Source organism: Pipistrellus kuhlii, unplaced genomic scaffold, assembly GCF_014108245.1.
Source record: "Pipistrellus kuhlii isolate mPipKuh1 unplaced genomic scaffold, mPipKuh1.p scaffold_m20_p_15, whole genome shotgun sequence".
Lineage (NCBI taxonomy): Eukaryota > Metazoa > Chordata > Mammalia > Chiroptera > Vespertilionidae > Pipistrellus > Pipistrellus kuhlii.
In genome coordinates this window covers 31030813-31587668 of record NW_023425460.1, presented here as the reverse complement: position 1 = coordinate 31587668, position 556856 = coordinate 31030813, and the positions used below count along the sequence as shown (strand labels likewise).

General features: G+C 41.9%; 14 protein-coding genes, 5 long non-coding RNA genes, 4 other non-coding genes and 1 pseudogene across 66 annotated transcripts in view; 14 read left to right on the top strand and 10 right to left on the bottom strand.

The window, feature by feature from the left end:
• Positions 1 to 11107: 11107 nt before the first annotated feature.
• On the bottom strand, positions 11108 to 11267 carry LOC118719625. Its single transcript, XR_004988197.1, has one exon. It is a non-coding gene; the product is annotated as a U1 spliceosomal RNA (small nuclear RNA).
• Positions 11268 to 42869: 31602 nt separating this feature from the next.
• Positions 42870 to 59235, bottom strand: SCD (stearoyl-CoA desaturase). The gene is made up of 6 exons (XM_036438855.2): positions 58784 to 59235; positions 57926 to 58223; positions 53930 to 54060; positions 52293 to 52498; positions 50585 to 50817; positions 42870 to 47255 (listed from the first exon to the last, which is right to left on the bottom strand). The coding sequence occupies exons 1-6, from the start codon at positions 58808 to 58810 to the stop codon at positions 47056 to 47058; spliced, it is 1095 nt and encodes a 364-aa protein (XP_036294748.1). The 5' UTR covers positions 58811 to 59235; the 3' UTR covers positions 42870 to 47055.
• A 27251-nt stretch (positions 59236 to 86486) lies between these two features.
• On the top strand, positions 86487 to 108343 carry PKD2L1 (polycystin 2 like 1, transient receptor potential cation channel). Of its 3 annotated transcripts, none has more exons than XM_036438838.2 (15): positions 86487 to 86916; positions 92405 to 92518; positions 99443 to 99570; positions 100018 to 100271; positions 101575 to 101799; positions 101963 to 102191; positions 102822 to 102992; positions 103176 to 103357; positions 103673 to 103793; positions 104491 to 104589; positions 104753 to 104874; positions 105823 to 105949; positions 107119 to 107237; positions 107485 to 107608; positions 107916 to 108343. In XM_036438838.2, the coding sequence occupies exons 1-15, from the start codon at positions 86886 to 86888 to the stop codon at positions 107958 to 107960; spliced, it is 2091 nt and encodes a 696-aa protein (XP_036294731.1). In that variant the 5' UTR covers positions 86487 to 86885; the 3' UTR covers positions 107961 to 108343. The 3 variants fall into 3 exon arrangements, 2 of the variants coding, with proteins under 2 accessions (XP_036294731.1, XP_036294726.1); XM_036438833.2 differs by lacking the exon at positions 86487 to 86916 and adding an exon at positions 90496 to 91465; XR_004988119.2 differs by lacking the exons at positions 86487 to 86916; positions 104753 to 104874; positions 107485 to 107608; positions 107916 to 108343 and adding an exon at positions 90494 to 91465 and having other exon boundaries at positions 107119 to 107236.
• Positions 108344 to 110872: 2529 nt separating this feature from the next.
• Positions 110873 to 117654, top strand: BLOC1S2 (biogenesis of lysosomal organelles complex 1 subunit 2). Of its 2 annotated transcripts, XR_004988128.2 has the most exons (6): positions 110873 to 111030; positions 111385 to 111501; positions 114178 to 114297; positions 114970 to 115074; positions 115597 to 115677; positions 117205 to 117654. XR_004988128.2 is itself a non-coding variant. In XM_036438854.2 (5 exons), the coding sequence occupies exons 1-5, from the start codon at positions 110916 to 110918 to the stop codon at positions 117234 to 117236; spliced, it is 489 nt and encodes a 162-aa protein (XP_036294747.1). In that variant the 5' UTR covers positions 110873 to 110915; the 3' UTR covers positions 117237 to 117654. The 2 variants fall into 2 exon arrangements, 1 of the variants encoding a protein (XP_036294747.1); XM_036438854.2 differs by lacking the exon at positions 115597 to 115677.
• Positions 117655 to 120077: 2423 nt separating this feature from the next.
• CWF19L1 (CWF19 like cell cycle control factor 1) lies at positions 120078 to 146115 on the top strand. Of its 4 annotated transcripts, XM_036438852.2 has the most exons (15): positions 120194 to 120231; positions 122761 to 122845; positions 123679 to 123741; positions 124536 to 124637; positions 126293 to 126456; positions 126845 to 127059; positions 129358 to 129476; positions 133043 to 133127; positions 134223 to 134363; positions 135105 to 135216; positions 136171 to 136250; positions 141469 to 141678; positions 142489 to 142608; positions 143048 to 143145; positions 145816 to 146115. In XM_036438852.2, exons 5-15 carry the CDS (start codon positions 126450 to 126452, stop codon positions 145958 to 145960), a joined length of 1332 nt encoding a protein of 443 aa, XP_036294745.1. In that variant the 5' UTR covers positions 120194 to 120231; positions 122761 to 122845; positions 123679 to 123741; positions 124536 to 124637; positions 126293 to 126449; the 3' UTR covers positions 145961 to 146115. The 4 variants fall into 4 exon arrangements, with proteins under 4 accessions (XP_036294744.1, XP_036294743.1, XP_045437942.1 ...); XM_036438850.2 differs by lacking the exon at positions 126293 to 126456 and having other exon boundaries at positions 120079 to 120231; positions 123663 to 123741; XM_036438851.2 differs by lacking the exons at positions 126293 to 126456; positions 141469 to 141678 and having other exon boundaries at positions 120078 to 120231; positions 123663 to 123741.
• Positions 142146 to 142290, top strand: LOC118719621. The gene has a single exon (XR_004988193.1). It is a non-coding gene; the product is annotated as a small nucleolar RNA SNORA12 (small nucleolar RNA).
• A 2743-nt stretch (positions 146116 to 148858) lies between the features above and the next one.
• Positions 148859 to 183873, top strand: CHUK (component of inhibitor of nuclear factor kappa B kinase complex). 17 transcript variants are annotated; one of them, XR_004988121.2, is made up of 22 exons: positions 148863 to 149299; positions 156798 to 156892; positions 158662 to 158776; positions 159921 to 159990; positions 160775 to 160863; positions 162043 to 162132; positions 162273 to 162397; positions 162585 to 162692; positions 163919 to 164054; positions 168553 to 168747; positions 169725 to 169827; positions 171684 to 171807; positions 172208 to 172359; positions 174773 to 174834; positions 175784 to 175893; positions 176536 to 176585; positions 178379 to 178475; positions 178774 to 178921; positions 179723 to 179842; positions 180394 to 180628; positions 181863 to 181962; positions 182694 to 183873. XR_004988121.2 is itself a non-coding variant. In XM_036438846.2 (22 exons), the coding sequence occupies exons 2-22, from the start codon at positions 150223 to 150225 to the stop codon at positions 182721 to 182723; spliced, it is 2193 nt and encodes a 730-aa protein (XP_036294739.1). In that variant the 5' UTR covers positions 149070 to 149207; positions 150101 to 150222; the 3' UTR covers positions 182724 to 183873. The 17 variants fall into 17 exon arrangements, 9 of the variants coding, with proteins under 9 accessions (XP_036294740.1, XP_036294736.1, XP_036294737.1 ...); XR_004988120.2 differs by having other exon boundaries at positions 179723 to 179859; XM_036438846.2 differs by lacking the exon at positions 180394 to 180628 and adding an exon at positions 150101 to 150279 and having other exon boundaries at positions 149070 to 149207; positions 179723 to 179859.
• On the bottom strand, positions 180614 to 185797 carry LOC118719408. The gene is made up of 2 exons (XR_004988129.2): positions 185698 to 185797; positions 180614 to 181451 (listed from the first exon to the last, which is right to left on the bottom strand). It is a non-coding gene; the product is annotated as an uncharacterized LOC118719408 (long non-coding RNA).
• A 93-nt stretch (positions 185798 to 185890) lies between these two features.
• Positions 185891 to 223881, top strand: ERLIN1 (ER lipid raft associated 1). Of its 11 annotated transcripts, none has more exons than XM_036438813.2 (12): positions 185897 to 186016; positions 186317 to 186439; positions 188362 to 188443; positions 192279 to 192325; positions 195396 to 195457; positions 197836 to 197961; positions 200816 to 200889; positions 207233 to 207291; positions 210038 to 210129; positions 217747 to 217836; positions 218859 to 218938; positions 221653 to 223881. In XM_036438813.2, the coding sequence occupies exons 2-12, from the start codon at positions 186327 to 186329 to the stop codon at positions 221875 to 221877; spliced, it is 1050 nt and encodes a 349-aa protein (XP_036294706.1). In that variant the 5' UTR covers positions 185897 to 186016; positions 186317 to 186326; the 3' UTR covers positions 221878 to 223881. The 11 variants fall into 11 exon arrangements, with proteins under 11 accessions (XP_036294712.1, XP_036294706.1, XP_036294708.1 ...); XM_036438815.2 differs by having other exon boundaries at positions 185969 to 186037; XM_036438814.2 differs by lacking the exon at positions 185897 to 186016 and adding an exon at positions 186023 to 186129 and having other exon boundaries at positions 186315 to 186439.
• On the top strand, positions 186951 to 188310 carry LOC118719399. The gene is made up of 2 exons (XR_004988116.1): positions 186951 to 187467; positions 187895 to 188310. It is a non-coding gene; the product is annotated as an uncharacterized LOC118719399 (long non-coding RNA).
• Positions 218381 to 218499, top strand: LOC118719660. Its single transcript, XR_004988221.1, has one exon. It is a non-coding gene; the product is annotated as a small nucleolar RNA SNORA68 (small nucleolar RNA).
• A 5523-nt stretch (positions 223882 to 229404) lies between the features above and the next one.
• LOC118719385 (cytochrome P450 2C23) lies at positions 229405 to 243568 on the top strand. Its single transcript, XM_036438805.2, has 9 exons — positions 229405 to 229610; positions 231646 to 231808; positions 234317 to 234466; positions 235383 to 235543; positions 236244 to 236420; positions 238156 to 238297; positions 239246 to 239433; positions 241289 to 241430; positions 242938 to 243568. The coding sequence occupies exons 1-9, from the start codon at positions 229434 to 229436 to the stop codon at positions 243117 to 243119; spliced, it is 1482 nt and encodes a 493-aa protein (XP_036294698.1). The 5' UTR covers positions 229405 to 229433; the 3' UTR covers positions 243120 to 243568.
• Positions 243569 to 248331: 4763 nt separating this feature from the next.
• Positions 248332 to 274696, top strand: CPN1 (carboxypeptidase N subunit 1). The gene is made up of 9 exons (XM_036438806.2): positions 248332 to 248649; positions 253694 to 253890; positions 258480 to 258635; positions 261048 to 261230; positions 262746 to 262857; positions 266010 to 266149; positions 268261 to 268360; positions 271450 to 271568; positions 274422 to 274696. The coding sequence occupies exons 1-9, from the start codon at positions 248427 to 248429 to the stop codon at positions 274518 to 274520; spliced, it is 1329 nt and encodes a 442-aa protein (XP_036294699.1). The 5' UTR covers positions 248332 to 248426; the 3' UTR covers positions 274521 to 274696.
• Positions 274697 to 282293: 7597 nt separating this feature from the next.
• LOC118719380 (dynamin binding protein) lies at positions 282294 to 375766 on the top strand. Of its 6 annotated transcripts, XM_036438795.2 has the most exons (18): positions 282296 to 282412; positions 302646 to 302712; positions 311058 to 311212; positions 312366 to 312488; positions 317371 to 319338; positions 354801 to 354994; positions 356092 to 356191; positions 358099 to 358246; positions 359117 to 359134; positions 359509 to 359708; positions 361458 to 361588; positions 362971 to 363075; positions 364505 to 364633; positions 366166 to 366498; positions 367440 to 367619; positions 369748 to 369946; positions 372305 to 372852; positions 373946 to 375766. In XM_036438795.2, exons 3-18 carry the CDS (start codon positions 311068 to 311070, stop codon positions 374129 to 374131), a joined length of 4707 nt encoding a protein of 1568 aa, XP_036294688.1. In that variant the 5' UTR covers positions 282296 to 282412; positions 302646 to 302712; positions 311058 to 311067; the 3' UTR covers positions 374132 to 375766. The 6 variants fall into 6 exon arrangements, with proteins under 6 accessions (XP_045437939.1, XP_045437938.1, XP_045437937.1 ...); XM_045581983.1 differs by lacking the exon at positions 359509 to 359708 and having other exon boundaries at positions 282294 to 282412; positions 356092 to 356187; XM_045581982.1 differs by lacking the exon at positions 359509 to 359708 and having other exon boundaries at positions 282294 to 282412; positions 356092 to 356187; positions 358048 to 358246.
• A 6820-nt stretch (positions 375767 to 382586) lies between these two features.
• Positions 382587 to 435990, bottom strand: ABCC2 (ATP binding cassette subfamily C member 2). 2 transcript variants are annotated; one of them, XM_036438798.2, is made up of 32 exons: positions 435804 to 435990; positions 433559 to 433732; positions 425199 to 425324; positions 423615 to 423749; positions 423296 to 423400; positions 422799 to 422854; positions 421365 to 421596; positions 420012 to 420175; positions 418794 to 418971; positions 415501 to 415755; positions 414358 to 414423; positions 412180 to 412317; positions 411272 to 411418; positions 409021 to 409105; positions 408259 to 408325; positions 406418 to 406544; positions 405139 to 405315; positions 404306 to 404473; positions 403153 to 403333; positions 401140 to 401263; positions 400734 to 400869; positions 399847 to 400066; positions 399540 to 399694; positions 398011 to 398166; positions 395463 to 395662; positions 393579 to 393705; positions 391511 to 391612; positions 390938 to 391081; positions 390082 to 390240; positions 388537 to 388703; positions 384531 to 384725; positions 382587 to 383053 (listed from the first exon to the last, which is right to left on the bottom strand). In XM_036438798.2, the coding sequence occupies exons 1-32, from the start codon at positions 435834 to 435836 to the stop codon at positions 382924 to 382926; spliced, it is 4629 nt and encodes a 1542-aa protein (XP_036294691.1). In that variant the 5' UTR covers positions 435837 to 435990; the 3' UTR covers positions 382587 to 382923. The 2 variants fall into 2 exon arrangements, with proteins under 2 accessions (XP_036294691.1, XP_036294692.1); XM_036438799.2 differs by lacking the exons at positions 422799 to 422854; positions 423615 to 423749; positions 425199 to 425324; positions 433559 to 433732; positions 435804 to 435990 and having other exon boundaries at positions 423296 to 423372.
• Positions 411566 to 411672, bottom strand: LOC118719639. The gene has a single exon (XR_004988204.1). It is a non-coding gene; the product is annotated as a U6 spliceosomal RNA (small nuclear RNA).
• A 12064-nt stretch (positions 435991 to 448054) lies between the features above and the next one.
• CUTC (cutC copper transporter) lies at positions 448055 to 470862 on the bottom strand. 4 transcript variants are annotated; one of them, XM_036438826.2, is made up of 9 exons: positions 470703 to 470857; positions 466911 to 466982; positions 464433 to 464492; positions 461449 to 461658; positions 460789 to 460824; positions 458975 to 459108; positions 453062 to 453089; positions 449645 to 449750; positions 448055 to 448559 (listed from the first exon to the last, which is right to left on the bottom strand). In XM_036438826.2, the coding sequence occupies exons 1-9, from the start codon at positions 470755 to 470757 to the stop codon at positions 448445 to 448447; spliced, it is 816 nt and encodes a 271-aa protein (XP_036294719.1). In that variant the 5' UTR covers positions 470758 to 470857; the 3' UTR covers positions 448055 to 448444. The 4 variants fall into 4 exon arrangements, with proteins under 4 accessions (XP_036294719.1, XP_045437936.1, XP_036294721.1 ...); XM_045581980.1 differs by lacking the exon at positions 470703 to 470857 and adding an exon at positions 467266 to 467439; XM_036438828.2 differs by lacking the exon at positions 466911 to 466982 and having other exon boundaries at positions 470703 to 470859.
• Positions 469218 to 470490, bottom strand: LOC123652387. The gene is made up of 2 exons (XR_006741708.1): positions 469925 to 470490; positions 469218 to 469837 (listed from the first exon to the last, which is right to left on the bottom strand). It is a non-coding gene; the product is annotated as an uncharacterized LOC123652387 (long non-coding RNA).
• A 72-nt stretch (positions 470863 to 470934) lies between the features above and the next one.
• On the top strand, positions 470935 to 483623 carry LOC118719390 (cytochrome c oxidase assembly protein COX15 homolog). Of its 2 annotated transcripts, XM_036438810.2 has the most exons (9): positions 470935 to 471127; positions 473585 to 473775; positions 475560 to 475682; positions 475972 to 476158; positions 477410 to 477577; positions 480215 to 480296; positions 480648 to 480802; positions 482293 to 482406; positions 483348 to 483623. In XM_036438810.2, the coding sequence occupies exons 1-9, from the start codon at positions 471038 to 471040 to the stop codon at positions 483477 to 483479; spliced, it is 1242 nt and encodes a 413-aa protein (XP_036294703.1). In that variant the 5' UTR covers positions 470935 to 471037; the 3' UTR covers positions 483480 to 483623. The 2 variants fall into 2 exon arrangements, with proteins under 2 accessions (XP_036294703.1, XP_036294704.1); XM_036438811.2 differs by lacking the exon at positions 473585 to 473775 and having other exon boundaries at positions 470977 to 471127.
• LOC123652386 lies at positions 480929 to 483349 on the bottom strand. Its single transcript, XR_006741707.1, has 2 exons — positions 483165 to 483349; positions 480929 to 482490 (listed from the first exon to the last, which is right to left on the bottom strand). It is a non-coding gene; the product is annotated as an uncharacterized LOC123652386 (long non-coding RNA).
• A 5625-nt stretch (positions 483624 to 489248) lies between the features above and the next one.
• Positions 489249 to 518228, bottom strand: ENTPD7 (ectonucleoside triphosphate diphosphohydrolase 7). Of its 2 annotated transcripts, none has more exons than XM_036438803.1 (13): positions 518068 to 518228; positions 517699 to 517801; positions 516110 to 516292; positions 509078 to 509283; positions 508686 to 508836; positions 504436 to 504539; positions 501661 to 501717; positions 500955 to 501088; positions 500502 to 500668; positions 496498 to 496822; positions 494140 to 494225; positions 492952 to 493113; positions 489249 to 491086 (listed from the first exon to the last, which is right to left on the bottom strand). In XM_036438803.1, exons 2-13 carry the CDS (start codon positions 517704 to 517706, stop codon positions 490855 to 490857), a joined length of 1815 nt encoding a protein of 604 aa, XP_036294696.1. In that variant the 5' UTR covers positions 517707 to 517801; positions 518068 to 518228; the 3' UTR covers positions 489249 to 490854. The 2 variants fall into 2 exon arrangements, with proteins under 2 accessions (XP_036294696.1, XP_036294697.1); XM_036438804.1 differs by having other exon boundaries at positions 518074 to 518209.
• A 6436-nt stretch (positions 518229 to 524664) lies between these two features.
• On the top strand, positions 524665 to 525170 carry LOC118719395 (annotated as a pseudogene).
• A 3637-nt stretch (positions 525171 to 528807) lies between these two features.
• SLC25A28 (solute carrier family 25 member 28) lies at positions 528808 to 539632 on the top strand. The gene is made up of 4 exons (XM_036438807.2): positions 528808 to 529215; positions 536123 to 536351; positions 537625 to 537681; positions 538784 to 539632. Exons 1-4 carry the CDS (start codon positions 528925 to 528927, stop codon positions 539299 to 539301), a joined length of 1095 nt encoding a protein of 364 aa, XP_036294700.1. The 5' UTR covers positions 528808 to 528924; the 3' UTR covers positions 539302 to 539632.
• A 10330-nt stretch (positions 539633 to 549962) lies between these two features.
• LOC118719397 overlaps positions 549963 to 556856 on the bottom strand; it is a 15615-nt gene continuing 8721 nt past the window's right edge. Inside the window, exon 2 of the long non-coding RNA XR_004988114.2 lies at positions 549963 to 551110. This is a non-coding gene — a long non-coding RNA (uncharacterized LOC118719397). The remainder of the gene's footprint in view (positions 551111 to 556856) is intronic.

The following is a 556856-nucleotide window of genomic DNA, read 5'->3' as shown; positions in this document are numbered from 1 at the left end:
CTGTTCCATCCTCAGCCCTACCCTGGGCATTGTGGACATTTTTAAAAAGCCTAAAACATGATTTCTGCCCTGAAGACATATATAAGCTAGTGAGGTGATAATGTACGGATGCAATTTAATAAGGTATTACATTACTGCAAACTGACTGTAAAGCATATAGGCTGAAGGTTTTCTGAAGAAGACAGAATTTGAAATTCAAAGAAGGGATGAGATTTCGATAGACAGCCATATTCCTGTCCTCTTAAACGCAGGTGGTGAAGCCAGTGGGGGTCCAAGCTCACACATCTCTGAGTTGCTGTCCCTTCTGAACCAGTAGAGAGGATGGGCCACCTCAGTCCCAGGGCAGGGTCCACAGAGGGCCCCCGGCTTACTTCCACTCAGCGACATTTCCTACTTTAGCATCCACATTGCCTTTCCTCTGGGCTCCCCAGAGACAATGGTCTGTCTCTGTATTTCCCACTTTATCCTTATTTTTCTTGCTTCACAAACTGAACTGGAAAATAAAGAATGATTATATTAATTAATTATCTAGATTATTTAGGACAGATGATTTAGGGGTATTTACCTAAATATTTGACCAGGTAACTTTGTTACTGACTTGGAATCTTCTAGACCAAACTTTATTTTGGATTCTTTTTGTTGTTGTTTTGTTTTAAATATATTTTTATTGATTTCAGAGAGGAAGGGAGAGAAAGACAGAAATATCAATGATGAGAGAGAATCACTGGTTGGCTGCCTCCTGCATGCCCCCCACTGGGGATTGAGCCTGCAGCCCAGGCTCTGACCGGGAATTGCACTGTGATCTTCTGGTTCATAGGTCGAAGCTCAATCACTGAGCCACTCTGACAGGACTATTCTGGATTCTTTATTGCAAGGTAAGCTTGGGCAGTTTTGACTCCCACACAAACAACTTTAGGTCCTTCTCCCTCCCCCCACCCCAACTTTACTGAGGTATAATTGACAACTAAAAATTGTATATACTTAAGGTGTATAACTTGGAAGTTTATCTAATGTTCTTAAGCTTCCATCTTTTCTAAAATCTACCTCTGCAGTTGCCTCTCGGTTTCCTCAAATCAAGGGTTCCACGTAAAAGGAACGACTTTGCATTATTCCTCTAAAAGTGAATTATATTATCGATACATTATTTATTAACTTTTAATATTTCTGTATTTAAAAAGAAGATGTTCTTAGATCTCATGGAGTTTTGTACACAACAACTGATATATTGAAACATTTATAAGCAAGTTTCTTTCTACTCTAGTTTATCTTCTGAAGATGTTCACTTGGTATTATTATGTGAGACCTAAAAATGTGGAAATTAAGGCTCAGGGCAAAATAGCAAGTACTGAATATTCTAAGTAATACTACTCTTATCTCCTCTGCTATTTTGTTTATTCCTTATTTAAAAATTTGATGGTGGTATATTAACTTTTTCCTGAGAAAACAAGGAAATGTTCATTTGTCCGTGTATTTAACTGGCAAAAACGTAATGGCCTCTGATGTGTCAGACCCTGTGTAGGATCCTGAATTACGGGGATAGAGGAGGCTGTCACCACATTTATCGTCTTTTGGAAGACACAAACTAGTAAATGCTCAAAAATGCTAAGAGAGAGAAATGCCAGAAGCACTATGAAAGCAGAAAGGCCATATACCTAAAGGAACAAAAGTCCCTTCTGCTCTCCACACCTCCTACAAGTATCAGTGTGCTTTCTTCTTTACTTCTCTAGTTATAGGACTTCCATTCAGCCAGCTTTCCAGCGGTTCTGGATGTTGGTGGTTCTGTGTTTTAGTTGTAATTTTGATGTAGTTGTGGGAGGCAGTGAGTACAGGCATTTACCTATGCCGCCATCTTGGATCCCCTAAGATGATGTTTCGTGATGTTTCTATCTCTTTCTTCCTCTCCCTTCATCTCTCTAAAAAAAAATTTTTTATATATATAATCAGCTTTACTGATTATAAGAAAAAGGGCAGGCCCTAACTGGTTTGGCTCAGTGGATAGAGTGTCAGCTTGCGGACTCAAGGGTTCCAGGTTTGATTCCGGTCAAGGGCATGTACCTTGGTTGCAGGCACATCCCCAGTAGGGAGTATGCAGGAGGCAGCTGATCGATGTTTCTCTCTCATCTATGTTTCTAACTCTTCCTCTTCCTTCCTCTCTATAAAAAATCAATAAAATATATTTTTTTTAAAAGAAAAGAAAAAGGGCAGGTTTAAATAATGAGATACCACGTTTATTCATTAAATGGGCAAAGGTGTAAAATAATGAGATCCAATATTAATAAATGTGTTGTTTTGTCAAATGGTCATTTTATATATGCTGGTAGGAATGCAAAATAACTCAACCTTTGGGGAGCAATTTGATAACATGAATTTAAAACTTTAATCATATTAATAATATATTTTGACCCAATAACTCCACCTTTAGGAATTTATCCTAAGGAATTAATCAGATAATGTTTATTAGAATGTATATACAAGGATATTCATTAAATTGGTATAAATAATAGCATTAGTAGAACACTTGGACTTTTATGGACTATCTTACCTCCAATGGGAACCTTCCAGCAGATTTTGACCCAAAGAGCAGCATTCCATCCTACTGAGCCCTAGGAATTTGGATGAGAGGCATGAGAGAGAAAATAGTATCTCTGACAAGTTAAGCTTCTTAGTGTATACTGAATATTCCTCCCCCCCAAACAAACAAACAAACAAACAAAAAACAACAGAGATAGCATGGGATAGCACAATGCTTTCTAAAATAAATGATTTAGAGAACCTAGAAGTTCTATAAAGTGGGTGGAAGGGGCAAAAGTCTTTGTACAACCACAAAGGACTACATCACTTTAAAAAAATGATACGTGGCTGTTTAATGTTGATGAATGTCTTGTGGCTATGATCCTCTTTCATGGTAATTCTCTACTCAGAATTCTCTCTTTGTAGAGAAAGTCTAGACAAGAAGTAAATCGTATCCCAGGGGTTTGGTTTAACCCTCTCCATTTTACTTTACTCTTTCATTTCCATTGGTTTTCCAAGGATGCTTAAGAGTGGAAGAAATGTGCCAAGGCTGAGAAAGAGAAATTGATATAGAAAACTAATGTGTACTCGTTTCCCTAGGCTGCTATAACAAAGTACCATAAACTGGGAGGCTTACAACAGAAATGTATTCTCTCACAGTTCAGGAAACAGAAGTCCAAAATGAAGGTGTCAGCTGGATTGGTTTCTTGTTGGGGGTTCATAGGGAGAATCTGTTCCAAGCCTTTTGGTTTGTTTCTGGGGATATCAGAAATCCCTGGCCTTCCTTAACTTGTAGACACATCACTCCTGTCTCTGCTCTGTGCTCCATGGTGCACTCCCTCTGTGTGTGTGTGTCTTCTCTTCTTTTAACGACGCCAATCACATTGGGTTAAGAGCCCACCCTACTCCAGTATGTCTTCATCTTAACTAGTTACATTTGCAGTAACCCTATTTCCAAATAAGGTCGCATTTTAAGGTACAGGGGGTTAGGATTTTAACATACGTATCTTTTTGGAGTCACAATAGAACCGATAACGCATGGTATATATAGCTTTAAACACGTAACTCCAACAAATCTTGTACTCTTATTCAGATGTTGTATAATCTCAGATTTTAACACTTTTTAAAATATTTTAAAACATCAATGATGAGGGAAAGTCATTGATCTGCTACCTCTTTTATGCCCCACACTGGGGATTGAGCCCACAACCCAGGCATATAGCCTGACCAAGGAATTGAACCATAGGTCAACACTCAACCACTAAGCAACACTGGCCGGGCAGATTTTAACACTTTAAAAAATATATATATATCTTATTAATTTTTCACAGAGAGTAAGAGAGAGGGATAGAGAGTCAGAAACATTGATGAGAGAGAATCATCGATCAGATGCCTCTTATACACCCCCCTACTAGGGATGTGCCCGCCACCAAGGTCCCGCCACCAAGGTACATGCCCTCAACCGGAATCGAACCCGGGACCTTTCAGTCCGCAGGACAACGCTCTATCCACTGAGCCAAACCAGTCCCGGCAGATTTTAACACTTTTGATCCTTTCATTTCAGTGATCAAATCCCACACATCAGCTGTTGAAAAAAGTTATATGATTCTAGAGCCTACATTTTTATACTGGATGCTTTCACATTGAGCCATTTGATTTATTTTGTAGGTGGAATCATTGAAGGTCTTTTTTGAACAAAGGAATAACATGATCAAACACTTTTACCAAAAAATATTAATTTGGTAAGGAATGAATCAAAGGGGAGAGATTCTGGAGATAAGAAAACTACTTATAAAATTCAACATTACCAGGCGAGAAATAATATGGATTTAGAGTAGGGTAGAGTAAAGGAAGTGGAATAGAAGGGGCTGATGAGATGAGAAACAATTTGGGAGCAGACTCAATTAACAGAACTTACAAGTGGAACTGATTGCAGTCAGTCAGTGGAGTTGAAGAAGTGGTCAAAGGTTATTTCTGAGATTTTGAATCTGGAAGCAAGGATGCTGTAAAAGGGATGTGGAGTACAGAAAATGAGATCATTTGGGGCAAGAGGAAGTAGGATAGATTAATAGATTTATTTTACAACAAGGTGAATTATATTTAACACATCTGAATCATACACTTAAATGATTGAGATGGTAAATTTTATGTTATGTGTGTTTTTTTAACCATAGTTTTAAAAAAGAGGAAATAGAATAAAGGAAAGTAATAAAGGCAAGGTATTCTGTGTCAGCAACAGCAATCTGCTAAAGGACAGGATGGAAAGAAAGAAGAATGCCTTAGTCTGGTGAATTGTAGGACAAGTCAGGGAGACAAATGGCAGCCATTCAGCCCAAATCCTACAAGAGTGAAACATGATGTCTAGAAACCACACGAGCCTGTCCACAGGCGGGCCCTCCAGCAAACTCGGGAATCTCATTTTCCTCCGGACCCTTAAAGATATATGGTTTATGTTTTTTTTTTAAAAAAAATGAGCACCAAGTACTACACAAAGTGTCTCTACCCAACTGCTCATACCTTCGCTACTGTGCGAGGGGAGGAATGATTAAGTCATGCCTCACCCCGATTTAAAAATGGCTACTTGTCAGACCATTGTCTTTACTGTGTTGTCACCTGGGTTTTCTGAGCACCATCCTGGATGGATCCCTTGAAAGTGTTTTATTGGTGTGCTTCCCACCATTGTGGCCATCTCGTCCTCATCACTCATTCCCTAGTCTTTTTTTTTTTTTCTTCCTCGCCTTATTTGAATTACTGTTGACAGATATAATTGTAAGGTATTTTACATATAAATTCTGTTGATTTGATAATATGTATGCTTGTGAAAGTCTTTCTCCCATCTAGTTAATTAACACATCTATCACCCCACATATTTACCTTTTGGGGTAATGAGAACATTTAAGTTCTACTCTCTTAGCAAATTTGAATTATACGACACAGTGTTATCAACTTCTGCTCCTCTTCAGTTTCCCATCCTATTTTTCCAAACAGCTACTGATTTGCTTTCTATCACTACAGTTTGCATTTTCTAGAATGTTGTGTAAATGGATTGTACAGTGTGTACTCTTTTTGTCTGGGTTATTTCACTCAGCTTACTACGTTAAGCACCCAGTAATAACCAGTGACTAACACTATATTTCCCATCCTGAAGACAAAACAGGTTGGGCACTTAATGTGTTAATGTTTTTGAGATTCTTCCATGTTGCTCATTTATCAACAGCCCAACTCTTTAAAAATAAAAAATAAAAGCATATTTATTTATTTCAGAGAGGAAGAAAGAGGGAGAGAGAGAGATGACAGAGAATCATTGATCAGCTGCCTCCTATACAGGGAATCGAGCCTGCAATCCGGGTATGTGCCCTGAACAGGAATTGAAGCATGACCTCCTGGTTCATAGATTGAAGCTCAACCACTGATCCGCGCCAACTGCAGCCCAACTCTTTTTATTGCTGAGCAGTATTCCATTGTATGAATATACCACATTTTGTTTACACATTCACCTGTTGATGGTCAGATGTATTATTCCCAGGTTTTAGCTATTACAAAGAAAGCTGCTATGAACATTAGGTCTAAGACATGCATTTTCATTTATTTTAGGTAAATACTTAGGAATGGGATGGCAGTTCATGTGGAAGATGTATTCTTTTTTTTTTAAAATATATTTTATTGATTTTGTACAGAGAGGAAGGGAGAGAGATAGAGAGTTAGAAACATCGATGAGAGAGAGTCATCGATCAGTTGCCTCCTGCACACCCCCTACTGGGGATATGCCCGCAACCAAGGTACATGCCCTTGACCGGAATCGAACCCTGGTCCCTTCAGTCCCCAAGCCGATGCTCTATCCATTGAGCCAAACCGGTCCCAGCTATTCTTAATATTTTAAGAAACTGCCAAACTTTTCCAAAGTAGTTATAGCATTTTTACATTTCTACCAGCTATCTGGGACACTGACAACACCAAATGCTGGTGCTGGTGGAGTTGCAAAATGGTACAGCCTCTTTGGATGACAATGTGGCAATTCCTCACAAAACTAAACATACCCTTACCACACAGCCCAGCAATCCTGCTTCTTAACATTTAACCAAAGGCATTAAAAACTTGTATTCATACAAAACCTGCACCTGGATGTTGATAGCAGCTTTCTGCATCATTGCCAACATTTGGAAGCGACCAAGATGTCCTTCAGGAGGTGAATAGATAAACCTCAGAGCCTGCAGACAGTGGAATATTGTCCAGCTATAAAAAGAAATGAGTTATCAAGTCATTAAAGAACACGAAGGAAACTTAAATGCATATTCCATACTGAAAAGGGGATGTGATCTGAAAATGGTGCAGACTGTATGATTCAAACTATAGGACACTCTTCAAAAGGCAAAAAAACTATGGAGACTAAGATCAGTGGTATCCATGGACTGGGTGAATAGGTAGAACTCACAGGATTTTTAGGACAGGGACACTACTCTAGATGGTGCTGTAATGATGAATAATGTCATTATACATGTGTCTAAACACATAGAATGTTCAACCCCAAGAGTGAACCCTAATGGGAACTATGGATTTGGGGTGATTACCATGTGCCAATGTAGGTTCATCAGTTGTAACAAATGCACCCCTGCAGTGGGGAATGTTGATCATGGAAGAGGCTAGGCATGTGTTGAGACATAGTGTGTGTGGGAAATCTCTGTACCTTTCTTGTAATTTTGTTGTAAATCTAAGTGCTTTAAAACAATAGTCTTTTTTTAAAATATATTTTATTGATTTTTTACAGACAGGAAGGGAGAGGGATAGTTAGAAACATCGATGAGAGAGAAACATTGGTCAGCTGCCTCCTGCACACCCCCTACTGGGGATGTGCCCGCCACCAAGGTACATGCCCTTGACGGGAATCAAACTTGGGACCCTTGAGTCTGCAGGCCAACGCTCTATTTACTGAGCCAAACCGGTTTTGGCTAAAACAATAGTCTTTTAAAACAAATCATCTACATTAAAAATACTAGAAGCTAGCCTATGTTGGTATTAGAAGACATGAGTAGAAATGAATTTTTTTTTAAATGAGGGCTTCCCAAATTCTGTAAGCTTTAGGATCCATAAAAATCTGGATCAGACCAAGATAATGGGGATCTCAACGACCCAAAATATGCTGGTCCACATGACTTTTTAGCAGAGTATTCCTGTACCGAGCCAGGATGCCTTCCCTAGGAAAGGGAGATTAGTGAAACAACTACAATAGAATTGAATGACCTTTTAATCTTTTTCGATTTTAATTAAACTAAAAAGTTAAAAACTATTTTAAAATGTATGTTCCCAATATAGTTGGGATCTCTCCCAACAATGAGAGTATAGACATCTCATTATCCATAATCTGGGTGTTCTTCTTTTAAGTTCAATATTTGACAGTTTCTGTTTAATCTGTTTGATTTCTTTGGGGTTTTTACATTTTCTTTTTTACCCACCTTCTATTTCTCATAAGGTGTTATCAGTTGTATTTATTGGACTTAACCTGGATTCTTTCCTATTGTTTATTGTGATGTGCTATTGAATTTCCTAAAGTTTTAGGATACATGATTGTGGTGTTTTAAAAGATGGTGGCTTGCTTTCTGCAACTTCCTACCATTGTTTTTTCCCCCCACTTAATCCAGACTTTCTTTTTCCTTGTCTCTGTTGTCCTAATCCTGCATAGTTATGATTCTACACCCAGAAGTTTCTCATCAGTGTGTGGTCATGCCCTGGGGTGGACCCCTGGTTGGTCAGTTTCAAGAGTTTTTAGAAGAAAAAAAAACCATAAAAACAAAACAAAAAAAAGTTTATAGGAGCTACTTTGCCCTAGCCACTTCAGATTTTAGCATGGGCCTGTGCATTCATCCACTAATAGGATTAAGCCAAACTCCTCCAGTTTAATCTCTTGTACTTAAATTGACTCACCTCACTTTCCTATTGGCTATTTGGGGGTTTTCCAGTTTGGAGGTCTGTCTGATATCCTGTAGCTTCCTCTGCTTTCTCCCACACAGATGCTGACATTATACAGATGTGGCTATTGGTGATTTGGTCTCACCTTGTGTATGGGGTTCACCGAGATACCTCGCATCACCTGGTTTTTGCAAAATGTGGTCCACAAATGTTGGTTTTGCTATTTGCTGCTCTCTTGGTTTTTATGTGGGGATTCAAAGAGGTTAAATAACTATACTATCATCACTGCCAGCTATCTGATATCTGTATGTTATTTTTTGGGAGGAAAGTACAAAAATTATCCACTCTAATTGTTCAAAAAAATTTAGAGATATATAAAATGAGAATGTTTTCTTCTTCCCAGTTCCATTCTTCAGCAGTATTTACTGTTAAGAGGCTGGTGTGGCTCTGTGACTGAGCATTGACCCATGAACCAGGATGTCATGGTTCAATTTCTGATTGTGGGTTCAATCCCCAGTAAAGAGTGTGAAGGAGGTAGCCAATAAATATTCTCTCTAATCATTGATGTTCTTATCTCTATTTCTCTGTACTTTCCTCTCTCTGAAATCTATAAAAACATATTTTTAAAAAGAGGTATATATCCACACACACACACACACACACACATACACACACATACTGAGAGGCCAGATTATTATGATCTCTGAACGCATAATAATCTGGCCGCTTGGTGTATATCCTATATAATAAAAGGCTAATATGCAAATTGTCCCTTCGACTAGGAGTTTGACCAACAGGCAGGCCAGCCAACTACCCATGTCCCCTCCCCTTGGCCAGGCTGGCCAGACCCCACCCATGCATGAATTCATGAAATGGGCTTATATATATATATATATATATATATATATATATTTTTTTTTTTTTTTCTTTCCCTAACTGGGTTGTTGATAAGTACATAGAAGGGAGACAGTGAGGTCTGGACTAGGGAATTATGAATTTATGGAGTCATAAGTTCTTTGCCCAAATGAATAGGAGAAAACACTGAACATAGGTGTGATTAGTAAGCTCCTTAGATGGAACTTACTCAATAAATTGTGCTTTCATTTCCTAGAGAACTCACTGACAAAGAATAGATTCTCACTACATTTGTTGTTGTTGAATTGAGAAATGGAGGCTGAGTTTGCTGAATCCTGCTGGGACTCAGTCCCTTTAAAACATTTTTCCCCTTCCAATAATCTATAAAAGATTCACCAGTGGTTTTCGGGAGAGCTTTAAAAACAAAAGAGTTTTGCCGAAACTGGTTTGGCTCAGTGGATAGAGCGTCAGTCTGCGGGCTAAAGGGTCCCAGGTTCCATTCCAGTCAGGGGCATGCACCTTGGTTGCAGGCACGTCCCCAGTGGGGGGTGTGCAAGAGGCAGCTGATCGATGATTCTCTCTCGTCAATGTTTCTAACTCTCTATTCCTCTCTCTTCCTTTCTGTAAAAAATCAATAAAATATATAAAAACAAACAAACAAAAAAGAGTTTTGGTTTTTTTTAATTGATTTCAGCGAGAGGAAGGCAGAGATAGAAACACCAATGATGAGAGAGAATCGTTGATTGGCTGTTCGCTGCACTCCTCCTAACTGGGGATTGAGTCTGCAACCCAGGCATATGCTCATGTGTCCCAGCCCAGAATCCAGGGGTGACCTCCTGGTTTATGAGTTGACACGCAACCACTGAGCACCGGCCAGGCACAGGAGAGCTTTTGAAAAAAGACAAATGACTAGGCCCCTTTCAAATTTTTGAATTAGTTTCTTGGGATAGACTCTATATACATCTGTATCTTTAAAACAGTTTCCTTGGTGATTTTGTAGGTAACCAGGTTTGGGAACTATTGAATTAAATGATCCCAAATGAAACTCTTGGGGTGGGGTAACGTTCCTAATTGCAATGGGTCTGGTTTGGGTTGGTAAGGAAGCCCAATCTGGCCAGAAGAGCCTGCTTTCTTCTTTAACCTCTCCTTGCTCCTAATTCTTTTGTGCCCCTACCCTGCATATCTCTCCTTGCTGTCACGTTGTCTTTTTCATGCTCAACTGGCTGTTCTAGTAAACGACACTTAGAACAGCTGCGCCACATTGTGGAGAGAAACAATATAGTGCTAGAAAAAGTACAGGACACTGTCCCAATACATCACGGGCGCTGCAGTTTCCACTTTTTCCTGAAGAGGGAACCATTTCCCTGCATTTTTAAAACAAGGACCTTTTTTTTTTTTTTCCCTTTCCTGCCTGTATGATCTTAGCAAACATCTCCTGGGAGAAGGCATGGGGTGGAACATCCTTGCCAGATCAGAAATCAAAAACCAACATGTTGTAAAACTAGAATAAATGGAGAAAGAGGCCAAGCAGGCACAAGCCTTCTGTGGAAGTTAAGTCAATCTCTGAGACAGTCTGGATCAGGGTAAAGAATATATAGGTGGTCCCCCAAGTCAAAGTGTGATTTTATAAAGACATGTTTATGTGGGGTAGTATCTGCTTCACTTATGTCTTTAAAAGTTTTATTTTATTCAGAGGGTACACATGAGTCAGGCATTAATTAATAGATCCGGCCTCTTGTCTGGTGATATTTCTACCCAATGACACAGAGGCTTATGTTGGTGGAGCAGGTTGGGTCACTATAGTGTTGTTCTGATTATGCATACTTTTTTTTTTAATTGGGGGAGAACATGAATACAGTCACCACCACCAAAATTATGCAGTTGATTTTCCCACATTTGAGGAAATTGCAGGAGTCAGCATACCTGGAGGGTAATGTGTACGCTTCACCCTGGGAAAATCACCTTCCTGATCATGGTATATCTCCCCTGCCAAGTATAACCATGTATCTTTTGATTAAGTCCCACCTGGCTAAGCGTCACTGTTTCTCTCTCTCTCTCTCTCTCTCTCTCTCTCTCTCTCTCTCTCTCTCTCTCACACACACACACACACACACACACACACACACATACACACACACTTTTTGTTATTTGTACCTGGACATTTTTTCAATGGTCTAATCATATTTAGGGATTGAGCTAAATTAGCACAGTTATAAAGAGAATATCTTAAAATTCACATAAATCCACTAGTCTGCTTGGTTGTATTCTCTTCTTGTTTTCCAATAGTTGCATGCATACTTCAAAATAGGCCTTCTAGCGATCACCTAGAAGGATGTACAACTCTGCAGATTTGCATTCAGTTTCCTGGCAGAAGATGGTATGGTTTTGTTTCTCTGCAAGCTACTTGGTTTTCCCCTGAAATGGGGTTATACTTGTTGCCAAGATCACATGGTTTAATGTCATGGTTTTGTTTGTTCAATTGTGTTTGCTCTCTCTCCCACTGGGCAGTAAGCCCTTTGACTGCAGGCTCCATGCCTGGATCTCTTACTTCCCTTGTAGACTCACCTCCCATGTGGTTGGGCATGCACTAGTTGCTCAGTACAAATGGTTACGTGGACAGGTTGAATAATGAGGAAAGGTGTATTAAAAGGAGAACTAGGAGAGAGAAAAACAGAAAGGGATTTTAAAAAAATGTTTCTGAAAGACTGACTTAACTGACCAATGAAAGGAAGAGATTGCAAAAGTGGAAATGGAAAAGAAAGTCTAATTGAAGGCAATGGGAATAGAGGAAATAAAATTCTAGTTTTTTTTCAAAACATGGAAATATTATTGAGGATAATAACTTCTGAGGAGATATCGTGGTAAGTGTAGGAAGAACTAAAAATGTTCTTGCTGATTGAAGACAAAAATAAATGCTATAAGGCTATCCTGTGAAAGAAATTTGTAATTTTGCAATGAGTTCAGGTTGGTGAATGAGTCTACAGATTTAATACAATAGGCCAAGCTTAAAATCCTTCCTGGATGCTAGAATAAAAAATTGAATACCTAAAATTTAAAGTTTTAAATATTTTTTTATTATTCTGTAGTGTTGAGCCAGTTTAAGTGTCCACAAAGATTTCAAAGAATTCTACTTTGGCTTCTTAGGGACCGTGGATAAAAGAGCATCGCCTAACATTCCCGACACTCAGTCTCCTCAGTGGGGCACATTTTCCAGAGCCCCTTATTTAGTATATTTTAATGCTTATGGATATAATCTAGAAAGGATTAAGACTTGCCCAAATGAGAGCTTATTTGGAAATAGATGTTTTAATTTCTTTTTTCCAGTTGCTTTTAATTGCCCATATACTCAATAAAATACCATCTGTAATATTTTATTTTATTTTTTTCCATCTGTAATATTTTAAAGCAAAACTCAGAATTGTATTATTTCACTTACATCTATTTTTAAAAATTTTTTATAATGGGGTAGGCAGGAGTGCATGTTCTTCCTTTGAGGATGATCCTTTCAGGGTTTTCCTAACCAGATCATTGACTACTGACTCCTTTATCCCTGCCTCTTTAATAAAACTGTTCTCAAACTTCAGTTTATAACTCTTTAAATGTCTTCTAAGCTTAGCTGTCGTCTCCTTAAAATGTCCTTTTCTCCTGAACACCTACCCCTTTAAAAGTCTTCAGTCTGGCCCTAGCTGGTTAGAATGTGGGCCCCATACACAAAAGGGTGGTGGATTTGATTCCTGGTTAAGGGCACATACTAGCTTGTAGGTTCAATCTCTCTCTCCCTCTCTTTCCCTCTCTCCCACTCTCGCTTTCTTCATCCCTCCTTCCCTCCCTTCCATTTTCTCTTTCTCCCTTTGTCCTCCTTCCCTCCCTTCCATTCTCTCTCTTAAAAATAAAAGAATGAAAAAAATATCCTCAGGTGAAGATTAAAAAACAAACAAAAGAAGTTTTCAATATGCAAAGGTCCTTTCCTCAAGTATCTGCTCTGTCTTGGATATCTGCACTTTTAAATCTCTTTTCTTTGGGATACCTTTCCCTTAAATTTATCTACCTTATCCTGGGCTTTAGACCCTTTATTTTTTCAAATAAAACTCAAAATTTTATCACTTTACTTGTATCTATTTCTTACTTAAATAATTGCTTTTCTGTCTCTGAAGTGAGGGTTTTGATGGAAGCATTTTATATTGTTTGAGGGATAGATAATGCATGGACTTTAGTAATATAAACGTGAAATGGCTGGGATGTGGATCTGTGACTTGGTTGTAAAAAAGAATACATAAGCCTAAAAACAGTAAAATCTTAGAGTAGAGCTCACTGGTTAATTGGGTTTCTGATTAACTGTGGGTTAATGAGAAGACACTTAGTGTTTGAAATCTCTCTAAATCACCTCAGTGCATTTTCTTGCTTTAATAAGTACTCTAATGAACATAATTAGATCTTCTCTCACCTAGTCAGCATTCTGCAATGCCTTGGGATCATTAATCTGAACATAATATATAATTCTATACTATATTGTAGCTACAAAAGGTATAGGAGTTTAAGATGACTCCTGAACATTTCTATAGTTTTAAAAGTTAAATCTCTATTTAAAATAGAGTGACCTGTGCATTCCACTCTATGTAAATTTGTCTTAATTAATTAATAAGTCAATGCATATTACGTATCATAACTCATAGACTATTCAATTCATAAGAGACTTTTGAGGTTACGAAATTCAATGCCATTATTTAACAGGTAAGAAACCAAGGCCCAGAAAGTAATAAGCTCCACTACAGTGCCCCTTGATTGGAAAACCAATGGCCCTGGGGCTCCTCTGTGCTCCAACTTTCAAAAGATTTGGGATTCTTGCCGAGACTGGTTTGGCTCAATGGATAGAGCGTCGGCTTGGGGACTGAAGGGTCCCAGGTTCGATTCCGGTCAAGGGCATGTACCTTGGTTGCGGGCATATCCCCAGTAGGGGGTGTGCAAGAGGCAGCTGATCGATGACTCTCTCATCAATGTTTCTAACTCTCTATCTCTCTCCCTTCCTCTCTGTACAAAATCAATAAAAAATAAATAAATAAATAAAAGATTTGGGATTCTTGTCTCTTGTCTCCCTTCTTCCATAAAAGTGGAGTCCATTCTCAAAACTGGTTATTTGGAATGTTTGATTAAATGAATGTAAGCTCCCTAGGGCAATACATTTTATTTGTGTGATTCACATCTAGAACTACGCCAGTCTCTTAAAAGGCTCTCAGTAAATGTTTGTTGAATGAAAGAATAAATGAAATTGAAATATTTATTATACATAAGATAACTTGATTTCAAGCTCATGGGCTACATATTGCTCTATGTTAATCTACTCAGTTTTCATCAAGTATCCAGATTACAGGTTAGAATTATTATGGTCAAAACTTTGAGTTCATAACTAGAAAATAAAAGTAAAAGGATAAATATTAAATAACTGTTATGGTAAACCATTGTGAACTTTTGTCTTACTTTAGGCATCTCAGTTTCAAATACCAATTGTTTGAAGTGAGGAACCCAGACATTAAATTGTAAAATGCTCTTTAGTCAAATGAACCAACAAAATAGAAAATGTCACAACTCAGCTTTGCAATGCTGTTTGTTATACACAAATTCTATATAATATTTAATACACCTCTTCAAACAAGGCCAAAAAAAGCCATCAAAACTAGAGAGAATAAAAATGTCTGGGACCCTGGACCCTGTATTTATTAATCCTCACCCGAGTATATTTTTCCATTGATTTCCTTGTTGTTGTTGAGAGAGTGGAAGAGAGAGGGAGAGAAGAGAGAGAGAAACAAAGATGTGAGAGAGACACCTTGATTGGTTGCCTCCTGCATGACGAGCCTGCAAAAAAAGTGCCCTTGACCAGAATTGAACCCATAATCCTTCAATCTGTGGGGCTGATGCTCTATCCACTGAGCCAAACCAGCATGGCCTATACCCTGTACTTATTATCAGATATGCCCTTTGACTCTCAAAATTGGGGGTGGGGGGGTTGCTTAAATCATCTGATGAGTGCATTAGTATTAAGAAATACCTCGGAAACAAACCCAAGAAAGATGAATTGCAAAAGCCCTCCACTTAAGGACCAGTTTAAAATTTAGCAGCGTAAACATCTAAGGTTATGCATACACAGGTGTATTTGGACTTGGAGTCGTGGTTTCAATAAGGCAAAATGAGAAGATGGTACTTATCTACCAAAGTAGACCCAGTGTCTTATTATTACTTTTTTATTCCAGGAAATGCTTTAAGTCACCATAATTCTTTAAATTTCTCTTTTCTTGAAACACCACTAAACCATTAAGTTGAGGATCAGGTCTAATTCACATTTGTGTCTGCAGTACTTGGCATAATGGTGGAAAATGAAAGGAACTTTAGCAGTATTAGTTGAATGAATGAAAGTTAGGGATAGACTAACGATATAACGATAGATGGAATACTTAACTAGAGTTGAAGAGATGGGCAAAAATGAAATGAAATAAAGACATCTTTTTGGAGCTTCAATCCTGAGTATTTCTGAGCTTGCCTTAGTCGCCATTATCTGGAATGTCCACTGGGAACAGAGTTTTGTAACACACACACACACACACACACACACACACACACACACACACACATTTGATTTTGCCTAAATACATTGAAAGGACAGCATTCCTACTTCTTTATTTCCACTTCTACCTACTTCCTGAACTAGCCCTCCTATTAATAGGAGTTTTATGTGCCATGAAATATTGCTTTCTGGGTAGAAATTTGACTTTCTACACTCAGATTTCTATTCAAATTAACTTTAACCTATTTTGAACAAGAAATTACGTGGTAGGAGCGACCACACGGTTGTGAGAATGATTGGACATAGAGAATGCAGAGAAGCGGAGAGGCTTCCCTCCCCCTTAAGTTAGGAAGATAGCAGCCTGCGGGACTCAACGGGCTGAGCACTGAGCTCATCCGCCAACGTGGATGGAGCGTGCAGCGTCCTCGCTGACGTGCTAGTAGAATCCAAGGTCCTCGAAGTCAGGGCTGCTGTGAGGATCTGCTTTTCTGTGCTACGGCGTGAAACAGCATTTCTCAGGCCAGTTTGTCCTGATCTCATAATTCTGGAAATTTCAAGATCAGGGATGGAACCTGTACTTGATCTTTCCATTTTTCTAGGTAGCAAAGGGACTGAATGTATAAACCTCCAATAGTAAATGTCAGTTTCTGTTAACTTTTAATGTCTTAACCCTTAGGAAAGGAAGTGTCTTCTTGTATTTTTGTCGTTGATTTTAAGCATTTCACATAAATGGTTTTATTAGTTCTCTGGGCATCCCTATAATGCAGGGGTGATAGGGGAAGAGCGATGATACGCAACAAATCAAATTCCTGAACAGCAACAACAAAAAGGTTAGTTCTCAGCTAAGAGAGGTTTGGTTGTTCTTATTTATTTTTTATTTTATTTTATTTTTTGGTGTGTGTGTGTGTGTGTGTGTGTGTGTGTGTGTGTGCGCGCGCGCGCGCGCGTGCTCTTTACTGGATAACGTCTTTGTAGAGCAGAGGTTGAAAGCTTAAAGAAATGCTCTAAAATTTCCCAAAAACGCTTTATCTTGATGCTGTTTGAATGAGGAACGTAAGGAAATCTGTGAAAGGTGTTCTATTGTTAACTAACTTGTGACTTTCTTTGACGCTGAAGCCAGGCAAAATGATGAAATAATCAGAGTTATCTACCTGAATCTCCTCTCATTTCTATTCACCCTGGAGACCGCCTCCTTAACCCTGGACCTCCGGGTTATTGCCTCAAGGGCTAGTCTGCACTCCCACTGTGCTCCCTCTTTTAAAAAATATCCAAGCCCTTTGTTTTATCCTCTTTGGATCATCAGTTGTTTTCAAGAATGGCAGTTCCCTAATTTGATAAATTAATTAATGCTCTGACATTTGCTAAATCCATTTTCTTTTTCCACTTTCTCCTTAATTCACCCTGGCTTTTGTCCATCACTGTGTTGAAACTAAATTGTGTTACCTCCATTGTTTGAGTTAGAAGCATGGGACACCATTGATTCCTTCCTTCTTAAACATTCTTCCCTTAAACCTCATTTCCTTTTCTTTTGGATTTCCTCCTACCCATGGCCTCTAGACATTCCTCAGTCTCCTTTGTTGGCTGCTGCTCCTCTGCGCAACCCTTAAATGTTACCTCCCCCAAGTGCTCTCTGAGGTCTTTTTTTTATTCTAAACCTTCTAATTAGACCATCTCATATAGTCTATGACTCTGACTGCTTTTCTTATGCCCACCTCTCTCTCCCGAGGTTGAGACTTGCCCATAACCTGAATTTAGTCATGAGGAAATTGTAGAGGAACCCAAATTGAGTGACAGGGCACATGCCTGGGTTTCAGGCTCGATTCCCAGTAGGGAGCAGGTAGGAGATAGCCAATCAATGATTCTCTCTCATAATTGATGTTCTATCTCTCTCTCCCTCTCCCTTCCTCTCTGAAATCAATAAAAATATAAAGAAAGACTTCCTGAAAGCTGTGTCCCAGTCTTTTTTTAAAAAAATATCTTTATTGTTGAAAGTATTACAGATGCTCCCTATTTCCCCCATTGACCCCCTCCACCCCATCCCCACCCAAGACATTTCACACACTGTTGTCTGTGTGCATGAGTTTTCTCGACTTCCCAAAATGTGACAAAGCATGTGAATTTTAGGGTACATAGAAGGGGAGAGTGGAGTTATGACAGCTCAATGGGAAATGTGTTTTATAGCAGATATCTGGGACCTTGAGATAGCCCTCAAGTCACACTGTAGCGGCACTACCTACCTATACTCTTTGGTGAAAGTAATAGAGGCAAAATGGTGATAGATTTGACCCTGAAATTTTTGAATTCTAGCTCAGCAAATCATTTGCCATATTGCCTAGAGACATCTTACTTTGTTTTTCCACAGTAAATGAATATCACAATACAAGTTTATCTGGTCAATGAGGAAAAATAACATTAAAAAATCGTATAAGAAATAAACCTTTATTGTTTTCAGATGCAAAAGAAACATTTTTCCATGTCGAAATAACATTAATTCAGATTATTTCCATCATCTCCATAATGAAAGCATATCAGAATTGCTGTTTCTCTTTTCCTTCCTGTACCTTTTCCCCTCCCCTCCCATCTCCTCCTCTTGATGAATAATTTCAGTCCAAAGCCAGTAGGTAAGCAAAGACCTAGAACCCCAGCATTTCTTGCCCAAATGACCCCCGAGCCCACTTCCAGAGGCAGTGTGGGCCTCTTCCCTGGGCCTGTCCTCCAAGGGTGGACAGTGCCCCCTCTGCACACATCGTGTGGCTGCTTGAAGGGTGTGTGACTGAGCTGGAACATATGAGTTAGAAGGTTCACCTGACTGAGCATGAGGGGAGAGGAGGGCGCTAGAGCCTGGTGGGAGCCAGCTTTTCCCACGCTCTCTAGTGTGGAACTCCGAGCCCTCTGAGGATTCTAAATTTCAATTCTAGCCTTTGAGGTTATAAAGGCATATGTGTCAATGCAAAAGGAAAGGCCACGTCTTTACCCTATGTTACTTGACAGTTTGTTCATTTTAAATAGTTAACGAGTACGTGGGCCTTCGTTTGTGCTCTTGTCATAGCTTTGCAAAGGATAAGGGCAAACCTGTTGACATCCTCCTGGTAACCTTTCTTTCTACCTTATTGCCTTTTGAAAAAACATCACCACAGGAAGGTTTAGTTTTAAAGCCCTCTGAACCTGTCTGTACTTTCTCCCGGAGTCTTAGGCTGCTGCCAACATCCCATAAGCCACGGCAGCTCAGGGGTAATTCAGCTGTGGAAAAACCCTGCCAGGCAGCCGCTTCAGAGAAGCCAAAGATCAGGGAGGAGATGGCCTGACCCCGTTAGATGAGCCGCAGCTCCCTCTAACATTTCAGGCTGAGCATGTCGCTGCCCTCACTCTCCTCAGAACAAACCCAACTGCTCTTGTATGTAACTTCCAGACGATTTACCTTGTTCTCCAAAAGCAGAGCTATGCTCACTCTACCTAAGGCTTGTGTTTTCAAACCGGCCTAAGGCGGTATTTTTGTAAAAGAGTTTGCATTTGAAACGACTCTGATTCTCTCTCTTTTCTTTCCTTCTCTCCTATTTCCCCGAAGACAGAGTACATAGACAGTTGTTCCCAGAAAATAAGTTATTGTCAGTTTATTTTGTCCTGGAAAGAAAGCAAACTTTCTATAGGGAAGAACGCAGGCTCAAAACATGGACTTTTCATCTCGATCCTCAGAGGGTCTCATCATGCACCCTTAAGAAAATTCTGTAGATTTTTTTTTTAAGCAATAATTGTGCTTCCAATAAACTTCATTAGCTATGACACTGCCACTGCGCAAGCTTGTAGCTCTCCTTCTTGTCCTCTAGCTACACAGAGCTGGCCCTTCTCTCCCGCTGCCTGGAGGAAGTGGCTCTCTGCACCCACTGATTAAGGAGAGGAAAGTACAGAACGTCATGTGAACATGTTTTATTCATGAAGAACAGTATGAAAGCAGAGTACAGTGAAGAAGGAACCGTTGGTCACAGAGAGTGCTTTTCTCCGGCCACACCCACGTCCTGACAACAATCTCGGCCAGTTGTGTTTTCTCTGATTACAAAGAGGGAAAAGACAAAAAGCTCTGGCTGCACCCGAGTCCCACTTCACATAAAAGGGACGTTTTCGGAGGCAAGACGCACGGGGGAGCGAGACCAGGGGCATCACAGAGACAGAGGTCCCTGCCTGTCCTAAGATGCAGGGATTTTAATTCTTTGGGAGTAGGGATGCTCAGCCTAACAGGAGAACTTTTCTGTGTTAGTGGCAAAATTCTGGCCTCGCCCAGTCCGTCGGAGGTTGAATTTGATACTTTATCTTAATCTGGGCTTACGTCAGTTGTGGCTTTACAGAATTACAAGTGCAGAATTTTAAGAAAATGTATTAGCTTTGTTGCATAAATACAAGAGATAGGGAGCTAAGGAAAAAAAAAAATGTGTGCTTGTGTAGTGCTGTGTTTTTAAGTGTTCTGAGTCTTAATCCTCCCCCCACCCCAAGCAAATATCAATATCGCTTTCCCCACCTCAGCTCCTCCCCCCCCCCCCAAAAAAAGAGATAGGAACATATCTTTTACTGGAATTGAAAAAATGTGAAAAACCATTTTTCCTTTTATCGGATCACTCACTTAATTACCAGGATTAGAGAAAGAAATACAGATTTCCAAAACTAAAGGTAATTGAAGGTAAGCCTTTCGGTGTTCTACCAAGAACAGGGCTATGAGGGGCCCGGCTGGTGTCTATCTCTTCCCAGACAGAAGGTGGAGTGGGATAAATAGGCTAAGCACTGACAGAAGTTTATGTTCACAGAAGGGAAAGGAAGAACAACACAGAAGCAGAGGCAGCTCCATTCATTCCTGCCCTAGTGGTCATCTGCCCTCTAGTGGGCACCAGCTTATCACCACTCAATCTTAGAGCCTATACCTGTCTGGAGAGCCTCACCTTTATCCTCTTTATTCCACACTACATCCTTATAAAGTCCCTTATTGACTAAAACGTTGTGAAGAGGTTCACGTGCTTCACACAAGCCCGGAAAGGGACAGAAGTCTTAAACTCACCTTGAAGTTTGGGAAAATAATTTGTAGACTAGGGGCCCAGTGCACCTTGAAACAAACTGTGGGCCTTGAGGCTGCAGGAGTGAGTCTTGGCTCATCCTTCGTGCCCCTGCCAGGCCCGTCCTGGTCCCCTCTCTGCTGGCAGCCCTGCTCCTGCTGCTGCCACTCCCATGCTCTGTGCCAGCCTTGCTCACACCTACTGACAACATGGAGCAATTAGGGCCGGCGCCAGCAGTGGGTGCAAGTGGGGCCAGCTCCGTCAGCGGGTGCAAGTGGTGGCCACGATTGCCTCTCAGGAGCAGAGGGAAGTAGAGAAGCCCATAGGTACATTTGGGGCCAGCACCGACTGCTTGCACCCACTGATGGCACTGAGTGATCAGGGCTGGCACTGATCAGCAGCGGGTGTGAGTGCCAGGTGGGACAGTGGTGCATAGGAGCAAAAAATTTTCAGTAATCACCAGAGGCTCTCCCCAGTGACAGCAGCCAGTACCCGCCTTGGTCTAGCACCCCTGCTCACCTGCTCCACCATCCCGCTGGAGCTGATGCCCGCCATGTTTGGCACTCTGCCACCTGCTGCCAATGCCCACCATGTTCCACAGCTGCCCCCTGGTAGTCAGCACACATCATAGTGACCGGTTGTTCAGTTGTTACAATGTTCTGTGTATTTCCATATTAGGGATATATATATATATACCAGAGGCCTGGTGCATAAAATTTGTGCACTGGACGGGGGTGTCCCACAGCCTGGCCTGTGTCCCTCACAGTTGGGACCCCTCACTCCTTACCACCCACCTGCTCACTGCTCCTTAGCGCTGCTGTGGAGGTAGGAGAGGCTCCCACCACCGCCACTGCACTCACCAGCCGTGAGCCCGACTTCTGCCTGAGCCGCACTCTCCCTGTGGGAGCACACTGACCACCAGGGGCAACTCCTGCATTGAGCATATGTCCCCTGATGGCCAATGCTCATCATAGCGACCGGTCGTTCTGGTCGTTCTGCCATAACGGTTGCTTAGGCTTTTAATATATAGGTAGATAATGTATACTGGTCCTCCCTCACCAGAATGAAATGAGGAAATTCCTGTGTGTTTCCTGATGATCCCTGTAACTAAATCATTGGGGGGGGAAATAGCTCTTTCTGTGAAATGTTTAAAAAAATATATACTGCAGTTGTTATTGCAAATGTCTTAATGAAAAGAATCTTTTCTTTCCTCCAATCTCCCATCTTGGTCCTAAGAATAGGTACAAATGGATTTCCCTCATGAAGGAAAACTACGACTTTTTGCTATGATATGCAAGTACTCACCGATTATCTTCCTTAATGAAAGATCACCGTTTTCCATTGTGATTCTTCATAAAGTCTCCTAGGGTACTTGTGTTAGTAGATTTTCTTTCTTTTTAAAAAAATATATTTTATTTATTTCTTACAGAGAGGAATGGAGAGGGATGGAGAGTTAAAAACATTGATGAGAGAGAAACACTGATCAGTTGCCTCCTGCACACCCCCCACTGGGGATGTGCCCACAACCAAGGTACATGCCCTTGACTGGAATCGAACCTGGGACCCTTCAGTCCCCTGGCCGACACTCTATCTGCTGAGCCAAACCAGTTAGGATGTGTTAGTAAATTTTCATTCCAAACCCAACTTCCACAGATATAACCACATGGCTAGTGTGGCTTGGCTGGAAAGAACTTAAGGGATATCTTTGGTATCTGCTCTATCTCTCTGCCAACCTAAAATCTGGGAAGTTTGTAGGTTAGTTTTTAACAAAGAGGGTTTATAAGACAACAGGAAAATATTTTACCTAAGTTTATATAGCTTTCTGATTTCAGAATGCTATATAAATTAGATAGTATCATTAAGTGGATATAGGTAAAAAGCTATGAATAAAAATTATTTCATACAGGTCTGTTTGAACCACGTCCTGCATGGCCAGGGGGTGAACCTGAGGAGAGGTGGTGAAGAATTAAAGAAGACAGACAAGAGAATACAGCGGGGACCAGGTGGATCACTGCCTGGATGAGGAAACAGTGACCCAACCTGTAAGTCAAACCTTTATTTTATAGTCAGATCACACAAAGCAAAACAAGGGGAGTGGCCAACATGCTTACAATGTTCTTGTGAATTTCAAGTCTATTTCCTTACTCAAGCCTTGTTTTGGCAGCACTTGCTGCACCTCCCACAGCCCATTAGCTCCCTAGGAACAAGGGAGGACTATAAAGTCAAGCTTAATTGTGCTAGGAAGGCTCTGTCCTCCAAGCTGGGACTTGTATGTGGCTCTGCTACAGGTCAGTCTGAGGCTTGATCCTATGGCCGCTCCCTACGTCAGTTATTTAATGGTTAGTATGCATTTCTCACAAAATCCTGGAGCAGAATCAAATGCCCTACTTCCGTGTGGAGTGGGAGCTCAGTTTGGAAAATAAAGAGGAAGACTCATTATATAGAGAGTATAAAAGCCACCAGCTTCCAAGCTCTGAATTGCTCCTGACCTCGTTTTTTCATTGCTATACCAAAGAGATATGCCAATATTTTTCATTGTGCTGAGGGGTACAGTGGTAATGAATTAATGTTGGCAAGATCTTTTGAAATGACAGTGTAGAGTTTATTAAAGAAGCAAGAAACAGAAAACCAGAGACAGTCCTCTCAATTGGCCAGGTTTTGTAATGTTACATAACATGTTTTTACACCCCAAAAATAGGACAGACGACTTTAAAGTTTTTTTTTTTTAAGTCTTCTTGTTACTTTGACAATAGAAAAAGCAGTCTGATTTAGCAATTACTACTAATGTTGGAAGGGTCAAGCATTTAGGAGAATGGGAGTCAAATGATATATTTAGCCCCTAAGCCTTTGTTTTAATCTTTCATTCAGCAAGCATTTACTGGATACACAGTGCATGACAGCACCATTCTATCTAGGCAAGGTGGGAGATTTAAAGATGTCTAAGAGGGCAACACCTTCCAATAATGAGGTTATAATTTATTAGAGGATATATATATATCCTCTAATATATATATACAGTATGCACACACACACACACACACAAATATCTATAATATAGGACAATGTAATATAGTCGATAAGAAAAGTGCAAAGTACAGTGTTTTCCTGGGCTGAATGGGATATTTTGTGGGGAGTTGGTCTCTGAGCTGTCTGTGAATAGAATGAGATCTTCATGGGACAGGTGACTGCCTAAGTGAAAAATGATCAAACCACCTCCTCTATGAGGCTTTCTCTGGTCCTCTCCCCACTCCCTTTCTCTCCCTGCCCAGAGGAACATTTGTGTGCTCCTTGTGCCTCACTGAATACTGTAATTTGTAGATTTTCATTTTGACAATTACATTCTAGTTGTTGTTTGCAAGTCTGTCTCTCCAGGAAACTATAAAGTCCTAAAGACAGAGCAATGTCTTTTCATGTTTGTTTTCCTAACAGTTAATAGGGTTTCTGACATAGGATACCTACTCAATAAATACACGAGGGAGAAGGGAAATTAACTCAGGGATCAGTGAGTACAACCATTTGACTGGAATCAAAGATTCATGAAGGATAGCAGTGGGAGTTAAAGCTACTAAAGTAAGCTGGAGAATAGGTCTGACATTATCAAGTGTCGGAACCCACCTACGTAAGCACCTACGTCACTCAAATGGAGCACATACACAGCAGTAATGAAGAGAAACAGTAAAAAAAAAAAAAATTTTTTAAAGAAAAATAACAATTCCTGACCTTTACTTGTGGTAAATAAATAATGAAAAACATAAAGCACATATGTACATATGTAGAAATGATGGAGCTTTTAAAAATAAATACTGTAAATGGGAGATGGTGACATAACCACAAAAACGACGTAAGTCAAGTCCAATGGAACCCGAGAACTGCCTGTATCTAAATAATAAAAAGAGTAATATGCAAATCAACTGAATGGTAGAACAACCAGTCACTATGATGACGACTGACCACCAGGGAGAGCGCAGCTCAGCCAGAACCTGGGCTGATGGCTGGCAAGTGCAGAAGCCATGGCGGGAGCTTCTCTTGCCTCCGGGACAGTGCTAAGGATGTCCGACTGCCAGCTTAGGCCTGCTCCCCCCAGACATCCCCTGAGGGCTCCCGGACTGCAAAAGGGTGCAGGCTGGGCTGAGGCCGCCCCCCCCACCCCCCAGTGCACAAATGTTGTGCACCAGGCCTCCAATATATATATAATGCTTGGATAGAATGAATACCAAATTCAGAAGAGTAGGGAAAGAGATATGATCAGGAAAGTTTATATAAGGGCCTTGACTCAGTTGACCATGTTCAAGTTCCTAAATTTGATGCAGGGTAAATGGGTATTTTATTGTATTATTATTATTTTTTTTAATCTTTATTTTTCAGATTATTACAAATGTGATCCTCTTCCCCCCCTCAATTGCTCCCCTTCACCAGGTTCCCACCCCACCCTCTGTCCTTTCCCCATCCCCCATTGTCCTCATCCATAGGTGCACAGTTTTTGTTCAGTCTCTTCCTGCACCCCCACTCCCCTTTTCCAAGAATCGTCAGTCCACTCCCCTTCCATACCTCTGATTCTATTATATTCACCAGTTAATATTGTTCATCAGATTTTTTATTTTTTATTATTATTATTTTTTTAAATATATATTTTATTGATTTTGTACAGAGAGGAAGGGAGAGAGACAGAGAGTTAGAAACATCGATGAGAGAGAGTCATCGATCAGCTGCCTCTTGCACACCCCCTACTGGGGATATGCCTGCAACCAACGTACATGCCCTTGACCGGAATTGAACCCAGGACCCTTCAGTCCCCAAGCCGATGCTCCATCCATTGAGCCAAACCAGTCTCGGCATGTTCATCAGATTTTTTAATTCCCTTGGTTTTTAGATTCACTTGTTGATAGCTACGTATTTGTTGATCATAATTTTTATCTTTATCTTCTTCCTCTTCCTAAATAACCCCCTTCAGCAATTCATATAATTCTGGTTTGGTGGTGATGAACTCTTTTAGCTTTTTTTTTATTTGTGAAGCTCTTTATCTGTCCTTTGATTCTGAGTGATAGCTTTGCTGGGTAGATTATTTTTGGCTGTAGGTTCTTACTATTCATCACCTTGAATATTTCTTGCCATTCCCGTCTGGCCTGCATGGTTTCTGTTGAGAAATCAGCTGACAATCTTATGGGTGCTCCTTTATAGGTCACTACCTGCTTTTCTCTTGCTGCTTTTAATATTCTCTCTTTGTCTTTTGCTCTTGGAATTTTAGTTATGATATGTCTTGGTGTGGTCCTCCTTGGATTCCTTTTGTTTGGGGTTCTGCGGGCTTCCTGGACTTGTAAGTTTATTTCTTTCCCCAGGTGGGGGAAGTTTTCTGTCACTATTTCTTCTAGTATTCTTTTGGTATCTTGCTCTCTCTCTTCTGGAATCCCCATAATTCTGATGTTGGTTCGCTTGAAATTGTCCCAGAGGTTTCTTACACTATCTTCAACTTTCTGGATTCTCTTATCTTCTCCCTTCTGCAGAGGAGTGTCCTCTGGCTCTTTTTGTTCTAAATCTTTGTCTTGATTCTTGCGATCTTCCAGTCTGTTTTTAGGACTTTGTATAATATTTTTTATTTCAGACAATGTTTTCTTAATTTCTTGTTGATCCCTTATTATTTCTAGTTGCTCCCTTTTCATATCCTCATAGGTCTCATTTATTTTATCGGCCTTTTTTAGGATATTATTGAATAACCTTATAACTGTAGTTTTGAACTCAATGTCCAATCTTTTCTTTTCCTCCATCTCCTTCCTTTGTGTCCTTCTTCTTGTCTGCATTTTAGTTGTTTCCCTGATTTGATGGAATAGCTTTGTGTGCTAGGTGTTCTGGTAGAGCCCAGTAGCACAGCCTTCCCAGTTACCTGCGGTGGACAGTCTTGGTGTAGCCCTTTGTGGGCTGTGTGTGCAGTCTTGTTGTTAAGCCTTGCTTATTGTTGGTATCACTGGGAAGTGTTGATCTCCAAGCCAGTTGGCTGTGAGGATCAGCAGTGTCTCAGCAAGGAGGATTTCCGTACTCTGCTTGAATAGGGCGGGGTCTCTGGGTGGCGCAGACAATCTTTGGTTCCCTGTCAGTCTCGCCTTAGAAAAGTCCTGTTCTGGAGAGTTTTGGAAGATTGGTTGCAGGCGCACGCACCTCTTTGGTAAAGGCGCAGACAAGCTTTGGATTCCGGCCAGTCTCTCCTTAGAGAAAGCCAGCCTCTGGGAGAGCTTCTGTGCTCAGCCACAGATAGGGCGGAGTCTCGGGTTGGTGCAGACAAACTTTGTTTTCCCTTTGGCTCCTCCCCAAGTCCCGCAGTAATGGCCTCTGGCTTCACACACCTCCAAGAGATCTCTGCCCACTGCCTGACAGTCTCTCCTCTCCCTGTCTGGGGCCGTTTATCAGAGCAATAGGGTGATTCTGTTTTCCTCTCGAACAAGAAAGCCAGCCGCGTTAGCTGATCGCCCTCTCTGCACCAGGAGTAAGCCAGTAGCGAACTCAGCCCGGCCCGCCCTCTCTGCGTGCAGGGGGTAAGCCAGCAGCAATCTCGGTCTGGCCCTTCCTCTCCGCACCGGGATTAAGCCAGCGCCTTTTCGCGCACACAGTTCTCCGTAGCTTCACAGTTCTTGAGGTTCAGCGTGCCTTCTCTCTCCTTCCCAGATGGCAGAGCCTCCTCTCAGCTAGCTGTCTGGCGCTTCAGGGCAATGCCTCCCCTGTTTTTCAGTTCTAAATTCAAATTTGTTGTGGTAGGCTGCATTCGGGTGTCTACCCTATGCCGCCATCTTGGTTTCTTCCTATTGTATTCTTTTTAATATAGTCTGTATATCTTAAATATTGCGTGAAACATTTTTTAAGTTATTTAGACCCATGTTGCAGTAGGGCTGGAATATTATGCTAGAGAGTTTAGATATTGTTTTATGGTTAACAGAGAACTCTTGCAGGCTCTTGAGCAGATAAGAGACATCATCAAAGATATGGTTCAAGTCAGCTTAGACTAGTGCTATACAAGATATTGGGCAAAATCACAAAGGTGTTAATTCTGTGTTACTAGACATTAGGTGGATTCCTTTTTTCTCACTTCTCTGACCATACACTATTCCCTTAACTCTTTAATAACCCACTTTCTTTTCTTTTTTTTAATCCTCACTGAGGATATTTTTCTATTGATTTTTAGAGAGAGTAGAAGAGAGAGGGAAAGACAGAGAAAATATTGATGTGAGAGAGACACATCAATTGGTTGACTCCTACAAGTGTCCAGACCAGGGCCTGGGCCAGGTAGAAGCCTGAAACCAAGGTATGTGCCCTTGACTGGAATCAAACCCGGCACCCTTCAGTCCACTGCCAATGCTCTATCCACTGAGCCAAACCAGCTAGGGCTCTTTTTTTAAAAGCCCAAGTATTTTTAATTAGCTGGTTCCGAGTTCTTCTGTCAACTATTGATATTTTTTTCTGTTTCATCTGTCCTTATAAAATCCCCTGAACATTCACACTGTCCAGTTTTTCTCTTCTTACCTCCTGAGCATTTATTATGTTACTACTATGTTGGGATATCTCATTTCCATCCTTTAAAGTTCTCCTAAATTCACCTTTGCTACAAAGCTTTGTTTTTTTATTAAATCAAAACCTTCAGTTAAAAATTTCCAAGATAAATGTGTTGCAACACAGTCGAACACAAAGAACAATATTTATCCCACAAGAGTAGCTAATACTTATTAAGCACTTAGTATGTGCCAGACATTGTTCTAAACACTTTAAATATATTTTATTGATTTTTTACAGAGAGGAATGGAGAGAGATAGAGAGCTAGAAACGTCGATGAGAGAGAAACACTGACCAGCTGCCTCCTGCACATCCCCTACCGGGGATGTGCCCGCAACCAATGTACCTACCGGGGATGTGCCCGCAACCAATGTACCTGCCCCTGACCGGAATCGAACCTGGGACCTTTCAGTCCGCAGACCGATGCTCTACCACTGAGCCAAACCGGTTTCGGTTGTTTTAAACACTTTAGATGTAAAGTATTTACATGTAAATACTCATTTAATCCTCATAACAAACCCAGGAGCTGTGTGCTATTATCATCCTCATTTAACAAATAAACTGAAGCAAAGAGAAGTTAAATAACTTGCTCAAAAATACTCTGCCAGAGAAATGCTAGAGCTGTGGTGAGCAAACTCATTAGTCAACAGAGCCAAATATCAACAGTACAACGATTGACATTTCTTTTGAGAGCCGAATTTTTTAAACTTAAACTTCTTCTAATGCCACTTCTTCAAAATAGACTCGCCCAGGCCGTGGCATTTTGTGGAAGAGCCACACTCAAGGGGCCAAGGAGCCGCAAGTGGCTCGCTAGCCGCACCTTGCGGACCACGGGTGCTAGAGCTTGGAGTCAAACCCAGGCAGTCTGGCTCTAGAGCTCATACCCTTGATCCCATCTCATGAAGCTGCTTCTCCAGAGTGGGCGGTACTAGTAAGTATAGGCCGTCCTGTGGGCGAGAAGCTCTGGTCTCATTAAAAAGGGCAATACTACGGTAGTAACTGTCGGAAAGTAGTGATTATCCCTTTCACTCCCTCAGATTTCTCTGACTTGCCAGTGAGACTTTTGGTTTTTGAGGACAAGATGTATGTATAACTTATCTTTGTATTTCCAATGCCTGGCACAATGTCAAGCCTATTGCAGGTGTTTTATCAGTGTGGAGCAAATAAGTAATTAAGTAAACAGAAGTAATAGTTATAATTCTGTTCTTCAGGAAGTGCTATTTAGCTGAAGACACTTCAACTCTATCATGACCAAATAACAGATTTGTAAAGTTAAGCTGATGAAACCACTTAGAAAACCAAGCAAAAGAAAAAAGCATGGAAAAATAAAATTAAAAGGTTAAAAAGCATAAATGATCAATTCTGGAGATTAGAGTGAGAAAGAACAAAGAAAATGAAGGTGAAGAAAGTAATTAATTAGTTCCCACCATCACCACACCACCCAGAATTCTCAGGACAAGCATTTCTAGATTGAAAGAATCCAAATGACCTTAACCTGGATGAAAATGGATCCATACAAGGCACATCACCAGGAAATTTTGGAAAACCAAGGACAAAGAGAATATCTTAAAAATAGCATTTTAAGAAATGAGACTAGTTGAGAATGGACTTTTTTTTTTTTTTTTAATTAATCCTCACCCAGGGATAATTTTCCATTTTTTTTAGAGATAGTGGAAAAGAGAGGGAGTGACAGAGAGAGAAACATCGATGTGAGACACATCGATTGGTTGCCTCCCACACGCACTCCAACACAGGAATCGGGCCTATAACTAATGTATGTGCCCTTGATCGGATTCAAAACCAGAACCCTTCAGTCCTCAGGCTGACACTCTATCCACTGAGCCAAACTGGCTAGGGGGGTAGAGAGGGGACAGAATTTTTTAAAATAAGGAGAAACCAAGAAAGATGAACAGAAAGGATCCAGGAGCAGGGAATCCAACCTAGGAGGGTAGAAAAGAGCTAGTTTGTTTATTTGTTTGTTTGTTTGTCTATTTGTTTTTGGAAAGAGCATCTTTAGAATGATGTTGAAGAGAATTCCCAGGACAATAGCTGGGCAGCAGGCTTAGCAACCATTGCAGGTTGGAGCAGGTGAGAAGGCTCCAGGAGAGATTTCTTTAAGAACATGAAATTGATAGAATACCCGAGGTAACCAAATGTATTGGAAAGAGATGTAGACAACTGGTTGATAAGTACATAGAAAACTTAAAAAAAAAAAAAAAAAAAAAGACGTATGAGATCCAAAGAAAACAAAAAGTTGTGTAAGAGAGAAATCACTTATCTATTACATGTCTATGTGTGAATGATATTTGCATAGTGATAGTAATATAAACACTGAATAGTGATATGGCTAAAAATTAAACACAACTCTATTGAGCGGTCAGGGAGAGCATGCTCATGCCCATGTGAATGAGAAAAAGGTGAAATGCTCATCTTCCATGGTGGGCAGTCAGTAACGCATAAACATTTTTAGAATCAGAAAAAATTTACTAGCCCTACTGAATTGTGAATGTCACGTGGTATCTCATTATGGTTTTTATTGCCACTTGACAATTTTGATTGGTGAAGGAATTCAGAACGGGCCTCTCCAAGTTGTGCTACTTGGCACATGGATTATTTTGAGGGAAGAAGGTCATTTGCAGGACAATAAGAACAGATGTTCAGTAATTAGATGTTTTCCATGCCTTATAGATTGATCATAAAAATTTAGAGCCATATAAGCATGTCATTTAGAGATACAGAGGTAAATGCCAAAAGAGTCAGCTAAAAAAAGTTGAAAATGGTTACCTCTGTCCAACTGGCATGGCTCAGTGATTGAGCATCGACCTATAAAGCAGGAAGTCATGGTTTGATTCCCAGTCAAGGCATATACCCAGGTTGCAGGCTCAGTCCCCAGTGGGAGGTGTGCAGGAGGCAGCCGATCAATGATTCTCTCATCATTTATATATATATATATATTCCTTCCTCTCTGTAATCAATAAAATTTTTATAAAAAGAAATAAAATGGTTACCTCTGAGGGGCAGAAAATAGTGACAAGAGGTGGATTGGATACTGTTTTCAAAATAAGCCTTATAAAAATATTTGACTCTTTAAACTATGTACAAGTGTAACTTAGGTATAAAATTAACACAAAATGCAAATGAACTATCAGAGACTTTTCAAGTAAACAGACCCCATTAGGACACCACTCCCACCCATCCAAATATCAAAACCGGATTGTCTCTCCTAATGTAATTCCCCTTTCTTACATTCCATTTAATAACTTGATTCCTAATGCAACTTCTACTACTTATTTCTCTAGGTCTCCTCCTTTAGAAGCAGGACTGGTCTCAGGGTTCATCTGCTTTTGGCAGGTACACACATTTGCCAAATCTTTAACACTTGAGTAACAAACTATTTTGTTACTCTTTCACCTCATGAGGTAAAACATCTGCCTGCAGGTTAGAATGTCCACCTGCAGACTGAAGGGTTGCAGGTTCAATTCCTGGTCAAGGGCATGTATCTCTGTTGCAGGTTCCCCAGGTAGGGATGAGTCAGAGAGGCAGCCAATCAATGTTTCTATCTCTCTTTCCCTTTCTCCATCCATCCTTTCATTCTCTAGAAATCAATGGAGAAAATATCCTTGGGTGAGGATTTTTTTTTTTTTAAGTCAAAAGACAACCCACAAAATGAGAAAAATATTTGCTAATTATATGTCTGATAAGGAAGTATTATCCAGAATATACAAAGAACTCTCATAATTCAACAATTTAAAAGAATAATTTAATTTTTAAGTGGACAAAGAATTTGAATATACATTTCTCTAAAGAAGATATGCAAATGGCCAGTAAACACATGAAAAGATGCTCAACATCATTTGTCATTAGGAAAATGCCAATGTGTGGGAGAAAGACATTTTCTTCTACCCTTCTAGGTTATTCAGGCTGGTCTAAATTAAACTGACAGAGAGTATCAAGAGAAAAGCAACCAAGTTGGCCGAAGCTGGTTTGGCTCAGTGGTAGAGCATCGGTCTGCGGACTGAAAGGTCCCAGGTTCGATTCCGGTCAAGGGCATGTACCTTGGTTGCGGGCACATCCCCAGTGGGAGGTGTGCAAGAGGCAGCTGGTCGATGTTTCTCTCTCATTGATGTTTCTAGCTCTCTATCTCTCTCCCTTTCTCTCTGTTAAATAAAAAAAATTAAAAAAAAAAGAAAGCAACCAAGTTGGATTATATACTCACATGTGAGAACCCCCACATACATGAGAGAGTCAGAGACCCCATGTACACAAGAGGTTCAAAACAAAAAGGTAAGTGAAGTATATGTGACTTCCTGAGCTAAGCAATGAGGTCAGGAGCCTGGGGCTACAAAGGGAAGGAAGGTCATTTGCAGGACAATAAGAAGAGTAGATGTTCAGTAACTAGATGTTTTCCATGCCTTATATAGATCACAAAAAATTATTTCTGGCCCTAGCCACTTTGGGTTGGTGGATAGAGCTTTGGCCTGCAGACTGAAGGGTCCCAGGTTTTATTTCAGTCAGGGCATATGCCTGGTTTGTGGGCTTGATTCCCCAGTAGGAGTGCAGGAGTCAACTGATCAATGATTCTCTCTCATCATTGATGTTTCTGTCCCTCTCCCTTCCTCTCTGAAATCAATAAAATATATATATATTTAAAGTATTTCTGGTGATAACTCTTAATATGGGCAAAGCCCTCAATTTAAATTACTTAAGGGAGAGGTGAAAGTTTCTCTTGAGCCTTCAGGGCCTTGCTTGCCTTCAACTCAAAATAATCAATGAGCCAAAAAGCACAACTTGGAGAGGCTTGTTCTGAACTCCTTCACCAATCAAAACTGTCAAGTGGCAATCAAAACTGTAATGAGATACCACTTGACGCTCACAATTCAGTATTGCTATAATGAAAAATACACTAACTAATGTTGGTAAGGATGAAAAGAAATTGAAATCCTCATACACTGCCAGTAAAAATGTAAAATGTTGCTTTCGCATTGGAAAACTGCTTGGCTAGTTAAACAGGTTAAACATAGAGTTACCATATGACCAAGCAATTCTTCTAGCTATATATTCAAGAGAATTGAAAATATATATAAACACAAAAACTAATACATAAATGTTGATAGCAGTATGATTCACAATAGCCAAAAAAGTAGAATTGACCCAAATATTTATTACCTGGTGAATGGATAAACAAAATGTGGTATATGAATACAATAGAATATTATTCAGCAACTAAAAAAGTGAAAAATTAATATTTGCTACAACATGGATGAACCTTGAAAATACGCTAAGTGAGAAAAGCTAGTCACAGAGGACTGCATATTGGATGATTCCATTTATATGAATAGGGAAATTTACAGAGAAAAAAGTGAAATAGTGATTAGGACTAGAAGGGCTGTCATTGGAACAATATAAGGAGTAATACTAATGGATAGAGGGTTCTTTAGGGGAAATAAAATATCCTAAAATTGATTGTCCTAGAAGTTGCACAAACTCTGTGAATATCCTTCAAACCTTTGAACTATACATTTTAAATGGTTGGTTAAGTTTTATGATGTGTGAATTATATATCAGTAAAGCTGTTATGAAAAAATTTGAGGGCCCTAAAGAGGGTTCTTCTGGGAAGTAAACAGGAAACGTGCTGAATGTACAGTGCCTGGTATACAAGAAGAATTCAATCAGTGGGGAAGGGTGATCCAGAAACACTGCTTGGAGCAGGTCAGACTGGAAGCAAGATGTGGAAAGATCAGATCTGGCCCACCAAAATAAAAACAAACAAAAATCAGTGGAGGGGGTCCATACAGAAAAGAAGATTGAGTACTTTTAGACTGGAAAAAAATAAAGTTTAGGAAGGCTGGATAGCTGATTTAAAAAAATGCCCTAGGAGAGGAAATAGATCTATTCCTTTTGTCTGCGTAGTTTCACTTTTAGCTCTTTGGATCTCATCTCTACCTTTCTGAACACCACCATCCTTATTCCCAGCGGTCTACTGGGAAATATTTCCACGTGGATATTCTTCTTGCAACTCAAACTCCACATGTAAAAAAATGGAACTATCCCACCCTACCAGAAATTAAACTATTCCCTTTCCAAAATCTACATCTCATTATTTTTACACTTTTACTACCTATTTCAGAGTGCTACCCTTCCAGTCACTCAGGCCAGAAACCCCAGTCACCTTTGACTCCTCTCCCCCCGTCTCACATATCCAATCAACTATGGGCTATTGCTTTTCTTCCCAAGTGCCTCTCAGCTTGTGCTCTGCCTTTGCACTTCCACCAGTGCCACCCTGGATTCTAGGTGCCAGGGCCTCCTTCCCCATCTTCCAGCTCTCCGCTGGTCCTCCTTTGATCATCTGCTCTTTATGTTGCGACCCGAGTTAACTTCCCAAAACATGGAAGAGCAAAAAACGTTTTCCTCTCTTGCTTGAAAAATACGTGATGGCTCCCTATCTCTTACAGACGCCCAGTCCAAGCTTCCCACGCAGGCTTTCCCGGCTCCCTCCCCCTCCGCCTTTCCTGCTCGGGTTACATCAGCACGAACGTTCCTGAGCACACGTCCCAGCTTCTACTCTACCTGCGCCTCCCCGGGCTGGCTGGCTCTCTGCTCGCTCGCCTCTTCCCTGGTAGATGTGTGCACTGTTGCAGACAAAACGAAAAGTCAGCCCTGCCTACAGGCCTGGCCTGGTGAGCAACTGCCTTTGTGGATTAAGGGCCCACACGGGTAATCCCTAGTTAGGGAGGGCCTCTGCAGGGAGGGAGGCTAGGATCTCTCTTTGCACTTATTTCTTCCCCGCGGAGAAGCGTTGGCTACGTGCTTGGACGGGACCGTGTGCTCTCAGTTCCGAGGGAAGCCCTCCCGGAGTTCTATGGTGCAGATGTGTCTCCTCCTCCGCCGGACGGTCTAGCTATGTCAGCCTGCACCCGCTGCTAGGGAAGAGCATCAGGAGATGGATGGCGGAGGGCGGGGCTCCGAGTCAGGCTCCCGCCCCATGGGAGGCGCCGCAGCCCTCGGATTGGGCGAGGAGCGAGGCCGCCAGGGCAGCGCCTCCTGATTGGCGCGCGCGGAGTCAGACAAGCCCGGCGGCCGCCGATTGGCCGCGCCGGAGTCAGGCGCTGTGGGGCCGCTGCAGATGTAAATAGCTCTGTGACCGGCAGTAACCCCGGGTGCGAGGGGCGGAGAGGGAGGGCTCGGCCTCCCCATTCACGTTTGCTGTGCGAGCCAGGCCCAGACAGGCAAACCCTGTAGCGGAGGGGGCTGGGCTGGGCTGGGCTGCACGAGGCCAGAGGTGGTGTCTCTGCTGATCTGAAGCTGGAGCGGAGGGAAACACCCACTCGCAGGTCTGAGCCAGGGCTGGCAGCTCGCACACGCAGCTGCTTCCTTCCTGCACTTAGCTTTGACTGTTTAAGAGGGTTTAATGGCATGTTCTGTGCGAGGACGGAGGTGCTGGAGGGCGTGAGGAGGGTAGTTTTATGGGCTGACATTAATGGCTGTGGTGGGTGTGCCACAGGGAGAGGGAGCCTGTCCTGCCTGTTCCCGGCCAGGAAATCCTATTTGGGGAAAAGGCAGGAGGGAGGCAGAGTGTGAGGCCAGAGGGGGTTCCTGCTGCTGAGCTTTGCCTGATGATCATCTTTCTACTGGAGGCGCAACTTCCATCCTCTACACCAGTGTTTTCCAAATTTTTGACATATGTGTACCCCTTCTATAATTTTCGTAACGCTGAGTACCCCTCATACTCATGAGAACGTAGAATTAGGCGCAGCTAAGCACGGTGCAGTGCATATCTCCACCAAACTCGGGTGCAAGGCGTACCCCCACCAAACTCTTCCCGTACCCCTGGGGGTACGCGCACCACACTTTGGGAAACACTGCCTATACCAAGGGCTCTGGAAGTAGGGAGGAGGAGAGGAACACGTGGGTTCAAGGTGAAAATAAAGGATGACCTTCACGCATTGTTGGTGGGAATTTAAATGCAGCAGCCACTGTAGGAAAGTTGGGTGGCTCCACAAAAAGTTAAACATAGGATTGCCACATGACCCAGCAACCCCACTCCTAGCTATACATTCAAAAGAACTGAAAACGTACTCAAATCCACACCAGTGTTCACAGCAGCACTACTCACAATAGCCAAAAGGCAGGAACAACTCAACAGATGAAGAGAGAAACCAAGTGTGTTATCTACATACAAAAGATGCTATTCGGCAATAAGAAGGAGAGAAGTACTGATACATGCTAAAATGTGGATGAACCTCCAAAAGCATTATGTTAAGAGGAGGAAGTCAGACCCAGAAGGCCACATGTTGTAGGATTCATTTATATAAACTACCCCTGATCAGGTAACTCCGGGGAGACAGAAAGCAGGCGGGTGGCTGCCAGGGTCTAGGAGAAAAGCAGAACATGGAGAGTGACCATTTAACAAGTGCAAAGTCTTCTTTCGGGGCGGGGAAAAGGTTTGGATGTACAATAGATAGAGGTAGTGTTTGCAGAACATGGTGAAGGAACTCAAATATCACTTTACAGTGGTTAATTGTGTGTTAGGTAAATTTTACTTCAGTTTGTATATATAACATGAAAGGGCTGAATAGGGGAAGCCTGACTCCTGTCCAGAATTCTCTCAGGAAGGGATAGAAGGACAGTCAGGAGAAATGCTGAGCCCTCCCCTGCCTTTCACTTTCACTTTCTTCTCTGGCTCATTTGCTCTGGTTGAGCACAAACTCTGAAGCCTGGCCTGGCTCTGGCTGCTCGCAGCTCCTATGGGAAATGGCCAGGGGGAGAGGACCTCTCTGGTCCTTCCGAACCATCCTCGCTGGGCCCAGAACCCTGGTGAGTCAGCACAGAGGCACTTGGCCTTTGTGAACTCACTGGCTGGGCCGGATTGGATGGGGGAGGGACAGGCCTGGGTCCTGAAAAGGGGGAGGCTCTGCCTCACATCCCACTGCAGAACCTCCGCTCCCTGGAGCCTGCAATTAAGGCCTGTGGCATTTGCCCCAGAGTCAGTACACAAGAATCAGCCCTTTGCCTGCAGCACAGAAAGTTAACTACAGGTCACCGCTGCCGCCGCCGCCACCACCGCGCCCTGTGACATTTCCCACAGTTTGGCAGCGAGGGTTTAAAACAAGAGACCTTTCAATAATTTTATCAAGCATTGGTTGTTTAGATGCAGGAGACGTTTCTAAAGGAAATGCCCTGAAGGATCTCAAAATCTGACAGCAGGGTGGAGTATCGTTTGGAAAAGTATAGAGGAAAGCCTGAAACTCAGGTGTGGTTGAGTGTTAAAATGGGTGATCAGGTGGAGTGAGTCAGGTTTTGCCAGGAGAGAGGCCACTTCTGAAGTTTTAACTTTGTATAAATTAAGCTCCCTGCCACTACCACCAGGCCTTGCCTGGGTATAATTAAATATCACCAGACATGCACTTGAATATATGAGGGAGCATGCATATTGGGCTTATCTGGTTTGTCATCTATTCCACACCCAATATAGAATCCTTAAAGACAGTTCTCTCTCACAGCGTACTTTCTCTCCAAGTAAACTCTGTTATCTCATCAATAAAATCGGGGTAATACTATCAACCTGCTTCTGACGCAGGGCGATAAGGAACTCCCGAGCAAGTCGTACTGTGCCTGGCAGTGATGAGTGTTGTTATTATCGCTGTGTCCGCAGGTCTGCTGTGCTCAGAACTGGATTTTTTTCCTGCACCGAAAGGTTGTTAGATCTGTGTTTTTTGCGGTGGCCTCAATCCCTTTAACTAATGTAGAATTCGGTAAAGCAAGAATATCATCCTAGACTCTCTAGTTTATAGCAGCTTGCCTTTTCTCATGGTGTTGGTATGTCTCCCTGTAGTTGGAGAATAGAAGCCACATCACTATATAAGAAAATATGGAGTGCTTCTTGATTACTTTGGGTTTGAATCTTAGCTATTTACAATTAGTGGTAAAAACATTACACACATAGGATTTTTTCCCCTCATACTTTTTATTGAGATATATTTCAAATCCCATAAAATTACCCTTTCAAGCAGGGGTGGGGGACCTCTGGCCCGCGATTTGGTCTGGCCCTGCCAAGACATTAGGAGTAAGTTAATGAAATGTTTGACCAAATACAGCAGGCTAATGTTTAAGTTGACAATTTAGTATGGCCCAAGAATGATGTTATAAATATCCAAATGGCCCTTGGCAGGAAAAAGGTTCTCCCCACCCCTGCTCTAAAGTAAATGATTCACAGAGCAGCTCCCTCGCTGCAATCTATTGAAAGTCAGCCTTCCACACAAGGTTTGTAAATAAATAAATAAGTAAATAAATAAATAAATAAATAAAAATTTTTAAAAAAGTAAATGATTCAGTTTTCACATGTTCAGAGTTGTGCAACCGTCACAATATGTAACTTCAAACATTCTCATTGTCCTTCCAAAAATGGCCACTCGTTTGTTCCCTTCCCCAGTCTGCTTTCTATTCTGGACAGTCCATGTAAATGGGATTATACCATATGTGTTCTTTGGGTATGGCTTCGTTCCCTTAGAATAATATTTTCAAAGTTCATCTATTTTGTAGTGGCATCAGTATTTCATTCCTTTTTTTCTGGCTTAGTACTATTCCATTATATGGCGATAACTACTGTGTTTATTCATCTATTATAGACATTTAGGTTGTTTGTTCATTTTGGCTATTAGATAGTATATAATCCTGCTACAAACTGTCATGTACAAGTGTGGACATATGCTTTCAATTCTCTTTGGTATATGCCTGGGTCAAACTCTATGTTTTAACCTTTTGAGGAACTGCCAAACTGTTTCCCAAAGCAGCTGCACAATTTTAGATTCCCCCGCAATGGATGAAGGTACCCATTTCTCTACCTCCTCACCAACACTTAACTGTCTTCTTTATTGTAACCAGTCTAGTGAGTATGATGTAGTATCTCATTGTGGTTCTAATTGGCATTTACTTGAGAACTGATAATGTTGAGCATTTTTGGATGTGCTTATTGGTCATTTGTATATCTTCTTTGGAGATATGTCTATTCAAATACTTTGCCTACTTTTTTATTTTTAAATATATTTTTATTGATTTCATAGAGGAAGGAAGAGGGAGAGATAGAAACATCAATGATGAGAGAGAATCATTGATCGGCTGCCTCTTGCATGACCCTACTGGGCATCGAGACTGCAACCTGGGCGTGTGCCCTGACTGGGAATTGAATGGTGACCTCCTGATTCATAGGTCAAGGCTCAACCACTAAGCCACACGGGCTGGGCAACTTTGCCTATTTTTAAATTGAGTTGTCTTTATTATAAAAGTTCCTTTTATATTCTGGGTACTAGTCTCTTATCAGATATATGGTTGTCTTTTTACTTTTTTGATAGTATCCTTTGAAGCACACATCTTTAAATTTTGATGAAGTCCAATTTATTTTTTTCTTTGGTTGCTAAATTTTTGGTGTCATATCTAAGAAACCACTGCCTAATCCAAGGTTATAGACTTATATCTTTATTTTCTCTTCATAGTTTATAATTTTAGCTGATCCATTTTGAGTTACTTTTTATATATGATGTCAGGTAGTGGGCCAACTTTATTCTTTTTTTGAGTTTTTACAGAGAGGAAGAGAGTGGGATAGAAAGCTAGAAACATCGATGAGAAAGTAACATCAATCAGCTACCTCTTGCACACCCCCTACTGGGGATGTGCCCACAACCAAGGTGTGTGCCCTTGACCGGAATCGAACCTGGGACCCTTCAGTCTGCAGGCTGACGCTCTCCACTGAGCCAAACTGGTTTCGACCCAACTTCATTCTTTTGCTCATGGATTTCCAATTGTCCTAACACCAGCTATGGATAAAACAAACAAACCCACTATCTTTTCCTCATTGAACTGTCTAGGAACCTTCATCAATATCAGTTGATTGTAAATGAATGGGTTTATTTTTACACTCTCGATTCTATTCCATTGAGGCATATGCCCACCCTTATACCTGTAGTACATTGTCTCCATTACTGACCCTTTGAAGTAATTTTATTTCAGGAAATGTGAACCCTGGCGAGTGTGGCTCTGTTGGTTGGATATCGTCCTGTCCACCAAAAGTTGCCGTTTGATTCCCAGTCAGGGCACATGTCCAGGTTGCAGGCTCGATCCACAGTAGGGGTGTGCGCAGGAGGCAGTCAGTTGACATTTTGCTATCATATTGCTGTTTCTCCCTCTCCCTTCTTCTCTCTAAAAAAACTAATAAAAACTTTTTTTAAATCAAGAAATGTGAATCCTCTAACTTTTTGCTTCTTTTTCAAGTTTGTTTTGACTATTCAAGTCTGTTTTGACTATTCTTTAATTTCTGTATACATTCTAGGATCAGCTATCAGTTTCTGTAAAATAAAATAAAAAAGGCAGTTGGCATTTTGATAAAAATTGCATCGAATCAGTAGATAGTTTGAGTTGTATTAGCAACTTTGAAGTATTCTAATCCATGAACATGAAATTTCTTTCCATTATTTAGGTCTTCTTTCATTTCTTTTAATAATATTTTATAATTTACAATATACCATTCTTATGTACTTTTGATTTATTTCTATTCACCTAGTCTTTTTAATGCTATAAATGGAATTCTTTTAACTTTATTTGCATAGTATTTGTTTCTAGTTTATATAAATACAATTGATTTTTGTATGTGGATCTTATACCCTGCAACCTTACTGAACTTGACCTAATGGTTTTAATAGTTTAATAGTTCTGTTTTTTTGTGAGGATTCTCTAGGCTTTTTTAATACACAAAATCATGTCCTCTGCAATACAGCAATCATTTTACTTCTTCTTTTTCAGTCTGGGTGTCTTTTATTTCTTTTCATGCCCTGGCAGTTTTGTGTTTGGTGTTTTGTTTTGTTTTTACTTTGTTTTTGTTTTTTTGTTTGTTTGTTTTTTTAGGAACTATCTAACTATGGCCATTGGGTATCAGAAATTTGATTCCTGTGCTCTTCCCCATTATTTCCTTACATTATTTCTGTTCTTTGTTGCATGATTTAATCTTGATTATTAAATAGAACCTTAACCTCTTCATAAATCCATACAGAACATGTCAAAAATAAGAATTCATTAGTTTGTCCCCAAGTGCTATTTTACAATTCATCCTTAAAGGTAAACTCATACTCATTTCTCTTTTCCTCTCAGTCTTGAACTCAACTGTACATATTAATCAAGTTTTAAGAGTTCTGCCAGAACTGGCTTGGCTCAGTGGATGGAGCGTCGACCTGCGGACAGGGGGGTCCCAGGTTCGATTCTGGTCAAGGGCATGTGCCTTGATTGCGGGCACATCCCCGGTGGTGGGTGTGCAGGAGGCAGCTGATCGATGACTTTCTCTCATTGGTGTTTCTGACTCTCTGTCCCTCTCTCTTCCTCTCTGTAAAAGATCAATAAAATATATATTAAAAAAAAAGTTTTAAGAATTCTTCCCCTTCCTTCTTTCTTGGAACTTTTGCATATAGGAATAAAAAGACAGCTCCAGGGTAAAATAACAAACATGAGATACAGAATGTCTGAAGAAAGCATAGCCATCTGTTTAACCAGAGGGAGGACAGCCAGGTATAAAACAGGAGGAAATGAAAAGTGGCAGAGCTTAGCGAGGATAAATTATTGTAAGTTGGATGCAGGTTAATGGGAAATAAAACACTTGGAAGGAACAGCGCAATTATAGAACTGAAAGAAAAAAAAAGAAGTCCAGCCTGAATATTTTAAGCAAAATGGGGTAAAGGGTGGAAAGCCAGATATTGATGAAGAAAATGCCACCGTTAACTTAATTAAGGACTGGCAAGACCTCAATGAATATAGATTTGACTTTGGATGCATTGACTTAACCTGAGAGAATCTTGCTTCTTGTTCACGGTGAGGACAACCTTACATTAGAAAGGAGGAGTTGGTTCTAGGAAACTCTTGGAAGCCTAAGTGTTGGCTTCTGTTGGAGGATAGGGCTTCTTCCAATGGTAAAAAGCCAGCCTTCTCTTTTCCACCTGAGGATTCACAGAGAAAGTAGTAAAAGTTAAAGCCTTTCTCCCTGCTGTTGTCAATCAGCACTTCCAGGAAGCCACTTTATTCCAGGGTTGACCATTTTGGAGGAATGACCTGGCCAGCCTAGCCTAGGCTGCATTATAAAAACCTGCTTTTCCGGAGTGGTTTTCCTGCTGCCAACTTCCTCTTGAGTCCATGTGACCATGTGACACACAAGAGACCTGGCCAGGGCCAAGTGCCAGGGCCAGAGTGTCAGCTGGTATCACTGTGGCTGCTTTAATGGCAGCAGACTGCTGGTTTCCTGTGCCAAGACTGAATTTAACCTATAGTTACCCTTAGCAAAGACAGGGCGGGTTACTAGGCTATATGAGTCAATCATTGTAGCTTTTTCTCCTGTGTTACTCTTAAAGGTACAGGAACAGGACCCAGATATCATGGTGGACCAGAGATAAGTCCCAGGAGACTTTGAATCACACCCAGAAAAGCTCACAGACACAGCGCAGTCAGATTCACTTCACTTTTATTATGAACAAACACAATGTTAGATAAGTACAACTAACCTCAGAGTTATTAATAGAAATTATTCCAAAATTATTCTTAGGTCACAAATAACTACTATCCCACATTAAAAAAAAAAAAAAAAAAAGGAAAAATCCCACCCAATCAAGGAACAGGTGTCCTGTGTCTATTTCCATGACAATGAGTTTATGCATTCTCAAATTTTGTCTGGCTAGTTATCTACCACTTATCCAATGGACTTATTCAATTTCTCAGAGAAAACCATATAGATTAATGATAGCATCTGGGACACATGGTTCACGGCGGACACAAATTCATGGTGGATACTACTAACTATAAAAATACTCAGGACTTAAGAGATTTCTCTGCTGAAGGGTCCCAAAATGCTTTATATAAAGCATTAGTCACACCTCAAAACTGCCCTTTGAGGTAGGTCAGTATTATTACCCCCATTTTAACAGAAGGAAAACTGAGGCACATTATTGTTAAGAGACTTGCCCAGGGTCACATAGCAAGTCAGTGGCACAGTGGTAAGAGAGGCGTTGGCCTTAACCGCCTGGCTAAAGTTGATATCTTGCTTTCTTTAACCTTTCACGCTGACCCATTTAAGCTATCCTTACAGAGAATACACTCAGGATACTAGAAAACCAAGGAGAAAAAGTTTCCATTTTAAATTCTACAAGCATCTTTTTAATCTAAATAAAAACCAAATACATTCAATTACTTCCACCCGCCATCAAATGTGGGCACTTAATAAACACAGACCTAAGAAAAGTTTCCAAAATGAAGCCCAGGAGGGAATCCTGGGAACAGCTGTACTGCTAATTCCCCAGCCAAGCCCCCCTTTCCACCAGCCACTTCTGCAAGCTCTCAGGTGCAAAGGAACTCCACAGAGGAGCAAGGAGGGAGTGAGAGCAGGCTCATATGCAACACTGATTAGAAAACACGTAAGGCACCCAAATAAGTTGTCAGCACACCCACAAAGCAAGGACTGTTAGAAATTCACACTTGATCAGATCTGGGTTTCTGGATCATTAATGCATTATTTGAATTCAGCTTGAGAATCTTGAGAACTGTTCCTTATTCAGCAGAGACCTCCCCCGCCCCCTCCTAACCCTACCCCACATCCACATATACACTAGGGCCTTCAACCTGAGGACTCCAATCAGCCTTGGGTAGGCAGGGTCATGGTGTGGATCAGATCCATGGAACATGATTAGAATAGAAAGATAAAGTTGTTTCTGATCATAAATTATAAAGTAGGCATCTGGTGACCTGTGGCGTTAAAACTATCCAATAGACATTTCCCAGGGGTAGGTGCACAGGTCAACAGATCGAAACTACAGTGATCTTCCGTTTGATTCTTTTCTACTGAGAGGAACAGCTCAAAAGACAAAGATGCCTTTAGACCAGGCTCATCCCTGTAGCCTCTATCTACTCAGCAAACACAAAACGAAAGGCCCTCTTCCCTTCCACCGTTCGGTTTCAACAGTGGACAGAGCATTTGGTATCATACATTTTCAATCTTGACAAAGAAAAGCCCAGGCTTCTGCATTGATGACTGGGGTACAGGGACAGGAGTGGCCCAAGGTTCTCAAAACACTGATTTTTATTTTTTATTTTTTTCTTAGACCTCTTCTACACTATTGGCTACTCTAGGCTGTGCTGTAGGGAATGCTGGTTAGTTTGCTGAACAGAGACGCCGCTCAGCAAAGTTCATGGCATCTCAGATCCCAAGTCCCAGCCAAAGCTTTGCAGTGTACCCTGGCTCCAGGGAATGAACAGGGCCTTCTTTCAAGCGAGGCACTTTGGAACTTGCCTTTGTTTCTTGTGCTTCCCAGTGAAGGCTAGGCTCCCTCCTACTTCTACCGGCGTTGCCGTCAGCCGGGAGCACAGACTAAAGCTGGGCAGGGTAAATAAGCAAGCAGGGGGCGTCCAGTATGTTCTCTCGTTCTGACCCAGACAGAGGAGACGGAAAACAAACTCTCTTTTGCTCCAGGGCTGGCTCACTAGCATGATGCAAGCATTCGGCTTGGCTGTGCCTCATGAGAGAGAGAGTGGAGAGAGAGAGAGAGCCTGAGCCAGGGATGTTCCTACTAGGGTTTGCCAGCCTTGTCTTGAGTCATCACTGTGGCAGGGGATAATAGGACTGTAGGTGGAGAGACTCTGGAGGCCAGGTGAAAGTGGCAGCCAGGGCAACTTGATAAAGAGAAACAGTGGTGCAGTGACCCTGAGCATTCTGTCTGCCTGGACAGCACTCGCCAGCACTGCCTCCGAATACACAGAGGAGGCTGCCTGTCCAGAGAAAACAAGAAAACGTCAGGGGACAGGTAGAACCGGGAGGAGAAATGGACAGATTGGGTAGAGCCAGGAATCAAGAACCAGGGTAAAAAGACTTCTACTCGCCCCCAGGCAGTTCTATATTTTGGCTAGATCAGTGATTTTCAATTGTTGTGCCACAAGCATTTTTTTAAAAACATGCAGCACCTGACTGTTTAGTCAGGGGCACTGACCTCTTTTTCCTTAGATTGTCAAATATAAAAATGACAACAGCCAACACGACAAGAGCTGTCTGGTGTGGATCACTCAAAAGTATACCTTTTGTTGTTGTTAGATTGGCAAAAATATTTTTTTTGGTGTGCTGCAGAATTTTAGTAATTAGTGTATGTGTGCCATGAGATGAAAGAGATTGAAAATCACTGGGCTACCTGTTAACAGAAGAAATGAGTGAAACAGTCTGACACTACGGCAAAAAGCCTCCTAGTTTCTACTTATTCTGAGGAGAAATGGGAGTCAATGAGTGAACCTAACAACTAACTTGTTTGGATAACCAGCTTTCCTATTACGACACCCAATAATTTACTTAGTAAGCTTCTGAATCCAAATCCCCAGACAATGCATTCTCAAAGTCCTTCTACTGTAAAATAATCTCTCAGGAACTGCCCACAGACCCTGCTCTTCAACCTCTCCATCCCCTATTCTCTTCTTCAAGCATCCCTCTCTCAGAGGGAAATACTCTGAGTGAATTAATATTCTAAGCAAAGTATATCTGTATATATATAAATATATGTATTTGTTTAACCTACTTCCTAAAATCCTTCCTTTTTTGGAATGCTCACCATTATACCACCAATACATTCCTTTTTTGGATGTCTGGATATGCTGCAGCTACCGCATTACTGAGTAGAGCTGACCAGTATCTCAAGGGTCAGATGGCAAAGTTAGAAAGATGAAAGAATTTTGATGATTCCAGGAGCTGCTGGATTCATCAATTCTGGAAACAACCAACCTCAAGACTTTCTGATATATGAAGTAAGAAATTTTCCTGTTATTAAAGGGAAAAAAACTCCTCCATTGAAGATCTTTTGTATTACAAGCTAAATGCTTTTTCTTTATCTCCATCCTAGAGTCTATTGGGACCTAAGATTTGCTCCTGTGGTCTAGCACTGCCAAGCTCCATGGCCATTCCCCACTCACAATCAGGAGAGAAAGGAAGCGTGCTGGGCAGTGGGGCTCAATGGCCGAGTGGGCAGGCAGCGGTGTGTTTGATCACCTCAGGAGCTTCTTCTTGCTTTGTTTCCCACCTTACTTATCAATCGTACCATGCATGCTAACTCTCTCCCCTGACAATTTACCTGCTTTAGAAGCTTTGTGACAAATAAAGTTGTTCTTCCATTCCATCTAGCAAAAGTCTGAAATGAAAATAACTAAGAGGGGTCTTCCCAGAAGATTTTGTCAAATCTCTAGCTTGAGCCACCTACCTTGAAGCTTAGAACATCTCAAGGAAAAAGAGTTATCTGGGGCAAAACCATTAGTTTGGGATGATAGAAAGGTTGTCTAGACTTCAGAAGCTAGATACCCACCACTGCCTCACCAGCTGCTTGTCTGGGAGGCAATGAGGAAGAAGAGAGAGGAAGGTGATAGGAAAAAAGCAAAGAAAAGGACCATGGGTCTAGAAGACAGGGAAGAAAAGAGAAGAAAGAAGAGTATCAGCTTAGCATCATGAAGGCAGAGTTGTTGGCTTTCAATACTTTTGAATTTTAAAAGAATACTGGAATGGGTTAACCTCATCATCTTTAGCATCCTGGTAGCATTATTCAGTAGTTAATAAAAAGAACATTAAAACTCTGCCTGGCTGGCTTTTGAAAAGGAAAATGGAGGACCCCAAACTCAGCCACTCTTGTAGCTTCCATCTCCAGTTCTCTTAATCTTGGCCAAGACAGCTGCCTTGGATACTTTCTTCCGGTCGTAAGCCAGGCCGAGGGCAGCCATGCAATCGATGAAGAATGTGGTTAGGTTGATGTGCCAGCGGTATTCACTGGTGGAGTAGTCATAGGGGAAGGAGTGATGGTAGTTGTGGAAGCCCTCACCTGAAACCAAAAAACAAAGAAAAAAGTTAAGGTGCTCTACAGTGAACTGCTGTCTTCCTGATCTTGGAACATCAGTTACCTAGCAGAGTACCTCAAACCTAGTAGATACTTGCTGTTGTTGAATGAATGAATGAAACTAGTCTCTTCTACTCTGAACCAAATAGATCCACTCAGAGGCTTCTTAAGAAAAAAAACGGGGAGCCCTGGACAGTGTTTCTCAGTGGTTAGAGCACCCATCCTCGCATCAAAGGGCCTCAGGTCCATTCCCCATCAAGGGCATGTACCTGGATTTCAGGTTCCATCTCCTTGCTGCAGCTGGAGACAACCAATTAATGTGTCTCTCTCATATCTATTTTTCTCTCTGTCTCTACCTCTCTTCCTTCTTACCTCCCTTCCACTTTCTCTAAAATCAATGGAAAAATATCTTTGGTGAAGATTTAAAAAAAAAAGGAAGAAATGAATAGGGAGACCATGGTCAACCATGGATTTCTGGGAGCCATTGTGTGAGGACTGGCAGTTTCTCTCAGAGTATAAGATGACTAAAAACAAACTATCACTGGAAATGGATTTTAGGTCGGAAAATCCCAGAGCTTTACTAAATATTGGTCTGAGATCCTCACGGCTCTGTGTGTGTGTGTGTTTGTGTTTGTGTGTGTGTGTGTGTGTGTGTGTGTGTGTGTGTGTGTGAGAGAGAGAGAGAGAGAGAGAGAGAGAGAGAGAGAGAGAGAGAGAGAGAGAGAGAGATAGGGTGGGAAGATGAGAGAGTCTAGAATAAAGAACATTTGCTGTGTTTCTTACAAAGGTGAGCAAGGGAGTACACCTGCACTGGAACAACCTACAAGCGTGTGAGAGAACCACAGAATTGGGCAGCAATAGCCGAAAGTCAGAAGAAAGGAGGCCCAGCCTAGGGCTCGAGTGTCCTCGGCCACTACTGGTTCAGTAGACTCTCTGACTTCAAATTCTTTGAGCTTTGACCCTGGTGTGATGGTGATGCAGATACAACAGAAGCTCTCGGAGGGAGTCAGAGGCAAAATGCTTAGAAACTCCCTCTAACTTCTGAGATGAGCAGTTCTTTTTGCTGGATGGAGAAAAAAACCCACAAAATTCTGGATTCGGGATAATTTCTGTAATGGATCAAACTTTGGAAACTCCACAGAGTGTTTCTCCAATCGTTGGCAGAACTCTTTTTTCTGAACCACATTCAATAATAACAATACTGAGCCTTATGAGGCTGTGGTAAAGCCGGGTAAAAAATAGCTAGTAAAAGAGCATATCAAGTCCTTTGAAGATAAAAGAGCCTTCAAAGGAGCCATAATGATATTAATAACGCGCAAGTAAAGGAAGTCCCGCAAAGTAAATGACACCATCCAAGGCATCTCAAGGTGTGTCCTCTCTCTGTAACGTGGACTCTGAGACAGTGTGAACTGAGTAGGAGGGTGGAAAGATCCCAAGACTAAACGTACTGAGAGAGGATTTCTCATTTCCCTCAATGGCTCTGCACCAGGCTCTATATAAAGCACTAACCAGGCCTATACTTATCAGATTGAAAACTGAATCAGACACACACATAGCCAAAGGGACGGGGGGGAGGGGAAGGAGAGTCAATAGGGAGAAGGACAAGACTTTGCAACTGGGGCAGCAAGATACAGCCCAAGAAAGGCTCAAGGGAGGTCAGCTTTGTCAGAGAGAAGATGAGCATGTGACTGTGGGGGAGGTAATTCAAGAAGAAAAGATTAGAAAGGCAGGAAGCGAGCTAGAGGAGAACAAAAGGGGAGGTGATAAGGGAGGAGAGCAGCAGGTACAAATAAATAACTGAGACAAAATAAGATATTGGGAGCCACTTTGTTTTTTGTGGGGGTTGTTTGTTGGGCTGTTTTTTTCCACAAGGGAGCTACTCGGAACTAGTGGTCAGAAAGAGGCTGCAGTTGGGGAAGCTCACTGTAGACCCATTTGCAGTACAGGACAACTCTCATTCCAGAAACTTCCATGTCTATGAAAACCTCAGACTTATATGGCTTAGGTGATTTACTTCAAACATGGTTCAGAGTAAAAACATGCACAATGTAGATGGTGCCTGAAAGGAGAGGGGAGAGGCATGACAGTTAAAAAGAAAGAGGGGAAAAATACTATTGGAGTACAGTCAGTACCCAGTGAAGATGGTCAGGGTTGAGACTATAAAGAGAAAAGGGTGAATTTAGGCCATGATATGCATAAACACATGGAACAGTGAGTTTGCTCACTGATCAACGGTGAGGAACAGGAGGCCACTGGGTTTCCTCAAGGAGGGCTAATTCCAGGCCTTAGTGATGGCTCTATTTAGTTGAAAACAGTGACAGAAAAAATCAATTGGAGACAGATTGTAGAACTCTGGCTATTAGAACTCAAAGTATAAAGAAATAACTTCAGCCAAGATCGGTTTGGCTCAATGGATAGAGCGTCGGCTTGGGGACTGAAAGGTCCCGGGTTCAATTCCGGTCAAGGGCATGTGCCTTGGTTGTGGGCATATCCCCAGTAGGGGGTGTGCAAGAGGCAGCTGATCGATGACTCTCTCTCATCGATGTTTCTAACTCTCTACCCCCCCCCCCTCCTCTCTGTACAAAAATCAATAAAATATATTTAAAAAAAAAAAAGAAGTTTTTTTAAAAAAAAAGAAATAACTTCATAAATAGCAAGCATTCGATCAATTAGCAGGCACTTGTGATTAAACTAACTGCTTTATCAGGGGTTCCCTAAGCCATTCTTAGTAAAGAATAAAGCAGAAGAGACAAAAATCAAGGACAGGAGACAAGCATGGTATGGCCACCAATAGTAGCTTTGTTGTCCTTCAGATTGGCATCCCCAGGCAATAAGGCATGGCATACACTTAACGTATGGCCTACCTGAATATAAAATAGCAAAAAAAGATATATAAAAGAAAAGTTAACTGAATTAAATTACAAGTATTCTACATCTGACATGACATATACACCACTAGGGCATATTGGCCATCCTGAGGGCCCAATTCTATTTATATCGATTTATACTTCCCTACAATCCAAACCAGACACAACTGGAAAAAGGAAAACCCAGAGGGGGCTCATTATATGTAACATTTGGGAATTGTTTAAGAACCTAGCATCAAAGGCATTGCTATATTTAACCTTTCCTTTTTATTTAAGACTTGTGGCCTGGCTCTCAAGAGTTTTCTCATATATTGCCTCTTAGTTCTAGAGTGAAAAAAACAGATAGAAAGAGGTCATAAAGCAAGTTAACCTGGTTTTTCTGGTTCCCAGCCCAATACCCAGACAGCAGACCACTAGATGTGGTCTAGCTGTGGACTGCTGACTTACCCACAGCTCCCAGTGAAACCAGGATATTCTCCCGTGGGTTAATGTTCTTGTCGTAAGGGCGATATCCGTAGAGGTGGGCAGCGCTGTTCACCAGCCAGGTGGCATTGAGCACAATGGCATACCGCAGGAAAGTGGCAACATACAAGCTGTGTTTGAAAGTTTCACCCCAGAAATACCAGGGCACAAGTGTGGGCAGGATGAAGCACATCAGCAGGACAGCAGGCTTGTAATGCCTACATTGAGAGTTCATACACCAAGTCAGCAGACAGGACATAGACCTACTGATTTCCATCATCACTGGGTTGGGCTGTCTCTTTCCTTCCACATTGTGAGGACAGTGTGGCAGGAAACAGAGCAAGAGGGATGGGGTGGGAAATCTTGTGAGAATGTGGTGTCATTATCTCACTTTTTAGATGAGGTAATGAGGGGTTAAATGACTTTTCTAGGATTGCACCACAAGGAACCAGTGGAACAAGGATTGGAATGCTGATCTCCTGATTCGAAAGTCATTGCCTTTTTTTTTCTTCTTCCTTTTTTTTCCTTTTACTATAGCACAATTTCATGTGAGTAAAATAGGCAAGGTCCATATTATAAACGAATACACTGAATTCTCCTGCCCAGGCTGTTTTTCCATTCTGTCCTTGGGCTTCTTTCTCTTTCTAATCAATGTTCTTTGCAGAGTCCATGTGTAGTGTCTTGCCTCCACTTCCTGCCAGCCAGCCTCTAACCACTCCTCTTCTTTTCCCTCAGGATCTCTGATGCCTCCAGATCCCCTGAAGGTCCTGTCCCATTATTCAGTCTCTCCTTGAAGGTAAGACCAGACCAGTGACTTGATTTCCTGCATCTCTTCAGCAGTCAAGCCTTATGCTCTTATACCATTGGCATTCCTGCACCCAACTCCTTTCCATTCTTGCCACTGCTTCCCTAGCATGGGTCCTCACTGCCTCCTAATTTGCGGCCCTGCTTCTCACCTCTTTGGCTCATTGGTTTCTTCACCTGTCATGAGAGTGATCTTTCTGAAGCACGCCTCCAACCATCACAGATTCCCAATCAAAAAACTTATAATGGTCTTCCATTGCCTATGAAATTAAATCCTAAGTCTGCTTTTAATGGCCCCAGTCTCCCTCTATAGTCTTAATCCTACCACACCCTATACTTCAAGCAAAAGGACTCTGTTGCTAGAACATATTTCAGGCTTAGATCATTCTGTTCTGTTTGTACTGTTTGTCTCTCTCCCCTGACACCTGTGAAAATCTCTATCCATTAGTGGATTCCAAAGCTACTTGCTTCACAAATGGTTCCCTGACACTCCCCACTATGCAGTCTCCCTCCCCTTTGTGTCTCTGACTGGTACAGAAAATATTTTGCCATGTATCATACTTATTCAGACACTTGGCTTATACTTTTACTCACCAGTAGGCTACAAACTCCTTGAAGGTAAAGACTATGGCACAATCATCTTTGTACCCATGACTTCCTAGGCCAGTAAGCATTAGTTGAATTTTACTGGCCTAATTAAGAAGTTCAGAAAGAATAATATTCTATAGCTGTAGACTTGGGGACTCTTTAAAAATTAGAGTTTTAAGTTATGATTTTTGAATATGCAAACCCAGTACATTTCTCAGTTTATGTTTATAAGTCCTGGGAGAAAAGGGGTGAGGGGGCTCCCCAAACACCAAGTTCCCAGCTCCATCCCCCTTCCACTCACCTCCTCTGGAACATCAGCAGCTTCTCAGCCTTCAAGTCCGACAAGTCTAGCAAACCACCCTTCTCTTTGACAGCTGGGTGTTTGCGCACCAGCAGCCAACCCACGTGGGAGAAGAAAAAGCCACGCCGGGCATTGTGGGGATCAGCATCTGTTTCTGAAAACTTGTGGTGAACACGGTGATCTCGGGCCCATTCATAAGCATCATTCTGGAGGGACAGAGAAGAAGACTACTGTAGGCCTCAGGAGAGACACCCTCTTAGGGGAATCCCAGTGGATAGACATCTTCAAGGGCCCATGACTCTCAGCACAACCTCACAAAATACGCAGGAGCCGGGGCTCCAAAGGAGGGTCACGGAGTAGCCGCCTCTTTCCCCCCAACTTGCCACTGAAGCTTAATTGGAAAAGCAACTTGAAGTCCCAGGACGGCATAAATAGGACTGGTTGCTTCATAAAGATTATACAGTGGGCAGAATGGAGGTAGATCACAGAGCTCAATTTCATTAGGAGAGGACATGGCAGTTCCTCTAGCAAAACATGTTGGAAAAGGTCTTCGTGGGGTGCCTAATCCCTGGGCAGGGCGAGCAAGGCAGACAGCCTTGCATCCTAGGGCCCTGGTCAGTGGATAAAGCTGCAGGGAGCTTCATTCTGATGCCTTGGCAAGAGACAGCTCACAACTCAGCAAGACCAGACACATAAATCATGAGCGTGGCCACATTCCCAAATGATCTCTGGGCTTCTCTGGGACTCTTTCCATCCCTTAAAGAATGTGTCAATATCTCTTTCTTACCTTTGTCCCAATATCAGGAGCCCTCCAGGTATAAAGTAATATGGCACCGATGATTACATAACTATGGTAAATGCTACCTAGAGTATTGCCATGAAGAAGGGAACAAGTTCAGTGGCCTCTTTTCCCCCTCTGCTCCAAGCTGAGCCCCACACCCCAAGCTATCCTTTGTCCATTGCCACCGCTTAATAGCTATGTGTCTCCTTTCCCCAGTTTCCTTCATTCTATCTCTGCTATAGCTTTCTGACTCAACAAACTTCCATACAGCCTGGCAGCCCAAGACAGGACCATATTGTTGGTCTCCCTAACCTCTCCATGACATAATTTTCTTATCTAGAAAATGGGAATAAGAATAGTACTCACCGCCTAAGAGAATTTAATAAGGTAAACTATGTCAAGGGCTTAGAATAGTACCAGGCACACACTCAGTGCTATAAGTATTTGCTGTCATCGCTGGAAAACAACAGAATTCCTGAGTCTGTGAAACATCCACTTCAGTCCCATCATGGTGGAGCCCTAAGCTATTCACCTAAAATGGTGAGTCTATTGTCCAATGCCTTGCAGACTCTGAGAATGAAGGACCCCAACAGCCAGACTTTGTGACAACAGAGGAACCATAGGAAAAGATAGGAATATATATTTCCTAGTTATCTCCTAGTTCTCTTTTCTAGACTCAGAAATGTGCCCATGCTTTATGGACTGAAGGCCTGAGCCTGCACCTGAGGTGACCACCAGGAGAGAGGAGAGTGAAATGGCTGTCCAGGTGTTGCTCCTCTGCAGGTGCTGATCTCCTCCATCCGCCCCTGGTCACTGGCAGAGTGGAGGGAAGGGCTGGGCAGAGCTGGCTTCCTACCTGGAATGCCATTGTGTTGGCGATGATCAGGAAGATCCGCAGAGGCAGCCGAGCCTTGTAGCTCCGGTGGCTCCACAGGCGATGGGCTCCCGCTGTTATACCCAGAGCACTGATGATGTAGTAGGCGAACCCTGCCAGGCGGAAACAGTGAGAGGTCAATCATCTGGAGAAACATTCACAAGTGGTTCTCTGTATGTTGGATGTGTCTTCAGAGGCTTTTGGGGGGATCTGCTTTTCCCTGAGGTCCAGGGACACCTTGGTCTCTTAGGTCTCTCTGATTTTATTACTTGAAAGAAAAAAAAAACCCATCACCTCTCACCCTCTCCACCTAGGAATTGGAATAAGCTAAGAAGTTTCAGGAACTTTTTTTGATTTCAGAGGAATGGAAAGGGAGAGAGGGATGGAAATATCTACGATGAGAGAGAATCACTGATTGGTTGTCTCCTATGTGCCACACACTGGGGATCAGGACCACAATCTGGGCATGTGCCCCAACCAGGAATGGAACCCTGACCTCCTGGATCATAGATTGGCACTCAACCACTGAGCCATGCCAGCCGGGCTGTTGCAGGAGCTTTAGAAAGGCAGGACAGAGAAGAGCTTGCTACCCAGCGCCTGGCCACTCTTAGTCATGAGGATTATTATCTCAAGCCCCATCTCCTTTGAACTTCAGCTAAGCTTCCCCCAGTTTTTAAGGACCACAGACCACTCCTACAGAGCTTAGGACCCATAACCAAGGGTGGTCCCAAACAATTTAATAGTCAGTAGAGTCTGGGCACTCATCAATCCAAGGGGCTCTGGGTTCTAGAGGACACCCAGGGGCTCAGAACTACGGCTATTTCCCAACTGATCCAAAAGCATTTCAGTATTTTAGCAGGCAGTGTGACCATATCAGGGGGACAATCTGCCCTTCACATAAGTCTTATCTCTGCACAGCTTAGCTAAGAATTTTACAATATATTCTCTGATTTTCTGGTTCCTTTGAATGGACTTTAATAGCCTCACTTTGCAGTTGAAAGAAAAAAAAAAAAAGACACTCATAGAGGTTGTGTTTATCTATGGTCACAAGGCCAGTAAGAAATGGAGCCATAGTTTGAAACTAAGAGTTCTGTTAACAAGCATTCATGTTCCAACTATACCATCCACCTCCCCAGGATATGTACAGAGTTCCTGCGTCTCTCCTTTGCCACACCCCTCTGTCAGCCCCCACTCTCTCTGGCAAGGCTCATTTTAGATGGTGGTGGGATATGCTCAGAACTGTTGGTGGAACATCCCAACACTGTCCTCCCTCACCTTCCTGGAGGCCTGCCAGCTCAGGAGGTGCCAGCTATAATCTCTAACTGGGCAGTGGGTTGCTGGCTGTACCCATATTCCTCTGTTCAGTAGCTCTAAGAGGCAGAGGCTGAGTAGGGCCTTGGTAGAGCAGTTGACTGTTGACAATGTTTCATTCCTAGGACTACAGCTCAAAACAATGGGTCCTCAGTGGCCACAGAATTTAGTTGCAGTTGGAGACACCACATGGTGTAACAAATTGTCCTGTGTTCTTTCTCCAGCCACAGATAACAGTTTCCTAAACAAATATCCCCTACCCCCCATCCTATCTCCCTCCACCCTATCCTATTCCTCCTACAGGATCCCACGGGAGAGGGAGAGCCCTGGAGCCAGAGTCTATCCCAATGACAATTCTGTCTCTAATCCCTTTGCTACGTGACTTGCTGGCCTTAAGCCATGTGACTGTTTGCTCCCAGATGCAAAATCTACCTGCACCCGCAGCTGGAAGAATGACAGTTGAGCCACAACCACACGAAGAATCATCAATGAAGAAGAAAAACAGCTTTGGGCAAGAACACAGCACTTAGCTCAAAATGAAGGAAGCTACTGGGGTTGTTTCATGCCACAGATGACCCTGTGAGCTAACTCAGAAAGCACTTAAGATCCTAGTGTTAACAGGGGAAGTGGGAAAAGAATCCAAGCATTCTAGTGCCTTTTTTATCTACACATCTAAGCCTAGCAACTAGGAGGAGGCTCATTCTCTACTAATGTCCAAATTGATGGTTAAGCAAAATCTCATAGCTCTGGCCCTAAGGGAAGGGAAATTTTGCCCCTCGGTCCTCAGTGATGCCAGAGAGATGCCTTCAGGCTGCCCCGACGGCCCTTCTGGGAGTCTCTCTAAATTGCTCAGTCACCAGAAATGCTGTAATCACAACCAGTTGTTGATTTAATACTGTCCTTGGGGATAAAAGGAAAGGCTGAGGCCAAGCTCCTAAACTCTGAAAGTGGGACCCCTGACGGTCCCTCTCTCCTTCTTGTTTCTTAAGACAGAGCAGTTCTGTTATCCCCATGCCAGGATGGTGATCAGTCAGCCCAACCACCCACCACAAGGTCCAGGGGAGGAGTACAAAAGGTCCCCATCCAGTCTCCGTGCCACATTTCCCTGCCCAAAGGCACCTGGGCAGGGCACATAAAGGTAGTGGGCACAGCCTTGGATTGGGGATTGCACTCTGCCCCCTGCTCCAGCAGCCGAGGGTGAGGGGCAAGCAGAAGCAGCCTGGCCAAACTGTGGACTTAGCCAGGCCTACAGGGAGTGCTGAGGCTGGAAGGGGCTTGCGGGCTACAAACCTACTTGTGAAGACTCCGCTTTTGGGTAGGAGGGTAGAGAGCTGAAGTCTGGCTGGGACCTCAGAGGGGCTAGAGAGCAGAGAGAAGGGCCCTTCCTGGTCTGCAGAAGAGCCTCAGCAATGGGAAACCTGTAACCCAAGGAGCACTACCTTCCTGATCCTAGAAAAGTACCGTTGTCCCAGTTTGTACCCGGAAAGATGGAGATCCGAGGAGAAGGGATCTCTACCCAGTTGCATTTCACTGTCTGAGGCACTGAGAGGATTTCCCAACACAAAGCTCTAAGGACCAGATCCCACCACCTTTAGGCGTAAAAGGTCCTGGGAGAATCAGCTCCAACTTGGCCTACTAGCCCTTCTACGTAACTACCCTCCAAGAGTGCAGCTCTCAGCAAACACCCCAACCCTAACATAGTTTCCCAGAGAGAATTCAGTTCACCACCCTCGGAGAGTGGCAATGTGGGGCCCCTGGGTCCTTAAGAGTTCCCTCATCTCCCGTCCCCAACGCAGGCTTATGATGGCAGAGGTGAAAATGCCTGCAGAGCGCATGTGTGCTTCCAGGGGGCAGGGCGCCGCTCTCTGCTCATACCCATGGATCCTGAAAAAGCTGAGCTAAGGGCAGGTCAGGGACAGAACTCCCTCACTGCAGCAGCCTCGCAGGAGACTCGAGGCTGGGGCTGCTGAGGACTCTCTCCTGGCCTGGTCTGGCTGTCCAGGCAAGGAGAGACTTCATGGCATCGGGAGCTGAAGCTGGAGCAGGCTAGGTAGGAAATGGGACATGAAGCAGTGCTTCCACCTCGTTGCAATCAAAGGACTTTTCCCTGAGTGGTGTGTACCGTGCCCTGGGACCTGCAGGGAGTCACTCCATCTGTTTAACATGTTTCCTACAGGAGCTTCATCTTCCTAACAAAGGAGGCTGGTGGGCCAGGGTCAGGGCACACACCTTTGTGGGTAACCACCTCTCGGTTCCTCCCTCTCCTCCTCTCTTCCTGAGCCATTTTTCTTGCTTTCTCACGACGTTGCTCCACCTATACCACCCCCAAACCACTGGTCTCACCCCATGTTCCCAGCTAGGGGCCTTGAGTCTTTGGTGGATGGTGGGGCTGGGACAAGCAGCCAAGCAAATGGCTTGAAACAGAAAAGCTCTTTCAGGGAAAGCCTACCCTCTGGCACAGGTCTACCCGCTCCCTCCCCAGCATCCACGTGTAAAGACCCCCAGCATTGCCACCCCTGCCTCCCTGCCCCCCTAGCCTCTGCCCCCAAGCCACGCAGCCTCTCAGGAATTGTAGGGCCAGTACTTCTGTTCCAGGTGAGCTCCTGTCCCGTTAAAGGGCAAAGGGAACCTGGCGCCTCCGGGCAGGGGGACGAGCAGCACTCTTACCCCAGAGCCAGGTGTAGACCTTGCAGGTGGGGATCAGGATGATGCCGTACAGGGCTCCCAGGTGCAGCAGCGACATAAGGATGATGTTCCTCCAGACATACTCAAGCTTGGGCCTCGGGCCCTCCTTATCCTTGTAACTTGGGTCAAAGATGTCGTCTTTCATTTCGGGGCGGATGTCTTCCTCCGGGTGCAGGAGATTCTTCTCCGGGTTGCTTTCTCCATTCTGCAGGACCCGGGCGGGAGGCTCGGTGATGGTGGTGGTGGTGGTGGAGGAGGAGGATGCATAGGAGCTAGCCATCTGGCAGGGAGAGGAAGCGGAGGGTCAGGGGAGAGGAGGCTGCACGTGGAGGTAGCAGGGGCCACGTCACTCTCATCCAGCTGGAGGAAGAGCGAAGGGTTGGCACAGACCCTGCCCCAACCTACCCAGGCGGGGGTAACGGAAGGCGGGGTCCACCCCAGATGAAAGCAGAGGAAGTCCCCAGGAAACTATGCAGAGAGATTGGGGAGGGGGGTGAACCTTCAAGGTGAAGGAGAACACTTTCACCCATGCGGACACACAAAGGAACCCCCGCAGGCATTACAGACGCAAGGGTGCCGCCAGCCACGACCCGGTTTTCCTTTGAAGCGTAAGAAACAAAAGTTGGGGAACCAAGTCCCTCAAATTACGACGCAGATCCCCAGCAAATGAAGGCAGCACAACTCGCAAAAGATGGCTCTGTCCTCCGCGGGGATCTCCGCTCCTCCGTCCACGAGTCACCTAGAAGCCGGGCCAGCTGGGGCGCCAAGCGGCCAGGGAGCCCGGGAGCCCGGGAGCCCGGGAGCCCGGGAGCCCGGGAGCCAGGCTGGAAGGAAACTCACCTCCTCTTGCAGCAAGTGGGCCGGCATCTGCGCTCTCGGATGCCTGGGGTCACTCTCCCAGGGCTGAGGCTGCGCAGCGGAGTTCGGGGCAGCGGAGAGATGCCGGTGGCTGAGCCCGCGTTGGCGCTCGGAGGGGTGGCGGTGGCGGTGCGTGGCGGGCGGTGCGCGCTGGATCGGTGTCCGTGGACCCGGTGCGTGGCTCTCCCAAGGCTGGGGATTTAAAGGCTAGATGAGCTGGCAGGGGATGGCCGTGCCCCGTATTTCCTCAGACTCCTTTTATTCGCTGCCAACAGGGCCAAAGTGCGCGGAGTTGGCTCGCGGCGGGACCCCCGCATGGGCGGGGAGGGGAGGAGACAGAGGCGAGGCGTGCTAGGGGCCGGCCACGCACAACCTGGATGCTGCAGGCATACCGCGGCCCGGCTGGCTCCGCAGCCGCAGCCCGGCCCCCGGGGAAATGCTAATGGGCTCCGGTAGACGCTGGCGCGCCATTGGCCGAAGGGAATTTGGTGCCACCTCGTCCCGCCGCTGCCATTGGCTCGGCGCAATCTGCTGTTCCCTCTGCCGCCAGCTCCCCGCTCCCCCTCCCATCCCTTTCTTCTCCGCTCCTCTGCCCCCGGCCGCCCGGCCCCTCTGCCCGGCCCCCGCGGCCCCGGGGGCGCAGGGGAGCTTTCTGCAAGACCCAGAGGGCCCCGTCCGGGAAGGGGGGTGGGTACCAGCCCGGGCCTGGCCCCCCTCCCCAGCACTTCGCGAATGCATAGGCCCTGGGGAAGTTTCACAGAAAACAGCAGAGAAGCCACGGGGGTGACCCCTACGCACAACTCCGCTCTGCTTCCCCTCCCCTTCCCGGAGACGCGTGGGGAGAGGGGACGTGGCTTTAGTTTAAACCTGGGGGTGGGATCGCATGGGGGGTGCAGCCCGCCGTTCTCCTTAGGGAGCGCGGGGGCCTGGGTCCCCGAACAACGGCCCCGCCCCGCCCACCGGCTCGGGAAGCGAGCCCGGACCCGGGACTCCCCGGCCTGCGCGGGCGGTGGGGCAGGCGCACGCCCATCGCCCATCCTCTATGTGTGGACTTGCACGCGCGCACGGGTTCAGCCGCAGACACGCCCAGCGGGGTCGGTCACCGCCAGGCACCAGGGAGCCATCCCATCCCTGTGTCCACGCCTGCAGCCCGCGAGCGGGTGGGGTTTGGGAGGAGGTGGGGGGGTGAGAGGGGGAATGCTTTGGAGATGCTTCAGATAGTCAGGTTGTAATTTCCTTCCTGGGAAAAATGCAGGAAGCATAGACATGTGCTTGTCCCCAAAGCAGAGGAAAGGGTCATAGGAAGCAAGATTGGCTAACAGGTATGGAATTATTACTGCAAGCCAGTTCACAAGAATCGTTTTTGTTTCATCCTTACTGGGACCCTATGAGGTGGCTAGTCCGTATTCCCTTTTCCAGGTGAGGAAGGAGAGACTCGGAGAGATTGAAATGAGGGAGGAGCTGACTGAACCCAGAGGCTTGATGCTAGCGTACGAAGTGGATTCCCCTGTGCGGAAGCCCAGGTTCTTGAGCTGCTCTGACCTCGCAGACGGCACCTGCCCCTCAAGCCCGCCTGTTTTTTCTAGGCTGTGGGAGCCTCGTCATGAGAGAAAGCTGAGAACCAGGCAGGCTATGCGTTCTCCAGCCTCCTCGGAGAGCTGTGTCTCCCCAAACTCTAGCCCAGGATCATTCTGGGAAGAAGGGAAGATAGGCACCTGGGATTGCCTGGGAGGAGGACTAAGAAGCTTCTTGTTGACCACTGGTCTCAGGGTTAGGCCAACACTCTGGTCAGTCACCAGATACATCCATTCCAGTCCTGGCTTCCCCGTCCAGTACAGAAGCTTTATTTTATGTATTTATTGATTGTTCTGAGAGAGGGAAGGAGAGAGAAATACTGATTTGTTGTTTCACTTACTTGTGCATTCATTGGTTGGTTCTTGTGCATGCCCTGACCAGGAATCGAACCCCAAACCTTGGCATATCAGGACAATGCTCTAACCACCTCGGCTACCCTACCAGGGCCAGTGCAGAGGTTTTGAATGGGACTAGATATGGGCAGTTTTTCTTGCCATGGCTCAGAAAGGCTGGCATGTGGAAGAGAAATCTACTCTTCAGACTCTTTCTGCATGTTTGATTTTGGCTAATTCCTCTACCAACTACAGGGTTACTCTTCTAGGGAGAAGATTCCCTGTTTCTTTTGGGGGTGTACTTTTCATTGTGGCTGACGGTGGCCTTACCATTGAGATGAGCGTTCTTTCCCTTTAATGCCTAAGCATATTTGACCTTGCTTCCTCCAGACCCTGGACTTCATCAGGGAACAATCTGAAAAACTCAAGGTTTCCTGGAAACTGCTCTCCTCGTCCTTAAACTCTGATAGACACTCTTGCTGCTATTGCTTAGTGCTGCCGTTAGTACTTAGTAATAATTCCGTTTCTGCCAGAGAAAGGGGAGGCCTGCCAAGACAAAAATGTGGAAGTGGAGAATTGTATTTCTCTCTAAAGATAAGATGCTATCCTGTGGGACGAACTCTGGGAATCTAGAGAAGGTCTGCGTTGGGGAGAGAGTTTCGGGGAGACATGTTCAGAGCCATCTCGCTGTTGATAACTACGACGGAAAGGAGGTCACTGGTTTCTCAGCTTGCGTTCCTCCCCAAAGTTCATCCAGGGCACATCACATGGCTATGAGTGTGCCGCCCATCACTTTAAAACTCTCGGTCACCTGCTATTGCCCACGAATATGCTGCATGGCACAAGTCACATAGGGAAGGATGAGCCTTGATATCAAGAAGTATTAGACCTGCCCCAGCTAGTTTGGCAGTTTGGCTCAGTGGGTAAATTATCGGCCTTTGGACTGATGTCAATAAAAATGTATATATAGCCCAGCCAGCGTGGCTCAGTGAATCAGGAGGTCAGGGTTTGATTTACAGTAGAGGCACATGCCCCGGTTGCAGGCTGGATCCCCAGTGTGGGGCCTGTAGGAGGCAGCACGCAATGGTTCTCTCTCATCATTGATGTTTCTATCTCTCTCTCTCTCTCCTTTCTTCTCTGAAATCAATAACAACATATAAATAAATAAATAAATAAATAAGAAGTATTAGGCCAATGGCAAAGTGCAAGTTGTAAACAAGTGTGTGATCGATATTTGTATGCCATAGAGTTTCCATATAAGAGGATAGATCATTTAGTATATAAGTACAAAATATGCTTGGGAGATGGAGATTGGAACTATGAACCTTCCTCTGTGAAAAGAGGTACAAGGCACCATGGCAGTTTTTAAACTCCATTTTTATTCTTAAACTCCAAAGAGCAAGAAGAAACAGAGCCCCGTTAGCCATCTTACGTGAATGAAGGTGCCAACAGCAAGAAGTCACAGAGAGCCATCTCCTGTTCGTTCAGTCTGGCTCAAATGCTGGCTTTGGCTACTATAGACAAGGGATTGCTCACATGCAGGACAGGGCCGGAAATGCAGTTCTGTGCTTGGGAAAGTTCTCTGGTTCACCCCCGTGTCTCTGGGTGCCCTGGGCCCCTGGGTCTGAAAATCCCGAGGCCCTCTTAGCCAGCATAGCCGGGTAACATAAGGGACCCAGACCGGTATTTCACTGCATCAGTTGCCAGAATTCTAACATTTTCTCAGCCAGAGCCTTGGGAAATGGCTTTTTCACACGCACCTGATGAAAACATAATTTAGACTGGAGCGATACAGTGTTTGCATTTGTTTCAACTACCACGCCCTTTTTCTTTCTGAGTATAAAAAAATTAGAAGTGCTTATGCTGAGGGGGAAAGCTACCTCAGATTAATCATGTGAGAATATTTTTACTGTTTCCGTACCTGGGAAGTCGTTTTTCCTTGGAGCAGAGATCACCTCCACTCCTGTGGCCTTGGTCATACTGTGGCTCTCAAGTGACAATGGTCAAACCTACACACTAACTTGTATTCTACATTTGCTCCTCGGTCTAGGGCCGTGGTCGGCAAACTGTGGCTCGCAAGCCACACTCGGCTCTTTGGCCCCTTGAGTGTGGCTCTTCCCCAAAATACCACGGCCTGGGTGAGTCTATTTTGAAGAAGTGGCCTTAGAAGAAGTTTAAGTTTAAAATTTTTGGCTGTTAAAAGAAATTTCAATCGTTATTCTGTTGATATTTGGCTTTTAAGTTTAAAATTTTTGGCTGTTAAAAGAAATTTCAATCGTTGTACTGTTGGTATTTGGCTCTGTTGACTAATGAATTTGCTGACCACTTGTCTAGGGGGAGAAAATGAAACAAATTGGCCCAACAGTTATCACAACAAACAGCCATTATGTATAACAGGCTCATCCAGACTGATAAACTTAGCTGAAGCTCAGAATGATAAGGGAGCAAAGGAACTGGATGGGTACTTCATAAGAGAAGGCATACAGACGGCAGACAAACACGTAAACTTTACTAATTATTCAGTACAAAATAATAACAATATGTAACTCATCTTTGGTAGGAGGGTAAATGGATTCACAAACATATTCACCACAACATTATTTACAATATTAAAGTAATTAGAATATTTTAAAAACAATTCACAGTATTAAAATAATAAAATAAAACCTATAAGTGATGATACAGATTTTTGCTTGTTTTATTTATTTATTTATTTATTTTTAAATATATATATATATTATTTATTTATTTATTTATTTATTTATTTATTTATTTATTTTTTTTACCGAGAGGAAGGGAGAGGGATAGAGAGTTAGAAACATCGATGAGAGAGAAACATCAATCAGCTCCTCTTGCACACCTCCTACTGGGGATGTGCCCGCAACTAAGGCACATGCCCTTGACCAGAATCAAACCTGGGACCTTTCAGTCTGCAGGCCAACACTCTATCCACTGAGCCAAACCGGTTAGGGCTGTACCACAGCTTTTTTATCCACTCAATCTGCTGATGGGCAGTTGGGCTGTTTCCAGATCCTAACTATTGTAAATTGTACTGCAATGAACATAGTGGTGCATATATCCTTTCTGATCGGTATTTCTGATTTCTTGGGATATAGTCCTAGAAGTGTGATTACTGGGAGTTCCATTTTTAATTTTTTGAAGAAACTCCATACTGTTTTCCAAAGTGGCTGCACCAGTCTGCATTCCCACCAGCAGTGTACTAGGGTTTCTTTTTCTCCACATCCTCACCAGCACTTGTAGTTTATTGATTTATTGATGGTAACCATTCTGGCAGGTATGAGGTGATACCACCTTCTAGTTTTAATTTGCATCTCTTGGATGATTAGTGATGTGGAACATTTTTTTCCTATGTCTATTGGCCATCTGTGTGTCCTCTTTGGAGAAGTGTCTATTCTGGTCTTATGCTCATTTATTAATTGGATTGTTTGTCTTCCTGGTATTGAGTTGTATGATTCCTTGTATATTTTGAAAATTAACACCTTATCAGATGTATTATTGGCAGATATGTTCTCCCATACAGTGGGCTCCCTTTTCATTTTGTTGATGGTTTCTTTTGCTATGCAGAAGCTTTTTATTTTGAGGTAGCCCCATTTGTTTACTTCCCCCTTATTTCCTTTGCCCTCGGACAGTGATCGCGAGCCACATGCGGCTCTTTGGCCTCTTGAGTGTTCTAACGCCACTTCTTCAAAATAGACTTGACCAGGCTGAAAACTGACTTCTGTGCATGGGCCATGAAGTTTCAATTGCACTATACATGCGTGCCTGCACGTGGTATTTTGTGGAAGAGCTACACTCAAGGGCCAAAGAGCCGCATGTGGCTCGCAAGCTGTGGTTTGCCAACCACTGTCCTAGGAGATGTATCCGTAAACCTTTTGCTAAGAGAGACGCCTATGGTTTCTTCTAGGATTTTTATGGTTTCAGGTCTTACATTTAAGTCTTTTATCTATTTTTAATTTATTCTTGTGTATGGTGTAAGTTGGTGGTCTAGTTCCACTTTTTTGCATGTACTTGTCCAGTTTTCCCAACACCATTTTAAAAAAAATACATTTTTATTGACTTCAGAGAGGAAGTGAGAGGGAGAGAGAGACAGAAACATCAATGATGAGAGAGAGTCATTGATTGGCTGCCTCCTGTACTCTCTCTACTGGGGATTGAGCCCACAACCCAAGCATGTGCCCTTGACTAGAATTGATCCAGGAACCCTTCAGTCCCTCTATCCACTGAGCCAAAACAGCTAGGGCCCCAACACTATTGAAGAGACTGTCTTTACTCCATTGAATAAACATACCATTGTATGCTCTTGCCTCCTTTGTCAAATATTAATTGAGCATAATGGCCTGGGTTGATTTCTGATGTTTCTGTTCCATTCCATTGATCTATATGCCTGTTCTTATGCCAGTACCAGGCTGTTTTGATTACACTGGCTTTGTAGTATAGTTTGATATCCGGTATCATGATCCCTCCAATTTTGTTCTTCTTTCTCAAGATTGCTGTGGCTATTCAGGATCTTTTTAGATTCCATATAAATTTTTGGAATATTTGTCCTAGATCCTTGAAATATGCCATTGGTGTTTCAATAGGGATTGCATTTAATCTGTAGATTGCTTTGGGTTGAATGGACATTTTGATGTGTTCATTCTACCAATCCATGAGTATAGTATATTCTTCCATGTGTTATATCTTCAATGTCCTGTAATTTTCTGAGTACAGGTCTTTTATCTTCTTGGTTAAGTTTATTCTCAGGTTTCTTATTTTTGTTGTTCTTGCAATGGTAAATGGGATTGTTTTTTAAGAATTTCTTTCTGAGAGTTCATTATTGGTGTGTAAAAATGTCATCGATGTCCACGTGTAAATTTTGCATCCTACTACTTTGCCAACTTTTTTTTATTAAATGTAGTAGTTTTTAAAAATTATATATATATATATATATATATATATATATATATATATATATATATATATATATAATTTTTTAAATTGACTTTGGAGAGAGAGAAAGAGAGGGGGAGAGAGAAACATTGATCTGTTGCCTTTCATATGTGCCCCGATCAGGGGACTGAACCTGAAACCTGGGCATGTGCCCTGACCTGGAATTGAACTGGTAAACTTTTGGTGCATGGGATGACACTCAATCAATGGAGTCACACCGGCCAGGGCCTATGGCACAGTTTTATGTAGCCAACACCAATACAAACATTGTGTAAGAAATATTTCTAATGACATGGGAAAATGTTCATGCTCTAATGTTAACAAGGTAGGACAAAAACATATATTTATGTGATCACAACTGTTTAAAACAACATTGTAAAAGGGAGAAAATAAAGAGCTGATAGGCTGAGATACTCGTCCTGAAAATTTACTGAGACACTCGCTACCCTTGGTCAATTTACTTTGTTCTGTGAGCTTCAATTTCCTCATTTCGTAATGTGAGGATAATAATACTATTTGTTTTGTAAAATTGTTGTGAGAATCACAGGAATGTAAAATACAGCATAGGGAATATAGTCAATGATGTTGTGATTACATATGGTGTCAAATAGGTGGTCACTTTGAAAGTTATAGAAATGTCTAATCATTATGTTGTACACCTGAAACTAATATAATATTGCATATCAAGTATAAATAAAACAAAATAAAAACTTATTTTAAAAGATAACCTCTTAAAAGAACCCAAAATTGTTGTGAATATTAATGTATAAAGGTGCTTAATACACTATTAGACACTTAGTAAGTTGCAGTTATAGTATTAAAAGTGCTCCTGTTTCAGCTTTAATTCTCACTACCTGCATGGTTTAACTTACACCTTCATCCAACTGCTCTTTCATTGATTTCTAAACATGCTCCATTTCTCCAACTTTTTCTCCCCCTCAATTCTGCCTGTCAAAATATTACTTAATCTTGCCCTGGCTGGTGTGACTTAGTGGGTTGGAGCATCATTCCGAGGATCAAAGGGTCTTGAGTTCAGTTCTCTCTGGAGTCACATGTCTGGGTTTCGGGTTCAGTCCCCTGATTGGGGCTGTGGGAGAGGCTGGGTCAATGTTTTCTGATGTTTTCTCTCTCACATCAGTCTCTCTCTCTCTCTCTCTTTCTCTCTCTCTCTCTTCCCTGGGGTCTCCAGAGAGCTTACTCCATTATTTATGGTACTTCTTACACAGATTTAAAAATAGTTACCTGCATGTATCATTTCTTCTATCAAACTTCAAGCTCATAGAGACAGGGCCCTGCTGCCGAAATTGTGAAGTGAATTTAGAAAGCTCATGAATACAAAGTCAATATAAAAATTGTTTTATTCTATGTACTATTACAGAGCAATTGGAGAATGAAATTTAAAACATACTGTTTGCAATACATCAGAAATATCAATACAAAGGAACAAATTTAACAAAATATGCAGGATACTACTCTGAAACCTACAAAGCATTGCTGAGAGAAATTTTTAAACAAATGGAGACACAACATGTTGATGGATAGGAGGACTCAGTGCTAATCTATAGATTAATTTAATTCTTATAAAAGTCCAGGAGGGCCCTAGCTGGTTTGGCTCAGTGGGTAGAGTTTCAGCCTTTGCTCTGAAGGGTCCCCGGTTCGATTCTGGCCAAGGGCACATGTCTGGATTGCAGGCTCAATCCCCATGTGAGGCATGTAGGAGGCAGCCCATCAATGATTTCTCTCATCATTGATGTTTCTCTCTCTCTCTCCCTCTCTGAAATCAATGAAAATGTATTTAAATAAAATCCAACAAGTTTCTTTGAGAAGACAGACAAGCTGATTCTAAAATTTAAGTGGAAATGCAAAGGGTCTGGAATAGCCAAAAAAATCTTGAAAAAGAAAAACAAAGTTGGGGGAATTAAACTATTTTATTACAGGATGTACTATAAATTTTAAATAGTCAAGATACCTTGGTGTTAGCAAAAGTGAACACAAATAGATTAATGAAACAGATTAGAAATTTTAGAAATATACCAACATATATATGATGTTTTTATAAAGTTCCTTTGTCAATACAATGTGGAGGGGAAATTCTATTTAACAAATATTTCTGGAAAAACTGATTTTCATATACAATAAATAAACCTCAACCTCTTGCTTACTCTATAGACAAAGATTAATTGGAGAGGGGTAATAGAGGTAAATGTACAATCCACAACCATAAAGTGTCTATATTAAACCACAGGAAAATATCTTTGTGACCTTGGGGTAGGCAAAGATTTTTTGTCAGGACACAAAAGCAATGACCATGCCCTAACCAGTTTGGCTCAGTGGATAGAGCATTGGCCTGTGGACTGAAGGATCCCTGGTTTGATTCTGGTGAAGGGCTTGTTTCTTGGTTGCAGGCACAACCCCAGCAGGAGGTGTGCAGAAGGCAGCTAATCAATGTTTCTCTCTCATTGATGTGTCTAACTCTCTTTCCTTCTCCCTTTCTTTCTGTAAAAAATCAATTATATATATATATATATATATATATATATATATATATATATATATAAAAGCAATGACCATAATTTTTAAATGGATAAATTAAACTTTATGAAAGTTCAAACTTTCTGCTATCAAAAGGAACTATTCAGAAAATAAATACACAAGCCAGATAATGAGGACATATATCACACCACATGAAAATATAAATGACCAAGTTAAAAATGGCAAATGACTTGAACAACATTTCATAAAAATGGCCAATAAGCACATGAAAAATTGTTCATTGTTAGTCTTACATGTGACACCAAAAGCATAAGCAATAAGAAAAAATAGACATGTTGGACTTTATCACAATTTAAAAATTTGTGCTTCAGAGGACATTATCGAGAAAGTGAAAAGATAACCCACAAAATGGAAGAAAATGTCTACATATCATACCTGATAAGAGACCTAGATCATCTGAAGAACTCAAAAGATAACCCACAAAATGGAAGAAAATGTCTACATATCATACCTGATAAGAGACCTAGATCATCTGAAGAACTCTTACAACTCAATTGTAAAAAGTGAATGATCCAATTAAAAATTGAATACACATTTCTCTAAAGAAAATTCACAAATGGCCTATCTTTATCTCTCTCTCTATATATATATATAAAACTCTAATATGCAAATAGGCTGAACAGCGGAACAACCAAACAACCAAACAACCAGTCGCTGTTATGTACACTGACCACCAGGGGGTGCGCACGGAACATGTTGGGCATCAACCACAGTGGAATGGTGGAGCAGGTGAGTGGGGCGCTAGACCAAGGCAGGGTGCTGGTCGCTGTCATCAAAGCAAGCCTGTAGTGGTTACTGAAAATTCTTTGCTCTCACACACAGTCCTGCCAGGTGCTCACCCCGAGTGCTCGCTTTCAGCAAGTGTGAGTGGCAGCTGCCAGCCTCAATCGCTCCTCAGCTTCTCCACTTCCCCTTGCTCCTGAGGAGCGATTGGGGCTGGCAGCCACCACTTGCACCGACTGCTGGCACCAGCCCCTCTTGTACCCGCAGCTGGTGCCGGAGTCACTGCTCGCACCTGCTGCTGGGCTCAGTGCTGGTCCCATCACTTGGCACTGTCAGCGGTTGTGAGTGGCTGCTGCCAGCCCTGAATGCGCCTGCAGGCTTCTCCACCTCCCCCTGATCCTGAGAGGTGATTGGGGCAGCCAGCCACCACTCACATCTGCTGACAGCGCTGGCCCCACTCACACTGTTGCTGGTGCCAATCCCAATCGCTCCACGCCATACACAGGTGTGAGCGGCCGGCACCATCAGCATGTGGGAGCAGCGGCAGTGGGAGCAGGGCTAGAGGCAGACAGGGGACTGGGGGCCGTGGTGGGAGGGGCCAGGCAGGAGTGTGGAGGATGGGCCGAGACCCACCCCTGTGCCCACAGCAGCCTCGCAGCCCACCGTTCATTTTAAGGTGCATGAATCTGTGCGCTGAGTCCCTAGTAAGCACATGAAAAGATGCTCAACGTTGTTAGTCATCAGGGAAATGCAAGTCAAAACCAAAATGAGATACTTCATACTCACTGGGATGGCTACTAAAAAGATAGATAATAACATGCCAAAACTGGTTTGGCTCAGTGGATAGAGCGTCGGCCTGGGGACTGAAAGGTCCTGGGTTCGATTCCGGTCAAGGGCATGTACCTTGGCTGCGGGCACATCCCCAGTAGGGGGTGGGTAAGAGGCAGCTGATTGGTGATTCTCTCTCATCAATGTTTCCAACTCTCTATCCCTCTCTCTTCCTCTCTGTAAAAAATCAATAAAATATATTAAAAAAAAGATAGATAATAACAAGTGTTGGTGACGATGTAGGGAAATTGAAACATTCATCACTGCTAGTGGGAATGTGAAATGGTACAGCCACTTTTGAGAACAATTTGGCAGCACTTCCAAAGGTTAGACATGGAACTACCATCTGACCCAGCAATTCTACTCCCAGGTATATACTTAAGAGAAATGAAAACATAGGTCCACACAAAAACTTGTACACACATTTAGAGCAGCATTATTTATAACAGCCAAAAAGCAGAAACGACCAAATGTCCCTCAACTGACGGAAGGATAAATAAGATGTGGTATAATTTTACAAAGGAGTATAATTCAACAATGAAAAAAAAATGTAACAAATGAATGCTAAGTGAAGGAAACAGGTCACAGAGGACCACATATTGTATGATTCCATTTATATAAAACTAGAGGCCTGGTGCACAAAATTTGTACATGGGGGGGAGGCCTCAGCCCAGCCTGTACCCTCTCACAATTGGGGGCCTTTCAGAGGATATCTGTCTGCAAGTTTAGGCCTGAAACCTGCAGTCGGACATCCCTCTCACAATCCAGGACCACTGGCTCCTAACCACTTGCCTGCCTGCTTGATTGCCCCTAACTGCTTGCCTACCTGCCTGATCATCCTTAACCACCTCTGCCTTGGTCCCTGTTTCCATGGCTTCATCTGGAAGGACATCCAGAATGACATTCAGAAGGTCATTTGGCTGTCTGCTCTAATTAGCATGTTATGCTTTTATTATTATAGATGTCCAGAATAAGGAAATCTATAAAAATGTAAGGTAGATTGCCCTTACTGGTTTGGCTCAGTGGATAGAGTGTCAGTCTTCAGACTCAAGGGTCCCAGGTTAGATTCTGGTCAATGGCATGTACCTTGGTTGAGGGCACATCCCCAGGAGGGGGTGTGCAGGAGGCAGCTGATGGATGTTTCTCTCTCATCAATGTTTCAAACTCTCTATACCTCTCCCTTCATCTCTGTAAGAAAATAAATAAAATGTATTTTTTTAAAAAGAAATGTAAGGTAGATTAATGATTGACTAAGGCTTGGAGGGAGTAGTGTGAAAGTTGTAGGAAGAATACAGGTTTTCTTTATGGGGTAATGAAAATGTTCTAACGTTGATTGTGGCATTGATTGTTCTAACAAGGATTGATGCACAATATACTAAAAGCCACTGAATTGTAAACTTTAAATTGATAATTTTGTATGGTAGGACAATTACATCACCATAAAGCTATCAACACAAAAGCTATGAGATACCACTACACGCTATAATGACTAATTTTAAAGAGACAGAACCACTAAGTGTAGGTAGACATGTGGAACAGTTGAAACTCTTCTGAACGTTGGTGGAACATAAGATGGTACAACTACTTTAGAAATACCAGTAGTTTGGCAGTTTCTTGTAACATTAAACATTCATCTACGTTAAGACCCAGTGGTTCTCTTCCCAGAAATTTCCTTAAGTGAAATAAAAATGTATGTCCACAAAATGACTTGCCCTAGAACATTCATTGCAGTTAAGATGTATCATAGCCTCAAATGGGACACATCCCAAAACTTCACCAATTAAAAAATAAATAAATAAACAATTGATGGCATGTCATACAATAGATACTCAGAATCAAAGAGAGTGAATTATAAATACATGCAACAACATGAGTGATTCTCAAAAACGTGCTCACCAAGGATGTCAGTCACCACAGGTACGTACTGACTGATTCCATTTGTATGAAATCCAGTAGCAAAAAAAAAATCCAGTCTGTAATGAAATAGGTCAGAACATGGTTCCCTAGGATAGGATGATTTGATTCGGAAAGGGACCCAAGGGAAGATTGTGATGAAATGTTCTATATTTTGTTTTGGCTCCTGGTTACCTGACTATATAGAGTTGTCAAGATTCATAAAACTGAACACTATGGTCTGCCCTTTTTTTTTTTTATCTGCATGTTTTATTGTATGGTAATTAGACCTCAGCTTAACCAGAAGGGGTTGGGAACCAGAGGATGAACCCAGGAAAAGGAGTCCTCAAATTTGCTTCATTCATTGCCATAAATATTTGCTGAGCCCCTGCTATAGAGCAGGCACCAGGAGCTGGGGACACTGGTGAATAAGCCCCAGGTTCTTGGAGCTTATATTCTGGTGGGGCGGACAATGAAAGTAAATACCCTGTTTCCCTAAAAATAAGACAGTGTCTTATATTAATTTTTGCTCCCAAAGATGCGCTAGGTCTTATTTTTAGGGGATGTCTTATTTTTTCCATTAAGAAGAATATGGCACATATTTATTGTTAAATGAAAATAAAGGAAATTTATTACCTGTATATGGTACGGTAGTACGGTAGTTGTCAACACAAACCAGACAAACTGTGAATCCTACAGTATCAAGAATTTACTCATTTATTCAGTGACAATCATGTCATCATCTTCTGGAACATCATCATAACAATCCAATTCCTGAATTTCCTGGTGAATTTCTTGTGACCCCATTTCTTTCAGAATCAGTGGACCAAATCTCTCATGTTTAGCTGGGGGGAGAGGGGGCCTTATTTTCGGGGGATGCCTTATATTTCACTCAGAAGGAAACCTGTAAGTAGGTCTTATTTTTGGAGGATGTCTTATTTTCGGGGAAACACGGTAGATATAAAAGGTGAAGGGGGGGCAGGATAAAGGGATTTAGAGTTAAGTGTTCTACTGAATGTAGAAACTGGAGATTCTAGGCATCATCATCTTTGCTCAGGAGAAACCCAAAATCCATTTGTGTTTTGCTTCTTTAATTGCTGCCCACTTGCGCTACAAGCTTGGGGCTTCGATGTTTGTGCCTAATAATTCTCCTAATAGTTCCCACTTGGCCAGCTCCTCCTGGACCACAAATATGGTGATCAGGACTTGAACTCCAGCTTGTTTCCAGGGCTGTTCTAGAGTGTTCCTTAGAGCAGGGATCACCAGAGAGGCCTGCCTGATTACACATCCCATCCTGACCTCTTCAAGGGGTGGGGGATCTTTCTGAGGAATTCTGTGGCCTAGCTCTTTTTAAAAAAATATATTTGTATTGATTTCAGAGAGGAAGGGAGAAGGAGAGAGAGATAGAAACATCAATGATGAGAGAGAAATCATTGATTGGCTGCCTCCTGCACACCCCACACTGGGGATCAAGTCCACAGCCCAAGCATATGGCCTGACTAAGAATCAAACTGGTGACCTCCTGGTTCCTTGGCCAATGCTGAACCGCTGAGCCACTGAGCCACACCCAGCTGGGCTGTGGCCTCGCTCTTATTTAATTTTGCACCTGTGCAGTCGCATTTATCTGACCTTTGTCTCACAGAGACACCTGACTGGATGGAGGACTGTTTGAGCACTTCCCCACCTTTTCCCACTGCTTAGGAGGCAAACATGCTGATTGTCCTGTCAGAATTTCCTTCTACCTACAGAGAAAATATGTGGCCCAAGCAGGTCACTGTCAAGACAGGTGAGAGAGAGAGAGAGAGCTATGCCTCTTGAATGTGGAGGCACTTCTCAGAGCAGCCTCAGCACTCTCCTCCCCCTGGGTGGAGGCCTCTCTTTAATGACCTCACTGCACCGTGCATGGATTGGGCTTCCCACTCTAAGCACCCCATCGAACGATGCGGTGGACTTCCTAGGATGCCCTGACCTCTTGGAATGGGGAGTTGTCCAGGCCTGGTGGGCGGGGCAGGTGGCCCGTGGCCAGAGCTTTCAGATGGAAGCAGACATGTGGGGGCATTGTTGCATCTCTCTTCATCACTTCCTGTGGCTGTGAGTCACTCTGTTGCCTGTCAAATCATGTGCCACGTGTATTTAGCAAGATGTTTCCTCTTATTGACCCTGCCCTGGCCTGGGCAAGGGTTTTGAAATGTATTGGCAGACTCGGTTTATTAGGTCTCTCTGCTCTCTAGATTCAAGTAGAAGGCCCCAGATCCCTGGGTATTGTAATACAGATGCTGCGTTGTTTTGTGGCTGACAAAACAATCAACACCCTTTGTCGGTTTTAGTTGTTCCCCTATGTCACCGTAGGCGAGGGGTGACACAGTAGCCGGTTGTGCTCAGAAAATTGGCAGGATGGAAAATAACAAGATTCCGGAGCCTGTGTCTTTCCCTTCCAACTGGTCTCTGATTTGCTTTTTCAATGCTTTCATCCTCAGTTTCTCTTCTGTGAAATGGGGGCAAAGCTGACTTCAATGATCACGCATTGCTCTCCCAGGTGGGAAGTCAACCTATCTGACTCCAGTTTCGGGCGGACGGGGGGTGGGGGGAAGTGGGGGTGGGAGTAGGTAAGGGATGAAGGCTGGGAGAAAGGAGGAGGACCTCTGTGCTAGGCTTTCTGCACATAAGCAACCTTTATTCCAGGAAATCATGAGGTTCTCATGAATGCCTACTGATGGCGAACATACAGGGCCAGCACTGGGTACAGTTTTGGCCCCGATTTTCTCTCCTCCTGACATGTGTGGGAAGAGGGAGCCTGGGGACACATGCCTGGGATTGTGGCATGGAAGAGGGAGATGGAGTTGTTACAGCCCAGTGGCGGGGAACGGTCTTTGTATAACATCTACCTTCAAAGGTCTGTGACTGTCCCCAGCAGTTGTCAAAAGGAGGGTAGGATGTTCACTGTCAGCCCACTGAACATGCCCTTTCTCTTGCTTTCTGGGCTTCCTGCAAGGAAAGGCCAGCAGCAACCATAAGGCTCTGAGGCTGGGGAGGGGTAAGGCTCACAGAAGGACCTGCTGGGAGCCTCAGAGGTGCTCAGGGATCCAGGATTGACTCCTGCCCCAGCCACTCTCCAAACTCTGTCCTTCCTTACCTACTCTTTCCTCATTCTCTTACTTTAAAACGCAGATCTAAGCCAAACGTCAGTGTCCTTCAGCAAAGATAATCCATGTCCTTGATCTATAAGGCCCTACCCTAGGAGTGACAGAAACTAGGCAATCTCTTCCCCTACGACTGCAGGTATTGGAGGAAGCGGTCTCCAGGCCACTGTCAGTTCAGTCCCTTCTGATCCTGAGATTAAAGTGCCACGTTGCTCAAATAAATAAGCATTCTGAGATAAGTTGAGATCTGCTCAGCCCACATATCTGTCCATCCACGCTGTCCCAGCATGGCAGTGTCAGGGTAAAAGGCCAGAGCTGTACAAACTGTCCTCACAGCCCCACCTCAGGCTTTCCCATGGAACAGAGGGCAGTGTGAACAAGGGATGGAAGCCAGCTCCCAAGTCTGGGCCAGCGCTTGTCCTGTGCCAAGTTAAAGGGGCAGGCCCCTCCCTGGCTCTGGGCTCTTCTCTGTCTTGCGGTCCAAGCTGAGTCACAGGCAGAAAAGCCAGTGTGATTGAACTCCCCTCCTCCTGTCCAGAGCGGGGCTTAGGCTGGTCTGTTCTTCTGGATCCCACTGGCCTCTGGAGAAGAGAGAGTGAAACCAAGGATGGGACCCCCACATCTCCATGAGAAAATTGGTTTGTTCATTCATTCAGCAAATGTATATGGCATACCACCTGGGCCAGGCACACCTGTAAGCGCTAAGCAGGTCCTGACCTTTGGCACTTCAGCGTAGCAGATGCTGGATTGGGAAGCTTACTTAGTGCAGAATGCTATAGACTCCAGGCGAGAGACATACAGGCGAGAGACAAACCAGTTAGGGCTGAAACAAGACCAGTTTCAGCCCTAACTGGTTTGGCTCAGTGGACAGAGTGTCGGCCTGCAGACTCAAGATTCCCAGGTTCAATTCCGGTCAAGGGCATGTACCTTGGTTGTGGGCACATCTCCAGTGGGAGGTATGCAGGAGGCAGCTGATGGATGTTTCTCTCTCATCAATGTTTCTAACTCTCTTTCCCTCTTCCTTACTCTCTGTAAAAAAATCAAGAATATATATATATATATATATATAATATATAAAATCAAGAATGAATATATATATAATATATATAAATATATATTATATATAAAATCAAGAATGAAAAAAAAAAAAAAATATATATATATATATATATAACCAGCTTCAGAGAGTCAGGAAAGAGTTCCTGGAGGAGGTGGTGGTGGTGCTAAATCCCTAGGGGCCATTGAGATGTGGATGTGGAGCAGGGCAGTTGACAGTTTAGAGGCCCAGAAGGAGGAAAGAGACTCTAAATTGATACGCCACTAACTAGGACCCTCAACTATGGCTCCTCCTGGACTCTAGGCCAGACGGATGGTGTGGCAGGTCTTCTGCCCAGTGACCTGGTCAAGAAGAGGCCAGTGCACCTGTCCCACCAGCTCTCTGAGTTCCACGCTGTCCAGAGAGCTATGACGTATCTCTATCTCCAGCCCTTCTCAAGGTGCTCCCCTGTCAAGCAGAGAGAGTGTGTGTGTGTGCGCATGTGTGTGTGTGTGTGCGCGCACTCGCATGCTGGTGTATGTCGCAGGGAAGGGGCTTCTACCAGGTTATTACTACCTATATCTCAGACCCAGGTGTATGTCTGCAGGTCAGATAGTGCATGTGACTGGGAACAGTTCATATCTTGAGGCAGAATATATGGTTGACAGTCTGGGCAGGTGAGACTTGGAGACAAAATCTCCAAGGACCAGGCTGGAGATTTCTGTGGTGGCTTGACCTCCCACAGGGAATCTTTCTCCAGCCTGGGAAGCCAGCCCCACAACAGAGCATTCCATCCATTTAGGATGGACATACGAAGAGGACAAGCAGACACAGGCCCAGGGCCTTCAAGAAATAAATGAGCAGCCAAAACCAGTTTAGCTCAGTGGATGGAGCATCAGCCTTTCGGTCCCGGGTTCGATTCCCGTCAAGGGCATGTACCTTGGCTGCGGGCACATCCCCAGTGGGAGGTGTGCAGGAGGCAGCTGGTTGATGTTTCTCTCTCATCCATGTTTCTAGCTTTCTGTCCCTCTCCCTTCCTCTCTGTGGAAAAATCATTAAAAAATATATTAAAAAAAAGAAAAAAGAAAAGAAAAGAAAGAAATGAGCTGAAAGGAACCTCTTTCTTGCCCTGTCTGCTTTGGAGCCAAAGTGGGGAGAGGGGCGGGGCTTGCCTTTGTGGTCAGAGAGAGATGTACCCATTTGCTTTCTGTAGTTGCTAAGAGTATCCTGAGGGAGGTCACAACTGGCTTCCGGAAGTTCAAACCTGGGCCTGTTCTCTCCCGTCTGTGAAAGGTATCAGGCCTTAGCCAGTTCCAGCCCTTCACCCCTCACTCTATTTCTTTCCTCCGCTCTTTCCCTCCCTACAAGCAGGCCCCTGCCAGAATTCCCCCCATCATTACCCCTCCTGCCCCCCTTCCAGGCAACCCTTTTCCTTCCTGTAGCTTCCTGCTCAGGGAGATGCAGTCAGCCAGTCCACTTGCCCCTTGCCTTCCCTTTTGCCTGACAGTAACCTCTTCCCCGCTGATGTCACCCCACAGCAGCTGAGTGGGGCTCAGCAGGGTTGCAAGGTCCAGAGGGCAGCTGGCTGTGCTCAGATTCAAGCTTCCTTCTGTGTCCCAACCCCTCCCCCCCTCCCGCTCCCCAACTCCTCTAGCTTTTACAAGCCAAGTGTCTGCTGCTCTTCCACTCGGTCTCTCCGATCTCTCGGAGCCAATGTATCCACCTGGGGATTGAGTGTTGACTGGGCCCTCCGGTGCCCAGGGGAGAGTCAATTAATTCCCCGCCCAGCTCTGTGGGAGGGAGAATGGAGCCAGAGTTCTGGGGCCGCCCCTGGGGAGCTCGCAGATCTCCAAGAGAAACAGGACAAAGCACAATGGCCAACTGAGCAGGGCAGTATCTGATGTCGGCAGAGGGTAAACATACCATACTAAGTAGGGTACAGGTTCTGGGAAGGGAGAGGGGCTCTTTCTTATAGAGCAGTGTTTCCCAAACTTTTGACATATGTGTACCCCTTCTATAATTTTTGTAGCGCCGAGTACCCCTCATACTCACAAGAACGTAGAATTAGGCGCAGCTAAGCACGGTGCAGTGCATATCCCCGCCAAACTCCGGTGCAACGCGTACCCCTGGGGGTATGTGCACCACACTTTGGGAAACACTGTCATAGAGGGACCCCTAGAGTGAGTTAGGGGAAGAAAACAGGTTTGAAGCGGACTCATTTGGAATTTTTTAAAAATGTCTACGTACGTGCACTTACGTGACTTGACAACCTATTGACATTTACCCACATAGTTCCCCCTCTTTTACCAGGCTCAGGAGAGTGGTCCCAGCCTAGGGTTACTGGGGTGGGGGACCACGTGGTGGGGATGTATCAGGTACATCTGTTAGGTGTGTTGTGGCTACTTCACAGATTTTCCTTGAAGAGCACAGAAATAAACACACTGAACAGACAGTAGGAAGGAGATTTGCTGGATCCTAATAATCCTCTGTCCTCCCACCACCCACCACTGCCCCCATGGTCCCATCCATCCTCCGTAAACCCTGGGACCTAGGGTCCTGGCCCCTGAGCAAGTTCCAGTCTGAAAGGCCTCTGGGAATTATCTTCCTTCCACTCCATCCCCCACCTCCACCTTTCTTCTCCACCTCCCCTGCCCAGGAGAGGAAAGGGAAAGCCCCGTACTTGCCGTAGCTTTGCCTAAGATGCAAAATAAATATGTCTAAGGTGTAAAGTAATGTCACCATGAGGGATCGATTCCAGGCTATTGCCCCGCTCTTTCCACACCAGGGGTTGGCTGGATTCCCTTTTACAGCTCCGAGTTATTTCCTCCTCTTTCCCCAGGCGGCTGGGTTTGCAATGCTTTCTGGCCCAGACATGCTTCTTACAGAATCCTTGGTTTCCCCATATCCTTTCAGGCAGCAGCCAAGAGAGCCAACGATAGCCACCCCATCCCTCCCCGAGCCTGGCTTTTTGGCTGAGAACTGGCCAGATGGGAAGAGAGACAGCAGTGCCTTCGAAGCATGAGGGAAGCCAACAGAGGCCATTGACCCAGCCGGTCCCTGGCATGCCAGGCACCCCGCAGTCTTCTCCTGCCCAGCCTCCTTACCAAACTTCTGCTTTCCCCAGACAAATGCCAACTTCTTCTTCCTGACCCCAAGAGCTACCATCTGGCAGATGTGTGGCTGCCCTATCGTGTAGTAGGCTTCGGCTGAGGCCAGAACTTGGTGCCAAGGGAGGGTCGTCTGAGAGAGTGGGATTTTAGTAAAGGTGTGGGGCATGCTGCTGGGCAGCTTCCTGTCAGGGTAGGTGGGCCTGTGGGTAAGGGCTGAAGCCACCACTGACCTAATCCCATTCTCTCATTCACCTTTCAGGAGTCATAAGCAAGAAGGAGCCAAAGGCAGAGTTATGGAAAAGGTAGGACTTGCTTGGGAAGGTGCACGTACCTGGGTTCATCCAAAAAAAAAAAAGCTGAAACAGAGTCAGATGCAGAGGGTGGAGGAGCCTGTTCTTTGTTTGCTGGGAGAGGGGGGAGAAGAGAGAGAAGTCAGCACATGAAGCGAGAGGTGGGGATTCAGTGGTCCCCTCAGTGGTGGCGAACACAGAAGGCACTCGGTAGAGACTCCTGAAGGCCGATGCTATTCCTTCGTCACCAGAAGGTATGGAGACCTCAGGGACGGACCTGGTAGACCTCCAACTACCAGGGATAATTGACCAACACCATTCACCTGGGCTACCCTTCCAGGCGGGCGGCCTGGGAACGTCCCTGTCCCAGAAGCAGCCCAACCAATAACTGAACTTAGCAGGGATACAGATACACAGAATTCCCCTGATGGTTTATTTTGGTTCCCTGAAGGTTTTGCAAACCTTTCTTAGGCTAACTACACTGTGGAAATCCATCCAACCTTCCTATCCCCACTCCTTCGATCAGACTTACCTCATGGTCTGACGGTTCTCCCTTCCTTCCTCTCTCACAGGTGTTTTCCCCACTAAAACCATCATTCAGTCTTGGGGTCTGCTTCTCAGAGGACGCATGCTAACATAGAAGCAGCCAGGTATACCTCCAGAATGATAACTACCCACAGCTTAAGACCTCTTAGCAGGGCCAGACATGAACCTTTAAATTTTTAAAAAATATGTTTTATTTATTTCAGATAGAGGAAAGGAGAGGGAGAGAGAGGTAAAAACACCAATAAGAGAGCATCATGGATCGGCTGTCTCCTGTATTTCCCCTTACTGGGGATCAAGCCTGCAACGGTGACCTCCTGGTTCATGGGTATATGCTTAACCACTGAGTTACACCAGCAGGGCAACATGAATCTTTAGAGTTACCCAGAAGAAAATAATACATAACAGGAATTGGGAATAAAAAAAATTGGTCCCTAGTTTGGAGATCCTCTGAGCACCCAGGCTCTCAAACTGATTCATCTGCTTTTTTAGGGACAGACAGGACATGGGTCCTGCTGCCACCTGGTGGCTATTATGGGCAAAGCAACCGAGGCTTCCATTCAGTTCTGTGATTCTGCTCAAGAGGGTGCGAGTGAAAAATTTGTTCTGATGTTAGGGGTTCTCTCTCTCTCCCTCCCTCCCTCCCTCCTCCCCTCTCTTCCTTCCTCCTCCTCTCCCTTCCTCCTCTCTCTCTCTCTCTCTCTCTCTCTCTCTCTCTCTCTCTCTCTCACTTGTTTACAGCATATATTATAGAAATTGATTCTAAACTTTACATTCAAAGTGTTTTTCCTTAAAATCTGCACCATCATTGCACATATCTGTGATATACTAAAAACCATTGAACTATACCCTTTGATTGGTTAAATTGTATGGTGTGTGAACTATCTATACATATAAAAGCCTAAACGACCATTTGACCAGTCGACTAGTAGCTATGACACACACTGACCACCAGGGGCAGATGCTCAATGCACAGGATTGGGATCCCTCCTGTTGGGATCGGGCCTAAGGGGATGGGCCGAAACTGGCTCTCCAACATTCCCTGAGGGGTCCTGGATTTCGAGAGGGTGCAGGCCAGGCTGAGGGACCCCACTGGTGCACAAATCTGTGTATTGGGCCTTTAGTATCTCAATAAAGCTGTTTTTAAAAATCAGCACCAAAAGAGAAATTGGAATGAAATGACACTTTTAGAACATAAAGATGAGAATGGTTAGTTTTAGTTTCATGGGACATCCCCAAAAGATATGTGAGGTTATATATTAGGTGTTCAATAAGTAATAAATTACTTGTGCAGTTAAATGAAGCCACTTCTTTCATTTCCTCACTACACCCCTTTAACCTCTATACCCCCACTTGCCCAAACCAAGCATCTATACTCTTCTCACTTTCCAAGGTCACCTGAAGGATTCTAGCCTAAACATCCAAAGGCTTTTATGAGAACCCTCGGCCTTTTAGCATCGTTTGATACTGTCAATTGCCACCTCCTTCTTAAAATACTCCTCTGATTTTGTGTCTTGAAAATCCTTGGTTCTGCTCTGATTATGACTCATTCTCTCCCTTTCTGGCTCCTCTTCCTTCCCCAAACTCCTCAAGCTCATTTCTGTCTTTATTTAACCCTCTGACAATTACTGTTTCTGTGGCTCTAATAAACACATGACCCCCACTCCACTCTCCCCAGTCTTCATTCCTCTCTCAAGTTCTAACTCATCTGAATGTCCTATCCTCACTTTAGACTCAAAAATATATAAAGCTAATTTATCACCTTCCTGCTGAAACCTGCCTCTTTTTACCCTTCTCCCCACCTCCTTTTAATAGAATCACTGTCCTTCCAGTCATCCAGGTTTGAGACCTTAGACCTGCTTTTGATTTCTCTCTCCCTTGTACCAAACATCCAATCAGGTTCTTATCTCAGTAGGTTTTGCCTATGAGATATCTCATATATCTTTCCATTCATTTCTATTTTTACTTAATCACCACAATTCAGGCGTTCATTAACTGTCCCTAATCTAGCACAACAACCTGTCAAGTGATTTCCTTGCTTTCATTTTCTCCCCCAAACCAACCCATTCTATTGTCAGACTACTTTTCATGTAATATTGCTTTGATTTATTATTCTCTTCAGAAGCTTTCTTTGTCTTTCCTAATGTTGCCTAATGAATGAACTGTCTGACATTGAAGGCCTTCCATATTTGCTCCTACCTTCTCTCCAGGATTCATACTCTCTAGCCAGAGTAGAATTGTTCTTCCAAAATGGCACGCAGTGTCCCCACCTGCCTGTCTTTGCACATGCTGCTGTCCCTGCATGGATGACACACAAGAAGTCATTATCACTGTAGTTAGACAGACCTGATTCAGAAGCCTGATTGCACCATGAGTTATCTCTCTGATCCTCAGTTTTTCCACCTGTAAATGGAAATAATAAAAGTCTGCCCCATAGGATGGTGTGGGAACTGCTAATAAATGGTAGCTATACTTTACTTCTGTCTCTTAAGATATTACCCATTCTTCAAAGTCCATCTCAATGCCAATACCTTCAAAATTCCTTTCTTGACCGTCCCACTTCCAAGCCCAATCACCTTCCTTCCTCTTAACCTCTGTTAAATGTTGCACTTCTCATTACATCACTTCTCAGTGTAGCTGTTTTCATACTGTTTACACTTTTCACCCATAATTCTTCCCCAAATGTAATCTTCAAGGAAACAGAAATTAATACAGTCTTTGAGCAAGCAGATGATAAGTAAAGGTATTATGTAAATGATTCCTATGTTAAGAAGTGAACAATTAATAATTTTTTACTAACATGGGAGCTAGAGTGGTGAAAATAACCAGCTAAGAGGTTCTCTCAGTCTGAGATGAAAATGAACCTCAAGTCTTTATGAATATAGCTACTGGCTACTGGCTTTTAAAAAATAATTATTTATCTGAATATAAAAGTGCTCATAATAATAGAAAACAACTTACAAAATAAAAAGCATTTCTAATCAAATCCAGAGATATCACTACTAAATTTTATATTCTATGCATTTAAGTATAATGCACACATAAAATTTGGATGGATTCTGTAGATGTATATGCTAGGATTTTTCACATAACATGTACTGAGCATTTTCTTGTGACATTAAATATTACTTTAAAATATTAATTTCTACACAATAACCCATCATGTGAATGTATCCTAATTTATTTCATCTTTTTTTTCCATTAATTGATACTTGGGCTTTCTCTTTTTCAGCTTTCAAAAAATGTATTCATTATGCTGATAGAAATATCAAGGTAGATTTCTAGATATGGGATTAAAGAACCAATGGAATAAAAAAAAAAATAAGGCCCTTGGTTCTGAATTCCTGTTCATGAAATTTAAAAAAAATTTTTTGAAGTACAGTTGACCTTTATTGAGTTATGATTGACATACAAAAGGTTGTATATACAGGGGTGGGCAAAACTAGGCTTACAATTGTGTAAGTTTACAGTTGTGTAGGTTTGCAGTTGTAATACAAATAAATAATGCAACTAACTAAATAATAATACAAGTATAAACCCTGTGTTTTGTATACTCATAGATGTAAACCTACTTTTGCCCACCCCTATATTTAATGTGTACAACTTGAGTTTGGAGATAAATACACAGATGAAAACCATCACCTCAAGAAATATTTTTTTTCTTCCTCCCTTCCACTTTCTATAAAAATAAAAAATAAATCAATGAGGAAAATATCCTCAGGTGAGGATTAACCAAAACAAACAGAAAACTCACAGAAAATAAAACACATGGGTCTAAGTACTGAAAAAGGAAGAGACGTAGTCTTAGAATATTAAGGAGAGTCCTTAAAAAATATATGGAAAAATCCATTGCACATGATCTTACTCATTTTATTTCATTGCAGACTAGTGAAAGCTTCCTCCAGAGGACAACTCAAGAACTTGAGAACTAGTAAATGAGTCCAGAGGAATTTCCTGACTTTGAAAACTCCATGATTTAAATCCCACCATCTGCCGAAACCGGTTTGGCTCAGTGGTAGAGCGTCAGTCTGCAGACTGAAAGGTTCCAGGTTCGATTCCGGTCTAAGGGCTTGTACATTGGTTGCAGGCACATCCCCGGGAAGGGATGTGCAAGAGGCAGCTGGTCGATCGACATTTCTAGCTCTCTATCTCTCGCCCTTCCTCTCTGTAAAAAAACTATATATGTAGATATATAAAATCCCACCACCTCAGAACATTTTTAATCCAAAGGGAGTTTCACCAGCTACTCTAGTTCTCTTATTCATTTCTATCTGTGTTCCAGGTGTTGAGGAGATAACCAAGGAATGAAAATGTGGGTGGATTTCATGCCTTAATAAAGAATCTAATGCTAGAGTTCAAGTTTAGCTCAGCTCACATTCCAGTGACCATGAGGGATAACGATTACTTAAATCCTAACATTTTTTGCTGTGTTGCAATTTTCTCCTTGTTTGTTCTTTTAACTGGGTCTGTTTCTTGTGCATATTAAAAGTGAAACATTTCTTAATCTCAGAAAACCATGTTTGATGCAGGGACGAGAAGGAGGAAGAGAGGTAGACATCATTGTTTCATATCTCATTAGCCTCAGAAATGCAGGTTTCCTGCTGTGTATCCCCATAGCACCCTGTATTTCTCCTTTGCAGAACTTTTTATGGTTAAAAATGATTTGTGTAGTTGTTCAGTGCCTATCTTCTTCAAAGAATGTAGGTATCTGGTGGTGTTATCTACTGCTTTATCTCTAGAGTTAAGCATAATCCCTACTGTATAGTTCACTCTCAGTAAGTATCTGTGACCCTGACTGGTTTGGCTCAGTGGATAGAGCATCGGCCTACAGACTGAAGGGTCCCAGGTTCAATTCCGGTCAAGGGCATGTATCTTGGTTGCAGGCACATCCCCAGTGTGGGGTGGGCAGGAAGCAGCTGATTGATGTTTCTCTCTCATCGATGTTTCTAACTCTTTTTCCCTCTCCCTTCCTCTCTGTAAAAAATCAATAAAATGCATTAAAAAAAAAAAAGGTATCTGAGGAAGGAGAACTCAGGATGGAAAAATATGTGTCTCCGATAATGGGGCTCTCAGAGACTGGGACAAAGAGGTGATAGGGTGATTGCCTTGAGTCCCTGACATGATGCTGCAAGAATGAGCACCAGAGGGATCTGCCCTGGTGCTCCAATCCCGATTCTTCATGGGGACATTCAGTCACCCACACCCCCTGTGAAATTTGGTGAATGGCTCTGAGGGAAAGAAGGATCCCATTTGCTCAGGTCCTCTTTCCCAAGTCTCTCTGTCATGCATCCCCTTTCCTCTCTTGCCTTTCTTTCTCCTCCCTTCCCCTTTCTAGTCTGGTGTCTCAAACTCACATGGAGCTCTTTCTTTCCCCATGCCACCACCTCCGGCTACAGACCTCAGGTTGCCACAGCTGAAGTTTTGCTGATGGACTGCATCAGGACCACGTGAGCACTCCATGTCCGGACTACACTCAGCAAGGGGACGTGGTCATGGTCTCAGACCGAAATTTCCAGGCAACTAACGGTTAACTTCCTCCTTTTTGTTGATGGTATCCTCTGCCTCCCATTGCCTGGGTTTGATTGGTTCCCTCTATCTGTCCATCTTCTGTAGAAGGCATAGACAAATGGACTTGGATGTCCAGGAGGGTCTTCTAGAGTGGGAGGAAAACTGAGGGTCTCATTCAAAAAGTTTTTTTATAATTAAAAGGTGGCAGATGCAAATAGTATTCCTGCAGGACTTGTGAAAAAGGCTAACGTGGGTCATTTTTTATGTGAAGGGGGTTACCTACAGCCTCTCTGTGAGGCCCTGATGAAGGAGAACAAAATGCCATTTTCCTGGCTTCCTGAGCTGGGTCAAGCACAGCAGAACTTCTTTACACCCACACCTTCCAATGGGTCTGGCTTGTCCATTCTGATGTTTTGAGACGCGAGGGCTTGTAGAAGCCCCTGGTGCAGTGCTGAGGTGTTTGTTACATATATAAAGGTGGCAGGGGAGGACTCTCTTGGCCTTAGCCTACTCCAGTCTGCTTGTTTGATCCAAACTCACACATTCATTGTTGCTGAAAACTTGGGCTACTCAAATTTCAGAATTTTTGCTATGCAGATGACCCAGTGGTATATTAGTGAAGGTTAAGCTCTTATAGATAAGTGATTTTCAATGTTTTCCATTGAGAATAAATGCCATAGCAAGATAGCACTACTTACAGAGTATGTCCTATAGTTTATGTTTATTGGGGTGAAAAAGGTTGAGAGTCACTATGTGGAGTACAGAAGGTGGTTTGCAGCTTCCTTCTCCCTGTAGAATCTGGGCTGTAACTGATCCCAAAATTCCTTCCTCTAAAACAAGCATGTCAAACTCTGGGGGCCGAATGTTTGACATGCTTGCTCTAGAATATGGGAGGTGACTTCTTCCAGGGGAACTTATATGGAGAACTTCCATGGAGGTGGACTACAAGAGTTTATCCTACAGACTTTGATGTCCCTAAGCCCATGGTTGGCAAACTGCGGCTCAAGAGCCACATGCAGCTCTTTGGCCCCTTGAGTGTGGCTCTTCCACAAAATACCACAGCCTGGGCGAATCTATTTTGAAGAAGTGGTGTTAGAAGAAGTTTAAATTTAAAAAATTTGGCTCTCAAAACAAATTTCAATCGTTGTACTGTTGATATTTGGCTCTGTTGACAAATGAGTTTGCCAACCACTGCCCTAGGCTCTTTGTCAGAGCCCAGTAGATCCAAAGACTCTGTCTGGGAGGGGCATTGTGTAAAAAGGGAGCACAATGGTGGTGGAAATGGGGTAATTCTCTTCTCGATGCCTGAACTGGAACAGCCTGTGAACAAAAAATTTATCACAGTGAAGCAATGGGACTAATGCACCAAGTGGACTAAGAGGCATCATCATTAGGATGTCTTTGGTATTTGATGGACAACAAGAAGGTGCTTTCATTCCAGGATTTTATAATACTCTCGCACTAAAATGAGCTTATTCTATTTCATCGATGTCGGCTGAAATGGAATGGGAGTAGATGCAGAAAGTTCTGGGACTCTTGTGCCCCTGGGAAAACAACAAGAGTCCTGGATGAAGGTCTGTACCTTAAACCCGAACTGCTGTGCATGAGCGGAATGGGCAAGGACAGATGCCATGGTAAGATAAATTTGTTTTGTGCTTTAAAGTACACTAAAAGACTTCCTATTCTACTGTTTTGCTCCTATAACAGTCCTTAGGGTAAGCAAGGCAGGCTTTATTGTCAACACTTTGCAGAGCGGTAAACTAAGTCTCAAAAGGAACTTAGCCAGAACCAGATGGTTAGTAAAGAGCTAAGCCAAGAATTACACCCGGGAGTTTGGGTTTCAAGTTCAAGCCTCTTGGGTTTTGCAGCCTGAGCCATTGGACTCCTCTGAAATTGGTTGCCTGCTTTAATAGGGTCACACAAGAAAAGTCTAGTGCCAGTAGGAACTTGAGGACATGGAGAACTGCTAGACTAAGGTGGCCAGACGTCCCGCTTTTGGCGGGACAGTCCCGCTTTTTAACAATTTGTCCTGCGTCCCACGGCGTTTTAAAAAAGTCCCGATTTTTGGAAAGAATGCATGACAAGCTAGGGAACAGCGGGAGAATGGGAAGGGAATATTTAGCCAGGATATGAGTTTTATATTATTTTTGTTATTTTTATAATGTTAAACTTTAATAGTAACAAATAATTGTTGAGAACTGATTATTGAGAACTGCTTATCAAAGTTTGAATTGTTGATCAGTTGTTAGAATTCGACCACCATTGTTTGGACTTAATGAACAATGGCATTTTTTGGGATTGGCAATGACGAAAGCATTTTGTAACTGTCTCTCAGACGATACACATCGTACTGCGTGCTAGTAAGCTAGTTAAACAAGTGATGTCATTACAAATCAGCTATTCAGATAATTTAGGTAAGTAATTTATTTATTTATATCATAAATACATAATTTTTTTTGAATTTAGCAGACAGTACTCATTTATATTTTATAGTGGCGGCAAAAAGTCTAGCACTGGCCTTTAAAGTGACACTTATGACTATACATAATTTTTATTTATTTATTATATTTGTAAATTGTACTTATGTTGAAATTTTAAAAAATATATTACAATATTGTTTTTGCGTTCTATGACAATTTCTGTTGCTCCATATGGACCAAATTTTTATTTTTATTTATTTATTTATTTATTTATTTTTAATATATTTTATTGATTTTGTACAGAGAGGAAGGGAGAGAGATATAGAGTTAGAAACATCGATGAGCCAGGACCGGTTTGGCTCAGTGGATAGAGTGTCGGCTTGGGGACTGAAGGATCCCGGGTTCGATTCTGGTCGGGGGCATGTACCTTGGTTGCAGGTATACCCCCAGTAGGGGGTGTGCAGGAGGCAGCTGATCGATGACTCTCTCTCATCGATGTTTCTAACTCTCTATCTCTCTCCCTTCCTCTCTGTACAAAATCAATAAAATAAATATTTTAAAAAAAAAAAAAGAAACATTGATGAGAGAGAGTCATCGATCAGCTGCCTCTTGCACACCCCTACTGGGGATATGCCCGCAACCAAGGTACATGCCCTTGACCAGAATCGAACCTGGGACCCTTCAGTCCCCAAGCCAACGCTCTATCCATTGAGCCAAACCGGTCTTGGCTAGACCAAATTTTTAATCAAGAACGCACACACAGCCGAAACCGGTTTGGCTCAGTGGATAGAGCATCAGCCTGCAGACTGAAAGGTCCCAGGTTCGATTCCGGTAAGGGGCATATACCTAGGTTGCGGGCACATCCCCAGTAGGAGGTGTGCAGGAGGCAGCTGATCAATGATTCTCTCTCATCGATGTTTCTCTATCCCTCTCCTTTCCTGTAAAAGATCAATAAATTTTTTTTTTAAAAAAAGAACACACACACACACACACCCCAGTCAATGGTGTCCACTTTACCAATGTTAAAATCTGGTCACCTTATGCTAGACACGAAATCATTAGGAGATCCCACTTGACTACAAGATCAGCAACTTCTTGAGTAAGACTAACTATGTTAGAAATAAGAGCATTTTGGGAGGAAATTTCTCAAGCTGTTGCATAGCCTGTGCTCTCAGGGGCATTAGAGATTGATCCACACACATGGGGAGTGCTCAAGACTGAGAAGCAAAAGGCACTGTTGTTCAGGTAGATGACCATAAATAAAAGCAGGCCAGCTCCGGCCATAAGCTCTCGGGAGGATGGGGCCTGTCATATGATGAGCCCATCCAAAGCCCTGCTGATCAAAGACCGCCCTCAGAATGTAGAATAACTGCAAAGAAATCAGAAACCATCTCCTGTTCCTCTCCCCACCACTGTGAACTATACTGCTAGCTTCCTCACCCTGTTCGTCACCCCTGTCCCAATGTTCAGTTTTGCGAGCCAGGAATCCTTTTGCAATTGTTTGAAAGCTTGTGGGTAAGAAGCACAAAATCAGCTGATTTTACCCAACATAGTCAATCCTGGCACCATTCCTTATTTTTTTGTCTTCCCATAGAAAATGAGCACCTTGGGATGTGTCCCACCAGCCAACAAAACGGAGAGATGGGAACTCCATCTTGGAGGGCTCAAAGAGAGGCCTTAGCTTCAGCCCAGACAGCTAGTCAGTTCCTTTAACAGTGTCTGGGCAGAAGCAAAAGATCCAGATAGCAGACCCCGTGGCAGGACAGCTGCTGCTTATTCAACCCTGCCTCAGATGTTGGGGTGCACTTATTGGTCAAGGGGCTGAGTTGTCTAGAGTCAGGATCTCTTTATGGGGACACTCAAGACTGGTGACTTCCACCAGGCTGATGTTTCCCTGAGTGTGAAACTGGGGGCTTCGGGCCAGTGCAGCTATAGACTGAGAAGCAAAAAGCAATGTTGCTCTCTCATCCCAGACGGAGAGCCTGGAATTGGAGAAAGGGTAGCCCTGACTCCAGCTATCAAGGAGGAGGGATCTATTTGCACCCGTGGGGCCAGCCCCATTCTGGGCCACAGCACATTCCTGTATATGAGCCAGGGCAGGGGATCAGAGGCCACATGTGGGCCTGGGCAGAGGTGTGCTTGAGGGCCCATGCCAGGGTTTAACTTCAGACACCTGAGATTGGAAGGAAAGCAGATCAGCCCTGATCTCTCTCATATTTCCGTTCTGTGCTCACACACAGTTCCAGGCCCAGTAGAAGCAGAGCTGTAGATAAGGTTGTCAGCTGAGCTGGGCCCAGAAATCACCCTGTCCTCGCCTATCCATCCTCCCAATCAGGGCTTAGCCTTTCCCCAGGCTGAGCCCCACCTCCTTAAGGAGCCCCTTTCTTTTTTTTCTTTTTCTCTCTCTCTTTGTTTTAAAATATATTTTATTGATTTTTTACAGAGAGGAAGAGAGAGGGATAGAGAGTTAGAAACACTGGGGATATGCCTGCCACCAAGGTACATGCCCTTGACCGGAATCGAACCTGGGACCTTTCAGTCCGCAGGCCGACGCTCTATCCATTGAGCCAAACCGGTTTCGTTAAGGAGCCCCTTTCTATTGGTATAGCGCTCTCCAAGCCACAAGCACAGCTGAGAAATGAGAACTTTCTAACCAGACCTCAGAGAAAAGGATACAACCTGAAACTCTGCAGACCTTCTCCCTTCCTCGTCCATGAGCAGCCAGAGACCCTGTCACTTAGGTATCTGCACACTGAGGAGGAAATCTCTCAAGCTGTTACATAGTATGTTTCCCAAACTGCCACTACCCTTTCCCTCCAGCTATGGGGTGAAGTGAGGGATAGGAGCTTCCCCTCTGCATCCCACCGGGGACAGCTCAAGGTCAGACATAAAGCACCCCAGACACTGCTGGCTGAGCCTGTTAGGGAAGCAGCACTTTTCAGTCCCCTTTCCCTGGCCGTGGTCCTCCCCCCTCTACCCCCTCTACCCCTGCATCAGCCCTTTCAGGAGCTTTTAGTGGAAATGAGCTCAGACCCACAATGGAGTCTGCTAGCCTCCTGCTCTCCCAGCTCTTCCCATTGCTCTCTCATCACCTCGTCTGTCTCACTGGGCTCAGGACCATCCCTCCATCCAGCCCCATCTGCAAGCAGCTCTCCTCTCAGCGCTCACCTCTTTCACTCCTCCTTCCTTCCACCCGAGTCTTCACATCTTCTTCATTTTCCCTTTTCTCAAAATAAAGAGTTCGTCAAACCCCCACCTCACAGGTCCCTCCTACCCCTTTCTCCTTCTCCCCTGAGACCGGCAGCCGAAGGGAGAGAAAGAGAGCCCCTGACAGGATTGATGGCCCTCCCCGCCTCTTCTGTTCCCTCCCCCCAGCGGCCACAGATTTTCCCCCTACAAAAGGCAGGAGGCAGATGTTGGGTGAGACCAGCTGCTCTCAGACTCCCTTTGCTCTCTGCTGGCCTGGCTGGGCTGGGCCTTTGCTCCCTCTTTCTCAGGTGGCAGTGTCAGGTCCCCACCTCATTCCCCATGAATGCTGTGGGAAGTCCTGAGGGCCAGGAGCTGCAAAACCTGGGGAGCGAAGCCTGGGACAACCCGGCCTATAGTGGTCCCCCCTCCCCACCCGGGACGCTGAGGATCTGTACCATCTCCAGTGCGGTCACCCCCCAGCCCCAGGCCAGGAAACCTGAAGACAGACCCCAGGAGAAGGCATCCGGGACCCTGGTGTCCACCTGCTGCCTCCAGATTTGTCGGGGCATCAGAGGTAGCTGGTGGGGGAGGGTTTTCCTAGGATACTGGAGTCAGGGGAAGGAAGGGGTCACCCAAAACTTTTTTGTTGGGGGGAAGTGGTCTGAAGAAGAGGTGGACTCTCATTTCTCTTGGAGGTTTGTGAATTGTCTGTGTTAGAGCTGCATGCCCTGCAACACAGGAGCCAGCCCAGGCTCCCCAGAGTGAAGCCTGGCACAGTCACCACCTGGGGGTCCAGGAGGGCACGTGGGAGCTAGTTTAAGGAAAGACATGGATTTGATCATGCTCTAGACCAGTGGTTCTCAACCTTCCTAAAATCGCGACCCACAGGTTGAGAACCGCTAGCAGGGTCGCCTAAGACCATCGGAAAATACAGATATTTACATTATGACTCATAACAGTAGCAAAATTACAGTTATGAAGGAGCAACAAAAATAATTTTATGGTTGGGGGTTGCCACACCATGAGGAACTGTATTAAAGGGTTGCGGCATTAGGAAGGTTGAGAACCACTGCTCTAGACTAGGGGTGTCGAACTCAATCAGAGAAGGGGCCAAAATCTAAAATCCAGCCTAAATCGAGGGCCGAATGGTTTACTGAACAGTCATAAACTGTCATTGTGATGGAAATGCAGCGGAGTGCAGTGATGACAGCGCGGTGCGGGCCACATTGCAAGGCCTGGCGGGACGGATTTGGCCCGCGGGCCTTGTGTTTGACACATGTGCTCTAGACTGTCCCACCTGGACCAAGTGCCTTCTTTCCATGCCTTCATTTAGGGACTTGGATGGAGGAGAACAGGCATGGTTAGAGTAGCTAGATTCCGCCAAGGGATAAGATGATGAGGGAGGAAAGGGGCTGGGATGGAAATGGGAGTGAAATACAGGAATTGATGAGTGGGGATAACTGGGAGGAACCCTGCTGTTGGGGACCCTGGGCATCTCTCCAATGCCTCTTAGGACTCTGGGGGACAACCCTGACTGAGAACACAGCTGAGAACCGGGAACTTTATGTCAAGACCACCCTGCGGGAGCTTTTGGTGTACATCGTGTTCCTGGTGGACATCTGTCTCTGTGAGTAACACCTGCCTCTGTGTTCAATAACATCCGTCTGTGAGAAGCAACTCTGTGTACAGCGTCTGTGTACGCACTTCTGCAGGCAACATCCTGGGGACAGCTTCTATCCATGTGAGCAGGCTGGGTCCTGGGATCTTGATATTAATAACAAAATCCTATTTATGAGCTTTTCAGCTGAAGATATTATGTTTAAAAAGAACCAGTTTGCTGAGTTTGGGAAAAGACCACTCCTTTCTGTTTGGGAAACATACTTTGGTGGTTTTCACATAGTTATTATACTATGTCTGTTCCATGTTTCTTTAGGGCAGTGGTTGTCAACCTTCCTAATGCCACGGCCCTTTAATACACTTCATGTTGTGGTGACCCCCAACCATAAAATTATTTTCATTGCTACTTCATAACTGTAATTTCGCTACTGTTATGAATCATAATGTGAATATCAGTGTTTTCTGATGGTCTTAGACTCTACAGTAGCGGTTCTCAACCTGTGGGTTGCCTAAGACCATCGGAAAACACAGATATTCACATTACGATTCATAACAGTAGCAAAATTACAGTTATGAAGTAGCAACGAAAATAATTTTATGGTTGTTGGTCACCACAACCTGAGGAACTGAATTAAAGGGTACTGGCATTAGGAAGGTTGAGAACCACTGCTTTAGAGGAAGGAAGAAAAAGATTCAGCAGGTCTTAGAGCTCAGGCCCTTGAAGAAAAAAAAAGGGAGAGAGAGGTTAGAGATGCAAATAGTGTGGTGATGGTCGATGCAGTTTAGGTTCTTCCATACAAGAGACCACCAGGCCACAGGGAGATGCGAAGTTCTAGCTATAGGCTCAGACTGGGGAGATTTGGTTGGGAGAGAAGCAAGTGAAAAGATAAAGTGGTGGATCACCAAAGGATAGAAGCAAAGAAATGTAAATAATGATGAAGTTGGACCCAACAGATTCTGTAACGCCTGTAGATAAAGGTGCTTTGTACTCAGGTAATTACTTCTTTAAAAACTTGCACAACAAGGGAGGTTTGGCTAATTTCACAGAAGTGTGTGTGTGTGTGTGTGTGTGTGTGTGTGTGTGTAAAGCTGCTCCTTGGATTATACAACTAAGTATCTCCATCAGTAGGTACCTCATGCCCCACAGGAGACTCTGGTTTTTGTTGTTGTTTTTGGGACACATGACTCTTTTGAAAGTGGAATCTGAAGGTCTGATATCAGTGTTGCTGGAAATGTTGTTATCTTTGTGAGCCACCCACATTTGTGTGAGCCCTCCAGAAAGCTAAGCACTTGCATCCACCTGTAATTTGGGACTCACTCCAAGGGGACAGATGGGGCAATTCTAAGTGTTTACCATGGACCCTCAACACAGACTGAAAAGAGACAGTGCATGTGGGGAACAACGGTCAACCCCACAGTGCATTTTGTGGGGCTCATTTGGTTGTTTTCAGCAAACAACTGCCAGAAACTCGTTTGTTGACATACTGATCTTTGTTTTCACCATCTGCTAGGAAGGAGTGTGTTCCTCTTCTTTTTCAGATCCCATGACAGCAGCTGAAACCCACAGGCAGAGCCTTTCTCTATAGTAAATGAATTGGACGTCTGCTTTTTCCTATCTAATAAAAGAGTAATATGCAAATTGATGATCACCCCAACACACAAGATGGCTGTCCCCATGTGGTCAAAGAGGGCCACACAGTCAGTAAGTGGCAGAAGCAGGAATCCAATTCAGTGTCTGTTGGCCTGACTCCAATTCTGTTATCTGCTAGAGTCTACTATAGTCTCTCTGAAGATGTGTCACACATTAGTCTCAGCAACCCATCAACATCTTAGCAAGAACAGCTTCCTGCCCTACCATAACACTAGCAGAATCTTTTTAAAAATATATATATTTTATTGATTTTTTACAGAGAGGAAGGGAGAGAGGTAGAGAGTTAGAAACATCGATGAGAGAGAAACATTGACCAGCTGCCTCTTGCACACCCCCCACTGGGGATGCGCCCGTAACCAATGTACATGCCCTTGACCAGAATCGAACTGATGCTCTATCCACTGAGCCAAACCGGTTTGAGCAATAAGCAGACTCTTGATAGAATTCTGACTGCTTTCTTTTCTTTGTGTTACTGTAGTTAAAAACTGTTTTAGCCTGGCCAGTGTGCTCAGTGGCTGGAGGTCACAGTTTGATTTCCTGTCAGGGCACCTACCTGGGTTTTGGGTTCAATTCCCAGTGTGTGGCATGCAGGAGGCAGCTGATCAATTGTTCTTTCTCATTATTGATGTTTCTGTTTCTCTCTCCCTCTTTCTTCCTCTCTGAAATTAATAAAAATATATTAAAAGCTGACATAAACATTTAGAAAAATCTTAAAATACAATTCACCTATAATTCACCACCACAATACCAAAGATATTTTCACATTACCAGTCCTTATTTATATATTTACACATTTTACCTAGTTGTATCATATTTTACACTTTCACTTACATTTGTATCATAAACATTTCCTCACGTTTGTAAGTCGTTTTTATATTTTCATTTTAATGGTTACAGTCATTCCACAATTAACTAAAGCATTTCTCTTGTTATTTCAATATTTGCCTATTGTAGGTAAATATAGCTATCCTTGCTACTTTTTTTTTCCTTTACTTTTGTTGAATTACAATTTCCTTGGGAATTTCTAGGGAGAGATATTACTAGACCAAAAGATAGGAGTATCTTCTCAGTGCTTTCTACGTGTTGTCATTCTGCCTCTGTAAGGAATCATACACATTTATTATGCTGCTAGCACCAATTATGTGACAAGCTCACCGACATTGGATCCTTTCATTTATAGTTTTCATTATTAAATAAGCATCAAATGGTGCAATTTGCCTTAATTTATTTGTCCTGATCACTAGTGAGGATGGACACTTTTCTCATGTTTTAATGTATTGTGTGCATTTATTTTTGTGTTAATTGTAAAAGGAAGATAAGTGTTAAGAGGGACCACGGAGCAATTGGGGGATGAAGTTTGGAGCATTGGACCCTAGGTGTGGGACAGCCACCAGGGGCCTCATTTCCAGGACCTGGGTTCCCAGGGCTGAAAGCAGCCAAGGAAGTTAGACATCACTTGCACAGCTATCTGGCCTGGGATGGGCCCTCGGAAATTATAATGGTCAGCCATACTGACCACATTCCTTCTCCCTTATGCTTTATTCTAGGAACTGGGTGGAACTAGACACCAGGGCTATTTGGTATCTCATCTGGCTAAAGTAGAGCTATCTTTTTAATGCGGGCAATGTGGGTGAACCATAGATCTTCTCATAATAACCGTATCAGTATGTAACCCTTTAAATCTTACAAAGAACTTCCACAACTCTTATCTCATTCGATCCTGACAACAGTGCTGTAAGAAACAGATATGATTATTTCTGTTCCACAGATTAGGAAGCTGTTATTATTGTCATTACAAATAGTTGAGGAATGATCAGTCATTCAGAATGGTCCCTGATAGGTGGAGTTGGTTCTATTCCTAGGCAGAGAAAGTGCTGGAGAATGATCTTTCTGCCTCCACCCCTCCCCTCTCACCATCACACTTATGAAACAGCTTCCAGTCCTTTGTCTTCTTGGCAGGATGGCTGTAGCCTTTTGTTGATGGAGAAAACATTGGAGGTCTTTGTGTGGAAACAATAGCTGTTTGTTTTAGGAGACAATATTGTTATCTCAAAGGTGCACCTGGAACTGGCCCTGTATAGGAGTGGCTCTGAGCCTGGACAAGGCTGGGTCTGATCACCATGGAGTTGGGGAGGGGGGCAGAGACCGCTGGCTTTTGTGACTTGTGACTACATGCCAATCATCAATTGGATGCTCTTTATCCATCACTGGTTATAAGCAAATGCTTGCCTATATCACTCTACTTTCTTTTTTTTTTTTTAAATAACAGGATTTCCTTTTCTGATGGCTGAATAATATTCCATTGTATTTATATACAGCACATTTTCTTTATCCACTTATCTGTTGATGAATATACAAGTTGTTTCCATGCTTTGGCTATTGTAAATAATGCTGCAGTGAACACAGGGGTGCTGATATCTTTGCAAGATAGTGATTTCACTTTCTTTGGATAACTACCCAGAAGTGGAATTGCTAGATAATATGATATAGTGGTTTTATTTTTAATTTTTTGAGGAACCTCCATAAAAGTTACCATTCTTTCTTTTTTTAAAGTTATCTTTCATCACTGAGCATTCTTAGAATTGACAAGGGAAGGAACAGAAGTATATTGGAGGTTCAGGAAATTATAGCTAAGCTTCTATTTCTTATGTGGTACAGCTACATAATGATGGCAGAAAATAATTGGTTACATAGAACTATGACATGAGTGAAGGCCCAATGGTAATGGAAAGAGTATGGAATCTGGAATAAGATGACTTGGTTCATATGATAGTACAACCTGTTAACCTGATATTAGCCATGTGCCTTGGCAAGATAGGTCAAGATACTTAAATCTCTGGAAGTCTTGATTTTCTTATATATCAAATGAGAATAATGTGAGATTGGTGAAAAACAAATAAGGTGCTTTGTATAGTGCCTAGCATAAGTGAGCTTTCAATAAATATCAGTTGTCATTTCACGTAAAGGCATAAATTTAAAAAATATTGAAAAGTAAAATTTAACCCACTAGAAAACTGAGATCTGTTTGAAAGCATCAGAATAATGCTTATGAAGAATCAGAAAGGCTAGCCCTCTGGAAGTGGTTGTCAAAGATTAGGAATGACTAAGGGTCATGATTTCATGTCTTTCCTAGCATACTCAGTTACTATAGCCTACCCAGACACAGAGAGCTACAAAGTTCTTTTCATATGAGGGTGAAGTGATCTGAACCTTAATAATAAGGATTTAGCCCAACCAGAGTGGTTCAGTGGTTGAGCATTGACCTATGAACCAGAAGGACATAGTTTGATTCCCCGTCAGGGCACATGCAAGGGTTGCAGGAAACAGCTAATCAATAGCTCTCTCTCATCATTGAGGCTTCTATCTCTCTCTCCCTCTCCCTTCCTCTCTGAAATCAATACAAATATATTAAAAAAAAAAAAAAAAAAAAAGAGTTGGCAACCAGTTCAAAGCAATGTTAATTCTGAGCAGTAACAGATTTGGAGAATTAGAGAAAAAGCTATGGCAGTGAGTACCACCTAGTGGCCATTCTGAAGGCGCAACAATTTAATCAGCCAATTATTGGGAAAAGTTCAGCTCACTGACCATTAGCTCTAACTGTGTAATGGAATGGGCTCTCCAGCAGGCAGAAATTTGTTTTCCAGAGCCAGAAAATTGAGTCTGAGTCTTCCAGATACTTAGGATAGGTAATCACAGATTTGGTTAAAGAGAGGTAAAGTAATTTATTAGACTTCATGGAATGAAATGGGAAAATGTGAAGTAACATATTCCTTCTTTATGGATATGCGCCTTGGAAAAATATGATGTTACTTGTGTCTAATCTGAGGCCATATTGGCCCCTTTATCATCCAAGATTATAGACAAGTTCCAGTCCATCCCAAGTCATACCTTTTCCAGATGAGGTGGTAGGAGAAAACATAACCCAAGATTTGAAAAGGAAAATTCTTAAAAGGGAATTGCCCATTAGAGGCCAGCAAACCATATTTAAACATTTTTTTAATGTAATTACAGACTTATAGAAAAGTTGCAAGAATAATACAAAGTATTCTTAGCTCCATCCACCCAGACTTCTCAAATAAGAACATGTTACTGTGCTTGCTTTTCCTGTATCATTCCCTCTAGATATCTATCTACATATACATACAACTGTTTGAGAGTAAATTGCAGACAAAAATGTCTCATTACTCCTATACTTCAATGTATATTTCCTGAAAACAAGGACATTCTTTTATCAAAGTCAGAAAATTATCAATGATTCAATACTATCATCTAATAAATAGACCTTATTATACTTTCACCAATTATTCCACTAATAGCTTTTAAAGCAAAATAAAGAAATTATGGTCCAGTATATAATCCTAACTGAATGCATACACCGCATGTAGTTGTCATACTTCTTTACTTTCTTTTAATCTACCACAATTCTTTAATCTTTCTTTCTCTTTCATGACCTAGCTAAAATATTTAGCAACAAAATAAATCATAATATTAGCAAATTAAGGAATACATTAAGGACCAATCTGTAAAATAAATGGCTATAGTCTTCAAATTCTGCCTTTTAATCAGAAAACTTGTACTTTCCCTTGACAACCCTACTTTAGTCTGGGTGTCTGTCTTAGGGTGGTTGGTAGAGATCCAGTTCTACAGAGCAAAGGTCAGGTCTTTTATATATATCAGGGATGCTCTCAGTTCCTCTGTCAAGTGATAATTGTGCCCATCGGATGCAATGGGGCCAGAGGTACCATGCTTACCTCTGACCCTCATGGCTGCAAACTGACTCCAGGGTCCAGGAGACCACATCTCCATTGTAAGGTGTTTGGCCAAGGCCTTGGAGTACTCTAAAATTTTCAGGCACTTTCTCAAGGACATAAATATAAGACAAATAAAATGAAGCACTATTTGATGCAGAAGATGAAAATTTCTTGGCTCCAGGGAGTGAGAACTAGGAAGTTAAGCTGGTTGAGGAAGAGAAAAGTGAATTTTTATAATGGCAATGTCAAGAGACAATTACTGAGTGGAGTTCAGTCTCTCTGAGGTGAGCTAGGAGGGAAGGAGGAGATCTTGTAGCCACAACTCTTCCTTAATGCAGTCCCTGGCTTCCCCAGTGCCGCCATCAGCCTCCCCAGTCAACTCTAGGGGGTGAGTCCGATATACTTCTATCTAGGTTGCATTGTTGGCCCAAGGGCAATGGGTTTTCCTGTGTTTTTTGTTGTTGTTGTTGTTGTTGTTTCTGAGAATGGAGATGGGAACAGTGAGAAGAATGCCTTTTGGTTTTGTTTCTAGTGACCTATGGGATGACAAGCTCCAGTGCCTATTACTACACCAAAGTCATGTCTGAGCTGTTCTTACACACCCCATCAGACACCAGAGTCTCCTTCCAGGCCATCAGCAGCATGGCAGACTTCTGGAATGTGAGTATGACATAACCTCTCCTTTCTCAATGGCCTGAGGGATGAGGCCACGTACAGGCCAGAGTTCAGGTACATCAGACAATGGATGAGACAATATCCAGAGACCAGATCATTCCAGCATCAGGCTGAATCAAAGGGTCATGAAAGGATTAATGGGTCAGATTAGAGTTAAGGTGGAGGTAGGTGAGAGATCAGGATGATGATCAGGGCATCAAGCCAGTAATTAGACTAGTAAGAGAAGTCAGAGGTAAGACTGAACTTCTAAATACATATTAAATAAAAGTAAGGCCACAGGTCAAGATCTGATTAAGGTTCATGGGTCAGCTGAGGAGTCCAACAGAAACAGACTAGAGACAAGGTGGGCGGACAGGGAGTGAGGGCAAAGGTCATTCTAAGAGTAGAGGTCAAGATGAGGCTGGGTCAGGCTCAACCCTGCTTGTGGTCTAGTTTGCCCAGGGCCCACTACTGGACAGTTTGTATTGGACCAAATGGTACAACAACCAGAGCCTGGGCCATGGCTCCCACTCCTTCATCTATTATGAGAACTTGCTGCTGGGGGTTCCCAGGCTGCGGCAGCTGAGGGTCCGCAACGACTCCTGTGTGGTACACGAGGACTTCCGAGAGGACATTGTGAGCTGCTATGACGTCTACTCTCCGGACAACGAAGAGCAGCTCCCCTTTGGGCCCCTCAATGGCACCGCGTGAGTTCCCACACCAAGATTATAGGGCTTGCCCCTCTGGGCCTGACACCACCCCAAGGTTTGGAAACCACTTCCACAGAGCCATGGGGAAAAGCAGAGATAGAGCTTTGGGGTACTCAGAGAAATGGGTAGGGGTATCTCTCTGAGTCCCAACTTTGGCTGTTGCACACGTGTCAAACACAAGGCCCGCGGGCCAAATCCTTGATAGCATGTGAGTTGGTTAACAGCACTGTTAAGGAAAAGATTGTTCCACTCATTTTAAATTCACATTTCTGGTTAACATTGTCAGTTTATGACTGTTCAGTAAACCATTCGGCCCGCGATTTAGGCTGGATTTTAGATTTTGGCCCCTTCTCTGATTGAGTTCGACACCCCTAGTTTAGAGACAGACTTTGGTCTGAGTCATTCAGGAACAGAGAAGGTACATGTGCAGACTGAGCCACGGCCTCGGGACTTGTTTCCACACACAGATTACAGTCACATTTGCCTTACTCTGGAGGCATTCCTGCCAGAGATGGCTTTTTTTTTTTTTTTCTTGCACAGAAGTCACTTGAGAATATGGAGAACTGATGAAGCATCGATACTGTCGTATGAGTCATGGTTGGAAGTCTAACCCTTGGAACTGATAGGGAGAGCAGCAAAGAATCAAGTATGAATGACAAATTAGGGGAGAAAGGGGGAAAGTATGGCTAGGTCAGGAAAGGAAGGGGGGTCCCAGGTAGAAAGTTTGTAATCAGAACAGTTATGAGGTTACTCAGCTGGGTATATGTCCACAATAACAGAAAGGGATTTTTTTGTATTATAAGGGCCAGGTGCTTCCTGTAAGGGGACTACTCAGGGAGGGGTCAAAAGCCATGCTTGGGTATGTCATCCATACTCTTGGGTGACGTCATGAAAAATTAGGAGATTTACATTTGAGTTTCGGTTTGGCCACTAACTAGCTGGATAATCTCAGACACCTCTGAGTCTTGGTTTCCTCATTTGCAAAATGTGGATAATGTTTATCCTCAGGTCTAAAACTGATGTTGAACACAAAACAGGATAATATATGTGAAATATACATTCAGGGTGTCCCAAAAATGTAAAATTATTCATTTCAATGGGTTAAATCGGAAAAGAAACATTGGAATTACTTGTTCAAAGTGTGTATACATTTTTTGGGAGACCTTTATATATGTGATATGTATATATAATATATGTATGAAACTGTAAAGCCCAGATAATCATAAAGTATTGCCATTGCCTTGGGAGATCAGCCTTAGGTTGACTCAGACATCTGCTTAGATGGCTTCTTCCTCGGCAGGTGGACATACCACTCAGAGCATGAGCTGGGGGGCTCTTCTCACTGGGGCCAGCTCTCAAGCTACAGTGGAGGTGGCTACTACCTGGACCTTCCGGGATCCCGACAGGGCAGCGCAGAGGCACTCCGGGACCTTCAGGAGAGCCTGTGGCTAGACAGGGGCACTCGAGTGGTCTTCATCGACTTCTCAGTCTACAATGCCAACATCAATCTTTTCTGCGTTCTGAGGTGGGTCCCCTTCCCCTACTGCATCCCTCCATCCATGATTCCTGGTTCTCTTCTCTGCTCAAAACCCTTCCCTAAACATACAACCTGTGCTGGGGATAGGGAGAAAATGGAACAGGAGTAACTGTCCCAGCCTAGGCCCCACCAGGCATCTCTCCTCCCACAGACTGGTGGTGGAGTTTCCAGCTACCGGAGGTGCCATCCCATCCTGGCAGATCCGCACAGTTAAGCTGATTCGTTATGTCAGCAACTGGGACTTCTTTATCATTGGCTGTGAGATCATCTTCTGCATCTTCATCTTCTATTATGTGGTAGAGGAGATCCTGGAGCTCCACGTCCACCGACTTCGCTACCTCAGCAGCATCTGGAACATTCTGGACCTGGTGGTCATTTTGGTGAGGAACAGATATCTTGGACATAGTTGGAGGAGATGGGGGAATCTACCCTGATAGGGACCCTGAGTTATTCCTTTTAGAATCCCAAGTCCTCCTTACGACTTCTGGTCAAATCCCTGTGTAACAGCTCTCTGACCAAGCCCTGGAAAAGCCTTGTCTCCCACATCCCTTCTCCCTCTAGTTCTTGATCCAGACCCTGCTCTTTTCTTTATGTATCGATACTTGATACTCTCTTCCTCATCTGTCTCTCGCCTTGATGATCCCCTTGAAACTCCTGCCTTTTCTCTCGTATTAAAATATCCTGCCTCTTCATCTGTGTCTCATTCCTATTAATAGGACACATTCATTTTCTGACCAAGGCAGGGAAGTGGTGGGGGAAATAAAGTTACTTGGTTCCAGTTCTCTATGGTTCTTCTCAACCTAGGTATTTACCATTGGCCCCGGAACCTTCTCTTGGGCTTTAAGACGCTCCCCAATAATCCTATCCAGTTCCACTTGAACCTGGGATAGTCAACAAGTCAGCAATGAAGGATGTTTTGTTTCCCACCTGTGTTACCCCTATAACTTCATCGCTGAACTTCCCTTGAGATCCCCTTGACTTTTCTGACCCCTCAACCCCTGTGATGACAGCTCTCCATTGTAGCTGTGGGCTTTCACATATTCCGAACTCTTGAGGTGAACAGGCTGATGGGGAAGCTCCTGCAGCAGCCAGATACATATGCCGACTTCGAGTTCCTCGCCTTCTGGCAGACACAGTACAACAACATGAATGCCGTCAACCTCTTCTTTGCCTGGATCAAGGTACCCTGGGACTCCGTACTCCCAGTTTCACCTCGGTGCACTCATTCTCCCTTCCTCAATATTGGTCTCATTTCCCTTGCCTGTTTTGGCAATTCCTGTGACCTCCATAGCCCCCTGAAGTGGATTGTTTAAAGGTTTTCCTCTTTTCTTTCTTAATTGCTTGGTACAACACGGTCCTTCCAGATATTCAAGTACATCAGCTTCAACAAAACCATGACCCAGCTCTCCTCCACGCTGGCCCGCTGTGCCAAGGACATCCTGGGCTTCGCTGTCATGTTCTTCATCGTATTTTTCGCCTATGCCCAGCTCGGCTACCTGCTTTTCGGGACCCAAGTGGAAAACTTTAGTACTTTCATCAAGTGCATGTGCGTGTCCTGTCCCCTTCACTCTTCCCTGGCCCCTCACTCTCCAACTCCATGAGTGTATGTGTCCTTGGGGAAGCTGGGTATATTCATATGGGCATGTCTGTGTTTAAAGTATCTGCGTGAGAGTCTCTGGAGGCCCAGATGCCTGCACTCAAGTATCTGAGCATCCTGTCCTGTGTCTATCAGATTGGGTTGGAGGAGCAGTGAGTGGTCTGTCTGAGTCCACTAAAGAGCAGTTGGGAAAGTGGATGGGGTATGGGTTGGGACCAGGGTTATGGTTAGGCTCTGGGTAAAACCCAGTACCTGGTCTCTCAGTTTTACTCAGTTCCGGATCATCCTTGGGGACTTTGACTACCATGCTATCGACAATGCCAACCGCATCCTGGGACCTGCCTACTTTGTCACCTATGTCTTTTTCGTCTTCTTCGTGCTTCTGGTGAGGGTCCTTCTGAGAAAAGGGTGGGGATTTGGGACCTGAGGGGGGAGATGTAGATGGTTTTGACACCTGCACCCTGTTCTGCATCCAAGATTACAATAGTTTGTTTTTAAATTGAAGGTGGGGAGTGTGTTGTGAGGTGGGCGGGATCTTCTGAGAGTTGTATAATATGATTGGTCAGTGTGGTAAGCACTGTCAGGTAGTTTGCACAGTATAAAGGAATCTGTAGGTTACCTCACTAACATCAAACCTGTATTCTCCAAGGATGGAAAGAGAGAGAAAAATGCCTCATTAGAAGGGGCTTCACCTAAAAGCTTCCACGCCTATTCTCCAAAACTCCCCTTCCTGTGGGGATCACTAGCTGTTTTTACTACCACTGTTTCTGGCTTCGGTGCTTGGTGGGCCCTTACATGAAGGGACTGTGGCATATGTTGGAGTACCTTTCTGGTCAGAGTACCTTTCTGATAAGGTTACTGTAGCAATGGAGTGAGATCACCCCTCCATGATCCATCACTAACAGGACTGTGCTGGGAGGCTGGGCTCTGAAGACCTTGAGATTCAGGGGTTAGTGGGCCGTAGATCTGGGGTTAAAAGCATGGCCCCTTTAGAACATGTCTAGAACATTAATAGAGCCAGTGGGCTCCATGCTGTTAGTGGGTCTGGGCATGAGAAACCACATCCCTGCCTTACCCTCCAGAACATGTTTCTTGCCATCATCAATGACACATATTCAGAGGTCAAGGAGGAGTTGGCTGGACAGAAGGATGAGCTACAGATTTCTGACCTCCTGAAACAGGTAACTAACTACTCAATCTCTTGAGCTGCATATCTATGTCCTGATCTGTTCCTGACTAATGTAGGGGCCTGTGCTCTTGTGTCCTTTCAATTTGTCCCTGGAAGCCTGGAATCTTGTGGATAAGGAGGAGGCTGTGGGAACTGGTTCCTGTTTCCCTTTCCAGGGCTACAAGAAGACCCTGCTGAGGCTGCGTCTCAGGAAGAAACAGGTTTCAGATGTGCAGAAGGTCCTGCAGGGTGGGGAGCAGGAGATCCAGTTTGAGGATTTCACTAACACCTTGAGGAAGTGAGCAACCAGCGATCCAACTTTCTCTGATATTGGTCTATAAATCCTTGACCTTCAACCATACATCCTTTGCCTATAAGCCTCTGATCTTGGCCTATGGGTCTCTGCCCTTGACTAATAGGCTTTTGACTTTGGCCTATATGGCACTGATCCTGTCCTTCAGAATTGTGCCCTTGGTTTAATGGTCTTTGACCGTGTTCTATAATGTTCTGGACTTTGTTGAACCAACTCTTGGGAGTAATGTAATATAGTTCCATGATCATTGTATACATCCCTCACTCACACAAAACTCTGATCTTGGTTCCATGCTTCCCCACAAACACTGGTCTATTTCCTTAGCTATTCTCTCCCAGCTTCCCAGTTAAACATATTAATAAACACTGAAGAAATATATTGTAAGCACTAGCTGTAGGCCAGACACTGAATAATATGTAGTGGATCATGGCTAAGGTATCCAGTGAAAGGTGGGTCATAGCAGGAGATGCTGCCAGAGAAATGGACCACATTGGAAAAAGCCTCAAACACTACTACTCTATCCAAAGGATAGGATGCTCAAGAGGCATTTTAAGCCGGGAAGGGCTATATTTAGACCCATACTTTAGAAAGATTAATTATTCTAGTTCCATTATAGAGGATGGATTTCAAGTAGAGAGTAAAGGGAAAGCTGAAGAAATGGAGGGCAGGTTATTTAAGGCAAAGAGATTCTGCACTGTAGGAGAACACAAGGGCCTGAACCAGGAGACAGGAATAAAAGAAATAGACTCCAGTGATTTCTTGGGGGTAAAATTGCTAGACTTTGGAGATCCCAGCTTTCCTATGAGGTGGTCCCTTTCTTCCCTAGAGAATGAGACTCCTGCCAGAGTTTGGCTAAAAGAGTGGTGAGTCCACAATCAACAGATTACAGCCACAGCTTGTCAGAAGTTATTTTTATCATCCTGTTCTCCTCAGACTGGGGCACAAAGAGCACGAGATCACTGAGCTCACGGCTACCTTCACCAGGTTTGACCAAGATGGGAATCATGTCCTGGATGAAAAGGAGCAAAAACAAATGCAACAGGACCTGGAGGAGGAAAGGGTGAGCTCAGCTGGATGGTGTAGAGGTAGTATCAGGAAATTGCTCTCCCTCCCTTCCCTATCTACTCACCCAGAGCACAAACCCAAACTGAAAATCTTCCAATAGATGAGCAGGAAAGAGCTCTCTAGAACAGTGGTTCTCAAATTGCTGCATATTAGAATGCATGAGAGCCTTTAAAAGTCCTCACACTCAGCCCTGGCCAGGTAGTTGGTGGGTTTGATATCTGGTTGGGGTGTGTACAGGAGGCAGTCCATTGATATTTATCTCTCATTGATATTTCTCCCCCCTTCTTCTCTCTCTAAAATCAATAAAAAACATACCTTTGGGTGAGGGTTTTTAAAAATCTTTATTATTTAGGCCACACCTTAGACCAGAATCACTGTGTGTGTGAAAGTTGGGGACCCCAGAAATCAGTATTTTAAAAAATATATATTTTATTGATTTTTTTACAGAGAGGAAGGGAGAGGGATAGAGAGCTAGAAACATCGATGAGAGAGAAACATCAACCAGCTGCCTCTTGCACACCCCCTACTGGGGATGTGCCTGCAACCGAGATATATGCCCTTGACCGAGATATATGCCCTTGACCGGAATCGAACCCGGGACCCTTCAGTCCGCAGACCGACGCTCTATCCACTGAGCCAAACCAGTTTTGGTGGAAATCAGTATTTTTTAAAACATCCTAGGTGATTCCAATGCATAGCCAAGGTTGAGAGCCATTGCTCTAAAATAGTCTGTAAGGGGAAAGGCTCAATTGCTCAAAAATCCCTGATGATTCCTTCCTTTTGAGATTTTTTTCAAACTCTTATCCTTAGCTGTCCGTAATATTCCTGCCCCACCCTTATCTAGTGTAGACCAAAAAGTCAACGGCAGGAGGGACAGTACAAGGCATTCTGGTACTGTCCCTCCTCTCCCAAACTGAGTTGGCCTCTAGTGAAGACCTCTTTAATCAAGGCCTCAAGGAGCTTGTATCTTATTTCTTTGGATTGTGATTCCTTTCCAGAGGCTGGGCCAGTGCCACTACTCTGATCATTGTCTCAGAGTTTGAGAGGGAAGGGGCATAGCAAGAACTATATAACCCAAGGCCTGTTCCTGAAAGCGAATTGGAACCAGAGATGATGGCTTCCCAGAGTCATCTTCTCCTCTCTGACATCTGACTTCTTGATCAGGTGGCCCTCAGTGCTGAAATTGAGAACCTGGGCTGGTCCTTTGTGAGGAATTCACCAGATAAATCGGATCTAGAGGCTACTGGAGCAGGTGACTGGGTTTCAGGAGAAGAATTCTACAGGTATGTACATCCAGGGACCAGGGCTGACTGTGTTTAAATATCCTACCTTGAACTTCTTTCATGGCCTTCTAATCCTCTGTCCTAGCCTAGGAAGAACTTCTGCCCCCATTTAATTCTCCCTAAAGGTTAGGTCTTACCTTCTTTTCTCCCACCTAGACATGCACTATTCTGTTCTCCTTCCCCTGCAGACACTCGATCCCCCAAGCACTTATTTCTGCTCCCTTGATCTCTCTCAAATCCTGAACAGGCTCACGAGGAAAGTTCTGCAGCTGGAGTCTGTCCTGGAAGGAGTCCTGGCCCAGGTTGATGTTGTGGGCTCAAAGCTAAGAATGCTGGAGAGGAAGGGGCAGCTGGCTCCGCCCCCAGGCCCGGTGAGTGGCCCTTCACCTGAGTCCTCTTGGCTCCCACAGTTGAACTCTACCATCTTCTCCAGTCAGTGGGTGGAGGCAAAACAGTTCTGAGAAATCTGTCTTCAGGCTACTGGGGTGAAATGTTCTTCACAGGAGTCATATACAGGGGAGGTTAGGGAGTGGGGCAAGGCCTAAAGGTGGTTGCTCTGGCCTGAGGGATGCCTTGGCCTCTAGGAGATGGTCTAGAATTGGAGAATCAGATCCAGATAAAAGGAAAGTGGGACACAAAATCCTCTAATGACCTGTCTGTCTCTTTTTCTTCTAACAGGGGGAGCAGGCACTTGGGAACACCTATAGCCAGCCACAGCTGTGATTCCAGCCCCCTGGGGAGTTGAGGGTGGGCAGGACAATGGTGGGGGAGGGGTCCTAAAGCATCAGACAGTAGGCTCCTCTCTCACTGCCTTCCCAGAGCCCCCTCTGCACATTCCCTCTATTCCTAGGGCAACAGTTCCCACTGCTCCTGCTGCCAAGTCCTATCCTGTGTTTGGCCTTTTAAGCCCATGTTTTTGTGTGTGTTAACTAAGCGTCATGTTTAGGCTTGTGCCTCTGTTTCTGTGTGTAGCTACAAAGCTCTGCATAGCTCTGTGAAATAATATCTCCCACTGGGCCTCTGATACCCTGTGCTTCCTATCTCTGCTGTAGTGATTAAACAAACAACCAAAAAGGTTAAAAGCAAACAGAATAAAGGAAGGGAAGGGCTCAGTGGTAAAGCGTCGGTCTGCAGACTGAAAGGTCCCGGGTTCGATTCCGGTCAAGGGCATGTACCTTGGTTGCGGGCACATCCCCCATAGGGGGTGTGCAAGAGGCAGCTGATTGGTTATTCTCTCTCATCGATGTTTCTAACTCTCTATCCCTCTCTCTTCCTCTCTGTAAAAAATCAATAAAATATATATATTTTTTTTTTAAAAGGAAGGGAAGGTAATGATTTCCCCAAGCATCTGGATGGTCATGATTCCTGAAAAAAAAATATAGCATTCAAGAGTAGCAATATATAGATATCTTCCTATTTACCAGTGAGTCTTACCCATTGGACATCTAGAGACCTACTTCTAGAACCTATTGGGTTCTTGTCTTCCCCATAGAATTTCCCTGTAGAAGAGAAGGGGAAGTCATATAGGTGAGGAGACTCTTATGTGGGGAGATTACAATGTTGCAGAGCAGTTGGGAGTGATTACCTACCTCCCCAACCTGAGGAGACCGTTCATGAACGCTCCATGGAAGATCCTACTCCCAACCTCCTACAGAACAAGGAGCTGAAGGGGCTGTAAAGCAGGATGAAGTTGGAGCCTGCAGAAAACCAGGCAAAGAAATGGTCCCAGGATTCAGAGATCTTTGGATTAAGATGTGCTAGGCTCTGACTCTATTCTTCCATTTGACAGTGTGGGTTTGCCTGGTGACTATCAATAAAAATACTTAGGAAAATCAAGGCTTTGCACTTGCTTCTGGGACTGTAAGGGGAAGAAAAGAGTTGGAACTGAGAGTCATCTTTGTACTTGGGTTGGGGACAGCCCATCCCTGCTGGGAAGTCTGGAGTGGAGGCAGTGGCAGTATGAAGGAGCTGGCTGCTTCAGGAGTCCTGAAATAAGATCTTCTGGCTCAGACGAATGGTTTGAACTGGTGGGCACTATGACTGTACCATTAGAGACTGGAGACAGTGACCTAGGGAGACCTGGTCCTCAGAATGAAGGGAATAAGGAAGCCCCCTTACTTTGATGTGTGAGGGGTGGGGGGCAGAAGGGGTAGCTGGTATGTGGGGGAGGGTGACAGGGTGCAGATGGAAGATAACCATGGGTAAGACCAAAAACTTCTACATCAAGATTTTGAGTGTACAGGTCTGCATCTCAATGAAATGGAATTTTTGAACTGTAACCGGATTCTTTGTACGCCAGAGTTGAAGAATGAATCCACAGACAGAAAGTAATATAGCAAAGGTGGAAATTTATTGAAGAACAAGTACAGACTCCCATGTGGGAAGAGGGAAAGAGTCCCACAGAATGGACTACCACATGGGGAGGGGAAAAGGGTCCCACTGAGTTTTTTCCCCCTCTGGCTTATAAAGGCTACAGATCCTTGATATCCCTTCTGATTGATCACTATTCCCTTATTGGTCACCTGGCTTCCTTGTGTTATGGAGATGTACTTTCTCCCAATCTGTAGCTCTTTGTTTTTCCATTGACCCCAATTCTAAAAATTCCCTAAGCCTGTCTTATATTCCCCTAAAATTCCTGTTTCATCAAGACTTCCTATATATCTCCTTTCCCTTCCCCTGTGATCTTCATCCTTTCCTCATTTTGTGTCTTCCATTGCTCCCCAGTCGCTTTTTCTTATCTATTTCCTTTACCCACCCCTGTTCTGCCATCCCACCAAGTACACTCTGTACACCTAGGAGACTTTGAGAAATAGCAACACGCTTTTCAAAGTAAAGAACCACAGTCTATCCTCAGCCCTAAAAAAAAAAAAAAAAAAAAAAAAAAAAGTTACGATCTAAGCTTTCTTATAGAGAGGCTGCATCAACAATAGAAGTAGATGCCATCCTACAGTTTAAGAAAAGGGGACCAAAGAATAGAGGTTAATCCAGGACATTGGAAGGGAGAGCATTCCGGCACAGCGATCATCGCCTGAAGGTTTCCGCAAGCCTGAATGAGACTGCTTTCAGAAGCATGGATTTTCTGAGCAGTTTTTTTTTGTTGTTGTTTTTGTTTTTTGTTTTTGGCGACTCATACCAGCCTGGGCGGTATTAACTGGGAGGCGATAACCTGTCTCCTCCGGTGCATTTGACCATCAGACCAGACCCAGACGGGTCGTGCGTTTCCCTGGACGAGTGACCCCTCTAGGGACAAGCGCATCCTCAGTTCCAGACGTCGCGACTCTTGGGAGTGGATCGACTCAGGAGAACCTTTCTTAGCTTCCGTTTTGGCTTCATGCTTTACATTTTCTTACTCAAACTTGGGCTGCAAGCCGAAACCGGTATGGCTCAGTGGACAGAGCATAGGCCTGAGGACTGAAAGGTCCCAGGTTCAATTCCGGTCAAGGGCATGTACCTTGGTTGCGGGCACATTCCCAGTGGCGGGTGTGCAAGAGGTAGCTAATCGATGATTCTCTCTCATCGATGTTTCTAACTCCCTATCCCTATCTCTTCCTCTCTGTAAAAAAAAAAAAAAAAAATCAATAAAATATATATTTAAAACAAAACAAAACACAAAAACAAAACTTGGGCAGCAAGACTTAGCGGAGAGCGTGCATTGGCAACCCAGGGCTCCCGGTGCGCATGCGCAGGCATCCCCAAACCGGAAGCAGCGCGGGGCCTGGCATGGCGGCGGCGGCGGCGGCGGCGGCGGCGCCCGAAGGTGTCCCTGCGAGCCCACCAGAGGAGCCGGTTAGAGGTGCGCCGGGTGGGTGGGGATGAGGTGTCCAGGGGGAGGCCTGGGAATCGGGGTTGGGGCCCGGATGCCGGGGTCACCTGGCAGGAGCGGGCATCGGAGGGGCGGACCGGTCTGTGCCCTGTCAGCGGGAGAGGTGGTCCGGCGGCGGCGGCGGGTGTGGGCTGCAGCCGGCGCGGGGAGCGGAGGGGACGTGTCCGGTGGGGCCGGGCCGGAGGGAGGGGCTCGGAATCACGGCACGCGGAGGGTTTAGCCGACTTGATCGGCGGAGGACCGGCGGAGAGGGGTGGGAGCCGGCGCCGGGGCTGGAGGAGGAGGACCGGCTGCGGGGCACTGAGTCCTTCTCCTTCCATCCAGACGATGCCGCGGTGGAGACGGCCGAGGAGGCGAAGGAGCCCGCGGAGGCCGACATCACCGAGCTCTGCCGGGACATGTTCTCCAAAATGGCAACTTACCTGACAGGAGAACTGACGGGTAGGATGATGTGGGTAGTGCGGTGCCCCCCTCGCTGGAGCTGCGGTTCGTCTTGGGGAGACCCTGGAGGTGCTTCCGTAGCATCGGTCTGCGCCCCTCACCCCCACCCCCCACCTCCAGCCCCACCTGCCCAGAAACATGCCTGTTGGAAGTTTGGCGCCATCCTGAATGGGAAGGAAAGAGGTGCATTCCTTCCCTGGAGAAATGCACGAACTACCTTCAAACACACACAAGAATACTTAATACAACTCTCCACAGGCCTCCGTATTGCAGACTAACGCCGAGAAAACAGAAAAGAATGAATCAAGAAGTGCCTCCTTGGGGGAAGTGCATTTTGAGCAGGTTGTGAAGGGAATGAATGATTGGCCCAAAAGGAGGGAAACAATTAGTGTGTGAGGGTGTGTGTGTGTGTGTGTGTGTGTGTGAGTGTAGTGGTGTAAGCGAGAAGTATATTTGGCCAAAATAGTTGTAGTTATTGGGGCAAAGAGAAAGGGAATGGGGAGAGACCTGCAGGTTTAGGGGCCTGTTAGGTCGGTCAGAGGATTTGGTGACACCCCTTGGGTGATTTATGTGTTGGTTCCTGGTGTATTTCCAGATGAACACGTGATCTGTGTGCTGAGGAGGGTCCAAAAGGTGAAGTGTGGTCCAGGGTGAGGAGTGAGTGATTGTAAAAGGAATGGAAAGGAAGGCATGGGTGCAAGAACATGATAGAGGTGGAATTTATAGAACTTGTTAAGGTGGGTACTGAGGGGTTGGGAGCAGCCCAAGATGGATGTACTTGTATTTGAGCTATTAAAATAGCCTGGGTGGTTCCATCAACCAAAATAGGGAAATTGGAAAGAGGAACTGTGCTTGATGTGAAAAGAATATTTTCGGTTTTGGCTTGGCTGACTTTAGATTTTACCAGGACCCTCAGCTGACTACTGTTAAGACACTCCGGTAACTTGAACACATGAGTCCAGATCTCAGAGAGTGGTCAGAGCAGGAGAAACAGATTTTTTTACAGCGGGGGGGGGGGGGGGGGGGGGGGGGGGAGACACGACGACGGACGACGACGACCACGACCTGCATAGAGCTGTGAGCTGGGGCTGTGCGGGATGAGATTGGCAAGGAAGAGCTTAGAGGTAGATCAGAGCACCTTGACTAAAATCTCAGGGGATGCCGTTATAAGGCAATTAATTTACTTTTAATAACAATACTTTACCTAGTTTTCAGATGATTGTTTATTTTTTTACTTATTTAAAATATATCTATTGATTTCAGAGAGGAAGGGGAGGGAGAAAAAGAGGTAGAAGCATAATGAGAGAACCATTGATCGGCGCCCCCTGCACGCCCCTATTGAGGATCGAGACTGCAACCCCAGCATGTGCCCTTGGCCCTGGGACCCGTCAGTCGCAGCTGATGCTCTATCCATTGAGCAAAACCGGCTAGGGCTGATTGATTAATTTAAGCAGATTGTAATTCCCCCCGATTGTCATTTTTACCTGCATAAGTACTGTTTTGAGTTTGAAAGGAAATACCACCCATGTAAACATCAGTTTCCCGTCACAGCTGAGAAAAGTTGAGAACTGACAGTTAAGGAGGTTGGTTTAAAAAGGATCTGGCATTAGAAACCTAAAAAGAACAGTTAGAAGGAGATTTAAAAATCAGTGTAATGCAGTATACAATTCTACAGCAGCCCAGGGAGGATTTCCTGAAGAGAGGGAGATCCAAGTGTCAGATACTATAGAGAGGTTCGGGAGAATAAGAACGATGGATTTCATGGTTAGGAGGCTGAGGCATGTAATTTCTCAGGATGGTAGGGGCAGAGGCCAGACTGCAGGGGTTCACATGAGTGAAATGTGAGGATGAGGAAGAGTGTAAACTACTCTTTCAGAAGAGTTAGCAGTGAAGCTCCTTTGCTTTCACGAGCAAATGAGTGCTTTTGGGCTGGAGGAAACCTGGACATATTTCCAATAGAGAGGAAGATCCAGGGTGGAAGGAGTTTGGAAATGCAAGAGAGAGGAGGTGATTGAAGAGAGGCCCTGAGGCGGTGGAAGAGTTGGGGGTCAGGAGCACAGCAGGTGGAGATGTGTTGGCAGGAATAAAGCACTTCTGCCTCTTGGGAAGATCTTAAGGTACAGAGAAATTTCTAAGTGAGGCAAAAAGGCTGAGGCAGCTTGAGAAAATTGGAGTAGAAGCCATGTGCTTTGAGTAGGAATGGGGAAAAGAATTGGGGGTATGACAAGCCAGCAAATGGTTTGGAAAAGTAAGTGCAGAAAATGCAGGGTAGAATCGCATAGTAATGAGTGAGTTTCTAAGAAGTGGTTAGGTCCTAGGTGACTATATATATAAGTAATATGTATGGTGCAGTTCCCCAGTTTACATGTTTTCACACTGTAGAAATACCAAGACTTTCACTTCCCTTTCTTAGGACATACTTTTATCACATCCCTTTCTAACGCAGATCCTGAAGTTTATGGATCTTATTTGGTTTAAATAATTTGCCGATTGTTGCCTGAGTTTCTACTTAGACATTCAGAGTACACAAGCTGAGTATAAATGTCATAGGTCAAAAGTGGATTGCTCCTTCAACATTCCTAGATCCTGCTTTGAATTACCATTTGGCCTCTAATTTCACATTGCAATAATCCAAGATAAATATTAAATACATTATATCTTCTGTTTGTTTTAAAGCCACCAGTGAAGACTATAAACTCCTGGAAAATATGAATAAATTAACCAGCCTGAAGTATCTTGAAATGAAAGATATTGCTATAAACATTAGTAGAAACTTAAAGGATTTAAACCAGAAGTGTAAGTAATAATTTTTATAATTACACATATTTGTAATAAATGTTCTGTTAAGCTTGGGGCCATGGAGAAGGAGAGGGACCATGGAGCTCATTTCCTAAGTGAATTACAAAGTTAAGGTGCATTTCTTCTATTCTGAAGAGCAGCATGTTTTGGTGGTATGGTTATTTCTGCTTCCGAATCTTGATTTGATCAGTTTATCCCTGAAAAGGGATGAGGAAAAGAAAGGGTGGCCAGATTCTGATTTAACAATGAAATCAGTGAATTGGTTTAACAATGAAATCCATAAAGAATGTCTCTATAAACAGAAAACCAGAATATCTATAAGTGGAAAATGGTAATTTAGACCGGTAGACTATATTTTTTCCATTAACTTATATTTGTGTTCCCTGTCTCTTTCCTGGTCTGGGAGTACCCAAGATGTGGAATCTGTAATGGGAAGATTGCTTGTAGAATAAGGAATTTAAGAGACAAAGTTAATGGATGAAAGACTTGTTTTGTCTAGGCCATATCATGTCTTCTAAAGCATTTGTCCTGCTAATGATCAGAATCATGTCATCCCACCTTGTGTGTCTTAGGCAGAGCTGGAGAGACACTAGCACTCTTACATTTTCACTCTTTTCTATTCAACTTGTTGAAGCCATATAAACATGTGGCCTGTCTTTGTTTTCAAAGATGCTGAACTACAGCCTTATCTGGATCAAATCAATGTAATCGAGGAGCAAGTAGCAGCTCTTGAACAGGCAGCCTACAAATTGGATGCATATTCCAAAAAACTGGGTAACAATTTTGTATTTCTGTCTTGCTTAATAAGAGTACCTGCCGTTATGACCTTAGCTAATATGATAGTTAATATTTATGATGTGCTTATAATGATCTTTTTTTCTTTTTAATGCTCATCTGAGGATCTGTTGGGTGAGAAAGAAAGAGAGAAACTTCGATATGAGAGAGAACATTGATCGGTTACCTCCCAAAGGTGCCCCCACTGAGGACTGAACCTGCACCGACACATGTGCTCTGACTGGGAATCAAACCTGTCACCTTTTGGTGCACAGGACAACTCTCCAACCCACTGAGCCTTCTGTCTAGGGCTATAATGATTTATTTTAATCTTCACAAAAACCTAGTGAGAATAATTTCTTAGTAGTACTAGTAATAAAAATAACATTTTCTGGGTATTTGATATGTCAGTCACTGTTCTTAGTGCTTTACATATATTAGGTTTTTTTTTGTTGTTGTTGTTGTTTTTTTTAATCTCAATACCTATGAGATAAGTACATGATTTTTATCCTTATTTTTTAGAGGAGGAAACTAGTTGAAGAGGTTAAACAATTTATATAAAGATACAAAGCTAGTATGTGGAAGAGCTGTATTCCAAACCAGGTCTGATTGATACAAAGCTCAAGCTCTTAATTGTGGTTCAGCAGGCTAGAGCTAGAGCATCTTTAATAATGTAGATCAGCGTTTTTCAACCGCTGTTCCGCAGCACACTAGATGTTGCCTGGTGTGCCGTAGGTGCAGACAAGACAAGAATTTTATAATTTTTCACTATTTTGTTTACTTAATATTTCATAATAAAGTAATTGTAAAATACTTTCTTTGTGTTTATTTGATTCCTATTCAAGAGAATTACTTTATATATAGTCAATATAGGCACAGAGTTAAATTTTTTAACATTTTCTAATGGTGGTGTGCCTCGTGATTTTTTTCATGAAACAAGTGTGCCTTTGCCCAAAAAAGGTTGAAAAACACTGATGTAGATACATATGTCTTAATAAACAGGAAAGTTATTTAAGGGTTTTCTTCAAGAATTACTTTTTTTTTTTAAGGAGGAAACTGTACTTTTAGTGTTGATGGCTTACTAATTGTTTCTTGCTCTTATAACCATGACTAAAAATAACAAAGTGGTTTTTATCCTACAATTTTATCCTATAATTTACAGATTTTTTAATTTTTATCATAAACAGTTGTTGACTACTTCAAGAGAGTGGTTTGTAGCAGACTGAGATTTGATGTGGGTGGTGATTAACAGTGTCATTGTCTACAATGGAACTTACTGAATGGTGACCTTGAACCTCGCTATGTAGGTGGCATTGTACTAAGGTGCTTTTAAAGCTTTAAAGACCAAGGGAATCCATTCCATTAAAAAGCCTATTTGATGGTCTTTTAAAACTTGTATCTTTCAAAATTGCTTTCTGAGGATAAAACAATAAAAGGTAAACATACATTTATACTTCCTAAGAGTTCCAGTCTGGCTCCCAGAGGGTGCCTGGCACAGAGCCTGGAGAGGCAGCTTCTTATGCTCCTAGTGGCTCAGATGCCCGTAGATCGGCTTACTCCCCGTGGAGCCATCTGAGCAGGTGCTGTTGACAGGGTTAGAATATAGTGAACTTGCCGAAACCGGTTTGGCTCAGTAGATAGCGTGTTGGTCTGTGGACTGAAAGGTCCCAGGTTCGATTCCAGTCAAGGGCATGTATTAATACATTGGCTGCGGGCACATCCCCGGTAGGGGGTGTGCAGGAGGCAGCTGGTCAGTGATTTTCTCTCATCGATGTTTTTAGCTATCTATCCCTCTACCTTCCTCTCCGTGAAAAATCAATAAAATATATATTTTTAAAAAGAATATAGTGAACTCGTGTTGGGTTCTTCAATCTATGTCTGTGTTTGACTTTTTACCTTAAGCTGTGCCTGTTAATAAAATTTAGATAGACATTCAAATATCTGTCCTTAGCTAATATAATAGTTAACTTTTATGGTGTGCCTACAATTTGGATACAGTTTGGACAGCTGATGAGATTTGGGGCTAACACAATTTTTTAAAAATATAATAAACATTTTTGAACTTGCTAGGAAATACTAATGAAGTATCTTTGTAAGAGCCAGTTTTAAATATAACTTGCACCCTCGCAGAAGCCAAGTACAAGAAGCTGGAGAAGCGATGACAAACTTATTCCTGTGGAACAAATCTTTTTTAATGTGGAAGAATGAGACCTGAATCCTGAGGCTGATGAATTGTCACAACTCCTCAAAAGGAAACCATGCTGGCCGTCTCAGAAACATCCGACCATTGGAGTAAACTGGAGAACTGTGGCTACTCCTGAATTTCTCTTGGGGCAGTATCCCTCAGGAACGCACACTTACTACCCCCTACCGTTTACTTGAATGCTTAATTATACATTTAGGACCCCAAGTCTCTCAAAGTTCAGGATAAACCTGGGCTTTTCAGTTGAATCAAATGAGAGGGCTTAAGTGACTGGATTTTGAGTTACTGTGTAAATGGTGGTTTGTTTTTTATTGAGCTAATGTATTGCTAATAAGAATCTAAATTAAAAAAGGAAAATAAAACTTCACAGTTTCTCATCTTGTGTCGGTATTTTATTTTTCTATTAAAGTACAATAAATAATAATAAATAATAAAAAGTCTTAAAATAATTTCATGCTGTCTTTTAGACTGAGCAGAAACAGTGAAAGGAGTGTTGTGATAGTTTGGTGTATGTGATGGGCCTCTCCAGTCTCTTCTTTGTGTGAATCAGATGTCTCAGGATGGATGACATCTTGACATGTATTCCCCTTTGGAAATGTGATAAAGACAAAGGCAGAATGTGTATGTGTATGTATGTATGTCTGAGGTAGGGGTGGGGCAGGTGGAGCTGCCGCTCATTAAATAAAGCATTTTAGCTGAGGCCGGATTGGCTCAGTGGTAGAGCTTCAGTCTGCAGCCTGAAAGGTCCTGGGTTCGATTCCGATCAAGGGCATGTACATTGGTTGCGGGCACATCCCCAGTAGGGGGTGTGCGGGAGGCAGCTGGTCGATGTTTCTCATCGATGTTTCTGGCTCTCTGTCCCTCTTCCTTCCTCTCTGTGGAAAATCAATAAAATATATTTTTTAAAAAAATAAAAAATAAAGCATTTTATAAAATATCTTCCTACTTGTGTTTGCAGGATGAGGGGGGCTCCTGAGGACCTGATCATCTTGCTCCCAGACTAAGGACATCAGTAGGTGGAGAATACGGACTGACTAGGGTCGTTTAGAAGACAGGCAATCTTATCCATAGTTGTATGTTAGCAGCTAAGAAGGTGGCTGAGGTCCCCAATTCCATCTCTAAAAACAGTTCTTAACTTTGTTTCCATCATTTTCCACTACCTGTGTTCCAGACCACCTCTGTCTATACTTTGTTCCTCTGGACTATTTCTTTTATTCTGCTCTAATCTTAATTATTCCCTGCCTTCTAACTTCAGGCTTAGTTTACTCTTTTTCTAATTCCTTGAGGTGTAATGTTAGGTTGTTTATTTGAGATAGTGTCTCTTAATAAAGACATTTATAGCTGTAAACTTTCCTCTTAGAACTGCTTTTGCTACATCCTACAACCACATACAAATTTCAGTATGTGGTTGTTTCCTTTTCATTTGTCTCAAGACAGTCCTTTATATTTTGATTTCTTTTTTGGTCCATTGGTTGTTGAGGGGTGTGTTGCTTAATTTCCACCCATTCATCAATTTTCTAGTTTTCCTCCTGTTATTGAATTCTAGGTTCACACCTTTGTGGTTGGAAAAGATACTTGATATAAATTCTGTCGTCTTGAATTTGTTGAGACTTGTTTTGTGGTCTAACCTATTCTGGAGAATGTTCAAGTGCACTTGGGAAAAATGTGTATTCTAAAGCCAAACGTGGCATGCGTACAAGGCTCCTGTCTTTATTTTCCTTTTTTAAATTTCATTTTTTGTTACACTTGCATTGTGTTTAACTGTCTTGATCTACCTTAATTCCCATGGATGAGTTTTCTTTTCATAAACTTTCTACTTTAGAATAGTTTTAGATTTGTAAAAATGTTTTGAAGATAATGCAGAATTCCGTGGATGAGTTTTCATTTCTTACTGTTGTTTCCTCTTTTTGAAATTATTATCCATCCATACTTGGCAAACTTCTACTCTTCTTCAAATTTCAGTCTTGATCTCCAGTGCTGGACTGTGCTGCATTACCCCAAAGAGGAAAATCACATGCTTAGTTTGCCAGCAAAGCAAACTACATTTTAGTTAATTTTGAATTGTTTGGCTGCCCTTGATGAGTTTTCCATGTCCTTCAATTGTTAGGAACTCTGACCTTTGTTTCCACTTCTTTAAACACTGCCATCTCCTGCCAAATGGCCTGAAGTCTCCAAAAAGCCAATGTTATAAAAAACAAAACCAAAAAGGTAGATGGGCTACGGGAGATTAAAGGAGACAAGAGATGGAATTGAATGTGAATGTGAAACTTGATTGGATTCTGACTGAAAACAAATAAAGGTATGAAATAAATGGGGTGGGGGGGGGGGAAGAGAGAGAGACAAATGAAGAACTTTAAGTATGGATGTGCTAGGTGATATTGAGTTAATGTTAATTTTCTTAGGTGTTAATGATGTTATGATTATGTAGGAGGATGGTCCTTGGGAAATGCACGCAGAGGCATTCTTGATGTCTGGAATTATTTTCAGATGATTCAATGAGAATAAAAGTGATTGTGCACCTTGAAGGCGATGGCCATTCTTTTAATTTTTCAAAAGGTCCAAAACCTATGAAAAGTGGGTCTGAAGGGAGTGTCTTGCTCTCCAGCGTGATGTGGTTAGGTTAGCATAGGTTAGGGTCCAACATTGTGCTGGGAACTTTCTAGCAGCTCAGACACTTACTCCAGTTGCCCGGAAATACAAAATCATAATGGGATTTTTAAATGCTATTTCCCCTTTCTCCTTAATTCCCCTTTCTTCTTGAGGCGAATGTACCTACTAGAGGCTTCTGTCCCTCGGCGCTCTCCGTAGACAGGAGAACCCTCATTGGCTGGGACGCGCTGACGTCTTATTGTGCTGCCAGCGCGTTTTCCGGAGGAGTGCGGTGCGGGTCCTGAGCGGCGGTGGTGGCCCCAACCCGGGGTTTCGGGACCGATGGCCCAGAAACCGCTGCGCCTGTGAGTGACCCTGGATCGGGAGCCCCTGTGCGTGTGTGTGTGCGCGTGTGTGTGTGAGTGTCGGGGGGAGGGGCGCACGTGGCTGCCTGCGGCGGTGGGGTGGGCTCTCCGGGCGGGAAGGGAAGACCTAGAGGCGGGGATGGGAGCTCCTGTCACATCTCGGCGGGTTGGGAGCTCCGATCCCATCTTGGTCCGGCGGGGTGCCCTCTTTCCCTGGCGGTTTCGCTTCCAGGCGGGCACCGTTGGCGATAGTCGCCGAGGGAAGCTCCGTGGGGCCTCTTCCTGGTTAGGCCACTCTGGCCTCTGACACCTCATTTACAACCCTGTTCTCCCGCACGCCGTTTACTACGCCAGAGTTTCTAGGTGTGCGGCCGGCTGAGGGGCCCTGGGCGGAAGAGGTGGTTGGATGGGTAGGTCCTCTGCCCTGGCTCACTCTCTGAGGCAGGTGGAGGGGGCGAGAGGCTGGGACCGTAAAGAGAGGACTTCCATTCATCCGCTCGTTCAACCCATATTTACTGAACAATTGCAGTGTGCCAGGCACTGCACCAGGACAGATGGAGTGACTGCCTTAGTAGAACTTATAGTGAAGAGAAACAGACTGACAGTAATAATCAGGGAGTCCAGATCCATGCAAAGTTAATGGTAGTGGTGAATGTCAGGAAGAAAAGATTCACAGTTCCGGTAGGGTGTATAATAGGAGTATTTGGTTTAATATGAGAGATAGGAGAAGTGAGGATTGAGCCTTAACATTTTTGTCTTTATCCTAAGGAAGAAAGTCATTGAAATGTTTAAGAACAACTGAGCATGATCAAAATTTTCATTTTGGAAAGTGATTCCAATTTAAGGTGAAACCGGGACGGTCCCGACTTTTAACAATTTGTCCCGCGGCGTTTTAAAAAAGTCCCGATTTTTGGAAAGAATCTTTTAAATCTTTTGGACTTTTTAAAAAACGCCACGGGACGGGGGACAAATTGTTAAAAATCGGGACGTCTGGTCACCTTATTCTAATTGCTATGTGGAGAACAAATTAGAGCCGAAAGAGAGGACAGCAGCTAGGGTTAGATGGAGTGACGTCAGCAGAAAAGTGCAGGGTTGCAAGGCCCATTGAGGAGATGCAATACCGGGTTTGAGGTGCTTTGGTTGTAAGAAGGAGCCAGCATTGTTGGGGTCCTAGATTTTTTTCTTTCTTCAGTGGGCTAGGAGACGCTGGAAACGGGCTCACACGAGGAGATGATGAATTTTGAGGTGTCCTATGATGTACAAACTGAACCATGGCTCTCCCAGAAATAACTATAATCCCATGTGACTGCTACTGTGATAGAGGAAGTGGGAGCACCAAGAACTGGTACCTGATAGGGACCAGAGGGCTCCCTAAAAGAGGTGTTGCCCAGAGGTAAAAATGCTTAGTAGGTGATTACAGAGCTTGCTTTGGGTTTCTGAAGTTTGGAGAGGGACTTTCTGACCTGGTCAGGAAGACTTTAGAGATGTGCCAGGATTTGAAGCATGAGAAAAATTTAGACTCAGGCTGGGACTCATAGAACTAACCATTCCAGGGAATGGCAGAAGGAGAGAGTGATCAGATTGACCGTAGGGAAGGTTTCTGTTAGGGAAACTTGCAGTCTCCCCTCTTTTTTTATTTCTCACCCGAGGAGATATTTCCATAGAAATTTAGAGAAAGATAGAAACATCTATGTGAGAGATAAACATCAATCGGTTGCCTTCTACACACATCCCGACCCAGGATTGAACCCACAACCTGTGTATGTGCCCTGACTGGGAATCGAACCTTCTACCTTTTGGTGTATTTGATGATGCTCCAACTAACATTGAGTCACACCAGCCGGCAACCCTTTTTATACAGGGTGAGACAAATGTAGGTTTATAGTTGTGAGTATGTGAAACAGTTTATTTTTGTGTTATTATTTATTATTATAGTTTCCATACAGACAGCTGTAAACCTACTTTTGATCCACCCTGTATAAATTTATGATTATAACAGTATCCCTTCCCTGATTGTAAACTGAGGTTTGAACTGTCTTACCCCACTTTGTACTCCTAATACATTCTTAGCATAGGACTTGGTATATTGCATTTAGCATATTATAGGTTCAGTATGTATTTATTGAATGAATGATTGAAACTCTGGACCAAGATAATGACAATGGAAATAAAAAGGCCAGGATGGATGTGTAAGCTGTTTTTGGGGGTGCGGGGGAAATGATGTTTTGAAAGGGGATTGATAAGACTTGATGATTGGAGGGGAGATTTTTGATTCTTAGTGGCCAGGTTGGTGAATGACCGATCCACAATATTTGGGCAGTGAGGAGAAGCTGGTTCAATTTTGGAGGAAAAGATAAGGTAAACTTTAGGTAGGGTGAGTGGAAGGTGTTGGTGAGACTTTTAGGTCAGTAATAGTTCACATGCACTGAGCCTGTCAGGTGGCCTCAGGAAGACTTGGTCACATGTCTGCGTGACCCAGGAAGATCTGGCAGCCCTGTAATTGCCTTGATGTTTATCTCTTGTTTGCAGCTTGGCTTGTGGAGATGTTGAAGGAAAGTTTGATGTTTTATTCAATCGAGTTCGAGCAATTCAGAAGAAAAGTGGAAACTTTGACGTAAGATGTTTCCTTTTTCTGAATTTAATTTTACTGTCAACATACAAAAATAAAGTTTGGACTCCTTTATTCGTTTCTTGATTTAACACATACTCCTTTTTTTGTTGTTGTTGTTGTTAGATTGGGTACCTTTTGTGAGCATAGAAACTTAGTAGCTGCAGAACAGTGGAAGAAGGAGACCTGTTTACCTTTTTATACTTTTAAAATTTCAATCTTGTTATTTTATCAATGTACACAAATGTGAAAACAGACCAGCAGAACATCCCTAAATGATTCTTTTTTCTTTTTTATTGAATATATTAACAGAATTATATAGGCTTCAGGTATACAATTTCACAACACATCATTTGTACATTGTATTGTGTGTTCACCACCCCAAGTGAGGTCTCTATCCATCACTATTTATCCGCCCCGCCCCCTCCTACCCTCCCCTCCCCCCCAGGTATGGGGATTATATGCTCATTTGCTCATTGGGTTAAAAGTTGAGTAAAGACAACAGGCAGCACATGTGTTTTTTATGCCCTATATTTCTCAAGGTATCTAATATTTAAAGTTTTGTTTTTCACAGAAGATTCTTCAAGGTTGATTTCTCCATCTTCCCCATTCCCAACTTGAATTTGACAGTCAGTAAGACAAAATGTAGTTATTTATACAACTGTTACTATAGAATTAGGTATTGAAATTCTGCAAGTTGATTAAGGCAAAAAAAACCTGGTTTGAGATCATTACTTTGGATAATTAGCTGAGTAATGTTACTATCAATTATGTACCATTTGATTTAAAAAAAACTCATATCTGTTTAAAAAACTCATTTTAGCTGCTGTTGTGTATAGGAAATTTCTTTGGCTCCACTCCAGATGCTGAATGGGAGGAGTATAAAACTGGCATCAAAAAAGGTATAGAAATTCCTTTTATTTAGCAAATGATTTCTAACAAAGTTTCAAGACTACACAGTCTTTTTTGGGTTGTTTTCACAAATGTTAGTTATTTAAAAAATTCTTTTTGAGCCCTGCATTGAGCTGATTCATATTTGGAATTAGTTCCAGAAAAATCATTCTTTTTTAAGTCGGCAAGAATTGAATAAATGAAATCGTATGTGTTCTTTCCTTTTCCCAGTATCAGTGTTTTTTTTTAAGCTTTTTAGGGACTATTTTTTCTAATTACACATTGACCATCCTCTTTAAGATTTCACTTCATCATCTTAGTCAGTGTTTTTCAACCTTTTTTGGGCAAAGGCACACTTGTTTCATGAAAAAAATCATGAGGCACACCACCATTAGAAAATGTTAAAAAATTTAACTCTGTGCCTATATTGACTATATATAAAGTAATTCTCTTGAATAGGAATCAAATAAACACAAAGAAAGTATTTTATAATTACTTTATTATGAAATATTAAGTAAACAAAATAGTGAAAAATTATAAAATTCTTGTCTTGTCTGCACCTACGGCACACCAGGCAACATCTAGTGTGCCGCGGAATAGCGGTTGAAAAACGCTGATCTTAGTGATACCATTTAATAATCAGGCCATAAGGTTGGGTGTAGGATATGCTAACTGGTGATCATATTCCACATGTAGGATTGCAGACTCTGTACTTTTGCTATGATTATTTTTCCTATGTGGAAGCATTGCTCAAGTTCCAAAGCAGATCTGGTAACTATGGTGTCATGTATGTTTCTCTCACTAGCTCCTATTCAGACATACGTGCTAGGTGCCAATAACCAGGAAACAGTAAAATATTTCCAAGATGCTGATGGGTGTGAATTAGCTGAGAATATTACTTACCTGGGTAAGTTGATATTTTTTGTGTTTGTAATGAACATAATAAAGTCTTCTAGGAAATTTGTGGCTAGATTCTTCTGCTATTACTGTGGCCCAGATTCTGACTGAATGGGGATCAGAGGGGTTCTTTCCCAAAGTCTGTGTTGAGTAATTACAGGACTATAGTAATTATAGAAATGTTGGGAGAGGTAAGGGTATTTGCTAGTTCAGACCTTTGTGACCTGTTCCACCTCCCTCAAATCTTGTGTTCCCACAACCAAATACATACTCTTGCAGCCAAACAGAGGAATAGCTTACTTGACTGTGTATATATAGTGTTTAAAGTATAAATTATGTTTTTTTAAAAATCTGTGGATGTGGTCTCGCCATATAACACACAGCTTACTTAATAGATTCCTTACTAGCTATAGCTCTAAGTCTCTCTGAGCTTTTTGAAACTGAAGTTTTTAGTGCCGATCTTTGGGTTTTTCACTTCCTTTGTCCTTTTTCTGGTTCCAGGTCCACTCTTTAGTTCCAGCTTAGAGTTGTTTCCTCCCACCCCCTGCATCTCATTAGTGGCTTTCTCAGTGCTGGCCATTTTGTTTTCTCTTCACTTGTTGTCAGTCCACAACCTCTTGGATCACTCAGCTCAATTCCTCCCTAAAATAGCTCCACTGCTCTTCACGTTTTCTCCACTGCTCTTCTCATTTGTCTTCTGCATTTTCTTTGTTGTAAATACCATTCTTCTCCCTCCCCACCATAATCCATCTTGACCTTTATTTGATTCCCTACATCTGACTATGGCCCTCCTGAATCTCATCTTGTTTCAACCATATGAGATTATTTTAGGCAAAAAATTGAGGGACAGATTTTTATTTGTTGTTTTAATCATCATTGTGAGAAATACATTTTGAGATCCTTTTGTTGTAGCTCTTACTGTGGGCCTGACTTATGGCAGTTCTCACTGTAGTTAATAGATTTGGATTAAGACCACTGCTGTAGATATTTATGACAGCCGTTTTACCACATGAAGTTAGTGCCAAGAGTGGAAAGAGCAGCTGAGGTATTTAGGTTATTTCTGTGAAAGAGAATTTTTGAGATCCAGTAGGCAGAGCAAACAATGAACTTAATAGTGAACATGTGATACTGAACTTGAAGGGCTGGCAGAACATCCAACTTATAATGGGAGTGATTTTTCTTGAGTTTATAAATGAAGTCACTGTTGGAGAGTATAGGTTTTGGGCTGCTGGTCCCACAAAGATGAGAAATAAAGCTGAGAAGAGGATCAAATTGTTAAATAAGAATATGAGAAAGGAAGCAGGCAGATGGTAGTATCTTGTGGTTTAGGGCATATATCTTCACCTAGAAGGCAGGCAGAGGTGAAAGTAATTACAGGTGTGTTGGGAGAGGTAAAGATATTATCTTTCATAGAGTAAGTGAAGAGAGTAGAGACAATTGGTGATTATGACCTTGAAGAGAATGGTGGGAGAGGGAAACTAGATTGCAGTCGGTTAAGCAGCTAATTAAGAGGTAAAGCACTTAGGATGGACTACTCTTTTGAAAAATGTGAAACTGCAGAGGAAAAGCTTTATCAGTTAGTATGTGTATTTATTAATTAGTATGTGCCTTTACTAGTATGTATATTAATTAGTATGTTTAATATTTTGTTTCCTGAATGGAAAGAGCCAGTTGAGAAGAAGAGACTTAGTAGATGAAAGTGAAAACTGATGGAGCAAAGTCTTAAAGGCACAACCAAGGAAGAAATTTAGAACAGTCACTAATTTTTCCCAAATAGCTGCTCTTTTGAAACGTTTTCCTTCAATTGGCAGCTGTTGCCTGCATGAAGCGTACATCTATTCTAGATTATACCTTCCTCAGAACTGCAGGTATCTTTTTCTTTTCATCACCTCTCATTATGTCCAGGTGTCTGGCTTTCTTTTAATCTGTGCAGAATCTCCACTAGAAGGCAGAAAGCCTTTTGCTTCCCACCTTTTGTCATTAGCACCTGGGTAAACAGACTGACCGGTGGGCTCCAGCAGCTGGTCTCACTGAACAGGAGTACATTGTGGCCTCTGGCACAGAGACCTAGCCGCCAGCAGGGCCGCTAGGGCTTTGCAGTAGACATTCAAAGCAGGGAGGAAGCAGGGTCATGGCGTGGGGAGAGAGATTTACCCCCATAATGACATTTCATTTTGCAGTTTTGACTAAAACTTGTCCATTTTTCTTTGAACCCAGGGCGGAAAGGTGTCTTCACTGGAACCTCGGGGCTGCAGATCGTGTACCTCAGTGGGACAGAGTCCTTAAATGAGCCAGTCCCAGGCTACAGTTTTAGTCCCAAGGATGTGTCTTCCCTGAGGACAATGCTGTGTTCGACACCCCAGTTTAAGGGTGTTGATATCTTGCTCACATCCCCATGGCCCAAGTATGTGGGGAACTTTGGGAATTCTTCTGTGAGTAGCGCTTGTTCAGTTGGAATTTCTAAAAGCAAATGGCACTGGCTTAATTTGGGCTTTTTCTGCTCTTTATATTAAGTGTTTTAACTCTTAATGTAAACTCTTAATATGACTCTTAATTTTTATGTGAATTTTTCATGATACGTAAAGCTATATTAACTGACCAAAGCAAAAGTCGATCTTATGAAAGTTTGATTCACAGTTGAGATTGTTGAAATCTTAATTATAAATGAATGGTTCTTTAAATTATATTCTCTGCTTTAGGTGCCCTCTTTCAGGCTTCCTCTTATTTTGTTTTGAGGGTTCACTAATTTTCAATGAAAATATTTATAACAAGTGGCAGCTCAGGTTATAGCTTTTTTGCTATCAAAATATTTTTTTAGATGGAATCATTATGGATCAAAGGTAGTGATCTAAAGACCTAAAGATAGGAAAAGATGTGTTAAAAACTTAGTACTTCTCTAAAGTGAAAACTTAAAAAAAATTTTTCAATTTTATTTTATGTGAAAGCTTTAATGTTGGGATGCACTGGATCTCACCATAGCATTTTTTAAAATATATTTTATTTATTTTTCACAGAGAGGAAGGGAAAGGGATAGAGAGCTAGAAACATCAATGAGAAAGATACATCGATCAGCTGCCTCCTGCACACCCCCAACCAGGGATGTGTCCGGAACCAATGTATATGCCCTTGTCCGGAATCGAACCTGGAACCTTTCAATCCGCAAACCGAGCTCTATCCACTGAGCCAAACCGGTTTCGGCTCACCATAGCATTTTTGTAAACAATCTAAAAGAGGGTGTACATCAGGTTGGTGAATAACAGCTACCGGGAAATACTATATTGGTGGAAATCAGCCTAAGGAAGACCTGGAAGGTTGTGAGGACAGAAATCATCAGTTGAGCTTTAGTGAAGGGAAATGATCCAGAAAAGGGTCTTGTAGAGCACTCTGCCACTTTAGCACAATGTGTCTATGACCAAAAAGGCCAACGAGATAGCAGGTATTGTCAGGAAGGATGCTGAAAGGCAAAAGGACAATGCTCTCTTCCCCTTCCACAAATTCAGAGTTATTCTGGAATTCAAGGGGCAGTGCTGATTGCAGCATAGAGAAGATACAGCAAAGCTAGGGAGGATCCAGAGGTCTATTAAGCTGATGATAGGAGGGAGAAAGACACATGTGATGCTCTGTAAGGAAGGAGAAGAGACTCCTTCATTTTTGGGGTGCTAACAAAGATCTTAATTCAAGTTTATAAATAACCATACAAGATACTTACAGGGAAGAAAATGTAGCTCATCAGTCCTTAAGCTACCATAGCTAACCTCAAGGCCAATTCCCTGCCCCTCAGTAGAATCCTGAAGGAGGCAAGCATAAAACAACAGGGGTTCTTGCTTTACTTAGTGGAAAATTAACTTGGTAGTTGATTTCCAGCTAATATCTTCACATTATGGATGAGAAATCACATAACTTGTTATTTGAAGCTAGGGATTTTCTGGGAACGAGCCTAACTTTTGGCGGACTGTAACAATGGCATGATGTGCTCTTCCACAAACTACACATTCTTTAACTGAGGCAAAATAAAGGATTGCATGCTTATATGATGAAGTTCTTTAATATTTCATCCCAAGTATTCTCTACATTCTAGTGGCTCTGAAAGCTAGCTTTATTTCTATATTGTAAATTGACTATCTGCATTGTCATAACTATAGGTGCACAACAAAGCAAATCATAGTAGTCTGTGCACTTCTGACAGAGAACTTACTTTCCAAAAACGATTTTTTGTTTTTAATCCTCACTCAAGGATATTTTTCCATTGATTTTTAGAGAGAGAGTGGAGGGGAGGGATGAGGGGGAGAGGAAAAAAGAAATATTGATTGGTTGCTACCCACACATCCTGACCCAGGCTAGGGATTGAGCCTGCCACCAAGATATGTGCCCTTGACAGGAATTGAACCCTGACTGTTTGGTCCGTGGGCTGATGCTTTACCCACTGAGCCACATCGGCCAGGGCTCCCAAAATATTTTAAGAGGTTTAAAAACCCGGTTTTGGGGTATTAGTCTGGAGAACTGGCTTTTTAACCTCTAGCTTCCATCAGTTGTTTCTGTTTCTGCATTCATAGTAACTCAGTTCCATTTGTATGTTTGAGATTTCATTGACTTCCATTGTATGGAATTTACTATGCAAATTCTACTGCCCACATTTGTATCCACATTCAAATTTCAAAGTGTCTTGTTATTTCTTTGCATTTCTCGGTTACTCTTAGGTCTGCTGAGGTGACTGAATTTCTGTTTACTAGGGAGAAGTGGATACCAAAAACTGTGGCTCTGCTTTGGTCTCCAATCTTGCCACAGGCTTGAAACCAAGGTATCATTTTGCTGCTTTGGAAAAGACCTATTACGAGAGGCTTCCATATCGGTGAGTAGCATTTCGTTCTTTTTGACTTTTTGAAGAATTTACCTTGGATCTTTTGTGTTAACTTCTCATGTTCATTTCAGCCTTATAACATCTTAAGGTTTTTTAGTTACTCGGGCACTGAATGAGTGACTCTCAAAGTATTCAACTTTACTGAGTTTGCTTCCTAATTTTAAACATAAGGGATTGCACTTTATAGAGCCTTTAAAGGTCTGAGGGTCTGAAATAACAATGTGTAATCATCATAGCTTGATGTAACAGTAATTCCCTTTTTTTTTTTTTTTTTTTAGTAATTCCTATTTTGATCAGGTCAAACTGTACTATTTTTATAATCTTAATCTCAGTATAATCACTTTAGAAGTATTTTGATTTGAGAATCAAGAACTTGCTTTAGCTTCAGCCGAAGCCGGTTTGGCTCAGTGGTAGAGCGTTGGTCTGCGGACTGAAAGGTCCCAGGTTCGATTCCGGTCAAGGGCATGTACCTTGGTTGTGGGCACATCCCCAGTAGGGGGTGTGCAGGAGGCAGCTGGTCGATGTTTCTCTCTCATCGACGTTTCTAGCTCTCTATCCCTCTCCCTTCCTCTCTGTAAAAAATCAATAAAATATATTTAAAAAAAAACAAACAGATTTAAAAAAAAAACTTGCTTCAATTTATTTATGCTTTTAGTTTAATTTTTAAAGGTGCAATTTTTAAAGGATATATTGCAGAGAAAATAAGCCCATTGATTTATAAGTGGTAGAGCTAAGTAAAATTAACTCTGAATCATCTTCAGTGTATAAGGCATGGGTAATCCCTAAAATAATTTTTCATAAAAGTAATATATGTGTATGTTGTTGAAAGTTCAAAAAATAGAGCTAAGTGAAAAGGAGAAAATAACCTGCCTTTTCCCCAGAGTAGCATAGCATAAGACATAACCATGGGTAATACAGGTTTTTGTATCTCCATATTTGCATTCCTCTGTGAATAAACTAAAAATTATTAAGTTGTATACTTTAAATAATATAGTATTTGAATTAAATCTTAATAAAATTTAATTTTTTTAGCCAGAGTTGTAACAAAATTTTATATAATTATCATAATACAAATACTAATATAGCTAAATCTCCACTAACATTTGCACCTAGAATATGTCAGTCCATGGCTTTGCATCCCTGTATTCCTTTGAAGAGCTATTATGATTAAAAACACCATTCAGGGGTAGCATTCTGCATCAGTCATTTTTTTTTATTAATGTATTTTTATTGATTTCAGGGAGAGAGATAGAAACAGCAATGATGAAGGAGAATCACTGATTGGCTGCCTCTTGCACGACCCCTATTGGGGATTGAACCCGCATCTCAAGTATGTGCCCTGACCAGGAATTGAACCTGTGACCTCCTGGTTTCTAGGTTGACACTCAACCACTGGGCCATGCTGCATCAATCATTTTTATTTTAAAGTAATGAGGGAAACATTTTCCCAACTTTTTTTTATTGTACTTGTAGTTTGCCTGTGGTATTAGTTTTCTATTGCTACTATAACAAATTACCACAAACTTTATACTTAAAACAATACAATTATTATCATACAGTTCTATAGGTCAGAAGTTTGACACAGGTCTCTTTGGGCTAAAATCAAGTGTTGACTAAGTTGTATTCGTTTCTAGAGGCCCTAGTGGGAGTCTGTTTCCTTGCCTTTTTCAGCTTCTGGATTCCACCTACCTACACTCCTTGCCCGATGGCCCCTTTGCTCCATCTTATAAAGCCAGCAACTCTGGTTGAATCCTTCTTACTACTCTTACCTGGTTCAGTAGCCACTTCCCTCTGACTCTCTTCTGCTTCCCTTTTCTGCTGCTAAGGACCTTTGTGATTATGTTGGGTCAACCCAGCTTATTCAGGATCATCTTCCTATGTTAAGGCCAGTTAATTAGCAAGTTATTAAATCTATCTGTCATCTTAATTTCCCTTTGCTATGTAAACTAATATTCACAGGTTATGGGATTAGGACATTGACATCTTTGGGGGCCATTATTTTGCATACTATACCTGGATAGCTTAACAGTGGAGAATATTAGCAGTTCTTGAGCTCACTGCACTACGTCCACTAAAAAATACATATCTTAGGATATTTCTTAATGTCTTCATGTGTTTTTAAAGCTTCAATTTAATTATGAGTAAACTTGTTCTAATCATTTAAAATAGTTGGAGAAAGTTGTATATGAAATAGCATGACTTTCACCTTAAACTGACATCATTCCCATTTATCAATTATGAATGTACTTATTAAAAAGAAACAAGTTGTAGCAGTCAGACTATATTTTGGTTTATTTCTTTCAATAATGTGAATATGAAACATGTATTTATGGATTTATTTGAGTCCCGGTGTGCAAAATTTGTGCAGGGGTAGGATCCATAGGCCTGGCAGGCGATCAGAGCTGACCTGCAGAGTGATTGGGGGGCCCTGCTCATACCCACCCTGGCTGGCCTGGCACTGCCTGCTCACTGGCCCTACACCCCCGCCACCAATGACAGTCGGGGCCTGTGGGCTGGGGGCAGCTTCTGCATTGAACATCTGCACCCTGGTGGTCAGTGTACATTATAGCAACCAATGTTCTGCTGTTTGGTCAATTTGCATATTAGGATTTTATATAGATAGTGTACTAGATTTTAAAAAAATATATATTTTTATTGATTTCAGAGAGGAAGGGAACCAGAGAGAGAGAGATAAAAACATCAATGATGAGATAGAATCATTGATTGGCTGCCTCCTGCGCCGCCCCCTACTGGGGACCAAGCCTGCAACCTGGGCATGTGCCCTTGATTGGAATTGAACCCAGGACCTTTCAGTTCGTAGGCTGATGCTCTATCTATTCACTGAACCAAACCAGCTAGGACTGCAATACTATATTTTTTAAATAAAATTACATTTTTTGACAGATTCAGGAAATTTCTGAGGCATGAGGAAAGTAAATAACTCTTAAGTATTGGCATCTATATTAATGATCAACTAACTCACTAAAAATAAAAAATATGTATACTGCCATAACTTAAAAAAAATTAAAAATAATAAATTGCTTAATATAGAATGCTTATAAATATAGAAAAGCTAAAAAAATATTTTGGTATATGTGATTCTCATATTTTTTCTATTATAAATAGACATTTATGTGTTTTTATATTTTTTCTAGGAAAATAAAATGATCCTATATATTACTATTTGAAACATGTTTTTTCCCCCCACTTAAAACTCATTTCCTTTTGATTTTCATTGTTATAGCTTTTTATTACACCAGAGAGAATAGTACAATGAACCCTCCTATACTTATCACATAGTTTTATCAATTATCAACTTTTTTCTAATTTGACAACTCTTTTAAAACCAAAAGTTGGAGTTTTATGCTTTTTAGATTTGTGATGTTATTCTTACCCAACAATATCCCTGGGAGGTAGGAGTGATTTTCCTATTAGATAGACAGGTAACATCTGAGATTATGTTATCGTTGGTGATGGACTTAGGACTTTTCATGACCCTGTGGAGTCTACATATTTTAAGTTTTTTGGTAACCTTTCGTCTCTCTAATATATTATAGAAACCACATCGTTCTGCAGGAAAATGCACAGCATGCCACCAGGTTCATAGCACTGGCAAATGTTGGAAATCCAGAAAAGAAAAAGGTAAAGATTTTAGTATTTGTTGGTAATAATCATTGTCTGTCTGATAAATGTTTCTCTTTCCTTGTTTAGCATTCATGTCTTCTCTCCTCCCTAATCGCAGTGTCCCAGCACCTCAGTAACTATAACATGCCATACGCAGTGTACATGCAAAAGATTAGCGAATATATATTTTGTCTTTCCCATAATATTTTAAACTTTTAAGCCCAGTGCATTCTTACCAAGTTTAGATAGCTAACATTTTTTGCTGCCTTATAAAGACCGAGTATCATTCATAGTATTTTCTGTTTATTGCTTTACTCTCAGGGATGTGTTAGCCTCAGCCCTAAGCAACTCATACTTCAGTCAGAGAATGTGCACATTTTTAAATTTGGGAGGCATTATTAAATTCATCTCAAAATTTTCTTCCCATTTACACCCCAGCAGCAGTGTATGAGTTTGTTTCCTATCCACATTCTTACTGGGTAGTGCCAAATTTTTACTAGTTTTTGCTATTCTGATAGATGAAGATGGTGTATCATTGTTAATTAGTTAGATTTCCGTGATCAGTAGTGAGGTTAAGCATCTATTCCTATCTCATCTAAGGTTCTCAATAACTGCGTAATTAGTCTGAAATTCTATGTATCCATATGAATATTTACCTCTTTGCTACTAAGAAAATGTATCAGCATATACAGCAGAAATTATGTAATGCCAGAGTAAACACTAATTTGTCCAATTTAGTTTTCATTAGAAAAAAGAAGGGCAGTGCTATGGTTCTGTTGATGAAGTACACAAAGATACAGGACTTAGAGACAGAAGCAGTATGGCTTCAAAGTTTATGGAGCAAATTCTTCTGGGCTTTGTAATGATGGTTGTTTTGCGTAAAGGCGGGTACTTTGACTTGTTACTCATTACTTGTCATCCCTCCGGTTAGCCCTGCAGAGATCACTGAATTGGCATTTGATTTACTAAGTATTCTCCTAGCCACAGGTGGATCAATTGCTGCTTTTCAAATCTTAGTTTCAGAAGCCTCTGTGATATCTTCACAATGAAATATTGTCTACATTTGAATGAACAGTATTTCCCTTAATGTAATTATGTTGTTTTTCTCCAAAGTATCTTTATGCATTCAGCATCGTTCCCATGAAACTAATGGATGCAGCAGAACTGGTAAAGCAGCCTCCAGATGTCACTGAAAACCCTTACAGGAAATGTGGGAAGGAAGCACCAATAGGAAAGCAAATTCCTGCCCCTGAGGTGTGTTCTGATGGAGAGGTAGCGTTTTCTGGGCAGGATTTCCCCTTGCTTGTGCTATAGTTTAATTTATAAGACAAGATTATTCCTTAGAATTGAAATTTTCATTTTCTGTTGGGAAATCAATGGTGATATTTAGAAAACAAAGTAAGCTCCGTGTTGTTGTTGTTTTAATTGTAGTTTGAGCTTAACTTTTCAACTTTTTAAAAAAATCTAGTTGATTATTCTTAACTTTTTAGGCAGGAATCCAACAACTGCTTGGTAGCAATGTAATTTGTGATTTTATGAGTGCTAGTAGGTAAATAAGATTCAATCTGAAGAAATTTCTAAGTAGCAAACTCTACTAAAATTAATTTCTCACTACAGCAAGGAATGTCAAATGAGAGGAAAATTAGTATGCTTTCTCATTTTTTCTTTATGAACAACCTTATCTTTTTAATTAAATCTCAATTAGAGTTCTTTTGACCTGGGGAGTGTAGGACTGCATTGAGAAAGGGAAAGGAATTTGGATGAGTTCATATTTTAGGCAAGAATTGCTCTGTAACTTGGATTTTTAACATGCCTCTTCAAAGCGATGGATTTGGTGGCAGCTGGGATAAATGCTTCTCTAGAATAGGCATGTTCTATGAAAGGGCTGGGAGAAGAGATAGACATTACATGGCAGGAATATTCCTTTGTGTGTGCATGGTTGGCACTTGTCTAGAGGTTAAATAATATATACTTTTCCACCTTTGGCCATTCCAGGAAGAGTCGGCCTGTCAGTTTTTCTTTGATTTAAATGAAAAGCGGGGAAGGAAGCGTTCATCTACAGGCAGAGATAGCAAATCTCCTCACCCAAAGCAGCCTCGCAAACCTCGTAAGTACCTCAGTTCCAGAGGTCTCCTCTGAGCGATCATTGTTATTGTGGTCTTGTTTGGGAAGCAGCATTGCTAAGAGCCTCTTCTGGCAAAAGAAATTGTATAATGAGTCATTAGGACCAATAATAAAAAATGAAATAATGCAAAAATGGCCTGACTTTGAGGCTATCTGAGTCTCTTATGAGAACTATGGAAACTGCTCCTTTCCTTCATGTCTGTAAAACATGAGCTAAACAGCCTATAAAAAAACTAATGTTGGTTCATAAAATAATAGGATAATCAAAATGATAAAAGAGACTTTAAGGCTATTTCATTGAGATACTTTTTTTATTGCTTTAAAAATTTTTTAAAGTATGTTTTTATTGACTTTAAAGGGAGGAAGGGAGAGGGATAGAAAGGTAGAAATATTGAGAGAAACATCGATTGGCCCCTTCCTGCATGCTTCCAGCAGGCATGTGCTCTGACTGGGAATTGAACCTGTAAACTCTTGGTTCATGGGTCAGTGCTCAACCACTGAGCCATATTGGCCAGGTGAGATCCTTTTTATCCACCCCCTCATTTCAAAGATGAAGAAGTTGACCTTGGGAAAGCTTAATGCCCAGGGTCATGTGGCTAGCTAGTGGCAAAATTGGGGCTAAAATTGGGGATCCTGACACCCAGTTCATTGTTCTTTTATTGCAATCTGTTGCCAGTCACATGCTTCTTTAGTCAGTATGTGGTTATCAGTTATGGATTACCTACCTGTGGAAAGGTTACAAATTCAGAATTTTTTCTAATAGAGGTTTAGTTTCATCGATAATGGTGATGGAGTAGTGGTCATAGTGGGGGTACAGCAGGCCCAGCCCATTGTGGCAATGCTGAATACCAGTCTTTGCAGAATATAAAGATCAGACAAGGGTGGTTATATGCTGGAGTCTTTGGACCACTAACATTCAGCTTTCTTCCACATAAAGCTCAGCCTTCAGGACCCTGCTGGTTTTGTCTCGCCAGTCCTGAAGTGGAGAAGCATTTGGTAGTCAACATTGGCACACATGTAAGTTACTTTCTTGGATCTTTTACAGAGATGGCGACATCTGTTTGTTGTGAGTCCATAAACATACTGTAAAATTTACCCACTTTAAGTGTACAATTCAACATTTTTTAGTAAGCTTACCAAGTTGTGCGACCATCACGTAATACAGTTTTAGAACATGTCCGTCACTCCAGTAAGATCCCACATGTCCATTTACAGTACAGTTAATTCCCATTTCCACCCTCATCCCAGGCAAGCACTAGTCTAGTTTCTGTTTCCATGGGTGAACCTTTTCTGGATAGTTCATACAAATGGAATCATAGAATATGTGATCTTTGTATCTGGCTTCTTAGCATAATATCCTTGAGGCTCATCTATGTTGTAGCATTGATCAGTATTCCTTTTCAAACAGTATCCCATTGTATACTACATTCGGTCTATATATTTGTTAATAGATTGATATTTGGGTTGCTTGCACTTTATGGCCATTAGGAATAATGCTGCTGGGAACATGTGCAGGCATGTGTGGACATTTGTATTCATTTCTTTTGGAGAGACTCCCAGGAATGGAATTTATATTTAATTTTTTAAGAAACTGCCAAACTATTTTCCAAAATGACTATACCATCTTAGATTCTCACCAGCAAAATGTTTTCTCACATCCTTGCCAACATTTGCTATTGTCTTTTTTTATTATAGCAGTTCTCTTGTGGTTTTGTAGTGCCATTTGCACAAGGTTGCTCCCCACCTTCCTCCCTCTCTGATAAATAGGTATGGATCTCCTATATACTGTTCAAACTATTTTTATTCCATACTACTAAAAAGTGACAAATTCTCAGTGTTGTCTAGTAGTAGAGGCTATAGCTTCCTAATGACAGGAATCTCCATATCCACATTCCTGACGTGGGTATCTGGGAACCCTGGTAATACTTATAAGGTTGCTTGGTGAGTACTGAATCAGACTATGATCTTAAAGATAATGTTACTTAGGCTGTGGAAAACGCTAATGAAGTATGTGTGTCTCATCCTATTTCACATTTCCCCAGTTACTTTTCCTTGGGGAGGGCTCAATTAGGTATTAAATAATACTAGTCTTTGACCCTCATTTCACTGGGAACCACATAGATCATTATCCCTTTCATCAGCTTTGAATGAAAAAAGCTTATTTTCAGGGTTATAGTTACATCCTTGTATGTCTAGAATTGGCTGTTTCCTGAGGCTCCTGAAAGAAATATTTACAAACCATTTTTTAACGTGTGGTGCTTCTGCAGAAGGATATTTTCATCTGTTTTTCATTAATTTATTCTAATTTTGGTTTCTGAATGTGATATTTTCCTCAACTTAATCCTGACAATCTGAGGGCCTTTTATTGTGGCCTCCTATAGACTGACAGACTAGAATCTCAATTTAAGTTATATCCCTTTCCTGCCTTTGTTGTTTCAGACTCAATAGTCTCAGTCTTTTACATTTAATGTTTATGTACGGGTATGTATTATTAGCATGCTCCTCTCTCTAGGGGGAGCATCGATGGGGTCAAAGCCTGTGACACCATTGGACCACAGAGCTTCTGGATGAACCCATCAGTGAGAAGAGCAAACTTGAAAAGCTCTCGCTTTTTACAAGTATGCCCTTCCTTTTGGATTAGTTTATGACATTCTTCTCTCCCTCACACATTGAATGATAAGGCAGGTTTGACACTGCCTCTCTATTTTGGAGGCTTCAACAGGCTCAAAATGCATGCAGGGAAAAAGAGGTTTGTAATGTTAACTTAGGGGATAATCGAGGAAACCGGTTTGTTTCTCATCTGGGTTTGAAGGTAGAAGGGGCAAAAAAACATCCTGCGCCTTGACTGTGGCCCTGCACCCCAAGGCGGAGGCCACATGAGGATTCTATCGGGTCTAGTAATAATTAATGTCGTTCTCAACATTCGTTTAAAATCTTGCTTGGCGTTGACTTGTATTGACATAACCTTCAAACACGTGGTATCTACAGAACGTGTGAAGTGCAATTAACAAGTTTTGCTTGAAAAAGTTTGTGTTTGGTTTGGTTTTTGTTGCAAAACTAGGGCTAAGAAGATGGCTGATGAAGAGCATATTCGGCACTGCATGCTTTACGAGTTCCAATTAGGAAGAAAAGCAAGTGAGGCTGCAAAAAACATCTGTAGTGCTCTTGGTCAAGATGCAGTTAGCGCCAGAAAATGCCAGCGTTGGTTTGAGAAATTTCGCGAGGGAAATTTTTCGTTAGATGACAAGAGTGGTCGAGGCCGTGTGTCCAGTTTTGATCAAGAAGCTCTTCAAGCTCTTTTGGTGCAAAATCCTCAAATTACCCAACAAGAGCTTGCGACAACTTTAAATTGTTCACAAAAAACAATTTCCAAACAATTGCGTGCACTTGGCAAAGTCCAAAATTTTGGAAAATGAGTTCCTCAGGAGTTGACCGACAACAACCGTAATCAAAGAGTCACAATTTGCAGTTCGCTCCTCTCTCGTCAGAATCGTTTGCCGTTTTTAGAGCAAATTATTACCGGAGATGAAGAATGGGTGCTGTATGTTAATTTGAAAAGGCGGCCTCAATGGTTGGACAAAAATGAGGCTCCGCAGCCCACGCCAAAACCTGACTTGCTTGCGAAAAAAGTGATGTTGTGTGTTTGGTGGAATTTTAAAGGAATTCTTCATTATGAACTTTTACCATCTACCCAAACCATTACAAGTGCAGTGTATAGTGCCCAATTGGAAAGGTTAGCCCAAGCTTTAAGAGAAAAAGAACCCGCGCTGATTAATCAGAAGGGAGTAATTCTTCACCGCGATAACGCACGACCGCATACTGCAAGAATCACTGCTGAAAAACTGCGCCAGTTGGAATGGGAAGTTCTCCCTCAACCTGCATATTCTCCTGATATTGCCCCTTCCGATTACCATTTGTTTCGTTCTTTGCAAAACTTTCTTCTTGGAAAAAAATTTAATAATGAAGAATGCCTCAAAAATGCATTGACCGAATTTTTTGCATCAAAATCACAAGAATTTTACAACAGAGAGATTAAAATGCTTCCTGAGCGTTGGGCACAAGTAGTAGAAAACAACGGCAACTATATTGTTGATTAAATTTTGTTGTATTGTTTAAATTCGATTTTAAAAAGTATTAGAAAACGACATTAATTATTGCTAGACCTAATAGCACCTACCTAATAATCAAGTCTACGCTTACCAGTACTGTCCTTTGGTGGGAACCTCTTGGGAACCTCTGGTGACCTTTGGTGTTTGGCAAAGGGTTTGCAATAATCTCCTTTCATTACTTTTCCCCTCTGGCTTTCTATCTTTGCCATGCCTTCCTCTAGAAACATACATACACCTATGCTAATGGCCCATGGCCACAACTGGTAAAAGGAGGGGAAGCTGCTAAAAGTCCAAAATAGCCGAAACCGGTTTGGCTCAGTGGATAGAGCATCGGTTTGTGGACTGAAAGGTCCCAGGTTCGATTCCGGTCAAGGGCATATACAGTGGTTGCAGGCACATCCCAGTGGGGGGTGTGCAGGAGGCAGCTGGTTGATGATTCTCTCTCATCGATATTTCTCACTCTCTATCCTTCTCCTTTCCTCTCTGTAAAATATCAATTAAAATAAATAAATAAATAAAGTTGTTGACTTGAAAAAATTTAAAAAATAGAGACCGGTTTGGCTTAATGGATAGAGCGTCGGCTTGGGGACTGAAGGGTCCCGGGTTCGATTCCGGTCAAGGGCATGTACCTTGGTTGTGGGCATATCCCCAGTAGGGGGTGTGCAAGAGGCAGCTGATCGATGACTCTCTCTCATCTCTATATCTCTCCCTCTCTGTACAAAATCAATAAAATATATATATATTTTTTAAATTTAAAAATAAATAAATAAATAAAAATAAAAGTCCAAAATAACTCCTTTGAAGCCAATACATTTTCATATGGGGGAAGCATTCATTTAGGTCCTATTTATACATTTGAGATACATTCAGATACATAATTCAGTATAGAACAGATTAAAAGGTGAGAGTTTGAAAAGAAGGAAGGAGATTAGGCAAATGTGAAACTATTCACACGAACTGGAAGGTACTGTATTGGGGATTGGTAGTTAGTGTAAACTAGAAAGCTTCAGTAGCCTCAATGCACATCATAATATAAAAACTGCTATTTATGACAGTGACCCTTTGATATAAAGAAAAGTCTAGAAGATGCAAGCTTTTGGAGTAAGCTTTAAAAAAAGTGGTTATTGTAAAAATTAAGAAAATGCATTAGTGCTTATGAAATTTTGATGAATTTTAGTCATCTCGAAAGTTAACTGTAGATGTACTCAATTCTCTATGCCAAGTAGATCAAGGATGATCATACGTTAGTTTGTTTCCACTACCTATTTTGTCATTTTATTGGACTTTCTCAATAAATGACTCCTACTTTCAGCCTTAACTTTGAACCTGCCACACTAAAAGTATACTTTGGATATAGTACCGCCATTTGCATTTGTATGCATTGGCTTTTCTCTATTCACTGTGTTGTTTTCCTTTCAAAGAATGAGTGTAGAGAGGTCTGATGTTTTGGTTTTGACAGATTTTTAGTTGCTTTTTAGCTGCCAGTATCCATTGTTGGAACAATAGTTTTCTACCTTTTTGGATACAGTTGGCTTTGAAGTTTCTCATTCTTCCTTCAATCCGTTAGGTCATGTTTGCTTTCATTTTGTAGAGGTTAGTCAGCATCTTAAGGCGTAGGACATTGGATGCTAATCATGTCATCTGAGCTCTTTTTGTGAGCCTGTGCATGTATTTGCGGTAGGATGGGATGGATGTTACTGTGGGGAGAGTGGTCATTTGAAAGCAGAGTGGGTGGGCTCTTTCTGTGGCTAAAGGTAATAGTAACTGAAAAGTTGTTTTGTTTTGTTTAAGTTTGGAGCCTAGAAAGGAAAACCAACTGTTTGTTCTGGTCCTTTTTTGGCTCTGGTGTGTCTGAAGGCAAAAGTCTGTTTGTGTGTTCTCATTTGCTCCCAATTCATTTGATATTTGCATAGAAATTTGTTGCATCCAATCTCATTCTTCAGCAGGTACTTGGGGACATGATTGTTGTAATCTCTAAATTGGATTTTTAAAAGTTGAAGAATTTCTATTAATAGCCTCTTGAGCTGTTTTTCCACACACCCCAGCCTCACTCTTTGTATCAGCTTTCTCCCTGAAGAACCATACATGCAGTATTGATTTCTCACTTCTGTGTGCTTCATCTTCAGTGCTACCTTGCTCTGGCCAAAGGAGGCTTATCTGATGATCATGTCCTTATCCTGCCCATTGGACACTACCAGTCAGTGGTGGAGCTTTCCGCAGAGGTGGTGGAAGAGGTGGAGAAGTATAAGGCTACATTGAGAAAGTTTTTTAAGAGTCGAGGGAAACGATGTATTCTATTTGAGAGAAATTATAAGAGCCATCACCTCCAGCTACAGGTAAGTGGTCTCTGCCCAAGAACTTGGAAGGACCATGTGGGGACCTAGATATTGATAAAAATTTAAATAGTGCTAATTTTAATAATTATTTTTATTAATGTTTAAGTATTAGATTCTAATGTAAAACTAAATATATTTAAATTTTTAACGTGAATTTTCATATTAATATTCAGGTAATGTTCATTTAAAAGGTTAAAGAGTCTCTGGTGATAACTCCAGAGAATTCACAAGGAAGTGCATGGTCAGTATAAGTGAATTGCACAGACAGTAAGTACCTTGTTCAGAAAAGGAATGGGTATTTGAGGAAGGTTCCAAGAAAAATTTGGGCCTTGATAGGTAGTTTGGAAGAGGTTAGGTATTTTATGTGAAGCCCAACATGAGTGACTGCTCAGAGGTAGGAAACAGTCTCAGAGCCTGTGGGGCTAGCAGCTCAGTAATTTGGAGAGTGTTATGGATAATTTGTTTGTAGTTGTGGTGGTTTTCTTTCTGGCACATTTGTTAAGTTTTCAAATGGGCCTGACTCTGCCACATATATTATATAGGAGCTGGGAAAGGCTTGATGATAAGATCTCTCTCTAACCTTTCCTGCATCAGAGATTGGCTCCCACATGTGCAAGCTATCTCATAAGTTTAAGTCCTTACAGACAGGCTGACATGGACCTGTCTGGCCTGAGGAGAATCTCTTCTGAGGGGTGTTTCTCCACCCCTGTGATGGATTTGCTATCTCTCAAGAACTGCAGGAGGCATGACCTCTCTGGGACCTATATGAAAACTTTTTCCTATCCGCCCCCACCCCCACCCCCACCCCAGGTTGTTCCTGTGCCACTCAGCCGCTGTGCTACTGATGACATTAAAGACGCCTTCATTACCCAGGCACAAGAGCAGCAGATAGAGCTGTTGGAAATCCCAGAGCACTCTGACATCAAGCAGGTAAAACAGAAGGACAAGGTGATGTTCAGGGAGAAGTAAAAACCTGGTTTCTGACACATGGAGCCTGAGGTACCATCAAGGCATTCCAAAAGCGTTAAAGACAGATGACAGTTTGGAACAAGAGCTTGGAGTTTTTATTAGACTGGAGACAAATATGGCATTACAGCAATGCCTCAGTACTTTCAGGGAAAAACAAGAAATGAGAAACTTCCTAAGGCAGGAACTTAGAAAGACGAGTGCCACTGGGAGGGTCTTGCAATATCTGCCAGTTTGGCTTTTTAAACTCAAGTTCCACTGAATGGCTTGGGATCTATAGCTGCTTACATCCTTTGTGCTTCTAGACTGAATTCTTTGCCAAATTAAAACTTCGAAGAGATGAGCCAGGTTTTTGATTTTTAAAGCACTATTATATGTCCTCATGCAACTCTGTTTACTTTAGATTGCACAGCCAGGAGCAGCATATTTTTATGTTGAACTTGACACAGGAGAGAAGCTTTTCCACAGAATTAAAAAGAATTTTCCTTTGCAGTTTGGAAGGTTTGTATAGTTTTCTTATTTTAAATGTATTTTCACTTGACCTACTCTGAACAAAGTAGTGGGCTGCATGGACAGTTAAATAAAAAGCCAAATAAGAAAGAATTCTTGCCCCAAGGAAGTAATAGTCTTAGAGCAAGTCAGATATTTACATATATGACAGTAATGTGAAAAGTGCCTTAAGTTTAGGAACAATATTTCAGAAATTTAGAGACAGTGAGCTCATGTTTAATATGTGAAAGGCTTCAGGAAAGGATTGAGGCTGAGACTGAGAGATTTAGAGGGTAAACTTTGGACTGTCAAAATTCTAGCCCGAGTGAATAAATGCCTCCATTAATTGAATACATGCTCTGGGTCAGGTATTGTGCCAAGAACTTTACATGCATTGTCTCATTTAATCTTCCCAATTCTGTAAGGTAGGTAGTGGCATCTCAGTTTACCACTATGGAAAATGAGACTTTAGAGCAGTACCCAACAGACTTTTTACATGATGGAAATACTCTGTAAATCTGCACTGCCCTGTGTAGTAATCACTAGCCACAAGTGGCCACTGAGCACTTGAAATGCGGCTAATGTGACTGAGGAACTGCATTTTTAATTTAAATTAATTGGGATTAAAATTTAAATGTCTGTATTTGAGTACTGGCTCCTATAATGGACAACATGGCTCTAGAGTGGTTAGTAACTTGTCCATGGTCACTGGAAGGTTCATATCCAGGCCTGATGAACCACAAAATATGAGGTTTTAACCTCATTATTCTGTACTGTCCTGAAGGTTGGGATGGGACTTCTTGTGGTGGCCATCTTGTGTCCACATGGGGCAGCAATCTTGTGTGATAGAGTGATGGTCAGTCTGCATATCACTCTTTTATTAGATAGGATAGAGGCTTGGTGCACAGGTGGGGGCCAGCTGGTTTGCCCTGAAGGGTGTCCCGGATCAGGGTGGGGATTCCCATGGGACGTGGGGAGGCTTGGGTGAGGGGCCAATGGTGGTTTGCAGGCCGGCCACGCCCCCTGGCGACTCAAGCGGAGGCCCTAATATCTGGGGTTTATTTATCTTATACAATTGAAACTTTATAGCTTGGAGTGGAGCCAGGCCTTCTGCCTGCTCTGTGGCAGCAGCCATTTCTGTTGGGGTTTATGTATCTTCTATAATTGAAACTTTGTAGCCTTAAGTGGAGGCTGGACAGGCCAGGAGGTGCAGAAAGCTTGGTTTCCTCCATTGCCAGGGGCAACCCAGCCTGCTCTTTCCAGCTCTGTGGCTGCCGCCATTTCTGTTTGGATTTGTTTACCTTCTCTAATTGAAACTTTGTAGCCTTGAGTGGAGGCCTAGGCCGGCAAGGGCAGGTGGAAAGCTTGGCTTCCTCCATTGCCTGGGAAAACCCAAGCCTCTCTCCTGTTCTCTGTGGCTGTAGCCATCTTGGTTGGGTTTATTTGCATATCTACTCTTGATTGGCTGGTGGGCATGGCATATTGTAGTGGAGTGATGGCTAATTTGCATATTACTCTTTTATTAGATAGGATATAAAGGGCTAAGTTAACTTGCACATGCGTGATACATATAAAGCTCTTGCTGGTGTCAATCGCACGGTGTGTTTCCATCTGTCATTGTTGATCATGAATTTGGTTGACGCTTCTATTATAGAGAAAGGGTGAATTTCTTCTAATTAATTTCCTTTCAGTGTGCATGAATTCATGCACCGGGCCACTAGTTGTAGAATAAAGCTGGTTCTATATTCATTTTACAGATGAAGAAGTTGGTTCAAGGTTTGCATACGCAGGTAGAAATTATGCTCACGTCCTTTGAACATAATTAGGAGATTCATGTGATTTGTTTTCAGCTCTTCTATTTATTGTATTATAGCTTCAAAGTGAAAAATAAACCATGTATATGCACAAGTAGTATTTATAATATAGCAAAATAAATAAAAACAAATATAAAGCAGTGACAATTAAAAGCTATATTGTATATGTGACTGAAAGTAGTTGTTTTTTAATTCTAAGAACCAAGACAAATTGTTGTGAGTTTTTTTTATTTGTTTTGTTGAGCCTGTGCTATTGTGTCTATGTAGGCTTGTGTTCTCTAAAAGGAGGCATAAAGTCAGAGTGGGTTATAGTACTAGGTGGTTGACTCTGCACCATGCTCTTAGCAAACTCACGGTCTAATTCAGATGACAAAACTAGAGTTTAAGGTAGGGTGTAATAATCACAGCTAGTTTGGTGCTTTGATTGTGTTATGTCTATCCCTCACAAAATCCTTATTTTGCATTTCATAGGTAAGAAAATCAAGACTCAGGGATGAAATAATTTGTTCAAGTCATAGACTAGCAAGTGGCAGAACTAGGAATGGAGTTGTCTCTGATATTCTGGCACCAGGGTCTGCCCTCATCCTCCTGTGCCATGTTGCTTCTCTAAGTACCAAGTTGTTCAGAGAAGTGAATGGGATTTGAGGGGTTAAGAATGAGGTAGGACCTGAGCTGGTCACTTAAAATGGGTATGATTTTGAGAGAATGGCAGAGATGGCACTCAAGACAAGAGAAAATGGTATGAGTAAAGTCAGAGGAGTTTGCATGCCTTCTTTGGGCGATGCTGAGGAAAGCTCTCCGCAGACAGGAGGGGGCCAGGGGTGGTTTAAATTGTTTCTATTATGACTTCTTTGTGCTCTTTTTGCAGGGAGGTCCTGGCAAGTGAAGCCATCCTTAATATTCCTGACAAGTCTGACTGGAGGCAGTGTCAGATCAGCAAGGAAGAGGAGGAGACCCTGGCTCGCCGTTTCCGCAAAGACTTTGAGCCTTTTGACTTCACTGTGGATGACTAAGCAAAGGGACAGGCACTTGATGAACTTCACAGGAAGTAGTAGCAGCCTGTGTTTTAAAGAAACTAATCTCCCATGGGGACTGTTTCCATGCCTCTTTTTGGTGCATTCCCATGGAACCTGTCTGCAACAAGAGGCCTAAGATGGAATATTTTTCAGAAAACATCACATTTGAGGATGAAAATTTTATGTTAAAAAACATATCTGTCATCCAGCTCCAAGTACAGCTTTTGTTTATCAATATTTTCAAAAACACTGAAATTATCAAATAAAATCCAGATGCTTTTCTATCCTTGGGAGGTGCCTTATCTTTATGTTATCTGTAACCATTGAAATGAAGTAAGGTGTGTGTCTAATAGGAGGAACCAGGGCTGTAGGCCCAGTTGTTGTCCCAGGATCTCACAGGTGACTTCTCCCTAAGCAGCTTAGGATGGAGAAGGGACACAGGGCCTTTGCCATTTTTTTCTTTCTTTTTTAATATATTTTATTGATTATTTACAGAGAGGAGGAGAGAGGGATAGAGAGCTAGAAATGTCGATGAGAGAGAAACATCGACCAGCTGCCTCCTGCACACCCCCTACTGGGGATGTGCCCACGACCAAGGTACATGCCCTTGACCGGAATCGAACCCGGGACCCTTCAGTCTGCAGACCGACGCTCTACCACTGAGCCAAACCGGTTTTGGCCCATTTTTCTTATAGCATTCATTTTATTGATATAAAAAAGCTTCTTCAGTCTTTCAGCATATACTGAACGCCTATGTGCCAGGCATTTTTCTAAGCTCTAGGAGGATAGCCATGTCCTAACATGGTCTCTGTTGTCCCAGAATTTATAGTCTAATTAGGAAGATAAGGAACATATTTAAGAAGAGTTCTACTTTAGATATGTTGAGTTTTGGTGAGCTGTTGGATAGTTATAAACTCATGGAGTTCTAGATTGGTGATAGGGCTTTGGGGCTCATCAGGGTATTGGCCACAAGTGAAATGATGAGAATGGATGAAAAGATAGAGTGAATACAGTCCAAAGCTGAAGATGACTACCTTGGAAGTAGAGTGACCCAACAAGTGTATGGAGAAGGAGCAGAGACAGACTTTACAGGAGAATGGGTATCTTGAAAGCCAAAAGAAAAGGAATTGCTCCTATATATTGGACACTTATGGCCTAGACACTATTTCATTTAATCCTCACAAAATATCTGTGAGGTAGGTACTATTACCTCCATTTTATGCATGAAAAAACAGATTGGCCAACTTGAATTTATGGAGCCCATCTCTCAGCCCAGGATTAAAAAAAAACAAAAACCTATGCAATATCCATGTGAATGGGATGTTCAAAGAGGGAGCTATAGGAAACCAGGTTCCTGCAAAGATCAGGGTCAGTCCAATCCTCAGAATCCTCAGTCCTCAGCATGTCTCCCTGGATCTTCCAAGTGATAGATTTCAGCCACACCTGTGGAGATCGGACACTCCAGTGTCACCTAGCAAATGATAATACAATCTACATCACAGTCATCAGTGCAGGCTGCCCAGCTCTAAGGTATGTATTCTTAGAGGTGCCATTTGCAATCACCTCCAAGTCTGATACTTCAGCTCCATGGTTACCAAGCACATAGAGAAATCAGAATTTCCAATACCACACACATGACTGTTCCAATTATAACATGACTTGCTTTGTATCATGCACTGCTCAACAATCTGATTGCACTATTCAAGGATTTTGATGACAAGAGACACATTTGCTCTACCAGATGCAGATTCCGTGCTTTCAAAGTATTGTGGTGCAAACAATGTACCCATCTTTAAACATCTTACATGTTACATCAGGTGTGTCACGAAGTGTTGGTAGGAATTCCAAGTACTGAGTTCATAGGCTAAGATGTGGAAAGGATGTTCCAAGTGTACATGATCTCAAAGGACACTCAAATGACCGGCTTAACGCAACTTATAAATTTCTTCAGAGAATTTGATTCCATGCTGATTGTCACACTTGAAGTGATTAAGGAGATGCCCCAATTATGGGACTGTATGACCCACTCAAAGCAAAACTGGGGAGCTGATTCCCCTAAGCTAACGGAATCCGCCACTGGATGGACTTCCTATTGCACCAACAGTATTCCCGAACCTTTCTTCTGCACCCTGGGTCACGTATGACACAATCTCCACAATGAGAAACTAGAGCCACTGGCAAACCCATAACGTGACAGCAAGCTCTGTGAGGCATTTGGGGGAAAGCTCCCGAAATCAGAAGCAACATTCTTTTTTTTCTTTTTTTAAATATATTTTTTAGTGATTTTTTACAGAGGAAGGGAGAGATACAGAGAGCTAGAAACGTCGATGAGAGAGAAACATCGACCAGCCGCCCCTTGCACACCCCGCACTGGGGATGTGCCAGCAACTCAGGTACATGCCCTTGACCGGAATCGAACCTGGGACCTTTCAGTCCGCAGACCGACGCTCCGCCACTGAGCCAAATCGGTTTCGGCAGAAGCAACATTCTTTACTGTGGAACAGCATCACATCTTTGAGTCGTTTGGGTTTACAGGGGCTATCCTGGGACAGTGTATACAAGTCAAGCAGAAGAGCTGAGCCTGGCTAGCGTATGGAAGATAATAATTTAATTTTAAAAAAAGGCGAACTATGAAGACTAATGCATCAGTGGGCCTGTTAGCGCAGGATTCTTTCTAATTCTTCAGATTCCTCAATATTTAAATCACTTTAAGGGCCTTGGCCTTTGCCAGCTCAGCGGGTGACGGGTTGATGAATAGACTAGAGGTGTGAAGGTGACAGGTAGTCGGGTGGAGACCAATATGGACAGACTGGTTTGGAAAGTGATTGGAAGGGAACATACGGCCTGGAGAGATCTTACACTTTTGGAGACTGGGGTGGGGGTGGGGGAGGAGAGTGGGTTCTCTCAGCTAGGAAAATGTCCGGGACACTCACCAGGTGCAAAGTGCCCACCTTTCCTGCCCACCTTCACTCCCGCTGGGTAGCGGCGGATCCTGGGGGAAACGTGGGCGGGGCTTGCCCTGTGGCAGTTACCGGAAGTGACGCGTCGCTATCGCGAGAAGAAAGGCGCGCGAGCCTCCGCGCCCCGGAACCGGCCCTGGAACAGCGGTGGACTCCGAGGCCGCTCGCCCTCCCGCCCCATGGAGCGGCCCCCGGGGCTGCGGCCGGGCGCGGGCGGGCCCTGGGAGATGCGGGAGCGGCTGGGCGCCGGCGGCTTCGGGAACGTCTGCCTGTACCAGCATCGGGTGAGGCGGCGCGCGGGGGAGCGGCGGCGGCGGCGGGGGCAAGTGTGAGCGTCTGTGGAACCCCGCGGCTGTCAGTTTGTGAAAGGTTGTCTGTGAGACCGAGGGCAGTGTTGTGGGCCAGGGATCGCGCGTGTCTGTGGGTGGGTGCGTGTGTGTGTGTGTAAGAAAGAGAGATTGTGAGCGTGCGTGTGTGTGTGTGTGTGTGAGAGAGAGAGAGAGAGAGAGAGAGATTGTGAGCCTGTGTGTGTGTGTGTGTGTGTGTGTGTGTGTGTGTGTGAGAGAGAGAGAGAGAGAGAGAGAGAGAGAGAGAGAGAGAGAGAGAGAGATTGATTGATTGTGAGCCAGATGATTGAGGTACTAGGTTTGCGTGTGTGAGAACTATTAGGGAGAATTCATAGTATAAGTGTCAAGATGAGAGAGACCAGGTGTTTACGAGTGTGACAGTGTGTATGTGTCCCTGTGAATGCAGAGTGTAAGGGTGGGTGAAGCGCATGCACATCAAGAGTGTGCACGAGGGGATGAGAAAAGGGGGCCGAAGAGGGGGTTCCCGTTGGACTGTGTGTGTGCTTGGAGACCATGTGATGTCAGTGGGGCTGGAGGCGACAAAGAAGGTTTCATGGTGGAGCCACAGTTAAGCTTTTGGAAACATAGGTAGGCTTTGGAATTGGAAATAGGTTCCAGGTGGGGAACAGTATGAGGAGCCACTGCTGAATGTGATCCTGGTTTCACCATGTAAAGGAGATAGATTGAGGGTGAGATGCTCTAGTTTAGTGGATGGAAGACAGCTAACATCCCACTTGGGAATTTTGCATTGATTTAATAAAAAAAATGTTTAACCAATGTAGCAGCAGTTAATAATCATGTTTGTCTTTTTGATGCACCTATAAAAATAGAACCATTTTCTCAGGAAAAAATGTAGAGGCACATCCATGCAACTTTATGCATTGCTATTTGAGAAGTTCATGCTTTCCTGAAAGACATTCACAGAACTTTTTGATGTATAGACCCTGGACTAATGACCCTGCCTTATACCCTTTGTTTGGGCATCTGTAAAATGGTTACAACAGTGTATACGAGTCTGTTTGAGAGTTAAATAAGATAATGTGTGTAAAGCTAAGTACAGTATCTGGCCCATGATAAGCCCTTAGATATTAGCTCCGCTGCTGCTTTGTTGTTGATATCATCATCATCATCATCATCAATTGACATTAAAAAAGGAAATGCCAAGATGAAAGTGATGTTCTCAGATTTTTTTTGTGTGAAAGATAATCTGAGTGGAAAAATATATGGCACAAGATGAGCAGTTAAGATATTACTAAAATGCTTGCAATTGGCCTATGAATGGAGAAGTGAATTCAAGAGAACAAATCATGATTGATTGCCTTTTTTTCTTCTTCTTGGAATCTAATGATTTGTTGTCTTAAAAAATATGGTTGTGGGAGGAGAGCCCATAATATAGGGTGGGAAGTAGGGGAGATGGGAGTGTATCTGTGTAGGAATAGGATGTCTGTGTGACAGTTACAATGACAAATGTCACTGATAGAACTGAGAAAACTTTGTGAGGTTGGTTTTCAGATAGAGCATATGAGAAAATCTTGGAGAGAGGGAGAATGGAAGGTGAGAACTAAGGCATTAAATACTTTGCCAGTCAGACAACTAACTAGTAAATTTAGCAAGTATTACCATCAGAGAGGACATAAAGGCACTCAAAGAGAAAAGAGGGGGAAGCCAAGTACTTCCAGTGGATGTTGCCTGTGGCCTTTTTATCAAAGCCTGACCATCAGAAAAAATTTGTATGCATTCTGGCATGTTTCATTACTGCTTTTCTTGGTCCTTGGCTGGGGGTGGATGAATATATCACTTAAAATTTTAAAAAGTATCTATAACATAAAGTTAGCGATTTTAACCATTTTTAAGTGTACAGTTCAGTGGCATTAAGGACGTTGTTGTGCAATCATCACCACCATTCCTTTTCAGAACTTTTTCATCTTCTGAAACTGAAACTGTACCCATTAAACAGTAACTACCCATTTCCTCCTTCCTGGAAGCCCAGTAAACCAACATTCTGCTTTCTGTCTCTATGGAATGTATCACTTTTTAAATGGAAGAGATTTGAGTCTTCTGAAATCTTAGAAGTTTTTCAGGAACTGTCTAGGTGTCCAGAGTGGACTTCCCCCAAACTGGGACATTTGACAGCTGAACATGTATTAAATAGAGAGGAGCCTGCCTGGCTTAGCTCAGCAGTTGAGCATCGACCCAGGAACCAAGAGGCTGCTGGTTTAATTCCTTGGTCATGGTCAGTGCACTGCCTGGGTTGCCGGCTCCATCCCTTGTGTGGGGGTGTGCAGGAGGCAGCCGATCAATGATGTTTCTCTCTCTTCGGCGTTTCTTATCTCTTTATCCCTCTCCCTCTCTCTCTAAAAACAAAACAAACAAACAAAAAACCAATAAAGATATTTATTTTAAAAAAGAAGAATAAATACCCTGTCATATGACATGGAAGCAGCTTCATTGCTTTTCCAAGCCTGACTTACAATTTGCATTTGCAACTTTCAAGATCCTTGTATTTTAGTAGAAGCCACATCTCAGTATTTCATTTACACCTCTTAAATCACTGTAAGGAAGAGTAAAGGATGTGAGATAGTTTATTTACTATGTGAGATAGTTGATTACTGTGCTGGAGGCTGCTGGTGCCCAAGTCAACAAAAACAGTATTTTCTTTCCTCAAGGAGATTTCCAGTCTAGTGGGAATGGTAGACACGGAAACACCTTTAAGTACAATTAACGATGTAATGGAGAAAGGCAAAGTAATCAAAGAACACTTGCTAGGGAATAGGGTAACACTTCTCAAGTGTATTTGGAAAAACTAATCCCATGAAACACTTTGAAAAAAGGGTACTATAGTCAAATAGTTGGATAAATGCTGCATATATAAAACTAGAGGCCCGGTGTACGAAATTCTTGCACGGGGGGTAAAGGGGAGGTGTCCCTCAGCCCTTCCTGCACCCTCTCCAATCTGGGACCCCTCGGGGAATGGCCGACTGCTGGCAATCAGGCATCCCTTTCACAGTCTGGGACTGCTGGCTCTTAACTGCTCACCTGCCAGCCTGATCACCCCCTAGCCACTCTCCTGCCAGCCTGATTGACACCTGCTTCCCTGCCAGCCCAATCGCCCCCAACTGCCCTCCCCTGCCAGCCCGATTGCCCTAACTGCCCTCCCCTGCCGGCCTGGTTGCCCCCAAATGACTTCCCCTGCCAGCCTGGTCCCCCCCAACTGCCTTCCCCTGCCAGCCTGGTCACCCCCAACTACCTTCCCCTGCCAGCCTGATCGCCTCCAACTCCTCTCCCCTGTTGGCCTGATCTTACCCCCAATTGCCCTCCCCTGCCAACCTGATCTCCCACAACTGCCCTCCCCTGCTGACCATCTTGTGATGATGTGAGGGTGACCATTTTGTGGCTGCCATCTTGTGAAGACATCGCCTGAGGATTCCTTCATTTGGAGCATCATAATCCACATTAGCATATTACAAGTTTTGAGAACTCCGATAGTAAAGAAACTAATTTAATTAAATATTTTCCATTTTTTATTGTGGTAAAATAAATATAACACAATTTTAACTCTTTTTAAGTGTACAGTTCTGTGGCATTAAATACACTGTACAAAATTGTACATTATTGTATAACCATCACTATCTGTCTCTAGAATATTCCCATTTTTTAAAAAAGTACGTTTTGGTTTTTTTTCCTGGACATCTACAAACTTTCCACAGAACATTCTTTGTGAAAAGTAGAGTGAGGAAGGCCTTTAAGAATAGGTGAAATAGCCCAGTGATTGAGCCGCCACTGAGGACTCAGCAGCCTCCCCCTTGAACTCTCTCTTCCCAATGCTTTGTCCCCCCTGCCCGCCTTCTCCCACCTCAGACTTCTGCAAGTCATTTCCACTGAGGAAAAGGAATCATATCGTATGTCCCCTATCCAGAGACTCCACTCTTTCGACCCCTTTGCTGATGCAAGTAAGGGTGATGATCTGCTTCCCTCAGGCACAGAGGAATATCTATATACACCGTATTTTTCCGGCGTATAAGACGACTTTTGAAATGAAAAAAAGTCAACCGAAAATCGGGGGCAAAAGACCAAAATTGCACAAAAATTACCTGCAAATCTTGATGGCAAAGTAGGTCTTTTCTTTGAAGTGGGGGGTAGTCTTATGCAGCGAATATAGGCCTAAACCTATGTTTTAACTGTAAAATTAGGGGGTCGTCTTATATGCCGGAAAATACTATAAAAGGCTAAGTGACCGTCACAACTGAACGGACAACCGAACAGGCTGCATGGGGCAACCAGGCTGGCAGGGGGGGACAGTTGGGGGCAATCAGGCTGGCAGGCAGAGGCAATAGGGGTGATCAGGCAGGCAGGTAGGCAGGTGAGCGGTTAGGAGCCAGTAGTGCAGGATTGTGAGAGGGATGTCTGATTGCCGGTTTAGGCCTGATCCCCGGGATCTGGCCTAAATTGGCAGTTGGACATACCCCGAAGGGTCCCAAATTAGAGAGGCTGCAGGCTGGACTGAGAGGACCCCAGCCCACTCCGTGCACGAATTTTGTGCACCAGGCCTCTAATATCCATATAAGAATTCAACAGAATTGGCAGAAAGACCTTTACTACTGTCCCAGGGATTGCTGATGTTTACGATAAAAGAAACTAGTGAAGGCTTCTAAGAAGAAATTTGCCTACAATGGTACTGTAATTGAGCATCCAGAATGTGGAGAAGTAATTCAGCTGCAGGGTGACCAGTGCAAGAACATATGCCTGTTCCTCGTCGAGGTTGGACTGGCTAAGGACGACCAGCTGAAGGTTCATGGGTGTTAAGTGCTTTTGGCTCACTGAAGCTTAAGTGAGGATTTCTTTGCAATGAGTAGAATTTCCCTTCTGACCCTTGTCACAAGTTTAAAAACCTCACAGCTTGTATAATGTAGCCATTTGGGGTCTGCTTTTAAGTTGGACCAGTGTAACTCCTTCATGCAATAAACTGAAAAGAGCCATGCTGTCTAGTCTTGAAGTTCCTCATTTAAACAGAGGTCAGGCAGTAGGCGCCTGGCTGTGTCCAGCCTGAAACAGCAATACCGTGATGTTTCAGCCAAGCCTATGCCTGGCCAAATCTCCTCAGCAGAGTTCCCTGCCCTCAGAGAATGTCACTGCCTGAACAGTCTTCTGTGAAGCTGAGAGGGAGAGGGGTTAGGCAGCAGTGCCATGCGCACCACTAGAGGGAGCCCTCCATAGTCGAAGATTTCCCCCTGACCAGGTGGATGGGGTTTAGAGCAGCCTGCCACCTTCCCTCCAGTGAGGTGTAAGGACTTCGGGCTTGCCTGACATATCCTAGCTAATTGTTGTCCAAACACCGTAGTAATTTGACCTGACATATCCTAGCTAATTGTTGACCAAACACCATAATTTGAGGCCAATCTTCTATCAGAGTTAAACTTTTGACAAGGGAACAAATTTCAAACTGAAATGTCAGTCATGTAGCTAGCTATAGAGCTTGCAACTTTCTACATAGCAACAGCTGCCCAATGCCATATGAAGTAAAAAAAAAAAAAAAAAGAAAGATAGAAAGAAAGAAAAAAAAGATTTTTGGGTGTTTTTTTTTTCTTCCCTCATTCAGTTTGTTTTTTTTTAAATATATTTTATTGATTTTGTACAGAGAGGAAGGGAGAGAAAGCTAGAAACATCGATGAGAGAGAGTCATCGATCAGCTGCCTCTTGCACACCCCCTACTGGGGATATGCCCGCAACCAAGTTACATGCCCTTGACCGGAATTGAACCCAGGTCCCTTCAGTCCCCAAGCTGACGCTCTATCCATTGAGCCAAACCGGTCTCGGCCCCTCATTCAGTTTTAATGTTATGTATTTAAACCCTAATTTAAATAAAAATTGTTTTCAGAAACAAACAAACAAACAAACAAAGAAACAGAGTAGGTGAAATAGAAACTGAGGAGTTGAAGGGTCTTACAGAATGAGGTTTTTTTGAAAAAACTTCCTGCCTCAGTCATATGAGAATCTGGGTTTAATATTTATGTTTGTACCAAATCATTTCCATGGTGGCAAAAGTTTACTTGGGATGTAGCTGCAATAACGTAGTACCTGATTAAAACTAAAGATTGAAAGGCACGAGGACTGTGGTTAGGCTAGACCAGTGGTTCCCAACCTTTTTTTGGCCATGCCCTACCTAAGCATCTCTAAAATCCTGATGTCCCCCTCCCCATGACATATAATTCTTATTATTCAAAAAGAGAACTCCTGTTCATGTGGAAGAAGCCTACAAGGACCGTTAACTTGATCTAAACAAAGAACATGGCGTCCTTCAAAGAGAAAAATACAAGTACAAAAGGACAGTTGAAGTGCCAAGGAAGAATTCACTAAGAAATTATTTTAAAAATAATATGAAGAGATATGAAAAAATAGCAAGTAAAGTTTTAAAACAATAGAGAACTGAAATACATAAATATGTCACTATATATTTATATACTGTATGTGAGGTCCCTAGAACCATAAAAAATGCAAAAAAAAACCACTGTTAATAACTCATTCTCAAATTGCCCCCTTAAAAATCAAATTGCCCCCCCTTTGGGGCATGTGCCAGTTTTAGTTCCTTTCTTCTCTCTCCATACATCTACTGGGTTAGGGGACCTCAGGTTGCCCCCCCTGCCCCAGCACCAGGCCAGGGAACCTCAGGCCATGCCCCCCACCCAGCAGGGCTTGACAGGGGACTTCAAGGTGCTCTCCATACATCCACTAGATTTAGTTCCTTTCTTCTTTCTCCATACATCTATCTTATCTCTAGCTTTTTCCTCCCACCTTCCACTCTTCTTCCCCAGTTAGACTATCCCATACAAGTTATGTCTTGCTTCCTATATATTTTCTTTCCTCCTGGTTTGTCCTGACTGCTGTTCCTGGCTGCATTATTTCTGTTGCCAGAATGTGATGAAGTCTGGCTATTTCCTGTAATGCACATTAGGTTGGGTTTAATTTCAGTCTGACTTGGGTAAATTACTAACCATAAGCAAGATCTGTTAGGTTCATTTTATAAATATGAAATAGAAGTAAGTTATTGTTAGGATTTTTTTTTTTTAATGTCATTTGAAATGCAAAGAAAGCAGGAACTAGTTTGGAGTTTTTGTATTAGGTTGGGTCATATTAAAACCTGGTATGGAGGCCTGGAAGCCTGAATTATCCTCTTCATTCTAGTTCTGCTGGAGGCTGGTGCCCTTGTTAGCTATCTTAACTAAGCTCAAAGAGGGGTTTGATGGGGAGACAGGGTCTTTGCATTTTCTAGCAATATATTATGAGACAGTGTTCTGAAGAGGCCTGTTAGACAGTTAGAGGATCAACAACCTCAGTTACTTTGCTTGTACACTTTGGTGTGTTTGCTCAGTTTTAAAGCATTGGTTCTCATTTTTTATCTGGTAAAAGCATTGATTCAAGAGTACTAAGCTAAACAATTTTGTTTCCCCAGGTTGATATTTCTTTGATAGCAAGTAAGTCTGTATAAGAGCCTTATTTGTATTATTTTCTGTTCATTTTCTATTTTGGTAGGAACTTGATCTCAAAATAGCAATTAAGTCATGTCGCCTAGAGCTGAGTACCAAAAACAGAGAACGGTGGTGCCATGAAATCCAGATCATGAAAAAGTAAGTGCACTTGACTTATATTTCCCAAGTTCTCCAGCCCAGCCAGAGAACATCATAGAGAAGAAGGCCTGGAATCCATTCTTCATACAATCTTTTTAGGAGTATATTTTTCATTAAATAGATGTGTTCTATTTCACATAATAACATCATGTTATGACTAATTTAGTTTAAAAAGTCAGCTAGGTATTATCAGATTCAGCTCTGTGATTACTGAATATGTTTCTTCTGGATCCTGGGCAGTGCTCATCTGTTTAACTTTCTAGTTAAATAACAGTAACTATTCTCATTTCTTACTTTCACCTAGTTTTGATAAATAGTGTATCTATTTCTTTGTAAAAATTATCCCAAAATTTAGAAGCTTAAAACAACAAACTTTTAGAATTTCACCATTTCTGTGGGTTAGGAATTTGGGGATGACTTAACTGGTAGTTTTAATGCAGATCTTTCCTGAAACATCCCAGCATTTGAGTGGAGCTTTAGTCATCCAAAGGCTTCAGTGGGGCTGGAGTAACCACGTCCAGGCTATTTTACTGTATATGGCTATTGGTCAAAGGCATCAGTTTTTTACTATATGGATTTCTTTATAGGGAAGCTTAAATGTCTTCATGACATGACAACTGGCTTTCTCAAAAGTGAATGATCTGAGAGAGAGCAAGATGAAAGGTGACATATCTCTTAAGATCTTTCCTCAGAAGTTGTACTCCATCCTTTGTGCCACTTTCTATTTGTTAGGCATGAGTCACTAAATATTGCCCACACTCTAGAGGAGGAGAATTAAGCTCTCAAAGGAAGAAGTGTTCATATTTTAAAACCTTCATGGATATTATGCCAGCTACTTCATAAGTAATTCTTCTAGTTACCACAGCAACCCCTGTATTTAGATATTATTATTATTTTATAGATGAGGAAGTTGAAGCTCAAAGAGTCATAAAATTGGTAGGTAAGAGATTCTGGCTTTGATTTAAGTACTTTCTGACTTCGGTATCTGTTCTCAATTCATTTTAATGCTTCTCAGACTCAGAATGGCCGGAAAGGTTGGTAAAAAGGTAAACTTTCAGGTTTTAACTAGAGAGATTCTGTTTCTTTAGATCCCTAAGACCTGGGAATCTATTGCAGTTTTGAGATCCACTGCATCATGATGATGATGGCGGCTGGATGATATATTTTAAGTTAAAAAAAGATGTTAGAAAACAATGTATAGTGTGATGCAGTATTTATTGAAAAAATATATTTGTGTACAACAGATTAAAATCTGGAAGGCAATTTATCAAAATTTTTATAGTGTTCACCTCTAGGTAATTCTGTGATTATGGGAGAGGCAGTATGATATATATATACATTATATATATATATATATATATATATATATATATATATATATATATATATATATATATATATAGGCTTTGGACTCAGACTGCCAGATTTTAATCATTATTTGACCACCTACTTGCTGTGACATCTTAAGTTACTTAGCAATTTGTGCTTCAGTTTTCTCCTGTGTGATGAAACTATTAATAACTCTATACATAGTAGAATTATATGACGAATAAGTGATTTAATGTATATTAAGGTGCTTACTACTTGGCATATAGAAGTATAATTATAGTGATAGTGACAGAATTTCTATTTACTAATTTACTAATTTTTAATTATACAAATGATGCCAACCTTTCTTCCCTCACTGCCCCTCAGTTAACCACCATTTCAAACCCAGTCCCTTTTTGTTGGGAAAAAAATGTTGATTATAATTTTCCCCCTTTTGTTAGGTTGAACCACTCCAATGTTGTAAAGGCCTGTGATGTTCCCGAGGAACTAAATTTTCTGATTAACGACGTACCTCTTCTAGCAATGGAATACTGTTCTGGAGGAGACCTCCGGAAGGTAGTGTGGATGTTTGAGATGATGAGATAGTGAATAATGAACTTTAACAGTGTTTGAATCACATTCAGTATGATAATCTAGATTAGAATAAGGTTCAGTAAACTATGGCATGTTACCTGCTTTTTTATTACGTGGCAGTGCTGAGTAGTTGTGACAGATACCACTGGCCTTCAAAGCCTAAACTACTTATTGTCTGTCTCTTTACAGGAAATGTTTGCTAACCCCTGATTTAGAACATGCATTCTTTTGTTAGTGGTGGTATTTCCAGGATGGGACTATATTCGTGGTGTTAGATTAAAATATCATTGTTTAAGGTGTTTATCAAAAAGTCCCCTTCCCCCTTCTTGCCTATTATAAATAATGTTGCTCTAGAACCAGAGGCATGAATGCATGGAACAGACTGACAAATGTCAGAGGGGGTGGTGGTGGAGAGGACTGGATAAAGGGAGGTGAAGGGATTAAAGAATACATATGCATAGCCCTTGGACACAGACAGTAGTGTGATGAGGGCTAAAGGGAGTAGGGGGCAGAGGGTGGGTGGTGGTGGGCAAAGGGGAGAAAATGGGGGACATCTGCAGAAGTGTCAACAATAAAAAATTTAAATAAAAATAAAGTTTTATTTTCAATATTATTTTATATTGGTTTCAGATGTACAGTCTAGTGGTTAGACAATTATATACTTTATAATTCTTTCGATATTTCCAGTACCTAACTGCCATCATGCATAGTTATCACAATATTATTAACTATATTTCCTAGGCTTTACGTTACATCCCTGTGACTATATCTGTACTTCTTCATCCCTTCACTTCTTTTTCCCACTGCCTCAAAAAAAAAAATGTTTCTTTTGTATTGCAAATTTTTCTTTCCCATCTTCTTTAAATCTGCCATATGGATTTTGTATGTATATATATATGTGAGATTTTTCAAGCTTTTCAATTTCAAATACTTTATCTTGTAAGCCTTGTCATGAAATTTGCATGTTCTCTGTGTGGATTTGGTAATTTTTCCCCTCGTATATTTTCTTAATCATGACTTATTTTCTTATTTGAATATTCTCCTACAGTATAGTGATTAATGTGTTACTATTACTGCCCAGCAGCATTGGCAGTATACATTTTTAGCCTTTTTTTATTTTCTTTAGCTGCTCAACAAACCAGAAAATTGCTGTGGACTTAAAGAAAGCCAGATACTTTCTTTACTGAGCGATATAGGTATGTAATCAATTTGAAAATACTATCATGATTTAATGCTGTCTTGGTTCACAAAAGATTCTATATGCTACTATAAAGTATAGATTTTAGCATCTATAAGAAATTACCAGAAAATTTTAATTGTTATTGTTGATGCTAAATTATTATAAAACTAGTGTATTTTGTTATTTTTTGTTTTGTTTTTGACTAGGAGTCAATTTTTGGCTAATAGATGCTGCAGTTGCTGACCAAAAATGGTGTTAAATGACCTAATTTAATTTTTCTCTTCCTCCCTCCTTAATTAACATAGTAATTTCATTTAACAGTGGCATTATATCTGTTAAATAGTTTCTCAAGTCAGCTCTTAGGGTGAAATCTCTTTTTAATCAGAATAATTCCTGAAAAATCCCTAAAATAATCAAAGATTATTTTAGCAAGCTCAAAAGCCAAGAATATGTTTCCCTATGTATTTCCATTTTGTTTCTTTTTCTGGGTCATGGAGGCCAAAGCTTAGCTGAAAAGAGAGGGAAAGGCTACAAGGATAAGTATAGGATTTTTCTAAATTGCTTTTTCCATTTCTTTTTAATGTTAATTTTCATAAATTAAATGAACATATATTTCTGTAGTATTTTTTAAGTGTTACTGGATTTTCTGAGGAGAAAATCTTAACTGCTGTAATATTAATTGAGTGGTTATGATGGTCCTTATAAATTTGAGCATTAGAGAAGTACAAAATGTGAGATGATTTTTTTTTTTTAATTCAGTATTTTCTCGTACCTCAAAATACATTTTAAATTTTACTTAGGGTCTGGGATCCGATATTTGCATGAAAACAAAATTATACATCGTGATTTAAAACCTGAAAACATAGTTCTTCAGGATGTTGGTGGAAAGGTAGGTGAAAACTGAAGAAATTTTCCATGGCAGTTGAATACAGTATCCTTGTGATAGTTAATCTTTGAAGTTTGGTGCCCTTCCATAGCATTCTTACTTTTTCTATCTGCCCTCACTATTCTGAACTGTGGTTTTGTGTTTAGTTGTTTGTCTCCTCTGCTGCCATAGTAGCTCCATTAGAGAAGGAACTGCACCTGTCTTGTTCACCTCTGTTTTTCCAGCACAGTATCTAGCAGAAATGGTAGGCAGTAAGTAAATAATTTATTAATCTTTACAAGGCACACTAAAACACACACCTGCATCCTGGGTCTGCATTACTTAAAAAATAAAAGCACATTTACTTAAGTATGTGTTTTATATATTTTTAAAAAACTCATTCTCCTCCTAAGTTCTATATTTAATTAAAAATCAAAACTTGATTTCTCAGATTCTTAAATGAGTCGTCTTAAAAGGAACCAAAAATTGTGATTTGATTCCTGAAATATTTGTTTTTATCAGAATAATTTGAGCAGTTTATTTGCTGTTCGCACTGAAGTCCCATCCCAAAAAAAGATGTAAAGCCAAGACTAAACTTTGAATCAGATTGTGTGGTCTTGTAGTAAGATGGTAGTCTGCTAGAAGTGATGAAACCTCGATGATGCTTCTTCTCTTAGGAGGCTTTCATGTGTGCTTGGCACCAACTATCTCTCCCTTCTTTTGAATCCAAAGACTTCAGCATATTTTTGAGGTTAGATGGGTATGTACTCACACTGATCCACTCTAAGATGGTTTGCTAATTCTTCCTTTGGAAGTCATCTTTACCTCTGTCTTTCAGTATAATGGATCAAGTTTATTTTGAATATACCAAAATAAAAATTGATAGCCAATCTATATTTAGTTTTTACCATGTACAGGCACTGTGTTAAATTATTTTTTTTTGGGGGGGGGGCTGTTTCTTTGAATCTTAATAACAGTTCTGTGAAGTAGGGATTGTTAATAATATTATATAGGAAGTCAAGAGAAGTCTAAGTAACTTGATTAAGATCATAAGGCTAGTTAAGTGGTGGAGCTCAAGCTTGAATCACATTTATGTTATTCCAGAGCTCAAACTCTTCACCATTATCTCTCCAGAACCTTATCAGGACATTGTTGCCTTTCCATTTCAAATTTTTCAACCATTTAATGCTTATCATTTTGTAGATTATACATAAAATAATTGATCTGGGATATGCCAAAGATGTTGATCAAGGAAGTCTGTGTACATCTTTTGTGGGAACATTGCAATATTTGGTAAGATATGTATTGTTTCTTTGAATTTAAGTGTTCCAAATTCTCTTATTTATGAAGGTTATAAATATACATAGTAGATAAAAAATAAAGTACCTTTTCTCTTACAGTATTACATTTAAAGCATTTCTTTTCTTTTTAAGGCCCCAGAGCTCTTTGAGAATAAACCTTATACAGCTACTGTTGATTATTGGAGCTTTGGGACAATGGTATTTGAGTGTATTGCTGGATATAGGCCTTTTTTACATCATCTGCAGCCATTTACTTGGTAAGAAATGGAAGAGTACTTCAGTGTGCTTAATGTGAATGAAAATGTTCAGTAACATGCCTTTTTCTCCTCTCTTTAAGTGGAATAATTTCCTTTTAAACACACAATTGAATAAAATTAAATGGCAAAAATCTTGAGTTTTTTTGTGAGTCAGGTTGTCTACTAAGGTAGCTTTTGTTTTGTATAGGCATGAGAAGATTAAGAAGAAGGATCCAAAGTGTATATTTGCATGTGAAGAGATGACAGGAGAAGTTCGGTTCAGTAGTCATTTACCTCAACCAAATAGCCTTTGTAGGTAAGTATATGTCAGTTCACCTCAGTTTCTTCAATAGAGTTGTCTGTTTCAAGTATTATCATCCAGTAGAACTTTCTGCTATGATGGGAATGTTTTATATTATATAATGTTTTATATTATGACCACATTAGGTTCTTGAGCACTGAAAGGTGAGTGATGTGATTGAAGAACTGAATTTTAAATTTTGTTTAATTTTAATTAACTTCAGTGTAAATGAAAATAGCCACTTGTGACTATTGGCTCTCATATTGGGCAGCACAAGTCTAGTGGGAACAATAACTGCTGCCATTCAATTGATTGGCTTAAGTGCTAAGAAGACTCTTGGGATACTGAAGTAACTGTTCCTTGGAGAACAGTTGCCAAAAACTAACTTACATATGTGGGTTTTGGGTTGTAGATTTTCTTATAGAGAGAGAAAGGGAGAGAGAAAAATATTGATGTGAGAGAGAAACATTCGTTTGCCTCTCCTATGCACCCTGACTGGGGATTGAACCTGCAATTTGAATATGTGCACTGACCAGGAATCAAACCTAGATAGGACAACATTCCAACCAACTGAGCCACAATGTCCAGGCTGGGTGTTTTTTTATGGAAAAAGTTTGTCCCCTATCATTTCATGAATTATTTATTTTATTATTTTTACCCAAGGATATTTTTTCCATTGATTTTCAGAGTGGAAGGGAGGGGGAGAGGGGACATGGAAGGAGAGAGAGAAGGAAGGGAGAGAGAAAGGAGAAAGAGAGAAACATTGATTATTTGCCTTTGCAAAGGTCTCAAATGGAGCCAGAAAGAACCTGAAACCCAGGTATGTGCCCTTGACTGGGAATTGAACCTGAGACCCTTTAATGCATGCGCCAGCACTCTCATCATTGAGCCATGCCAGCCAGGGCTATTTTTATTTGTTTATTTTTTAGTCTCACCCAAGGACATAAGAGAGAGAAACATTAATCAGTTGCCTTCTGCACACATCCCAACCAGGGATTGAACCTGCAACCCAGGCATGTACCCTGACTGGAAATTGAATTGGTAACCTTTTGGTGCCCAGAATGATGTTCAACCAACTGACCCCTCTGGCTGGGCCTTTTCATGAATTATTTGAAAGTAAGATACAAAATGGTACAGACAAGTAATGAGAAAGGAAATGGACAACCTATAAGATTATCTTTTTTACAGTATTAAAATAATATTGGAACAAGGATTTTCACCCATTTTTGTATGTTTTCTAGTTTAATAGTAGAACCCATGGAGAATTGGCTCCAGTTGATGCTGAATTGGGATCCTCAACAGAGAGGAGGACCTATTGAGCTACCTTTGAAGCAGCCAAGATGTTTTGTATTAATGGATCACATTCTGAATTTGAAGGTTAGTTTCTGATGAATGGGATCTATTTCAGAAGACTTGATTGAAGTTAACAACTTTATTTGGGAAATTAGTATTAAATATGTTTTATTTATTTATTTATTTTTTAAAAAATATATACTTTATTGATTTTTTACAGAGAGGAAGGGAGAGAGCTAGATTAGAAACATCAATGAAAGAGAAGCATCAGTCAGCTGCCTTCTGCATGCCCCCTACTGGGGATGTGCCCGCAACCAAGGTACAAGCCCTTGATCAGAATTGAACCTGGGACCTTTCAGTCCACAGGCCGGTGCTCTATCCTCTGAGCCAAACCAGTTTCAGCTTAAATATATTTTAATAGTCTCTTTCTGATGCTTATTTGAAAAAGAAATTTATTTTTTTAGAGTGGATGTGTTTTTATTTTTTTAGTAAGCCTTCTCAGTTTTACTTTTAAGTGGTCTTTGCTTTGAAGCATCTTTTAGATTTTCCCTTCTCAGATTGGTGCCTCATTCATTTAGGTCTGGATGTGATTTCTGAGAAATGTTTCTACCTGCCTTACATGCCTCTATAGTTTTATCCATTTTATAATCCATGCAGCATGAACTGCCCATTTCATCTTATAAAAATATGTTTTTATTTCCCTTTCCAAGAAACCAACATAGTTCTTCCTTGCCTACTAAATCAAGTCTAAGCTGATCTGCCTTGGTCTGGGGGGCTTTCCTATTGCAGGTCCATCCCAACCAAGTTCTTGTCTCATACCTGCTTCTCTTACCCTTTATTTCACTCAGGACCAGCTTGTGACTGCTTCTCATGCCATCAAGCTCCTGTTTCATGTTTGTGCCTGAATAGATACTATCCTCTGCCCAGAATGATCTCTATCTCTTTTTATCTCCTTACTTACACTGGTACATATTCAATTCTCCTTTTTTTCCTAATGGTCTTGGCCACAGTTTATCATTTAGTCATATTTACTATATTGTCTACTTGTTTTTCTTTTTCTTTCTTTTTTTTAAAATATATTTTATTGATTTTTTACAGAGAGGGAGAGAGAGAAGGATAGAGAATTAGAAACATCGATGAGAGAGAATCATCGATCAGCTGCCTCTTGCACACCCCCGACTGGGGATGTGCCTGCAACCAAGGTACATGTCCTTGACCGGAATCGAACCCGGGACCTTTCAGTCAGCAGGCCGACGCTCTATCCATTGAGCCAAACTGGTCTCGGCTGTCTACTTGTTTTTCATCTTCCACTTATTCTTCTCTCTGTAGATTGTCCTCTTCCTCAATGCTGGGATAGTTTTTACTGCTTTTATTAGCAATTGCCCAGTCTACCACTATGCCATCCCTTCCCTGGCATTCTATATAAAGCAGGCCTGTAACGGGTTCTCAGTAGATCTTCATTGATATGAATGAGAGGTTCTTCTATGCTATTTACCCAGACACAACTCTCACCTACAATCTGCAGTATTTCTGTTATTTATTGGTTGCTTGAGGTAGACAGGGTTTCTCAAATTAAATGAGAATGGAAATCATATATTGATGCCATTTGTGACTTACATTGAAAAGATAGCTGGCTTTTTGACTTGGTTATCTTCTACTGTGTCAAGGAATAAATCACCTCTCAATGTGTTAGCCAACTAGGACTTGATGACACCTTTTGGTTCTCTTGCCTTCGGTAATTTTTTTTTCTTTTAAAAAATGTTTTTATTGACTTATTATTATTATTATTATTATTATTGTTTGAAGTATTGCAAATAGTAGTACATATGTCTCATTTTTTCCCCCCTTGACCTCCCTCCTAAATTTTGCTTTTTATCTCGGGCTTTTTTCAGACTTGTCGGTAATTGTAACATTATTTCTACTTTGAAGATATCTGTGGTCATCTGCTTGTCATGAGTGTGGGAAAAAAGTTCTCCCTAGGTGCTTGTGGTCTATAGACTTTAATTCAATTTGTATTATTACCACGTATCTATCTGTGAATCTAGGCAATTATTTGTTTGTTTATAGCTCAGATTCAGTAATAGCTTTTTAAAGGATCCATGTTATTGTGAGGTTGTTTAGTATAAAGTATGCGTAGGGTACTATTCAAGTAGTTTAGGGACATTTCCTATACATGATAATGGGACTGAATTTTGAAGGATAAGTAAGAGTCCATCAGGGGAAATGGGCAGGGGGAAAGATTAACAACTCAGTTGGAAACTTGAGTTGTCTTACTGTTCTTTCTCCTTCAATCTACATATTCAATTATTTTGTCAGATTTATCTTTTGAATGTTTTAACAATTCTGAACTTGTCAGATTCTTAGTTTAGAAAGTTTTCCATAGTTCCTTTTTGCTTATTGAAAAAAAGTCCAAATCCTAACATTGGTGTTCAGAATCTATGTTGATCTCATTTCATCCTACACTTCCAGCATTATCTCGTATTAGGCCCTATGCCAGCACTGGTTTAAGTATCTTTCAACTGGATTATTTATATATTCTCTGATTCCATTCATCCCTTTCTACCTCTCTGCCGACCTTGTTTTCAAGAAAACACAGAGAATATGAGCATGATCAGAGAGGTTTCTTTCAGTTTTTTCTCATTCTAATCTTCCTTTTCAAAGTTTAGCTCAAATAGTGCCTCTTTTATAAAAAATATCCCTTTTAAGTAATCTCCTTTGGAATCTGCAAAATACCTTATTATTGCACCTATTGCATTTTGCCTTGTATTTTAGTTCTCTTAATGCTTCTAGTATCTTCTTTTTTACTATTTTCCTATGGAGGGCAAGGATCATAGATTACTCAACTTGCATACCCACTGTTACTACAACACAGTTAATAGTATGTACCATAGTAGTTACTCATTAAATGTTTGAGTGAACAAAATTTAAGTTGTATTTTCTTTTTCTTTTTTTACCTCCTTCTAGTAGGATGCTATGATCACTTACCCTAGTTTTAGACATATATCCTCTATAAAAGTAAATGTTCACTGTACATCCAACTTTGAAGATTCCCTTCTCTTTCCTTTTCTACCTTTTTTAAACATAATGGGTTATTATATATTAAAGGGAAGTTAATGCTTTACTGATGTAATAAGCATTTCCAGCAGATATAATTTTAATTATTTGTATGCAGGGGTGGGCAAAAATAAGTTTACAATTGTGAGTACGTGAAACAGAGTTTATTCTTGTCATATTATTTCCTTATTAATTATTATACTTCTAAATATTGTTATTATTTTTATTAACCCTTCTTCCCATCCCTGTAAGCTTTGGAGAAACAAAGCTATTACTTTGTATAGCTTATCTAAGGACAGTGGGAGGAAGAGGATTTAAAATCATGTTGTTCAGCCGAAGCCAGTTTGGCTCAGTGGTAGAGTATTGGTCTGCGGACTGAAGGGTCCCAGGTTCGATTCTGGTCAAGGGCATGTACCTTGGTTGCGGGCACATCCCCAATAGGGGGTGTGCAAGAGGCAGTTGGTCAATGTTTCTTTCTCATCGACGTTTCTAGCTCTCTATCTCTCTCCCTTCCTCTCTGTAAAAAATCAATAAAATATATATATTTTAAAATAAATTAAAAAAATAAAATCATGTTGTTCAGAAAACTGACCTCTAACTCTGGCTTCTAACTCTTGGTTATCTCACCTAACTCAGTTTCACACTTAGTTGGCTACCCCTACTTTCAATGGGTCTTTGGATAAGAGTATTTTCTTATCTAACTTTGGGCCCTTTAAGATAGATTACTGCTATGGGATTTGGTTTTCTTATCATACATAATAAAAACCTAATATGCTAAGTGTCTGACCGTTCATTCGACCAGTCTTTATGATGTGCACTGACCACCAGGGGTCCGACCGGTAAGTTAGCTTGCTGCTGGGGTCTGGCCAATTGGAACTGGGCAAGATGGCCTGTCATGCCCTGGACAGATCCGTGCACCGGGCCTCTAATCTGAAAAATAAGACTAATAATACTTCTTCCTGTTTAAAGAGAGGCCTATCTCTTCTATCATAATTATTTCTTGAGACAATGTAAGGTAGTCAGTTATCAGCTGTGTGATCCCTCAGAATTCTGTGGTTTTTTTTTCCTGCCAAAATGGAGATTAGAAGATCTAATTCATGGTGTTATGTTAAATATAACTTAACTAATTAAGGGGATGTTATGTTAAGCATAAAGCACTTAACTCTGTGGTTGGCATCTATTAGGTTCTTTATAAATGGGAATGTTTTCTTCCAGGTCTGTGATAAGTTTCTCAGAATAAGTGTTGCCTTTTTAAATTGATTTTTTTGTGCATTCCTAGGATTTTGTACATCCCTAGAACTTTGAAATTTTATTCCTTGGAACTAACATTAGTTGTAGTAGAAAGTAAATTCTTAAGATTTCACATGTCATTTTATAATTATATAAGGAGATTACACTTCAGAAATGATTGAACCTTGCATAGAACAAAGATGATATGCAATTCATATCATATTCCCTTTATTATCTTGCACTGAATTTTTTATGTAAGCAGTTGGTTAATCATTTTTCTTTCTTCTTATATATACAGATAGTACACATCTTAAATATGACTTCTGCAAAGATAATTTCTTTTCTGTTACCACCTGATGAAAGTCTTCATTCACTGCAGTCTCGTATTGAGCGTGAAACTGGGATAAATACTGCTTCTCAAGAGCTTCTTTCAGAGACGGGAATTTCTCTTGATCCGAGGAAACCAGCCTCTCAATGTGTTCTAGATGGAGTAGTAAGAAAATTCTAATATATCTAAAATTCTAATATAAGAAATCCGTTTGCACAGAGGGATTGCATGCCCTGCATTTTTAGATGTTTATTTGAAATCCTTTGGGGGATTATGCACGTTTCACAATTCTTTTACTTTTATCCCATTCATTTCTCTTACTGCTTTGCAAGGTGAACAAGATAGAAGTGAAACATTTGGTATTTTGAATGTACTATGACTTTTTCTTTGGTGCTAGCTCTCTCCTTCTTCTTTTTTTTCCCCTTTTTGTAATTGAAACCTAGAATCTTAAAATTATACCAGCAGTTTTGTAGGTCTTGCCAGAGGATAGATAGATGGTAAAATATGATTGTGGTCAGGACTCTTTTATCATTTTATTTGACTTTATTGAGGCATATTTAAATATTATATAACTTACCCATTTCAAGTGTATAATTTAGTGGGGTTTTGTTTTGTTTTGTTTGTTTTTTGTTTTTTTGTTTTAGCAAATTTACTTAATTGTATAGCCATTACTATGAATCAGCCTTAAAACATTTCCATCTCAGTAAGATTCTTCATGTCCATTAACTGTTAATCTCCATTCTGCCTACCCAAGGCAATCACTAGTTTACTTTATATATCTATAGATTTGCCTTTTCTGAACATTTCATACAAATGGACCATAAAACCTGTAGTCTCTTGTGTCAGACTTCTTGAGGTTCATTCTTGTCATAGTATGAATTCATTCCTTTCTATTACTGATAATGTTCCTATTATATAGGTATATGTTGTTATCACTTTTTTTGCCTTTGTCCTTTTGGGTCTGGTGATTGTTTTCACTTTAACCCATACTAAAGTTATTATTTTTCCTAAACAAAAGTTTAGACCTTAAATCTGTAAGATGTATGCTAATTAACATTGACTTTGTTCATTTGCATTTCACTGGTACTTGGAGAACCTATGATTATAAGTGTTTTTTAAAAAATTGTTTCTTTGTTTTTCAGAGAGGCTGTGATAGCTATATGGTTTATTTGTTTGATAAAAGTAAAACTGTATATGAAGGGCCATTTGCTTCCAGAAGTTTATCTGACTCTGTAAATTACATTGGTAAGTCTAGTCCATTTACTGACTGAGATTTAAACCTGAAATGATATCATTTTGATTGAACATGATTAGTAGAAATGGTTTTTGGTGTTTTTGTTTTGTATCTCATACTTTAGCTTACTATTTATGGTGAAAATTTTTTATAGTTTGGAATGTGAAAAGGTAGGTTTTAAATCACCGCCAGATTCCTCATTTGGGAAAAGACTTTCCTCAGGATAACCCTCTCACAGATGAATTAATCTCCATTTTTCATTAAGCCTACTTTTTAGTTTGTTTTTCATTATTTAAGCATGTTCAAATATTTCATTTTATTCTGTGAATACTGCTTAATGTTCAATTTTTTTTCCACTTATTCTGTGAGAATTATTCTTTTCTTTTGAAGAAGATAGCTGTCAGTTTCTGTCTACCCCAAACTAAAATCAAGCACAAAATTGTGCATAAGGGTTAAAATTATTTAATCTTTCTCCTGTTACCTTTTAATTAGTTTTTAAAAGACAAATTTACAGGAAAAAAATGATCAGGTAATAGTACAGAGTTCTCATGTTATCCCTCTCCTCATTTGTAACATCTTACATTAGTGTTACAATAAATGAGCCAATATTTATTATTAAGTCCATACTTTATTTAGATTTCCTTAGTATTTATCTGGTCTCCTTTATTTGTTCTAGGATCTCATCCAGGATACCACATTGCATTTAGTTGTCATTCTCTTTAGGCTTTTCTTGGCTATGACTTTCATTGTTTTTTATGACTTGGACTGTTTTGAGGAGTACTGGTCAAGTATTTTTTTTTTTTAATATATTTTATTGATTTTTTACAGAGAGGAAGGGAGAGGGATAGAGAGCTAGAAACATCGATGATGAGAGAAACACCGACCAGCTGCCTCCCGCATATCCCCCACCAGGGATGTGCCCGCAACCAATGTACATGTCCCCAACCGGAACTGAACCCGGGACCCTTCAGTCTGCAGACCGATGCTCTATCCACTGAACCAAACTGGCCTCGGCTGGTCAAGTATTTTGTAGGATGCTCCTCTATTGCAATCTGTCTAATTTCCACCCCCCTCATGATTAGACCAAGATTATGGGTTTTTGAGAGAAAGATCATAGAAGTACCATTCTTATCTACACTAATAAAGGAGCCGGGACCGGTTTGGCTCAATGGATAGAGCGTTGGCTTGGGGACTGAAGGGTCCCGGGTTCGATTCCGGTCAAGGGCATGTACCTTGGTTGCGGGCATATCCCCAGTAGGGGGTGTGCAAGAGGCAGCTGATCGATGACTCTCTCTCATCGATGTTTCTAGCTCTCTATCTCTCTCCCTTCCTCTCTGTACAAAATCAATAAAATATATTTAAAAAAAGAAAAAAAAAGAAGAAATACTAATTGACCGTACCTTTGCTACACCCACAGCCAATCAGAGTGAGCATGCAAATTAACTCAACAAAGATGGCGGTAATTTGCATAAGCAGGCACTGATTGGCCTGGGTCCTGGGAACATCCTCCAGACCTAGGCTGCTCCTAGCTTGTAGGCCCATAGGCCCTGAGTGGCAGGGGTCCCAGAACGCCCCCTGGCCACTCAGAGCCCATGAGTGCAGGCGCCAAGCAGCTAGAGGTGGGGCAGGGAACGTCCCCGCGTCATTGTGATTATTTCTTATCTTTATTTTCCCTTGTATCAGGAGCACGGTTTGTATATTACAGGTGCTCAGTAAATGTTTATTGAACTGAATGAAACAGTGACAAGTGGTTCTTTCTAGCATCCATGGGAATGACATTTGTAAAGACTGGAAATCAAAGAATGATTAATGAGCTCTAAAATCTTAAAAAGTAACTCCTGTCTTTTTCTCATCTTCTTATATATAGTACAGGACAGCAAAATACAGCTTCCAATTATACAGCTGCGTAAAGTATGGGCTGAAGCAGTGCACTACGTGTCTGGGCTAAAAGAGGACTACAGCAGGCTCTTTCAGGGACAGAGAGCGGCAATGTAAGTGGATTCTGGTGTTTACAGTGACAGTGTCATGCATATTAATAATGTTCAATAATTAATCTTGCCAATTTTCACAAATAATTTTCCATGCAATATTAAAATATTAGACCAATTTGAAATGTAATTTTCTCATCAGACTAGTAGACTTCTTATTAATGGTATGAAACCCTTCAGTTGCAATGGCTTGAGAATAGTTTTTGAGCAGAACGTCCTAGTATAAAAGAAATTGTGTTGCCACCAACAGAAAGTCTTTAAAGACTAGATTCTACAGATCAGCTATTTCTCATAGATTGATAATAGAAACTTAGGCAATGGGCTTATGGCAATATAATTTTTAAAATTTTTGTTCAATATTTATGAAATATTAATTTTAATTTTTTTTTTGGCTATGGTTTAGGTTAAGTCTTCTTAGATATAATACTAACTTGACAAAAATGAAGAACGCTTTGATCTCAGCATCTCAGCAACTGAAAGCTAAACTGGAGTTTTTTCACAAAAGCATTCAGCTTGACTTGGAAAGATACAGTGAACAGATGACTTATGGGATATGTAAGTTTTGGGGTAATGTATTTGAAGGAAGGGTCTAGTCTTTTGAAGCCATATGCTATTTTGCCTTCTTGCCTTGTACCAATTGTTTCTCTTGCATTCAACATTAGAACAAAAGGCACGTTTGTTTTGAATATTAGCTTTTATTTTAACATTTAGTTGAACAATTTAACAGGAATCTTCCCCTCCCCCAATTGGACTAAAGTTAAGTTGTTTAGCTCCAGAAAAATACAAAAGTGATTTAAGAATTTATGATTTTCAAGCTCAATATAAAAAACTAGAGTCCCAGTGCACAGATGCATGCACTTGGGATCCCTCAGCCTGGCCTGTGAGGATCAGGCCAAACAGTCTCTCTAACATCCCCTGAGGGGTCCCGGGTTGTGAGAGGGCAATTCTCTGGTGACACACCCCAGAATCGGGCTCCCTTCTCTCTGGTTCCGGGTGTATCACCCAAGAACCATAGCTGCCAAGTCACTGCAGCTCTGCAGCTCCTACATGAGCATCTGCTTCCTGGTGGTCAGTGTGCATCATAGCTACCAGTCAGTCACTTAGGCTTTTATTAGATAGGTAGATACAAAATCCATATTGGAGTGACTTCTTAGCCAGGGAAATCCTAAACTACTTACCTTTCTGTAAATGACAACACAGATAATTCTGTGTTTTTTCCCAAACCACCTACTGTACAGGTCCCACTTTTTTATTTTTCAGTTTTTGACTTCAAGCTTATCTCCCTTCAGATATACTAAGTAAATCTAAAGAGCAGAGTTAAAATCAAAGAATAAACTGAAGAGGTCACCACCAGCATTTCTGTTTGTTTTTTTTCCATTGAAACAAATCCTTTTTTTTTTTTATCTGGTTTGTATACTTGTCTTGAATAAGATGTGGGTATCTTAGAATAAGTGATCAGCAGTGTCAGGTGGGTGAATAAATTTACCCCCTAGAGCTGGTTCTGATTGGTGTTATGTATTACAGGTATTCTGGTTAATGGCAAAACATTTCATCAAGTTAGCTTGACTTACCTTGTAAGTTGTATATATGATACAGTCGTTAAAAAAGAATGAAGTAGAAAGAATCCATATCAGCTCTATATAAGATTAAATATATAGGTATTGCTCAAAAAAGAAAAAGAGTGAGGTAGACCTGATATTAAAAGATCACTTGGATCTTTAATGGCAGTGATGTTTTAATTTGGAGAATAAAAGCAAAGAAAGGCAGGCATGTATAGATAGTCTCATCTTTGAAGGAAAGGGTATGAGTCTGTATAACATTATTAAAGTAAGATCCTATAAGATGGAGTGTGGAGAGGAGGAAGGGTTTTCTTTTTTATATCCTTTTATAATGTTTGATTTTTTTAAAAAATATATTTTATTGATTTTCCACAGAGAGGAAGGGAGAGGGATAGAGAGCTAGAAACGTTAATGAGAGAGAAACATCAACCAGCTGACTCCTGCACACCTCCTACTGGGGATGTGCCCGCAACCAATGTACATGCCCTTGACCGGAATCCAACCTGGGACCTTTCAGTCCACAGACCGACGCTCTATCCACGGAGCCAAACCAGTTTCGGCTAATGATTGATTTTTTAAAAGTCATTTTCATGTGTCATTTAAATAATTTTCTTTCTTTTTATTTGAAAGAGAAAACCATCTGTATTAGTGTCCTAATACAAATTAGTGTCCATAACAAATTACTATAAATTGGGTGGCATAAAACAACAGAAATTGCTCAGCTCGGTATGGCTTAGCTGTTGAGTATTGACCCTGGAACCAGAAGGTCACCTGTTCGATTCAGCCAGGACATATGCCTGGGAAGTCTGCAAGAGGCAGCCAATCAGTGATTCTCTCTCATCACTGATATTTCTATCTCTCCCTCTCCCTTCCTCTCTGAAATCAATAAAAAAAAATATTTTTTTAAAAAACAGAAATTTATCATCTGACAATTCTAGAGGCTAAAAGTCTACTCTCAAGGTGTTGGCATGACCATGATCCCTCTGAAACCTGTGGAGAGGAATCCATCCTTCCTTCTTCCTGGCTTCTGGGATGTTTATCAGCAATCCTTGGCATTCCTCGGCTTGCAGCTGTAGTACTTTAGCCTCTGCCTCTGTCATCAAATGGAACTCGCCCTTCATACATCTGCATCTTTGTGTCTCTCCTCTTCTGTTAAGGATCCTAGTTATACTGGATTAACTACTCCAGATTGACCTCATGTTAATTTAGCCAACTATCTGCACTGACCCTGTTTCTAAAAAAGGACACATTCTCATGTACTGAGTTAGGTTTTCAGCATAACTTTTGGGGAGACGACTCAACCCATAACACCATTTTTTACGTTGATAGTCAAGGACGTGGGTAGGTCAGTAATTAAAACTGGCTATTTCTGAGATAACCAATTAAAACTTTTTTTTTTTTTTTTTTAGCCTCAGAAAAAATGTTAAAAGCATGGAAAGAAATGGAAGAAAAGGCTATCCACTATGCTGAGGTGAATTCACTGAGCTTGTTCTGTGTGTTTATTTCTGAGGTCTCCCTTAGAAACTTTCTTTGGTTTTGATATGTAGAGTATCTTTCCTGTCATTTCTGAATATTAACTAGTAGATGTTTTGTGTATATGATGGATAAAAATAAAGGTGTTGGACAAATGAGACTACTAGTAAACTGAAGCCTCCATGAGCTTCAGTTTCCATATTATATTATGGGGACTATATATACCTTTTTTAGTAAGGTTATGCATATTGAATGGTAATAAATGATAAGTGTCAGTTATCACTATAAAACAACAGTGATACACAACTGGTTTAGATAGGATGGCTGCATATCCTGGTTTACCTAGTTGGTCCTTTTGCACCTGTCTTGCCATAATTATCAATGGTACTTTCATTGTCAAAGTTATGCAGATTTGGACAATATATTATATGGTCACATTAGATATAGGTTATTCTCTAGGTGATAGATTCTTTCCTTATATTTATCTATGGTCCTACTATTGATAAATTATTACTGTCCTGGGAGTGAAAACTTACCCTAAGGACATGGGTGGGACAGTTAGAATCCTGGAGTGGGAAATCCAATGTCATTATTATTATTTCAAGGCAGTTGGGAAGAAGAAGCAATGAAAATCATAGAACTGAGTAGAAGTGGTTTTGATGGTCATTTTCTCTCTGTGTTGTTAGCGACACATGTTTTACTTCTCAGGAGGAGAAAGCAGATGCTAGTAGTTTACTATTAATAGGAGAGAACAGTGAGAAGCTAGGAATAAGTATGTTCTCGTGTGAAAGGTAGTCAGAATCTGAAAGATAAAAGACTTACATAAAATCATTATTTCATATTAAATCATTTAGTTCTCCTTTGCAGGAGTAAGTCATTCTTTGTCTGAGTTCTCTGTATTGTGTGGTGGTGAGCCTGTCATTTCTTTACGTTTCATCATATTGTAGGTAGGTGTCATCGGATACCTGGAGGATCAGATCATGTGTCTGCACACTGAAATCATGGAACTCCAGAAAAGCCCTTATGGAAGACGTCAGGGAGATTTAATGGAATCTCTGTAAGGACATACTCATGTCGTTGGTATTGGTATTAATAATTTTTTTTTTTTGTAGCAGATTACTCTTTCTATGTACTCCTGGCATATTAAGCCTGCATATGGTTATTTTTTATAGTTTTCCTTTCCCCAAATATCTTGGCATCATTTTTAAAAAGGAAGTTTTTTCATCACTGGAAATTTTGGAAATAACTCTTAGGGTTGACTTCTGCTATTTTAATCAAAGAATCTTTTCATGTGACTGTTAAGAATTTTTCAAGTATCTAAGTTACAAACTATTTCCCTACTTACCATAGGTATTGTCTATCAAATGCCCTACATGAGGTTAACTTCCTAAACGTTTGGATTAGAAACTTCACGTATTTGTCTCTAATCACAAGCCATAATTTTTGCACATTTAAGTGTTTCTGGTGCAAGGATCAGATATGTGCTGGCAGACCACAGCAGATAAGAAGTATATCACACTTCGCGTTTTAAGATCTTGCTTAGCACTAAGTGAAATTCTTTGTAAAATATTCATTGACAATATACACTTACTTTATAATTGGATCATTATTCTCTTCAAATAATATTTGTTCACTAAAAGTTGTGGATTATAAGTCATTAAATTATCTTCGCATAAAGACATTTATTATTGTTTTGTAGGGAGCAGCGCGCCGTCGATCTGTATAAGCAGTTAAAGCACAGACCTCCAGGTAAGACACTTCTATCGCAATGCACAAAGGTGTTTTAAGAAACCGCCCAGCCTAACAACTCCTGGGACTGGATTTTAAACAAGCTGCAGGATAAGTTCCAGTTTTGATAATTCAATTGAGATATTTATATGTAACAGCTTTTAGTTTGTGAGAATTTAAGCGATTAGGAAGGCAAAGTTACAAGAAAATTGAGGTAGAAAAATTTTTTAAAGAAAACTGAAAGAAAGGAATAAAAGAGGGAAAGGGGAATTCATAGAGGAGGAGAAGGCAAGAAAATGTGGGAAAACTGGAAAAAAAAAATAAGTGCAGCTTAAGATTAGAGAGGTTGGTAGGGAGTTGATGATACTGGTTCAGGTGTGGAATGGTCAGAGGGAAGACTCATGTGCTGGGCCAAAGCAGTTTACCTTGAAAATGAGGCTTTCATCTAACCTGTCACTGGTTTGCTTCATTGGCAAAACAATTCTTTTTGAACATCTATTGAATACAGAGCATGGGCTATTGGAAAGAATATAGGATTGGGAATTGGAAAGCTTGAATTCTAAATTAGGCATTTTCCTAGCCAAGTAACTTTGGGCAAATTACCTAATCTCTCTCCATTTCCTTTCCCTTTTCTGCAATATGGGTTTGAAACCTCGCTTTACTAACTCAGTGAGTGTGTGTTGTATAATGTGTTAGAAACTATAAAGTAATATATAGCTGCAAAGTATTAACCTTCAGTTAAAAATTGCTTTGTCTTGAAGGGTATCTATGGGTCCTTTCATTAGTGTATGAGATTTGGCTTAAGTCAGGTAGCTTTTTCTAAGTATTTATGGGCTGTGAACAGATGAATAAATACGAAAATCCAAGCAATCTAGTTGGAGCAAGAGCCTCCTGTGAGGCAGTGAAAGTTAAATGAATTATCCTACTGTTTCTAAATCAATGATGTTTATCATCCAAGAAAGATTGATCTTTTGGCTAGAAGGCTGCATGTTTCTGAGGCTTGGGTTAGTATGGGTTAAAGATAACTGAGGATACAATGATAAATGTATATACCTATGTATGCACCAACACATACTTTTAGGTATATAATTATAGATATTCTAGTGGCCTGGTGTCTCACAGCCCAGGCTGCACCCTCTCCAATATGGGACCCCAACCAGGGCATGTCGACAAATCGGGTCTAAACCAGCAGTCGGACATCCCTCTCACAATCTGGGACCGCTGGCTCCTAACCACTTAACCTGCCTGCCTGCCTGGTTGCCCCTAACCACTTTGCCTACCAGCCTGCTCACGCCCAACTGCCCTCCTGTCGGCCTTCTTGCCCCCAACGGCCCCCCTTGCTGGCCTGCTCGCCCCCAACTGCCCTCCCACCAGCCTGCTCACCCCTAACTGCCCCCCCGCCAGCCTTATTGCACCCAACTGCCTCCCACTGCTGGCCTGCTCGCCCCCCAACTGCCCATCCCTGCTGGCCTGATTGTCCCCAACTTTTCCCCCTCCCTCCCCGCTCCAATTGGTCCCCCCTGCCAGCCTGATCACTCCCAACTACCCTCCCCTCCTGGCCCGATTGCCCCTAACCACCTCTGCCTCGGCCCCACCACCATGGCTTTGTCCGGAAGGTCTCCTTGAAGGTCTCCTGTTCTAATTAGCATATTACCCTTTTATTGGTATAATCTTAAAATCATCTCAATTCAGTTTTGCATTTAAGTGGAGATGTTATTAATTAAAACTAGTTTCAGATTTTTAGGAATTTTTGTTTGGAGGCTGACATGTTCTACAGAAGAGAGGTTACACCCACTGACTGAAGTATTTTATAGATCACTCCTACAGTGACAGCACGGAGATGGTGAAGATCATTGTGCATACTGTGCAGAGTCAGGACCGGGTTCTGAAGGAGCTGTTTGGTCATCTGAGGTAGATAAATAATTTTATTTCCTATTCAGAAGCCAGGGTATTTTTATCAGATTTCTTTCAAAGTATAATACTCCTTTTGGTAAATACATTAGATTCAGGAAGAATTCTATCAATAGCAGTATCTTGGGTATCTTGACCACCGCTGTGTACATTTAGGTGTCCTGTCTTTGTGCATTGCTTTGGAGATCAGCCATTAAATATGCCTCTGATTGTGGTTTATTTACTCACCTGGGTTTGGGAGTATGGTGTACAGTCTTGGGGGATACGTAAGGGTCTGATTCTGATTTCATCTCTCTAGCAAGTTGTTGGGCTGTAAGCAGAAGATTATCGATCTACTGCCCGAGGTGGAAATGGCCCTCAGTAACATCAAAGAAGCTGACAATACTGTCATGTTTATGCAGGGGAAGAGGCAGAAAGAAATATGGCATCTCCTTAAAATTGCCTGTGTAAGTAATTTTTAGTGAGTTATTTAATGGGCATTGATATGCTCTTATTCCCTGCAAAAGAAATTTTTGTCAGCATGACCTAGGTCCTCTTGAATGGGTATATTGTGTTTGGTTGATGCTTATGTTCTTTGCTTGATGTCTGACAGCAGTTCAGATGAATGACTTCATGATCACCTTTCATTATCTTTCCAGTCTCCTGTGTTTTTTTGTTTTTGTTTTTTTTAAATATATATTTTATTAATTTTTTTTTTTAATACAGAGAGGAAGGGAGAGGGATAGAGAGTTAGAAACATTTATGAGAGAGAAACATCCATCAGCTGTCTCCTGCACACTCCCCACTGACGATGTGCCCCAAACCAAGGTACATGCCCTTGACTGGAATCGAACCTGGGACCCTTGAGTCTGCAGGCCGACGCTCTACCCACTGAGCCAAACCTGTCAGGGCCAGTCTCCTGTTTTTATACTCCTTCAAGCCCTAGACCACTGTGATATCCCAACCTGATTTGGGGATAGACATGTCTGACTAGTTAATTAAAAAACAAAAACTTTTGTTCAAATGGGTTTATTATTCTTCCAACTAAAATGGAATTAGATGAGTAGATACATTTGGTTTTAGTCAATGAAGAATGGGCCTGGGGACAGGATAGTGGCATGAAATACCCACTACTGGAAACAGTTTTGTGCAGAAATATTCTGGGTGTACATGTAAGTTGTGATAGAAATGTAAGTCTTAGGAATATGGTAGGAAATTGTTTAAATTAGCTGAGATGCTTGCCTATAATCTTTTTTTTTTTCCTTCAGACACAGAGTTCAGCTCGGTCCCTTGTAGGGTCCAGTCTAGATGGTACAGTAACTACCCCTCAGGCATCAGCATGGCTGCCCCCGACTTCAGCAGAACGTGGACATCCTCTGTCATGTGTGGTAACTCCTCAAAATGGGTGGGTTCACTTTGAAACAATTGATAGTTGTTTTTATAAGCAGTGATAGGATTGAGGCAGTAGAGCATAGTGGTTAAGGCAATAACCTTGTGCAATTAATTTGATTCTTTTAATGTTCACATTTCCTCACCTGCAAAATGGGAATTGCAGTGAAAAGTCAATTAGACAACAAATGTAAAGTACTGGGAAGTAAATATGTATTCAGCAAATGTTACTTATTATTTCAATTTATGTTCTAAGTTCTCTCTCTGTTTTGGCTTATCAGTTCTTTTACCCAAACGTTATTCTTCCCACAATTATTTATCTCTGAGAAATTTTACTGTCCTTTTGCATTTGTCATTTTGGGGTCTTGGTCACCCTTCTGATAAATTTTGAGTTTAATCTATTTTATAACTTAGTGTTTCTAACAAACTTTTTTTAATGCCTTAAATCAGTTTTGCAAACAAGAACTGAAGTTTGAAGCCCTATATTTTCTTTAATTTCTACTCTTCTGCTAAAAGCTGAATGACTATCCATTTCTGTTATTTTTCTCAGCATAAGATGTGCCGTATCCAGAGCCAGTGGCTCTTTGCTAGCTTGTGTATTGTCGCTTTTCTCGCAACTCATGGAGACCTCTACAGCACCAGCATTTCCTGGAAGCTCTGCCCATAATTAGTTTTGCAGAAGTGCAGCCATGTTACATCACTACTCAGGAGGTCATGCAGTTTGCATATTCTGTACTCTACTTATATGAGAGAAAAGCACATAGAGGAAGGCAAGCTGATAACAGGTATTTTATTTTTTTAAAGAAAGCAAGTTCCAGGTTATATCTTGAGGTCATTGTAGATTTGACCCGGTATATAATACATCCACAGCTATAACACAGGCTATAATCAATTATATAGACTTTAGGAAATAATCCCAGTAATCAGAGATAAATCAAGTAAATTTTAATACATTACAAACCTTTTTGCTTTCATTAAAGGCATGTAATTTTGTTAGAGGATGCTAATGGTTGCAGATGTCACCTTTATACAGTGAATTTCAGATTTGAGGTTGTAGTTATTTGCTAAACAAAATTCCTGTATCCGACAGAAATTTTAAATATACTTTTCAGTAGGAATACATTATAAAGAAAAACTGATTTCAGTTATTATGTGGTATTTAACCATATTGGATTGGGAACTATTGGCCTCAATTTTTCCATCTGTTGAAAAGGAGCTGAATTAGAATTTTGTTCTAAGCTAACAATGGCTATCATCCATAGCCTCAAACTGATTCTAAGAGGGTAGGAACTCTGAGGGGTGGTAAAAGGCGAGAATAGGGGCCATATGGGAGAGGAAAGCATGGCAGGTGGAAGGTGGAAACCAGAATCAGGATTTCCTTCACATGTAAACTTCCAGGAATCTTCTCGGTTCTGGTCAGCTCCCATCACACTGTTTTCTTCCGCTCTCCTCAGGAATCAGCTTGCTTGTTTCATTTTTTTCATTGCTGTCATCTGTAGTTTCCAACCATCTTTTCACCTTCCCTGATCTTTGCAGAACAGATTATACTTTTGTATCTTCTCCCTGCATTTGTGTCTCTGAAAAGTCAGCATCATGGTGCTGTTCTTCCTAATTGTAAATGAAAGGGAAATATTCCAGAAACAAAAAGATTTTCACCTGTCTGTGCCACAAAGACCTACCCCACACCCCCATCCAGTTAGCATTTCTGGGGTGGGGTGTGTGTGTGGGGGGGGGCGTATATAAGTATCACTTTTATTGCAGAGGAAAATCAGATTGGAATTATAGTGGACTTATTGTTAAAGCTGGGCAGAGGCAACAGTTGGAGTAATAGGCAGGACTGTGTCTCTGGGTAGGAAGGATGAGGAAACTGAAGCCTACAGGAATCAGCTGCATTGGGGTACAGGGCTGCAGGAAGGGCATTGATCATCCTGACCCTGAAGACCAAAAAGTAGAGGAAATTCATATGTTCTTTTGCTGAATTTGAAAAGCCTTTTTTTTTTTTCTTTTTTCTTTTCACAGGGAGACTTTGGCACAAATCATAGAAGAAAATGTGAACTGTCTTGGCCATTTAAGCACTATTATTCATGAAGTGAATGAGGAGCAGAGCAGTAGAATGATGGTAAGTTTTATATGGACCTGGATGTGTGTTTTAGGTATTTTGCAAAGGGTTTAACTTTCCATGCTAGCTTAACTGGCATTTGGGATGCATATGAGGAACAGAATTCAGAGGGAAGAGAAAGAGCATTTGAGGAATATCCTTGACCTCAAATCCCCATCTTCTCTTATTCGTGCATATACTAGGATTATGTCATTAATAATCTTCAACAGTAGCATTTTTGGTCAAATTAAATGATTGGTGAGCTTTCTTTGCAATATGATCACTGAAATTAAATGGTTTGTACCTTTCTGCTTCAACAATCAATTTTCTCCAATAAGATGGGGCAGGATTTATGATTCAAATATAGTAACTTTTGCATACAAATGAATACTATAATTATAGTTGAAATTATTATAATTATTTATATTAATAAGATTTAGTTATTGTCAATTACTGATTTAAAACTTGGAAATACTACAATAAAATGTTTACATTTAGTATCAAGGTCAACTCTTTATATTTCCTCTTTCATTAATTATTTGCTTCAAATATTTATGAAAACACTGAACTACCTTTTAAATTAGCAGAAAATAAGGTAAACTAAATTCTAATTGCAACTTATTTATGCTTTTAATTTTTAATCTTTTGATTATAAAATGTATGAACATACTTAGAAAACTTGCAAAAATGAACACCCAAAACCTACCACTTCTAGTCAACATCTAATTGTCATTTTTCATGCCTGGTTTTAGAATCTTGATTGGAGTTGGATAACAGAATGACTTACCACTTATTTGCTGTGCCCAAACCAATGGAAGTTGTTGCTGCACATGGTCGAAATTTGTTTTCTCCCATGAAACCATTCTTCAAACACCATTCAATGGAAGAAATGGCTGTGATCAAAAACTACATATGGTTTTACAAAGGCTATATTTTGGTTTTGGGTAATTTTAACCCCTGAACAGATATAATTTTATGTTGGTGAACTTGTTTAAAAACTACAACTAGTTAGGTGCATCATTGCAGTCTATTTGTTTTTAAACTTTGTAAAACATTACTTATTTAACTGACTAAAAATACCCTTTAACTTTTGGACATAAGGCTAAAAATAGTATGTACAGAAAAGAAAAACCTCAATTAATATGTTCCAAGTACACACTGTCTGCATATATTTCTGTAGCAAAGATTGCTTACAAGTAAAATTGTACTTCTTGAAGAAAAAACCCTACCTCCTTGTGTTGCACTCAACAGTGCTCTTTCTGGCATCGTAAGGAGCTGGGTCAATCCCATTTTTCAATTTTATTACACATTGGACAGTGCATCTGTGCCTTTAATATCAATGGACTGTCCTAAGTGTGCTATGTGTATATGTATTTAAGATGTACATTTAGTAATATCAAAGAAGAAATGTTAATTTATAATGTGTTTGAAAATGTGTTTTTTTCATTTGTAAAAATGAGTCATTTGTTTTAGGAATCTTACATGTCTTGTCATACCAATATAAAGGTCTGCACTCCCTTATCTGTAAATCTAAAATCCAAAAAGCTCTGAAAACAAGGTTTTTCATAAGCTTGGTGACAAAACTCATTTGCTTTCAAATCTAACTTGAACTGACAATTGAATCAACTTATCCCATCTAGTGTGAATCTTCACTTATTTTGCTGTAAAATTATTAACATGTTTGATTATTTGGTGGGGAGGCTGCTGCCATAGACCCTGCTGGGTGTTTATGTAATATGGTATATGCATTGAATTTCCTTTCTAAAATCTGAAAATGTCATAATTCTGAAACATCTGGCTGTAACGATTTCAGATAAAGAATTGTGGATCTATTATCTGTTAGATAATTTAGAAGATACTTGTTTTTTAAAAAATGTGAAATGCTTTTGTATTATAGTTTTTCACTTTGTGTATTAAATGATTTTTAAATTACTTTTTGATTCTCTTTTCATTAAAATCAGATGAATATAGTTGACCCTTGAACGAAGTGGGGGTTAGGGGAATCAATACCCACACTGTAAAAAATTTGAGTATCATTTTAGCTTCTATAATTGGCCCTTCACATCTGTGAATTCACCAACAAGTTGGGAATGCAAAAATACTGTTTCGAGTCATGGCTGGTTGAATCTGCAGACATAACTGTGTACAGGACTTTTGGGCAAGGTGGTGGCATAGGTAAAAATACTTGCCTCCTCCCACAACCACATCAAAATTTCAACTAAATTAGCTGAAACCGGTTTGGCTTAGTGGATAGAGCATCAGTCTGCGGACTGAAAGGTCCCGGGTTCAATTCCGGTCAAGGGCATGTACCTTGGTTGCGGGCACATCCCCAGTAGGGGGTGTGCAAGAGGCAACTGGTCGATGTTTCTCTCTCATTGACGTTTCTAGCTCTCTATCTCTCTCCTTTCCTCTCTGTAAAAAATCAATAAAACATATATTTTTTAAAAATTTTTTTCAACTAAATTGTAGAACCACCATCGTTCAGAACCACCTGAAACATGGTTGAATGAAGTCCTGTAACTAGGGAATGAAAGAAGCCACATCGAGACCAGTAGGAGGAGCAGAGATGCAGAATGGGCTGGTCACACACACACACTTGTAATGGATAAAAATTGGGAAGGATATCTCACCTGCAGAGGTGCCCCTGAGGAGCGAGAATTCCCAGCCCCATATCAGGGGCCATTTGGATATTTATAACATCATTCACAGGCCACACAAAATTGTCAACTTAATAAAAATTAGCCTGCTATATTTGGTCAAACACTTAACTCACCCCTAATGCCTTGGCAGGGCCAGAACAAATTATTTTGTGGCCTTATATGGTCTGCCGGCCAGACAGTCCCCAGGACCTTGTTTGATCTGGAACAAACAAGGTCCCAGGGAAATGAATGATACAGGTAAAGAAGAGGATAGAGTAATCTGGGCGGGCTGGCTTTAATGACTTGCCCCTTCCCATTTCCAGTTATCACCATTATAACTGGACCTGCAGTTTCTAACCACTTTGCTTCCTTGCCTCTACTCTCTCTCCACTGTAAACCATTTTGCAGACTCACTGGCCCTAAAGCACTGCCCAAGAGGTTACAGAGTCTTCCTACCCTAGTCCACTTGTACAGTTATGGTCCCACTGCTAGCCTTTGAAGGCTTACAGTAACCATTACTGGCCAACCTACTCTAATATGCTGCCCTTATTTCCCTGTTTGTTCATCTCATTCCTTTCTCTGCTCTTTCACCTTGTCCTTTTTGTGTCTGGTAATATATGCTTTTAATGCATATTTAAAAAAAAAACAGAAGAATATGCAGTAAAAAGACTGTCTCTATTTTCTAGCCTTCCAGTTCCCTCTCCGTACAGAAAAAGTGCTTTGAGCCTTTCAAAATCTGGGACTAGCCCTCCATCCCACTCCTTCCCATCATAATGGCTTCACAGGAGCTCAAATGCTCCCTGTTCCTTTTCATTTTTCTAGAGGACCCATTCCTATTGCTTGGATGGCCATCAAGTCCTCCCCAGATCAGCTTCAGGCACATCAATAGGTGCTCAGAAAAATGACTTGGTGAATGACTATGCAATGAAATTGATTATCTTCCTCTTCAGAATTTACGCTTCCAACAAGTCTGGTTGCCCCTGAATTCATTGCAGGACCGGTACATAAAGCGTGTGCTTGCCACTTAGGATTTGGTAAAAAAAAAAAAAAAAAAAAAAAAAAAAAAACACAAAAAGACAAAAGGAACACTTGAGTGAGTTTTTGCACAAGAACTGACCAGTTCCTTGTCCCAGAGTCCTTCTTCTAATTGGACAACCCTGCCTACCCTACCGACTTGTTTTCCTGAACTGGAAACCAGCAGCGCCCAGAAAAAGAGTCCGAGCGGTTTTATAGGAAATTGCGCTGCAGGCGGCCGGAGAATTTTGTCCCCTCTGCTCCCCCGTCTCTTCAGTCGCGGGGCGAGCGCTGCGTCGGCTTGCGTGCCCGCGCAGCCCGCGCAGCCGCAGAGCCCAGGGGTGGGCGGGGCCGGCGGTTGGCGGCGGTTGGCGCGAGGAAGCCGCGGCACGTGCGGGGCGGGGGCGATGCGTCACTGACCGGTGAGGCGCGGCGGCGGAGGGGTGGGCCTGCCCTCGGACTCTGCGGGGGGGACCCCCTCCTGAGCACCTTGTGCCGCGGGCGCGGCCATTGGGAGACGGGGTGTCACGACGCTCCCTGAGCAGGGGCGGCCCGCGGGCCGTTTCGCGCGGGGTGGGGTGGGTGAGCGGGTTCTGCCAGGAGGAATGAATGAGGGGAAAGGGGGGCACCAGACTTCCCGGCGCGGCGTGCGGCAGGGAGCCGGTTGTGCGGACGGGATAGGCTTGTCTCTCACGGGGCTGGGGGGCTCCTTCCTTATTCAGGAGCAACAGGATGAATATGACTCAAGTCCGGGCTCTGGTGGCTGCAGTGGTGGGTGTGGTGGTCGCCGTGCTCTATGCCTCCATCCACAAGATCGAGGAAGGACACCTGGCGGTGTACTACAGGTGAGCGGCGTGCGCGGTGCGCTCCGGGGGAAGCGGGCTCCCGCCGGAGCGGCTCCCTCTGCGGCGTCTGGAAAGCCCTCTCCAGCCCTCGGCAGTGACTTTCGTCCTGGCTCTTGGGGGCAGAGGCTCTTGGGCTTTTGCAGAGCACCCTGCAGGTGTTGGGCAATGTTAGTGCAGAGGTCGAGTCCCCATGTATTTCTTGTAGCTCAATTTTTGTAGGAAAAAAAGTGAACGAAGAAAGGCAGTGGCCACGCCATCTGTAACTGAAGAGATGGGTAAATTGTTGTATTCCATACACCAGTGTTTCCCAAACTTTTGACATATGTGTACCCCTTCTATAATTTTCGTAACGCTGAGTACCCCTCGTACTCATGAGAACGTAGAATTAGACGCAGCTAAGCACGGTGCAGTGCATATCTCCACCACACTCCGGTGCAAGGCGTACCCCCCACCAAACTCTTCCCGTACCCCTGGGGGTACCCGTACCACACTTTGGGAAACACTGCCATACACCTGTACAGACTTTGGGCTTGAACTTTACATGCTGTTTAGAAAGGATGGCCCTATTAGTGATGGTCCTTTACATCCTCTCTTCTCCCCCCCTTAAAATCACCTAGTGTCTGGTTTCGGCTTATAAATGACAGTTGTTATATCCCTGGACCTCGAGACACAGAAGCTCAGCATTGATGGACCACCCTCCTCCCACCTTATTACCCTTTCTTTCAGGTTAAGGAAAGGAATGGTGTGGGATGTGTTGCTCTCTAGTTGGGCTCCAGTAGCTTTTCCTTCAACGTGGTACCACCAGTTTTTGTGTGTGTTTTTTTAACCTAGACACAGAGGATAATCTGGAGAAATTGCAATAATGATTTGAAAGGGCTTGAACTTCAACTTTTTTACTTGTTTCCATCACCCCCCCAAAAGTGATATTTCTACTTTTAAATCCATCCTGAATCTTAGAAACAGTCTTACCTGTGAAACACGAGTTTCAAATGCAATTTCAGTGATAAATCTTAGCAGATGAATAACAGGTTAGTTCATAATTCCATCTAGTTCAGCATTGTCTTCCTGGTAGTGAAATCTTGGAAAGAGCTTTTCAAGGTGTGGGTCTCAAAGAATTAGGGATATACCTCAAACAGTTCATATTTTTTTAGTTGTTTGTTATTAATCCTTTGTATATCTATATTTTCAAATAGGAAGCTAAGTTCTATGAAGTTATTCTTCACTGTGTACAAAAGGTCTTCTTTTTAATATTTATCCCTCAAGTGCCTTTTTTTAAAAAAAAATAATTTCCAAGATATGCTGTCATAGTTCACACATTCCAAAATTTGGTGAACAAGTCCAGAGTTATATTCTCTCTACTTTTAATCTTATTCCCTCACTCTTTATCTTGCCATGCTACTTTTTTCTGTGTTTTTAAAAATAAACACCCAGTATTTTCATTGCCTTATTATATAGGTAGATTAAAAGAATCTTGAACCTCTGAAATTTTCTCCTTGAAAGTTTGTATTCTTTTTTAACCTGGTGATTAAATGTATTATGTTTTGAACTGGTTAGTGAATGTGTTATGCACAATCAAAATATAGCAACTGAGAGCCATTAGAATTCTTTTTACAAGTATTTTTCAGACAGTTAAAAACCATCGAAAATCCTTTGTACCTATGAGCAGTGCTGGAAACCCAGAGGTATAGTTGGTTCATCTTATGAAACAAGGTGTAACATCAGCAGTTTAATGTGATTTTTTTTTCCACCTTAGCTGTGGCAGATATTTTAGGGACTAGCAGTTGTTCATTATGTATAATTCATATTAGTGAGGCTTTAATAGGTCAATAGCATGAGTAAGAGTGAATACCTATTACAGCATTTTAGATTTGGAAAGAGAATTTCTCTCTTTATAATTTTGTCAATTTGAAACATCTTTGCAGGGGAGGAGCTTTACTAACTACCCCCAGTGGACCGGGCTACCACATTATGTTGCCTTTCATTACTACGTTCAGATCTGTACAGGTAAGTGGTTTCTAAGGAAGCCCCTACACTGGATGAACAGGTGTGACAGGAACAGATGTGGATGGAGATAGATTTCCTTATTGCTTAATCAGATGGTGCTATTTACTTAAGTGCAGGAGTTAAAGTACAGAGTACAGTTGTCACAGTACAGGTGTCACAGTACAGTTTGTGCTTTTGAACCACCTCACTCTGTTGAAGTATGTTAGAAGTAAGAGCTATGCAACTTGGAAGAACTGATTTCTCACATCTATATAGGGGTATGCAGCAGGTTTTCTGTTGCTGCTGTCAAAATAAAAGCAGGTCTTCCACGCACAACTAGAAAAACAAACCAGTGATTACTGGTTTAGAACAGTGTTTGGTTTCCATAGAGGCAAGCTCCTAGACTACTGTTAACACAGAGGATCTGAATTTTTATACACAGCTTTTCTGCCTCACATTTTTTGCCTGGGGACATTAAGCACAATTTTATGTGGAACCTTAGGGAATGTTTTATTTTAATAGTATTTCAGAATATTTGAAGTAGCATCTTATCATTGAGAACAGTGTCTTGATTGTGGGAAATAGTAAAATATCTTTTGAAATCTATATATAAAAAGCCTAAACGACCGAATGGACCAAACGACCAAACCATTGGTCAGCCGGTCACTATGATGCACACTGACCAGGGGACAGATGCTCAATGCATAGAATTGGTCTCCCTCCTGTCTGGATCAGGCCTACAAGGCTTGGGTCGAAACCGGCTCTCCGACATCCCTCTAGGGGTCCTGGATTGCAAGAGGGCGCAGGCCAGGCTGAGGGACCCCACTGGTGCACGAAACTGCACCCGGCCGTTAGTAAGATCATAAAATAGGATTAGATTGTGACTGTTTTATCAGTATGATTATAAATCTATGGATTGTCTACTATCTGCTAATTTTTTAAGACTGAGGAAAATGTAATATAGTTAATCATGGAATTTAAATCTAGTCTTCTTGATAAGTGAGAGTTTCATTATAAATACTTAAATCCTCCAGGTTTCCTTCCAAGTTGTTTTTCAATGGCATAGTGCAAGAATTTGTATCTGTTGAAGTGAAATGTGTTCTTCCTTTACCTGGACTGATTTCCATATTTTCTCTATTTTATTCACACTTGCCTTGGTTCATGCCATCACCTATTCTCTCCTCATCTTTCCCTTCATTTCTTCTCTCCTGTCTAAATCTTGCCAGACTTAAGGCTTATCTCAAATCCCTCTTTTAATCTATAGCTCTGAATGTCTGTACTATAAATTTTGGTCCTTGATCTTATTTCTTTTAATACTACTGTCTTGTTTGTTCTCTAAGTTTTTGTGTGTATTTTCCTTCCAGAAAATCTCCAAGCTTCTTGAAGGCAGGGATTGTAACCCATTTATATTTCTGACCTTTCTACTTGTGAAAATTGTTAAATTGAGCAGGTAGGTGTAGTGAACACATGGGGTCAGAAACCTGGAGACTTCAGTTCTGGCTCTAAAACCAATTAATTATATGACTTTGCAAAAATCACTTCACTGCTGTAGAGTTCAGTTATTCCTCTGTGAAAGAAGGAGTTTTAATTACATGACCTCACCAATAGCCCAAATGGTTTGTAATAATGTTATCAATGGCAGCATCACACTCTTAGAGATTAGGGGATTTTGTTAGATCTGTTCAAAGCCAGGCAAATCTATCTCTGCCTTCTTGGAGCTTAGTATGTTGAGTTATACTGATGCAGAGATATATAGAAGAGATACAGATAATAAACATTAAATAGGTTTTAGAGTTTAGTTGCACATATAACAAATACAATATATAGTGTGTATACATGTATATTTACATATTGCAATAAACCATCATACTTAATGGAAATGAAATTAGTAAAGAGATTTCCATGTCAACAATATACTTTGAATTTACAAAAAAATTAAATGGTGGAGCCAGTGTGACTTAATAGGAATGTTCTTTTTTAATATGTGAAGCAGTAACATTCTAGGAAAAAATTATATTAATAAAAACCCTTTTTAGCCGAAACCGGTTTGGCTCAGTGGATAGAGCGTCGGCCTGCAGACTGAAAGGTCCCGGGTTCGATTCCAGTCAAGGGCATGTACCTTGGTTGCGGGCACATCCCTAGTAGGGGGTGTGCAAGAGGCAGCTGATCGATGATTCTCTCTCATCGGTGTTTCTAACTATCTCTCTCCTATCTGTAAAAAATCAATAAAATATGTATTTTTTTTTAAATTGTTCTTATTCAAATGATACATAAAAGATTTACTTTTATGAAATTTTGGAACATATTAGAAGATATAAGCTTCTTTGTTGGTGTAGAATATGACTAATGTTTTGAAGGAAACACAATAAATTGAGCTCATTTCTTCAACTTTTCTCTATCTATCTAGAACCTGTCACTATGTTTACCATCACCCTATTTCTCAACCCCTGAATTAAACTCAATTCTCTTTTTTCCTGGAATTTTATATGCAACCAGTTTTTTAATCCTTTCTCTATTATGATTCTTGGACTGACAGCTTTTAATTTCCATGCCCTTTACTAAATCAGCTTAAATAAATTAATACTTTAGCTTCCCAGCTGGTTTTCTTGCCTCTAAATAAGATGCATACTGAGAATGCACCACATATGAGCCAAGGAATTAAAGAAAACCATATTTTTGAAAGTTTTTTTTGTGGTTGTATATAAGATAGATTAGGAGGGCCCAAGCCCCTCCCTCCCTCCTTTGAACATGCAGGGCCCTCTACCTAGTACCACCATGTTCTCTTCTCAGAAACTCAACTTTCATCTATATCCTCCCTTCTGCTGCAGGCAAGCCAAGCCTCTTCCTGTCACTTGTACTAGTAGTATGTACTGTTCGTTCTCAACTTTATATATTTGAATAGATATTTATTGAACCTAAAATGTTCCTCTGTCTCATCTGTTCTTATTTCTCCCTCTGTAGACCTGGCTTATAAATACTTCACTTCAGAGAGCTTTTCAACCTATCATTTTACTCTCTGCCATTTAATACCTAACATTCCAGTTTATACGCTGTTATTTTATACCTGTTATAGATTGCTTTGTAAGGATTTTATCTCCTGTGTTGGATAATGAGCTCTTTGAAAACAGGGACTATACTTTCTCCTTTGTATTCCATAAAGTAATATGTTGCTGAGGGCTTAGTAACGAACAGTGTGTCTAGAATATACTCATTAGGTATCCACCTAGTGGAGGCCTTAGAATACAAGAGAGAATCACTATGGGTCCAAACAAAGGGGCAAAGTAATAATGTACCAGATTCTTGGAAAGAAGTAGCGCTGGTGGTGGCACTTCTGCTAAAAAGGAAATTGAACAGACCATTTGAGAAATTACTAGGGCCTAACCTAAATGTTGACCATAGCTTCAGAGAAAAAGATTGCTTTTCAGTTCAAGGGTACCTTTGAGTTGTATGCGTATAATAGTTATCTTTTTACCTTCGTCATAAGCAGTGGTATTAACAGTGGAATCAAAGTTCAGAGCACAAGTCCTAGTAGTAGTATCCTGTGAGTAAGCCAGGTAGTTTGTAATCCCTGGCCAGCTATAGGCAAATAAGGGACTCTGAGAGGTTGAACATTGAAACTTTCCAAGTGCATCCTGATTCAAACATTAACTGTAAAATATTTTGTCTCAAAACTTTCATATCTGCTGGGATATTAATACAAAAAGAAATTGCTTTGATAGTTAATCTTTGATGACTAAAATTGTAATGGAGCTCTCCTATATTTACCTCTCAGTACTTCTCCAGAGTTTTACCCTCTGGGACTGGTAGTTCTTTGACAATATGTGTCCTGAGTATTGAGATGTTTTTTCCTCCCCAGACAACACTGCAAACTGATGAAGTTAAAAATGTGCCTTGTGGAACAAGGTAAGCTTTCCCTCACAAACTGCCCTTTAGTTCAGATAGTTTCTGTTCATAAGCTCTAATTAGTTAAACATCTTTCAAATGGCATGAAAGTAACCCCAGGAGTTTTCTCTTCTGGGCATTATATGAGGAAAGCCCTGTCTCCAAACAGGAGCTTTTTATCTTAAGAGCCATTAGGGTGTTATTGAAAAGAACCAGCAGACCTAACTTCATACGTATATCAGGACTGCCACATCTGCTTTATTGAGTTTTGTGGCTATTTTTTTTTTTAACTAGACTTTATTCTTTAGTGCACTTTTAGGTTCATAGCTAAATTGAGCAGAAAGAACAAAGTTTCCATATAATCATTGCTGCCACACATGCCTTTATTGACTTTGCTAAGCCCAGTTCCCTCATTTGTAAAAATACTATCTAATAAAAATTAGAGTAATATGCAAATTAACCACCACTCTGCTACACCCACAAGCAATGCCCACCAGCCAATCAGGAGCGAGTAAGCAAATTAACCCAACCAAGATGACTGTGGCCACGGAGTGAGCAGAAGGCTTGGGTTTCTCCAGCAATGGAGGAAGCTAAGCTTTCCGCACACCCTGGCGGACCCAGGTCTCTACTCAAGGCTACAAAGTTTCAATTATAGAAGATAGATAAATCCCAACAAAAATGGCAGCAGCCACAGAGCTGGAGAGAGCAGGAGGCTTGGGTTTCCCCTGGTGATGGAGGAATCCAAGTTTCCGCAGCCCTGGCCTGCCTTGGCCTCTGCTACAAACTTTCAATTATAGAAGATAAATAAATCCCAGATACCAGGGCCTCTGCTTGGTCACTAGGGGGCGTGGCCAGCCTGCAAACCACCACAGGCCCCTCACCCAGGCCTTCCCACACCCCATGGGAATCCCCACCCTGATCCAGGACATCCTTCAGGCAAACCAGCTGGCCCTCACCCATGCAGCAGGCCTCTAGCCTATCTAATAGAAGATAATATGCAAGTTGACCATCACTCCAACACACAAGATGGCTGTCCTCATGTGGGCACAAGATGGCCAGCAGGGGAGGGCAGTTGGGAGGGAGCAGGCCTTCAAGGGAGGGCAGTTGTGGGCAATCAGGACAGGAGGGGAGGGCAGTTGGGAGGGACCAGACCTGCAAGGGAGGACAGTTGGGGGCAATCAGGCCTACAGGGAGAGCAGTTAGGGGTGACCAGGCTGGTAGAGGAAGGAAGGTGGGGTGACCAGGCCTGCAGGGAAGGATAGTTGGGGGGGACCCAGGCCTGTAAGAGAGAGCAGTTGGGGGGGGACCAGGCCTGCAGGAGAGGGCAGTTAGGGGTGACCAGGCCTGCAGGGGAGGGCAGTTAGGGGCAAAAAGGCTGGCAGGAGAGCAGTTAGGCATTAATCAGGCTGGCAGGGAGTGGTTAGGGGGTGATCAGGCTGGCAGGCAGAAGCAGTTAGGAGCAATCAGGAAGGCAGGCAGGTGAGCAGTTGGGAGCCAGCAGTCCTGGATTGTGAGAGGGATATCACACATCCCTGTGGGGTCCCAGATTGGAGAGGGTGCAGGCTGGGCTGAGGACTTTTGTGCACCCGGCCTCTAGTCAGGTAATAAGACCTATCTTGCAGTTATACTAACTAAGGGATAGAATTAGTGTATATGAAGTGCCCAACCCAGCACTTGATCCAGAGTAAGTACTCAATAACAGTTTAAAATGAAATCATCTCACCTGTCATATGTAGTATTAAAAGCCATCTAGAGTTTCTGATTCAATAGGTCTGGATTGAAGCCTGAGAATTTGATTTCTAGCAGAAGTTCTCAGGTGATGGTAATGCTATTTGTGGTTTTAGGACCTTATTATGAAAAAAGCTAGTTTTAAGGAAAGAAAGGCAAGCAAGGCATATATTATTTCTAGAATATAATCAGTACATTGAATTGTATCAAAAGTAATATAAAATTGAAGGTATTTTTTAAATGATTAAAATATTTATTACAAGCCTATATAAAAGAGGCTTTGACATCAGTGGAAGGACACATGCTTTTTAAAAGGGAGCAAATTTGATAAATTCGCTCTAGGTCTGTCTGTCACTTTTTTTTATGGATTCCCTTTAGAGATGACTCAAAATTGGCAGCTAGTGAGATTTTTGGTAAATTTCATGTTAATCTTTTGTTTTCCTATTTTTTCAGGTGTTGTTTTTTTTTTTTTTTTTTTTTTTTTAGTGAGCATGTACTACTCTTTTCTTATCAGCGAGGGGTCAGGGAAATGTTATTGTAAGTTGGTAGGAAGGCTTAGTTGTTTCGTTTAAAAAATCTCATGTACCTCAAGTTGAAATTCACATGTCCCTCATGGTAGCCCAGGAAGCATTTGAACCACTAATTAACAAGACCTGTCTTTGTAGTGTGCCAGGTTTACTTGAGGAGCAAATTTTCTTATACAAAAATAAATATGGATAAAACATAAAAACTCTGATTAATTATTAAGATAAAGCAGGAAACCAAAAGGATTTTAAAGTGTGGCTGGCCTTCATATCTCCTGAGGAACCATTTTACTTGGTTTCTTTTTTTCTTTTTTTAATATATTTTATTGATTTTTTTGCAGAGAGGAAAGGAGAGGGATAGAGAGAAATATCAATCTACACACCCACTACTGGGGATGTGCCCGCAGCCAATGTACATGCCCTTGACCGGAATCGAACTTGAGACCATTAAGTCAGCAGGCCAATGCTCTATCCACTGAGCCAAACTGGTTAGGGCTTTACTTGGTTTCTTGATGGAAGACTTTGAGAAGAGCATTGCTTTATCTGTTGGCCAGTTAATAAGCAAAGTGCTAAGTAGCGTTAGGTTATAGGTTTGGTCTTCATGTGAGCTGAATTGGTCACAACAGTTACAGAGGTGAACCTTTGTTATGTAAGGAACTAGGTGAGTGTGTAGGGTTATTTGAGTAGTGATTAGTGGAGTCATTTTAATCAGTAATATATGTCTTTAGATTTTCTTTCTAAATTTCTATCTTGTGGCATATGTTTGATGATCTGGGATTATAATAGATTTGTATTTGGCTCATGCTTTTTTCTTTTTCTTTTTTTTTCTTTTTTTTTAGTGGTGGGGTCATGATCTATATTGATCGGATAGAAGTGGTTAATATGTTGGCCCCTTATGCAGGTATGGTACTGATCTGTTCTGTTGTTTTATGGTTATAATCAGAGTATTTATAACTGAGAGATTCCCTAAAGAATAGAAAGGTACTTTTAAAGTTTTATGACTTCATTTATTTCTATATGTATAAAAAATAATCACTGGAATAGTTTCCATTTTGAGAGAATGGTGGCAGAAATAGGTCACAAATTCTACACAAAGTTGACTTTTCTGCAAATGTTTGGGTTACTCTTTGTTTTTAAAGAGCAAGACAGTCATTGATTATTTCTAGAATTTCTAGAAAATAGCATTTTATCCATTCAGGATGAGAGATCATTTCCATGCATGCTAAAAATCTATAATTGCTTATCTTAAGCCACATTGATTTGTGACCATAGAAAAATCTTTTTTGGTTATGAGATATGCTATAACTTACAGAGCAATCTGAAAGCATTGTGGGGGCAACATTTTCTTGGTAAAAGATGAAAACATAGAGATGGAGTGGGCACTTTTAAAAAACTTAAGAAAATCTGTCTTTGTTTGGTTTGATTGCTCCCCCCAATATTTTGTAGCAAAATACACATAACATAAATCATCTTACCATTTTTTAAGTGTACAGTTCAGTGGTATTAAATACATTCAGATTGTTGTGCAACCATCATCAACTCAATCTTGATAACTCTTTTCATCTTATAAAGTGAAACTATAAACATTGAATAATAACTCCCATTTCCCCTTCTCTTCAGCCTCTGGTAATTACCATTTTACTTTCTGTCTCTCTGATTCTGAATACTCTATGTACCTTATATAAGTGGAATCATATGGTATTTGTCTTTTTGTGACTGGCTTATTTCACTTAGCATAATGTTCTCAAGGTTCATCCATGTTGTAACATGTATCAGAATGTCCTTTTTAAGGCTGAATAATATTCCACTGTATTCATATACCACATTTTGTATATCCATTTATCCATTAATGGACACTTGGATTGCCTTTACGTTTTTGCTGTTGTGAATAATCTGTGAACACGGATGTACATCGATCTCTTTTAGTGGAAAGATCTGCCATTCTACCTTTATCCTTATTATTAAAATTGGCATGCCCAGTATGTACAGTATACTGTATTTGATGAAAACAATTTAAAAAGGTGATGTTAGAACCTTTGCCATAAGGAGTTTTTGTTTTACTTAAGAAGACATAATACCAAATATATATTGAAATGTAAGGTCATGCTAAATTTCATATCACTGGATCAGGTCAAATAGCAAAAGGATTTCATACCAGAGAACAGGTTGTATTATTGCCCAGTGGATTGGTATTCTATTGTTCAGTGCTTAAGTATTTTCATTGTCCTTTTTCATTTACTTTCCCTGGCAACAAATCAGTGGGATGAATTGTGATTGGAAAAATAGAAGAAAGGGAGATTGCTTTTCTCTAGCCAAAGATAAAGAGGAAAATTGGTTCGCCAGTTCATTTAGAAATGACCAAGCAAATGAATTAATCAACAAATATTTATTATGGCCTATTTATCAAGGAAAGGCCAGTGGAGCAAGTCCTTGGGTCTGAACAAGAGAAAGCAGCATGTGTTGTTTTTTAATTTTTTACTTTTCAGTTATAATTAACATACAATGTTAGTCTCAGGTTTACAACTAAACCTTTGTATTATATATAATACAAAGTCATCACCCCAATAAATCTAGTTCACATCTGACATCATACATAGTCAATAAAATATTAGTGACTATATTCCCTATACTGTATTTTACATCCTGATGATTATTCTGTAATTGCCAATTTGTACTTCTTAATTCCTTCACCTTTCTCACCCATTCCTCAACTCCCATGTTTGAATAGTTAAAGCACAGGTTCAGGTATGGTCTAGTAGGTACCCTTAAGCACATTCTGAAATGCTCTGTTTCTCAGTTTTCTCAATTAGATTTTTTGTGATATTTAAATGCTATGTATGCAAATTGCCTGGCATAAAGCCTGGCCCAATAAATGTTTGCGTCTTTCCCTTCTAGCCTGGTCTCTTCTGTAACAGCCTTTAAAAACTGCCTTTTTGAAAATGGTTTTTTGTAGCTGCTTTCTTTTATTCCCACTGTTCCTCAATTAGTTAAGGCCTTTAACACCTCTTAGCTAAACTTTTGCTTTGTAGTAATTGCTTTACACTTTCCTGCCTCTGATCTTCGTGCCTCCCAGTTCATCTTCATACTGCTGCCAAAGTACAAATCTGATTGTGTCATACCCTTGCTTGAAAACTTTCAGTTCCCTATACCTCCAAGATATATATACTCTTCTTAGTATGGAATATGAAGTTTGCCTCTAGAATTATAATATTAGTGTAACTTTTACCTTGGCTGAATTAGAAGATACATGAGTAAACATGGATTGTACCTCTCCTTCAGTGTTTGATATTGTGAGGAACTACACTGCAGACTATGACAAGACCTTAATCTTCAATAAAATCCACCACGAACTGAACCAGTTTTGTAGTGCCCACACACTTCAAGAAGTTTACATTGAATTGTTTGGTAAGTGTCTTACTTGTTTTGAATATGTAAATAACTAATTGGAAATCTTGTTCAACTCGTTTATGGATGCTATAACAATATTAGTAAACTTGCTCTTTGAGCATTCCTTCTGATTTTAAAATAGAGCAATTGTCTTTAAAATATTCTTTTTCTTATTATTAGATTAATTAGTTGCTCAGACAAGCTATTTTAAGAATGACGAAATTAGTGCACTGAGATAGGTAGTCCCTCAGCCCAGCCTGCGCCCTCTCACAGTCCAGGACCCCTTGTGGGGAGTGGGCCTAAGCTGGCAGGTGGACATCCCTCTCACAGTCTGGGATCCCTTGCTCCTTACCTCCTGGCTTTCTGCTCCTTAGCGCTGCCATGGAGGCCAGAGAGGCTCCCACCACCACCTCTGTGCTCGTCAGCCCAGGCTGAGCAGCACTCCCCCTTTGGGAGTGCACTGCTCACCAGGGAGCAGCTCCTGCATTGAGCATCTGCCCCCTGGTGGTCAGTACACATCATAGCAAGCAGTCGTTCTACCATTCGGTTGATTTGCATATTAGGGTTTTATTATTATAGGATACCCATTTTCTGAAATGCATAATACATTACTATATCCTGTTTTTACTGTGATAACTTACTAAAAATATAGCTTTGTTGCTATTTTAATAGATAATTTAGGGAAATTTAGAAATCTGTGTCCTGGAGTTTCCTAAGACCCACCTCCATGTTTGATGATTTGCTAGGAGGTCTGACAGGACTCATTATATAGTTGTACTCTCAGCTAATATGCATTAATAGCAAAAGAATAAAGCACATGGGTGAAGTCTGAAGGAAACCAGGCACAAGCTTTCAGGAGTGTTCTCCCAGTGGAGTCAAGCAGTATACACTTAATTATTCCAGCACTGAATTGCAACATGTGTGAAAATGTTGTCTACTTAGGGAAGCTCATTAGAGACTCACTGCCCAGGATTTTTATTTTTATATAGACACCCTCTTCATGGTATATATCAAAATTCCAGACTCCCAGAAAGAAGGCAGTTATTTGGCATAAACCACATTATTTGTATGAACAGTGAGTTATTCTTATCAGTTATGGGGTTGATGGAAATCCTCTCTATGTCCTAGTTGCCAGGTGACAAACCAAGGGCTAGCTTGCAAACAGGCTTTTCTAAGGATGGCAGCTTCAGGCCTCCTACATCTACTGCTTTTCTGCATAAATTACCTTTTTTTTTCATTCTTGCCTGACAATATTTTTTTCCCATTGATTTTGAGAGAGAGTGGAAGAAGAAGATAAAGGGAGTGACAGAAGAGGGGAGGGACAGAGGGATGGAATGTGCCTTCCTGCACCTGCAATCAGGGTACATACCCTTGACTGGGAATCAAACCCAAGGCCCTTTGGTGTGTGGGCCAACGCCCTAATTATTTAACCACACTGGCCAGGGCTGCACAAATAACTTTTTTTTTTTAATTGATTTTTTTACAGAGAGGAAGGGAGAGAGATAGAGAGATAGAAACGTCGAAGAGAGAGAACATCGACCAGCTGCCTCTTGCACACCCCCTACTGGAGATGTGCCCGCAACCAATGTACATGCCCTTGACCGGAATCGAACCTGGGACCCTTCAGTCCGCAGACCGATGCTCTATCACTGAGCCAAACCGGCTTCAGGCCAAGTAACTTTTCATTTATAACTGAGAAAGTTCTGACCAGTGATTGCATTGTTGCTTTGGTTTCTTACTTCTTCCTGGAATTCTTAGTGAATTTCTTAGAGGCAGGCATAGTTAATCAGTTTGTAAATCTACCAGTTGATTCATCAATGATTGACAACTATTGGGATCATGTCTGAGAAAACTGTTCTGTCCTGATTTGTCACGTCACCCATCCTATTTAATAAAAGGGTAATATGCAAATTAACCATCACTCCGTTACAAAGATGGTGGCACCAATAGCCACAAGATGGCAGCGCCCAGTCCCCTCAGCCCCGCCAGAGTCCCCGGAGTCCCCCAGTCCTAGGGGGATGGCCACTGAGAGCAGGCAGCGTGAGCGCCCTGGTAGAATGCTTGCTTTGTCATTGTGGCAACAAGGCAAGCATTCTGCCCTGGCCCCGGAGGGCCTCTGGGTAACGCGTGCACCTGCAGAGCAGCCGGGGCGGGTAGGGCCTCTGGGCCATGGAGAGCCTATGGACAGCGGGCACAGAGTGGCCAGGCTTGCAGAGAGCAGAGAACCACAGGGAGTGGGCCTAAGCCATCACGGTTCCTGGATTGGAGAGGACTTCCCTGAGGGTTCCCAGGTTGGAGAGGGTGCAGGTCAGGCTGAGGGACCCATCCCCTGTGCATGAATTTTGTGCTCCGGGCCTGTAGTCTTTATAATAATGGTGAATGTACTATTGAGGTGGATCAAAAATTCATGAGTTATAAGGCCAAGTGAAGTGACATGTTTGTCGTCTGTTTTTGTGGGCTTCAAAGACCTTCCTGTGAGCCATTCCACTCATCTTGTCCTCTCTGTTTTTAAGTCCAAAATAATAGTTATTTGGAGGTTTGGGGTAAAGATTGAAGAAAGAAATTTTAAAAAAATGAGAATCAGGACATGTGTTAATTAAAAACAATGAATTGATATTAGAGACCTAGATTCTCTATTTATTGGATCAACTTAATTTCTTTGATAATTCTTCACACTTTCTCCCACACAAAAAGAAAACTAAATATATATAATATACATATATTTGTCTATATATGTGAAACACTTTAAGCTCTGTGAAAAAATAGTACCATGGGAACTTTAGGTCTAATAATCAGTTTTGTTTCAGTATTAAGACAATGTAAAAAAAATTTTGAGTGTCATAAGAGTTATTGTTTTTGGCTTCAAAAACAGATCAAATAGATGAAAACCTGAAGCAAGCTTTGCAGGAAGACTTAAACGTCATGGCACCAGGACTCACCATACAGGTAAGCCTTTTTCTAGAGAAATTCTCGGGGAATTTTGAGAGCTTTAAAATTTAAAGGTCCTTTTATTATACTGTTTATTCTCCAATTATTTTTTAAAATATATTTTATTGATTTTTTACAGAGAGGAAGAGAGAGGGATAGAGTTAGAAACATCAATGAGAGAGAATCATTGATCAGCTGCCTCTTGCACACCCCCTACTGGGGATGTGCCCACAACCAAGGTACATGCCCTTGACCAGAATCAAACCCGGGATCTTTCAGTCTGCAGGCTGACACTTTCTCTATCCACTGAGCCAAACCGGTTTCAGCTATTTTGAAATTATTGAAGTTCTGTAGTGAGTTATAGAATACCTTTCTCAGTTTGACTTTAGGTCTCTGTCAGAATAAAATATTCTTATAGCTAATCATGAATTCCTAGAGGGAACAGATAAGCTGAGGCCCTTACAAAGAAATAAAATACACATATTACTAGTGTGAGGCATTACTAAGTTACAGTAATGGTTATAAATCAGTGTAAGAGTATTCCTTATGAAAGGAATTTCCAGTATAAGATTTAGACAATAATTCTACACAAAGTAGATGTCCTAACGCATTAATTGACAGGCAAATTGATTGGGTTATTGCTATAAGAGTTTAAGAGAACATTTCAAGAATTCTGCCTAGAAATGACTGTGATTGAGTTGGGATTTTAGGTATGTCTGGAATTAATAGGACTTATAAGGGAAAGGGGTAAAGAAGGTATTTCAGGTGGGTGGAATGCCCTGAGAAAAGAAAGGCAAGGTAGCAGCTGAAATTAATGGTGGTGGTGGCAGGAGTGGTGACGGCGCTGGCAGTGGTGGCAGTGGCAGCAGCACTAGCATTGGGAGATGGAATGATGAGAGGCTATATGCTTGCTTTTTTGAGTTAATAATTTTTTAGATTGAATTGAAATCCATTAGTGATTCTAAAATCAGTTTTAGTGGGTCATGACCAGCATTTTAAGTAAATTGGAATTAAATAGGAAAAGAAATCAGTAAATGTAAGTTTAAGTCATTCTGTAAAATTTTTGTATTATGTAAGTATGAGGGTAGATTTTTATATTGGGTATCACTGTAAAATGTGTCTTTGAGAGCTTCTTTGGAGGTTCTAGCAGGGGAGCGCTAGACCGGTCCTCTCCTCTGGGAGAAGGTGGTCCGAGCGCATAGATTCAGGAGGGACACACATGGATAGGTGTGAGAGGAGGGGGACACCCGCCTAGCCATCTAGATCAGCTGAATCAACCCTGGCGATCAATGGGGTGACAGATGTCGCTGCCAGATCGCCTTCACATCCTAAAATATCTCTTACTGTGGTCATATCATGGTCAATAACATTTGAAAGCCATGGTTCTGGATCTAGATTACCTGAGAAGTGGTAATATGGCTTCTCTAGTATCATTTCTCAGAGTTACTAGGAGACCAATTGATCATTGTGGTGAACGTTACTGTAGTTAAAGATAAAGCTTTGTTTGGTGTCACATGTCTCAAGTGACTGTCTCATTGCTACTGAGAGGTGCATTCACTGTTGAGTGACAGTGTCTTATCGTATAAACAAGACTGGAAAGATGGCTATGGTTTTTCCTATCCTCATTTAGATTGTGCCATTATCTCTGATGGGTGCCTGGGGGAGCCACCGAAGTTCAGGGGTCATTTGAAATGTCCAGAGTTAACTGCAAAATTCTCTTGGTTGTGGCTGGAGTAGCTTTTCAGGTTTAAAGATAATGTGAATGTCACAGAGTCTTAGATTCTGCCCAGTTTGTGACTTGGGGTATAGCTCATTCTTTTTATCAGCTGCCTAGAATTCCTTGTCATTATTATATAACCACCAGAGGCCTGGTGCACGACATTCATGCACTGTTGGGAGGAGAGGGAGGACAATGGTCCCTCAGCCCAGCTTGTGCCCTCAGCAGACGGACATCCCCTGAGGGGTCCTCAGTGCTGCTGTGGAGGCAGGAGAGGCTCCAGCCACCACTGTTGCTCACCAGCTATGAGTCCAGCTTCTGGCTGAGTGGCGCTCCCCCTGTGGGAGCACACTGACCACCAGGGGCAGCTCCTGCATTGAGTGTCTGCTCCCTGGTGGTCAGTGCATGTCATAGCGACCAGTTGTTCCACCATCCTGTCGATTGCATATTAGGGTTTTATTATATAGAATTTCCCTATTGTTCTCCCCCACTTTTTTTTTTTTGCTGTTAGTAAGCAATAATGTAGCGAACATTCTTGACACATCTTATTTGTAAAAATTATCTTTCAGTCAGCTGTACAATTCTACATTCTTACCAGTAGTATCTGTGAGTACTTGTTTGTCTACAACTCACCAGATTTGAAGCAATCAGATGTTAATTTTTGCTAAATGGCTGATAGATTTGAATTTATCTCTCTCTTTGATTTGCATTTCCTTAGTTTTTAAATGAAGTCAAGCATCTTTCTAGTTTTTATTTTTGTAGCCATCCCTATCTACTCTTCTCCCTGAATTGCCCATTTATCTGTTAGATTTTTTTCTTATTGATTTGTTAGTAATAATTTGTATATTCTGGATACTTTGTATCAATATATTCTGGATATGTTATGCAGTATGTTGTAAAATATTAGATATTAAGAAAAAGATGAATAACAAAATGAATTAACCACTAATCTTACTATGCAGAGATAGGAGTTTGTTGTATCTTTCCAGATTTTTTTTAAGTATATTGTTTATAAGTATAAATAATGTTAAACTAAAGTATAATTATGCCATAGCTGTTTTTTTCACTAGCAGTGTATATAAGCATCTTTTCAAATCAAAAATAAAGATTTGCTGCATTATCACTTTTAATGGTTTTATTTAATTTCTGTGCTTCCAATTTTTACTATTATATGCATGTTGCAATGACCAAGCTTATAAATACATCTTTTAAAATCCTTTCCTTAGGATAAGTTCTTAAATGTAGGATTTAATGTGTAGGATTGACAGGTCAAAATGTATGCCCTGTTTGGTGCTTTTTGATACATAATGCCAAATTGCCTTTCAGAAAAACTAGCAGCTTATACTCTCTCATCAGCAGTGTTAGCTGAAATTTCTGCCAGAGGAGTTTGATTATTGTTTTTGAAGGCATATCAAGTACCTCAATTGGTGTATAAGTTTTAAAATTGGGAGCATAATGCCCAGTCAGTGTGTCTCAGTGGTTGAGCATCGACCCATAGGCTTTATCCCCAGTAGAGGAAATGCAGGAGGCAGCTGATTCTCTCATCATTGATGTTTCTCTCTCTCTCTCTCCCTCTCCATTCCTGTCTTTGAAATCAATAAAAATATATTATAAATAAATAAATAAATAATAAATAAATAAATAAAAATAGGGAGCATAGTTCATGGCTTTTATGTAATTATAATATTTTTGTTTCTTTTAGAATTTCTGACCTAGGTTAGAAACTCATATGCCAAATTAAATTAATACTCATAAATTTAATGAGTCTTACTGCTGTTAAACGCAGTCTTTTTTTTAAGCATTAAGGTATGCAAATGATTCTTGGTGAATTCAGTGTCTTTACTTATTTTTTTTGTTAGTTTCCTTAGGGTGGGGTTTGTGTGTATGTGTGTGTGAAAAATATTTAACATGAGATCTACCCTCTTAACAAATTTTTAATACATTATTATTGACTATAAGTAAAATGTTGTACAGAAGATCTCAAAAACTATTAATCTTGCTTGACTGAAACTTTATGAGTTTCCTTAGATCTTTTTTTTTCTTTTTTCTCTTATTAAGGTATTATATGTATACATATCTTACCATTGCCCCCCTCCTACTCCCATACATGCCCTCCCTCCTTAGAGTTTTGCGTCCATTGGTTATGCTTATAAGCATGCATACAAGTCCTTCGTTGATCTCTTATCTCTCCCATATCTCCCTACCCTCCCCGCTGTAATATGACAGTCAGTTTCCTTAGATGTTTTTAGTTACATAATTATGCCCAAAAAAATCTTGATTTTGCCTTTCACAATCTAATATTTCTCAGTCCCCAAATCATCCTATTTTAATTCTTTACATAATATTCTAACTCTCTGAAATTCTCTTGTTCATTTATTTGCTTTTTGTTGTTGTCTGATGTGTTTTCTCCTCAAATTTTAAATTTCATGAGAGCAGTCTTGCCTTGTTTATTAAATGAATTATTCTCTGTAACAATCACTATTTTAATTTTTCCCTTCTCATTTTTCTTGAACAACTATTATACTATGGCAAATTAGGGTAGTGGAAATAACATTCTTGATATTCATTTAGTGATGTGACTATATTATATGCTGACTTTTGGTTTAAAATACATGCTTATAATGCAGGGGTCAGTTTCAACAGATAAATTTATTTCATCAGTTTGTGGGGTTGCTTTTCCTTACTCCATGTGTATGTTTATTTTGGTCTGTTTTTGGATATGTGTGTGTGTGTGTGTGTGTGCGCGCGCACGCGCGCACACTTTATTTCAGAGAGGGAGAGGGAAAAAGAGATAGAAACATCAATGATGAGAATCATTGATCTGCTATCTTGTGCACGCCTCCTACTGGCAATCAAGCCCTTGACCAGAATTGAATCGGGACCCTTCAGTCCGCAGGCGGACACTCTCTCAAACCAGTTAAGGATTTTTTTTCCCCTCTCTCTTAAATGTCATAATGCAACTTATTCATGGTATCTATTACAAGTCTTTATAATTTCACATATATGAAAATGATAAGGTTTCCCAAGATTGGCAAACATGTATGTTCTTCAGCCTCGTATAGCAAGATAAAAATCTATAGAAAACAGTTCTATTTTATGCTTCTTTTTATAAGACTAAAAAGATAAATGGCTAATCTCTTAAATACAATATGACAATGCTTTTCTTTGAAACATATTAAAATGTATTGGAAATCATCAGTGTTTCTGATAGTCAATGGCATCTCTCACCAATTCTGGTTCTGAATTTTTGTATTCTGGTTATCTTCAGGAATTGTTCCTATGGTCTTACATGCCTCGCCTTTAGCTGGTAATGAGTGTTTTCACCACAGTCCCCAGTTTCTAAAGCCATTTCACTCTAATGTTTATAATAAGTTATGATAGTCCTCAAAATTATGTGCAGATTTGACTGTTCACTTTCACGTAAGGAAGGCTATGTTGCTTAAACATTGTAAAAAAAAATTTTTTCAAATGCCTTAAAAGAAGGGCATGTGTTTAAAGTCTTTGTTGCTTAAAAGTTTAATCAGTTGAATGAATGAATGAATGAATGAATGAATGAATGAATGAGGAAGGGAGGAAGGAAGGAAGAAAAGGAAGGGAAGAGAAGGGGAGGAAGAGCAGAAAAGGGAAGGGAGGGGGAAGGAGCCCTAGCCAAGGTGGCTCAGCAGTTGGGCATTGTCCATGCACTGAAAGGTTGCAGGTCTGATTCTTGCACATGCCTGCCTGGGTTTCCAACTTGATCCCCAGTAGGGAGCGTGCAGGAGGGAGCAGACTGATGTTTGGCTCTCACCTTAATGTTTCTCTCCCCTTCTTCCTCTCTCTCTAAAAATCAGTTTGTTTTTAAATAAAAGTTTAACCAGTTTTCAGAGGAAAATTTACTTTCAGGTCAGCAAAGTGTTTTGTGTATGCTTGCTAGGAGGGAGTGAGAGCTATTAGAAATATTTAACTAGTAAAACCAAAATGTTGTGAGAGATCAAGTCATATATGTAGAAAAGTCAGCCTTCAAAAACTATTCTTTCCAAGTATGTCTAAGTACACTGATTAGGAAAACAAATTTTCTACCAAACAGTGTCTACAAAGGCAAATAGACTTTGTTCTAAGTGAGATTCTAGAAAGAATATAAGCTATTAATTGGTATTTCTTTTCCTTCTGTCTTTGGCTGTTGGTTTATAGCCAGTACTGAGTGATTGCTGGTTTATAAAGTGGTAAATTCATTTACTCACTTTGTTAAGTTGCATGTACCCACCTGGGTTTTTTGTTTTCATATTTGTTTTCTACTTAACAATTTAAATCTGGGAATTTTACCTGTCTTTTATTTCTTTGGTTTGCAAATTGGTAAAGGAATCAAAATATCTAAAGAGCTTTGTGAAAAGTCTTTTAAGAGAGAACTTTTTCCCTATAGGAGTTTGTTTCCTCAACTGGTAGAATGGTTTTTCTTGTAGTCAGGCTTTTTTTTTGCTTATCCTTGATTATTGGTGTGATGGCCGAAAAGTAGATTTTTCTCATGGGATCCCCACGGGTGTTAGAAGGCAGCTAGCCATGTCATAGTTGTTTTGTTAGTTTCACTTGAGGAGCTCTTCTATAGAAGATTTAGTTTGAAGATTTATTTTTCAAATATATTTTGGCTTTTTCACTTTTATTTTTTAGGCTGTGCGTGTTACAAAACCCAAAATCCCAGAAGCCATAAGAAGAAATTTTGAGTTAATGTGAGTAATGTGCATGGGATCCCAATATTTTATTTAGGGCTGTCTACATATTAATATGCCAGTCTAAAGGAAATGTCTGTGTGAGATATTACACTCTGGAGTGTGTTTTGTGTTTGTATTCCATACTTTAATTCTAGTAATACAGTCAAACCTCGGTTCTTGAACATCTCCCATCTCGAACAATTTTTGTTCACAAAAAATGTCTCAGCTGTCAAACAAAACTTGGGTTCTCGACCCAACAACTCTTTCATGATCAGTTACTCATCTCTCAGGCAATAAAGGAGAGAATGTGTAAGTTTGAGTCATTTTACTGCTGAACCTCCTGCTAACATCTCAGGAAATTGTGCTGTGAATATTTTCATGTGCTTTGCTTTTGTGGCCGTTTATTATTATTAAACACATACAGTAAGTCACCATGGCCCCTAAGAAATTTAGTGATAGCAGCAAAGTGGAAGGAAAGTTGTAAGAACACGATAGAGTTTTAAAAAGACATAATTGTAAAGCACGATAGAAATGTTTGCATGTCTGATCTGTATATTTTATTTCATTTCTGCTAAATTTTCATTTACATTTCATATCCTTTTTGTTTTTATAGTATTTCTTGATAGCTTAAACAGTAACTTAGACATGTACTATATGTTGTAACAAAGATTAAAACAGAATCATTGAGGGTCTGGAATGGATTAATCAATTTACATTATTTCTAATGGTAAAAAATATTTTGATTCTCTAATAAATCTCTTCTCGAACAGCCTTCTGGGAGGAATTAAGTTCCAGAACCAAGGTTCTACCGTATGGCCTATTCTAGTGACCTAATTCCCACTAGACTTTTACTAGTTTGCTCCCTATGGCCATTTCAGGAGCAGCTTCAGTGACTAAGGGTGCAGATGGCTGTAGAACTATGGTTGGTAGCCTAAGGAGCTATACTTGTTTGTGAATAATACCTTGAATTAAATATTAATAGGGGAGAAAAAGAGTTCTAGCTATTAAGGTTGAAGAGAGCCTACGTTTTGTTACTGTGTTATAATGGTAAGAATAGACTTCTCCTTGGTATAAGGTTTGGTTTGTATGTGATTGTGTATCTAAAGTCAGACTTGAGTCTTTACAATTTGCCCCTGGGGAAGCTTTTCCTGAGTTGACTCCAGAGTACTATTTTCTTTTTTATGTGTCCAGTGCTGACTGGATATGAGAAGTTACTTGCTTGACATGAAATTGTTTTCTAAGTGTTTTTAGAAGATTCTTTTTAGGGGAATACCTACCATAGTCAAAATGGCAATATTATTCTCATATGACAGTACTGAGTAGAAGAAACAAAGTCTAGAAAATTTGGCTGACATGTTAAGAGGAAAAATATGCAATGCTGGAAAAGTAACTTTGTAAAAGGAATACAACAGATATATAAATACAAGGGATCCAACATGTAATAATACTAATACTTTATTGAGTGACATACAGTCTTGTTGTTCCCCAGTCTATCTTTTATTATGCAGAGTTTTATTTTCCCTTTTTTCATTGTAGAAAAGGAACCCTTTTTAAAAACTGTAAAGCATTGCCAGGCCGGTGTGGCTCAGTGGTTGAGCATCAACCTATGAACAAGGAAGTCATGGTTCAATTCCCAGTTGGGGCACATGCCTGGGTTGCTGGCTCAGGACGCAGCTGATCAATAATTCTCTCTCATCGTTGATGTTTCTGTCTTTTTCTCCCTCTCCCTTCCTCTCTGAAATCAATAAAAATAACTTTTAGAAAAACACACACAAAAAAACTTGTGTGGGGCTGAATAGATCATGGGTCTGATCCATTAATAGGAAAGATATTTATTGAAGGCTCAGTATGGTGTTAGGCTTTCAATATGGTGGCTTCTGGTGATGGAAAGATGAATACTATGTGTTCTCTGCTCTCAGATTCCACATAGTATCCAGTATGCCATTTGATGTTTTTATTAGTGTTGGCAGGAGGAAAGGCAAGAGCTTTGGGTAAATGTTTTGGGGAAATCATTGGAGTTACTTTTCAGATAATTCTGGATCTCTCCTAATTTTATAGACTATTGTATTTTCAGAATCAAAGCCATCTTGAGATCATCCAAGCTAACCACTCACTTAATAGTAATTTTTAAAATATCTTCTTGCTATGTGGTCACCCAATTGCCACTTGTACATCCTTTTACTGATAGGTCAGCCATTTCTATTATTAGAAAACTCCGATTCTTAGAAAAAGTTTTCTTACCTTGAGCCCCGGTTCACCACCTAGTAAATTGCCATCTAGTTTTATCTTTCATACAGCAAATAAGGCCACTACACAAGGGTGTCTGTCTAAAGAGGGACTGAAATCCAGCCCTGTTCTGCTTGCAAAACCATGCACCTAAGGACTGCATCTACCCAGAAGTCGGTGCCTTTTGCTAATTGGCCCAGAGATGCTGTGTGGGCTAGAAGGAGGCCTAACAGCAAAGGAGCATTTATATACTCCATATACTTCCAAACCACAGGCCTTTCCATCATACAGTTAGAGGGAAAAGTCTAATTAAAATTCAAGGTGCTAAATTTGATTCCTATCTCTAGGTAACTTTGGGCAAATCATTTAACATTTCAACCTCAGGTTCATTGTATATAAAATAGGGTAACACCTCTCTTTGCATATCTTAATGATTCAAAAAGTTCTTGTTGAAGATGGTTCTCTGATCCACTATAGAATCAAAATTACTTCCTGTGACTGCATGTCATTTCTAATGTTTATAATATTTTGTCCACAGGGAGGCTGAGAAGACAAAACTTCTTATAGCTACCCAGAAACAAAAGGTGGTGGAGAAAGAAGCTGAGACAGAGCGGAAAAAGGCTATTATAGGTATTTGGATTTCTTTCTGAAATGGCTGTCTCTGTGTTGTGAGTTTGTCCTGTTCTTTGTCAGCTTCATATTAGATATTGATGGGACTCAAATAAGATTGAATCACACATAGTTTAGAATTCTGGAAACTTCTTTATACAGTCAGGTTTTCTGAAGCCTTTAAAAGAAGGTGAGGCAGGTACGTAATAAAGTTCTTTGGCTCTCCACCATATCATTGGTGCCACGACTGTTGTCTTCTTCAAGGACAGGGAAAGTAGACAGGATTTGGGGTAGCTCTAGCCTTTGTGGAATATGATTTTTGTTTGTACAGATTTAGGAGAGAGAAGTTTTGGGCAAAAACACAAGATTATAGTATGTATCCTTGCTGTTGGCAAAACTATCCAACTAATTTTATCTGGATAGATGAATAATACCACCTCTGAAACCAGCAAGATTGCTTACAGGAACCAGTGACTTCCCTAACACTGCAGGGTTACTGTATATTAAATTGCCATTTTGGCCCCCAGTTGTTTGTTTCTTGAATGCTGAAAGCTTAAGGAGCTTTTCAGTGAATATTTCAAATATGCAGAATATACAGAGAACAATATAATGAAGGCTATATAAGAAAATTATATATCTGTTTGAAGCCTCCTGTATACCCTTCCCTGGTCTTACTTTTTGACCCGTCTTCACAGAGTAGCTTGTATTCTGAAGTTGATGTATATCTTTCTACCCATATTTTTATACTTTCACTGAAAGAATGTGATAATTCACAGATTTTTTTAAACTACAAAAATGCTATCAGATTCTACCTCTTATTTCATAACTTGGTTTTTGTTGTTGTTGTTGTTAATTCTTACCTTGACTTTTAGAGAGTGGAAGGGATGAGGGGAGAGAGAGAAACATGGATGTGAGAGATCGGCTGCCTCCCACACACACCCATCCGGGGCCAGGATCGAGCCTGCATCCAAGGTATGCACCCTTGACTGGAATTGAACCCATGACCCTTCAGTCCTGGGGCCCACACTCTAACCATTGAACAAAACTGTCCAGGGCCTCAACTTGCCTTTTTAAACCAACATTATTTGAGTTTTATTCATATTGATACATGATCTACTTTGTTTTTAATTACTGAGTATTTTCATGAGTAACCCTTGATTTATTCTGATAGATCACTAATGAATAATTAGGTAGTTTCTATTTTTTTCTTATTTCAAAAAGTGCTGCATTAATGCCCTTATCCAGGTTTCTGTGAACACATGCAAGCATTTTCCTAGAGTAGTGGTATTCAACATGTAGTGTGGATTAGTGCCCTGCCCCCGGCTTTTTGTTTCTGATCCACAATGAGAGGGGTACAGAAATGGAGAATGGGTGTTTAAAAATTCCTTCAGCTTTTTTTATGTCTGTTAAATATAAATAAAAACTTGAGCTTGTGCTTTTGTTTTGAATATTTTTCTTAGTACTTCAGTTTTTTATAATTTAATAAAATATTGATTCCTAACAGGTTGAAATACCCCAAAAGAAGTGTGCTTTACCACAGATTCTTCTTAAATACATATCTCGAAGCAGAATTGCTGGGTCACAGGGTATATAAATCTTCTAATTTATAATCTATTGCCAAGTCGCTCTCCAAAGTGGTTTTTTCATTCCACCTTCTGTTCAGCAGTATTTGAGTTCCAGTATATGTGTTGCCATATTGAATCTCATTTCTGCACATCCTCCTCAACTCTTGGAGTTACCAAACTTTAAAAATTTTATGCCAGTTTGATGGCGGACATTGTATCACATCATTTCAGTTGAATTTCCCTCAATACTATAAAGTTAAATGTTGTTTGTTATTGACCATTTAGGTTTCCCTTTTTTTGTAGTATGTGAATTGCATGTTAATATCATTAGTCCATTATTTGATTACGTTTTTTGAACTGACTTGTAGAAGTTCTTTATATCTTCTTGATTTTAATCCTTTCCCATGTTTATACACTGAAGTTATCTTCTCTCAATTTGTGGTTTGTCTTTGAACTTTATGATGTTTTTGACATACATATATATTTAATTTTCAACTAGTTAGATTCATCAATTTTTTTCCTTTCTGGTTTGTGCTTTTCCAGTCTTGCTTAGGAATTCTTTCTTAGCCCCCAAATAATGATTTTATTCTAAAAGTTTGTAGTTTTGCTTTTCATATTTCATATTCATATTCATCTTGAATCTCTTTGGAATTTATTTTAATTTTTAGTGTGACATAGGAACTCAAGTTTATTTTTTTCAAATGGCAAACCAATTGGCTTCGGACTTAAATAGTTCATTATTTCCTCTACTTGTTTCTAATGCCACATTGGTCATACAAGATTCTATATATGGTTTGTTCTGTTGCTTGAGTCTATATTTTGTTTTAATTTCTTGGTCTAGCTTTCTCCAATATTACCCTGTTTTAAATATTGTAAATTTTATGTTAAGTCTTTCTATCTGGAGAGCAAGTTTCTCCTTAACTATTTCTCTTAACTGTCCCTAACTATTCCTAAAATTGGCTTGAAAACGATCGCAGGCCCTTTATTCCTCCATATACATTGTAGAGCCAGTGCCTCAGGTTCTGTAAAATATAGTACTGGGGTTTAGATTGGAATTGTATTACTTGTATATGTCGTTTTATAGAGAATTATAATATTTATGATATTGAGTCTTATAAATCTGTGGTATTTCTCCATTTATGAGAAATGTCTTCCAAGAACTGTCATTTTCTTCTTAAAGTTCTTGCATATTCTTTGTTAGAGATTTATTTCTATGTGTTAACTTTTTTGCTATTTATAAATATGTTTTTTTGAAGGTACTTTTTCTAAGTTTTTTGCTTTTGTATAGGTATGCTGTTGTTTTTTCACTTAGCAATCTTGTTCAAAATGATATTTCTAATAGTCTTGGAATTCCCATGTAAGCAATCATACTGTCTACAAATCAGTTCTGTTTTTTCCTTTGTAGTCCCACATTTTTTAGTTCTATCTTACTGCTTTAGGCTATGCCTTGTTGAAAAGAAATATGGTAATGAGCATTCTTGTCTTGTTCCTAACTTTACATAGTCCCAATGATGTTGGCTGTACTTAACTTTTATTGAGTTAGTGAAGTTTCCTTCTGCCTCTTACTTGCCAAGAGATTTTATCATGAATGGCTGTTAAAACTTTTAGAATTTTTATGTATCTGTTGAAATGACCATGTATTTTTTTCTTTTTAAAGCTGTTAACATGGTGAATTATAGTAATAGATTTTCTATTACTGGATTATTTTGTCTTCCTAGAATAAACCCACTTGGTCATAATGTAGGAGGTTCACTCCAATACATTTCTCTATGTGGTTTGCTGGTTATTTCTGTAAAATGTTTTTATTCTAATAAATGAGAGCAGCTTATATGTTTTTTCCTTCTATTCTTAATGTCAGGTTTTGTTTTGTTTTTGTATCATGGATACATTAGCCTCAAAATGAGATGCAGAGCATTTTTTCTTTGCTAAAACATTTTGTATAAACTACATATTATCTCTTCTTTGTAGATTTGGTGGAACTCACTTGTAAAAGCCATCTTGGTCCAGTGGGATTTGCGGTTGTTTGTTTGTTTGTTTGTTTGTTTTATATGCTTGGTTTTTTGTGGTAATAGTTAACTTACTGTTTTAATTTCTTTAATGCATATAGTTCTACTTAGATATTTGTTTCTTTTTGAGTTCTGGTAGTTATATTTTTCTAGAAAATTGTCTAGTTCGTCTGCTATTTCAGATTTGGGGACATAAATTTGTAGAATTCTTTTTTGATTTTTAAAACCCTCTACCAAATTGATATGCTGTGCCCCTTTTTTTTTTCTGAATCAATTTTGCCAGAGGTCTGCATTATTTTACTCATCTTTTCAAAGAACTGGATTTTACTTTGGTTGATTCTATTGTCACTTTTTAAAAAATAATATCACACTTAGTTTTATTATTTCTTTCCTTCTACTTTTTTGAGCTTATTGGTTCTTTTCTAACTTACTAAGTTACTTAATTCTTTAGTTTTCAGTATTTTCTAATGAAAATATGTAAGATTACATGTTTTCTAAATTCATCTTTAGGTATACCTCAAATTTTGAAATGTAGTTTATTACTGATTTTCAGTTAAAAAAAAACAAACACATTTTCATTAGGATTTCTTTGCTTGGTGAATTATTAAGAGGGTTTTCAGGGGGCTACCTTTTCAGTGTTGATTTCCAGTAGTCAGAAAATATCATCTGTTATATGAATTCTTAAGTATTTGTTGAAATTTGCTTTATGGCCTATCAATACATGGTCCTTTTTTGGTAAATGTTCTGCCTGCTTACAAGATTAAATGTACGTTCTCTATATGCTGGATGCAGATTTCTCTGTATAACCATTAGGTGAGGCTGTATTCTTCCAATTTTTCCCTACTTGATCTATCAGTTACTGAGAAAGGTGTGTTAAATCTCACTATGACTATGGATTTGTTAACTTACAATTTTTTTCTTTATGTGTTTTGGGGCTATATCATTAAGAGCATTCAGGTTTAGATTGCTATATCTCTTAGGAAAATTGCACCCATTATGTAGTAACCCTCTTTATCCCAAACATGTTTTTGGCTTAAGGCCTATTTTCTGATAATAGCTATACCAGATTTCTCTTGATTAGTTATTTTCTTGTTGTATCTTTTCGCATCCTTTTACTTTCAACTTTTCTATGTCATTATGTTTTAGGTGTGTCTCTTGTAAACAGCATATAGCTGGATTTTGTTATCTTATCCAATGTGAGAATCTGTCTTTTAACTGGTGAGTTTAGTCTTTTTATATTTATTGTGGTTACTGCTATGTTTGGGTTTGTTTATATTATTTAATTTTGTGCTATTTATCATGCATCTTTTCCTCTACTTATTTCCCCCCTCTTTTCTGATGGATATTGAATTGATTGGATTTTCTTTATTCTTTTACTTGATTGGAAGTTTTACATTTAGTTTTTAGAATTATAACTAGTCATGACCTGTAAAATGTTAACAAGTATATCTGACTTGACAAAGTCTAAAGTTATTCTATTCTCTTCTTGAATAAGACCTTAGAATACTTTAATTCTTATCACTGTCCTCCAATTTTTTATATTACTGTTGTCTAGTATTTTAGTTTCATGTTGTTTTTATCCCCCATTAACTATCATCATCATTGATTCTTACGTAAATATTTATTTCAATTTACATGTATTATGTAATTTTTTTCTTTTCCATTGTTTTGGGCAATTCATTTTTTTTTTTTTTTCCTGCTAGTTTTTTTTCAGTGAAGGCTTAGAGTGGAAACTTGCTCAGTCTTCCTTGGTCTGAAATGCCTTTGTTTCATTCTTAATGATAATTTAGCCTATAATTCTAAACCCAGTTATAATTCTTTGTTACTTTGGTGGAATTATTTTATTTTTGTTTTGCCTCTTTTCTTTTTACTTCTAAGGTTTTTCTCTTTGTCTTTGGGAATTCTCCAGTTTCACTATGATGTGTCCAGGTAGAGAAAAGCTTACTTCTCACTAGACTAGTAGAAAGAGTTTTTACTAATTAATTTCTTTATTTATTATAGTTTTATTGATTTCAGAGAGGAAGGAAGAGAAACATAGAAACGAGTGATGAGAGAGAATCAATGATTGGCGGCCTCCTGCACGCCCCCTACTTGGGGACTGAGCATGTAACCCGGGCATGTGCCCTGACTGTGAATTGAACCATGACTTCCTGATTCATAGGTTGATGATCAATCGCTGAGCCATACTGGTCGGGCATGATAGAGTTTTTTAGTCTCATTGGAGTTGCAGTTCTGTAGCTGTCTCTCTGTTGTATACAGGAGTCTCAGTTCCAACATCTCAAGGCCTCATCTTCTGGCCTTGCCTGAGCAATAACCCAAGTTCTTCTCCCTTACTTGTCTGATAACCACCTTGGGGCTGCCACTATACAGACTCATCTCTCCCTTTGCTTATGTCTCTTGAAGAGCTCCCATTTTTTTCTTAGAATCTCAGCCCTGGTTTAAAAAACAAATTTTTTCTTAGAATCTCAGTCATCCATTAAAAAACAAATTTGTTGAATTTTACCTAGCACTTTAAAGCAGTTATTTTTAACCAGTGTGCTGAGGCAGGAACACTGGTGAGCTGTAAGAATTTTTAATACCTGACTATTTAGTCAGGGCACTGACCTCTGTCCCTTAGATTGTCAAATAAAAAAATCACAACAGTGAACACAATAGTTGTCTAATGTGAATGAATCAATAGTATACCCTATTTTTGTCAGATTGACAAAAAATATCATTTTTGGTATGCTGCAGAATTTTAGTAATGAGTTTATGAGTGCCATGAGATGAAAAGGTTGAAAGTTGCTCCTTAAGGTGTTGTTAGCTGAAGGATTTTTCTCATTAGCTTACTCACCATTTTCCTAGACTAGAAGTTCAGACATACTCTTCATAGCTTCATCCACACACATCAAAGAGTGGTGTTAACTGGGGTTCTTGCTGCAGATGCCAGATCCCCCCACCTTTTATTCAATCTTTATCTTGAGTTTCTGCGTATCACTAAATTTCTAGCCCAGTTGAATATAGTCTATCTTTAGGATGGTATGATATAAATTGGCTTTATGGCTGATAGGGAAATGTGCCCTGGAGTAGTTGAAAAAGACTACTATCTTCTAGAAAGAAAAAAAACCATGCATTTCCTGTGGTAAGTGCATAAAAATGTGTTAAAATATTCACCTTCTTTGAGAAGGAGAATTGAAACCGTTCTTTAAGAGATGCAGTGATTGAAATAAAAATTTAATTAGCGTCTTTCTCCCTTGGTCCTGGATCCTTTGATTGGCCCAGAGGTTTACTAAGAAAGTTTCTCATTTTCCCCGCCTGTGACAGCCTGCTGCAACTAACGTGTTCACTTCCGCACTGCTTTTACGTTCTCAAATGAATTATCCTTCTTCCTCTTTTACCTTCCATGCCAGTCAGAATATTCCTTCTCTGATATTATTTTCATCGTGTCATTTCCTTTATGGCAATTTAACAGTTGGTCCTGAGCATATTAAAGTCTAAATTCCTTAGGCTGTCACTGAAGACAGGTATCTTCTAGCCCTCTTTCTATTCTTATTTTTTGTTGTATCTCTTGTCAGCTGACTCTGTATACCTCTCACTTGCTCATTCGTACCTTCTTTGTTTACACCTTCTGCCTTGTCCACCTAGGTCATGTCCATTATTTTATTTAAGATTTCTTCTAGAAGGCCTTCCTTCGTGTAACTTAGCTTTCTTTCTTCTGCCACATTATATTAATTGTCCTACCCTGCCATGCATTTCTGTTGCTCTGTTTTTGTTCTGAGGACTATGATGAAGTATCTTTTCCCCCCATTCGCGTGTGGACCATTGCTATTTAATCCCTTGAAGGGCTGGAACTATTACCTTTTGTATTCCCCTGCCCACAAAATGAGCACTGTCAAAATAGAAAATCGCAAAGTAGGAAATAGACTCCCCTTTTTTCCATCGAGTTGTTTGCTATGTGGTTAGATAAACTTAATGAAACAGTCCATAACACCTTATGTAAGTAAACGTTAGATTGTGTGCTGTTGATTCTATGTACTTGTTCAGCTAGGGAAATGTTTTTGAATGTGTCTTCTTTTGTATGATTATAGAAGCAGAGAAGGTTGCACAAGTGGCAAAAATTTGGTTTCAGCAGAAGGTGATGGAGAAAGAAACTGAAAAACGCATTTCTGAAATTGAAGGTACATCAAGAAAAAAGAGACTCTGACTATTCTAGTCTGCCTCTCTGCCCCAGGGGTGGGGCTCTGTGGTGGGTGGGAAGGCCATAGACGGAATAGTCTGTAGAAAGTGACTGACTTGATATTCTAGATTTTTTTTTTTAATTGCCATTACATATCTTAGCTCTTGGTTTGGTCTGTGACTTTGGCTAACTCAACCTTTCCTTTTCCGACTTAAAATACGGCTTATTAGCTCCCACTTTGTTCTCAGGCAGTATGATAATTACCCATAATCGGTTGTAAAGATTGTATATGATGAGAAACCCCAACACAACCAGTTTCTTTCCTACCTGTCAATGAAAAAAAACACATAAAATTAGCTGGGGAAAAGGAAGCCACAGTTTTCACAGAGCTCTGAAACTCCTTGATTTCACAGTGGGATGTTGCTGTTCTTAGCTCATAGTCTTGAAAACCAAACATTCAACCTCTTCTGCTTATATACTGCTGCTTTCTATTGTTTGGATCAAATGCAGTAAATAGAGCAGAGTTCTTCTGTCTGGATTTAGTTATTTCACTTGAAGCTGAGAGTGGGGTGGGAGTTGAAACAGGTGCTAACAGCAAGTGAATTTTGTCGCCTTTGGGGGCTGTGACTGCGCCTCTCAAAGTGAATTAGAAGGTTCTACGCTCCTGGTGGAGAGGAAAAAAAAAAAGAAGGTGGGGTGGGGTGTGATGCTTTGGGTGATGGGGGTGGAGGAAAGAAAGCAATTCTAGGTGGAAAATGAAGTGGGCTCAGCTGAGCTGGGAGTTGTTCATCATTGACAAGAGTATTCCCATTTAAGTCCTCAGAAGCTGAGGACTGGAATTTGAAAACTGCTAGAGTTGTTACTGGTATATGCTTTTAAAGTAAAGTAAGTGATCTAAGTGATCAAAATATCAGGCAGTGGAGAAAGGGACTGTTACCTAAAGTAGAGTCTGAACTTGTTACCCATCTGAGGAGATAGATCACAAGTTTCCTTTGTTTTAAATACCCTGTGTTGTTTTGCTAGATGCCGCTTTCCTGGCCCGAGAAAAGGCAAAAGCAGATGCTGAATATTATGCTGCACATAAATATGCCACATCAAACAAGGTGCCACTCTCCTAGTAATACAGTTTGGGGTTTTGGTTCTCTTGTGGGGGGCTCTAATATGATAAAGAAGATTTTATCCAGTGTCAAGAAAGGGTAGTTACTGTCACACCCTCTAGAATCAGCCAATAGACAGGGAATTTTGTATATTTGCGTATAAAATATGGGGAGCTATGACAAAGGCAAGCAGATATATAAAAATACATGCCATATAGCAAGCACGTCAAACTCGCAGCCCATGGGCCACATGTGACCCACAACGAATATTTTTGCAGCCCAGCTAATATAATGATATGCAAGAAATGTTTTAATAAAAATTTCATAACTTAATTTTTACAATGTCCTGTTATATATAATTATTAATGAGCTACTATGTTCGCTCTTGACTGATTACTATAATCGTGTTCATAGTAATTCATTTCCCTTACATGCCTTGCAGACAGGCGCACCATTTCTCTCCACTAATACTAGCAGCAAATATTTTAGCAGCCCATGTCATTAGTCTTGAACTGACTTGTTTGGTGTGTGCAACAGGAATTAGTTTGCTTTCAGAAAACAAGAAAAATAGAAGTTTGTGATATGCTTTTTAATTTATGTAGTTATTCAGTGTTTGGTAAGTTAACATTCAAGAAAAATACTAATTTATTAAAATGTTCTATTATTTTATGTTAATGGTTACTCATTTATTTTATTCCTTTGTATTCAGAATGTCTCTATCAAAATTTATGTTTCTATGAAAATTGAAGCTTTTGTTTTTTGCGGCCCACACAAACTTAAACCTTGTTTATTTAGCCCGCGTTAGCCTTTTGAGTTTGACATGCTTGCCATATGGCCATTCATTTGTACTGCTGTATAAAAATTCAGTAATCAAGAAAATTGAGGGGCTTCTGAAATGACAAAAAGAACAGAAGAGTAAAGTTTACTTAGAATTGCTTCCCAGAGGAGGTAGGTTTTTGAGAAAGCTTGTTAAAGCAGTGTTTCTCATCAGAGACATTCTTGGCATTTTGGAGTGAGATACTACTTAATTGTTGAAGATCATCTTATGCATTAGGGGATATTTTGCACCCCAGGCCCTTGCCTACTAAATGTCACTAGTGTTTGCCAATTATTTTAATAGTCAATGCCCCTCCCCCACACACGTATTTCAAGTGCTACCAATTGAGTATTGCTTATTTACTGGGCTTTTAAAATGTTCTAGTCATGAGGCATTTTATGTGTAATAACTTGAGAAAGAAGGTTGGGTGCTGTATGGGTGACCAATTTTTGTGAAGGGACTAGGGTAAGTTTAGGTCTAGAGACTACAGGCCTCGTTAACAAGAATTATTTAATTAAGAGGCAGCAAGAACCCCTATGGCTTTCTGAGAAGGGAAGATGAACAAGGTTTATAAGGTTATTGGTTGTAGAGTATATTGGACAGAAAGAATGGAGACAGAGTTTGCTAAAGTGTAGGATATAGTTTCCAAGATTACAGTAAAGATTGAATGTAGAGACAGAGCTTAAACTCTTTTGATTTAGAAAAGAGCAAAATAATCTGTATTCAGAAGAAATGATAAGACTTGAAATTCAGTATGAATTTAGAAATACACTTAACATATTGGAGGACACAGCTCTATAGAAACGGAATGTAGTTAGGTCAAGATGAAGGTGAGATGAGAAACTTGAGTTTGCAAAATTAACATTTCAAATCTATCATGGGAGAGTCTGACCAGGCACAAATATCCACATCTTGTGAAATCAGCTTATGCCAAAAGGGCAGCAAGCAGTTTTATGTCACTTTGAAAAATGCTATCCAGATATTGACCTATAATAATAAGGCTTTAGGAAGTAATTTGTTTATACATGGTGAGCAGATTTAATGGCAGTGTTTCAGCAGGGGCTATGAGTCAGCTGGAAAAGGTGTAGGTCCAGGAGTGGCTGTGAAGAACAAGATGGGCTTTTGCCTGGAGAACAGGCTGGGACTTGAGATGAGGAGAGAATCACTAGGGAAGGCTCTGAGAGGCTGTGGAGTATATTTTAAGGATCATTGGAAATGAATAAGTTTTAATCAAACCCAGAGACATTGTGATTGGATATGTCTTAGCATCACAATTTAAACAAGACACTGTGACAGGGAGAGAAACCTGATGATTGACAAACATCTGTCCATCACAGACAATTAAACATCCAGTTTCTGGGTAGAGGCAAGAGCCCAGACCAGGTGATTTCTTGAGAAATTTTCTAGTTCTGAAATGTGATCAAGAAAACCAGAATCACAGGTGATTGACGTAAGTTTCTGAGCCCAAGCTCTTCCTTTGAAGCTCTGCCACTCCCATCCATGGACCTGTTCATATATCAGGAGTGCCAGCACAAATTCCAGACCTATCCCAGGTTGATTCAGCTGGATGAAATGAGAAAGTACATATGGAGGTACTTCAGCAGTCACAAGTCACTATGGAAATGTTATCATCCATTGTTCCTCAAAATCATCCCAACCTTTTTTTTTTTTAATTAAAAAATAAACAGATTTTCCTACATTGTAACAACTTGTTGAAGGAACTTCAAGTCTGGAATATAGCTATTAATGTGATAGCCACACTTCAAAGTGAGAGAGAGTCATTGCAACAATTCAGATTTGAGTAATATCAGTAGAGCAATAGGGAAATGTGTGTAAGGAAATAGAGGGATGAATATTGCACCCAAGTGTCCTCATGCCTCTGCTCCTGTTTGTCCCCACACAGCACAAATTGACCCCGGAGTATCTGGAGCTCAGAAGGTACCAAGCCATTGCTTCTAACAGTAAGATCTACTTTGGCAGCAACATTCCGAGCATGTTCGTGGACGCCTCTTGTGCTGTGAAATATTCAGATGTTAGGACTGGAAGGAAAAGCTCTCCTCTCCTCTCTAAGGATGCTGCTGAACCCTCTGGAGAGAGCTCTGTCCAAAAGAAGGAGAGCATAGGTTGATGCAAGAAGTGGAAATGTTCTCCCATAACAAGATGTGGCCCAAGGGGTTCTGTGGGAATAATGGTTACGCGACTCCCTGTGCTCGTGTGTTCTGCCTCTCCTGTGGTAGTCCTGGCTTATCAGCTGATTCCAGGATAGAGCCAGCTATCTGGCACCCAAATGGTCTTTTCAGCCACAGTTTTATCAAGTATGCTGTGTGTGATCCTTGCTAAACTGGTACTCATGAAAGAAGGAAAGTCTAATGCTAAGATACTGCCTGCACTGGAATGTTAAACACTAAATACATAACAAGCTGTGTTTTCCTAAGCTGGGATCTATTGAATAATGTTTACATGGTCCCGGGGGAAATGTGTGCTCAGCCACTCAAGAGCTATAAGGCCAGAGAGAAGACGGCCAGGATGTGGTAAGTGTAAAGAAGACTCACTACACCTGGGATCCAGGCTTGCTTTAGGGTCTGCAGTGTACATCCATGTGATTAGCGTCTAGGCTGCTGCAGTTCCCCAGGAAATGATCTTCCAGTTGAGCAACCATTTACTTGATACAATTTGCACCTTTTTGTTTTCCTGCAGTCAAGTTGGTGGCTTGCTGGGACATGCACCTTGCCACTCAACCAGATTCCTTGTAGAGATTCCTAATCACTAGTTTATTGCATTAGTAGGCTCAGAGATAGAGCTTGGTTTAAAGTTTTGGATGAGATGAAACGTTGGCTTTGAATCGAAGTTCCGGGGACCTGAATTCTCCATTAAGTAATGACCGTCTGTGTCACTGCCTCAGGCTGTGTGTGACTAAGGTACTTGGTTTCTTGTCACAGCCAACTCCTTATAAGTCACCTCTCAGCTCTGGCTGGCCAAGAGCAAGACAGGGCTTTACCAGAAATAGGAGCAGCATATACAATTCCTAGCTATTCACTGCACAGTATTGTATTATAACTGCAGGAAGTTTTTAAACTGGATTTGGGGTACATTCATTTGCCCTAGTACCTCTGCCTCAAGGCTATATTCTAGGCTGCCATGGTTACTAGCACACTATTCTCCTCAATATTGTTCATCAGGAGCCTACTTAGTGTGGAACAAAGAGTAACTTAGTCATTTTTGTCTCCTTCCCTATTGGCCCTGAGATGCTGAAATCAAAGTTGTTCTCCAGCTTCGCCTTCCCTAGGAGGTTAGGATTCCACTGACTTCCGGGGCAGCCAGTGGTTTAATCTTCCGTGAGAGGATGACAGATTAATCTGTGGCTAAGAGACCCATTTCACCTGGACATTTTTTTCCTTAAAGATAAACTTTCTGAAAATAGTGGGCCCCATAGTTAGGCCTGAGTATGTGCTGCTTGTTAAGACCTTTTGAGTAGACTTTGTTCAAGACAGAATGTCCTGGGATCCTTCCAGCAACCTCTCAGCTGACTCTCAGTCTCATGACAAGTTGTGAGTTGTGCCAAACACTCTATGTGGGAATGGAATCACAGATTTGAGTGGGTCTTTTCCTTGGGCCTTACCCTATAAAAGCATTTGTAATATGGAGAGAATCATTTTTTCATTTTTGCTCATTGTATGCATTCTCTTTTTGAGTGAATTTTGTGTTCTCTAGCCCTCAAAAGAACTTTTGAACTAAAAATAAACTCTTCACCTGTCATATATTGTTGCTGCAGATAATGATTGTTGTGGGAAACTTGGATCATTGGTTTTTGTGCTTTCATTACTAGAGATGTTTTCTATTCCCAGGAGCTAAAAGTTGCTGCCCCAAAGTGATGGATGTGGGTTATCTTACAAGCCACAAGCCCCGGTGGCAAGAGTTGAGGGCAGGGAAATCACATGGTGAAGTTTTAAAGAAAGTACTTCCACTTGAAGCGTGCTTCCCTGTGCTCACTCGAGCACTAGGTCTAGTCCTCCTTCAGGGATGTTCCTTTTGGCAAATATATACTGTAATCTTGAGTCTAAATTTATATGTGAAATGCTACCTTTTTTTTAAAAAAAAAAGAAACTAAATAAAATTATTTTACTATCAGTGATTTGTGTTTTCCGTATGTCTCCTTTCTTGCCCATTTCACTAGGTAGCCCTTTATTTAGTAGTTTTACCTAACTATAGAGGCTTTTCTTATACCTCTCCCAGAATACTGCCTCTCTAGTATGAGAAATGTTAAATAATTTAAAAATATTTTTAATTACAGTTGACATTAATTTCAGCTATATAATAGTGAGTAGACATTTCTATAACTTATGAAGTGATCGCTAGTACTTGGCATAAGAATTTTGAAAGAACAGTTTCCATTTTTCTTGACTTGTGGAATTTACTAGGTGTACCAGTTAATGTGGATTTTTTTCAATAGATGGAGTTACACATACGTTGATATATATGTGATTTGATATGTATGTTATATTGTTGAATTGCTCCTTAAGATTACCACTTGTTCCGATCGATGGCAAAATCTCAATGAGTTGGCCCAGCCTCTCAGCTTTCTCCGGGTCTCTGGTCTTTGAATAAGCCTTTAGAACTACAGTTGGCCCTTAAGCAACCCTGCAAGTCAAAATTCTGCATATAATTTACTCTTCCCAAAAGCCTTACAGGTAACAGTTGATTAACATATTTGTATATTAATATGTATTACATATTACTACATAAGGTAAGGTAGAGAAAAGAAAATGTCATTAAGAAAATTGTAAGGGCCCTAGCTGGTTTGGCTCAGTGGATAAAGCATTGGCCTGTGGACTGAAGGTTCCTGATTCGATTCTGGTCAAGGGCATATGCCAAGGTTACAGGCTCAATCCCCAGTAGGGGAAGTGCAGGAGGCAGCCGATCAATGACTCTCTCATTCATGTTTCTATCTCTCTCCCTATCCTTTCCTCTCTGAAATCAATAAAAAATATTTTTAAAGGAAAATACAGTTAGAATATTTATTGGGGGGGAAAATCCATGTGCAAGTGGACCCATGCAACTCAAGCCCATGTTGTTCACGGGTCTGCTGTAGATAGTGTTAATTCATTGCTCACACAGAATGACATTTTACTTGTTTCCCTTATCATGTCTCTTTGGAATTCGTACTTTCTTTTTTCCTATTGATTCATTTCCCTACTTCCCATTGCCTATAAACTGTTCTCTTGAAGCTTATATGTTGAAGCCCTAACCCCCATTGTGATGGTATTTGGAGAGGCAGCCTTTGGGAGGTGAACAGGTGAGAGTGGAATTGGTTCCCTTATAAGAAGACACACAAGAGAGATGTCTGTCTCTTGGTTATGTTGAGGACACAGCAGGAAGAGGGCTCTTGCCAGACTCCAAGTCTCTGGCACCTTGATCTTGGCTTCCCAACCTCCAGAACTAAGAGAAATATGTTGTTTAGAACATCCAGTTTATGGCATTTTGTTACAGCAGCCTGAGCAGACTAATACACCATTTACTTCTATTATTTATCTTCAATTTCTTTCCTTCCTTTCTTCCTATAATTATTGGGCATCTAGAATGTGCTCGTTGCCAAGGCAACAATAAGGCTTATAACCTTGTGTGGGTGGGGGTTGGGGGTTTGGCAAGCAAATAAAAGGCACTTGTAGTGTGGTAAATAACACTACAGAATGGACACTGGATGCAAGGGGCATAAATGAGGGTCAGACCAGCCTAGTGGTTTCTAGGAGGCAATGTCAGGTTTTAGCCAAAATTTTAAGGATATATAAGAGGTAGCCAGCCAGGTAAAGAGAGACGGTGATGGTGTAGTGTGTTCCAGGCAGCGGGAGCACCAGATGGTATTTTAAATGCAATTCACTGTGTCCCCTTGCCTCAACAGTGCCATGCCTGCTCTTCACATGTGTTTCACTGCAGGGATCCTCTGCACTATGGAAGCTGCAGGCATTCTACACATATATTCAACTCAAGATACACCCAAAATTGTCTCCAGGAACAACCTTCAACCAGTGGGAGACAGGAGCCCAAGTGGTCAGGGAGGAGGTGACCTTTAAAACCTTTCCAATGGAGACAACTACCCTCCTGACACAATACAAGACAATGTGAATATCAAATATAATTCAATGTTTGAGTGCCTGGTATATATTGGGAAACCTAAATCGTTTAAATTATTGGACCAACAGTGAACAAACTAGGGAATAAGATAGATAATGTTGTGGAGCAAACACGAGTAAAGACCACTGGAGTCCAAATTAAAATTTAGGGAGATTTTATTAGCCGGCTGGCCAGCTGACCACAGAGAGTCCAGAGAGCAGCAGCGACCATTTGTGTAGGACCACTTTTTAAAAATATATATTTTATTGATTTTTTACAGAAAGGAAAGGAGAGGGGATAGAGAGCCAGAAACATCAATCCCCTACTGGGGATGTGCTCACAACCAAGATACATGCCCTTAACCAGAATCCAACCTGGGACCTTTCAGTTCGCAGGCCGAGGTTCTATCCACTGAGCCAAACTGGTTTTGATTGTAGGACCACTTTTAAGTCTATTAACCACATCCTATTTTCGTAGAACAAGTAACCCAAGACAAAACAGTTTTTCCTAAGCTATGTCAGGGTCATGCCATTGACAGCCATGTTATTCACAGTGTCATCCTGTCCTTTAGAAAGCCGACAGAGATCTATGAAAGAAGGCCTACGTGCTGGGAAGGGGCCATGAGACCCTGTCTCAAGGCCTGGCCTGGTGTCAGCACTGACAGCTCCATCTGGGCCACAGTCCACGGCCTCTGTGGAAGCATGCTCAAAAACTCCCGCTCTCCAACAATACCATTTCTGCTCCAAGAGTGAACAGTAATGTCAGCTATGGACTTAGCTGTTGGCTCATGGGTTGTAACAAATAACCACTCTGGTGCAGGATTTTTAAAAATATATATATTTTATTGATTTTTTACATAGAGGAAGAGAGAGAGATAGTGTGTTAGAAACATTGATGAGAGAGAGTCATCCATCAGCTGCTTCACACACACACCACTGGGAATGTGCCCGCAACCAAGGCACATGCCCTTGACCGGAATCGAACCTGGGAACTTTCAGTCCGCAGGCCAACACTCTATCCACTGAGCCAAACTGGTTTCGGCTGGTGCAGGATTTTGATGGTGGGGGTTGGGATATATGAGAACTCTTACCTTCCGCTCAGTTTTGCTGTGAATCTAAAACTATTCTAAAAAAATATAAAGTGTTAATAAAAGAAACAGTTTATTTTTTAAAAAGTCCTTTCAAGATTTTTAAGCAAGGGATGATATGTCTATGTTGTTTTAAATTTGTCCTTTCCCAACATGTTTCCAACATCTCACTGTATTTCTTCACCTGCTTTCAACATCCAAAGCAACATTAAAATCCTAACTGTTTAAGCATTTCCAAGTCAATATTTACCTCACTGTGAAATGTCTGCAAATGAATACCTGAAAACAACTTAGCAATCGTATCAGTGGACAGGTTCCACAGAAGGTGCTTGAAGGAATACAGAAACATATCAGAGGCCCTTAAACTAATCACCTTTGCCTGAATTCTCCCCTGTTTAAATGCATCAGAGGCTGTGCTCCATACCAGCTCACAAGCCCCCAAGCTAATGGATCCACTAGTGCAGGCTAATAAGCAATTTTGTTTAACAGAAATAGTCTGTTACTGCCGAGACCGGTTTGGCTCAATGGATAGAGCGTTGGCTTGGGGACTGAGGGGACCCAGGTTCGATTCTGGTCAAGGGCATGTACCTTGGCTGCGGGCATATCCCCAGTAGGGGGTGTGCAAGAGGCAGCTGATCGATGACTCTCTCTCATCGATGTTTCTTGCTCTCTGTCTCTTTCCCTTCCTCTCTGTACAAAATCAATAAAATATATTTAAAAAAAGAAAAAGAAAAAAAGAAATAGTCTGTTATGAGAAATACAGAGATGGCTCTGAAATAAGTGAAACACAATAAAGTTCAAAAAACCATTTAATGAATTTTTGTGCTTAATATATATTTAATGTTCATAATAATAAGTAATAGAAAACCACAGTAGACTTCTTAGAATTTAGAAAAAGATTTATTATAGTAAAAATTCCCCATAAAATAGTGTATAAACATTATTGTTAATAGTAAGACTTACCTCAAAGGATAAATCAATAAGAAGATTAATTATCTTAAATGTCAATACAAATGAGAGAACATTTTTCAAAAACCATCTTAGTGAATGTTTTATTTATTGTGATAAAATATACATGAAATTTACAATTTTAACAGTTTTAAGATGTACATTTCAGTGGTATTAAGAGCATTCACAATTTTTAAAATATATTTTTATTGATTTCAGAGAGGAAGGAAGACGGAGAGAGAGAGAGAAACATCAATGATGAGAGAGAATAATTGATTGGCTGCCTCCTGCATGCCACCTACTGGGAATCAAGCCTGCAATCTAGGCATGTGCTCTTGGCCAGAATCGAAACTAGGACCCCTCAATCCGTAGGCTGATGCTCTATCCATTGATCCAAACCAGCTGGGGCCATTCCCAATTTTTTATGAGAGCATCATTGATCAGCTACCTCCTGTGTGCCTCCTACTGGGGATTGAGGCTACAACCCAGGTATGTGAACTGGTTCATAGGTCAACGCTCAACTATTGAGACACACTGGCCAGGCTCCAGAACTTTTTGAATCATTCCAAACAAACTCTGTACCCATTAAACACTGACACCCCATTTCTTCCTCTCTCAGGCCCTAGCAACTTCTAGTCTACTTTCCATGTCCATGAATTTAATTTCTCTAAGTACCTCATATAAGTGTAATCATAAAATATTTGTACTTTGTGTCTGACTTATTTCACTTAGTATCATGTCTTCATGCTGTAGGAAATATTAGAATTTCATCCCATTTTTTTTAAATATATTTTTTATTGATTTCAGAGAGGAAGGGAGAAGGCGAGAGAGAGAGAGAAACATCAGTGATGAGAGAGAATCATTGATCGGCTGTCTCCTACACACCCGCTACTGGGGATTGAGCCCATAACCCAGGTATGTACCCCTGACTGGAATTGAACCTGGGACCCTTCAATCCACAGGCTGATGCTCTATCCACTGAGCCAAACAGTCTATGGGTCTTCATCCCTTTATAAAAGTGACTAATATTTTATTGTATATATATATATATATATATATATATATATACTACCTTTTTATCCATTCATCTGTTGATGGACGTAGTAGACTCTTAACTGGTGAGAAACATGATAAAAAATGATGTTTGAGGAAGACGACTCTGACAGCTCTGTTTTTCCAAATCAGATTTCAGGATATATGATCTATTTCCCACCCAAATTTATCAATTTAATTATTTGAACAGTTTAAGAACGTTATAAAAAATAAATACAACTTTATAGTTAATAAATCACTCGTGCTGTAAGAAGAAAAGTACATGCAATGAAGATGCTTAGAAAATCCAAAGTCGCAGATTTTGTTAATGAGAGGGAGAGGCCATGAGTCTTTCTTGATCTTAAGCTTCAGCAAATCAATTTCCAGGGTTTTTCTGTTTGTTTGTTTGATTGGTGTTTTGTTTTTTTTTTCCAAATCCAAGAACTGCCAAGTCACACCCCAAGTCACTAGACTTCGCACTCAAACAGTACTTCATTCGAGGAGCTGAGATGGGGCTGCTGGGAATCACTACTCCTGTTTTTATTATTTTTGTTATTTGCCTGGTTTTCCTTTGGGTGTGGAAAGGTCGCAAACCGGGACGGCTACCACCGGGCCCAACTCCCCTTCCCATCATTGGGAATCTGATGCAGCTAAACCTGAAGGACGTCCCTGCGTCTCTCTGCGAGGTAAGGGGGGTTCATTCCAAGGCTGGCCATTGTCAGGCCGGGGGGTCACCTTCATCTTCCGGCTCTGTCCCTGAGGCCATGGCAGGCTGGCTCTCCTACCTCAGTCTTTCTTAGTTTGCCTCCCCACCGAGGTACTTCGGGGTGTCCACTTCGTATTACAGACATGCATCCTCTTCCTTTCTGGACTGGACACTTCCAACCAGGGAGTGAGGTATGTTGACCAGAAATGTAGGTTGGATTTTTAGTGTGTGAGAAAATTCTGCAATCAGAACTTACTTTAATTGAAAGGCTTCCAATCCCTTCAACATATAACACCAAAAGCCCAGCAAATGTAAAAATGTGTCAAATGTCCTATATGATTATTATTGTTGCATCTATTTTATACTAAATGACCTATCGGAGGTGTGATCCTCACTTCCCTCCCTAACATCTCGCTCTGATACAGCCCAGCTCTGCTACCCTGACAAACATTCATTCCTTGGCAAATATGAGAAAATATTTTTTAAAATACATTTTATTTATTTTTATTTTTTTTACAGAGGGGAAGAGGGATAGAAGTTAGAAATATCGATGAGAGAGAATCATTTATCAGCTGCCTCTTGCACACCCCCTGTTGGGGATGTGCCCACAACCAAGGTACATGCCCTTGACTGGAATCGAACCTGGGACCTTTCAGTCCGCAGGCCAACACTCTATCCGGTATCGGATGAGAAAAGATTTTATCAACAGCAGTTCATCGTGCAAAAATATATTCTCCAGAACAGCCTAAATGTCTATCAATGGATAAATAAAGAAAATGTGGAATATCTGTCATCTATCTATCATCTATCACCTATTCTGTCTCACACACATGGAATATTACGTAGCCTTAAAAGAAGGAAATTCTGCTATTTACAACAACATGGATGAGTCTAGAAGACATTATCCTAAGTAATATATAAGACACAGAAAAACAAATACAGCATGATCTCATGCATGGGATCTAAAATAGTCAAACTTAGGGCCAAAACCGGTTTGGCTCAGTGGATAGAGCATCGGCCTGTGGACTGAAAGGTCCCAGGTTCAGTTCCAATCAAGAGCATGTACCTTGGTTGCTGGCACATCCCTGGTAGGGGGTGTGCAGGAGGCAGCTGGTCAATGTTTTTCTCTCATCAATGTTTCTAGCTCTTTATCCCTCTCCCTTCCTCTCTGTAAAAAATCAATAAAATGTATTTTTTAAAAATTAAGTAGTCAAACTTAGGGAAGTAGAGAGCAGAATGGTGTTTGAAAACCATACTCCAATTGTTGGCTGAGTTTTTATTTTATTTTATTGTTTATTACAAATAGTATTACACATGTCTCCTCCCGGCCTCCCCAACCCCCGGCACATTCTCCTCCCCCCCTGGTGTCTGTGTCTTTTGGTTATGTTTATATGCATACATAAAAGTCCTTGGGTTGACCTCTTACTCCCCCACCCTCACCCGCCAACCCTCCCCGGCCTTCCCACTGAAATTTGATACTCTTTTTTTCTTCTTGGAACAATGCTATCGTAACTACACAGGTTTCTTCCTTTTTCTTACCTGCTTAGTGAGCTCTCCACAAGTTCATGTCCTGGCTGCTTCCTTCTCATCATTAGTTGAACCTTAAATCTTACCTCCTCATAGATTCCTAACCTCTCTGTTTTATTAAGTTTTCCCATTATCATCCAACATAGTACACTCTATCACTTTCATAGAATTGTGCTCAATTTGTATTGCAAATATCGTTTGACAGTTTGCTGCCTGTCACTTTCGCTAGACTCAAAATTCAATGGGGGCTCCTGGTCTGTACACAGGGTCAGACACAGGACAGGTGCTTAGTAAATATTTGCTTAATGGTTGCATATTACAAATGAAGGGAAGGGTGAATCCATGACTATACCCTGGGTTAAATTTCTAAAATGCAATGGATGGGGCAAAGTCTAAGCTACATATAAATTATTACTTAATTTCTACCCAAGACTCCAGTGGAGAGATTTTGCAATCGTGTTTACACAACTGCTTGAATCTTTCTCCAGTTAGCCAAAGAGTACGGCCCTGTTTACACGTTGTACCTTGGACCCTCGCCCACTGTGGTCTTACATGGATATGAGGCGGTGAAGGAAGCTCTGGTCGATCAGGGTGATGAATTCCTTGGCAGAGGACCTATTCCAATTATCTCAGATTTCCAAAAAGGACATGGTAAGTTTCAAATCAAACTGTGGGTTCATTTTCTTTAGCAAAAAAATGACTAACAATAAGTGTCTGAACTACACCATGCAACTGATTAGACACTACAGTACTGCAAGGTAATTTTGAGCTCGTACAAACTCCATAGGTTAAGGGTGTTATCCCCCAAAACACTAAGCTCATTTAGATGCTAGACATAAGTTCAGGGGTTCCCAGGTCATCCATACTTCTGACCAACTGGTGAAAAACTCAGGGATACCCATGACCTCCTCCGGTTTGGAAATTGGTAAAATAATTCACAGAACTTGGGAAGGTGCTAACTTGTTTTATCATATGAAGGACACAAATGAAGAGACACAGAGGGCAAGGTTTGAGAGGGTCCCAAAGGCAGAGCTTCTGTTTCTGTGTCCTCTCCCTAGAAATCAGAATATTACCCATTGACGTGTTCACCAACCAGGAAGCTCACCCTGAGCTTTGGTGTCCAGAGTTATTATGTGACTATGACGGATTGATTCACTGATTACATGAGGGAACTCAACCTCTAGTTCTACTCCCTGAAAGATGAGAGATCAGTTGCTATCCTTTGGTTGAATAATACCCCAACCTTCTAAATCCTTAGTTGGTCTTTCTGGCATAGCCAGCTCCATCTTTGTTTTTATTTTCATTAATCAATACTTGACATATGTAATATATATACCTCAAAACCACTTAAAATTATAAAATTGCAATTCCCAGAGAAATGTAAACTTAATTCCATTAAGGAACAAAATTCAACTGAGTAAAGTTGAAGCTCTAATTGGCTTTAGAAAACTATTCATGCTTTGTTTTGTTTCTTTTTCTTTTTTTCTTTTTTTTAAATATATTTTATTGATTTTTTACAGAGAGGAAGGGGGAGAGATAGAGAGCTAGAAATGTTGATAAGAGAGAAACATCGACCACCCGCCTCTTGCACACCCCCTACTGGGGATGTGCCCGCAACCAATGTACATGCCCCTGACCGGAATCAAACCCGGGACCCCTCAGTCCGCAGACCGACGCTCTACCACTGAGCCAAAACGGTTTCGGCAGGAAGCTATTCATGTTTTGGACAACATCCCGTATATCATCGAGGAGGACCTCTGAGAGGCTGTACAAAATGGACGGTGCTAATAGATGGGCATGGGAGTTAATAGCAAAGGAAAGAAATAACTCGTTTTAGGCCAGCTCGCCTATTTTTTTGTAGAAAGGGAACGACAGGAGTTTTATGCAGATCAGCTTGCTGGAATAGATCAGGAAATTCTGGGCTGATTGGTTTAAAATTTCTCTCCTGAGAAAGACTGAAACTGCAATCAGGCTATTAAGTTTTGGTTTAGTGACTGGCTTAGCAAAAGTGACTCCATTTCGGCCTGTATTTCTTTTATATTTTTTTAAACATATATTTTATTGATTTTTTACAGAGAGGAAGGGAGAAGGATAGAGAGCCAGAAACATCGATGAGAGAGAAACATAGACCAGCTGCCTCCTGCACACCCCCTACTGGGGATGTGCCCGCAAGCAAGGTACATGCCCCTGACCAGAATCGAACCTGGGACCTTTCAGTCCACAGACGGGCGCTCTATACACTGAGCCAAACCGGCTTCAGTGTATTTCTTTTATTAACAATTCCCCCCTTTGATCAAACTTCAGTCTGAGAGATACAGTCAAATTGTCAGTCATTAAGTGCCACTCTCCACTCCTGCTCCGTGGCTATGGGAGCTTTTATTGATCCTCTGTGTGATATTCACAGGTCATGATGTTTTTGTTTAACCCATGTGATACTCATAGGTCACATCTTCGGATTCATAATCCTTAAGTAGGTGTTGGTGTGTGTTTTGATGTTCTAGTCTTAGATCATTTGTTTAGGTCAGTTAGCAGCTGCAAACATGCATTGACTTTTGAGAGGATACAACACGCCGATGAAATTGATGGCATGTTAGGAGAAATATGAACTTTAGACTAAGTAACAGGTTTTGAGCAGAGGGAGAAATTAAAAGGCATTGGTATTGGGACATACTGGATTCCTTTGCTTCTTTCTTCTTATTTGGATGAGGCTAACTTTCACTGTAGTAAATTCACAGAAGAATAGGATCTTAAATCCCATATTGCTTTGCTTCGCTTATCCTCTCATAGAGAAAATCACAGCTAGAACTAAACCATAAGTTGGAGGAATATGAAGTATAAAAACAGACACTCAGGAAAGGAGTTTGTGAGAACACATGCCACTTTTGACCATTTTTAAGGAAACCAGACAGGGCTCTTCCACATTTGGAAATGTTTTCCACTGGCCAATGATTCCCCTGCCCCTTTCCATCATCTCTGCCCCCTGTTGACCAGAGCATGGGTTTTCTTTTCTGTGTGACAAATAATTCACCCAAACCCTGAATAGGTTGTGCTTTGCAATTGCCATTTGCTGAAACTCTGCTAAGGGGCACTGGAAAGAGTTCAGCTTTAAGGAAAATCCCACTCTGTGACACCAACGTTCCTCCTCCTTGCTTTTCCTAGGAATCCTTTTCAGCAATGGAGAGACGTGGAAGCAGATGCGACGCTTTTCCCTCATGACCCTGAGGAACTTCGGGATGGGGAAGAGGGACACTGAGGAGAGGGTCCAGGAGGAAGCTCAGTGCCTGGTGGAGGAGCTCAGAAAAACAGGGGGTGAATTCCACTGATCAACCCTTTGGGGGCAAAAGGATTTCCTGTACACACCGCCCCCAGGCATAGTTTCTCCTTTGGGAATCACTTTGTGGTCCACAACCTGCTCTATTTAATAGGGAGCTGGCAAGGGAAAAGGGGTGGGAAGAAGGTGATACAGACCTTTTAGTTAGGACTCTCACGACCTTTAATTTGGACTCATTTCCCAACTTCAGCACTTACTGGATATGTAAATTTGGACAAGTTTCTTAACTTTTCTAAGATATACTTCCACACCTGAAAAATGGAGCTAAAAAAGGTAAAATCTCCAAATGAGAGTTTAATGTAGTTTGTAAGACAATTACACAGTATCGAGCATGTAAATGCTCTATAATATCATTTATGCTCTTAGGACTATTAAAGTACTGTATTCATCTACCTAATAAAAGAGCAACACACTAATTGACCATACCTTTGTGACACCCACCAGCCAATCAGGTGTGAGTATGCAAATTAACACAGCAAAGATGTCAGGTTAATTTGCATACACTGGCACTGAGCAGCTGGGGGCGGGATTCTTGCATTGTTGCCATGGTGACAACACAGGCCTTCTGCACCACCCCAGCCACTCTGGGCCTCTGGGCAGCATGGGAAGGCGGAAAGGCAGCTCCAGCCACGAGTGAAGGCAGTGCCAGCAGCCAGGGAAAGGAAGGCCCATTTTTGCACAAATCTTCATGCATTGGACCTCTAGTATAATAATATAATTGGTAGTATTAGTAGCATAGTGTAATACTATCTAGTATCAGCATTATTTGAAGGTGTTTATATACTAATTTGGGGAGGTTTAGAGGAAATACATCCTGTGTATAAATCTGAGCAGGAAGAGGTGCTGTTCTTGATGAAAATCCTAATGTTAAGAGTTGTTCATTTCTCATGTCAGCTCAGCCCTTTGACCCTACTTCCATCCTGTCACTTGCTGTCTGCAATGTAATCTGCTCCACCCTCTTCAATGAGCGTTTCCAGTATGACGATGAGGAGTTACTTTACCTGATGAGTTTGTTAAATGAAAATTCTAAGAAATTAAGCTCTCTATGGATCCAGGTAAGGCTGAGGCTGCATCGGTACTTGTGGTTGCTCTCATTGGTCCAGGCTATGAGCTCACCTATTCCAGGAACAAGTGTTGATGCCAGCATTCATTGTCACCTTCCCTCCACATATGTCCAGTGAATGAGTGCAATGGCAGTTATCCCCGCACCACTGGAAAGTTGCCCTCTGCCTGCCTCTATGGCTTTCCTCACACAAGGGGGCAGATTAACCATCCTCAGTTGCCAGTGTTTCTTTTCAGGGCCTTGTGCCCATTTTCTCCTGTATGACTCAGGGGTTGGCCGAAGCTGGGATGAGCAAGGAGATGGGCAGGGCCCACTCTCCTGTATGTAGTGATTGTCCTCCCTTCTCTTCCGCTTGGAAGTTGGAGGAAGGGATTCTGTCTGGCCAGACCACAGATAGATCAGTGTTAGGCAGTCCATTCAGGAGCTCTGGTTCCTCTAAACCACATGTGTCAAACACAAGGCCCGCGGGCCAAATCCGTCCCGCCAGGCCTTGCAATGTGGCCCGCACCACGCTGTCATCACTGCACTCCGCTGTGTTTCCATCACAATGACAGTTTATGACTGTTCAGTAAACCATTCGGCCCGCAATTTAGGCTGGATTTTAGATTTTGGCCCCTTCTCTGATTGAGTTCGACACCCCTACTCTAAACAAATTGAATTTCCAATGTATTTCCCCCTCCTCCCATTTTCAGATGTACAATCTGTGGCCAAATCTTATAAAGCATCTCCCTGGAAACCACAGATCATTTTCCAAAAGGATGACAAATGTTAAAAATTTCATTCTGGGAAAAGTGAAGGAGCATCAGAAATCCCTGGATCAGAATAACCCTCGAGACTACATCGATTGTTTCCTCAGCAAGATGGAGCAGGTACTGTATGCAGCGTCTCTCTCAACACCGTATCTTACCTTCCCATGGGAGTGCATGAGAGCATAGTCACACCATGGAGGTCATTCTTGATTTTTATGGCAGTGGGGCACAGTATTATCAGTAATAACAGAACTTCCTCTCCATGTCTATTTTCCTGTAAGATAGCTATCGATAGAAGTTTTTTTGAAGTGTTTCTGCTTTCCTATAAGTTTTGTTTCATTCTGTTTTAAATTAAGTTAATATTAAATCTCTATAATCTTATTGCATAATAGATTTGGCTTATGCTAAGAATTAAATAAAATAGTGGAGTTCATCCTAGTTAATGAAATTATAGTTAGAACATAAATAAAATATATGTTAACATTTCCATTTTCTCCCTAACTCTCTTTATCAGTAAAGACTTTAAAAAACTAATGGAACTGTCCTGGCTGGTATTGCTCAGTTGATTGAACATTGTCGCATGCACTGAAGGGTTGTTGGTTGGATTCCTGACCAGGGTGCATGCCCAGGTTTCTGGCTCCATCCCTGGTCAGGCTCAATGTTTTGCTCTCACATCAATGTTTCACTCTCTCTCCCACCTCCTCTCTCTCTAAAAATCATTAAAAATGTTTAAAACAACAATAACAACAAAAATGAACTGAACTTTCTCTTGTGAGGGACTTTCACCTACTCAATATTCTCGATTCCAGATAAACACAGCAGGACTATAGGTAGGAAACAACAATGTGCCTAAAATTTTAGAATTCCACATGCAGATATAACTCCATTTTGAAATGAATAGAAGGGACGTAGTATAAAGAAACTGAGGGAAGAAAAACTTGATTTAGACTTTTAAAAATAAAGCGAATTTAAAAACAAGTACTCCAGTACTTTTCTCAAATTTAAAAACCAAATGGTAGTAAAAGCCCACCAAAAATAATCAGCAATGAAAATAATTTAAATATAAAGGAATACCGAAATTTTATTAACTAGTGTAATAGCATTAAATATTCAAATGTTCAGTGCCCGTTTTTATGCCAGGTGTGCGGGATACATCTACAAAGACTTAATCCCTATTATTTTTACTATAATCATTTTAAAATAGGAAGCTCACTCACTATTTTTAAGTTCTGGATCAATTTATTGTCTAAACACTTTGTAGACCCCACGTAAAAAATTATGAGTAAAAAATGTCCTACAAGTACAGTCTTCCTATTAGAAATGCCTTTATAATGATGAAAGTTATATGGGAGAAGGTGGGGCTGAGAGCATCTAAGTTAGTGTAAGTGAAGGAAACAGACCAGTTATAAATCAGTGCTTTCTCTACATTGTGTTTGCATAGATTGTATCATCTGGTCTTTTTCATTAAATATAATAAAAGAAGATCTCGTTCACTGAGTATTTGTATATATGAGGCATAGTTCCAAGAGCTTCCACCCATTAACTAACTCTTTTCATCTTTCTAATAAGCCTATGGAGCGTGTTCTATTTTTTTTTTTTTTTTATCTTCATTTCACAGATGATGAAACTGAGTAGAGAGTAAAGTAACTTGCCTAAGGCGCACATCTATTCGTTGACTAAGCTGGGATTGAACCTTGGAGTTTTGATCCACAACTGACTTTTTTGTTTTCTTCTATCCACTACATGACAGTGCACAAAACGAAGCCTATTGCTAGTAAAGGGGTGTGATTGTGAAGCTCTGATAAGCCATTGCCTTCTTTTTAACTCCTATAGCCATTAACTCTACCTTCTACAGGAGAAACACAACCCCATGTCTGAATTTGACTTGGAGAACTTGGCCGTCTGTGGATCCAACTTGTTTGTGGCAGGAACAGAGACCACCAGTTCCACCCTGAGATTCGGGCTCCTGCTCCTCATGAAACATCCAGAGGTGGAAGGTACAGCCAGCATGTTGGGGATCAGGGCAGTAGCGGGGGTGGGAGGATATTGCTGACAGCGACTGCTTCGCTTTCTCTGGGCTGCCTTTTAGAGCACCCTGCAAATGGCCATGTATGTGGTTTTGCTTTGTAGATTAGAACTCTATCTAATAATGCTGATAAGGAAGAAGCACCTTTAAGAACTGAAAGGCTGTTGTTCAAATTGGAAGCAGAGGAACTTCTGAATCCTGAGCCTTGTATCTGAGGTGCAATGCCAAAGAGTGAGCACTGTTTCGATGAGGGACCAAGGCTGGATGCTCATCCTAGGCCTGCCGATACCGGGCTATGTGACCTCAAATGAGTCATTTAATCTTTCAGGCCCCTATTTTCCCAACTTGAAAATGGACCCTATTTCCCAAAGGGGATTTTTTAGCTGTGATATAACAGCATTCAAAAATGAAATTTTGGTAGATTCCTTTTCTTAAGCGCATTTCAGAGCACAGGCCTTATAAGCTAGTGTTTACACTGCTCAACAAAATGGTATTTACCACCCCCCAAAAAAACTTGAAGGAGACTGGGTGAAGGTGACAAAGGAGAAGCTCCCACTAGAGTAAGGATCAAACATTTCCCCCGATAGCTGCTTTGCCAGGAATCATGGGCTAAGCCATAATCCCTGCTACAAAGGTCCTTGCCTCACCAGTACATGAGAACAAACCAATGAAGCCAGGAGGCTGAGGACATGGTGAATCCAGCCTTTGTGCTTCCTTCAGCAAGTCTCTGGCATTTACAGCAAAACAGAAAAGAGAAATTCAGCCAGGAGCAGAGCAAGGGGCTGTTTAACAACAAGTCTTTGACCTTGGGAACCTTTCCTAGGCCATGTTCTGCTGCACATGGCAAGCATTTCAGGTAATTTCCAGGTGCCCAGGGAACACATCTCTTGAGTGGCATCCGTGATTCATGTCTCTGCAGCCAAAGTTCATGAAGAAATTGACAGTGTGATTGGACACAACCAGAGGCCCTCCTTGAAGGACAAGATGAAGATGCCTTACACAGAGGCTGTGTTGAATGAGATTCAAAGATACGTCTCCCTCCTTCCTTCTAATTTACCACATGCTGTGACTAAGGACACGAAATTCAGACAATATGTCATCCCCAAGGTTAGATGTGTCTGGGAAAACGGACTGGGATAGAAGGGGTGGTACAGTCCCTCAGTGGGACCTGTGAGAGCTCTCAGTTCTATTGCAGGAAGAGAGGCAGTCGTGTGTAATGGAAAGCACACAAGGTCTTGGTTTGAAACCTGTCACTGCCACACAGTGCACCCTCAGGTCATTCAGCAGCTCTGTAGCCCTGTCTCTGCCTTCCTAGGATAGGGGAGGCTGACCTGGGGATTCTAAGGACCCCTCCTGCTCTCATATAGAATGTATTATGGGTGCAGTGATTTCCATTAATGAGAATCTTCTGGGGACTGGAACCTATTTTTTCAGGATAGATAATAAAAAGGGGGAAGTGGAAAATGTGTCTGTAGCTCTAAGGTAATTAAGCCAGGGTCAATCTTCTTTCACCCAAATGTTCTCCTCCCAGAACTTTATGTATAGGACATTTGAGATATTGCTGCTCTTGATGGTTAACATTTGTAGAACACCTAGCACTTACCAAAACTTACATGCTCACGAGGGATGTAGTCAGTCTCCTGTAGTGATTAGGGGCTTAGGTTTTACATTTAAATAGTTCCAGAGCATATAAGAGGGGGGAAAGGTGCCAACCTGATCAAAATATTGCAAAATCAGAATAAAAATACTACAAAACAGCCACCAATCTTACTTTTTAAAAAATATATATTTTATTGATTTTTTTACAGAGAGGAAGGGAGGGGGATAGAGAGTTAGAAATATTGATGAGAGAGAAACATCTATCAGCGGCCTTCTGCACACCTCCTACTGGGGATGTGCCTGCAACCAAGGTACATGCTCTTGACCGGAATCGAACCTGGGACCTTTCAGTCTGCAGGCCGAAGCTCTATCCACTGAGCCAAAACGGTTTCGGCCACCAATCTTACTTAAAAGTATCAATGCAAAAGTTTAGCATCATATTACAAACCCCACATCACCAACAAATTGAGATCCTTAAGAACACAGGAATGGTCTAACACCAGGAAATCTAGTTTAATAAAATTCACCATATAAATAAAATTTAGGAGAAAAATCATATAATAATCTAATTTGTACAGAAAATGCTTTTGCTAATATTCAATAGCCATTTTAATTAAAAATTATTTTCAAATTATAATTGACATTTAATGTTATATTAGTTTCAGTCATTAGTATAGTGGTTAGACATTTATATAACTTAGAGAGTGGTCCCTCTGATAAGTCTAGTACCCACTGGGACTATACATAGTTATTACAATTTTATTGACTATCTTCCCTATGCTATATTTACATCTCTGTGACTATTTTATAACTGCATATTTTACTTCATTTTTGTTTTTTAACCCTTAATAAAGTAGAAATAGATGAACATCTCGTTAGCCAAAAAAAAAGCCCCATTTCCCAATCATGCTTATTGATGAAAGATGAAAAGCATTCCTAAGTAGAAATAAAGCAAGGCTATTTACCATTATTAATATTATGCAAGCAGAATTAGAAAAAATAATGAGATAAAACATTTAAAAGAAAGAAGCCACTTTGTAAATGACTTTTCGGATTTGAGGCAGCAATTCCAGTACATGTCATGTCTAGACAATGTGGGTGGCAAACCCCCATTTACCAACAATAACTGGTTACCTCACATTGATCACAACATCACTCTTCCCAAAGAGAATTATCTTATTACCCAATAAGTATTGTATGATAATAGCATGTATAAAATAGCCATAACTCAAGTCAGTCACTCACCAGGCAAGCGTAAGCGTGCTCAGTCCTATTCAATCCACTAATGAAGAGTGTTATTGTCTTTAATGAATCAAGGATGGGTGCGATAAAGTACAACTCCTCTCTCTTTTCTTGGTTCCAGGGCACCACGGTTTTTCCATTGTTGTCTTCCGTCTTGTATGACTGCAAGGAGTTCCCCAACCCAGAGAAGTTTGACCCAGGCCACTTTCTGGATAAAAATGGCAGGCTCAGGAAGACAGATTACTTCGTACCCTTTTCCCTTGGTAAATACAAATAAACCCACCCAAACCATACACATGTACAATTTGGACAACTTTTTAGCCTCACTGAGAGTTTGGCATAACTAAGTAATCCCTGGATGATAGCAAAGTTGAGCATGTGAAACTGTTACAGTTTCTGATGTAACTGTATGGAGCCACTTTAGTCTGTACACCGGGAGGATTAGCAAAGTCACCCAGGGACTGCTTTGTTGTTGGGTAACTGAGTGTAATGCCAGTTTTCACAGAAACCAAAGTTAGTTGAGCCAATTCCAATGTCACATGTTACCAGATGGCAAAGGGATCTGCTTTTGCAGACTTTTATCTGTTGATTTCCCCTTTGTAATATTGATTTTTCCAAAACAAACGTACAAGTATTTTTTCTTCTTTTAAAATTATTAATGATTATTAACTTCTTTTTTTTAAACAATATATATTTTATTGATTTTTTACAGAGAGGAGGAGAGAAGGATAGAGAGCTAGAAACGTCAATGAGAGAGAAACATCGACCAGCTGCCTCTTGCACACCCCCTACCAGGGATGTGCCAGCAACCAAGGTACATGCCTTTGACCGGAATCGAACCCGGGACCTTTCAGTCCGCAGACCGACGCTCTACCACTGAGCCAAACCGGTTTCGGCAATGATTATTAACTTTCTGATTCTTAGGGCCAGACACCATCAAAGAGACTTGGCGACTTCATATTTTTTCTTCCCCTCTGAAACCTGAGCCCCACATACCCTGGCCTCTTTTCAAGAGCTGGTTGGCTCCCAGTTACTATTTCCCATGAGGTTATAAAGACAATTCGGGATTGGTCAGCACACATTCTTTTTCCTTATCTTATCCAATCATTTGCTAAATATTTAAAAAAATAACAGTTAAGATGTTTTGTTTCTAATTACAGTGATAATAAGTGTTCAACATAAAAGATGGAAAATGCAGAAAAGCAAAAAAAGAGAAGGAAATAAAAGTTATTTGCCATTTCACTCTACAGAGATAACCACTATTGTCTAAGTATTCATAATAGATGTATATTTAAAAATAAAATTTGGTTCATTCTGTACAATCTTTGATAATTTATTTTCACTTAGTTTGTTGTGATAAAAGACAGACTGTGGTGTTAAATAATCTTCCGCGTCAACATACTTAGGTTTCACTGTGTGAAATGCGGAAGGATTTATTTCATTAGCTTGTATAGGTGGATATACAGTTTTCATCTGACTCATCAATATCATAAATAACAGTGCAAGTGACATCCTAATAGATGCATCCTATGGCTACATACCCAGAAGGAGAGCAACCCAATTAAAGAGTGAACATTTCCCGAGAGAGTTTTGTTATATATTGACAAAGAATTGGCTTCCAGCAGTTGATAAAATTCCCTTTTCTGGTCAGTGTTTTCCATGGCTCTTAGAGGCATCTTGTATTTGTCGTCTTGATTGGCATGTTGTATTTGAATGTGAGCTATTGTATTTGAATCTGGAGCGAACTAATGGGATGTTTCCTCCTTCCAGGAAAACGGGCCTGTGTTGGCGAGGGCCTGGCCCGCGTGGAGCTGTTCCTCTTCCTCACCACCATTCTGCAAAACTTTTCCCTGAAGCCCCTGGTGGAGCCCAGCCAACTAGAGACCAAACCCCTTGTAACTGGGCTTCTCAACGTTCCCCGGCCTTTCAAGCTGTGCCTTCTTCCTAGATGAACGCACTTTTTTAACAATATGATTCAAAGTAATTGCTTCTCCTCTTACTCCCCAGCAGTCTTTCTCTTCATTTTAAATTCTGTGTAGGACAGAAATACTACTCACTAAAAACTTGATGGACATTTGTTTAAATCTACAAATCCCTTGACAAAAAGGAGCTGGGTCCTGAAAACTCCAAGGGCACAAACACTGTATTCACACCCTGTACAGTTCTTGGTGAGCCACGCTTCGGCAGAACCAAGACCAGGCCCGCCCAAGGCTTTTGTCGGGGATAGTTAGCAATAGAGAGCCTTTGCTCTTCTTGTGGCTGCGGACATATGCTGATTTTCTGTTGATTTTCAAAACAAGGACATTAATATAATAGCCTCTGTGTGTGATTTCTATTTCCAATTGAAAGCATGTATAGGATTTGTACCACATTCACAAAATAAATCCTTACTTCCACAATATATTTTCTCTGTATGTTTGACTTTATTCCAAGTCTCAAACATTTTTTTTGTGTGTGTGAGTTATGGCTCTCCATAGATAGGATAAGGTAAATAGATGAAATTAAACGATAACCTATCACAAATCTTTCCCTCTTCTATTTGCAACTATGGACGTGCATGGGACTCAAAGAGCCTTCTTTTATTTTTTTAGAAATACTTTTATTTATTTCAGAGAGGAAAGGAGAGGGAGAGATAGAAACATCAACGATGAGAAAGAATCATTGATTGGCTGCCTCCTGCATGCCTTCTACTGGGGATTGAGCCTGCAACCCAGACATGTGCCCTGACTAGCAATCAAACTGTGATCTCTTGGTTCATAGGTTGACGCTTACCCATTGAACCACACTGGCCAGGCCCAAAAAGCCTTCTTGCATAAGAAGTCCATCTATGCATAGCCATTCTATTCGAAAAGAGGTGAGAGGTGGATTTGGGGGTTGAAGAGCAAGAGGAGCTGCAAGGAAAGACTGAGCATTCCCAAAAGAGCCGTGACTCAGAAAATAGCTACAACTACCCCAGCAGTGGCCCAGCTGTGAGCAGCAGCTGCCACAAAAGGTTGGTTCAAAAACCAGCAGGCAGTCCCACCTCCAGGGACCCTGGGAGGGAAAGGAGCTTTAAAAGTAGAGCTGAGCTTCTGGATAAATACCCTAAAGAACTGAAAGCAGGGACTTGACCTGACATTTGCACACACATGTACCTACAAGCATAATTCACAAGAGCCAAAAGGTAGAAATAACCCAAATGTCCATTGACAGGTGAGTGGATAAGCAAACTGTGACTATACATATATGTACAATGGAATATTACTCAGCCTCAACAAGGAAGGATATACAATATATTCTGATACATGCTACAACATGAATGAACCTTGAAAACATTATAAATGGTGAAAGAAGCCAGATATAAAAGACCTCATATCATATGATTCCTTTATATGAAATATCAGAAGAGGGAAATCCACAGAGACAGAAAGTGGATTGGTGGTTGCTTAGGGCTAGGAAGTGACTACAAATGAGCACAGGATTTTCTTGGGGGGTGATGAAAGGACTCTAAAATTAGGCTGCAGAGCCTGCAGACTAAGGGGTCCCAAGTTTGATTCTGGCAATTAGGCGTTCTTAAATTATGGCTTTGTTTTGTTTTCTGAAATTTTTTTTTTATTGTTTGAAGGATTACAAATAGTAGTACTTACTTTGTTTTCCCCTTGACCTTCCCCCAGCTTCCCCTAGCTCGCCCCCTCCCTCCCCCCCAAAAAAAAAATGATGAGTTTTTTTTTGTTATCAAGTCATGAAAATTCTACCATAGTCAGTGCAAATTCAAATTTTAACTTTTAAGGCAGTCATGCCTTTTTTCCGGTCTGTTTCAGGATTTAGTGTGAAAAATCCAGGCTTAGCCGAAACCGTTTTTGGCTCAGTGGTAGAGTGTCAGTTTGCGGACTGAAAGGTCCCAGGTTTGATTCTGGTCAAGGGCATGTACATTGGTTGCGGGTACATCCTCAGTAGGAGGTGTGCAAGAGGCAGCTGGTCAATGTTTCTCTCTCATCGACATTTCTAGCTCTCTATCTCTCTCCCTTCCTCTCTGTAAAATATCAATAAATATATTTATTTTAAAAAGAAAGAAAAGAAAATTCCAGGCTTAGTCACTATTCAATCAATTAATATTTGTCATATCTCTCTAATATATTGACATGTTGGATTCTTTTATACTACTTATTATAATGTTGAATTTCTCTAAATCTAAGATGCCATCTTTTTAAAATGCATTCCAGTTTCAGAGACTGTACCATGTGAAATAAACAGCACCTTAGAATTAATGAAATGTAGTTGCCACCTAGTATGTTAGGACTTATAATCCATCACTTGTCTGCTTAACGGCTGTTCAAAGTCTAAATTGTGTCAGTCCTTTCTTTTCAATGACCGGAGTACTTTGAGCCAGACTCTTCCAGTTAATCTCTGCCAAATACCCTGATACCCAATATGATGTCATATCAGGGCACACATTGCATTCGCTTTTCAAACTCAGAAAGAACCTCTTTACTTTCAGGAATGATGATTATACAGGTATAGGCTATTTACAAATTAAGCAACACTGGTACACAGAATGGATTCAGAGTCCATGTCACTCATGCTTCCCATTGGCTAGAGGGCAGTCTGAACCAATATGTCACTGAACCAGTGATGGCCCTGTTGGAACTAGTGGGGGCATGTGGAGGAACCGGGGTTACTGACATCCCATTTAATCATTTCCTGTCCTGTTCTAAAGTCAACAAAATGTCAATGCAGAGGAGATAGTTCATTATTTGTTACAACTTTTCAACATGTATTTAATACATGTTATATATCAAGTATAGGAGGAACTGGGAGTCCAGAAAGAAATACAATATTGTCTCTGGTCTTAAGGGCCTTATATTTTAATCAAGGAAGATAACACACACACACACACCCCAGAAAGTAGAGGAAATCCCAGAAGGATTTCCCTTCTTGGAAACCCCTGGGAGGCTGCATTTAGAGAAAGCATATTCAAGAATATTTATTCTGGTTGAAGACAGTGGAAATGGAATATTGTGAATTGACTTCCAACTTTTGAAACCAACTGAAAGCAAAATAAAAGGTCAAAAAAGAAAAATGGAACTTCCACCTTCAATAAATAAGGAAGAAGTTATAAATACAAAACTATGAAAAATAGCTGACAAGTGAAGAGAATTTTGACCTTACTATGTGAGAACAGGGAGCCAACACATCCTGCACAGACTCTGGGAAAGAGTTCAATTTAACTAAAAGTAGGTGTCAGATTACTGAGCATGGATTGAAAAAATACCATTTAAAAATGAAATTTGTGGTTGAAAAACATAGGAGCACACCAATCACCACCCCTTACTGAATTTTGTGTTGTGTTATTAGGGCCATTATTTGGGTTTCCAAGAAGGTAATTCCTTCTGGGGTTTCCTCTACTTTTTGAATCCAGCTCACTCTCTCCTGTTGGGTTTCCAATGCTCTCCATGATCAGTCTGCTCCTCCAGTCCAGATAAACACCCCTGGGGCCCCATCCCCCTCATCTATATACAGATTTTTTTACAGAGAGGAAGGGAGAGGGATAGAGAGTTAGAAACATCGATGAGAGAGAATCATCAATCAGCTGCCTTCTGCACACCTCTCTCTGGGGATGTGCCCGCAACCAAGGTACATGCCCTTGACCGGAATCAAACCTGGGACCCTTCAGTCCACAAGCTGATGCTCTATTCACTGAGCCAAACCAGTTAGGTCCCCTCATTGTCTTCACTAAGCGTGCCTCACTTTTCAGGAACAGTTTTGTATACACTGTACAGTGCTATGTATGTAGTAGTCATATTTATTATTTTCTTACTGCCTTGACTAGGATGCTTTCCCCTTCTGTCTATTCCCCTGGACCTCAAATGCAATCTGTTTGAATCTAAATGCAGCATCTCTTCCCCAGCAGCTCTTCTTGGGAAATGGCACCACCTGTTGCCCAAGTCAAGAACATGGGCGCCATTCTAAAGTCTTCCTTGTCACTCATTCCCCAAAGGCACTCGACCTCTAAGCCTCTGAGCCCACTCAGTTTCCACTCTTGTGGATCCTCATAACCAACTGCCCCACTGTTTTCGGCCTCCACCGCCAGAGCCTCAGTCCCGCTCTCATTCATCCTTACCTGGATCTGACTTCCTGCCTGGGTTCAACCCCCTCCTTTGTACAGGTCACGCTGTAGCCAGCACACAGCCAGTCACAGCCAATCATATCGTGTCAACTCGCCCCCTGATTCCACTGTTCAGATTCTTTATTGGTTCTCCATTCTCCTTAGTTAAGTCCAAACTTCTCTCCCTCATCCAGGCCCTCATGACCTATGTTTATGATCTTTCCAATGACCAGTGATGTTGGACATCTTTAAATGTGCTTATTAGCCATTCATATCTCTACTTTAATGAAATGTCTATTCAAGTCCTGTACTCGTTTGTAAAGTGGGTTGTTTGTTCTAGTATTGTGTTGTAAGAGTTCTTGATGCATTCTGAATATATTGCCAGATATCTGGTTTAAAATGGTTTATTTCCACCCTGTGGCTTATCTTTTCATTTTTCCAGGGGTATCTGTTTAAATATTTTGGGGGAGGAAAGGGACAAGACGGAGCTGTGTTTCAGAAAGATGGCCTGGCCTCAGTGTGTGCGATGGACGGAAAGGGACAGAGAGCTCCCTTTTATTGATCTTCTTTAAACTTCAACAGGCAGCAGCTGAGCGGCAACCTATGAACCAGGAGGTTACCGTTGGATTCCCAGTCAGGGCACATGCCCAGATTGCAGGCCCAGTCTCCCCTGAGGGGCATACAGGAGGCAGCTCGTCAGTGATTTGTCTCTCATCATTGATGATTTTTTTTTTTTCTCTCTCTCTCTCTCCCTCTCCCTTCCTCTCTGAAATCAACTTTAAAAATACATTACATTATCACATAGGGAACAAGCATCGCCCACGTTTCCCAAAGCTCTCTGGGAGTCAAAGGGTTATAAGCAGCTATTTATTGAAAGCCAGTTTCCAGTGCAGTTAATCAGTAAGCCAGAATCCGTGGAACTACCGAATCTGGGGGACGTGTAGAAAACCCTTCAAAGGGTTCTCCTGCGTTCCGAGAGGCAAAGAAATGGGGGAGGAGAGGTGATGATCCCAGAGCCACAGGAATAACCTCCAGCTGTGGGCTTCCTCCAGGTGCGGCACGCTGCGTTCCCTGCTGGAAGAGCAGGTCCCGGCCCTGGGATTCTGACGGAAGCAGGCAGGTTTGGGGGAGACGGTGGCTCCCTGCCGGAACCCCTCGGAAGAAGGCCGGCGGGATGTCAGGCCTGCTCTCGGTGCTCCTCCGCCTCTCCCTGCTCCTCCCGTGGGCCGCCCCGGTGACCTTCCGCCACCACCGCTACGATGAGCTGGTGCGGACGCTGTACAAGGTGCACAACGAATGCCCCTACATCACGCGTGTCTACAGCGTGGGGCGCAGCGTGAAGGGGAGGCACCTCTACGTGCTGGAATTCAGCGACTACCCTGGAATCCACGAGCCCTGTAAGCCCTGAGCAGTCCTGGGAGTGTCGAGGGCAGGACCCTTCCTTACAAATCCAGTCGGGGGTTGGGGGGGGGGGGTGGCGGGGGTAGAGCGAGAGGAGAGGTGCTGGACCCCTGCATCTGTCAACTAGCATCTCTCTCTCCTCCAGCCTGTGCTGAGAACTTGTCCCTGCTTTAGCCCTCTGTGGCCTCCGCCTCTAGGGAGCTGCAATCTCCAGTCAGGCTCCAGAGGTGGTTCCTCTTTGTTAGGTTCCAGTTGCTCAGGACCTTCTTCCCTGCTCCCACCCCCCATCCTATCCATTTCCTTTTCTCCCATTGCCCCTCCCTCACCCCTTATTACTCTGTCATCCTCTGTCTATCCAATGCCTCAGGAGACAGAAGCAGAGACAATTAGCCCTTCCAGTTCTGCCAGAAAACTGAGGAGGGTTTAGGGATATTTTGTTGGGGAAGGATGGTGAGCTAGAGTGTGGTGTCCTGGAGAGGGTTTGAGGGCTGGGGTATTAGTTTTATTCATTGCATTATTTGTTGTTGTTGTTGTTGTCAGTTTGTTTCTATTATAAAAGCAAGTGATGTTCGGATTAAAATTAGAAATTAGAGAAGGGAAAGAAACTCAGTCATAACCCCACCACTCACAGATGACATAGCTAACCTACTGATGTATATCCTTCCAGACTTTTTCTATGCAGAGTTAAAACCCCTTGGCACGGTTTATTTTATAAAAGTGGAATCATACTGCAACGGCATTTCTCATCGCCTAGCCTTTTGTGAATGGCATCCATGTCTGTAAATGTAGATCCACATCATCATGTTCGGCTATATAACATTCCATTGCATGGTTGTATCTAATTGTTCATTTATGGATGGGCATTCGCGTCTTTTCTAATTTCTCACTGCTTTACTTCTAACAATGGTGACATTCAAGTTATGTCAGTTCCTCCAAACTGTCCACCTCAATCCTCTCTTCTGCTTCACTTCCACACTCTCTCTCCTAGCCCAAACTTCATCCCAACCTGCCTAAGCCAGTGGTTGGCAAAATACGGCTCGAGAGCCACATGGGGCTCTTTGGCCCCTTGAGTTTTTAACAAAGACCAGTTTAGGAGTACCCTAATTAAGTTAATAACAATATACCTACCTATATAGTTTAAGTTTTAAAAATTTGGCTTTCAAAAGAAATTTCAATCGTACTGTTGATATTTGGCTCTGTTAACCAATGAGTTTGCCGCCCACTGGCCTCTGCAGTTATCCTAGGCTCCCAACGGACCTCCTGACTCCTAACACCACCACTCTTTGAGCCTTCTGTTTAACATCGAGATGCCAGAATAATTTCCCTAAATGCTGATCCAATCATCTCACCCTCTGCTTACAGGCCTTCAATGACAGCTGCACACCAGGTGGATTCTGTCCGTGACGCTTCAGAATATCACATGGCCAATGGGTAGGGGGGAGGGTGGTGGGATGTGGCTAACAGAAGGCCAGAGTGAATGATTAAGTGCAGATAAGGGCCTTGCTTGGAAGCCTCACGTACACAGCAAGCACCTGCTGTGACTCGTGCCGTGTGTTCACTGTGGAGCCTGTGGGTGCAAATGGACGTGGCAGAGTTAGCCCCTTCTTGCTCCATGCCCTCCTCCGCATGCCACCTCCACTTTCTAGCATTCAAGCCTTCCTTCAGGCTTTTTCATTTCAGCCCTTCTTTCCTCTGAGACCTGCAACTTAGCTTTTCATCCACTTGTTCCTTTCATTTATTCATTATTCATTCTGCAAATATTACGTTACTACTATAAGTAAGCACGTTTGTAAATTCTGAATATACAACAGAATAAAATGAAGACACTGCCCTCAGGGCCTTAATTCTAGCTGGGTAAGACTGGCAATAGATGGGTAACTATGTAAATATATACTGTATTGTATTGGATAAAAATAAGTGCTCTAGAAAAAAAAAACCAGGAAAGAGATAGAGAATGTTATTCAGTACTATGGACAGAGTAGGGGAGAGGTCAGTGCTATGTAGAAAAAGCTTCTCTGTCAAGGTGATATTTCAGTATGTCCTCAAACTGATACTGGGAAGGAAAGCACCAGAGGCAGGGAGAGAGCAGGAGCTGGGCACAGGTGAAGAACAGCAAGGAGGCCCTGCAGCTGCAGCGGAGTGGACATTGGGAGAGCAAGAGGCAGGTCGGAGCAGGAAGGTCAGGGCAGCCGAACAGGAGGAGACTGGGTAGGGCCTTACAGGCTTTTGTAAAGATTTTGGCTTTTCCTTTTCCTTTGAGCGAAGCCAGAAGCCACTGGAGGGTTTGAAGCAGAAGCCTGGCATGGTCTGACTTAAAAACGTAAAGATCACTCAGAGCAGTTACCTGTTTGGGCAAATAAAGTTTCTTTGAAACACAGCCTTGCCTAGTTTTCGTATGTTCTAGGACTGCAGGAGTTGAGTAGCTGTGACACAGACTATATAGCTCACAGATTCAAAGTATTTTCTATCTGGCTCTTTATAATAAAAGTTTGCAGACCTTTGACTCAGGGGAATGCACTTTAATGGGCCTGGGCAGAGGCAAGGAGTTCAAGTAGGAGATTTAGTGTAATAATCCAGATGTGATTAAACCAAAATGACAGCAGTGGTTGTTGTAAGTGGTCGTATTCCACATGCTCTATTGAAAGTAGAGATAAGAGAATGTGACAGTGAGCACCTACGAAGTGCAAAGCACTCTATTAGTTTCTACAGGTCAGTCGTTGCCCACTTTTAGATTTCAAAGAAGTTAAAAAAAAATTTTTTTTAAATATATTTTGTTGCTGAAACCGGTTTGGCTCAGTGGTAGAGCATAAGTCTGCGGATTGAAAGGTCCCGGGTTCAATTCCAGACAAGGGCATGTATATTGGTTGCGGGCACATCCCCGGTAGGGGGTGTGCAAGAGGCAGCTGGTTGATGTTTCTCATCGACGCTTCTAGCTCTTTATCCCTCTCTCCTCCTCTCTGTAAAAAAATCAATAAAATATATTTAAATATATATATATATATATATATATAATATTTTTTAATTGATTTTTTTTACAGAGAGGAAGGGAGAGGGATTGAGAGTTAGAAACATCAATGAGAGAGAAACATTGATCAGCTGCCTCCTGCACACCCCCCACTGGGATGTGCCTGCAACCAAGGTACATGCCCTTGACCGGAATCAAACCCGGGACCCTTCAGTCCACAGGCCGACGCTCTATCCACTGAGCCAAACTGATTTTGGCAGAAGTTAAAATTTTAAAAAAATAAATAAGAGAGGTTGGAGGAGACTAAAATATATTTTACAAATTTTATTTTACTGAACAAGGATGTTGAAGATACTACCTATCATCTGCTATCACCATCCTTCTTAAAAGAAGGGATATTTTAATACTAAGAAAAGTAAGAAAGACATAATCTAAGATTTAAAAAATGCACCAAGATTAAAGACTACACGTTATGGAAAATTTACTACATGATCCTTGTGAGTTATAGACATTTGGAGGGGAAAGACTGCTGTAGGTACACTAAGATAAATGCCCTAAAATATTTGTTTAAATGTATATATATTGGAAAGGCCAGGTCCAGTAAAGAAAATAAGACCTATGCAAAATTAGGTAAAAACTTAGAGTAGAAAGTGGTAAGCACCATAACAGGGAAGTTCAACCCTAGCTGGTTTGGCTGTGTATAGTGTTGGCCTGTGGACTCAAAAGTCCAGGGTTCAATTCCAGCCAAGGGCACATACCCGGGTTGTGGGCTCAGTCCCCAGTAGGGGGCATGCAGGAGGCAGCCAGTCAATGATTCCATCTCATCATTGATGTTTCTAACTCTCTCTTCCTCTCCCTTCCTCTCTGAAATCAATAATATATATATTGATTTATTGATATATATATATATATATATATATATATATATATATATATTTTTTTTTTTTTTTTTTTTAAAGGGAAGTTCAGCAGTGAGTTCACTTCCTAGATGACTTCCCAGAGCCTACAAGGATGTTGAGGGGGGACTGGAAATATAGAGATGAAGAGGTCCAGAATCAGAAAATTCACAGACAGGAAGATGGGTGGAAGCGAAAGCATGGAGGGAGGAAGATAAATCAGTTGGCCAGAACTTTTCTCCTTCCTCTAAAAAGGGGCAGGAGTTGCTTTCTTTAACCGGTTCTAGAGGTTCTTTTCCTGACCTCCGTTCTGGCTTTCTTTGAGCAGTTAACGTAGCCAATGAGAAGATTAGGGAATGAGACTTGGGTAGATTCCTTCCCACTCTGTGCCTCAAAACACAACATTCTCGGATGTTAAACGAGATTTTCGTTTCCTAAGTACCAGGAAAATTAAGTGTTCAACCAAGATGATTAGACGGTAATAGTATAACCTAGAGCAGTGGCTGGCAAACTGTGGCTCTTTGGCCTCCTGAGTTTTTAGCAAAGGCCAGCTTAGGAGTATCTTAATTAAGTTAATAACAGTGTACCTACCTATATAGTTTAAGTTGAAAACATTTGGCTCTCAAAAGAAATGTCAATCATTGTACTGTTGATATTTGGCTCTTTTGTCTAATGAGTTTGCCGACCACTGACCTAGAGAGCATTTCATGTGAGCAGGTCTTGGGAAAACACCGCCCTGACCCTAAAAGACTTGTCTCTGAGAAGCAGCGAGCTGCTGTCAGTGCTCCCTGGACTTTCTCTCAGACTAACTAGCTAGGTGACTTCAGACAAGTGACTTAGCCTCATGCCTCCCCAGGGCCCTCATCCTGAGGCTAACAACGACCCCTCTCCAAGGTTTCTGTGAAGATTAGCAGTGTGAGCACAGAGGTCTGGTACACAGTAGGGAGTCAATGCATGGCAGTCCTTATTGTCCCTGGCATGGGTTCTTGTAGCGTTCGGGACTGCCATTTGTTGGGAAGGGGCTTGGGGATTGCAGGGAAAGACCCACCGGAAGCATGAGCTTTTCTCTGACTCGCTGATGAAACAGAGGGAAGAGGTCCCTTGGCAAAGTTAGGCATCCAGGGCACTGCAAACGTTCCCCTTCTTTGATCGTCCCACGTGTCTCTCTCTCGCTTGCAGTGGAGCCCGAAGTCAAGTACGTGGGGAACATGCACGGCAACGAGGTGCTGGGCCGCGAGCTGCTGCTGCAGCTGGCAGAGTTCCTGTGCGAGGAGTTCCGGAACGCCAACCCGCGCATCCTGCGGCTGGTCCAGGACACACGCATCCACATCATGCCGTCCATGAACCCGGACGGCTACGAGGTGGCGGCTGCCCAGGTACCGCGCTGTGCAAGGAACAAAGCCATCGTCAGGGACAGAGTAAAAGCCAGTAGACACTGTGTCCTCTCAGGGCCACTACGTCATAGAGAGAGAAAATAAATATAAGGAAGTATGAAGATTTGGGTTCACGGCTATAACACCCTCTGCAATGATGTGGGCTCTCTGAATTTCAGTTCCCTCAACACCTTTCCAGTTGATGTCCTGTTTTTTATATAGATATTAAGAGGGAGAGAGAGGTAAACATCAGTGATGAGAGAGAATCATGATTGGCTGCCTCCTGCAAGCCCCTCGTTGGGGATGGAGCCTGCGACCCGGGCATGTGCCCCTGACCGTGACCTCCTGGTTCATAGATCGATGCTCAGCCACTGGGCCACGCAGGCCCAGCTGACCTCCTGGCTTTATTGGGAAGGTCAATGAGGCAATATTTGTGAGGACACTTTGTAAACGGGAAAATAGTGTGCAGGCATGAGGGATATTGCAAAACAGACCTCCTTCCCTGGACTTCTAGCTTCGAACCCTAAATGCTCTGCTTCCTCCTTCAAGACACATTTGCATGCTGGGGGAGGGGGGGACGGGGGGACTGAAGAGGGAGGCGATGGCAGAGATCAAGCTTTTCTCAGAGCTGTGAAGTAAGGAGTTAATTTTAGATTCATCATACTTCATTTCTGTAGATATTTTTTCCTCTATTAGTGTAGTATTCAGCTTTTTAATTCTTTTTTTTTTTTTTTTTTAAATATATTTTACTACTGGCTTGATCCCCAGTAGGGGGAGTGCAGGAGGCAACCAATCAATGATTCCATCTCATCATTGATGTTTCTATCTCTCTCTTCCTCTCCCTTCCTTTCTGAAATCAATTAAAAATATTTTTTAAAAAGCCAGCTTTCGGTAAGGCAGAATAATGCCCCCCAACTCCCTCAAAGATGCCCAAGTCCTCATCCCAGGAACCTGTGAACATGCTATGTTACGTGGCAAGGGGGGATAAAGTTGCAGATGGAATAAAGGTTGCTCAACAATTGGCCTTACTATCCTGGGTCATTTGGGTGGGCCCAGTGTCATCAACCACCAGTCCTTCGGGTGTGGGAGGAGGAGGCAGAAGGCCAGAGTCAGAGATTGGAAGATGTGAAGGCCAAAGGAGGGATCGGGTGGCCTTGGGATGCTGGGACAGCTTCCCCGAGCGCCTGCGGAGGACACAGCCCTGCTTTTAGTCCTGTAGACCCATTGCAGTCTTCTCTCCAAGACTCCACATGTAATGAACTTGTGCTATTTGAAGCCACTAAGTCGGTGACATGTTGTTACAGCGATAATAGGAAACTGATCTACCACCAGCCCTGTTTATGGGAACCTTCTGTTAAGAGGATTCCTTACCGGCCTGCTTAGCCAATGGCCCTGTGTGAGCAGTAATACTGAGAGGTCAATTAACATAGCTGTTAATAGGAACAGGTAAGAGCTCGTTGATACTAATAGAAAAATCGTGAAAAACCCTGAGAGGCATAAGAAAAAAATCATGATCTCAAGAAGTGAAAAGCCAAACTCCAAACTGAAAAATCAGATAAGTTTTTTCATTGGATAAAATTGATGTAGGAAGTGTAAGAGAACTTCAAAAAACATTATGTTCTCAATGAGATCTAAGGATAAACTATAAGCAGAATGCCATGAAAATGAAGAAATTTGTGAACAGTAGATTTCTTGGAAAGATAGGAGACTGGTAGTACCTTTGAGCGTTTTTAGCTGCCCAGCGCTGAACCATTCACCTTCTAGGAACAGCCACCGCATGGGGCTCTACTCTCTCAGTCAGCAGGGCTCAGTGGACACTGACACTATTCCCCTTCTCCAAGGCCACCCAAAACATTACCTGGAATTTATTTTAATAAACATCTGCCTCCCCACATAAACTGTGAATTCTTGGAATGGTAAAATAATGTCTTACTATCTTTCCCCAGTGTCTATCAGAGATGGATTTAAATAAGTGTTGGTTACTACCCTGTTTTCCCAAAAATAAGACAGTGTCTTATATTAATTTTTTCTCCCAAAGTTGCGCTAGATCTTATTTTCAGGGGATGTCTTATCTTTCCATGCGCTAGGTCTTATTTTCGGAGGATGCCTTATTTTCAGGGAAACACGGTAGATGGATGGATAGATGGATGAATAAATGAATGAATACATGACCAAATAAGTGATAAAATCTGTAGTGTAAGCATGAGGTTGATATTACTCAGAAGAAAGATAAGCAAGTATACTAACTTTTAAAAGTGCTGGTGGCCGAAACTGGTTTGGCTCAATGGATGGAGTGTCGGCTTGGGGACTGAAGGAACCGGGTTCAATTCCGGTCAAGGGCATGTACCTTGGTTGCGGGCATATCCCCGGTAGGGAGTGTGCAAGAGGCCACTGATCGATGACTCTCTCTCATCGATGTTTCTAACTCTCTATCTCTCTCCCTTCCTCTCTGTACAAAATCAATAAAATATATTTTAAAAAAATAAAAAATAAATAAAAGTGATGGTGGGGTTTTCATGCCGCAGCCAATTTGAAAAAGTTTAGCTATTTCTGCAAAAGTTAAATATAGACTTACCTTAAGACCCAGCAGTTCCACTAGGTATCTGCCCAAGAGAAATGAAAACATAGATCCACACAAAGAATTGTACATGAGTGTTCATAGCAGCATTATCCGTGATAGCCCCAAAGTGAAAACAACCCGAATGTCCATGTACTGGCTGAAAAAGTATCCCCCCAAATTCATGTCTACCTGGAACCTGTAAATGTGATCTAATTTGAAAACTAGAAGCCCAGCGCACGAAATTCATACACAGGAAGGGTCCCTAGGCCTGGCCAGCAATCAGGGCCTATGAGGTTCATCTCGCCCAGTCCCAATTGGGGCCAGACTGGCTGCCGGATGAGGCCTGCCAGATGGGAAGAGGGACCATGGGAGGTTTGCTGGCCAGGGAAGGAACGGGGGGGGGGGGGGGGGGGGGGGGGGGGGGGGGGAGTTGGCTGACAGTGGGAGATTGGTTGTGGGAGCACACTAACCACCAGGGGGCAGCTCCTGCATTAAGCGTCTGCTCCCTGGTGATCAGTGTACATCATAATGACTGGCCAACCATTCATTTAGTTGTAACAGTTGCTTAGGTTTTTATATAAATAGATAAGGATTTTGCATATGTAATCACATTAAGATAAAGTCATACTGGATTAGGGTGGACCCTAAATCAAATATGCCCGTTGTTCTTATAAGAAGAAAGAAATTTGCCTGGCTGGTGTTGCTCAGTGGTTGAGCATTGACATATGTACCCCATGCTCCAAGAGGTAACCTGGATTCCAGGTCAGAGCACATGCCCTGTCTGGGGCTCAATCCCCAGTAGGGGAGGTACAGGAGGTGGCCAATCCATGTTTTTCTCTCTCATCAATGTTACTTTTTCTCTCTTCCTTCTTTCTCTCCCCTCCTCTCTCTTTCTCTCTCTAAAAAAAGATCAATAAAAACATTTTTTTAAAAGAAGAAATTTATACAGAGACACAAACAGATGGAAGCAGGAATTGGAGTGATTCATCTACAGGCTAGGGAACAGCAGGGATTGCTAGCAGCTACCAGAAGCTAGAAGAGACAAAGAAGGATCATCCACTGAACCTTTAGCAAGCATGGCTAGATTTCAAATTCTTAGCCTCCAGAATTGTGGGAGAACAAATTTCTGTTGTTATAAGTCACCTAATTTGTGATCATTTGTTATGGCAGCCCCAGACAACTAATACAGTCTATTAGCTGGTGAATGGGTAAACAAAATGTGTTAAATATAATGCAGCTATCCTATATAATAAAAGCATAGTATGCAAATTGTCCCCTCAATCAGCCAGGAGTTTGTCCGGGAGTTCAACCAGGGGGTGGGGCTGTCTGGGGGAAGGAAGGGAGGCCCCGGCGGCAGCCAGCAGCCATAGGGACCCTACCAGTGCAGAATTTCGTGCACTGGACCTCTAGTTCACCAATAAAAGGGAATGAAGTACTAATACATGCTGCAACATGAAGGAACCTAGTGAAAAAAGCCAAACACATATGTGAAATGTCCAGAAAAGGCAAATCTACAAGAGTTGGAGTGAAAATGCAGAGTGACTATAAAAGGCATGAGGTGTTTTTCTGTTTTTATTTTTTATAATTTATTGATTTTTTACAGAGAGGAAGAGAGAAGGATAGAGAGTTTGAAACATCGATGAGAAAGAAGCATCAATCAGCTGCCTCTTGCACACCCCCTACTGGGGATGTGCCTGAAACCAAGGTACATGCCCTGGTCCAGAATTGAACCTGGGACCTTTCAATCCGCAGGCCGACGCTCTATCCACTGAGCCAAACTGGTTTTGGCCATGAGGTGTTTTTCTTAGGGTAATAAGAATGTTCTCAAATTAGATTGCAGTGATGGTTGTATACTCTGTCAACATCCTAAAATTAATTGAATTGTATACCTCAAATGGCTGACTTTTATGGTACATAAATTTTATCTCAGTAAAACTGTTTTTTTGTTTGTTTTGTTTTTAAGTAGGAGGTTCTTCAAATATAGGATTCAGTCTGAAACCTTCATTTTCCCCCTCTTCATTTTCCCAACTAGGGCCCAGAAGCTTCTGGATATCTGCTTGGCAGAAACAATGCAAATGGAGTGGACCTGAACCGCAACTTCCCCGACCTCAATATGTACATCTATTACAATGACAAGTACGGAGGCCCCAACCACCACTTGCCCCTTCCAGACAACTGGGAGAGCCAGGTATGGGAAGAAATTTACATACAGAAGCAGGTAAATCAACATCTGGAAGTTCTAGAAATCTTCACATCAACTACAGAGGCAAAAACTAGGCATCAACTCAACTCCATGTTCATGTGCCCAGAGTAATAATAACTGCCTCTTTGTATTTATTCCCTCCCCCAGCATAGGGACCTCCGAGGGGCACCTGCTCACAAAATGTTTGATGTGAGTGGCCATGGCAGTGAGGGAAGTGAAAGCAGTATCATACAGTTGCACAGAATTTTATAAAATTATTTCGGTTGACCATTGCAGCACTGTGTGGCGAGTGCCTCTAGTGCCTCTAACAGTGTTATCCATCTCTGTTTTATAGATGCTACGCTTATAGAAAAAAATAATTTAAATTCACGCAGCTATAATTGATGGAATCAGATTTAAAACCCAGGCCTCCCCACTCCTCATCCAACATTCTTTCCACTGCACTGTACTGTTGACACAGCACTCTGGCTTTCTATAGAGAAATCTCTCTTACATGTGGACTGTGTGCTCATCAACAATGAGCTATACAGCCCTGACTGGTTTGACTCAGTGGATAGAGTGTCGGCCTGCAGACTGACGGGTCCCAGGTTCAATTCCAGTCAAGGCCATGTACCTTGGTTGCAGGCACATCCCCAATGGAGGGTGTACAGGAGGCAGCTGTTGATGTTTCTAACTCTCTATTCCTCTCTGTGAAAAAATCAATAAAATATATTTGAAAAAAAATACACAATGAGCTATAGAAAGAAATTCGGAGTCTTGACCTTATGCATAGTTTTCCTCTTTCCTTTCTATATGAGCATTGGCTACTTTACTGCGCTCTCATTTTCCTGCTCTCCAGTCAGAGGTGGTGGTGGTCCCAACCTTTCTCCCCAAGAGGCCTATCACATCACCTCTGGTGATATAAACAGTTTCATCCTCCTTGTGGGCCTGCTCCTGAGACACATTAGCACCACATAACCCTAAGCACATCCATCCTGAGAGGAGGAAAGACAGTGAAGATGGAAATTATTTACTTGTATTATAAGTCCCAGTGGCTTTCCTTGGAATACCATCCCTCATGAGCACTATAATATGTGATCAGTAGGGTGGGATTTTACTTCTTAGCCAAGTCTGGCCCATATTACACTATTCTAATCCATGAAATGGGGGTATGACCATGTCAACATCACAGTAGATGTGTTAGGCGAAGGAGGAGGTTGGAAACCATTACTGTAAACCAGCGTTTTCCACATTTATTTACCAGAGCCCTGCATTTCTGCCAAGGTGTCTCAGAAGCCACGGAAGCAGTGGGGAAATGGGAGGACGCTTCCCAGGGGGGCAGAGAGAGGTCAAGCTTGATGCATTTATTACAAGTGACGAGCCTACTTTGACTCATTGTTACCACACAAAGTCCATAATTTACATTCGTGCTCACTCTTCATGTGCTACATTCTATGGCTTTGGCCACACACATCCTGACATGTGTCATACACAATGATGTCACTGCCCTAAATGCTCTCTTTTTTATCTGTTTTATATATTAGGATTCCATATAAGATTTCATTTTGAAAAAGGGTTCCATCAATTAATTTTTAAGATAATATTCTTTTAATTATTGTTATTTAGAGGGATGGGGGAGAGAGAGAGAGAAAGAGAGAGAGAAACATTGATGTGTTGTCCACTTACTTATGCATTTATTGGTTGCTTCTTATGTGTGCCCTAATCAGAGGTTGAACCTGCAACCTTGGTGTATGAGACAACACTCTAACCAACTGAGCTACCTGACTAGGGCCATCCACTTAATTTTTTACTTATTTATTTATTTTTTAATATATTTCTATTGATTTTTTTTACAGAGAGGGATAGAGAGTTAGAACATCAATGAGAGAGAACCATTGGCCGAAACCGGTTTGGCTCAGTGGTAGAGCATCGTCCTGCGGACTGAAAGGTCCTGGGTTCGATTCCGGTCAAGGGCATGTACCTTGGTTGTGGGCACATCCCCGGTAGGGGGTGTGCAAGAGGCAACTGGTCGATGTTTCTCTGTCATCGACATTTCTGGCTCTATCTCTCTCCCTTCCTCTCTGTAAAAAAAAAAAAAAAAAAAAAAAAAAAAGAGAGAGAGAGAGAGAACCATTGATCAGCTGCCTCTTGCACACCCCCTACTGGGGATGTGCCCACAACCAAGGTACATGCCCTTGACCGGAATCAAACCTGGGACCCTTCAATCTGCAGGCCGACACTCTATCCACTGAGCCAAACTGGCTTCAGCTCCACTTTGTTTTTTAAAACCATCATGAAAAAGGTAAAAGTTTCCCCACCTATACTTCTCATACCAGTAGGACCTGTCTTATTTGGACATGCTATCTCCTCAGGCCACTCACTGACAAACTTATTCAGATGTCTCTCATCTCTCCTCAGGTGGAACCTGAGACTCGAGCCATAATCCAGTGGATACAATCCTTCAACTTTGTCCTTTCAGCCAATCTCCATGGAGGGGCAGTGGTGGCCAATTACCCGTATGACAAGTCCCTGGAGCATCGGTTCCGGGGTTACCGCCGCACTGCCAACACCCCCACGCCCGATGACAAGCTGTTCCAGAAGGTATGCAGAACGGCGGCTTGTCCAGCTGGGAACTTGGGGCTCAGGAGAGTAACCCAGGCCAAGTCAGGAACACAGGACCCTGTGAGGTACAGACCACAGAAAAGATAGCTGGCAGCACTGCTTGCTCATTAGGAGCTTACAGCCTAGAAAACTGCATTTTGTTCTGAGTGATGAGCCAAAGTGTCATGAAAAAAGTAAGTATATAGGCAATTTTTATAGTACAATTACCACAATGTAAGAAAAGTACTTAAGCTAATGACAAGCAAGAGATATGCCCAAAGACTAATTATGATGGCGGTGAGTGAGTGGCATTAAGTGTGAATTTTGGGGGCTCTAATTTGCAATTTCATGATAGTAGGGCTATATTAATGAAAAATAGACTATGCACATAGTAAAAAAAATAGCAGTAGAATAAAATTAAGATTATTTTATAGTTAACATATTTTAATAACATAATGTATATAACTTAATAATATTTATTATTACAATTATAACATTAATTATTAATTCATCAATTAATTAATTACATAGAGAATAATATCAGTTTTTGCTTTGCAAAGCAAGTATATCTCATTTTTTTCACTGATAGAAAATAGTAATGGAAGGGAATGAATAGAGATTCTAAATAAATTCCTTTCTTAATACACAATTCACCCTCAAAACAGTTTTTTCCTGATGAAGTCCTATCTTACTTCTTTCTTTTACAAAACTTAGCTAGGAAATACCTAGAAATAGATTAAGGAGTACAAAGTGCAGTTATAAAAATAGTCACAGGGATGTAAAGTACAGCATAGGGAATATAGTCAGTAATCCTATATAATAAAAGTCTAATATGCAAATCAATCAAATGATGGAATGACTGGTCACTATGATGTGCACTGACCACCAGGGGGGCAGACACTCAACACAGGAGTTGCCCCAGCCCACAGGCCCTGACCGGTGGCAATGGCCAGCCAAGGTGGGTGCCAGTGGGGGCTCCTTGATCACCCCGCCAGTCGCCCCAAAATCAGCCCTGATCACCAGCTAGGCCTAGGGACCCAACCCATGTACAAATTCCATGCACCAGGCCTCTAGTATTGCAATAACTATGTATATGTCAGATGAGTACTAGACTTCCTAGGGTGATCACTTCATAAGTTATAGAAATGTCTAATCATTATGTTGTACATCTAAAATATATTATATGTCAACTGTAATTGAAAAATAAATTTTAAAATAGAAAAATAATTTTTAAAAAATAAATTGTACACTTAGAAGGGGACTTATACATCATCTAGTGCCACCCCTCACTTTACACTTGGAGAAATTTAGTCCCAAGATAGTGGAAAAATCAGATTTCAGGTTGCTTAACTATAATCCACTGCACACACATACCATCTCTATCTTGGCTGGTATTTTCTTTCACTAAAGCAAATAATCAGTAGTTTATACCTAGGTTTTACACATCTTCTAAGTATGAACATCGCAATGTGAGGGGGAAACACTCAAGTTCATTTCTGCCCACTGTCCCTACAGCTGGCCAAGGTCTACTCCTATGCACATGGATGGATGCACCATGGCTGGAACTGTGGGGATTACTTCCCGGATGGCATCACCAATGGGGCTTCCTGGTATTCTCTCAGCAAGGGTAAGGGGAGGCCTGGTTACAGCAGTGCTTCAAGCTGAAGTAGGGTGAGATTAATTTCTCCTTCTGATTTACCTTTTTTATAAAATCCTCACCTGAGGATATTTTTTCCATTGATCTTTAGAGAAAGTGGAGGGAGAGGGAGAGAGGGAACGGGGGAGAGGGGGAGAGGGGGAAGGAAAGGGAAAAGGAGAGGGAGAGGGAGAGGGAGAGGGAGAGGGAGAGAGACAGGAGAAATATAAATGTGTGAGAGACACATCAACTGATCCCCTTCTGCACGCACCCCAATTGGGGCCTGGTATCAAACCTGCAGTGAAGGTAATTGCCCTTGACTGGGAATCGAATCTGAGACCCTTTGATCTTTAGACCAACGTTCTAACCACTGAGAAAACTGGCCAGGGCTATCTTTTTTCTTCTTCTTCTTCTTCTTCTTCTTCTTCTTCTTCTTCTTCTTCTTCTTCTTCTTCTCAGAGAAGTGACAGGAATGCTATAGAATCTTGCATTGGGGATACAGATCTAAAAATGGCAACATCTTAAGTTAGCATTAATGGCATTTTGTTTATTAAAATGAAGGCAGGGACACCTTGTGGCCTTTTTATTTTATTTGTTTGTTTGTTTATTTGTTTTTTAAAATATATTTTATTGAATTTTTACAGAGAGGAAAGGAGAGGGATAGAAAGCTAGAAACATCAATGAGAGAGAAACATCGACCAGCTGCCTCCTGCACACCCCCTACTGGGGATGTGCCCGCAACCAATGTACATGCCCTTGACCGGAATCGAACCTGGGACCTTTCAGTCCACAGACCGACGCTCTATCCACTGAGCCAAACCGGTCTTGGCCTTGTGGCCTTTTTAAAACTGGTGGTTTACACAGAATACTGGGGCATAGGAGGGAAATAATATAGTCAAGTGGTTAAAGTGTGGGCTTCAACAGCACATTGGGTTGAAACCCAGCTTGCCCATTTACCAGTTATGTGGCTTCAGGCTAACCTCTTAACCTCTCTGAGCTTTGGTTTCCTTATCTGTACTTTAAGAATAACAATATTGCCGAGACCGGTTTGGACCAGTGGATAGAGCGTCAGCCTGTGGACTGAAAAGGTCCCAGGTTCGATTTCAGTCAGAAGCATGTACCTTGGTTGCAGGCACATCCCCAGTAGGGGGCATGCAAGAGGTAGCTGATCGATGATGCTTTCTCATCGATGTTTCTAACTCTCTATCCCTCTCGCTTCCTCTCTGTAAAAAAAAAAAAAAAAAATCAATAATATATATATATTTTTTTAAAAAAGAATAACAATATTTTCCCCATAATTTTGATATGAGTATTAGATAGAGTAATGCTCATAAAGCATTTGGAAATACCTGGCTTACAAATGTTGGGCTTTTTCTAACTCGCATAGAGATATGCCTCACATAGCAACAGGTGAGGAGAGGAGCTGGCCTGGGCACACACATTGCCTCTGGTATATGCTCGGTACCCTCCCTTCCCATCTCCCAGGATCAGGAGTCTGCTTGGACATTGGCCACTGATAATGCAGCAGACACTTCCGGCCAGCGGCTCTGTCTCTACACCCGGGGCCTTCTCCATCGCAGGGAGTTGAGACAGAACCTCTGTAGATGAGCCTTCGGTAGGTAAGGAACCTAAGGGTAGGGAAGAGGCTGAAGCAAGAAGCTGGGACCTTTGAGGAGTCACATGTCAGCGGTTGTCTTTAGGGAACCTCTCAAGTCTGGCCTGGTTGGAGCCTAGGTAGCAGAATGCTCACTGGTGAAAACTAAGCTGATAGTTGGTCCTGCGGAGAGTGGGGAGGAGGAAGGTTGGGGAGGCGCCATGTACTGGCAAAGTGGCTGAAAACTCACTTGAATACAGAGCAAGAAGATTTTGTTGAACTTTACATTCTTTAGTTTGCATTAGGAAAGCAATAGATTATTTTCCCTCAAAAAATAAAATATCAAGTATACCTTTTCAATTATACTTGTTCTTCCCTTCCTATCCTTTGGGAAAGCATTGAGAATCATGGCCCCAAATTAAGCTGGCACCATTTCAAGATTATCAATTTCATTAAAACAATTGTTCCAACAGTGTGGCCTCTGGACCAGCCTCATCAGCATCCCTTGGTACTTGTTAGAAATGCAAATTGAATTTGCATACCTACTGAACCAGCAATCTGTATTCGACTGGAAGATGCAGCCTTATTCTAATTCTGAGAGAGAAGTGATGGAACGCGGTATAGTTGTTCTTCAGCTTCCTATAACAGCTGCTTGCACACAGTAGCTCAGAGAGGAGGTGAAAGTTGCTATCATTTTGTTAGGGTATATAAATATACACTGAAAACAATTACAGAACAAATAAAGTACAAGATAATGTCAAATGCTGTGAATATGTGGTGAATCACTAAATAATCAATGAGTTTTCTATATACGCTTCTATCAGTTGCCAGGATTTTAAAACTAAATTTTAGGATTTCCATCTTAAATTGGCAAATGAGATGTAGGAGTTTTCTTATGTCCCCACACAGTAGGGGGTCTGTTTTCCAGCAGAGTATAAATGTATAATTTTTAACTCAAAGAAATTTGTGGTATAAACACCATTCTAATCATCAGAAACATATTTTAAAATAATTCAACTGAATAATACAGAAGGTAGAAACCAGCCAGCTTTGATGGAGGGAAAATACAGCAGCTTTTTCAGGGTTGTTTTCCAGGTAACTGTTTTCCAGGTTCGGGCTGTGTTCTTAGGTAGGAGGAGGAATGTGAAAGCAAGGAATTTGTCTCACTTCTAACCTCCCTACGATGGAGGGCATCGTAGTCCAAAGAGGAAACCTGGCCCCAGAAAGCAATACATGTGCCTACTGTAATGCTAAGGCACAGCCAGTAAGCAGACTTTGGACATGCTAGGAGAGGCAAGAAATGAATTTAAGTCATTGAATGCAAAAGGAGTTGAGGGCAGAGGTGACAAATGGGCACCTACGAAGAGAGAAAATGGAACAATAAAAAGGCATGTGGATGGGAAAGGGGGGAAGGTTTTAGAGGAGGAAGTGAATATCAAGAGGAAGAGTAGAAAATAACGAGGTGTGTGGAGAGATTGGGGTTAGAGCTGGAATTGCCCATCGGGTGGGAAGCTGGTGGTTCCCATCTGCCCTTTGCTCTTTCCCCTAGGAATGCAAGACTTCAATTATCTCCACACCAACTGCTTCGAGATCACGCTGGAACTGAGCTGTGACAAATTTCCCCGCCAAGAGGAACTGCCGCGCGAGTGGCTGGGTAACCGGGAAGCCCTCATCCAGTTCTTGGAGCAGGTAACACTGAACTCTTTAATTTTATGGTTATGGAAAAAGAAGGTTTTTCCAGCGGCAGCAAGATTCTCTGTGTGGCTCAAGGCTCACTTTTGCTCTGACTCATCCATATATCTGGGCTTCTTCTACCAATGAAATGTATCCATTCAACATGACTGAGCAGAACTATCCATCAGGAACTAGACTCTATGCTGGGGATTGTGCATATAAAGCCACAAACACCCCTGTTCGTATGGAGTTTATATTCTAGCGAGAAGAGATAGACAGACAATAAGCAGAATATAACATGCCAAATGCTAGGAAGAGGCCTTCCTGAGGAGGTGACATTTAGACAGACTTAAAGGAGGTAAGGGAGAGAACCATGCACATGTCTAGAGAAAAGGGGGTTCCTTGGTGCGGACACAAAAGTAACTGCAAGGCCAACAACAGCACTAAACACCAGTCACTAGGGAAATGCACATCAAACCCACAGGGAGATACCACCTCACACCCAGTAGGACGGCTGCTTTAGAAAACAAACAAACAAACGATGACAGAAAATAGCAAATGGCAAGGATGTGAAGAAATTGGAACCCTTGTATATTGCTGGTAGAGATGTAAAATGGTGCAGCCGCTATGAAAAACAGTGCTACTGTTCCTCAAAACAATTAAAAATAGAACTACCATAGGAGCCAACAATCTGCTTCCAGGTAGATATCAAAAAACAACAACAAACAAACGAACACAAAACAAAACAAAACAAAAAACTGGAAGCAGATCTTAAAGAGAGATTTGTTCATAGCAGCAGTATCCATGAGAGCCAAGAGGTGGAAACAATCCAAGTGGTCAATGAGAGAAAAACGGATAAACAAAATATGGTATATACATAAAACGGAATATTATCCTGCCTTAAAAAGAAGGAAATTCTGGCTGTAGCCAAGTTTGGCTCGGTGAAGCGTCCTGGGTTGGATTCCTGTCAAGGGCATGTTGCAGGTTCCTTCCTGGCCTTGGTCGGGCTACAAGGAGGCAACCAATCAATGTGTCTCTCTCACATTGATGTTTCTCTCTCTCTCTCTGTCTCTCCCTCTCCTTTCCACTCTCTCTAAAAATGGAAAAATATTGTCAGATGAGGCTTAACCAAAAGAAAAAAAGAAGAAGGGAATTCTGCCACATGCTACAACATAAATAAACACTGTGGACTTTACGCCAAGTGAAATAAGCCAATCACAAAAAGACAAATGCCTTATAATTTCACGAATATGACATATCAAGAGTAGTCAAACCCTAGCTGGTTTGGTTCAGTGGATAGAGCATCGGCCTTAGGGCTGAAGGGTCCTGGGTTTGATTCTGCTCCAGGGCACATGCCTGGGTTGTAGCCCAATCCCCAGTAGAGGGTATGCAGGAGGCAGCCGATCAATGATTCACTCTCATCTCTCTCTCTCTCTCCCTTCCACTCTGAAATTAATAAAAATATGTGTGTGTGTGTGTGTGTGTGTGTGTGTGTTTTTAAAGAGTAGTCAATTTCATAGACAGAAAGTAGAATGGTAGTTGCCTGGGTCTAGAGAGAGAAGGAGATGGGTCTGGTTTAGTGGGTATAGAGTTTCAGTTTTACAGGATGAAAAAGATCTGGAGATTGCTTGCACAACAATGTGAATGCATTTAACACTACTGAACTCTACACTTAAAATGGTTAAAATAAGAAATTGTATGTTGCCTGTATTTTATCACAATTTAAATTTTTATTAATTAAAAAAAATACAAAGCCAGAAACACTATTGTGGCTGGAATAATCACAAGAGGAGGGGGGAAGGTAGCAGGAGATGAGACCGGTCAGCTACCTGGGGCTGTGGCTTTAGAGACCATCGTAAGAACCTCAGCTGCTGCTCTGAGCTGGGTTTGAGTATGACACGATTTCGACTTAAAATATAATGGGCTTGTTCTGATTGCTCTATTTAAAAGACATTATCTGGTGTAAGGAGAGGGGACAGAGAGCCCAGGTTACTAGGTTAATCTTTGTGAGTTAAATGCAAAAGTGTATGAGACAGGGCTGGGGGGACTCTAAAACACTGTACAATGTTTTATGATCATAGTTATACCATAAGTTTTGTTTGTGTGTGTGTGTGTTTTTTTTATAGGTACACCAAGGCATCAAGGGAATGGTGCTTGATGAGAATAATAATTATCTCCCTAATGCTGTCATATCTGTCAGTGGGATTAACCATGATGTCACCCCAGGTAGGTGGCTACTCCCTAGTGGGGTGAGAAGGAAACTTTCCCTCTTCTTCTGCATAATCAGGAGGCCAAACTGTAAGCCAGCGAGACTCACAGGGACATCAAGGCCATTGGGGGCCAGGGACTGGAGGAGGGAAAGGCAATAGAAATGGGAACAGTGAATTAAGAGGCAAGGACCAGGAAAATGCCAATGTCACATCTCTCTCAGCATCAGGAGCCACTTCCTCCTATCACTGTGTTAGGCGTGTTTTCTGGGTTTGCAGCTATTAATAGCTCTCATACTGGTGTGAAAGGGCTAGAAAAGGAAAGGACTGAAAACCGGATGCTTAGTCTTGTCCCTGACCCGAGCAGGTCACTACACCTCCATTCAGGACAGAGCTAGCAAAATGCATCCTATAGACCTGGTGCAGGGCGAGACTGACAGAGCCTCCTACGTGGTACAGAACGTCTCATGCACCATGGTGTTGCAAACTGCACCAGCCCCATTGGATCATGCACAGCTTGTAGCGGTTTTTGTTTTGTTTTGTTTTGTTTTTAAAACAACACAGTGGCTACCAATGGTTAGGGGCAAGTGAGACCTGCCTGCCTCTCACAGCCTCAATACCAGCAAAGCTCGGCCACATCTACCACACCAAGCAGACACCTTACTGCTCAGACAGTTTGTTGAAACTGGATGAAATCTCAGCTTTAAGGAGATTACTCTTGTTCTCTAAGACATCCCAACATACCTTCCATGAAAGGCTCTTTCGAGACAAAGGCATGTGAAACCCTAAAGGCGGGATTCTGTAGCCTCATAGGGAAGCATCTGACTGGGACCAGGACTGTTAAGAGATCAAACCCGCAGTATCCCTAAGAGCTTCAGGGCTTGCTAGACTCATACCTTATTCACGCCAAGGGTGGAGAATGCCTCTGAAGCATTCTAGCCAATCGACAGATATTGAATACCTCTGATGTCACCAGTAAGGGCCCGTTTCCAGTATCCATTATGCTGAACTAATAACTTGCTACTTTTTACCTTAGGGGACGGTGGTGACTAGCAACTAACTCATTGCTAGCATTCATTATCCTACTTAGCAAAGCATCTAGTGTTGATTAGAGATAAAGAGAGTTGAAGCCCTCATCATAGCTGCATCTGGAATTGGGCCTTTCTTTTTTCCCTTTTTTCTTTTTAAGTAAAATGAGGATTTCTTGACCGATGTTATGGTTGTGCGTAGCAGGGAAAGAACAGGATAGATGGACCAACTGGAAAGGAAGAAAACGAGGCTGATTTTGGTGCTCCCAGCAGGAGGGCCCGTGGACTTCCTTTTGGACGAAATCTGTCAAATTATCCGTGGTGAAGGGTGTCTTGATCTGTGGGTTTTTAATTCAGTATTCTTTATATATATATACATATATATATATATATATATATATATATATATATATATAAAATCATGTTGGTTCTGAGTGTATGACTGTTTATATGCAAACACGGTTTAATTTTTATTGGAATTGGGCCTTTCTGATACAGTCCTCGCCGCCACACCTGGATGGGAGCCCTTGGTTAAGAAAATGATAGCCCTGGGGTATGACTTAAACTGTCTAACATAAGCACAGTAAAATACTGCTTTTACTAAGGTATTGTAAAGTAAATTGCAGACATTTAACAGGGGGTAGAAAAGAGACTTTCTCGCTATTTAGGGACTGTCTCATTCTTAATTGCACTTATTTCAATTATTCATTGCTGTACACTTAAAAAGAAATTTAAAGGCATGATCACAATTGGTTCAAAAGCAACGTGAGGTCATTAGCCAAATTGCTACACCCTTGCCATAGACAGGCCTTTTTAAAAAAAAATTTTTTTAAAATATATTTTATTGATTTTCTTCAGAGAGGAAGAGAGAGGGATAGAGAGTCAGAAACATCGATGAGAGAGAAACATTGATCAGCTGCCTCCTGCACACACCCCCCCCCACCACCACTGGGGATGTGCCCGCAACCAAGGCACATGCCCCTGACCGGAATCGAACCTGAGACCCCTCAGTCCACAGGTCAACACTCCATCCACTGAGCCAAACCGGTTTTGGCCAGGCCTTCCTTCTGAATTTTATTTTTCTCTTTTAGAGATGATGGCAGATGTATTGAAAATAGGATTCTCAAAGTCAGACCTTCAGTGGTCATTCCGTCCAGCCCTCCCACTCGATGTAAGGTGATTGTAGGCGTACAACACCGCGGAGACGCTGGCTGTCCGTCCCAGGCCCCCACCCCGTGAGGCCGGCCGTGCACCGCACAGCTGTGGTGCTTCTCCAGCGCCCTCCTCAGTGTCCGCCTCAGGCCTCACAGCTTCCTAGCGCAGCTCGCTTTCTTTGTGGGAGCTCCGTGGGTCCCAGCCGTCTTTGCTTCTGCCTAGCTACATCTTCCTCCCAGCGGCTTAGCCCCAAACTCCCCATGCTTGTTTCTTCAGGCACACACTTCTTCACTGTGGCTTTTCCGGTATTGAAACGGAGGTCCCGTCCCGTGTGTTCTCTCTCTTTTTTTTTTTTTAAATATATTTTATTGATATTTTACAGAGAGGAGGAAAGAGGGATAGAGAGCTAGAAACGTCGATGAGAGAGAAACATCAACCAGCTGCCTCTTGCACACCCCCTACCGGGGATGTGCCCGCAACCAAAGTACATGCCCTTGACCAGAATCGAACCCGGGACCTTTCAGTCCACAGACCGACGCTCTACCACTGAGCCAAACCGGTTTCGGCGCGTGCCTTCTCTTTACCAAGCAAAACCATTCACAGATATTCAAGCTTTCTCCCAGGGACCCTTTCCTGGGCATGCGTTTTTAAAAACACGGGGTCTAGAGTTAAACACCGTATTCACAGGGCAGAGCACTGGGAAACTCCCGTTTCTCAGGAGCTGAGGCCCATGCTCCTATGAGGTAAACCAGCCTATGATTGTTGTAGATCTTAGGTAACCAGTTTCGTTACACCATTAAGAAAAAGCAAGCTTATGGCTAAAACCCTCAGATCTTTTTTTGTTTTTTGTTTGTTTGTTTGTTTGTTTTCATTTAAAGACCCTATACCTGGGGCAGTTTCTATATAACTATCCTTGTAACTTTAGGTGCTCACGGTGATTACTTCCGGCTGCTGCTTCCAGGCACCTACACTGTCACTGCCACGGCACCGGGGTGTGACCCAAAGACCGTGTCTGTGGTCGTGGGTCCCGGGGAACCAACGCGGGTGAGTGAGGCTGGCTTTTGCAGAATGCGTCACTTATCCAGAGTCACAAACAGCCAATTGCATGGTTCTACTCTTTGCTAATCTTTCCTCTTTCCCCATTTAAAAAAAAAAAAAATCTCATTGCTCTCCTTTGCTAATTTTTCTCCTATCCCTTTGCTATTATATCCTTCCCCGCTTCCTTTGGACTTTTCTTTTTCCTCTGTTTAACATAGCACACTAGTTAAAAGCGCTGTCTGCTTCTAAATCCAGCTCATTTGTCCACTGACTGTAGACAGATCAGCCAATCGCTCTCATCCTCAGCATCTCCGTCCATAAACTGGTGACAATAGCACCGCCTTCACAAGAGACTGAAATGAGAACCTGCCTATAAAGCATGCAGTGCAGTGACCGACACATGGAAAGTACCCGGCAAATGTTAGTTCACAGGGTCCGGGAGGCCTGGCCCAGATACACGGGTTCCCAGGGGTTGCATTCTTCTGTGCCATCAGCAAGGACTACCACCAGATGGCACTCTGCCCCCTTCTGGTGCCCCGTGTGCCCAGACCCCCTTCCTTCCCACTGCGCCTCAGCAAGAAAAGAAACAGCTGACATTCAGCTTTCCGTGGCATGTTTTACATGAGAAGTGAAGAATTTTCATCTATAAGCCCAAATCTTTTGAGCTCTAGTCCTATTAGATTAGGGTCTTAACGATAAAGAGACTCCGTGATCACTCCCATCTCCTGCATGTTGTGAATGACTTCGATGCAGAGGCAGGAAGCAGAGTAACTCTTCCTTCCACTGTAGCCTGTTCCCCGGTCCCAATCTCCCTTTTCTTCTTACGATAACCTCTGCTCCTCATCTACCCTAAAATCAAATGGCAGTTAGGCAGCTGTATGCATGTGTCTTGCAATAAAGCAAGTCTATTAGTTATGTTTATATGCATGCATTCAAGTCCTTCCGTTGATCTCTTACCCCTCCCCCAACCATCTCCTAACCAGTGGACACAAGACACTGGGGGAGAGAGGAGGGGCATGTGTGGGGACAGGAGTTGGGGGGGGAGGGGGTAGGTGAGGCCGCAGGGAGGTCAATGGGGAAAAAAAGGAGACATATGTACTACTATTTGTAATACTACAATAAAATAAAATTTTCGCCCTAACCGGTTGGGCTCAGTGGATAGAGTGTTGGCCTGCGAACTCAAGGGTCCCGGGTTCGATTCCGGTCAGGGGCATGTACCTTGGTTGTGGGCACATACCCAGTATGCAGGAGGCAGCTGAATCAGTGTTTCTCTCTCATCGATGTTTCTGACTCTATCCCTCACCTTTCCTCTCTGTAAAAAAATCAATAAAATATATATTTTTAAAAATAAAATAAAATAAAAATTTCAAAAAAAATAAATAAATAAAGCAAGTCTATTCAGGGCCAAATACAACCAACTAAAAATCTTGAGTGACATGCTCTGCTTCAAAATATTTCAACTCCGGTGTCATATGGCCTTTAAATAAATTAACATAAGCCATTAATATATTGTCTTTTGAATGCAGTTCCCAGATACCATAACAACTAAGAACCCATTTATTGGTCTCAGTAGAGTCTTCCCATTCTAAAGCGGAGAACCACTTGGCTGGGGGGGAGGGGAAGATCCTTAACTAGATGGTTTTCATGTTACCATGGAGACCCTCTCAGATACCTCCCGGAGTCCAAGGTTCTCCCCTCTGCTTTCCCACAGCCTTCTGGATGTCATGTTTCTTTCATTTCCCTCTTCCTTTCCTCGTTTTGTTGTTTCTTGTTTCACTTCTAAATTCCTGTATTACCATAGTGCCATTGGTCCTGACTTCCCTGACTTTGGGGAAGTAGCAGAAAAGCTGGCTGTGGATTTTTGTGAAAGGGGCAAGACATAATCTCCTGGAGAGCCCTCTTAGTCACAAGTGTTTCAACTGTCAGCTGGCTTCAGCAGCTCCAACTGTCCTGAGGATGCCTCAGGGAAGGGTGGTTAGAACCCTGAGCCACTCCCTCTCCCTGTGCTTCCTGGGATGGTTCTCCAGCTCCCGCACAGCCAGGATACCCCAGATAGTTGGTCAATACCATCATGATATCCGTGTATACAGCCAGCAGGCAAGTTTCCAGGTATTACTGGAAATTATGCATTAATTAATTTAAGAATCCATACTATGCCGAAACCGGTTTGGCTCAGTGGATATAGAGCATTGGCTTGTGGACTGAAGGATCCTGGGTTTGATTCCTGTCAAGGACATGCACCTTGAGTGCAGGCACATCCCCAGTGGGGGATGTACAGGAGGCAGCTGATTGGTGATTCTCTCTCATCAATGTTTCTGACTCTCTGTCCCTCTCTCTTCCTCTCTGTAAAAAATCAATAATATATATATATATAGAATCCATACTAACAACCTATCTCTTTTCTCCTCTCTGTGTTTCTCAACGATGACGGCAGAAAGTTGAGTTCTAAGGATCTGAAGCGAGTGCATGCCTGAGCACGCCGCCTGTGACTCGCACAGTCCGAGGAACAGGGGTTATTATGACACCTTCCGTCTTAGTTCTTGTCCTAGGCCACAGTATTGGTTTGAGTTGCAGGTATAGTTTTGTTTTTGTTTTTTTTCCCAAATACAGATAAAGTGAATGAATATGAAGTTCATCCAGATACACCTTATGTGCCACCTTAGGCAGCACTTTGGGGGAATAGTAGCCAAGCCAATCCGACACCACCAGTGCTGCTGTGGGTCGTTGCTGTGATAATTCTCCTTAGTGACCCCCTGCACCTGTGGTGAAACCGGGTCCAGTTGGGGAGCCCAATTGCAATATTAGGAAGTCCCCAAACGGCCTCCTCACCTCTCTGAGCGGCCTCTTCTTTTCTTCCAGGTTGACTTCCAACTCACGAGAAGCATCCTTAAGGGAACCGAGTCCCCAGCGCAGCACCGGGAGGCAGACTCTCACCAAAGCAAGTCCAGCCCCGGGTAGCCCCGGGGGGAGAGAGACAGAGGCGGCTGCGGCCCAGTCCCTGCCGGGAAGCTGCCACGGCTCCCAGCCGCCCAGGAAGCACTTCAGAAAGGCTCTGGTCCTGCTCTCGGATCGCGTGAAGCGTTCTTTCTATTTTATTATCTGAGACATATTTAAGTATAAATATATTCAGAACAGTGTAGAACGATCTCCATCTGTTCCAGGGGTAAGCCCTCCCTGACGCAGTAGTGCATAGATTCAGCGGTGTTCAGCAAGGTTTCCTGATTGTGAGTGAATGGAGTGGGTCCCGAAGGCTCCGTGCCAACCCATGCTGCACCCAGGGACCGGTTCTGGCTGGCTGGCCACTCTGTCAGCATCGTCTCCCAATGTCATAGGTCCTCAAGGGAGACTTCCGAATGAACAGCTGAAATGCTGAGATGCATGGATCACCACTGATATTGTTCCCATAGCACGATCGGGGGAGCATCTGAAATCCCAGAGAACCCTTTCAGCAATAGCCAGTAGTTTCTTGATAAGAAAAGGATTTCACAAAAAAACAAAACAAAACAAAACAAAAAAAACCACACTACCCATTTTTGTACATGGACATGTTAAACAATGCGCATATATACATATATTTTTTAAATCCTTACCAGAGGATATTTTTTTCCCATTGATTTCTAGAGAGGGTAGAAGGGAAGGAGGGGGGGCAGAGAAAAACATAGATAGAGACACAATGATTGGTTGCCTCCCACATACTACTGAGTCTGGGGAACCTGCAACCAATGTATTGTACATGCCCTTGACTGGGAATTGAACCCTCCACTCTTCGATCCACAGGCCCACATTCTAACCACTGAGGGGAACTGTGCACCTTTCACACATTTTCTGGGTATGCAACTGGGAATGCAGATGTTCCTGTGGAATGGCTCTGCCTTGCCCCATGTCAGCAATACAGAGCACTCTCTTTAAAAAACAAAAAACAACCAAAAAAACACATATATTTTATTGATTTTTTACAGAGAGGAAGAGAGAGGGATAGAGAACTAGAAACATCAAGGAGAGAGAAACATTGATCAGCTGCCTCTTGCACACCCCCTACTGGGGATGGGCCCACAACCAAGGTACATGCCCTTGACCGGAATCGAACCTGGGACCTTTCAGAGTCCAGAATGCTAACCATTACACAATGGAACCAACTGAACCTGGGACCTTTCAGTCCGCAGACTGACACTCTATCCACTGAGCCAAACCGGTTTTGGCAATACAGAGCACTCTTGCTCATTTCCCAGAATGAACTCATTTGTTCTAAAAGTGCTGCTGAGCACAGCAGATGTTACTGACGATTGTGAAAGGACGTGTGCTCCTTCATCACACACCATACAGCACACAAGTTCATAACCCGCACTGGGCGTGATGGGGTGCCGACCCCTGGCCCAGAGCTTGGTAGGATTTTATTTTTATTTATTTATTTTTTTTGCCATGCACCCCACTTCAGGGCTCAGCCTCGATTATAAAAGCAGGTTCCAGTTTCCCCCACCTGCTTCACCACCCCACCTCTCAGCCACTCCACTGCCCAGCCCTAGCCTCTAACTAACCCAGCCCTTGCTTACCATGGAGCAAGTTAGCTCCTCTCATCCAGTAGCCGTGCCCATCAGAAAACAGGTGCTCTGGCTGAGACCGCCCACCCCCTGTCGGAGGCCATTCAAGAGGAGGATTAACACAGGACTTTATTCTTCTGTTTCTCAAGTAATCTCTCTATCTCTGGTCAAAAGAGAAGCAGACGAAGATGTATCTTTCCTCATTGGGAAACGGTATTCCTCAGGCCATTCACCCTTTCTCTACATTTTTTTTTTTTTCTTCCTTCCTTGTGGACATACACCATGGGCATGGATTAGTGCGCAGGTGGGGTCTGGGCGGCCAATCCCAATTGGGGTTGAGTGGAAGGGCCACAGGCAGTAAATTGGCCTGCCCTGCACCCAATCAGGGTGGGGGGCCAATAGAGGACTGGGCCAGCTCAGGGGAGGGGCCAGGTGGTTTGCCGCCCCCCCCCCCTCCCCGCAAGGTGTCTGGAGCCAATCAGAGCCGCAGTGCACATCAAAGCAATTGGTCTTTCTGGTCATTTCAGTTGTTCCCATGTTCCGGTCGCTTGGCTTTCATATACCGTGTTTCCCCGAAAATAAGACATCCTCCGAAAATAAGGCCTAGCGCATGGAAAGATAAGACATCCCCTGCAACTTTGGGAGAAAAAAAGTAATATAAGACACTGTCTTATTTTCGGGGAAACAGGGTATATAGTTAAGAAAGATTTATCTGAAGAGGTGATATTCTGGCTGAGATGCAAAGGATAAGAAAAAGGAAGACTAGCAAAGAATAGGAGTAAAAATTCCAGGCATTCCTGTCCACGAAGCCCAGAGCAAAGGAGGCCAAGAAAGCAGTGTCCAGGCTGTGGGTTCTGGGGCCCCACGCTCACCCAGCAGATTTCTTGGACCTGGGCTCCATCGCCCTCCCACAGTTCCAGACCAAGGGGGCTCTTCCGGCCTCCGTGCCTTCGCTTATGCAGCTCCCTCCATCTGGAATGCGCTTCCTCAGCCTTCAGGTCCCAGCCAGGCTTGACCTCCGCTGGAGAATCTTCCCCGAGTCCCTTGGGGCTCACCCCACAATCTGTGGCCACCTTGGTCAGTCAGACACATCCATTTTCTCAAAGATGCTCTCACAGGGTGGTGAGGTCTTGGGGATGCTGGGCTTGCCTCTGTACCCCAGTGCCTGGCACAGGTAGGTGCTCAGTAAGGTCAGAAGGAAGCAAAGAAACACCTCTTCTAAGATTGGAGACGATCTGGACCCTGAGCACCTGGCCCAGGCCCGGGCACGGAGCAAAGCCCGCTCCCTTCCTGGGAGAAAGGCTTCCCTCCTCTGAAGTCCAGGACCACGCAAGTTTGCAAGGGCCTGAGGGCTGACCTTGAGAGGGAGGGGGCACTTCAGAGGGTTTCCACACCCTGTCCTTTCCGCAAACAATGCCTTCCTTGCCTGATGGCCATGAAGTAAAGTGGGCGGAAACCAAGCTGCTTGGGGCAAAGTGGTGCAGTGGGTGTCTGTGGAGGGCGCCTGGGAGAGGGCACCGGAGTGCGCTTTCCCCTGTAGCTCTGGGTCGGTTGGGTCGCCGCTTGCTTCCCCTTGAGCCTGGGCTCCAGCTCCAGCTGACTGTTGGCTCCGAGGCCGTCTCCATCCCCGCAGGCCTGAGTCAGCTGCCCATGTGTGTGTGGGCAAGGTATCCTCTTCTGTCTGAGTGGCCCACCTTGCCAGACAGGGTGTCCCCACAGCCTGTGGAGGACAGAGCAGAGGACTCCAGTCCAGAGGCTGCTTACGGGTCCTGCCTACCAGGTCCCAGCCTGGGCCTCGAAGGGACCTGTGGTGATAGAGCGGCAGCAGTCACAGATGCACAGGGGGCCCCGGAGCCTCCTGTGAACGTGGGGGACCACACACATCCGCGGCAGAGACCATCCCGATTCCCAGTCCAGCTCTGCTCCATCTCGGCTGAGGGGAGCCCCGTCTGGTTCTGACCTGGGACATGGGGATGGTGTGTGGAGCTGGCTCCCAGCGGGCAGGGGCTGGGTGGCGGGGTGCCTCCTACTCTCCGCAGTAACAGGACCTAGCCAGCAGAGGGCGACAGCCCCTGCCTCCTCCCAAGGCAGGCAGCTGGGCTGGGCAGGGCTGGGCTGGCTAAGGGGGAAGCTCTAGGATGGCTCTGGAGCCAGCTGGGCATCCCGTAGTTGCCCTGGAAGGCCTGTCCTGCCTAACCACCCCGCAGACCGGTCCCCTCCAGTGGCCACAGAGCTCAGGCTGAGCCCTCCAGGAGCTGGGGCAACCTGCCCCCCCATCCCACCTGCACTGCCAGCCCCAAACCCTAGTCCCTGTCTGAGGACCCTGGGGCTGAAGGCAGGACCTAGGGAACAGGTGATCGTCTGGGGCCTGGGCCCAGCAGGTCCCTGAAGCTACAGGGGAGCACTGAGGGTGCCGTGAGCTGACTGGGGGTCCAGGGGACGCGACATGCTGCCATGGGGGCAGGGGGCAGAGGTCACAGGTCAAGGGGACAGAGGCTCTGGGCAGCCCAGCCTTCCATTTTCCTCTCTGTCCTTTTCCAGCTGTGTACCCTCAGAGGAAGAAGCCCCTCACCCTCTCTGTGCTGCCTGTAGCTTCACCTGTGGGCAGGTGCAGGGGGGGCGGGGCTGGGCCACCCGGAGAGGTGAGGGGCACCCTTGGTGGGGGGGTCGGGGCCGAGCGATTGCCTGGAGGTGCCCACGTGATCAGGAGACAGGGCCGCGTGATTGGCTGGAGTTGTGGGCGTCATCAGAGGCGGGTCACGAGGACAGGTGGAGGTGAGTTCCTGATAAGGGGTGAGGCCATATATATATGTCCGGAGGTGTGTACGTCATCAGGGGGCGGAGCCCTACATTGGCGGAGGCGCATACGTGAGTATGGTGTGGGCTTCTGTGAGGGTCGAAGTGGAGTCAGGTGAGGATGGCGGGAGCAAAGGAGGAAAACAGCAATTCCCAAGAAAATGAAATATAGAATTACTATGTGGTCTGGCCATTCCATTTCTGGGTGCATACACTGTGGACGAAAGGGGCCACGTGCTGGAAGCCGATCATTGTTTTAATAATAGAGAGCTGTGGACAGGGACTTCGGAGGGCTGGTCAACCTTAATTGCTCTAACGGGGTCAGAGCTAATTACGAGATATTGTTAGTTGAAGCAGCCCCCACTTATTAGTCCTAAATTCACTGATTGGCTTTTATTGGAGTTTCCTGCCTAGGGGATATGGGTGTATCCTATAATTTTAATCTTTATAAAAGGGATGGAAAAGCCAGAGCGAGTTGTAGTCCTCCCACTAGAGTTGGACTGCCCCCTGGCCCCCATTTCCCAAATTAATGCTTTTCTAGTCTCTTTTCATTTGTGTGCGGCCTTCCCCAGAACACAAACCCTGAACTGGAACCCTGAATCACGTTGGACGTGAAAGGGGTTCCCATAGCCATGTGCTAACCTGACAAGCTCAGGGAAGGCCTGCATGGCAGTCTTGCAAACTCAGACCTAAAATTACCATAAAGGATGCTCTGAAATGAAACTTTAACTGAAAGCAGTTATGGTGGGTAGTTACTTCCTAGACTGGTATCTTCACTGACAAGGTCAACATTTACCCTTAACTGAGCCTATCTGTCTTTTTGCATCTGTTAAAAAAAAAAAAAAAAAAAAAAAAAAAGCCAAAACCGGTTTGGCTCAGTGGATAGAGCGTCAGCCTGCGGACTGAAAGGTCCCAGGTTCGATTTTGGTCAAGGGCATGTACCTTGGTTGCGGGCACATCCCTGGCAGGGGATGTGCAGGAGGCAGCTGGTCGATGTTTCTCTCTCATCGATGTTTCTAGCTCTCTATCCCTCTCTCTTCCTCTCTGTAAAAAATCAATAAAACATATTAAAAAAAAAAAAAACAAACACATTGAAAACTGTAAAGAGTTTTGGTGAGTTTATTTGAGCCAAACTGTCAACATATACCAGGAAGCAGAACCTCAACTGACTGAGATAATGCTCCGGAGAATGCAGGGTTACATCTATATTTATACATTGCAATCAAAGGAAAGGGACGTAGGTGAGTTACATGAAATTCATTGGTGGTAGATTAGGGAGGTGGGACAGAACAAAGTGGGGAAACCTCTGGGATAGGGTAAAAGGATGGACAGGTGCTTATTTCACAGAGGTGGATACAGGATACTTTAACGTAATCAACAGTTGACAATTAACTTGATAACAATAACAATGAGGGAATGTCTCCAGGCCATTTGTTGTGCCCCCAGGGGTCCGGGATAAAAAGGAAGTTACAAGTTACCCAGACATCTCACAGATATGTTATCTTCTTAGAGGCTAACAGGCAAATGGGCTCAGTAAAGAAGATCTAAGTTGATCTTTGTCAGGTGAAATATCAATCTAGGACATGACTACCCACTATAACCTCTTTGTAGTTAGATATTTAATTTTCAAACCATCTTTTTGTGGTTATTTTAGATCTCTGGGTTTGCAAGACTGCCACGCAGGCCTCCCTTGAGCTTGTCAGGTTAGCACGTGGCTCTTTTCGTTCACACATCTATAATAACATATCCTTTGAAACGTCTGGGTAACATGTAACTTCCCTTTTTCTGGACCCCTTGGGGCATTAACCTAAAGTGCTGGCGCTTGGACAGATACCACAAATTCCTTCATTATCATGTTAATTGTTCCTGTGGTGTCTATCTTTTTACGTACTTTGTGTTCAGCTCCAGGGGTTTCCCTGCTTTGCTTTCTCCCGCCTCTCTGGCCTGTCACCAATGGATTTCATGTAACTCACCTACACCCCTTTCCTTTGATTGCAATGTATAAATACAGATGCAACCCGCAATTCTCCGAAGCATTATCTCAATTCCTTGAGGTTCTGCTTCTCTGAGAATGTCGACAGTTTGGCTCAAATAAACTCACCAAAATTCTTTACAGGTTTCAATGGTGTTTTTTTTTTTTTTTTTTTACGATAACAACACAAAACAACTGAAAGCAGAGATTCAAACATATCAGAACACCCATGCTCATAGCAGCATTATTCATATTAGCTAAAAGGTGAAAGCAGATGTGGGATAAACAAAATGTGGAATATCATTCCAACTTAAAAAGAAAGGATATTCTGACACATGTTACAACATGGGTGGAACTGGAGGACATTATGCCAAGGGAAATAAGCCAGTCACAAAAGGACAAATACTGTATGATTTCACTTATATGAGGGGATCTGACAGTAAGTAGCATGATGGTGTTAGGAACTGGGGGAGAGAGGAATGAGGAGTTAGTGTTGAATGAGGAGTCAGTTTGGGAGGATGAAAAAGTTCTGGAGATGGATGATGGTCATGGCTGGACAACAATGTGAACGCACATAATGCCACAGAACCATACGCTTAAAATGAAAACATTTATGGCATATATATTTAATCACAATTAGTCAAGTAAAGTAGGGCCATGAATGATAATGTGGATTATGATTCTTTGGCCTGTGACAGGATTGAGCTCAGTTGTTAAAAAGTTAGTCTCTCTCTCAGGGTCAAGAGAATTTATCTTTGCGTCCCTACTGCCTAACGAAGGAAAGGAGAGACGATAAACCGGTGAGATTTTGGAAACAGAGGTTTATGTCTGTTATGCACACACAGTAACGGGCTTCTTGCATGCCTAAGGATCTCCTAGGTAGATATCAGAAACTTAAGGCACAGACTTTCAATAAGGTGTGACTTCGTGGCTATTGAATACACAGAGGAATTCACCAGTCCTCCCATTTCTGTTCTTCCTCGCTTTTAGATCCTCAACCACGTCCTGGGAGACTTCCCTCAGGGGAAAAATGGGACGGACAGAAGCGAAGCGGTAAAGGAAGCTGCCCCGGGGGGATCACCGCGGACCGCACCACCGGCGCGATTGGATGGGCTTTCTCCAAACAGAACTGTGACTTTCTTGGGTCGGAGGTGGGTGTGGGGTGCGGGAACTGCCCGGGGGAGAGAGGAACTCGCTGTTGGCCGGAGCTGCGCGCAGGACCGCCGGCTCGCGAGCAGAGGGCGCCCGGGCCGCACTAGCGGGTCCGCCGCCCCGGGTGGAGGTCCCTGGAGCGCCGCCCCCGGACGTCACTGGGGCGGGGCCTGGGACTGGGCGGGGCCTGGAGGCGCGCCCGGGCGAAGTGTGTCGCCTCGGGCCCCACGAGGCGGAAGCCCGCGCGGGGGGCGGGGCCGGGGGCGGGGCGGCCGCCCTGAGTCACATTGGGTGACCCGCCCGCCGCTTCCAGGGGCGGAGGTGACAGCGGCCCCGGACGGGCGGCCGCACTAGCCGGCGGCACCGAGGGATCGCGGAGCGGCGGGGAGCAGGTCAGAGGCCGGGCGGGGCGGGGCGGGAAGCCCTGGTCCTTGTCTGGGGACCGCGGGCACCGGGCACCCGCGCGGCCCGGCCTGCGCCGCCCCTTCCCCGCGGCGCCCGTGGGCGGCGGGGCTCCGGGCCCTCCTGGGAGGTCCCGGGGAGCCGGCGGGGCCGGGGGGGGGGCCTGTAGTCAGGGGGATGCGGACGTGGGCTTTCCAAAGGGTGTTCGGCGAGCCCGGGGCTCCTCTCCCCACACCGCCCTGCCACTCCGGAGGCGGAATTTGAAAGCTGGGGAAGAATCCAGCCCTCGCCCAGCCTCCTTATTCCACAGATGGAGGAGGCATCCTCCTGGCATGCCCGCAGTCACAGCCAGTCCATCTAGGAGTGAATGCATCTGGGTCAGGGAGGCCGGGAGGACTGATTTCTAACGCAAGAGTGAGACCTGTTGGGCTAGAGACGCTGGTTCGATCATGAAGGAGGGTTTGCAGTTACTGTCGCACACCTGCGTTCCTGCCGCAGGTTCTGAGGTCCACCTGGCTTCAGTTTTCTCCGAGCAGGTAACCCTGAGAAGGGTGAGGACAGTTGAAGGCACAGATGTTGGGGTTGCCAACAGGCTAGGTCTGCTGCACACGGGGCGCTGTGGAGAGCACTTGGGGTACAGGATTAAATGTTAAACACCAAGAAAGACCCACTCCACTTTAAAAGCCATCTCGTGATCGCTGATACGCAATAACGTAGGATACATTAGTCTGTAATGCTGGCCACCTGTCTCTCGGGGTCTGTTTAACAGCAAGAAGGGCCTTGTGTACTGAAACCTTTCTTTTCATGATGGTAAATGGCAAGCCACTGGGTAGCGCTGATACATAGAGCTGGAGCATGCTTCAGCTTTAAGTGTTATTGTCGCGGAGTTACAGGGGGAGAGTCGGACTGATTAATCCATAACTGTATTTTGCAAGACTGAAGTACCTGTCAGGATAGACATGATTTCTCTGAGTTAGCGCAGTATTGGTTACTCTCAACATCCATAGACTCCATGTGGTAGGCAAGTTAATCTCCTAGTACCCACTTTTCTCGAAATTATTGAATTAAAGGATCTCTAAGCCCCCCCTCCATCTCTAAAGTTCCCTGATTTTATGTGTTAATTTGAAACCTGTCTTTCATTGTGACAACAAAAAGTTTCAAGGAAACACGATGCACAGCGAATCTTCAAGTTCATTATTTTTTCTCAGCCCTCCGGGCTCCTGCGGGGCCAGGGCTTTGTCTGACTTTGCCAGTGACTTTATCATTTGGGCTGACCTAAGCGAAAAGTGATTTTTCCCATCACAGACCCCGCAGTGTTAAATTGGCTTACACTCGGAGGCGAGGCCGGAGTGCTCTGCGTACGGTAAGGAACAGCTGAGGTCGGACCCGCATGGGGCCCGCCGTGCGCAGATAGCTTCTGCAATAGGATGAGAACGTTCTGCCTCAGAACATGTGATAAGACGCCTTTCCCACAATGTCCAGATTATGTGTGTTTTCAGCTGAGATGCAACAATGATCTTTGTAGACAGTCTGTCCAGATATGTACACGTTACTGATTCTGCCTCGCAGCTCCGAAGCGCAGCCTTCCCTGCCTCCTGTTGCTTCTCTTCTGGCTCCTTTCTTCTGAGGGGACATCCCCTCTCACCTGCAGAGTCCCTTGTCCCATGCCTGTCACCCACACGGCAGTGTTCACAGCCCCTTCCAGCACTGATTGAGTTACATTACGTTTTCTCCTCTCAGAGGATGGGAGTCATTCTTGAGTCACCGCTTAAGATGCCCTAAAAGCAAACGTTGGTTATTCCTTTTTAGAACAGAGTGCAAGGCACAGGAGGCTGGGTTCAGGTAGGCAGTGTTTAGATTTTTATCTTCCCGCTGCCAGTAACAGCTCCTTATTTCTGCCTCAGGGAAATCCTTTCTGCAGAATGAGCAGTGAATCTTCAGACTCCTTATTGCTCTCAACCTTGCCAGGCACTTTATTCATTTTGGGGCTAAAATAATCGAAAAGTGATTTTTTAAAAATTACAGGTGCTTCCGTGTTAAATTTTTTAAGGAAACTTTTAAAAAATGATAAACACAATTAAAACAGAATGCAAACAGAGGCTTACATACCTATTGTCAAGTACAAGACTTGACTTATTTTTTAGGTTTATTATTCTGTCATTTCCTGAAGTCATTTACTGACACCATGGCATTATTACAAATTATCTGCTCTGACGTTTTCAAGTGTGCTTGGTCTTCAGCTAAGGCATCCTTAAAATTCATTCAGAATACTTTAAAAAAGTTTCTCATCAATTAGTATTAATTTTTTTTATTATTATTCTTAGCTCAGGAAGACATTTGAAGAGACTAATTTTCAAGATTGGATAACTTAGTCTTCCTGTTGAGCAGTTAATTATGAGGTAATTAACTCTTTCCCCTGGAAAGGTAAAAAGGCCTAAAATTGCAGCCATAAAATCAGATTATACAACAGCTCTCTCATGAAAGAGCCAGTGAATAAACCAAGGTCTTAACTTTTGGTTGTATGCTTCATCCTCGCTGCTATAAAAGTCAGCTACAGGAGGAGGTGAAATAGACACAGGGTAATGAAAATGTATTATTTCACTTTTAGATCTGTAGGGTTTTCTAACAGGAAGGATATGACCAAGAACCCAGGCAGCTCAGGGGAGCATACAGGGCATTGTGCCAGGAAGCTCGAAGGCATGGGCTTTGCTACTAATTTGTTCATTCATTCACCACATAGTCACCGAGCACCTGCATGTATGTGCCAGGCCGCGTTCTAGGTGCTAGGGATGCAGCTGTGAATGAGACAGACAAAGCCCTGCCCTCATGCAATACATTCCAGTGGAGAGGAGGCAGACAGTAAACAACTATGTGAACAGATAGGTCACATAATTACAAGTGTAATTGAGGACTCTAAAAGGTCTAAGTGCAAAAGGGTGTGTGTGTGTGTGTGTGTGTGTGTGTGGCCACAGGGGGCAGGGTTACTTTTTATACAAAGAGGTTAGAGAGGGCCTCTACAAGATCATTTTTTAAAATATATATATTTTATTGATTTTTTACAGATAGGAAGGGAGAGAGAGAGAGAGAGAGAGCTAGAAATGTCGATGAGAGAGAAACATCGACCAGCTGCCTCTTGCACACCTCCTACTGGGGATGTGCCCGAAACCAAGGTATACATGCCCTTGACTGGAATCGAACCCGGGACCTTTCAATCCGCAGACCGACGCTCTACCACTGAGCCAAACCGGTTTCGGCTACAAGATCATTTTTGATCTATGACTTGAAGGTAAACCAGGGAGAGAGCAGGGGGCAGAGGGATGAGCACGTTCCAAGCTCCGGATGCAGGCTCCTGTTTGGCTTGTGGGAGCCACTGTGAGGTTATGGGGGCCAGGCAGGGTCAGTGTGGGTGAGGAGTTAAGTGCCAGCAGAGGAAAGGCTGTGGGAGTGGGAAGGGGCGCGTCATTGGAGGCCATTGCAGGACTTGGGCTTTTCTCTGAGTGAGGGGGAAGCAAGCCCATAAGAGGGTTTTGAACACAGGCACTCAGGATGACTTCAGTTTTCACAGGATCACTCCAGCTGCTGGGCAAGAACAGACAGAAGGGGGTCAAGGGACTACCCTTTTATACTAGCGGTGTGACCCTAAACCAGGCTCCGTTCTCATGATTCTTAGCAGTGTGGGGCATTGCCATGAGGAGCCAGAGGGTTGTATGCGAAGAGGCTCTAGAATTGAAGAGCTTCAGGTGACCTGAAAACGTGACGCTGCTGACACACCTGTAGCTGAATCACTGCAAATGGAGAGGTAATCAGGTCTTTCCAGTCAGGCTGTCAGGTCAGAGAACAAAAAGCGCTCTTTCCCGAATATTCTCTGCTGATCCCTTTAGTGCCCTGCTGATCCCTGAATTTTCCCTTCCTGCTTGAAAAAGGATGAAAAGCTGTTACTCATCAACAGAGCTGGCAACCGGAGTAGCTTTTGTTGTTGGGAAAGTTGGAAACTTTTTGGGGGAAGGAAACAATTCTAATTTTCTGTTTATCATAGGTCATTCGAATCGTTGTTTAACATGCGAAGAGCCCAGAAGATTTCTTTTGGTTTTAATTCATCTTAACCTCTTCCCATTCCCCTTGTGCTTCATGGGTGCTTATTCTAATGAATTTAACGTGGGGATTTTTTTTTTTGTCTGGATAGGATCCTGCAAAGTGGGGATATTTTCTAAATGTGTATCTTACTTTCTGAGGCTCTGTTTTATGTTGCCTTTTTTTTTTTTCCTTCTTTAAGACTGTTTGTAAGATCCACCCATGTTTGTATGGGTACATCTAATTCTTTGTTTCTGAATGCTCCCTGCTGTGTGCACACAATAACTTTACTTATCTGCTCTCTGAGTGATAGACACTCAGATTGTCCCTGCTCTCCAGCATCCTCATAACGCTGTGTAATTTGTCTGTGGGATGTATACTTAGAAGGGAGGCGCTGGATTATAGGTTGGCATGTACCGAATTGGGTAAATAGTGCCAGGTTCCTCTCCACAGGCATTTCACCAGTCTTTCTCCCGCCAGAGGAGTCCGAGGTCTCCTCCTCGTCACGTCCCACCAACACTCAGCTCCATCCGGCTCTGTACCTTGTCTGATCTCATAGGTGCAAAGTGCTAGCTTGTCCTTCCGAGTTGTACTTTTTTCATTACTAATGATGTTAAGGATCTCGTATGCATTTAGACATAGCCGCTGCTTATATCTTCGCTCATTTTCTATTGGAGTTGCTGTCTGTGTTGTTGCCTTAGACTTGTAGAAGTGATTTTATAATATAGATAATCACTCTGTCACATATAGACTTTGCAGATACCTTCTCACTGGTTGCCTATTAATTTTGCCTTTGTTATCCTTTGATCAAGAAACATTTCTTAATTTTGATATCATCGTATAAATAAATTCTTTGTTTTATGTTTCTCGACTTTTGTTTAAGAAGCCCCGCCCAACCCCTAGGTCACAGCTATATCTTTAATTCCTTGCATGTGGTATTAGATAGTGAGCCAGCCTCTTTTTAATGAACTTCCCTTCCTCCAATAACACCTCCAAAAAGTCCACGCTTCCCGGCATTGAATTATGGCACCCTCTTTCTCATATGGTGTCCATGGATATACTGGTCTGTCTCTAGGGCTCTGTTCTGTTCCATGAATCTGTCAGGTTTTGCTCCATATTTTTATTGTTCTGTTTTTATTACAGTGATTTAGTAATATGTCCTCATGACTAGCACAGCAAGTGCCCTGTTTCATATTTAAGTTTACTTAGCTCTCCTGGAATAAATGATTTGTTTCATATAATTATTTTCCTGTATAATATTTGGAATAAGTTTCTCAGGCTCTTCCAAAATTGTATTTTTGAGGATATTTTTTATTGGGATTACATTGAATTTATAAATTATTTAAGAGAGGCTCGACATCTTTCTGATATTAACATATTTCCTCCAAGAGCATATAATGTGTGTGTCTCTTTTTTCCAGGTCAACTTTTAAAAATAATTTCTGTTTTATTTGGAAAAGACTTAAAACTAACAGAAGAGGTCTAAGATTAGTACAAAGAGCTTCTGTATATTCCTCATCTGGACTCGCCAATGCTAGCCTTTTGCCATATTTGCTTTATTACTCCCTTTCCACATTTCTATGCTTTTTTTCCCTTGACCCATTTGAGTTAGTTGCAGACATGATCCTTTTATCCCTAAATACTTTTTCTAAAAATATATATATTTTATTGATTTTTTACAGAAAGGAAGAGAGAGGGATAGAGAGTTAGAAACATTGATGAGAGAGAAACATCGACCAGCTGCCTCCTGCACACCCCCTACCGGGAGTGTACCCACAACCAATGTACATGCCCTTGACCAGAATCGAACCCGGGACCTTTCAGTCCACAGACTGATGCTCTATCCACTGAGCCAAATCAGTTTTGGCTATCCCTAAATATTTCATCAGCCCATTTTTAAGTTCTTTATTAGAACTTTAAGGTTTTCCCTATAAAGGACTAGACTAGTTTTCTTGGTTAAGTTAATTTCTAAACAATTCATAATTTTATTGCGATTTTGAATTATGTTGCAGAGGGTGTATGCCAAAATCCTAAGCCTATGCCAAGGTTAAGTTTCAAGCAAAAGATGATTAATAAGTCCCAGTACTTCTGAAATCTATGTATAAGTTTATGGTAAACACCTCATGATTCCAGTATAAGTTTATTTCACCATTAAATCAGCTTTTCTTCCTGCTGTTAAGAGTCAAAATTTAAATAGCTGGTGTGAAGAATGGGAGAGAGCGAGCCATATTCAGCATCATAACTATAGTCGTCAGCGTGATTTAAATATAAGATATGCAAGGTTATAGTTTTCTTCCTCTGTGGATCAGTCTTTACTCTGGTATAATGCTAACCTAAGTATAGTTCACAACGTATTGAATAGTTCAACAGGTAGTTCTTCAGCAGTCATAACTGTTAGGGTGTTGAGCAATCGATTCTCATGGCCAACTTTTGGTCATCTCTCAAGTATCTCTCTATGGTTGGGTTGTTTTTTCCTAATTGTGGAAATTATACATTTTCATTATAGACATTTGCAAAATATAGAGAAGCAAATCTTTACTCTTGCCTTTTAGCACCAATCCCCATTTAAACATTGTTTTTTTTCTCTCTCTCTGGTTCCTGTGTGTGTGTGTGTGTGTGTGTGTGTGTGCTGGGAGGACATGTTTAAGGAAGGGGAGAATGCATTTAAAATTGGGCTATAGCCGAAACCGGTTTGGCTCAGCGGTAGAGCGTTGGTCTGCGGACTGAAAGGTCCCGGGTTCAATTCATTGGTTGCGGACACATCCCCGGTGGGGGTGTGTGCAAGTGGCAGCTGGTTGATGTTTCTCTCTCATCGACGTTTCTAGCTCTCTATCTCTCTCCCTTCCTCTCTGTAAAAAATCAATATTTATTTAAAAAAATAAATTAAAAAACAATAAAATTGGGCTACATGATTTGTATCACCCCTCCTTTTTCAGGGTTGGCCATCAACTCTTGTCTGTCTTGCTTTGGGTTGATCCCCTGGAAAAATACACACAAAACAATAAGGAAGATAGCGTTAGTTTATAGGAGTTGGCAGTTCCCAACAGGCTCTGACTGAGGGAGCCACTGTGCATAAAGGCTCCAGGCTCATTGTGACAGCAGGGACCAGTGATGACATACAGACTATGGTAAGGGAGGAGATGGGGAGGAGAAATCTATTTGGTATCACTTTGCTTCAGTTCAGTTAGTGCCTTCCTCCTTTAGACCACATTTGCTTTCATTTTTCAGAAAAGGAGTATGGAGAAAAGAGTTGAATTTATTTATTTACTTTTTTTTTTACTCTGAAATAAACCCAACAATTGTCTTGTCTCCCTGATCACCTGATGAGTGGTGAGGGAGAAGGGTGATAGAGGACAGTGGCAGAATTCCAAAGTTAAGAATTCCATCCGCTGGTAGATTCAATATCAAACTGCCCTCCCCTCTGCACTTTCCACTCTTCACCTTGCTATGTTTCGTTCATTTTGCAGGAATACCTGTCCATTTCCAAAACGCACTTGTCTGCCTGCCCCTCCCCACAAGAGAAAAGTTCCTCAGGGACCGGAATCTTTATTTTATTTCCTGATGGCTCTTAAACACCATGAGCTGTGCCTGGCACATAGTGTGCCCTCCACAAATGGATCCATAAAACAAACCAACCATTAAAGGGGCAGCACTGTGATACAGAGAAGGGAAGTCGGAGAGAAAGTTCTCATGGCCTCCTTGAAATACATGGCTTCAATAAGCTAGCAGAACCCTCATTTCCACATTGACCTGGTAAGCGTAACTGTCAGCCCAGCCACAGGCCTCATTTCTCTCCATCTGTTTTAGCCGCTCCGTCTACGGTTTCTGAAAGTGGGGTGCGAGTGTACGTTGCTGACAAGCACGTGGTGGGAGAAGGGCCCAGGAGAACAATCAGTGCTGATGTTTTGGCCGTGGGTTCTAGGCCCAGCACACGCTGCATTGTTCTGATGAGGTGATTCTCTCAGGATAAATGATGTGCCCCATCAGCAGGAAAAGTCGCAGTGGATGTGCCGAGGTGTGCTGAACTCCCTCGCCTCACGCCCCATGTCCCATGTCCACCCCCTTTCTAGTTTATTCTTCCCTCCCATTCCCAGCAGTGCTTTTGGCTTTTCTGTCATTTCTGGATCAGGGTCAGGATTGTCATGATGAACAGTCATGCCATGTGTACCCGGTCACTTGATTACAAAGCAAGGCCTCAAGTCACCAACTGCTCTGTATAGGGCGCTAAAAAAAACCAAGGCTGCCACAAATACTCCATAACGCTCTCCCGTGTGGACTATTATTGGATTGCTTTCATTTCTTACTCTATGGCTGCACACTTGTTACCCGACAGTTCCCCCAACAAATCTTAAACTCTGCTGCCTGGCCCTGAACTCTGATCCAAATCTACCATATATTCAACTTTACTTCCCTGTCTCTACTTTTTACTCTAATGAGACGGATCTCTTTTTCTTTCCTACAACAATAATGATAGCAATAAGTATATTATGAGTTATAATTATGAGTATTTCTTTTTTCTATTTTACTGGGTTTCATTCAAAAATTGATAAAAAATAATAAGACAAATATCCATGTACCAACACTCAACTTAAGATCTGGAAAACTGAGTTGGTTTCTGTATTCTACCTCTCATTCCCCTTTTGTAGACACTGGCTCTAATGACTTAAAAAAAGAAAAAAAGAAAAAAAAGAAAAGATTCCCTTTTATTGACATATGACAACAATACCATGATTGTCACAAAAAAAGGAGCAGTCATTAATGTAATCAATAATCTAGTTAATGTTCAAAATATCCCCATTCATCTCAATTTTTAAAAAACAATTTAATTGCTTAAATTGGGATCCAAGAAATGTGCTAGTTTATGTGTTTCTTTAATTGATAAGTTCCCTTTCCTTCCTTTTTAATTTGAATGTTTTGATTACAAAACATTTGTTGAAGAAACTGGGCTTTTATTCCCACATTCTGGAATTTTTGCATTGGCTTTTGACAAAGCTTTATTGACCTATGGTGAGTTAACTGTCGATCATTGTAGGAGGTTCCAAGTTATTCAGCTTCCATAAATAGAAAGGATGTACTGACCCACATAGCTTGGTCTGGCTCAGAGGTCATTTCCGAGGAGTCTTCCAGAATGCCCTAGGTGTTAGGAATGAGATCAACACCAGACCATCTGTATTTAAAAACATTTTGCCTCTGAAGAAATTTTATAGCTTTTATTTTGCAAGGCATTCTTTTTTCCCTGTGTTAGGGCAGAGAGTTGAGGAGCGAGTGGGTAGTCTGGTTTTCTTCTGTTAGACAGCGTTTGTTGCTTTAAGGATTGCAGGGCTCGGTGCCAGAACCTACTTGGGATATTATTGTCTTACAGTTAGATCTGCTTATCAGGAAACAGAATCCCTGGAGGGTCAGGTAAGAGGAGGATGAGTTTACATTAAAACCAGACTTTTGTTAGTGCTTGTTGGGGTCCTGTATAATTCAGCAGCTAGCTGGACTCTGGGGCATAATACTAATGCAGATGTTTTTTAAACCCATAATTTGTATTAACTGTTCTTTTTGCTGCCTTTATGTATATGTGGTTCAGTCAATATAATGTTTGGACCACTGTAGACATGAAGATAATCAGTTTCCTTTTCTTCCTTCCTTCCTTCCTTCCTTCCTTCCTTCCTTCCTTCCTTCCTTCCTTCCTTCCGTGCGTGCATGCTTTCTTTCTTTCTTTCTTTCTTTCTTTCTTTCTTTCTTTCTTTCTTTCTTTCTTTCTTTCTTTCTTTCTTTCTTTCTTCTTTCTTTCTTTTCTTTCTTTTCTTTTTTTTCAGTCTTGTTGCCTTGACCTGTTAGTCAAATATGATAGTTCTACAGGGTAGTGACTCAATATTAAAATAAAAAGAAAAAAATTGTTGAAGTGTGAACCTATGCTTGGATTTACTTATTTAGTGATTTACAAATTAAAATATTATTACTGTTCTCAATAAAAGCATTAACCAGAGGTGATTTGCTGGTATATTATTCTTCCTTGCAGTGATCCATTAATACTAAAGACAGGCTCTTCTTATCCATACCCAATCACAGGTAGCAACAACACACACATGCGATAATACGTTTGAAAAGCAATCTGTAGATATAATTGTGTTGTATTCTAAAGCTGTGCCTGCAGAGAACTGCTAGGATTTGCGGGAGGCTAGAGCTTAGGGTGTGAGGGAGGTGGAGAGTGTTCAGGAATGAGACAGGGACCAAGTTTGCAAAAGTTATGAGACTTTGTATGTAAAAAGGGATCCTCGTTGCAGTGTGGAGCAGAGGGAGATGAGACTGGTAAGTCTTGATGAGACTTGCCATTTAAGAAGCTTTCACAGTAGTCCCAAAGAAAAGACGGCTAGCGTCTCAAGTACCAGAACACTGCCAATCTCAAATTTGTAATTTCCAAGCCCCCAAGAACAATTTGTAAAAGACCAATGCACTGAAGGAATGTAACAGCACTGTCACTAGTTTCCCAGAAGTACGGGATTATTTTTTTAGAAGAGTACATCAGTTAATTTCGTATCCCTCTTCTATCCCTGGAAGGCATCTGGCAAAGGTTTTCTTGGAGCTGAATGCCGGGATCCCATTTGTAAACTGCTGCCAAGTCGTTGTGGGTCTGCTGTGAACACGCAGCTCGTTCAGGGCTTTGAGGAGAGGGGAATGTCAATTGGTTTGTCCTTGTGTGCAGTAACCACAGAATTACTTTACTCCCCCTTCGTCTGGAGAAGACAATGGCAGTTTTGAGCAGTTCGCCCCACCCCGAAGTTGCTGCCTCATCTGTACTCTTATGTTATAATCGGTCTGGGTGATGATGACGGCCCTCCTCTGCCTCCTCCTCGTCCTCCTCCTCTTACATTGTCATCAGACCTTTCTCAACTGAGTGCTTACTGTTTGCCAGGAACTGTTTTAAATGTTTCACTGACATTATCTAATTTAATCCTCATAACTGGCCATGAAGTAAATTACTGTCATTTTCTTCGGTTTACAGATGAAGAAGAGAAGGTTCAGAGGGCTTATGTAACTTGCCCAAGGTCACTTAGCTTGAGAAAAGGCAGACAGCAACTAATTCTCTCTGACTTTGGAGTCTGAGCTCTTAACCGTGATGAATACAGTTATTACTTAGTATAACTTAATAGCAAACATGATTTCTCTTTTTAAGGTTGCCATTTATGTATTCCTGCCCGGGGAAAGTTCATGTAATCAAACACTGTGCTATCTTCCCCCTGTGCCCACCCAGCTTATTGCCAGTATGAAACACAAGTGTAGAACATTTTTAAAAACATGAAGTACAGGAAAACTTCACAGGGTGGGTGGGGATAGAATAGATAAGCTATTTATATTTCTAGTTTTTTTCCAAGGCAATGTATTTATGTATACCTTCACTGTTTTTGCTTGAAGTATAGTAATTTCTGAAACAGATACTCATTTTAAAGTATATGATTGAGGGGTTTTTTAGTATATTCACAAAGTTGTGCAACCGTCACCACTGATTCTAGAACATTTGCATTCCCCTGAAAGGAAACCCATACTTATTAGCAGTCATTTCCCTTTTCCCCATCCTGAGATGTTCATTTTCAAACCTATTTTTTTTAATTATAATATTTTATTTATTTTTTAATTTTAATTTTTTTATTAAATTATTATCTGTGTACATATTTTAACATTGCCCCTCCTCCCATACATACCCTCCCTCCCCAGAGTTTTGTGTCCATTGGTTGTACTTATATGCATGGATACAAGTCCTTCGGTTGATCTCTTATCTCCCTCAGATCTTCCTACCCTCCCCGCTGTACTTTGACAGTCTGCTTGTTGCTTCAAACCTATTAAAAATATTTTGAGACTATCTATCTACAATCCCCCCCTCTCTTTAATACAACACCTGGGGGTGGTTTAGTATGAGTAAGGTACTGTTCTTTTTATTTTTTATTCCTGCCCAAGAATATTTTTTTTCCCATTGATTTCTTTCAGAGAGAGTGGAAAGGAGGGAGGAAGGCAGAGAGAGAGATTGGTTGCCTCACACATGAGCCCCGGCCTTGCAGTCCAGGTATGTGCCCTGGACGGAGATTCCAACCCAAGACCACTTGGTGAGTAGGCCAAGGCTCTAACCACTTTGCACACTAGCCAGGGGTGTAAAGTACTATTCTAAGTGCTTTACATATATTTACTCATTTACATTTTACTATGACCCTAGGAGGCAGGTTCTGTTTTTAAACCTATTTCACAGATGAGGAAATGAAGGTGCAGAGAAGTTAAATAAGTTGCCTTAAACCATTTAGCTCTAATAAGAGATGGAGCTAGCATATAAACTAGAGCAGTCTGGCTCTGTAATGTGTGCTCTGAATTATTACATACTAGAGGCCCAGTGCATGAAATTCCTGCACAAGTGCAGTTCCTAGGCCTGGCATCTGGTGTGGAAGGGCAGGTCCCAGCTGACCTCTGGGCCCTGGGCAGCACCTGGGCCCTTGGGCCCCCACACACCCCTCTCCACCTGCATCATCGGGTCCTCATCCGGCTCCCTCAGCACCTGGAAGCCAGGTGGCTGCCCTGCGCTCTGCTACTGCTGCTGGTCACTGTCTGTGGGGGCGATCAGACCCCGCTTGCACCTGCCTTGGCCTGGTGCTGCCTGCTTACCTGCTCTACCAACCCTCTGTGGCCCTGCTCTCATCAGGGCCCACTGGGGCCAGCAGCACCTCCAGCACCGCGTCTCTAATGCCCACCATGTTTCGCATCGCCCCTGGTGGTGGTCAGTGCATGTCATAGTGAGCAGTCGAACTCTTGGTCAAACTCCTGGTTGAGGGGACGATTTCCATATTAGGCTTTTATTATATAAGATGTTTTAAGCTGATCATATTCATATTTCAAAATGGTATGAGGGCCTTGAAGACATTATGCCAAATGAATGTAGCCATTCACAAAAGACCCACTTACTGTACTATTTCATTTATATGAAATGTCCTGAAATGGCAGATATATAGAGACAGAAAGTATCGATAGATTAGTCACTAGGTTGCCTAGGCCTGGAGGTGGGTGGGGGACTACTGGAGGAAATAGGAGCCATCTGCTAATGGAAATGGAGTCTATTTGCAAGATGATGACCATGTTCTGAAATGGACAGTGCTGGCCCTAGCTGGTCTGGCTCAGTGGATAGGACACCAGCCTGTGGACTGAAGGGTCCCAGGTTCAATTATGGTAAAGGGCATATACCCAGGTTATGGGCTTGATCCCCAGTTGGGGATGTGCAGGAGAGAGCCTATCAATGGTTCTCATCATTGATGTTTCTATCTCTCCCTCTTCCTTCCTCTCTGAAATCAATAAAAATATATTTTAAAAAATAGAATAAAATTGATAGAGCTGAAGGTTGTTAATATACTAAAACCTTATGAGTTGTATACTTTAAATGAATTTTTATAATTGAATAATTCAAGAAACCTGTTTTTAAAATATGATATGAAGAGAAACATTAGAATGATATTTTTCAGACTACCTTTATCTTCACCTGAAAAAAAAATTAGAAAAAAAAAATCCATCTAAACACACTCCCCCCTCCCCCTTTTTTTATTTTTATTTAGGGTGCTCAGTCATTTGCAAGCAGTTCTAATTCTAACCATTATACTTTCCTACTCAAACATTTTGGGTGCTTCCAAGTGCCTAAAAATCAAAGCCCAACATTCCTAACCTGGAAGTTAGGCCTATGAGACCCTAAGGAACTCTGTGGGAAAGAGGAGCATGATCGCTGGGAATGTGAATACATATTTTTATATATAACTTTAAGTAGGTCAGTGTGTTAAATCACTAATTCTGCAAGTGCTTATGGAGAACCTTCTATGTACCAGGCAGTGCATTAGGTCCTTGATATACATCAGTGAATAAACTAGGTAAAAAAACAAAAAAACAAAAACAACAACAACAACAAAAAAAACACAACTGCCCTGTAGGGCATACAGGGTATAAGGACTAATCTTACAGGCTTCATAGAGTAAGTATCATTTGAATTGAATCTTAACAGATAATAGAAGTTTGTCCAGTTGATGACTTATGTGTTTATTTTAAAGAGTTGTTGTTTTTAAATTGATTTTTAGAGAGAGAGGAAGGGAGAAAGAGAAAGAGAGAAACCTTGATGTGAGAGGGGAACATGGATCGGCTGCCTCCTGCAGAAGACGAAATCTGCAACCTGGGCATGTGCCCTGACTGGAATCAAACCAGCAACCGTGCCCAACCAACTGAGCCACACTGGCCAGGGAGACTTACTAGTATGTGTATTTGATGGAAAAGTGAGGTGTTCAGCTATTCTAGTCAAAACATCCAACATCTATATTCTCTCTCTCTCTCTCTCTCTCTCTCTCTCTCTCTCTCTCTCTCTCTCTTTCTCTTGTTGTAAACAAATAACTACAAAATCTCAATAGCTTCTCACAGCAGTCATTTTCTTTCATTTTTATAGGTCTGAAGAACAGCTGCAGTTTGGTTGCTCTGGTCTGGGCCAGGCAGAGCTTTATAGTCTTTCCCCGTTGCCTTCAGACTGGGGGCTCAGACTGAAGGGGCAGGGGCTTCCCAAGGCATGCCCTTCTTATGGTAGGTTATAGGAACACAAGGGGACAGGCTAAACCATAAAATGTGGTTTAAAGCTCCTGCTCATGTCATCTCCACTGGCACTTCATGTCTCAAGTCACATGGCCAAGTCCAACAAAAGTGTTTCAGGGAAGTTCACTCTGCCCACAATGGAAGGCACTACAGTTATACGGCAAAGGGTATAGATACATAATTACACTACAAGAAGATGAAGATTTTGAATAGCAATTTGATCTGTTATAAGCACAAGGAGTAGCTGAACCTCACTTGAACATGGATGTAAATGGACATGGGTATAGGAATGACTAAAAATTCTCAGAGGATGTCAAAGATGTTAGATGCCTGGGGAAAACTTGTGCATTATGGTGATTTTTACTGATTTACTGATTCTTGGCTTATTTTAATTCAAAATTGAAGTCCCTACTAGCAATACTAAGAAAAAAGGAGAGAAAATACAAATTTCCATATATAATTATTCTAGATCATACAGATACTAAAGAGTTAAAAAGGATTATTGTGAACAACTTTATGCCAGCAAGTTTAAGCTGGGGAAAAATGGACAAGTTTCTTAAAAAATACAACTTATCAAAACTGAGGCAAGAAGAAACGGAAAATTTGAATAGCCCTATTACCTGATATCCACATGGATTTATTATCTTTACATCATTCTGTTGCCCTTTCTCTTCTGTCAGAGATTGTTTTTATATCAGGCGAACCACTCTGTTGTTGAATTTAGGTTTGGACATCCTGATTTAGGACTTAAATCCTTCTCATGACACTATCCAAGGAATCTGCCCTTCAGTGGGTTTGCTGTATCTTCATATAACTGGTTCATTTGAATAGTAACTGGAAGATTCTGTATATACATTTTCCTTCCACGTTCCTTTTCTAGTTTCTATAAATGACAAGTTTTCGTTTTTGCCATAAAGTTACTGGTCCCTGTTTATATGGTGCTTGGATGTTGGTGCTCCTTAAAATGATCTAAATCACCCACCCTTTTTCTCAGTTTTGTTGTTGTTGTTATTCCCTAGTTTTCTGAAATGCTTTCTTGATTCTTCTAAAACACCCAGAATACTTTAATACTGTAAGATAGGCCAAAGTTTAGGGAAACTCGTGTCTTTTTAAACCTTTTTCTTTAGCTAGCAGAAAAACTAGTTTGTACTCCAAACAGATAAGGAAGAGAAACAAGATGCAGATCTCTGTAACATTTATCCTCATAGCGTGGAACACTGGGTTCGTAAGTGTGCTTGGCCTTTTCTGGAAGCTGTCCTAAACACTGCCTGTTTTCACATGTTTGCTGTGCTCCTTGCTATATGCAGCCTCACCCTAAAGTTTCATCTTAATCTGCACTTCTGCAACTGCTATCGTATGTATTATCTGGGCATTTATTACATACACAGCATCGGGGAGATGTTAATTTTAATGTGCCACTAAACTACTTAGCTCAGACATGTCCATGACTCAGTGATTCTTAAATTTCCTCCTATATTTGAGATTCAAGAAATATTCAAATTTAGGAAATGTGAGTCTGAGAGGATACTTAAGTAATTCTTAGGTTGATCCATTTGAAAATGTTTTTTTAATGTAAATTTCCTCAAATTTTGTAGGTCTTGGGACCTTCCTCCACTAATGCAATTTTTCCAAGAAACCAACAAAATTGATGTAGAGATTTATAAGCAAAATTTTAAAAAGTAGCTTAAAAACATCAGCTTAATGTGGGGGTGGGAGGTGAGGGTGGGATCCTAAAGTTGGTTAAAATAGTTATCCCATAAGAGCTGACCCGGAAACGTCCTTAATTTAAATGTATATGTGTTAGATAGAAGTTGTTCAGCTTTAATCCTGAAAAGGACTGAAGGACCTTCACAATTGACAGAAACTCTGGTGTGTATCTTATTCTATCTGCTGCTTGAAAGAAGCAAAATCTAATATCAATTGTAAGAGTTTCTGAGAGCAGATTTTTTTTCTTTTTCTTCTCATGTTTCGCTAATCATCCCACCTAAGTCAGAACAGGCTTTCCATTTTTCTTCCAGTCCCACATTCCATAGCCTGTTTAGTCAAAGCACATGTGAGTCAGTGCTGCTGTCATCGGGAGAGTGAATGAGGAGGCAGAAGAGCCTGAAGGAGGACATATGGACCCAGGTCACACTCCTCGGCTTCACGGGGGGAGGAAGGGCACGATCAAGATGGCTTCCACGTTTCCTCTTCGCCCGTTGCTAGTTCTCTGAGTGATCACCTGTCAGTGACTGCTGACCTTCTGTCCAAAATGGACTCCAGCAACATAAACCAGAGAAGGAAATGCTGTTTTTCTAGCCTTTCCCATTTCCTTCCTAAAACAGATTTAGACTTCATTTTCTGACATCTCTTATCCTTTCACACAAAGGAAAGAGACTGTTCTTTTTAGCCTCCTTGTTTTGCCAACAATAAGAAAACTATGCTGTTGCTTTTGAGTTTAAATAGTCTTATTGCTAAGACTTGTGATTTAAAAACTGTATTCCACCCAGCTGGTGTGCTCAGTGGTTGAGCATCGACCTATGAATCAGGAAGTCATGGTTGATTCCTGGTCAGGGCACATGCTTGGGTTGCGGGCTCCATTTCCAGTGGGAGACATGTAAGAGGCAGCCAATCAATGATTATCTCTCATCATTGATGTTTCTATCTCTCTTTCCCTTGCCCTTCTCAGAAATCAATTTGAAAGATTTTTTTTTTTTAATGGATTCCCATTCCCAAAAGGTAATGTTTTCTGGAGATTTTAATTACAAGACATGGAAATTTCCAGTTGTCCATGATCGCATATTCCTCTGAAGGAACCAGTACTGCGGTTCCCACGGGAACACCCTCTCCCCCTGCCCTTCTCAGGTAGGCAGAGATGCGCTATGCTGCTCCGGCGCCCTCTGTAGGAGCAAACAAGGAGAAACCACAGTTTATTGTCTTTCAATTAGGGAAACCCCTTCAGATATTTTCCTCTGGAAGTCTAGAATTTAGACTTATGCTATGAATTGGGCAGCATTAGAATGTTTGAAAGAATATAGTAAAATTTCAAAACTCTCAGTTTTGTGCTCTACTTTTCTACTAGAAAAATAGATTGCTCAGGATTTCAAAATAAGAATTTAACTCTGGGTCCTATGTACCCAATTAATCAAAAGTGGGGCTAATTTGGAGGTTGGTGGGGGTTGAGACATCAATATCTTTCTAAACGTTTTTAAAGCCTTCAAAATTTATATCTCTAGCTCTTACCTCTCACCTGGATTTAGAATGATAGATTTAGGGAACTAATTTTGTAGTTTTCTATGTTCTCCCCATGTTTTTCATGCATAGGTCTCATAAATCCTAAAAATCCTTTTAGGCATGTATTCCTCAGGGGCCCAGCAGAATGTAGAGGGTACACCAAAATTGGGTAATTTGAGGAGCTCTTACTTACAATGGAATGGGCAGGTTGAGGAAAAATAGCAAAGAACCATACTGTCCCCATGGTTAGCAAAAGAGCCACCCCAGGCCTGAGGGCAGGGCGCTAACTCAACAGAAGGAGCTGTTTTGTGGGTTCCTTCTGAGGTAGCCGTGGCCTTTAGTAGAACAGTGTAGCCAATTAAAAGCCTCGCAGGGAGGGAGCCAGGGGAATACTTAGCCCAAACTCACTGTCCTCTACCTTCAGATCTCCTGCTGGTGTTACCCATTGGCTGAACCCAACTGGAAGCCAGAGGCAAGGGCGCCTGGATGCAGTTCTTATAGGTCAGCCTCAGGGAGCACAGAGCAGGTGAAGGGTGGAGAACAGACCTGGGAGGAGATGTGCAAGACAGCACATGCTTATCATCCAGTCCTCAGTCTATCCCAGGTTCAGATCTTTTCTTATGTTGTTTGATATCAGTATCAATCAAAGTAAATGTTGATAGTTTGTGATCTCAGAAGATTTTTTTTTAGTAAAGCATGTCCAGACTTATAGATATGCTGCTTATTAAAATTACTGAAGTTTTCCAGGCCTTTCACATTCACATTTTATGACATGCATTTCTAAAGATCTTTTTATTGTGGTAAATGCATATAGCGTAGAATTTCCCATTTTAAAGGTACATTTCTGTGGCATTAAGTACACTCACATTGTTGTGCAGCTATCACCACCATCCATTTTAAAAAATATATCTTTTATTGATTTTAGAGAGGAAGGGAGAAGGGAGAGAGAGATAGAAACATCAATAATGACAGAGAATTATTGATTGGCTGCCTCCTGCATGTCCCCTAATTGCAATCAAGCCCACAACCCGGGCATGTGCCCCTGACCAGAATTGAACCCAGGACCCTTCCGCCTATAGGTTGACGCTCTATGCACTGAGTCAAACCAACTAGGCACCACCATCCATCTTAAGTACTTTTTCATCTTCTCAAACTGAAACCCATTTTCCCCTCCCATATCCCCTGGTGACCACCATTCTACTTTTTGTTTCTATGAGTTTGACTACTCTTGATATCTCATGTTAGTGAAGATATATAGTATTTGTATTTTTGTGACTTAGCATAATGTTCTCAGAGTTCACTCATATCATAGCATGAATCAGATTGTCCTTCCTTTTAAAGGCTGAATAATATTCCATTGTATGCACACACCACATCTTGTGTATAATATTCCATTGTATGTATGTATCACATTTCATTTATCCATTCATCTGTCAAAGGTTGCATGATACACGTTTTTATTTCTTATTGATTGATTGATTGATTGATTACGGTATCACATAATTGTCCTCATCCCCCCATTCCCATGCTAAACCCCTCTCCACATATGCACCCACCTCCTGTTGTCCATGGCCACTGGTTAGGCTTATATGCATGCACACAAGTCCTTTGGTTGATCTTTTCCCCTTACCCCCACTCTCCCTTACCTTTCCTCTGAGATTTGAGAATCTGATCGCTGCTTCTCTTTCTCAGGGTCTGTTTTTGTTTATCAGTTTATGTTGTTCATTATTTCCTCTAGATGTGTGAGATCATGTGATCCAAGAAATACCCTTGTAAGAACCAAAACTGAGACAAGCCATAATGGTTATACTGAGAGGCAAATGAATCAGTCTGTAATGAGTTCCTTTCTGGGCCAACAGTTCTTTTGAGTCCCAATTTCAATGTTAAACAGTCCCTTACATGTACATGACAGCCATGATATTTCAGATCTGGTTTGTGGACAAATGGTGGTGATGAAGGTCCAACCGTCTCTGGTTTGGTCCTGGGCATCCTTCAACGTCACACAGCTGCTGTCTGCTAGTATAGAGAGGCGTTGTCAGCGTCTTCCATTGATACATGTGTTTTTAAAAAATATTTTAATTGATTTTTTTGCAGAGAGGCAGAAAGAAGCATAGAGAGTTAGAAACATCGATGAGAGAGAAACATCTATCAGCTGCCTCCTGCGCATCCCTCACCGGGGAATGTGCCCACAACCAAGGTACATTCCCTTGATGGGAATCGAACCTGGGACCTTCAGTCCACAGGCCGATGCTCTGTCCACTGAGCCAAATCAGTTCCGGCCGATAGGAGTCCAGTTGCTTTTTATTTTATTTATGCATATGAATGCATTCACTTTCATGGTATTACCTCTAAACAGCCTGATGTTTCACAAATCTCAGGATGATGTAAGAAAGAGCACGGCTGTAGGAGCTGACACATGAAAGGTGAGGTGGGCTAGAGCAGGTGAGGCGGGCATCATTTGCAGGAAGTAGAGAGTGGGGAGTATTTAAATGTGTGGAAAGACAGGACAACCCACCATGGATAAAAGAAACAGTATAAAAACAAAGAAACAAGTTCTGCTCAGAAAGCGCTTTATGGGAGTAGAGAGTATTTTGCTTGGATAGGCCTGAACTGAGAGGGCTACTTATGAATAAGTGGGGTGAGGTAGTTACACATTTTTGAAGTTTTACCTAAAAAAAAGTACACTATGCTAGACAAGTTTAAAAAAGCTGGTTTAAAAAGGGTTCTTGTCATGATTATTTCAGTCTTTCATATACTGGCATAGTTTATGTCCCTCCAAGACAGACTATGCTTGATAGCCTTCCTCAAGTCAGTCTCTCTCTCTCTGTCTCTCTAAATTAAGCCTGAGAATCTCTTTTTAAGATTAGAGGTCAATGGTCAGGTTATCTGCAGGGTTTTATTTTTTCTTGTAGATTTGGGGTTGATACTTTGGGACAGGAGTCCAGTTGCTTAGGACAAAAGAGAAGGGTCTAAATGCTCTTGTCAGCCACCAACAGGATTAGAGAATAAACATTTAAAGAATTCCGGGTTAAATGTCATTAGCCTATCCAGAAGAACCAAATTTTTAGCCTGCATGGGAACTTGACTCCATTGGTCTGATAAATATTTGTTGACTGTGTGAAAATAGAAAGACCTTGTAGCCGAAACCGGTTTGGCTCAGTGGTAGAGCGTCGGTCTGCGGACTGAAAGGTCCCAGGTTCGATTCCGGTCAAGGGCATGTACATTGGTTGCGGGCATATCCCTGGTGGGGGATGTGCAAGAGGCAGCTGGTCGATGTTTCTCTCTCATCGACATTTCTAGCTGTCTATCCCTCTCTCCTCCTCTCTGTAAAAAATCAATAAAATATAAAAAAAAAGACCTTGTAAATTCCAAAGCAACTGAGTAAAAATTGACAGTTTAAAAGATTAACTGGTTCACTGACAGATTAATGGGGAGAAAAGAATTATGTCTTTGGCCAAAAAGAGAGGAAAATGGTACTTCAAAAAAAACCTCTATAAACAAATAATAAGCTCCAGTTAAGATAAATATGCTGACATACTGGGGGAAATATCTGTGGTTTATTTTTAAATGCATCAAAAATAAAATAAAAAAAACACTTTAAATGCATCAAAAATAAAATGGATTGATAAATGAATAAAGTGATAGATGATAAGTGATCAAGTGACTACAGTAAGATATTGGTAGAATCTAGGAGGTGGATGTAAAAATTTTTTTAACTTCACTATTTGAAACTTCATATACAGTATATAAAGAGCCAGGGTCTGGCCGAAACAGGTTTGGCTCAATGGGTAGAGCGTCAGCTTGGGGACTGAAAGGTCCTGGGTTCGATTCTGGTCAAGGGCATGTACCTTGGTTGCGGGCATATCCCCAGTAGGGGGTGTGCAAGAGGCAGCTGATGGATGACTCTCTCTCATCGATGTTTCTAACTCTGTATCTCTCTCCCTTCTTCTCTGTACAAAATCAATAAAATATATTAAAAAAAAAAAAAAAAAAAAAAAAGCCAGGGTCTGTAACGACCAAGGCTTGACCAAACACCGGAAGTCAGTGCTGGGTTGCTGTGGTGACCCAGCACTGACTATAGCCGGTACTGGTGCAGTGACCCAGCACTGACTGCGAGGGCTCTGTGGATCATGCCCAGAGAGAGGCCTGCAAAGAGAGGCAGGATCTGATCACCAACCTCTGTGGCAGCTGTTGATCATCCATTGCCTCTCTCTCCCAGCTTCACCAGCAGCAACACCTCTGTTTCTCTCTGGGCCTCCTTGGGGACTGCTGATCAGCTCTGCCTCTTTGATCAGGCGCAGAGATAGGTCCGGAGATGCCGACTGGCATAGAAACCGACCAATCAGAACCAAATCTGGGTGAAATGCGAGTTGCGAGTTGCCAATAGCTGCCTAGGAGGCAGAGCTTTTCTTTTTTTCTTTTTTTTCTTTTTTAGTAAACATATATTATTGATATTTTGCAGAGAGGAAGGAAGAGAAATAGAGAGTTAGAAACATCGATGAGAGAGAAACAGATCAGCTGCCTCCTGCGCACCTCCTACTGGGGATGTGCCCACAACCAAGGTACATGCCCTTGACTGGAATTGAACCTAGGACCTTTCAGTCCACAGGCTGATGCTCTATCCTCTGAGCCAAACCAGTTAGGTGGAAGCGGAGCTTTGGACACTGACTGGCATAGAAACCGACCAATCAGAACCAAATCTGGGTGAAGTATAAGGAGCCAATGGCTGCCTAGGAGGCAGAGCTTTTACACTGACTGGCAGAGAAACCAACCAATCTACCCAATTTGGGTGAACTGCGAAGGCAGAACCTAAAATGGAGGCTAAGGAGGGGTTTTAAGGGCAACACTATTTTTTTAAAATTTTAATAAATCTTTATTGTTCTGATAATTACAATTGTTTCTTCTTTCCACCCTCCCCCCCCCATAGCTCCCCTCCACCAGGTCCCCACCCCACCCTTTGCCCTTACCTCTCCCCTGCTGTCCTCATTCATAGGTGTATGATTTTTGTCCATCCTGTATCCCACACACAGATAACCCTTTTCCCCTGAGAATTGTCATTCCCCTCCCATTCTATGCCCCCGATTTTATTATATTCATCAGTTTATTCTGTTCCTCAGATTTTTAACTCACTTGACTTTTAGATTCACTTGTTGATAAATATGTATTTGTTGTTCATAGTTTTTATCTTTACTTTTTTTTTTTTCTTTTTTCTCTTTTTAAAGAACACCTTTCAGCATTTCATATAATACTGGTTTGGTGGTAAGGAACCCTTTAGCTTTTTCTTATCTGTGAAGCTCTTTATCTGCCCTTCAATTGTGAATAATAACTTTGCTGGATAGAGTAATCTTGGTTGTAGGTTCTTGCTATTCATTACTTTGATTTAAAAAAAAAAGATATTTTATTGATTTTTTACAGAGAGGAAGGGAGAGGAATAGAGAGTTAGAAACATTGATGTGAGAGAAACATCGATCAGCTGCCTCCTGCATACCCCCCACTGGGGATGTACCTGCAACCAAGGTACATGCCCTTGACCGGAATTGAACCCGGGACCCTTCAGTTCGCAGGCTGATGCTCTATCCTCTGAGCCAAACTAGCCTTGGCACTTTGAATATTTCTTGCCACTCCCATCTGGCCTGCATAGTTTCTGTTGAGAAATCAACTGATAATCGAATGGGTGCTCCCTTGTAGGTAACTAACTGTTTTTCCCTTGCTGCTTGTAAGATTCTTTCTTTGTCTTTTGCTCTTGGCATTTTAATTATGATGTGTCTTGGTGTGGTCCTCTTTGGATTCCTTTTGTTTGGGGTTCTTTGCACTTCCTGAACTTGTAAGTCTATTTCTTTCACCAGGTGGGGGAAATTTTCAGTCATTATTTCTTCAAATATGTTTTCCGTGTCTTGCTCCCTCTCTTCTTCTGGCACCCCCATAATTCTGATGTTGGTACACTTGAAGTTGTCCCAGAAGCTTCTTACACTATCTTCAACTTTCTGTATTCTCTTATCTTCTTGCTTATCCGGAGGAGTGTTCTTTGCCTCTTTGTATTCCAGATCTTTGACTTGATACTTGCATTCCTCTAGTCTGCTGTTGGGTCTCTGTATAATATTTTTTATTTCAGTCAGTGTATGTTTAATTTCTAGTTGGTCCTTTTTCATATCCTTGAGGGTCTCACTAAATTTATTGGCCTTTTCTAAAAAATTCTTGAAAAACCTTATAACTGTGGTTTTGAACTCTATGTTCAGTTGTTTGTTCTCCATTTCTCTCATTTGTGATCTGTTTCCTTGTCTCCTCATTTTTGCTGCTTCCCTGAGTTGGTAGGATAGCTTTGTGTGCTGGTTGTCCTGTATGGTTCAATGGTTCAGCCTCCCAGTTACTTGATGCGGACACTCTTGGTACACCCCTTTGTGGAATGTGTGTACAGCCTTGTTGCAGTTAAGTCTTGATTGTTGTTGGTGTCACTGGGAGGAATTGACCTTCAGTGTCTATAATGGAAGAATTGCTGTACTGGAGACACATTTATGGGGTAGGACTTGCTCCATTAGGGCTTTGGTGCTCTCTGTGTCTGCCTCTTGAATGTGTCCCTTATGAGAGTAGTTGAAATCTGGTGTCATCTCACACCAACCACTAGATACACTAGTTTCTGGATCTCCAATGGGGTGCAGATCAACTATTGTCTGAGACCACCCAGAAGGAGCTATATTAAGAACTACAGCCGAAACCGGTTTGGCTCAGTGGTAGAGCGTCGGTCTGCGGACCGAAAGGTCCTGGGTTCAATTCCAGTCAAGGGCATGTACGTTGGCTGCAGGCACATCCCCGGTAGGGGATGTGCAGGAGGCTGCTGGTCGATGTTTCTCTCTCACCAACGTTTCTGGCTCTCTGTCTCTCTCCCTTCCTCTCTGTAAAAAATCAATAAAATATATTTAAAAAAAATTTTTTAAAAAAACAAACTACAGTTTTCTCCTCTTTGCTTGGGATTTGGCGGTTTTGGAGCAGTCTGACTGGAACTACAGTTAAGTTGCCACAGAGCAGGACATTTATATGCAAAAGCCGCTGTGTGGAGCCTGGGCGGGTGTGCAGGGCATCACTAGGCTGGGGTGTGGCAAACAGCAATGGCTGCCGTCAGCCATCTCTGCCTCTTCGTGCTTCCAAGTCTCCGAATCCCTGCGCTCCAGCACAGTAAACAATGATTGCTGCACACACCTCTGCAAAAAAGTCACCTTCACTTTCTGACCCCAATGGCTGACAGACCAGCTTTTCCCTGTAGGCATCTGGGTCCCCTAAACTGGATTTCAGAGTGATCAGGAGCTTGTTTCCCTTCAGGTTGAAAAAAAGCCACATGCCCAGTTTCCCGCCACCAGCCTGATTTGCGTACTTCCTTTTAGTGTTTGTGTTCCTTTCTCTTCTAGTTGTAAGACTTCCATTCAGCCAGCTTTCCCATGGTTCTGGGTGATAGACGTTTTGTCTTTTAGTTGTAGTTTTGAAATTGTTGTGCGAGGCGACAGTTTAGTTGTTTACCTATGCTGCCATCTTGGTTCCTCTCCGCAACAGCTATTTTGTGTAAGATGTAAGAAAGCAGTTCCATTTTTTCCATGACCAGTTTGATAGTATAGTGCATATGACTGGCTATCAGTCCAGATATAGAGATTATGTGTTTTTGTCTGCCAAGAGCATCTCCTCCTGTTAAAAAAGGCTTTTCCCCCCATTTAAGCAATCCTATCCTATATAATCTATCTATACTAATAAAGGGATAATATGCTAATTAAACCGGGTCGACCAGCCATCTTCCAGATGTCTGACTTCCTTCCAGACAAAGCCATGGTGGTGGGGGCTGAGGCAGGGCAATTAGGGGTGATCAGGCTGGCAGGGGAGGGCAGTTGGGGGCGATGAGGCAGGAAGAGGGATTGGGCCTAAACCAGCTGTTGGACATCCCTACAAGGGGTCCCTGATTGGAGAGGGTGCAAGCTGGCAAATGTCATGCACCGGGCCCCTCATTTCATAATAAAATGTCAGAGAACCAAAGAGAAAAATGGAAGTCTAAAAGATTTTGAAGGAAGAATCATTGGGATTTAAGAGAAGCAATGTTTATAGTAAAAAGAACATGGGCATTGGAGTTAATGGTCCTGAGGTCTGGTTCTGGCTTAGCTATTCTCTAGAGTAGGGGTGTCGAACTCAATCAGAGAAGGGGCCAAAATCTAAAATCCAGCCTAAATCGTGGGCGGAATGGTTTACTGAACAGTCATAAACTGTCATTGTGATGGAAACGCAGCGGAGTGCAGTGATGACAGCGCGGTGCGGGCCACATTGCAAGGCCTGGCGGGACGGATTTGGCCCGCGGGCCTTGTGTTTGACACATGTGCTCTAGAGAATTAAGTATATTGCTTAGTGGCGGCACTGGTATTTGAACCTGTGCACCCTGGCTCTAGTGCTTTGGTCTCTCTCTATTTGCAGTGCTGTAAGCTCCTTGTCAGTGTCTAGCACGTGATAGAGTCTCAAATGATAGCTGTTGCCATTCATTAGTGTACTGTCTGTGGGCTGCAAAGGATTAAGTGAAGTCTAAGATTTTAATGTTTGATCTGGAAGATTTATATGCAAACTGGAAAGTAAAACTATTTGTGAAGAAATAGTTTAGTGTTAGATAAGTGGGAGTAGAGATTTTTATATGAACAGTCTCACGTAGTATTTTCTTCAAGTTCAGTAAATCATTTGCTCATCATAGTGCTGTTTGTGCCGAGCACCGCTCTAGACCGGTGAACAAAACCGACAAAAATCTCTTTCCTTATAGAGTCTTACATGCAACAGGGTCTGAAGAAGTAAGGAATTTTATATCTCCAACGGGGAATGAGTGCAGAAGTGGAACTGCAGGCGTTCACCAGCAGGGGAAGGTGGTGTTTTCCCAGCAGACTTCAGATGCCCCTGACACCACGCCACGAAGGCAGTCATTTCCTCTGCTTTCTCGCAAGCCCATCTGTGTCCTGATTTCCTCTGCAGTTCTTTTGCCTTCCATCTGGAATGGGTGGAACAACTTATATAAGCTGTTTGTGATTGTTTTAGAACTATATGTTCAGGCTTCTAAAATGGGCCACATAGGAACAATCACGGTTGCTTTTCATGGCGCCTTCTATGAGCAGAGAAGACTGAGAGGAAACTCATGGAACTCCACATAAAACAGAGGACACTGAGGTCTCCTTTCCTGTCTCATGTACGAATCCTGTTACGTGGCCAGGCTCTGACCTCAGCGGCCTTCCAGGGTGTGTATCCCTTGGCGATTGCGCACTCATTCCAATAGGGTAGGAGGTCAGTCAGTAAAAGTATTTACTGAGCCAGACCCTCCTCCTCTGCTTCTGAGTCATTTTCGGTTAGAGCAACGATGTTCTCAGGGAGAAGCTTTAACTCTTTCAGATGACAAAGGTCCCTCAGTGTGATGGGTGGCTCTCTAAGCCATCCTCAGGGCTTATGCTTATTCTTTTCTTGGTATTTTAGATAATGAGGTATGCACTTAGATAGTGTGGTGGAATTTGTAGTGAGAAAATGCAGAAGAAGGAAAACAATAGCCACCTTGTCCCAATCTTGGGAAGTTGTTTTAATAATGTATAGATGGCTACAAGGCTTGCAAAATACTATGTTCGTTTTAGAAAAAAACACACACATATTTATGACACACCCTTCTGTGGAAATCTGACATCTGGCAACTTTAGCTCCTTGGGAGGCGGCCAGGAACTAAGAACAGGGCCTCCGAGCACATAAAAAATATCTGTTGAAAAAACTCTAGCAGTAACACATGTATTTTACCACCACAGGAGAGTGTGTTAGTCTCTCATTTGGAGCTTGTTTACTTTTTATTTATCTGGGAACTTTGAACAATGTTGGCTGTGTATGTGTGGTCCCCCTTCCCCAGGAGATTATAAACAACCGTCTAGGAAGAGGTTGGGAAAGTTGACAGAGGAGATAAACCGATAGCAGAGGGAAGGCTGCCATCAAAAGAGAAAGACTTAGAAGCTCTACAGTACTGGTATGATGTGTTACAACACAGTATAGCAATTTATGGTCTTCATAATGCACTTTATCCATCAGCCAAAGAATTAAGTCATGTGCAGTGTCTTTTGAAGAAGGCAGAGAGATACATAGTGTGTCCTTTTAAACATGGTCCAAGTTTTGACATGCTGAAATGGTAAATTCTGTAGTGTTTATAAACTTGAAACAGCACACTGTCTAGAGATGCCATATCAGTGACACAGATTTGAGCTTGTAGCTGATTATGGAAATGATGTGTAGTAACAATTGCTAACATTTACACAACACCTACTGTACCAGCCCTGTCCTGGGCTTTGGAGACAGGCAGATCTGGGTTCCCAATTCCACCTCTGCCTTATTGTGTGACTTTGGACCAATGACATCACCTCTTTGAGCCTGTGTCCTCACATGAGCAATTGGGAACCAATAATATATGACACCGTATCCATGCAAGGATACTACGCAAGGTTGGGACACAGGTGTCTTTCAACCGAAAACACATTCTTGAGCTGGTGTAGTGTACAAAGTTTTGTCTGGAGGTGCCATCTACATAGCCTGTCTTTGTTCTTTTCAATGAATTTTTACTTTTTCATATGTTTGAAATAAATTAGACTACTTTGATAAATTTAAGTATAAACTTTTTATTTGCTTAGCTTTGACTTTAAGTATCATATCTTAAGCTATGTCATTCTCAAGATATCTATCTAAATTACAGTGTCTTAAATATTAATGCTTCCTTATTTCTTTTGACCTTTCTGTCCAGGTTATAAAACATGGAGGCTGGGTCAGTGGTTCGAGCCATCTTTGACTTCTGCCCTAGTGTCTCAGAAGAGCTGCCCCTGTTTGTGGGGGATGTGATTGAGGTGCTGGCAGTGGTGGATGAGTTTTGGCTTCTAGGAAAGAAAGAGGATGTTACAGGTAAGAGGCACCTACCTCCCGTTTTCCATGCATCTGGTTTCCTTTCTTTTGTTTTTTACAATATAAGTTACCACTAATTTCTTTCATTAATTAGCTTAGGGAAGGATGGCAGTTTGCCCCCCACACATGCCCCTATGTTAAATCCCATCCTAACTTACATACATTTATGCAAATCTGGGTTGGAGGATGTTACACGGTCCTTAGAACAGACCCTGTTGACACTTAGCCCACATTTGTTAGATAATCCGTTATCTCCCAGTAGAAATGATATCTCAACTAAGACAAAATGATGAGTAGGAGTTAGCAAGGCAAAGAGGATAGGAGGCAGAGAGAATGCTTGTTCAAAGGCCCTGGAATGAGAGAGAACACGGAGGGACTGAGAAAAGTTAGGTATGGCATGAAGTATGAATGGTGGAGGAGGGGGATATTGTTTGGGAGATGAGCAGAAGTTAGATCATGGAGGACAGACTATGCCTTGGTAAGGAGTCACAGAAATGAGAAACCATTAATGTGCTTTAAGATATTTATCAGAATTTTAGAAAGCTCTCAGCTGCCAATTGAAAGATGGTAGGAAGGGGCAAAACCAGAAGCAGGGAGGCAGGATGGGAGGTTGGTGCAGTAATCTGGGTGAGAGATGCTAAAGGCTTGGACCAGCATGGGGGGTCTGGAGGTAAATGAACAGGTACCAGAGACATTTAGAAGGTGGAATCAATTAAACCTTCTGATGCTTTCCAATCAACAGGCTCTGTCTCTCGTCTACCTCTACCTATTAAAACCTACCCATCTTTAGACTCAAATGCTATCTTTTTCATAAAATTTTTCATATTCTTTCCTGACCCATCCTCTCCCTTCTCTGAAATCCCCTAGTAATTTGTGTATCTGTATTGTGACACTGGATTTTAGAATTGAATTTTTGTTTGTGTCTGAACTAGATTTTGTCTGAATTAGATCTTTGATGGCCAAGACTGTCTTATTCCTTTCCCCCTCTGCAATGCACCTTGCATAAGTGACACCCAATAAATATTCATTGGCTGGAATTGCATTTTCTCATTGAGTTTTTAATTGGGCCTATTAATGAGCTCAGAAAAACAATTTGTGTCCTGGTACATAGGCATAAATATATTTTTTTCAAAATGTTTGCTTTTATTTTCAGGACAGTTCCCCAGTAGTTTTGTGGAAATTGTGACCATTCCCAGCCTAAAAGAAGGAGAGAGGCTGTTTGTCTGTATCTGTGAATTTACATCCCAAGAAGTGAATAGTCTTCCCCTTTATCGAGGTAAGTTGATCAAGAGTAGACTGTTTAAAATTAGATCAGGGGAGCCCTGGCTGGTTCGGCTCAGTGGATAGAGCATTGGCCTGCAGACTGAGGAGTCCTAGGTTCAATTCCGGCCAAGGGTACATGCCCGGGTTGTGGACTCCATCCCCAGTGGGGAATGGATGTGCAGGAGGCAGCCAATCAATGGTTCTCTCTCATCATTGATGTTTCTGTCTCTTTCTCCCTCTCTCTTCCTCTCTGAAATCAGTAAAGAAATATATTTTTAAAAAATAATTAGATCAGCCAAAACTGGTTTGGCTCAGTGGATAGAGCTTTGGCCTGAGGACTGAAAGATCCCAGGTTTGATTCTGGTCAAGGGCATGTACCTTGGTTGCGGGCACATCCCCAGTAGGGAGGGGGTGTGCAAGAGGCAGCTGATCGATGATTCTCTCTCATCAATGTTTCTAACTGTCTATTCCCCTCCCTTCCTCTCTGTAAAAAATCAATAAAATATATTTAAAAAAATAATAATTAGATCAGTGAAGTTGGTCCATTTTGACAAATAGATCTTTTTTGGACTTTTTTTAAATGGCTAACTTCTGGAAGGTCTCCAGCAATACCAAGACGGTGCTGACAATGCCAATGCCTTCTGTTTTAGCAGCATTTTATAATTTCCACAGTATTTTCTCACAACTTCATTCTCATTTGATCCTCCACACAGACCTGGGAGGTAGCAAAGTGGGCATTATTTCCTGCATTTAATAAATGATGAAAATGAGATTCAAACGATGTTACCTACAGATGAGAAGTTTTAGCCTCAGAATGTGAAGTCCTTTCAGTGGATTATAAGTCCAGCATTGTTTTTCCACTGCCCCATGCTATGGCCACACTTGACTACATATATCTTTTTTCTCATAAAAACCGATATGGTTTTACTAACCACATTACTATTTATTAATGCATAATAGTAGGGCAGTAGTTGTGGTATGGAAATTAAGAGGCAGATTTACTACTATTAGGCCTGTTTTACTATTCTACATTCGGTAATGTTATTAAAGTTCTCATCAGAACCAGTTTGAAAGGAAGCAGTTTAAAATGGATAGTGATAGCCAGGTCTCAAATGATATTTCAAGTATTTCCCACTTTTGTACTCTAATACAGCAATTGCCAACCTTTCGGACCTCACAGACCAACTAGTGGTGGACCACTGGTTGGTTATCACTGCTCTAATAGACATGTGACCTTCTAAAGATGGACTGTTAACTGTTTCGATAAGTATACTTGATATAGCCCGTGCATTTCTGCATAAGCATAGACACATATCAATGCAATTTTGTGATGATTCAGAAAATGGTCTCAAAATGGTAGTTTACTGGATATGTTATTAATATTGTTACTTGCTGTTATGAGTGAGAGCGAGAGCAAGAGCAAGAGTGAAGGTGGGGAGAGGGAGAAACCTCACAAACTCCTTAACTCTTGATCAATAATAAGAATATTGCATTTTGATCTTAATCTCAAAACCAAATTTGAAAGTTTCTTTACACTGAGACTGTGCTTGTGTTCTGTGTACTTCCTTGCTAATGAGCGTTGGGAAGGCAGGCAGAAATAGATCAGGATGTTATGGCAGGAAACCTCATCTGTCTCTACTCACCCCCACGGGAGGGCTGTGACCCAAGACAGGCCAGTCAGAGGGTGGGGAGAAAGGGCTTCCTCCGTGCTCCCTGACTGGAGATGGGGAGCAAACCCTTGACCGAGAATCAAAACCAAGATTCTGGTGCAGAGTCCAATGCTCTAACCACTGAGAAACACCAGGGCAAAGATGAGCTATTTTTATTATTCTTTTAAAAAAATATATTTTTGTCGGTTTCATAGAGGAACAGAATTAGAAACATCAGTGATGAGAGAGAATCATTGGTCAGGTGCCTTCTTCACACCTGCTGGGGATCGAGCCTGAACCCGGAGGGCATGTGCCAGGACAGGAAACCTAACCGTGACTTCCAGGTTCATAGGTTGATGTTCAACCACTGACCACAGTGGCCGGGCTACGTTCATTATTTTTAACCTGGGATTCCTAGAGCTCACAGAGGTGCTTTGGGGAACCCTGTTTCCCAATGATTAGGCGAAGTGTTGTGTGTATGTACATTTTTCCCGGGAGATTCTGACTAGAACCCCAGAGATTCTTCCAGTAGATGTCACCCTTTCTCCTTTCCCAAAGCTATCATATTGTTTTGGACTGTTCCCTGTATTTGGAGTTCTATTTAAACTCAGCAACAAGTCTATCTGTTAGAAGGATCAATGCAGCCAGGGCCACTGATTATACCAAAGAAAAGAGGAAAAAAATTAGTGGGAGATGAATATCACTAATCATTGCCCTACATAACACAGTGCTTATCCTTTGCCTATAACTTTATGTTCCTAGACCACTTCCTCATCTCCCAAAAAGGACCAATAAAAAATAAACTGAACAACTTATTTACAAATATTTACAAGTCAAATCTGTGATGTGAGATATCAAGATTAAAGTTCTGATATAGCGCATATGTAAACCTAAGTAAATAAATGTTTAATTTGCATAAAGCACACAGTGCCCTGGGCATTAGGATTCAATGAGATATCTAATTCTCAGAGTCAGATTACTTGTATTCAGATTCTAAAAGGACTTGCATTCATTCTAATTTATTCCTAATGCAGTTCTTGTTTAAATAAAACAATCTAACCAGAAGAAACAAGCAGTGTGGCCTCTGGGATTAAGTGTGCGTGAGTGAAAGGCTCAGAGTCACCACACTTCTTATTTTTCAGTTCTCAAAATCTGGCCACTGTCCTCCAGGAGTTCCTCATCTTGGTGTCTCAGAAGTCTAGAAATGACCTCTCGGCAGCCTTCTTTCCTCAGGGATCGCCTAGGATGCCAGGGAATAGCTGCATGGCTCTTTCAGATGAAAATGAGAGACTCGTGCAAAACATTCAGCAAACAGGATTATAAAATGAGGGTGTTGAACAATGATCTCTAAAGTGCTTTTCAGGAAGCTAAATGGTGATATTTTTTTAAAAATCACCTTTATTATATAGAGATAACCAACAGAATGACTGTCTGTCTATATCTATAAAGCCTAAGCGACTGTTAGGACTGGTTGACTGAATGACTAGTTGGTCACTATGACGCGCACTGACCACCAGAGGACAGACGCTGTACGCAGAAGCTGCCCCTGGTGGTCAGTGCGCTCCCACAGCCAACCTCCTGTGGCCGGCTGGCCAGCCTCCTGAGGTCACTTCTGCCCAGCCAGCTGGCCCTGATCAGCCCCAATCGCTGGCCAGGCTGAAGGATCCTACCTGTGCATAATTCATGTACTGGGCCTCTAGTCAGATAATAAAGCTTAGTAAGATCATCACCCAGCTGAAAATAGGAAAACAAAGCTTATTATAAGAGTTTCATGGATAATATGATTCTACAGCTTTAAGAAGTCCAGTTCATTTCAAAGCCAGTAGAGTAGGAGGGATGGCATGCTTTTATTCTTCTTATTCACCAATGGGCCTATTCACCAAAAGGCCTATTGTGTGTGAATAGTAGCCGGCTCCAGTGAGCTCCCTTGTGGTACTGATGGAATGGCCTTAGAGCTGGTCAGGGGAAATCACTTGTAGTAATCTGGACCATAAGCTCTGACCCATGGGTATTGAATCATAAATTAAAGGAATATAGCAATATAGGACCAAGACCTTATTTCTCAGGAATACAATATCAAATCAGTGAAAATGTATTTGGTGCCTACCACTAAGTGCAAATTTTTACATTAGGGGCTGTATATTATATAAAAATACAAATGTTAAAATTGGTAATATGGATCGTTGACTATGATCATTTATGTAAGATGAATGTGGGCTTCTAGGTTCTTTAAAGTGGCTTGCTAAGGTTTCAAACGAAGAGGCTTACATATAGGAGACAATGAGAGTCCCTTCGTGTGAAATAGGGCCTTATAGATGACGTATATTGGACAGCTGAGGGTGGGAGCAGGTGATATTATGACTGGATATGAATGCCAGGTTACATGGAGTTGAAAACATGTAGCTTAGTAACTAAATCTTTTTGGAGAGTATCCAGAACAAACTTATTTTTTACATATTTCAGGTAGTAAGGATTATTAGAGAAGAAGCCTTTGAGAGAAGGAAGAAGCCTTCATGCTTCAGGGTAAATGTTTGAGCAGGGGAACGACATGATAAAATTGATGTAGTTATAATCTTGGGCATGAATCACTTAGTAGACAGGAAGAGACAATGTCTAAGGTCAAGGTATATAAGAGTGAGATAATGTGAGTTGGACTAAGATGGAAGCAAAGTGCAAGTAATGAATGGAATAAATATTCTGAAAGAAGAAACTAGAGGGAAAAAAGTTGGCAGCATGGAGCTCGTTTTGGAGGGAAGGTATAATTCATTTATTTGACAGTTGGAATTGAAGAATCACTAGCTAATGGACAATAAGAGCTTTGCTTATGTGGGTCTATTGATATTTAACCATATTAGCTATAAAAACTGAGAAATTTTTAAAATGTTTATTTGGCTTAGGTCCGATCCCCCCTGGCAGTCAGACATCCCTCTGCCAGTCTGGGGCTCTCGGAGTCCAGGACTCCTCGCTCCTTACTGTCCGCCTGCAGCGGAGGTGGGAGAGGCTCCCACCACCAACTCTGCGCTCGCCAGCCATTAGCCCTGCTTCTGGCTGATGGGCGCTCCCCCTGTAGGAGCACACTGACCACCAGGGAGCAGCTCCTTAGGTGAGCATCTGCCCCCTAGTGGTCAGTGTGCATCATAGCGACTGCTTGTTCTGCCATTCGGTCAATTTGCATATTAGGGTTTTATTATATAGGATTTTTCTTGGGTGATGACTGGGACCATTATCTTTGCTTCCCTTTTTTAGGCGACCTCGTGATTCTCGATGGCACTCCCACTGCCGGCTGGCTGCAAGGCCGAAGCTGCTGGGGTGCCCGGGGCTTCTTCCCGTCCTCGTGCGTTCGAGAGCTCTGCCTGTCCTCACAGAGCCGGCAGTGGCACAAGCAGAGTGCCCTGCTGCAGATTCCCGACTACTCCATGGGACAGGCCCGGGCGCTGATGGGGCTCTCTGCCCAGCTGGACGAGGAGCTGGACTTCAGAGAAGGGGATGTGATTACCATTATCGGAGTTCCTGAACCAGGCTGGTTTGAAGGGGAACTAGAGGGTCGAAGAGGCATTTTCCCCGAAGGTTTTGTAGAACTTTTGGGGCCCCTGAGGACTGTGGATGAGTCGGAGAGGTCTGGAAATCACAATGACTGCATGGAAAACGGTGAAGTAGATACCTCTACTGAAGAGGAGAGAGGGCTGGAAGAGGAGGATGAGCAGCCAGGGACCTACGGCATCGCCCTCTACAGGTTCCAAGCCCTGGAGCCCAATGAGTTGGATTTCGAGGTAGGCGATAAGATCCGGATTCTGGGGACCCTGGAAGATGGCTGGCTGGAAGGATCACTGAAGGGCAGGACAGGCATCTTTCCTTACCGCTTTGTAAGTGTATGTTCTGAAACAAAGGTGGAGGAAACTGTGACACCGCCACAGGAAAGCAGCCTTACCAGGGTCCCTGAACCGTCTTTGGATTGCTCAGAGAACTTAGTCCTGGGAGGAAAAGGTCACGCATCTCATGAGTATGAAGAAGAGACGTCCAGCTGTATTATTTCTGAAACATCTGCTTCTCCCCCAGATCATCTGGCCTCTGAATATGAACTAAACAAAATCTCTCACTGGGATGAGGGCACCTCGAGGGGGCCGCCGAGAAGCCCAGGCCCAGGGCATGAACAGCCTCTGGCCAGAGACTCTGCCACGAAGGATTCTTCAGAGGTAGTCAACGGCGTCTCCTCCCAACCTCATGTGCCTTTTCACCCCCAGCCGCAGAAAAACCAGTATTATTCTAGGGCAGGAGGGAGCCATCCAAGCTCAGGGCAGTTCTCTGACCCTTTTCCTCTAGAAGCAAGAACGAGAGACTATTCCAGCCTCCCTTCCAGAAAAACACACTCTCAGCCAAAGACTCTAGCATCTCCTTTTCATGAAGGCTCCTCTCTCCCAGCCTCTAGGGTGGTCAGGCCCAGCCAGTGGAGCCCTCAACTCCAGGGCAAGGCAAGGTGTCCCCAAAAGTACCACACACCCCAAGGGAAAAACGCTTCCCGCTTTTGTGCAGAGACGAAGCCTGGTCTGCGAGACATGGCGTCCGCCGTGGAAGCATTGGCCCTTCCCCAGGGAGACGGCCACGTTGACCTGGATTCGAAGTTGACGCAACAGCTGATAGAGTTTGAGAAGAGCTTGTCGGGGTCTGGCTCTGAGCCCGATAAAATTTTGCGCCACTTTTCAATCATGGACTTCAGCTCCGAGAAGGATATTGTCCGAGGTTCCTCAAAGCTCACCACCCAGCAGGAGCTGCCTGCGAGGAGAAAGGCCCTGAGACCACCGCCACCCCGGCCAGCGTCCACTCCTCCCCATTTGCTGGTGGACCAGAACCTGAAACCCGAGCCACCCTTGGCAGTGCGGCCCTCTCGCCCAGCCCCCCTGCCGCCCTCAGCGCAGCAGAGGATGAATGCGGTACCCCCCAAACTCCCAACCTGTAACCGTCCTGCCTGTGAGGACCTAGGAAAGGAGGCCCCTGAGAATATGGAAAAGACTTTGGACCAGCCTTCCCAGTGTCCATTAGTGTTGGTTAGAATTCAGGAAATGGAACAGGACTTGGACATGTACAGCAGGGCTCACGAAGAGCTAAACTTAATGCTGGAGAAGCAAGAGGAATCCTTAAGGGCAGAGACCCTGGAGAATCTTGCATTCTACGAGAGCAACATTGAAAATTTGAATATGGAAATCCAGCAACTTAGAGGTAAGTGATGAAGAAATAATATATTCTTATTTCTTGAGACCTGTCAGTCCAAGTAGTAGCCTACCCATATTTTTTAGGGATATGTTACCATCTTGGATTGACAAAGAATGACTTGCTTTTTCATTATCTAATTTCTTCTCGCACCACAATCAGACTGCTCTGTCTTGATGCATCCTATGACCATTGTGGCCTCCTGACTTTATTTGCAGTTCAGTGACATTTATACCTCCTATACTGCTGTGACATCCATAGCAGTCATGTAGATGGGAAGTCCCTAAATGTAGCTTTCTTTAACCTGGCCCTACTAAAGGATTGAAGATATCTAGGCTAAGACTCTATCTAGACTGAGAAAACTGCATCTTGTATATTTGTGGACTAGATTTCAACAATAATAATAATAACATTTATTAGGTTGTTAATAAGCATTTGTTACCATTTACTTACACAGAGAATTTCAGCCACCCTGAAGGCACCGGGGATAATCCTTATGGCTACTTTATAGATGGTGAAACTAAAAGTTGTAGAGATTAAGTCACTAGCCCCGGGAGCAAGGATTTGAGCCCATGGTTTTAACTTACTCCAGGTTACTGCTTCCCACCTTGCACATTCAGAAGTTTAAATGCTGTTCCTTCATTCGGGGGTGACCAATCCTTGGAGATTTCATTCATGTTCGCCAGGCCACCAGGGGAAATAATTTGCAAAGTAGGAAGAGTAAGAGGGTGAGACACAGGCATTTGTCCTAAGACCCAAGGAGAGCCTGACCTCAGGGCACTTTGGCATGTGCCCGAGGGCTCTGCACCTGCTTGTCAACAGCAAAGTGAATAATAAAAGTATTCTGTGGGTCTAGAAATTGCAGGAGAATGGTGACCCAGAGAGACTGGGCCAAGATGGCAGATCAAGTGCACATGCCTACTCCCTTGTTCTTTAGATTTCTGAAAGTGAATGAAAAAACATAATTAAAAATCCCAAGAAGAGTATTATCAGAAGGCCGGAAATCAAGTGATTTTCTGAAAGGATTCTTGGATAAGAATTTTTATTATTTATTTTTTATTTTTAAAATATATTTCATTGGTGTTTTTTTTACAGAGGGGAAGGGAGAGGGATAGAGAGCTAGAAACATCGATGAGAGAGAGACATCCATCAGCTGCCTCTTGTACACCCCCTACTGGGGATGTGCCCGCAACCAATGTACATGCCGTTGACCCGAATCTAACCTGGGACCTTTCAGTTCACAGACCGACGCTCTATCCACTAGAACCAAACCCGGTTTTGGCGGATAAGAATTTTTAAAAAAGAAAAAAGAAAGAGAACACTTCCATGTCATTAAAATATATAATCTTGTCACATTATTTTGATTCATAATAATAATAAACTGCATTTATTTTATATATGTTTCTCATCTATATACAGATATAAAAACTTTAGTACAATCCAAAACTAACACAGGAAAATTATTCACTGTTGATTATTAAGGTCACTACTATTATCATTTAAGAACATGTAAATGAAGAGTTTTAAAAATATAGGATAACTTATCATTTTAAGAATTATGCCGAAACCGGTTTGGCTCAGTGGTAGAGCATCGGTTTGCGGACTGAAAGGTCCCAGGTTCGATTCCGGTCAAGGGCATGTACCTTGGTTGTGGGCACATCCCCGGTAGGGGGTGTGCAAGAGGCAGCTGGTCAATGTTTCTAGCTCTCTATCCCCCTCTCTTCCTCTCTGTAAAAAATCAATAAAATATATTTGAATAAAAAAAAAAAAGAATTACTAGGAATTCCAATTTTTGTTCTGAACCCCAAAGATTACTTTTCTTGCAGAATATATTTTTTTTTGTTAAAAAATATTTTTATTGATTTTAGAGAGCAAGGGAGAGGGAGAGAGAGAGATGGAAACATCAGTGATGAGAGAGAATCATTGATTAGCTGCCTCCTGCACATCCCCTACTGGGGATTGAGCCTGCAAGCCAGGCATGTGCCCTGACTGGAATAAAACTGGTGACCCTTCAGTCTGCAGGCTGATGCTCTGTCCACTAAGCCAAACTGGCTAGGGCTATGCTTGCAGAGTTTAGAAACTGCTGACCAACAACTGAAAGAAACAAGTGCCAATTCTCTCTCTGGAATGAGGTGCCTTCCTCTCAGGTCTTAAAGTTTTCCAAACACTTACATTTAGACTAGCAAACAGTAAAAGACAGTCAGACACATAGGGAGTGTAGACCATACTAAATGAGAACCAGATGGCACCAGTCCCACTAAGACTTAATATCACACAGACTATATATTTTCTATGTAAAGAAAAGAAAAAAAACTTGTTTGACTCAATGGATAGAGCATCGGACTGTGGACTGAGAGGTCTCCAGTTCGATTCTGGTCAAGGGCACATGCCTTGGTTGTGGGCTTGATCCCCAGTAGGGGGCATGCAGGAGGCAGCCAGTCAATGATTCTCTCTCATTATTGATATTTCCTTCTCTCTCTTCCTCTCCCTTCCTCTCTGAAATAAATAAAAATATATATTAAAAAGAAATGAAAAGAAAAGAAACAAGCTGAAAGGTATCTGCAGCAAACAGGAAACTATAAAAGGTAACATATCAGATTTGAAAATATAAAATAAAACTTCTAGCAAATGAATCCTCATGACTTCATAATTATTCCATAGTCTTTAGCAGGAGCAATATGAACAAAAGTGTAAGTGCTGTATAGATTTAGGTGTGAACAATTATGAAAATTTGTATATCACGCCATACTTAAATTAATTCATTCAATGTATTTATTCCCTGTTGGTCTAAACCAGATTCATACTTATACTTAAGTCTTTAAATTAGAAGTGCTTCTTAATAATATTTTCTTCTAATTCTCAAACTTCTATTTAATGCCTGCCATGTGATAAGTATAGTAAGGCATTTGCCCATACATTTTCTTATTTGAAGGAGGTGGAGGAGACAGAGAAGCAGAAATAGCTATAATAAAGAGCTTCATTTTGAGTCTGGCACAATACTGGACTATTTTGCTACCCAGTAACTTTGTCTCAGTGACATTTCTGCTCTGACAGTGCCCAGCCCAGTCCAAGTTCAATGTTAACAATAAAGGTAGGAAATCTTTTAAGGCTCTGGAGGTAGAACAAGCAACTTCAATTCAATTTCATCCAGTTAAACTAAATTCAATTCATCAAGTATTTAATGAGTCTACTGCCTGCAGAACACTATGCCGACTGTGAGAAATGACACACTGACTAATACACAGTATCTGTCTTCTCATTAGAATTAACATTTTCACTGAAAGGCACAAAAGCATTAAAAATAATACCAACCAGAATTAAGTAAATATTGTACCAAAAATTCTTTAAATCTTAGGCCTTAAATGCCATGATTAGAGATAGTAGGAGACTGGATTCAGGGAATAAAGCCTGATGTATAAATTGATTAATTTCCTCCTATTTCAAGGGACTAATTTTATTGTTGGATACGGTTTTTATGAAAATAAGAAAAGATGACCTTAAGAGGCTCTGTCATGATTGCAAGAAATAAGTAATTTCATTATATTAGCAATTGATATAAAAAAGAAAATCAAGTCAACATTAATACACTGAATGGATTTAGTGGATTCAAATAAAAGTCTTTCTGATTAAGACTCTACCCACCTACTGTAGGTCTTTCACAGTATTAATCTTTTAGAATGAAAAAACACATAGTAGGTACACTGACTGAATATTCAATTAGTCCTGAAAAGAAGATCAGTTGAATAAAGAAGAATACCAATTTCATCACTTAGTACCAGTCCATTAATCCACAAATCCATTGAAAAACACTTCATGGTATTTTTAGGGATAGAAGACATAACATTTTTCTTTCTTTCTTTCTTTTTTAAAAATATATTTTATTGATTTTTTACAGAGAGGAAGGGAGAGAGATAGAGAGATAGAAATGTTGATGAGAGAGAGTCATCGATCAGTTGCCTCTTACACGCCCACCCACTGGGGATGTGCCCGCAACCAAGGTACATGCCCTTGCCTGGAATAGAACCTGGGACCTTTCAGTCCGCAGGCTGACGCTCTATCCACTGAGCCAAACCGGTTTCGGCAGACATAACATTTCTGTGAAACACTATTAATTCTCAAAAATATCGTTATTGAGAAATTCTTGCTGGCTGGAATGTGGGAGACTTTTGTTCTGCCACCTGTATGTTTAATGCAGGACTAGTTTAGAAGTATATTTCAAAACTTGCAGTTATGGAAGACAGTGGAGAATCCTGGGGCTTGCCATGGCTTTGGGAATGTAGTGATGTGTCAGAACTGTCAATGTAAGGCCTTATTTTGCTTCTAAAACTTGATATTCTTCGACCATCGCTTATAAAATTTGTGCAAAATATACTCTGCACATAACCTTGTTAATATTTACCTTATTTGCAAGAATGACTCACTGTTAGCACACACACGTAACATAGCAACAGCTACAAGCAAAACAATCTGGTTAGATTTTGTTTATTTTCTCTCCTAGGTACTCTTGTCCTGGTGAGCCTTAATCTTTTACTCTGTATTGCTATTTTCTGCTCTCTCAACTTAATATCTGTGGATTCCTTCAAACTAGAAATATCTCTACACTAATTGTTAAGCTTTATTCTCACAGGCGTAATAGCATATTTTCTCTGGGTTTCCAGATTTCTCAGTTAGTCTTTTTGAATCCTAAGAAGAATCAATTTCCTGAGAAGGAATTCCCACATGGAAACACTAGTCACTCTCAGTCCAGCTCCACCTTAAACTGACTTCAAGGCTTAAAGCACCTTGGATGACCAGGGGCCCAGCTGTAATTTTGCAAGCGGGCCGGTCAATTCTGATTTACTCTCAGGAATCCGTTGGAATCTTAGCTTATTACATTCAAGGTCTCCTAGACTCCTCCCCTTGCAGCTCTGGCATTGAGTTTTGGGCCCCTTCTCCCCAGAGAGCCATTGAACCAAAAGTTCCATTTTCTGGGACTGGCAAGCACCGTGGGGCAATGCAGTCTCTGTGGTTTTGGCCTGTACAATACCATCTTGTCAGTGTGTTGATAGTTTTAAGTTGTTGTTTTTTTATATTTCCTCTAATTTTTTAAGCTGTTTTTCTGTAAGAGGATAGATTCAAGTAATCTAAACTTCCTTTATTGGAAATAGAAAGCCCAGTATTACTAGTTCCAGATGAGCCAGTGTTTCGCTCTGAGAATTAGGAGTTTTAAATTTGGAATCATTATGTAGAATCAGCGTAGACTATTAGGAGGCATTTTTGATTGTGTGTTGGGGAATGAAATGTCACATTGTTGGATGGTACTGAATTCAACCACGCATTCCTCCAGCAACTGTTCATTGAGTTTTTACCATGTGCCAGGCACTGTGCAGGGTATATATACCACAGTAAGAAACATGGATGTGCTCTCTGCTCTCAAGGAGTTTTGGATCAAATGAATTGCTAATTAATTAATTAAGGTACAGACCTAAAACATAATACCCTTAAATCTGATAAACGGGTTGCTTTCTGAAACATTCAGAAACATTCAGGGTTAGTGCACATACTCCGATTTCCCAGCACACGTTACTTTTGGAAGCTCTGACTAGGACTACACACTGCACTAAGAGAATCTCATTGTATTATATCACCGTTCTTTTCTGTCTGAAGGAGAGGTTCATCTGCCTGAATCTGATAAATAGAACTATGCATTCATTTCTTTACTCAGCAAACATTTCTTGAGTACATCCTATGAGCCAGCCACTAGTTGTGCATTTATTAATAAAAAAGGCACAGTCACAGTATCATTCATATTTGTATATCTTTGAAACGCTAGTGATTTTACTGATATTCTCCTCTACATTTACTCACTAGCTGTCTTGCTGCCTTGGAATCGTGGTAGTTACTTTTGATGTGGGCCAGACCCTATGGTTCCAAATGATGGATGGTAAACTGTAGAGTGCGTCTGCCTCTTCTGTATCAGGAACCTTGCCCCTACACTTCTCTCTTCCCTTTAAGGTAATGCCAAGAGGAAGGATGGCCAGAGACTCTTGGGGTAATTTTTAATTTTAATTAAAATTAAATGTTGCAAAGCAAATCAGAATATGCTTTTCAGGAAATGAGCATTTTCAACAAGATATCGGGTGGAACCTAAGGCCCATTAAAGAGAGCCATTAGATTAACAAGTTGGAGAATTACTGATACGGAATAATGACATGTTTATATTAAAGTGACCCATAACATTCCAACCATACCTTTAAACTTCGAAAGTATGGGCTTTCCTACGTACAGAAGCAAGTTGTTATTCTGAAGACTCCTTGGGATGCTTCGGGTATAAAAATCTTTTCTTGAATTAGTAAAAGATAATAGATTTAAGTAGCCAAATAATTTTCTGACCTTTCCAAATAAAAGCTTATGTAAAAGGAATAACAACCTTTCTTTCTAGTTTGTCCATACATAAGAAAAAGCAAGCAAGTATCCTCGACTGTATAACATCTGGTTTGGGGTGTTGCCTCGGTAAAAATTAGCTCAGTTACTTCCAGTGAACTTTATCTTGGTATAAAACAGCAGTCATAGTCAGAAGCCCGACTGTTAGTAGACTTAATTCAGGACAGAAACTAGTTTTTTGTTTTGTCTTGTTTTTGTTTTAGGATAGATGCTTTAATGTATGTGTGAAATGTAGCTTAGAAGAGTTCGCTTAGTTGTGATTAACCTGTGAATCATTATTCTTTGTAGCGTGGCTTCAGAACATGTTCTTACCCTCAGCCCCAGGCCCAGAGGTGGAGTCCCTGGAAAAGATCCAGGGACTGCAGTATCGGCTTCAGGTTTCCCTGAGGTCTCGCAGTGCCTAGTGAAAGGACCCGTCTCTTGCTAGCGTGGGACCCCTCAGCCACAGGCATTCATGCCACCAGGCCCATATCTGAGTGTGCTGCCTCCTCCTACCAGATGTAGCAAGACCCAAAGAGTGAAAACTCTGGGGCAGACAGACATTTATTCTACAAATATTGTTACGCTCCTGTTATATTCCAGACAGTGTTCTGAAGTTGTAGCAGTGATCTTTGCCCTCGTGGGGAGAGAGAAACAAGAAGTAAAAATGTGTATGTACAGTATTAGAAGGAAAAATAATCTATGTAACCAGGGGAGACCTCACTGAAAAGTGACATTTTAGGGAAGATCTGAATGACTGTAGGGAGCCAGCCAAGCCATATTTTTGAGCGGGTAGGGGGTGTGGGGATTGTTCCAGGCAGATGGGACAGGATAAGTACAAGACTGTATTTGGGGTTGGAGGAATAGCAAGGAGGCCAATTTGGCTAGAGTAGTGGTCAACAAACTCATTAGTCAACAGAGTGGCAAACTGCGGCTTGCAGGCCACATGTGTCTCACAAGCCGCACTTTGCTGACCACTGAGCTAGAGCAAGGGCATGGGCTTTAGCACACCATTTAGGTGAAGTAGGATCCTTGGAAGGCTTGGAGCAGTGGAGTGATACGCTCTGACTTACAACTTTACAGAGTTACTCAGGCTGCATTGTTGCTAACAGACAGACCAGTTAGGAGGCTATTGCAGTGATCCAGGGAAGAGATGATGGCAGAGGAGAGACAATGAGAAGTGCTCAGCTCTAAGTCTAATTTTAAGTTAGAGCCAGTAGGACTTGCTGGTGGATTAGACATGAGATATTAGAGGGAAAAGAAGAGTTGGCATGGCTTAGTGGTTGAGCGTTGACCTATGAAACAGGAGGTTGAGCTTCGATTCCTGGGCATATGCCCAGGTTGCAGGCTCGATCCCAGGGCGGAGCTTGTGGAAGGCAGCCGATCAATGATTCTCTCTCATTGATATTTCTGTATCTCTCTCCTTCTCCCTTCCTCTCTGAAATCAATTATATATATATATACTAGAGGCCCAGTGCATGAAATTTGTGTACTGAGGACGGGGTCCCTCGCTCCTTAGTGCTCACTGCTCCTTAGCGCTGCCTGCCGCAGAGGTGAGAGAGGCTCCCACCAATGCCTCTGCGCTCGCCAGCCATAAGCCTGGCTTCTGGTTGAGCGACACTCCCCCTGTGGGAGTGCACTGACCACCAGGGGGCAGCTCCTGCATTGAGCGTCTGCCCCCAGGTGGTCAGTATGCATCCTAGTGACTGGTCATTATGGTCGTTCTGCCTTAACAGTTGCTTAGACTTTTATTTTATACCAGAGGCCCAATGCATAAAGATTTATGCAAAAAAAAAAAAAAGGCTTTCCTTTCCCTGGACATCCAGGTAGAAGTATTGACTAGACAGTTTGATATATAAGCCATAATTCAGGGAGAGGTTAGGGCTGGAGACATAAATTTGGGACAAATAAATTTTGACAGCACATAGACATTATTTAAAATCTTAACTTTTAGTAAGATTACTAAAAAAAAAAAAAAAAAAAAAGTATAGAGGCTGGCCAGTGTGGCTCAGTGGTTGAGCATCAACCCATTTACCAAGAAGTCTTTGGTTCAATTTCTGATCAGGGTACATGCCCTGGGTGCATATCAGTGAGTATACAGAGAGGTGAAGGTGAGAGAGAAAGTTGGCCTAGGGGTCTGCTTTTATTTTTATATTTTTTTATTTTATTTATTTTTTTTCTTTAGGGGTCTGCTTTTATTGGGTTGGGGAGGGAGGTGTCTTAGGGCTCTGCAGGCTCACTCTCTATTGGTGAGAATTTAAAGTGCAGGAAGAGAAAACAAGTAGACCAAAGTGTCAGTTATCAAATCAACCAAGATCTGTAAAACAAAGGGGTCTCAGTGGGAGAGGTGGTCTGGGTCTTGATCTCCTCAGTGGCTGGCCGTGTGTTTATTCCAGACAGCTATCTTTGGAGTGGATGCTTCTTTGAAGTAGATGCCTCAGCAATCAAAGCTTAAGTCAGGCACTTGCATTACAAAAAGAATAGCCCACTGTCAGGGCTTTACTAGTATAAACAAACCTACTGGGCTGCCAGTCATACATAAAACTGTGGCACGTACAATTACACCAGGAGCTGTAATATCTAGGTTTGTGTGAGTGCATTCTACCATGTTCACACTAGGACAAAATCACCCCATGATGTTTTTCTCAGAACACATCCAGTACTTAGGTGCCCTGTGACTATAAGGTGAGAGATACAGTTCTCTGGGAAATAGCAAGACCTAAGAATCACAGTCTTAGAGTCTTAGGTGAGGAGGATGGATCATCAGATTGGAGGAAGGTCATGGACATGTGAGGGAGGAGAAACTGTCCTCAAGGTTCTTTCCTCTGGCCTAATGATCAAATAGTTAGGTGACAGATTAGCAAGAGAAAATAACCAAATTTAATGTTCACAACTATAAATCTACTTTCATCCCACCCAGTATGTGCGGGAACTCCACATCCATGAGAGAGGTTCAGAGACAGAAAGGGAACATGGGTACCTTGTGAGCTAGGGGTGGGGTTTGAGGGCTTCAAAGGGTCATTGAAGAATGATGAGAGCAATTGTTAAGTGAATAGGGGTTTGTCCTCTGGAGTCAGAAGAGGTTATCTCTGATGCGGAAGTTTTCCTGCGCCACCAGCTACAGTTGCCTTTAGTTCTAAGCAATCTGCACACCACAGAGACACATCCTGGGGTGACTAACTTTAAACCCCCCCAGGCAGTTACAGAGACATTAACAAGAATTTAGGGAATTGCCTGTCCTTGCTGGTTTACCATCTCCTCCCTTTTCTTCCTTAACCTTTCCTCTTCCTTCTCCCTCTTTTCTCTCTCCCTCTAAATCCTGCTGCTTCTAGCACTATTTACAGTTTGGTTTCTGTCCACTCTGAGAGTCTCATAGTCATTATCCACACCTACCCTCCAGTAACAAACAACAAACATCAGGGTGGAGTGCTGCTTTGGGGCTTTTGAGAAGGGGGTGGGGAAGGGGACGTGTGTCCAGGGAGAGCTGAAGGTCTATAAGGTTGAATGTCATCAGTAGTGCTGGGATTGGAAAAAGTAGAGTTATTCTCTCCCTTCTCTCAGGCCACATTGCTTTGCACACAGATTTATCACATGAAAATATCAATCCATTCACAGCTTTGAAAAGGAATTCAGAAAAGAATTCAGAAAAGGAGAGGGGGCAGGCGGTATTCCGTATTGTAACCAGCTATTCACTCTCCACTTAACCGAAGATCATTTCTTTTAGCTTCATGTAATTTCTTCTACTTGGTCATTTTATAACTACCATCCTTCCTTACCTGCAATTTGTCCTCTCTTTTTATCTCTTCTCATGTTGATTTACTAGGTGTGTTTCTTATCATGCTAGCTTTATCAAGGATACTAAATTGCTAAAGGGAACTTTGTTTTCCATAACAGGGAAAAATTAATCTTGTACTTTTTATCCAGAAATAAGACATAGAATTTCAGATTTAAAATGGCAGAGAAAGTGTTAGCTTTCTCATTTCGCGTGTAAGAAAATTGATAGCCAGAGAAGTGAAACATAGCCACAAGTTGATTATTGGCAGAAATTGAGCTTGTACTGTTACTCTGCATAACTCATGGCAGAAGCTGTGCTCCTAAGTGATGTGAACCGAATAAAAATCTTTATTGAGTTTAGGCAATAGGTTTTAGATGATGAGTCTTCCTGTTACTGTGTAGGTCTAGGTGCTCCTTGTGGTTGGGTGATGAGGAATCAAGAGAGGCAGGGATGTGACAAACTTGCCTCAGAAATAATGGTCCATGATAGAGTTTGTTTACTTGGCTTGAGGGAAATTAAAGTTCTACTATATTTGGGGGGGGGGGGGAATGAAGAACTTTTGTAATAATATGAACAATAAAGATTGATTAAAAAAAAAAGTTCTATATTTTGAGATAGTCTAGGAAAAGCATGTCAAACTTCCGGCCCAGAGGCCACATGCCTCATTTATTTGGTCTGGGTTAGCCTTTGAGTTTGAATGCTCGGCCTAGGGCCATGAAGTCAAAACAGATCTGGGCTCAAATTGTGGCCCTTCCTCGTTCAAATTCCCAAAGATTCTTTATCTGCAGTAAAATAAGGATAAGGTGAGACCCTTTGTGCAGGGTAGTGAAGATCAAAGAAAATTCATGTCAACTTTCAAGAACTAGCCTTAGCACAGAATATGCACTCACAGCATGGCAGCTGTTGCTGCTACTGCTGTTGGTTTGAAAGGTGTAAGGTGTAAGGGAGCAGAACAAATGAACCAAAGACTTGGAAAGAAAATTTGACAGTCTACAGATTCTTTCAGTAACTGTTAGTAGAAAATCCAAAAGGTGTGACTAGTAGGTATTTGAGGAAAGTACAAGGAAGTTGTAAGGAACATGAACCATAGATTTTTAAAACTGAAGGAATGAGAAGCATCTTTGATGCCACTGCTCATTTTATAGATAAGTGACTGAGTCCCAGAGAGAATGAAAGGGTAAACATCTAATTATTGACAAAGCATATAAACCTGGTCTCCTCAGCATTCTTTATATAATTTTACAAATAGGGATTAGATGAAAGTTCAAGAAATCATTCCTAGACGTGACCAGATAGCTAAAAGAATAATCTTATTAACAACTGTCTCTTAGCATGTTACTCTCCTACTCAGAAACCTTCCATGACTCTTCATTATCCATGGAATGAAACAAATGGCATTCAGGTCCCTCGGGATCTGTCGTAGCCTACGCCTCCGTCCTTATCTCCTATTACTTTTTCCATATACAGCCCTCAAACCGTTTCCCATTTCCTAGTCCTCCGTTTGCAGAAAGTCTATGGAAATCCTGCTTATGATAGAAGGCACTGTTCAAAGGCCACCACTTCCATGAACCCTCCGTTGGCCCATCAGGGACTTTGCTTTGTTGCCTTTGCCGTCGGTGTTTCTTTTAGCACTTATCACATTCAGTCTTACTTTATAGTGTGTTGCTCCTGCATTGTAAGAGGCAAGGACTAACGAGGTCATCTTTTTCTCTTCCGCACTGCCTCCCACATATTAGGTATCTCTCTAATGTTGATTAAAGTCGAATAGGTATTTTTGAACCCCACTTTCTGACTTCTCGTCTCATTCTTCATCCGGGTCGTAAATACGTTGTATGAATTAGTTAGAAAAGAGATTTGGGAAATGTGTGCTTTTGATGCTTCTCTAGCATGACAAGTATCAAGGAAAGTGTGAGCATACATAACTGTATTCTTCTGGCAAAGAGTTTCACACTATAAAATTACCCAAACCACAGATCAGAGTAAAAAGGAGTGCTTGTTCTTCCTTCAGTGGCATGTCCAGTGTGTTGGCAGGCAGGAGCTTAAACAGCTTGTGATTTGAGTGTAAACTAACTGGTTGGTAACTTGAATCCCATAAAACAGAGCTCTCAAAGGAGGAAGGGGTCTGCCTCTAGACAGAGGGAAGGGAGTCCCAGAGTTTCAGATGTCCCAAGATTAGAAAGCTGAACTGGGAGGACAGAGGTTGAGGTCCAGTTTGAGTTGCACATGAAAGCATGTATTCATACCCCTGCTTGATTACTAAAGGATTAAAGAGGCAGATGAGACTGATATAAGACCTTACCTGGGGCTCTTAAAGGGGGCTTGTTTCTCTTTCCCACTGCTTTTTCTGCAAAACCTTTGGAGCAGGAGAATGCTTCTAGTTCATAAAGCAGCCAAGCCAGTTTGACCAGCTTGAGGGAAACACCAAACCAGGCTGCCAACTCCAATCACATGAACACTAGTTACTAATTATCCCCTGGTCTCTGCGGGGAAAGATACAGCCGCTCACTGATTGGATCCCGAGGTTGAAATAACTCCACATGTCTCAGCGCTCCAACTGGAGCAGCAAGAAGAGTGACTCTAAAGCTTTGGGAGACATTTTAAGAAGACAGATACAGCCTTAGGCTACACACCTGTCCACGGTTCAACCCAACCCAAGCCCATGGAAGAGAGAAGTGAAACTTGTGTCTTGAAGCACATTGAACATGTGTGAAAACCATGAGATTAGGAGAGAAAGAGAAACTGAGAAGAAAGGGCCCTGGGACTCTAGCTGGGAGTACGAAGATTGCAGGAATCTACAGAAAAGGGACCTTACAGTGCTGGATGGGCGTCACAGAGAAGATGACTTGGATTCCAGGAACCAGACCACCAGGCGGAACCGGCCCTACAGAAAAAGGCATTGTGGATACTGGGATTTTGAGCAGAATGAAGCAAGCTATATGGACTATGAGGAAGCAAAAGAAAGTGGGAAGGACTATATGCACCACACAAGTGGACCTCGAGGTTGTGATGGTTATTGGAAATCAGAAAATGTAGATTATGGAAACCTGAGCGCTGGAACTGGAAGCCCAGAGGTAACCTGGAGAGCTGGGGGTAACGGGGAGAGAAACGGCTACGTACATTGTGAGAATCTGGATTACAATCCCAAGGACTCTATAGAAACCGACCAACAGACTAGCTACAGGGGTTTGGATGACTCTTTGGGGAATTTTGGTCAATCTCAAGACTGGAATAAGAACCACAGGAATTTTAATGATAATCTTGAGGATTGTAAAGAAACAAATATTTATTACAGTGACCTCAACGATTTATATCATGTTCCTGGGAATTATCCTAATGCTCAGGCTGTGGATTTGAATGGTGTCAATGAAGGTAAGGGGTTTGTCAAATACTCTGAAGGGGACAGGAATGTTTATCAAAATGATAAAATCTATCCCAAAGCAAAGACTCACGTCCTGGATCAGAGTAATTTTGAGACAGAAAATAAAGTCTATGATTTTTTATTTGAAAACTGTGAGTATGAACTTCGGAATTACAGGGAAACAGATCCTCTCCATCAGATGAAGAATTTGGAGTGTAATGGCATCGACAGACCAGGAATGATGGCATTTGGGAACAGAAGGATCACCCCGGATATCCTGTGGAATCAACGGACTAGGGGAAGCCAAGGAGAGCATCACTGTGGCATTCCTCGGGGCTCCCCATCAGAGAATAACACCCAGCACTTAGAGGAAGAGCGGAAATCAAATGGTCCAGAAACCTGGAAAAGGAATAGTTGCTTACGTCGCACAGCACCGAGCACTCTGAGACACTCAGAATTTGTGCAAAACAGGAAGAGGACCCAAGGTAAGAATGCAGTCTTCTTAGAAGTATATACAGCATGGAAATAGATAAAAAGGGTGGTTACAGCAAGGACACTTGTGTGCTTTAGGAGCCTGGGCTCTGTGAGTTCTCATTAAGTGTATCTTGAGTGGGAGCAACCTTAGAGATTTAATTTCTTTGGGAGGCACTTTTATTTACTTTTTCTCTCTTTATTGATTAACTTATTACATATGTGTCCTTATCCCCCCTTCCCGATTGCCCCCCAACCCCCACTCGTGCTGTCATCTCCCTGATGTCTGTGTCCATTGGTTAGGCTTATATGCATGCATACAAGTCCTTGATTGATCTTTTCCCCTTACCCCGACCCTCCCCTTTGGAGCAAGAATTTATGTAGTGCTATAGACATGTAACATTGGCTTTAAATCAGACAGTGCTCTCATAGGAATTGTCCTTGGTGTTGTTAGTTCATCTCTAACCCCAAATATCTTTCCATTCTTATTTTACGATTTTTGTCTCATGGGGATGGCAACTGCATTAACAGGCACCAAGCAAAAATTTACTTTTCTGGCATGTTCTTTCTCTGAATTTCTTTAGACATTGATGGAAAAGAAGACTTCATTTTGTTTTATAGATTATTCGTTCCTTGACATTCGGGAATCTTAAGTGAGTGATGAGCACTGAAACTCCTGTGGAATTCAGACGATTATTTATATTCTTCTTTGCTTTGTACAAGTTGGGTATTCAAATTATTTCATCTCACGGAGCCTTTAACTTAGAGATACTTAAGGTATCTGTAAAATGGGGAGATTGAGAGTCTTATTATGTAGAGGTTATTTCTTTCTTGCCAGTTGGTCTTCTTTCTTCCAGTTCTCTGAAATGAACTATGTTAATTTTTATTTATTTACTTTTGCTGCTGTTGGTTTTATAATTACTGGACTCCCTGATAAACCTTTACTTTGATGATATATGTTACCCTCATGCTAAGCAGACTTTCTGGCCAATTTGGGGCAGTCCTGGTAATGACCAGGGGATAAGGGTTAGAGTCAGAAAATGTGAACTATCTGAAAAATCCATCTCATACCTTCCTCCTCAGTGGAAAGTTTCTCTTCTAAGTTTCCTGCAGAATAGGCTCCCTGGTTAGACTGGGGGTGGGGGGGCATCGAAGACTGAAAATCTAGGTCCTGGTGTGATCCGGGACCTGCCAGTGGTTTATCCCAGGGTCTTCTAACATAGGCTTGACTTCACTTGAATTTCCAGGGCACTATTGTGGACAAAGCAGGCTCTCTGTCTTTGTTTATACAGATAAAAGTGAAACCAAACCTGGCCTTAGCCATTTTTTCTAGGTGCATTTTTGCTCTGAAATGATAGGGATTGGAAGACTTCCAAATTACTTCCAGCTCAAAAGAAAGTCTGATTCTGTGATTCCTGGTGTTGGTTTCTGTGGCTTTCCTATTCCCTTCCCCCACAGCTATTTCTTAGATGAACTTTGTTTCCCATCTTTAGTTCCTTATTGTATTAAGCCTCCTAACTGTAATCAAAGTGTATTTATTGTTTAACAAGCCCTCCTCTCGAGTGTTGCAAAGTGGCCTATGATCTCTCCGAAACCAATTCAGTTCCATCTCTATTATTTCTGTTTTTGAAATTTTCTCTCTTTAATTTGAGGACTTAACTTTTGATAATATGTTCATATTTAACTAAATTGACACCCATATATGCATGATGTATTTATTGATTTCAGAGAGGGAGAAATAGAAACATCAATGATGAGAGAATCATTGATTGGTTGCCTCCTGCACACCCCCTACTGGGGATTGAGCCTGCAACCCAGGCATTTGCCCTCCACCGGAATCAAACCTGGGAGCCTTCATTCCGCAGGCAGACACTCTATCCACTGAGTCAAACCAGTTAGGGCAACACCCCTTTTTATACCTCTATCATCTCCTTCTCCTCCTCCTCCTCCTCCTCCTCCTCCTTCTTCTTCTTAATATATATTTTATTGATTTTTTACAGAGAGAAAGGGACAGGGAGAGAGAGTTAGTAGCATCGATGAGAGAGAAACACCAATCAGCTCCCTCCTGCCCACTCCCTCTTGGGGATGTACCCTCAACCAAGGTACATGCCCTTGACTGGAATGGAACCCGGGACCCTTCAGTCCGCAGGCTGAGGCTCTATCCACTGAGCCAAACCTATCAGGCCACCTCTATCTTCTTTAACCTACAACAGATTCTTGTTTTTTGCCAGAATCTGTGTGCTCTCTATCATTCTCTGCTAGTTGTCTTACAGCACATGTGCCACTGCCCTTACACAGTCACAACACGTAATTACGGAGGGGAAGCCAGTGTTGGAGTTGGTTGTCTATCTGGTGCTCAAATCCTAGCTCTACCATTTGCTAATAGGTGTAAGGTTAGATGGGAACTACTGAACCTCTCTGAGCTTTGGATTCTTTATTTGTAAAATAAAAAAAAATACAGTCTCATGATGAGATCATCTGAATAAAACTCTTAATCATATGTCTGGAACAGAGCAGGTACTCATAAATTATGACTTCGCTGTTTTTCATGACCCTCCTTTTCCACTTACAAGTTGCCCCATTGGACTGTCCTTACATGTCCCCTCCCAAGTTCCTCATTGAGCCCCCAATGGGCACCTGCTTGCAGGTTTAATTATTCTAGTGGAATGCCCTGTCCCTTCCTCCTCTCTCACTCTTCCCCCTACTCTACCTGAGAAACAAAGAGCTGTTGTATGGCTGACCCCAGCCTGCCTCCAGGCTAGAAAACAGGTCTGTTGTACTAGGATTTGTCTTTTCCTTCACCTGTTTTATTAGTTGAGTTCATTCTTTCCTACAAACCTCCATTTTGACAGCGCATGTCTGTTAGGATTTTGTCCTTAGTCCTAAGGTGTGACCCCTGACCCTGGGCAGTGATACTTACTCACAGCTCTTCTGTGGTCTTGGTGGAAAATTGGAAGTATTTATTGAACCTCCTAACTTGGGGGATCTCGAATTTCAAACTCTGTCTTCCCAGCCCAGACAGTTGTGAACACCTGCCAGGCTTCTCTGGCCTCCAGCTGTGACAGCTTTCTGCTGAGTTCCTCTTCCCCGCAGTCTCATATTTTCCACCCCCATTTCACTGGCATTACACATAACCATGGTTGTCCCAATACTCTGTTGGGGCATTCTTGCATTTTCTGTTTCTCTTCCTGTCTGATCTGCCTGATAGTTCCTAACTCAAATTCCCAGGAGAACAAGTGTAATGGACTCAGTTTGAATTTCTTAGTTAGGCCTCACCATAATAATTAACCATTTATTGATTAGGTGTATATCCCTGATCCAACGGCAGTCATGAAGTCCAGGATGGGGTCATCTAGTTTAAAACATAGCTACAAGGACTACTGATAGATGCCAGTTGGTATGTAGTAGGCTCCTAGGTGTGTGTGTGTGTGTGTGTGTGTGTGTGTGTGTGGAGGTGGGGGGCGGTGGAACCAGACATTCTGACATTTGTCTAACCCAGACCAGCCCTGGCATTTTGAAGTGGGTGAAGGTATCTTTTGATTTTCACAGTGGCAGGGTGCAGGGGACTACTCATGTTTAGAAGGATAAGACCTGGGACACTAAATGTCTTAGGTGGTTAGGACCATCCTACTCCTGTTTAAATTATTTCATCTTTCTGTGCTGCAGTTTCCTCATCAATAAAGCCAGATAATTTACCTCCATGATAGTATTATGAAGCTTAAGTGAGTTTATAGAAAAACAAGTAATTGGAATAGTACACTAGGGTCTTGCACATAGTAAATGCTAAATAAACATGAACTGCTGTCATCATTATCATCATCATCATCATCATCATCAGAACTGCACATAGATCCCACATCCCCTCTGAATTCAGTTCAATAGGCATTCATTAACTTATTATTGTACTTAGCACTGTACCAAGCACTGGGGGTATCCTAAAAAAAGGATACCTAACCCACTCCAGACATACACATACACATACACATACACATACACATAAACATAGGTATTTACAGATCATCAAAGAGACAAAAGGTAAAAATATTAATAATTAAATAAAGTACACAAGTATGTAACATAGATAGTAACTGCCCTGGGCAATCATAATCTTGGGGAGGGGAGGGGAAAGGTGGGAAGGGGAGCTCAGTATTACCTGAGTTATTGGAAAGGACTTTAGGAAGATGTGTGAACTTGAGCTAAAGCTTAAAGGAGTAATGGGGGTTGAAATAGGCAGAGAGAAACAAGACCATTCCTAGTTAGGGAAACTATTTAAGCAAAGATACAGAGTTGTGATGACAAAGAACACAGTTGGGTGAAGAACAAAAGTATTGAAGTGTTAGAAACCAGGAGGGAGCCTGCAGAATAAGTCAGAGCTGGGCCTGCACACGGTGAGTCATCCTCTTAGCTGTACTCACTGAAACTGTGAACAGATGACTTCTCCGAGGAGGGGAACTACTAGGGCACATGTGTCAAACACAAGGCCCGCGGGCCGAAGCCGTACCGCCAGGCCTTGCAATGTAGCCCGCACCGCGCTGTCATCACGGCACTCCGCTGCATTTCCATCACAATGACAGTTTATGACTGTTCAGTAAACCATTCGGCCCGCGATTTAGGCTGGATTTTAGATTTTGGCCCCTTCTCTGATTGAGTTCGACACCCCTATACTAGGGAGAGAGCATGGGTCTAAGAACTGAGCCTAGGAGTTACCTACTGCTTGGGGCAGGTGGAGGAGGGAGGCCAGAAAGAGAGCAAGATTATTTGAGGGTGTCAGGAGAAAAACAACTGAAAGTAAGAGACAATGGCCAACACTTTCAAATGCCATGGGAAAATCGAAGATAACACCATTGGATTTGTTGAGGAGGTTATTAATTGACTAAAAAGACAATATTACTGAAATAATGATGATTCAGAATTAATCGCAAAGGATGGGGGATGAGGTCATAGAGGGAGGGCATGAAGACCAATCTTTGAAGACCTTTTCACAAAGAGAATCAAAGAGATTTAACTATAGCTTAAGTGGGAGACCGAGTTGAACAAAGTTTACATGTGTTTACTCGTTTTTTTTTAAATTATTTGTTGTTTTTCAATTACCATTGTCATTCAATATTGTTTCAGCTGTATGGCATAGTGGTTAGACATTTATATAACTTACAAAGTGATTCCCCCAGTAAGTCTTGTACCCACCCAACACCATGTATAGCTATTACGATATTATCGACTGTATTTCCTAGGCTATACTTTATAGCATCATAACTGTTTTGTAACTGCCAGTTTGTACTTCTTAATCCCTTTATCTTTTTCACCCAGCACCCCAAGCTCCTACCATCTGGCAACTGTCAAAATGTTCTCTGTATCTATGGATCAGTTTCTGGCTTGTTTGCTCACTTATCTTGTTCTTTAGATTCCATATGTAAGTGAAATCATATGGTATTTGTCTTTCTCTGACTAACTTATTTCACTTAGCATAGAACCCTCCAGGTCCATACATATTGTTACAAATGGTAAGACTTCATTCTTTTTTTATGGCTGAATAACATTTCATAATATATATCTCCATTTATCTTGACTGGAACATTTGATCCATTTAAATTTAAAGTAATTATTAATAGGTATGTAGTTATTGCCATTTTATTAATTTTTTAAAATTATTTTTATAGATCTGTTTCTTATTTTCTTGCTCTCTTGTATGTTGTTGACTCTCTGTTGTGCTGTGTTGTGTTTGGATTCCTTTCATTTTATTTCTTATATATATCTTATATATTTTCAGTTTGTGGTTACCATGGGCTTCATATATACCAAGCTATGTTTATAACAATCTGTTTTAAGTTGATGGTCGCTTAACTCTCCCTCTCCATTTTTGTTTTTGTCATTGTTTCTTTACTTCTTTTGTGTGTTTGTGTGTATCCCTTAATTTGCTGTTGTTTTTACGCATGATCTTACTTTTGTCTTTTACCCTTTGTACTAAATTTAGTGTTGATTGACCCACTGCTTTTATTATGTATTTGTCTTTGTCAAGAGTTTTTTCTTTGGATATTTTAATATTCATATTTTTATCTCTCCTTTCTTCTTCTCTTTCTCCTCCTCTTCCTTTTCTTCCTCTTCCTCCTCCTTTTTTTCCTTGCTCTTCTGCTTGAGGTACCTGTATGATGCAAATGTTGTTATGCTTAACATTGTCCCTGAGGTCCCTTAAACTATCCTCAGTTTTTAAAATTATTTTTTCTTTTGTCTTCCAAATCATTGATGTGAGTCTCTGCTTCCTATAGTCTGCTATTGATTCCATCTAATATATTGTTCATTTCTGCTATTGTATTCTCCATTTCTGATTTTTTTTTCATGTTTTCTATCTCCTTTTTTAAAATATATTTTTATTGATTTCAGAGAGGAAGGGAGAGGGAGAGAGAGATAGAAACATCAATGAGAGAGAATCATTGATTGGCTGCCTCCTACATGCCCCACACTGGAGACTGAGCCTGCAACCCAGGCATGTGCCCTGACCGGGAACCTAACTGTGCATCCCCTGGTTCGTAGGTTGACACCTGCTGGGCTCTATCTTCTTTTTAACATTTCTTCTCTTCGGTGAAGTTCTCATGTGGATAGTCTATTTTCCCCCTAACTTAACTGAACATCCTTATAACCAACTTTTTGAACTCTGCATCTGATAGACTGCTTTCCTCTATTTTACATGCTTTTTTTGGAGTTGTGTTTTGTTCTTTCACTTAGGGTGTTTCTTTGTTTCCTCATTTTGGCTGCCTCTCTATTTGTTTTTCTGTATTAAGGTCCCTTGTATGGGCTATGTGTGTCCTCCTGCTCTTGTTGAGCCTTTATATGCTATTGGCATGTCAGTGGTGGGCTTGGCCCTCGGGCTGCCTGATTGTGAGGACTGGCTTTGACTTGAGCAGACAAACTGTCCTGTAAGGGTAACCGCACAGGACACTGTTTGTTTTAGCAGGACTCAGGTGCTTGCTGAGTTCACCCTTTGGGTGTGTCATTTGTGGCACTCATCAGGTGGTGTTCTGGTGTGGTCTGAAGCTGGCCACTGGGTGTGTTCCTTCTGGGACCTCTTGTTGGGGGGGAGGTTGCTGGTGCAGGCCAAGGTCAGCCACTGCCTGTGTCTGGTAGGGCATTAATTATGGTAGGAGCTACAGAGTGATCTTTGGTTGGTAGCTGCCTGTGCTGGGCTTGGAGGCATCTAGGAGTGGTTATGCGGTGAACTGAGGCTGACTTCCACTCGTGCTGGACTAGGGGCCACTTACAGCCAGTTGCTGCTTATTTTTGGCTTTGTGAATTGTTGAGAGATTTTAGGAAAGTTCAAAGCACTGGCCCAGACTGGCTTCTGGTGTAGATTAGCCTCTGAAAGAGGTTCTACATGAATTGGGTGGGGCAGGGAGTCACCAGGGTGGGGTGAGAGTGGTGTTATCAGGTTAATAGGGACTCAGACTGCGTGCCTGCCTGTGCCTGCAATCTGTGCTGTCCCTTCACTGGAGCGTAGGGCAAGTGTTTGTGAGGGAGTGAGTCTGTGCTCAGGACCATTAGGAGGGCGGATCTACAGCAGCCCTTCATCTCACCAGGACTAAGTCCCTGCTGATTGTCACAGCCAGTCTTGTGGGGACTCCTCGGCACTGATGCTCTGGGTTCAGTAGCCGAGTCTGGGGCTGGGACCCATTTCTGTAGTGGGGACCTGCACAGCCAAGATATCCCTCCCAATTCTCAACAGTCACCTGTAGGTGTAGGGCCAGTTCATTTGTGTCTCTAACCCTCATACCAGACTCGATGTAGCTTCTTTATATCCTTAGTTACAGGAGTTCTGTTTGGCTAGTCTTTATACGGTTTTATTTTTTTATTTTTTTATTGTTTAAAGCATACAAATAGTAGTACATATGTCTCCTTTTTTTCCCCCCTCTTGACCTCCCCCCATCCTCTCCTACCTCCCTTCCCCCCCCCCCCCCCCGCATATATGGTTTTTAAGGGTGGTTGTTCCATAATCTGTTTGTAATTTTGATGTAGCCATATGGGAGGTGAGCACAATGTTTATCTATTGTACTTCACCATCTTGGCCAGCAGCCTCATGTGCTTACTTTTTAAAATCAGGGTGTCAGTCCTTATTTGAAGTTAGATGGGTGGGTATGAGGCAAAGGAGAGGGAAAGAGTAAATATGTGGAAGCAAAAGGAAATAAGTTGTAGGGCCATATTTCTTCAAGAGTTGGGAAATGAAGCTTTAGAGAAAATAAGGCACTCCTTTTCTGAGGTTAGAATGAACCAATCTGGCAGGCTCCATCCAACTCTTGCCTATTGGGGTCACGAGTTGTAGTCTCAAGAAGCTAGGTTGCCTGTTTTCTCTACCTAATTACCTAATTACCTAAATTATTTTTATGTTATGTCGCATCAATAATAAAGGAATACTGTCCTGGGAGGAATCCAGGTCTCACTAAAAGCAAGAGATAGTCAAGACGGGAGAAATGGAGGTAGGATAGGAAGAGGCAATCTTTTAGGGCATCTTCTTTCATGTGGGCCTGAGGATGTCATCAGGTGTAGAGGGAGGGGGGGAGTCAGAGCAGCGAACTTGCAGCGCCAAGGCAGGCTCAGGGTGGCAGCTCAGGAACTTGACACACCCACCCTGAAGCCACGACGTGTATCATTTTGACATTTCCTGAGAAACCAGAAGTGCCCACACTGTGCATAAACATCAGGCAGTCAAGTCACAAGGGTGTGACAGTGCCGATACAGTCATTTTAAATGCAAGGTGCTCGTTTGTGTCCCTGACTGCACAGCTGGCCTTATTCCGCGGTATCAAGAAACCCCTTTCTTCTAGTCATAAACGGGGAGGGGACAGACAGACAAAATCTACTGCATCTCATTAAATCTAAAGCACTACCTACTGCAAGACATTGAATGATTTTATGTATCATTAAAAAGAAAGAGGAGCCGAAACCGGTTTGGCTCAGTGGTAGAGCATCGGTCTGCAGACTGAAAGGTCCCAGGTTCGATTCCGGTCAAAGGCATGTACATTGGTTGCGGGCACATACCTGGTAGGGGGTGTGCAAGAGGCAGCTGATCGATGTTTCTCTCTCATCGACGTTTCTAGCTCTCTATCCCTCTCTCCTCCTCTCTGTAAAAAATCAATAAAATATATTTAAAAAGAAAGAGAGAGAGAGAGAGAGAGAGAGAGAGAGAGGAAGGAAGGAAGGAAGGAAGGAAGGAAGGAAGGAAGGAAGGAAGGAAGGAAGGAAGGAAGGAAGGAAGGAAAGGAAAGGAAAGGAAGGAAGGAAGGAAGGAAGGAAGGAAGGAAGGAAGAAAGAAAGAGGACTTCCAATTAAACTAGAATACTTTTATAAAATTGCTATTTGGAAAACACATCTTGCTCTCAGAGATGTTAGAATGTGAAGGGGAAAAAAAGTGCAGCTGAGCATCTATTGAAATACGGAGTGCTTCCACTTTCTGCTGATCTCACAGCAATTCTTAGAAGGAAAAAAAGGTGTAGAATTCCTCTAGTTCCCTCCCCAGTGATTTGAAGGTAGGGAATTCCATTTCTCTGCTCTCCAGCTCTCCCCTCCCCCATTCCCTGTTCCCCTGAGGGGAAGACTGAACCCTGACTTACTCCAGTGCTGTAGGTTCTAAATCCTAACCGGTTGTGGCAGCTGGGTGGCTAAGGCAAACAAAAGTTAGGGTATATGATGACTTAAATAAATCTTTGGGTAGTGTTTTTCATCACAATCACACTCGGGGCACTCTAAGTTTTAATAACAGCTGTCACTAAGTGGCAGTTGCTGCGCTAAGTACTGTAGATTAGATGCACATCAGGTATGCAGAAAAGTCCATAATCTAAGCCCCAGACCCTTACATGGTACTTGGCATGTAGTAGTCGCTTAATGAATATTTGTTGTCAAATGAAATATTTTGTTTTGGGCAGAGACCATGTACATCAAAAGATAAATAGTCCAAAACCGGTTTGGCTCAGTGGATAGAGCGTCGGTCTGCGGACTGAAAGGCCCCAGGTTCGATTCCGGTCAAGAGCATGTACATTGGTTGCGGGCACATTCCTGGTGTGGGGTGTGCAGGAGGCAGCTAGTCGATGTATCTCTCTCATCGATGTTTCTAGCTCTCTCTCTCCTCTCCTTTCCTCTCTGTAAAAAAATCAATAATATATATATATATATATATATATATATATATATATATATATATGATAAATAGTAATATCAGTTTGCATTGTTCCTTGAGAACCAAAGGTTAGAGAACAGAGTCATGCAGGGACTTCATCCAGTGGGCTCGTCACGTCCAAGAAGTAATAAGGAAACAGTATTAAAGTGCATTGTGCTAGCTTCCATAAGAGCAGCAAGTGCCCGGTCCACTGGGCTCCCTGAAAGGAAGTGACTAACTGCCTAGCCGAGTTCAAAGAGGCCTCACATGCTAGTGACACTCCTGTGGAACTAGTTAGAGGCTGGTGTGGTGATACCAAGCTGAGAGGAGCATGTGATGTAACAGAGTGGGAAGTCACGTAAGATTTCTGAGCCTGGACTTGAACAGAGGGGTACACACACATGGAAACAAGGGCCCAGAAAGGTTGTGATCCACACAGATAAGAGGGGAAGCTTGGTTAGATCCCAGTTCTAGGTCCCTGATGCCCTTTCAAGTCCTAGAAGCAGCTCCACATACCGGGAACCCTGAGAAATGGGAGCCAGGGAGATGGAGGGGAGTAGAGTGACTGTTAGGATGCTAGAGCACATTTAAACCTATACAGCATGTCTGACTGACTGCCTGGGGAAAACCCAACTTATGTTTTCTTGTAATGAGGTTTTTCCCCCCATATTTCAGCTAGAAAATAAGATAGTACTGACCTATATTGTAGGTTTCATAAGATTTTACCATCAAAATATTGGATTATACTTGGAAATTACCCTTATAGTGAGAGACCGGGTTTACCCTTTTAAGTAAATATCTGCAAAACATTTAATGCTTAATGATCATTTCATTTTATATTTTTTCTTTTTTATTGAAGTTATTGGGGTTACCTTGGTTAGTAAAAAAGTAAAGTCTCCTTTCATGACCATTTATCCCCCTATACTCTTTTCTATCTCCTCTTACCTTTTTCTCTCTGGTAATCACCATACTGTTGTGTATTATTCTTTTGTTTTATGAATTTATGTCTTGCTTGTTCATATAGATTCATTAAGCTAAATGCAAATAATTTTAAAGCCGTCTAGTTTAATGCCACTCAAATTTGCTGTTCTTGAATTCTGAACAGGTAGAATGATTTGCCTGAGACTGAAGAAAGCATGGAGGGCATTTCCACACTGTGGATCTCTGCCCCATTTCCTGGTAGCTCTCTCTTCATGCTTTATACATTTTTGTAATTCAAACTTGGAACGGGATTATAATTCAGATCAAACTCATTGTTTTGGTGCACAGTTCTAGAAGATACATAAAATATTATGAGGGCAAATGGGAGTAATAAAAGTAAACCACCTAATAGAAGCTGAAGGAAGTCCAGTTTTATAGAGTAGGCTAGAAAAATAGCCAGAGGGCCATATAGACAAGCACATTTCGAGAATCTCTGTAGTATTATTTTAAATATGAATGTATAATACTGGGAATGGTCATGCAAACATGGAGAAGACATATAACCTAGAATAGGACTTGGCATTTAATGGAAGGCACTGGCTGGTTTTTAATATGCAGCGTTATTAGCTGTGTAGTCTCGGGCAAGTCATTTTATTGTTTTGTGCCCATTTCCTCATTTGTAAAATGAGAATAATAATAATAATAATAATAATAATAATAATAGCTTTCCTCAAGAGACTTGTTCAATATAGTTTCAGGTGTGTGTGTGTGTATAGAAAATAAAGCATTTTATTGCTTAATTATAATCAAATTTTGCCTTTTTAAGCAGTGATGATTTACTTTTGATTAATTATTTTATATAAAGTGTATTTGCCTTCTTGATAACTTCACTTCTGCTGTCTAAAGATGAAATAAACCGAGCCGGTGAGGCTCAGTGGTTGAGTGTGGGCCTAAGGACACTGTTCAATTCCCAGTCAGGGCACATGCCCAGGAGGGGATTTGTAGGAGGCAACCGATCAAGATCAGATTCTCCCTCATCACTGATGTTTCTCTCCCTCTCCCTCTCCCTTTCACTTCTGAAAAAGAAAACATTAAAAAAAAAAACAACCTATACTGTAGTACACTTAAAAAAAAAAAAAGATGAAATAACAATAAACTCACAGTCTTAAGCACACCAACAGCACATCTCTCTGGGATTTATGTGTATTTGGCGAGTATTCCAAATGGTGTTTCAGTGGATCCTAGTTTTAAACTCGCTCTCCTGGCAGCATAAGAAGTCGCACTCTTGTTCGCTCTCTGGCTAGCGCCTGGAAGAGGAAGAGGGAAGCGAGGCTTTGAGGGTGGACACCCTCCCAGCAGGGATTATACTCCGGGCCACTTGCCCAAAGAGGCAGGGCGGACACTGAGCAGAAATGACAGGGAAAGTTTTGTGAGTTGTTGCTGAGATTCGGGACCTGAAGTTTGGCGATCCTGGAAAAGTGGTTTGTGAGCCAGGCGGGAGCAGCAGTGGCCACAGTGCCGGAAGGTTTACCTTGAGCAAACTTTCTCCCTTGGAAGCAGTGTGGGTGCTAACGGAGAAGAGGGGGTGGGGGCTGGGTGGGCTGGCTGGGGCGATGTGGTAATATGGAAAACCAGGATTTACGATTCCTGCACGTGGGTTTGGGGAGAAGAGGAGCCAGTTTACAGATTGCTTCCTCTCAGGGTTTGCTGGACAGATTGTTAAGCAGGCAGTTGTGTTTGGCTTTTCTCATAAGACTAGCAAATTGTCATCTCAACAGCATTTTATTACTCATTCTCTTCAGCGTTGTGAAGGGATTAGCTCAGGAAAGAAACCTCAGATTATTAAAAAGTGAAGACAGAACTTGAAATGAATTAACAGGGTAATTGTGAGCTGTTAGTATTACAACATTCTCATTTACAGCAAATGTTCTGTTTTTACTTTATTATTCTTTGTTATGTTGCTATTATATATTCACTATAGAAAAACTAGAAAATGCAGTAAGTGAAAAGAAAGAAAAATATCAGAACTTCTATCACCTTTAAGACTTTTTCATTTTCAAATATTTGCATTTCCCCCTTTTAACAAAATTGCATTTCTTTCATAAACTATGTTGTAATCTGCCTTTTAAGTCTTCATTGTTGACAGTATAACATACACCCCTTCCTCTCCCTCCATTACCCTTCCCCACTCCCCTCCCCCAAAGCTTTCCCTATTATCTGTGGGTAATCTGCTTTTTAATTAATAACACAGGGTTCCATATTAATAAATAAAAACCTGTATGTCAGTGGTTGTTATCATATTCCATTACACAGATATGCCAAAATTTATTTAACCAGGACCTTTTGGGGAGAAATTTTGGCTGTTTCTGTTTAGGTTGTTCCTACACTTTTTTAATATAATAAAGAACATTCCTATATGTACATCTTTGTACTCGTACCCAATTATTTACATAGCGTCAATTCCTAAAAGTAGACTCTTCAGTTCTTTTTAAAGAAGTCGAGATGGGCCGAAGCCGGTTTGGCTCAGTGGTAGAGCGTTGGTCTGCGGACTGAAAGGTCCCAGGTTTGATTCCGGTCAGGGGCATGTACCTTGGTTGCGGGCACATCCTCGGTAGGGGGTGTGCAAGAGGCAGCTGGTCGATGTTTCTCTCTCATCGACGTTTCTAGCTCTCTCTCTCTCTCTCCCTTCCTCTCTGTAAAAAATCAATAAAATATATTTTTTTTAAAAGAAGTCGAGCCAGTACTAAAGGTTTTTATTTCCTGTTCTATCCTTTTGGTTCCTCACGGTTCCCACGGAGGAGCTGAGGGTTCCTGAGGGGGGCTCTCTGACCCTGAGTGACCTGCTCAGTGTGGAAGTAAGAAAGACCAATCGAAGGACATGATACAAACAAGGCCTTCCCCTTCATTTCACATAATTTCTGCCATAAATTACCTGGGATACTATTCAGTATTTGCGGTGATGGCACTTACACAGATTCAATTGTGCTAAGGGCTTATTTACATTACACTGAGTGGGGTTTCAGAGCTACAGTCATACGAACATATGCATCGATGTTTAAGTACATAGTTGTTCACAGTCTTAGTGGTGGGAGGTCACGTTGTGCTTTGGAATTGTCCTATTTTATCGTTGGCTACCAGCTGGCCACCCACAAACAAGGAGAAGTCCAGGCCACGACTCCCATGATTTGCCTGGAGGCAGAATAGCTATTGGTCAGGAGCCCAGCATGAGCTCCAATCCCAGTCTTCCACTTACTGGTCCAGTTACTGAATTTCTCCTCATCCCTCATCAATCAAATGGGTTTGTTAGTAGGGTCGTTGTGAGAATTAAATAAACTAATATTTGTAAAGTGCTTATATCAGTGGTTGGTTCATGTAAATACTTATTTTTTAAACTAAAATTTAAAGCCGGAAGTATGGAGGGACAGGGGCTCACCACCCAGGGAAGCCTCACAGGTTGATGGTGCAATGTTAGAAGCAGTGGGAAGGCTCTTCGCCAAGAGTTATCCTCTCTCGGGTTGCTTAGAATTTCACCAACAGAAATGGATCTTTGCCCTGGCTGGCTTGGCTCAGTGGATAGAGCGTCAGCCTACAGACTGAGGGGTCCCGGGTTTGATTCCAGCCAAGGGCACATGCCTGGATTTCGGGCTTGATCCCTAGGGGGGGGGGGGTGTGTGCAGGAGGCAGCCTGTCAATTCTGATTGATGTTTCTATTTCTCTTTCCTTCTCCCTTCCTCTCTGAAATCAATAAAGAAATATATATATATATATATATATATATATATATATATATATATATATATATTTTTTTTTTTAAAGAAACATAAATGGATTTTAATTAGGGCCAGTTTGTTTTAAATCGCTGGCAATGCAGTAACAAATTCTTGTGAGATTACAAAGTACTGATTCAGCTCAAGTCCCCATTGATCCTTCAACCCCAAATCCCAGTTCCCTCCCTGAGGCAAACTCAGACCTCTTTCTGTCCACTTACACATCATAGCATAGGTGCAGGGTAGGCAAACGTAGGTTTACAGTTGTGAATTTGTGAAACAGACTTTATTCTTGCGTTATTACTTTTATTAGTTATTGTATTATCTATTTGTATTACAACTGTAAACCTACCTTTGCCCACCCCTATATATACAGAAATATGTAGGGGTTTTTTGCAGGTTTTCTTTTTTTTTCTTTCTTTCTTTTCTGTTCTTCCTTTATCTTTCTGTTTCTGTCTCCAAAAATAGCATATTGTTCTGCAACATTTTCCCTCGGTTTCCTTTAAAATCGAAGTGTGAGCTGTGAGCAGGGCTTCCAGTCCCTGTGAATCACTCTGTGCTCTTCCTGCTGCCCCGGGACGGCCAGATGAGAGATCTGCCTTCTGATGGCTTTAGGATAAGGTTCCTAACGTAGGGGAACCTTCAGAGTGAGGTTCCCTTGGCCGAGTGAGGCTAAGCCTGGCCTGGGAGAGGGGCTGCAGGGAGGGCCTGGTGCAGCGGAGGAGACAACTGCTGCCCGCTTCCCACTGTGCCTCCTATGTACCCTGAGAGATAGATGGGCCCTCAGAGAGCACCTCACACAGCCATGCTCAGCCGGGGAGGGAAAGGAAGAGAACACTCTTGGACTAACAGCTCCTGAGGGGGAGTAGTGGCTGCTTAGCACGTGGAGAGGAGAGCCAGAGGAAAAGGTGTTCGCTGAGCCTGACTGAGCAAAGCAAGGCCCCTCTTCTGCTTCTCAGTCCAGTTAGCGGAGGATTCCGGCTCCATCCTTTAGAACTGGCCCCGCGCCGATAGCCTGGGGGACTGGGGCAATTCATATGTAAATGTGGGAAAGCCCTGGGGGATTTAGGGGCTCTGGGAGCATTCCACAGCTCTGGGAAGAGTCTGCCCAGCCTGCCCCTGACGAGGTGATGCTCCCGTACCCCCACCGCGCCACCCCGTCAGACTCTGGGCGCTGCAGGTACCCCCCGTGTTGCTGGAGTCCACACAAAAGAAGGTAGGATAGTCAGCCTCCTCGCTCAGCTCACGTGCAGGTTGGTAACGGGCTGGAATTCCAAGATTTTCTTTATCAAAGACAGAGCCACCTCTCAGAGCAGGGGAAGAAGTGAGCCGTGGAAGCTGTGGGATGACCAGATCCCTTCCCAACACACAAGGAATGAGCCTGGCCACAGGACTAACCTGAGAAGGTGGGGGATCTTGAGGAGTGGAGTTGGGGCTGGGAGGGAGAGCACTGGGGGCTCGAAAGGGGAACAAAAGACAGAAACCATCACAAACTGTTCTATCGCCGCGAGTAAATTTGTGCCGTCCGCCCCAGCCCTTGACCACGGGCAGGCCACCCCGGGAGGAAAGTGGCTCTGGTCTGCACGCTTTACTGATCGGCTGGTCCTGGGCCACAGATTCCTCACCCCTGTGCTTCCTCACCCCAGGTTTCATTGTTCTCACAGAAAAGTGGAATTTGTGGTTCCGAACAGGGCATTTCCACTTGGTGCATTGCACCTTAACCTGGCGCGGTCGGTGTTCTCTGGCCCATCGTGGGGAAAGGGCTAATTTGGTGCTGAGTTATTACCTTGTTCCGTTCCCTCAACAATTCTGCAAAGCAGGTCCTATCACCCTCCCTCTGCAGAGGAGGGAACTGTGGCCCCGGGGTAAAGAGGGCTTTCCCAGGGCCTCCCCAGCTGCAGCGTGAGGAAGTGCAAGGTCCAAGCCCCCTGTCTGCACCGCAGTGGCCGAGGGTGGGCTGCCCTCTCGCACTTGGCTGTCCTGGATACTGAAATTGTACCATAAGCTTTTTTCTTAGGATATAGTTGGAATAATGGGAAAACAGCCATAAATTTGGAGTCTTTTCAAGCCAGATATTTCTAGTTTGACTTAACCTATAAATATTAATTTACCTGTGTGGAGTGTGAAGGATCATATGCGTCTTCAGAAACATCTAGGATTTTGTTAAAATTGCAGATACCCGGGTCCCACCCAGATTTGCTGAATCAGAATCTCAGGAGCAGTGCCCGGGAAACTGCCATTTAACAAAAACCATCCCACGGGGGTTTTAATCACACTAAAGTGTGTCTGGTTTTGTTTATTAACCCTTTGCACTCCGCTGGCCCCTCTCAGGGGACATCGGAATTCTAGCATATCACTCGGATGTCCCCTCTCAGGGGGGACATTGCAGTTTATTAGTGATTACAGGGAATTGAGTTAATTCAACGCACGTGTCCGCCGCAAAGTAGCGTCGAGTAGCTGGTAGCCAATGTCCAGAATGGTTCGGAGTGCAAAGGGTTAAAAGCTGTACAAGAGTTTATAAATTCACCTGCAAATAAAGACAAAGCAGGTAGTTTAAAAGAAGTATTAACTTTTTTTTCTTTCTTTTAATACAAATAAAAATCTGGTTGAGTCTCTGTGTAAGTTATTGGCTTCTGATTGATGAGTGTTTCATGCTTTCAACTACTCTAATTTATAGAACTTTGATTTCTGGGAGATGATAGTTCCCAGGGAATTTTTAAGATTTGAAGAAATAAGTTCCGGGCCTTTTCTAGTTGAGATACCAGGCTAGGGAGGCAAAATGGTGCAGAATTAAGTACGAAGCATTTTGATTTAAATATATTTAGATTCGAATTCCAGACTTGCTTACTCACTACATAAGCTGGGACAAGTTAGTCAGCTTCTCAAAGCCAAGCTTTTCTTATCTATTAAATGGGAGTAGTAATACTACTTCAGAGTATTGGTGTGAATATTAAATGAGTTCAGGAACATAATATGTAGAGCGCATGGCACTTGGTAGGAATTCAATAAATGTTCTTCTTTCCCAATCCTGTATACATACGAGTTTCTTTTACAAATATCGAATCATGTTGTGCACCTGAAATAAACACTCTTTTGTGTCATTATACCTCAGAAAAATTATATAAATTATTTGTTTTATATGAATTCTATATAATTTTATATAAAATTATTATATATATGACATTATATAAAACAAAAATTATTTTCTCTTCTCAATTTACCACTTATGAAACTACTAGAGGCCCGGTGCATGAAATTCTTACACAGGTAGAGTTTCTAGACCTGCCCAGCGATCAGGCTGATCAGGGACTTCCAGCTGTTGGCCAGCCTGGACCTTCCTTCTTTCCCGTCGTCCCCTGGTGGTCATAGCAAGTGATGGAACTAGTTGGTCTCCGTTGAACTCCCTAGGGGACACTTTGCATAATAGCCTTTTATATATATAAATATTTGGGATTCTATTGCTTTGAAATTGCGCACACACACACACACACAAAAAAAAATTAAAACAAGCCTATTAAAAATAAACTTTTAGAAATATATTTTTTATTGATTTCAGAGAGGATCGGAGAGAGGAAGATAAAAACATCAATGATGAGAGAGAATCATTGATCACATGCCTCCTGCATGCCCCCTCCACTGGGGATTGAGCCCACAACCCTGGCATGTGCCCTGGCTAAAATCTGTGACCTTCTGGTTCATAGATCAGTGTCCAGCCACTGAGCAACACTGGCTGGAGTGAAAATAAATTTTATATACACTACAATTAATTTAGAACTATAGTTTAGCACTCTGATGAAATAAGACATGTTTTAAATTTTGTCATTCATTCTACCAAATATAAGTTCAAGAAAAATATTTTATCATTATAGCTTTCTAAACTTTATTTTGAATAATATCAAATTTACAGAAAATTGCAACAGTACAAAGAACCTGTATATTCTTTATTTAAATATATATTCTTTATTCAAATCCACCAGTATTTAATATTTTGCCATGTTTTTGTTTTTATTTTCTCTCCAAGTGTGGACACACACACACACACAGGTTTTTTTCACTGAACTATTTGGGAGTAGGTTGCATATATCATGTTCCTTACTAATAGCTTCATTGTTTATTTTGTGTGACCATGGATAGTCTCATATGTGACCACATAGATTTGCCATTTCAGGACATTTTGAATTGATTTAATAATTACTATAATCTGCCGAGACTGGTTTGGCTCAATGGATAGAGCGTTGGCTTGGGGACTGAAGGGACCCGGGTTCGATTCCGGTCAAGGGCATGTACCTTGGTTGCGGGCATATCCCCAGTAGGGGGTGTGCAAGAGGCAGCTGATCGATGACTCTCTCTCATCGATGTTTCTAGCTTTCTAACTCTCTCCCTTCCTCTCTGTACAAAATCAATAAAATATATTTTAAAAAAATAATTACTATAATCTATAGTTTGTATTACAATTTCAGTTGACCTATTGTATAATGTCCTCTGTAGCAACCCCCCCCCCCCCCCCAGGGCAGGATCCAGTTCAGTTCAGAATCACATTACATCTGTTTTGTCTTTAGTTGTCTTTTTAAAAAAATATATTTTATTGACTTTTTTTACAGAGAGGAAGGGAGAGAGAGAGTTAGAAACATTGATGAGAGAGAGTCATCGATCAGTTGCCTCTTGCACACCCCCTACTAGGGATATGCCCGCAACCAAGGTACATGCCCTTGACGGGAATCGAACCGGGACCCTTCAGTCCCCAAGCCAATGCTCTATCCATTGAGCCAAACCTGTTTCGGCTGTCTTTAGTTGTCTTGATTGTGAACGGTCCCTCAGGCCTTCTTTGTCTTTCCTGATGTGACATTTAGAAGAATACAAATCATCAATTTGGGTTTGTCTGATGTTTCCTCAAAGTTCCTTTCAGATTATGCATTTTTAACTGGGATGCTTCATTAGAGATATAGTAGTAGTGTTGTTTCCAGATAGGACATATGCAAATATATGATGTTTATTTGTCCCTTATTAGTGATTTGAATTTTGATTATATTATTCATTTCTCTACCATATAGTCACTATTTTTCATTTTTGTAATTACTAAGTAATTTTTAATAACTTATTCAAAACTATGCAAATACCCTGATCATCTTCAAACCCTACCATTATTTTCTACCATAGAGCTTTCTCTTTGAGCTTCTTTCTCATTTATGTACTTACATATTGACAATAGATTCTTATTTTATTCAATGGATTATAATCCAGTGCTGTGTGTGTTTATTTATTTATTTATTTCCCTTTTTAAAAGTTTCTTTATTAAGGTGTTACATATGTGTGTGTTTATTGATTTTGATACTCAAATTGTACCAGTTTGGCCCGCAGGAGCCCCTTTGGACATGAACCCCTTAGTTTCCTGAGCAGTTCCTTACTTTCTACCATAAGATGTTTCAGGCTCATTTATACTTTCCCTGCCCCAACCCTGGACGTAGCCATTTCTCCATAGAACACTGGTTCCTTTCAATGGGGAATGGTTTTTAGAAATCCGAATCTGGTTTGCACTTTTTCAACGTAGGAATTCCTAAACTCTTAGAGAAGAGGCAGTGAGGAAGAATTTTGTAGACTAAAATCTGCTGTGAAAGCCTAGATTTCATAAGTAATTTGAATACTTGTATTTTGTATCTTAAGGCTGGGAAAAAATTTTGTAATTACACTGAAACTTACTAATATATTTACATACCACGTCTGTCGTTGTTTTAAGTTGATCTAAAGGATTTGGACTACACAGCAGGGATTGCTTCACTGTTGAAATTTTTTAATTGTTTATTTTAGTACTTAATGTCCATTTTAATGAACAAATGTCCTCTAATATAAATAATTCTCATCATGTGTATCCAAGTAACAGGTAAATGAAAAAGTTACAAGATCGTATTTGTTTTCATTTTTAGATCATGCAGTGTGGGTCCATAAAGATTCATCTAATTGAAAATACCATTAAAGAACTTCATGTTTACAGTACATTTGTATCTTCTGGGACACTTGAAGTAATAAAACCTGCTTGTGAGACTTCATTAATATTTTGATAAGGAGAATCTAAATAACTTTTGCATAATTCATCATATGTTAATGTTAATCCATCATCACACAACTGGAAAATAGTGGGTCCTGCAGCCACCCTCATCTCCAATGAATCATTTCTGCCTAATTCTTGTCTTGCCCTTATTTGGCATTATGTTCCCCATAATATTGTTTTTAATGTGCATATCAATGTTTTTAACCTCCAGCTGGGTACGTCTGCTGAGATCATGGGATGGATTTTATACCTAATTAAATGAAAGCAGTTCTTCATGTGAACAGCAGCTCTTTCGGCCTCTTTGCCAAGGAAGCTGTGGACACTGATTTGTCCTTATAACATGTGCCAGCTACTCTTTTTTTAGGGAAAATTCTAAAAATGGTGTCACACAGATGGAGACATTCTCTCTGCAGGAATGGCCTCCTGAGTCTTCATCTGTTCATGATCAGAACTGGCGTGTGGGATCAGTGGTCCTGATTGTTGACAATTGTGAGGCCTTTGATTGTCAAGGACTGTGTTCGTTTCTCACTGAGTTGTTGGAAGAGTCCTGCTTTAGCACACAGAGATACCGACCAGTTCTCTTTCCCCTTCTAGAAATGACCCTCCTCTCCTCCCAGTCTTCATCTCCTGGGGCCGCTTCTGGGTCTGTGTCCACGGAAAACCCGGAGCAGAGGATGCTGGAGAAGAGAGCCAAGGTGGTAGAAGAACTTCATCAGACGGAACGAGACTATGTTCGAGATCTGGAAATGTGTATTGAAAGGATCATGGTACCCCTGCAGCAGGCACAGGTGGGAACTGAGAGCAAGTTAGCTTTGCCTTGAATATGATTCTCCAAGCCTAAAGCATCAGGATAAGGGAACTTTCACCACAGAGGTTTATTGTGTTGGAAGTTAAGTCTGTGGCTGCTTAATTCAAGGCTCCCAACATCCATGTGTCAACTTAAGCCATCAGTATCCCGTCACTTATCAAGTCCACTGTTAACTAATCGGACTTGTTGCAGTAAAACTAGGACATTTCTGTTTATTTTGACTCCTGGAAACAGTACCAGGGAGTCTGGATTGTCACTTTCCTGGAAAGGCTGTATAAGAACAATGAAGTCTGGAAATGATTGCGTTCCTGGCTCTCGCAACTGATGTGATTGCACAAGGTTTACTCAGGAAACTCATTAACTGTCATGTGCAGATCGTGTTAGTTACTTTTCTGGATGCTGAAGATAGAAAAGAGGTTCACAGTTTCTGGGGATTTATAGTCCTTATTGCTTGTTACTTGACCACTTCAACTGGGTTTGGGTTTGTCACTTCCAAGAACTTCTATAGGAAGTATGCAGTGCCATCAGGTTTTGGGTACCGGGTGGGAATGTGAATGTGATTATAGACCAAATTGTTTCCACAGCCATTCCACTCAGGTAGCAGGGGGGGTGGATGGGGAGAATAGTTGAATCAAGGACTAAGGGTAACACTAAAGCTAATGCTGGATGTTTCTGTTCTGGAAACTTTGTGAGAGTGAGTGAAAATGACCTTCAACAGTTTTTTTAAAATAAGTTTTTTTGAGAGAGAGAGAGAGAGAGGAAGGGGGAGAGAGAGAGAGAAACATCAAGGAGAGAGAAACATTAATAGAAACATTAATAAGAAAGAAATATTGACCGGCTGCCCCCCCCCCCCCCAACCACCACCACTAAGATAGAGCTCAAAACCCTGATATGTGCCCTGACTGGGAATCAAACCAGTGACCTTTTGGTTCATAGGTTGTCGCTCAACCACTGAGCAACACTGGCCAAGCTGACCCCGAACAATTTTTGTATCATACTTGAAGAGGTGTTTCTAATGTGAATGATATGCTATTAATTTCATTTTTGTGAACCTTTATGTTTGTTTCCCTTTCTCAGATACCAAACATTGATTTTGAGGGACTTTTTGGAAATATGCAGATGGTGATAAAGGTCTCAAAACAATTATTGGCCGATCTGGAAATCAGCGATGCTGTAGGTATGAGCTCCAGAAGCAACTTTAAAAAAAAAAAAACTTTATGGGTAGAAGGCAGGAGGAGAAGGACCTTGCTAAGAAACGAAGTTTTAGTTACTTAGTTCAGAGGTTGTTTGGCCCTCAGCTTCTCCTTTTATCTGCAGCCTACTTTGAGGAGATATAGAATCTTAGCAATAAAATAAATTTTAGCTATTACTGAGTAGGATGTGTTTTAGACCGATGGTTGCAACCTGATAGTGGATCATGAGGTCAATTTAGTGGGTTGCACTAATAAAATAGAAAATACCAGAAAGTATTTTTCTCCTAATTTATTTTACTACCGGTATATTATGACAACAATGACACAGGAAATTAAAACAAAATATCCATAATCTCACCCCTATAAGATATCAACTGTGTTTATTTTTCCTTGTTCCCTTCCACTTCTTTTCCCAAGACAAGCAGGAACTGGGTAGCAGAGTGTGACGCGCTGAAGGTACACAGAGGATAGCGGAGGAGAGGGCCTTGGAACGGAATGGTTCAAGACCTTGGCAGGAGGTTTAGCTTCACAAGTGAGGGCCACCCTGCAGGGGCCACGTGCATGAGATGGAGAGAGACTGTATGAGAGCACCATGCGGGGGGCTTCAGTCTGGTCAGCCAAAAGGCCAGACAGTACCTTCCCTGGGAGTTACTAAAGGATTAGATTTGGAACATCTGACGAGGGACTCTTCTGAGAAATCAGAGAAAGGGAAATTAAGTCTTTGTTGAGCCACTAGCAAATGGCAGATTGACATGAATTGCATGAGCAAATTTTTACTTTGCTTAAATTTGATTTAACAGTTTAAATTTAACTTACTTTCGTTACATTTACACGGCACACAGTCAGAAAGCTACAAAGAACTAACGAAATGTACCCTACCTGTCCCCCGTACCCAGCTCTTTTCAAACGGAAGCAACCAGTGTGACTAGTTGTCTTATATCTCCTTCCAGAGATAGCTTATTATATATCAGCAATTACATATATATATTTTTCTACTTTGGTTCACCATCCCTGTTTTTTTAAAATTATACCAGTGTCGGCATACAATGCAAACTGCTTTACACTAAGTCTTTTTCCCTCTCAGCACTGCACCTCCCAAGCAGCCTAAATGACTAGGAAAGAGGGGTAACTCAGCAAAAATCAAGGTGATCTAGGGTGCTGGAGAAAGTACTAGGCTGCCGAATTAATTTGCTAATCCTGATTGGAGAAGGGTTCCAGTACCACCAGGACAGCATCTAGCTGGAAAGGAAAGGATGACAGGTGTTCAGGGCTTGGATGAGTTAGAAGATGAGGAGGTTGAGAAAAGAAGAAAGTACCAGGAGACTGTGTATGTATTAATATGTAAATGGACTGGCTTTTAAAGTATTTTAAACATGTCCCACAGAAAGAAATATTTTACATAAGGCCCCAGGATATGTGTGCTCGTATGTGTGTGTGTGCCTATGCTTACTTTTACTATGTCCAATGTTATCTGATATTTTTTTTTTTTCTATTCTATTTTCCCAAATGAGTGCTGATCATTACCTGTGAAGTCAATTTCATGATCCATTTATGGGTTGTGACCCACAGTTTGAGCGATTCTGGAAAGTACTTGCAAACCCCTTACTCTGCCTGATTGAAAAGGGGCTGGAGACTGTCTCAGGGACCAGCTCTGTGTGTGTGTGTGTGTGTGTGTGTGTGTGTGTGTGTGTGTGAGAGTGTGTGTATACGTGTACTGAAAAGTAAATACACGGATAACATGTCTCTTAAATTTCTTATTAATTGGATGGGTAGTCTTATCATCCTTTCTTGTGGTAGGGTTTAACCGACATTAAAGTTTTCTTATACACCTTACATTTAGGACACTGAGAAGAAATTTGCTAAAAACACTGTGTGTGTATTTATCTTAAAGGACCTGTGTTTCTTGAGCACCGGGATGAGCTTGAGGGAACTTACAAGGTTTACTGCCAGAATCACGATGAGGCCACCTCACTGCTGGAAATCTATGAGAAGGATGAGAGGATCCAGAAGCATCTCCAGGATGCCGTGGCAGAGCTTAAGTAGGAATTTTGACCACTTCACTTCCATCCTAGCTCTTTGGTTCTGCCTTTTGAACATCACGCCCATGTATATGTCTATCCTGCTTATGATATCCATCATCCATCTTGTTTTAAGCATAAATGATATTACAGGTCCTATTAGGTAACTGGCCTTTTTCCATCATTTATCATGGAAATCATAAGTGGCATCCTGCTTGTACTTTTATCCATTTCAGGTACTTTTATCTATACATACAAAGTAGTAAGCTGGCATTTTGAGGTAAGAAGTAGCCAGGAAGGTAGTTTAGTCCAAATAGATAAAAGTGTAGATAAGAAGAACAAATCAGTTATCTCCCCCCCCCCCCCCCCAACTGATCTTTAGAGAGAGTAGAAGGGATGGAGAGGAGAAAGAGAAACATTGTTATGAGAGAGACATAGAGTCACATCGATCAGTTGCCTCCTGCACATGCCCCAACCCAGGCCGGATTGGGCCTACAACCCAGGTCAGGTACCTGCCCTTGACTGGTAATCGAACCCGGACCCTTTGGTTCTTGGGCTGACACTCTAACCACTGGACCAAACTGGCCAGGGCAAATTCAGTTCATCTTGATCATCTGGTGAGATTCTCCTGCTCCTCGGGAGGCATGTTATATATATATATATATATATATATATATATATATATATATATATATATATATATCTAAGTAGATCAAAGTGAAATTAGGGGCTTACTAACTTTTTAAAATAATTTCTCTTTTATCCTATGTGATTTTTGTTCGCTCAGCTAATAGATGTTAATGTTGAATTGATATGTTCTGAGAAAAATACGAAAATCAGCATTATCTCTGATCAGCTGTCTCTTTTCTTTTCATGTTCACTGCCCTATAGGAGCCTGTACAGCGAATGGTAAGTTCCCTCGCCACCTGCACAAACTCATTTTTAAATTTTCTTCCTTCATAGACAGAAAACTAGAAGTAGATTTACCTTGTTATATTTTTCTCCATAGCACTTACCACCCAATGACACTTTTTATGATATTTGTTTGTTTATGGCCAGTCTCATTCCATCAGGGCGGGGACTTTTTATGGTCATTGCTACATCCCCAGCACCCGGAACAGTACCTACCTGGTATTTATTAGGCGCCCAGTAAACATGAATGGATGAAAATAGAAAGTAGGAAGAAAGAACAGAGCTCTATTTAGGAATAAAGGACACTACCTGTGAGTCCTGTATTATTTATTGACAGCGGACTGACGGCTCTGTTTTTCCTTCTCTTCTAGGGGATGCACAAATTATATTAACCTGGGCTCCTTCCTCATCAAACCAGTGCAGAGAGTAATGCGTTACCCACTGCTGCTAATGGAGTTGCTGAATTCCACCCCAGAATCCCACCCGGATAAAGCGCCTTTAACCAAAGCAGTACTTGCAGTCAAGGAAATCAACGTTAACATTAATGAATATAAACGTCGAAAGGATCTGGGTAAGAACCAGCATAGTTGCTACAAAGCAGCTAGGCCTTTGAGAATGTTCTTCTCAAAAGAATTATTTCACCAGAGGCGGACAAGGCAGATGGCAGGTTATAGGGTTGTAATGAAGGAACAGCAGTAGAATTTGGGGGAAATGTGATCTGAAGAGAGACAGCAGTAATGATGAAAGCACAACCGTGGCATATTGGAAGTAGACATCTCTGATAAAGCTTATAGCAGCAAGAGTCTTTCTCAAGAGGTCTGAAGACTGATTAGAAAATGGCGGCTCTAGAGTTCCTCCAGGCATGCGTGGTTGCCTTTTCAACTCATTGATGACAGCCCTTTTCTATCCGTGCTTGCATTTGTTTGCTCTGCACGTCTGGTTAGCTGTTTCACTGTCTCCATTTAAGTTAGAACTCGCAATCTTCTTCCAGAAAAGTCCCCTGTGCCCCCATCTGTGGGTCCCATCAGTCTGCCGATGCTCAGAAACCTGCCTCTCTCATCTGAGTTCCTTCTCCCACACACCTCCCCGCATACTGCAGTCAGTCACCAAACCACCCACTCACTCTTCCTTTATAGTGTAGAATGAATTAAACCATTTCTTTTCCCTTCTCCTACTCCACCTCTTCGTCCTCCTTTTTTTTTTTTTTTAAGATATATTTTATTGATTTCTTACAGAGAGGAAGAGAGAGGGATAGAGAGTTAGAAACATCTATGAGAGAAAATAATCTGTCAGTTGCCTCTTGCACACCCTCTACTGGGGATGTGCCTACAACCAAGGTACATGCCCCTGACCGGAATTGAACCTGGGACCTTTCAGTCCACAGGCCCACACTCTATCCACTGAGCCAAACCAGTTTCGGCCCTCCTCCTCCTCTTTCTTCTTCTTGATCAAATGTCTTGTTAAGGCTCTAATTTGAACATTCAAATAGTATGGTGACCATGCTGAACTGATACATTATTGATATCCTCAAAGAACCTATAATGTAGTGCAACCTCTTTTCCTGTTCTCCACTCTTCTCCCCACTTTACCTAAACCATTTCCTCTGCCCCCTACTGCAGTCATTCACCCACATTCATATGTCATGTAGCTCATGGCTGAAAAGCTTCCTAGCCACCTAGCCATTATGGCTCATCTCCTGATGTAATGTCCTCTTCATCTCCCAAGGTGATAAGTGTGTCTTTTTGGTGCCCCCTATCCTTCCCCCTGTGACCCTGCTACTGTGAGCCCCAGTGTTTTCTGCAGATTGTGCCTAATGTTGGACACGGTGATTAAAAATAACTCCTGTACAGCATTTTACTGTGTGAGATGATTGGATATAAATACCTCATTTGCATATGTATGAGACCATTTAAGATGGTCTTATAAGGCAGATACTGTTACTTTCTACATCTTATTGGAGAGGAATGAGTCTCAGAGAAGTTTAGTGACTTGTTTAAGGCCAGACTTCGATGAAATGATAGACCCTGCCACTGAACTCTGATGCTTCCATGAGTTCAGATCTTTAGGCTCTTTTCCTTAGACCTGCTACCTCTCCCCCTTGTCACTAACCTTCTCCAGTCTGTGCAGTGTCTCTCTGCTCTTGAGTATTCTCTCTGTTCATAAATGGTGATTTCGAGTAATAATTTGTCTATACTCATTCTAAGCTCAGTGAATTGGAGCACTAGCTCTACTTTGGATTGTTAGTCTCGTTTTGTAGCTTATTTTATAGTCTGTGCTCAGGAAAGAGCTTTCTAACTCACCAATTTGACTCACTCCCTAGTCCTCAAGTACCGGAAGGGCGACGAAGATAGCCTCATGGAGAAAATTTCTAAACTGAACATCCACTCCATCATCAAGAAATCCAACCGCGTGAGCAGCCACCTGAAGCACCTCACTGGCTTTGCTCCCCAGGTGAGGGTCCTGCACGTCAAAGTTCAGCATGTCTTTAGCAGCTTTTCAAGGCTCCGTGGGGCAGCCTGTGTGATGCCAGCTGGCAGGACTCCCCTCTTGGTACCTCCCCTGGTGTTTGCTGTCTGGTGGATACCGGACCCAGCAGCTACTGGTGATGTCAGTCCATCCACCCACCCAGCCCTCTATCCATGCCTCGGTGAGCTGCCTTGGTGTACAAAGGCAAATCCGAAGGCCAATCATTGTGGCTTTAGACCACATGTGTCAAACACAAGGCCCGCGGGCCAAATCCGTCCCACCAGGCCTTGCAATGTGGCCCGCACTGCGCTGTCATCACTGCACTCCGCTGCGTTTCCATCACAATGACAGTTTATGACTGTTCAGTAAACCATTTGGCCCGCGATTTAGGCTGGATTTTAGATTTTGGCCCCTTCTCTGATTGAGTTCGACACCCCTACTTTAGACACTCATAAAAACCTTATAATTTATTTAGGGAGATAAAATTAAAATTGCAGTCCTATTAAGCTAGAAGGGATTTGAAAGCTCATTTAAATTCAACACCAGATGCTGCATAGAAGTAAACACAAAGTCTGAGGGACTGAGTGATGGACAGTGCTGAGGATAAATCCGAAGGCTCCCGACCTCATTCACTATACCATGTATACACGGTACCAGTAAGGGAAAATGCAAGTGAAGCCGAAACCGGTTTGGCTCAGTGAATAGAGCGTCAGCCTGCAGACTGAAAGGTCCCAGGTTTGATTCCGGTCAAGGGCAGGTACCTGGGTTGTGGGCACATCCCCAGTCAGAGGTGTGCAAGAGGCAACTGATCAATGATTCTCTCTCATCGATGTTTCTAGCTCTCTATCCCTCTCCGTTCCTCTCTGTAAAAAATCAATAAAATATATTTTAAAAAAAGAAAAGAAAATGCAAGTGGAAAAAAAAAAAAAAGTCAGTCGCTAAGCTTTGCAGTTTGTTCTCTACCCATTATAGTACTCAGGAGCTCCATGAGTGTGATATCTTCATGTTAGCTAGAGATTTCATCTGAGTCTTAAAGGGGGAGAGGGAGCAGGTGGGTCTAGAGAGGAGAGGGCGCACCAGGCAAAGCAACAACACAGGGTTAAAGGCATAGAGTCCACCGATGAGGCAGGGAAAATGGTGGACAGAGCAGCCTCACCAGACCAAAGGGTCTCTACCAGGGCGGAGGAGTAAGGGGATCCCTCTCTCAAAGCCATGCAGAGGAGTTTAAATTCAGTTTAGTATGATTCAGGGAAACATCAAAGGTTTAAAATGTAAACAGGATGTGTTTTTAAGAAAGATACTTTTGCCAAGAAGGTAGATTGAGGGAGAGTTCACATCAGCTAACAGCACTTGTGTATTTTGAACAGATAAGAGATGAAGCATTTGAAGAAACAGAAAAGAACTTCCGAATGCAGGAACGACTGATCAAATCTTTTATACGAGACCTGTCTCTCTACCTCCAGCACATCCGGGTGAGTGAGGACATGGCTGACATGGCTCTGGTTAGGATCCCCTAGGCACCATTCTGTCCATTTTCCCCTTCATCCAGCATGTTGTTGAATGTTGAACAGTCTGGATTCAAATGACCGTAATGCCATGACATGCTTTTTCTCGGGATTCCTAAGGATTATTTAAAAGTTAAGTAACCTTTAGAAGGTCAGCACAGTTGTATTAATTTTAAAGTGTCCAGCCCTTCCTCCCTCTCAGTCTTCCCCACCACCTGTTAACTGTCTCCTGTCCCAGGTATGTAAGAAGCACTTATCACAGTTCATTCTGTCAAAACAATTTTAAAGATAGAAGAGTTCCTGTAGAAGTCTTTCTAATAATATTTGTTTCCAACGTACTTAGCTGCCCTTCAGAAGGCTCTAAGGCTGTTCGAGCCAAGCCTGGAGCGGCCAGGAGGTCAGGCCCAGGGCATGCTCACCTCGTCCCAGGACAGCGTCTCCTTCACGAAGTCACACCAGGACTAGAATCCTTTCTATTCATATTTCTAATCTGTCTACTGATTTTATGGAATGTGTTTATATACGTGACACACGCTGTCCCTATGAAAGAAAACCAACTTGGTATTTAAAAAACGGTTGGGATCAGTCAGGAGGTGTTTACTCCGCATTCACTTATTTTTTCGCATTTTCGGCATTATTACAGATGAGTGCTGCCTTCACGTTAATAAGTTACATTGTGTGTAAGGAGGTATTTTTGTAAGGAAAAGGCAACAAGAGCCATCGGGGTGCCAGAGTTTGGGTGAAGGAAGCAAGGTTGCATTACCCAGAGGGCCCTGGGCAGTTGTTTTTGAGAAGGTAACAGCGTGAGCCAAGACGCTAAGAGGAGAGATGATTGTTCGTTATCACAGTCTTGCAGGAATCATCTTGACTTCAATGTAATTGACTTTTTGATGCATTAAGAAACCCTCAGCCCTAACCGGTTTGGCTCAGTGGATAGTGTGTCAGCCTGCGGACTCAAGGATCCCAGGTTCAATTCCGGTCAAGAGCATATACCTAGGTTGAGGTCACATACCCAGTAGGGAGTGTGCAGGAGGCAGCTGATTGATGTTTTTCTCTCATCTGTGTTTCTATCTCTCTATCCCTCTCCCTTCCTCTCTGTAAAAATTCAATAAAATATATTTTTTTAAAAAGAAGCCCTCAAATTAGGGACATGAGGAATGCAAAAGAGATGATAAAAGCCCTCACCAATTTTCCCATAATTAAACGTCTCAGGCTTTTCCCTATGCCCAAAAATCATAGTTTATGAAAATATTCTTGTTTTGAAGCTAAAATGCTACACCACAGAGAAAAAAAAATAATTTCAGAACTCCTTTTCCCCCACTGGTACCAAGCAATGAATGCTGAAGGCCAGACAGTTCTGTTTGATCTCACTTGCCTTTCTCCTCACTGGCTGCAGGAGTCGGCCTGTGTGAAGGTGGTGGCTGCGGCGAGCATGTGGGACGTGTGCATGGAGAAGGGACACAAGGACCTGGAACAGTTCGAGCAGGTGCATCGCTACATCAGCGACCAGCTCTTCGCCAGCTTCGTAAGTGACGTCTTCAGCACTCTGTTCCCGGCTGGCCCCGTCCTGGGCTCTCTGCCTCCAGCTGAGGAAAAGCGAACCGCAGAGACATGCTCAGTGCATAGGAGTCCTGGCCGTCCTCTGGGATGTTTGCAGCAGGATTTCATATCCAAAGGATGACTTTCAATAAGGTCAAGGCCAGGCAGGACCTACATGTATTCACACAGATGTTTTCGGAGCTTGTGACCAGCCTGGTTTCAGCAGACAAAGGAAAACTAGGAAATGTGATCCTGGGTCACAACTGATAACTCTGATCAAAAGGAAACAGTGATTGGAACGGTAACGTAAAAAGGAATAGTTAGGGATTGTTAATAAGAGGTTAACAAATAGATCTTTGAGATTGTACAAACTACAAGGAAAGTACTAAAGGCCACATTGCTTCTGAATTCTAAATAGCTATCCAGTCAACCCTAGAACAAAACTGGTTTTAACTGCATGGGTTCACTTATACACAGACTTTTTTCAATGTATATTGTAAACATATTTTCTTCCTTTTTTACAATACTTTTTATTTATTTTTTAAAAATATATACTTTATTGATTTTTTACAGAGAGGAAGAGAGAGGGATAGAGAGTTAGAAACATCGATGAGAGAGAATCATCGATCAGCTGCCTCCTGCACACCCCCTATTGGGGATGTGCCCGCAACCAAGATACATGCCCTTGACTGGAATAGAACCTGGGACCTTTCAGTCCGCAGGCTGATGCTCTATCCACTGAGCCAAACCAGTTTTGACATAAGTACCTATTTTTGTTTTTTATGTGTCAGTGCTTTGCGTTTTGTGTCTGTCCTGCTGGAAAGAATTAGAGAAAAGTCCTTTGAAAAATAAAGACATATATTACCAACTAGTTATGATGGAAAAGGTATTATGGGTGTGAGAAAGTTTTTCTATTCCAGATTTATGTAACAACTAAATCTTAAGTTAAAATCAAGCTACATAGGCATCTGCACATAAGAATTGATACCAGACAGACTGTCACATCTGGGTTGTAATGCACCCATCATATCAATGTGTGTAGTTTAGCATTTGTTATCAACTGAGGAGCTAAGGAGGGATCAGCATATTTTGCACTCTTTAGGTGCAGAGTTATAAATTGAGAAGTTTAAAAAAAAAATATATATATATATATATATATATATATATATATATATATATATATATATTAATTGATTTTAGAGAGGAAGGTAGAGGGAGTGAAAGAGAAACATCAGTGATAAGAGAGAATCATCAATCAGCTGCCTCCTGCACACCCTCTACTGCAATCCAGGCAAGAGCCCTGACTGGAAATCGAACCCTTGACCTCCTGATTTATAGGTCGTCTCTTGCCCACACCTGCTAGGCATAAGCTGAGAGGTTTCGTTGAGTGTGTATATTCATCGGGGATTGGGTGAGCAGGACACTTGGATCTGCATGGGTGTTGCTTGTGCTCTAGGAATACAGCAGGTGGTCTAGGACATCACAAATTCTGAGCAACTGCCTTTCTTGTCCCTACAGAAGGAGAGGACAGAGCGGCTGGTCATCTCCCCCCTCAACCAGCTGCTCAGCATGTTCACAGGGCCCCACAAGCTGGTGCAGAAGCGCTTCGACAAGCTGCTGGACTTCTACAACTGCACCGAGCGGGCGGAGAAGCTCAAGGACAAGAAGACGCTGGAGGAGCTGCAGTCGGCCCGCAACAACTACGAGGCCCTGAACGCGCAGCTGCTGGATGAGCTGCCCAAGTTCCAGCAGCTCGCCCAGGGCCTCTTCACCAACTGCATCCACGGCTACGCCGAGGCCCACTGCGACTTCGTGCGCCAGGCCCTGGAGCAGCTGAAGCCCCTGCTCTCGGTGAGTCCTCATTCCTCCCCCCCACGCCCACCCCCACACTCACCATGGAGAGTTCACCTCTGAAGCTCTCCTGGTGATTTTCTGGAAGTGCACAGTAGGGTTGTCTGGGATATTCTGCAAAATAGATAGAGTAAATATGTTATTAGGTCAAGCCCATTAGGAATTGGAATTCTTTAACCCTTCTGGTGCCTGTGAAGCCCATGGCTTTTTTAAAAATTATGTTTTTATTGATTTTAGAGAGAGGAAGGGTGAGGGAGAGAGATAGAAGCATTGATGAGAGAGAAACTGCAATTGGCTTCCTCTGCACGCCCCCTACTGGGGATCAAACCTGCAACTGGGGCATGTGCCCTGACTGGGAATCAAACTCATGACCTCTTAGTTCATGGGTCAACACTCAACACTGAGGCACACTGGCCAGGGCCAGGCCTTTGAATTTTTTTAAATTTTTTATTTTTTATTCTCAGCTGATTTTGTTTTGTTTTGTTTTCCTCATTAATTTTTAAAGAAAGAGAGAGTGGAAAGCAGGAAGGGGATGGGGAGGGGGAAAAGAGAGAGAGACATTGATGTGAGAGATACATAAATTGGTTGCCTCCCATGTGCCAGACCAGGGCTGGGGATTAAACCTGCAACCTAACTGGGAATTGAACTCAAGATAAGACCGTTAGGTGCGTGGGCCAACACTAACCACCAAGCAACACCAGCTGGGCTAACCTCTTGGCTTTTAAATGGTTCTCTCTCCACCCTGAGCCATCCCTGCAGAGCCAGCCAACGTGTCCACTGGCAGCTCAGTCCCTGGCGTCAGCTGCAGTGTTAGTAGCTTACAGAGTGAACTGCCGCTGAACTGCCGCTGAACTGCAGCTTCCGGTGGTTTTAACAAGACTGTCAGTCCGGCATCTTTCATCGTATTCTCTTTTCTCTCTCGCTCTCCCCACGGTCTCCAGTTACTCAAAGCTGCCGGCAGAGAGGGAAACCTCATTGCCCTCTTCCACGAGGAGCACAGCAGGGTTCTGCAGCAGCTGCAGGTTTTCACCTTCTTCCCAGAGGCTCTCCCAGCTGCCAAGAGGCCGTTTGAGAGGAAGACCGTGGACCGCCAGTCTGCTCGGAAGCCACTCCTGGGCCTGGTGAGTAGGGAGTGAGCGCGCGGATGCCCAGCCTCGCTGTTAAGAAGGTGAACTCTGGAGCTCCACCTCCTGGGTTCAGACCCCGGTACTGACACATAACTCACTGTACGTCCTTGAGCAAGCACCTTCACCTCTGTGCCTTGGTTTTTTCTTCCCTAAAACACAGATAATAATTATACTGCATCATAGAGTTATTATGAGTTAATATATGTAAAGCACTCAGAAATTTTCTGGCAGTTAGTAAGCATTATATAAGTAATCTGTTATCTTTGTTATGTTTAGCACCGATGGACTTAGCTCTGTCTGTATAGATTAGCAATTTAATAGGAGCTTAAATACTTTATAATAAATAAAAAAAAGGTTATCGAGTTCTTACCTATGATGGGTTCATTCATTCATGTACTCACTTTTTTATTTTTTTAAATATATTTTTATTGATTTTTTTAAAGAGAGGAAGAGAGAGGGACAGAAAGTCAGAAATATTGATGAGAGAGAATCATCGATTAGCTGCCTCCTGCACACCCCCTACTGAGGATGTGCCTGAAACCAAGGTACATGCCCTTGACCAGAATCGAACCTGGGACCTTTCAGTCTGCAGGCTGATGCTCTATCGGATAGTATCCACTGAGCCAAACCGGTTTCGGCCATGTACTCTTTTTATCGAGCATCACCAGGAGCCTACTGGTACTTGACAGTGAGCACCTGTAGTTTTCTCACACTTTGTATGTACTTCCAAATGCCCTCTGAAAAGCATACTTGGATTTTTGTCTATGAAAGGAGTTAGTAGTCTTAGTACTTTGTTCAATTAATAAAGGGGACTGATTTAAGGGTGTGTTCATTCTGCTAGTCCTCCCTATTTTTTATCATATATTAGAAGAGGTAGTTATTTGATTTACTGCCAAACAGTCATGGCTAACTGCTTTATTCCCTGGAGATATCCTATACTTTAAAGCCCTAATATGCAAGTTGACCAAACAGCGAAATGACTAGTCACTGTGATGCGCACTGACCACCAGGGGGCAGATGCTCAATGCAGGAGCTGCCCCTGGTGGTCAGTGCACTCCCCTGGGGGCGCCACTCAGCCAGAAGCTGGGCTCACTGCTGGCATGAACAGTGCTAAGGACCCCTATGGGAATATCTGACTGCCAGCTTAGGCCCACACTCCCCGCCAGTCCCCCTGGGAGCTGGCAGTCAGATATCCCTCAGGGTGATCTGGACTGCTAGAGGGCACAGGCCGAGCTGAGGGGACGCCCACCTTCTCCCCCAGTGCACGAATGTTGTGCACCGGGCCTCTAGAGTGTGTGTGTGTGTGTGTGTGTGTCTGTGTGTATTTTTATTTTTATTTTTATTGATTTCAGAGAGGGAGAGAGAAAGATAGAAACATCAATGATGAGAGAGAATCATTGATTAGCTGCTTCCTGCACATCCCACCCTGAGGATCGAGCCTGCAACCCAGGCATATGCCCTGACCAGGAATTGAACTATTCAACTACTGAGCGATGCCCAGCTGGGCAATATATATAAAACTATATTTATTTAGGTACATTGGCGGTTATATTTTTTAAAAAAACTCCATTCTTCCATAGTTTGAGAATTTTGGAAGCTAAGCCAGATTACATCAGGGCATGCTCTAAAAGACTGAAGACTTATCTTTGTTTATAGTATTTTCACTCATACAGTTTCATAGACATTAACTTAGATTAGCTTAAAAGGGGGAATCACATTTATTATTACTTTATCTTATTTCTAAAGATCTATCTTTATTGGGGAAGTCCGCACGAGGACAAGCCTCGGGGTTCTTTAGCTTCATATGAAGACACAGTCATATTAAGTAATATATATTAGGTATTTTGAGTCTTTGGGTGGCACTTTCGTCATTTTTTTTTTTTTTTTTTTTTTTTGTCACAAGATGATAGTAAAACTGTGACTTAAACTTTCTTAATATCTGCAAAGGCACCAAAGCAAAGCCTAAGGGATCAAGACTTTCACCCGGCCCAGTGCATGGATCCGGCGCAGGAGCGGCTGGCTGTCTCCCCGCTCTGAGACGGAGGTGTCGGGATTGCACCCAGCCGCTGGGGTAACGGCCGGGAGGGCTTCTGCTCACGGTATTTCTCACACTGCCTTTCAGCCAACCTACATGCTGCAGACGGAAGAACTCCGGGCCTCTCTTCTGGCGAGGTACCCCCCAGAAAAGCTCTTCCAAGCAGACCGGAACTTCAATGCCGCCCAGGACCTGGATGTCTCCCTTCTGGAAGGCGACCTGGTGGGCGTGATCAAGAAGAAGGACCCCATGGGCAGCCACAACCGCTGGCTGATTGACAATGGAGGTGAGAGCGCTGGACGCCAGATCACTGACACTCTCAGTGAGGAGCGGCTCCGGGCTGTGGCTGAATCCTGTCTGGGCCTGGAAAACACAAGTCTGATTAAAGGGGAAAATAACCTTGGAAGTTCTGTCCACCTCTGGAGGGTATAATGCCCAAGTGATTACTGAAACAACCCCCGTCTTCAGTTTTGTTTTTGTTTTTTACAAATTCCAGAGGAGATTCCATTCCTTCCCTTGCAAGGTCTGGCCCTGCTTCCCAGCCCTGAGGGCCATAGGCGCTGCCTGAGGGGGCCTGTGCCCTCGCAGCCGGTTCCCAGCAAACCACAGCGTGAGCGGCCTTCTCCCGCGCTCTGACTGTGCCTTAGGAGTGTGCGAAGCTAAAACCTGTGAGACAGAGGTTTTCGTTTGCTTTTTGAGGTTTTCCTGCCATAAGAGTCTTACCTCATGGCTATCCATGGATATCTTTAAAACAGCTCATAGTTTTTTTTGTGTGTGGTGGGGGCATGGGGAAGGTGTACAGAATTTAAAGAAAAGCACGAAGAATAATACTGACCCATGACTCTTTCCCCCAATATCAAAATCTGAAAAGCTTTGAAGAAGCAAAGGTTTGTGTTTCCCCCCCCTCTCAGAATTAATTTGCCAAAACCTGCCTAACCTGAACTCATTTGGTGGCAAAACCTGACCAAAGTGACGGGAGGCTGTTTATAGTCATTACCTGTCCCTTTTGGTGTGAAGAGCCATATGTTTTGCTACAGAAACGTTAGTGGATTTGAATATGGGATATTAACCCAGACCCTGCTATGAAATACACTAGAGGCCCGGTGCACGTGGCCCGTGGGGATTGGGCTGAAACCAGTAGTCCAACACTGCCTGCCCTGCCACTCCTGCTCATCCTGGCCCCACTGCCCTGCCACGGCGGCTGCTCCCCTGCGGTCTCCCGGCTGAGAGGCCAGCTGTGAGCCCTGCGGCTGGCACTCATCAATCAGCTGAGTGGTACTCCGCTGTGGGAGTGCACTGACCACCAGGGGGCAGCTCCTGCATTGAGCATCTGCCCCCTTGTGGTCAGTGCATGTCATAGCAACCGGTCAACCTGTCATTTAGGCTTTTATATATATAGATTGCTTTTATATATATAGATTGCTTTATATATAGATTGCTTTATATATGTGCTTTATTACCTTCCCCAAATTAAAAAAATCTAAATTCTAAAGCACATCTGGTTCTGAGCACTTCAGATATGGATTGTGGGCATATATAATAAGTATCTATGTTCACATTGCCAGAAATGAAAATGTTAACATTTTTCATTTCTTTACAAGATTTTTTCCTCCTCCCCACTACTTCTTAACCAAAGAATAGAGATTGAAATGGGAAAGGGGGTGAGCAGGTGATGCCCCTGCTAGATTCATGGACAGATGAACTCCTTGTAAGGATGCAAGCTGTTCAGAGGGCTCCCTCATCCTTAGAGTTGTATGGGCTCAATCCTGATAAGTGGTAACAAGAAGCCCACAGTATCCAGATCAGCTGTTGCCCTCTACCCCCGCCATCTGCCCAGGAGGCCCCTCCCCATCACTCAGCAGATAAAACAAACGTGTGCCGGCATTGTTTTAGCTACAGGAAACGTGTGGAAGATAGGGACAGAGGGGGCTCACACGGAGGTCCCTGCCTGAACAGATAGTTGTCTCTTAATATCATAAAGCATTTTCCATTGATTCAGGATTTCAATTCCCAATTTATACTTCAAAGTGTTAGCTGAAGGCCCTCTTTGTCATCTTCTTAGGCAACTTGTTAAATGAACATGTGCTGTGCATGTGTTGTGTGTGTGTCCAACCAATAGAAACAGCTTCCCACTTGGACTGTGCTCACTATTCCCACCACATTCCTGAATCAGAGACGGGGATCCACGTGGATGGAAAGAGGGCAGGGAGGCATCTCTGACGGGCTCTGCCCATGAGGATGGTCATTCAGATCCCTCTTGCCACACTGTTGTATTTGAACCCATTCCTCAAGTCATCCCTTAGTCCTTTCCTCCATGATCTGGAAATCCTGTGAAAGTGTCTCCATGTGCTCGCTCTCCAGCTTGTCCTTTCCTTCACTGCCCCCTCGACCCTCCACGAGGCCCCCTTACCGCTCGTCCGTTCTGAGGTCGTAACAAGAGTGAACTGGCAGGCAGGCACCCACCCGCATTGCACCCTGGGATTGAATGTCTAATCTGTTTTCTCACTGGGCGTCTTACTTTGTGTCTCTCACTATGGAAACTTGTGAACCACAGTTTCTTCTCTGCTGATTACCCCTCCGTCCCTCCTCCCTCCTCCTCCTCCTCCTGCTGAAAGCTTTTCATGTCTGTTTTTCCTCCCCGTAGTCACCAAAGGCTTCGTGTACAGCTCCTTCCTGAAGCCCTACAACGCCCGCCGCAGCCACTCGGACGTCTCCGTGGGCAGCCACTCCTCCACGGAGTCCGAGCACAGCAGCTCCTCCCCCCGGTTCCCCCGGCAGAACAGCTGCAGCACCTTGGCCTTCAGCCCCGGCGGCACAGCCGTGGCCTTCACGTCGGGGCCTTGCCAGAAACAGCCTCCAGATGCGTCTTCGTTGAAGGAACTGGACCGGGCCACTCTCAGCGCTCCCTTACACGTGGGCCGTTCAGAGAGCAGTCCTTCCAGCTGCCCGTCAGACCCGCACTCCGCCTCCCAGCCCGGGCCCTGGGACTCCGCCGACGTGGCCCAGGACGTGGCCCAGCCGGCACCTACCCCGAGGAGCTACCGAAGCGCCCGGCATCCGGAGGTGGCTGGCTGCTCCGTGCCAGGGCGAAACGGGCAGGATAACGACCTCCTGAAAGGATGTGTGGGAACAGCCCAGAATGTGGAAGATAAAAACGAAGAGCCGGAGAGCAGCGAGGCGTTAGGCAACCAGGTGAGTGCTCCCTGCTCATCAATGTGTTTGTGTACAGCTCCTTGCAGAACAGGTGGCAGGTGCGATGTGGGCGCAGATAATGCTCTTCTAGGGCGGGGCGAGTCAGAGGCTTGCCAGGGCCCGGGGTGTGATCTGGAGATGAGCTCATAGACAAACACTCATGCTGCTGAGTGAGCAACTCACCACCACCCAGGCCCTTTCCGTGGCCGGCTCTTAGTGGCTGTTCTGAGCCCTTTTCTGTGTCATTGGGCATTTACACAGTATTAACGATGAACACGTTTCTCACTCTTCTGATTTACTAATTCCTTAGTTGTAGAAAGTCTGTTGTTTAACCCATTATTGAGCTTTTTATTCAAATACTATAATTTTAGTACTAGAATTTAGAAATTCTGGCCCTGTTTTTTTTTTGTTTTGTTTTTTCCCTGTTCCTTTTGTAACGGCCTGTTGTCTTGGGGATCTGAATGTAGCCTTTGTATCTTGAACATTTAAACCTGCACGTTGTAAAGCCGCGTCTAGATCCACAGCCCTCTGCTTGTCGCCTTTGCTCCGTCTCGCAGCAGTGAGAGGCCGTGTCTGTGAGCTCATCTCCCGTGGGGTTGCCTTTGCTGAGAGTCTCGGTCGTGCCCTGGGCTCTGGATTCCGGAACACCAGGTTTCCCACTCGTTTCTCAACTCAGTCCGTCTGATGAGCACAGTGCAGGCCTGTTTCTCTCTGGACCAGAATGGACATCCCAGTTCTGGACCCGCCAGTGGGCAGTTCCTCTAGACGTGTTGAGGGAGACATGTTTTTCTAAATATATCGGCTCTGATATGAATTTTTGTTTTCTTTGACTTTATCTTGTCCATTGTGGTAGCCACCAGCTCTATGCAGCTTAAAATTATATAGTTAGTTAAAATGAAATGAAATTTTAAAAATGAAGTTCCTGTCTTTCTGGCCGTATGTCAAGTGCTCAAGAGCCACTTGTGGCTGCAGGCTGCCTTACTGACGGCGCAGGTACAGACCATCCGCATCACGGCAGGGAGTTCTGATGGACAGCCAGCGCTCCTCCAGGTGGCTTCCCATGGCCTAACCCAGTTTTTTCCCCCTCACACAGGTCTATTTTGCTGTCTATACCTTCAAGGCACGGAACCCAAATGAGCTGAGTGTGTCAGCCAATCAGAGACTCAAGATCCTGGACTTTAAAGACGTTACAGGAAATACAGAATGGTGGTTGGCCGAAGTTAATGGGAAGAAGGGCTATGTCCCATCCAATTATATCCGCAAAGCTGAGTACACCTGAGCCTACTCTGCTTCCCACTCGCCTTGCTAACCCTCGCTTCCTTCTGCCAGAGGTGCTGGTGGTCCCGAGAGGGCACCGCTCGGGAGGCACAGGCCTGTCCCCAGCGCCCGCCGTGCCCCCGGGGCACAAGACACGACTTGTTCTCCGCCATTGGGTCCGCCACCTTGATGCTCACTAGGATTTCTAGAATTTGCAATGAACCCTGGAGCTTGAAGACAATTCCATGACCACAAGAAGAGCGGCAAGTCCTGGGTCCGCCGATGGAAATGAGAAATTTCCAAGCAGAAGACAGTATCTTGTGTCTGCTGGGAGCCATGCAATAGCATTAGAAGATGTTGGCATTGGTTGTGCTATGCTCCACCATCACCTGACAGAAATGGACTTGGGTGAAAAGAATTCTCTGGAAGCCCTTTAGGCTGTGCCTCTGCCTGTGGCAAGGAGTTTGCTGAGATTGTATTAATTCTGGTATTTCAAAGCTTCAGTGTCCACACACGTTCACACCTCTGTGCCCACCCCAATTTCTAAAAGTCCTTTTAAAACACTAGCATGTGTAATCTGTTTCTTAGCTCCCTGACTGGTTATGGAACATTCGATGGCTTTCTTTCTCCCTTTGAAGGGTGTTTAGCGTCTTTATTTCCCTTCGACCTCTATCTGAAGGTTCTCATTTCTTTAGGTGCAGTCATCTGCACCGTTCTGAGAGTTATGTCTACTTTATACAATCAGTGTGTGATAATCTCCCCAGGCTCTCCCTTCTGCAACCCATAACTGACAGATTTTCCAAGGAGAATAGGATCAGAGTCCCAGCCATTTCATTAGTAGGATTCACTCTGCAGTGAGCCAAAACCAGCCCGGCCTGGTGAAGACAGGATACCTTTCTCCTTCATCCAACACAGTGCTATCCACGGATGCAGAAACCTAACACGTGTCTTCTTTTTTAAAAGATGTTTTTATTGATTTCAGAGAGGAAGGAGGAGGGAAAGAGAGAGAGAGACATCGGTGATGAGAAAGAATCATTGGTTGGCTGCCTCCTACTCGGGATCAAACTCACAACCTGGACCTGCATCCCAGCGGGAATAGAACCGGGACCTCCTGATTCACAGGTGGACGCTCAACCACCGAGCAACACCTCCTGGCCTAACTCGTGCCTCATTTGAAGTAGGATATTCAGTCCTGAAAGTAGCTCATCAGAGACTTGGAATTAGCATTTTCTGTTTCACTCTAACCTCCATGTTCCAGAGATCACAGTCTAAGCCAAAAAGACTCTGAAGTGCCTGGTTGTCCCTTTCTCCGGCCTCAGGAAGATGTTTGCTAACCCTCACCTGACGACTCTCCCCTGAACGTTCTACTCGAGCAGGGCTCTTATTAAGGTCTGCCCCCCGTGAAGCCTACCTTGGAACAGAAAACTATGAATTTGCCTTAAGAAGGGAATTAAGGACAGTCTTACAGCCCCTGCTCCACCAAGTGCACCTTCGGCCGAACCACCCTGATGAGTTGGGAGACACTGGGCTCCCGAGCCCGGGTGCATGCGGGTCGGTCAGAAGGCAGCAGCGTGAGCCTCTTGTGAATAGTTTACATTTAGAGATGTTTCTATTGGAGTAGTTATTTTATAAATAAAAGTGTTTCTAAGGACCATGAGTACGTTTTCTTGATTTCCCTCCACATTTAGCCTGAACTTTCCTCTTGAATTTCTGAGGGTATTGTTCTGACAATTAAGTGATGCCCAAATTCCAGGAGATGGGGAGAACTAACAAGAAATTCAAATCAAAATGTATTTGTCAAATGCAATATCAACAGAATTATTGTATACTCAAGAGATGTCCATGCTGCAGGTGATTGTTTCTTTATTTTAAGGCATTTTATTATAAAATTAGAGGCCCAGTACATGGATTTGTGCACCGGTGGGGTCCCTTGGCCTGGCCTGCAGGGATCATGCTGAAACCAGCTCTCCATCATCCCCCAAGGGGTCCCAGATTGCAAGAGGACACAGGCCAGGCCGAGGGACCCCACTGGTGCACGATTGGGGCCGGAGTGGGACCACAGGAGGGCTCCAGGGTGTGTCCAGCCAATCTTGTGCCGTCCCAATCAGCCGGAACCCAGCAGCAAGCTAATTTACAGGTCCGAGTGTCTTCCCCCCGGTGGTCAGTGCATGTCATAGTGACTGGTTGAACTGTCAAACACTTGGCATGTTGGGCTTTTATTATATAGGATCCTGGCAGAACAGAGGAGCCAAATTCTCTAAGCTGGAATTCCTAAGAGGTTAGTATTGATATTTTTCTGATACTATGAGTGTGGAAACTAATGCATTCGAGCTTAACCAGGCCATAAGGCAGTAGGTTGGGCAAGATTGGGGGTGGGAGGGGCAGATGCAGCAGGAGCACTGGCAGAGGCAGGATTGAGGACGGGATTGAGGACATGTGGGTGACTGACCAACTGCATGATTGTTAAGGGACAGAAATCATGGTTGAGTAGGGAGTCTCTGTGGGAGAGAAACGTGTAGGTCAACGCTTTCATTTTTACGGATTAGAAAAATGGGGTCCGTCGACATTGTGATGTGCTCACAAGTTTCCGATGGAGCCTGAATTTAAAGTTGGGCCTCACTTCTTACCTTATTCTGGAGCCAGTCTGTCTGACTTCAGACACTTAGAGCTCTGTGACCTTGGCAACTTTCTAACCCATTTCAGTTTCCTCATCTAAAGTGACGGTAGTAGTGGAATGAGTGTTGTTCCATGCACCCAGAGGTTGCTGGTTCGATTCCCGGTCAGGCCACATGCCAGGGTTTCAGGCTTCATCCCCAGTAGGATGCGTGCAGGAGGCAACCGATCGATGTTTCTCTATCATCAATGTTCTCTCCCTCTCCCTTTCTCTCTCTTTTTAAAAAAATTATAAAAATGTTTTAATATAAAAACTAAAGTAATGATAGTAATACTATCCATCTCACAAAGTTGTTGGAAAGATGGAGTGAATTAGTGCATGGAAAATGTTAGAGCATCCCCTAACAGGTAGTAAACAAACTGGAGAGCCTTGAGGTCCAAGTCAAGGAATTTAGATTTGATGAGTGGTAGTACACTCCTGTTGCTTCTTCAGTGGCTTGACTGCTTTAGGAAAGCTTTAGACAGCAGGATGATTTGGAGGGTGGAAGATCAAAGGCAAGAAAATCTAATCTGTAGATAACTGATTTGAGCATAAAATGGCTTGAGAATGGAAAAAAGCAATCTTTAAAGAATATGAAATTGGCCGAGACCGGTTTGGCTCAATGGATAGAGCGTCGGCTTGGGGACCGAAGGGACCCGGGTTCTATTCCGGTCAAGGGCATGTACCTTGGTTGCAGGCACATCCCCAGTAAGGGGTGTGCAAGAGGCAGCTGATCGATGACTCTCTCATCGATGTTTCTAGCTCTCTATCTCTCTCCCTTCCTCTCTGTACAAAATCAATAAAATATATTTAAAAAAAAAAAAAAGAATATGAAATTGAAGAAATGATGGACTCAGTGAAAAAGGGAGTCATTGGGATGGAAGTAAGTGTAGGAGGAAATGAGTTGTTTTGTGTGTGTGTGTGTGTGTGTGTGTGTGTGTGTCTGGAACTTATTTATTTTTTAATTTTTTTTATTAAGGTATTATATGTGTACATATCTTTCCATTGCTCCCCCCCCCCCCAAGTTTTTCATCCATTGGTTTTGCTTAAGGAAATGAGTTTTGTTTTAAAGCAGCATCACAGTGAGCTGGGGCTTGCAGGAATGCAGGCCCCACCTACGAGCGAGGTCCCAGGTGGTTTGTGTGTATTAAAGTTTGAGAAGCATCTATTCAGGCTTTTTTTTTCTTTTTTTTTCTTTAATGGAACTTTCTATCAGAAAAGTAGGAGTTAGCGAAAACCAAGGAAGGAAAGGGGTGTCAGATGTTTCAGATACAACAGACGGAAATGTTATTGAAGCAAATTTCCAAATCCGGTTTGCCTGCTTACTTCCTCTCATGAATTTTCACCCTTTCCTGTCTGGGAGCAGCTCTTCAGATGTGTTTTCATTCAAGAGTCCTAGGAGAACAGGGTGGGGTAGGGGAAACCTATGGTCAACTGTGAAGTGTAGATTTCTGGCCTCTCGAGATTATTGCAAGACTGAAACAAGATGATGTCTGCACATTTTTGTGCACTGTGAGCTCTAGAATAGATGGTTTCAATAAGGATTGAGTTTTGGGTCAGCCTGTTTCAATTAATTGCGAAGCTGAGACTGTTTATATGGATGTTTCAGGATTGGGAATATACACAGCCCCCGGAAGAGCAGCACTGTGCTCTGAATTCTGTTTCATTTGCAGAACCTTAGGCTCAAGGATCAAGAAACTTTGAGATCTGCATATAACATTCTAACTCCTCTAGTCACCAAACACTACTCAGGCTTTTAATTCTCTCATCTATTTGTATGTAGTATTGATGGTTTAAAATATATGTGTGTGTGTGTGTGTGTGTGTGTGTGTGTGTGTGTGTGTGTGTATAATATATATTATTGATTTCGGAGATAGAGAGCGAAACGTCAATGATGAGAGAGAATCATTGATCTGCTGCCTCCTGCACCTCCCACACTGGGGATTGAGCCTGTAACCCAGCATGTGCCCTGACCAGGCATCGAACCTTGACCTCCTGGCTCATAGGATAATTTCTGGTCTGCACCTTGGTTTATTTCACTGAACTCCTGGAAGTGTCTTGCAGTTGTTAATGAAGATCAATATTAGTGATCTGCATGCATCAAGAAGGGAGTTTCCAGAATGCACTGCAGACTTTAAAAGATATATCAAGCTGTCCATTTCTTACCACCACTCAGAGGTGAGCCTCAGGAGATAGGGGAGGACTTAGTGCTTCCCCAGAGGTAAGTTCTGCTGGTGTGGTGGTGGGAGGGAGGGAGCACTCTGATGAGGGCAGCAGCAGGTGTTCATTCAGGGAAAATTCATCGGAAGCAGCAGGCACCCTGGGACCCTAGGGCTGTCTCAGCAGGACCACCCAGGAAGCACAGCCTGTGCGCCACCAGGCATCCTAGGACACCAAGGAAGCTGACTGAGAGACTCGGGGCCTGTCACAGCCCCCTCCAGTCGTAGGCATCACCATGACTCCTAAACCAGGGGCCTTCCTACAGCCTCTCAGATGAGACTGAAAAAAGGTCACCTGCGAATAGGACCACGCTAAGACCAGGCATGTGACGGAGGTAACAGCAGTGAGCATTGAAACCCACTTTAGCTGGGCTTAAAAGATGGTGTAACCCTCTCCAGAGTCACACAACAGTGGGATTCCGTGAAGATCAGTCAATTGTCACACTGACTTCAGTAGGAGAATATTAGCCATTTTATCAGAGCTATTTGGGCTTATGGTATTGTATTAACGATAGTTTCCTGTTGCTCCTATAACAAATTACCATAAATTTGTGGCCTAAAACAACACAAGTTCATTATCTTACAGTTCTGGAGGTCAGAAGTTCAAAGTCTGTTTCACTGGACAAAGGTCAAGGTGTCCGCAGGACTGGTTCCTTCTGCTGCCTCCAGGGGAGAAGGTCTCCTTTTCCCGCTTCTAGAAGCTGTCTGTACGCCTCGGCTGATGGCCTCTCCCTCCATCTTCAAAGCCAGCAGCAGAGCATCTTCAAGTCTCTTCCGCATCACAGTCTGCATTCTAACTGGTAAGAATTCTCGTGGGGCCCCGCGGGATAACCTCCCCACCACAATACCCTCCATCACATCGGCTAAGCCCCTCTTCCACGGCTTTTGAGAATTAGGACGGGGACATCTTTGGGGGCCATTTTCTTTACCACAGGAAGGAAGTCATGACATTTTTTTAGGCCCCTTGTCTTTTTGAGAATGGAAACAACCCACTCCGTACTATACCCGTGTTCTGTAAGAGGCCACATGATACAGTACATATTTTATTTAGGCTTTGCAGGCCATTCAGTCTGTCACCTCTCAGCTCTGCCATTGGAACAATAAAGCAGGCATAGATAACACAGAAACAAGTGAGCACGACTGTGTTCCAAAAAACTTTATTGACAAAAAAAAACCACAGTAGATTTGGCTCCTGAGCCGTATCTTTACTCCAGGTCCAGCTAAAACATAAGGATTCTGGTCAACCATTAACACTAAGGTCAAATATGCAGAAAAATTAAACCTTTTGACGAAGGAAAATGAAAAGCCTCCCAAAGTATAATTGGTTTAAGATAAATGTAAATAAAAATAAATGTATAATTGGTTAACTAATAAATGTATCAGGCAAATATTTATAGGACTAGGAGGTATCTTGACGATGCAAACCCTGGCAAACCATATTGCAAGTTAGCAGCACATGGGAGCTAACAAAGGAGCCAGCAGGTGAGGGTGTTAGCACCACGTACAGGGAGAGACGCCTGTGTCCAGAGGTACAACCAGTGCACTTGACAGTCTCTGCAGAGGGATTCCAGCAGAGCTGCTGCCCAGAGAGCCGGTGGCTGTGGGGGTAAGCAGCAGGTAAATGTCCGGAAGGCTGCTGCTGCCACAGAGCCCGTCCTTCCCTGTGGGCGCTCAGGAGCAGAATAGCTAGTGGCGAGGACCAAGGTGACTGTCCATCCAATATGGCGGCCAAAGGCCTCGATTGTTAGGAGTTGAGAAAGGGGCTCTGTATTAGTCCATTTTTAAAATTCAGTAAACTAGTCTTACATCATTTTTCTTTTCTTCCTGCAACTCTTTATGTTTATGCTTATTTTTATTTTACCTATAAGAAACACTGCCTTACATGTACTCATTTAAATTTTTTTCTATTTTTCTAATTAGTTGCTTTTCACAGTATAACAGTTAAATTCTACAACATAACCAATCACGTACATATAAAGTTAAAAAGGAATCCTATGAAAATGGAGTGCTTCCAGTGCTTGTATGCACTTTTACAATCGTTTCCATGTACCTTCAAACAGTAGGAAGCCTTTAAAAAGGCAGTTTAGTGCCTAATCTTTGTAGAAGACTAAATTCATGCTTATAGTTGAATGTGGTCTTTGCTAACTATAAATCTAAGTTGCAGAAGTTTAGAGATTTAAATGCCAATGTTTGCACACAATATTGTTTGCTAATTTTTAATAAAGACACCAGTGTGGGGCAGGCAGGTGGCAGCCAGTCAATGATTCTCATCATTGATGTTTCTATCTCCCCCTCTCCTTTCCTCTCTGAAATAAGTTTTGTTAAAGGGGTTTGTGTGTTTATCTAAAACCATTTTAATGTTGTTGGAGCTTAACGTGAGGTATGAGAGTTAGAAGAAATGAGACTGGATCAGATGTTAGGGAGCTTCACTATAGCATGATAAGGGATTTTAATTTTACTCTGGATCGCCGTTGAATGTAGGGATCAGCCTTGCGTGTCTGACCACTGGCGGCCATGGGTGGAAGCGTGTGAGAAAACAACACAGGAAGCAGGGATGCCTGTGCTGACAGCCCAGGTCAGACGTGATGAACCTGAATATGGGGAAAATGATGGAGATAGAGAAATAAAACTGGGAAGGCCTGGTGGCTGATGTGATTGGAAAAGGAAAAATTAAGAGTGATGGGAATAAACCCCACCATGAAGGTCAAGGAGAGGAGTTGCCTTTGGAAATTTGTAAACCACAACTGGCTCTTGTACTAATGGTAGAGTTTGAGGCTCCTTAGGAGAGAATTTAATTCAAAGAAGTTCTGGGAAATGCCCGCAGGTGACAGCTCAGACCTCAAAGGATGTCCACAGATAAAATGCTAGAGAGTGAGCAGCTCATTGTAAAAATCAACAAGGCAGACAAGGAAATAAAGCACCATGGATGAGAACCAGCAGAGTCCTCACATTGGAACCTCAGTATTAACCAGGGAAATATAAATTAAAACCTCACCGAGGTACCAATTCATTCTCATCAGGTTGACAAAAAGTTTTAAATCGGCATTGCCAGTTTGGCATTACCTAATATATGCACGTAAACATGTGTATACCCCCATTCCTACATTATACCCTAAAAAGTCTTGCACCTCTATGTCAAGGAATTATATATCAGAATGTTCATAATAGTTGCATTCATCACAGGAAAAAAAACACACATAACCATAACCACCCTAGAAATAACCCTACTGCTTACGAACATTAAAATGGATAAACTGTGGTAGTGAGAATGAACTAACCCCACGTGGGCACCAATGTGGCTAACTCTCAGAAGTCATACTGAGCCCTGACTGGTTTGGCTCAGTGTATAGAGCATCAGCCTGTGGACTGAAGGGTCCCAGGTTCGATTCTAGCCAAGGGCATGTGCCTTGGTTTCGGGCACATCCCCAGTGGGGGGGATGTAGGAGGCAGATTATGGATGTTTCTCATCGATGTTTCTAACTCTCTATCCCTCTCCCTTCCGCTCTGTAAAAAAAATCAATAAAAATATTTTTTTTAAAGTCATATTAAAGAGAAGTTATAGAAAAGTCATATTAAAGGGAAGTCATAGAAGAATGCATGCGGTATGAATAAGGCAATTTGCATACGTTTCTTAAAAGGTCCATACACATTGTTTAAAGATACATACAAAGTGATAAAACTAAAATGGAAAACGAGAGCATAATTATGAGGTTCGGGATAGTGGTGTCGCTGGGGGTGAGGAGCAGGCTGGCAAGGCGGGTTCTGATGTAGCTGATGATACTCATTTCCTTTACCTGGGAATTGGGTCCACGGTGTGCACCTCTGATCCTTCTTTAAAACGTACATTTTACACACACTCCTCAATGTGTGCTACAGTTCCCCAAAATAAAATGAAATAAGGAATGTCCCTTCTAGCCCTTCTCTAAGCCACAGGACCTACTGTCAGAGGGCGGTGCTGTTCACACTCTCAATGCCAGCTTCTTTGGCCATGAAGTAAAAGGGGCCAGGTTGTGCCAGCAGCTCTTCGGGGCTGCCAAACTCGACAATCTTCCCGTTGTCTAGGACCATTACCCTGAAACAAAGAAGGACATGCAAGCCTTAGGAAGCAGCATCTCAAATCGTGGCGTTGGTAAGAATAACCAGCACTAAGTCACGGTGAAATCATTCAGACCAGGCTACAAAGCAGAGTGGCTGACGGGACCCCAGCATCTGCAGCAGCATGGATGAATTCCATACCTAGTGCTGAATTAGAAAAATATGCTTAGTCTGAGTCCATTTATATCTGCTTAAAAAAAAAAAAAAGACACACATTGTTTAAGGGAGCCTGTCCTCCACTGTCTAAAACAGGCGTCTTCAAACTGCGGCCCGCGGGCCACATGCGGCCCGCAGAGTAGTCTGATCCGGCCCGCCAGGTTTTTTGGGCAGTAAACGCAGCCGAGGTGTTACAGTAGGAATTAGTAGTTCATATAGTCCGGCCCTCCAGCTCTCTGAGGGACCGTGATCTGGCCCCCACTTTAAAAAGTTTGAGGACCCCTGGGACTCTAAAAGGACTGACATTATCCCCATTTTGAATGTAATCCGCCAGAGGAACAAAAAGCAGTTCACAGGGGTGGCCCCTGAGACCTTCGGTTGGAGGGTCTGTAGTCAGTGTCTGCCACTCATGGCTTGAGCCTCCACCTCCCTAAACTCGGTTATGGTTGGCACAGTTTTCCATTTTTCCTCAAGGCACTTTCCTTAACCCTGTTGGCTTTTTCATTAGCTTGATGTGTAATTTTGGGCAAATTACTTGAAATCTCTCAACTTCCTTTTCATCATCAGTAAAATGATGGTAGTTAATCATTCTGCTATAAGAAATCTCACAGCTGATGTTATTACTTTAAAAAAAAAAATATATATATATATATACACACACACACACACACACACACTAGAGGCCTGGTTCATAATATTTGTGCATTGGGGAGATGGGGGTCCCTTAGCCCTGCCTGCACCCTCTCCAATCTGGGATCCCTCTTGCAATCCGGGATTGCTGTCTCCTAACAGCTCACCTGCCTAACTGCCTGAACACCCCTAACCAGCCTGCCTGATTGCCCTAACAGCCTCTGCCTGCCTGCCGGATCACCCTTAACTATGCTCCCCTGCTGGCCTAATCACCCCTAACCACACTCCCCTGCCTGCCTGATTGCTCCTAACCACCTCTGCCTTGGCCCCTGCCACCGTGGTTTTGTCCCATCTATCCATTCTAACTAGCATATTACTCTTGTATTAGTATAGATGTGTTTTTATTGATTTTAGAGAGGAAGGGAAGAGAGAAACATCAATGATGAGAGAGTATCATTGATCAGCTACCTCCCACAAGACCCACACGGGATTGAGCCAGCAACCTGAGTATGTGCCCTGACTGGGAATCAAAGCATGACCTCCTGGTTCCTAGGTCAATGCTCAACTACTGAGTCACCCCAGCTGGGCTGATGCTATTACTGTTGACAGAGTTAAGAAGGGTCTATCAAACTCTGCCCTCCGCCCCTCCTCCACACACACACACTCACTTGTCGCTGTCCATGATGGTGTGCAGCCTGTGGGCGATGGTGATCGCCGTGCAGTGGGAGAACTCCTTTCGGATGGTTATCTGGATGAGCTGATCTGTCTCTAGATCTACTGCAGCGGTGGCCTCGTCCATGATCAGAATCTTGGATTTCCGAAGCAGAGCCCGAGCCAGGCACAGTAGCTGCTTCTGCCCAATGCTGCAGCCAATGGTAGAAATAAGCATTAGCCCAAGGAATAGCCTGGGAAGGGATGGGGGGCCGATCAGGCTTTACATACCCACACTCCTAAATGCCCCCAGCATGCCTCCACCAAACTTCCCCAATTAATTAGAAGGCCCACCACACATACTTAATTAAAATGTCATGTTTGTGGGCCCCACACCTCTCAATCAGAATGGGAGGAGCCATGAAACCTGTACTTGTAATAAGCACCTCAGGTATATGATGTCCATGTTTGTCCAGTTTGGGAAATACCAGCCCAGGAATAGTGCCTTGCATTTGGCTACAGGGATGGCCCAGTCCACCAAATACAATTCCAAAAAAGCGATGGATGCCCTGAGTTCATTTCAGCAGTTTGTGACCTGACGCCGTTTAAAGGTGACATCTCACCAGAATGCCCGGGTAGCATTTCTCAGCGGCCTTAGCAAATCCATTTGTTATTTTAATGTGGAACTCTAGTCTCAAAGCTAATTATTTGTTCAAGACTTTCTGCCTTGATTAGAGACGTAGCTATCTAATGAACATGATGTCTTGGTGTGCGATGCAACGCATGTGGAACTCAAATATGCTTGTAAAATGTAAATCGCTTTAATTTGTGAGGAGCTGGTAATGAAGACTGGACCTCTTAGTCGCATAAAGAAGCTTTGGGAAATGATGTGAAGGAAACATTCAGAAGTTCGCTAATTGCTCTTTCCTGCTGTGGCCATTAGGAAGCATATTAAGCAGAGGGTGGCTAGACTAAAAGCTCTGTAATTCCCTGTGAGAAAATTTCCTGCAGGAGATGAGAAGTCACCCAAGATGAACTTTCAGGTTTTTTTTTTTTTTTCCTGTAAAAATAGAAGCAACTGCAATTTCCTTAACTTGTACCAAACCCCCGCCTGATACAGCTGGGTCTCATATCACAGGCCCAGGCACCACTCTGGCTCCGCAGCTGATGGGTCTCTGATCTTTGATCACTCATCAAAGGAACTTAAGTTTCAACACCTCCAAAGCAGGTCTGAAATCAAGGCACTGGTACCGAAAGTATCAAGCTCCCCCATCCCCATCCTGCCAGAGGGTCCTACACGGCCCCACGTGTCTGCAGTGTCTGCAGCATTTACGTGGACAGGACACGCTAACATGATGTCTTCTACATTAAAGCTTACAAGTGTCACCTGGGCCCCTGATTCAGCTAGTCTGGGCTGAAATCTAGGCATTGAGATTAAAATATATTAATTTATTTATCTTTACAGAGAGGAAGGGAGATGGATAGAGAGTTAAAACCATCGATGAGAGAGAAACATCGATCAGCTGCTATCAGCACGCTCCCTACTGGGGATCAAGCCTGCAACCAAGGTACATGCCCTAGACCAGAATTAAACCGGGACTCTTCAGTCCAAGGGCTGATGCTCTCCATTGAACCAAACTGGTTAGGGCTTTTAAAAAAATTACTAAGTGATTCTAGTATGCAGCATGGTTAAGAATCAATACTGTTGCCCTGGTTTGGCTCCTGTGGACTGAAGGGTCCTGGGTTTGATTCTGGCTAAGGACGGGTGCCTTGGTTGCAGGCTCAATCCTCAGCCCCAGGCCGGACACAGGAGGGAGGCAACTATCGATGTCTCTCTCTCACATCAGTGTTTCCTTTGTCTCTCCTCCCCACCCCCCCCCCCCCAAGAAATAAGAAGAAAAAAAAGGAAAGAAAATCACTCTCTGAGGAAGACGTGGTTGCTGTAGTACAGCTCTGTCTCACCGGCTCCCAACTCACCCGCTCTCACCGAGGAACAAGATGGTCAGGAAGCCGTGCCGCAGCCCTGGCTTTTAAAGATACCCGGAAGACACCCGTGGAACCAGAGGTGGCGACTCACCGAGTTAGAATTACGCTAACCAGCCGCAATGTCAAGTCCCTGGAGAAGGTGTGCTGACTTGAGCAGAGTGAAAGGGCCAGTCCGGATGCCGACCAAGACTCTGAGAATCACTACAAGGAAGACTCCCTGGTGGGGGGGTTCTAAGACCTGGGATCAGTTTCAGATGAGGATCCACACCACAGCCCTTCCGAGATTGTCAAGCAGATTACTTCCATCAGCATTGAGCTGGAAGTGGAGGTTGAAGTCATCATTGCAGATGCTTAAATCAGGCTTTTAAATAAATTGGCTATCAGTTGTTACAGAAAAGAAAGGAAAAGGAAGGAAGGAAGGAAGGAAGGAAGGAAGGAAGGAAGGAAGGAAGGAAGGAAGGAAGGAAGGAAGGAGGGAGGGAGGGAGGGAGGGAGGGAGGGAGGGAGGGAGGGAGGGAGGGAGGGAGGGAGGAAAATCAATGGAAAAGTATCCTCAGGTGAGGATTAACAACAAAAAGTATTAATGTCCTTGCCCTGGCCAGTGGGGCTTGATTGCTTGGGCGTCATCCCATGCACCGAAAGGTTACTGGTTGAATGTCCAGTCAGGGCACATGCCCAGGTTGCAGGCTCTCTCCTTGTAGGAGGTGTGCAGGAGGCAGCTGATTGATGCTTCTCACATCAATGTTTCTCTAATATTCAATAAAATGTTTTAAGAATCGATGCTCTAGCCTAGGGGTGTCGAACTCAATCAGAGAAGGGGCCAAAATCTAAAATCCAGCCTAAATCGCGGGCCAAATGGTTTACTGAACAGTCATAAACTGTCATTGTGATGGAAATGCAGCGGAGTGCAGTGATGACAGCGCGGTGCGGGCCACACTGCAAGGCCTTGCGGGGCGGATTTGGCCCGCGGGCCTTGTGTTTGACACATGTGCTCTAGCCAGTGGTCAGCAAACTGTGGCTCTGTTGACTAATGACTTTGCTGACCACTGACCTAGACTTTCAATTCCAATAATTAGAGGCTGTTGTTCCTTGTGATCAAGCCCCTATCCCAGTGGTCGGCAAACTGGTTAGTCCACGGGTGGCAAACCGAGGCTTGTGAGACATTGTTCTCAAACTGTAATACACACACAAATCACCTGGGGATCTTACTGAAATGGAGACCCAGGTCAACAGCCTGCTTTTCCAACAAGTTCACAGGTGAAGCCAGAGCTGCTGACGCACCAATTGAGTTACTGAGCCTCCCTTCTCCTATGAGCTACACCTGCTAACGGTCCATGCCCAACCAGCATTCTGAAGGCACCCAGGACTGCAGCAAGGCATGCCCCTGAGCAGCAGGCTGTGGCTGGGGGCTGAACTTCAGTGTGGACAGGAACTTCCCCAAACCCAACTTTCCTAGGGAAAATGCCAGGACAGCTTCTTAAAGACATGGTGAAGGCCAGAAGTAAGAAGTGTCAACAAATACAGACCATCTTTAGAGAGGTGACGAGAACTGGGAAGCTGACAGTCTCTCTGCTGGTTTAAGGTGTTTCAGGTGCCTCCTCCCCAAACTCCTCGGACACCAGTCCCCGTCATCCCCATGCCCTTTCGGCCAGTGCTGCTCACAGCAACCCCCGGGGATCCTTTGGAACTCCCACGTCCGGTCTACACCCCGTACCAATGGAAGCAGACTTCCTGGGTTGGAGCAGATGTCAGGACTGTTTTCATCCTGATTGCAGTGAGCAGCTGAGAGGAAACCCTCCCCACCGGCTCACTCTGTGAAATGTCTCCTGGAGGCACACATTCCAACCAAGGTTTCAAGAGCTTCAGTGCACATTCACACCTATTCTCCCACGTCATTTTCACCACCGTTCGCTTTACACATTAGGGATTAGGCCTGGAGAGCGCCCGTCCAGGACGCCAGGCACCCTCTGGCTCAATGAACAACGGGGTCGTCCCGCGGCTCCTCGCAGCGCCTGTGGAAGTGGGTAGGAACGTTACCTGAGGTTGTCACCAGCCTCTGTCAGCTCGTGGGACAAGCCATGTTGCAGGTTGGCCACAAAGGATTTGAGGTGAACCAGCTCCAGGGCCTTCCAAACCTCCTCATCTGAGTAGTTGTTGAAAGGGTCCAGGTTCACCCTCAGGCTTCCAGAGAACAGGATGGGGTCCTGCAAGTCAAGGGAGGAAAGGGCTGTTGGGGCCGATGACAGGGCCGTCCTCTGTGGCCAGGAGAAAGCGGATAGGACGGGCCTGGGAGGGAGGCTGGTTCATGGCCAGGCTTTTGTAAAGTTTCCCCCAAAGGTTTAGAGCAGCTGCCAGCGGGAGCTAAGTGCAGGAGTAAGAGGAGTTCTTTTTTTGTTGTTTTGCTTTTCATTCTGAGATTCACTTATGTATTTCCAAAATGGCCTCAGCACCTCTTTAAAAAGTAAAAAGAACACGCCGAAGCCGGTTTGGCTCAGTGGTAGAGCGTCGGTCTGCGGGCTGAAAGGTCCCAGGTTCGATTCCGGTCGAGGGCATGTACGTTGGTTGCGGGTGCATCCCCGGTAGGGGGTGTGCAAGAGGCAGCTGGTCGATGTTTCTCTCTCATCGACGTTTCTAGCTCTCTCTCTCTCTCCCTTTCTCTCTGTTAAAAAATCAATAAAATATATTTTTAAAAAAGTAAAAAGAACATCTCACACGCCCAAGTAAAAACTCATGGTTGTGGAGGGAGAGGGATGGAGGGCGGTGCAGCCCCGGGGGAAGAACTAATGATGCCGTTGGAGAGGCTGGAGGAGAGAGTGCCTGAAACTGAGCAAACACCCGACACACGGAACCCACCCGCAGCAGCCTGGCTGCAGTGGGCGGAGGACCCCTCACTGCTCGGCCTCGGGGCAGTCCTTGCGGCGGGGTCCAGAGAGGAGCCCCCGGGGCAGCCTTTCTTGCTGATGGAGTGTTGGCTCACTGACAGAAACCTGCAGCTAACTCCCTACCCTATCTAGTAACCGTATCAAGTGGGGAATATAAAGCTTAATGGTTTCAAGCTTCAGTGGCAAAACTGCTAATGCTGATTGCAAAGGGTCTTGCGAACCGTGATAGGCTACGGAAAAGCTAAGTAATCATCTGCTTTCTTTGACTCCTGTTGTATTGCTGCCACCTACTGACTGGATACTGGCAGTCACACAAGCATACGAGCAAAAACACGCAGAACTTATTTTTGTAAGTTCTGGAAACAGTGTGTGTGAGGGAGCTAGCTCAGGTGCCCTGGGCAGACTGCAGAAATGGCACTGCTAATTGAATCTACAACAAGAAGATGCACAGCCCGGCCAGTGTGGTTCAGTGGTTGACCGTCGACCTATGAACCAGAAGGTCACGGTTCAATTTCAGATCAGGGCACATGCCCGGGTTGTGGGCTGTAGGGGGCGTGCAGGAGGTAGCCAATCAATTACTATCTCTCATTGTTGATGTTTTTCTGTCTCTCCCTCTCCTTTTCCCTCTCCCTCTCCCTCTCTGAAGCACGTTTTCTGCCCCCCCTCCCCCAAGTGGGGCAGAGTAAGTTCTAGAGCTCACCTGGGGGATGATGGTCAGTTTCTCTCGAAGGTCGTGGAGCCCAATGGAAGCAATATCTACACCATCGATGAGGATCTGGCCACCAGAAGCCTCTAGGATTCTGAAGAGGCTGTTTGTCAGGGATGACTTCCCAGCTCCTGTCCTGCCCACCACACCAATCTGTAAAAGAGTTACTGGGAGGTTAGTTCACCACATCATTCATGGTGGATAAACATTTAGCCTGGGGCAGGTGGAGAGAGGAGGAAAAGTGGCTGTTCCAGCCTACCTCCCAAGCGTGTTTGCTGAGAGCTACAGTGATGGTTGGAAATGGACACATTATCAGCTATTACTACAATTATTGGAAGGACTGGATCAGACATCAGCTGAGAACCAGACCCTGACCTGGACCTCAGCCTTCGTCCCCAGATATTTTTTGGCTCTACATCAGGCCCAAGTCCTCAGAGAACAAGGACACCAAACGAGGGTGCAGGACTTTGCAAACCAGGAGAACCAAGCCGTTCTCTCTACAGGGAGAACCTCCACATGGTTGTTCTTATCAGTTCTTCCCTCGAACCACGTGCTTCCTGACCTCTGCATGCCCCAGCCCTTCAGGGAAATGAACCCTCCTCAGCTACTAGAGAAGCAACGCTGGCAAGGGGGCAGGGAAGGGCTGAGCAGAAAGCCTATTTGATCCTGTGTGGATCTCCCGCCCTCTGGTGGTGGCACTGTGTCCTTACATTTCCCCAGGAGAAAGCGCCCCCATCCTGTCACTCCACCAAAGGATGACAGCCCAGAGTCCGGCTGCTCACCATCTCTGCGTCCAGCAGTCCTCTCATCATGAGGACTCACACACAGGCCTTTCTTCAGCGCCACCTACCTTCTCCTGGCTCCTGATGTCACACGTGATCCCTTTCAGAACCAGATCCAGCTCGGGCCGGTACCGCACTTGGTAGTTGTTAAACTGAATCTCCCCTTTGCTGGGCCAGCCGGCCGGAGGCCTCTTCTCAGTCACCCAGGGTGCCTGGCAGGGAGACAGGAGGAGAAGCGCTTTACGGGGAGTCAGCTCGCTGAACAGTGCGCACGGGACTCCAGTCGCAGAGCAGTAGAAAGGCAGCAGTGTCCCAGCCACCGACATCTGCGCTCAATAGACTGAACTAGCCTGGGACTTGCAGAGATTCCTACCTTGATCTAAGACACCCTCTCCCACAGGTGTGCTCTGTGGACCTCCAGAGGGAAGCCATCACGTAACTTGGTGCGTTCCAAGATCTGACTTCCCCAAACCATTTCCTGTTCTAAGTTTCAGGAAATTGGGCCGAGTTAGAGCAAGGGAAACTTTGAGGAGGACCTTTATAGACACACATGTAACCTCTAGGCCAGGAGAAGATGCTCTCTCGAGGAACCCACACCTTTTCCTTTGCTTTGTCCTTGGGCTCTTCTCATGCCATCTTACCTCATTTTCCACATTAATGTACTCGTTTATCCGCTCCACGGCCACAATGTTGGTCTCGATTTCTGATGTCATCCTCACCAGCCAGTTTAAGGTTTGTGTGATCTACCGAGAAACCACATCACTTCAGGCTCAGAAACCAACAGAACTCGTCAAACCACAAGGTCAATCCGGTACCTACTTTGCTCCCAGCACTATGCCGAGCTCTACGAGAGAGCAAGCGTCGTGTAAGTACCAATGTTCACCTCTTTGGGGAGGAATGGAGTCCAGTGTATCAAATGACCAGAGGACAACTGTGTGGTGCTCATGTGAAAGGGTGTCTGAGCTCGGGCTGACTTTGGGCTACCACTGGGGCTAGAGGAGCAGGCAGTTAGTGGAGTGGGACAACACTTGGCTCTCTTGTCTGTAAGCCTGCTGTTCTTTGTGGAAAGGGTGGTGGGCCTTCTACAAGTGGGGAAGCATAAGAAAAGAAACAAGGGCCCAATCAGCGTCATTCAGTGGTTGAGAGCCAACTTATGAATCAGGAGGTCATGGTTCAATTCCCAGTAAGAGCACATGCTCAGGTTGCAGGCTTGAACCCCAGTGGGGGGTGTTCAGGAGGCAGCCAATTGAAAATTCTCTCTCATCACTGATATTTCTCTCTCTCTCTTCCTCTCTGAAATCAATAAAAATATGGTGTTTTTGTTTTTGTTTTTTTTAAAGACACAAGGTAGGAAAAGGCCTTCAAAAAGCTGCTGCTTCTCTCTGCTCTCAGTTAACAGCTCCATTGAGAACCCATCCTTCAAGGTGGGACATCGCATGGATCCTCATCCTCCTTTACCAAACTCCAGGTGCCTTCCTGCCATTACGAAGATGCATCTAACCACCAATAAAAGGGTTGTCATGGTCCAGGCCAGTCTAGAGGCTGGGGAATCAATAGTTTGCTCATATGCATGCTTCTTTCAGGCAAAGACTCAAACCAGGGAGTTTCTGTTGAGTGAATGGTAGTTAGAGAGAGGGAGAGCACGAGGGCGTGGGGACTGAGAGTAACCACTTTGTGGAGGCTGAACCACATACAACTATTGGTATTGAATGCTTATTCTTTGGTTCAGTAAAAAATTCTCTAATTCTTTGCCCCATCTCTCCTGGGTTATTAAGCCTAGAAATGGATGGTGGAAGAAGCAGTGGCACACACCGAGTGGCATTCTGGTGAACAACAGGGTTCTTTCGGGTGCCGTGACCGCCTTGGGCCTCATTAACTTCCACTGAAGACAGAACCATGTAGAGTGTGCTGGTAGCTATGCAAACTTCCGGTATATTAGTTCAAAAAGATACCATGAAAGACGGCCAAACGACTCACTAAATGGGTATCACTTATTGGACATTTACTATAGTGCCAACCACTGTCTTAGGTGCTAGGAAATAATATCTTAACATTTATCCTCCAGCCACCCTGGGCATGAAATATATAGTTTTATTGGACTCTCTATTCTTTATTAGAATTACCTCCAATTATTCTATGATCTAAGAAAAACAGAAGTTATTTGTTCAAAAGACTTTTTGGTTACTGGTTTATTATAGAAAAGAAACTAAGTTTCTCTTTTGACCTAGGGGTGTCGAACTCAATCAGAGAAGGGGCCAAAATCTAAAATCCAGCCTAAATCGCGGGCCGAATGGTTTACTGAACAGTCATAAACTGTCATTGTGATGGAAACGCAGCGGAGTGCAGTGATGACAGCGCGGTGCGGGCCACATTGCAAGGCCTGGCGGGACGGATTTGGCCCTCGGGCCTTGTGTTTGACACATGTGGAAAGAGGCAAAGAGTCAAGGAACTATTTGAATCATATGAAATTGCTTTCTTAACTCCCAAGGGCAACAACATTTATGTCCAGATGACACTGAAACCTATTTAGAAAGCGTGAAAAGCATGTCCATGGGTGACACAGGAAGAGGTGGAGCCAGGGTTTGAACCTCAGTCTCCCCTAGTGCCTCTGGATCTAGAAAAGAATCAGAGCATGGACCTCATGGCATACTAGACGCAACTTAAGAATAAGTGCACTAATTTAACCAAACCCCCAGCCTTCAGACTCACATTGAGTGCATTGGACAGAACAAAGCCCACAGTGTCCCCACTTAGGTTCGTTTTGTAAATAACTATCATCAAGGATGCAAAGAAGACAATCAGGTTTCCAACCAGCTCCAGACGAACTGCAAGCCACCTGTGGGACAACAGAACCAGAGATAGGTGTTACTGCGAGGTATCCACTTTCTTACCTTACCCAGCAGCATAGGTGTTTCTAGAACATTCTCAGGAGGCTCAAGTTGGTAGAATGGTATTCTTATTTTTTATTTTTTAAATATATTTTATTGATTTTTTTACAGAGAGGAAGGGAGAGAGATAGAGAGCTAGAAACGTTAATGAGAGAGAAACATCGACCAGCTGCCTCCTGCACACCCCCCACCGGGGATGTGCCCGCAACCAATGTACATGCCCTTGACCGGAATCGAACCTGGGACCTTCCAGTCTGCAGACCAACACTCTACCACTGAGCCAAACCAGTTTGGGCTAGAATGGTATTCTTAGCAGGTAATTTAACTAGACTATACCAGGTGTTTCTAATGTCTTTCAAGTTGGATTTTAGAAAATAAATTGCATTTTAAAGATACTATAGGAGTTTCCTAAACTAAGGAAATCTTGTGGCTCAATTTCTCCCAAATTTGCCAAATCCTAAGAATCATCTGGAGTTATTGTTAAAAATATACAAAACCGTGCAAAAAAATGTCCGGACTCTTCCCCAGGAGATTCTGACTCAAGGAGCATAGAATGGGGGTCAGGAACCTGCATTTTAAACAAATGGTTAAAGTGATTTCTTCTGATTAGGCAAGGGAAATAATGCCACAGATAATCCACATGTAGCATCACAGCAGGGTTCAATGTATCCTGTCTGATTTCATGATGAAAAAGAGAAGAAGATGGGGGTGAGGTGGGAGAGGTTAGGTGCAACTTGATTGTAGGGTGATCAACTGCAGAGAACCGAAAAGGACAGAAATAGACATAATTTATAAAAATTTACTTTCTTGTCCAGCCGGCATGGCTCAGTAGTTGAGCATTGACCTGTGAACCAGGAGGTCACGTTTTGATTCCTGGTCAGGGTGCATGCCTGGGTTGCGGGCCCAATCCCCAGTGGGAGCATGCAGAAGACAGCTGATCAACAATTCTCTCTTATCATTAATGTTTCTATATCTCTCTTTCTCTTCCTTCCTCTCTGAAATCAATAAAAATATATTTTCTAAAATATTGACTTTGCCAAATAAAATTATTTAAAGAATTTTGAACCAGTAAATCTAGCAATGTACAAATAAATATGATGCGTATTTACAATGAGCATCCAATAGGATTGATCTACTGTATATGCTTGTTTCCTTCTTGAAACATACCTAAAAAAACAAAAATCTTTACAATCAAATTCCTGAGCTCTCCATGTTCCAAATAATACTGAGATCATGAGCCTGCCCTTCATACCTCAAGACAATGTGGAAGGCACTCAAGAATTTTCACTTCCTCTACAAAACTTCTCCCTTTAAGGACCGTCCACTTGTTGCCAGGGTCTAGTGATGCCGGAAAAGTGAAGAATGCTCACCTTTCTCGGGAATTCATCTCACAGGATGTGAACTTTTCATTGGCTTTCCCTGAAAATCCCCAGTTCTCCTCTCTCCAGCTTTTTTCCACCACCCTACCAAGAGTTGCCCTGCCTGTGGAGAATCTCACATTTACTCCCAGGGGAGCAAACAGAGAACACCCAGGTCACCCAACACTTGGGTCACACAATGCTCGCAGAGGTCATTTGACTTGCACCAAAGCCTGTTCCAGCCGTTGTGAAAACAAAGAAAATGAGGCTTGTCTTAGCGAGGTGGAAGCAATTCACCTAGCTTGGTAAATGGCAGAGCAGGCACAGGGACCCAGGCTCTGACTCACCTGTTGGAGATAATCCAGGAATAGACACATTTCTGGTTAGTGTCAATCAACACCTCACTGTGTTTTAGAAATCGCTCCTGGTGCTGAAATGCACGGATGACAGGCAAACCCGACACAGTCTCGCTGAAGAAAGAGTAGAGCGGGGACCTGGTGACGGAGTCCAAACGTCTTAGCTGGCGGGAAGTGGCCACATAAAATATCTGAACCCCAAAAGTAAGGAGTGAGTTAGACACACAATCATGTCAAATATGCGGGATCTCTTCCCTTGTAACCATGACCCAATATTCTTCACCCCTTTAAAAAATTTATCTTTATTATTGAAAGTATTACAGAGGTCTCCCCCTCCTCCCCACTGACTCCCTCCACCCTGCACTCAACCCCTCCCCAGGCCTTCACTACACTATTGTCTGTCCATGAGTTATACATCCTATATAATAAAGAGCTAATATGCAAATGGTTATCATGCCCTCACACCATCATGCCATAATGGCTCAGACACTCAACAGTGGGGAGAGGGGAATGGGGACCAGCCAGGCACAAATGAGCTTGCAAGAGAGGAATGGGGACCAGCCAGGCACAAATGAGCTTGCAAGAGAGGAATGGGGACCAGCCAGGCTGTGGCTCGGAAGAGGGACAAGCCGTCCACCCCAACATCCCAGGCGCCAGCAGCTGCGCCTGTGGCCTGGAAAAGGGACAAGCCTCAGACCCTGCAGTCCTGGGCACCAGTGCTTGTGCCTGCACCTGTAGCCTGGATGAGGAGAGGGACAAGCTGCATGCCCCACGGTCCTAGGTGCCAGCACTTGTACCTGTGGCCTGGTCCGGGAGAGTGACAAGCCGCCCACCCACAGTCCCAAGCGCCTGCAGCTGTGGCCTGGGCAAAGCTGCCCACCCATGGTTCCCTGAGGCTGCCGCTGGCCCAGGTGAAGCTGGCTCCGGTCCTGGGTGCCTGTGGCTGGCCAGAAGGAGGTTCCAGGTGCCTGTGACTGGCTAGAGTAGGGGTGTCGAACTCAATCAGAGAAGGGGCCAAAATCTAAAATCCAGCCTAAATTGCGGGCCGAATGGTTTACTGAACAGTCATAAACTGTCATTGTGATGGAAACGCAGCGGAGTGCAGTGATGACAGCGCGGTGCGGGCCACATTGCAAGGCCTGGCGGGACGGATTTGGCCCGCGGGCCTTGTGTTTGACACATGTGGGCTAGAGGGAGGGAAGCATGGGTTCTAGGTGCCTGCGACTGGCCAGAGGAGGGAATTCTGGGTGCAGAGCAAGGCAGAGGTGGTTACAGGTGATCAGGACAGCAAGGGAGCAATTAGGGATGATCAGGCCAGTAGGGGAGCAGTTAGGGGTGATCAGGCAGGTAGGCAGAGGTGGTTAGGGGTGATCAGGCAGGCGGCGAGTGGTTAGGAGTCAGTGGTCCTGTATTGTGAGAGGCAGTCAGACATCCCCCAAGGAGTCCCAGACTGGAGAGGGTGCAGGCTGGGCTGAGGGAACCCACCCCTCCGCATGTACAGATTTCATGCACCAGTCTCTAGTATATACATATAAGTTCTTTGGTTACTATCTTCTCACTCATCTACTTCCTTCTGAAATTTGTCATCTGTTGCATGTTTTAATGTCTCTGGATCTATTTTGTTCATCAGTATATTTTGTTCAATAGATTTCCACATATGAGATCATATGATGTTTGTCTTTTTCTGTCTTATTTTGCTTAGCATAATGCTCTCCAGGCCTCTACATGCTGTCTTTTTTATCTTTTTAAATATATTTTTATTGATTTCAGAGAGAAAGGGAGAGGAAGAGACAGAAACATCAATGATGATAGAGAATCATTGATTGGCTGCCTCCTGCACACCCCCTACAGAGGATGATCAAGCCCACAACCTGCACATGTGCCCTTGACTGGAATCGAACCCGGGACCCTTCAGTCCACAGGTTGATGCTCTGTCCACGGAGCCAAACCAGCTGGGCCCTACACGCTGTCTTAAAGGGTAAGGGATCCTATTTTCACAGCTGCATAGTATTCCATGGTAAAATGTACCACTTCTTTTTTATACACTCACCTACGAATAGGCACTTGGCTCTTGTGTTGCTATGAACATAGGGGTGCATATATTTTTTATGATTGGTATTTCAGGATTCTTAGCAATGCTCTTCACCTTGATGGCCACAGCCTACATCTGCATAGGACAGAAGGTTCCAGTCTCCCCTCTGGCTAGAGGGATGATGAGAGGCCCAGAGGAAGAGGATGGCGGAAAGATCTGAGGTTGGTGAGGAACAGAGCCAACCTCACAGTGGTCTTGGACCTAAACATAAATATGCCCCAGTGGGACTGCAGTTAAGGTGAGCTCTGCTGTGAGCCACCTAATTGGTGCTGATACTTCAGCATCAGACAGTGCCAGTGGGCTCCTGGGGATATCATATAGGAGTAAATGACAAAGATGCTGGAGAGCAGTGAGTGACTAGCAATGAACAGAAGAGAAGGTTCTCAGGAAGGAGCCTGGGCTTTTATACATAGTAAGGAAAGGAGACCCAGCCATTTCCAAACCTACCTGAACAGACACATAAATTATGCCTAGAGGAATGATGATAATGATGAAGGCTGGAGTGGCCAAGCAGATCATGAACAGGGTGCTCACGATCCCCAGGAAGCACAGAATCCAGCTGCGCAAGGACATGGGGAGTGTGTCATCCACGGTGGAAATATCCTGGGAACACATAATTAGGCGAGATGGCGTATTAGTGAGTTTTTATGGCATTTTAGATTTCCTGATTCTAGCGGGAAACTTGCTCAATTCTGACATCTCAGTGACCCCTTCATTTAATCATTTCATGATATTAATTTGCAGTAGACTGTCCTGTTCACGCTAATAACCAATCTTATTTCTATAACTTCTTTATCATCCTAAATCCTTCCAAACAGTTATGGAAGTCATCTTTTAATAGATTTGCCAAAGGTTTTTACTATTTTCAGTGAAATTCCCATTTGTCAAATGTATGAAACCATTCATAATCACCCTAAGTTAATAGAGCCTTACAAGGTAAGCCCCCCTATAACAAAATCAATTCGGTTGTTCTAACTTTACACAGGGCCTAATTCTGTTGAGTACCTAGAACAGAGCCTGGCATATAACAACCATTCAATAAACATTTGTTTGGAGGCTCCAATCAAGAAGCCCTGTCATCGCTCCTGCCCCAATGAGGAATGGAAAGTTGTTTCCTCCGTCAAGCATAGAATTCCAAAGGGATAAGGAGCTGAGATGGAGATTGAATATGATCCCTGCCCGGTTAGTGTTCTAACTAGAGATAATGAATGGGTCTTACTACCACATTGCCTTTATGTCATGTTGGACATAAATGAGCAAATGAGTGGGTGGGGGGTGGATGGATGGATGGATGGATGATTTAATATGCCCAGGGATGGATTATATTTTTGGGTTTCCCTTGCCTGTGTTTCTTAGATTATGTTGATTCTAGGATTAGTAATATGTGAGTATCAAATTATCGAGTCTATATTATCTCTGAAGTGTGCCAAACTGGATAAGGGATAACAGTTTTCTAAGATAATCCTGAAGAATGGATAACTCTTAAGTCTAATTTACCCTTCCCAAATATGTCCAGTATTAAAGGACTAATGCTTCTCATCCTGCTTCTATTGCCACCCAGCTATCCCCTGTCCCCACAATCACCCTAGCTAACTTCTAGAACTAAACTCAAGTCACCTTTTCTCACATTTGCCACCCCCAATCATCCAAACTGAGCTAGTACCTCTTTTCTCTGTCGCTCTTTTATACAGAACACCATTGTTCACATTGTTGTTATTTGGGTTTTATCACGTTTTATTACAATCCTTTATTTCCTTGGTTGTTTTACTTACTAGATGGTGAGCTGCTTACTTGGTCCTTTATTCATCGGATCTTTGAGACCTAACACAAGTTACTCAAGAAATAATTTGCATGCTGATGGACAAAAGAACTGGAACTACATGGTGTTGCCCAGGGGACATGAGTAGTCTTTCCCTGTCAGAATAGAAAGATTCTCAGCATACAAATGCATAATCTTACAGCCTTAACATACTTACTCCGGCAAACCTGTTCACAATCCGGCCTATGGGTGTTGTGTCAAAAAAACTCATGGGTGCTCGAAGGATATTGTTCAGCAGTTGCTTGTGCAGAATGTTTGATGCATGGTTGAAACCATAGATACTCAAGACATTTGCTACGAGTACAGCTAAACCTAGAAATGGAACCAGTTTAGTTAGCGCTGTGCACATGGATCCTTAAAGTCTTGTGCCTAGGACATAATGGCAATTTTTCCTGAGTCTCCAGGCAAAGTACATTTATCAGAGAAATCATGTAAGAAATGGCTATCATAGCCATCAGACGTACCTTGTACTAATCCCAGAGCTCCATAGACACCAATTCTCATGTCCCTCTGAGAGGCTGGGTAGTTGGAAGCATTGAAGGTTTTAGAGTCACTGGTCCAAACACTGAGCCAGACATTGGATCCAATCAAAGCCACAAAACTGGTTACATAGGCAAAGATGATGAAGAAAATTGAACACCATCCTACTGCTTGTAGGTATTTCAGGTAGATGGAGAACTTGACCTGCAAAGCCCCCATTTCAATGTTAGTAGAATTCTTAATGGCTTTTGATGCAGAATTACCTAGAATACCAATCACAGGGGGTGGTGAAGTCCTTGGAAAAATGGATCACGGGTAGCAGAATTTGGTGTCTGTACTTATTTCTGCATTGGGCCAGAATAATAATCAATGCTCAAATACAATGCAAAGTAAATGATCATGCAATCAAGATGGGAAGATAGAAAAATAGAGTGAGACAAATGGAGTTATACTGCAGAGCCTGGAATTTGTTTTGGGAATTTGGATTTAGGTTAAGGCCTTAAACTTAAGACCTTAATTTTAACTTTTATTTATTTGAATTGTATACTGAGGTTGATGAATTAGTGTTCTCTGGCTCCCAGAATTGCATCTCAAAGCAGTTTTGTTGTTTGCTCCACAGATCAGAATGGAACCAAACACTCATGAAATGTGTTATGAAGATATTCACAGGAACCATGTCATTCTTTACGGAAATGTGATTTGATAGAAAGCTCTTAGCATCTGCCAACATTTCAATGATGAATTTAAAGATTTGCAAAGCAAGCATAAGACATAGCCCTTTTGTAGATATGTATTCAAGTCATCAAACTTTAAAATATTGGGATCCCAAGCCTTATATCACCTCTAATGGTATTTTTACTGTTGTATTCACCTTTCCAGTTTGTACAAATTCCTTCTCAATTAATTTTTGTCCTTTCACTAGTTCTTTCTCCTCCTTCGGGGTATTCACAGTCTGAGTTCTCAAGGAGTTTTTCAGGGTCTTCAGGCGCCTGCTACTAGATCTAGATTTGAGAAATTGAAAAGGGGGAAGCTTTCCTGAGCATTTAGCTGCATCCCGAGGGTCTTCGTAAAAGCAGATGTCAGTCACTCAGGTTCCATCAAAACTCATTTCAGAGAAGGTGGCCTTGGAGAATCACACAACCCCAATCCTCTTCCCAGACAAGGAAACAAAGGAAGCACTGAAAGTGTTCATGGTGTCCACTACCCACATAGAAAAAGAGAATGATCAAGTGAAAATATAGAAGGGATGATGGGTGCCAGCTGAATAGATGACCGACCTGTGGCTAAGTGTTCGATGCAGGCTGTTTTCTCTGTTCATGGTCAAGGGGGCTACATCCTGAGGGACTTCCTCCACACTGGTCATCAGACCATAGTCATCTTCTTCTCCACTGTCCTCATTGACTAGGAGACACACCAAAGGTTAAAGAGAGTGTGCATAGAGCTCTCACAGCCACATGAACAAGGAGAGAGAGGTCTTTTCTGATATTGCTGGGCTCAGCAAGAAATCCCAGATGTATACAAAGGCTGGAATTTTTTACTCCAGAAATACTATTTTTCATATATTTACTCATTGAGAAATACCAGGATGAAAAAGAAATGAGTTAATATTCCACTGAAAAGTAAAATAGTCAAAAGGAGAAGAATATTCCCAGAAAGTTCTAAGTTTCCTTAGAGCAGGAAGGAAGTTTCAAGGGTTATAGTAGACAAACACAGGAATTGTAATCTCCAGAACTAACTAAAGATGTAAGCATAAATTTAAAAATGCTCTTGAAATTCAAGTAATTTGACAAACTTTTAGAAATGTAAAGCATTAAAAAATCCCTGAAAATAAAATAAAATGTAAAAAACCTGGACATCATATGGTAAAGATCTCCAGAAATTGTTACCTCCATAACTTCAATGAGAATACTGGCAAAAAATTGTGCAAATCAACTTTTTTGTAACTCTAAAATTAGCCAAGAGCTTGCAACAATCCAAGGAACATTTATTTCATAAAAATAACTAAATCTTAGTAAGACTAGTAAGTTTTGTGATTATTTACTACATTCCCATCCCTCTCTCTTCAGATCTGTTGTAGCCTAGAAAACCAAGAACCTCATAAGCACGGTAACCATGAAATCCAGAAGCCTAGCAGCTGCTGGAGAGAATAGACTGGTTTGGAATTCCTCCAAACACCTCAACACTGGAAAATTATTATTTGACCTGTCTGACAATTCCCTGGAAAACCCCATTTACAGGGCTGGTCTTTTTGGACCTGACTTGGCTACTGACTAACTTCCAGAGTGAACCAGCGCCCTCCAGATCTTGCTTTCTCAATTTTGACCTCCTGCTGATAACTGCTACCAGAAGGAAATACCCAGAACTATGCATAAGACTACCCAAGGTTCTTGGGAGCCAGGCTCCATTACTGATGGAAGCTAACTGGTGACCCCAATGATGGTGGTATTAGGGGCTATTTCTGTGGTAATACTGTGAGTTATACTATGCAACTACCATGATTTTTTCCTGGTTCAAACACCCAATGGTTTTTGATGTATTAGTCAAGATTCCTTTGTTAGGGCTTATCAAGAATTTAGCAGTACACCTATCGAGGATTTAGTATTAGCCTATGAAGCTGTCCAGGAAGTTGTTTTAATGGATTTGGTGGAGGATGGGGCAGGATGTGTGACTTAGAGCAGTTAAAGCAAGGCATCACTAAAAGTGGGCCCCTTGCTGGGACAGGTTTGGCTCAGTGGATAGAGCGTTGGCCTGAGGACTGAAAGGTCCTGGGTTCGATTCCGGTCAAGGGCATGTACCTTGGTTGCGGGCACATCCCCAGTAGGGGGTGTGCAAGAGGCAGCTGATCGATGGTTCTCTCTCATTGATGTTTCTAACTCTCTATCCCTCTCTCTTCCTCTCTGTAAAATATCAATAAAATATATATTTAAAAAAAATTAAAAATAAATAAATAAATAAAATAAAAGTGGGCCCCTTGTGCCACTGGGGTTTCTTCCACAAGGGCTGATCACCCCAAACCTCCAGTCACACCCTTCCAAAGTGTGCCCTTTGATTACATGTCAAAGACCAGATAAGCAGGATGAATCTCCAGTTCGGCTCAGGCATAGAGTTTCTATGTCCATGCTTCTTTACAGAGACACAAAACACAGAAAGAACAGATTTTGGATCTCTGGGCAATTCTCATTCAAACCTAGTTCACTGGATACTGAGCAGTTCAAGAGGTAGATATTGGGTTACTACTTCCATTCCTTGCCATACCCAATTCTATCCCCATCCCAGTTGTCCTTGCATACCTGTGGCTTCTCCTTCAGGACCCGCCTGCTTTACAAATGTCTTCAGGTTCTTAGCAAACAGTCCTTTCTTGGCTAGCAGAGCATGGTAGGATCCCTTCTCGGAGATGGTGCCATTCTCCAGAACCACAATCTCATCCACTTGGGGAAGAAAGTGAATGCTATGTGTAACCAAGATTCGAGTCTGTAAAAATAACAGTAAGTTGTGCTGATAATCCTGTGTCCACCACCTTCCTTGTCCTATTCTAAAGAAGGAAAAACAGATGACTCAATTCACTATGGGCTTTGCTTCAAAATGTGTCCCTGACCATCTCGCCTCTGTTACTTCCTCTTTTTTTCCTAGCACCTCATCCTAAAACCTGACCTTTGTGTAAGATAAGTCTCCTGGAAGAGAGAGAGAGAGAGAGAGAGAGAGAGAGAGAGAGAGAGAGAGAGAGAGAGAGAGATAGATATTTCTGTCATCATTGTAGATATAATTAGAGATTTTTTTATAGTGACAATGAGGTATGCATTACACACATTCTCTTCCAGCTTCTTGGGTAGCCAGGAATTTGGGTTAGGAATGTCATGAGACATAACTAAATAACTAGCTAGCCAATTGCCCCTTTTGCTAACCAGCTAAGGAACTGAGCTAATAAGAACTGCCCAACTTGGCCAGTGTGGCTCAGTGATTTAGCATCAACTTATGAACCAGACGGTCATAGTTTGATTCATAGTCAGGGTACATGCCCAGGTTGTGGGCTGGATCCCCTGTGGAATGCGTGCAGGAGGCAACCGATCAATGATTCTCTCTCATCATAGATGTTTCTATATCTCTCTCCCCTCTTCCTTCCTTTCTGAAATCAATAAAGATACCTTTAAAAACAAACAAACAAACTTCCCAGCTATTTCTTACTATACCGCAGGTCTCAAAGTGCTTTCTATCATAATCATCCCAATGAGCTCAATGCCCAAGCCACAGAATAAGCTAGAATTTGCCATAACCTCAGAGGGGAGCCCTTATGGGCTTAGCTCCTGGAAGACCAGTCTGACGCTGTCTCCTCAGCAGCCCAGGGGGAAGGTAAATAAGGAAATCTGCTTAAGGACTGCAGCTGACCTAAATGTGTACCCCCGAAACACATACCTCATAGCTTTGTCACTTTAAATGATTTCTCACCTTGCTTTTCAATAGGCCATTGGGACCCAAGACCTTATCGAAAATGTGTTTTCCCACGTGAGCATCCACGGCCGACAGGGGGTCATCCAGAATATAGATATCTGCATTTTGATAGGTAGCTCTGGCCAGGCTGATGCGCTGCTTCTGACCTCCACTGAGATTTATGCCCTAAAGAAGAAAAGCATTTCTATTAAGCCCTAGTCCTACCTTCACGGAGGCTAATGAGGAGGCTCTACAGCAGGGGTTGAGAACCGCTAGCAGGGTCGCCTAAGACCATCAGAAAACACAGATATTTACATTAAGATTCACTAACAGTAGCAAAATTACAGTTATGAAGTAGCAACAAAAATAATTTTATGGTTGGGGGTCACCACAACATGAGGAACTGCATTAAAGGGTCGTGGCATTAGGAAGGTTGAGAACCACTGCCCCACGCCCTTGTCCCTAGGTACCTGAGTGACTAACCATGGATCTTATATGGACCATACATTAACCCATCAACCAGCGCGTGCTAAGTACACTAAGCCCCCATTCCTTCCTATTCCTCCCCTCAAAAGGCGTGTTCCCCTTTGCACATGTTGCTGTTCTCCCCTTGCGAGACAGCCCGGCAGGTCCTTCTCCTCTAATAAAGCCTGTAGTCTTGGCCTTTGGCCTCTGTCTGATCTTTCATCTGGATTACTATATTTGTATAAAATATTGTACAAACTCATGTTTTCTGGTGTTTATTCCCAACATGACCACTGAAATTGGTCAACTGTTTTGCTCCTATGTACTTCTTTGCCATCCTCACTTTTTTCTTTGATGTTTCTTCACCCTTTAAGGTTCTTAAGTACCTTCTCTCCAATCTCAGCCAAGTCTCCCCCGGGCAGCACTTCCAAGTCTTGGAGGAGGGCACAGGCCTCTAGAACTTGCTGGTATCTCTTCTCATCTAATTCTGATCCAAAAAGGATGTTGTCCTTTATGGTGCCATTCTGGATCCAGGACTGCTGTGGGACGTAGGCTATCATGCCCTAGATGGGAAATATGAGACCATATGACAGCTGTACCGCCAGAAATGCAGGGTTGAAGGACGGGGTGGCAGGAGCCAGAAGGAACAAATGGAACTTATACTTGAAGAAACGTATGTCAAATTGACTGAACATCTGATATTTATAAATGTGTTTGAATTTTTGTACAAACCATGGAGAAAGAATTCGAAGTTCTACTCATCATGTAAAGTCCCCTTTTTTAAACTCTCACTTTCTAGCCATGATCCTGAAAATGGGAGGATGAATACACGTGCTAGGAGCAACCGAGGGCTGACACTGCCAGGGGCCTGGAATAGCTGACAGCTGAGGAAGCAAGAACTAAGAGATTGGAATTAGGGTGCAGGCTGATGCATGAAGCAGACCATGTCCAAGGAAAGATGAGTCTGACAAAAGCCTGTGCTTGAGGGAAAAACTCAGTTATGAGGTAGCACGAAGACACTTCCTAAAAGGAGTTAAGAAACAGAATAAAATCTGTAGATGCTGCACAGATACAGAGATCAGATTAATGTTTGCCAGAAGGGAGGGGGGGGCTGGGTGAAAAGGTGAAGAGATTAAGAACTACAAATTGGTAGACACAAAATAGTCACAGGGATGTAAAGTACAGTATAGGGAATATATATATATGTGTGTGTGTGTGTGTGTGTGTGTGTGTGTGTGTGTATGTATATATATATATATATATACATATATATGTGTGTGTGTGTGTTTGTGTGTGTGTATATATATATATATATATATATATATTCCTAATATGCAAATTGACCAAACGGCAGAACTGAGCAAACAAACAACCAGTTACTATGATGTGCGCCGACCACCAGGGTGGGTGCACAAAACATGGCAGGCATTGGCAGCAGGTGGCAGAGTGCAGAACATGGCGGGCATCAGCCGTGGAGGATGGTGGAGTAGGTGACTGGGGTTGCCAGACTAACAAGGGGCACTGGTCACTGTCATCAGGGTGAGCCTCTGGTGATCACTGAAAATTCTTTGCTTCTGCATGCCACGGTCCCACTGGGCACTCGCATCCACTGCTAGTGCCCAGCACCAGCCCCAGTCACTCAGCACTGTCAGCATTCCCTCTCACCTTGATGGTGATGTGTCCATGAACATTTTCCATTTCTCCCAGCATGGCTGACATCAAGGAGGATTTCCCAGAGCCCACAGTGCCCACCACAGCCACCAATTGGCCTGGCATGATGTCCAGGTTCACACTGAAAGAGAGAAGTAGATTGGAAGGAGATGAGGGGACTTATTCAAGAGGAGTTCAGGCCACTTCTCAGACTCTCTACAGGTAGTCTGGTATTTGGAGATTTTCTCTCAAGACTGGAAAATTTGTCTTAGGTGTACAAGACTCCATAGTGCTTCCTTAATTATTTATTTTTAAGCTCTAAGAGCCTAGAGCACATGTGTCAAACACAAGGCCCGCGGGCCAAATCCGTCCCGCCAGGCCTTGCAATGTGGCCCGCACCGCGCTGTCATCACTGCACTCCGCTGCGTTTCCATCACAATGACAGTTTATGACTGTTCAGTAAACCATTCGGCCCGCAATTTAGGCTGGATTTTAGATTTTGGCCCCTTCTCTGATTGAGTTCGACACCCCTAGCCTAGAGAGTGAATCTTAATATATTCAACTTATCTATGAGCTGTTTGTGCCAAACTTGGGTTTCCATTGGAAAAATTCTCTTAGAACCAACATGGTACCATTGAGCAAGACCCCAGTGGGCGCCTGGAGACCTGAGTTCAAGTCCCAACTTTGTCTCTGCCCGGCTGTGTGATCTTGGAATGTCATTGCCTCTGAACTCTCATTTCTAAACTAGTGGTCTTGGACTAGATTATTGTTGCCCAAACTTCGCTCTTCAGTGAGACTAGCCAGTCAATGGAACACTTGCTGAAAGCACAGCCTACTGCCCGCTCCCCTGGAGACATGGCTGTGTCTGGCTGAGAGGCATCCACACTGGGCTAGACACCTAGAAACTCTGGGTGCTGGCCCTGCGGTTTGAGTTCCTGGAATATCAGGACCTCAGAAATGTGTTCAGAGTCTTTCCGAAGCTGCCCATCAAGCTGAACTTGTTCTAGACTTCTATTAGCAAAGGGGGAGCTGTATCCAGTCCTCTCTCTGCAGAGAGAGGCTTTCAGGCTGGAAGGGTTTAGGGGAGGAGTTTCTGGTCTGGCACATCCTGGGGCAAGCTCCAAAGTCCATGTTCAAGGCTGTGGAAATAGCAAAGAAGGGTGGGAAGGCCTAACTGTATCAGAAAGATGGAAAGGTGTGCCCGGTTGTGAAGAAAAAAAATGAAGAAAAAAAAGTACGGCCGGCTCAGGCTCCCGGTGCATTCTGTGTGTGCTGTGCTGGTGGATGGCTGGGTGTTGTGTTACATGTAGTGCTTAAGAAACACATTACATGCAACACTGTGGCAAGAAGGGGTTGGCTCAGGGCAGAGAAGGCGGCTGCAGTGTGGAATGTAGGGATGGGTTATTTAGATGTAAAACTCCAGACCTGACGTGGAATCTTATAGAAAAAGTTCCCATTGTTCCTTCTGGGGAAGGAACTCCAATGTTCTCAATTACATCCTTAAATGAATGAATGAACTTAAATCAGGTTCATGTGCTTGTGTATATCCTCTACCACACCCGGAGACCTAGGCCACTACCTCCAGCCACAATCCACAGAACAAGTGCCTTCAGGGTTTTCAGCTGGACATGTGTGGTCCCACAGCAGGAGAGCAGGGTGGCAGGTGCATTCAAGAGCAAAGAGGCCCAGGATCTTTGCCGTCAGCTCATTTTTGCAGCGGCCGAGCCTGCACTGCTATCTAACTGAACATGTGCACATAGCTCGACTTCACATGTGTTCTGTTATATGGCATTTTTCAGTCACAGGACAGGTCAGGAGAATCCTAAAGAACAGCAGACTGGAAGGAGGAAACTCACTCTCGAATTGTGGGTTCCGTCTCCTGGTCCCAGGTAAAGGAGGCCTTAGAAAACTGCACGACTTTGTCTGTTGAGAAGAAGACCCCGCTTTTAGTCAGATGTAGGTGCCACCTGCCTGCCTGCCTTTCAGCCCTCACGTGTCCCTCTCCGCTTCCTCCAGCAGGTCCCCAGATCTCTGTCATGTGCGGGCTCCTACACTAGCGAGAGTTCCTGGGGTAGACCAGAAGTTGCCTGTTTACAAAGTCCTTTCTGATTCAGGAGTCTCAGGCCTGTTTTGAGCCTAGATTTCGAACCTACAGACTCTCTGGGAACATTCCCAGGTCCTGTCGCTTAGTCTCCTAATACAAATTCCACCTACATATAAACATACCCAGCAACTCCCTACTCTGGATTCCACTCCGACTGCCTCCTCTGCCAGGAATGCCTCCGACCGTTAAACCTGCGTTTTCCTTTGCTCCTGCCTACCTTACCCCTCCACAGCCTTCGCTCCATGCTGACTTCTGCTCTCTAGATGCTTCACAGGATTCTCTGCTTATCCTCAAAACAGCTGGCTTAGCTTTATTTAGCAGTCTGGCCAAGCCAGCAGTTCTAAGTGAAAACACAATTAAGTAAATAATAGTACACTTATATGCAAATGTAGGTTCAAGGTAAGTCCCTTCACTCTCCCTTTCAATCCATTTGCTACTGCTGAGCCCTTGTATTTCAGAGTTCTGGCCCAAACACTGTGAATAAGTTTGGGAAACAACTTCCAAGTTCATTTACCAAAATTAGAGTCCTGTCGAATGGCAGATGTGTCCAAGTCGTCCCCTCCCAAGTACTTTTCCAGCCGTTCCTTGGAAACAGTGGCCTGGAGAAGAACACAGCGCATCTCAAGAATGAAACATCCAACGAAAAACACAAGCGGAAAGAGGATTTTGACTGTCATCAGCCTGGCTTGTGGGAGGAGACAGGCAATCTGCCAGGCTTCTGGCCCATAATTTGCCACTTCCCCTGGGAACCCTCCTGAGCAGCACTACAGACTCGGCCTCACCTCAACTCTGGGAGCCAGCCGTCCTTCTGGACAGAGATAAATGAAGATGCTCTATTTCAATCCTTCAGAAAACTGAGCTGGGGGTGGAGAGGTAGTGGGGGTGGGGAGACAACTCAACTGCTCTCTCTCCAATTTGTACCTACCGTATTTTTCGGACCATAAGACGCACTTTTTTCCCCCCAGAAGTGGGGGGGAAAAGTCCCTGCGTCTTATGGTCCAAATATAGCCTACACATATACTTAAAAAAAAAAGTTTTTTTACTTGCCCGGCTCTGTGTGGTCTCTGTGTGCTTGCCCGGCTCTAAAATGGTTCTAAATGCTGCTGTTTACTTTACAGGGTTGATTACATGTGTTTATGACTGTGATGTTGGGTTTTAATGCACATAAAATATTTTAGGACATTATTTGTTTCAGAATCTTTTTTTCTTCATTTCCCTTCTCTAAAAACTGGTGTGTCTTATGGTCCGGAACGTCTTATGGTCCGGAGCGTCTTATGGTCCGAAAAATACGGTAGTTCCAGGAACTGTCTTGCCTTTCTCTAAGATAAAACACTAACTTCTTTATGGTCCTGAACTAGGCCCCTGGCGTGCTCTCCTTTAACTGACCCATTCGGTGACCTGATGGAGCCACCGCTGACTGGGACCCTGTAGAGCACATGTGTCAAACACAAGGCCCGAGGGCCAAATCCGTCCCGCCAGGCCTTGCAATGTGGCCCGCACCGCACTGTCATCACTGCACTCCGCTGCGTTTCGATCACAATGACAGTTTATGACTGTTCAGTAAACCATTCGGCCCGCGATTTAGGCTGGATTTTAGATTTTGGCCCCTTCTCTGATTGAGTTCGACACCCCTACTGTAGAGCAACTGGCCAGGGCGCACTGCGACATAGGCCACACAGGTCGACCTGAAATTGCAACTGATGCGTGTGCTGGCTGGACACCCTGTGGGCCCCCTGGAACATGAGAGCTGGGGAAGATTTCCCGGAGCTTTGCAAGTAGGTTTCTCACCTGCCTCCCCGTCTTCCAGGGAGGCTGTCAGAGGTGGTTTCTCATCACCACCTGGGTTCTGATGGAGTGAGGCTTTCTGCTTTGCCCTCTCCACAACCACGGACTATAAAAATGCTTAACTGCTGCAGGGACCAGCTCTTCAGAAAAAGAGCCTCCCCCTCCCCACAAGGTGCACTGTCATCTGGCCCTTCTGTCTCAGTGCCATCTTGTGGGACAGGGAATAGAGGGAGCTGGCACCTTTGTTCTCGCTGTCTACGTAATAAACTCAATCCAAAAAGAGCATGTTGTTTCTTTATTGGCCATACCTGTCAGCTTTTCTTAACACCATCTAGGACGGGGTGACCTTCTCCTAAACCCCAGGCTTTTATGGCCTGAGCTGTCTGAAGTCAGCCTCCTCTGAGGTGAACACACATCACCACACTCTGTCAGCCCGGCGGCCCCACCAGTCTTCCACCTGCCTGCCCTGTGGTCTTCCCTCTGAGGTCTGGTCCATCCCAGTGACCAGGCTCCGTTTTCAGGACCCACATACTCCATCCTAAACTCCAAACCCATTTTCTGACAGCGTAAGGCTCCCCAATTGCCTTTGGTCTTACCATGAGATGGCTCATACAAAGAGAGGGTCTTTTTCCTTCCTTCATTCCATAGTTCCCTAATGCTGTATAAATACCTCAGGAGCCTTGGGAAAATGTGTGGAAAACTAATTTGGGAAAAGGGCTCAGAAATGTTCCAAGTACACAGGGTTAATCACAAGCACTGCCTCCCTGCGAGGTAGATGAGAATCCTCACTTTATAGTCAGATAAATGGGCTCAGAGAGCTTGTGATTTTACTAAGATCAAACCATCCTTCTTCAGAGATCAAACAATCTGCCTAGCTGAAAGTTTACCAGCAGAAGCTAGAAATGAGATATGATAGGCTAGTCATTCTAGAATCTAAGGCTTTTCCTCAGGTGCCATAAGTTAGCAGTGAACGTTCCTACCTGGAGCAGGGAGGAGATCATCATGGGAAACATACTCAGGGGGAAGCGCAGGATATTGAAGAGGGTGATGGAGGTGAAGGCCTTTTTTGCATCCAAAACATTGTTGCTATCCACCAGGACGTAAACTGAAAATGTGATGACGGATACCTGGAAAAGCAAGGTCATGAGCAATTTATTCCTAAACGGGCTCAGGAACACAGTAGATCAGGGTTGAAGGAATTTAAGGATCGTCTCAACCATCCCATGTTACACATGAAAAAGCTGAGCCCAGAAGAGAAGGAAACATCTTTTTAAAAATATATGGAACGCTTCATGAATTTGCGTGTCATTCTTGTGCAGGGGCCATGCTAATCTTCTCTGTATCGTTCCAGTTTTAGTATGTGTGCTGCCGAAGCGAGCACAAGGAGGAAATATCTTGCCTGAATCATAAAGTCAACCAATGGCATTGCTGGGACTAGAGCTCGGATCTCCTGGCTCCTATATCACTGTTTCTTCCACTATTGACCCACATGGCCTTCCCAACAAAGCCTTCCTTTGCAAGCCATTCCTGGAAACCCTGACAACGTGCTCTGAGCCCCCAGACCACTAAACTATACACAAGGGTGAAACTAGAGTTGGGGGCATGAGGTACCCTGTTTCCCCGAAAATAAGACAGTGTCTTATATTAATTTTTTCTCCCAAAGTTGCGCTAGGTCTTATTTTCAGGGGATGTCTTATCTTTCCATGCGCTAGGTCTTATTTTCAGAGGATGTCTTATTTTCGGGGAAACACGGTAGTATAAGGAGTTAAGAGGGGGGGGGGGGGCAGAGCTCCCTGGATTTCCTGATCAGACCTACGGTTCTGGGAAGTCTATCTAGAACAGACTTTCTTCTTCAGGAAGTTGACCCATCCCACAGACTGTCACTCACCATGACTGGAGTTAAGTATAAGAGGAACACTATCAGAGACTGCAGCTGCCCAAAGGTGAGCAGATTCTTGAGCTCTTTCTTCCGAATGTCACTGACTTGGTTTTTGAATGAAGGTTCCCAGGCAAAATATTTCAGGATCTAATAGGATAGAAAAGAACACAGCTTACACTGTTGCCCCAAAGGATACCGGTATCTCATCTACCCAGGTTTTGGTACAAGGTCCCCAAAATTTGGGGAGGGGGCAGAAATCCAGATTATAAAGATTGATTACAGAAACATAGCTTGTATTTGTTGACAACCTACTATGTACAAACATTTTACAGACGTTATTTTACTTAATCTTTGTAACAATCTAAGGGTGAGCAACTGTCCCAGTTTGCCCGGGACTGAGGGCTGCCCAGTACACAAGGCTTTTGGTGCTAATCCTGGAAAATCCTGGGCAAACTAGGAAAAGCTTGTCTCCTACTTTTGTAGAATTATTTTATTCATTTTTCTACATTAAGGAAACAAGCTGAGAGAGGCTAAGTTACTTGCTCACCCTCACCAATTAGCTGGTAATAGAGGAAAAACTCAAAAAACAGCTCTGTTCATTTTGCCACATTAGCAGGAAGGCATATCAGAGCCCTTTGTGGAGACATATCAGGGCATTAAAAGGGGCCTCCATTGCTCTTTCAAGAACTTTGGGTGTAAAATCAATGAAGTCAAAACAACATCTATATTTAAAAAACCCTCACTGGTCACCTTTCGAAGATGAAATGCATTATTTTGAAAGCTGGTAAATAGAGGAAAGAGAAAAAGCATTTATCCTTCCTATCCTATACAAATTTTAAAATAATTTCTCTTTATAGAATTTCAACTAACCAATGCCAAAGGAATAATGAATTAAAATATCACCCCTTTGTAACTCTTAATGAAATAATAGATCAAAGCAATGACAATGGGTTTTCAACCTTAGCTGCATATTAGAATCACTTAGGGAGCTATTGAAATATAATATATGCCTGGGGCTTACCCCTAGAGAGTCCAATTTAAATGGTTTCAAGTAGGGCCCAACCTCAGTGAGTTTTAAAGGGCCAAAACCAGTTTGGCTCAGTGGATAGAGCGTCAGTCTGCGGACTTAAAGGTCCCAGGTTCGATTCTGGTCAAGGGCATGTACATTGGTTGGGGGCACATCTCCAGTAGGGGGTGTGCAGGAGGCAGCTGGTTGGTGATTCTCTCTCATCGATGTTTCTAGCTATCTATCCCTCTCCCTTCCTCTCTGTGAAAAACAATAAAATATATTTTAAAAAATAAAAACTTACTGAGGAATCAAAACATGCTGTCTGGGTCTGGGCCACAAATCAGTGCTCCAGGTACAAGGATGGCAGGACATTTAGTGAGGGATGAATATAGACAGACAGGGGTAACTGTTGTAGATTAAAAGCACTACCAATTAAATGCCTGTGTGGATATTTTTTGGATCCTTATTCAAACTAACCAACAGTTGCCCTAGCCAGTTTGGTTCAGTGGATAGAGTGTCAGCCTGTGGGCTGAAGGGTCCTGGGTTCAATTCTGGTCCAGGGCATATCCCCGGGTTGCAGGCTCTATCCCCAGTGGGGGCATACAGGAAAGAGGCAGCCAAATCAGTGATTCTTTTTCATCATTGATGTTTCTATATCTCTCTCCCTCTCCCTTCCTCTCTGAAATCAATAAAAATACATTTTTTAAAAAAAAAAAACACAAGTCTTTCTTTTAGAAATATACAGAAAGTATTTACTAATGAAATGACAAGATAATCTGAGATTTGCCTTAAAATAATTCAGCAGGCATGAAGTGGAGAATGGGGGTATAGATGAAGTTAGTTAGGTCATGTTAATTATTGATGGAGCTGGCTGATGCCCATGGGGATTGATTATATCATTCTGTGTACTTTTGTGCACATTCAACAATTTGCAAGGTAATGTAAAACAAAGCAAACCATTTATGGTAAATAAATAGAAATCAAGGTATAAATGAGGCCCTAAGAGGGGTAGCCGTAGGAGAAACAGGAGACTTGTGAGTGGATGAATCAGGAATCACGTGACACCCTACAGGCCTAGAAGCAGGAGTCCACAGCCTCTGCTAGGTTTGTTAAGACCAGACCCCAGAGCTGTCGTCACTGCACACAGAGAAGGGCCAGCTATACTCTCGGCTTCTCACCTTTATTCCATTGAGAATTTCATTCATGGTCTTCAAACGTTTGTCTTTCTGATTCATATTTTTTGCCTGCCAGGAAAAAATAAAACACACTTCCATGTGAAAGGGTCCAGATTTGCTGTAGATGCAGATGGTAGGTCTTGGTGGCACTTGTGGCTGGCAAGAATGTGAGGTGCCAAGTGATGGAATATGTGTCTCTCCCACTCTCCTCTTGGCCCGCTCTGCCCCTGCAACACCCACCTTCTTTCTGATCCTTGATCATGCATGCCAAGCTCATGTCTGCCCCCACAGCATTGGCCTGAATATTCTCTCTTCCCAGGTTATTTGTTTCAAGATTTGCTCCTTCATGGTCAGGCTTGTGTTGTTCAGAGCTCAGCTCAAATATCCCCCTCCTCACAGAGGCCTTTCCTGACCCCATAATCTAAAACAACTCCCCAGTCACTTGCTATCACATCACCCTGTTTAGTTCTCTGCATAGTACTTGACCTGATATGTTTTTTCTTTGCTTTTGTATGTTTATGACTTGACTCTCCACCCCACGTACAATGTAAACTCTACTAGAACAAGAGCCTGTCTATTTGTGGTTGTGTTCCCAGAAAAGTATTATGTACAATAAATGTTCTCCAAATAATGTGTAACTAAATGAATGCAAAATGAATGACTAAATCCTGTACACCGTGGAGTTCACACACCCAACCTATGATTTCTGGCAGCACTAAGGACCGTCCACCTAGTGATAGTAAGGCTGGTTGCTAGGATTTAGGCTTAAAGTTTCAGTCACTCGTGTGAATGCTCTGTGTGCTTGGTGTGTATTGCTATGATGAAGAGACAGGGCCAATAATCACTGTTCTAAGAAAAGCCTAGTGGAGCAGGGGGAAAGAGTTATGTTCAGGGTCCCTGGGCAGCTCCTCTCTATCCAATCTGGCTTGTCCCTCTAATAATGAATGAAGATAGAATATATAAACCCTAAGAGTGGTTAGAACATAAAAAGGGGAGATAGAGAAAGCCAAGTTCATTTGAGATGGTGGAAAGTCTTCCATCAGCTTTGCTCTGCCCACACTACCACCAAGAGTTAGAATAAAATAAGCAAAAGACTTTAGACTTTGAAGTACGTGTCTATATCCATAGGGTGCTCTGCTTGCTTACCTGAATAGCCTTATTCTTGGTGGCAATTATCCCATTAACGGGGATTAGGAGCAACATCACCCCAACACCCGCGAATACTGAGGGTCCCAACTCTATCCACAGGAAATAGATGGATAAGACAATCTGTAGAAGATTTGACCACAGCAGGTGGATGAAGCTGGTCACGTCCATGAGCTTCTGGGCATCCACAGACATCAGGTTCACTGTTTCTCCAACGGTGTAGAGCTTTCTCGCCCGGTTGGAAAGGTTCAGTGCCTAAAGATAAAGATTGAGATTGGGACCCGTGGACAAAGCCAAGGATACTGGGAAATAAAAGGGGGAACCCAGGAAGTGATAATACAGCAAAAGGATGGGCTCCATATAGACACAACATTTTCAAGGGGCTGTGCCTTCTCCAAATTTCATAGTGTTCTCTCATTCTTGACTATTCTTTCCTGCTATTCTCACCTTCTCCAAACCCACACCTCCGCACACTCTTTTCCTCAGAATATTCCTATTTATTCTTTAGGGTCAGCTTAGATAGAACATACTCTGAGAAGACTTCACTGACTTTCAAGCTTGGGTTTGATACCCCTCCATGTACTCCTATAACATCTTGTGCTTACCCCTGCCATTCTATTCATCACCCTGAGCTGTAATTGTTTTGTTTTTCTATTTCCCCACCAGATATAATCTCTGTGAGGACAAGGACCACATATGTCCATTTCACTACTATATCACATGGCACATGGTAGGGAATCAAATATTAAAAGATGGATTGAATGGAGGGGTGAAGAGAGACAGCATGTATTGATTGTGGCCTTGCAGACATTTGATGTGGCAATGTCATTTGGAGCCATACTCTAATGAGGAGGTTGCAAACATTCCAAAGAAGGACAGAGCTCTTAGTATAAAGAGGAAAGTTGTGGAGTTCACACATTTGAAGCAAAACGATTAGTTTCTTGTCTGAAATTTGCAGATAATGTCCAGATACCTGAATGTGATAGTATGGGCCTCCTGTTTGTTCTCATGTTAAAGAGATCAGAAGGCTGATCCCCACAGTTCTATCACTTACAAGGATGCCTGGCACATTAGGGTTAGAGGTGGGTTCTGAAACCAGCTTGCACTAGCCTTACCAGTCAACATCCTCCTAAAAGAAGAAAGCTTTCTTCTAGCCGAAACCGGTTTGGCTCAATGGATAGAGCATCAGCCTGTGGACTGAAGGGTCCCGGGTTCGATTCCGGTCAAGGGCATGTATCTTAGTTGCGGGTACATCCCCAGTGGGGAGTGTGCAAGAGGCAGCTGATCGATGTTTCTCTCTCATTGATGTTTCTAACTCTCTATCCCTCTCCCTTCCTCTCTGTAAAAAATCAATAAAATATATTAAAAAAAAAAAAGCTTTCTTCTAATTTCCACAAAGATAGTGCATGGGCTACATGTGGCCCTAGGTTTTCACCTCAAAATTTCTCCTAGAAGTTCTACTGTCATCTTAATCCAACAATACATTCTTCTTTGGAACATACCAGGACTCTTGGTTGTATAGTAAAAAAAAGAAAATTTTCTAAAATGTTAGGGTACCAAGGTTCTAGAGAAATCAGTCCACTTCTATTCTTCTCCTTTGGTATGGAAAACTAACATTTAGTTACCCTTTAAGATAGTCCCTATACTTTTCTTTTCTCAGTAAATCTCAATGAAGTAGGAAAGTCATTGATTTTAGCACCAATAGGCCTTGTCTGGGGGCAGGTCTTGGCTATGTGACTATAGGCATTGCATAGCACTAAGCCTTACTTATCTGTAAAATAAGGATAATGCAATTATTTCACAGGGCTATGGATTGATAAAGGATGTGAAAAATGTCTTGACATTTCATAAATGAAGCTTTGGCTAAAAATAGGAAATTAGTTTATTTCAAATTCTATTTTATTAGCAATATTTATTTGTCTCACTAAGAGCTCTATTTTATAAATTCCTTTTAGATTGTTACAAAACCTGGAATATATTAAGATTAATAATGGGAATGAATGATCACAATTGTAAAAGTGTATATTCGTAGAAATGGCTGAGATAGCCTAGTTAGTGACCTTATATCCTGCAAACCAGCAGAAATGTAGTATCTTCAGAGGGAATAAGGTGATTAAAACACTGATTTGTGAGGAGGCAAGTGCCAGTGTGAGAGTTTCTGGGAGTTTCCAAGGACTTGATCAGACTTTTGACCCAAAGACATTCGGATTACTTGTCTGAATGTCTTGATGAGTCAACATCTACTGAGGGAAGAAAAAGACACATTGGTGTTGTAGGAGAGGAAAGCAAAGGAGAAACCCAGGGAGTTCCATGGAGAAATCAATGATGGAATGCTCTAGTGGTAAATGAATATCAGGAAGAAAAGGCAACTGTTTGATGTTCTGACCTACAAAAATTCCTATCTCCCCATGTATGAATTTTCTCCTTAGACTTAAAGTCACTGGTCATAACTATCATAGTTCAATTTCTTCTTTTTATTTATTTCTTCTTTATTGAGATACAATGGACTTTATATTCATTTCTTAAGAGACAAAATGAGACTTCACCTTAGTATCGAGGATGTAAGAAAAAAACAGTTGTCCTGAGAACGTTTAAACGTTAAAAGCAACACATCAGAGGGAAGATGAGGAAAACTATCATAAGGAGATGGAAAAGCTCCTGGGTCTACAGAACTCAGAAGGCAGAGTGAGCATATTTTAAAAACAGAGGAGGCAATGTCTGCAAGGCCAGAATCAATACATGTCAGGCAGAGAGGGGTTAGTCAGCCACTAAAGATTTAGAAAAAGAAGAAGCAAAAGTGGTCTAGAGGGATGGAACCCTGGTCCATAAAGAATGCTAGCCTATGACAAAATTGCAATCTGAGATGGATGCCCAGGCCTTATGAAAGCTGTTTCATGTAGTATTGCATTTATATGTTAGTGGTTTTAAGAGTCTACCTTTGGCCAGTTTCTTTCTGACTTTAAATTCTTTCCCAAGACGTTCTCACCTTGTTGAGAGAGGTAGGAAGAAGGACAGGTATGCAAGGCTGAAAAGGCAGATCCTGGGCAGAGAACAGCTTGCCAATTTTTTCCCCTAGATTGTATTTCCTCCTCTTTCACATATACCAATATCTATATACATACTTTTCATATTTTAATTTTAAAAAAAACGTTAAATAAGTTTGTATGACTAGTCAAAATCAAGAGTTAAGGTCAGTTATCATTTTCACCTAATTTTCCTCAATCTTGGAATAAGTGCTCACATTTACTAAGGGGGTTGGTTTTATTTGGTGATGCCCAACACAGTCCACTTACCTTTTTATATACGGAAGCCATGATGGTTGTCCGTACATTTACGCCCAGCGTGAAGCACAATTGAAAGTAATACTGAAGGCAGATAGACTGGAGGAGGGCCACAACGAAGAAGAGGATTGAATAGAGATACCCAGTCCACACATAGGAGTCACGCTCATTTGCGAAGGAGATCAGCAATCTGCCAGAGCAAAACCGAGTAAGTGATGGCCACCAATTCTCCGGGGACTCCACCCTCCTCACGCACAGCCAGATACCCTCCCCTACCCATGACAAAATGACCAGAATCGCCCAAAGCTCTTGGAAGACTGAGTGCCACAATCATGCTAGTGCTCTTGCTTTGGTTTGAAGATGAGCAGAAAGAGCTTAGGTTGGATGACCCATAGTTATGAAATGGGATTATGGATGATCTACAGAGCTTTGTCCGTCTCCCTCCAGCCCTTAGTATAATTGATTTATGGGACAAATCGATTCTTTCCTAGACAATGCAAACCTGAAAGGAATTAGGACATGTATCCAGAATGAGTTAGAAGGGCTTCCCCTGGAGAATAGCTCATTCATAGATCCAGGCAGATTGATAAATCTTGTCATGATTAACCTTAACCTCCCCTTGAAGGCTCAGACTTTGGAGCAATGAGGATACAAGGCTCTCCTGGGGTATGTTGCCCACCTCTTGGATGTGGCTCAACCCATAGCAGTTTTGCTTAACAAGAAAGATCACTAACAAGTATCTGACTTCCAGGGGGACAATGAGAGGGAAGGGAGAGTTGGGGTGGAAGGAAATGTGGAAAAGAGGGAGGCTAAAGGACATATATTACATTTGGAAAGCTACCCTGCACCTTTCCTGAACACAACATTGTACACTGGAAAAAAATTGTGAGCATTTTTTTAAAATAAAAATTTAATGGTCTGGCCGACGTGGCTCAATTTGAACATCAACTTATAAACCAGGAGTCCACAGTTTGATTCCCAGCCAGGACACATGCCTCGGTTGCAAGCGACTTCCAGTTGGGGGAGTGCAGGAGGCAGCCGATCAATGATTCTCTCTCATCATTGATGTTTCTCTCTTTCTCTCTCCCTCCCTCTCTCTTCCTCTCTGAAATTAACAAAAAATATATACTTTTAAACAATAATTTAATGATAAGTTCCTGCCTACAGGCACAGAGGGCAAAAAGGAGAGTGACAGAGGAGGCCCCGAGATAGCCCCGGGCTGAGACTCACTTCAGCAGCTGAGGGTTCAGAAACATGAGTGCGTCGTGCAGCAGCTTCAGCAGGAACGACTTCAGGAGAATGATGTAGAAAGTTTTGAAGAGGGTCTTGACCAACCAGGACTTAGGAAAGTCTTCTGCGGTCCCAGACTTCTTTTTTTTCTTTTTAGCTTCTTCCTAGGAACAACACCAAACAGCAACAGTGTCCCCAGAGGTGCTGGTGTAGGTTCTGTCCTGCACTGACAGCTCCAGGGCAGAGCCCCTGAGCCCTGTCGCCTTCTTGTACAGGTTTGGTGATGCACAGTGACTCTCAATAAGTATTTTCAAGTGAAAAAAGTCAATGAGTTAACTGTCAGTGCTGTTTCACCAAGGTACAAATTCTAGAACTCTTAAGGTATTATTTTATCTTTCTATTAAAAAAAGCTTTTTATTAGCCCTAGCCAGATTGGCTCAGTGGATAGAGTGTTGGCCTGTGGACCAAAGGGTCCCAGGTTTGATTCTGGTCAAGGGCATGTACTTTGGTTGCAGGCTCCTCCTTTGCCTGGGCCCTAATCAGGGGCCTGCAGGAAGCAACCAATCAATGTGCTTCTCTCACTTCGATGTTTCTTGCTATCTTTCCCTCTCTCTTCTACTCGCTCTAAAATCAATGAAAAATATCCTCAGGTGAGGATTAAAAAAAGAAACAAACATTTTATTATAGAAAATTTCAAATATACCTCAAAGGAAAGCAAATAGTATATTATACCCCTATGTTTCCATCACTAAAGTATTCTTGGTATTGTGAATACAAATCCTATTTAATAAAGAGGGAATATGCTAACTGACTGCCCCAACCTCAAAGATGGCAGCACCCACAGCCAATAAGGAGGGAATATGCTAATTGACCACCTTACCCTCAAAGATGGCAGTGCCCACAGTCACAAGATGGCAGTGTTCAGTCCCTTCAACCCCGCCAGGATGGCAGGCACACAGCAAGTCCAGGCCTGTCCCCAGGCAAGCCCAGCTGCTCTGTACACCTGTCTCCAGAGTCCCCCAGTACCCTCAGCTGCCCAGCTGCCCAAGGCTCAGGTAACCAGGGCTGGCTGAGACTTGTGCTGCCGGCAGTGGCAGCAGCTGAGGTGTGATGGGGGCATCACCTTCCTCCGATTGCTGGGTCATCTCCCGCCCCTGAGGGCTCCCAGACCGTGAGAGGGGTCAGGCGGGGCTGAGGGATTCCCCCCTCCAGTGCATGAATTTTCATGCACCAGGCCTCTAGTAATAATATAAAATACACTGAAAAGTACGTGAGGATAGAATCACCATGACACTGATGTCCTCTTGCCTGAGACATACAACGCATTCACACAGACCCTCATGGAAAAGTTACCAGAACAAGGACATCTTGGCTTTGGCTCTGGTTCTTATTCAGCTCGTGCAGCCTGGTCCCAGAGTTCCTCTGGGCTTTCTGCTGCCGTCTCTGCAGTGCCTGCCTGGCCTTCAGCAGCTCCCCGGCCATGTGCGTTTCAAATTTGCTGACCAGCATCTTGGTTTTACTCTGTTCATCCACATCCCAGACATCTTCGAGCGTCAGAGGCTTCTTGTAGCCTTTCAGAACAATGCTAGAATGAGATGAGCCAGAGACTGAGACCTTACAGGCTGGATCAGAGGCTGTCTCCTGGATGCCTCTATCAAAACCCACATCCCACTTCTGGGATGGAGGGACAGAAGAAGGAGACTTCTCCCTTGCTCCACTACTCCATCTCCTGACCCTTTCATCTTGACAGAAGAGTGAAGAGAACAGGGAGGGGAACCATGTGGGTAACAGAAGATGGTAGAAGACAAGAGAAGAGAAGGGTAGGGCATTACTGAATTAAGAACCAAAAGGGCATCACCTCCCCCTGCTCCTGCTCCTTCCTCCTCAACACTGGCTACCTCTTTGCTGCTCTGGCATCTCCTGGAGAGGCCTCCACATGCTCTTAAGGAACTGAGCAGATCTGGAAGCCACCTCCATATTGTCTCCCTAGGTCAGAGCTCCTCAACCTAGGATTTGAGAAAGGAAATAGAAAGGAAATCATGTCTTTATTTTTAATAGCTTATAACTGATATTTATCCTTTCCTTCTAATATGAGTAAAGGCAGCCAACCAGAGTTGTAAAAAGGAGTACCTGAGCCTTTGCCCCTGGGAGAAATCCCAGACTTTTTCATGGCTCATTTACACTCATTACCGTTGTGAAACTATGCTCATTGTTAGTCCCATCACTAGATTGTTATTTAATGCATTAATCAAGAAGCACTTGATTTCCACATCACATATTTGGTCTTTAAAAAAATATTTAGGTAACCATATTTCAATGTATTTGTTTTCCTCAATAACCTCTTTCTTTTGTTTTATGCATTGAAAACATTACCTGGGTGTTACCAGACAAAAGGGTCTGTGGAACTACAAAGGACAAGGATGCCTGCTCCAGATCCTCTGGGAGCCCAGGACAACTAATTCATCCCTTGCCCTCCAAATCTGTGCCTCACTGCCTGCCCCTACATCCCCCTGTTCTAATTCTACTGCCTCCTTTTTCTTATAGCCTTTCCTTTTCTCCAGGGAACCCCCAGGCTACCAAGAGCAAATATCCTTCCAACTTTTCCTCAGCGTCTCAATCTGCCCAATGAAGGCAATTAACTAAATTGATCTGTCAGAACATTCTCAGACTCTAAGAAGAGGAGATATGGAGGCCACAGGAGGCATTTTGAAAAATTAAGATTTCCATCACTTTCCAATGATTGAGGAGGTGGGGATAGAGACAACCCATTCTCCACGCATTTCCTACCTGTCATACCAACTAAAGGTAATTTTACTCAGAAATGAAGCCGTGAGTGATGGATTCTGCAAAACACACAAAAAATCAGAAAATAAATCAATTGGAAACAGGAACTTCATGGGACTCTAAAATCAAAAACTGACATGTTCTAGAATCTAGATATGATACCGAAATAGGCTGGTCAACATATATTTATTCGGAGACCCTAAGGTCACCAATTGACCAACAATTAGACCTTCTGGCATAGATGTATGGATTAACTGTCTATGCTAAAGACTGGTAGGTCAATATAAAAGTCAATATTTCCTTATTCTAGTCACCTTCTATTGCCTTATGTCATAAAATGATCTTACACTACTGTATTCTGGGCTAGGGGGCCTTCAAGAGTCATAGCTATATCAGGGGACCTGTGTAACACCTACACACCTACACCTTGATGCCTTATATATTTATCAAGGGGCCATCCAATTAAATAATCTATGAGGTGGGTCTATTTCAAGTCTCACATTTGATGAGCCTTTTTCTGAAAATGCTGAAAGGACCAGGATCAGGATCTGGAAGGCATAGCAGATGAAGAACAGGCAGGAGTAGGCTAGACTGGAATTGTCGCCCTATGGGAAACGGAAAAACAAAACAAAGAGAAAATGAACCTGTGATTCAAATGAAGTCTACACAGCCCCCTTATGTGAATATTTGTGATTAAAGCCTCCGTCAAATCCCCTAAGTACGATTCTATCCTGGAGCTCAATTTACTGTAAGCCATTGGCTCCAACTGAGAAGTTGCCTAACAGTTTCTCTTCGTGTCACCCTCTCTTCCCTCCTTACCTTTAAAAGCATTCGGATCAGAGTCTGAAACTGGAAAGTGCCACAGAGAATTGAGAGAATCCAGAAGAGGGACAGGAACCAAGAGTCCTTCTGCACACACCAGCGCCTGCTGTGTTGGATCAGCAAAACCAGGAGCTAGAGAGACAGTCACATCAAGTTTTGAAATATATTGTCACTAGTCAAGGAAAAGAGGCAAAAGGGATGTCAGAAAACAAAGGAAGAAAGGAGGACTACGGGAGGAGACTGTTGTACTTTATCTGGCCGGGCAGAAAGCACACAAATGCCAAATTGTAAATTTCTTCCCTGACACCATCCAACTTTCTCTTTTCAGGGCCTCCATGCTCTCCCTGGGACCCCCGTCACCACCCCATCTCTATTCACCACACTTGGGTGGGGAGTTAACAAAGAAGGCAGAAGGTCACCATCTGCATTTTAATATAGTTACTCAGGGAGCCAGAAAAATCTTTTCAAGATCCAAGGAAATTAACATCAGGTGATAGAGGCATATTCTGCTGGATAGGTACAAGGTGTCTGTATCATGATTTTCTAATAGTATCACAGATTAAGCAGTCAATAAAAACACTTCCCTTGTAACATCTCACTTATCAGTAGATGTAATTAATTAAATGTTGGTTTTCTAAACTCAGTAAACCAATATTCGGGGGGGGGGGGTGGCGGGGGAGAAGCCACGATTTAAAGCAGTTGCCTCTTTCCGTGGTATAAATACTCCCACTGTTGTGGGTTTCAAGTTCCAGCATGATGTCACCAGGTGCAGGATTGGAAAGAGATGCACACAATCAGCTCTGTGAGCTGGCTGCAGCACACCACCTCTTAAACCCTTCTTTGTTTGTTCTAAGCAGGGTCAACAAACCATATGCTTGCGGGGGTCAGGCAGACCATGTTACTGAGTGAAGTGTGGGAGACTGTATTGGACACATGACTGGTCTAACGGGAGCAACTGCTACTCAATCCTAGCTGACCATTGCTCTGAGGGAATGGAGGCTCATCGTTGCCAGCCATTCTGATTTTTCAAGAGAGACTGGAAATCCAAATAATTATGAGGCATAATAAAAATGATGGCATCTAGTTCAATTGCTTTTAAAACACTGGATAGGCAGCCCCCAAAATCATGCCTGCAGAGGAAACATCAATTTCTGTCATCAAGTTTATACAAATACTATCTATACACAGTGATCTGTTGATTATAGTCTACACTCTGTAGTCTATAGTCAATCAATTTAAAAGTAATATTTACAGCATTTAAGAAAATTATTTCATACCAATAAACCTGAATTTCACATATGATCCCTAGGTGGCAAAATTGAAGTTCATAAGATACAGATCTTAGTCATTAAAGGTAGTTAGTTATTGCCCTAAGGAGAAGGCTCTATAAACTAGTGTTCAAAAGTAGAAGAAAAGCTAAAATTTGTTTTGCCCCGTTATAATCAAGCTTTGCCTCATCACAGGTCCCTTGAAAAAGGTAGATGACATTGGACTTTATTTCATTCCAAAAGAGTAAATTTCAGCGACATGTCTTTGAGTTAGAGATAAGATAAACAGGGCAGAAGTGGTCACGGGACTTACCCATGTGCCCAGGTAGAGGCTTGGATTGGTGTATCGAACGGCAGGGACCGTGCCTTGTCCAGAGTCTTCTATGAGTACAAAGGCCAGCTCTATGGCTGCGAGAATAAGAAGAAGCCCAACAAGCACCTGGGGAGGAAAAAAGAGCACTGTTAGGAGGATATCATTCTTTAAAATAAAATGGTTCCAGTACTTGCTGGTTAAAATGGTATGCAGTGATTTAGATAACACACCAATAAATATTTCTGGTGTGAATGGATACGTGAGTTCAAGCAATGGAATAAAGTTCCAAGTATGCTAAGTGTTTTTGAGGAATGTTGAGTGTGATGGTTTTAAAATAAATCCACAAATTCTTTGATATGCCTCTCTTCCATTAAGCTCCTCTTTCCTTGAGTGTGAGCTAACTTAGTGATTTCTTTCTAATGAGTAGAATATGCTGGAAGGGACAGTGTGTGACTTCTAAGACTAGCTGGCTTCCTCCTTGTTTTTTCTCTTAGATCACTCATTGCCCCTCCATGAGGACATTCTAGCTCTATGGGGAGGTTTGCTTGGTAAGGAACTGAGACCTGCCAACATGTGAATTATTTTAGAATCAGATGCTCTAGCCACAATCAAAATTTCAGATGACCTTGGTCCCAGACCCTGAAACAGAACTCAGAAAAGCTGCTATCAAATCCCTGATGCAGAGAAACTGTGAGATAAAAACTGTTTACTTTTAAGCTGCTAGGTTTTGATGTAATCAGTTACACAGCAACAGATACCTAAGGCAATAGATTTAAAAGAAGGAGCCGCCACTCTAGTTGGAATGGCACTATTACCTTTCTTTGTTTTTGTTTTTTCATTTTAATTTCTTTATTGGTTAAGGTATTACATGTTTGTCCTCCTACCTTCATTATCCCCCCCTCCCCCAGCCCCACTCATGCCTTCACCTCCCATTGTCTGTGTCCACTGGTTAGGCTTATATGGTCTTCATCCCAGCCGTTTCCCCATATAACCTTTGAAGTTAACATTGCAAACAATTGTAACTCTGACATTCTAAAATGACTACAAGCCAATCAATATTTGTCCTATGAGCTAATGGGACATGATACACATTTATTGTTCTAAAGGACCATCCACCCTCACAGGATGGAAAATTACTACCTCTGCTGAGGAGGTCCACCAGCATCTTTTTATTTTTAATGATTTTATACAGAAAGGGAGAGAGAGGGATAGAAAGTTAGAAACATCGATGAGAGAGAAACATTGATCAGCTGCCTCTTGCACACCCCCTACTGGGGATGTGCCCACAACCAAAGTACATGCCCTTGACCGGAATTGAACCTGGGACCCAGTCCGCAGGCTGACACCTATCCACTGAGCCAAACTGGTTTCGGCAGTCCACCAGCATCTTAACTATCAAAACAAATATCTTTAGTACTGTCTTGCCTACCCTTACTACTCCCATCTATCTATCCCTACTCATTCCCATGCCTCATTCATACAGAATGACTCAGGCAAAGATACTGGGCCCTTTATAATAAAAACCAGCCACTTTTAACCATAGATACAGTGCTATTATCTAACAAGGCTAGAGTGAAAACACATTAATAAGAGGAATTCATGTTTCTGGAGTATATAATGTGCTGTACAGTATTGTGTTTTCCTCACATGAGATTGTGAATTTTTTTGGGGGGAAAATAATTGCTTTTGCAGTGCTAATTTATGTTTGCCTTTAGGTAAATTAGGAGGTAAAATATAACAATGTGGAGCTAAAGCACCCACCCTTGAGGTAAAGAGAATAACAACCAGCACACCACTCCCCAGGCCAAGGAAAAGGAGGAAGCCTTGTCATGGGCTTACACATATTAAACGCATACAAATTTATTAAAAATACGTGAAGCAAACCATATAAAAAAGAACCATTTATACTATAAAGAACTCTTACAAAGAAATTTTTAAAAACCAACAAACCAACAACCAATGCAAAATATCTATATAAAAAATATCTATAAAAGCCTAAGCGACTGAACAACCAGTCGACTGGTCACTATGACATACACTGACCACCAGGGGGCAGATGCTCAAGCACAGGATGAGGCCTGTGTGAATCAGGCAACCTCTTGTCTGGATTGGACCTGCAGGGATCAGGCCGAAACAAGCTCTCTGACATCCCAAGGGGTCCCGGATTGAGAGAGGGCACAGGTCAGGCCAAGGGATCCCACTGGTGCATGAATCCATGCACTGGGCCTCTAGTAGAATATAAATGGTTAATTTAAAGAAAAAGAAACACAATAGCCTTTGAAACATAAATTGTTTAATGTCATTTTTTTTTAAAGTGCAATTTCAAATTATGACATACCACTTTTTACTTATCTGATTAGCAAATACAAAAAAGTTTGATAATAAAAAGTTGGTTAGAGAAAAAATACCTCAATGCAGGGAACTTTATACTGTCTATAAAAATTTTGAGTCCATATAGCTTTAGCCTAGTAATTTCATTTCCAGGAGTTCATCCTACAGACATTCTCATATCTATGAAGCTATTTATTATAGCATTGCTTATGATAGTAGAAGATTAGAAACCACCTAGATTTCCATCATTAGGGCACATGAATTATGGTACACTCAAATAACAGCATCTCAAGTTGCCAATAAAAAGAAGCAGATCTTTATGTGCCAAATGGAAAAACCTTCAAGACACAGATGAGTATATATGTGACATTAAAATTTGTGTGAAAAAAAAGTATATGTAGGTAGTAGTTATTTGTACAAGTATGAATTATCTCTGGAACCGGTATTGATGGTTGCCAGCTCAAACAGGAATGAGTAACTAGAGTACCATGTACTTTTTTGTACCTTTTAAATTTTGTAACCCTCTGTAAATTATCTATTAAAAAGATAAAAAGTTAAGTACACTAGCCCCCATTTTAAAAAAATGAACAAATGATATGAATAGACAATTCACAAATGAAAAATAATCTTAACAAAAATTTTTAAAACATATTTTTATTGATTTCAGAAAGGAAGGAAGAGGGAGAGAGAGAGATAGAAACGTCTATGATGAGAAACATCTATGATGAGATGTGCTGCCTCCTGCACATCCCATACTGGGAATCGAGCCTGCAACCCAGGCATATGACCTGACCAGGAATTAAACTGTGACCTCCTTCATAGGTCGATGTTCAACCACTAAGCTAGGCAATTTTAACAAATTTCAAAAAAATCAATTATATTAGTAAAACAATATGATGCCATTTTGCATGTAAAGTTAAAAATAGATTATGTAATGCTGGCAAGGGTGCTGAGAAATGAATTTTAATGCACTTTTAAGATTATAAATTGACAAAAATATTTCTAGATTATAAAAAGTTTCTATTATGTTTTAAAATACTTAAACTGATAATATATTTTGATATAGTAATTTTACTTCTAAGAATCTATTCTGAGGAAACATTCTGAATTATAAGCAAATATTTATGCACAATAATTTAACTGGAGCCTCATTTAAAAAAATTTTTTTTTTATTAAATTCAGAGAAGGAGAGAGAGAGAGAGAGAGAGAGAGAGAAAGAGGGATCAATGCTGAGAGATATTGGCTACCTCCTGCATGCCTCTTACTGGGGACCAAGCCCACAACCCGGGCATGTGCCCTGACTGGGAATTGAATTGTGACCTCCTGGTTCATAGGTCAATGCTCAACTATTGAGCCACATCCAGCAGGGCCTGGAGCCTCATTTTTAATAGTGAAGCACTTATAAAACAAAAATTACCCAAAAACAGTTGTGGAGAGATTTGTTGGAAGGAGCTAATGCTGCAAGAGTTGTTAAAATAACTTACAGTATACTCATGTGATGAACAATATTAGTGATCAGAATTACGTTTAAGAATAATTTTAGCCCTGCCTGAGTTGGTTAGAGCATTGTCTTGATATACTAAGGTTGTGGGTTTGATCTTCCATCAGGGCATATATAGGAATCAACCAATGAATGCATATATAAGTGGAACAATAAATCTATTAATATCAATCTCTCTCAAAATCAATCAATAAAATTTTTAGAAGAAGAATATTAACTCAGGGAAATGTTTTTTATATCATCTGAAGTGAAAAAAAAGTAGACTACAAAACTGCATATACAATGAGTTCAATTATATTTTAAAAACATACATAGAAAAAGGCAAGAGTTTCCTGTCCAAGATGCAGGTTTAGTACTTTATCGCCCATCCTTCCCCCCAACTCACTGAAATGGTGGTAAAGTACTAAGAAATAAATTCATAATAGCACTGAGAATATGAATGAAAAAGGGTAAGCTCAGTAGATCAGATAAGTTTTAGAAGACAAAAAGCATACGTGTCAATGGTGACAGGTAAAAGCAGAGAAAAACATCATCCAAAATACACACAAAAAGATAACAGTGAAGGGAGGTTGAGTTGACATTACTAGGTGTTGTGCTTGTGTCTTCTATCTGCCCCACCAGATTCACTCTCCACTCTTGTTCCTTCAAGCCTAGAGTGGTAAGTTTGCTGCTTAAGCTCCAGATCCCTTTGTAAATACAACTTCCTCATATTATCCTGCTTTGCTTTAGCCATCTGTTTCCTCTTGGGGCCCTGACTGGTAGAGTTGCCTCCTCACAGCCATTCTCCTCTTCCTAACAGAACTCTTCTATGGTAAAATACCTATGCTACTCAGCTCAGCCATATGTTTGGGTAGGAGTTGGACCCATTTCCAACCCCATGTGGTGAATCAAAACCAGTGATAATGGTTCCATTCCACTGGCCTGTGACTGCTTTAGCCATGGACATATGACACAATTCTGGCCAAAGAGAAGTGGGGACAGCTTGTGGGACCTAGCTTGAGAGGGCTTCTGGGAAAAGTTTTCTTCACCATTCAAAGTGATATATAGATCCAGGAGATAAAGAACTCTTTACAACTCAACAATAGAAAGACACAAATAACCTAATTAAAAATAGGCAAAGGGTTTATTCAAATAAAACATTTTTCCAAAGAAGGTATTCAAATGGACAAAAGAATATGAAAAGATGCTCAACATTATTAATCATTAGGGAAATGTAAATCAAAACCACAATGAGATACCACTTCACATCTAGGATAGTGACAATAAAAAAGGTGACAATAACAAGAATTGGTGAGGATGAGTATAGTATTCCGCCCTTATCCTTAGGGGGATATGTTCCAAGACCCACCGTGGATGCCTAAAACTGCAGATAGAACACTATATACACTATGTTTTCTCTTATGTATACATAAACTTGATGGCTTTTCTTTGGCAGATCTGAACTGCCAGCATCACTATTCTTGCACTTGATGCTTTTGTTAAGTAAAACAAGGGTTCCTTTACAAAAGCGCTCCAATACTGAGACAATCAATCTGATCACCCAGATGGGTACTAAGTGATTAACAGGTGGGTAGAGTATACAGCATGGAGACAAAGGAGTGATTCCCATCCCAGGCGAAACAGAGCTGGATGGTAAGAGGTTTCACCACACTACTCAGAGCAGCATACAATTTAAAACGAATCGTTTATTTCTGAAACTTTCTATTTACTGTTTTCAAACTGGTTGACCTTAAGTAACTGAGACCACAGAACACAAAGGATAAGGAAGGACTATTGTGTTAGAAACTCACACAATCCTGGCAGGAATATAACACGGTGCAGGCATTTTGGAAAATAAGTTTGTCGATTCCTCAAAATACAGAGTTTCTATAAACTTATCAAATGAGTCAGCAATTCTATCTCTAAATATACACCCAAGAAAAATGAAAACCTATGCCCACCCAAAAACTTGTACACAAATGTTCCTAACATCATTATTCAAAATAGGCACAAGAAAAAAAAAAAAGAAACAATGCAAATATCTATCAACCAATGATTAGATAAATAAAATATGGTATACCCATACAATGGTATATTATTCAGCCGTAAAAAGGAATGGAATGCTGATACAAGCTACACCCTGGATGAACTTTGAAAACATAATGTTAAATGAAAGAAGACAGACACAAAGACCATGTACTGTATAATTGCATTTATATATGAAATATCCAAACTGGGCATTTAGAGAGACCAAAAGCCAAATTGTGGTTGCTGGGGGCAGGTGGAATAGGGGGTGAGAAATAACTGTTTAATGGGTAAAAGATTCCCATTTCAGGTGATGAAAAAGCCCTGGAGCTAGATAGTGGTGATGACTATACAACATTATGAATGTATTTAATGCTACTGAATTGTATACTTCAAAATGATTAAAATGGTTAATTTTATCTTATGTATATTCTACTACAATAAAAGAAAACTTTCAAAAGTATTGTATAATTCCAAGTATAAGAAATGTCCTGGATAGACAAATTCATAGAGACAGAAAGTAGATTTAAAGTTGCCAGGGACTAGAGGAGAGGGGGAGATCAGGATGTTACTGCTTAATGGGTACAGGGTTTCATTTTGGAGCGATGAAAATATTCTGGAATTTTAGACAGTGGTGATGGTGTCTATGCTAAAAAAACAACAACAACAACCTATGAATTATACACTTTAAAGAGGTGCCTTCTATGTTATGTGGATTATATCTCAATAAAGCTACTTGTTGAAGTGACATAGGGGCACCTGCCCCTGGACACTGACAAGGGTGTGATACCTGGAGCTGCTGCAACCATCCTGCAATCATGTGCTAGCTTGGTAATTGGCTTGATATGCTGAAGCAAGCAGAAGATAAAAACAATCAGCTACCTGTTGATGTTGTTGAGCTGGTATGTTAACAAACCCTGCAGTTACACTACCTCTGGACTGTTTGTTTTATAAGAAAAATTCTTTACTGTTTAAACCAGCATGTATGACTTCCAGGTGAGAGAGTCTTAACCAATATAAATCTATTTCCTATAGTCAGCCCAGACAGTGAGTAAGAATGGGAAACAAGACAGAAGTCAGTCTTAATTAAAATTCTGTGTACAGAACTAGTATAGTTCCAGTCACTTTCTTCTCTTCCTGACCGCCACCCCATCAATGCAAATCCATTGACAACAATTATATTTACCACCCGAACCCCAAACAATCTGAAGCAAAAGTGCTCTCTAAGGAAAGTGAATCCTTTCCCAGTGGGTAGAGGGGATATTGCTGCCCCATAGTAACTTCATCCGGAGTAAATTCACTGGGCACGCAGTAGGGGTAGAAAGGTACCACCCAAGATACTGCTCTTAGGGGAAGCCCAGAGTCCAAATAGTCATGCAAGTCTCAGAGCTCACAGGCAGTCCTCCCATGAGGGATAGGCCAGATGGGGAAGCAGACGTGTATAATGGCAGAGGAACCTACTCCAGCCACATATGTTCATTAACATATAAACAATTTAAAAAAAAAAACACAGAACACTAATAACCACTAAAAAGTTGAGAAAAACTAGTACTATTAAAGCAGATAACCAATATAATTAATCAGAAAAACTGATTCTTGCATGAAACAAACAGAAATAATTAACTGAATAGAAAATAATGTTTATTTTAAAATTAATGTCCTACAAGAGATTTGAGAAGACACTGCATCCATTAATAGTTTGTTGGTTTATGTTTGTTTTTTTTTAAGAGGTATACTCAAAAAGTAAAAAGAATTCTTAGAAGTCAAATCTGTGATTACTAAAACAAAAGCTCTTTAGGATGACAGCAAGAAAATTTGGAGAAATCTTTCAGAACATAAAAAGCGAAAAAGTAAATTTAAAAAAAGAGAAGTTGAGAAGGATGATCACTTCAGAGTCCAACAGCCATCTAAAAGAAGTCCTGAAGAAATAAGATTTCAAAACTGGAGGGGGAAATGGAAAGAAAAATATGTGAAAATTTCACATGAGTCCTCACATAACAAAACCATGAGACATAGGGTTGAGAGTGGGAGAATGAAAGCCCTATTTCAGATCCAAGTTTTGGGAGACGAGTGATGATGGCTGGATTGCCTGAATCGAGAGAATAAAGGATACATCATATACTTAATTTTCATCTCATTGAAGGTACCAACTGAATTACAGTCTCCTGATATAGAACAGTTTAAGGATAGGAAATCCCACATTCCCTTCTCAAATACTAAAAAGACAACAACTATTTTATTGATTTGATACCCATTATTTGTGTCCAGGGTGTCCACTCTCCAGAAGATTTCTAAGTCACTATCCTTTTGCAAAATTCAAAGTCATCTTAACTAAGTAATATAGCAAGGGACCAAGGAGGCATAAGGCAGGTGGAGAGAGGGACACTCACAGAACATGTCTACCTCAGTCAACAGCATCTGGGAAGGCAGGTTAAAGACAGGGAAGAAGACTTAGCAAAAACCACCAAGAAAATGTTTCTATGACGCACCAAGGAATTAGTTAGAAAATACGTGGGTTCCATACCTGCTTAGCAAGGTAGAGTTTGGTTATAGAAGATCTCTTGGTCCTGGATCTATACACATGGAGAAGTTGCCAAGGGGCCAGGAGCCAAAGGAAGCCCAAGGGAATCCATACTAGAACAGTTTGTTCAAAGCAAAGTGGCAGATCTGCCTCCGGGCTATCCAGCAATGAGGAATTCTGGGGGACCAAAATGTAAGGATTGTGAGTTACATGATTTTGAAGACAGAAGACCAGCCCTAGCCCACACCCTCCACCCCAGCTCGTTTCCAAACAATTTTAACTAAGTTATATATCTACATCCAGCCCGACCCTTCTGCTGTATTTTTCTATTCATCTCCATTGATACAAATTCACAATTTAATGACAATTCAGTGACTTTTTTGGGCCAATGCAACTTTTAAAGACCTTTCTTCCTGTGATTCTAAGTGAATTTCCCCACCAGTCACTGACTAAACTCGGCCAATGCACTTGCCAAGTTGTAGGAAGAAGAGGGACTTTTCTCCAATCCAAATGGAGAGAATAGTTCCTTGGGATATAAAAACTTTTTCTTATTCTAGTCTTTAGCACCAAACTAACTCACTGGCAGACACTCAAATATGCAGGCAGGTAGAATGCTTAGTCATGCTATGACATTTAGATTCCAGAGAGCTTATGTCAGAGCCCAAGGGCTTATGTCAGAAACCCAGGGGGCCTCAGCATAAAAGCACAATGAAACTGTTGAACAGAAGGCTTATTCCCAGCAAGTTCTGTACTGGTCTTTGCATTCTGCAATAATGAGAAATAACTTGTGAATTGAGGGGGTGGGGCACTAATTCTTATATTTGAGTCATGTGAGAATAGATTTTTCTCTCCCAATAAATATTTTTGAATTGTGTTGTATGGCTGTTTGAACAGATTCTCAAAAGAAAAGGTTAAGGTGCCCTGATCAAGATGATCTGCCAGATAACTCTTAGAGAGAATTCTCAAGGGTTGGCCTATTAAGCCCCACCTTCTTGAGGTATGTTTTCTGGTCTTGGGACCCAGATTCTTTCTAAGATTGGGAAGTGCTGCCTAGGTGCTCTGCTATCTCACTTCTGCTCTTCTTATCTCTCTATAAGGTTATCTAACTTTAGAATCAAGAAGACTTATCTGATATTTAAACTACTTTAACATTCTAGGTAATTCTGATGATGATGCTAGGAGTTTGGAGACCACAATTTCTTAATATCACTAAATCCAAGGTCCTTTCTCATTCTCTCTTCCATTAAACCATTTGTTTTTGTTGCTTGCGCTGTTTATCTCAAAATTCTCTGCTCTAATGTTTCAAAAAATTGTCTCAGTGCTCTTGGTGTCCAGATTTGCATCCCTATCCTCAACTTCCAGTCCACATCACTAATCGCCAGTTACTCTAGTTTAGAGCACTATTGTTTCATCATTGACATTATTCAACAAAACTCAAGTCAGCGCTGAAACTGGTTTGGCTCAGTGGTAGAGCATTGGTCTGCGGACTGAAAGGTCCCAGGTTCGATCCCGGTCAGGGGCATGTACATTGGTTGCAGGCACATCCCCGGTCGATTGACCGTTTCTAGCTCTCTAGCTCTCTCTCTTCCTCTCTGTAAAAAAAATCAATAAAATATGTTAAAAAAAAAAAAAAAAAAAGACTCAAGTCAGGGACCTTCTCTTCTTGCTCCTACCCCACAAATTACACAATTCCTACTCTTAACATATATGAAATTAGAAGCCATTTTCCTATTTTTCTTTAGAGAGGCAATTTTGTAGATAGTTTGTCCAAGAAAAAGAGTCTAGAATATAATAAACATATGTTATAAAATAAACATATTACTGCCCAAATGGTGTGGCTCAGTAGTTGAGCATCGACCTATGAACCAGGAGGTCACAGTTTGATTCCCCATCAGGGCATATCCCTGGGTTGTGGGCTCTGTCCCCACCCTGGGACATGCAGGAGGCAGTTGATCAATGATTCTCTCTCATCATTGCTGTTTCTATCTCTTTCTCCCTTTCCCTTCCTCTCTGAAATCAATTTTTTTTAAGTATTTTTTTAAATTTACAACTAAATAAGTAAATATATTACTTCTCCCACACAGAATATCCTCTGGAGATATTCTGACATTCTTTGATTTAAAAAAAAAAATACCCTGAACTTTAGATCAACTGCATATCTAACTTTTCTGGTTTTGCTTTGCGGCCATCCAGGCTAATAATCTATTACTTGTTCTGGTTTGAGAAGAGAATAAGTATAATTTCTTACCCAAAAAGTAGAGTTGCAGAACTTCTCCAGCATGATTCCTGGAGCTCTTTTGAAATGAAGACTCACGTATCGCTGTTGTTTTTTATTCACTCTTTTCCTCAGAGAAGAAGGAAGGTGCGTAATGGTGTGTCATCTCCCATTCTGATTTTACAACTCAAGGCAATTCTCCTGACCTTTCATCCCAACAATTTAATCGTTAATCTTGCTTGAAGGCATGTTTACATGATCCCAGTGGACAGCCATGTGACCAAGGAAACCCGGGGACAGATTCATCAGTTCACACAAGCACCAGAAGTCTCTGTAGGTGTGAGCATATCTAAAAGGAACTACTGCTCAGTCGGCATGACTCAGTGGTTGAGCGTTGGGGTCACAGTCCCATTCCTAATCAGGGCACATGCTCGGGTTGCTAGCTCAAACCCCCTCCTCCCCCTGTGGGGTGTGCAGGATGCAGCTGATCAATGATTCTCTCTCATCATTGATGCTTCTATTTCTCTCCTCCCCTTTCTTCCTCTCTAAAATCAATAAAAATACATTAAAAAATAAAAGGAACTACTGAAAAATGTTAGTAGAACTGACTGACAGATCAGGAGTGGAGGAGCCTTTACTTCTCTGGAGGACACATGATATAAAGAGAGAAGCATCAAAGAAGGGGGGGAGGGTACGTAACCCTAAACGTGCAGTTTCACTTCTGTTTAAGGCCTTAGAGTTCATAGAAGAGTGAAATATCCTACTCCTTTGGATTTTAAATTAAGAACAAAAAACTTAACAGATGGTTAAATGTTGGAAAAGGTTACAAAATAGCATATTCAATGTGAATCTACACATATGGAATTTATGCATTTATACAACAAAATGTTAACCTTAGCTGTAGAATCATGGGTGATTTTTATTTTTATTTTTGCTTGTCTGTATTTTCTGATTTTTTTCATAATTATCAGGTATTATTTGTATAATATTTTTAAAGCAAATTTTTGTATTGTGGTAAAAAACAAAAGAAAAAAACACAGCACAACAGTACATGACATAAAATTTGCCATCCTAACCATTTGTAAGTGTACAGTTCTGTAGTACTAAATATAATCACATTGCTGTGTAACCAATCTCCAGACTTTTTCATCTTGCAAAACTGAAATTCAATACCCATTAGACAACAGCTCCTTTTTGCCCTCTTCCCCTAGTAAAGCAAGTATTTAAAATCAGGACATCCTAAATTAGCAGCATGCTTGCCAACATATTAAAGGGCAAACACCATCATTTGGAAGATCATGTGGAAACATTTTGGTTGTCAACACACAAAAAAAGCCACTTCTGTGTTCTGTGGGTATATACAGACTGTATCTACAGAGATTAACAAGAAAATAGTATATAATTTAATGTACACATACATACATATACATTCTAATGTATACTTAATACCTGGCCTAAGTATTAAGTAATGTATACTTAATATCTCTGGTTATCTTAAATTCACAAATAATAAAAATATTTACCACTAGTACCAGTGGATATGTTCAGTGTTATTAATATTGAAAGATATGTAAATGTTATTAGGACATTTATTCAGTTATTGTCTCATAGATGGACTTCTACACTTTTCTGTGTGCCTATAACAGGGTTAAAGTGATTTAGGATAAAGGCATGATCAGAGTTCACTGGCTTTGATACAGACCTCTGATCATACCAACAGAAGCAAACTGGAAAGATGACAATTATAAACGTTTAAAAATCCATCAGTGAAGACAGAAAGCATCCTAAATGAAGCAAAGCAGGGGTTAATTTGGCTCATAGGTCAAGTCCAGTGGACCCCTGTTTTCATCTGACCCTTGTTTTTACATTTTTTAACTATAAAACTCAACATGAACAGTCTTTCCATAAGGACTCTTCAATTTGCCTCTTGGCCCACAAAGCCCCAAATATTTACTATTTGATCTTTAAAGGAAAAGTTTGCTAACCCCTAAACTAAACTCCATAAACAATAAGACCTTCTAAAAGAAATGACAAGACCTTCTAAAAGGACTACTGACAGGTGTTAGCAGAGCTGCCTAAAACAGAGCAGGGGGAAAAGCCTACCACAAATGGTTCAGGAGAAATCAGCCTAACTTCTAACGAATCTTTCAGGCCATGCGTGGGACTGGCATCTACAAGAGCCCAACTCTTTGTCACACTGGTCTTTATTAACTGTTGAGATTCATATTACAAAATGGAAGGGAACAGTTAGGAGAACTGAGAGAGAACTCCCTATGCACTCTAAGCTTTCACCTCTGGAAGACTTAAAAAGAGCTAATAGAAACCCCGCCAATGCAATTCCACCTTCACAGAGAGTAAGGCAGCCCCAATCATTCTTGGAATGGCTATGAGAAGCAGCGGGCAGAAGGGGTTGTTATCTCGACAACCCAGAGAATTTTATCAAGAATTTTCCCACTAAGACTTACCATCAAAGTGTGCAGCATGAAGGTACACCTTGTCCCAGCTTAGGTCCTGCAGGTCACCTTTCTGGCTCATCTGATAAGTGGTACAGATAGTGATTAAGTTTTTTTTGGCTCTTATAAGCCAAGTCATTTTTCAGATTTGCATTTATTCAATAGTCTTCCCCTTTGGTGTCAGTGATTTAGGATTTCGGTTATCTGACCAATGGTGGTGATTTCTGACAGGTGGCTTTAAATAGGAATCCATTCTTTGGCAGGTGGCAGATACCAGGAAAAACTAGTCTGTTAACCTTGATTGTTTGTTTTTGTCTGTTTGTCTTGAAGATTCTAGTATTTCCTGTTATTTATAATTGCAAGTTTGAGAAGTTAATATCATGTTCTTCTGATCAGAGATAGAATGAACTGTGTACATTTACATTGTATGTGCACCCATATGGGTTCCTGTAATTCTAAGTATCAGAGCCTGCTTCCTCCCTCTAAACCTCTAGATTTTTTTTTTCATGTTTACCCATTTGTTGTAAATATCTGGAAAAAAAATGGAATTTTTATGCCAGGGAATGATGAAAATATACAGTAGGTCTCTGTAGGCACTTTTGACTTTAATATGCTTGCTTCAACCAAACTCCAATGACCCAGTCTGCCTACTCAATATTGGCCTTCCCATACTTTGCCCCCAGCTAATCAGCTTAATCAAGAAAAACCCTTATAGGAGAGGAAGCAAGATGGCGGCATAGGTAGACACCTGAACTTGCTGCCTCACACAACCACTTCAAAACTACAAGTAAAAGACAAAACGAATATCTTCCAGAACCATGGGAAGGCTGGCTGAGTGGAATTTATACAACTAGAAGGAAAGAGAAAAGCATATTGAGACTGGGATGAGCTGCAGAGGTGCAGAATTGAAGTGCAGAGGTACAAGAGGCACACATGGAAAAGGGCTGGCAACTGGGTACACTGTTGTCTTTTTCAATTGGGAGGGAGATACAAGCTTCCAACTGCTCTGAACTCCAGTTCCAGGTCAGACTCTGGGGACCCAGGCTCATACAGGGAGAAGCTGAACTACCTGGCATTGGGCTGGAATATGAGGGCAGCTTTCTCTCAGAGGTGCTTGCAGCGATCATTGTTCCTGCATGGTCTGAGGGACACAGAGACCCAGGGACCTCTTTGGGGCAGAGCTTTCAGTCAGCCATTGCTGTTTGCTCTGCCCTGGTGATTCCCTGAGTCCGTGCCTCACCCAATTTACAACCCCACCCAAGTTGTGTACAGAAGCTTTCGCATATAAATGGCCTGGCCTTTTGCAATCTAAAACCTAACAAACTGCAGCTGGATCAGAGAGCCTCAGAGCCTCCAAAGAAGGCCACAGGCTGGACAGCAGCTGGCAGTGCTTCACAGCTGGGCATCATCTGGGCACCTCTAACCCCCAAACAAAGAGTAGGAATCTGTAGATCTCTCTGTAGCTCAGGCAGTGGCTGACTTTGCACCTACTTGGAGATCCAAGAGCCAATGTACCCAGTGATCAGAGTGAGACCATAACAGATTACAACTCTTCACATCCATAAGAGATACACTCAGGGGGCAGACTCAGTGAGCACTAAAGCCCCACTTAAGCAAGTCTCACCCCATAAGGGTGTCTCCAGCACAGAAGTTCTCTCATTGTAGACACAACTGATCCTCACAGCCCATTGGCCTGGAGGTCAATTCCTTCCAGTGATACCAACAGCAATCAAGGCTGAACTACAATAGTACTATGCACACAACCCACAAAGGGGTTCACCAAGAGTGTCCACCTCAGGTAACTGGGGAGGCTGAGCCACTGGGCCCTATAGGACACTTAGCACACAAAGCCACTCTATCAACACAGGGAAGCAGCCAAAATCCGGAGACAAAGAAACTGGTCACAAATGAAAGAAATGGAGAAAAGCAAACTACTGGATATAGAGTTCAAAACCACAGTTATAAGGTTACTCAAGAATCTTCTAGAAACCTCCGAGAAATTTAGTGTGACCCTCAAGGATATGAAAAAGGACCAACTAGAAATTAAGCATACACTGACTGAAATAAAGAATAATATACAGATATCCAACAGCAGACTAGAGGATCTCAAGAATCAAGTCAAAGATTTTAAATACAAAGAAGCAAAAAACACCCAACCAAAAAAGCAAAAAGCAAAAAGATCCAAAAAGTTGAAGATAGTGTAAGGAGCCTCTGGGACAACTTCAAGCGTACCAACATCCAAATTATGGGGGTGCAGAAGAAGAGAGAGAGAGCAATATATTGAAAACCTATTTGAAGAAATAATGACAGAAAACTTCCCCTACCTGGTGAAAGAAATAGACTTACTAGCCCAGGAAACCCAGAGAATCCCAAACAAGAGAAATCTAAAGAGGACCACACCAAGACACATCATAATTAAAATGCCAAGGGCAAAAGACAGATAGTCTTAAAAGCAGCAAGAGAAAAACAGTTACCTACAAGGGAATAACCATATGAATGTCAGCTGATCTCTCAACAGAAACTATGCAGGCCAGAAAGGAGTAGCAAGAAATATACAAAGTGATGAACAGCAAGAACCTACAACCAAGATTACTCTACCCAGCAAAGCTATCATTCAGAATTGAAGGTCAGATAAAAAGCTTCACAGACAAGAAAAAACTATAGGAGTTCATCACCACCAAACCATTATTATATGAAATGCTGAAGGGTACTCTCTAAGAAGAGGAAGAAAAAGATAAAGATAAAAATTATGAACAAAGTGACAAATACACATCTATCAACAAGTGAATCTAAAAATCAAGTGAATAAAAAATCTGAAGAACAGAATAATCTGTAGAATATTTCAGAGGCACAGAAAGGGAGTGGACTGACAATTCTCAGGGGGAAGGAGGTGTGGAGGATGCGGGAAGAGATTGGACAAAAATCTTACACCTCTGGATGAGGATAGTGGGAGGGGTAAGGGCAAGGGATGTGATGGGACCAGGTTGAGGGAGCTATGTGAGGAAAAAAGAGGAACAACTGTAATAATCTGAATAAAGATTTTTTTTTTAAATAAATCTTTATTGTTCATATTATTAGAAATATTCCTCATTTTTTCCCCCTCCATTGCTCCCCTCCACCAGGCTCCCACCCCACCCTCTGCCCTTTCCCCAACCCTCATTGTCCTCATCCATAGGTGCAGTTTTTGTTGACTCTTCCCACATCCCCCCCTCCCCTTTTCCCTGTGAATCGTCAGTCCACTCCCCTTCCATACCTCTGATTCTATTAGTTAATATTGTTCATCAAGATTTATTTTTAAAAATACACACAAAAAAGAAAAACTCTTTTCCTAATCTGTATACTTTCCTTCCTTTCCATCTCTTTTATAAATCTGATTTTGCCTTTGTGTATTGACAACAGTGTAATAACAATTTCCCTCATGTATAAAAGCACTTGCATACAGGCATCTAAATATCTGAATTGTTCTTTGACAATGATGTCAGTCTTCTACCTCTCTACTTAACAGATGGAAGAGGATCTATTGCCTGGTTCATCTAGCAAGTAGTTGGAAGAGCAAATTGGCTATGCTTGGAAATGTTCATTGGGACTGAAGAGAAGACTTCGTGAGTAGTATGGTATAAGTGGGATCATTTTCTAAAAATAATATGTAAGTCTCCTGTGAGGTCTACTGCAAATAAGAGGAATAAAAGTAAATAATAGGAATTATAATGATGTGTGGGCACAGGTGCATGTAAGAAATCTCTATGTTCAATTTTCCTGTGAGCCTAAAACTGTTCTAAAATATAGTCTTTTTTTTTTACAAAAAAAAAAAGCAAAAAAATTAAAAAGCAACTGGCAGAGGCCCGGAGCAGCAGCTGCCAGGCTGGGAGCAGCCAGGCCCGGAGCATCTGGGCCCAGAGCAGCCGGGTCAGGTGCGGCCAGGCCCGGAGCAGCAGCAGCCAGGTCCAGAGCAACTAGGTCGGGAGCGGCGGTGGCCAGACCCAGAGCAGCTGGTTGTGGAACGAACCAGAGCAACAGAGGCCAGGCCCGAAGCAGCCAGGCCCGGAACAGCTCGCTTCTCGCCTGCCCCTGCCCCACGGCGGCCTCTCAGACATGGCTGGAAACTTTTGTGGGAACTTGAGGGTCTGCTGAATCAAGTGATGAAGGCTTAGATCTGGATGTGTTGAGTTAGTATAGGGCTGGGGTGTTGATCTGTGAGTGCCTTGGGTGGGGCCTGGATGAGGCTGATTGACCTATTTGGAAATGTCTTTTGTGTGAAATGTATCATTGGGCATGTGGTGGTATTATTGATATGAGAAAATGCTAAGTAACAGATTTACTATCTGAAAAGGGATTTACTATCGGGGAAAGGGAGGGAGGAAGGGACTGAACATAAACTGTGCACCTATGGATGAGGACAATGGGGGATGGGGAGGGGGCGGAGGGTGGGGTGGGAACCTGGTGGAGGGGGGAAGAAATGAGGAACCTTTGTAACAATATGAACAATAAAGATTGATTTAAAAAAAAAAAGCAACTGGCAGAACAGTATGTATGAATCCATTTTGATATAAATTTTTATACTTAGATATACATATTCAAATAATATGTATTAATTCAAGCAAACTGTCAATATTGATTATTCCATGAGCAAGGGAGAGTAGGATCTTTGGACACTTTACTGTTTACATTATATATTTATATTGGCAAGGGTGGCATAAATGTCAGACCAGTTTCTGTAAACCAAAACAGGTTCTGAAAAAACTAATAGAAGTAAATACAGAACCATTATCTGAAATATTTTAAATCACTGAGAATAGGAAAAGTATTATATGATTGAATGAGCAAATGTCTTGAATTTTTTAAATATAAAGGTGCTAAAAATCAGACAAAATCTGACATTAACTACTGGAAAGATCTGGAAAAGTTTACTAAATGAAGAAAAAATTTGGAGGTTTGAAAGGAAGATAATCATTAAGAACCAGAATGAATACTTTTAAGTACAAAAGACAAACTACTGTAATGATTCCTGTTACCTAAGGATACACCATAGGACTTCTTTAAATCACAAGCTCTCCTAGGGTCCTGAAAATGCAATCTGAATATGTCAAAAATAAGCAAGTTTTCTATAGGATCAGGTGCTCTGTGAATTCCCCCCTTCCATATTATGGATACTTAAAGACTGCACTAAGAAAGACCACAAGATCTACAGGAGTCAGAAAGCCTGGATTCTGGTCTTTATGTAAAATGATTTCTCCTAAATCTCTTCTTAATGGTTCAATGTGTGTGTGTGCTATAAGTAATTGATGGCATAGGAAGAAAATGTTTAATCACAATGACTCAGGGGAAAATACGCTGTATCATTTCTAGTTAGTAAGCAAATGTTAATAAGTGAATTTCAATAACTTTGAAAAATCTACAAAAGTTCAATGTTCAAGATAACCACAGAGTTGTATACTTTTAGTTAATGATTACAAATAGACTTAAAAAGAGTTTATTTTCTTGTGCAAGATCTTAGAGTAGATATCCAGATTTTAGTGGTAACAACATTTTTTCCTTTACATTTTTTCTCATTTAACTTTGTTTTAATAGGTCTCAAAAATCTATTAAAATGTATTGATTTTAAATGCAAAAAAATTTTTTTAATTAAAAAATAATTTTAATTAGAAAAAAAACACAACTATCCATTACTGTTTGCCATGTGGTGGACAATTTACATTAAAAAAAATAGTTCACGCCAAAACCGGTTTGGCTCGGTAGTAGAGCGTCCGTCTGCCGACTGAAAGGTCCTGAGTTCGATTCCGGTCAAGGGCATGTACATTGGTTGCGGGCACATCCCCGGTAGGGGGTGTGCAAGAGGCAGCAGGTCGATGTTTCTCTCTCATCGTTTCTAGCTCTCTATCTCTTTCCCTTCCTCTCTGCAAAAAAATCAATTTAAAAAAAATGGTTCACAAACAGTTCTTTCCTTCTGAAGGTCTTACGATGCATTGTTATCATTAACTAGTCATTTACTATTAAAATTAAATGGAAACAATTCAGAGATGGAAGATGCTGACGACACCTCGCCATACCAGCAGACAGCAGCTGCGTGTTGCTGAAGGATGCCCAGGACCAAACCAGAGACGGCCGGACCTGCATCACCACCGTTTGGCCACCAACCAGATCTGAAATAGCATGGCTGACATGTATACATAAGGAACTATTTGACATTGAAATTGGGACTCAAAAGAACTGTTGGTCCAGAAAGGAACTCACTACAGACTGATTCATTTGCCTCTCAGCATAACTATTATGGCTTTTCTCAGTTTAGGTTCTTACAAGGGTATTTCTTAGATCACAAGATCTCACACATCTAGAGGAAATGATGAACAACATAGACTGATGAACAAAAACAGACTCAGAGAAAGAGAAGCACCAGACAGACTTTCAAACCTCAGAGGGAAAGAAGGGGAGGGTGGGAGTAACGGGGAAGAAATCAACCAAAGGACTGTGTGCATGCATATGGGCCTGGCCAGTGGCCATGGACAATGGTGAGGGTGGGTGAGGGCATATGTAGGGAGGGGTTTGGGATGGGATTGGGGGGATGAGGACAATTATGTGATACCATAATCAATTAAAAAAATGGGGAAGAAATTAAATGGCCAACTGAGACAAATGGTTTGGACACCGTTCTTCCATCACTGATTAAGACTCGGGTAGCAGGTATTGGGGATAACATTCACTGAGCCTTCTAAGCTTTCTGGGAGCACTTGATGACTTTGTCAGATCCAACTGCCTTCTTGTCTACTGCTTTGATGACACCCACAGCAGCTGTCTGTCTCATGTCACAAATAGCAAAATGGCCCAGAGGAGGGTAGTCAGAGAAGCTCTCAACACACATGGCTTTCCAGAAACCATATCACTAGATTTCAAAAACTTCAGGCCATCTTCCAGCTTCTTCACAAAATAATGATCAATCTTCTTCAGCTCAGCAAACTTTAAGCAATATGAGCTGTGAGATAAGCTAGCACACGTGCACATCTGGCATTGATTTGACCTGGATGGTTCAGGATAATTACACGAGCTGTGAAGCCAGCTGCTTCCATTGATGGGTCATGTTTGCTGTCACCAAACACATTGTCATGATGAATACCTTTGACTGACACTGAAGTCCACATTGTCCTCAGGAAGAGCTTCCCTCAAAGCTTCATAGTGCATTTCGGCAGACTTTACTTCATTTGTAACTCTGAAGTAAATATCCGATGGTCTTAGACTCTACATCAGTGGCTCTCAACCTGTGGGTTGAGACCCGCTAGCAGGATCACCATCGGATCATCGGAAGACACAGATATTTACATTACGATTCATTAACAGAAGCAAAATTATAGTTATGAAGTAGCAACAAAAATAATTTTACAGTTAGGGGTCACCACAACATGAGGAATTGTATTAAAGAGTCGCGGCATTAGAAAGGTTGAGAACCACTGTCCTAGAGGAACAAATGCAAGGGCGTATCAGTTGGATGAGTCAGTGGCAGGAAGCAATCCTGAGATTCAAGTAGCGTGGGGCCACTGGTATTGCTGTCTTTATAGGTGACTTTTCATCCTTTGAACCAAAACTCCAGCATGTTGTTGCCATTGCAACCAGAAATTGGTCTAAATGATACTGTGTGAAAGTTGTAGTAAATTTTCTTGATGTAGATTCTAACATCCTTAACAGTTTCCTCCTCTCTCTGTGGGGTGGCTCAGTGTTAACATTTTGTTAACACCAACAATTAGTTGTTTCACATCCAATGTGAAATCCAGAAGGGCATGCTCATGGCACTCCTTGGAAGCATGTGGACCCTAAGGCCCACCACCTTGTTGCTATAGCCAAATTAACTGTCATACCAGGAAATGAGTTTGACAGAGTGGTCATTGAGGGCAATGCCAGCACGAGGGTCGAAGGTGGAGGAGGGGTGTCACCGCTCAAGTTGCAGGAGACAGCCTAGTCCTCAGTATAGCCCAGAGTGCCCGTGACGGGGCCCTCAGACACTTGCTTCACAGCCTGCTTGGTGGCATTGTATTTGGCAGCTTCTCCAGGTGGTAGGTCAGATTCACAACCAACACATTGGGGGTGGGGATACAGAAGGCCATCCAGTGAGCTTCCCATTCAGCTCCTCTAGGTCCTCAATAGCCCACTTATATAAATATTTATACCACTGTTTTCTGTTACATCTCCAATATAGAATAATGGCATAATGCCAATGTAGTTTGATTTTTTTTAAAAAGCACTGCAATACAAACATAAAGCTATTGTATTTGTGATTTTATCTAAGAATAATACTTAGTTAGCATCTATACAGGGTGGGGCCAAAGTAGGTTCATATGGAAAATAATATAATTAATAAATAATAATACAAGTATAAACTGTACTCCCCACAGTAAAAACTACTTTTGCCCCACCTTGTACGGGAATAGAAGGAATGAATAGTCTTCAAGTGTCCTCATCACAACTCTTGGTTGCAGGGAACAGAAATCCACTCAAACTACTGTAGCCAATTTATTAAAAGATGTAAACTAAATAGAAAACAAACAAGAAATATTTTGCTTCCACCATTGTCTTCAACCATGCCATATCTAACCTCTTTCCCTGCCATTGACCATATCTCAGGCAGATCCTATAACTTTTTGGTCTCTTTCAGATATTAAAATGTCCAAGCTCATCTAATCTAATCTAAAATACTTACATTCCTATTTTAAAAAAAACAAAAAACAGCCTTATTGAGATATGAATTCGATACAAATCACCCACTTAAAGTATATAATTAGATGTTTTAGCATATTCATAGAATTGTGCAATTTTAGGACATTTTTATCACCCACAAAACACTCACATCCAATTTAAATCTCCTCCCCTTTCTTATCTCAGGGACCAGCGACTGCCAGGGAGAGCAGTGCCATCCCTTTAATCATTTTCCTTGTTATTCTATCCTCCTCCCTCCCAATCCCTAATTTCAAGATTAGGGCAGGGAGAAGAGGACTAAGAAAAAAGGCAAAATATCTTCACTGAGCTGGTAGGGTAACCAAGATTTTCCAGTTCATCTGGCACTGAGGAGTTTCCTAGGATATGGAACTTTCAATGCTACAATCAGAAAAGTTCCAAACAAACTGGGAGAATGGACACCCTATGAGCTGATGCTGTTTATAGTTCACTATTGCTTAATCAGTGGCTTAATCATCGCACTGGTACAGCCGCTTCCCACAAGGTCCAACTCTTAGCTCTTCTAACATTGGAGACCTCCAAACAGGTCAAACACTCAAGATGACCTCTTCCCCTTTCAAATCCTGTCTTTCAGCAATACATTTTGCTGCTAGAAATATTTATTACTGGGTTAAGGGGGTAACAACCAGATAGCTCTATTACAAGGGTAAGTTTCAACTTTTATGACTAGCAAATAATCTATAGGGAGATGTTTTTTGTTTCTTTAAATTTTTTTTTTTTTTTTTTTAATTTCAGAAAAGAAGAGAGCACGAGAGATGGAAATATCGATGATGAGAGAGAATCACTGATTGGCTGCTTTCTGCCCACCCCCACACTGGGGATGGAGCTTGCAACCCAGGTATGTGCCCTGTCTGGGAATTGAACTGTGACCTACTTCATAAGTTGACACTCAACCACTGAGCCCTGCAGGCTGGGTAGGTCTGAAAATTTTTATCCCTGCTTCCCAGATCCAGGAACTTTTATGCTGTACCACTGTATTCAGTATCCTTAGCATCTTGCCCAGGGCAACATACCTAATACATAATAAAAAGAGAAAATGAAGGTAAAACAAAACTCTTCTCTTTCAGATTTTGCCAGACTCTAGTCAGGATAAAAATAAGAGACTGCTGTGATAGTATCAACATTTTTATTTTATAAAAGAAAATGCAAAATACTGCTGTGAAACTGTACCTAAAGTCACTCTCTAAGTTCATATCTTGCATTTGAATTTTCTCAGTTCATCGATTAACTCCAATGAAAACAGACTAAACTTCTGTTCATGGAAGAAACATAGACCAGATTTAAACATGACAATGAAGATGGCTGGCAAGATTAGGCAAAGGGAGTGATTTTAGCTCTTTTTCAAGTTTTCTTCTTAAAAACATTCTCCACGACCATGTGAGGCTTATAGAAAACACCGTGACTGTCCTGGCCAGAGAAGAAGGTTAAAGCGGTGTTATAGAGAATTGTAAATTATTCTTCTGCCTTCATCTTGTGATATCCATGTCTCTCAGAAAGGTCTGGCTAAACCAGACTATTCATTGCAATAGCATTCAAAGTCCTTACTTGGGTCACATCTGTTACCTTTAGAGAATATTCTGAGGTACAAAGAGAGGTACCCATGGCAACAGAGGAATTTCTGCAATAGAAACAATAAAGAAACAGATGATTATATGAGTTGTTAAATGAGCCCTGCTCATTTTATAGGCTATTTCATGGCCTAGAACAAGGGCAAGTCAAAGACCTTAGACTACTATATTACATAATTTTTATTAATTAATTATTTGAAATAGCTAGTAGCCAAATCTACTAGACAATATAACTGACTTTGCATCTAAAATGTAAGTTGTGAGGCTCTTGCTGCTTTTATTTCTCACTTTTCCCAAATTATAAATTATCAACTGCCAACTATTAAATTATAGGAGTACTCTCAAGTATAATAATAAAAAAATAATAGTTTCAATTCCTTAATGTGATAAAATTTCAAAATAACTAAAAATAGAGAGTAAAGGTAAAGGAAGACTAAGTATTAAAGGTAGAAGAGATAAAAATAATTATGACTCTTCCAACCTTAAACCATAGTTATTGTTTGCTAAAAGAAAGCACGGGTGAATAAGCAAACATACTTATCTGACTGACTTGAAGCTGAGATACTAAATTAGTTCATTATTAACTTTTAGCAATGACTTAATGATATAATGGTTCACTTAAGTTTAGAAGAGCTTGCTTTTTTAAAGCAAGATAAGAACGTTTTGCACTGTTTTGTGTGTGTTTTTAAAGAGACTGCCACATGTGGCACCTCATTTGGATGTGTCTGGAGTCTTGGAAACTTGACTACCATGCGTTCTATAAATGGACCTTGACAGCTTATTTGGAGGGTCTAGCGGGGGAGCATAGCTATGCGTATACCCATGACCGAAGAACGGTCCGCTCCTCTATCAGGGAAGGTCATCCTCTTTGATCTCCTACAGAAGCTTTGGCAGGGATGCACATGGAACAGTGATGGAGGGAGGGGACACCTGCCTAGTCAGCTAAATCAGCGGAATCAACCCCGGCGATTAATGGGGTCACAGATATTGCCGCCAGATCACCTTCACATCAATACTTATATACTAATCACAGCATTTCATTCATTTATCAAGCCATTAACTAAGGTTTTCCTATGGGAGGAAAATAAAGATCAATCTCATCTCTTCTTGGTTGAGTCAAATAATACACTTTTACCGAAATTTCATTCCTGAATCTCTAGCAGACCGAGCAGAACAGTGGAATTCTGTAGCACCAGAACCCTCAAGGATTCTTTGCAGATTTCTGTCTGTTATGCCACCCCCTGTTGGAAAAAATAAGTAATACATTAAAGTAGAAAAGACCTTTGAATAAAATTTAATAAATAAATTTCCATACTGAAGTTTCTCATTAACTCAAGAATTATTCTCTCTCTCTCCTAAGCTAGAATAAAGTTAGAAAAGAATGATGAAATACAAACTATAGATTCTGAAGAACAACTGATAAGGACATAGAACCTATGATGGAATCTTCTATGTCCACTGGTTTATATAACAATGTTATATGTTACAGACTTTAAATCTATAAAGATTATTCTAGGACAGTGGACAGCAAACCATGGCTCGAGAGCCACATGCGGCTCTTTGGCCTCTTGAGTTTTTTAGCAAAGACCAGTTTAGGAGTACCCTAATTAAATTAATAACAATGTACCTACCTATATAGTTTAAGTTTAAAAAATGTGGCTCTCAAAAGAAATTTCAATTGTTGTACTGTTGATATTTGGCTCTGTTGACTAATGAGTTTGCCTACCACTGTTCTAGGATAAGGAAAACCATCGAGCGCTCTATCCCTGTTTCCCCTCAATTAAAGAAAAATCAAATTAAAACAAAAGGAGGCCAGGCTAGAGGACAAAGATACAAAAGCACAGCCTTAGAAATGTGTCTGAAAGGGAACCTCCAGATTTTCTCTCTGGATCAGCATTCGAAGACCATGATGTCACTGGAAATGGGAATAATGCCAGGTATTATATAGTTTATTCATTATAATACCAAATTATTATTTCATTTCACAGAAGGATCTGAATCTACTTTATAAAACCTTCACAGTCAAGTACTTTATGATGACTCATTTGTTTTGATGAGCAATATCTTAAAGTTTTTATATAAAGAATATTCTCAACTGATACCAGATTATAAATATAAAATTATTGATCTTTATATCTTTGTCTCTAATATATAGGAGTATTAAATAAATATTTTTAATGACTGTTAAAATATGTACTTTGTATCTCAAGGTGCTAAAGTAACTTGACTTTACACATTCTTTTGGACTCTAACTTTTTTTTTACTTTGAGGCAGAGTAACATCACTGAGCCCTAAGAAGTAAAAAGAATACAGACGGAGAAGGTAAATTTGGATCGGAATTCTGGCTTCACCACTGTAACTCCTCAGTTATGTGATCTTAGATAAATAACTTTAAACCACTGAGCATCAACTTTTTTAACCAAAAGAGGTATTTCCTCAGAGCTTGTTATAAGGATTCAAAGGCAAATATGTTATTTCTCTCTGACACATAACAAGATGTCTGGCCACTGAAACCATTTTGTCCCAGTTATCAGCAACTTTTGGACACAGATAATACATTTCAAAACACAGAATAACACATCTTTACAGTTGGAACCAAAGAGGACAATTAGTTCAATTTCCTCTCTTTACAGTGAGTAAGTGAACCTATGTGTAAGGTTCATTTATGAAAATCTCTAAAGAGAAACCACTAAGTTCTATTTATCTTTATATTTTTCCATGATGAATATTCATTAGACATTCAGTTTTACTTATCTAGGAATTTTTCCTTGTTGGTACTTATTTTCATGAAATTTTAATAATTTCTTTATAGATCTATTCTGTGAGCTCCTGAAGTAAAATGATTACTTTATATTCATTTCCGTCTTTCATATCCACCATAAAACTTAGCATATAATTATCACTTGCTTGGTAAGGTTTGTTAAATAATCACAAATATTTTGTATATAACATCTTCTCACCTCAAGAGTAAGCCTTTTGAGGAAGTAGTTCCTTGTGTAACTCTGTACGCCTTGCACAAAGTTAAAAATTACATAATAAGCAAAGGCAACCTTAATATTAACAATTATCTAAGCCTGGCTATTAACTGTCAAGACTAAATACATTTCATTTTAAATGGAAATACATTAAAAACAGTTAAGTCTCTTTAATAAAGGGTCTCAATTTGACAGATAGCATATGCTTTCTATCTGTTCACATTTCAGGGACTTGCTATAGGTCAAAACTTTCCTAAATTTCTGATGCTATACCTTTGTATGGTCTCTTTTTAAAAGTTGGCCTTTATTTGGCTATCACCATTTTGACCCCCTAGTTAGTCTTGTCATCACTGGTAGTGAGACAACCAGACACTCTATGCCTTCTAATGTGGTACAATATGATATATACAGAATCACCCATTAAGTACTCTTACCAAAAATAATTAAACAGAATCTAATCAAGCCTTATGATCTAGCTACCAGTTTATAGGCAGTGCCTTGGCTAGGAAATACATGCCAAACAATATCAAAAGAAAGTAATTTGATGATAAAACCAGAAAGTAAGACATTTTACAGGTAAATGGCCCAAACTTCTTAAATTTAACTTTTTTGAAAGAAAAACTTCTATGTTAAAAAATATTAAGATAACAACCAAGTGTAATATTTATTCTTTGATGGGATCCTGATTTGAACATATCAGCTATTAAAAACATTCTGAGGGCAACTAGAGAAAAGAGGAGATTGAATATTAAATGGCATGAAAGAATTAGTGTTTATTTTGATAAATATAATAATGGTATTGTGATTACAGTAAAATGCCCTTATTTTTCAAAGACATAAAGATAAAATGTCATGATGCCTTTAAATGAACTTTAAAATACCTCAGGATAAGAAGAGATAAATGTTACAAAATGTGAAATCTATAAAATGAGTAAATGCCTTTTTCTACTCTTTTATAGGTTTGAGAAATTTAATAGAAAAAAATTAAGATAATCTTTATATTTGTCTCCCTCTGATACTAGGTAACCTTATACAATTCTTATACAATTCTTTAAAAATTATTCGTTTCTAATGAGCTGTAATATAATTAGTTGATCTTATAGTTATCATCAGGAACACATGATCCAAATGTGCTGACTACAAAGAAGAATTTGGTGATCAGATTTTCAGGAACTGAGCATTATATCTTATCCAGGGATATTATGTTTGCTTACACTTTGTTAACAACTGATACATTTGGCCCTAACACAGAGTAGCAGCAAACTTGGTGTGCCTCACTATAGATGACCATCTTCATTCGTAAAATTCTATACTGTAGGAGAACAAACATGAGGAAAGCCCAACTCTACTCTACTTTTTTTTTCTCTTCTCTGAGCTTATCCCTGATAAAATGTTCTCTTACTTATCTAATGTTTTAAATTCTAGCAGAGATCTGCCATCTTAAAACAATTTAATCAAATTAAATATTCTTTCTGAAAACCGCATACTAAAACTTTCTCCCATACTGCCCTGCCTCCTTTGTTCTTCCTTCATCACAGTTCAGTGTTATACTAGTGAATGGATAGATAAATAAATACCTGGCATTACCACAATCCTGCCTTTTGCCTGAAAAAAAGAAAAAAATAATAATTTTTATATTAAAGTAAATTTTAATATCTTTCTCCAAATGAGATAGTAAGGCAGTGAGAACAGAAACATAAGCATATTAAATTTTAAAAATTACTATTAATGTTTACTTTTCAGATCTTTTGTTCTTCTGGGATCTTAGGTAAGTAAGATGTTCAGCAAAGTAACTCTTTCTATCCAGTTATTTATTATATTACTTTAAAAACCTGTACTGTTATGAACACAAAGACTAGAAGGATACAATATAAATACAGAATAATCATTTAAGAAAAGTCATTACTGAAAGATAATAGTAACCTGAGCTCTTGGTATGTAATGGGATAGAAGTAGTTGAATTTAAGATTTCAGCAGGAAAGAAAGAGCATAGGGTGATTGTAAATTATTGGGGAGGGGAAGAGGAAGAGGGCAAGAAATACACTCAAATTTTGCATCCTCAACTAAATTCCCTAGCTTATCATACCAATTAAATAAAACCATATGTCCATTTAATTGGGTTTTAAGTAATAAAACTAAACTATATGAATTGCTTTAATTTATGTTAATTCTATAAGCTAGGTATTGAAATTTCCTTACTTTTATTCTAATTTCTATCACATTTCTTAAATAAATTTTGGTGATAAATCACTGAAAGTCAAAAGAAAATCACCCCATTAAAAATGCATACTTAGTGGAACTGCTAGTAGCAGCTAGGTAACAAGGACAGAATAAAAATTACATATATGTCAAGCTCAACTAACCTGCAGAATAAAACCTTTACATTATATATAATTTGGATTTCTTCACATGTGGATTCCCTGAGAGGGGTTTTTAATACTGGACCAGCCAATCCTGTCAACCCACACAATTCTATGTGATTTGCCTCAACTGTTCAGCTTATGTATTCACTCAGTCTACACTTTACCCAACTCAGGTGTAGATAGACAATCTTTCTTCTAATGAGTGTTGCTGAACAATGAAAAAAATTCAATCAAGAACCACCCGTAACTTAGTTTCTTTTTCCATAAAACAATGAAATATTCAACTAATGTATTCAATAAATACAACTAATATTTTAAAAATATTTAATTTTATATCATGTCCAGTTAGGACAAATGAGAAAACTGAAAGATGGGCTTAGTGTGTGGAGCAGAAATGGGGAGAAAAGCAAAAGAGGTATCATGTCCAATGTGAGAAGAGGGGCAGAAGGATCAAGAAAAAAAAAAGGATACAAAAGGAGAGAACAGAAACCAAAAGGGAATAAAGTAAAAACTAACACCAGAAATAAATGCAAAAAGGGAAGAGAAGCAGAAAGTCTCAAAAGCAGTAATAGCATGTAAGCAGTGAAAAAGAAAGGTAATAAGTAGGGAAGAGAATATAGTCATGAACAGAGGGAGAAACAACCATTCTCCTTACGATTAAGACAAATTATAGATATTGTAATGAGCTCTAAGTAACTATCAGTGTAAAATTAAGGTGAATATTCAAATGTCTTTTGAGACATTTTATGGAGCACAGCCACAAATTCTAATGCATTCCCAAAGAGCTAGATATATTAGAGAAGTCATCTATGAAAAGGGTTCAAATTCTTTTAGTTTTAAGAAAGTGAAGGTAAGATATGATATACAAGTGCAAAAAGGGAAACAGAAACCGACAAATGACTTGGAAAGAATGGTCATAGAAAAAATGATGGATTGCTATAAAATTGTTTTAGTGTAAGTCAACAACAAATTGTATTCTACACTGTGCAAAATTAGAACCCTCAGACTAGTATTTAAGTAATAGGGACTCAGTAAAATAATCAAGTGACCTCAAACCCTAACTTCTGGCACAATTTTTCATAATAGCTGGGTTATATGTCATTATAGAAAAATAGTTCCAAAATTAATATATATATATATATATATATATATATATATATATATATATGTGTGTGTGTGTGTGTGTGTGTGTGTGTGTGTATGTATATGTATATGTATATGTATATATATGTATAAATCCTGTGAAAATCTGTAGATTTTATAATTTTTTTTCAGAGGATCCCCTTCTGAACAATTTTCTTTAACCATGATTAAATTGATCAATCACATTACTCACCTGCCTATCCATCCAACAAATATTTACTAAGTGCCTAATATATATCAGATACTGTTTTAAGTATGAGAAATACTGTGGTTGAAGGGATCAAGAATATGCCACTGTGGAAAAAATAAAATAAAATAAAATAAAAAAATATATATATATATTTTGAGCTAAGACATTTGTTCTCGAAATTCCTTATCTGCTTAAAAGTAGAGCCTCCCAAAAGGACTAAAAAATATTAAATTGCCATAAACCTCCTCCCTGTACCACATCTAAATAGGTATCAGTCATAAAGCTATCATATCTCCCACCTATTCTCCTAAGGGTCCATTTACCGTTCCAAAAAGCCATTTGTTTTCTCATAAATACCCTTTCTACTTCTAAGTTCCCAAGTGCTCTTTTCCCCTTCCTCTTAGAAGGTATATCAGCCCCAAATTTTAAGCACTTCTTTGAGTTACATTTCTTTGTAAACTTTCAAACATATATACATGTGTGATCAAAATCTGTTTGTTTTTTTCTTGCTATTTATCTATGGTCAGTTGAATTTGTGGGCCCTCTAATACTGAACCTGAGAGGACAAAGAAACATTATTTTGCCCAGTGTCTGGTTCTGTGGTTGAGCATCGACCTATGAGGAGGTCACGGTTCGATTCCCGAACAGGACACATGCCTGGGCTGCAGGCTCCATCCCCAATTGGGGGGAGAGAGGGGGGAGGCGTGCAGGAGGGCAGCTGATCAATGATTCTCATCACTGATGTTTCTCTCTCTCTCTCCTTTTCTCTTCCTCTCTGAAATCAATAAAAATATATATATTTTTTAAGTGTTTTGCCCTGGGCAATGTGGTTCAGTTGGTTGGGTGTCTCTTGTGTACTGAAAGATTGCTGGTTCAATTCTGGGTCAGGGCACAAGCTTGAGTTGTGGGCTTGATTCCAATGGAGGGAAATAAGGGAGTGCAGGAGGCAACCTATCCATGTTTTACTCTCACATGAATGTTTCTCTCTCTCCCTCTCCCTCTTGCTCTAAAAATCAATTTTAAACGTTTGTGTTTCTTTCCTGACATGGTGAACAAGAGCAAGTTCCTACTCTCATGGAGTTTACATGTTCAAGGAAGACTGGTATATTTATATAATAAAATTTCAGGTAGCAATAAGTACAATGAGGAAAAATTAAGCAAGGTAATAGAGAGTAAAATGAGAGGGGATATTTCATAAAATTTAATAACTGTTAGAGAAATAAGTGGAACAAGACTGTTTAGTATAATATTTTCAAATGTACTGAAGGAAGCATCTATAAAACATTCATTATCTAGAAAGCTGAAATGATTTTAAGAAGTAAAGAAAAACGTGTGATTTAACTGTTTCTTCTAAATAAAAACTTTCTAAGACAGAAAAATTATACTTTTAAGAGATGAATTTTATCACTTTTTTGGGATTATTTATAGCTATATGCTTGCCTAAGGTTATAAAGTGATTTAACAATATAAAGCACACATTTTGTTATTATCTGAAGTAATCCACAACTATTCTAGGAGGTAGGAACCATTATTGTGCTAACTTTGTGTTTTATTTATTTTATTTATTTATTTTTTATATTATGCTAACTTTGTAGGGGCGGAAACTGAAGTTTAGGTTAGGGCAAGATCACTATAAGAGGCAAAGCCAGGATTTAAATACTAAGCCCAGGGCTTAGATAGGCTTTAACCAGTACATGTATAATATATCTTAAAAGTAATTGTTTCAAGAAGTAAAGTTAGCATGATCCCACTTACACATGGAATCTGAAAAAGTTGAATACATAGAAACGGAGAGTAGAACGGTAGATATTAGGAGCAAGGAGCTGGAGGAAACAGGGAGATGTTGGTCGAAGGGCACAGAGTTGCAATTATTAGGATGAGTAAGTCCAGAGATCTAATGTATAGCATTGTGGGGGTTCAGAACAAGCCGTTCTAAGATGTGACTCAGTAGTATGCTGATTCATTTGAGCTTGACTTTGAATTTTAGCAGCAGGTTTAAGAGAAACTTCTGTCCCTCCCTCCCCTCTAACTAATTTAAAGAACATAGAGGTCTTGCCCATAACAAGCTATTATCAAGAGATAACTACTTTTGACCTATCCATAGGGTAGGGCAAACTTCAATTTACTAAACCTCTGTTCTTATGATCCTGCAATGACACTTGGAAGCCCCCAACATGCATCCCTAACTTAGGATGTCTTATATACTCATGCTTCCTTTCTTCCTCTGAATTTTTGGGGTTCCCATACATATGTATGTATTAAATTTGGTTATTTTCTCTTGTTAACCTGTCTCATATTTACATGATTATTAGACCAGCCAGAAGAACCTTGAGGGTAGAGGAGAGTTTGTTTCTTCCCCACAACATTATAACTCTAGTGAATAATGCTGTATTTAAAATTTGCTAAAAGTAGATTTCAGGTGCTCTCACCACACACACACTCACACACACACAAGCACACCCCTTGGTCATGACCATAATACAAATGCCCTGTACTTACTATATACTAAATAAATATTTGTAAAATCAGTAAGTTCCAGACTAGCAAAGTCACATCAGATCCTTATGTGAAATTTCTAAAAATTATTTTCATGACTATACAAAAGATATTTACCTAGGAACACTAAATATTATTATTAAAAATAGCAGAAGTAATAATAATAGAAAATAATATGTATTAAGATGTATTATATGCCACGTCCTGTGCTAAGGCTCTTAGATATCTTATCTCTACCAACGCTCAGAGCAATCCTATAAAAGAATATTAAACTTATCTCAACTTCACAATTGAGGAAATAGAAGTTTAAAGGTTAATGATCTACTCCACATTACACAGTAAATAAATTTCAAACCTAAGTCTCAAATCCAGAACACTTTCTTCTCAAAGTCCATACTCATTAATTAGAATGCCTATATACTGACATCAAAAAAATACAGGCATTCCCCCAATTATAAAGCCATCTTCTGACTGCTCTAAAAATGTTGCTTATTAACACACCAGGGCATACAAGAGAAAAATACTGTATTTCCTCCCATCCTATATAATTAAAGGCTAATATGCAAATTGACCGAACTGTGAAATGAATGGTCACTATGATGTGCACTGACCACCAGGGGGCCGATGCTCAATGTAGGAGCTGTGCCCTGGTGGCCAGTGCGCTCCCACAGGGGAGTGTTGCTCAGCCAGAAGCCGGGCTCATGGCTGGCAAGTGCAGCGGCAGTGGCAGGGGCCTCTCCCACCTCCAAGGCAGTGCTAAGGATGCCCGACTACCAGCTTAAGGGGATGGGGCCTAAGCCGGCAGTCGGGCATCCCCTGAGGGCTCCTGGACTGCAAGAGGGCGCAGACCAGGCTGAGGAACCCCCCTGAATCATGCATCTCATGCGCTGGGCCTCTAGTCTTGATATAAAGAAATAAATGAGAGAAGAATATAGTTTTAGTGTTAGAATTCTCCTAAAATGATAATTACCTCAAATTTCATATGGGATCTCCTGAGTATACATAGATAGCCAGTGAAAAGATATGGCTTAAAACTATGCAATAAAGATGGCTGAGAAAAAGTAAAATTTGCTCTGGTTACCCAAATTAGGTAAGATCTGTCTATAATCTGATTTTAAGAGCCTTGATTACTAAAAGAGCTCATGTGAAAGAAGAATTATATAAATACATTATTGCATACTTGTTTTTTTCCTATAGGGTAAACTTGAAGTTAGTAATATTTAGTTTCACAACCCATCTGAACAGCAGATTATCGGGAGAACCACAACAGTCTTAGGAGGAAAAGAAATGGCGTGTACCTGATCTATGAGTCGCTTTATTAGAGGTAGCCCTTCTAGCGCTGAACTGTCACAGCCACTGGTCAACACGCGTTCAAATCCCAAGGCTAATAGAGTCTCTAGTGCTGCCATTGGATCCTGAACCATGTCAAAGGCTGAAATAAATAAAATTTATTTAAATTTTGAACAGATATCAGTAACACAGTGATGACTGAAATGTAGTATATTTACAGTGGTGTGCTGGACCTGGCTGGTATTGGCTTATATGAATCCATTGTTAAATATTCAGAAATTTTATAAGCATGATTGTTAATCCATTGGCAGTTTGAAATCACTTAAGGTGAGAGTATTTTTTTAAAATCCTCACCCGAGTTTATTTATTATCAATTTTAGAGAGAGAAAAAGGAGGGGGTGGAGAGAGGGAAACATAAACTGGTTCCTTCCAGTATGACCCGCAATCTGGGTCTATGCTCTGACTGGGAATTGAACCCTAGACCTTTTGGTATACAGAATGATGCTTCAACAAACTGAGCCACACTGGCCAGAGCAAGAACAGAGTATTTAAACCACAGAAATCAATAAATACTATATATCAGGGTTTTTCCCCTAAGAGCCAGTTTACCAGCAACCACAGTCTACATACAACTGATGGTATGTATGATCATTTAGGTGGTACACATCTAAATAGATGCGTTTACTTAAATGCAGATCATTGACAACCTAGAACCTATTTCTTCTTTCCTCCTTTGTAATAGAGTCCAGTTCTTTTTCAGATATCCATCCCCTTTTCTGCCCATGAATCAAATGTTCTTTTAGAGAAGCTGACCTCACTCCTAGATACAGAAATAGTCTTGTCAACCTTAACAAGCAACAAATTTCATTTCACTGGTAACAGTAATTTATTTTGGGGGGGGGCTGCATAAGACCTAAGCCAATCTAATAAAAATGAATCTCAGGATTCTTGCTTGGAATTCTGTGACAAGTATTTATACTCATAGGCAATGCTTACTCTCTCCCTCTGTTATAGGCCCCCCCCCATCATCTATATCTATATCTATATCTATATCTATATCTATATCTATATCTATCTATCTATCTATCTATCTATCTATATTGATTTCAAAGGAGGAGAGAGGGAGAGAGATAGAAACATCAATGATGAGAGAGAATCATTGATTGGCTGCTTCCTGCACACTCCCTACTGGGGATCAAGCTTGTAATCAGGGCATGTGCCCTTGACCAAGAATGAACCTGGGACTCTTCAGTCTGCAGCTGATGCTCTATCCTCTGAGCCAAACCAGCTAGGGCCCCACCATATATATATATATATATATATATATATTTTTTTTTACCACCGTCTATTTTTAACAACTTTTCACAACTAAGGCTTCATATATTCTAGAAATTGTGCATTTCTAAATTTACAACTGTTAGTCCCAAGATCAGTATAAAGAAACCAAGTGGGCCCTGGCTGGTATGGCTCAGTTGGTTGAGAGTCATCCCGTGAGTACCGAAAGGTTGCAGGTTCAATTCCTGGTCAGGGCACATGCCCAGGTTACTGGTTCGATTCCTAGTGGAAGTGGGTGCGGGAGGCAGCTGATCGTTGTTTCTCTCTCACGTTGATATTTATTTCTCTCTCCTCTCTCTCCCTCTTCTCGCCTCTCACTTTCACTCCCTCTAAAATAAAAATAAAAATAAAGAAAAAACAAAAAAGAAGAAACCAATTGATAACAATGTAACACTATAGAATTGTGTCTCAAACAAAGATTGTGGCAGTTGGTGAAATTAGAAAGCTGACACTATTCAACAGAATTTCTAAAATGGAAATGACTCACCTCGGTGGAAAGTGACTGGCAGAGGACGGCACAGAGCTATAAAAGAAAGTCACACAACAACATGAATGATGAGATCATCATTGATTACTATATATAGAATTCTCCATGTTAGATAGGACTTTTACATATCTTCCTCTCCTAAGTGACTGAAATAATAATAAAATGGCAGCCTTTCAAATTCATAAGTCCTATATTTCCATTAATCTCTGATTTTTATATTTAAAAAATAATCATCCACTTCTTAGAGGCACCAAATAAAAATTATATAATCTAGCTACTACAAGGGCAGCATTTTATCTATTACTCACTTCTCTGAGAATCTTCAAGAATACTTGGCCTAGTAATATAGTTTACTCTGTCCTCTTCACATTTCCCCATCCTCACCAAATGCAAAAGCTTTTGTAGTCTTTGGTTCAATAATTGAAAGAATCAAGGTAAACTTTCCTTTAATTCTTCAGGAACGTGGAAAAACCTGATCTATAGAATAGTCGAGAAGACTATGTTACACATACCCGCTGCACAAACATCTAAAAAATCGACTGCTTATTATAGTTAGTATAAGTGCCTGAAAAGTCAGTTTTGTGATTGTGCTTTTCAATATTGGGAATATTAAATGCATGCAACATTAGAGGCTTTTTGGTCTCAGATACAAATTCTTACCCATAAGCGACATGCACAGCTCTTTGTCAATTTGTCCATCTTCAGTCAATGCCCCAAATACCAAACCATCAGCACCATAAAGCTTGGCAAGACGAATGTCAGCCTTCATCACCTCAACTTCATGATCTGAATATAAAAAATCACCTCCGCGCGGCCGAATTATCACAAAAACTGGGATCTGGACACATTGCTTCACTACTTGAAGGAGACCTATAAGAACAGAAATCAGACTAATTAAAATACAAATGTGAGCCCTAACCGGTTTGGCTCAGTGGATAGAGCATCGGCCTGCAGACTAAAATACAAATGTGAGCTAAAAGCTCAAGGAAGTCAATGAAATATTATTGGTCTTTTACATACACTCTTATGACAGTATCATTTCTATAAGAAATGGAAGAGTTGCTGAGGAAACCAGAGAAAGTGGATCTAAAAGGAAAAAAGGATACTGAGAAGAAAAAAATATCCTCATTAATTAAGTAATAAGAAAAACAAGATAAACAAGAACAACTTAGAAAATAGAAGGAAATTAATCCATTTAAAAGCTCTTGTCAGTTCCGAGAACCAAGAAGTAGTTCAATTCCCAGTCAGAGCACATGTCCCTGTTGCAGACTCCATCCCCAGTAGGGGGCATGCAGGAGGCATGTGATTTTCATCCTTGATTTTTTTTCTCTCTCTCTCCTTCTCTTTCCTCTCTCTGAAATCAATTAAAAAAAAAAAAGTATTTTTTAAAAAAAGAACATTTATAAATAAATAAATAAATACACTTGTCAGTTGAACAAAAATTTTCTTACTGGTATGTAACATTTGAAAGTATAATAACTACCAGGTTCATTGTTCTGCCACTGTATTCCTAAGATCAGGTTTGTCCTTTCCAACTGATTACAGCTCTACTGAAAACCTACTATAGAGATGGTTGCACAGTGCTAAAGTTTATGATCCTTTAATGGACAAAGTCATTTAGTAAAGATATTTTTTTGAAACAGATATGTAAAAGGGAGCAAAATTCTACTTATTTGTGATTTCATTCAGAGATCCATTAATAAAAAGTACCTAAAAATTACACAATTCATGACTAGCTCAGAACTCAATAGTTTATGATATGTGGCAAGCACCATTAGTGTTTACCCAATATGAATTTACTTCCTTTTTCCTTGCTGAAAGAACCCCAATTTTGCATGGGCTAGCAATATGCCTAACACCAAGCAATGAATCATGATTGCTGTTGCAAAAAAAAAACAGACTGCAGTCAAATTTACAGATATGTTCTAGAGATGTCATAGGATGTCTAGGGAATGCCCTTCTTTAGTGAGAATATTTTAAAAGACTAAAATGCCATCATCAACCTCAAAATAATACACATTTTACATTCAATAAAAAAATTATCAGACAGGCTCTAGCCAGTTTGGCTCAGTGGATAGAGCATCAGCCTGTGAACTAAAGGGTCCCGGGTTTGATTCCAATTAAAGGCACAAACCCGGGTTGCAAGCTCGATCTCCAGTAGGGGGCATGAAGGAGGTGGCCAATCAATGATTTTCTCATCATTGATGTTTCTATCTCTCTCTCTCCCTCTCTGAATTATCAGGCAGGAAAAAAAGATGCACCATGAGGCAATAAATCAATCAAACAAAACCAACCTAGAAATATACAGATGTTAGAATTAGCAACTAGGTCATTAAAATAGCTATTATAACTTTAATCTATACATTTAAAATGTTAACAAGCTGCGTAGGAGATATTACAGACTCAAATTTCTAGAGGTGAAAATTAAAATGTGAAAGATGAAAAGTATAGTAGGTGGAATTAACAGTGATAAGATATTACAGAAAAAAGATTAGTAAACTTGAAAACAAAGCAACAGGATCTATACAAAATGAAACAAAAAGAAGACAAGTGCAGTTCATCAGTGAATTGTAGAACAAATATAATCAATTATAATCAATTGAAAATAATTATAAGTATAACTGAAGTCTCTAAAAGAGGGAGTGAAGGACATTGAAAGCTGAAAATTTTCCAAATGTTCTAAAAAGTATAAATGTACAGATCTAAGAAACATGAAGAAAATTACACTCAGGTACATCATAATCAAATTGCTCCAAACCAAAAATGAAGAAAATATCTTAAAAGCAACCAGAGCTTGTTTGGAGGTTCTAACAGGGGAGCACAGCTACTCCTATACCCTTGACCGAAGACTGGTCCTCTTCTTTTCATTCAAGCACGCACACACGCAGCCTCGAGAAGGACACTCATGGATCAGTGAGGGAGGAAGGGGACCTAGCCAGCCAGATCAGCCATGTCAACCGAGGTAATCAATGGGGTAACAGATGTCGCAGCCAGATTGCCCTCACATCCTAAAAGATAACTGACTCTTTAAAAAATATCAGAGTTGTGAAAATTGTTGTGAACCTTCCGGGCAGGTTAAACAAGAGTGGAATGATCAACCCCAGATTTGATATGAAACTCAAGATCTAGAAAATGGCAGACTAACCTGCTTCTAGTATGTCAGTTTGGTTTCATTGTACTGACATCAGTGGGCAGCATGGATGATGAAGAAGCAAGACCAAAATCCATGGGAGGGAAAATCCTGGGATTCTTTTTCTAGGGATGTACTACATGTATGAAAATAAAATGCCTTAATGAGAATAATAACAAGTAGTGTGCAATTTTTAACATACGTAGAAGTAAAGCGTATGTCAACAACACAAAGTCCAGAAGGGGAGAAATGAAAACAAGATAAAAGAAAGCTCTGGTTGTTGACATTACTGCACAGCAACTGAACCAATATTAAGAGCAACTACCTATATCTCAACTTTTTAATGTCTAAAAAATCTACTTGATCACATCTTTGATAGACAAGTTTATTTACAACCATAAGCATACCTAACTGATACAATATCCATAGCATAGTTAACGTGTTAATAACATTGTAAAGGATTCCAATGAAACAAATTATCAATTGTCTCCAGGAATCCAAAAAATGGACTTACCCATGCTTGGTGTGATTCCTCCTTCCACTAAGCCAGAACATAATTCAATCCGACCAGCACCTGTGATTTTTTTTAAAAAGCATTACTTAGCACAAAAAAATTTTGAAAATTTGAAACATATTTTTAAAGGCACCAAAGGACTTCCATGCACAATATAAGCATAACCAATGGAAACAGATAATAGAGGGGTAAGGACATTGGGGGGCAGGGCGTGTGGAACAGGAGAGGTCAATGGGGGGAAAAGGAGACATATGTAATACTTTATTTTTTATTTATTTTTATTTTTTAAAGGAAATTAGTAAGTACATTTTATTTATTTATTTATTTATTTATTTTTAAAATATATTTATTGATTTTGTACAGAGAGGAAGGGAGAGAGATAGAGAGTTAGAAACATCGATGAGAGAGAGTCATTGATCAGCTGCCTCTTGCACACCCCATACTGGGGATATGCCCACAACCAAGGTACATGCCCTTGACCGGAATTGAACCCGGGACCCTTCAGTCCCCAAGCCAACGCTCTATCCATTGAGCCAAACTGGTCCCGGCCATATGTAATACTTTAAACAATAATCTTTTTAAAAAGCATTGCTAAAAAATTACTGCCCAAAACAGACTCCTATTAAATAGCAAACTTAATATTTTTTCCAAATACAGAACAAAAAGAGAAATAGAGAAATCAAATTATAAAATGTAAAAGTCTATTTTTAATTCCACCTATACTCTCCAACTCACATTATGTTATTGGTAGTCAAATTTAAGTGTTAACTCAAGTTAAATTAGGTCTCTTAAAATTTTGTATTACAGTGTTGTCTCTCCATGTACAAGGAAGGGACTTAGAATAAAGAAGTTTCGAGCCTTAGCTGGTTTGGCTCAGTGGACATAGCATCAGCCTGGGGATTGAAGGGTCCTGGGCTCAATTCTGGTCAAGGGCACATGCCCAGGTTATGGGCTAAATCCCCAGTAGGGGGTCTACAGGAGGCAGCCAATCAATTACTCTCATTATTGATGTTTCTATCTATCTCTCCCTCTGCCTTCCTCTCTGAAATCAATAAAAAAAATTTTTTTTTAAAAGAAGAAGTTTCTAGATTGACTATAGTGGAACTCTGGACTCTTCACTAATAAGAAAATAACAATGTTTTCCAAGAGAGTCTTTATTATTCTAAACTTTAAACAGTTTAATTCAAGGTAATTTCAAGAATAAGAAAATATGAAAGTTAAAGAACTATCAGTCTAGGGTGTCTTATGTCTAAAGGTCTCAGGAACTAACTGGGTATTTTTGATGATATTAAAAACAAAGTTTTAAGACATGTTGGTAATATTAAGGTTATTTTTTTAAATTGTCCTTTTAGAGATACATACTAAATTATTTGAGGATGAAATGACATGATGTTCAACCTGGGGGCTCAGTGTTGAGCATTGACCTGTGAGGTTGAACTCAAAGGATTATTTTTAAAAACAAAGATGAGGAAGCCCTGGTCTGTTAAGTTAGTTGGTCAGAAAATCGTCTGGGTATGCCAAGGTTGCAGGTTGGATCCCTACTCAGGGTACATACAAAAATCTACTCATGAATGCATAAATAAGTGGAACAACAAATTGAGCTCTCTCTAAAAAACACACACAAATAAATAAATATTTTTTTTAAAAATCACAAAGAAGATACAACAAAGACCAAATGTAGCAAGCAAGGTTGAAAATATATACAAAAAAATTGTAGTCACCATCCCCCTTCAACACTCAAAAAAGATGAAAGATTGGTCATGTACTAAAAATGGATGAAGCTAAGTAATGGGTACATGGGGATTCATTATATTATTTTCTCTATTTTTATATATGCTTGACATTTTCCATAATAAAAACTAAACAAATTTCCTGATCCTGAAATGCTTCCTATTAAAACCGTTCACAGTGCAAAAGAAACCTTAAGGTAAAAATAATGTGGAGGGGGGGAGGGGGGGAAGGGGGTAGATAAGGTAGAAATCTTAAATTAATTTGGAAAAATTAAATCTTTGGTAAGTTAAAAAAAAATGAAGTTGATGAATAAGCAATATTGTGGACACTAACTCAAAATGTAAACTAGGGAGTAAGACTAAAAAAAATCCTAACTTTCCAGTAGGTTTTTTAGTTGTTTTCAAAAGAATTAATAGAATCCTTCCTAATCACAAAGGCTCCCAAGGTCAGTTCACAGGATTCATTTTCAGTCTCTTAAAAGCACTGTAGCCCAGCCAGTGTGGTTCAGTGGTTGAGTGTCGACACATGATTCAAGAGGTCACTGGTTCAATTCCCGGTCAGGGCACATGACCAGGTTGCAGGTTCAATCCCCAGTTGGGCACATGCAAGAGGAAACCAATGAATGTTTTTCCCACATTGATATTTCTATGTCTTTATTCCTCTCCCTTCCTCTCTCTCTAAAAATCAATTAAAAAACATTTTTTTAAAAAGACTGGAAACTATCATTAATTCTCCAATTTTTCTTACCTCCTCTTTCTGCATTTACAGCCGACTCCACTGAATCAACACACACTTCCATGAGAAATCCATTTGCTGTCCCTAAAATGCATGAAAAACAAATGCAATACCATGATGGGTGCAATACCATGATGGGACTATTTATCCAGACCAATCCACCACTATCATTTTATATTTTGCTGCCAAAATTCAAATATCCAATATAGGAAAGTGTATAAGTATATAAGGGCCCATGAATGCAATAAGATATGTTAATTATAAAACTGATGTCTTTGGATTATGAAATATGAACACTAACATACAAAAAATTTATACTGGAAACAATATTTACTGAATGCAAAATTAAACTTCCTAAAACACAGACCTCATCATCACATTCCCGGTCAAGATTCTTTCAATGCTTCTCAATGAGTACCTGCAGAATACGTTTAAACTTCTTTACAAGGAATATGTTTAAGTGCTAGGATGGACTTCAAACCCTGCCCCCCTCCATACTTGTGATTTTAGGCCAAATTACTTGGCCTCAGTTATCTATACAACTTAGTAGGTTGTAGTACCGACCCCAGAGTAGTGAAGATAAATCATGTAAAGTGATATATCAACTAAATGTGCAAAAATACTACTGTATTTTTCAGACCATAAGACGCTCCGGACCATAAGACGCACCAGTTTTTAGAGAAGGGAAATGAAGAAAAAAAGATTCTGAAACAAATAGTGTCCTAAAATATTTTATGTGCATTAAAACCCAACATCACAGTCATAAACACATGTAATCAACCCTGTAAAGTAAACAGCAGCATTTAGAACCATTTTAGAGCTGGGCAAGCACACAGAGACCACACAGAGCCGGGCAAGTAAAAAAACTTTTTTTTTTAAAGTATATGTGTAGGCTATATTTGGACCATAAGACGCAGGGAAAAGAGTGCGTCTTATGGTCCGAAAAATACGGTAGTTTCATTAACTACAAGGTATTTTCTCTACATGCCTCCAGTTGTCCCTAATCCTCATTCCTGCTTTTGCTTATGCCATCTCCTCCTTCCAGCTCCATCTCTGACTGCTAAACTCTTCCAAGATTCATGTCAAACCATATTTCCATGACACTTCCTCTCTCCCAAAGTAGGAAATTGTATCTCCCTTTTTTGAACTCATATAACTTTGTAAGTTATATATTCTTCTTTAAAACACTAACTGTATCTCTTCAAAATATGATTTTCTAAATGTCATTATTTATGTAGATAAATGTTTGATCATTCTTACTTGATCTAAAGTTTGTAAAGAAGGTCTTTTTCCCCACAAAGTTTATTTTTTAACTTACTGATTTTAGACAGGGAGGAGGGGGGAGAGGAAAGAATAGAAAGAGAAACATCAATCTGTTCTTTTATTCAAGCATTCATTGGTTGATTCTTGTATGAGCCCTGACCAGGGATCGAACCTACAGCCTTGGCATATTTTTTTTTATATATTTTATTAATTTTTTAAAGAGAGGAAGGGAGAGAGATAGAGAGCCAGAAACATCGATGAGAGAGAAATATCGACCAGCTGCCTCCTGCACAGCCCCCACGGGGGATATGCCCGCAACCAATGTACAAGCCCTTGACCGGAATCGAACCCGGGACCTTTCAGTCCGCAGACCGACGCTCTACCACTGAGCCAAACCGGTTTCGGCAGCCTTGGCATATTTTTAAAAATATATATTTTATTGTTTTTTTACAGAGAAGAAGAGAGATAGGGAGCTAGAAACATCAATGAGAGAGAATCATTGATCAGCTGCCTCCTGCACACCCCCTACTGGGGATGTGCCCGCAACCAAGGTACATGCCCTTGACCAGAATCGAACCTGGGACCTTTCAGTCTGCAGGCTGACGCTCTATCCACTGAGCGAAAACGGTTTGGCAACGTTGGCATATTGATTGTGAGGATGAGCTAAGCCACCTGGCCAAGGTCTTTATGTGAGAAATCTTTATCATCACCTACAGAAAGCACAGTGTCTACCATGGTCCACAATCGACAAGCAAAAATTTACTAAAGGCAGAATAATTAAAAATTCATAGAAAGTCACATATCTGCACTAAAAAGTATGATGAAAATAGTTTTGAATTTTTTCTGTAAGCTAAACACATAATTTTTAAAAATTAAGAATTCTGAATGCATACTTCATGCAATATCTAAAAGAAGGTTACCACATACTGATAATGATGACAACTAGGTGCTGGGATTTGGAATGCCTTTACTATCTTTTTACTTTCCTACATTGATTGATTTTTCTTCTACCCAATATTGCTTTTATCATTTTTTTAAAAGCAATTTTTAATTTAAAAAACAAAAATCTAGCCTCGCTGGAGTGGCTCAGTATTTGATCATCGACCTACGAACCAGGAGGTCATGGTTCAATTCCTGGTCAGGGCACACGCCTGGGTTACAGTCCCCAGTGGGGGACATGCGGGAGGCAGCCCATCATGATTCTCTTTCATCATTGATGCTTCTCTCTCTCTCTCTCCCTCTCTGAAATCAATAAACAAAAACAAACATTTTTTAAAAAGAACATAAATATATCATCTGCTAAGATCAAGTTGCAACTGTTTCATTTATTTAAAAGACTATCTGTCTCAAACAGTGAAAGAGTTACGCACCACCCTTTGCTCTTAACCGGCAGTGCTGCATTAATTCTGAGTTTTCTGATAGCCACCCATACCAGCTGTCAGGTCACTCAATCTGGACAATGCTGCAGCGGTACTATGTGCCTCATGCAAGAAAGGGCCTTGACTAGAAGAGGGTGGAGATGCACACAAAGGCTATGACAGAAGGCGGAGGAAGGCAAATCAGTTATGGGGATCAAAGAAAAAGGTTATTTGTTTGGAGCAGTTCTCAAAGTGTCGTAGGTCAGTTAGCTCTGAGAGCCTTAGGGATATTAGAATCTTAGATGATCCTATCAGGGTCTGTGCAGTGAAAAATTTCATGACATTAAAATTTTATTTGCCTTTTACACTTTGATTATTTCACAAATGGAATTTTGGGCAGGCTACCTGACATGTCAGACTGAATGCAGAAGCAAGTATAACACAGGCATGAGAATTCCATTAAGCCCGATGGGAAAGAGGTCTGCAAAAATACAAAACATGGGCACTACTCCATTTTGTTTGTTCAGAAAAAAAAAAAATTTATATTCGTTAACATGTAATGGGTTTATTATGGTTATTTTCTAGTTAATAACTATTTTAAAACTTTGTTTTAATTTTAAATAGTCAGTATCAATAGATTTAACCTATATTTAAAAAAAAAAAGTCTTTGAGGTCCTCAATAATTTTTAGGAGGGAAAGGGGATCCTGAGATCAAAAGCTTTGAGGGCCGCTGGTCGGGAGGAACCCAGAGTTCACGGAGGGATCTGCCAAATCCTAACACCTGGATGCCATCCTACCCTGGCGCGCCAGGGCCGCTGTAGCAGCTCCAGGTGATGGGGCGGTCACCACAGGTGCTCGCCATCTGAGCATCACAGCGACGCTCCGGGGACGACGGGAAACGTGCGGCTCAGAGAAGCTAACCAGCTCCAATACAATCGCACGACGATACGCGGGGGCAACGGGATTCGAACCCACACGTCTGGCTCCAGAGCCGGGCCGCTCTCACTACACGCCCCTTCCCAGGCGCCCCTTCCCACGTGTTTAAAGCCGGAATGACAGAACCTGTAGCGCAGCGGGCCGCGGGGGAGGTCGCCGTCAACCCACCGGTCGACCAGAAACCCCCGGCAGCCCCACCCGCTCGGGGCAGCGAGGTGGGCCGCCCCCTCCCCGCCCCGCTCCGCACCGGCCTTCCCGGACGGCATCCGCGTCCGCTCCGAGGAGGACCCCTGCCTCTTCATCCTCCACGCGTTCCTCCCTCGCGAAACTACGGTTTCCGCTCAGACCCGGGTTTGGGTGCGCGTCCCCGCCGCTGCGCACGCCCCCGCGCGCCCCAGCGTCCACACCCCAGCAGCCCCCGCGACGGCAGAGACGCCGGCGCAGGCGCAGTCGCTGCTCGCCCCCGCCGTCTCGGGAGGAGGAGCTCGCTCAGTGTGACCCGGAAGTGCTTCTTTCCGCAGCAGAGGGGCGAGTCCTCCGGGTGCCGGGCTGTGGAGGTGGCGGCTGGGCACCGTCCTCAGTATGCAGCGATTACTCTTTCCGCCCTTGAAGGCTTTGATGGGGAGCCCGTGTCTCCGACTGCTGGCTCCCAGGGCGGCGCCTCGATCGCAGGTACCGCGCCGCCGCAGAAGCGGACACGGGGAGAAAGACCGTAGATGGCCCCACAGCACGTTTCCGTGGAGCCTTAGAGTTCCAGACGCGGGTCCTTGTTTCCAGAGCCCCTGAGTTCGGACCTGGACCCCCCACTTACTAGCTGTGTGTTATTGGCCAAGTGAGGTAACCTTTCTGTGCCTCAGTGCCCTCGTCTGTAAAAATGGGGATAACAACAATGCTTAATTCATAAGATTTCGGGGAGGATTAAATTTTTTTAATAAGTTTTTATTGTTCATATTATTACAAATGTCCCTTCCCCCCCCCCCCCATTGCTCTCCTCCACCAGGTTCCCACCCCACTCTCTGCCCTTTCCCTACTCCCCATTGTCCTCATCCATAGGTGCACAGTTTATGTTCAGTCTGGGAGGATTAAATTTAATATTCTTAAGCACTTAGCACAAAGTAAAAGCTCAGTAAATGTTATATCCAGATATTTGATTTTTTTGCTAAAAGTACCCGGTAACCAGGTTAAGGAACCTATAACTAACTCCCTTCTGCAAAGAAGGACATTGAGGCCTAATGTAAGTTGTCTAAACTTACTTAATTAGAAGCAGGAAGCCAAATAGGGCCTTTTGGCCCTCAGGGATGGTCAGAAGAGGACATGTATCCACTCAACTAACAATTACTGTATTGAGTGACTGGTATGTTAGGAACTGGGAAGCGAATATAATTATCAAAAGGTCACTGCCCTGGAGGAGGGCACAGTTATTTATAATTCATTTATTAAATCTATTAAGGTTTTTTTAGGTAAGGGGACTGTGTTTGAAGCAAAGGAAGCAGGAGAGAAAGGACCAGACACTGTTGTCCCGCAGCTCATAGTTTAGTGGGAGACAAGGAGGAACCTAAAGTGTGCTGAGATGAAGTGCGCTGAGAGGGACCTATTGCAGACCTAGGGTAGTCTGGGAACACTTCCCAGAGGAAAGAGGTGAAAACATCAACCAGAGGAGGTGACTTCTAAACTGAGGTCTGCAGTAGGTATTGCAGGCATACCTCGGAGATAACGCAGGTTCGGTTCCAGACCCTTACAATAAAGCCAATGTCACATAAGCGAGTTACATGAATTTTTGGGTTTTCCAGTGCATGTAGAAGTTATATTTTCATTATAAAGTGTGCACTAACATTATGTCTAAAATTTAACACACATTTAAAAATACCGTACTGCTAAAAACTGTTGACCATCATCTGAGCCCTCAGTGAATTCTCATCTTTTTGTTTGTGGAGGGTCTTGCCTTGATATTTATTGATGGCTGCTGATCGATCAGGGTGAAGGTTGGGGTGGCTATAGCAATTACTTAACATAAGATAACAATGAAGTTTACTACATTGATTGACTTCCTTTCATGAGAATGATTTCTCTCTAGCATGAGATGCTGGGTGATAGCATTTTATCCACAGTGGAACTTCTTTCAAAATTTGAGTCAATCCACTCAAACCCTGCCACTGCTTTAGCACTAGGTTAATGTAATATCCTAAATCCGTTGTTGCCATTTCAGCAACCTTCACAGTATCTTCACCAAGAGTAGATTCCATCACAAGAAACCACTTTTTCTCCTTCTCCAAAAGAAGCTGTTTCTCATTTGTTCAAGTTTTATCATGAGGTTACAGCAGGCTCGTTATAATCCTCGTTCTCTTGCTATTATTTCTACATCTGTAGTTATTTCTTCCCCTGAAGACCTGAGCCCCTCAATGTCATCCATGAGGGTCGGAGTCAGCTTCCAAACTCCTGTTAAATATTGATATTTTCACCTCTTGTGAATCACAAATGTTCTAAATGACATCTAGAATGGTGACTCCTTTCCTGGAAGCCTTCAATTTGTTCAATGCAGGGTTGCCACAAACCTTTAATTTGTAAAATAAATGCAATATCTGTAAAGTGCAAAAATTGAAGCACAATAAAATGAGGTATGCCTGTATTAATTGATTGCAGAGAGGAAGGGAGGTAGAAACATCAATATGAGAATCATTGATCTGCCGCCTCTTGCACGCTCCCTGCTGGGGATCAAGCCCACATTCTGGGCATGTTCTCTGACCGAGAATCCCTGTTTATAGGTTGATGCTCAACGACTGAGCCACACCGGCTGCCTATATTTTCTATCAGGGAACAAGTGGTGTCCCAGAAATCTTATTTAAAGATACATAGAAGAAATAAAATAACCCATGTCTAGGTGTAGAGTTAAGTCTGGGGGAAGAATGCAGAGATCAGAAGGTTCATGTAGGGTGGCAATGGATTCGAATGAGGTCAAGACTACAGGCAGGAAAACTAGTAGGAAGGTGGAGACAGTAATCCAGTGAAGAGATGGTTTACCGGGCCGGCAGCAGTGGAGATGTTGCACAGCACAGTGGGACTGAGGGTGGGTAGCAGTGAAGTGAGGTCTTTCCCTTTCTCCAGTTGTCATTTGTCTGTCTTGATCCTTAGTGTGGCTGCCGCTGTGGGATCGGGATCCCCTTGAGGCCAGGGCAATACAGCACCATCTCTGAAGTAGCTTTACAATCTGGAAGGGGTACAGTGTCCCTTCCTTCAAAGGCTGCTGAGCGGGTGGTGGGCCGATGGCTCCTGGTCTGCAGTGGAACAGTGGCTGGAGCAGTTATTCTTGGTGGAGTAACTAGGTGAGTTATTTGCTCATAGCATTGTCAGCTGTTTGGGTCATTAGTAGAGGTACAGGATGACCAAGGGGGAAAGGACCCTTGGAATCATGTAGTCTAGTTCCTTCATTTGACAAATGCAGAAACTGAGGCCTACAGAGGGAATATGTCTGATAACTTTCCCTCACATAGAGCAGTTTAGGGTTTATTTAATAGGAGCACTTCATAAAGACTGGTTTAGATCTTAATTGTTAGCTATACATTGTTTGTGTATATTTCCCCCTATAATAGAGTTCAAATTTGTCTCAAAATTTTGTGTACAGTTAGTTTGAATGAAACCCAAATAAGTTCCATACATCACAATTAGTTCATATGCCTCTTAGGTCTCTTTATACCTCCCCTTTCCTCCTCATCACCATCCCCACCCTCCCATTTGCAGTTTTTATTGAATAAACCCAAATCATTTGTCCAATAGAGTTTCCTAGTCTGGATTTTTCTGATTTGCATACAATGGTGGTGGTGGTTAACAACTCCCATTATCCCTTTATTTCCTGTAAACTGGTTATTGCTTGATCAGCTTCAGATTGAGACAGAGGGCAAAATACTTCATTGGTGATTATTAACGTTTATAAATAGTGTTTATTAGAGATGCCAACCACCATTGGTGATCATTGCCTAGATCCATTATTTCATTATAGTTTAAATTGTAATAGTCTAGTAGCTCTAAAGAGAAACTTTACCTCATCAACAATTGGGTTATCCTAAGGTACATTGCACATAGGAAAAGTAGAGTACATACTTGATTCTTTCTCTTTATTTACCAATTTTCGAAATAATAAATTGGTTTCCACGTACCCTCCAAAGGTAAACAATGAAGTGTGTGTTTTTAAGTATAATATCATTATGAGCTCATAGGTTTATTTTATATATATATATATATATATATATATATATATATATATATATATATTGATTTTGTACAGAGAGGAAGGGAGAGAGATAGAGAGTTAGAAACATCGATGAGAGAGAGTCATCGATCAGCTGCCTCTTGCACACCCCCCACTGGGGATGTGCCCGCAACCAAGGTACATGCCCTTGACCGGAATCGAACCTGGGACCCTTCAGTCCTCAAGCTGACGTATGAGCTCATAGGTTTAAACATACTTGGTCTGTTTCAATCCATTGCAGTGATGTTATGCTCAAATTCTCCGATCCTTAGTCAGTGAGAACCTCTCAAATCGGCTCCAGAGTCGTTTTCACTGGACCCTGGTAACCTTTGAGTCCTTGCTTTCTGGATGATAAAATATTCCAGGCTCTTGTATATTTCCTGCCTCAAGCTTAAAATCGGCCTTTTACTTAGGGAACACTAACTCCTTTTGGTGAAAATACCTTTGGTTTTAATTAAGTATGTGTTCTCAACTTCTCTCCACATTCCCTGTGCCCTTATTTCAAATACATCACAGTGTGTTATATAGGCTGTTGTGGGCACTGACAAACTTGAATTTTACTGTCTTTAAATTTACTCAAGAACCTAAAGTGTGTTATCCCTATATCAAATCTATTTTTCTTGGTTAAGCATTTAGGGCAAATTTCCTTTGATCTAAGGGTTGATTTTGCTGTTTCTGTCAAAATTCTAAGCAGTAAGAAGAGAAAGATGTTAGAGAGGAAACAATGAAATGTTTACCGTTAGATCCACTTGTTGCCATAAACTATTTATGAGTCATCCAGGATTACACATATTCTCTCTCTCTCTCTCTCTCTCTCTCTCTCTCTCTCTCTCTCTCTCTCTCTCTCATTTCTTTTCTAAGATTGACAGAGTCTGGCCTCTCAATGGTAGACTGGCATTTAATAAAGGAGATGAAGCCACCTACAAGCCAAGAGGAATGGGAAGCAGAATTCCAAAAATATCAGCAATTTCCAGAATTTAAAATGTAAGTATTATAAAAAATCAGGTAAGTGTCCGATGAGACCCACTCAATCTTTTGCTCATTTAAACATGTCAGAAGATTAGATCCCGTTATTTCTTGATATTTGGCTCCGTTACGTTTAGTGAGCTTCCTACACTAAACCTCCAATTCCAAAGAGATCCTGAGGTCACTGATGAGGAAGAGGGTAGACCTATCAAGCTTCAAGACTGAGAAAGTTCCTGCATTCTGTTGGGAAATAAAATTGAGATGGATGTTTCCTCTTGCTTATTTTTTTATTTCCCTTTTCCCCCAGCTTAAATCATGATATGACGCTGGCAGAATTCAAGTTCATCTGGTACATGGAGTACTCTCACCGAATGTGGGGTCGCCTTGTAGGCCTTGCATACATCCTGCCTGCTGCCTACTTTTGGAGAAAGGGCTGGCTCAGCCACAACATGAAAGGACGTGTTCTTGCCCTCTGTGGTTTAGTATGCTTCCAGGTGACTTATTCAAGTTTGGGAAACAAGATGTTCCTAAGAGCTTTCTAGTTGGCATTGTTTTACAGAATAAGTGAGCGTGTGGCTTTTAGCACAGCATGCCTGGCTTTAAGGCCCAGCTTGACCACGTAGTAGGCAAGTCCTAACTTCTGTAGGCTATGCTTTCCTTGCCTGCAAATAGGGATAATAATGGTACCTACTGTTTGGGTTGCGTGAATATTAAATGAGATCATGCATATAAAGAACTTAGGTTAGTGCCTGGAATCAGTAAGCATTCAAATATATTTTTGTGTCACAAGAATTAGTTTCTTTCCCACCACAGCTCTCCTGGATTCTCATCTCTTCTCTTTTTTCTATCTTGCCAGTTCTGTGCAGAACTGGGATCCCTATGGTAGAATGGCTAGAGAAGCAAATAAGAAAATTCCAAAAGAGAAACAGTTTGTGGGATGAGGAATTTTAGAATATAGATGTAGCTCAGAGGTATTAAGTACTATATGCTATAAATGATAGGAAAGGATCATTGAGTGACTCTGAGGCTGAAAGCCAAGAAAAGGGTATTAGAAAAGACATGAATATTTGGGTCGAAGTATACAGGCCCGAAGGGAGAGTATTAAGACATCAAAGAAATATCAAAATGATCAGGAGGAAGTGAATTGGTTAATTTAACGTGGAAATTATGAAATTATGAACCAAGTAGAAGCTCAGATCTCTTATACCCCCATAAACTATCATTTTATTTTATTTCCCTTAAGAGAAGTGAAAACGTAGGTATTTGCAAAGCAGTCTGACTGCAAAACCTTACAGATTTTTACCCCCACAAAGCTTTTTTAATTTTCTATTCTTACCTAACTTGACAGTAGTTGTTTTTAAGCTTTCTCAAGCTTTCCAAAACAATCAATCTGGTTTTTATAGAAAGAGCTCTTTTTTATTGTCATATTTCACTGGTTCACATATTTCATGTCAAGTATAATACATATAAGGTTCTTCCCACAGAAAAGCTTTTGTATGCTTTTCTATATTTAACTTATACTCCAATAAAATGGTAATCTAATCAGCAGTTAAATATTTATGGTGCTGTATGTGGAAATGTGGGTAAGTCATGATTCCTGAGATACAGAGGAAATGGGAGGGGCATGGAAAGGAAGTGTAAGGCAGGGAGGATGCCTGATAATGGATAACTCACTTTCTCCGACAGCAGAGTTGAACAGACAGTTTCAAATTTGTTTTCTTTGCCTCTTCTCTTTTTGGTTCTAGGGCCTGTTGGGATGGTATATGGTGAAAAGTGGATTAGAAGAAAAACCAGATTCTCATGACATCCCTCGGGTCAGTCAGTACCGCTTGGCTGCCCACCTGGGATCAGCCCTGGTTCTTTATTGCGCCAGCTTGTGGACTTCACTCTCACTGCTGCTTCCTCAGCACAAGGTAAAAGGCGGTCTGTATTGTTAAGCTTCTACAAAGGGCTGACAGGTAATTCCGGCTCTACTAGGAAGTTAGGTCAAAATGTACATATTCCCAAATCTACCAATTTACCAGCAACCAGATAAAACCAAAGTTTAGAGGAATATTAAACTTTGGGACTGGATAGCTTTGAGATTGCAGAGTAAAACATGCAGTTATTGAGCTGGAGAAACTCACTCAAAGGAGAAGTAGCCGAAACCAGTTTGGCTCAATGGATAGAGTCTGCGGACTGGAAGGTCGCAGGTTCGATTCCGGTCAAGGGCATGTACGTTGGTTGTGGGCACATCCCCGGTAGGGGGTGTGCAGGAGGCAGCTGGTCGATGTTTCTCTCTCATCGATGTTTCTGGCTCTCTATCTCTCTTCCTTCCTTCCTGTAAAAATCAATAAAATATATTTAAAAAAAAAAAAAAAAAAAAGGAGTAGTATAAGAGATGAGTATTTTGTCAGCATTGCCTATTGGAAAAGGTGAAAACATGAATTTTAGAAAAAGCGGGACTGAGTACCAACAATAAGAGATATCACAGCCGAAACTGGTTTGGCTCAATGAATAGAGCGTCGGCTTGGGGACTGAAAGGTCCCAGGTTCGATTCCGGTCAAGGGCATGTACCTTGGTTGCGGGCATATCCCCAGTAGGGGGTGTGCAAGAGACAGCTGATTGATGACTCTCTCTCATCGATGTTTCTAACTATCTCTCTCCCTTCCTTTCTGTACAAAATCAATAAAATATATTAAAAAAAAAGAAAAAGAAAAAGAGATATCACAACTACTCTATGGAGGGATGGGAATGGCGAGGCAAGGAGGCCAGAACAAGAGCGATTTCTGGCCCTGTGGTGTGCACAGAGCCATATTGGGTTATTGGTTCTTGAAATAGAGCCCTGCCATTTATCAAGCCGAACACTACAGTAAACCTTAGTGATCTTGCCACAAGTATTTTCTCAGTAGACTGATTAAAGTTTTTTCTAGGTGTGTGTTTTCTAATGAACAATATTTTAGGTATTGAAGACATGGTTGACCTGGATAATCTGTTCATGGAGTAGACTTTGAGATGTCAGTAGAACTTTTAAGTAGAATCATCCAATAGGTACTTGGAGCCAGTGACCTGGATTCCAACAAGGACGGGAGATGTTGACTTGTCAGTCATCCCACAGGGAAGCCAGATGGAGTTGAAACATTGGAATAGTAGACAAATCCACATCTGAAAAATTGCTGTTCTCCTGGCCTTATAAGCCAAATTTCTAAAGTGATTGCCCATAATGATGGCTGTATCCTGACAACCCATTCTTTCCTTTTATTTCTTGTCATCTGGCTTCCCAAGCCACCTCTATACATATACACCACACACTCACATATACACCCTCATTCCCAAACAGTCTCTTCTGACTTTTTAATTATCAACAAATTTTAAAATTTATTTATATTCCACTAATTACAGAAAAGACTTGACATAGTCAAACATATAGTTGGAGATGCTATCCAATTAGCTACATGTGGTTATTTAAATTTTATTTTTTTTAATATATTTTATTGATTTTGTACAGAGAGGAAGGGAGAGAGATAGAGAGTTAGAAACATTGATGAGAGAGAGTCATCGATCAGTTGCCTCTTGCACACCCCCTAATGGGGATATGCCCGCAACCAAGGTACATGCCCTTGACCGGAATCGAACCCGGGTCCCTTCAGTCCCCAAGCCGACGCTCTATCCATTGAGCTAAACCGGTCCCGGCGGTTATTTAAATTTTAATTAATGTTAAATAAAATTAATTTTAAGCAAATTTGTTATTCACTTCAACTTTAAATAAAATTAACTTTTTAATTTTAAATTGCTCTAGCCTCGGTTTAAGTTCTCATTTTTCACTTATTGGAGGCAGCACAGATACTAGAACATGTCCGTCACTGCAGAAGTTCTATTTGACAGCCCTGACATTGTGCTACAAAAATCTCAGTAATGATACCTCATTCTTCACAGACTAGATTGCAAAGCATTTGAGGGCAGCACTCTGACTTCACCTTCTGTATCTTTATGGTTACCTGTTTATAAAGTTCTTCATAAATATTTGCTGACTCACTGATTACTATCAAAAGTTGGCTATAGCAAAAATAAATTTTGACTTTACCAAAAATACAAGAATCTCCACTATAGGCGTTTTATGCAATTTTGATTCTTATATTTAGTAAGCATTAAATATCACACACAAGATGAAAGTCCAGTCCTATATTTTAAGCCACATCATTTTAACCATGGCGAAGCATATTCCCGGCCCCCAAAGCCCTCCTGTCCCCCTGCAATGCAAATCATGTATTTATGAAATAGATTTGTATTGAGTACCTAGCCAAGTCTTGGACTAGGGCTACTGTGATAAGACAGATGGCAGTTCCTGCCTTCACAGAACTTACAGGATAACAGAGAAGATAGGTGGTAAATGTATACATTTAATAAAATATGATGTGTGTTAGAACAGAGTATCTGTTGGGAGTACCTACCCTCGTTTAGAGGTCAGAATATTTGATATCAAGTTGTCACTTGGATTTAGCCATGGAGATCTTTGCTGCCTCCTGTAGTTCCTGCAGTTCTGTTAACTTGAGTAATTTTTTTTTATTTAGTTGCCTGAAACCCGTCAGCTCCTGTGGTTGAGACGATTTGCTCACGGAACAACAGGCCTGGTGTTCCTTACAGCTCTCTCAGGTAGGACTCTTCAAGATGGCCCATTTTCATTCCACTCTCAGGTCTCTTGCCTAATGCTTTTCCCTTTCTTCCTATAACTTCATATATCCTTTCCACATCTGCCTTTCTCATACCCACCGTCTTTGCCCTCTGTTTCTATTCTTTCCTCCTACTAATAGCACTTCCTTTTATCTAACTCTGAGATAATAAACTAGTTTTTTTTAAAAAAAAAATCTTTATTATTGAGAGTATTACATATGTCCCTTTTTCCCCCTCATTAACCCCGTCCAGATAAACTTTTTCTGTGTCAGAATAGTACTTTGGCCTCCTCTTTCTCTCATTTTAATAAATACCATTTCCCTTGGCATGCAGGGGCTTTTGTGGCAGGACTGGATGCTGGGCTTGTTTACAACTCCTTCCCCAAGATGGGAGAATCTTGGATCCCAGAAGACCTTTTCACCTTCTCTCCCATCCTGAGGAATGTTTTTGAGAACCCTACTATGGTGCAGTTTGATCACCGGATTCTGGTAAATCTGGCTGGTGGTTACTGGCTACTAAGAACAGGGAGCCTCTCACAGGCTTTTGGGTATTCGAAGCACTGATTACAACAGTGAGAGGATAGAGTGGGCACTACATTTCCCCCCCTTTTTTTAAAAGAGGAAGTTGAGTAGCAGCTTTCTAATGTGATGTTTTTCTCCTAATTACCCACACACCATCCCAGCCAATTTCTGGCTTTCAGGATGCCAGCTTCTTAAAGTTTGAATCTGCCTTTTACCATCTAGCAAATAATATCCTCCCTGAATCTTGCATACCCATAGGAGAGTCATTTTAGCAGATAAAAGGCTGAGTAGAGAACAGGGTGCGCAGACAGTGGATGCTGAGCACATAGCTGTCAGAGCTGAACCAGAACCCCCCACAAGGAGCCAAGAGCATCATATGTACTTTTTGTTTTACTTAATAATATTTACTAAGGGCCTGCTATGGGTCATATTAAGATCGGTCTGGTACTCTGGCATGATAAATTGAAGATGAGCAACAAAGAGACTGGTGAGAAGCAGCAGTGCTATTGCAGGAATGCAGGTGAGAGTGAGAGTGATGGGGTAAAAGGCTTCATGATGGGAGTGGGTTTAAGAAGAATGATGAAACATAGAGGTTGTAAGGAATAGAATATTGCTGTAGAAATGCGGTGAGGAAAGATGAAGATTCCAAAGTTTCTTTTGGGGGCATGCTTAAACATGACCAGCAAAAATGAGGCTATCGGAATGAGGGCCAAGCTAGACATAGGCTATGTCAACAGATGGAGGAATGTTGAATGTGAGAGGATACATTCACACGGATAAGTCCAGAGGACTCAGATGTCCACAGGGAATGCAAGGGCTGCACAAGTCCCCCTGCCACACATTCTAGAATAAGCAAAGTCTGAAATTGTCACCATGGACAGCTCTGAAAAGGAAAAGAAGTGAAATAGATGTACAGGTTTGATATAAAAATATTCTCTTTGCCATCATGAAAGGGGAATACAGACCCTATTGCTAGTCCCAGCCCCTCGTTCTGAAGAGGCAGTAATGAAAATGAGACTTTAGATCTTCCTACCAATAGCTGGCAACACCACCTCCTCCTCTACTCACCGCACAGATAATAATACCCCTCATGGGCTGGGGTCAGCCCTGCTTTAAAAATACAAGATTACTGTAGGTATAAAATTAGGGATAAGAGTGCAAAGAATGTTTTAAAATGTGAGGGCCATGCTGGGGCACCCACAGTGGAAGGTGGGTCAGATCACCGAGAGAAGAGTATAAAGTGATAGGCGCAGAAACTTTAGGTGGCACCTGGGCACACATGCATTTAAGTGGCCAGCAGAAGAGGGGGAGGGAGACTGAGGAGCAGAGACCAGAGGTGGAACTGCAGGGACCCCCTGCCTGGGGCTGGTTCTGGAGGAGATACATAGAAGGTGAGCAGAAATCAGGAGGGTGGGGCGCTTCCTGCTGGCACTTGATGGACTCTTTTCCCCTCACAGGGAATCACTTCAGTTACCGCTATTACAGCGCTCTATTTCCTCTCCCGGAGAATTCCCCTTCCTCGCAGGACCAAGATGGCAGCAGCGACTCTGCTGGCTTTGGCATATACACAGGTATAAACCACTCCTTTTTGGCCTGATGGCGTCCCCAAAGCAAGGTTAAAAAGGAAAGGTAACTAAGAGAAAATGTTTTCAATTCTTAAAAGAGACTAGAAGGTTAATAACCAGAAGATAAAATAAGGATATCAATATACAATTCTCATAAGAAGAATGATGAATAGCCAATAAATACCATACAAAAAGCTATTTAGTCTCACTCATGATAACAGAGGAGCAAATTAAAACAATGCCTGCCATTGTCAGATTGGGGGGAAAAGAAAGAAAAAAGATAATCAGGTAATGCACAGGTATAAGAAAATAGATAAACAGCTTCATGTATTCTTAGTGAGAGCATGAGTTTATATGGTATTTTTCAGAGGGCAGTTTGGCATTATCTTTTATGATGTCAACTATATAATCCCTTAGGTCAGCAAATTGACTTATTTGTGCCTGCCCTACAGATTTTCTAATGCACAAAGAGCTGTATCTGTAAGGAAATTCATTATAGAATTGCTGAAATGGTGAAAAATTGGAAACCAACCTAAGTAGTTAGGTTGGTAACTATGGTAAATGTATACTGTGGAATATTATGTAACAGTTTAAAATAGTAAGCTCTTCAGCCATATATTAAGTGAAAAAAAGGAAGGGACAGAACAATGTACTTTTTTAAAGTACAAAACATTTATATAAAAGTACAAGTGTATAGAAACTGGTAACAGTGACTACCTTTGGTGAAGGGAACTGGGATAGGGTGAAGGATACTTAAGGAAAACTTAGGGTTTTTGGTTTTGTTTGAATTTACTTCATTGTAAATATCCTTACTTATGAAATTAAAAATGTTGTTTTAATGCTCTGATGGGAGAAGAGAGGTTTGTGTATGTGGCTGTCGATGCTGTCGTTTCGGCTCTGAGTTTGTGGTTGCTGCTCTGCTTACTGCCTGGTTTCCTCTCTCACAGGTGGGCTTGGGCATTAGCACTCTGCTAATGTACGTTCCAACTCCTTTGGCTGCTACTCACCAGTCAGGCTCCTTGGCTCTGCTCAGTGTTGCCCTTTGGCTCATGAGCGAACTCCGAAGAGTCCCAAAATAATTCTAAAAGGATCAGCTGTGAAGGACTGAAACTGCTTTTGAGAGCTCATTAGAGCCAAAGAACTTGGGTTTTGCTAAGAGAATGACCTTGGCATATCAAATGGCTTCCAAATTGGTCAAGTTTTTAAAAATTCTTTCCCTGTTTCTGGAAGTCACTGGATCAAGAATGTCATTAGGGCCGAAACTGGTTTGGCTCAGTGGATAGACTGTGGACTGGGGGGTCACGGGTTCGATTCCAGTCAAGGGCTTGTACGTTGGTTGCGGGCACATCCCCAATGTGTGTGTGTGTGGGGGGGGGGGTGCTGGAGGCGGCTGGTCAATGTTTCTCATCGACATTTCTGGCTCTCTATCCCTCTCCCTCTCTGTGGAAAATCAATAAAATATTTTTAAAAAGAATGTCATTAGGTCTGATTACAGTAACGGTTCCCTTTTAAATGTTATTTTTCATGTTGATCCTATTAATGGGATATCACCTCTTCTAGACAGAATTGTTTTAAAAAGGGAACTAGAGTCACTGGGGTAGGTTCCCATACCATTTCTCCTGATCCCCAAACTAAAGTTGTCCTTAGTTAATAGTCACCAGAGGGCATTCTGATCCAATACAAAGAACCATATGCTAACGCTTGTACAGTTCCCTCCAACAAAGGAGCAACAAATGAATTAAGTTCAAGGTTCAAATACTTTACTTCATTTTCATTTTATTAAAGACGAGTAAGTTTGAAAAAACAGATCTGGTTGCATTAAGCTATATAACTATTATGCCTATCCACAATCCTGGTGAACGGAGATTATCGGAGTTATTTTTAGGTTTGCATTATTCCCAACATACCAAATATTGCATGAATGAATGGAAAATGATTAGAGATTGATGTCCCAGGCACCTCTTCCAAAATAAGTCATCACATAACTACAAGATTAAATAAATTTATAATGTTTTCAAAGGTCCCTCAACAGTTCTGTCAGTTGTTTTTAAAACATCAAAGGAATTAAAACACCTGCTTTTCTTAACCCAGAATATTTCTGTCTTTAACTTAACAGTGACAAATGCTACCCATATGACAGGGATAACGATTAGCTACTGCACATGTGTCAAACACAAGGCCCGCGGACCAAATCCGTCCCGCCAGGCCTTGCAATGTGGCCCACACCGCGCTGTCATCACTGCACTCCGCTGCGTTTCCATCACAATGACAGTTTATGACTGTTCAGTAAACCATTTGCCCCGCGATTTAGGCTGGATTTTAGATTTTGGCCCCTTCTCTGATTGAGTTCGACACCCCTAAGCTACTGCCTTAAAGTGATGCTTATTAGGATAACCAGTTTATCTGCAGTAATCCTTCCTTCTGGTCCTGGAATGAATGGTGGGTTTATTTCGGCATAGGTAACACATATACCCATGTCCCAGCACAAAGGAGAATGCCCTCCCCTCTAATATGCATTGCACAGTTTGCTCAACAACGATTTAACAGTATTTACCAGCGAGTATTTTAAGAACTGTCCAGCAAAATTATTTAATGTGAAACATTAGAAAAACATACAATCTTAGTAAGCCCCAAAATTGATGCAATATAGGCAGCCTTTGGTCTTTTAAAGGGAGATTGGAGCATCTGTTGTGGATCATTAAAAAAAAAAAAAAAAGATGTCTTTCAACACTGCAGTCCATCGCTCGAGGCAGAAACTTCACAGTGTTAACTAATGAGGAACTCATTATTTCGAATACAACATAGTGACAGATCCCAAAGTATTTGGGATCCTGTTTGCAGAGCAAGACTCTTATGAAGCTAGTAAAAGGCAGAGCCTTCAGCACCAGTAGTCTTCATAGGCCAAACCCTGGCAGGTGCTCTGCAAAAGAGGCTGTTTAGGAAGGTGGAGTGGAATGGTGGAGGAGTGGCAGGCGATCAAGGGTGTCCGAGCAGCTGCACTAAAAACAGAAGAGGCTCGGGTGTAGACATGACTTCAGGCTGGCCTCGATCACACACTTGGCTACAAACATTCTGTAGTTCAGAAATTTTTTCAACCTTGCTGAAAACTCAGAAGGGAGGGGATGGTAGGAGTAAGGGGGAAGAGATCAACCAAAAGACTTGTAGGCATGTATATAAGCATAACCAATGGACACAGACACCAGGGGGGGTGGGAGGGAGGGCAAAGGGGAGATAAGGACACACATGTAATACCTTAATAAAAAAAATGGCAAGCAATGATTGAATACATTTTAAAAGTAGAAAGTCCTTATAGTATGAGTAATAATTCACTTTACAAATAAAAGGATTTCTATTGCTCAGTCTTCCAGAGAAACAAAATGGTCAAGATACCTTTCTCCTCTGTCCTTCAATAAAAGTACTGAGAAATAGTAAACATTAGAACAAAGGAAAACTTAAGTAATAATACAAGGGAAGTCTATTAGGATATTTTTAAAAGGCCTTATTTTTTAACATACTTTTTATAACACCAACAAAATCCTCACAAGTTTGGAGAACATATGGCCCTACTGGCAGGACTCTGAAACTAGCATAACTGAAGAACTACTTTGGGAGAATATGAAACATCCACCGCTATTTTTACCTTATTGAAAAGAAGTTTAAAGATAGCAAAGAGAAACAGCAGTTTCTGTAAGGGATCTGGAAAATGCCCAAGAAATACAACCAAGTTCCTTAGTGAGGTAGATCTAATAGGCATTTATACCTTAAATAATTTAGATTGTAACCATCACATGAATTGCTTGGATGCTATGCTTAAGAAAACTGCACAAGCCCTAGCTGGTTTGGCTCAGTGGATAGGGTGTCTGCCCGTAGACTGAAGGGTCCTGGGTTCCATTCTAGTCAAGAGCTTGTACCTCAGTTGCAGTCTTGATCCCTAGTACTGGTTGGGACTTGTGTAGCAGGCAACCAATTGATGTCTCACATTGATGTTTCTCTCCATCTCTCCCCCTTCCTTCTACTCTCTCTAAAAATCAATGGAAAATCTCCTTGGATGAGGATTAACAAAAGAAAAAAGAAAATTATACAAAATTAAGCAAATTGTTTAAAAGGTATCTAAAATTTTAAAGTATTAAATACAGAAGCTAGAGTAGATGTAGTGAAAACTTGGTACTGTCCCTAGCAAAGCATTTCTTTCATATTTTATTCCTAAATACGAGCAAAACAATCACGAGTATCAGAAGCAGTTACAAAGATGGGGCATGTTTATAATAATAGTTGCAGTCAGCTACTATTATAAAGAATAGACTCTATTGAAATACACAATCTTGCAGGAAGATTCTGAGTATCTCATGGCAGCTGTCACTAGTAGTAGTAACAGCACATATTACTATTGCTCTGGGGTTCAATTTCATCATCTATAAAATCAAGGGGGTTGACCAGAAGACCTCTAAAATCCCTTTTAAAATCTCATGCCCTGAATGGAAGTATAATGATAGCTGTTAGATATCCATTCGCACCAGGGAATGCCAGAGGTAATGAATGACGTAGACGACCATTGGCTCCTCTAGTCTTCAAAACCGAAGACCAAAATCCTCTTCCTGAAACCGTATTACTTTCCTACCTTCTCACCTGCATTTGATGTCTTAGGCCAATGGTTCTCCCTTTGGAACTAACCTCAGGTCATCTTGTTTAGCCACCCTGTTTACAGATGGGAAATGAACCACAGAGGGCAAGTGACTTGCCCGGAGTAACAGAGCTAGTTAATGACAAAGCCAGGACTAGAATCCAAGTCTGCTGTTCATGAAGTCCGATGTTCTTTTCCACCCACATGTTTTTCACTCCTGACAAAAAGCAAAACACAAAACTATAAGAAATAGGGCTGGGAGGAGGGAGGAGCTTCTATTTAGGAAGCTCTTAGGCTGAGGAAAGAACAGACAAAATATTTTGGATGACATCAAAAGAATAAATAAAAAGGCTAGTGGAAAGTGACTAATTTCCTTGACCAAGGAAAATCAAAGGAGCTAAGGTACAAAGAGAAAGATAGTACAAATTTTCTCAGAATTAACTGCAACTTAAGTGAATATAATGCCATATATTGTAATTGGATGTTACTCATACTTTCCTTATGCTGTAGTGATAAGAATTCAGAGAAGAGCAATGGTTGTGCCATTGTAAGGCTAAGAGAACATCACCCCTTTAAGCCACCAACTCTGGTTCTGACATTTGTGACCTGTCTCAGTGATAATAAAAGTACTAAAACAGTTCAGGTTCATTGTTGCTATTAGCGGAAAAACTACTTTGTATTGAATAGGATTCAAAGGAACTACTGGAATGTGAATTTTATGAAACCATAATTTGCCTTTTGAGTAGTTTATATACTACTCAAAAGGCAAAAAGAAAAGAAACCTTTTAAAAATATTTCGAAACAGAGCTAAAAAGTAAGACAGACTGTCTGACTCTAAAGGTAAAAATATTTCATGGAAAGAAAGCAATATATATAGTTGCCCCTCTCCAAGAAATAAATGGCTACTGTTTCTAGCTAATGAAATGTAATTTAAGATCATTAATTGGGGGCAATAGGAGAAGTACAGGAACCAATACTAAGAGCATCTATTCAGTTTTTCTGCAGGGAGTGATAAAAAATGTGTCCTTCATTTTATATTATGGAACTCTGACACGTTTTACTCACGGCAATAAAAACAAGCTGAGATTATAATATTAAAATAATATACAGGATATAGCACACTAATTAAAGACTAATTAAAATAAATTAAGAATATGAAATACATTTACAGTGAAAAAATTATAAACGTAAGTATCCTGAGTTTTTCAACTGTAAAAAAACAACAACATGGTAATATCAATCTGAAAGAATGCCATAATGATTGAATAGTATATATAAAAATCTTAACAGAATGACTGCTACACAATAAGGGCTTAACAAATGATAGCTATTATTATTATAACCAGGAAGAATAACTTCCTAACAGCTTTCTATCTGGACTAATCACCACCTCCTCCTGCTTCAACTTCATTTTGAGACATGAAAGGGATCAGTTAACCTATTAGGTAGCTTTTGACTAGATCTACAAGAAAAATACAAATAGTATTTGGAAATAAAGGTGAGAGGAAAAGAGTTACCTGAGTAGGCAAAGATTAAGAAAAACATTTTGACATTATTTATAAGCAGCATTCATAAGGTGAGAGGGCTCACTCACAGTGACAGAAAGATAAGTCAAAGAAAATCAAGGTAATTTAGAAGTCTTAGAAAGTAATGAAAATTACTATAAGTCATAAAAATATATCCCCAAAGGAAACTATAAGATACTTTGCTAAATCCATTATTATCCAATGTGAAAACAGTTCAAGACTTGTCATCTATTTACCTAGATCTTTCTGTTTTATGAACATTTAACGTCTACATTTTTTACTTTAGTGAATATGAGGGCTAGGCAGAATGATCCTTTTGGATGACCCCTGACCTTGGTAGAGGGAAGTATGAGCCCTGATCTTTTCTGTTTTATGAACATTTAATTCCCTTCTGCTCACAATATGAAATTTACATTTTAAGAATTTCACTTCTGCCCTGGCCAGGTGGCTCAGTTGCTTAGAATATTGTCTGTGCACTGGGGGTGGGGGTGGGGGTGGGGTGCAAGTTCGATTCCCAGTCAGAGCACATTCCTAAATAGCTAGAATTGCTCATGCAGAAGGCAGCTGATCAATGTCTCTCACACTGATGTTTCTCTCTCTGTCTCTCCTGTTCTCTCTCTAGGAATCTATAAAGTATATCCTTGGGTGAGGATTAAAGGGAGAAAAAATAAAAAATAAAAAAAATCTTTTTCATTTTTTAACCTTGAAAGTCAAGGTCCATTTTCCCTATTTATCTAATTTTAGAAATGAAGGTGACAAAAAAAAGAAAGAAAAGAAAAGAAAAGAAAGCTACTTCAACTCTGGGAGCACATTGGGCAGGACATTCAAGGGTCCATATAAGAAAGGATAAAGCATAAAGAACATACCATGGGGGAAGGTGGAAGCTCATGAATGAATCCTCCTGCAATGTAAAGGACAGAACAGAAAGGGCAAAGCTCCTGGAGTCATGGATGAAAATGCAATAATTATGGCTTTTCCTCTCTCCTCATTAAAAGAAATGCTGTTTGTGACAGAGCAATTTTTTAACAAAGGTTCTGAAAGTTTCCATGTGGTCTAATAACATATTTATCTATTTATTCCAAAGTTTAGAATTTGCTTCTTTTCAGACATTTCCAGAGTCAAATTGAGAAAATTTTGATTTCTCAGAAAAAAATAAGAGCTTGGATTTTATTGCCTTTGCCCATTATCCTAATATGGTTCTTTCCTTCTTTAAAAACAACCCAAATATATCCCTTCCCAAACTATTGATTTTATTGATCTTAGCAGTGAAATAAAGGAACTCTTTTGAATCTTCCCATATACGGACTCATAAAAATAGGCCTGGAGACTTGGGGTGGTGAACACACAATATAATATATGGCTGATGTATTACATAATTGTGCACTTGAAACCTAACTAATTTTATTAACCAATGTCAGTCCAATAAAATCAGTAAAAAAAAAAAAAAAAAATTTAAATAGGCCTATAGGACAGTGACCTGAAACCAAACCCAGGTCTCCAATACCCATCACAGTTTCTCCATCCTACAAGCATATTTAAGAATCAAAAAGAAAAATTAATGCCCAAACAGCCTCTGAGGCCCATAGACATGGAAAATTTTTCTGTCCTGGTCATACAAGACACCAGATAAGACTTAGACAAAATCTTTGATGATCCAGTCATTTAGAAGGGTTTCTAAGCTTTTAAAACACATACTAACATCAGCAACACTGTCAGGGACCTTGGTCCACACTCAATGGCTTCTTTGTCAAAGAAGCAAGGAAGTTGTGTTATTTTGGTTGCCTGGAAATTCGTATCTGTTCCACTGAACTGCAAATTATCTTGGACCCCTATTAAGGGTTGTGGATCTCCACATAAATGATATCTCTGTTACAGAGAAAGAAGGGGCTGCTGCACTTGCTAGAATGTCTTCGGCTTTGTATCAGAAGCTCCAAATTTGGTTTCACCTCAGCTTCCAGTATGCCCAATGCCAAACTTCGTACTTTAGCAAAGGGAGAAAAGTCTAGATCCCTGGAACACACCAGATCTCTCAGTTAAAGGAGAAGCATGCTTCAATTGGACTAAGGCTGGTCACCTTTGTTAGCACCAATCTCTCATTACTTAGTTCTTCGCAGACTAAGTTACAGCTTCTCTCAGATAAGAGGACCTGGAGATTAAGAGGAATTTAAGAAGATAATAAAGTGGAAATTCCAATGCCAAATATCCACATGATCAGGCAAAGAGCATCCGAAGCCATTACAAGAAAGCGGTGGAATTCAATGAGCAGCAGCTCTGGAGTACTTGAGCTTCCACAGTCCTTGCCCAGCCTCATGGCCCCACCTGTACCCCAATCATGGGCACCATCTCTTCAATCCACAGCAAGTTCAATGGAGCTGAGGCTCGAGTTTGTCGGTGGTGAATTCGGCGTAACCGCAGAAGGTACAGGATGATGGCCAATAGCACCACCAGGATACAGGCAAAGAAGAGATAGTGGTTGTAGACAAAGGAGAGACGGAACCAGCTACTGTGGACCTGTCGGACACCTTCCTGCCGTAGATCCCTAGGGAACAGTTTGAAGGTGAAAAGAAATGTTAGTTTCAGAGAGAAACCTTGATGCCGACCTAAAAAGGCCAGTGATGTTAGCCCATTTATTCTATCCACATAAACATCCTATGATACCAGTTCCATTGAGCAAGCAAAGCTGAAGCATGGCCCCAACCCCAAGGCTGCTATGTGATTCTTCCTATATCTTCCTTTCCAAGCCTAAAGAGGATGCCTCACAGGCCTACATCTTCCAGAATCTGGGAACAAAATCAGAAGGCAAAAAAGTGAACCATAAGACAAGACTGGTCATCTGTAACATTAGTTCTAACTGGCCCCTTAACACTCTGACCTAACAGTTTGTAAATGTAATACTAACAACAAGAGGTTGGTCCCTGAATCCAATAAAGAAATCGGTCCTGGCCGGTTTGGCTCAGTGGATAGAGCATCGGCCTGTGGACTGAAGGGTCCCGGGTTCAATTCCGGTCAATGGCACATGCCCGGGTTGTGGCTCGATCCCCAGTGTGGGGCGTGGAGGAAGCAGCCAACCAATGATTCTCTCTCATCATTTATGTTTCTCTCTCTCCCTCTCCCTTCCTCTCTGGAAAAAAAAAAATTACATATATATACACAAAACACACATGTACACACACATATATATGAAATCAGAATATGTCTAAATCTTTTTTTAAAGTTACTATGCTTTCTGAAAATTTAGGTTATGGCTAAAGAAAGCTGTAATCTGATCAATTCTATTGTAATCTGGACAGACATTAAGAGACACGGGAAGCTAAGTGCAGGGGTCTGCCTGTCTGTCTGGAACTGAAGCCCTTCTCCTGTGGTCCAGATAAGATCGGTTTTTGTTTTGTTTGAACTGCAGTGTAATTGTTTTTTAAATATGACTCTCAAAACTGAAAGGCGGCATATAAAATCTGGACATCTGGCTTCTCTTGCCAAATGAGAAGTGGCAAATGCTAGGCCATCACTTTTGCATGACAGTGGCCAGCCCTTCAGGGAGAGCGCACACTCTCCCAGTCTCCACTTCTCTGACTTCTATCACCTGCAAGGCTTTTGACAGTATTGAGTTTAGTAAAACAGGCATCAAAAATAAGAATTCAGCCCTAGCTGGTTTGTCCCAGTGGAAAGAGCATCGGCCTGCAAACTGAAGGGTCCTGAGTTCGATTCCAGTCAAGGGCACATGCCTGGGTTTCGGGCTTGATCCCTACTGGGGACGTGCAAGAGGCAGCCAATCAATGATTCTCTCTCATCATTGATGTTTCCATCTCTCTCCCTCTCCTTTTCTCTCTGAAATTAATTTTAAAAATACTTTAAAAAATTCATTTTAGTTTTGAAATAATCCAGTGAGAGTACCTAAAGATTATCCCAAATACCTTCTGATTCACAACAGCAAGACATCAGGCCATGATCATGTGATGAAAATGTCCTCCCTCACCTTCTGCCCGAATTTCAGGCCCACGGAAAGCCTTCAAGGCAGTGGCAGCATCTCTACCCAGGTGTTGGTCATTAGGAGAGATGGCTCTGGACAGACAGCCTTCCCCCCTTCTCTGGGCAGGTATGTTTTCCAGGGTAATTTAAGAATGCCATTTTAGTTTCTTAATCAGTATCTTGGAAGTGGCTAGTGAGAGCTCAATCCTAAGGATTGATTTGTTGTGGACCAACAAATAAAACTGAATTTCTGAAAGTGCAAAGCTGAGGAGTAGACTTCAGACCCATAACGCTCAACCTTCTTTTTATTTCAACATAGTGAGAGCAGTCCAACTGGTAGTATTAAAGGGAGTTTGTTTGTGGGATATGTCACTTAAGAAACCTATTCTGGGGCACTAACATATTCTGAGCTCAAGATGCCAGCTTAGTTCACCTTACCTGAGTGGTAGGAACCGTGTTTTATACAGAATGGCTCCCAGTGTCCACTGAACCTCCCGGTCATATACTAGCTGGGCGGTCCGTAGGTTTGGGTAGTCATAGGGAAAGTGGAATCCTTCATGAAGGACTTGGTACATCCAAGCCGATTTAAAACACTGATATCTGTGTGACAAAAATAACTAATCAAAAAAAATGTTAAACAAGTAAAACAATTCTAATGCTTCCCTTTGCACACTCCCACTGGATGTCAAAAATCTCTCTCCCAGCTTCACCTTCCTCACCGCTAGGTGGAGCCAAATTTGAGTCTACGTACTTTAACTTAACATTTACCACAAATGTGAAGAACACCTTTACTGCATTAATAATATTTTGCCTATGTTTTTCTTTTTTTTTTCTTTTTTAAGAGTTCTTAAGAACATGCTTAAATATCTACATATGTAATTATGAAATCTGGTGTTTGCTTCAAAATAATCCAATTATGACAAGAAGGGAGTGTGGGTGGGAAAATAGATGAGACAAGATTGACCAGTAGAGAACCTGGGTGATAGAGAGGTACACAGAATTTCACTGTATTATTTTTGTTATGTGTTTAAAATTTTAAACTAAAATATTTACAAACTGACATTTGTTGAAACTGGGTGATGTTACAAGAGGGTTTATGTTAGGTATGTCTACTTTTCTGCATATTTGGTATTTAATAAAGTTTTTTTTTTTTTAAAGGCCATCACTTTTTATTTCAAACCACTTGGTGAACTCTAGTAACCATTGGTTTCCCTTGGCCTTGCTAAAATAGGCTCATTAATTGGCCCTTCTCACTCAGAAAATAAAAATCTGATATATTCGCCCTGGCTGGTTTGGCTCAATGGGATGGAGTGTTGGCCTACGAACTTGGGGGTCCCAGGTTCAATTCTAGTCAGGGGCACATGCCCAGGTTATGGGCTCCATCCCCAGAGTGGCGCCTTCAGGAGGCAACAGATCAATGATTCTCTCTCATCATTCATGTTTCTCTCTCTCTCTTCCTCTTCCTTCCTCTCTGAAATCAATAAAAATATATATTTTTAAAAATCTGATATATTCAAATTCTCCTTCAACATAAAATCCAACCTAGTATTGCTCACTGGCTCTCCTTCATTACACTTTTATCTACATTTTAAAGCCACATCTAAGGGAGAAAAGGAAATTACTTACTTGAGTCGATGCTCATCTGCATGGGATGAATAAAGGCCATTCTTGAACCTCTGAGTTAGTACTGACCAAGCCATGCCACAGTAGTCCTGGAATGACCACAGAGAAATTGTGCAACATGAACTTGGAGGCAAACTCTATAAACTTTCCCCACAGTCAAGCTGTTCCATTTCTAAAGTGGCTTGTGGGCTACTAGTTGACAAAGGAAATCATAAATGGCATTTTCATTCACTGAACACTGTGCTAGTTCCTGTGCAACACAAGTCCCAGGACTTGGGCTAGAAATACCCCTTTTTATCCCTAGCACCTCCAAGTCCAGTACAAAGCCATCTTGACATGAGTCCTAAGCCTCGTAGGCCTCAGAGAGGGGTAAGGTTAGGACCAGAAATATCAACAGCAGAACTTGAAGAGAGTGTCATTCTACTCTACAAAGGACTGACACAAGCAGGTAAAGCAGATGAAACAGAATCATCAAACACCTAGCACTGCCTACAGGTGATAATTCTCACCAAAGGAATCATTCCTTTTGCTTTGTTCAGTAAACTAACATTTCCTGAATGTCCACTGTGTGCCAAGTGCTATTCTAGGTGTCAGGGGATTTGCAGTAAATACAACAGACAAAATTTCTGTTGAATGTCTTCATTTCTCAGAAGCTTACATTCTAGTGGTGTAATCAAAAATAATAAAAGTATAATATGCTAATTAGGCCAGACAGATGTCATTCTGGACTTTCTTCTGGATGAAGCCCCAGTGGTGGGGCTGAGGCAGAAGCGGGTAGGGGCAATCAGGCAGGAGAGCAGTTAAGGAAGATCAGGCAGGCAGGCGAGTGGTTAGGGGAGATTACGCAGGCAGGTAGAGAGTGGTTGGGTGCAATGAAACAGGCAGGCAGAGTGGTTGGGTGCAATGAAGCAGGCAGGCAGAGTGGTTAGGGGCTATCAGGTAGGCAGCCAGAGGGGTTAGGGCAATCAGGCAAGCAGTTAGGGGTGATCAGGCAGGTGAATGGTTAGGAGTAATAAGGCAGGCAGGCAGTGGTTAGAGGCAATCAGGCAGGCAGGCGAGCAGTTAGGAGCCAGCAATCCCAGATTGGGAGAGAGTGCAGGCAAGAATTTCACGCACCAGGCCTCTAGTAACTAAATATACATACATATGTACACGTACAGAATGTGTTAAATGACATAAATGCTCACAGGAAAAATAAAGCAGGAAAAGGAAATAGGTAATATTGGGGAGGGCTGCAATTTTGGCTGTGGTGCCAGGGAAGGTATCATTGGGAAGATAAAATAAGAGTCAAAGTGAAAAAGAATAAGGGAATAAAAATAAAATCATCTCTTTTACCTGGGAAAGAGAACATACTAAGCCACTACCAACTTGGGCAAGCAGTGGTCGAGAGAAAAAAATTTTAAAATGAGAGAAAGATTCAGGCTATGGACAGTTAGGGAGCCCTTAAATGCTGAGAAAGGAAAAGGAACATAAGGGTAATCCTGGAGACTGGAGGGGACAAAGCAAACTCAAACCAGGTTTTCCTCAATATTTCGTAAGGACTACCTTTAGGGAACAGAACAGTACACATACTACAAATATTCTTCCATTGGAAGTCTCCCACCAAGAGAACCCTAGGGAATTGTAAGAAAACAGGAAGGAAAAGATAAAAAATATAAGAGAGAACAGATTCTTCCCATAAATTTCTCTGATAAAAGAGAGATCAGAGAACTGTACACAAAAATTCAAAGTGATGAGTCTAAATTAAAGCAGGAACTACAGAAAGTTAGTTGAACTTTCACCTGTCCAGGTAGCTAATGATTTAAGCCTACAGCATGCTTGAATCTTATATATGCTCCAAGTGAATTTAAATTTAAAGAATACTTCCCCCATCATTGCACATTTTCACATCCTTCTAATATTCTCAGTGACCGTAAACCACTTCAACTTTTAAATAGCTCAAACCAAGAAAGTGAAAATGGACTTGTCCCCTTGAGTGACATCATCTCCAAAAGCACATTACACCTGGAAACACCCAATAGGGAAAAACATCTAAAGATGACACTACTTGGCCACAAACATTAAACAAGACCATTGGTGAGTTAAAGGAAAACTATTAGCCTCCGCAACAATTTTGGAGCTGGGTGATACTCTGGCTGAGAGGACACTCTGGGAAGTTAAGCTTAATTAATTGAAGGTAGTATAGCATGGCAAATTCCTAATTCCTCTAAATACTATACTTCCTCATCTGAAAATGAGAGTTCCTGTAAGAGTCAAGTGAAACCAGGCATGCAAAGCTCTTTGCACAGCACCTGGAGCAAAATTAGGCTTCCAATAAATAGCCACTGGTGGCATGAGTCATTTCTCTTCTTAATAAATTACCTGAGCAGCCTTGGCAAATGTTGGCCCATGGTAGCGGCCACCGATGCGCAACACATCCTCCGTGCAGTAAAAAAACTCAGAGAAGCCGTAGAACTCGCTGTTGTTGAAGTCAATTGGTGACTGGTAGATGCCATTCAGCGAGGCCTGGCTGGTGTTAGAGCGAGCCAGCAGAGGGCTCAGCATTGCCCCACAAGTGGACCAGTCTCCTTTTCCTCGGACATGCAGCACCTGGCTGTTCCTCTCCACCACATCGGTGAGTCCCACGGGCAGGCAAGGATCCAGAAATGGACTGTCAGGACTCAGACCTGTCTTCTGGCCCAACAACCTATTGCAGTGACAAGAACAAAACACATCACTACTGTACTCAATCTACTCTAAGAAGCGTCTAGTTGAAGGAACCTGGCTTAAGAATGTGCTTCATGGCCGAAACCGGTTTGGCTCAGTGGATAGAACATCGGCCTGAGGACTGAAAGGTCCCAGGTTCAATTCCGGTCAAGGGCATGTACCTTGGTTGCAGGCACATCCCCAGTAGGGGGTGTGCAAGAGGCAGCTGATGGATGATTCTCTCTCATCGATGTTTCTAACTCTCTATCCCTCTCTCTTCTTCTCTGTAAAAAAAATAAATTAATTAAATAAAATTTAAAAAAAGAATGTGCTTCATGGATACCTTGTTGTTCTTTTGTATGACCTCCCCAGAAATGAAAATGGAGTATTACCAAGTAGTTGAGTCACATGAATATTTAATTTAAGCAAATTCATTTTAGGGAAAAAAAAAAAAAAAAAGGAAAAAGAGAGAAATATGACAGTGATCAATTTTGTTCAACCTTTTAGTAAACGTATATTTCCCAGTGTAAAGCAAAACTGAAGATGTGAATCTGCTATTCTCCATCTGGTCTTCATTCACACTTGCCTCTTAAAAATGCAAAGATCTCACCTTGCCCAGTGTGTTCTAATGTTTAAAATAACTACTGGAAATGGGAGGGACCAGGGAGTTTCCTCAGGAGAGAACCATGGCAGCGGTGCAGTGTCAAAGGCTAGCAATAGTGCCCTGGCCGGAGTGGCTCCGTTGGTTGGAGCATCATCCCATACTCTGAAGGGACGTGTACAGGAGGCAGCCAATTGATGTTGCTCTTGCATCAATGTTTCTCTCTCCCTTCCTCTCTCTAAAATCAATGAAAAACATATTTTCAGGTGAAAAAAATTTTTTTTAAATGGCTGGCAATAGTGAGGTACACATGCCTGGCTGTGACTGGATAGGGAAGGGCCATCACACAGTTCTGGTTCAAGTCTATATTTGCCAAGAGCGACAGTATTCTCATTTCTGAAGAGAGTAATAGCTTAATATGGATCAGTGGTTGAGCATGAACCAGGAAGTCATGGTTCTATTCCCATCAGGGCACATGCCTAGGTGGTGGGCTCCTTCCCCAGTAGAAGGCGTACAGGAGGCAGCTGATCAATGATTCTCTCTCATCATTGATGTTTCTCTCTCTCTCTCCCTCTCCTTCCTCCTTTGAAATCAATAAAAATATATTTTTTTAAATGTAGATCTTGACAGGGATGAAAATTAAGTGGAGACCAAGTAACTGCCAACTGTGGTTAACTATGCATCAGTTCCTAAACAGACAGACACTGAAGAGTGGACTTCTTGATGTGAGGAAGCACACACAAGTATAAAGGCTGAAAAAGAGAATGGGAATGTGGCAATATAACAAAATGCTTGGGCAACTGGAACCTAGTTTAAGGATGTGACACTAATTATAAGGAAAACTTAGAAAATAGTTTTAAGAAGATAGAACCAGGAAGTTTTGACATCTCATGAAGCACAGGTTTCTCTGGTAGATTAGCAGCTACACAAGATAATAATTTTCTGAATTAGATGACTTAAATACATGGCAAGAAAATGCCAATGTGTGGGAAGATGATGCAGCCTGACTAAGTCTGAGGTAGAAAACAGCAGACGCAGAAAAACAACAACAACAAAAAAAGCAGCAGAACTGAAACGTTTGGCTCAGTGGTAGAGCATCAGTCTGCGGACTGAAGGATCCCAGGTTCGATTCCGGTCGGGGCATGTACACTGGTTGCTGGCATATCCCCGGTGGGGGGTGTGCAGGAGGCAGCTGGTCGATGTCTCTCATCGATGTTTCTAGCTCTCTATTTCTCTCCCTTCCTCTCTGTAAAATATCAATAATATATATATATATATATATATATATATATATATATATATATAAAAGAGCAGCAGAACAACAAAGGAAGAAAATGGAAAAGGAAGAACAGTGACTAATGAAGAAGGAACAAAGCAAAATTGGTGTGAAACTTTCATAATAATTGTTCTGATGTCAGCAGGATTGACCTGAGCTCCATAACCCAAGTAACATTTATATGGATTTAAGAGTATTTTCAGAATACAAACACACTGCTTTATTTCAATGCATTTATCAATTATCCAGGATAACAGGATTCCCCCAAAATTTCTTGAACTCTTACTTATAAAAACTTTAAAAATTTACGAGACAATATTTTTTAACATGCTCCCAACATAATTTAGAACTGTATAAACTAACAAATACCATATATCAATACCTTTTCAAACTAGTGTTTCTAGCTAAACCAATGGGGGTAAATAACTGTATGGTGAATTGTCATCTATTATGCTTTCCTTCAATGTGCAGAATGGTAAAATAACTTTAAATGTTTTATTTATTTATTATTTTTGTTGTTGTTATTAATCCTCTCCTGAGGATATTTTGCCATTGATTTTTAGGGAGAGTGGAAGAGAGAAGGAAAGACAGAAACATTGATGTGAGAGAAACACATTGGTTGGTTGCCTCCTGAATGAGCCCTGACCAGGCCTGTGCCAGGAAGGAGCCTGCAACCAAGATATGTGCCCATGACCGGAATCAAACCTAGGCTGGTCTGCAGGCTGATGCTCTATCTAGGGGTGTCGAACTCAATCAGAGAAGGGGCCAAAATCTAAAATCGAGCCTAAATCGCGGGCCGAATGGTTTACTGAACAGTCATAAACTGTCATTGTGATGGAAACGCAGCGGAGTGCAGTGATGACAGCGCGGTGCGGGCCACATTGCAAGGCTTGGCGGGACGGATTTGGCCCGCGGGCCTTGTGTTTGACACATGTGCTCTATCCACTGAGCCAAAATGGCTAGGACTATAAAATAAATTTAAATGCTAAAGAAACCCACAATTGTTTGTACATTATGGACTAACTACTTTATCCGGTACTCAAATTAAAAAAAAAAAAAATCAGTTATCTGGTCCATGCTGAAGAAAAAACTGCCATTTTGGAAATAATAAGAGAATAACTTAAAGGTTAAGTTATTTGACACACGTGCTTTTTATCTTTTAAGAGCACTGTAGAACCTAACTCCTGCAGAACATGCAACTACACTAATTCAACAAACATGTCTTGAGCATTTCCATGTAAAAGGAACTGCTAGAATCTATAGTATACTGCACATTTAAAATTAACATCTTAATCTCAATCCCACAATGTCTAAAGTGAGACACAGCAAGATGTCACCACAGTAAGCTGTTGTACTTTTTTATGAATCCTATTAACAAAGATTAGAATGCACCCTCAGCCGAAACCGGTTTGGCTCAGTGGATAGAGCATCTGCTTGGGGACTGAAGGGTCTTGGGTTCGATTCCGGTCAAGGGCATGAACCTTGGTTGCGGGCATATCCCTAGTAGGGGGTGTGCATGAGGCAGCTGATCGATGACTCTCTCTCATTGATGTTTCTAATTCTCTATCTCTCTCCCTTCCTCTCTGAAAAAAATCAATAAAATATGTTAAAAAAAAAAAAAAAAAAAAGAATGCACCCTCACCCACATCAACTACTGGAAGGTCTCTAAGAGATGCTACCCCACTGGCAGGGCTGGTCAGGAAGAAGAACGCAAGGACACACCTAAGTAGGATATGAATATTCCTGATATCTGCAATCTGACAACATTCTATTTCAGAAGCACAGTTCCCATGCCAAACGTACCTGTTTTTGCTAAGAGTTTCATTCAGCACCAGGTCTTCGTAGCGCTGTCGGGCAAAGTTGCCCCCGAAACCCAAAAAGGTGGTGACGTAAACCCTGTACACATGCTCAGTGTGATGCACATCACAGCCCAGGTTGAATTCTGCCAGCAGGATCTTCGCAGCCTCTTCCTGTAACACAATGAAAAGAGAAAAAAGGAATTAAACATTTATTATATGGCTGGCAGTCTGCTTAGTGCTTTACACTCATGGGTGTATTTCATCCTCACAACTTTATGAAGTAGATACTATTGTTCCCTTCCTACATATTAGGAAACTAAGGCTCAGAGAAAGAACACAAGCTCGCAAGTCTCTGAACAGCTATTTGTACTCGGGCAAGTTGGTTTAAACCCAAAGACAGTCTTCTTCTTTTTTAAATACTGACATTCCCAGTGCCTTTCCCTAAAAGGTAAAATACCTCTTTTGGAGAAAGGTCTGAGGTTGAGGTAGGAACTTCATAAGCAATTTGGAGAGAGGCTCCTCCCATATCCAGTATTCCTACTGTCCTTCTGCGTCCTGCTGTCAATTCCTGGGGAGCTTCAGCATCTGATTCTAAAATAGAAGGAATTTAGTAATTTAAAACCAAAATTAAGTCAAAAAGGGGGGAAAGCACACGCGTGCGCGCGCACACACACACACACACACACACACACATATATATATATATAAAATTTTTTAAAAATATATTTTATTGATTATTTACAGAGAGGAAGGGAGAGGGATAGAGAGTTAGAAACATCCATGAGAGAGAAACATTGATCAGCTGCCTCCTGTACACCTCCCACTGGGGTTGTGCCCGCAACCAAGGTACATGCCCTTGACCGGAATCGAACCTGAAGTTTCAGTCCACAGGTCGATGCTCTATCCACTGAGATAAACTGGCCATGGCAAGGTTCTACTTTTGTGATAGTTTGAAACTTTCCACATTAAAAGGTTAAAAGAAAGCAAATTAGGCTGGAAAATGAAGCAGTTTAAGTTTTTGGGGGAGGTTTGCATATGTTTTTTTGCAACTTAAGTTTTAAAAAAAGAAAAACAACTCAACATTAGTGCTTATATGCTACTGACAGGGTATGAATTAAACCTTCAGCCCTACTTAAAGAACTTCATAAGAAAACATTACTCACCATCCACATGGTCGAATCTTCCCAAAACAAAGTTGATTCCAATCCATGCATAAACCCCTATGAGAGAAACAGAAAAGACTTTGCTTAGTTCTCTGCTGTTACAGCATGCATGCACCTCTCTCTCTCAGAGCTGCTCTATTCTCCTTTTTCTGGGGAAAAAAAATGCTAGTAGTATTTTACTCTACACACTCAGTGTATTAATTTAAAATCTTTTATCTTGTGCCGAAACCGGTTTGGCTCAGTGGATAGAGTGTCAGCCTGCGGACTGAAAGGTCCTGGGTTCGATTCCGGTCAAGGGCATGTACTTTGGTTGCGGGCACATCCCCAGTAGGGGATGTACAAGAGGCAGCTGATCGATGATTCTCTCTCATCGATGTTTCTAACTCTCTATCCCTCTCTCTTCCTCTCTGTAAAAAATCAATAAAATATGTTTAAAAAAACAAAAAAAACAAATCCTCACCTTAAAGAAAAAAGAAATAAATTAATTAATTAAATAAAATCTTTTATCTTGTGATGTCTTTCCTTTTTAAAACTATTTGCATTTTCTCAATTTCCTACAATGAATAGGAATTATTGTGTAGAAACACACATTAAACAAAGTAAATCTTGGAGTTCTGGTTCTGGACAAGACAGAGTAAGCACATTCCACCAGCCTCCCCACTGAATACAAATATAAACTCTGGAGAGAATGTCGGGGCAGCTTTCTGAGAAGTCTGAAAGAAATGCCAGTAGACACTCTGGAACAAAGATCATAATTTAAAGCAGCAGCAAGCCAGTCATGAGTGTCCCATTTTTTTCTCTTACATTGCCTGGCCTGGACTCAAAGGCAGCTTGACTGAAACACCAAGTACACACCAGAGTGGACAGAAAGAACGTTAAGTCCTTGCTTTCTGTTCTGAGGAGCAGGAGAGGGGACTCCGAGGGAGAGTGGGGAAATCCTTTGCTTTTTTCCCTTAATTTTGTTCTCTCCCACCAGGCAATCCTTTGGCAGCAGAAGTGAATGTGGGGAAGGTTCCTAAAACTCTGAAGGATGTGAGTCCTTCTCTTTGATAAAAGGAACTATAGCCTTAAAAGTTGCAGCAAAACCCTATAGCTTATTTCTTCCCCTCTGTCCTCCACCACTTGGCCCTGCATGCAGACACATCATAGGAATGCATGGCAGAATGGACAAATTAAAGCTCCAGCCTTTATCATGATAGTGACCATGATAGTGAGCCCTGGGGAACCGGAAAATGTTGGGAGATCGTGGAGAGAAGAAATAAAGTGGTGTGTGAACTCCTGGGCTCACCTCCAAGCTACACATGCATGGATTTGACTCTAAACAATATATCAAAGGAATTGAGAACTGAGGTAGGAGCTAGACAACCAATGTGTATGGGCTATGCCCAGGTTCCAGATTGGCCAATGGCCTGGCACTCGCATGGGACAAATTCAATAACAGTGCCATGGTTTTGAAAATGAATCAACAGAATCACAGCCCACAGAAGGCAGGTCAGAGAGCTTGAGGCCAGAACCAAGTTAGCTAAACTGCTCAAACAAACAAACATCAATATTCTTCTTATGAGTGAAACAAAACCCAGAGTCTCATAATGTAATATTCAAAATGTCCTGGATACAATGTGAAATTACTTGGCATACAAAGAACTAGGAAAACTTAACTCAATAAGGGAAAAGATGGTCAAAAGATGCCAATACTGATATGACAGAGGCATTAGAATGATCGAAGATCTTAAAACAGCTACATAACGAAGAAATAAAATCAGTCTTATAGTTAATGGAAAGGCAGAAAGTCTCAACAAAGAAATAGAATATAAAAAGAGCCAAATGAAAATTTTAGGGCTGAAAAATGCAATGTTGAAACTGAAAATGGTAAATCTTTTTCCTTATATAGAGTGCAACTAGAAGTCTTTTCCAAGAAATGACATGTAATTTATCATATATGACATAATGAGAACACACATGCAACTCCACTCAAAACTACAAAGCCAATAGTGGGGGTTTTTAGGAAAGCATCTATACTGCATTGTAAAAAAGGGAGAGCCTATAACAAAAAAGTAACTCATGCTCTGGTTTCTCTTCAGACCGCATAAATCTTTCACCTTTTACAAAAAAGTAACTCATCTTGATCAGTGCCTGAGATTAAAGTTTCCCCTTACTTTTAAACTCATAATTTGCTTTATATTTGAACTAAAGGCCCAGTGCACGAATTCGTGCACAGGCGGGCCCCCTGGCCTGGCCAGTAACTGGAGCCAACTGAGGCCATCTCACCCAGTCCCAATCAGGGCTGACTGGGACCAGCCAGTTGAGGGGAGGGACCTTGGAAGGTTGGCTATGGGAGCACACTGACCACCAGGGGACAGCTCCTGCGTTGAGTGTATTCCCCCTGGTGGTCGGTGCATGTCATAGCAACCGGCTGTAACGGTTACTTAGGCTTTTATATATAGAGATTTTGAAAACCTACATACCTCCAGATGTATGTAGGTTTTCAAAACTACAAATAGGTAACCAAAGATCCATTTGGAATCACCATTAAATACTAATACATTCTTATAAACATAGTCCTTAGAGCAAAGTTAAAAACAAATACAAATTTATGACTTCTAGAGGGCAGCATTCTAAAGCACATAGTATACAAATAAACTAGATAGCATAATCAAGAAAATTTTTGTCAGAAAAATAAAAATCAGATATATAAAATGATCCTAAACACCCTTTAGAGAGATTAGGTCATGGTTGGCTGGGAGGTGAACCATCGTGCCCCTCAAAGCTCAATACCTTCTTGCTTCCCAGAGATCACTTCTGCCTGAGACCGTGAAAAGAGAAAGTCAAACTCCAGTGGCAAATCTTTCACTAGGTCAGCCAAGATAGCCAACTGCTTCCTGTAAGAGAGAATAAAAAGTCCAAAAAGTAATTGTTAAATTCTCTTCTCATAAACAGCCTCAACTTGACCTTCCTCTCAGCCTTGTTATGACCTCACTATTCACCTACCCCATCCCTTGTCAGGCCTGCTTTTCTTTGGTAACTCCTTTGATTCCAATGGTTTAAACTGCCTCCAAAATATAGCCTCCAATTTAAAAGGCATTAATAATACATTTTCTTTATATAATGTTATAAGTCAGAGTTAAGATGAGACTATGGTTCTATGCCTCTCACAGGCTGCATAGTTGAAGTACAGTTTTGCAATCTATACAATAGCTATAATTACATTACTCCTAACTACTATGAAAGAAAACTGCTACACGGCGGAGCACAATCTCAGAAACAATGCCTCACTTCTCCACACAAGAAGCACTGTCAGTCCACAGGTTTTTACATAATTCTTTACATAAGCTTACAATAAACTTTTTAATCTCCTTTTTTGTATTTCATGGTTGAATTATTTTTCTTTATAAAATCTTATCACTTAAGAATTCAAAATCAGGATCAAAATCCAAAGATTACAACAATTTGGGATTAACATGTGAAGCCTAGTATCCATAGGGTTTTGTTTTTCTCTACAGTGTTATATTATCATGTTATCAGACAAAGAGCAAAGAAACAAAGCTGGAAGTAATAATAAGAATCTAGAGAAAAATGTTGGTTAAAAATAAGACCAATTATTTTGTATTTTTAAAATTACCCATTACAAAAATATTCTATTGGCTCAGATAGTTGTCAGCATGACTTAGCAAAGTACATTGTTAGCACTTCAAAGCAAAGAATTTAATTTAGTAATCTTTTAATATAATGTCAAGTATAGTTTCAAAAAAAAAAAAAAACAACCCTCATTGTTAAACCCACAAAACTCATGCAACATGGATTTCACATAAGGAACAGGAGGAGCCACTTCACTCTCCTTGTTGCTTATGCTTCTTAACCACCCGAAGAAGAGGGCTGCTTGTTTTAGCCATGATATGGAAGAAGGGGCACCAACATACACTGCTGTTTGGAATGTAAATTACTGCTACAACCTTTCCATTGGGAAATCCTGAACTAGTTATTAAAAATTTTAATGCCCTTAATTTAACTTTGACCCACCTATTGCACTTTTGGAAATTTACTGCAAGGACATCATCAAATAAAAATACAAGGAGGAAGAACACTGCAGCATTATTTATAATAATGAAAAATCGGAAGCAGTCTAAATTACATCAATAGGAATTGGTTAAATAATTTATAGTACATCCACACAATGTAAACTATACAGATTTTAAAAGAAATTAGGTCAATTTAAATTTACATGTTCTGACATGAAAATCTGTCCAATATATTTTGAGTTGTACTAGGTTACAAAACACCATATTCTATGATTCCAATTTATATTAAAAAACAAAACACTAACTTTCATTTTCTAAGTTTGTTTTTAAAAAAAAGTTTAATGGCTAAATGTTAACTGTTGAAGCTGGATAAATGGGGATTCATTACACTGTTCTCTCTACATTTATATGCTTGAAATTTCCCATAATAAAAAGGTTTCTCCTCCCCGCCCCCTAAATATCACCTTGTATTATCTTTGTAATTTTAAAAGGTTTTTCATTACAAAATAAAAGGGTGGTGAAATAGTCTACTAATCCAGGCCTTTGTCAAAGAAATAAAACCTAGTGCCAATAAATTAAAAATACAAACTAGCTGATTTAAATCCATTTGAATACAGCTTACAAATGCTAACAAATTAGTACAATGTTGTTTATACAAAACAGGTTTTTGCAGTGATAGTTACACTTATGTCAATTGCTACAGTTGCCTTAGAGGTAGCAATCCTATCTAATAAAGATGGAATATGCAAATGACTGTCACTTCAAGACAAAATGGTAGCGCCCACAGCCAATAAGGAGGAATATGCAAATTGACACAACAAAGATGGGGGCAGCTGGGCCAGGACCTAGGCTTTCCACTCTGCCCTGACCAATCCGGGCCTCTGGGCAATGGGCAAAGGTGGAAGGCGGCACCCAGATTGAAGGCCCGGGTTGGCAGCTAGGGGAAGGAAGGCCTATTGCACGAATCTTCATGCATCGGGCCTCTAGTGGTTTCATAAGTCCAGAATACAGTTAGGCATTATTAAATGAGGTGATCTGCCGAAACTGGTTTGGCTCAGTGGATGGAGCATCAGTCTGCAGACTGAAAGGTCCCAAAGGTTCGATTCCATTGAAGGGCATGTACATTGGTTTTGGGCACATCCCCAGTGGGGGGTGTGCAGGAGGCAGCTGATCGATGTTTCTCTCTCATGGATGTTTCTCTCTATCTCTCTCCCTTCCTCTCTGTAAAAAATCAATAAAATATATTTTAAAAATAAAAAAAAGAGATTATCAGAAAAAAAGTTAAAAGAAAAGGCAAGTTCTTTTAAAAATTAATAAGATACAATAGATATTAATGTTCAGAGCTTCCACGCTGACAGTTAACATTTAGACAAATGAGGCAGAACAACACAGTGGGTTTTGTTTGGACAGAATTTTTTTTGACAAAGTGCCAGGAGATGAGGCATCCCTCTCCTTTGCTCCAGACACACAAAATGTGGCCAAACCATGCCCTGCTGGTTAACTAATGTTTTACTTCCAAGTCAGTTTTTCCTCTGGCCCTCCTACCACCTCCTTCGCGTGAGAAATAAATAAGGCTATGCACAGATTTGTGATGTGGCACTACGGTGTTATCTATACCAGCGGTCACCAACCAGTGGTCCGTGGGCAACTGGTGGTCTGTGAGGTCCGAAAGGTTGGCAACCACTGATCTATACTTTTCCCTAGGTTTCTAAACGTTTGAACAATGTAAATATTACTTACATCAAAAACAAAAATTCTAAATTACATGCACAGTATGATTGCAACTTTGTAGAAATTACATACAGAAAGAAAATGTGACAAAATAAAACAGTTTGATAGAGTAGTAGGATTGTAAGTGTGTGTTTTGTTTGTTTTTTACTTTTAGGATTTCCTTTAATAATGTATGATTGCAGGCATAATACTTAAAGTTTGGTTTTAAAAATAAGTTTAAAAAAAATTTTTTTAAAGACCATGATATATGGGAAATAAGGAGTTAGAAGGCTTCTCAAGTTAATGAATGGCTATATAAAATTATCTGCTTCTCAACAGCAAACCAGATAGTAAACCAGTAGCTGCATGTCTCAACAGAAGGAAATAGTCCACTGAAAGAAGCTGTGACATATGTTATATGGTCTGGCATGTCTGGCATAAGCAGCATGCAGCTTAAATGTATAGCTAATGCTTTATTGTTGGCCAAGTATACAAAATGAAACTGTGAAAAAGGGAACTGCTATTTACCAAGAAAAAAATGCCTGAGGCCTGTGAGATGATGAACATTCAGAAGGATAAATTCTAAGTTAAGGGAGCTCACTCCCATCATGTATCTATTTAGGGGTCAGGGAGGTGGTCAAAGGGGAGACATCACAAAGAGGGATCTGGCGTAAGTATAGCCACTGCCTCTTCCTCTCCCTCCTCCTCTTCCAGTGAGGGAAGAGGGACCAGATAGCAAGATGCCAGGCCCAACTGCCAAGGTCAAGTGGAAAAGACTTGTCTGGCTGGGCTTGAAAAGACTGGTGTAGCAATGAAGCCTGAGCTTCGCATGAAGCACCAAGGAGCCAGGCTAAGTAAGTTACAGATAAAACAGCATTCCTACCTGAGCCGTCCTACCAGCCCCCAGGTACCCGGTCCCTCAGGAGACCTTCCTACTACCTACCGTTCTGTTATTATGCTCCCCTTCTGGGTGCCTTAGGATCCAAATTTAACACCAACACCACTGCTTCAAACCCTCAATCAAAACTAACAATCATTACAACCATCTCAGATAGATATGGATCCCAAAGAAGCAAATGACATGAAGGTGTGAACAACTTACTGTGAAACCATTGCATACAGGGGTAGATCCGCCCTATTTTTGAGCAAGGAGTCACCTGCTCAAAAATGACACCTGTCAACTCTATGGTGAATCCACATCCCACCTTCAGACCAGGAAACCACAGGGGACACGCATGGAATCAGCCTTTCCCCTCTTCTGCCACCCATTTCCCGTGTTTCTCAGCCCCTGCATCTCACCTCTCAGGAAGAAGCCTCATGCCTGCGGTGCACAGAATGTAGAGGGGGGTCTCCTTGTGCTTCTTCACAGGCACGTGAGCAGCAGCAAAGCTCAGCAGAGGACGAAGGTAATCACTGGCATGTTCAGGAGTGTCTGCCATTGTAGAGATTCCTTCAGAAATACAAAATACTTTCTTTAAAAAGCAGATCACATGCACTCAGAAGCACACAGAAACTGATTCCCCACAAGGTTCTGCTTAAGGTCCTAGACTTTTATTTATTTGAAGGAGGGAGGCAATGAATGAGATATACCTCCCACTATCTAGAATCCCGAGAGAAAAGGATATCTCTTCTCCTCTCCCAAGCCTGTGACAGATAGAAGAGACTGACAACCAATATATTCCGGTTAGTACCTGGCTTGATTTTTTTAACCACTGGTTGGCTGTTGCGGTCTCTCATCTGTTTGATGTCCAGCAAATCATGGGGGTTCCCATTATGTCTTGGCCAAAAATAAACAAAAATCCGGGAGCCACTGCTGCCACAGTCCACAACAAGTCCATAGTTTAGATTTGAGTCTTCAGTGTCAGTAGCTTCAAGATCTCCTACTCGAGCCAAATACCTTAGCCGGGCAAAAAAGAAAGCTCAGTGTGAAGGAGCCAGGTCCACAAAAGGCACCGCCATTTAATTCATTGTTCATAAATCTTCATCAAATGTCTACATGTGCCAGGTACTTGGAACTATGAGTCCTAACAAAGGAGTAAAGCAATACTGACCATATGTCCTGATGTATACTCGGCAACCGCTGGTCTGTTTGCCTAGAGACCAATGAAGTTAGGTAACTAAAAGACTCCTCCATATTTGGAGACAGTTCTGAACTGGCTGCAGCAAGCTCTACAAAGCATTAAAGAGCTTCCAGGCCCAGGTAAATATCTGGTTTTTGCTGTTATAAGCCACTAAATTCTGCACTGGCTTGTTATACACACAAAATAACTAAAATAATTTTAATAATTTCTTTTCTATCTGTCTATCCTTTCTGTATATAAACACAAAAACACTATGGAAAGATGTATCACTTGACATGACATGTGTTTTCTGATTTTTATTTTTATTTACTTTTAGAGAGAGAGAGAGAAAGAGAGAGAGAGAGAGAGAGAGAGAGAGAGAGAGAGAGAGAGAGAGAGAGAGAGGAGAGAAACATCCATGTGAGAGCAAAACATCAACTGGCTGCCTCCTGCACACCCAGTTCCGGGGATTCAGCTTACAACCCAGGAATGTCCCCTGATCGGGAATTGAACCAGAAAATTTTTGATGCCTGGGACAATGCCCAATTAACTGAGCTACACTAACCAGGGCAGGGTGGTGGTATTTTTTTATGGGACTTTTTGCTTTGCATTTTAAATTGCTACAATTAAAAAATAAATTGCTACCATTACATGAATAAAAAAAATGTATTTCATAAAAATAATAATTGTTCTTTTCTACAATCTCATGAGTTTTGTAGCTACAAAAAGAATGTTCATAAAATATGTAGCACAGGGCCCTGGTCGGGCTTGGGCAGGAGGTAACCAATCGATGTCTCTCACATCAATGTTTTTCTGTCTTTCCCTCTCTTTCTACCACTCTCCCTAAAAATCAATGGAAAAATATCCTCGGGTGAGGATTAACAAAAAAAGAGAGAGAAGAAGATACAGTTAAGCTTCAATATAATCCTATAAATCATTGCATAGTATAGGGTCAGGTAGAACTTATTTCTGGATTTGATATGAAAGCAAGTTGTGGGAAATGAACAGGTGGTAAAAATCTGTTACACACTAATAGTCCATAGTCCTAAAGATTCCATTTCACCACATTCTTTCCCATGCTAATCAAATTACTGGGCTGAACTGGGCTCACAATCTACCAATAAACTCGGAACAGCTCACATCTATCACATGAAAGCTGGCAGAGGTCTGGGTTTATTACAGAACTCTTGCAAATACTGACCTTGAAAGATACCACAGGTAGAAAATAGGAAAAATAATTCATTTCCCACCATAGCAGCCCTTGTTGCTTCTGGCTGCTATTTTGTAACTGACCATTATGTTAACTGCAACGAGGATTCAAAAAGTTCCTTACTCCATAACATTAAAATCCATTGGTTGAGTGACTTTTATCCATGCATAATTTTGTCTCAGAGACTTCAAAGGGTTAGTAAACACTTTGAACACCAATGCTCTAATGTGACCTCTTTTTTTCTTTCTTAACATCCATCTGCTTCTCTACTCGTTCATTCCCCTTTCTCTTCTTGACAGAAGCTTCCCAGTTCCTAAGAAGCTTCCATTCCACAGTGGCTGATGCTTGTAGTAGCCACATGATCTGAAAAGGCCTGCATCTTCTGCTGTAAAACGTGGAGTGTCAGCATTCCCCTTGAGGACTTATACTGCAGTATGAACCCCTAAGACTTCTTTCACACACGTTTGCTCTACCTCTCCATTTCGGCTATCCGTTCTCACGAGTAGTTATCTTATATGCAGCACCTTGATATCATCATAGTATCTCTTGAATTTCTCTGATAAGTATCAATCAATGCTGATTAGTCTTGTCCTAGAGCTCATCATTTAGAGCTATTGCTTTGTTACTACCTCCTGATGTCTCTGTATCACTATACTCAAAATCAATTGGTCTCCTTTTTAGAAAGTCTCAATGGCTTCCCAGAGCATCCTGTCATCCTCTTTGGTTTCTGTCAAGATAAACAACTTTAAGCTCTAATTTGGGTGCAATTCAGCTTTTCTTTCTCTTCCCTTAGGAGTCTGCCTGTATGCAGAAGAACGTCCACTGGCATTAGAACACAAGGAAGAAAGATAGGACCAGAGGCATTTAGGTTACCCTTCCCATTTGAGTCTTTGATCAATGCTTCAGGCAACAGAAAACCTCCATTTTTCTCATCTTGCATGCAAATAAGTAACTGAAGAACAATTAATTTTCCTTTCTGGGAAGTAATATCACCTCTTTATAGAACTCTGGCATCTTATGATCTACAAGGCTTCTTACACTTATGGAAGTCTTCCTCCGGCTAGGCTCCTAACATGGGTGGATGGCTGGCTGGTCCTTTTTGTGATTTGCAGCCCTGGACCTAGCCATCATGGTCAATTACTTGCAATGGCGGACGCTCCTGCTTTGCTGATGCTGCACTAAGTTAATCCCTGAAGGGGAACCAAAGCCCAAGAGAAAAGTTCTAAAAGCCTCAGAATCCCTCACATCCACCTTCCCAGAGATTGGCTTGACCATCCCACACTTACCCCTCTCTCCCTCACACACATATTTTCTCTCCGTTTGAGAAACAAGATTTTCCTCTGGTCATTGCTGACTCAGGAAAAAGAAAGCTACCCACAGATACATCACCCAAGGCAGAATTGGAGGACAGTGGCTTTTCACTTCCATTAGCCTGAAAACACTAACAGCATTATAGCACTAACTGACTAAACCAATACCTAGCTTACAAAATCAAAACTAATTATAGCACTCCTGGAGTTCAAATAGAACCCAGTAATGCGTCAAAGAGCAATCAAAGTGGGCATGGGCAACCAGCTCTTTGCTAAATGTGTCATACTCTTCAATTCTGTTCAAGGCTCAGAACCAAATATAATGACATAGCCAAAGTAGCTGTGCATGACTGATGTTGGTAACACATGTCCAGAAAAGCATCTTTTAAGGTTACTTTTATCTCCTAACAAGATTTAATCAGGGTAGCCAGGAACATTTATACGTTAAAGCTCTGCTTATAAATACCACAAAGGACAAGCAAGAGAATAAATAAATAAATGTGAATAAGTGCCTTCAATCACTGAATTGCTCTACTGTACATAAGAACACAACTTATCTGAATATCCTAAAGTTAATAAATATTTTTCTAACCAAAAGTAATGCCTCTTTCGACTTGTTTTAAGCAGAATTAGAAACTCCTGAGGAAGGCTCAATTTAGCTGTGAACCTAAAACTGCTCTAAAAAAAAAATAACACCTACTAACCAAATAAAATAGCCTGGATTCTATCCCTACTGATAACCCATTAGTCTCTAAATTTACCTTTCCCTAACTTCCAGTTCTAATGCAAACCTCCTCCTTTCTCCTCTCAAAGGAACTGTGGGTGGGTACATAATAAAGGGAAAAAATGCAACTCCTCAGTTTTGAAACTACTGAGGGGGAAACCCACACACAGGCTTATAAAGTTCTGGGATTTTATCACCCAGAAGTGATATGTTAAGTTCCATGAATAGCTGAAAATTTTTTGAATTAAAACATTTTTTTCAATACAAAAATAAAGAATTTTAAACATTAGCTTCTTTCAGACATGTTAACCCTTTGCACTCCAAACCATTCTGGACATTGGCTACCAGCTACTTGACGCTACTTTGCGGCGGACACGTGCGTTGAATTAACTCAATTCCCCGTAATCACCAATAAACTGCAATGTCCCCCCTGAGAGGGGACATCCGAGTGATATGCTAGAATTCCGACGTCCCCTGAGAGGGGACAGCGGAGTGCAAAGGGTTAAAATACAAAGATGCAATGTATGACAGAGATTATAATTTCTAACTAAAGCAAGGCCTCATTTATGAAGTCCAGAGAATGAATTCAGTGTTCTTATGGGATTATTCTCTTGATCAAGGTTTTCCAAACTTGCTCCCATGAAGACCACCAGTAAGTGGTCACTTAACATCATCGATAGGTTCTTGGAAACTTGAGTAAAAGGGTATGTAGCAAAGCCAGTTTTACCATAGGCTAATGGATATAAACAAGAGTTAAGCTCTTATTTGCATGTTTCTGGCCACCAAAACATCACCAACTTCTAAATAAAGACCCAAAACACTTCTAATATTAAACATTGAAATAAATGGAAGCTACATATATATTTTAAGATTAATAAAAACAAGTAAGATAATTATGCTCCAACCTGCTGATTGCAGTTCAGGGTCCCCAGTGGCTTGAGACCACCCAGCAGCTTAGAGCACAAGACGGGAGCCCACTTGGACAGGATGCCCCTCCATCGAGGGTACAGTCACACACACCACCCTCACTCAGACTGGGACCATTTAGACCAGTGGTCGCCAATCTTTCGGTCTGTGGACCACCAGTTGGAGACCGCTGCTCCTAAAGTTTCCTTAGACATCCAATTCACCTCATCTGCACATCTTCAGGATGTGGGAGGAAACCAAAGTGCACAGAGAAAACCCACACAGAAATGGGGAGGACATGCAAACTACACACAGTGGCCCCAGACGGGAATCAATTCTTTTTTTCATCAACATTGAATGAAACAATGTTACTTGAGGACCTGGTATTCACTCCTTGTGGAATATCACAAAATACTGATATAGTCCTAGCTGGTTTGGCTCAGTGGATACAGTGTTGGCCTGTGGACTGAAGGGTCCCAGGTTCAATTCCAATCAAGGGCACATGTCCAGCTTGCGGGCTTGATCCCCAGTAGGGGGCATGAAGGAGGCAACCAATCAATGATTCTCTCTCATCATTGATGTTTCCATCTCTCTCTCCCCCCCCTTCCTTTCTGAAATCAATCAATATATATACACACACACATTATAGGTCCAGTGCACAAAATTCATGCACTGATCCTAAGGTCTGGGCAATGGGGACCTTCAGGCTGCTGGTCAGGGCCTTCCTTCCAGCTACTGCCAGGGGCCTTCCTTCATTCCATGTCGCCCCCTGGTGGTCAGCACACATCATAGCGAGCAATCAAACTTCTGGTCTCCTGGTCAAACTCCCAAGGGGGCATAAAACTTGCAAGGGCAAAGTGTATATTAGTCATACACACACACACACACACACACACACACACACACACACACTAATATAGTTCACTGTGTAAATTAGGAACATTTTAAGTAGGAAAAAATAAGACTATATATATGTAATAAAAAAAAAATCACAACCACAAACATTAGCTTAAATTTTTTTTATAAGCTATTGAACTAGTGATATGTGTTGCCATCTGTTCTTAGTTATTTGCTTAATGATTTTATCATCAGCTAGAGGTCTCTGGTGCTTAAGCAGTAGCTGCTGCCATAAAAAAAAGAAATTCTGGAAGGAAAATTTTAAAGATGTTTTTAATTTTTTTTTAAATTAATTTCAGAGAAGGGGAGAGGGAGAGAGAGATAGAAACATCAATGATGAGAATGCCCCCTATTGGGGATTGAGCTACAACACAGGCATGTGCCCTGCCTGGGAATCAAACCATAACCACCTGGTTCATGTCTTTTTTGCTAATGTGACAAAAATAGGTATAATTTTGATTCATTCACGCTAGACAGTTATTGTTGTGTTGGCTATTGTCATTTTTTTCATTTTAACAATCTAAGGGAGAAGAGATCAGTGCCCTTAAAAATTCTGACAGTGCCCAAGTAGGTGTGGCTCGGTTGGGGCACTGTCCCAGGCACTGAAGAGTTTGATTCCCAGTCAAGGCACATACCCAGGTTGCAGGTTTGATCCCAGTTTGAGTGAGTAAAGGAGGTAACTGATCAATGTTTCTCTCTCTCCCTCTCCCTACCTCTCTCTCTAAAAATCAATGAAAACATATCCACAGATGAGTATTTAAAAAAGAAAATTCTTGCAGCACACCAGTTGAAAATCACTACCTCAGAAAATCACTACCTCTCAATTCCAGCTACACATTAGAGTCACCTTGAATATTTAAAATAAAAACAATACATAGTGGCACTTATATGAAGTAAAATGTATGGCAACAATAGCACAAGGGGCAAGGGCAAAAGGGCAGATTCTTTTTAATATATATAAAATTGATTTTTTACAGAGAGGAAGGGAGAGGGATAGAGTTAGAAACATCAATAAGAAAGAAACATCAATCAGCTGCCTCCTGCACACCCCCTACTGGGGATGTGCCTGTAACCAAGGTACATGCCCTTGACCGGAATCGAACCTGGGACCCCTCAGTCCACAGGCAGACGCTCTGTCCACTGAGCCAAACTGGTCAGGGCAAGAAACCCACTTTAAATATAAAGACTGAACTATGCTAAAACTACAAGGATGGAAAACCACCTGTCATGCTAACTAATTAATAGAAAGTTTAAGTATATTAATATGAGACCAGTAGATTTCATAGCAAAGAATATAATCAAGGATAAAGAGAGTCATTCAATAAAGATAAAAAGGGTCAATTCATCAAGAGTACATAACAATTGTAAACATATATGCACTAATAAGTTAGCCCACAAAAACACGAAAATAGGAAACACAAAAACACAGAATCATCGTTCCTGAATCAAAACTGAAAATTGTCAAGATTGTTATGCAATAAGTGTCATGAAATTTTACTAACAACAGTACAGTTTTCCCCAAAAGGGTCAAAGGTAGTAGTAATGTGTTAAACAGCTTATCAAAACATGTATGACTTCAATGCAAAGCTGATGAAAGTGATCTAAAGCTGACTCACCTCTCATATTGCCTATCTCGTGGCAATGAAGCACCCCAATGTCGAAAGTCCATGATTAACATAAGGAGAAGGAGACAGGATATGAAGAAGAGTCCTAGGAATGCCACCCGCTGGCGGGGAAATGGGCTCACTGTGGGCACAGTAAAGTACCAGGAGGCTGGGCAGAGGTAGGAAAAACTGATCCTGAAATGAGACAAACATTAGTAAGAAAAGTCTCTACAACTGAGTGCTAAAGTATAGTTTTTATACTGGATTAAAGCCCTTCCTAATAAATGCAAAAACTCATGCCACCAGAAACTTAAATGTTCTTGGAATCTCACATTTTAGAAAAGGACCTATATGGTTCATGGTGCTTCTACCATATAAGTCAGAAAAGCTGTATCTGATCTTTCCCCGAGTCTGCACTTTTGGGAGAAATTGAAAGAATTCGTCTTATTTTAATGAAAAGATCACTAGTCTCCCTGAGCAACTGCATAACATTGAAGAATCAGAGCATGACGACATTCCCACCAAGAATGCTGTCAAAAAAACTGGATGGTCAGGAAATTTATTCAACTGATTTAAAAAATATTTTAATAGGTAATATATGTACACAATAGAAAAAATCAGCTGGGACCGGTTTGTCTCAATGGATAGAGCATTGGCTTGGGGACTGAAAGATCCCGGGTTTGATTCCGGTCAAGGGCATGTACCTTGGTTGTGGGCATATCCCCAGTAGGGGGTATGCAAGAGGCAGCTGATCGATGACTCTCTCTCATCGATGTTTCTAACTCTCTATCTCTCTCCCTTCCTCTCTGTACAAAATCAATAAAATAAAAAATAAAAATAAAAAAATGCCACTGGGATGCATAATTGAAAAAAAAGAAAAAAAGAAAAAAAAATCAAACAATTTAAAAGTATACACACACACACACACACACACACACACACACACACGGAGTCATTTGCCCTAATCCAACCATTTCCCTCTCAGAGGCAACCATTACTACCCAGTTTCTGTGTATTCTTCCAGGGATATTCTATGTATGCACAAGCACAGATATACATTGTATATGGTAACATATCCAGGTATGTGTATGCATCTCCATTTTGTTTTTATACCTTATATACTGTCCTGCATCTTCCCCCCACTTACTCTGTTTGACAACCGTCCCATATCCATAGATCCACATTAATCTTTTCTGAAAGCTTCAGAGTATTATTACAATGGTTGGACAAGCGTATCCAACTGTGAAGTTCATTTTCTATACTGATTCAAAAGGACCTCAGTCTGTTTTCAAGGTTCATTACAAAATAAAAATCTTTTTTTTTTTTTAACCTAGTCTCACTCAAATGGAAATCTGAAAGAATATTACAGTCTGAGCTGAGCAAGCACTAACCTGAGCCTCTGAGAGTTAGGGGCTGCAAATTATTGTTGTATCTGCCTTCAACAGAATGAAACTTTGATCTTTGCAACCATGTGTCCAGATGCAAAGTCCAGATGCAGACCGAGGACAGTCTTCACTTGTAACAACCTCCCAGGACCCCTCAGCCTGCCTGCCACCCGGCACCGAGCCCCAAGCTGAGCGGAAAGTGAGCAGCCGCCTTACCTAGCCATGGGCTCCCTTCAGTGGTCCCGACGCCTGTCACCTCCTTTTCCTTTTGCCCTGAGAAAGCGGTCTCCTTGTCCCAGGCATCTCCTGAGCCTGCAGCCTGGAAAGAGTTGGTTGGGGTGCAGGCTTACCTTCAGCAGCGCCCACAAGACCAGACCTCCAGGAGGAGGCCACGGCGCCCACCCGCTCCCCGAGCCCCCATTCCAGACCCGTCCGCTCGGGTTCTGGGGCCCAGCGCACCCGACCCCGGCTCCCTGGGAGGGGGGCATCCTCGAGGGCCAGCGATGTCCCCGAGGAACCGGCAGTCCCCAGGTGGCGGGGTGGGGGTTCCCGTCCCTCGCGGCCTTGCCGCCCTCCAGCGCTTACACTCACGGGACCAGAGGTCCGCCGGCTCCTCAGCACCTCTCTGCTCGGTCCCGTGCGAATGCCACGGCCTCCAGCCCGGCCGGAAGGAGGCCTGCGCCGGCGGCGGCGGCGCCACGTCCCCAAGGAAACCGCGGGGAGCCAATGACTGGCAGGGAACGCGCGGAAAGGGACCCGCCCTCCACCCAGCCAGAGCCACCGGCCAATCAGCTCCCTTGGCTGCACGTCCGTCCGTCGGAATAGCCAATCCCTAAGAGCTTTCGGCCTCTAATGCCCGCCCCATGATCTCGAGAGCGTCCAATCCGGAAGGGTACCGTGCCGCGGCTCCGCCCCGAGGGGCGGGCAGAGGGCGCACAGGTGAGCGGTGCGGGGAGGCACCGGGATACGCGGCTCAGTCCGCCTTGTGCCCCGGCTGCTTTCTCCGCGGCGCTCCCTGCGCAGAGCGGCCTCGGAGGGTGGGAGGATGGATGGCTCTCGGGGTGTCTGCATTCCTTGTCCACACCTATTGGAGGGTCTGTGTCCACCAACCCTGCCCGGCAGAATGGCATTTATTTCTTCCACCTCATTCAAACCTTTCCTATCGCCATCTCCCGAACCGATGTCTCTTGGCTTCCTTATTTTGTCCCGAGAGAAAAACATATACATTGGGGACAGTGACGTCTACACCGAGGCGCTGTGTGCCAGACAGGAGCAAAACGTCAAGTTCCCTTATTGCGGTTTTTCTTCCTTGTTTACACAGCCGGTTCATTGCCTGGAGGGAGCCGCTTGGAAAGGATAAAGTTCGAGTCCTTACAAACGTGGCACAGGCAAGGCCGTCCACGCACGACCCGCCCGTGCAGCGTCGATCGCTGCCCCTTCTCTCCCCTAAAAGGCTCCAGCGACGCGCCTCTGATTTCTGCCCTCTCTGGCAGCATTGCTCCTGCTGCCTCTCCCCACCCCTGCGACTGCCTTGAATACCCTTCCCTGACTTTTAGCAGGCTAGCTAGCCTCACCTCTTCTAAAAGCCGTACTTGACCTACACTCCCGTTTATATAGTATGCCTATTGTTTCGCTGGCTACATTGAATTGCAATTGTTTTTATGTGTCTGTCTGTCTGTCTGTCCAAATGGACAGAATGAATATCCTTGAGGGCAGGGACTATGTGCTTCCACTTCAATGTTGGGCACTGCCTGGCATATAAAATACACTTAATATATAAGTGAACGAATAACTGGAATTAAGTGGAGACAACCCAAGTGAGAACAAAAAGAGGCTGTTTACTCCATGTCTGCCTATAACAAGGCAATCAGCCACCATCATTTGTGTCTGGCAGAGACTCAAAGGGTGTCAGGGGAGTAGGAAGCTAAAAGTAAAAGAAAAATGAGGGTGAGGGTTTAGGTTTCATGGATGCTCTGACTTGAGAGTATTAGAATGAGGAAGCTGGAGGCAGAATAACCAGAAGCAGGGCACCTTATGTAATGGTGTTGGGGGGAAAGGGAAAGGGGAGACAACTCGGTGCCAGTTGTCTGAGAAGGCATATTTGGCTTTCTCTAATTGCTCCAGTGTTGGAGGGGGAGTGGCAAAAAATAGGGAAGCAGACAGTCATTCATCAGTCAACAGTTCTGGGCTGACTGCAGCAGAGGTTGTGGGTCAGAGTTCTAATTGTGATTTATAGTCTGACGGTTATCCAGTTTGTATATTCAGAATCATGATTATACAATAGTTGACCCTTGAACAACATGGGTTTGATCTACACAGGTCCACTTATACACGGATTTTTTTCAATAAATACATACAGTGCTACAAATGTATTTTCCTTATGGTTTGTTAAGTTACATTTTCTTTCCTCTAGCTACTTTACTATAAGAATACAGTATATAATACACATATAAAAATCTGTTAATGGCCGAAACTGGTTTGGCTCAGTGGATAGAGCGTCAGCCTGCGGACTGAAAAGTCCCGGGTTTGATTCCAGTCAGGAGCATGTATCTGGGTTGCAGGCACATCCCCAGTAGAGGGTGTGCAAGAGGCAGCTGATGGATGATTCTCTCTCATCAATGTTTCTAGCTCTTTATCCCTCTCCCTTCCTCTCTGTAAAAAAAATCAATAAAATATATATATTTTAAAATCTGTTAATGGACTATTTATGTTATCTGTCAGGCTTCTGGTCAACAGTAAGCTATTAGTAGATAAGTTTTGAGGGAGTCAAAAGTTATATGCTAATTTTCAACCGCGCAGTGTTGGCACCCTTAAGCCCATGTTGTTCAAGGATCAACTGTATTGTTTTTTACCTTCTGTTACCCTCCCAACCAAATTGGCTTCCTAACTTACCTTTCTCCCTCAATTCTGTTTCAGTGTTCTTCTCTGTCCCTCAATCCCTACGCTTTTTCAAGTCTTATAGCTTATCTGGGCCCCCAGAAACCACATTGAGTAAAATAGTTGCAAAGTTAAGATTAACCACAAAATTATACAAATATCAGGGGTTTTTTTTATTTATAGCCAACTCAGTGCCTGGAACAAGATAGACTTGGGGAAAAACTCAACCAATGTTTGGGATTTTTTTTTTATTATTATTGAAATTGTCTTCCAGCTGTGCAGTTCTAAGGCTAACTTACGTATATTTCAAACTCTAGTGTTCCACCAAGTCTAGTATTTTTTAATGGAAACAGAATTTCTATTTATGCTTGAAACAGTATTTAATTCATATGGTTTATGAACTATATTAACTTAGAACTTGAAGTTGCATTGAAACAGCTTCTAATTTATACTTCACATCTACTATTTTAAAACAGAAAACAAACCTGCATTTTAAGTAGTTATTTATTTTTAATTAATTTTTTGTTAATCTTCACCTAAAGATATTTTCCTATTGATCTTTTAGAAAGAGTGGAAGAGAGGAAAAGACCGAGAGGAACATCTATGTGGCAGAATCACATGGAGTGGTTGCCTTCTGCGCCGGCCAGAGCCAGGGTCTGGGCCGGGGAGGAGCCTTTGGTCCCCAGGCCAACGCTCTATCCACTGAGCCAAATCGGCCAGGGCCAAACCTGCATTTCAATCCCAACTGGTTTTCCTCTTACTTTCTTAGTCTGGTTGGTTTGGACAGCACTTCCTTCAATAAGTCCATATGCCCTCAAGCATTTGTAAAGCATGACTCTTTACACAAACCTGCAATTTTTATCTGATTAACAGCTCACTGAGCTGAGTTCTGAGGTTTCCAGTTAGCCAAAACGAGAAGAAAAAAAAAAGCGTTGAGATAATTTCTCCATCTCATTTGCTGTAAGTCAAGTCAACATGTTGAAACAAATTATAGAAATCCATATTTCAAAACACGTTTTAACTGCTTTTTAAAGGCTTGTCTACAATTACATTGGCAATTTTCTCAGGAAGTTCTTGACTCTACCCAGTCCTGAGCAAAATCAGCCAAACCAGTTCCACACTCGGTGCCAGTTGTCTGCGTTGTTTTATTTCTATTTATTTATTTATTTATTTAATATATTTTATTGATTTTTTTTTTTTTTGCCCTGCGTTGCTTTATTTCTCTAATCTATTTTCTTTCATTCCACACTCCATCCTTCCATAATCTCTTAAGTAATGTGGTCTCCACTCTTCCTCCCATGTTTACTCATCCATCTTCAAATGTCTTGAAGTCACCTCATTATCCAAGACCAAGCTCATCATCTCTTTACTCTCACTTTATCTACCCAAACCTCCTCTGTTCATATTTAACCAACTTTGATTAAATACCCTATGATTCACCCAAGCACAAATTTGCAAGTCATTCTAGAATCTCTACTCCCTTTCACCATTCTATTCAATTAGACTCTAGGAGTTCTTAATTAAAATGTTTAAAATCCTCTCCAATATCTTTCAATGAAACCTGCTAACTTGTGGCCCTGCCTACAGATCTGTGCTCCTCCCGAGTGTCCCTCCATTCTGATACACTAGTGAAATATAATCACATTACTTCCTATTTTAAAATCTTCCCGTGTTTTCCCCATCCCAATGGGATATAGGCCAAATTCCTTTGGCATGTTATGGCAGATTCTGCTGACGCCTACTCAAAAAGCCAACAATGTCTCTTTCACCGTGTTAACAGAATCCCAATTTCATTTGAGTAACTACAATACTATACTTAGTTGTGTGATTAAAGAGCGCTAAGCTCCAACCCCACCCCTGGGGAATAAAGTATGGTTGGTCTAAGTCAATCACAATGGCCCATTCTATCCCCAAATATTGAATCCGAACATCTGATGCAGTTCTAACAAATGACGTAAGTGAGAGTTAGCTGTTGGAAGGAATGAGAGAAGAGAAGACATTTCTTGGAAAGGTTTTCTCCTAAAAAGAGTGTAAGTCAATAAAAAGTTTACAACTATGGTGGGGGACAGGCCTGAGAGTAACAAGAAAAACTTGGGTCCTTGATAACATCATAAAGCTGCTAAGTTAACCAGTGTGGGAGCAGCTCTATATATGGACATATTATTTGAGGTGCTAAATTCATTATTGTTCTTATTTTTAAGTCACATGAATCTGGGGATTCTTATCTGTAGACTCCTAACTAATATGTGTGGCTTACAATGCCTAGTATGATCTAGCTCTCAATATCTTCCAAGCACCCCAATAAATATTCATACCCACAACCCTGCCATATTTACAGTTCTCAGAACTATGCCCTTTTCACCTCTGAGCTTTTATAATTGCTATTACTTCTGCATAAAAATGACTTTCATTTCTCTGCCAAACAAACTCATAGTGATCGAACTGATCCTTCAAAACTCAGCTCAAATATCAACTATTCTGTGAGCTCCCCCAGTCAGCTCAGGTGCTTCTCCTTTGCTCATGTATACTTCTCTTACTTCTTTTAAAAAAAAAAATATTTTTTTTATTGATTTCAGTGAGGGAGATAGAAACATCAATGATGAGAGAGAATCATTGATCAGCTGCCTCCTGCATACCTACTGGGGATCGAGCCCACAATCTGGGCATATGCCCTTGACTGGAATAGAACCTGGGATCCTTCAGCTTGCAGGCAGAGGTTCTTTTTTTTTTTTTTTAATAAGTTTTTATTGTTCATATTATTACAAATGTTCCTTTTTTTCCCCCCACCATTGCTCTCCTCCACCAGGTTCCCACCCCGCCCTCTGCCCTTTCCCCACTCCCCATTGTCCTCATCCATAGGTGCACAGTTTATGTTCAGTCTCTTCCCACACCCCCCTCTCCCCTTTTCCCCAAGAGTCGTCAGTTCACTCCCCTTCCATACTTCTGATTCTATTACATTCAACAGTTACTATTGTTCATCAGATTTTTTTTTTTAATTTCCTTGGATTTTAGATTCACTTGTTGATAGTTACATATTTGTTGTTCATAATTTTTATCTTTGTTTACCTTCTCTTCTGAAAGAACTCCCTTCAGCAATTCATATAATTCTGGTTTGGTGTTGATGAACTCCTTTAGCTTTTTTTTTATTAGTGAAGCTCTTTATCTGACCTTCGATTCTGAGTGATAGAATCTGCTGGGTAGATTATCTTTGGCTGTAGGTTCTTACTATTCATCACCTTGAATATTTCTTGCCATTCCCTTCTGGCCTTGCAGGCAGAGGTTCTATCCACTGAGCCAAACTGGCTAGCCGCTAGGGCTATGAATACTTCTTTAGGGCAAGACTAATTATTTTAAAAGCTGGCAGCTGTTTGAGTGGACCTGCTACCAGTTGGCCGTAGGAACACAGAATATCTAGGTTTTAGAACTCAATGAATACATTTGGTCAGAGAAAGTGGTATCCCCTGGGCTTAGCCTAAATGGGAGAGGTTTAGACCAAGATAACTTAAATTACTCTGCATAATAAAATACAGGAATTTTTAGCATTCCCTCTAGAGACTGGGTTTGGGCAGCTCTGGTAAGGAAAAAAGAGATGAAAGAAAAGAGAAGGAACCCATGCAAGGTAGTGGCAGACAGAACTAAAGAGAAGGGCCTATGAGAGAGTCCCTGTATTATTTGTCTATAATAATTATCATAACAAATCACCCCAAAATGTGGTGGCCTAAAACCGTGGTCAGCAAACTTCGGCTCTCGAGTCACATGAGGCTCTTTGGTCTCTTGAGTGTGGCTCTTCCACAAAATACCATGGCCTAGGGCCAGGCAGTCTATTTTGAAGAAGTGGCATTAGAAGAAGTTTAAGTTTTAAAAATTTGGCTCTCAAAAGAAATTTCAATCGTTGTACTGTTGATATTTGGCTCTGTGGACTAATAAGTTTGCCAACTAATGAGTTGGCCTAAAACAACAAGCATTATTGTCTCTCAGTTATCATGGGTCAGGAATTTGTTGGGAACAGCTGGCTCAAAGTCTCTCAAAATACTGCAATCGATGTCAGCTGAGGTTATAGTCATACGAAGTCTTAACTGGGACTCATACTTCTAAGATGGCATATTGTATGGCTGGCAAGTAGATGCTGGGTGCAGGTGGGAGGCCTCAGTTCCTTTTCATATGGATTCTCCCAGCAATGCTTGAGGTCTTTATGAAAAGACAGCTGACTTCTCCCAGAGCAATCTGAGAAAGGGGGGAGGGAAGGGAGGGAGGGAGAGAGAGAGAGAGAATGAGGAAACACTAGGTGAAAGCGCTATGCTTTTTCTGTATTAGCCTGAGAAGTCACATATCAATCTTTTGCCATCTTTCCGTGTCACCGTAATGGTGCACGTGAAAGTCCTGGCTGATGCTCTCAAGGGCATCAACAGTACAAAAAGAGAGGCAAATACCAGGTTCTTACTAGGCCATGCTCCGAAGTCATTGTCCGTTTTCTAACTGTGATGAGAAGCATGGCTACAATGGTGAACGTGAAGTCATAGATGATCACAGAGCTGGGAAAATTGTGAACGTCATAGGCCAGTTAAATGACCATGGAGTGAGCAGGCCCAGATTACATGTACAACTCAAAGATCTAGAAAAATCACAAAATAACCCTTTCCCATTCCATCAGTTTGGTTTCATTGTAATGACAACCTAAAGTTTAAGTGGGTATCATGGACCACGAAGAAGACAACGCACAGGAGGGGAAATCCTGGGATTCCTTTTCTAGGGATATAATCCATATGTGCAAATAAAATGCCTCAATGGAAATAAAAAAGTCACGTATTTGTACTTCTGCCACATATTATTTATTATAATAAAAGCAAGTCACTAACTCTCAGCCAACATTTCAGGGGAAGGCAATTAGGCTCTACCTTTTGAATGAAGAAGTATCAAACAATATGTAGATATTTAAAAATCACCACAGTATCCAAGACAATGTGGTCAAAGAAATCTCACATAATAGTGTAGACATCTAGGGTTCAATGTTGAGTTCTATGTTATGATATAATCCTTTCAGGACCTCCAAAGTTTAATAAAAGCCGAAACTGGTATGGCTCAGTGGACAGAGCGTCGGCCTGCAGACTGAAAGGTCCCGGCTCGATTCCGGTCAAGGGCATGTACCTTGGTTGCGGGCACATCCCCAATAGAGGGTGTGCAAGAGGCAGCTGATCGATGATTCTCTCTCATCGGTGTTTCTAACTCTCTATCCCTCTCTCTTCCTCTCTATAAAAAATCAATAAAAATGTTTTTAAAAAAAAGTTTAATAAAAGCTGATAACACTAAGCCAAAGTTAGAGAACTTTGAGGAATGAAGGCATAGCAGTGCAAAAAGATGACAATTGTGGGAGATAAATTAACAAGTAGGATAAGTGAAAATTTGAAAAAAAAAAAGTTTAAACTTAAACAAGCTTTCACATTTAGTACAATAAAAAATACTTGATATATGCGGGGGAGGGAGGGAGCCAGAAAGAAAGAAAACTTGACAATCGCAGGAGATCAATAGTCATTCAGAGAAGTGAAAGGCCTACTTCAGAGGTACCAGCAGGAAGGCAGAGTGCAGTATTGCAAACTCTAAAATGTCCCTGGTACTTGGGAGCCAGGCAGGAGGAGAAATGTACTGAGCCCCTCCTCTGGGAATCCATTCTAATTTTATTTGGGTGTGAGGAAGGTGCCTTGAGCATTTGAGGATTCTGACTCCACCCCTGCTTCTAGGCATGGAACATGTAAGTCAGGCCTAACATATGAGGCAAAATTCCATTCCTTGGACACAATTATTTTTTTTTAGGAGTGGGCATGTAGCTGAATTCCAGATAGAGACATATGAAAATTTGTTTTTCAACATTTAAAAAAAATCCTCACTCAAGGTATTTTTCCATTGATTCCCAGAGAGAGTGAAGGGAGAGGGAAAGACAGAGAGAAAGATCAATGTGAGAGAAACATCGATTGGTTGCTTCCTGCACTCTCCCTGGAGCCTGTAACCCAGGGACATGCCCCTGACCAGAATTGAACCTGGGGCCCTTCAGTCTGCAGGCTGATGCTCTCTCGAGATCAGGCACATTCAGGGTGGTATGACCATAGACAATCCTTCCTAATGATGCTCTCTCCACTGAGCCAAACTGGCCAGGCCAAAGATACATTTACTAGGGCAAATACAAAGTTTATTTGCTTTTCTTAGAGAATGCATGAGGGAGCAATTCCCCCTCTTTCCCCACCTTCCACTCCCTAGATTCTTAATGACATGCATGGTTAAGTCACTGAGTCCAACCAAACATGCATTTCATTTTATGTCTGGACATCCAACTATTTGAGCTAATATCTTTTATAAGGTCAATATGAAATGAGAACTAGTCTTTCAACATTTTGTATGTTTGACAATTTTTACAATTAAACATGGAGGGAGTGGAGAACTACATTTAATACTATCGACTACCAGGCTGGAAAAGATTAAACTGTTTGATATGCATTATGTTAGTAAAGGGATCAAACAAACTAACCAAAAAACCCCACTCTATTCTTCCAGATCCTCAGGTCCAAAATGTTGGGAGTTATTCTTAATCCCAGCCCCATGTCCAGCCCAAGAGTAAAGCCTGTTGACACTGAAAGGTTAAAGTCGGTGATGTGAGGACAAACTAAATAACCTCAGATGGTAAGGGAAATTGAATTTAAGGAAAGGGGGTTGGAGGATGGGGATATCCAAAGGGAAGGGCTACACAGCAAGCACTGAGCCAAAGGCTATTGGGTCCGTGATGGCAGCAAAAATATACTTAGGACCGTGAAACAAGGAAAGGGTGTGGAAAAAGCAACAGGAAAGACTAGGCTAGCTGCTTTGGCTCACTGAAAAGTCAGAAAAAAGGGGGCCTTGGAGACAGGTTCAAGGGGGTAGCTCGATGCCCATTGTTCCCCTGATTGCAAATCTCATAGGGTCTCTTAGAAGGTTGGGGGTATATGCCTGTGGGGGAGGAAAGGGAGAAAGGAATGAGAGATTAAGGAGGGGTCCACAAGTCACTTTCAGAGAAGTTGCAAGCAAAATTTTGTGTGTGCATGACAGGTGGGAGATGTTTGGGAGGGAGGGGGGCGGGAGACAAGGATTTGTAGCTTCATTATTGCCCAAAAGGTCGAGACTCAAAAGTCAATAACCACTGCTTAAGAGAAAGAAAATATCAGTTAAAAAAAGTTTAAAAAACAAACAAACAAAAAACCCCCCGAAAGGCCCAGAGAAGAGTTACGTGTTAGAAAAAGGAAAACCCCTCCCTTATTGAAGAAGAACTACAAAATTACATCATCAGCCCAGTAAAATAGGGAGTAAAGGCAGCGGGAAGCAGCGTGGAGGCCTGTGAATGGAGACTGTCAATGTTAGAGGGTGGAATGTGGGAAATGCCCGTGTTTCTCAACAGAGCCTGTGTAGGTTTGGTGCAAAGTCAAGGCCCAGGAGGTGGTGCTCCGGGCTGGGACGGCTGGCACTGTCCTTTAGCCAGCGATCGCCCCTCAGACCCCAGCCGACCCGCCAGGGAGGGAGCGGCCTTTTCACCAAAGACCAGCATCCCCAGGCGGTGGATGGAGGTCACCTCAGGGCGGCAGCGCGGGAGCCTCCAGTATAGCCTCTCCACCTGCTGACACTTCAGAGTCATCCCGCCCTGTTTCGACATCTCTCTTCCCCGCCTCCAGCTCTTCTCTAGGCGCTGGGCTCATTCATTCATTCAACTCATTCATTCAACAACGGTGGGATTTCCTGGGCTACTTCGGCTGCAAACAATGCGCGGGGTGCTGGGTGGGGCCCTCCGCGGAGAGCTTCCGCGCGGCCAGCGGGGCCGGCACTCTAGACCCGACCGGGAATCTAAAGGGCCGCCGCCCGCATGTCGCAACAGGTTCCCCGAACAGATCCGCGAGCCCTGCCAAGCGGATGCCCGGCTCCGCCTCGCGAGTCGGAGATCCCGCGGGAACAGAGCTCTCGCCCTGGACTCCGCGCGACTCCGGATTTGGGGCGGGCGCTCGAGCGCGGGTCGTAACGGCAGCCGTCAGCGGTTTTGACCTTGGGGCCTGGCACAGCTCCCCAAGGCGATCCGACCCCCAGCGCAGAGGGCTCCGCGGCGCCGGTCCGAGGCCGAAACCCGGACTCTAGCGTCCCCCGGCGCTCCGCTCGCTTTTATGTAGCCAATCGGATCCCGGCGTGGTGCGGCCGGGTATCAAGGGTGGTTGAGCTTCTCAAAGTTCTGCCTCAAGTTTCACATGTCAGCCAATCAGCGGCCAATAAACAAGAAGCTTCCAAGATCAAAGGGAAAGGGGTGGGAGCCACGCCTGGGGACGGAAGAGTGACAGGTCCCTGCACGAATAGCGCAGAGATAGTATGCTACGTCACCAAAGGGGCGGGGCTAGTTTGGCCGCCGCGCCAATGACGGGTGGGGGCGTGGCCACGGGGCTACGCGGGAGCGGGAGCACAGGGGCTGGCTGGGCCGCGCCTGAGGCCGACGCAACGGGGCCGGGGGGCGGCGGCGGCGGCAGCGGCGGCGGCGGCGAGGGTGTGCGCCGTGGCTGCCCCGGGTGGATGGAGTTAGAGGGGAGGGGTGCTGGCGGTGTGGCGGGGGGGCCGGCGGCTGCGCCGGGGCGGAGCCCCGGGGAGTCGGCGCTGCTGGAAGGGTGGTTGCAGCGGGGCGTGGGCCGGGGGGCCGGCGGCGGGGAGGCCGGGGCCTGCAGGCCCCCGGTGCGGCAGGATCCGGACTCCGGCCCGGACTACGAGGCGCTGCCGGCGGGAGCCACTGTCACGACGCACATGGTGGCGGGCGCCGTGGCAGGCATTCTGGAGCACTGCGTGATGTACCCTGTCGACTGCGTCAAGGTGAGAACTCGGACCGGCTCCGAACCCAAATCTAGGGCTGACCCGACCCCTGGGGTCCAGTCCGGAGCCAGGATCCAGGCTCAGAGCCGGAGCCGACAGGAGTTCTTTCCTAGCTCTGCCACCAGCACACAATTCGACCGATACTCTCCATGCAAGCAAGGTCCCGGCTGGGAGTTGACCCCAGCCAGGAGCCAGGACCCATTTGTAACCGTCAGTGAGATCTGAATCGGGACTCTGGAAGGAAATTGTGTCAGCCCAAGCCCTGGATCTCAGCTGGCATTGCACAGGAAAATAGGGTGGGATGGGATGAGGACAGGTAAGTGCTACTAACTTGATTAAGGTGAAGCCAGCTGGCCTGCATCAGACCCTGTGGCTGGAGAGGCTTTTACACGCTCCTTGCTGTGTCTCCCCTCAAAGGTGACGGGGCAGGAATCAGAACCTGGGACCTCTCAGCTTGATCCATGAGGGATTGGAAATTATCGTGCAGTCGTAATGCAGAGTACCACACTGGAAATAACGTGGGGAAAGAGGTTTCGGTTTCTCTGTGCAGCAAGCGTGCCACCCCACCTATTTCCTGAACATGCAAACTGAGCTGGGGTCAGGACTGTGTACTGTATGCCGGGAGCACATCAGCTCCCAACCGAGAGAGGGCACTGACAGTGTATTTCTTGAGCCCTCTGGAGTAGACAGAAAAAAAGGGGAAAGTGGCCTAGGAGGGAAGCATTACGGTATCAGAAAGAGGATGTAAGTGTGAAGAAGATTATAGGGGCTCAATTCGAGGGCAGGATTTGGGTGAAAATACGCAGGCTGCTTAGTGAACACAGAAGTCGGGTCCTTCTGCAGAAGGCTGGGTGAAGAGGGGAAACGGGTTATTCTTTACAGTTCTTATGCACGAGCTAGGCTACCATCCACTAAAAACACAGAACTAAATTGAGAAGTACTGGTAAACTTGAGGGGGGGGGGTGTCTCTAGAAATAAATATGACAGAGACTGGTGCCTCTTTTCCATGGTTAAGGGTATGGTCAAACAAGGTCCTGACGGCTCTTTGATGCATGCTTTTGCCTCAAATAAGGGAAATGTTAAATATTATATATATAAGGAGAGTCTCAATTTGAGAAACGTAACCTGTCTCTTCTGCTTTTCCCTGGACCCAGTACCGGTTCATGTTTTCATTAGTAATGTGGATGAGGAAATGGGGAAAGGGCTAATCAGCTTTGTGGAGGACAATGCGTTGGTAAGTAGGATGCTAGTACATTGCAAAGGTAACTCCTAACAGGGGCCATGCCCGAGGAAAGGGTGAATGCCCTTGGCTAAAGTGGACATTAGAATTTTAAATGCCCTTGTCAATGGGGAGGAATAGAAATAAACAGTAAAATCCATCAGAGAGGAGTAAGAAGATGGTTATCGCTCTATCAATATTGACATGTAAATTGGATAACTACAAATGAAAGAGATTCAGACATTTATGTAATAGAGGCTAGGTTGAATGACTGAATGGTCAGGGCTGTATATCCAAAAGCTAATATGATCTAACTGCAAAATAACATCACTATACTTAGACTGGGAGTGAAGAGCAGGGCCTAGGGTGCCCAGTTTCAGGATAGGTATCGAATGAAAACTAGATCAAGGAACGCAATGAAAATTATTTAATGACTTGAAAAATACAATGCATTGTAACTGACTTAGAAATATTACAACTTACTCCATGTATTTACATAATGCTATTGTTGCTGTAAACATTTTACCAATTCCTCTGATAGAAATGCCTCTAGAATATTTGGGACAGGCAAATCTAATGGGGCATATGTTTGTCCTGTGACAAAATGGAATGGAATTTTTAGTAACCGAGACCATTCAGAATCAAGTATGTCAGATAAGGTGGGAGATCAAAATATGTAATACTAATTAGGGTCAAAGGTAAGGTGGAACCCAAAAGCAAGGAGACCTATGAACTCCTAGCCTGAGAAATCCATTGAGGGAACCGCTTCTGAAGAAGAGTTCCAGAAATGTTTTGCATAACCATGGCATTGCCAGGCGTCACTTCTAGCCTTCCAAGGTAACTACAGTTATTTTTGAAGAACAGTTCTTACTCATTTGCATAAGTCTTAGAATTTTTCTTAAACTTAGTCATACAACATTATAGTCACGCCTCAATGCCCTACATTAAAATAAATATTTTTTTAATCAGGAAGAAAAATACACAAGAGTCTTCAAAAACAAAACAAAAAAAAACTACTTTAGAGGAATCCTTTTCATTTGCCATTAATGCTGGGACTTAAATGACTAGAGGGAAGAACTAGGTGAGATCAGTAGGAGTTGGTGTCAGTAAGTATGTTAAGTACTTGTGCAGACATGAAAGTAAAATGCAAACCTCTTCAGAAAAGGCTTCACAGTTCACTTGTCCCTGGCAGCTCTTCTTCCTCTTTACCATAAATGAGAGGTAGTGAAGAAGAGCAACCCAACCGACCCAACCAACCCAACAGTACCCTAAGGCGAGAGGCAGTTATCTGTGTTGGAGCCTCTGGTGCAACCACAGTATTTGCAAATGAAAGCCGACATTGCTCCATGCCTTGCAAACCTGTGTACCCCCAGCCATTTATCTGGGTCAAGTCAACTTAAAATATCCTTGGGAGGAACCATGGGAAGTCAGCTAAGCCTTGCTAGACCTTGTAATTATTCAGCCAACTATTCCCATAGTCATAGGGTGGTTTGAGAACCCAAATAAATCCCCGTTTTCCTTTTCTGGGAGGCAAGTACCAGACTTTATAGGGATAGGCTCTGCAACTCAAAGCAGACAGAACTTCTCAGAACCATCTGGCAAAGTTACCACCAGTCACCAACGTGCCGCTTTTTGATTCTATAAGCAGTGAAGCAAATAATCTACCTCCATAAGTTAGAGGGGCATTTTTTCTAAACTCCGGATGTAAATGGATATCAATACTCATTTGATAGAGATTAAGAAATGGAAACATTGGCGTATTTGATTTTCTTGCTTATAATAATAATAAATATTCAATAAATGGCAGCTGTTCTTATTTGCCGAGCATTATGACATGCCTTATATTCATTTATTTAATCGTTGAAACAACTTCCTGAAGTAGACACCATTTTCAATATTTCACAGATGAAGAAAGGAGGCAAGTGAAGTACTTGTCTAAGGTCATATAACTTAAGTGGCAGTCAGGATTTGAATCCAGTGTGACTCCCAGGCCTTCCAAACAGCCTCTCAAAAGCAGATTTCCAGAACCAAGTAAAGCACAGAATTTCACAAGCACAGAATTTCACAGTGGTGCTGGTTCCTAAACGTGACCTATGGATTAAAAGCTGGACATATAATTATAGCCACAGAGAAACTAATCCTCACTGAGGACATTTTCATTGAGTTTTAGAGACGGGAAAGGAGAAAGGGAGGGAGGGAGGGAGAGAGACAGAGAGAAGGAGAAAGAAACATTAATGTGAGAGAATTATCGATCAGTTGCCTTGCACATGCTCCCTGACCTGGGACAGGCCAGGGGTCAAATTTGCAACCTAGATCTGTTCCCTGACTGGGAATCAAACCCAAGATCTTTCAGCATATGGCATGACATTCCTACCAACTGAACCACATCAGCCAGAGCACGGAGAAGCTTTAAAATGAAAATAACTAAATTAAACCTGATCTATTAGTGGCTAAGGACCAGTTAGTTGCCCATGCATATTTGTGGAATGACATAACAATTTACAACACTGCCATGATCTGCAAATTCTAAGATGGGTACTAATATTTCTGAGAACCATATTTGAATACAATAAGAAGACTATTTCTAATACCTTATAAATTACCAATGGCTTTACATGCCTTAAGTCTTTGAATCCTCACAGCAGCTCCATGAACCAGCCATTCTTAGTCTTATGCTATAGACTGTGCAATATTATGGTTAATATTGAAGCTCAGAAAGGTTGACATATCCAAGACCACACATTTAGCTAAGCTGGGGCTTAAACTTAGGCTTTCTGACTCAAATGTGGCTTGTCTTTCCAAACCACTTATCTCACTACTAGTTCGTTTGGCTTTTCTTCAAAGCCAGGATTTTTATATTGAAGGCTATTAATTCTTAGAGATTTCATCTTTTTCTAAAATAGAGATTTATTGGCCAACACATTTGGGAAACTATATTCATTTTTCTAATTGGCAAGCTTATGCCTGGGTCCTCTTTACAAGAGCTTACTTTCATTGAATTAGAATTGTGTGTTAGGTTTAAATGTGTATAAAATATTCAGAGTAACTTCCCTTCACGTTTCTTGGAGGTGAAGGGTTCCAGGCCTCTGAGGCCGGACCTTTCAAAACTGCCTAGGGCAGCCGTGTGGCTCGGTGGTTGAACACTGACCTATGAACCAGGAGTTCACGGTTCAGTTCCTGGTCAGGGCACATGCCTTGGTTGCAGGCTTGATCCCTAGTGCGGAGTGTGCAGGAGACAGCCAATCAATGATCCCCTCATCATCATTAATGTTTCTATCCCTCTGAAATCAATAAAAATATATTTTTTAAAGTAACTGGTTACCTAAATATGCTATTGACTCCAGTATAGCAGTACAATTTCTGAATGTTCGTTCTCCATACACAAGATCAGTTTCAAATAAATTTATGGAAACATATAATAGTTAAGCCACTGGGCCCAATTTATCTATTAGTAGCCATAGCCAACAAAGAATTATAGCCTCTGAATAATTCATCTGACAGGTTTTATGCCCCTAGGTAATGGTGAAAGATCAGTAAGCACACCCTATATTGGATCAGAATTCCTTTTTGTTTTTGAGAAGTGGGAACAAATGTGTTTAGTTATACCGTGTGTTTTTTTTAAATTAAACTTCCAGTAATTAACCTTTCAAGCTTCCAGTTCTTTGCTGGTAGCAGGCAGGAAAATAGAGGAATAATATAGAGGAATGTGGATTGCTTGTGGCTGACTAGAACCTGTTAATCTGGATTCTGTTAATTCAGTTTCTTTTCTCCCATGCTCGTGAGAAAAGGCATTACTGTTGGGTTCCAGATGGCCAACAGGAAGGTTCAAGCTTTTAAATGCAGATTCAATCAGTGATTAGAATGAAGTAGGAATTTAAACTGTATGGGCTTTAGCCGGGACCGGTTTAGCTCAATGGATAGAGCGTCGGCTTGGGGACTGAAGGGACCCGGGTTCGATTCTGGTCAAGGGCATGTAACTTGGTTGCGGGCATATCCCCAGTAGGGGGTGTGCAGGAGGCAACTGATCGATGACTCTCTCTCATCGATGTTTCTAACTCTCTATCTCTCTCCCTTCCTCTCTGTACAAAATCAATAAAAATATATTAAAAAAAAATAATAAAAAAAAAAAAATAAACTGTATGGGCTTTAGTTATCCCTACTGGCTCACTAGTGGCTGATTTGCTACTTTTTGAACTGGTGCAGACATAGCTAAGATTCATTAGGTCTTTCTTTTATTCATTCAACAAACACATTTTGGGTGCCTACTGTGTTCCAGGCACTAGATACTGATTTTATATTTTGTGAGTCTCTATGCCATCTTAATCTTGAAATGGATTAATAGAAAGATCTTTGAGAGACACAACTTTCAGAGAAACTTCCTCTTTGAGAAGTGTTTCAAATAAGATTAATTTCCCAAATTTTAATAAAACTTTGCCAAGGAATGTCATACAAAGTGACTACTGGGGACATTTGAGATCTTGCTCCCTTCCCTGGCATATGTTATCAGTTGGCTCAAATAAACTCTTATAAAAATTCTCTACAAGCTTGGACATTTTTTACTGGTTCATTGACAGACTCATATACTGGTAAATGGAATCATACAGTATACTCTCTTGTGTCTGACTTATTTCATTTAATATTATGCTTGTTGGATTCATCCATGGTATTACATGTAATGAAAGTTTAAAAAGAAATAAAGTATCTACCATAAACTTTCATTCCAATCTTTGAACCCTCTAGAGCAGTGGTTTCTCTGTTTTCTGACAGTCTTAGGCTCTACAGCAGCAGGGTCGCCTAAGACCATCAGAAAACACAGATATTTACATTATGATTCATAACACTAGCAAAATTTCAGTTGTGAAGTAGCAACGAAAATAATTTTATGGTTGGGGGTCACCACAACATTAAAGGGTTGCAGCATTAGAAAGGTTGAGAACCACTGCTTTAGAGGTTTCAAAGATTGTTTTACAGAGTGATTTTATTCACTGATGTCAGTTTGGGGATTTGATCAATTTAGAATCCTGGAAGCCTCTTCAATTTTAGAGACTAGGTTGATTTCCAACTTCATAGTTTCAGGGTAAACTTTCTTCCCAGGAAATTAGAGCAGCATTTATTAGGAATGCTACTTTTGCCAAGACTTGATCTTACAGCCCCAGCTGCCAATGCCAAACACTGAAAAAGTCAGATTATCAAATCTCAGTTTTATCAAAAGATGAGCTATCATCTCATTAGTCAGTGTAGAATTTGGTCAGGAAGGAGGCCTATGATCAGTCTTCAGAAATGCATCAAGTATGTGTAGACAATAAATACTTGACTTTAGAATCCATTTGTAAAGAGTTCTTAGCCTGAGTTATTAAGGCACAAAAGCCCCTTCTGAAACACAGGCTTGATATTTGTTGCTGGGGCTGTGAATCATTTTGGAGTTCTAGGACACTTACCAAGGGGTGATATCCTCGGGGAAAATAATGTTATTCTGTTCTTAGGGTCATAAATGACTAGAAAAAGAAAGGTCCAATGGTTAGAAAGATCGGATATTAAATTTGGAAACAAAACTGGATGCTGGGTATCACTCCCGCCCGCTGGACTGATGCTACAAAGAAGGTCTACATAATGCCTGAAGCCTGAAAGCTGAGGTTGAGCAAGAACTTGGCATGACTGACATTGCACTTCTTCTTTCTGTAATTTCAGACCCGGATGCAGAGCCTACAGCCTGACCCTGCAGCCCGCTATCGCAACGTGTTGGAGGCTCTCTGGAGGATTATAAGAACCGAGGGCCTGTGGAGGCCCATGCGGGGGCTGAATGTCACAGCAACAGGCGCAGGGCCTGCCCATGCCCTCTATTTTGCCTGCTACGAAAAATTAAAAAAGACATTGAGTGATGTAATCCATCCTGGGGGCAATAGCCATATTGCCAATGGTATTGAGCCTTCCTGTGCTGGTTCCCCCATTTTCCCAACTCTTTGGGCTTGGCTGCTATCAATGCTTTCCAGTCTCAGCATGGTTTGGAGCTGAAGCTTTGGGCTGGGGTAGGCCAGATTATAGGGGAGGGACTTCCAAACCTGATGTTCTCAGACAACCGGCCGCTTCAACCCCACCCCTCCTTTGGGGCACCTCAACAAAGGGTTACAATATCCTCCCTTACCTACCAGCTTGACTCTCCTCTCATCATCTCCCTGGCATCAACTTCTAATGCCCTGGTAATATGGAGACACACACTGAACTACCCCGGTGTATATTTCTTGATAGTCGGGTGGTGTCCTGCTCCTCAGCAGGATCGGAGGTGACCCAGCCACCCAAGGAAGACACTAATGGAGCCCGAGCTCTTCGCTTCACCTTTTCAGGATCCCAACTGACTAGTGGCAGTTTTTGTCATTGAGGACATGACAAGACCTCAACAAGTGAATGGGGGTGGGACCAGGGACTTTTGTATGGAGAAACCAGAGGGTTGAAGTTATGGAAGTAAGGGAATCTCCAGTAACATTCTGGAGATTGAGGATTGTCCAAAAACTAAATTGAGTGTAGAGAGCAGAGGGCCAGGAATATGGTAGTTCAATATGGTAGATAGACAGATGTAAAGATTTGGAGGCAGGTTGGGCTGCATAGGGGCAAAAGGATAGAAAGATTCTTTGATGAAGATCTGGCCACCTGCTCCTCATGTTCTCCCTCCATTGAAGGCAGTTGATTTGCTGGCATTCCTTGGCAGCAGTATATCTATTTCCTATTTGGGGCATGAAGTGAATTTTTTTTTTTAAATAAAGTTTAACTGATTTTAGAGAGAAATCAATTTGATGTTCCACTTATTAATGCATTCATTGGTTGATTCTTTTATGTGCCTGATCGGGGATTGATCGGCGTATCAGGACAATGCTCTAACCAACTGAGCTACCTGGCCAGGGCCTATTCTTGGAATCTTTATTGTTAAAATCTGGGCTGATTTCTTTGATTCTTCCTGCCCTTAGTATTATAGATATGGAATGTATGTTGGTGATCTTACAAAGTTGATGAGAACAAATAACGTTCATTTCTCAGAACAGGATTTTGGGAGCAGTAGGTTCCCATCTTTTGAACTGGCTCTTAGCATTCCCTCACCCCACTGTGGTGTAGCACAGCCACTTCCCTTAACTCTGAGCCTCAGCGAATTAGTCACCCTCTCCAGACCTTACATGTGGCAGTTGTTTTCTCCTTTGCAGGTGCGGCCGGGTGTGTAGCTACATTACTTCATGATGCAGCCATGAATCCAGCTGAAGGTAATAATTTCTCAAACTTTCCCTCTGTGGGCACCTGCATCTGCATCTATTTCTGGTTTGTAGAAGAAAGCTTAGAAATACTTGAGTTCTGGTGGGAAATCTTGCCATGTTATGTTGTCTTATCACTAGAGGGCGCTCCATCCATGTCCGAATTTAGGAAGAGCCCCTTGGACTGGTAGCATATTCATTGAGATTTAATTCATCTTTAGGGCTTCCTTGGGGAAAAAAAGAAATGGCTCTACTTGACCTGTTTCTTGGCCTTCTTGGAAGTCCCCTTTGTAGTGGAATTCATGTCACCTGAAGTATTAGCAGGTTATTTCAATTTTCTTCAAAGAGATCAAGATGGATTTTGACATTTGAAAATAGTGCCTTGTTGGAATAAAGATCATTGAGATAGGAATGAAAGGGTGAATTGTGGAGTTCAGTCCCTGCACGGCTTGGATCTTGGCATTTTAATTTGATGATGAGGTACTCAAACAAATATGAAGGGATAGCATAATTGCCATGTTCCTTAACTTCTAGTTCCTTTGCCTGTCTGGGCAAGGCCATGGTGTGCAAAGGGCCAAAACTGAAGGGAAGATCCACAGAGCTCATACCATGTAGTCTACCTGAGGGAGTAGAAGATACATATTTGGAAACTGAAGCCACACTCTTGGCTAGGAATTTGTTTTCTTTTTGGTGGTACTCTTCTCCTGTGGGAGGAATGACCACCCTCCTGTGGTAAGAGTTAGGTGCTCTTAGTACCTGAGGATGCACTGTGTTCACTGCCACCAAGCCATGTTTTGGGAGTTACAAAAAAAATAACATAATCATGATATAATGACAGGTAAGTACCTATTTCAAGGAAACCCTCTATCTAAGGTGTTATTTAGCTGGTTTTAAAAAAATCCTGCAGAAAGTGGATTAATTATTTTTGGGCTTTTTGCAAACCCTCTCAAATCCCCTTCTCTCAAAGAAGGGAAACCTATCAGGCTGACAACTCACTCATATTTTTTTTCTGTCTCCATTCCACTGGCTGACCTGCTCCCTTGGGACTGAATCTGGACACTGGCTCACCGGTCGGTTGTCGCCGTTTCTTCCTTCTCGTTGATGGCATTGCCAGTGGTCAAGCAGAGGATGCAGATGTACAACTCACCTTACCACCGGGTGACAGACTGTGTACGGGCAGTGTGGCAAAATGAAGGGGCCGGAGCCTTTTACCGCAGCTACACCACCCAGCTGACCATGAACGTTCCCTTCCAAGCCATTCACTTCATGACCTATGAATTCCTGCAGGAGCACTTTAACCCCCAGAGACGATACAACCCCAGCTCCCATGTCGTATCCGGAGCCTGTGCAGGAGCTGTAGCTGCCGCCGTCACAACCCCACTGGACGTTTGCAAAACACTGCTCAACACGCAGGAATCCCTGGCTTTGAACTCAAACTTCACAGGACATATTACAGGCATGGCTAGTGCCTTCAGGACGGTATATCAAGTAGGTGGGGTGACCGCCTACTTCCGAGGGGTGCAAGCTAGAGTAATTTACCAGATTCCCTCAACAGCCATTGCGTGGTCTGTGTATGAGTTCTTCAAATACCTGATCACTAAACGGCAAGAAGAGTGGAGGGCAGGCAAGTGAAGTAGCACTGAATGAAGCCGGGGGTTCAGACACCACTGCTGTGCCCTGCTCACTCCAGCCTCAGTCTCTGTCTCCTGGCATTCTCCAGCCTTGAGTGGAGTTGGAAGGAAAGTAGAAGGCTCTCCCCAGGCTGCTGGTGTTTTGGCTAACACCAGTTACTGCCAACCTCCAATGCGCCACCTTTCCTTCCAGGCCCTAAGCAAGTGCAACAAAGCACACGCAGCACCTTGGACAACCTCTCCATCCTGGGCCTGATGACCTGCTCTCGACTGTTAGGGAGGGATAAGCAGCTCAACCCGCCGATTCCTAATAAAGAAACGTTTAAGTTAAATGGTTTCATTGGGTTTGTCTTGCCAAAGGGAGCTGAAATACGGCAACTATTCTTGACGCATGAATGAAGGGGCCCAGAGGGAAGGTCTATTGCATATGTCTGTATTTGGTTTCTGCTGATTTTCATGGCGATTTAAAACATGGAGGTCCTACTCCCCTTGTTTTAATAATTAGGCTCTAAGGAATCTCCCTGATGGCAGGAACAATGGGCCTTTGACAGATTCTAGTTACATAGGCACTTTATTTATTTGTTTATTTGTTTATATAGCTTTAATGGATTTCCTATTTTGTTTTTTAAGTACTTTTTTTTTTAATTTCAGAAAGGGAGTGAGAGAGAGAGACATCAATGATGAGAGAGAATCATTGATTGGCTATCAAGCCCACAACCCGGGCATGTGCCCTGATCTTGAATCAAACTGTGACTTCTGGTTCAGAGGTCTATGCTCAATGACTGAGCCATGCCGGCCAGACTAAATAGGTACTCTTGATCCCACTATTGCCTTTTCCTGAGTGCAGGGTTATGATGCAGGAAAGGTAGATCTCTGTTCCCATTCTCAGCTCTGCCTGCAGCAGTCTAACTTCCCATGAGGCGCTTTGTTTTCTAATGCAGTTGCAAAACAAGTTATCTAGCAAGCTGCAAGTTGAAGATTAGATGATAAAGAATATCTTACATTTTAAGGCTTTTACAAGTACTTTAACATTCATGATCTCATCTTGCTCAAAATCTGAGAAGTAGGTAGTGCAGGTATCTATTTTATAGGTAAGCAAAGCTCATAGAGGCTGACTTGCTCAAGGCCTCCCAGTAAGTGCAGAATCGGGACCCCAGCCTAGATCTTTTGTTCAAGAAGTAAAGCTAATCGTGCCATCCTGCAGACAGGAAATGAGCAGAGGGCATGCACTCCAATCTGCCATCTAAGGAAGCTCCCTGCCTGGCCAACACTTGGGCTGTTTGGAGACTTTCAGGGATGGGGCTTTCACTGTGCTTTGTGAGTCAGTCGATTACTTTTTGGGGATATCAGTAGTTATTAGCAACTTCTTCAGTACATAGAGTACAAACGTAAACCCATGAAAATTCCATCTATCATCCTTGTTTGTCATTCATTTATTCAGTATCTACTGAGTGTCTCTATGGCAGGCAGCAGTGTCCATAAAGAGCTTATCATCTAAAGAGGAAGATAAATGTAAACAGGCAATTATAAGATAAAATGACAAGAAATATGGTAGGATAAACTTAGAATACCCAGCCTGGCCTTGACGACTGGGGGTAGGCTTTTGGAGGAGGTGACATCAGCATACACCTGGAAGACAAATAAGAGAGGAGGGGGAAAGTTCTCAGCAAAATCTGGAGGTAAGAGAACAAGAAGTGTTCAGGGTTTGCTGTGCAAGTGGTTTGGTAAAGCTGGCAATCTGGGAGACGTGATGCTAGAGAGCTAAGCAGGGGCTGGGTTTTACAAGCAATGCTAAGGAATTTAGAGTTTATCCTGAAGGCAATGCAGAAGCATTACAGGCTTTGAAGCAGAGGTGCGGTGTGATCAGATTTACAATTTAAACAGCTTATTGAGGCTCTCTGAGAAAGGATTAGCAGGGCAAGACTGGACAGGCTGGCAGTCGGGTTAGGAGGCTATCACATTTATCCAGGCAAGGGTGCAAGGTGGTCTGGGCAAGGAAGATGGAGGAAGTGTAAAACTGTAGCAACGCTGGAGTTGTAGAATCAATAGGATTTGGTTACAGAACAAATCTGGTCCTCCTTCTACCTGACAGCCCTTCAAGTATCTATAGAGAATCACGTCTGAATGCACTTGAAATAAAACTGTCAAGAAAACAGCAGGTCTCCTGTTCTAAGCTTTGTTTAAGTAAACTATGTCACCCCTCTGATTTAGCAATGGAAAAGAGAGATGTTAATGGTGTTAAGCGGTGGTCACTGGAGTTTGACTTACTTATGAAGTAAAAAGCATTGCAGAGGTCGATTCAGAAGGCTTGCTAGTAAAATCAGCTGTTTCCCAGCCCGGACTAAGCATGAGAACAAAGGGATGCCCTCGGACCTCTCCCTGCAATCAGTCACCTTTGCAGAGCTGCTGCCTGGCAGAGGATCGGGACCACAGTAGGCACTATGGCAATAGGACCATTTTTAAAGAATGGATATGGGGTAATTTCTGAAAGAATGGTAGTCACTAAAAACTCCTTGAGCTCTAATACAGTTTACAAATAATGAGGAAAAAATGCAAAGGTGACCATCCAATCCTGCTTGTACTCTAGCTCCTGGAGAACAGTTGGTTTGGATTTTGGACAGGGCATTAGTCCAATCACTAGAGGAGATAGAGGCAGAACAGACCATAAGGTCGAGCAATCCAGAATGGTGGGGACTAGACGCCTGGGTCAGGAATAAGTAAGCCTCCCTTCCATGGGGTGCACCATCCCCACGAGAACTGTGAGTTATGTGGAGCCTTGAGGACCCAGGACCAAGTCATAATCAAGTGGCCAATTAGTGCATAGTGCTAGGAGATGGGGAAAGTAAAAAAGAAGTCACAATTTGACCAGAGAAAACTTTTCTTCATTGAAGGTACAAGATAAACAGGAATGAAAGAATCTTGTAATAATACAAGACATTATAGCTTTGTATTGGATTATACAAAACCAATAATGATATTTAGGGACAGGAAAGATGAGATAAGTGCAGGCCAGAGTTAGAAAAGAGGTGGCTTTGCTGAATAGCAGGAAAAAAAAAAATCTTTCATAAAAGCCAATAAAAGTTGAGTAATGCTAATTTTATACAATTTAGAAATCACACCTAACAAGAAAATACCTCTAGTCCCATTACCCAGAGAATATGACAACATTTTGAGGTACACACCATCTAGTATTTTCCTATATATTTTTTAAATTTTCCTAAAGCAGATCACATTGTAACCAATTTCTTAGTAGGTGCCTGTCTTCCCACATTATTAAGTTTTCTTCCATCACCTCAATATGAATAACCACACAACGTCCCATTGCAAAAAGATACAAAAGCTTATTCAGTCAGTCCTTGTTGCACCTTTATAGTAATGTATTAGGAGTATTGCTGAATGACCAAGAGGAGAGTAGGTAGGGTGGGTGTGGAGACGGTCAGAATGAGGAGACAGTTTGGTGTCACCTCTCCGCAGGTGCTGAAGAGATCCTGACTTGAGACCAGGGTACAGGGTACAGGATGGAAGTGATGAGGCTGGCCAACAGGAATGTCAGAGGTAGGATGATTTCTTAGAAGTCATCTTGCTTCACATTACTGCTTAGCCTAACCTCACTCTAAAGCATGCTAGACAGAGAGGTTCCCCACCCCAACTTCATATTTGGGAGCCCTCTGCTGCCCAAGACCACCCATGACTTGAGCAGTTCAGCATGGCTGGCATGGTCCAATGGTTGAGTGTTGAGCTATGAACCAGGAGGTCACAGTTTGATTCTGGGTTGCAGGCTTACTCCCCACTGTGGGGCATGCAGGAGGCAGCCAATCAATGATTCTCTCTCATCATTAATGTTTCTATCTCTCTTCCTCTCCCTTCCTCTTGAAATCAATAAAAATATTTTAAAAAATAAAAATGTAAGAATGGACTTGCTGGGTCATAGGGATGTATATGTTTAGCCTTAATAGATATTACCAGAGTTCCACAAGTGGCATAAGCAGGAGCTCTTATCAATTTGTGCTCCTGCCAGCAATGTATGATAGTTCCAATTTAGTGCAAATATTTTTCACTTTTAATTTGTATATAATTTCATGATTATAAAAATGTCCTCTAAACATTTATTGCTATTCTCTAATTGCTAAAATTTTGCCACACACACACACACACAAACACGCATTTTTCTGAACTATTTATGCTCTTTATTACTAAATACTTCAGTGTGTACTTTCTAAGGACTTTTTCTTTTATACCCACAATGATCAAAATCAGGAAATGTAGCATTAATACAAAATTATCTGATCCACAATCCATATTCAGATTTCACCAACTGTTCCAATAATGTACTATTTTGTAGCTATTTTCCCTGCTAATCCAGCATCCAATACAGATCACACATTGCTCTTACATCTCTCTTTATTCTAGTTCAGGTCCTCAGCCTTCCTTTATCTTTCATGAACTTAATTATTTTTTAAAGATTACAGGCCAGTTATTTAGTAGAATGTCCTTCAATTTGTTTTGCTTCATGTCTTTTATAATTAGATTCAGGTTATGCAGTTTGGGTAGATGCACCATTGAAATGATGTTGAGTCCTTCTCAGAATATCACATCAGGTGGCACATGAGGTATTTGTCTCTTTATTGGTTTTGTTGGTTTTGATCAGCTGTTTATGGTTGTGTTCACCAGGTTAGCCCACTTTAGAATTACTAAGTTTCCTTTTGTAGTTAATAAGTAATTTGTAAGGAGGAACTTTCAGTTTATATAAATATCCTATTCTTCATCAAACATCCATAGAGAGATAGAAACATTAATGATGAGAGAGAATCATTGATCTGCTGCCTCCTGCACACCTCCTACTGGGGATCGAGCACGTGCCCTTGGCCGGAATCGAACCTGGGACCCTTCAGTCTGCAGGCTGACACTCCATCCATTGAGCCAAACCAGGTAGGGCATTGATAATTCTTGTCTACATAATTTGTTCCTATAACAGTTGCACAATGATGATATTCTAACTTCATTATTTCTTCTATATTTAGTAGTTGATAATCTGCTATAAGGAAAAGCTCTCCATTTTTCTTTATTTATTTACATTGGTATGAGGGCATAGATTCTTATTTTATTCTATGACTACTCTATGGTAATATTACCATTGTTACAGATTGCTTCAGATTTGACCAACAGGAGCCCCTTCTGATTCCTCCATTCTTTTGACATATCACCATTATCTTTTTAGCACTTCCTTGCTTTCTGGTACAACAGGATATTCTAGGCTCATTTTATACTTTCCCTCTCTCAGCACTGGAACCAGCCATTTCTCCAAGGAGCCCTGGTTCCTTTTAGTGGAAATAGTACAGTGTTTAGAAACCAAGATCTGGTGCCAGATGTGCTCAGTGTGACTGAGTATCTATTTCTAAGCAAACAGAACTAAGAAATATAAATAAGTATGTATATCTTAATTTATGTCTATATCTATACACACATACACAATCATGAACTCCTATAGAAACCTCGATTCCAATTTAATACAAGATTCATTTCAAAGTGATGAACAGCAAGAACCTACAACCAAGATTACTTTACCCAGCAAAGCTATCATTCAGAATTGAAGGTCAGATAAAAAGCTTCACAAATAAGAAAAAGCTAAAGGAGTTCATCACCACCAAACCAGTATTACTATATGAAATGCTGAAAGGTATTCTTTAAGAAGAGGAAGAAGAAGAAAAAGGTAAAGATAAAAATTATGAACAACAAATGCTTATTTATCAACAAGTGAATCTAAAAATCAAGTGAATAAAAAATTTGATGAATAGAATAAACTGGTAAATATAATAGAATCAGGGGCATAGAAAGGGAGTGTACTGACAATTCTTGGGGGAAAAGGGTATGGGGGTGCAGGAGAGACTGGACAAAGATCGTATACCTATGGATGAGGACAGTGGGAGGGGTAAGGGCAGAGGGTGAGGTGGGAACTGAGTGGAGGGGAGCTATGGGGGGAGGGGGGGAGAAAGAGGAACAACTAATAACCTGAACAATAAAGATTTATTTTAAAAAAGTTTATGGGAGAGAGAAGAGCAGGAATTCAGAGGCCTTCATAGAGGCCTCCCACCAGTGGGCTAGGAAGTTCCATCAGATGGTGAGACTTTCCAGGGCAGATAGGATCTTACTTATCTTATAGCTCCACTGCCGAACACACACACACAAATGCCAAGTGAGTAAAAACCAAAGGAGAGAAGAGAAACTTGGGAGCAAACCTGCACACTGAAGCAAGCTCAGGATTGCACTTTCTTCCTAAGCACCTCCCACCCATGACATCATGGCATCAGATGCCTTAGATTCTGGGCCTCCCAGGGAGGCCTGGAACCAAACCAGAGGTGTCTGGGGGAGATACACCTGGCATTTACCCACAGGTAGACACAGAAAAATGAACTAGGAGAAAGAAAAATCTCAGTTTGCTGCAGAAACATTCATCCATAGCCCCAATGTACTCCTTGTATGGGTTTCTTTTGGCTGCAAGGTTTGTCAAACTGGAGAACTGGAACCATTATATTTGAGTAGGGAAACCATGAGTCATGCAGGGTTTGCCCTCTGCAAGCACCAGCTGAAAGCTCTCCCTGGGTGGGGTGGAGGTAGGGACCCACCCTGGCATCTGAGAAGGATATTTCATTATAGGGCGGCACCTTTCCTCAAGGAACTTCTGCTGCGAAAGAGGGGCGTAGGCATATAGATCATGAGGTCAAGGACAGCCTCTGCAGAATGCCTCCAACTACAGTACATCCCACTAAGTGCTGGTCAGGAATCCAAAGAAACAGAAGACCTGGTCCCTGCCACATGGCTCAAAGGATATTTAGAAAGTCACGTTCAGGCAAAAGCAAAATCAAAGAATACAAACAGAGCCAACACAAGCTGGGTGATCGGTGGACTGGTTAAGTCAGAGGAAGTTCCCCAAAAGAAGGAGTTGATAAGGATTTTGAAGAAGGGTTGAGTCTGAAGAAGGGAAAAGAGACCAGTGTTCCATCTGACAGTGATGACTCAGGGAAGAGCAGTGGTATGGAGGATAAATGGCTGCTGAGGAGGTTGCTTCAAAGACCAAACTGGAGGGTGCTGAAGTTGATGCCCAGAAAAAACATTGTGCTTCAAGAGGGACAGTGCAATGGGAGTGATGGGAAGAGCTTGTGTATAAGGCTGAAATGGGGAGTTGCTAAATGCAAGGAGGATGGCAGGTGTGTGTGTGTGTGTGTGTGGTGGTGGTGTGGTGGTGGTGGTGGTGGTGGTACCAATGTCACCTAGAAGGAGAAATTTGCTTCTCACCCATGGCCTTGAGATCCTACTAGCAGCACAATAAAAGACAAAAATAAGAATTTACATTTTACATGGCTCTGTGGTCTAAGATCACACTTGCATGTCTAGAATTCTTACTAGAATAAACAACAATGAGAATTACTCGTAATAATTTACTGAGTGTCTATTATGTGCCAGTCATTGAGTTAACTGCTTGGGTGACCTTCACAACCACTGACTGAGGGAAATATATGGGGAACTGTGTACTTTCTACCACTGTATATACTGAGTGGCCAGACTATTATGACCATTTGACGTTTGCAGGCAAATTAGCTGTACACTGCATCATATGGGATATGGAATCCAAAGGCCTGTTCGAACAACTTTGCTGTCTGCAGTTATCAAGATAAAACGTCTCCAATTCTCATAGCAACACAAGGATTGGACAGTCAAGCATTGGAAAAAAGTCATGTGGTCCGATGAATCACATTTCCAGTTGCATCATGCAGATGGCAGAGGGAGAATTTTGCGGAAACAGCATGAAAGCATGCACCCCTCATGCATGAGTACACCTTTAAGCTGGTGGGGGCAGGGTTATGGTTTGGGGCATGTTTTCCTAGCATGATTTGGTCCCTTTAATTCGTGTGGAACAACGAATAGCACAACATCTGAATAGCACAACATACCTAAGTATCATTGCTGATTAAGTTCATCCTATCATGTTGATGGCTTCTTCCAACAAGACAATGCGTGATGCCACGGTGCTCATATTGTGCAGGAGTGGTTTCAAGAACCCGAGGGAGACTTTACCTTGCATAGGTGGCCCATGTGAAGGAGCTAGAAGATAGATGAGGTCTAGGTGAGAAGCAAATGGGCTGCTTCTTAGTTTCAGGCAGAGATCAGGCATTATATCTGTTCTTATCAAGTTAATGGCTTGACAGGTTTTTCATCTAAGAACAAGAAGTCCAAACAGGCCCTGACTGCTGTGGCTCCGTTGATTGGAGCATCATCACACGCACTGAAAGGTCTCAGGTTCCATTCCCAGTCAGGTGCCTCCCATTCCTGCGCCACCCTCTTCACCCAACACTGCCCTCCTCTCCTACGTTGACTCAAACCCCAGTGCTGTGCTGCAGGGACCATAGGCAGGTTGCAGGAAGGAAAGAAACCAACAGCACCCAGAGGGCCATTTATAGTCCCTGGCAGCACAGAAGCACAACACAGCATCGGCACCACTACCACTCTTCCAGGTGCCACCTGGCATCTGGCTCGTGTGGTGGGTGGTGCCCTGATCACTCTAATAGCCAGAGTGGCTCAACCTCGCCCGCGTTGCCAGGGCCACTCGCCTCTCTCTCCTCCCTGGCCTCTCACCTGCAGCCCTGCAGCAGGGCACCTGGGCTTCTATCTCAATAGGCCCACTTGAGGACGAGAATCCAACCCACCAACCTGAGGACATCTGCCCCTCCAAGAGCCTAGGCTTCTCCCAGCACTGTGAGATGGAGATCCAGGGAAAGAACCACTGTTGGGTTCCTCGCACTAGGCAGGGGCTACCCGGAGGGAGGGGGAGTGAGGGCAGGACTAAAGGAGTGTGTGAGGGGCCAAGTGCTGCCGAGCTCATCACTCAGACAAACACAGGGATCAGAGGGGGAAGAAGTGTTCAATGCAGCTGGGAGATTCGGTTTGTGTCCCAGTCCACCTGTGTGGTCTTGACTCGAGTGTTTTCCCCCCACTTGAGAGCTATTAAAATAAATGCTTAGGGAAGTCACTTCCTTTGTCAAATGGAGATAATAAAATAATACCCGCTGAAAGTACTTCTTACAAAATGGTCCTAACGTTACATAACAAATATTTAAAGCATCTCAGAAACTCTGAAGTATCTATAAACAGAGATAGGTTACATGTATATATTTTTTGGATTAAACAAGGAAAAGTGACTCAAAATGGATAATATCATGAATAAAATCAATATATAAAAAGTATAAAGGAGGAAGTAAAAACCACCTATGATGCTACTACTCATGGTTAGTCACTGCTACCATTTGTATATCACTTTCAATCTCTTATCCAAAGCACAAGTATGCAAATATAGATTACATACCAGAGTGCCCCACCACCAGGAGACTGGATTGCATGAACTGTACCCCCAGGATTTCTTAGGATTTTTATCATTGATTTCATCAGAGTAGTCAACTCAACCTCCACTGGAACTTTATCATTGGTCTAAGTAAAACATTTCAGAAACATACTGTTAACCTTCCTCAGTCCTTTAGTTTAATAAATAAGCAGTTATCTGCAACATGGTACCCTGGAAAAACCATTACACCAGGAATCAGGAGATCTGAGCTCTTGCCCTGTGTCTGCCAATTAAGAGCGCTGTATAACCTGGCAAGAAGCCTCGGTGTCTCCGTTTTCCCATCTGTGAAATGGGAGTGATAGTTTATGCCTTGAGAGGCAGATGGTATCACATTGGGGAAAGTGCTTAGAAAATGCACAAGTCATTCCTGATGGGAATGATTGTACCCATCTCCATGGGTAACTATAGTCCATGTCTGTTAATCCGGATCCCATTCAACAAGTCCTAACAAGGAAAGGCAAAGGCTCCCCTGGAAGAGTCTGCTCATTTCTAAGATGCTAATGTACCATTATTCCCTTCGCCTCCAGCATTCATTAATGAGTCACTCGCATCCAAACCAGAGTTAAAGCAAGTTCCAAAGTGGTTGACTATTACCCCAAGAGATGAGGAATACTGTTCACCTCCCAGTTCCAGAGTCTTATCCCTGGAGTCAGCCACAGTCTCTCTGAGATCACCAAATCCTGTTTTCCCAACATGACTGTGACAACTGCAGCTGGGCTTGTTAAACATGAACGTTCTCGGGCCCCCAGCCCGGAGCCAAAGTCGTTGGCGATGGGGCCCAGGGACCTGACTGATTAACTGCTCCCTGCACCAGACTGATGCACTCACTGTCTAAAAACTGATCCAGTCCACGCGCTCATTTCACAGATAGAAAAACTGAGCCCAAATTACAATGCCATGAGCGGCTGAGTCAGGGCCACAGGACCAGAACTCAAATTTATTTCTCAATCTTTCTCTACTTCTTTCTTCCTTCCCTTTCTCCCTTCCCTCCTTCCTTCTTCCATTTTTCTCTTTATTTCAAAAACATAGATTTCCCCCCCTCCTACCCTCCTTAACCACATACAGTTCACCAGGCAGTTCTGCTCCATGTGGTAACAATTCAGATTTCCTGTTTGCATTTAAATAACATTTAATATAAAAAAAGCCATAATTCTTTTAAAAAATCAGTCACAAGAAAAGATGGTTTGGAACATAGCAGTGAGTAGCCATAACATCCCTCTGCCAGCGGAAGCGAAGACCTGGGAAGAGGGCAACAGGGAGGGTGGGAGTGAGTGGAAAACAGTGTTCCTAAAATTTATTCATCAAACTGTCAGCAAACAGCCAGCAGGTGGCTGGTGCTGGGAATTCAACAGCACCTAAGCCAGGATACATGGTTACAGCATCAGTCAGCTCACGGTCACAGCGTCTCTCTGACTAAAAAAATGAAACCGATGAGCGAGTGAGCAAGGGCTTGGGCAAAAGGAGTCAGGGGCAGCAGCGAGCGATAAGAACAGCCCAGCCAGCTTTGTCCTCTCCTGTGACCAGTCCTCTTGGCGTTCTTCCTCTTGGAAGGGTCAGATACCGTGTTTTTATTCCCAGGCTGGCCACATGCTTGGTTCAAGACCAGAATCCGGGATGGGGGGTGGGGAGGAAGGATGCTCCCACAGCACAGTGCCCCGTGTGCTGGGGACAGACGCCGAGAGGCAATGGGCTGCCTTCCCTGACAGACCACAGACGTAGCTGACCATGCAGAGCCAATAAACACCACCTCCCTGGGCTTTCATAGGTCCCCACCTATTCTGAATGGGTCCCCACTTAAGCGGTCCTTGAGAGACGTGGGAAACATGGCTGTGTGTGAAAGTTTTAGTAAGCAGAATGTTGGAGACATTATGGTCCCATTCAGCTCCTCCCCCAAAGTCTTTTTTGGCATGAATTTGCTTTGCCCTAGGTGATTTCCAACCATTCTTGTCTTCTTCCTCATCTGCCTCCTAATCGCAGTGACCCTTTGAAATCATATAACATCCTCCAAAGGGACTTGTGCAGCTCTGAGCAGGGCTGTCAACTGGGACTTACATAAAATCTGGGGCCAGGGGAGACACAAAATGATTTCTGCCAAGGCCACTTTATGTCCCAACCTAAATGTTGTAAACATACTAGTAAAACCATTCTTAAATACATGCCAAATACATGATTATCTGAAAAAACAAAACTGCCTTATGAAAATAAACTCCACAAGCAGTTCATTGTACCCCGCAAGTGCGGACCAGGCCGAGGGGGAAGCATTGCGAAGGCAGATGGAGGAGCAGAAACTGCCCAGGGGCTCAGAGTGGGAAAAGTCCTGTGGCTGCAGCACAGGGACCTGAGGCGGCTGAGGACACTGCTCAGGGGTTCTGTCTCCGTCCTCAGACAGTCACCTCGGAAACCCACTGCTCCCCACCTGCAAGAGCAGAAGACAGAAAAGAGAAAACCATAGCTGCTGATATTTGCTGTGTACTTCCTAACTGCTAAGAGATTTCCTTACAGTCACTCTCTCACTGCATTTCCACAATGATTACTCAAGGAAGGCGTTATTCCCTGCTTCACAGATGAGCTAGCTAAGGTGGGATTTAAATTCACCCCACCACACACTCACCGAGGGATATAAAGTACAGCATAGGGATTATAGTAAAAATCCTATATAATAAAGAGGTAATATGCAAATTGACCATCATGACCTTGCATAAAATGGCCACCCCCATGTGGTCAGAAGATGGCCTGCAGGGGAGGGCAGTTGTGGGCAATCAGGCCAGCAGGGAGCAGTTAGGCGTCAATCAGGCTGGCAGGGAAGTGATTAGGGGGTGATCAGGCTGGTGGGCAGAAGCAGTTAGGGGCAATCAGGCAGGCAAGCAGGCAAGTGGTTGGGAGCCAGCAGTCCCAGAGGTACCTAAATCGGAAGTCAGACATCCCCGAGGGTCTCATATTGGAGAGGGTGCAGGCTGGGCTGAGGGCACCCTCCCCCCCCCAGTGCATGATTTCCATGCCCCAGGCCTCTAGTTCTCTAATAACTAACTATGAATGGTGTTAGGTGGGTGCTAGACTTATTGGTGGGAACACCTTGTAAGTTTTATATCAATGTCTAACCACTATGCTGTACACCTGAAACTAATAGTAAATGTCAACTACAATTACAAATTATTTTTAAAACAAATAAACAAACTCAGACTTGCCCAAACTCCAAAGCCTATACCTTTAAAAAACACACACACATCATAGAGAGAAGATGAATATAAGGCACAGATACTTCATAAGGCATAGATACTTCATAAGGCATGGCTCATGGTTTCCCATGTGTATTCATCTATCTTTGTCTTTGAAAATCATTTATTTTTTAAAAACATAAAAGTGCCCTAGCCGGTTTGGCTCAGTAGATAGAGTGCTGGCCCAGGGACTGAAGGATCCTGGGATCAATTCCAGTCAAGGGCACAAACCCCAGTGGGGGGCTCGGTCATTTAAAAGGACTGAACCAGTTTTCTCCATTTGGAAGTTTGCTACTTTCTCGTAGTTCTGGGGAAAGACTTTGGTTAAGGCTTCTTGCTCTGTCTCACTGAAATCACTACAATGTGTCTCTCTTACGTTGATATTTCTCTCTGTGTGTCTCTCCTCCTCCTTTCCACTCTCTCTAAAAATCAATGGGAAAATATCCTCAGGTGAAGATTGACAAAAAAAATAAATAAAAAACATACAAGCCATACATATTTAATACATTCTTATTAAAGCCAAACAATTCAGAGTGAGTGGAATGAAAAGTAAGACTTCTCCTTGACATTCCCTATATTCAAAAATACAGATGTAACAAAAGCACACTGGAGAAAAAATTTAAAGAGAAAAGAAACAATTATCCCTCCACCTCAATGACACAAGCAGGCGTAGGTTTAGAATATTACTTTTCAATATGGTTTTGTCTGATGTGTGATACTCACTGGATGTATTTTGCAGCCAGCTTTCCTCTAATAAAGTCAGGGGCATTTTCTATGTCATCTGCCTGGCCTTCTTATCCCTCAGAGTTAATAAACGGCCGGGTGACAGTTGAGTCAGAGCCATACTTTACTTAACCACCCCTGACTGCTGAGCATTTAGATTGTTTCTAATTACTTGCTGCGATTAAGATCTCCGCTCATTTTTTTTTTTCCTTTCTACGGTTTGGATTATTTCCCTAGCATTCCCAGAAGTTGAATTACTGGGTCAAAGGGTGTGAACATTCATAAGGCTCTTGATCTATAGTGCCAGATTGTTTTCCAAAAGGACTGAACCGGTTTTCTCCGTTTGGAAGTTTGCTACTTTCTCGTAGTTCTGGGGAAAGACTTTGGTTAAGGCTTCTTGCTCTGTCTCGCTGAAATCACTACATTATACTTCAATTTTGCTGTCTCCCACAGCCCCGTTCGAAGTGTGTTGACAATGTCTGACCATTTGATTACTGGGTGGAAGATTTATACTGGTCTCCCCGTCTCCAGGCTCTTCCTGCTTTCAATCTGTTTTGCACACTTCAGCCAGATTAATTCTTTTGCAAACATCACTTGCCTTCTGTCACTGCCTTGCTCAGTAACTTGAATTGACTTTTTATTTCCTCCAAGATCAAGTCCAAACTCTTCTACTGGGCCTTGAGGACCCTCCATAATCAGGTCCTACTCCCCTTCCCAATTCCTATCACCCTCTGCAGGAGCCCTCAGTCACTTCCCTTCCAGTCCCCAAATTACCCTCCCTGTGCTTTCCCCCTTTGATAATGTTTTCTCCCACCTGGAATTCTTCCTCCTCTTCTCTATCTAGTCCAAACCCTCCACTTTCAGGGTGGTTCACTCCCACCCACTCGGTTGAGAATTCTGGAAGAAGAGCCATGGAGGGAATGTAGTAGGAATGCCATGCATGCCAGCAGGGGCTAGGGAAGACAGGGCACCCCCACATTACATCTGCCAATGGGTTGGCAGCAGATATTAGAACCAAGGCGGAATTCTTTGTACATGTAGGCTGTTTCTAACGGCCTCAAGAGGGGATCTGTGAGAGAGCAGGATTGTGAGCTAGGGCTAATGAAATAATGATGACAATAATAATTATAGTATATTAGTTAGGATTAGCTTCACTTTGAGAAACTAAGACCTGAAAAATAATGGTTTAATATGAGAACAATTAATTTATATTTTACGAAAAGAAACCTTCAGAGAGAAAAAAAATCTTCAGGGGAAAAAAAGAAATATTCAGGAAGTCCAGACCTAGAAATGGCAGCTACTGCTCATCAAGGACCCAGGATCTTTGATTTAGCTCTCTGCAATGCCATCACCAGACTGTGGCCCTCCCAAGCTCCAAAAAAGCAGTTGGGGCACCAGCCATCACATTTAGAGTCCAAACCAATAACAGGCAGAAGGATGAAGGAGAGTATCTCCTCTAAAAAAGAATAAGTTTTATTGTTTTTTAGAGGGAGAGGAAAGAAGGAAAGAGAGAGAGAGAGAGAGAGAGAGAGAGAGAGAGAGAGAGAGAGAGAAACAGTGATGTGAGAGCAAGGATGGAGCCTGAAATCTGGGCATGTGCCCTGATCAGGAATCAAACCGGCAGCCTTTAAGGGGATCTCACAGATTCCCTCTTTAGGCCGTCAGAAACAGCCTACATGTACAGGACGATGCCCAACCAACTGAGCCACACAGGCCAGGGCAGAGTGTTTCCCTGTTTAGGAAGACTTCCTGGAAGTCCCGGGCAATGCTAGTGCTCAGAATTCATTGGCTTAGTCTCAGGGTTGCAAGGAAGTCTGTAGGTTCAGATAAAAATCAGGGTGATGTCACACAAGAAAGAGGGGAATAGATTTCCAGGCACAAAGTTAGCAGTCTGTTGCCACTATTTGTTGAGGTACTGTGGTAATCAGTTTACATATATTATCTTTATTTTAAGTATGTTTTATTGATTTTTTTACAGAGAGGAAGAGAGAGGGGTAGAGAGTTAGAAACATGGATGAGAGAGAATCATCGATCAGCTGCCTCTTGCACATCCCCTACTGGGGATGTGCCCACAACCAACGAATATGCCCTTGACCGGAATCGAACCCGGGACCTTTCAGTCCCCAGACTGATGCTCTATCCACTGAGCCAAACCGGTTTCGGCCATATATTATCTCTTTTAATTTTTATACCAGTTCAACAAGCAAATATACCCTAGAAAGGAGAGTGTCTAAGTCCAGAGCCTCAGCTCTTTTAAATTTTTAGGCTTCATGGAGACTTAATGATATAAAAATCACAAAATAATTGAAAATATCTTTTTTCCCCTTGATCAAACACACACACACACACACACACCTTATAGTTTCTGAAATTGCATCTCATCCTACAGAACTCATTGGAGTCTCTCCTTTAGAACGTATTTACTTACATATTTTTGGCATAAGGTAGGTCTTTTTTGTGAAGAATATGTAAGACTTTTTTTTTATAGGTTGTAAAATACAGGCAGTTCTCCATAAGTAACATAAAAATGATTTTTGAAAGGGAAAAATAATTTTTTGAGAACATTCAATATAAACCGTTTTCACAAATGAAAGGTTTACTGAAATAATTGTGAATGTGAAAAAGGGTAAAAAAGATGAAATTCTCCCTCCTTCAATTTTTATTGTATTTCGGGCTATTACTCCGGTTTTCCTGTAAAACAAATGAATGGGAAAATTGCCGCGTAGAGAGGCTGGGCAGGTTTGCTGATGCTAATTTTGTGGCCCATCTGTAACCGCGAGGCTGGGAAGCATGAACTCTTGGTGGAGTCAGTTGGAGGGGCAGGGTGAGGGTGAGACAGGATGGGGGTGTGGGTGAGTGGAGAGCACATTTGATTACAAAAGGAAAGCTGTTTGGAAAAAAGAATTTCAGATAGTCAGAGACTGCAGACAGAGAAGGAAGAGAGGGACTAGGTTAAAAAAGTCCAGTGGGCATGGACTGGGGGTGATGGGGAGGCCACCTGGAACTGAAGGATTTGTAGATAAGGCAGGCTCAGATTTGCCTTCCTGGCTACCTCTTGCTCCCCCCAAACTCCCAAGATGAATTCTACCCAAGCACTGCAGCTAAAGAACGATCAGGTCCAGTGATTGCCAACATCTCGCCGTGTGCCCTGCCTTCTGTGGCTGTGTGTGCCTACTTGTCCCCTGCAGTAAAGCAGTCTTGCATTCTGGAGGAGTGACTGAGGCCGGGTGTTGCTGGGGACCAGAGCCAGAGAAAACGACAGGGAAAGGCTCGTTCCTGGAATGTAAGCCGCTGGAGGGCAAGGGGTGAGTTTCATCCCCATGCAACATACAGTGCCTGGTTCATGGCTCCCCGCACTCTTCCCAATTGAAGTTTTTATGAAATGAATGGATGGATGAATGAACGAATGAGTGAATGAGGCCACAAGCTAAGAATATATATATATATATATATTTTTTTTTTCCAAATGAACATAAGTTTTCACCAAAAACAGTACAAACTATCTCCATATTTCTATCCGTCATCTATATGCCCCAAATGTTGGCCTTTTATTGCAAGGAGTTAACACTGGTTAGATTTCCTGACTATATTTTTATAGTCCCTTGGACTCAGATTTTCATTGTATTTTGGGAACCATAGACCCCCACTGAGGGCAAGGAGAAGTGATACAGCAGCTGGCCGGTGGGCACAGGCTCCACTGACCATGTGGGAGGCCTGAGTCCCTGGAACAGATGTGCTGACTCCCAGCATTCCTGCGGCGGACAAGAGGGTCATCCAAGAGGGCCATCCAGGGACTGTCCTAATGAGGCGGCTTCTGAGGAATGTCCCAGACACCAGGCTTGAGAAACTCATTAGCTACAAAAGATGTCTAAACAAGGGAAACACTAGCAATGACGGCCCCTCAGAATAATTCCCCTTCTTACTCCCTGGAGCTGTCAGTTCAGAACCAAAAGACGTACTGCGAGCCTACTATGCTTAGGGACTGAATTGAATAGGGGGGGGGGGGAAGCAAATGGTAAGATTGTCAACGATGCTGCTTCTACCAACAGAAAAACCAAGATGGTTGGCTAGAAAAGATAAGGGGGGGCGTGGTAGGAATTTCCCCACCAGTAGCCAGATCAGGAACCTCAGCTGGGGAAAAACTCACAATTATTTTGGAAACAAAATCGGGAGGCTGGGAGGTGTGTGGAAAGAGGCAGGACAAGATGGGACAAGTTCTTACGT

What these genes read in the sequence shown, in the direction of transcription:
- CHUK (XM_036438839.2), top strand. Translation starts at nt 148,880, where the DNA reads ATGTCCGGGACACTCACCAGGTGCAAAGTGCCCACCTTTCCTGCCCAC. An exon ending in GTTAAAGCACAGACCTCCAG is followed by an intron (nt 176,586 to 178,378) that starts GTAAGACACTTC and finishes AGTATTTTATAG; the next exon opens with ATCACTCCTACAGTGACAGC. An exon ending in GTGGTAACTCCTCAAAATGG is followed by an intron (nt 179,860 to 181,862) that starts GTGGGTTCACTT and finishes TTCTTTTCACAG; the next exon opens with GGAGACTTTGGCACAAATCA.
- CWF19L1 (XM_036438850.2), top strand. Translation starts at nt 120,209, where the DNA reads ATGGCCCAGAAACCGCTGCGCCT. An exon ending in GCCCAGAAACCGCTGCGCCT is followed by an intron (nt 120,232 to 122,760) that starts GTGAGTGACCCT and finishes TCTTGTTTGCAG; the next exon opens with CTTGGCTTGTGGAGATGTTG. An exon ending in TAAAACTGGCATCAAAAAAG is followed by an intron (nt 123,742 to 124,535) that starts GTATAGAAATTC and finishes TTCTCTCACTAG; the next exon opens with CTCCTATTCAGACATACGTG.
- LOC118719380 (XM_036438795.2), top strand. Translation starts at nt 311,068, where the DNA reads ATGGAGGCTGGGTCAGTGGTTCGAGCCATCTTTGACTTCTGCCCTAGT. An exon ending in TCACTGGCTTTGCTCCCCAG is followed by an intron (nt 361,589 to 362,970) that starts GTGAGGGTCCTG and finishes TATTTTGAACAG; the next exon opens with ATAAGAGATGAAGCATTTGA. An exon ending in ACCAGCTCTTCGCCAGCTTC is followed by an intron (nt 364,634 to 366,165) that starts GTAAGTGACGTC and finishes TTGTCCCTACAG; the next exon opens with AAGGAGAGGACAGAGCGGCT.
- PKD2L1 (XM_036438833.2), top strand. Translation starts at nt 90,724, where the DNA reads ATGAGCTCAGACCCACAATGGAGTCTGCTAGCCTCCTGCTCTCCCAGC. An exon ending in CCTGGTGGACATCTGTCTCT is followed by an intron (nt 92,519 to 99,442) that starts GTGAGTAACACC and finishes TTTTGTTTCTAG; the next exon opens with TGACCTATGGGATGACAAGC. An exon ending in GGGCCCCTCAATGGCACCGC is followed by an intron (nt 100,272 to 101,574) that starts GTGAGTTCCCAC and finishes CTTCCTCGGCAG; the next exon opens with GTGGACATACCACTCAGAGC.
- LOC118719385 (XM_036438805.2), top strand. Translation starts at nt 229,434, where the DNA reads ATGGGGCTGCTGGGAATCACTACTCCTGTTTTTATTATTTTTGTTATT. An exon ending in TCCCTGCGTCTCTCTGCGAG is followed by an intron (nt 229,611 to 231,645) that starts GTAAGGGGGGTT and finishes ATCTTTCTCCAG; the next exon opens with TTAGCCAAAGAGTACGGCCC. An exon ending in GGAGCTCAGAAAAACAGGGG is followed by an intron (nt 234,467 to 235,382) that starts GTGAATTCCACT and finishes TTCTCATGTCAG; the next exon opens with CTCAGCCCTTTGACCCTACT.
- ERLIN1 (XM_036438813.2), top strand. Translation starts at nt 186,327, where the DNA reads ATGAATATGACTCAAGTCCGGGCTCTGGTGGCTGCAGTGGTGGGTGTG. An exon ending in CACCTGGCGGTGTACTACAG is followed by an intron (nt 186,440 to 188,361) that starts GTGAGCGGCGTG and finishes ACATCTTTGCAG; the next exon opens with GGGAGGAGCTTTACTAACTA. An exon ending in AATATGCCACATCAAACAAG is followed by an intron (nt 218,939 to 221,652) that starts GTGCCACTCTCC and finishes GTCCCCACACAG; the next exon opens with CACAAATTGACCCCGGAGTA.
- ENTPD7 (XM_036438803.1), bottom strand. An exon ending in GCAGATGAGCATCGACTCAA is followed by an intron (nt 493,114 to 494,139) that starts GTAAGTAATTTC and finishes TTTGTCACACAG; the next exon opens with ATATCAGTGTTTTAAATCGG. An exon ending in ACACGGTTCCTACCACTCAG is followed by an intron (nt 491,087 to 492,951) that starts GTAAGGTGAACT and finishes ACTGTTCCCTAG; the next exon opens with GGATCTACGGCAGGAAGGTG.
- ABCC2 (XM_036438798.2), bottom strand. Translation starts at nt 435,836, where the DNA reads ATGCTGGAGAAGTTCTGCAACTCTACTTTTTGG. An exon ending in TCTGCAACTCTACTTTTTGG is followed by an intron (nt 433,733 to 435,803) that starts GTAAGAAATTAT and finishes TTGGTCCCCCAG; the next exon opens with AATTCCTCATTGCTGGATAG. An exon ending in AGCTCTGGGATTAGTACAAG is followed by an intron (nt 399,695 to 399,846) that starts GTACGTCTGATG and finishes TTCCATTTCTAG; the next exon opens with GTTTAGCTGTACTCGTAGCA.
- LOC118719390 (XM_036438810.2), top strand. Translation starts at nt 471,038, where the DNA reads ATGCAGCGATTACTCTTTCCGCCCTTGAAGGCTTTGATGGGGAGCCCG. An exon ending in GGGCGGCGCCTCGATCGCAG is followed by an intron (nt 471,128 to 473,584) that starts GTACCGCGCCGC and finishes CTTGATCCTTAG; the next exon opens with TGTGGCTGCCGCTGTGGGAT. An exon ending in TGGCTTTGGCATATACACAG is followed by an intron (nt 482,407 to 483,347) that starts GTATAAACCACT and finishes CCTCTCTCACAG; the next exon opens with GTGGGCTTGGGCATTAGCAC.
- SCD (XM_036438855.2), bottom strand. Translation starts at nt 58,810, where the DNA reads ATGCCGGCCCACTTGCTGCAAGAGGAG. An exon ending in CCAACACAATGGCATTCCAG is followed by an intron (nt 52,499 to 53,929) that starts GTAGGAAGCCAG and finishes CTGTCCCTCCAG; the next exon opens with AATGATGCTTATGAATGGGC. An exon ending in CTGCTGATGTTCCAGAGGAG is followed by an intron (nt 50,818 to 52,292) that starts GTGAGTGGAAGG and finishes CTCTCAATGTAG; the next exon opens with GCATTACAAGCCTGCTGTCC.
- CUTC (XM_036438826.2), bottom strand. Translation starts at nt 470,757, where the DNA reads ATGAAGAGGCAGGGGTCCTCCTCGGAGCGGACGCGGATGCCGTCCGGG. An exon ending in CAGGATTGTGGTAATGCCAG is followed by an intron (nt 449,751 to 453,061) that starts GTATTTATTTAT and finishes TTTTTCCAACAG; the next exon opens with GGGGTGGCATAACAGACAGA. An exon ending in GATTCAGGAATGAAATTTCG is followed by an intron (nt 448,560 to 449,644) that starts GTAAAAGTGTAT and finishes TTTCTATTGCAG; the next exon opens with AAATTCCTCTGTTGCCATGG.
- SLC25A28 (XM_036438807.2), top strand. Translation starts at nt 528,925, where the DNA reads ATGGAGTTAGAGGGGAGGGGTGCTGGCGGTGTGGCGGGGGGGCCGGCG. An exon ending in CAATAGCCATATTGCCAATG is followed by an intron (nt 536,352 to 537,624) that starts GTATTGAGCCTT and finishes TCTCCTTTGCAG; the next exon opens with GTGCGGCCGGGTGTGTAGCT. An exon ending in AGCCATGAATCCAGCTGAAG is followed by an intron (nt 537,682 to 538,783) that starts GTAATAATTTCT and finishes TGGCATTGCCAG; the next exon opens with TGGTCAAGCAGAGGATGCAG.
- CPN1 (XM_036438806.2), top strand. Translation starts at nt 248,427, where the DNA reads ATGTCAGGCCTGCTCTCGGTGCTCCTCCGCCTCTCCCTGCTCCTCCCG. An exon ending in ACGAGGTGGCGGCTGCCCAG is followed by an intron (nt 253,891 to 258,479) that starts GTACCGCGCTGT and finishes TTTCCCAACTAG; the next exon opens with GGCCCAGAAGCTTCTGGATA. An exon ending in TAACCATGATGTCACCCCAG is followed by an intron (nt 268,361 to 271,449) that starts GTAGGTGGCTAC and finishes TTGTAACTTTAG; the next exon opens with GTGCTCACGGTGATTACTTC.
- BLOC1S2 (XM_036438854.2), top strand. Translation starts at nt 110,916, where the DNA reads ATGCGCAGGCATCCCCAAACCGGAAGCAGCGCGGGGCCTGGCATGGCG. An exon ending in ACCAGAGGAGCCGGTTAGAG is followed by an intron (nt 111,031 to 111,384) that starts GTGCGCCGGGTG and finishes CCTTCCATCCAG; the next exon opens with ACGATGCCGCGGTGGAGACG. An exon ending in AAAGGATTTAAACCAGAAGT is followed by an intron (nt 114,298 to 114,969) that starts GTAAGTAATAAT and finishes TTGTTTTCAAAG; the next exon opens with ATGCTGAACTACAGCCTTAT.